At 48.6% G+C, this 498,232-nt stretch overlaps 16 protein-coding genes and 5 pseudogenes across 40 annotated transcripts; 12 read left to right on the top strand and 9 right to left on the bottom strand.

The window, feature by feature from the left end:
• Window positions 1–31,459: 31,459 nt before the first annotated feature.
• On the bottom strand, window positions 31,460–34,454 carry LOC129558091 (nucleotide triphosphate diphosphatase NUDT15 pseudogene; annotated as a pseudogene).
• Window positions 34,455–41,337: 6,883 nt separating this feature from the next.
• Window positions 41,338–47,553, top strand: PGLYRP2 (peptidoglycan recognition protein 2). The gene is made up of 6 exons (XM_055431160.2): window positions 41,338–41,476; window positions 42,131–42,254; window positions 43,387–44,472; window positions 44,979–45,189; window positions 45,806–46,103; window positions 47,085–47,553. The coding sequence occupies exons 2-6, from the start codon at window positions 42,164–42,166 to the stop codon at window positions 47,172–47,174; spliced, it is 1,776 nt and encodes a 591-aa protein (XP_055287135.1). The 5' UTR covers window positions 41,338–41,476; window positions 42,131–42,163; the 3' UTR covers window positions 47,175–47,553.
• A 2,919-nt stretch (window positions 47,554–50,472) lies between these two features.
• RASAL3 (RAS protein activator like 3) lies at window positions 50,473–62,169 on the top strand. Its single transcript, XM_088839131.1, has 17 exons — window positions 50,473–50,952; window positions 52,992–53,122; window positions 53,275–53,353; window positions 53,462–53,523; window positions 54,287–54,357; window positions 55,095–55,221; window positions 55,309–55,407; window positions 55,854–56,396; window positions 56,731–56,875; window positions 57,127–57,271; window positions 58,365–58,601; window positions 58,689–58,890; window positions 58,996–59,114; window positions 60,146–60,536; window positions 60,823–60,980; window positions 61,482–61,545; window positions 61,652–62,169. The coding sequence occupies exons 1-17, from the start codon at window positions 50,631–50,633 to the stop codon at window positions 61,793–61,795; spliced, it is 3,039 nt and encodes a 1,012-aa protein (XP_088695257.1). The 5' UTR covers window positions 50,473–50,630; the 3' UTR covers window positions 61,796–62,169.
• Window positions 62,170–63,829: 1,660 nt separating this feature from the next.
• Window positions 63,830–90,020, top strand: WIZ (WIZ zinc finger). Of its 12 annotated transcripts, XM_088839119.1 has the most exons (14): window positions 63,830–63,994; window positions 64,629–64,768; window positions 65,399–65,662; window positions 70,714–70,786; window positions 72,648–74,797; window positions 75,857–76,180; window positions 81,033–81,203; window positions 82,088–82,591; window positions 83,633–84,031; window positions 84,604–85,155; window positions 86,272–86,799; window positions 86,993–87,412; window positions 87,674–87,869; window positions 88,861–90,020. In XM_088839119.1, exons 2-14 carry the CDS (start codon window positions 64,750–64,752, stop codon window positions 89,018–89,020), a joined length of 5,760 nt encoding a protein of 1,919 aa, XP_088695245.1. In that variant the 5' UTR covers window positions 63,830–63,994; window positions 64,629–64,749; the 3' UTR covers window positions 89,021–90,020. The 12 variants fall into 12 exon arrangements, with proteins under 12 accessions (XP_088695245.1, XP_055287259.1, XP_088695250.1 ...); XM_055431284.2 differs by lacking the exon at window positions 64,629–64,768; XM_088839118.1 differs by lacking the exon at window positions 63,830–63,994 and having other exon boundaries at window positions 64,182–64,768.
• Window positions 90,021–92,694: 2,674 nt separating this feature from the next.
• On the top strand, window positions 92,695–126,296 carry AKAP8L (A-kinase anchoring protein 8 like). Of its 6 annotated transcripts, XM_055431291.2 has the most exons (15): window positions 92,695–92,825; window positions 98,235–98,309; window positions 102,816–102,848; window positions 103,133–103,190; window positions 103,293–103,373; window positions 105,198–105,651; window positions 105,743–105,839; window positions 105,923–105,993; window positions 106,351–106,414; window positions 107,241–107,349; window positions 108,801–108,942; window positions 109,035–109,140; window positions 109,377–109,507; window positions 125,738–125,833; window positions 125,920–126,296. In XM_055431291.2, the coding sequence occupies exons 1-15, from the start codon at window positions 92,813–92,815 to the stop codon at window positions 126,226–126,228; spliced, it is 1,839 nt and encodes a 612-aa protein (XP_055287266.1). In that variant the 5' UTR covers window positions 92,695–92,812; the 3' UTR covers window positions 126,229–126,296. The 6 variants fall into 6 exon arrangements, 5 of the variants coding, with proteins under 5 accessions (XP_055287266.1, XP_055287267.1, XP_055287268.1 ...); XM_055431292.2 differs by lacking the exon at window positions 103,293–103,373; XM_055431290.2 differs by having other exon boundaries at window positions 92,739–92,825; window positions 103,133–103,373.
• A 293-nt stretch (window positions 126,297–126,589) lies between these two features.
• On the top strand, window positions 126,590–144,206 carry AKAP8 (A-kinase anchoring protein 8). 2 transcript variants are annotated; one of them, XM_055431288.2, is made up of 14 exons: window positions 126,590–126,694; window positions 129,320–129,358; window positions 130,807–130,839; window positions 131,349–131,625; window positions 132,041–132,524; window positions 133,065–133,194; window positions 133,440–133,486; window positions 134,623–134,656; window positions 136,514–136,601; window positions 138,410–138,551; window positions 138,881–138,974; window positions 139,413–139,543; window positions 140,696–140,791; window positions 142,567–144,206. In XM_055431288.2, the coding sequence occupies exons 1-14, from the start codon at window positions 126,676–126,678 to the stop codon at window positions 143,002–143,004; spliced, it is 2,052 nt and encodes a 683-aa protein (XP_055287263.1). In that variant the 5' UTR covers window positions 126,590–126,675; the 3' UTR covers window positions 143,005–144,206. The 2 variants fall into 2 exon arrangements, with proteins under 2 accessions (XP_055287263.1, XP_055287264.1); XM_055431289.2 differs by having other exon boundaries at window positions 126,603–126,694; window positions 130,807–130,867.
• Window positions 144,207–158,793: 14,587 nt separating this feature from the next.
• On the bottom strand, window positions 158,794–160,820 carry LOC148777178 (uncharacterized; annotated as a pseudogene).
• BRD4 (bromodomain containing 4) lies at window positions 158,880–252,159 on the top strand. Of its 4 annotated transcripts, none has more exons than XM_088839117.1 (20): window positions 159,465–159,569; window positions 216,953–217,271; window positions 220,931–221,068; window positions 222,642–222,777; window positions 224,281–224,570; window positions 225,229–225,591; window positions 226,584–226,712; window positions 232,929–233,138; window positions 233,671–233,870; window positions 234,152–234,447; window positions 235,459–235,569; window positions 244,553–244,605; window positions 244,747–245,122; window positions 245,696–246,289; window positions 248,523–248,635; window positions 248,735–248,897; window positions 249,031–249,161; window positions 249,318–249,523; window positions 249,613–249,841; window positions 250,164–252,159. In XM_088839117.1, exons 2-20 carry the CDS (start codon window positions 216,987–216,989, stop codon window positions 250,230–250,232), a joined length of 4,092 nt encoding a protein of 1,363 aa, XP_088695243.1. In that variant the 5' UTR covers window positions 159,465–159,569; window positions 216,953–216,986; the 3' UTR covers window positions 250,233–252,159. The 4 variants fall into 4 exon arrangements, with proteins under 4 accessions (XP_055287207.1, XP_088695243.1, XP_088695242.1 ...); XM_088839116.1 differs by having other exon boundaries at window positions 234,113–234,447; XM_055431232.2 differs by lacking the exon at window positions 159,465–159,569 and adding an exon at window positions 158,880–159,120 and having other exon boundaries at window positions 248,523–248,897.
• Window positions 252,160–255,806: 3,647 nt separating this feature from the next.
• On the top strand, window positions 255,807–261,330 carry EPHX3 (epoxide hydrolase 3). The gene is made up of 7 exons (XM_055430608.2): window positions 255,807–257,092; window positions 257,300–257,385; window positions 257,802–257,959; window positions 258,051–258,179; window positions 259,400–259,503; window positions 259,582–259,718; window positions 259,820–261,330. The coding sequence occupies exons 1-7, from the start codon at window positions 256,850–256,852 to the stop codon at window positions 260,043–260,045; spliced, it is 1,083 nt and encodes a 360-aa protein (XP_055286583.1). The 5' UTR covers window positions 255,807–256,849; the 3' UTR covers window positions 260,046–261,330.
• A 13,254-nt stretch (window positions 261,331–274,584) lies between these two features.
• Window positions 274,585–313,935, top strand: NOTCH3 (notch receptor 3). The gene is made up of 33 exons (XM_055429614.2): window positions 274,585–274,746; window positions 277,328–277,406; window positions 280,731–280,873; window positions 280,953–281,291; window positions 281,380–281,502; window positions 281,580–281,813; window positions 282,707–282,862; window positions 282,953–283,138; window positions 283,743–283,856; window positions 284,091–284,204; window positions 285,008–285,241; window positions 285,362–285,472; window positions 285,955–286,147; window positions 286,224–286,375; window positions 286,598–286,711; window positions 287,667–287,822; window positions 290,091–290,316; window positions 290,670–290,871; window positions 291,133–291,286; window positions 291,658–291,842; window positions 292,402–292,534; window positions 292,619–292,876; window positions 292,960–293,078; window positions 293,526–294,112; window positions 295,755–296,087; window positions 299,553–299,707; window positions 299,791–300,013; window positions 301,475–301,559; window positions 303,553–303,715; window positions 305,689–305,993; window positions 306,258–306,405; window positions 310,876–310,973; window positions 311,853–313,935. Exons 1-33 carry the CDS (start codon window positions 274,626–274,628, stop codon window positions 312,906–312,908), a joined length of 6,999 nt encoding a protein of 2,332 aa, XP_055285589.2. The 5' UTR covers window positions 274,585–274,625; the 3' UTR covers window positions 312,909–313,935.
• A 2,512-nt stretch (window positions 313,936–316,447) lies between these two features.
• Window positions 316,448–317,489, top strand: LOC129559604 (MKI67 FHA domain-interacting nucleolar phosphoprotein-like; annotated as a pseudogene).
• A 9,014-nt stretch (window positions 317,490–326,503) lies between these two features.
• LOC129558092 (olfactory receptor 10T2-like) lies at window positions 326,504–340,073 on the top strand. The gene is made up of 2 exons (XM_055428920.1): window positions 326,504–326,578; window positions 339,120–340,073. The coding sequence occupies exons 1-2, from the start codon at window positions 326,504–326,506 to the stop codon at window positions 340,071–340,073; spliced, it is 1,029 nt and encodes a 342-aa protein (XP_055284895.1).
• Window positions 340,074–341,335: 1,262 nt separating this feature from the next.
• On the bottom strand, window positions 341,336–348,042 carry LOC148777177 (endogenous retrovirus group PABLB member 1 Env polyprotein-like; annotated as a pseudogene).
• Window positions 348,043–367,138: 19,096 nt separating this feature from the next.
• On the top strand, window positions 367,139–379,785 carry HACL2 (2-hydroxyacyl-CoA lyase 2). Of its 4 annotated transcripts, none has more exons than XM_055429904.2 (16): window positions 367,139–367,209; window positions 367,807–367,951; window positions 369,705–369,906; window positions 370,039–370,166; window positions 370,268–370,406; window positions 370,495–370,606; window positions 374,764–374,863; window positions 375,016–375,113; window positions 375,229–375,365; window positions 376,222–376,356; window positions 377,994–378,108; window positions 378,198–378,367; window positions 378,441–378,511; window positions 378,594–378,665; window positions 378,847–378,952; window positions 379,084–379,785. In XM_055429904.2, the coding sequence occupies exons 2-16, from the start codon at window positions 367,817–367,819 to the stop codon at window positions 379,260–379,262; spliced, it is 1,899 nt and encodes a 632-aa protein (XP_055285879.1). In that variant the 5' UTR covers window positions 367,139–367,209; window positions 367,807–367,816; the 3' UTR covers window positions 379,263–379,785. The 4 variants fall into 4 exon arrangements, with proteins under 4 accessions (XP_055285879.1, XP_055285875.1, XP_055285876.1 ...); XM_055429900.2 differs by having other exon boundaries at window positions 367,186–367,321; XM_055429901.2 differs by lacking the exon at window positions 367,139–367,209 and adding an exon at window positions 367,222–367,375.
• A 7-nt stretch (window positions 379,786–379,792) lies between these two features.
• SYDE1 (synapse defective Rho GTPase activating protein 1) lies at window positions 379,793–386,618 on the bottom strand. 2 transcript variants are annotated; one of them, XM_055429899.2, is made up of 9 exons: window positions 386,461–386,618; window positions 384,536–384,871; window positions 384,106–384,431; window positions 383,787–383,979; window positions 383,402–383,616; window positions 382,624–382,750; window positions 382,262–382,422; window positions 381,465–381,690; window positions 379,793–381,193 (listed from the first exon to the last, which is right to left on the bottom strand). In XM_055429899.2, the coding sequence occupies exons 1-9, from the start codon at window positions 386,546–386,548 to the stop codon at window positions 380,790–380,792; spliced, it is 2,076 nt and encodes a 691-aa protein (XP_055285874.2). In that variant the 5' UTR covers window positions 386,549–386,618; the 3' UTR covers window positions 379,793–380,789. The 2 variants fall into 2 exon arrangements, with proteins under 2 accessions (XP_055285874.2, XP_055285873.2); XM_055429898.2 differs by having other exon boundaries at window positions 383,787–384,431.
• A 14,516-nt stretch (window positions 386,619–401,134) lies between these two features.
• On the bottom strand, window positions 401,135–402,371 carry LOC129558093 (olfactory receptor 1I1-like; annotated as a pseudogene).
• A 7,228-nt stretch (window positions 402,372–409,599) lies between these two features.
• On the bottom strand, window positions 409,600–410,544 carry LOC129558779 (olfactory receptor 1I1-like). Its single transcript, XM_055430203.2, has one exon. It carries the CDS (start codon window positions 410,539–410,541, stop codon window positions 409,600–409,602), a length of 942 nt encoding a protein of 313 aa, XP_055286178.2. The 5' UTR covers window positions 410,542–410,544.
• Window positions 410,545–420,861: 10,317 nt separating this feature from the next.
• Window positions 420,862–421,821, bottom strand: LOC129558741 (olfactory receptor 1I1-like). Its single transcript, XM_055430128.2, has one exon. It carries the CDS (start codon window positions 421,804–421,806, stop codon window positions 420,862–420,864), a length of 945 nt encoding a protein of 314 aa, XP_055286103.2. The 5' UTR covers window positions 421,807–421,821.
• Window positions 421,822–452,541: 30,720 nt separating this feature from the next.
• Window positions 452,542–459,416, bottom strand: CASP14 (caspase 14). Its single transcript, XM_055430650.2, has 7 exons — window positions 459,279–459,416; window positions 456,484–456,553; window positions 454,576–454,725; window positions 454,248–454,473; window positions 453,986–454,102; window positions 453,660–453,763; window positions 452,542–452,724 (listed from the first exon to the last, which is right to left on the bottom strand). The coding sequence occupies exons 2-7, from the start codon at window positions 456,508–456,510 to the stop codon at window positions 452,620–452,622; spliced, it is 729 nt and encodes a 242-aa protein (XP_055286625.1). The 5' UTR covers window positions 456,511–456,553; window positions 459,279–459,416; the 3' UTR covers window positions 452,542–452,619.
• Window positions 459,417–484,448: 25,032 nt separating this feature from the next.
• On the bottom strand, window positions 484,449–495,589 carry TEKTL1 (tektin like 1). The gene is made up of 7 exons (XM_088838406.1): window positions 495,020–495,589; window positions 493,091–493,195; window positions 486,214–486,412; window positions 485,878–486,044; window positions 485,629–485,724; window positions 485,427–485,540; window positions 484,449–484,700 (listed from the first exon to the last, which is right to left on the bottom strand). The coding sequence occupies exons 1-7, from the start codon at window positions 495,587–495,589 to the stop codon at window positions 484,449–484,451; spliced, it is 1,503 nt and encodes a 500-aa protein (XP_088694532.1).
• LOC129561694 (protein SET) lies at window positions 487,941–489,697 on the top strand. The gene is given in 2 exon segments (XM_088838419.1): window positions 487,941–487,946; window positions 487,989–489,697. Coding segments are annotated over 2 exon segments (837 nt in total). The 3' UTR covers window positions 488,820–489,697.
• Window positions 495,590–498,232: the final 2,643 nt, after the last annotated feature.

The raw sequence follows: 498,232 nt of genomic DNA, 5'->3' as shown, positions 1-498,232 counted from the left end.
CCACACCGGAGAGCCTCTCACAGCAGAGAAAGTCAACAAGGCCCAGGTTGAGAAACCCTGTTTCAAGGTGTAAGGAGCATTTTTGTTTTTAGTATATAGTAAGTACTGCGTCAGAGCTGGCTGCTGTTACTAACCACCGGGAAGCTTTACCACCGGGAAGCTTTCAGCCTTCTCCCTCACCAGCAAATCCTGATTGCTGACTCCATGTCCTGGTTCAGAGAAAGCCAAGACTTCCCTTCCTGGTCCACATGCAAGTCCTCTGTCTCTCTTTGAGATTGGCGTCTTCCTAAGAGTGCCCCCCCAAGACTAGCCAGTGCTAAGCTGAGCAGCCATTGGCTCAGAATTAGTCCATACAACAGTGAAGTACCCACTGGGCTCTAAGCATTGTTTTAGAGCTGAGAATATGGCAGAGAATAAAAACAGACCAAATATCTGGCCTCATGGAACTGAGATTCAAGTGGGGAAAATAGATACAGATATTTCCACCAATAGAGGGATATAACACAGGGTTTTGTCATGAGGTAGAACGGGTTCTACTATATGAGGTTGGGTATCAGTTTTCCAGCTAAAATTTGAATAATGAGAATAAATGTCAAATCACATTGAACATCCTGAATATACACAAGTTTTATTTGTCAATTATACCTAAATCAAGCTAGGAAAAGAATACATTTTCAGTGAATGAATGAATGAATTTTTGCAAATCCGAACCTTACAGAAAATACTGACTGGTTTCCAAAGCATGATACAAGTATCCTTAGCTATTCAGTCTACTAGTCTTATTTTTATTTTATTTTTACTTTATTTTATTTTATTTTTACTTTATTTTATTTTATTTTTACTTTATTTTATTTTATTTTTACTTTATTTTATTTTATTTTTACTTTATTTTATTTTATTTTGGGCCGAGAAAGGTTTGTTGCAGGGCCAAGCAAGGAAAACAGGTGGCTCATGCTGAAAAAGAACCTGATCTCAAGCCTGGTAATTTTATATGTCACACAGAGGAACATTTTCTATTCATTTTCTATTTTATATATTTATATTAAATGAGAGATTTGTTTTCATATGTAGAAGATAAAGTACACACTTGGACTGAACATTAAATCCCCTGTCTCATGGGTGTAATAACAGCAATATGAATTTTACTTAAAATAAATAAGGCTTAAAAGGAAAAGCACTGCGAGAAAACTATTAAGTAATAAAAAGGTAAGACCTAATCAGGGCAAAAATAGTGACATGTGATTGTGAATGGCTGAAATTTCAGAATCCAAAACCATCTGTCTGGATTAAGATAAAGACAGAGGAGGAGGCTGAAAATCCCTGAATTTGAGTTTTGGAAAAATTAGGGCACTGGTCTTTCCCAAATTCCAGAAAGAGGCAGAGGGCTCAAAACTTGAAGGAGAGAATTCTAGAACAAATGTAAGATGCCCCAGTTGCCCCAGCGGGTGGTCAATGTGGGTGATTTCTTTCTCTGTCATTTTCATGAAGTTCTCAGTAGGTGGCGAGAGTGGGAGAGGGTAGTGTTTCGAGGTGAAGGAGAGGATATACAAATAATTGAAGCTTTGCTGCTAGGAGGAGGCAGAAGGGAGGCCAGAGGAGGCAACATGAAGGATGTGACATATGAGCCAGGACTTCAGGGAGAGGTTGGATTTCATCAGGTGCAGGAGACGGGGTAAGGCTCCAGCACAGAGACACCAGAGGAGGTGGCTGGGCAGGTGGGTTTCCCTGGCCTTGGGCTGTGAGACAGGGAGGCTGGAGGCGTCCAGTCTGAGTGCCTGAGGGTTGACCTGGTGAGCAATGGGGAGCCGTAGATGGTACTGGAACAGGGAAGAAGCCCCCCATTGGTTGTTTTGTTTAATGTTTATTTTTATTTATTTTGGCTGTGCTGGGTCTTCATTGTGGCACAGGTTTTTCTCTAGTTGCAGTCCGGGGTGGGGGGCTGCTCCTCTCTAACTGTCTTACACAGTCTTCTCACTGTGGTGTCTTCCCCATGTGGAACACGGGCTGTAGGCGCCCTGGCTTCAGTAGTCATGGCTCCTGGGCTCCAGAGCGTGGCCCAGTAGCTGTGTGGCACAGGCTTAGTTGCTCCATGGCATATGGGGTGTTCCCGGATCAGGAATCACACACTTGTCTACTGCACTGGCAGGCAGATTCTTTGCCAGGGAGCCACCAGGGAAGCCCTGGTTATTGTTGCTGTTGTTTTTAATCTTAATTTTTTTTTTTTGGCTGTGCTGTGTGGCTTGTGAGACTTTAGCTCCCTGACCAGGGATTGAGCCTCGGCCCTTGGCAGTGACAGTGTGGAGTCCTAACCACTGGACCAGCAGGAAATTCCCAGTTGGTTTGTTTTAAAGCAAATTGGAGTTTATTTTGTTATTTAATTTTACTTTTAATTGGAGGATAATCACTTTACAGTATTGTGTTGGTTTCTGCCATAAATCAACTTGAATCAGCCACAGGTATATGTATGTGCCCTCCCTCCCAATTCCCATCCCATCCCACCCCTCAAGGCTGTCACTGGTGGATGTCCTCATTGGTGCCTCACTGGATGTGGCTTTCTAGGGAACTGAGGAGGAGAGGAGAGGGTGTCAGCCCAGCTTTTCTGCCCTGAGAGATGGAGACAAGGAAGGAGGAGCAAGCTGAGAGGCCTGGGGATGCAGAATCACTGAGAGTAGGCTTTTTGGCTGTGCGACCTCAGGCAAGTCACATGATCCCTGTGGTACCCCATCCCTGGACAGATAAAATGCAAGCAATGATCAGGAGATGAGGCGGCATTTGCAGTGTCCTCAGCCCCATGCTTGGTACAGAGCATGGGCTGGACAAATGTCAGCACAAGTTTCAGGTTTGATTTGGGCTATCCTAGCAGTTCTCAACTGAGAACATTTGGCAATGTCTGAAAACACTTTGGTTGTCAGACTGCACAGTGGGAGGTGCTACAGGGATCAATTTAGTGGGTGGAGACCAGAGACGCTGTTCGGCATCCTATGATGTTCCCCACAGCAGAGAACGACCTGGCCCCAAATGTCAGCAGTGCCAAGGCTGAGACACCCTGACTTACCTTGAGTCTGAAAAAGACCTCTTGGTCACGCATACAGACACCCCGGAGGCAGCTAGAACTATCATGAGCAGTGTGTCTGTGACTCACCTGTACTGGGAAGACAGTAGATGCCAACGTAATGCGTCAGTGATATTATTCCAGCAGTTGGACTGAGAAGAGGATGGGAAGAAGAAGTGTTGATCACAGCTGCGTTTAGAAAGAGGACAAGCAGAGGCATGGAGCTGGAGGTAGAGATAGGTCACATTGGGAGGGTGGAGGAAGCCAGGTAAGAAGCAGCATCACCTGTGCCAGAGGTCAGGAAGCCCAGGCACTAACAAGAGTCAGGACTGTGTGGTTACCAAGTCACCAGAGTCCTCAGCCAGGCTCAACAGACTGAGGTCAGAGTAGGAGGGGAGGAAGTGCAGGCGGTGATCGGACTAGGGGGATGGTACCAGAAAGACCCCTGGAAGTGAGTAAAGGTGGAGCATGGCTTGGTACAGCGAAGGGCTTTTCCTGGGGGCTCCAGAAGCCCACAGCAGACTTTAAGGGGCAGAGATGAAAAGAAGAGAGCTTTCCTCATGGACTGATGATGCGGATGTAAGATGATGCAACCACTATGGAAAAAGTTTGGCCGTTCCTTTTTAGAGGAATAAAATTACCATATGAACCAAGTTCCACTCCTAAATATATGCCCATAAGAACTGAAAACAGGGACTCACACAGACGTATGAATATATACGTTTATAGCAGCATTATTTACAGTAGCCAGGAGGTGGCAACAATCCACGTGTCCATCAGTGGGCGAATAGGTAAACAATTATGGAGTATTTGTACAATGTAGCATCACTCAGCTAGGAAAGAGAGAGTGGGACAAATGGACAGAGTAGCATGGAACAGATACACTAACTTTTGTAAAATAGATAGCCAGTGGGAACTTGCTGTATGACTCAGGGAACACAAACAAGGACTCTGTGACAACCAAGATGGGTGGGATGGGGTGGGAAGAAGGAAGGAGGCTCCAGAGGGAGGGGACATATGTAGACCTATGTGGATGTATGGAAGAAACCAACACAATATTATGACCATCCTTCAGTTAAAAATAAACATTTTTTTTAAAAAAAGAATAAAGAAGCATTGATTCTTTGACAGTGTGATGAACCTTGAAACAATTATGCCAAATGAAAGGAGTCAGACAGGAAAGGTCATACACTGTATGATTCCACTTACATGAAATGTCCAAGAATAGGTAAATCCTTAGAGACAGAAAGCTGATTAGTGGTTACCGGGGGCTTGGTGGAGGGGCGATAAGGAGCCAATAACAAGCAGGGGATGGATATAAGATCTCCATTTGGGGTGATGAAAAATTTTGGAACTAGATGGAAGTGATGGTCACACAATATTTGTGAATACACTATGACCAGTGAATTGTACATTTTTAAATGATTAATTTTTATTGTCATTGTTCACTAGCTAAGTCATGTCCGACTCCTTGTGAACCCATAGGCTGCAGCATGCCAGGCTTTCCTGTCCTGCATTATCTCCTGGAGTTTGCTCAAATTCATGTTCATTGAGTTGGTGATGCTGTCCAACCATCTCATCCTCCTCCTCTCCCTTCCCCTCCTGCCCTCAATCTTTCCCAGCATCAGCGTCTTTTCCAGTGTGTCAGCTCTTCACATCAGGTGGCCAGAGCATTGGAGCCGCAACTTCAGCATCAGTCCTTCCAATGAATATTCAGGGTTGATTTCCTTTAGGATTGACTGGTTTGATCTCCTTGCAGTCCAAGAGACTCTCAAGAACCTTCTCCAGCAACACAATTTGAAAGCATCTATTCATTGACACTCAGCTTTCTTTATGGTCCAACTCTCACATCTGTACATGACTACTGGAAAAACCATTGCTTTGACTAGATAGACCCTTGTTGGCAAAGTGATAACTCTGCCTTTTAATATACTATCTAGCTTTGTCAGAGCATTTCTTCCAAGGAGCAAGTGTCTTTTAATTTCATGGCTGCAGTCACCGTTTGCGGTGGTTTTGGAGCCCAAGAAAATAAAATCTGTCACTGTTTCCACTGTTTCCCTATCTATTTGCCATAATGTGATGGGATTGGATGCCATGATCTTAGTTTTTTGAATGCTGAGATATAAGCCAGCTTTTTCATCCTCCTCTTTCACCCTCATTAAGAGACTCTTTAGTTCCTCTTCACTTTCTGCCATTAGAGTGGTGTCATCCACATATCTGAGGTTGTTGATATTTCTCCTGGCAATCTTGATTCCAGCTTGTGATTCATTGAGGCTGGCATTTCCCATGATGTACTCTGCATATAAGTTAAATAAGCAGGGTGACAATATACAGCTTTGTCATACTCCTTTCCCAATTTTGAACCAGGCCGCTGTTCCATGTCCAGTTGTAAGTTGCTTCTTGACCTGCATACAGGTTTCTCCTGACACAGGTAAGATGGTCTGATATTGCCATCTCTTTAAAAGTCAAAGGCTTTAGTGTAGTCAATGAAGCAGAAGTAGATGTTTTTCTGGAATTCCCTTGCTTTCTCTATGATCTAATAAATGTTAGCAATTTGATCTGTGTTTCCTCTGCCTTTTCTGAACCCAGCTTGTACCTCTGGAAGTTCTTGGTTTACGTACTGTTGAAGCTTAACTTGAAGGATTTTGAGCATAACCTTACTAGCATGCGAAATGAGTGTAATTGTGGGTGGTATGAACATTCTTTGGCATTGCCCTTCTTTGGGATTGGAATGAAAACTGACCTTTTCCAGTCCTGTGGCCACTGCTGAGTTTTCCAAATTTGCTGACATATTGAGTGCAGCACTTTAACAGCATCATTGTTTAGGATGTTAAACAGTTCAACTAGCTCATCATTTCCACTAGCTTTCTTTGTAGTAGTGCTTCTTATGGCCCACTTGACTTCACACTCCATGATGTGCAGCTCTAGGTGAGTCACCACACCATCCTGGTTATCCGGGTCATTAAGATCTTTTTTGTACAGTTCTTCTGGGTATTCTTGCCACCTCTTCTTAATCTTATCTGCTTCTGTTAGGTCCTTACCATTTCAGTCTTCTATCGTGCCCATCCTTGAATGATATGTTCCCTTGCTAACTCCAATTTTCTTGAAGAGATTTCTAGGGCTTCCAACTCTCTTATTTTCTTCTATTTATTTTCACTGTTCACTTAAGAAGGACTTCTTAATCTCTCCTTGCTGTTCTCTGGAACTCTCTGTTCAGTTGGCTATATCTTCCCTTTTTCCCTTGCCTTTCAGTTTTCTTCTTTTCTCAGCTGTTTGTAAGGCCTCCTCAGACAACCACTTTGCCTTCTTGTATTTATCTTTTGGGGGGATGGCTTTGGTCACTGTCTCCTGTACAGTGTTACAAACCTCTGTCCATAGTTCTTCAGGCACTCTGACTACCAGATCTAATCCCTTGAATTTATTCATCACTGCCACTGTATAATCATAAGGGATTTGATTGAGGTTAACTTTATATTGTGTGAATTTAACCTCTGTCTTAAAAGAGAGAGAGTTCTGAAATAGAGCGCTCAAATGGGGTAATTTGAAAAGGGTTTAATAAAAGCACTATTTTCAAATGGATAATACAGCACCCCAGAATGATTCCCGGTGACAGCCAGGAACCATTACCACCCCTGAGACTGGAGCCAAAAAGTAAGTGGTTACTACAACTTGGACCAGATCAGGCTATATGGAAAGGACCGCCTGGCAGGGGTCATGAACCTTTGGCCAGGAGTCACAGCCTGCCTGCACAAACTACACGGGAAAGGGGGTGAGGTACAAATACACTGATCTCGCTCTCCTTCCTCCTTCCATGCCTGCTGTGGCTCCCTATTGGTTGAACCCATCTGTAAGTCACAAGACAAAAGAGCTGATTGAGTGGTCCTTAGCAGTCAGCCTCCCAGGACACAAAATAGAGTCCTGGGAGATCTGAAGCCAAGATGAGAGCAGTTCAGGAGTTCTGGGTGAATAAGGGAGCAAACCGCCCTTTCCAACTCATCACTCACCACTTTCTTGCTCATAGTCCACACAACAGTCACTTGAGACCATTTTTCACCAAACTCACCAAGGCCATCTCCCACTTCAAAGCCTGTGCACATGCTGTTCCTTCTGCCTAGAATTCTGTTCCTTCTCACCTGCTCAGCTAACTTCTATTTATCCTTTAAGTCTCAGCTCTGAGGGCTTCCCCAGCTTCTGTCTTCAGTTCAAAAATCATTCTCAAGGCAGCCATAGTTCCTATGCATCTTCAGTCACAGAAAAATTATTCTTGAAATGGTCTGTTTAGTGACTGTCTCCCTCTGGACAGGACTGAACTCCATGCAAGGAGACATTCTTTTTCATTCCATGCCTCTTTCCCAGTCCCAGTTGGCAGAGAGAACATGTTCGACAAACAAGTTCGGGATTTCCCTAGCAGTACAGTGGTTAAGACTCTGCACTTCCAATGCAAGGGGAGCAGGTTTGATCAATGGTCAGGGAACTAAGATCCCATATCCTGTGCAGCACAGCCAAAACATAAAAATAAATAAAATAACAATAAGAATAATACAATAAATTATTAAAAGTAAAGAAATACTTTAAAAAGTCCCCAGAGAGTACCAGGTGTTGTTCTACAGTGAATAAAACAGAGCACATTCCTGATCTCTGGATATTATTTTTTTAAAAAAGCATGTGATTAGCAGCACGTAATTTTTTCTATAATTTTACTTATTTATTTATTTTGTCTAAGCTGGGTCTTCATTGCTGTGCAAGCTTTTCTCTAGTTGCAGGGAGCGGGGGCTACTCTCTAGAGCATGAGCTTATCATTGCAGTGGCTTCTCTCGTTACAGAGCACAGACTCTAGGGGCATGTAGGCTTCAGTAGTTGCAGTTCCCCGGGCTCTAGAGCACAGGCTCAATAGTTGTGGTGCAAGGGCTTAGCCACACCATGGCATGTGGGATCTTCTAGAACAGAGGTCAAACTCCTGTCTCCTGCCTTGGCAGGTGGGATTCTTCACTATTGAGCTACCAGGGAAGCCTGTAACACATAATTTAAGGGGGTATTTTATGTGATATATGTTTCCTATAGAGGAACAATCTAGTGAGATAAGGAAAAGAGAAAGGCCTCTCTGAAAGTGAAAGTGTTAGTTGCTTGGTTGTATCCGACTCTTTGCGATCCCATGGACTGTAGCCCACCAGGCTCCTCTGTCCATAGATTTTCCAGTCAAGAATACTGGAGTAGGTTGCCATTTTCTTCTCTGGGGGGTCTTTCAGACCTAGGGATCAAACCAAGATCCCTCGCATTGCAGGCAGATTCTTTACCATCTGAGCCACCAGGCTTCTCTGAGGAAGTGACATTTAAGCAGAGACCAGAAGGAAAAGGGGAATCGCAGGTGGTAAAGAACCTGCCCACCAATGCAGGAGATGCCAAAGACATGGGTTCAACCCCAGGGTCAGAAAGATTCCCTGGAGAAGGAAATGGCAACCCACTCCAGTATTCTTGCTGGGAAAATCCATGGGGAGAGGAGACTGGCAGGCTACAATTCACGGAGTTGCAAAGAGTCAGACACGACTGACATGCATGAACGTTCATTCAGAAGGGAAGAAGGCAGATATTTGGAGAAAGAGCTTACCAGGCAGAGGGCACAATCTGTGCAAAGGTCCTGAGGGTGGACTGTGTCTTAAGGAACATCCAAGAGACCCATGAGTCTAGAGCAAGTTGAGTGTGGAGGAGAGTTGGAGAAGAGGGTTGGGAGGTGACAGCGCAGATCGTGCACATCCTGATGGGCCACTGAAAAGATTTGCTGACAGATTGAGTGCAGTGTGAGAGAAAGAAAAGCCATGGGTAACTCCAGAGTTTTTGGTCTGGGCCCATTTAGACTGGAATTTTCAATGGAGAATGAGAAAGAAGGTTTTTACAGTTTCAGGTCTTGCATTTAGGTCTTTAAACAACATTGAGTTTATTTTTGTACATGGTATGAGGGAATGTTTTAACATCATTCTCTTACATGTAGCTGTCCAGTTTTCCCAGCACCACTTGGTGAAGAGATTGTCTTCTCCATTGTATATTCTTGCCTCCTTTGTTGTAGACTAATTGGCCATTGGTATGTCGGTTTATTTCTGGGCTTTTTATTCTGTTCCATTGATCTGTGTCTGTTCTACCATGCTGTTTTGATTACTGTAGCTTTGTGGTATACCCTGAAGTCTGGGAGGGTTATACCTCCAGCTTTGTTCTTTTTTCTTTTTTCTCAGGATTGATTTGGCAATTCTAGGTCTTTTGTGGTTCCATATAAATTTGAGGGTTATTTGTTCTAGTTCTGTGAAAAATGTCATGGGTATTTTTATAGGGGGTTTGGGCTTCCCTGATGACTCAGTGGTAAAGAATCTGCCTGCAGTGCTGGAGGCACAGGAGACATGGGTTCAATCCCTGGATTGGGAATATCCCCTGGAAGATGAAATGGTAACCCACTCCAGTATTCTTCCCTGAAAAATCCCACAAACAGAGGAACCTGGCAGGCTACATGGGGTCACAAAGAGTTGGACAGTGACTGAGCAGGCACACATGCCCTGAATCTATAGATTGCTTTCAGTAGTATGGACATTTTAACAATATTGATTCAACCCTCTTGGCAACTACTAGACTGTTCTCTGTGTCTGTGATTCTGTTTCTGTTTCACGCATGTGTTCATTTGTGTCATATTTTAGATTTCACATATAAGTGATATCCTGTGGTGTGTGTCTTCCTCTTTCTGACTTATTTCACTTAGTATGACAATGTCTAGTTGCATCCATGTTGCTACAAGTGGCATCATTTTATTCACGTGGTTTCCATGTCCTCACTATCGTGAAGCTTTCACACTATTGTGAATAGTGCTGCTGTGAACATAGGGATGTATGCACCTTTTTGTCCAGATACATGCCCAGGGGTATATGGGCCTGTGTGTCATACATTCATGCCCGGATGATTGCTGGATCATATGAGAATTCCATTTTTAGTTTTCTGAGGAACCTCCATGCTGTTTTCCACAGTGCCTACACCAACTAACTTTCCTGCCAACAGTGTAGGAGTATTCCCTTTTCTCCATACCCTCGCCAGCATTTGTTGTTTGTAGACTTTTTAATGATGGCCATTCTGACCTGTGTGACCTGCGTGAGGTGGTACCTCACTGTAGGTTTTATTCACCTTTCTCTGATACTTATAGGCCAAGATCTTTGCTGAAGATAAGATGCAAAAATCCTCAACAAAATATTAGCAAACTGAGTCCAACAATTCATAAAAAGGATCACACAGCATGATCAAGTTGGATTTATTCCAGGGTCACAAGAATGGTTCAACATATGGAAATCAGTCAGTGTGATATACCATATTTAAAAATGGAAAGATAAAAATTATACAATCATCTCAACAACTGAAGAAAAAGCATTTGACAGAATTCAACATCCATTCATGATGAAAACTCTCATTGAAGTGGGTATAGAGCAGACATACATCAACATAATAAGGTCTATTTATGATAAACTCACAGCCAACATAATGCTCAATGGTGAAAACTGAAAGCCTACATACTAAATTCAGGAATAAGACAAGGATGTCCACTTTTGCTTCTGTTTAACACAGTACTGGAACTCCTAGCCATGGCAATCAGAAACAAGAAAAAGAAATAAAGTGTATCCAAGTTGAAAGGGAAGAGGTAAAACTGTCACTATTTCCAGATGGCATGATACTCTATATAGAGAACCCTAAAGTCTTCACTCCAAAACTTTTAGAACTAATAAATTCATCAAGGTTGCAGGGTACACTATTAATAAACAGAAATCTGCTGTGCTTCTATGCACTAATAATGAAATATCAGAAATAGAAAGTAAGAAATAATCCAATTTAAAGTTGCATCAGCTTTTATACATAGATTGGATAAACAAGGCCCTACTGTATAGCACAGAGAACTGTATTCAATCTCCTATTACAAAACATAATAGAAAAGAACACTTTTTAAAAAGAATGTATATGTATGCATAGCTAAACCATTTCACTGTACAGTAGAAATTAACACAACATTGCAAATCAACTTACTTCAATTGTAAAATATTGATAAAAACAATAACAGAAAAAGACACTGGCCCATAATTTTCTGTTTTGTGTCTTTTTTTGTTGTCTTTGTCTGGCTTTTGGTATCAGGGTAATGGTGGTCTCTGAGAATGAGTTTGGGAGTGTACCCTCCTCTTTAATTTTTTGAAGTAGTTTGAGAAGGATAGTTATTAGTTCTTTATATGTTTGGTAGAATTCCCCTGTGGGATTGCCTAGTCTTAGACTGTTGTTTGCTGGGACTTTTTTTTTTTAATTTCAGGTTCAATTTCATTTCTGGTGATCAATCTGTTCAAATTGTCTGTTTCTTTTTGATTAAGTCTTGATAAGGTGTATGTTTCAGAAAGAGAGGGATGAATGAAAGGGAGAGAAATCCAGGGAAGACAAGCACTATAGCTATACAGCCCTAGGTGGAGATGCTTGCCGACAAAGGTCTGCCTAATCAAAGCTATGGTTTTTCCAGTAGTCATGTCTGGATGTGAAAGTTAGACCATAAAGAAGGATGAGTGGGTGCCAAAGAATTGATGCCTTCGAATTGTGGTTCTGAAGACTCTTAAGCATCTCTTATACCACAAGATCAAACCAGTCCATCCTAATAGAAATCAACCTTGAATATTCATTGGAAGGACTGATGCTGAAGTTGAAGCTCCAATACTTTGGCCACCCGATTTGAACACCCAACTCATTGGAAAAGACCCTGATGCTGGGAAAGATTGCATGCCAAAGGAGAAGGAGGTGGCAGAGGATGAGATGGTTAGATAACATCACTAACTCAATGGACATGAATTTGAGCAAACCCCAGGAGTCAGTGGAGGACAGAGGACTCTGGCTGCAGTTTGCAAGGCCACAAAGAGTTAGACACAGTTTAGCGACTGAACGACAACAGTTGCTTTGAGGTGGGTGGAGGGAGGACAAGACTTGGTCCTCAGAAACTAGAGAGGTGGACAGCATGTTTCCCTAAAACTAGGGGTGCTGCCAGGAAGTATGGGAAGCTCAGAGGATCAAGGACTTCACCTTCTGCGGCTGGAGGGTTAGCTTCACTCCTCTCCTGCCTGGACAGAATCCTAGTAATCCAGTCACTCTGGGGACAGCAAGATGAGCAGTAGGGAACAAGGTATCTTCTCTGGCCTTTGCCTACAGTGACCCAGCTCCCTCCCTTCCTCCACACACACCTGTCTCCATTTCCCCATAGTTCAGGGGGGAGATTAATCTCCACCTCCCCATACCAGGGCCTAGGGATAAAGGACTTATGAAATAGAGGGTAAATAATACTGCTGATACTTCATTTTGACGTCCCCTAAGCCAATCAGACTACCGCACAATTGCACTCATCTCACACGCTAGTAAAGTCATACTCAAAATTCTCCAAGCCAGGCTTCAGCAATACGTGAACCGTGAACTTCCAGATGTTCAAGATGGTTTTAGAAAAGGCAGAGGCACCAGAGATAAAATTGCCAACATCCGCCGCTGCTGCTGCTGCTAAGTCACTTCAGTCGTGTCTGACTCTGTGCGATCCCATAGACAGCAGCCCACCAGGCTCCTCCATCCCTGGGATTCTCCAGGCAAGAATACTGGAGTGGGTTGCCATTTCCTTCTCCAAAGCAGGCATGCATGCTAAGTTGCTTCAGTCATGTCTGACTCTGTGCGACCCCGTGGACAGCAGCCCACCAGGCTCCTCTGTCCACGGAATTCTCTAGGCAAGAATACTGGAGTGGGTTACCATTTCTTTCTCTGCAACATCCACTGGATCATGGAAAAAGCACGAGTTCCAGAAAAACATCTATTTCTGCTTTATTGACTATGCCAAAGCCTTTGACTGTGTGGATCTCAATAAACTGTGGAAAATTCTGAAAGAGATGGGAATACCAGACCACCTGACCTGCCTCTTGAGAAACCTGTATGCAGGTCAGGAAGCAACAGTTAGAACTGGACATGGAACAACAGACTGGTTCCAAATAGGAAAAGGAGGACGTCAAGGCTGTATATTGTCACCCTGCTTATTTAACTTATATGCAGAGTACATCATGAGGAACCCTGGGCTGGAAGAAGCACAAGTTGGAATCAAGATTGCCAGGAGAAATATCAATAACCTCAGATACGCAGAAACCTGAATGCAGGTCAGGAAGCAACAGTTAGAACTGGACATGGAACAACAGACTGGTTCCAAATAGGAAAAGGAGGACGTCAAGGCTGTATATTGTCACCCTGCTTATTTAACTTATGTGCAGAGTACATCATGAGGAACCCTGGGCTGGAAGAAGCACAAGTTGGAATCAAGATTGCCGGGAGAAATATCAATAACCTCAAATATGCAGATGCCACCACCCTTATGGCAGAAAGTGAAGAGGAACTAAAAAGCCTCTTGATGAAAGTGAAAGAGGAGAGTGAAAAAGTCGGTTTAAAGCTCAACATTCAGAAAATTAACATCATGGCATCCGGTCCCATCACTTCATGGGAAATAGATGGAGAAACAGTAGAAACAGTGTCAGACTTTATTTTTTTGGTCTCCAAAATCACTGTGGATGCTGATTGCAGCCATGAAATTAAAAGATGCTTACTCCTTGGAAGAAATGTTATGACCAATCTAAATAGTATATTAAAAAGCAAAGACACTACTTTGCCAACCAAGGTCCGTCTAGTCAAGGCTATGGTTTTTCCAGTGGTCATGTATGGATGTGAGAGTTGAACTGTGAAGAAAGCTGATCGCCGAAGAATTGATGCTTTTGAACTATGGTGTTGGAGAAGACTCTTGAGAGTCCCTTAGACTGCAAGGAGATCTGACCAGTCCTGGGTGTTCATTGGAAGGACTGATGCTAAAGCTGAAACTCCAATATTTTGGCCACCTCACGTGAAGAGTTGACTCCCTGGAAAAGACTCTGATGCTGGGAGGGATCGGGGCAGGAGGAGAAGGGGACGACAGAGATTGAGATGGCTGAATGGCATCACCGACTTGATGGACATGAGTTTGAGTGAACTCCGGGAGTTGGTGATGGACAGGGAGGCCTGGCGTGCTGTGATTCATGGGGTCGCAGAGAGTCGGACACAACTGAGCGACTGAACTGAACTGGACTGAACTACAGCCAATTAGGGAGAAGGCAATGGCACCCCACTCCAGTACTCTTGCCTGGAAAATCCCATGGGCGGAGGAGCCTGGTGGGCTGCAGTCCATGGGGTTGCTAAGAGTTGGACACGACTGAGTGACTTCACTTTCACTTTTCACTTTCATGCATTGGAGAAGGAAATGGCAACCCACTTCAGTGTCCTTGCCTGGAGAATCCCAGGGATGGCGGAGCCTGGTGGGCTGCCATCTATGGTGTCGCACAGAGTCGGACACGACTGAAGCGACTTAGCAGCAGCAGCAGCAGCAACCCAATTAGGCTCTATCCTTCTACACCTTAGCCAATTAAATGCTCTCCTGTCCTTCAGCTGAACAAATTCCAATCACCTGTTTCTTATCCAATCAGACCCCACCCCCTCCCCCCACTCCCTCCCTCACTCCCTCCCTCACTCCTGCTGCTACTGCTAAGTCACTTCAGTCGTGTCCAACTCTGTGTGACCCCATAGACGGAAGCCCACCAGGCTCCCCCGTCCCTGGGATTCTCCAGACAAGAACACTGGAGTGGGTTGCCATTTCCTTCTCCAATGTGTGAAAGTGGAAAGTGAAAAGTGAAAGTGAAGTCGCTCAGTCGTGTCCGACCCTTAGCGACCCCACGGACTGCAGCCTACCAGGCTCCTCCATCCATGGGATTTTCTAGGCAATAGCACTGCTGCTGCTGCTGCTGCTGCTGCTGCTAAGTCACTTCAGTCGTGTCCGACTCTGTGTGACCCCATAGAGGGAAGCCCACCAGGCTCCCCCTTCCCTGGGATGCTCCAGGCAAGAACACTGCAGTGGGTTGCCATTTCCTTCTCCAATGTGTGAAAGTGAAAGTGAAATCGCTCAGTCGTGTCCGACCCTTAGCGACCCCATGGACTGCAGCCTACCAGGTTCCTCCATCCATGGGATTTCCTAGGCAAGAGTACTGGAGTGGGGTGCCATTGCCTTCTGCCCTCAGCAAATCAGACTCTACCCTCCCTCCCTTCAGCCAATCAGACAGTCTCCTGCATCTCACACAACCAGACTCCACCTTTCCACCTCAGCCTATCAGAAACAACCATCTTGTCCCTCAACCAATAAGAATGCCTCTTTAGGAGAAGCCAGCAATAATCCTGGCTCTGACCATTACCGGCTCTGTGAACTGGTGTGCTCTTCTTAGCTGTGTGCCTCATTCTTCTCATCTGTAAAAGGAGGGCAATCATCTCCTTTCCTGTTAGGGTGGACCTGAGAATCCAACCCCAAAAGTGGACTGCCCTTTCTATGCTGTATAAATATGTGTTATTATTTCTCCTCCATCCCTCAAATCCCCAGAAGCTAGCTTGCCTCTGCTGGAATACCCATTTCTGGCAGACAAACTCCTATTCTTCCTTCAAAGCCAAGCTGCAGCAGCCCCTCCTCCACGAGCCTTTCTATGCTTCATCCCCAGGCTGTACTCAAGCTCCCCCTGTGGGCTCTCCCAGCTAGCTCATGACTAGGTCTTTTGGGACCCCAGAATCTCCCAGCATGAGGCTAAGCACAGACTATTGGTGTCATTTGAATAGCTGCTGACCAATGAGTCCACAAACAAATCAATTTTGATACTGATTATCTGGAGAGGGAAAACTCAGAATTGGACTCTGGGCAGGGCATTAGTAAATCCCTTAAAATCATGTACCAAATCATGAGTTCAGTTTACCAGGGGAGACTGGGAACCACAGCTTTCGCCAGCTTTCGGAAAAAAAGTGGGGGGAGGGGAGTAGTTAAGGGCTTTATTTGACAAGTTGGAGGTCCACAGAGGGCCAGTGACTTGCCCAAGGTGACACGTCTGGTGGTGAGAACAAAATCAGGATTTTAATTCCTGAGACCCTGTTGAGAGTTCTGGAACTTAAATGCCATGCATGAAAAAGGTCTTCACATTCGTCATCCAATTTAGGAGGAAAATGAATTCATATTTATGATAAACAACGTTGTGGTCACTCAGTTGACAGACATTTTTGAACACCTGAATACTATGTGCAAGGCACTGGTCTCAGCCTGGAGATACAGCACTGAGCACAGCAGGTTCCTGCCTTGCTGGAGTTTACATTCAAGTTGGGGAGGCAGCAGTAAATGAGCAAATGAGGGGCTTCCCTGGTGGTCCAGTGGTTAAGACTGTGCTTCCACTTCAGGGGACATGAGTCCCATTCCTGGTTAGGAGCTAAAGATCCCACATGCTGTGCAATGCAGTCAAAAAATAAATTTTTAAAAATTTTAAATAAAGAAATGAATACGATAATGTCTGGTAAGGATCTTAGTAGGTAGGATGTGCTCACAGGAAGGACAAGGAACCTAGTTCAGATAAGGTGGTCAGAGTGAGGCCTCTAAGGGGAACTGATGTTTGAATGATCCCAGAATGATAGAAAGACAGAAAGAAGAGCATTCTGAGCAAAGGGAACAAGTGCAAAGGCCCTGGGGCTGAATGAGGGGAGGATCCTCAAGGAGCAAGAGGTCCGTGGGATGGAGTGGGGAACCCACAGGGAGAGGAGACCAGAGCTGGGGGAAGAAGTCGATTGCGAAGATTCTAGAGTATGCAGGGCAGAAATGAAAGGCAAGGGTGATGGATGCCTCAAGGCAGAGGGACCAGCGGGTTCCAATGCCTAGAGGCAAGGAAGCACCTGGGCCAGGCCTGTTTGGGGCACCGGAAGTCATCCTGCCTTCCGCTGTGCTGATGTAAAGTGCAGAACAGGAAAGAGGAGTGAACAGTTAGGGGCAAAGGTAAGCTCCCCCGGGGAACCGATTGTTGTTCATGACCACAAGCCACCCCAGACTGATTCAGCAAGATTCTCTGTTATCAAAGTTCAGCTCCCCAAAGAACAAAGCAACACAGCAGCAAATCCCTCCTCCCCACACAAGAGAACCTGCCTTAAGGATCTCACCTCACTAGCTTCCAAAGGGGTTCAGGAAACCTCAAAAATGCTTGCAGGCTGGATCTAGCCACCAATTGCTATGTGACTTTTGGCAAGTTATTCACCCCTTTGAGCCTGAATCGATCACTTTTTTGTTTGATTCATCTTTAAATCAAAGGCCTGCTTTATTTTTTGACCATGCTGCGTGGTTTGTGGGATCTCAGTTCCCTGACCAGTGATCAAACTCAGGCCCTCAGCAGTGAAAGTGTAGAGTCCTAACCACTGGACTGCCAGGGAATTCCCTCAAAGGTTTATTTAACGCAAGCCCGGTCGTCTGCTTACATTCTCCACATTCATTCTCCACGGTAAGATATGGATTCAGATGATAGAGGGGCTTCCCAAGTGGCGCTAGTGGTAAAGAACCTGCCCACCAACTCAGGTGGACATGAGAGATGCTGGTTCGATCCCTGGACCGGGAAAGAGCCCCTCAAGGAGGGCACAGCAACCCACTCCGGTATTCTTCCCTGGAAAATTCCAGACAGGAGCCTGGCTGGCTACAGCCTGCAGGGTTGCACAGAGTCGAACACAACTAAAGCAACTGAGCATGCATGCAGATGAAAGAGGGAAATGGAGATTCACAGTATACCTTGCCCAAGTTGGGAGTTAAACCCAGATCTGTCGGATTCCGGGGATGGTGAGGTTATGGGAGTCCAATCCTAAGACCCTCCTTAGCAAGTGTCTGGCACGCAATGGTCACTAAGCAGATGGAAGCTATTCTATGGTCATTAAGCCCAGAGTGGCGTGGTACTTCTCCCAGCCTCAGTTTTTTTGGCTGCCAAATGGAGACTTAGAATTCTCTCCTCACTGGCTTTGGGAGGCATCAGATACCAAGTGTGTAAAAATAAATGGTGGAGTTTCATGATCTCTCAAAAGATTAAACATCCCAGTAATTCCGCTCCTAGATGGAAACCCGAAAGAACTGAAAACTGTACTCAAACAAGTGCAAGCACACACCCACATTCATAGCAGCACTATTCAAACTAGCCAAAAGTGGAAGCAACCCAGATGCCCATCAAATGATGACTGAAGAAACAAAATGTCAAATATCTACAGGAAATAAAATTATTCATCCATAAAATGGAAGAAAGCTCTAACATAAGCTACAATGTAGATGAACCTCAAAAGCATTATGTTGAGTGAAAGAAGCCAGACACAAAATGTCCCATAATGTTTGATTCCATTTTTATGAAATCCCCAGAATAGATAATTCTTAGAGACAGGAAGCAGACTGGTGGTTGCCAGAGGCTGGGGAGGGAGAGGGGAAGGAGGAAATAGGGAGTGATTACTTAATCAGTATGAGGTTTCCATCTAGGGTGATGAAAATGTTTTGGAACTAGATAGAGATAATAGTTGCCCAACATTGTGAACATACTAAATGCTACTGGATTGTTCACTTTGAAATGATTAACTTTATGGTACATGAACTTCACCTCATTAATAAATAAATTAGATATAAATCATAAGTAGGTTGATGTCATTTCATATCACTCATACCTTTGCTCCAAGCATATTATTCATATTTAGAGATGGAAAAATTAAGGCACAGAGAAAGAAGGGGCTCCACCCAGGGAGTAGGGAGGCCTGAATTGGACCTGGGGTCTCTCTGCCCTCAATCATGTTCCACTCCTCTGCCTGGAAGCCAAGCAGGTGACAGACTCACAGTGAACTCATCAGCCTTAGAGCTTAGGTGACTTAGCAAGAGGGCAAACAGGAGAATCCAGAATATTGGCTAGCTTGACCTAGTTCTTTTCCTCTGGCCCAGGAGGACTCAGCCAGGGAGGCCCAGAGCTAAGGGACTGTCCTTTGTTCAGGCAGAAAACCTTCGGTTATTGTCACCTTTCTGTTCTCAGTCCTGTGCTGAATGCCCCAAGAAGACTCAATGCTGGAGCCAGCACTCAAGGAGAATATGGAGCTTGAGACACTCTCAGCCTCTTGATGTCAGGACTGAACCAGAGGAAGGACTCTGGATCTGGGAAAGGCAAGAAGGGAAAGCCTGAGGAGAAGGGACTTCTTCCTGGATGTTGGGGATGGGTTTTAAAGTATGTATAGGAGTCTATCAGGCACTAGTGGTAAAGAACTCCCCTGCCAATGCAGGAGACACAAAAGACATGGGTTCAACCCTTGGGTTGATAAGATACTCTGGAGAAGGAAATGGCAACCCACTCCAGTTTCTTGCCTGGAGAATCCCATGGACAGAGGAACCTGGCAAGCTGTGGTCCATAGGGTCACAAAGAGTCAGATATGACAGAAGCAACTTAGCACACACGCATGCATAGGAGTCCATCAGGTCAAATGAAAAAGCTTGTGAGTATTTTACACACTCACATACTTTACTAGGGAGAATGCAAAGTGATATGAGCCCTGGAGGGGGTAAATTAGTAAATATCTGGCAAAATTATACATGTGTTTATCCACTTAGAGGAATATACCCCAATAAAAGCTTTTTCACAACAAAGGAAACTATAAGCAAGGTGAAAAGATAGCCTTCAGAATGGGAGAAAATAATTTCAAATGAAGAAACTGACAAAGAATTAATCTCAAAAATATACAAGCAACACCTGCAGCTCAATTCCAGAAAAATAAACGACCCAATCAAAAAATGGGCCAAAGAACTAAACAGACATTTCTCCAAAGAAGACATACAGATGGCTAACAAACACATGAAAAGATGCTCAACATCATTCATTATCAGAGAAATGCAAATCAAAACCACAATGAGGTACCATTTCATGACAGTCAGAATGGCTGCTATCCAAAAGTCTACAAGCAATAAATGCTGGAGAGGGTGTGGAGAAAAGGGAACCCTCTTACACTGTTGGTGGGAATGCAAATTAGTACAGCCACTATGGAGAACAGTGTGGAGATTCCTTAAAAAACTGGAAATAGAACTGCCATACGACCCAGCAATCCCACTGCTGGGCATACACACCAGTTCAGTTCAGTCCCTCGGTCGTGTCTGACTCTTTGCGACCCCATGAATCACAGCATGCCAGGCCTCCCTGTCCATCACCAACTCCCGGAGCTCACTCAAACTCATGTCCATCGAGTCGGTGATGCCATCCAGCCATCTCATTCTCTGTCATCCCCGTCTCCTCCCACCCTCAATCCCTCCCAGCATCAGACTCTTTTCCAGTGAGTCAACTTGTCGCATGAGGTGGCCAAAGTATTGGAGTTTCAGCTTTAGCATCAGTCCTTCCAATGAACACCCAAGATTGATCTCCTTTAGAATGGACTGGTTTGACCTCCTTGTAGTCCAAGGGACTCTCAAGAGTCTTCTCCAGCACCATAGTTCAAAAACATCAATTCTTCGGCAATCAGCTTTCTTCACAGTCCAACTCTCACAGGAAACCAGAATTGAAAGAGACACGTGTACCCCAATGTTCATCGCAGCACTGTTTATAATAGCCAGGACATGGAAGCAACCTAGATGTCCGTTGGCAGACGAATAGATAAGAAAGCTGTGGTACATATACACAATGAAATATTACTGAGCCACTAAAAAGAATACACTTGAATCAGTTCTAATGAGGTGGATGAAACTGGAGCCTATTATACAGTGAAGTAAGCCAGAAAAAAAAAACACCAATTTAGTATACTAATGTGTATATATGGAATTTAGAAAGATGGTAACGATAACCCTGTATACGAGACAGCAAAAAAGACACAGATGTATAGAACAGTCTTTTGGACTCTGTGGGAGAGGGTGAGGGTGGGATGATTTGGGAGAATGGCACTGAAACATGTATATCATATGTGAAACGAATCGCCAGTCCAGGTTCGATGCATGATACAGGATGCTCGGGTCTGGTGTACTGGGATGACCCAGAGGGATGGGATAGGGAGGGAGGTAAGAGGGGGGTTCAAGATGGGGAACACATGTACACCCGGGGCAGATTCATGTCAATGTATGGCAAAACCAATACAATAATGTAAAGTAATTAGCCTCCGACTAAAATAAATAAATTTTTTAAAAAATAAAACACAAAAGAAAGGATGAGTGAAAAAAGTTTTTCATAGCAGCACCATTTAAATTGCCAAAAGATTGGAAAGTTCCATATGGCCAACAGGAGGGAGCAGTTGAATAAACTGCGGCATGATCACATGATGGAGTACTACGCAGCTGTAAAAAAAGAAAGAGGAAGCGCTCTGTACTCAAGAAAGAGAGAGAAGAAAACATGAAAAATTGTAAATTGTTACTGAAAGGAAGGGAAAGAACATGATGGAGGGTTCTCCATCCAAGAATAGAAGCTAGATGTCTCTCTCTATATCTTATTCGGTAGATCTGATTTTGGAGCCATGCAAGTATTTTGAGGGCAAGAAGAGAAGGGGGCGACAGAGGATGAGGTGGTTGGATGGCATCACTGACTCAATGGACATGAGTTTGAGCAGACTCTGGGAGATAGTGAAGGACATGGGAGCGTGGCATGCTGCTGTCCATGGAGTTGCAAAGAGTTGGACGTGACTGAGCGATTGAACAACAACAAAATCATATTAGATTTAAAAATCAGTCCCCTCACTTCATACCCATTAAGATAGCTAATATTAAAAACAAAAAGAACAAGTTTTGGTGAAGATGTGGAGAAATCAGAACCCTGTGCATGGTTGCTAAAATAAAATAGTGCAGCCATTCTGGAGAACAGAAAGACGTTCCTCAAAAAAGTAAACATACAATTACCACATGATCCAGCAATTTTACTCCTGGATATACACCTGAAATAAGTCAAAGAAGGAACCTAAATAGATATTGTACATGCATGTTCATAGCAGAACTAAGCTGCATTTGTTATAGTACAAAATTCAGTTTTTGTTCAGTCGCTCAGTGGCGTTGGACTCTTTGTGACCCCATGGACTGCAGCATGCCAGGCTTCCCTGTCCTTCACTATCTCCTGGAGCTTGCTCAAGATCATGTCCATTGAATCGGAAAATACTTCAAGAGATGGAAGTACTAGACCACCTTACCTGCCTCCTGAGAAACCTGTATGCAGGTCAGGAAGCATACCTACCCTCCTCCTACCCTCAATCTTTCCCAGCATCAGGGTCATTTCCAATGAGTCAGTTTTTTGTGTGAGGTGGCCAAAGTACTGGAGTTTCAGCTTCAGCATCAGTCCTTCCAATGAATATTCAGGACTGATTTCCTTTAGGATTGACTGGTTTGATCTCCTTACAGTCCAAGCAACTCTCAAGAGGCTTCTCCAACAGCACAGTTTGAAAGCATCAACTCTTCGGCACTCATTCTTCTTTATGATCTAAATCTCACATCCATACACAACTACTGGAAAACCACAGCTAAGAATATATGGACCTTTGTTGGCAAGGGGATCTCTGCTTTTTTTTTTTTTCTTACTATCTAGTTTTGTCATAGCTTTTCTTCCAAGGATCAAGTGTTTTTTAATTTCATGGCTGTAGTGATTTTGGAGCCCAAGAATATAAAGTCTTTCACTGTTTCCTTTGTTTCCCCATCTATTTGCCATGAAGTGATGGGACTGGATACCATGATCTTAGTTTTCTGAATGTTGAGTTTTAAGCCAGCTTTTTCACTCTCCTCCTTCACTTTCATCAAGAGGCTCTTTATTTCTTCTTCACTTTCTGCCGTAACAGTGGTGTCATCTGCATATTGGTTATTGATATTTCTCCCAGCAATCTTGATTCCAGCTTGTGCATCATCCAGTCCAGCATTTCACATGATATACTCTGCATGTAAGTTAAATAAGCAGGGTGACAATATGCAGCCTTGATGTATTCCTTTCCCAATTTGGAATCAGTCCATTGTTCCATGTCCAGTTCTCACTGTTGCTTCCTGACCTGCATACAGATTTCTCAGGAGGCAGGTAAGGTGGTCTAGTACTTCCATCTCTTGAAGTATTTTCCACAGCTTATTGTGATCCACAGTACTCAGAGATAGCTTTAAATGGGGTGGTGGAATAGCGATGTGAATGTTTCAATAATAATAGCCGGCTAATAATTATCATTATTAACATAATTAACATAAACCCTGTTATTTGAGATGTTTTCTAATCACACATTGTTTATAGTTGCACAATCTTATCGTGTTGTTTTTCTTGTTTTTATGATTTAAAAAAATAAAAAATTTCTGTCGTCATAAAGAAATTTCCTAAAAATTGAAAGCTTCAGGTTAGAGACATAACAGTACAAAATGAAACTATTTCAAGTGACATTGCATGCATGCTCCACCCCTCAGTCATGGCCGACTCTTTGGGACCCTGTGGACTCTAGCCCCCCACGCTCCTCTGTCCATGGTATTTTCCAGGCAAGAATACTGGAGTGAGTAGCCATTTTCTCCTCCAAGGGATCTTTCTGACCCAGGGACGGAACCCTTGTCTCCTGTGTCTCCTGCATTGGCAGGCAGATTCTTTACCACGGAGCCACTAGGGAAGACCCTCAAGTGACAATATGGGACAGTAATTTGACAGCATAATCCCGATGGGATATACCCGAAGGACAAAAAGGAGAAAAAAAAAAAACAGAAAAAAAGACATCAGGGGATTTTCAATATTCATACTGTTTCAGGCACTGTTTCCTTATTCTGAGATAATATGTGTGCCTTGTGGAATAAAGGAAATGTCAGTGTCATTGAGAATCTGAATTTTCAGCATGGGGAAGACAGGTATAAGATTTATCAGATGAAGTAAGTCATATAACCCTAAATATGAATTGAAAGTATCGATATAAGTTCATGATGCATTTTACTTTTTAAAAAATAGTGAGGAATTTCCTATTTCTGTCCAATAAAAACACTAGAAACAACTAATAACCCATTAGCCATGAGTACCCTTGACTGTGGTTTGTAAACCACTTTCCAGTCAAAGGAACAAGGTCTCCTTGGAGAAATGGCTGATTCCATGCTTGAGGCAAGAAATGTACAAGATGTCCCTTATCTTGTTACATCATATAGCAAGGAAGCTACCTAAGAGTCTTGTCCAAAAGAGCTCAGGAGTCAATGTGAAGAGTCTTCCACTGGCCAGAGAAGGGATAATAATTTGATTAGTCAAAGCTGTGGTTTTTCCAGTAGTCATGTATGGATGTGAGAGTTGGACTATAAAGAAAGCCGAAGAATTGATACTTTTGAACTGTGGTGTTGGAGAAGACTCTTGACAGTCCCTTGGACTACAAGGAGATCCAACCAGTCCATTCTAAAAGAAATCAGTCCTGAATTTCATTGGAAGGATTGATGCTGAAGCTGAAACTCCAATACACTGGCCACCTGATGCAAAGAACTGACTCATTTGAAAAGACCCTGATGCTGGGAAAGATTGAAGGCGGGAGGAGAAGGGGACGACAGAGGATGAGATGGTTGGATGGCATCACCGACATGATGGACATGAGTTTGAGCAAGCTCCAGGAGTTGGTGATGGACAGGGAGGCCTGGCGTGCTGCAGTCCATGGGGTCGCAAAGAGTCGGACACGACTGAGCAGCAGAACTGGAACCGCAACTGAGTGATAAGGACTGCAATGTGTGTGTCTGTCAGTGGCACAGTTGTGTCCGACTCTTCGCAACTCCATGGACTGTAGCCCGCCAGGCTCCTCTGTTGAATTCTCCAGGCAAGAATACTGGAGTGGATTGTCATTCCCTCCTCCAGAGGATATTCCTGACTCAAGGATCAAATCCAGGTTTCCCGCATTTCAGGCAGATTCTTTACCACTGCACCATTTGGGAAACCAATGAGTTAATAGATCTAGGCAGTAATCATTGATAGCAGATAGCATTTCAGTGGAGAGACAGTGAGTGGAGGTTATGGAAGTATAAGATGCCTCAAGAGTCGATACATATCAATTGGGTGATAGATGTTCATGGGGGTTCATTATATTGGGTTGGCCAAAAGGTGTGTTCAGTCTTTTCCATAAGATGGATCTGCTAGCACTTTATTGTCTTTAACTTTATTTGGAACAATTTTTTATTGTATTGTGACAGCTGTCATATCAGCCTGCATTTAAAAAATAACATCAAAATTGGTGAATTTCATGTAGCCATTTTAATATTGAAGATGGGAAAGAAAAAAGCAACATTTTGGAATATTATACTTTATTATTTCAAGAAAGGCAAAAATGCAACTGAAACCAAAAAAAAAAAAACATGATTTGTGCAGTGTATGGAGAAAGTGGTGTGTGTTTGTGTGTGCTTAGTTGCGTCCGACTCTTTTCAGCCCCACGGACTGTAGCCCGCCAGGTTACTCTGCCCATGGGATTCTTCAGGCAAGAATACTGGAGCGGGTTGCCATGGCCTTCTCCAGGGGATCTACCCAACCCAGGGATTGAACTCAGGTCTCCAGCATTGCAGAAAAATTCTTTACATCTGAGCCACCAAGGAAGCCCAAGTATACTAGAGTGGGTAGCCCATCCCTTCTCCAGGGGATCTTCCCAACCCAGGGATCGAACCCAGGTTTCCAGGATTGCAGGTGGATTCTTTACCATCTGAGCCACCAGGGAAGCATGGAGAGGGTGCTGTGACTGACGAAGCATGTCAAAAGCAGTTTGTAAAGTTTTGTGCTGGAGATTTCTCTCTGGATGATGCTCCATGGTCAGGCAGACCAGTTGAAGCTGATAGCATTCAAACCGAGACATTCGTTGAGAACAGCCAATATTGCACCATGTGGGAGACAGCCGACATACTCAAAATACCCAAATCAAGCACTGAAAATCATTTGCACCAGCTTGGTTATGATAATCACTTTGATGTTTGGGCTCCACATAATTTAAGTGAAAAAAAACCTTCTTGATCCTACTTCCACGTGCGATTCTTTACTTAAACATAATGAACAGGGCTTTCCTGTTGCTTCAGTGGTTAAGAATCCACCTGCCAATGCTGGCGACACTGGTTCCATCCCTGGTTAGGGAAGATTCCACATGCTGTGAAGCAACTAAGCCCATGTGCCACAACTAATGAGCCCATGTGTAGCAACTACTGAAGCCTGGGAGCCCTTGAGCCAGGGCTCCACATTAAGAGAAATCGCCACAGTGAAAAGCCCAAGAACCACAGCTAGAGAGTAACCTCCACTCTCCAAAACTACAGAAAGCCCACATGCCACAACGAAGACCCGGAGCAGCCAAAAATGCATGGATAAATTAAAACTACCTTATTTTTCAAAAAGCATAATGAAAATGTTCCATTTTTTAAAACAAATTGTGACAGGCAATGAGAAGCAGATACCATACAATAATGTGGAACAGAAGGGATCATGGGGCAAGTGAAATGAACCATCAACCACACCAAAGACTAGGTTGAAGACTAGCCATCAACCACACCAAAGGCTAGTCTTCATCCAAAGAAGGTGATGTTGTGTATATGGTGAAATTGGAAGGGAATCCTCTATGATAAGCTCTTTCTGGAAAATCAAACGATTAATTACAGCAAGCACTGCGCCCAGTTAGAAAGCAGCACTTAACAAAAAGTGTCCAGAATTAGTCAACAGTAAACAAAAGAGTCCGAAATGCAGTACTTGGATGCAATCTTAAAAACAACAGAATGATTTCTATTCGTTTCCAAGGCAAACCATTCAATATTACAGTAATCCAGGCCTATGCCCCAACCAGTAATGCTAAAGAAGCCGAAGTTAATCGGTTCTATGAAGACCTACAAGACCTTTTAGAACTAACACCCAAAAAAGATGTCCTTTTCATTCTAGGGGACTGGAATGCAAAAGTAGGAAGTCAAGAAATACCTGGAATAACAGGCAAATTTGGCCTTGGAGCACGGAATGAAGCAGGGCAAAGGCTAATAGAGTTTTATCAAGAGAACGCACTGGTCATAGCAAACACCCTCTTCCAACAACACAAGAGAAGGCTCTACACATGGACATCACCAGATGGTCAACACCGAAATCAGATTGATTATATTCTTTGCAACCAAAGATGGAGAAGCTGTATACAGTTAGCGAAAACAAGACCAGGAGCTGACTGTGGCTCAGATCATGAACTCCTTATTGCCAAATTCAGACTGAAATTGAAGAAAGTAGGGAAAACCACTAGACCATTCAGATATGACCTAAATCAAATCCCTTATGATTATACAGTGGAAGTGAGAAATAGATTTAAGGGACTAGATCTGATAGATAGAGTGCCTGATGAACTATGGACGGAGGTTCGTGACATTGTACAGGAGACAGGGACCAAGACCATCCCCATGGAAAAGAAATGCAAAAGAGCGAAATGGCTGTCTGAGGAGGCCTTACAAATAGCTGTGAAAAGAAGAGAAGTGAAAAGCAAAGGAGAAAAGGAAAGATATAAGCATCTGAATGCAGAGTTCCAAAGAATAGCAAGGAGAGATAAGAAAGACTTCCTCAGTGATCAATGCAAAGAAATAGAGGAAAACAAAAGAATAGGAAAAACAAGAGACCTCTTCAAGAAAATTAGAGATTCCAAGGGAACATTTCATGCAAAGATCAGCTCGATAAAGGACAGAAATGGTATGGACCTAACAGAAGCAGAAGATATTAAGAAGAGGTGGCAGGAATACACAGAAGAACTGTACAAAAAAGATCTTCACAACCAAGATAGTCACGATAACGTGATCACTGACCTAGAGCCAGACATCTTGGAATGTGAAGTCAAGTGGGCCTTAGAAAGCATCACTACTAACAAAGCTAGTGGAGGTGATGGAATTCCAGTTGAGCTATTTCAAGTCTTGAAAGATGATGCTGTGAAAGTGCTGCACTCAATATGCCAGCAGATTTGGAAAACTCAGCAGTGGCCACAGGACTGGAAGAGGTCAGTTTTCATTCCAATCCCAAAGAAAGTCAATGCCAAAGAATGCTCAAACTACCGCACAATTGCACTCATCTCACACGCTAGTAAAGTCATGCTCAAAATTCTCCAAGCCAGGCTTCAGCAGTATGTAAACCGTGAACTCCCCGATGTTTAAGCAGGTTTTAGAAAAAGGCAGAGGCACCAGAGATCAAATTGCCAACATCCGCTGGATCATGGAGAAAGCAAGAGAGTTTCAGAAAAACATCTATTTCTGCTTCATTGACTATGCCAAAGCCTTTGACTGTGTGGATCACAATAAACTGTGGAACATTCTGAAAGAGATGGGAATCCCAGACCACCTGACCTGCCTCTTGAGAAACCTGTATGCAGGTCAGGAAGCAACAGTTAGAACTGGACATGGAACAACAGACTGGTTCCAAATAGGAAAAGGTGTACGTCAAGGTTGTATATTGTCACCTTGCTTATTTAACTTATATGCAGAGTACATCATGAGGAATGCTGGGCTGGAAGAAGCACAAGCTGGAATCAAGATTGCCGGGAGAAATATCAATAACTTCAGATATGCAGATGACACTATCCTTATGGCAGAAAGTGAAGAGGAACTCAAAAGCCTCTTGATGAAAGTGAAAGAGGAGAGTGAAAAGGTTGGCTTGAAGCTCAACATTCAGAAAACAAAGATCATGGCATCTGGTCCCATCACTTCATGGGAAATAGATGGAAAAACAGTGGAAACAGTGTCAGACTTTATTTTTTGGGGCTCCAAAATCACTGCAGATGCTGATTGCAGCCGTGAAATTAAAAGACGCTTATTCCTTGGAAGGAAAGTTATGACCAACCTTGATAGTATATTAAAAAGCATGATCCAGCAATAGCACTCCTGGGCATACACACCGAGGAAACCAGAATTGAAAGAGACACATGTATTCCAATGTTCATTGCAGCACTGTTTATAATAGCCAGGACATGGAAGCAACCTAGATGTCCACCTGCAGATGAATGGATAAGAAAGCTTTGGTACATATACACAATGGAGTATTTTTCAGCCATCAAAAAGAATGCATTTGAATCAGTTTTAATGAGGTGGATGAAATTGGAGCCAATTATACAGAGTGAAGTAAGCCAGAAAGAAAAACATCAATACAGTATACTAACGCATATATATGGAATTTAGAAAGATGGTAACCTGAACCCTGTATACGAGACTGCAAAAGAGACATAGACATATAGAACAGTCTTTGGGACTCTGTGGGAGAGGGTGAAGGTGGGATGATTGGGGAGAATGGCATTGTAGCATGTATATTATCATAAGTGACCAGGCCAGGATCGACGCATGATACAGGGTGCTTGGGGCTGGTGCACGGGGATGACATGGAGGGAGGATATGGGGAAGAGGGAGGTGGGAGGGGGGTTCAAGAAAGAGAACACATGTACACCCGGGGCGGATTCATGTCAATGTATGGCAAAACCAACCAATATATTAATGTAAGGTAATTTGCCTCCAATAAAATAAATGTTAAAAAAATAATAAAAATAAAAAGCAGAGATATTACTTTGCCAACAAAGGTCCGTCTAGTCAAAGCTATGGTTTTTCCCGTGGTCATGTATGGATGTGAGAGTTGGACTGTGAAGAAAGCTGATCGCCGAAGAATCGATGCTTTTGTTTTTTGTTTTTTTTTTTTTTTAAATTTTTTAAGAATTCTTTTATTTACAAATAACAAAAACCCATAACACAAAACTGTTATATGTTAATATAATTTTAATAAAAAATACAGATGTTTTTCTTTAAAAAAATAAAATAAGAAGCATGGCATTGTTTTACATTTTTGTCAGTTTCTCCCACATCTAGCTTACCAGGAGAGAGCTAGATTTTCGTATCTGCTTTGCAGTCACTCTACTAGAGTAACCTATAACATGCAGTTTCTGTATACTCAGCAAAGAATGAGAATGTGACAAAACCGACTCTGATCCCAAGGAAAGGGCCTTGAGGACTTCTCCGGGCCATACTGAGAACCGCTCGCTGCCCTAGTCTAATCACATTTCACATACAAGAACTTGAATCTCAAGAGAGATCAACTGAGATCCAAAACGATAAGGCCTGTTAACAATGGGATACAGATCCTGGATGGTTTAACTGGCTTTCCTAGGTTTACATTCCCAATCAGAAATACACCCTAATGACCTGTCCTGCCTGCGCTAGTTGTAGGAACTGTCAAAATATATTAACAACGACAAAACAGGAAAGGAAAACCAACAAATGTGATAAATTCTGTGTTAGCGCTTGGATTAGGATCTCTACTAGAACTGAAACACTAAGACAAATTCTACTGCACTCCTTCACACACACTGGTGATGACTCATCAATACCCGAGAAATACAGAAAACGGAATTACCATTTATAACATCAGCAACTATCACATTTTCTGAATCTGAAACAATTCATGACACAATCTGAAAATTTTTCACAAGTACTGAATGAAAAGGCGTTGGGTATATTAAGAGACTACAAATAAACTGGCCATCACGGGGGACTTTTCAGGTAAAATGGAGTTGTTTTGAAATGTAGATATTTTTCATTCTTTAACAGGACCTTACTTTGCCTTTTATGTATTGGGTTGGCCCAAAAGTTCTTTTGATTTTTAAGCAAAAATAAAAAACACATTTTCACTTTCACCAAGAACTGAACTGAACAACATATTCACCATTTTGTTCCACTACCTTCTGCCATTTTTCAGGCAACTTCATAATTCCATCTTCCCAAAACTTTTTATCTTTTTGAGCAAAGAACTGTTCCAGGTGCCTTTTGCAGTCTTCCAGGGAACTGAAATTTTTTCCATTGAGAGAATTTTGTAAAGACCGAAATAAATGGAAATCTGAAGGTGCAATGTCTGGGGAATATGGTGGAGGAATCAGAACTTCCCAGCCAAGCTGTACCAATTTTTGTCTGGTCATCATAGAAACATGTGGTCTTGCATTATCCTGATGAAAGATTATGCATTTTCTGTCGACTGATTCTGGATGCTTTTCATTGAGTGCTGCTTTCAATTGGTCTAACTGGGAGCAGTACTTCTTAGAACTGATTGATTGGTTTTCTGGAAGGAGCTCATAATAGAGGACTCCCATCCAATCCCACCATATACACAACATCACCCTCTTTGGATGAAGACCAGCCTTTGGCATGGATGGCGGCGGTTCATTTCGCTTGTCCCAAGATCTCTTCCGTTCCACATTATTGAACAGTATCCATTTCTCATTGCCTGTCACAATTTGTTTTAAAAACGGAACACTTTCATTACGTTTTAGTAGAGAATCACATGTGGAAATACGATCAAGAAGGTTTTTCTGGCTTAACTTAAGTGGAACCCAAACATCAAAGCGATTAACATAACCAAGCTGGTGCAAATGGTTTTCAACGCTCGATTTGGATATTTTGAGTATGTCGGCTATCTCTCGTGTGGTATAATGTTGATTGCTCTCAATTAATGTCTCGATTTGACTGCTATCCACTTCAACTGGTCTACCTGACCGTGGAGCATCATACAGAGAGAAATCTCCAGCACGAAACTTTGCAAACCACTTTTGACATGTTCGCTCAGTCACAGCACCTTCTCCATACTCTGCACAAATCTTTTTTTTTGTATCTGTTGCATTTTTACCTTTCTTGAAATAATCAAGCATAATATGCCGAAATTGTTGCTTTTTTTCTTCCATCTTCAATATTAAAATGGCTACTACCCCCAAATTCACCAATTTTGATAAGTTTCTTTTAAAAAATGCACATTGCTGTGATAGGTGTCATAGTACAATCTCACAAAATTGTTTTAAATGAAGTTAGAGACAACTAAGCACAACTATAGTCATTGTACAAAAAAAACCTAAGTGAACTTTTTGGCCAATCCATTAAAAAAAAGAACAACTCAGTGAATCTCCCTGTTCACCTCTAGGTGACTTCCTTTATATCCTACCAGATGATCCAAATCTTCTTTAAAAGGATCATAGCCTTGTTCTTTTAAACAACGTAGGGCCCAGAAAAGCTGATCCAGGGGAGGAAATTCTTCCCAAGGAACCCACTCCCAACTTTCATTCTTTTCAGGCTCTACATTCTTTGGTTCTGAATCATGAGTCAGGGCCACCTCTCCTTTCATTAAAATAGTGACATAATGGTAATTCTCTTCTTCAATGAAAGAATTCACAACCGAGGCAAAGCGAACGTTTTTCAGGTGAAGAGCTGCTTCTTCCCAGGTTTCCCTTTGAGCACATTCTTCCCAGCTTTCACCGAACTCCAAGTGGCCCCCGGGAAGCTGGAAACTGCCGGCTCCGAACGACCCTTTCCTCCTCCCCAGGAGGACGCAGCGAGGATGCCTGCCGCTGGTCACCACGACGCCCACTCCGACCAGAATCGATGCTTTTGAACTGTGGTGTTGGAGAAGACTCTTGAGAGTCCCTTATACTGCAAGGAGATCCAACCAGTCCATTCTAAAGGAGATCAATCCTGGGTGTTCATTGGAGGGACTGATGCTAAAGCTGAAGCTGCAATACTTTGGCCACCTCATGCGACGAGTTGACTCACTGGAAAAGACTCTGAAGCTGGGAAAGGTTGGGGGCGGGAGGAGAAGGGGACGACGGAGAATGAGATGGCTGGATGGCATCACCGACTCTGTGGACATGAGTTTGAGTGTACTCTGGGAGTTGGTGATGGACAGGGAGGCCTGGTGTGCTGTGATTCATGGGGTCGCGGAGAGTCGGACACGACTGAGCGACTGAACTGAACTGAACTGAAACACATAATGTCGCAAAGAGTCGGACACGACTGAGCGACTGAATTGAACTGAACTGAAACACATAATCTTCCATCAGCATAATGCAAGACCTTTTATTTCTTTGATGACAAGGCAAAAATTGCTACCGATTGACTGGGAAGGTCTGATTCAACTGCAATATTCACCTGACATTGCACCTTTGGATTTGCATTTATTTTAGTCTTTAAAATATTCTTAGTGAAAAAAATTTCATTTCCCTGGAAAACTGTAAAAGACACCTTGAACAGTTCCTCACTCAAAAACATAAAAAATTTGGGGAAGATGGAATTATGAAGTTGCCTGAAAAATGGCAGCAGGTCGTGGACAAAACAGTGAATACATTGTTCAATAAAGTTCTTGGTAGAAATGAAAAATGTGCCTTTTAACTTAATAACAAGTCCAATACAGTTCTACCTTTTAAAAATGTATTTATTTTTAATTGGAAGATAATTGCTTCACAATATTGTTTCTCTCCGCTGTCCCCTCCCTCTCGAACCTCCCTCCCACCTCCAGCCCCATCCCACCCCTCTAGGTTGTCACAGAGCACCGAGTTTGAGTCCCTGCATCATACAGCAAATTCCCACTGGCTGTCTGTTTTACATATGGTAATGTACATGTTTCAGTGCTACTCTCCCAGTTCGTCTCACCCTCTCCTTCCCCTGATATAATAGGCTTGAGGTTCATTCACCTCATTAGAACTGACTCAGATGTGTTCTTTTTTATAGCTGAGTAATATTCCATTGTATATATGTACTACAACTTCCTTATCCACTCTTCTGTAGATGGACATGTAGGCTACTTCCATGTCCTCGCTATCATAAATAGTGCTGTGAGGAACACTGGGGTACAGGTATCTTTTTCAATTTTGGTTTCCTCATGGTATATGCCCAATAGTGGGATTGTTGGGTCAGATGGTAGTTTTATTCTTAGTTTTTTAACGAATCTCCATACTGTTCTCCAGAGTGATTGTATCAATTTACATTTACACCAACAGTGCAAAAGTGTTCTCTTTTCTCCACACCCTCTCCAGCAATTATTGTTCATAGATTTTTATGATGGCCATCCTGACTGGTGTGAGGTGATACCTCATAGTAGTTTTCATTTGCATTTATCTAATGATGAGCAACATTGAACATCTTTTCCGGTGCTCATTAGCCATCCATATATCTTCTTTGGAGAAATGTCTGCTTAGGTCTTCTGCCCATTTTTTGACTAAGCGGTTTGTTTTCCTGATGTGGAGCTGTATGAGTTGCTTATATATTTTGAAGATTAACCCTTTGTCAGTTGTTTCGTTTGCAACTTCTATCACAATTTTATTTATTATTTATTTTTGGCTGTGCTGGGTCTTCACTGCTTCGCAGGCTTTTTCTGCAGTTGGGGCGAACGGGCTTCTCATTGCAGTGGCTTCTCTTGTTGCACAGCACAGGCTCTAGGGAGAGAGAGTCACAGCAGTTGCTGCACACAGGCTCCGTAGTTGCGGCTCCCGGGCTCTAGAGCACAGTCTCCGTAGTTACGGTGCATGGGCTTAGTTTCTCTGCAACATGTGGGATCTTCCCAGGCCAGGGATTGAACCCATGTCTCTTGTTTTGGCAGGAGGATTCTTTACCACTTTACCAGAGAAGCCCAATTCTCTATACTTTTGAATATACTTGAAATGTTCTGTTTAGGAAAAAATGTTAAAAATTCTTTTGCCCTGTATCTTTTCCTCAAAGCAGGGTGATTAGGAGCTCATTGGTGCTGGGGAAACATTTCTCAGGAAGTGCCAACATCTGACCCATTTACCTCACACCTCACCTGTTGGCCTCTAGCATACCGCCAAGGGCCGAGCTCACGATTTCGCTGCAATATCCTGAGTGCTCAGTTGCAAAACTCCCTCCTCTCTAATTCCAGGTGTTGAGAGATTAAATCTCACCTCTAGTACCGGAGAAAAAGGCAACTGAAGTCAATCTCTGCCCACTGGAGAGTGTAGAATAACACCAGCTGGAAGCTGTGAGGTCGCTCTTACACATCACAAGTTGTTTTCCCCTTTGGCAAAATAGATCTGATCAATTCTTGGAGCAGTCTGCCCTGGATGTAACAATTTGGCTGTGGTTTCAGACTGTCTAGAGGGCCAGCCCTAAGGCCCAACTAGCTGTTAGGGGTGCTGGGATGGGGGCCAGTGGGGAAGACTTGGCTTGATAAGGGCCCCAGATATGGAAATAATAAATGTCTGGACTCATCCAGGATGTGGGAGTCTGGCCATAATAGATTGTCCTGTGGGCTGGCCCTCTGCTGGGGAGGCCGGGGCAATCAGGTGGATGGGCAGAAATGACGCTATTTGTTGAATACTTTCCACACCCTGGCACAGTTATTGTTCAGTCGTTCAGTTATGTCGGATTCTTTGCAACCCCGTGGACTACAGCACGCGAGGCGTCCCCGTCCTTCACTGTTTCCAGGGGTTTGCTCAAACTCATGTCCACTGAGTCGATGATGCCATCAAACCATCTCATCCTCTGTCGCCCCCTTCTCCTCCTGCCCACAATCTTTTCCAGCATCAGGGTCTTTTCCAATGAGTTGGCTCTTTGGGTCAGGTGGCCAAAGTATTGGAGTTTTAGCTTCAACATCAGTCCTGCCAATGAATATTCAGGTTGATTTTCTTTAGGATTGATTGATCTTCTTGCAGTCCAGGGGACTCTCAAGAGTCTTTTCCAGCACCACAGTTTGAAGGCACGGTCCTTCAATCCATTTTGCATGGATCTCCTCATTTAACTCTCTGAGCCACCAGGGAAGCCCATTTAACTCTCCCAATAACCCTACGAGGTTGATACTATTCTTCTGTTTCAGAGATGGGCAAAATGAGGCTCGAGACTAAGTCTTTCTCTAGTTAGTAAGAAACAGAGTGAGAATAGGAATCTGGGTGAGCTGGCTCAGCAGGAGTCAGCAAATTTTATCTAAAGGCCACATGAAGCTGAATGAAATGAAATTACTCCCCAGAAAGGTTTCTTCACCCCATGTTCATTGATGCATTTTTTTTTCATAATAGCCAAAACAAGGAAACAACCTAAGTGCCCCTCAATGGATAAAGAAAACGCGATATGCTCATAATATACAAGGGCTTCTCTGATGGCTCACTGGGTAAAGAATCTGCCTGCAATGCAGAAGACACATGAGATTCGGGTTCGATCCCTTGGTTTGAGAAGATTCCCTAGAGAAGGAAATGGCAACCCGCTCCAGTATTCTTGCCTGGAGAATCCCATGGACAGAGAAGCCTGGCGAGCTACAGTCTAAAGAGTTGCAAAGAGTCAAACATAACTGAGAGATTAAGCATATATGCATATTATATATATATCAATTTGTATTTATATAAATTGTGATATATACAATTCAGGCATAAAATATAAGAAAGTGCTGCCATTTGCAACGACAGGAACGGAAGTTGATGGCATTATACTAAGTAAAATAAGTCAGACAGAGAAAGACATATACTGTATGATCTTGCTTATATGTGGAATCTACAAAAGGAAAAATGAACTCATAGAAGCAGAGGGTAGAATGGTGGTTGCCAAGGGCAGCAAGTGGGGGAAACGGGGTGATGTTGGTGAAAGGGTACAGACTTTTAGTTATAAGATAAATAACTTCTGAGGCCCTCATGTACAGCATGGCGACTACAGTCACCGATTTTGTATTCTTGAAACCTGCTAAAAGAGTAGATCTTAAACATTCTCACCATGTACACACAAAATGATAACCGTGAGAGGTGAGGTGTTGGACATGTTAACTAACCTTATTAAGGTAATCATTTTGCAATATATACCTACATCAAATCAGCACGTTGCATGCCTTAAACTTACACAATGTTTTCTGTCAATTATATCTCAATAAAGCTGGAGGTGGAGGATGCACACTGTAAGCATTTTCAACTTTGCACAACAAATGGTCTCCATCGCAGGGACACAACTCTGCTGTTAGAGCATGGAAATAATCACAGGCAATGTAGAAACAAGTGAGAGAGAATGTATTCCAAGAAATCTTCCTTTTACATAAACTAATTGTGCTACATCCATGGAATGGAATATTAGTCAGCCATATAAAGGAGTGATTCATAATAAAATGCATTGATTCAGGCTACAACATGAATGAAACTTGAAAACACTATGTTCAATGAAAAGAAAAAGCCAGGCACAAAAGTCACATATTGTATGATTACATTTATATGAAATACCCATAACAGGTAAATCCAGAGACCAAAAGACTGGCAATTGCCAGAGGCTGGTAAATGAAGGAAAGTAACTGTTTATTGGGTACAGGGTTTTATATTGGGGTGATGAAAATTTTGGAACTAGATCAGATACAGGTGATGGCTGTACAAAATTGTAAATGTAATAATGCCACAGAATTGTACGCTTTTAAGTGGTTCACTTTATGTTAGGTGAATTTCACCTCAAAAACAAAAAACAGCTGTTTACAAAAACAGATGATCAATACACAGACTGTGTTTTGGCCACTCTTGCTTTAAAACATCTCTTCACAAAACCCAGAGCTGAACTTAAAAATGTAGGCTTATACAAAACATAGAAACAATTTAAATGACCATCGACAGATGAATGCATAAAGATGTGATACATGTGTACAATGGGATACAACTCAGTCGTGAAGAGGAATTATATGATGTCATTTGCAATGATATGGGTACAACTAGAGGGGTTTCCCTGATGGCTCAGAGAGGAAAGAATCTGTCTACAATGCGAGAGACCTGGGTTTGATCCAGAGAGTCAGACAGGATGGGTACGACTAGAGATTATCAAACTACAGAGAAGTAAGTTAGAAAGAGGACAGATATCAATACCACATGATATCATTTATACGTGGAATCTAAAATATGGCACAAATGAACTTATCTACAAAACAGAAACAGACTCACAGACATAGAGGACAGACTTACGGATGCTGAAGGGGAAAGGGGTGGAGGAGTGAAGGACTCCCAGGATTGTTGTTGTTTAGTCACCAAGTCATGCCTGACTCCTGTGACCCCATGGACTGTAGCCTACCAGGCTCCTCTGCCCATGGGATTTCCCAGGCAAGAATACTGGAGTGCATTGCCATTTCCTTCTCCAGGGGATCTTTCTGACCCCCCAGAATTAGCAGATGTAAACTATTATACATAAGATGAATAAACAACAAGGTCTTACTATATATCACAGGGAACTATATTCAACATTCTATAATAAACCATGATGGAAAAGAATGTTCTAAAAAATAATATCTGTATATGTATAACTGAGTCACTTTGCTGTACAGCAGACACTGACCCAACATTGTAAATCAGCCATACTTCTGCAAAGAAAAAAAAATGTTTAACACGGGCGTATAAAATCTTACCTTGGACTTCCATGATGGCTCAGTGATAATCTCCCTGCCAATGCAGGAGACACAAGTTCAACCTCTCATCCAGGAAGATCCCACATGTTTCAGAACAAATAAGCCCATGCTCACACCTACTGAGCTTGTGCTCTGGAGCCCAGGAGCCGTAACTACTGAGTCCCTGTGCTCCAACTGCTGAAGCCCACGCTTGCCTCAGAACCTGTGCTCTGCCACAAGAGAAGCCACTGAAATGAGAAGCCTGGGCTCTGCCACTGGAGAGTAGCCCCTGCTTTCAACAACTAGAGAAAAGCCTGAGCAACCATAAAGAGCCTGCACAGCCAAAAACAGATCAAGAAAATTATTTTTAAAATAAATAAATAAAACCTTCTCTCAGAGACCAGTACACAAGTTTATCAGGGTCCTCACTCTTATTATCGTTACTGTTACCAAAGAAAGTGTAGTCAAAGTGTTAGTTGTTCAGTCATGTCCAACTCTTTGTGACCCTGTGGACTGTCGCAAAGTCCAGGCTTCTCAATCCATAGGATTCTCCAGGCAAGAACACGAGTGGATTGCCATGCCTCCCGAACCCAGGGATCGAACCGGGGTCTCCTGGATTGCAGGCACATTCTTTACTGTCTGAGCTACCAGGGAAGCCCACTGTTACCAAAGTGAAAGTTATTAACTCGGATCTTGGCCCCAAATCCAGCCCTGCCCTCAAGCTCCTTTTCCTCTGTCCTCTGGCCTTGATCCCAGGGTCACTTTTGATCCAGATTCCAGGGCTCTGCCGGTGTGAGCTGAGGCTGGACCCAGGGGCCAGGTACTCTCATAAAACCCCTGGTCTGTCCGCAGCCTTGAGGGGCCTTGACCTTCCCTGCCACTGGGCCTCACAGAGGTGGGAGGGACTCGGGGGCGGGGGATGACTCATCATGGGAATTCCAGCCTTCCTGTCGCCTCCCAGGCCCAGCCCAGCCCAGGTGCCTTGGTGTGTGGGTGCCTGCATGTGCCTGTGTTTTAGAGCCTGACCTCAAACTGACCCCACGTCCTCAAGAAGGCCTATCCTATACTCAACAGTCACTCCCTGCTACCCATCTGGTCTCTGACCTGTGGTGGGCATTCTTAGACAGCCTAATAAAATTCAACATCTTCTAGTCTGGGGGAGATGGAAACCCAGACCAAGAAATTCTGGGTTTTGTATAGGTAGGTCTGGATCAAAGGTAGGAATCCTGGGCTAAAGAACCAGAATGGAGAAATTGAGGAGTCAGGGGTAATCAGGGAGGTTTCCTGGAGGAAGGGTCCTACCTGAGAAAGTCACTAATCCCAGATGGACCCTTAGGGAAATGCTGGCTGGCCATGTCCCTGGCTCCAAAACAACCAAGCTCCTACCACAAACTTCAAGCTTTAAAAGGGTATCAAGGCTGCCCATCTGGCGCAAGAATTGCTGGGTGTGAAGTTGATCTGACACCAGGCTTGCCTCTGACCCTGATCTCGCCATAGGATGGTGAAAACACGCACTGGGCTTGGAGTGCTCCTCAGGTTCTCACTGTGTGACCTTGGGCAAGTTATTTAACCTCTTTGAGCTCACCCTCCTGCTGGGTCAAATGAGCATGAATGGGTGGTTAAACAATACTTCAAGGGACTTAGAGAACAAACTTATGGTTACCACAGGAGGAGGATAGTAGAAAGGGAGAGTTACGGAGTTTGGGATGGACAAGTACACATGGCTATATATAAAATGGATAACCAACAAGGACCTACTGTGTAGCACGGGGAACTCTGCTCAATGTTATGTGCCAGCCTGGATGGGAGGGGAGTTTGAGGGAAAATGAATACATGATATACATATGGCTGAGTCCCTCTGCTGTCCACCTGAAACTATCACAGCGTTGTTAATCAGCTATACTTTGATATAAAATAAAATAAAATGGATGACCAACAGAAAAAAATTTTTTAATAAAACTGCAAGTGTCCCCCAATAGCCACGAGAATCAGAGAGACAAACCCAGCGTTCACGAGGCCGTATCAAGGTCATTTCCAGACTGAGAGGACAGCAGGTAGGAATCTCATAGGACAGTCCACCTGGCAGCCCCTGGGGGCTACCCCCAGTGGATCCAGGGCCTGAATGAAGATAAAGGCACAAAGACAGTACCAGAATTCCTGGTTTTTCCTTTCACCTCTGTCTCCAATATGTCTGAGCACAGCACTGCCCCTGATCCTGTCTTTACTAAAATGTTGCTAATTTGTTCATCATGGATTTTTTTTTTTTTTGGCTTTGCTTTTAGTCTTTTAAAACATTGCATTATGAAGTAGGGCACTGAAAGCTGGTGCTCTGTGACAGCATAGAGGAATAGGATGAGGAAGGAGGTGGGAGGGGGATTCGGGATGGGGGACACATGTATACCTGTGGCTGATTCATACTGACGTATGGCAAAAACCATCACAATATTGTAAAGAAATTATCCTCCAATTAAAATAAATTAATAAATTTTTTAAAAATAAATAAATAAGTAAAAACACTCCATTAGCAGGACTTCCCTGGTGGTCCAGTGGTTAAGACTCCATCTTACAATGCAGGTGGCGTAGGTTCCATCCCAGGTCAGGCAACAAGGATCCCACATGCCTTGGGGCACAGCCAAAATAAAAAATTGCATTAGAATATTATGATCTTGATGGCTGAGATTTTTCAGCACCACCTTAAATTCTACACTCTCCACTCTAGTCCTGCACCCAACAGACACACAGCCCACATCCCCCACATGGTTCTACCAGGCAGAGCCCCTGACCCCAAATCCTCAGAAACTGGGGATTGGGGGAGGAGATTTCCTCAGAACCTCCTGGGGAGCCGCCTCTGGGCTAAGCATCCCACTCCCTTAGCACCTAACTATAAGCCCCCACTGTGTACCCAGATTTGTGCTAGGCCATGCTTCGAATTTTGGATTTTTGGCGAATTTGAGGTGCCTGCTTGGTTGTGTTTGACTTTGCAACCCCATGGACTGTAGCCCTCCATGTTCCTCTGTCGATAGGATTTTCCAGGCAAGAATACAGGAGTGGGTGACCATTTCTTTCTCCAGCAGATCTTCCCAACTCAGGGATCAACTTCCCAACCCAGAGACCAACCCACATCTCCTGCATATCCTGCATTGGCAGGTGGATTTTTAACCACTGAGCCACCAAGGAAGTCCATGCTGGGTGACCAGAAAGAGGACTCACAATAGCTAAGTAGGCCCCCGGGGAATCCCAGGCCTGGCTCAGCCCGAATATTCCCAGGCCCGCCCAGGGCCCGCCCTCTGCTGAATGCCCAGCCTGGTGGGTCTCCTGGAAACTCCCTGGGCTGGTTTCGAGATGGGAGGCCCACAGTGAAGCAATATCCATGGCAGCCCAGCCACGCTGAGCCCATCCCACCTGACACCAGATAAAGGGGAGACGGGCTCTCTTCAGCAGGACTTGGCCACGGACACCAGCGGAAAAGGGAGAGAAACCCTCACCACCAGCCCAGGTGAGCCCAGAAATCAGGTCCGGGGACAGAGTCAGGGTCCCGAACACCTCCCCCGAGCCCAATTCCTGCTCTCAGCTATCTCTGATGGCATGGGATCCAGAGCTGAAACCAGATGAGAGGTGACATCTCCGAGTCCCCCTACACTCAGAGCAGACTTCAGCAAAAACAGTCCTCAGCCCCTGCACCCACCCTCTGCCTGAGGCTAAAGTGCTGGCATCAAAGAAGGCAGGAGGCAGTGTCAACTTCAGGCAGGCCTCTCCTCTCTCGGCACAGCCTGTCCTACCAGTTGGGCAGGCACTTGAGAGTCCCCTCTGGTGGCCAGAAGCAGCCACAAAACTATTGCCGTAGGAAGGCTGGAATCCTGGATGGGCCTTAGTCTACCTCTCTTGGGGAATGGGCTGACTCTGATGGAGTCTGAACTATCTGGTTTCCAAGGCCCCTCCTGGAACTTACTGATCCTTGACCTCAGCCTGGGAGGAACGGGATAGGCCAGGGGAGCCCTGGAGACCCAGATGACCTTGAGGCAAGGCACTCTGTACCCATGCCTCTGTAGCCTCCCGCCCACAGCTCTACAAGTGGCAGCCGTGTCATTCACCGCTGGACTTTGACAGTAGCCAAAGGCACTATTTGTTTTCCCTGTCTGTCTCCTTCCAGCCCTGCTGAGATCTCCGCTGAGGTCAACCGGCTATGTCCTTTGGAAACTGGAAGCCCACAGTGGTGGTCCAGGGTATAGTCTGGATTCTGTATGGATTGCTGCTGCAGCCGGAGCCAGGGACAGGTGGGTCAGAAGGCAGAGGCCTGAAGCCAGGACTCTTAGTTCAATGTATTGCTGCCCCTCTGCGTCCGGTTCTTTACAGGGTAAGGTTGGACCCATGAGGTTCAAGTCTCTAGGAAACTCCAGTCTGGGAACACAGATGTTCTCAGTTCCATAGGATCTGGGCAAGGGTTGGGGGGAAGAAACTGGGGCCAAAAGAGCAAAAATTAGGAAGACTTCCTGGAGGATGGGACATAAATCTAGGACAGGAAGAAGAATTTTACTTGGTGGTGAAGCAGTAAAGGACATTTTAGGCAGAAAGTAAAGCAAAGTTATAGAGGAATTACTGTGTGAACTGTCTGGAGAAGAGTCTGAATTGCACCAGATGGTGGAGTGTAAGGATTAGGACTTCCTGTGTTCAAATCCTGCCTCTGCCACTTCCTGGCTGTGTGATCTTAGGTAGGTTATTTAACCTCTTCACGCTCATAGGGTCCTTGTGAAGATTAAACGTGTTCAGTTATATAAGTCACCTACAGTGGTGCCTGGCACATAGTAAATGTTTAATTAATGTCAGCTATTATTCAACAACTCACCCTAGCTCTGAGCCCCACACTTCTAAGTTCCAAAGTTCAGCAACTGACATTTCTCCCACAAGGCACAGGCTCACCCTCCCATGGGCACCCTTCAAGACACCGTTCCCTCTATACTTCTGCAAACTCCAGTCCACTGAGAAAACTTTCCATCATTCCCTCAAGATACCTGGGGACACTGCCCACTCATCCATCACAGCATCACCATCCTGGCATCAGCCACCTTCACTACTTACCCCCACCCTTTCTCCCCTTCTCTACTCTGGTCTGCCCTCCAAAAAATTATATTCTTCATACGGCACTCAAAAGAGCAATCTTAGAATTTCAACCAGGCGGTGTATCTCTCGTGCTCATGAAGCTGCCATGGCTCCCCAGTGCCCATTGATAGTCTAAGCTCCCTAACCTGTTTGTGTCTCAGTTTCCTCACCTACACAAGGGCAGTGTCCGACATCGTAAAGTTGTCCAACAAAGAGCTGGGGACATTGAGAAGATGTAGAAGTGGCAGGAGGAGGCTGAGGAACAGGGGGTACTGGGCTGTTGGGTTAATGCCATCCCTCCTCCCACAGCAACCCTGCCCCTGCTCATGGACTCTGTCATCCAGGCCCTGGCTGAGCTGGAGCAGAAGGTGCCAACCACTGAGGCTGGCCATAGTGCCGCTGCATGGCTGCTGTCAGCCCAGGGCTCTGTTACCCAAAGTCCCCTCCATCACTTCCTGCTGGAGGGGAAGAGTCTCAACACCACCAAGCTGGATTCTCCTTCGCTGAGCCCAGAGCTTCGAGGCCTGATGGGAGAAGTGGCAAGACACAGCGTGCAGGATGGGAAGGAATATGGGGTGGTACTAGTACCCGATGGCTCGACCGTGGCTGTGGAGCCTCTTCTGGCAGGGCTTCGGGCAGGGCTTCGGGGACACAGAATCATAAACCTCCCCTTAGAGAGCACAGCCACCCCTCCGGATGCTGGAGTCACCTTTCCAGACCTTGGAGCCACCTCCCCAGGGCTCAGCGATGCCTCTCCTGATGTTACCTCTACGAATGTCGGAGCTGTGTCTCCAAATGTTAGCATCAAAGATCTAGATGTCGGAGCCACCTCTCCAGAAGTTAGACCTGGCTCTCCAGATGTTCAAGCCTCCTCTCCAGATACCAAGGCCAAGTTACCAACCACTGTGGACAGCCTCCTCGTGGTCACCCTGGCCAGAGACCTGGGCCTGAACTTCCTCCAGGGCCCCCAGACCTGGAATCATTCTGGACTGGGAACTGAGGGATGCTGGGACCAGCTTTCTGTTCCCAGGACCTTCACGCTCCTGGGTCCTGAGGCATCACCCCTCACCACGGCCTTCCTCAATGGTGCCCTGGACGGAGCCCTCCTTGGAGACTACCTGAGCCAGACCCCTGAGCCCCGGCCACCCCTCAGTCACCTGCTGAGCCAGTACTATGGAGCTGGGGTAGCCGGAGACCCAGGATTTCGAAGCAACTTCCGACGGCACAATGGAGCTGCTCTGACTTCGGCCCCCACCCTGACCCAGCAAGTATGGGGGGCCCTCATCCTGCTACAGAGACTAGAGCCAGCACACCCTCGTCTACAGGGCATGAGCCAAGAAGAGCTGGCACAGGTGGCCACCCACGCTACCAAGGAGTTCACTGAGGCTTTCCTAGGTGGGTAGGACCCCCACTCACTGAGACAATCCTTCTCACAGATACCTTCTCAGTGCCAGACAGGTCAGTGGGATCTATGGTTAGGGGATTCCAGAGGGGGCCAACAGGATTAGGATGCTGTTAGATTTACTTCCCAGTGTGGGCCAGAGTGGTGTGATTGAAAAGTGAAAAAAGTAAAAAGTGTTAGTTGCATTGGACTCTTGGTGACTCCATGGACAGTGGCTAGGCTTCTCTGTCCATGGGATCCTCCATGCAAGAATACTGGAGTGGGTAGCCATTCCCTTCTCCAGGACATCTTCCCCACCCACGGGTTGAACTCGGGTCTCCTGCATTGCAGGCAGATTCTTTACCATCTGAGTCAATGAGGAAGACTGATGTGAGAATGAACCGTCCCCAAATCTGGGAGGAGACTGGAGGGATGATCCTTACGTGCCCTCTTAGTGTGGGAGAAGGCAGCAGGCAGAGAAACTCTTGCTGACTCCCACTCTGGACTCCCTTCCCCTCAGGGTGTCCAGCCATCCACCCGCGTTGCCGCTGGGGTGCCGCACCGTACCAGGGCCGCCCGACGCCGCTGAAGCTGCCGCTCGGGTTCTTGTATGTGCACCACACGTACTTGCCCGCGCCACCCTGCACCAGCTTTGAGCGCTGCGCCGCAGACATGCGCTCTATGCAGCGTTTCCACCAGCAGACACTAGGCTGGGCCGACATAGGATACAGGTGGGCGGGAACCTGAGGAGCGCTTGCAAGGCAAACCAAGGGGCGGTGCAGTGGAGAGACTGGATGGGCGGAGCCTGACTCAGGGGCGGGGTTTGACCCTGAGAGATGCTGGCAAGACGGAGGCGGAGTTTAGGGTGGGTGGAGCCAGGGTGGATAGGGGCGTGGCCTAGAGTGGGGTTGGACTCTTAATAGCTACCAGAAAGAGCTCAACAGTGGGACTCTTTTGAGTCTGCGGTGGGAACCAGGAAAGGAGTCCAGACTTGGGAGAAGAACAGGACCTGTGGTAGCGGCTAAGTCTGGGACGGAGCAATGATGGATATGATCTCAGCCAGAAAAGGGTCAGAACTGCGGAGGAGTTAGACTTAAAATAATGGGGAGGGAGCTGGGTAAAAAGAGACCAGGCTAATGTTGAGGACAGATCCAGAGAAACGGGACTATTTCTGGGGTGGCATTTGGAGGCAGAGTGGGACATGGCTGGACGAGGTGGAGTCTGCGTGGCCGGGGGAAACTTGGGGTGACGGTGGCCCTTGGCCGGGGTGCGGAAACTGGGGTAGAGGGCCAGATGCGGAGTGAGGCCTCACGCCGTCTGGTTCCTGCTTCCCTCTCTCCTCCGCAGTTTCGTGGTGGGCTCAGACGGCTACGTGTACGAGGGCCGCGGATGGCACTGGGTGGGTGCGCACACACTCGGCCACAACTCCCGCGGCTTCGGCGTGGCCTTGATAGGCAACTACACCGCGGTGCTGCCCTCAGAGGCCGCGCTGCGCGCGGTGCGAGACGAGCTCCCGCGCTGCGCTGTACGCGCGGGCCTCCTGCGGCCAGACTACGCTCTGCTAGGCCACCGCCAGCTCGTGCGCACTGAGTGCCCTGGCGATCGGCTCTTCAACCTGCTGAGCACCTGGCCGCGTTTCGACAAGGTGAGTCTCCCGACGCCCGCACTATCTCGGCCTGAGACCCCTCTATGCACACAAGCTCAGCGCGTGCCCTGATCCCTGCCTGCTTGCCTAACCCCAGCAGGCCCCTCTCACTCCTTCCTGTAACCCTGTGCCCACAACCTTAGCCAAGACCCTTCACTCCCTTGCAATCTATTCAGGCGATCTAGACCCAGACTTCAGTCATTCTGCTTGCAAGATAGCCTACTGCCCCTGCCCCTCTGCATTTCACAACCTTATCCCAGCCACCCAACCTTGCCCTCACCCTTGTTCCCAACCCAAAGGCTCTCTGTCCACACATTGATCAAGCCTGTGACCCTCTACAGAAAACCTCTTTGCATATGACAGCTTCTGTGCTGTGTGCTAAGTGACTTCAGTCACGTCACTCTTTGCAACCCTGTGGACTGTAGCTCGCCAGGCTCTTCTGTCCATGGGATTCTCCCGGCAAGAATAGTGGAGTGGATTGCCATGCCCTCCTCCAGGGGACCTTCCCAATCCAGGGATGGAATCCAAGTCTCTCATGTCTCCTGCATTGGTAGGTGGGTTCTTTACCACTAGCACCACCTGGGAAGCCCACAGAGCTTCTGCCCAGCCCTAACCCAGTTGCTGCAATCCTCTGCCCAGACCATCTCAGTCCCAAGGATGCTTGTTCGGCCCCAGGCTCCCTAACCCGTGATGACAACTTTTATGCTGGAGCAATCTAGATCCAGTCAGCATATTCTCAGCTTGATGATGGCACCACACCACCAATCATAATGACAAAAACACCTCTATAATCACCCCTGTACAATCAAGCTACACTTTCAAACTACCATTCCATTTCAGTAAACTGGCCTGCAGTTGGGGTTGTACCCACCTTCTCACTTTGGGCTCCTGTCCTCTTACCCATCCAGGGTGCCACCATGAAGAGGGCAAACCCAGCTCCATTATCACCCCCCGCCACCTAAACTCTCTTGTCTTTTTCAGAATGTGAAACCAAGAACTGTCAGGAGGGCCTCCAGCAGATCCAAAAGAAAACCACCTCCAACAATACTGCTATCCACTGACCTCCAATGAAGAGACCTTGGAGAGACTTCCCTGGTGGTCCAGTGGTTGAGAATCCACCTGCCAATGCAGGGGATATGGGTGTGATCTCTGGTCTGGGAAGATTCCACATGCTGTGGAGCAACTAAGCCTGTGGCCACAACTACTGAGCCCTGGCTCTAGAGCCTGAAGTCACAACTACTGAGGTACGGTGCTGCAACTATTGAGGCCTGCACACCTAGAGCCCCGTGTTCCACAAGAGAAGCCACCGCAATGAGAAGCCTGAGCACTGCAATGAAGAGCAGCCCCCACTTGCTGAAACTACAGAAAGCCCACCCACAACAATAAAGGCCTAGCACAGCCAGAAAATAAAATAATTTTTTAAAACATTAAAATAAAAGGACATCATGAATAGAAAGCCTGTGTATAAGCATCATCTGCATTTGCACGTTTTGTAATAGTTTGGGGTTGCCCAGAAGCAGACCCTGGGAAAAGAACCCCAGTGGAATTAGTTTACCTGGGTGGTGATCCCAGGACATATCACCTGGGGAATAAGGAAATGACACAGGGAAGGGAAGTCATGTTAGCATGGGGCGCACATGGAGCTCCATCCCACTGGGGACATCTGGGGGACCATGTAGGGCATATACCTCAGAGACATCCCACTTAAAGGGCAAGGGAGTTGGAGTACTGATCCTCCAACTCCCAAAGTCATTGGTTGAGGGCAGCCCCCTGGTTATTTATTTATTTTTCTGTTTAGTCACTCAGTTGTTTCCAACTCTTTGCAACCCCATGGACTGTAGCCCACTTGGCTCCTCTGTCCTTGGGATTTCCCAGGCAAGAATACTAGGGTGGGCTGCCATTTCCTTCTTCAGGGGATCTTCTCATGTCTCTTGCTTGGCAGGTAGATTCCTTACCACCAAGCCACCTGGGAAGCCCCGAGCTCCCAGGGATATGTTAACGTGCTGACACTTTGGGATTGCTAGTTGCACGGGCAATGTGGACTCCACCTATCAGAGAAAAGTCTGCCAGCAAAAATGCGGGGAGTGGGGCCAGTGCACAGTGAAGTGGTGAAGGCTCAGAGATACAGCAAAACACTGGGAGAAGCTACCTGTGTGTTCAGTGAGTGGCCAAGTGCAGTATGAATGAGGTGGGCACAGCTAAGGTGTGTGCACCTGCGTGAACATGTCCGGCCCCTGGAGAAGGGTTTCTGATCCTCACTGAAGACCCTCCTCCTCAGGACAGGTTATAGAATGTTCAAGGCCCAGTGAAAAATGAAAACGCAGGCCTCTTGTCCAAAAAGCAGGAACTTCAAGACAGCAACAGCAGAGCATTAAATCAAGCTCAGTGTAGAGCCCTGAGCATGGGGCCCTGGGTGACTGCACAGGCCACATGCTAATGAGGGCAGTTCTATCCATCCCATCACGTAACCGCTGGCCACCCTTGCCTTTGCACAAGCTGTTCCGTCTATCTGGTATGCCTTTCCCACGACCAGCTCTTTCTCATGCTTCAGCTCACAAATGCCAGCTCATCATGGAGGCCCTCCTGGGTTTTTCCAGCTTAAAGTGGGTCTCTTTTGCTCAGCCTCTACTCTAGTTTGTTTATTTTCTTTTAAGTCCTCCTCACAAGCTAGAAATGTCCTATATTCATGTTTAGGACTTGTCTCTCTTGCTGTACTGTGAGTTCCAGGAAGGCAGGAATCAAGTTCATCTTGTTCCTTGTTGCTTCTCCAGTACCAGCACATAGTAGGCATGAAAGGAACATTGTTTGAAGAAACAAGGTGTCCCATTATAAATCTTCTGAAACTGATGTTATCATCTTGTACAAATCAGGAAACCAAGGCTCAGAGAGAGGAAGTCACTTGCCTGAGGTCACACAGTGAGAGAAGGACCAGATGGCACTCAAACTTACTCTGGGACCAGTGGGCCAGTATTCTACTGATTCTCACGTTAACTCACTCACAGCATTTGGCCACTTTTTTTTTCTCAAGTGAACACTTATTGTGGTATAACAGAGATGCAAGAAAGGGCACCAAAATGTGTGGTTAATGAATTTTCACAGCAGAACACACCCATGTAACCAACACTCAGCTCAAGAAATAAAAGAGGTTATATTTATACTATATGAAGTTCAATTTAAAAAAAAAAAAATGATCCGCTCCCAAAAGGCTCCCTTGTGCTCCTCCATGTCCCCAGTCTCCAGTCCCTCCAAACGGAAACCCATCTCCTGACTTGTTACACATGTTTTGCCTGCTTTGGAACTTCATATAAATGGAAATACATAGTGTTTAAACTTCATTGTATTTTTTTGTTCAGCATTGTTTGTGATTCATCTGAGTTCGATTATTCTTATTGCTACGTAATATTCACTACATGAAGAGACCACAATTTATCCATTCTACTGTATATGCACTGTTGGTTGTTTTCAGTTTGGGTCTATCAGGTGGCGCAGTGGTAGAGAATCTGCCTGCCATTGCAGGAAACACAGGAGACATGGGTTCGATTCCTGGGTGGGGAAGATCCCCTGCAAGAGGGTATGGCAACCCACTCCAGTATTCTTGCCTGAAGAATTCCATGGACAGAGGAGCCTGGCAGGCTAAAGTCCATAGCATTGCAGAGTTGGACAAAACTGAAGCGACTTAGCATGCAAGCATGCAATCTTTATAAGGGCTTCTCTGGTGGCTCAGTGATAAAGACTCCACCTGCCAATACAGGCAACACAGGAGACCTGGATTTGATCCCGGGGTGGGGAAGATCCCCTGGGGTAGGAAATGGCAACTCGATCCAGTATTCTTGCCTGGGAAATCCCATGGACAGAGAAGTCTGGTGGGCTACAGTCCATGGAGTTGCAAAGAGTCGGACGAAGAGTAGAACACGACTGAGCGACTGAGCGCACACACACATTATGAATAGGGCTGGTGGGCACGTCTGTTGGGTGTTTGCCTAGCATACACACCCGATATGTGGAACTGCTGAGTCAGAGAAGAGGTGTATGGTCAATATTCATAGATCACACCAGGTTTCCAGCTTGGATGAGTCGGTCTACACTCTGACCAGCAGTGGGTGAGAGTTCCAGCATTTGATCTTCATGTGCCCATTTTGCAGAGAAGGCAACTGAGGCTCAAAGAGGGGCATGGGCTGCCTCCTGGTCACTGAGAGATTCTGGGTCCTGCTCTGTCACCTCCTCTCCTCTAGCATCCTGCCCCCTGTTGTGCCCTCCCAGCCTGGCTGTGGGGTGGGGTGGGACAGACAGGGTCACGTGGAGTTGCGTTCAGCCGGAGGAAGCCAGGCAGGGTGCAGACGGCTGCTGATTCTGAGGCTGGTCAGGAAATCAAGGTAAGAGAGGGAGTGCATGTGGCCTCCAAACAGGGTTCCCTGGGGGCAGAGCTGAGAGTGAGGAGGGGGCGGAAATGAAGACAGCACAATCCTGTCCGGTGGGCAGACACCGGACAGAATTACACCCTCTCATTCCCCCAGGAGAATCTCTGCCATGGACCAACCTTCACCAAGCCGGGCCTCCCAAACCCAGCCTGCAGCCCCATCCCCTCTAACCTCCTACCGCTGGCACTCAGGGGGTGGTGGGGAGAAGGGGGCTGGGGGGTTCCGCTGGGGCCGCCTTGCAGGATGGGGGAGGGCACAGAGCCACCAGGAGACCACGGCCAGCAGCCAGCCGGCCCCTCGCTCGCTGTTTCGTCGCGTCCTCTCTGCACCCCCCAAGGAGTCACGCACAAGCCGCCTGAAACTATCCAAGAGCCTCTGGGGGAAAAACAAGAGCCCACCGCTGGATTCAGAACTGGAGCCAGAAAACCCAGGTACGTGGCTCCCCCACCCAGGCTGGGAGGCCCGGATGCAGGGAGGTATTGTCTGACTCCGGAGCATCAGCCTTACAGACACAGGAAGTTGTGGGGAGTGCAAAAGCCCAACAGGAAGTGGCTGGGGGCCCAGCTGGCTGCCCTCTTCCCTCTTTCCCCTCACCCCAGGGGCCTGGGCATGGTGGGAGTGGCTAGGAACCTATGAGCTGGGGGTCCAGCCAGGGGAAGGGGCAGGGCATAGACTGATGGGGCAGCACTGTCCAGATGCCAAATGGCTCTTGGCCCCGGTAGGTCTCTCCTCATATTCAGTGGCCCAGGCGTCTTCTCTCCTGCCTGGACACCCATTTCTGCTCTCCTGCCCTCCAGCCTCAATGTCATAGTATCTCCCCTTCCTTGAGCTTCAGTTTCTCCACGGGTTAAAATGGAATCAAGACTCCTATCCTGAAGGGTATATCATTCATTCATTCCATCACTCAAACAGACGTCTATGAGCATTTACTGTGTTCTAGGCCTGCCCTGATTTAGACACTGAGGACACAGCAGGAACAAAACAGATGAAAGTGCCTGCCTGCCTCAGGGAGTTCATGGTGCAGTGAGTGTGACAGACTGTAAACAAGTAAATAAGGAGATGACATATGGAGCGAAGTGTCACACAGAGAGATCTAGAATTGTAAAGGATACCATGAGGGCAGGAGCTCAGGAATGCCTGGGACTCAGCACATTTTATGTGATCCATTAGCAAGCGGAGTTACTGCGTATTCCCCTGGTGGTAAAACAGTAAGACAGATGGGTCATCTGGGAGGATTGATTCTGTCCTCCTATTTCTGAAGGCTCATTTAATTCTCATCATTCATATCCCCATTTTGCAGAGGTATCCCTTTGGCCCCCTCCAGGGTATCTGATATTGCCCACTCCATAGCATCCATGAGAGCTCTCTGACAAGCCCACCTGTTCTTCCCCTACTCAAACACCTCCCATGGCTCCCTAATACCTTCAAGATGAATCCCTAACTCCTCTAACTGACACCCAAGGCTCTGCCAACCTCTTCCTGAACCTTCCCTTCCAGCCTTTAAGCCCTCCAAGCCCTCCTCACCCCTCTCTTTATTTCTCTGGACCAGGCCACATGCCAACTCCCAGCCTTTCCTCCAGCCGTGTGTGTGTGTGTGTGTGTGTGTGTGTGCGCGCGCGCGCGCGTGCAGGTGTGTGCCTGTGCCCTTGGTTGCTCGGTCATCTCTGAATCTCTGTTACCCCTTGGACTGTAATTCACCAGGCTCCTCTGTCCATGGAATTTTCCAGCAAGAATACTGGAGCGGGTTACCATTTCCTACTCCAGGGCATCTTCTCAACCCAGGGATTGAAACTATGTCTCCTGCATCCCCTGCATTGGCAGGCAGGTTCTTTCCCACTGAGCCAGCTGGGAAACCCTGCTCACTCTGTTCATGCTACCATCTGCTCAATCTCTGTCAAATCAAATCTGCTCTTCAAGATCCAGTGCAGGGTATTCCCTGGTGGTCCAGTGGTTAAGGGGCTTCCCTAAGTAGCTCAGTGGTAAAGAATCTGCCTGCACTGCAGGAGACCTGAGTTCAGTCCCTTGGTCAGGGAGCTCCCCTGGAGGAGGGCACAGTGACCCACTGCAGTATTCTTGCCTGGAGAAATCCATGGACAGAGGAGCCTGGCGGGCTACAGTCCACAGGCTCTTAGTGACTAAGCAGCAGTGGCAGCAGCCTTGGTAAAATGGGGGTTATAACAGCCCTTTGAATGGCTTCTGGAGGATTAAATGAGAGAAGGAATGCGGAGTAGTAAGTATAGTACAGGGCGCAGTCTGTGGGGCTGCATCCACTGCCCACTACAACCCATGGCTACTGGAAACAAGGCCCAGAGAGGTGTGGAGGCTTGTTCAGCACCTGACATGACTGCTGGGTGGGTTGGGAAGAGGAGGCACTTAGTAGGGAACCCTTGATGAGCCTTGGTGAGTGCAAAGGTTGTCCTGAGGGAGAAGAAAGGACTCCCAGGTCCCCAGTGCCGCCTCCTCTACCCAGAGCCTGAGCCGGAGCTGGAGCCCCTGGCCACACAGATCCCAGAGGCTCCCACCCCTGACGTGCCCGTTTGGAACATCGAAGCCTTCACACTACTCGATGGGAAGCTGGTGCTGCTTGGGAATGAAGAGGAGGTAAGAGGGGCTACACAGGCAAGGGAAGGGGAAGAAAGGAAGGGAGCGAGAACAGCGGTAAGGGAGCGTGAGGGGTATAACAGAAAGGTGTCTGCCTCTCCTTCTGTCTGTCTGCCTCCCCTTTCTGACCATCCACTCCTGCTGGGGGACAGGGTCCTCGCCAGCCCCGGATGGGGAGCACTAGCTCTGAGAGCAGCATCCAAGTGGCCTTGGGGAATCTCAAGGATCCAGGTAAGCTTGAGAGACAGGGAGAGCTGGGGCATTTGGGAACCTATTAAAGTGGAGTGGAATCCAAGATGACCCCACCCACCCCAATCTTCCACCCCTGACCACCCACAGATCGGATCCCTGGAAAGACAGAGCCAGAGGCTGCTGGCCCCCACCAGGTCCACAATGTTCGGGTAAGTGCTGGATGGAGGGGAGAGGAAAGATTTCAGACCCTCAGAGGTGAAAGGGAGGACTTTTCCTGGGTGATCTTTTTTCATTAATTTCCTGGTTTGTTTTTTTTTTTACTTTTTAAATTTTTTAACTTTTTTTTTTTTCTTGGCTATTCTGGGTCTTTGTTACTGCTCACGGGCTTTCTCTAGTTGCTGCGAGCAGGGGCTACTCTTCCTGGAGGTGCGTGGGCTTCTGATAGTGGTGGTTTCCCTTATTGTGGAGCATGAGTTCTAGGTACACAGGCTTTGGTAATCACTGCTTGGGCTCCATAGTTGCAGTTCATGGGCTCTAGAGCCTGGCCTCAGTGATACAATGCTCAGGCTTAGCTGCTCCGCAGCATGTGGAATCTTCCCATACCAGAGACGGAAGCCAAGTCCCCTGCAATGGCAGATGGATTCTTACCCACTGAACCACTAGGGAAATCCTCTTGGGCTATCTTGACCAGGTCACTGACCCTCTTTGGGCTATAGTGTCCCCATCTGTCCAATGAAGCCAGTGAGAGAAGCTCCTTCTCGGGGCTGTTTATGACAAGTCCATAGAGAATGTAGGAAAGCACTATGGCAGGTGCTTTAGAAATGGCAGCTGTTGCTTGCCTTTAATATTCCTGCAAATGTAGTCTGAGCCTGTGATTTCCCCCAAGATCAATAGATCTTCCAGGACATCCTGGGTAGAGCGAGGAAAGGACCTGAGGAGGGAACTGCCCAGCTGACGTCCCCCTCCCCACAGGGGCTGCTGAAACGGTTGAAAGAGAAGAAAAAGACCAAGTCAGAGCTAGGAGCCAGTGCTTCCCGAGATGGGTAAGGGTCTCTGAGAAGCTAGAGGGGCTGGGATTCAACACTTCCCTTCCCATTCCTCCTGCGTATAATTCTGATCTTCACCAAATATACCCTGTGGGCCTCTGTGTCCTGCCCCTTGTTGGGCAATGCTGGAGCCACTGAAAGACCCTTAGCATGGAGTCAGCCCTCCACTGAAGGGTGGGGGCAGAGTGTGACACAGTAATTCTAAAATAGCAGCTGAGTCAACACCTCGGTTTGGGAGTGACTGTCTCGGAAAGGGACGCTTGATCTGACACGTGAAGGATGTGTGTATGTGTGTGTGTGTGTGTGTGTGTGGTCATGTCTGACTCTTTGCAATGCCACGGACTGTAGCCCACCAGGCTCCTCTGTCAGTGGGATTTTCCTGGCAAGAATACTAGAGTGGTTTGCCATTCCCTCCCTCCGGGGAGATCTGAAGGCTGCTGCTAAGTCGCGTCAGTCTAGATGGAAGTTATTCAGGCCAAAAAGGACAGGAAAAGTGTTCCAGGCAGAAGGAACAGCAAGTGCAAAGGTCAAGAGGAAGAATGAAGTGACAAAAAGAAGGCCAGTGTGACCAGAGTACAGACAGTGAGGAATTCAGTGTCAAAAGGATGGATTCAAGTCCAACTTAGGTTCAAGTTCCCTCTGGCTTCCTTCCACCCTTTAGGCTGTAGGGGGCAGGTTGTGGGGCTCAAGGGAGTGAGTAGGAATGACAGTTTGCTCACGTGCGCCTTCGCCAGGCCCCCCAGTGCTCTGGGCTCCAGGGAATCGCTGGCCACGATTTCCGAACTGGACCTCGGAGCCGAGCGGGACGTGCGGGTCTGGCCACTGCACTCCAGCCTGCTGGAGGAGCCCCACTGCTTCCAGGTAAGTAAAGGCAACTCTCCACCTCGCCTGACCCTTTGGCTCAACCCTTGGCCTCAACTGCACTCTTCGATTCCCCCTCCTCAACAGGTAACATGGGCGAGCGGGAGTCGCTGCTTCTCCTGCCGCTCGGCTGCAGAGAGAGACCGCTGGATCGAGGACCTTCGCCGCCACTTCCAGCCTAGTCAGGTCGGTAGTGCGCAAGGTCGGACCTGGAGGCTCCGCCCACAGCCCGGGCCCCGCCCCTTCCACCCAACCAAAATCCCACTGGCGCCAAAACTTTGCCGCTTGGACACATCTGCCTTCCTACACTTTTGCAACCACTCCGAGATCCTCCGCCGATTCCATGAATTACCAGCCCCTTCCACAGCTCGGATTGTATTCGGTTCAAGCCCTATTTGCACCCCCAGGGAGTCGCCAAGTTTCCACCCCGCAGTTATTCCTCCATGCCCTGGACCCCGGATCTCTCCGGGAGGGCCCAGAAAAGCTAGAGGATCATCGTGGGACCCCCCCGTAGTCCCGCTGTCTTCCCCCGGAGGCCCAGCGAACCCCTGGGAGCACGCGCCCTGCGCTTCACCTCTGGTGCGCCATGTGGAGCATCGAAGCCACGCTCCTGTCTCTGCTTTGGTCCGCAGGACAACGTGGAGCGGGAAGAGACGTGGCTGAGCGTGTGGGTGCACGAAGTGAAGGGGCTGCCCAGGGCGGCGGCGGCGGCGCCAGGAGTGCGCGCGGAGCTGTGGCTGGACGGAGCGCTGCTGGCGCGCACGACTCCGCGGGCCGGTCCGGGCCAGCTCTTCTGGGCAGAACGCTTCCATTTTGAGGCGCTGCCGCCAGCGCGTCGCCTGTCCCTGCGACTACGCGGGCCGGGCCCCGGGGACGCGGTGCTGGGCCGGGTGACCTTGGCGCTGGAAGAGCTGGGCGTCCCCCGTGCGCCCGCCGCGGGTCTGGAGCGCTGGTTCCCGCTGCTCGGGGCCCCAGCCGGCGCGGCGCTGCGGGCACGAATCCGGGCGCGGCGCCTGCGAGTGCTGCCGTCGGAGCGCTACAAGGAGCTGGCGGAGTTCCTCACGTTCCACTACGCGCGCCTCTGCGGGGCTCTCGAACTCGCGCTGTCCGCTCAAGCCAAGGAAGAACTGGCCGCCGCCATGGTGCGAGTGCTGCGGGCCACTGGCCGAGCTCAGGTGCGGCGCCGCGACGGGACGAAACCTGGTGACTAGAGACTGACCGATCGCGTGCTCCAAGGGGGGAGTTCGCGGGGACCAGTACCAAAGTGGTACCTTCGAGGGGCGGGGCAGCTTGAGGGGTGGGGTCTGAACTGAGCTTCTGCACTGTGAGACCAAAATCTCTGCTTTGGTGCGGAGGTTCCCGTTTTGTTAAGAGCCCCAGCAGCGAGGGTTGGGCCTGGCAGCAGCTGCGAGGAGCAGGGTCTGTGCCCCAAGGATGAGGGACCCGCCATGAGCAGGGATTCTCACGACTCAGTCCGCGCCCAGCGCAATGTAACCCCACTATGCCTAGGCCCTGGTGACAGACCTGGGCACCGCAGAGCTGGCACGCAGTGGAGGCCGTGAGGCACTGCTGTTCCGGGAAAACACGTTGGCCACCAAGGCCATCGATGAGTACATGAAGCTGGTGGCACAGGATTACCTCCAAGAGACGCTGGGTGAGCAGAGTGGGGCAGGGGTCAGAGGCTTAGTTGAGCCTGCTAGGGCAAGCCAGGGGAAATCTGAGAACCCTTGGGTAAACTTGGATTCTGGTAGTGGGTGATGTCCTGGGGATGTTGGGATCCTAGAGTGAACTGGAGGTTCCCCAAGATTTTAGGTGCCTCCCAAGTAGGTTGGAGATGGAACTGGAGGCTGGGTGTTGTGGGTTGTGGTCATGGTCCAGGCCCTCTCTGGTTGTGCTGGACTGCAGGACAGGTCGTGCGGCGTCTCTGTGCCTCCACCGAGGACTGTGAGGTAGACCCCAGTAAATGCCCAGCCTCAGACCTGCCCCAGCACCAGAGCAGACTGCGAAACAGCTGCAAGGAGGTCTTTGAGAACATCATCCGCTCCTGCAAGTGAGTGTCCGGCCCCCACTGCCTCTCAGCCACAGTGCGAGCTCCGACTCCAAACGAAGGTTTCCAGATAAAATACAGGGTGCCCAGTTAAATGAGATACCATAATTGTGACAAACATTTTTATACTAAAAAAAAATTAATTTTTTAAAATCTGAAATTCAAGTTTAACTGTTTATCCTACAGTTTTATTTGCTAAATCTGGCAACTCATTCCCAATGTCATGCTACCTAACCCCAAATAACATGGGGCCCAATTCTTTGTCTTCTAGACTACAGGTGACCCTATACCCTAATTCCATGCCACCTGACCCCAGTTAACATAGGGTCTCAATCCTATTGGGGCTTCCCTGGTGGCTCAGATAGTAAAGAATCTGCCTGCAATGCAGAAGACCCAGGTTTGATCCCTGGTTTGGGAAGATCCCCTGGAGAAGGGAACAGCAACCCCACTCTAGTATTCTTGCAGGAGACTTCCATGGACAGAGGAGCCTGGCAGGCTTCAGTCCATGGGGTTGCAGAGTCAGACAGAACTCAGCAACTAACACTTTCACTTTCACTCAATCTTATGATCTCTGATTCCAGTAATGCCATACTCCCAATCCCTGATCCCTGACCTTAAGTAACCCTGTATCCCAAATCCCATGTAACTGGAATTCCTAGGCTTCCAATTCCTTGAGCTCTGACCCTAGGTTAACCTGTGTGCCTAATCCCATGTCACCTAGGACATCAATCTCATGATTTCTGAATCTAGATGACTCTGTGACCCAATCTTATACTACTTCATATTATGTACTCTGTCTGGCACCCCAGTTTGATGTCCAGTTATAGCTGGACATGAAGCTCATGGCTTCTGTCCTCCTGTGAACCTATACCTCCAAATCTAAGATTTCTGACTCCAGAAGTCACCACAACGAGTACACCACCAACAAGCCCTGACCCCAAGGAGACCTATAACCCCAAGCATCATTATCCCCAATGTCTTCTTATCCTGGAACTTAGCATGCAAGTGTTTATTGACCCCTGACCTTAAGATTTCAATCATCCATAAACCTTATGCTTATATCTTTCCCCTCTGACTATTGCCTCTTCTCTTCCAGCTGGTTCCCAGCAGAGCTGGGCACTGTGTTCTCAGGCTGGCGAGAAGCATGCAAAGCACGTGGCTCTGAGGCACTGGGGCCCCGACTCGTATGTGCCTCTCTCTTTCTGCGGCTCCTGTGTCCTGCCATTCTGTCACCTAGCCTCTTTGGCCTCGCACCAGAACACCCGGCACCTGGCCCAGCCCGCACCCTCACACTGATCGCCAAGGTCATCCAGAACCTTGCCAACCGTGCTCCGTAGGTGCTGGGAGGCTGAATAGCCACACTGGGATGGTGGGGGTGGCAGATGCTGGACCTGACCCACCCACTTGGGCTCTGATGCAGGTTTGGTGAGAAGGAAGCCTACATGAGCTTCATGAACACCTTTCTGGAGGATCATGGACCGGCCATGCAACATTTCCTGGACCAAGTGGCCATGGTGGATGCAGACACAGCACCCAGTGGTTATCAGGGCAGCAGTGACCTGGCCCTCCAGCTGGCAGTCTTGCATGCCCAGCTCTGTACCATCTTTGCTGAACTTGACCAGGTGTGGCCTGAGCACAGAGCCCAGAACATGAGGTAGAGAGGCAAGAGAGTAAGGGTCTCTGGTCCTGGAGAATTTGCTCAGCATCCTCCCTGCATGCTTTACCAGGCCACCCGGGACAACCTGGAACCGCTGCCCACTATCCTGCATGCCATCGAAGAGGGCCGACCTGTACCTGTGACTGTGCCAATGTGTCTCCCAGCACCCCGCACCCAGGGACATTCTAGGTAACTACTTGCCTCAAGTCTGACCTGATCCAGTTTTGATGGGTGGGAGTAGGGGAAGGGCCAAAGGCATGCACGGGGTCAGAGGTGAAGACAGGATCATGTCAGGGGTCAGAGACAGGGTCATATTCATCACCAGAGACATTGTAGGATGGAGCTCAGAGGCTGGAGACAGGGTCATCTCGGGGGTCAGGGAGAGGCTCACAGTGCCATCAGAGAGGGGCCATCAGGTCAGATTGGAATCTGAGGTGGGGATTAGGCATTGCAGAGGTCACATCTAGGGTCGGAGAGAGAAAGTGACATTGTCACTTTCAGCAGTGAGGGGCAGATCTCAGGTCAGGCCCAGGGGGAGATGGGGTCAAAGTTTATGGGCAGAGTCATTTTGGGGGTCAGAAGTCAGGGATCATGTTCTTTCAGAAGGCAGAGACAGGTTCAGTTGAAGATCAGAGGTTGGGGACAAGAGGGAGTCAGATTGGGAAGGAAGAGGATAGAGTTTTGAGCACAGGTCAAGTTCCAGGGGGCTCCCCAGATGGCGCTAGTGGTAAAGAACCTGCTTGCCAATTCAGGAGATGTAAGAGACGCAGATTCGACCCCTGAGTTGGGAAGATTCTCTGAAGAAGGGCATGAGAACCCACTCCAGTATTCTTGACTAGAGAATCCCATGGACATAGAAGCCTGGTGGGCTACAGTCCTTAGGATTGCAAAGAGTCAGGCAGGACTGAAGTGACTTAACATGCAGACAAGCTCCAGCAGATTGGAAGTAGAGATTACACAGAGGCTCAAGTCAAGGATAACACTGTGTCAGAGCTCCGGGACAAGGCTAGAGAGGAATCAAAGGTTAGATTGAGGTCATAGAAGGGACAGTATTATCGGAAGTCCAGGACAGGATCAGAAGTCAAAATGGGATCCCTTCAGTCACAGGGCTTGCAGAGAAGTAAAAGATCAGGGATGGAGTTATTTCTGGTGGAAGGTAGAGAGAGCTGGGGTCAGCTCAGAAACCGGTGGAAGGTCTGAGCTCCCCATCCCACCCCCAGCATCTCTGCAGGTGAGAAGCCTGGCTTTCTGGCCCCCCGCGACCTCCCCAAGCACACCCCTCTCATCTCCAAGAGTCAGTCCCTGCGCAGCGTTCACGGCGCAGGTAGTTGGGCTCGGCCGCGGCTGGAGGAGGAACAGCCCCCCCGGCTGCCTCGGCCGGTGCAGCGTACACAGAGTGTCCCGGCTGGCCGCCCCGCTCGCCGCCGCCCGTCTGCCGGACCGCGGCCGCGACCCAAAGGCTCCCTACACGCGGGACCCGCGCCCCGTGGCCGGCCCTGGACTGGAGCCTCAGCATCGCTGCCTCGGAAGCCGTCGGTGCCCTGGCAGCGCCAGATGGACCAGCCAAGAGACAAAGACCAGGCGCTGGGCACCCACCGACCCGTGGGCAAGGTGAGGTGTACAGCTCAGGTCTGCGCATAGAGTGGGGAGACAGGATTGGAAAAGACTGAAAGATAGGCAGGTCTCGGTTCAAACACCGTGCTTGCTGTGCACCGTGATTCAGGCTTAACCCAACCCTCTCTAAGCCTCAGTTTTCCTCTTCTGTACAATTAGAGCGTCATTACCCTATAGGCAGGGCGCTTAGGAGGCAGAGCAAACGGAACAGGGAGGTCAGTCAGGGTCCGTGGGGAGAAGGGGCAGGACAGTGGCTCAGGTTACAGTTGCTCCCTCCCCACAGCTGGCGGAGCTTCAGTGCGAGGTGGCTGCCCTGCGTCAGGATCTGAAGGCGCTGTCCGGCCTCGTGGAGTCACTCAGCACCCACATCCGGTCCTTGAGCGAGCAGCAGGAGCAGCTTCGGACCCAGCTTCAGCTCCTGGATTCCAGGCTCAGAGAAGGGTAAGCCCCGCCCTCTCTATTAGCTGCCCCGCCCCGCCAGGCGGCCTTGCTAAAGAGAGATAGGCTCAAGCCCCGCCTCCCAGTAAGTCCACCCAAATCACGCCTGGCACGGCCACGCCCCCTCTGTAAGACCCACCCCTACACATCTAAGACCCGCTTCTTGGTCACCTTCATCCACCCCAAGTCTCTGGGAGGTCCTCTCGTGCAGTCCCTCAGTCAGCTCCTTCCAAACAAGTTGGGACAGACCCGCTATCTCTTAGTCTGGGCCCGCCCCTATCCCGCTCACGACCTCACGCAGGACTGGTTGATTGGTCCTTTCATCGCAGCCCGTCCAGGTTCTAATTCAGCAGCCCCTTCTTCAAACGGATCTAGGCCCCACCCCGAGGCTGGATAAACCCCACCTCCATCTCAAGCTCCGCGCCGGAGTCCCTGACTCCAACCAGGAGCTCTAGAGGAGTCCCTCCGCCTCTGACTCTTTCCTTTCACCCGTAATCCCTACAGGACCGTGAAGTTGGATCCAGGGCGCGATCCTTCAACCAGTGAGGGCCACAGGCTGAAAAGTCTGGTGAGACCCATGCCCGAGCCCTGGGACAGATTTAGGCTGGGTGAGGGAACACGAGTTGGGATGCAACCCTCCCCCTGCTCTGAGTCCACTGCCGCTGCCTCCCCAGGAGTGCCGACTGGTTGAGCTAGAGAGTACTCAGGCCCAGCTGAAGGATACCATCCAGAACCTGCACCTTCTCCCCAGGACATCGGAGTCCCAGAGCCAGCCCCTGCCCCTCAAATCTCCCTGCATCAACGGAGACACCACTTGAGTTGCCCACTCGGCCCGACGTTCTTTGGGAGCAGAGAGAAAGCCATCTAAGGGGCCTGTCCACCCCCTGCCTCAAACCCACGTGGCCTACAGTAGGGAGTGGAGCTGTAGGTGCCAAACTGTCTGCACTATCAGGTTGCCCAGTAATATCTTGATTTCAGTAAAAATCGATGGTTTTTTTGCCCCTGAATTTTGCCAATCAGAAAGCAAACTCCATCCCCTCAATCCAGCTCTCTCAAACTCTCCCCTAACTGCAGGTCTCAGGGGAGGGTGGCGATGCAGGGAGATTAGTCCCTCACTGTCTCAGAGCCTTGATCTCCTTATTTGTAAACTGGATTTAAAGTTCCTTATACAGTAAAAGACCTATATTTTAAAGTGTTTGATAAAAGGTATTGGTCATTGTTAGGGGTAGCAGTTGATTCTCAGTAAAGCCCAGATCTCATCTCCATTAATTTCCAGATCTCAGATGAAAGCATCTTCCTAGCACTGCAATTCCAACATTGGCTCCTTGACTCAGTGAGGGCGTGGGTCTGGGAGACAGATGAAAGAAGAAGTGGGTAGATAGAAAGTTAAGCTCTGTGTGTGGTGGTTGAAAAAATGAATGGGCATTTGGATCATGAGTGGGTAAATGGGTGAGGGTTAGGGTGGCTAGGACAATAGGCAGATGAATAGGTTAGCATTTGCTGGATGTTTGCCCTGGTAGGTGAGTAGTTGAGTAGGTGGTTAGCTGGGATGGGTATGTCTGTCTAGAAAAGACCTGGTTCATAGTAGGAAATAAATATTTGAATTAAATGAGTAAGCAGTTATATGTATTGCACGTACATTTGTTGAGGTCTCCTGAGACTCTCAGGCTGGGCAGTGGGGAAACAATAATGAACTCCACAGACTGACTCTTGTACTCATGGAGCTTACACTCTAGTAGAGAAGATTAACATGCAATTGATGGATAGGTGCTTGGGTGACTATCTTCCCTGGTGGCTCAAATGGTAAAGCGTCGGCTTACAATTCGGGAGACCCGGGTTCGATTCCTGGTTGGGAAGAGCCTCTGGAGAAGGAAATGGCAACCCACTCCAGTACTCCTGCCTGGAAAATCCCACGGACAGAGGAGCGTGGTAGGCTACAGTCCATGGGGTCACAAAGAGTTGGACACGACTGAGTGATTTATTTCACTTTTGGGTGACTGGGTGAAAGGATTATGTGCAGAGATGGGTGGATGCTTGCTTGGTTGTATGGATAAGTAGGTATTTACATAGGTAGTGGATGGATGAGTAGGTTGATGGGAAGTGGACAGTCATTGGGTGAGTGTTTGGATGGATGGGTGGTTAGATGTATGTATGGATGGACAGGTGGTTGAACGGGTGGGCAGCTAGGTGGTTAATCGACTGGATGGGTAAATGAGTGGTGGGGTGTGTGGGTGAATGGGTGGAGAGATGAATGGGTAGTTTGGACATGTGGATGGGTGATGGGTGGGAGAAGTAGCATTGTGTACATAATGGGGTCGTCTTGGCAACTGTGATCTTGGGGGTTGGGTGGAAAGGGGGGCTTCGCACTGGGGACCTAGGCCAGCTCTAGGGGCATGAAAGTACTGAAGTCCAGTGTAGGTAATGGGGAAGGAGGGAACGAACTCGTGGTTGGCAGGTAGCAAGGGTCTGAAGGCTAGGGATTGGCCATGTGGAGTCCTCAAAGACCTATGAATGACCCATGGGGGAACTTCTCTGCCCCCTCCTCACTCTTCTGGTGCTATTAGCGGGCCTAGCATTGGAAGAACCAGTGGGGTGATGAAGAGCCATTGGGGACAGGAGGACAGGAGTGTTGTCATGGTAATAGAGCCTCTCCCCGGACTCTCAGGTCGCGCGGGCCCTTTAAGGGTCACCCTTCGGGCCACTCCCAAAATGGCGGCGCGCCTGCTGGCTGCCCCCCCACCGGGGTGGCGCGGGGGGGAGGGGGGGGGCGCCCCGGACCTCCCCATCATGGCGGCGCGGCGGGGCTGTCGCGCTGAGGTCACGGCGGCGCGCCGGGGGGGCGGGGCGGCGGGGGGAGCGATTTAAAGGGACAATGTCCCCCGAGCGGTGGAGGCGGCGGCGGCTGCGGAGGCCGCGGCACCGGCACCGGGAGCGGCAAGGGCGGTAGCGGCAGCGACGGCCGCACCAAAGAAGGGAGCGCCGAGCCCCGGCGCCCAGCCGGCGGCGCCGCCTCCCCGGTGAGGCCCGGCCCGGCCTGGGGAGCCCGCGGGCGGGGCGGAGCCGGCATGGGGAGGGGGAGGCCCCGGCCGGGCCGGGCCAGGCGGGACCCCCCGGGGCGGGGGGCGGGGCGGGGCCTGTAGGGGCGGGGCCTGGTCGGGGGCGGGGCCGCACAGGTTGGGGGGAGGAGCGGGGGTCTTGGGGCAGGTGTCCCCCGCCAACCTCGGCGCGTCCCGCGGGGTCTCCCGCCCCGAGGTGCACGGGCGGAGGGCGCATCGCGTGGATCCTGGCGCCCCGAGGGGTGTGCTGGCGCGGCGCGGCCACCACCCCTGCGACCCCCTGGGGCGTCCAGGAGGGAACCCCCTTCCCCGCGCTGCCAAAGTGCTCCGAAGTTGCGGTCCCGCCCGTTCCCCGCGGGCAGTGCCCACCCGGTGGGCACCCGCAGGTGCTTTCTCGGGGCCTGGGCAGGGACCCCCCGCCACAACGGCCAGTCCACGGATAGGCCCCCTGGGAGCCCCCAGGCCCTCGAGGGCAGCGCCTGCAGCCAGGCCTGGAGCCCCGGCCCCGCCCCGGTTGCCTGGGATCGGCCTCCCTACCATCTCCCTGGGGAGGGCGCCTCATTCCTGCCCTTCACTTTTCGCCGTTACCTTGAAGGTATTTATAGGTGGAGAAGACAGCCCGCACCCCCCATGGCCTCCCCAGGGACCTCATTTCTGGACCAGGAGCTCCATCCTTCCCTTTTGCCCGCAGACTAGAGAGATCTTGGGAGGGTGGGATGGAGGAACCCAGGCTGGGTATGCATGAGGGGTAACGTTGGGGTGAAGCAAGAGGGTTAAGCCTGGGGTCACTTGCGGCTGAGTGTGAGGGTGAAAGGGTTAATGCAGGAGAACCCTAAGGTTGTGTGTGGTCGGAGGGTTGGAATGTGGGAAAAGTGAGGGGTAACTGAGCCAGGCAACAGGAGTGAGAAAAGTGCAGGGGTCATGATGGGGGGACTTGAGACAGTGTATGGGATCAGAGTGTAGCAGTGCTGAGGCACGCGCCTAGGATATGCATGTGCATGGAAGTGAGTTCACAACCGGGAAAAGTGCAACCACGAATGAATGAAGGGAGGCATCTAGGAGAAGTAATAGGTTTAATGCTGCGAGAAAGCAAGGTGTCTGAGTGTGAATGCTGTGAAGTGGGGGAAACTGAGGCAGTGCAGAGAGAGGAGCTGTCGACAAAAGCCGAGGCGTTCTGAGATTAGAGACTGTTGAGATCAATGTGCAAGGATAGGGCCTGAGCACTATGGACTTGCTCATCTGTGCTTGGGGGGTAAACTGAGGCAGCAAGCCACAAGGGTGAGGACAGGGGCTTTGAGGAAGGAGACACAGGCGGAATCCCTTTCCAGCCCGCTCTGAGCACCTGTCTCTCTACCCCCTCCCCAGACCCACAATGCCTCACTGAGCCAGGCCAGCAGCTGAGTGGAGCCACGCAGACAGCATCTATGGATGGGCCCCTGGCAGGCGGCCTGGCCGCCCCAGATCGTCCTCGAGGCCCCGAGAGACTGCCTGGCCCAGCACCGAGAGAGGACATCGAAGGTGGGGCCGAGGTTGCTGAGGGGGAAGGTTGCATCTTCCGGTCTACCCATTACCTGCCTGTCACCAAGGAGGGCCCTCGAGACATTCTGGATGGCAGAGGTGGCATTTCTGGTAAGAGGGTGGGCCCTGTGGCCCTGAGGGAAGCATCCAGCCAGGTCCCCAAGGCTCAGGTCCCCAGTCACCCAGTCCATCAGGGGCTGAGTTGGGATCCTGAGTCTGGGATCTGGGTTTTTGCCTTCTGCTTAGTTTCCCATTTTACAGTTGTGAAAACAGAGGTCTCAGCAACTAATGACCTGACCAAGCCCTGCCCCGGTGGAGAGCAAGGAGCTGGGACTTGACTCAGGTCTGCCTGGCTTCCTTCTCTGAGCATACTAACAGGTTCCAGATGCTCAGCTTGGCACCCCTGAGCTCCCCTCCCTGAACCTACCTGTTCTCCAGGTATGCCCCCATTCCCGTCAGTCTATTCCAGTTCCTTCTTGCTGCATTGCACTGTCTTGGTGAGTCCCACTTCTGAGACAGGGGCCCAAATGGCTTATGCCCCCTAGTGGCTGGGGAGCGACTGGACAGTCTGGGATGACAGCCATCCCTTTATGCCTCAGTTTCCCAACAAAAGGGGATCTCGCACCATCCCCACCTAAAGAGTTGTCCTTCCGTCATTAAATACTTGGCAACTACCATGTGCCAGGCTGAGTTCTAGCTGCTGGGGATACAGCTATAAGCAAAAGTGACAAGAGTCCCTGCCCTCAGGTACCTGACTTTCTAGTCGGGGAGACAGACAACAAGCAACTATATAAATAACATACAGGCAGGTAGTGACAGGTGCTATGAGGGTATTAAACAGAGTGCCAGGATCATGCCTGGGGGGACCTGGGAAAACCTCCCTGAAGGGGTGGAATTTGAAACAGCAGGTGCAGAGGCTCTATGGTAAGGAGGAGCCTGGTGTAATCAAGGGCCAGGCAGGAGCCTGGTGTAGCTAAAGAGTGTTGGGTATGGTATAGGCTGATGTACTCCGTGTCTCCCTTCATCTCCTTGGCCTTCTCTAAAGGCCTTGGTTTCTAGGAATCTCCAAGCACCTCGTCGTGGGTCTCCTACATGCCAAGCCCTTTATGTGATCATCTCCTGTCATTCTCAAAAGAACCATGTGGGGTAGCCTCGGTTATTATTATCCAGTGATAGAGATGGGGAAACTCAGATCCTGAAGTGTCAAGTCAGTTCCCAAGGGCCCACAGCCATGCAGTAACCTGGCTTGACAACCCTCATCCTTCACCACCACTCTATGTCAGGGCATCCTTGACCTGCCCCAGCTCACCTTAGTAAGGCTCATGATGCTCAGTTACTTACAGAGCATGGAATGCTCACTTCCTCAGGGCTGGACACTGGTGCGCAGCCAGGGACCCAGCATACACTCCACCTCTGCTGGACCCTGCCATCTGGGGTCAGACAGACAGACCAGCCACCAGCTGTTAAGACGTAGTTGCAGAGGTTGCAATGGGGGATGGCCAGGCTCGGGGATATCCGAGTCCTGGATGAGGAACCATGAGTCAGGCGGGGGACATCCAGACAGGGGGCTCCACACATGCAGCGGTGTGGAGGTGACAATGGTACCCGAAGGTGTCATGCCAGAGGATGAGAGGGAAAGACCCCTGCTCAAAGAACCATACCCTCCCCCAAACTGTTAGGAACCCAGGCCCAAGGAGAGGCAAGACTGTGTCCTAAGTCATGCAGCTGACCAGGGCAGGTCCAGGACTTTGACTCTGTGGGAGTCCTGGGAAATGGACTTTGGGGCCTAGGGCCCTCTTTGGATCTGGCTCTGAGGAATTGGGCATTCTGCTCTACCTGGCAGAAGTCCTAGGTCTGAGGACTTCCCTGCTGGTCCAGTGGTTAAGACTCCACGCTTCCACTGCAGAGGGTATGGGTTCGATTCCTGGTCAGGGAACTAAGATTCCCACGTGCCACGTGGTATGGCCAAAAAAAAAAAAAAAAGAAGAATCGCAGGTCTGGAGAGAGGGATAAAGTAGGTAGGTGGGTAGGTGTGTACTCACTCCTCCTGGGGAGTCCACCAGGGTCCAGGGCACGTGTCTGGGGAGGAGGCTGGGTGTGGTTGCTGAGGAGGGATAGGTCTATTCCTAACGGTGCCGCTGAGCACCTGGGGCATGGGGTGAGGGCTTGACTTGGAGTAGGGTCACGGCCTGGGAAGTGGAGAAGGGTCTGGGCTTCAGACAGAGTGTCTGCCCCACTGCCCTCTTAGCCCGTTCCACCCCGCCTTCCCTAGGCACCTGCCCTAGGAGTCTTGTGATGCCTATAAATAGGAACAGCCTCTGAGGCTGCCATTCCATGCTGAAGCCTGGGCCCTCCTTCATCCCCACCTAGTCCTGGGAGCCCCTCAAGAGCATTCCTGGAGGGGCTCTCTCCAAACTCCTCCACCTAGACATGGATGAATCCACTGCCTCCTCTGTCCTCCATTATAGCTGTTGGCCTGGAGCCCCCATGGCCTCACCTGCAGCCCCTCACGCAATGCTTGGCTTCTCTGGTTGGCCTCCTGGGTGCACCTGCAGCTTGGGGGACTGGGATGGTCCATATGGATTTCTGAAGAGTCTGGTGCACGCCTGGCATTGGGACCAGGGAGCTAAGGGACGAACAATGCATCCTTTCTGCCCTCATGGGGTCCCAGGTTGTGCAGTGAGTGGGCCTGAGGTTCTCGGTCAAGCCTCCACCTTCCAACTTGGGGAGTGTCTGAGCCAACCCTGAACCGCAACCTAGGCAAGCCACCACACTTCCTCCCCCCACCGCTGACTCTCTGGATTGAGCATTTACTCTGTGATCTTCCTTGGTGCCCATAACTGGCCCTTCGAGACTGGGGCCGTAGCTGTTGCCCTTATATCGAGGAGGAAACAGGCTTGGAGTGAGAAAGGCATGCCCTTCAGTTTCCTGCTTGGCCTTGAACTGGATCTGTCTGACTCTGATGTCTAGACTCTTGGCCACTTTGCCAAGCTGCCTGGCTTGGGCTTCAAGATGCTCACGGACACCCTTCTTATTTTCAGTTGCTCACTTTTAGACCCTCTTGGGGACCCCAGATGGCAGGAGCCAATGAGGGCCCCTTGGCACGGCCATCACTGGGGGCTGCATCCAAGGTGCCTTGTCTGAACCATAGGGTCTTCTGGACCCCCTCCCAGCGGTGGAGGCCACTGGATGAGCCCCCAGTTCCCCCAAGAGTCTTGGATACGGGACCCTGCTTGGTCTGCTTCCTCCAAAGCACCTAAAAATAGGTGCTTCACTGGAGCCGCTCAAACAAAGAGGCCAATACGGCCCCCTGGCTCGCGGAATTCTTAGACAACGGCAATTGCAGAACCATCAAATCTGGGACACTCGGAATCTCAGGAGCTTGGGGTCCCAGAATCCCAGAATCAGGACATCTGGACCCTCAGACTTGCGTGAACTGGCTGGCCTCTCCCAAGAAGCTCACATCTGGGACTCTTGTGTTCTCAAGAGACACATTTCCTGGGGTCTCACTCCCTTAGCTGGTCCAGGCCTTCATTCCCCAAACCTCGAACCCTCTCCAGCACTCCCCTGACCCTTGCATCCGGGCTCAACCCTGACCTGGCCCTGCTCCCCATCCATCTACCACAGAGCTTCTCAAAGGAAGGAGATTCTGCCCCCAGGGGACACTGTGGCCACGTCTGAAGACAATTTTGGTTGTCACGACTGCAAGTTCAAGGCTGGGGGTGGGGGTGGCTCCTGGCATCTGGTGGGTGGAGGGCAGGGGTGCTACTGAAGATCCGGCAATGCACAGGATGCCCCCCGACCCCAGAGAATGATTCAGCCCCACAAGTGAGCAGCACCACGTTTGAGAAACTTCTAAATGATGCAGACTCCTGTATCCCATCACACTCTCACCTCCTGGCAGCCACGTGCCAGTCATGTGCCTTCTCTTGGGCTCCGCAGAAAGACCCTTATGGCGGTGAGCACAGCCTGCCGACCCCTACCCTCCACCCTCACCAGCTCTGAATTCTTTGGCCCCTGATAGTCAGCTCTTAATCTCCTGGGCAAATTGGAGAGTAGGGGATTGGGAAAAGTATCAGTACCAACCCCAGCGCTTAGCCCTCTTTCTGGACCATCCTCAAATTGAAGCTGATCCAGCAATTGCATCTGTTGGGCTCTGGATGGGGCACAAGATCTACCAGTGTGTTAACCTTGGCCCCAGCAATTGGCCTGTGCCCCGACTGGCATGCTTGCCTGCATCAGGCGGGCGCGGCAGGAAGAGGAGGCACAGGCCAGGATTCCTGTGGTCACTCCAGGCATTGGCTCCACAGGCGGATAATGGAGAGTTGGCTCTATCTGTGTGAGGGTTCCTAGGAGGGATGTGATTCCAAGTTGTAGGTCTGAAATGGGGTCTGGGAGGCAGGAGGCAGGGACGGGCCCTCTGCAGCTCAGGCTCAAGGGCTCCTCACTCTTCATCCGGCAGCTGTTGGTTGAGAACCTGTCATGTGCCAGGCACTGAGATGCTGCAGTGAGAGAGGCCCCTGGGGTGGGAATGTGTGGCTTATGTGCCAGCAGAGGACCCTGGCAATTTCAGAGAGTGCTAAGGAAAGAAAAGAAAAAAGGCAATGAGCGAGAAAATCATACGGGCTCAGTTGGGCAGGTGGCCAGGGAAGGATTTTCCAGGCAGAGGGAATAGCCAGTGCAAAGGCCCTGAGGCTGGAAAGAGTGAGGTGGGCTTGAAGCTTCATGAGCTGTCTGGGCAGAGTGAGAGAGGGGTGAGGAGAAGGCGGTGAAGCTGGAAAGACCCGCAAAGGTCTGACCTCACAGGGCCTTGCAGGGGGTAGTTGGGAATCTGGCTTTTATTGAAGGTATGATAAGCCAGGCAAGTTTTTACCAGGGTGTGACTTTAAAAAAAAAAGATCACCCTGGCTGCCAGGTGGGGGACAAAGAAAAGAGGACTGCAGGCAGCAAGCCCTGGTGATCCCCTAGGAAAGCCAAGAGGACTCCTCCAGAGAAACCCCTTCGGGGCTCAGGAGTAGAGGCCAGAGGCCTCTCAGGGGAGAGGGGTGGGAAGCCAGCTGGGCCCTTCCTAGGTGCCCGGTTGGGCTCCCGGAGTTGGGGTGCTGTGAAGGGCCCCGGCCAGGGGGACCCCAGCCCCTCAGGGTCTCCCCTCTCTGTTGCAGATGGGCAGCCCCATCCTGGCCTCAGCGAAGCCCTTCCCCGTGCCACCTCCGCCACCCATCGGATCAGCAGCTGGTGAGTTGCCACGCTGGCCCTGACCTCAGGGAGGGCAGGGGGGCGAGCAGGACATACCTAGGCCCAAGAGAAGTGAGACGGGGTCAGGAGGGAATCAGGACACCAGGCAGGAGGAGGTGGCTTCCCTCAGGCAAGCCCCTGGGCGCTTGCAGTGGGTGGTGGGAGGACTGGGGTAAACACAGACAGTCAACTCTCATTATCCCTGCCGGGAGCAGGGCCAGAAGGCCAGGAGCCTGGAGGTTGGACCCTTGGAGTCCTGTCTCTGCCAGGTGACCCTTAGAATAAGGTTCAGCCTCTCTGAGTCTCAGTTTCCTCATCTGTAAATGGAGTCCTCGTAGCGCATCTCACAACCTCACCTTGAAGACCAGAGGGATGTAGCATCCGAGCAGGAATCAATAGCAGTGCTGGTGGCAGCAACCTTTTATTAAATGGCTTGAAAGTGAAACTGTTAGTCACTCAGTCGTGTCCGACTCTTTGCGACCCCATGGACTGCAGCCCGCCAGGCTCCTCTGTCCTTGGGATTCTCCAGGCAAGAATACTGGAGTGGGTAGCCATTCCTTTCTCCAGGGGATCTTTCTGACCCAGGGATTGAACCTGGGTCTCCCGCATTGCAGGCAGATTCTTTACCACCTGAGCCACCAGGGAAGCCCCCTATTAAATGGATGGGCAGGCACTAATGTGTAACAGCATCCATATTGGGATTAATTATAGCTCTATTATTTAGCACTTTCTGTATACTATGCTCTCAGTGCGGGACTTTACCCCACTGAATCTTTGCCATAGCCCTGGGAGGAGTGGTCCTGTTAACATGGACGGAACCCCATGATTTCTGCTCAGCCTCGCAGTGGAACCCATCTCCACATCTGTTCCATGGGCGTGATTCATAGCCACTCATGGAGGCCAGATCTTGAAAATGAGAGAAATCGATCAGGAACAGTCATAATAAGAACCCACATAGGTTGTGGGCCTACTGGGAGCTAGGCTTCAGGCCAAGTGAAGCGTTTCCCAGCACTGAGATGTGTCACATTCGCCCTGCACTTCACGGGGTCAAGGTTCCCATTTGAAAGCTTGTGGTTGCCATCATTTAAATAAGCACCTGCAGCGTGTTAAGTTTTCATTGAATCCGAGTGTGAGAAAACTCCATCAGTCACTGAATACAGGCATGGAAGCTCTTGGTTCTCGGGACTTGTCCCCATTTTTAGGGCTGGAAAACTGAGGCTCAGTGAGGTTGCTGTGCCTCCCCTTACCCCTCAAAGGTCAGGGTCACTAGAGCCACAGGCTGTGCAGGGCCTGACTCTGCTCTCCTCCCAGGACGGGAGACGCAGGGAGGAAAGTGCATTCTCTTGAATGGTTCCTGCTGCTGAGCTTTACCAAATTTGCTGGAAAGAGGAGACTCAATGAACAAATCACTCCAATTTGGGGAGGACCAAGACAAAAAAAGCAGCCTGCGGTGTAACCAAAATGGGAAAGTCAGCTAGGACCCTCCCAGGGGACAGATGAGAGTTGACTGTGCCACCAGACTTGGAGACATTCCTTGTGATCCCCGCTGTGGTCTCTGCACACTCCGCCCCTGCCCCCACCCCCCACAGTGCAGCAGGGCTGGGTTCCATACACAGGCATGAGCCCTGGGAGCTGAATCTCGTATTTGATCCAAATGCTCTGGAAGGGTTCACACATACTCCCCCGACCTCCCAACTGACACCCACACACTCCCCACCTCTTAGAGGTGGCCCACGGGCTGAGTTCTCTGGAACCTGTCTCAGACTGCCTGGGAACCACCCCCACCCCCTCACTGTCCCTTGCCCAAGGAAAGGAAACCGAGGCCTGTGGCTCACCTGTCCCCATTGGCCCTTCCTTGCAGCTGCTGGGATGGAAGCAGCCTGGACTTCCAACCAGGCTCCCCCTCACCCCATCCCCTGGGCCCCCCGGATGGCCGGGGGCCCTGGGAGCACCCCCTGATTCAGGAGGCTGGGGAGGACCTCCCATCTGAGCAGAGGTTCGAGGATTCCGTCATCGTGAGAACGGTGAAGCCCCATGCTGAGCTGGAGAGCTCCAGAAGGTTCTTGTACCACCACCAGGGGGAATCGAAGGTATTTGAGAAGGTGCCCCGGGGCCGCCCCAGGTTCGACTGGCTGCACGATGCAGATGAGGCGGTCCCGCTCCAGGACGCGGGGCTGGACCTGGACTTGCCTCCCCAGCCACCACCCCTCACCTCCTTCAGGACAGTGCTTGTGCCCGTAGACGACACCACAAAGACGTTGGGTGGGCCGGTGGTGGGCACCAGAGAGCACCTCGCAGGCCTGGAGGGCCTGACCCAGCCGTCCGAGTGGAGCCTGCCCCGGTCCGCCTCAGAGGTGGCCACGCAGACCTGGACGGTGAACTCGGAGGCGTCTGTGGAGCGGCTGCAGCCGCTGCTGTCCTCCGTCCGGGCGAGGCCCTACTTGTGCGAGCTCCTGGAGGAGGTGGCTGAGGGGGCAGCGAGCCCCGACGAGGACGAAGACGAGGAGCCAGCCGTGTTCCCGTGCATCGAGTGCAGCATCTACTTCAAGCAGAAGGAGCACCTCCTGGAGCACATGAGCCAGCACCGCAGAGCCCCGGGCCAGGAGCCGCCGGCTGAGCTGGCCCCGCTGGCCTGTGGTGAATGTGGCTGGGCCTTCGCCGACCCCAGTGCCCTCGAGCAGCACCGCCAGCTGCACCAGGCCTCCCGGGAGAAGATCATCGAGGAGATCCAGAAGCTAAAGCAGGTTCCAGGTGATGCGGGCCGGGAGGCACGACTGCAGTGCCCCAGGTGCGTCTTTGGCACCAATTCCTCCAAGGCCTTCGTGCAGCATGCCAAGCTGCATGCACAGGAGCCACAGGACCCAGCAGCCCAGGAACCCTTCGGGGGCAGCAGTGGGGCGGGCAGCCCAGGCCCCGACGCCACCCCCCTCGCCTACCAGCCCTACGGAGACCCTTCGGGCCTCAGCGCCTGTGTTTTCTGTGGCTTCCCTGCGCCCAGCGAGAGCCTGCTCAGGGAGCATGTGAGGCTGGTGCACGCCCATCCCCACTGGGAGGAGGAGGATGGTGAGGCTTTTGAGGAGGAGGGCCCTGCCAGCCGGCCCGGCACCAGCCAGGATGCCTACACCCGATTCTCTGAGGCCGCCGACTACTTTGGCAAAGCTGAGCCACTCTTGGCCCCCACGTGGCGGGAGAATCCTGCTGGATACGACCCCAGCCTGGCCTTTGGCCCAGGCTGCCAGCAGCTGGGCATGAGGGATTTCCCACTGTCAAAGCCACTCCCACACTGCTCGAGCCAGAGGCCCCTGGGAAGGCCAGCCTTCCCCTCGCCACTAGCATCTGCCGCCTACTCCTTACAGACCAGCAGAAGCAGGAGTGCCGTCCAACCTCAGGGGCTCCCAGCCCACCTGGAGGACCAGAGGCACCCGTGGAGTGAAGAGGAAGACGAGGAGGAGGAGGAGGAGGAGGAATTACTGCTGGCCTCGGAGATGGACTTTCCCCCCGAAGACAGGGTCTTTGCGCCGCCAGCCAGCCCCGGCCTCATCCCCCAGCCAGCCCTGGAGTTGAAGCGGACGTTCCGAGAAGCCCTGCAGACGGCGGCGGCCTCGCGGGCACAGCAGCAGCAGCTCAGCGGGGCAGTGCCGGTAGTGCTGGTGGCAAGGCTCGGGCCGCGAGTTGTGGCTGCGGCGGCCAGGGCCCCCCCAAGGCTGCAGCCTGAGGAGCCGGGGCTGGGGGGCGCCCACCCCCTGGACTTCTTGCTCCTGGACACGCCACTGGGCAGCCCTCTGGGGCTGGACCCATTCCTGGATGGGGACCCAGGGGTGGCACTGAAGCCTGAGGAGCGGAAATGCCCCTACTGCCCTGACCGCTTCCACAATGGCATCGGCTTGGCCAACCACGTGCGGGGCCACCTGAACCGCGTGGGTGTCAGCTACAATGTGCGGCACTTCATCTCCGCTGAGGAGGTGAAGGCCATCGAGCGCAGGTTCTCCTTCCAAAAGAAGAAGAAAAAAGGTAGGGTGGCTCCACTCCAGCACCCACCTCCCTCCGAGGCCAAGGCCGGGGAGACGCACAGCTGGGCGGCTGAGTCCTGAACCAACAAACCCTCAGTCTAAAGCCTCCTGTAGTGCCCAGCAGGGTGAAGGCAGGGAGCTGGGGCCAAGGTCACCGCATCAGAGGAGATGTGGGGACATCCCAACTGTCTGGCCCTTCTAGTAGCTGGAGTGTGGCCTGAGGAGTCAGCCCCAGGCAGAAAATATCACTGAGTCCTTCATTCGACAAATCTTTATTGAGCGAGGTCACCACAATGAACAGAACAGGAGTCCCTGCCCTTCTGGAGTGCACAGTCCCAGAGGCATAGTGGGACCCTGGCTGACTTCAGAACCCTGGGGCTGCCTGTGAGGTATGCTGATTCCCAGGCACCAAGGTTCTGATTCCAGAGGTCTGTCTCCACATGAGTGCCCTGGGGAGTTCTGGTACTGGCAGACATGGAACCTACGTCGGGAGGGGCTGGTATGGTGTTTGAGAGTGTGTGTGCGCGCACTGCGGGGAACGGACCGAGGACTGACTGCCACAAAACTAGGCAGTTACAATGTTAAGGGACCTGGGCTGTGGTGGGGGCAACTCAGGGAGGGGTGTGGGGAAGCCCAGAAAAGATCGCCAACTCTGTCTGGGGAATCTGAGCAGATTCCCAGAGGAAGGCGTCCCACCCATTGATCCATTGCTTCATTCAGCCAAGGTTTCATTGATAACACTGGGGTGATACAGACATGAGCTCTAGAGGAAAGAAGGGTGTTAATCAAACACTCGTCCAAATGACTGAAAGTCCATCCTGGAGAAGTATTTCTGGGGGTGAGGTCCCTGATGCTCTGAGCTGTGTGAAGGGAGACAGTGGAAGACCAGGAAGAGAAAGTGAGCAGATGCAGGCAGGAGCATGTACAGCAAAGGGCAAGGGAGGCATCCAGGGTGAGGGCCAGCACTGCGCATGTGAGCCACTGGGGGAGTGGAGGATGTGGAGCAACACACCCCCTGACCCCCGCCCAGGCAGTCCATGTCCTCTCTCTCTCCCCACAGTGGCTAACTTCGACCCGGGCACCTTCAGCCTGATGCGCTGTGACTTCTGCGGGGCCGGCTTTGACACTCGGGCTGGCCTCTCCAGCCATGCCCGGGCCCACCTGCGTGACTTTGGCATCACCAACTGGGAGCTCACCGTCTCACCCATCAACATCCTGCAAGAGCTGCTGGCCACCTCGGCTACTGAGCAGCCCCCCAGCCCCCTGTGCCGTGAAGCTGGGGTGCCGCCTAGTGGCTTCCTGACCTCCCGCCGGCCCCGCTTACCTCTTACAGTGCCCTTCCCACCCACCTGGGCAGAGGACCCTGGGCCAGCCTACGGAGATGGTAAGGGGAAAAGGGGCAGGCAGGGCTAGTGCCCTGACCCTTCCCAGAGGCCTGGAGGGATGGAGGAGTGGGAGGCGGGCCGCCACTCTGCTTTCCTGCAAGTGTTTTCAAGTCACTTTACCAAGTAGGTTGACTACTGTCCTGCCACTTAGGGGTCATATCTATTTCACTCGGTGGCTGGGCCAGGGCTTTGTCTAGGTCCAGTTCCTGCCTGCCTTGCCTGACAGTGGTTTTAAGAGGCTTACTGATCTCTTTATTAGGAGCTAGATACTCTTCTAAGCCTTTTACAAATATGAACTCATTTATATCCTCATAATGACCCTTTAAAGGCAGGTGTTATTATCCCCATTTTACTGATTAGGAAACTGAGGCTCAGAGATCTTCATTAGTATGCCCAAGGTCATACAGCTGAAAGCATGTGGAGCTGGGGTTTGAAAGCCCAGAAAGCATAAGCTTCAGAATCGTTGATCTTAATGATGTCTCTTACCTGGAGCAGCACTGTCTGGTGGAACTTCCTGAGACAATGGAAATGTTCTCTAGAGACTCATACTGTCCTACAGGGTCACCACCACTGGCCACATATGGCTGTTGAGTCAAAGGCAGTTGGTACAAGTTTAGTGGTGATCAAAGTGGACAGTGTAGATCTAGAGTTTACATTCTAGATTTTCAGTGGTGCCTACAGTGTCCATCTGGGTTTCCCAGATGGCTCAGTGGTAAAGAATCCGCCTGCCAATGCAGGAGCCACAGGGACGCAGGTTCGATCCTTGGGTCAGGAAGATCCCCTGGAGGAGAAAATGACAACCATTCTAGTATTCTTGCTGGGATAATCCTGTGGACAGAGGAGCCTAGCGTGCTATTGTCCACGGGGTCACAAACAGTTGGACATGACTGAGCAGCACACGCATGCACTGTATCCAGCAGCATTGAAAACCCCTCCCTTAAGTGAGTGCTTGCTGTGTCCCAAAGTTTCATCTCCCTTACACCTCAAAACAATTCCATGGAGCTAAGAATTTCTGTGTTCCTGTCTTTTGGATAAGGAAACTGTGGGTCATCCGCTTTGCCACAGCCACAAAGCAGCACAGCTAGACTTCTGAACACTGCGTCAGGTGGTCTCATCAGAGGCTTGGGATGACCCAGAAGTAATATTTTGGTGAAGGAGCCTGGGGCCGGACTCCGTGGAGGAAGTGGAAATATGAAGGACTCAGCCTTACAAAGCCTGACTTTGTGGGAGTCTTTACTGAACCTCACAGGAGAAAAACTCAGCAGTGAGGAGAAAGTAGGCTCTGAGGAATGGAGAAGGTACCTGAACACGGGAATTGTCCAGGGGCTGCTTGGGGCCAAGGGTTCCTTCTGTTTCTCCTACCTGGAGTTTTCAGGGTGCTGGGCTTCCCAGGTGGTACTAGTGGTAAAGCACTCATCTGCCAATGCAGGAGATGTAAAAGATATGGGTTCAATCCCTGGATCAAGAAGATCCCGTGGAGAAGGGCAGGGCAACCCACCCCAGAATTCTTGCCTGGAGAATCCCACGGACAGAGGAGCCTGATGGGCTACAGTCCATAGGGTCTCAAAGAGTCAGACACGACTGTAGTGACTTAGCGTGCGCGCGCACACACACACACACCCGCGAAGGGAAGAGTGTGGCTGTTGAAGCCCCCTCCCCTCCTTGGAAAAGGAAAAGATTTGAGGCACAGAGAGAGGATAGTGGTTGGTTGAGGTCACACTTCAGGGAGAGGCGGAGTGGGGCCATGACCTCAGGCCTCTTGCCTCTGTGAAGACTATCCCCTAGGCAATCAGCTCACACACCTGGCTAGGTTTCCTGGTGTCTCAATGGTGGCTGGGAGGTGCAGTTTGCTCTGAAGATGGCTAGTCTCAGGTGGGAGTCGGGGAGGGGGTGAAGGGGGGGACAGGAAACAGTTTATAGGCTCAAACCTTGGCCCCTTCTTTCTCTGACTGTCCTGAATGTCAGGCTTACACCTTTTACTTGGCACCCGGTTCAGGCACCCAGGGGATGGCAACATGCAACCAGCAGCCAGGTTTTGTTTCTACCAGAAGACCAATGTCCCAGCCCCCAGTTAGTGCTGAGGAAGCTGACCATGTCACTGGGACAAAGGAGTCAGCCTGCTACCGCACTGGCCCTGTCCTTGGGGGGTTAGGGTTATGATCAGTCTTTCAGTGACCACGTTGGGGGTGACAGTGTTAAGGAGTGGTTGAGAAGATCCTAGAAGCCTTGAGGAACGATGTCCAACAGTGGGGCCAGGTCTGGGCACCAACCACGAGAAGCAGCCATCCTTAGAAGGATATCCCATGCCTCCCAAAGTGGGCGGTAGGAAGCAGACTTCAAGTTGGGGGCGGGGCAGTGGTCAGATGCTGGTCCCACCCAGCTGTCAAGTAACAGCTGGGGGCAATCCGTTTAGTTTAGGAGAGGGAGAAGCAGACTGCGCCTGAAACGTGGTGCAGGCCTTGTGTGGAGTTCAGTAGGATTGCCAGACAGCGCCGTTAGGGGACAGCTGGATGCCAGCATGATGTTGGGGGATCCTCCTGGTTGGGGATCAGGGTCTTCCAGGATTCCTGACCCGGAGGGGAGACTTCCAAGGAAGGGAATGAAACAGTGTCCCCGGGCAGGTCCTAGCTCCGCCCATCGGGCTCTAGGAGCCTGGATGCTGTTAAGGCGAATGCATGTGGCCGGAGGATTCCCATCGTAGTCTTACAGAAGTCCAGGGTACGGGGAGAATGTCTCGGGCAGTTGAGACCCGGCTAGAGCAGCAATTGTCAGCCGCTAGTAGTACTGCGTCGGAGAAGGCAATGGCAAGCCACTCCAGTACTATTGCCTGGAAAATCCCATGGATGGAGGAGCCTGGTGGGCTGCAGTCCGTGGGGTCGCTAAGGGTCAGACACGACAGAGCGACTTCACTTTCACTTTTCACTTTCACACATTGGAGAAGGAAATGGCAACCCACTCCAGTGTTCTTGCCTGGAGAATCCCAGGGACGGGGGAGCCTGGTGGGCTTCCGTCTATGGGGTTACACAGAGTCGGACACGACTGAAGTGACTTAGCAGCAGCAGCAGCAGTACTGCGTGCGTGAGTGCGCGAGCTCTCCTCTGGTCGGGCGGGGACAGGGGTTCGTTCGCGGTGCTCGGCGCTCGGCTGGCCGCCCTGGGCGCACCCCGAGGGGTGGGGTGGGGCGGAGCGGAGCAGGCTCCGCGGCGGGGGCACTCGGCGTTCGGCTGCTCTCGCCTGGGGCGGCCGCCCCGCGTGCGCCGGAGCCAAGATGGCCGCCTCCACCGCCCAGTGCCGAGTGACAAAAGCGGAGAGCAAGGCGGCGGCGGGGCCGCGCGCGGGGGGCGCCCGTGAGCGCGCGCCCGCGGGGGCGCCCCCGCCGGGCCCCCCGAGCCCGGGCCCCGCGGCTCTTCCCGCGCCGCCGCCGCCGCCCCCACCCCCGCCGCCGCCGCTGCCGCCGCGGGACGGGCCCAAGGCCGAGCCGGAGCCGGGGCCCGGGCCCGCGCCCGCGCCGGGTAAGAGCCCGCGCCGGGGTGGGTGCGGGGAGGGCAGAATTGGCGTCCCGCCCGCCCCCTGCTGCGGCCGCCGCCCCAGACACCCGCCGTCCAGTCTCCGGAGCTTCCCCTCCCCCCAGGCGCTCCAATCGCGGGCACCCTGGGCCTCCTGTCGCGGCTCGCAGGGTCCCGAGCTACAGAAACACTCTCCGCCGCCACTTTGCCGAACCCTCACCCCATCTGACAGATAGCCGCTAAGCTCCTTGGAGCCCCTGGTTTGTCTCTCACCGCAGCCTCTGTGCCTCCGGCGCGGAAACCGACTCCAAGTTACTTCAGCCTTGACACGGTCGCTGCCCCGACTGACAGATGCGCCCACTCCACCCGGAGACTTTGACAAAGTCCTCGGCGTCCCAGGCGCCCACCCCCGCCGAACCCCAACTTCCTTGCCTCTGTAGGACTCACACTGAGCCGGGGACCTAGCTGTCCGTCCCCCGCACCCCCCTCCCGCCGCTCATAACACGGAGCACCTCCAGGACCCCATCTGACACACCATTCCTTCATTCTGATCTCTCTCCGTGCTCTGAACGCTAAAACTCGGACTCAACAGGCCTCTCAGGCCCCTTTCTCCAAAAAATTAGACCATGAAAACTCACCTTTGATTCCCTGTCCTCGTTTACATTTTACCCAGAGAAGCTTTGCAGCCTGATGGATGCCTCAGAAACTTATGAGAAAGTTCAGTGATTCCTATTCTCACTGTCCCCAGTCAGGTCCCCAGCTGTTCCAGGCTCACAGTTCTTACCTTTACCCTTTCCTTGGGCTTAGCTTGAGATAAGACCACCCTAGGGCCCCCAGTTGTCTTGCCTGGTGGAGATTCCCCACAAGTCTTAGGGAGCCTCCCTTCCAGTCCTGTGCTGCCTGCCTCTGCACTGTCTCTGTGGCCTCTGACCCTGGCCTTTTCTTTCCGAATTCCCCTTCTGACTGCCACCTACCTGTCCCCCCACAACTGACAGATGCTCCGCTCCGCAGAGAGGAGCCCAGAGACATCTCTCTGCCCGGAGAGATATTTTCTCTGAGATTAGCACTGCGTCCGGTGACCTGTCTGTGCTGTGGTAGGTGGAAGCCGTTCCTAGTCTGTGCTGTCAGTTGGCGGCCTCGACATCCCTGCGTCGTATCGGAGCTCGGGGTTATGGATGGAGCCTCAGCTTTCATGGGGTGAGCTGCGTCCCAGAGTGAGAGCAGACACCAAGGATGAGGAAGAAGGCTCCCACTACCACCAGCCCTACGCCCCTGGCCCTCCGTCCTCACAGGGGTAGACAGCCCACACCTTACCTGGGCTGAGCCTGTCTTCCCAACCTCGCAGGCCTGGGTTCTGAGGAAAACGCAATGGTGGCCATGGACTTGGGCTCCCCCCCGCTTCCCAAGAAGAGCCTGCCTGTCCCTGGGCCCCTGGAGCAGGTGGCCAATCGGCTGAGCAGCAAAATGGCTGCAGAGGTTCCTCATGGCAGCAAGCAGGAGCTGCCGGACCTCAAGGGTGAGTGGCACAGGTGACAAGTGTGCTGGCCAGGCTGGTTATGCTCTCAGGGAGCTCTTGGGCTGGAGGGTTAATGTGGGGGGGGGGGGCCTAGGTTAGCCACAGCTTTCTCTCTGGCATCTCATGGTACCAAGCAGACCCCCAGCTGTCTTCTCTCTCGAGGTTTTGCTGCCGCGGGCATGCTTGGCCTCGAGCCCTGGTCAGGGGAGGGGCATCCAGAGAGGCAGTGGTCATCAGGAGCGCACCCCCAGACCAGTTCATTTGCTGACTTTGATCGTTGGTAGCTGTCTGATCTTCTGCATGAATCTGCTTTGTCCGCCCATTGCTTCTCAGGTCGTTACTCAGTAATGGCAGGCACTGTGCTGGCCCCTTGGAATGTGAGAGACGCAAAACAGACCCGGTCTTTGTCTTTGGGGGTCACTGCCATTGGGGGACAGCAAGGCAGAGAAGTAGAGACGAGGGCTCAGCAGAAAAGCGTGCAGACAGGGCCCCACGGAGACCACGGCTGAGGCCCCCAGCCTAGCATCTGGGGCACGAGTTAAGCTACTCTTTAAAAGAGTGTGTCTAGCAGGTCAGCGTCTGTATGAAAACCTGTTGCCAGGACACCCTGGTACATTAGAAATGTGAACAGCATGCCACTGACGACCACCAAGGGCTTTGCCTCCTTTGGGCACAACTCTTCCTCCCCCTCTCTCTGAGATTCAGTTTCCTATATTTGAAAACTGAACAGGCTAAATCCTGCCTCATTAGGATCATTTTAAGTGTGGGAGGGGTTGACGGAAGCCAGGAGCCTGCTTGAGCGGGACCCCAGGGGGAGGAACAGCGGGAGAGGAGAGCCTGTGCAGCCTCACAGACGGCTCTCCCGGCCTGATCTCACCCTCCAGCCCAGAGCCTGACCACCTGCGAGGTCTGCGGTGCCTGCTTTGAGACACGCAAGGGCCTGTCCAGCCACGCACGCTCCCACCTGCGGCAGCTGGGGGTGGCCGAGTCGGAGAGCAGCGGTGCCCCCATTGACCTTCTCTACGAGCTCGTGAAGCAGAAGGGGCTGCCTGACACACCCCTCGGGCTGCCCCCAAGCCTGACGAAGAAGTCCAATTCGCCGAAGGAGATAGTCGCTGGAGCCCCACGACCTGGCCTGCTCGCCCTGGCCAAGCCCCTCGACGTCCCTGCTGTCAACAAGGCCATCAAGTCGCCTCCCAGCTTCTCAGCTAAGGGCCTGGCCCACCCGCCCAACTCCCAACTCCTTAAGAAGGCATCGTTGACCCTGGCGGGCTCCCCTACCCATAAGAATCCTGAGGACAAGAGCCCCCAGCTGTCCCTGAGCCCCCGGCCAGCCTCTCCAAAGGCCCAGTGGCCCCAGTCTGAGGACGAGGGGCCCCTGAACCTCAGTGAGTGCGGGTCCTGGGAGCTGAGGGAAGGGTGGGGCCTCAAGCTGGGCCACGGGGCTCGGGGTGGATGCGGTGGGGACTGTAGCGCCTGCGTGTCCTGGGTCGGCTGGGTCAGAGCGTGTTAATTAAGGTGCTGTGTCTCCAGTTGAGCATGTTACCTGTCTCCCGTTTCACTTCGCCATCCTTCCCCCTGGAAGTCTGGCGGCGGCTACTAAGCCTGCCAGGATCATCCTTGCCCCTTAGGGCCACTTTTGACCTTCTCTGGGCCTGAGGGTTGGGGCAGTGAAGGTAGCCAGGGATCCCATGGGGCACCTGGGGTCCTGCAGGTAAACAGGTGGGCCTGTGCTTGGCCCCATCTTCACATCCTCTTGTTCCTGGCGTCCTTTGCAGAGGTATCTCCATGCCCAGGGCTGGAACTGTACCTCTTGGGCTGCCTGTGGGCATGGCAAAGAAGGGCTTGGGAAGCAACTCCCAGTTGTGAGCAGACTTAACAAAGGGCATCTCTTAGGAATTCAGACCTCCCCACACATATGTGGGCCTCAGGGTCTGAGAGTAAGCCTAGGGTCTAGCCCCCTGCCCAACAGGGCACCCCAGTTGCACCTCATGTTCCAGTGAAGCTGCTTCCACGGTCTTCTGTGCTTCCAGGAGCAAGGGTCTGAGCAGGTGTGCCCTTGGTTGTGTGATGCCTGGCAGCCAGTGTGCCCCTGCTTTGTCACCTCCAGCCCATCCTGCACAGCTTCCATGGCTGAGCTGCCTGGGAAGGGGGCCTGGAAGCCTCAGATTGTGCCATTAGAACTGGACCACTGCCTCTCTTCCCTGCTGTCTCCGTAGCCTTAAGCTCTGTACACTCACCTTGACGCCAAAGGCCTAGGCAAGGAACATGACTTTCTGCTTCCCCAAACCTCATAAATCCACGGCATCGAGTCTTGGACTCCCACCAGCCTGGGCCGCCGAGACTCACACCAGGCCTTCCTGCCTCAGTCCTGGAGGGCCGGCCGAGGTGGCGGCCGTGAACCGCCCCCCTGTGTTTTGTCTCCGCAGCTTTAGATAGTGACGGGGGCAGAGAGCTGGACTGCCAGCTGTGCGGTGCCTGGTTTGAGACCCGCAGGGGCCTGTCCAGTCACGCCCGCGCCCACCTGCGCCACCTGGGCGTCAGCGACCCGGATGCCAAGGGATCCCCCATAGACGTGCTCCACGGGCTCATCCGGAGGGCCGGCGTCCAGATCCGCCTCCCACTCGGGCGGGGCACCCTGGCCCTGCTGGGGCGGCCCCCTCCCGCTCCTGCGGCCCTCTCCTTGCTCCCCCCCCCACCGCCGGCCAAGAGGGCCAAGCTGAAGGCCAAGGGTACGGCCAGCCCCTGGGGGAAGCAGGACCTCCCGGCCGCCGCAGCCGCTGGCATTTTCTGGGCCTCTGATGTGGAGCCGTCTCCTCTCAACCTCTGTAGGTCCTCGCTTCAGCCGCCCCCGTCCTCCCTGCGGGCCCTGGAGCCCCTCCCAGGGTGGGGAGTCACAGCCCTGTCCCTCCTCCTTCCCTGCTGAGGCCGGGAGTGGACAGGGACCCTTAGCAGTGGCCCAGTTCTGCCCAGAGATCTTGCTGGCCTTTGGCTGCTAGGCCTTCTCTCTCGGCCTTTGACCTTCCCTCAGAATGAAGGCCAAGGGTGGGGTGCTGCCTCTTGGTATAGAAGGTGCCCATGGTTGCCCCTGGTCCGGATGGCAGGGCTACCACTTCCTGCCCCCATCCCGGTTGGGACCCTCAGAGCTGTGGCGTCTCGGTTCTGTCCTTTTTTCACCAGGACCCAGGGCCCATAGGCGCTCTCTAGAGCCTCCCTACGCTCCTGCCGGGTGTCTGCCCCCCACCCCCACCCCGCTCCTCAGTTCCCTCCCTTGCACTTACCCTCCATCACCACCCCAGCCCCTGGACATGCTGTTGTCCACGCCCAGCCGACCAGGAGACCCACAGGTGATGATCCTAACAGTGCCAGTGAAGCTAACCGCCCCTCTCTCCTGCTGCAGCCTCGGGCCCGGAGCCAGCACGCGACATCCGCTGTGAGTTCTGCGGAGAGTTCTTCGAGAACCGCAAGGGCCTGTCGAGCCATGCCCGCTCGCACCTGCGTCAGATGGGCGTAACCGAGTGGTACGTCAACGGTTCACCCATCGACACGCTGCGGGAGATCCTCAAGAGACGGACCCAGTCCCGGCCTGGCGGACCCCCCAACCCATCAGGGCCTAGCCCCAAAGCTCTGGCCAAGGTGGTGAGCAGCGGAGGTCCTGGCAGCTCACTGGAAGCCCGCAGCCCCGCGGACCTTCACCTCTCACCCCTGGCCAAGAAGTTGCCGCCGCCACCAGGCAGCCCCCTGGGCCACTCACCAACTGCCTCTCCTCCTCCCACGGCCCGGAAGATGTTCCCAGGCCTCTCTTCACCCTCCCTGCCCAAGAAGCTGAAGCCTGAACAAATGAGGGTGGAGATCAAGCGGGAGATGCTGCCGGGGGCCCTTCATGGGGAACTGCACCCATCTGAGGGTCCCTGGGTGGCACCTCGGGAAGACATGACCCCCTTGAACCTGTGTAAGTGTGACCCCGGGCAGGACAGGGAGAACAGGTAGAGGGGTCTTCCCCTCACTTCCCTTGGGGGTACCCGGAACACTCAGGGTTGAAATGGAAAAGGAAGTACACAGGTCCAGAGAATAAGGGGCTAGCCGAGAGTTCCTGCTATGCAGACCCCCAACTGAGTGAGCTCCTTGATGATTCTTCATTCCTGTGAGGGAGGCAGAATTGTGTCATTAGGCAGTGGTAAAGAGATTCTGTCTGCCATCTTTGATTGATTGGTAGTGGCTACCATCCAGATTCCTAGGGGAAAAAGCACGCTTGTAGGGATCAGTCAGTGATGTCTGCCATGGGCAGGAGTGTAAGTGCTGGAAATGGGTGTCTTTCTGATATTCCCAGTCACTAAGCACTTGATATTTGGAGTTCAGGTTAAAGTCTCAGCTGCTCCAGAGTCTAGCAGTACGTGACTTTGGACAGTTTCCTCTTTTGGAAGATGGAGATGCTTGTGCTCCCAACTCTACAGTTTTCCGAAGTGGTGTAAAGCACTTAGCTTTAATGCCGAAACAAAGCTCCATGTATGCAGTAGTTGTAACATCCCTATGACAGCAAGAGTGCTCCCCTCTCGAACTGTCACTGTGCTCACTCTGCTCCAGTTGGTTGAGCTACTGTGTGCCGAGCAGGTAAGGACGGCCCAGGCCTCTGCCTTAGTGCTCACATGCGTTCCACGACTGCTGTAAACCACGTGTTTTGAATTGCTCCTGCTTTAGACCCCAGGAACACAAGAGAGGTGGTTTCCATCTCCCATTTTACAGAGGAGGAAACTGAGACTCCCAGCTTCACACAGGGAGGCACAGCCAAGCTTGCAGCTGAGTCCAGGATCCAGGGAGCTCTTGCTCCTCAATCCATCACAGTGTCATAGGGAGTCATCGTGAAGCCAGCTAGAAGTTGAGGTGACAGAAGCAGCAGAAGGGCTGGATCATGTGCTCAAGGGCCTCTGGAGGCAGATGAGGGAGTGGGTCCATTCAGGTCTGGGACTGCATGGATGGGCAGCGGGGCACATAACACTGACCTTGAGCTTGGAGGCTTCCTGCCAACAGCCGCCGCCTCCCTCTCCCCTCCCACCCCGACCCACTGCAGCATCCCGGGCAGAGCCGGTGCGTGACATCCGCTGTGAGTTCTGCGGCGAGTTCTTCGAGAACCGCAAGGGCCTGTCAAGCCACGCACGCTCACACCTGCGGCAGATGGGCGTGACCGAGTGGTCCGTCAACGGCTCACCCATCGACACGCTGCGGGAGATCCTCAAGAAGAAATCCAAGCCATGCCTCATCAAGAAGGAGCCACCGGCCGGAGACCTGGCCCCTGCCTTGACCGAGGATGGGTCCCCCACAGTGGCCCCTGGGCCCATGCAGGCCCCCTTGCCCTTAGCACCGATGGCTGGCCGGCCAGGCAAACCTGGAGCTGGGCCAGCCCAGATTCCCCGTGAGCTCAGCCTGGCACCCATCACTGGCACCAAGCATTCAGCTACCGGCTACCTGGGCTCTGTGGCAGCCAAGCGGCCCCTGCAGGAGGACCGCCTCCTCCCAGCAGAGGTCAAGGCCAAGACCTACATCCAGACTGAACTGCCCTTCAAGGCAAAGACCCTCCATGAGAAGACCTCCCACTCCTGTAAGCAGTGGGCGGCAGGGTCCAGGGAGGGCAGCTGCCAGGGCCTGTTGGGCTGGGCAGTGCTGTGTCGCTCAGCCCCAGTGGGGGTCAAGGCGCCCGTGGGAGGCGGGACTGACTCCCGACCTGGGCAGTGCCTTCTGGGTACCCCTGCTCCCTCGGGGCTGGGGCTCAGCAGCACCCCCTCTGCCTGCAGCCACTGAGGCCTGCTGCGAGCTGTGTGGCCTTTACTTCGAAAACCGCAAGGCTTTGGCCAGTCACGCCCGGGCGCACCTGCGGCAGTTCGGCGTGACCGAGTGGTGTGTGAACGGCTCACCCATCGAGACGCTAAGCGAGTGGATCAAGCACCGGCCCCAGAAGGCGGGCGCCTACCGCAGCTACATCCAGAGCGGCCGCCCCTTCACCAAGAAGTTTCGCAGCGCCGGCCACGGCCGCGATGCCGACAAGCGGCCGCCCCTGGGGCTGGCCCCCGGGGGCCCGGCTGTGGTGGGCCGCAGTGCTGGGGGTGACCCAGGGCCCGAGGCTGGCCGGGCAGCCGACGGCGGCGAGCGGCCTCTGGCAGCCAGCCCGCCAGGCCCCGTGAAGGCTGAGGAACACCAGCGTCAGAACATCAACAGTGAGTGCTGGAGGGGGGTCACGAGCCGCCCCGGGTCCTCTGCCGTGCATTTCCCCTCAGCTACTCTCCCAGCCCCCCTCCTGTCGAGTCGTCCACTCTGCCTCTCAGCTGTCCCAGGGCCCAGGAGGTGTCCAGTCACCAGCCGTCCGGACCCAAAATTCCCACAGCATCTGCCCCTCACTCGCTAAAGGCAGGAACCTCCTCGGCGGCCTTGCCATCTGGCTCATCTCCTGTCCCTTTCCGCGCTTTTCCCCACCTCAGAATTTGAGCGCCGACAAGCCCGCCCTCCAGATGCCTCTGCGGCCCGGGGCAGTGAGGAGGCCAATGACCTGCACCAGAAGCTGGAGGAGGTGCGGCAACCTCCGCCCCGGGTCCGGCCAGTCCCCGCCCTGGTGCCCCGGCCCCCCCAGACATCACTCGTCAAGTTTGTGGGCAACATCTACACCCTCAAGTGCAGGTATGCAGCCCTCCCCTGCGGGAGGGAGGGAGACTGCCTGCCCAGGGCTGGGCCACCAAAGCCTCTGACCCAGGAGCCCAGGGTCGGGGACTCCTCACAGACATATAACCCGCAGCCTTAGGCCCAGACCTTGAGCTTTATAGCCTGTGAGACCTGGTTTCAGTTGCCGGCTCTGACACACAGTTTAGTGACCTTGAGCAAGAGTTTCCTGCTCCACACCTCAATATTCCCATCTATAAAATGGGATTGATAACAGACCCACCAAATAGATTTGTTGTCAGGATTAAAAGTTGTGTAGTTACAAAACACTCAAACTGTACCTGGCACATAGTAAGCAGTTGGCAAGTGTTCGCTGGATTAAGAGGGGAAAAGATAGGTCTTAGTTCATTGTTAGCAAAGTCCACGCATCCACCAGTGTCCAGGAAACACTGGGATGCGATGTTCCTGCCTCAGGCCACACAGACCAAGTCAGAAGTAGGATTCAAACCCAGGACTCAGAACCATGAGCTTGGGTTCTGGATATGAGGCTGAGAGGGTGAGAAGTGGGTGAACTGGGACTGTGAGTCAGGTGGTTGGGAATTAGTGCCCAACCCCCCTTTCCCTGGCTCCCATCCTTCTCTCCTGGGGCCTGGCAGGGTTGCGTTTGCTTCCCTGGGATCCCTTTCTGTCTCAGAGCACCTGCTTCAGTCACCTGACAGAGGTGTTTGGGAAGCTCAATGACCCATACCTGGCACCTGAGCTAGCAGACTGCCCTGAGCATAGAGAGGGTCTCTCCAGGGGACTCTGCCGCGACCCCATGGTGGATAGAGGTGGCTGTACGGAGGAAGACACCGAACCTCTGGGTCCCCCTCCCTCACATCCTGGGCTTGCTGTGTTCACAGTGAGGAGCAGCAGTTGTGCCTGACGCTCAGGGTGCAGCCAGGGCTATGGTTCTGCCTCTCCTTACTGCAATGGCCACTTCTTCCTCTCTCTGTTCCCCGTGCCCCCCCAGGTTCTGTGAGGTGGAATTCCAGGGGCCCCTCTCCATCCAGGAGGAGTGGGTGCGGCACTTACAGCGGCACATCCTAGAGATGAATTTCTCCAAAGCGGACCCCCCGCCGGAGGAGCCTCAGGCCCCACAGGCACAGACAGCGGCAGCAGAGGCGCCCTAACACAGAAGCATTCCAGACCCCCTCTCACGCCACCTTTCTCTCCTTTTTCTCTTCTCTCCTCCCTCTTTCTTTTCTGTTTCCAAAGGAGCAAGCCAAAACCTCAAGCCGGCACCTTTCACGGGCCGGGCACACTACAGCCGGGGCACCAGAAGCCAGCTAGCCACCCTTCCCCTAGCCCGAGGACTCTGGGGCCACACACAGGGCATCTTCCTCCAGCCCACACCCACTCGCCTTTTTGGTTCAGCAGTGGCAGTGGCCAGGTGTCTGGCGGCAGCCAGTGCGTTCGCAAGGGAGGAAGACCAGTGCTCTCCCACGTCCAGCAGCCAGGCAGGCTATTTTTGCCATCTGTGGCCACTTGCAAAGACCCCAAGGACCCCTGTCCTGGTTCCTTCTTGTCCCTGCCCCTGTGAATATCCTCTCACGCACGCACGCACGCACTCACAGACCTCGTGAGACCCGGGAATTGGCCCCAGCCCTCCAGTTCCCGAGTCGAACGACTACCACATCACGCCACGGTGCTTGCTCAGGAGAAGGCACGCTCCCTCTGAGGCCCTCTGCCGGGGCCTGGGAGCCCCCCACCTGAGCCCACAATGCCACGGAAATCCTTGTTGGCCACCTCCCCCTCATCCCTTGCAAGAGTGGCCTTCCCAGCCAGGAAGAGCTCAGAGCTGACAGCTGCCTCCTGCCGTGTCATGGCCCCCCCAGAGTCTCGGGGGCTCTGGGGCCTAGGAGGGGGTGGGGGTGGGACTCTCCTTCCCCACCCTCACCCCCTCCCTCTTTTCACTGTTGCTTTCTATGTATAGCTCCCTAGACCTTTCACTTTTTTAAAAACGCGTTTTGTGTAGAGAATTAAGGAACGTGGATCTTTTTATTTTGCAATCCTGGGCCAGCTAGAAACCGGGAGCCGATTGCCCTTTTAACTTTTTTCAGTGGCCACATTTTGGTTATCGATGTACCTAGAAGTATGTAAATTAGATTAAATTTCTCTTCTGGAAACACCCCGGGGCAGGCAGCCAGCGTTGTGTTTTTCTGTCGAGTGGACAGGCTGGCATTGTCTGTCTGGCAGCCAGGGCTGGGATCAAGCCACCTCCGCCAAAAGCCCGTGGAAGCCCTCTGGGTTTTCCTGTTGGCCGCCAAGCCCACCAGACCTGTCTGGGGATGAGCCCAAGTTCCCAGCTGTTGGCCCTCCATGGCATGGCTGGTGGTTGGGGGAGGGGGCAGCGGGTGGGACTCTGGCCAGGTGGTGTGGCAGCTCCTGTGAGCCAGGGAGAACAACCAGAGTTCTGGGCAGCTGGTCTGGGAACGGAGCCAGGATTGAGCTGTGATTGAGGCCTGAAGGGCTCTCCGAGGGCAGGAGCTGTCCATTGAGGGTGTGGGGAACTTCACTGTGGGGGGAGAGTGAAGCGCATAGCTGCTGGGACTCCCCTGCCTACAAGACATGTGACCTGTGTGGGGAGATACACACGCACCCTGAACCCAACTAACACAAGGGGGAAAAAGAGCTGCTGGCTCCTTTTCGTTGTTATTTATTTTCTCATTCTGCAAATGTTTATTGAACGTTTCTGAGATTTTAAGAGATTTTGTTGGCTGCTCCTTCTTGTTTATTGCATGTTATTTTTTAGCTCATTATTTTCACTTAAAACAGCCAGGGGCTGGAAAGTGGGAATGACCTCCTGGGGCAGAGGCCTCTCCTACCCCACCCCCTTATCCTGGGCCCCCAACCATGCCCATGACTGGGGGACTCACAAGCTGTGACAGTACGCACCCCCACTCCCCAAGGGTAGTCTTCGCCTGCACACTTGGCTTTTCTGCTCCTATGAGATCAGGATACACATCTTGCCTGCTGGAGGAGGGCCTCTACTACTCATGTCTAACCAATGCTGCGGTTGGGCATGTGTGAGACTTTGAAAGCTGGTAGAGCCTCTCTTGGAATGAGACCTGACCCAAAGGCACCACCTCTTTCAGCTTTTTATAAGTTCTTTTTTTAAAAAACTAATACATTAGTTTTAAAAAGTGATATAACCTGGATGTAAAGAAAAAGTTCAAACTATACAAGAACTTAGAAAGTAGGAGGTCCTGTGCTACCCACAGTGATGCCATGATAAGGGCCAGTCCTTGAAAGGGTTGAATGCTGTTCTTGCCACAGAGGGATCTTTCCCTAAAACTTGTGATCACACCCCTTCTCATAAGCAGTTCTATTAGTCTCAGAGGCAGAGCATTAGATATTAATGAAGTCAAAATATGAGGGTAAAATATGCTGTGGTAAATGTCATGAAGGAAGCTATGGGATCCAGGAGAGGTGTCCTGGGGCCATGCGTTAGTTTGGAGGGCAGGCAGGTATCCCTGAGGGTGACACTGAAATGAGCCCCACAGCTGGAGTGCACACTAAGAAGAATGTCAATGCATTGTGAACTTTGGCCCACGTGGCAGCAAGTTATGCATAGGCCCAGGTTTGGAGGAGTTGCTAAAACCTTTCATGGAGAATTCTAACCACACAAAAAGTGGAATAGTAAAATGAACTGTCACCTACTCATCAGTTGTAAACTCATGACCAGTCTCTTCAGCTACAGCCCTTTCATGTCCTTCTCCATCTGAATTACGGTCATCAGACCAATTAATCTCTTAATGTTTCAGCATATTTCTCTAAAGGATACGGACTTTAAAAAGTGCTATCGAAATGAGAGATTAATATCAAAAAGTCAGTAGTGGCATACTTTAAAACAAAAAAGTACAAGTCACCCAGCTTGATGAATTTTCACAAACACATTAAGCACAATTTTCAGTGTCTGCAGCTCCCTCAAGTCGTTTCTTAGCAGCTATGAGATGGCTCTGACAGTGGATACATCCAAAGAGGCTGCTGAGGACGCTGGAGCTTGGCTGGGCTTCTTACTGTAGGATCTCTGTAAAGTCCAGAACAAATTGAGAAGGGTTTAGAGCCAGTAGTTCCAGCTTTAACACTTAAGTGTCAAGGACCCTGAGCAAGTCAGGCATTTCAAGCTTCAGTTTTCTTATCTTTTTAAATGGAGTTAAAAAAAACAACCCAATTTCCTCACAGATACGACAGAACATTTGAAATAATACAAATGTATTTATTACATATAATGATATAAACATGCTGTATATCTTTATGTAACGGTGGATAACAAAATGTAACGTTTCTTTAGATCACCAGGCACCGGACTGAACTCTTCACATATGTTATTTCACATATTTGAAACTGTGCCCAGTATCTTGTTTGGCACTTAGCTGCAATTTTCATTCCAACATGACTTTACCTTGTTCGTTTTGGAGCTGAAGGCCAGGGAAGTTAGGAAAGAGCGTAAATTGGCACAACACCGCCCTTGGCAAAGCCGGGACTTCAGAAGTGCCCTGCCCTGTAGACCCAGCTCCCTCTGGCGGGTCTCCAGGGCACAGGCCTTTCCCGCCTGGCCGCGCTTGGGCCTCAGGTCTTTCCGTAGTGAAGAGCTCCGCCCCTTCGAACTCTGCGGGAGTCCACCTCCAGGCTGTCTCCTCTAAGCCAATCAGCATGGCCTCAAAATAACGGGAGGCGGGATTAGGGCGGGGCTCTCGAGAGATTGGCAGAGCCCTCAGCCGCAGGGCTAAGGAGGCTCAGAGATGGACAGCGAGGCTATCCAACAGGCGTGAAGCCAGGGTCCGGCGCGAGCCAATGCTGTCGAGAGGCGGGGCTTAGTTTTGTGTAGAAGGGGCTCGGGGGATTGTCTCCGCTAACGCGGCGGCGTCCGACGCGTGGAGCAGCTGGCAGAATCTTCGGGTGCAGTTTTCGCTGCTGCCATGAGCTACACAGGTGGGCCCGGCAGGGTTGGTGAGGAGGGAGGTCGGGCTCCGGGTGGAGAGGGATAGGGAAGTGCCGGAGCCGCGCCGGGCTCGTCAGTGCCTCCCTCGGGGCTTGGACACTGCCCTCTCTGCGGTCACAAAATGGCGCCGGGGTCCCGTCGCCTCAGTGTCGCGCCCCCCTCGGCTCGGCGTCTCAGTTCCCTGTGCTGGTAACCTTGGGTCCCGGCTCCCGACCTCCCGAAGTTTTGGCTTCTGTCGCCTGGGTCGGTCGGCCTTGGTTTCGGCACCTGAGTTCTCGCCTCCGTACCTGGCCCGGCCTCCTGGGCCCTCGTCGCCTCAGGTCGCCCTTTCTCGGCCTCGGCCCTTCAGGTCGATCTGCGGACTCGGCTGCCGTCGCCATTGCCCCCCGCGCAGGTTCCCTGCAAATACCGCGGTTGCCCGCCCCACCCCCTCGCCTTTACCTGCTCCAGGCTGGGAGAGCCGCCAGCCCCCGCCTTGGAGGGGGGGTGTGAGTGAATAAATATATGAAGCGTTTGGGCCGAGTGGGGAACCTCGCGTCCTTAGGGACTGAGCCTTGCGAAGAATGACTGGCTTCCGTGTTAACTCATTCCACAACTGTCAAATTGATCGTGGCGTCGGGGGTTGAATAGACACTGACATACTGACGGGAGTTCCCCAAGTGTTTTTATAGAGGAGAGCAGACCATAATCGGGAAACGAACGTAGTATGTGTTGTGGAGTAGTCAGTACCTTGAGGACCTTGTTCTATTACGTGGGGTGGATGGGGACCTCTGGAGAGCTTTGAGCATTTGAGCAGAGACCTGAATGGAATGTAGGAGCTAGGAATATCTGGCCAAGGGGGCCGTCGATATAAAGACCTAGTGACAGGAGCTGCCTGGCGTGTTAAACGATCAGCCCGAGGTGAACAGTGGGTCTTGCGCTACGGGGAGGGAGGGGATGATGAGATTAGAGAGGGAGCCATAGGATATGCCTGGGTGATTACAAATCATCACTGAATGAATTCAAAGGCTGGCCTGGGATTGCTTTCGGAATAACTGATGAGGCTTCTCAGCCAAGAGCTTCCCTTGTTAATGGGGCTTTTTACAGGCTTGAGCTTGTGTGGTTGCTGGGTAAGCTGCATTCCACTTGGAATGTTTAGGACTGAGAGTGGAATCTGAGCCTCTGGGTCTGCTCCATAGGCAGCTGTATGTTGGCCTTAGACGAGAAGGTAGTGTTAGCTCTCCCTCCTCCGGGTCAGGAGCTTGGCAAGAACTCCAGTTTTTTTAAGCAACCATCCCTTAGCCCAGTGATTCTCAACCAGGGGCAAGTTTGCCCTCCAGGGGACATTGGCATAGTTTGGAGCGTGGTATTCGGTTGTCATTTCTTGGGGTGGGAGTTGCTACTTGTGCATCTAGTGGATCGAGGCCAGGAATGCTGCTAAAACATGCTATAGTGCAAAGGGTGGCCCCACCATAAAGAATTATCTGGCCTCAAACATCAGTAGTGCCAAGTTTGAGCAACCCTGCCCTAGCCTTTGTGTACCTTTTCTGGTTCACCAGGGAAGTCAGTGGGCTGCTACTAATATATCTGGAATTGAAAACTGATCCTTTTCACCAAATCTTATCAAGAACTGGAAGACAGTTCTGTGGTTATTAGGGACTGAAGAAACCAGGGGGTGACTGGTTGGGTGCTGTGGGGTAGCTTAATAATGATCCATTTAATTTTATAGACAAGGAAACTGATGTGTAGAGGTCACAGATGGTTAAGTTTGAATTTCAGCTGCATATCTTGTAGGCTGTAATTCTGTGTTTGAGTTGGCAATGAGGTGGCCAAGCTAATGAAGTTATGATTAGTTTTCCCTTGATCTTGACCAGCTGAAAACCACAGTTGCTTTATAATATGTGACTTTCCCTTTTAAGAAGCAGACCACTAAAATCAGAGGCATGTAAGGACTCCCCTAGCAATCCAGTGGTTAAGATTCCACTGCAGGGGCACTGGTTCAGTTCCTGGTGGGGGAACTAAGACTCCACATGTCAGGAGGTGCTGTCATAAATGAATGAATGAATGAATGCCAGGCAATTTATGTCACATTTTAGACAACTCTTCGCCTTTAAGGAGAATTTCTGGAGGCCTTAAAGCAAATGTTACCATTATTAGTAAGGGTAGAAGGTGATTTAAAATGTATCTTTATGATAACTTATCTAATTTTTTAACCTAATTTTTTTTATGTGTACTTGAGAAAGAAGATTCTGTCTCTACCACTAAGGGGAGAAAGATAGGAGCAGTGGAAATACAGGACAAAAAAGTCCAGAATCAGATCTTTAAACAAAGGTCTGAAATGCTACCAGTCTTTTTATAGGAACATTCATCATCTCACATATTTTCTCTGTGTTAGGAATGCACAGGTGGTTTAGCTGGATGGCTCTGGCTTGGGATTTCTCATAAGGTTACATTTTGGATGTTAGTTGGAACCTTAGTCATCTCAAGGCTGAACTTGGGCTGAAGGTGACTCATACTAATGTGCCTGACAGGTTGATGCTGGCTATTGATTTCTATATTATCTGGAGCTCTCCACAGGCCTACTAGAGGGTCCTTACTGTATGCTAGCTTATAGTAAGAGTGAATAATCGGAGAGAGAATGAGGTGGAAGCCTCAGAAGTTGCACTGGGTCATTTCTGCAATATCTTTTCGATTAAACTGCCTCCCTCTATTTGGGAAGAGACAACATGATGTCAGAAGGCAAGAATCATTGGAGGCCATCTTGGAGGCTGATTTTCACTGAATAGTAGAGGCTGGTGGGAACCTAACCTCTTTCCTATTGTTTTCCAGTTTTTGTTACTTAATATTATTTCTTCAAAGAATCCCCTTCTAAAAAAAGGAAAAGAATAAAATTGTGTCTTTTCTACATTCCCTAATTAAAGAGGGTACACTGGAATGGATTTGTGTTGTGCAATGTCCTTTTAAGCTAGAATTCCAAAACACACCCAGCTCCAAGGGTTTCCAGATAAAGATCAGTGGATCCACACTTTACTTCCCAGAGGAGGGAACTGAACCTGGGCACTGGGGAATAAGAGAATAACACAGCTTTGTGTGTTTTTGAGCAAAAAAAGATACCAGAGAGGCTGGCCAAGAGGGAGGGGCTGTGATACAGTTATAAACTCATGATCTGACCTTTCACTTTATAGGACCAAAAATTTGCTTATTTTATTTTTTCATTCAGAACTTAAGCTGAAAAATTGAACCAAGACAAGATCGATACTCAGCCAGATAAGAATTGGTTCATAATTGGAGCATAACTGGCTAAAGAAGGTCCTGCCCTGGGGACAGTGTTGTGGCACAGAATATTAATGTAGAGAGGACAGAACTAGAACTGAGATTGCCTTTGAACTCTGAAGGTTTGATGGATTGATGAATTATCTTTCCTTTTTCTCAGGGAAGAATCAGGGCCCTCTCCCCTGAATATACATCGATCTTTTGCTCTATAGCTTTAATACTGTGTTCCAGTATGTATTCCTGTTAGCTTGTGGTAGGTTCTAGTTGCAGCTGCAGTACTTTCAGACCACATTACCTAAAGTCTGGAGTTGTTTTGCCAGTGTAACTATTGCTGAACAAACAGGTTTCCAAAAGCTAGTTGAGCAAACAGTAGAAAAGGCCAGTGTAAGGTGGTACTTACATTGGGAGCCTTCCCCACAGGTGAACCTTCTTTAGATTACTTTCAATGTTTCTTGTGTATAGTTATTATCAGGGTTACAATTTAGGCATCTCAGGAAGGTCCTGGGTCCCTGGAGGAAATCCATTCCAGTGTACCCTCTTTAATTAGGGAATGTAGAAAATGTTGGATGTATATACTTCTGTTACCAGCTCTCTTATTCTCCAGTGCTCAGTTTCAGTTCCTTCCTCTGGGAAGTAAAGTGTGGATCCACTGATCTTTATCTGAAACCCTTGGAGCTGGGTGTGTTTTGGAATTCTAGCTTAAAAGGACATTGCACAACACCTGCAGTGGGGTTTGGGGCAGCACCTTGTAATTAAATGAAGAAAGATAAAGAATGTCCTCATGGGTCAGTTTTTCCCAAAATGCATGTTGACACATTTGACAAAAACACTTGGTTTTCAGACCTTTTTGCACTTTGGAATTGTCAGGATAAGGGATCTTGGCCCTGTCCCTTTTGTTGGCTGTGGTGAGGATGAAGGGAAATAATGCAGATGAACCTCTTAGCACCCTGCAGGAAAAACACTTGTTCATTGTTGGCTGCTATTGCTGTCGTATTTGCTGCTGTGGTCTTAAGAAATGAACGAGAAGAAAAAAAGAAGAGAGCTAGAAAGAATGTCAAAAAATACTTGAATGCCTGCCCAGGGAAAGGCACTTGGTGTGTGCTTTTATTGTAAGCAAGCTACTGGAGGTGCTGGCTTTAATTTTTAAGTCATGAGTTGGCTCTTGATGGGAACAGGCAAATGTTGCCTCTTACGGTGTCTATCATAATTTCAGTGCTAAGGGCAAATCACCTAAAAAATATTTTACAAAAATATTTTAAAAGTGTAGATTAAAAGATAATCAGCATTTGAGACCAGTAGTTTCTGGTAGAATTTCAGATTTTCCTTACTTGTTACTAATTCATTAGAAGTTGAGAAATTATAAAAGATTTGAGAAGATAGGAAATTATACATATAATCTATAATACTTGTTCCATGTAAACATGCTGCTGCTGCTGCTAAGTCACTTCAGTCGTGTCCGACTCTGTGTGACCCCATAGACGGCAGCCCACCAGGCTCCCCTGTCCCTGGGATTCTCCAGGCAAGAACACTGGAGTGGAGTTGCCATTTCCTTCTCCAGTGTGTGAAAGTGAAGTCGCTCAGTCGTGTCCGACCCTTAGCGACCCCACGGACTACAGCCTACCAGGCTCCTCCATCCATGGGATTTTCTAGGCAAGAGTACTGGAGTGGCTTGCCATTGCCTTCTCAGATGTAAACATGCTAACCCCAAGTAATTACATTTAAGAGGTAATTGTAATACACTTTTTTTTAAATGGGAAAATGAAAAATATATATAAGCTTTAGATTTGGGGGAATGGAATAGGTATTATTTGCCTTAGCATTGTTCAAAATTAACCCCCATTGTTTTTTGAGTTGGAGCTCACCTTTCAGTGATTTGATATAAACGTTTTCTTCATTTACCTGAATAATTTATCAAAACAGGATACTGGTTTAAAGGTTTAAAAATGTTTATCCAATTCTTCTGACATAAGTTAAAAATAGCCTGCCTTTCCTTTGGTTGATATGTTCTGGAGGTGTTCAGAAACCAAAAGTTTTGGTGGCTTTCCAGTGAGGGGAGGGTCTGCCAGGCAGTCTCTACTGAAGGGTAGTCTTAGGTCATTTTCATGTGGCTTGTTTGGAGAAATTAACCACATTGTACATGTATTTAGGCTTTGTCCAGGGATCTGAAACCACTTTGCAGTCGACGTACTCAGACACAAGCGCCCAGCCCACCTGTGATTATGGTAAGTGTGGGCCCCTGGAAATTGGAGGGTGTGTGCTCTGCTTTCTAGTGGCAGAGCAATCCACTGGTTTATTAGTTGCCTTTAACATTGCTGTCACACTGTCTTTTCCAAATGCAAACTTGCGTGAAATGGTATGGTAGGCTCTTAGAATTACTATGGAGGCGGGGGGCGGGGGTGGCGGTTAGAATTGCCACTTTGGGGGCAATTATGGGAAAGATGTCTGTTATTGAGCAAGCTGGAGTTCTTGGCTGTATATGATTGGCTCTTTGACCCTTTGACAAACTGTTAGAAGTACTTGTGGCCTGTGACAAAGATGTAGGTTCAGAAAATCCCCTCGAGGGAGGGTCTGGGGAGGAGAGTGGCCAATCAAAGTCCAAAGGATTGGTGTGAACAGAAACCAAGCCGTTAACTTAACCCCAGGGTAGTGCATGAGATTCCAGTGTAGGAGAGGCTGCCTGTCTGAATCTAGATGGCTTTTAGAGACACAGTCAGGCCAGTAGGCTCCTCACACACAGGGTTGAGAGAAAGTTTCTCATTGATTTCTCAACTGTGGACAGACATATTGAATCTCTAAATTCAGAAGAATCCATAGATATTCTGTTGGTGTCTCTCAGCAGTCCAGAACTGGCAGTAAAGCTGTTTCTCTGTGATTCGTGACTGTGACCCTAGTTCTCTGTCATGAAGGAGCTTTCTTCAAAGGGTTTTGCCTTGGTTATTGAGATGGGTAATTGGTTTTACTGCCAAGGTCTAGGGAAAGACTGGGTCTACACAGTCACATTCTCTCAGAAGTCACTGATTAAATGGAAATAAGTAAAACTCCCTGAAGGATTGTCAGGGGAGAGGGAGACTTAAAAAAAATGTTCTGAAAATGAGTAAGGAGGTATCAGATAGTTCATAAGGAGGAGAAACTGTTTGCTTGGCTTCTCTGTCCTGCCCTCCCTGCTTAACCCTTTTCATTAGACATAATCCCCAAATTACACATCTTTTTTGAACCATTTTCTCTCAGGTTTATATATTCTAGTCCAAAACATTTTACAAGATTTGCCATTTGCAAATATTTTCTCCCAGGCTGGGGCTTATCTATTTGTTCTCTTGATAGTGTCTTTTGAAGAACACAAGTTCTTCATTTTGATGAAGTCCAGTTCATCAGTCTTTTATTTTTGTTTTAAAAATCTTGCAGCTGTGCTGTGCGGCATTTGGAATCTTAATTCCCTGACCAGGGATTGAACTTGAGTCTTAACCACTGGACTACTAGGGAAATCCCAGTCTTTTTTTTTTTTTTGTACCGACTCTTTGTTGCAGCGCAGGAGCTTCTCTAGTTGCAAGATGTTTCTCTTGTTGTAGAACACAGGCTCTAGATTGCAGCACATGGGCCCCTCTAGTTGTTACTCTTGAGCTTAGTTGCCTGACCCAAGGGTTTGAACCCAAGTCCCCTGCTTTGGAAGGTGGGTTCTCAACCACTGGATCACCAGGAAAGTCCCCCCAATTGTATCTGGGAAATTTATACTTAACCCAAGGTCACAAAGATTTTCTTTTAAGTGCTTCATAGTCTTAGGTTTTACATTTATTTTGTGATCCTTTTGAGTTAATATTTCTACTAAGTATACAATATAGGTCAAGATTCTTTGTTACCTTTGTTGAAAATTAATTGAATGTAAATGTGTGGGTCTGTATCTGGATTCTAATTCTGTTTCATTGATTTGCATGTCCTAAGCTTCCTTAGTACCTTACTGTCCTGATCACTATAGTCAGTCTTGAAATTTGTGAATATGAGTCCTCTAGGTTTTTCCAAAATTGATTTGGATATTCTTGTTCCTTAGCTTGTACTTTTAAATTTTAGAATCAGTTTGTCAATTTCTATGAAAATTCCTCCTGAGATTTGGAGTGGAATGGTCTTGAATCTATAGTTTGGGAGAATTGAAACCTTAACAGTATTAAGCCTTCTGATATGTGAACACAGTATGTCACTTCATTTGTTCATGTCTTTTTTTTTTTTTTAATTAGTGTTTTGTAGTTTTTGCATGCAAATCTTGCACATATTTTGTTCAGTTTACAGCTAAGCATTTCATGTCTTTAATGGAATGGGATATGATAGTTTTCAAACATTCAGTTTCCAATTGTTCATTGCTGTTATGTGGAAATTTGATTTTTGTTTTTTCTTTTTGTATGTTGACCTTGTAATAAACCTTGCTAAGCTCACTTATTCACAAGTTAACTTTTTTTTTCCACTAGTAACTTTTTTTTTGTAGGGTTTTTTTTTGTTTTGTTTTGTTTTTTTTGAGAAGTTTTACATCATGTTTTGAAGGAATAGTTTTACTTCTGGCTTAAATTGTAAGACTAATATAACAACATTTAAATAACATTTTGAAAAACAGTCAACCAAGGTCCCACCATTTTATACTTGTCAGCATAGTTATTTTAGGTAGTTGAATAACTTACAGGTGGCTAGAATTTGTTTTGTTGTGCTATTAGAGCGTTTCCTTGTGCAGCATAAGGCTTAGTATTTTCTTTTTGATGCCTATGTGATATCACTGAGTAGGTTGACCATAATGTGATTAATTATTACCTTAAAGTCAAACATTTACGTCGTTTTCTATTTTTCTCTTTAAATATTGTTTGCTACAACCAGGTCCTTTTCTTTACTTTTTTTTTTTCCTTCTTTTTTTTTTTTTGCTTTCCTTTTTAAAAATAAATTACATTCTTAAAATACTCTGTCAACTATGGTCTCATCTCCTCTGTGGAGATGAAGTGAATTCCAGTATTCTTTTTCAAGGGAGTCACCAAAGAACACAGTGTAGACAAAGATTTCCCTGAGGGGGTCTGGCTGGGGAGCCTCAGGGTTGCTGTGGGCATAGCAGGTAGCACTGCCACTGCCTGCCACTACCATAGGAACCACCGGCCTATGCTTGTGTTCAGAATTAATGCCCACTGCTGCTTCCTTCCTGTGCGCTTCTTTGCTGTTCTGGCAAGTCCTCAGTACTGGAAGCCTAGAGTGGGGCAGGGACACCGTATTTGGGACTCAGGCATAGCCCCGATGGGCTGCCTTTGTGTCCCAGTCCTGTCTCTTTATGAATAGCCAGTGTCCACCGTCCTGGTTGCAGACAGCCACGTGGCCAGACCCTTTTAGCTGCTGGCACTAAGTGTGCATTATTCCTTGTGTGGCTCTGCCAGCCACTCTTCTTGCCTGTTTGAATGCCTCATTCACCACTCACTCCTTGCGTGATCTCCACCTGCTGACCCTGCTGCTCTCTTAATTATTTAGGGTCTGCTTTACCACACAGTGCTCTGGGCCTGAGGAGTGCCTGGGACTGTTAGCCTCTGTTCTGTGTGCTCTGAGCATGATAATCGTTGAATAAACAAACGAATGAGAAGCCCCTGCTTTGGTTTCCCCAGGTGTAGAGGATTTTTGCTTTGTGAGCTCTAGCATGTCCATGGTTCATTAGTGTTCATCTCCAGGTCCTTGCTGGTTTCCAGTGTCTCCCTATTCGTTCGTGCAGTAGATCGAGGGGAAACCTGAGTATAGGATCTCAGCTTGCCCCCAGTCATGTTCACTCTGATTCATCTTCTCAGTGTATGTACTCTTGCCTTCCTGTGGCTGGATTCTGTTGTTCATCACGCTGCCGTCTCGCTGAGGTTTGGTCCTCTCTCTGTTCTGGGACAAGCATGACCTGTCTGTCTGCAAGGTAGACATTGTGGAATAGGAGATAACTGAGGTCCCACCAGAGACACTGGGAAAGTGGTGGCCTGTTCTCATGCACTTCCTTGGGATAGAATCGTGTGTGCTCAGCTCAGACATTGCCCTTTGCTTTGCACTTGGTCAGTTTCCAATGGCTTTATGTTTTCGAAGGAAAGAATTTTTCTTATGTGCTATAATAAAATCCAAAGTACATTTAGTTTATAATCCAAATTGTATTTTCATCAGCTCTTCTTGAGAGTGGTGTCTTGTCTTTCCCTCTGCTTATGTGTTCCAGCACAGCACACTCACACAATTCAAGGGCTTGATGGTTCTCCCTGTTAAGGCAGACATTTGAGGGACTAGGGTGGTCAGTTTCTCTGCTCCATATGGCTTTGTCTGGTGATCTAATTGCCAGGATTTTAGAGTGGATATGAGCTCTTTGCTTAGCTTCTTTTACAGCGTGGAATCAGTGTGAGGCACCGGAACTGCTTGCCTCTTCCTCTTATTGGTGCTTAGCCAAGGGCCAGAGTAATCTTCCAATTCTGACTTATTGCAGAAGCCATATAGGAGCCAAATTCCTTCCCTGAGAGTGTTAGGAGTGGGGGATTCCTTAAATAGCAGATGGTCAGAGCCACGAAAGATCGGGCACCAGGGCAACACATGGCATGGGTCAGTTATATAGTGCTCTCAAGCTCAAGGCTTCTCAGTTAGAGGAGGTTCAGCCTCCTATAACCGCTCAGGTTCTAGGAATCATTGTTTTTATGTCGGAATTAGACTCTCATCGTATTATAAGCAATTAAAGATACAAATGCCCTTTTACTTTTTTGTAGGATATGGAACTTGGAACTCTGGGACAAACAGAGGCAAGTATTATTCCCATGGTCACTCTTCTCTCCCTTGGGATTGGACTGGTTGAGTCTTTCTGCCTCTGTGCAGCTTAACCAAGGTTTTGGGATGGGGCTTGCCTTTGGGGGTTCGAGGTGCCCTGGGCCTGGCTGTTCCTTCCCAGAAGGCTGGGCCCATCCAGCCTTGGGTGGCTAAGATCCAGGCTTGTCTCTGTGACCAAAGGTGTCCTTGTCTCTGTGTTTGTCCGTCTCTCCTCGCCCCTCCATCTTGTCTGTCTGTCTTTCTGTCTCCATTGTTGCAGGCTACGAGAACTATGGTTATGGTTATGGCTGTGGCCAGGATAACACCACCAACTATGGGTATGGTATGGCCACTTCACACTCTTGGGAAATGCCTAACTCTGACACAAATGCAAACCCTAGTGCCATGGGTAGTGCCAGTGCTGATTCCGTTTTGTCCAGAATTAACCAGCGCTTAGATATGGTGCCGCATTTGGAGACAGACACGATACAAGGAAGCGTGTACGGCTCAGGTGGAGAAAGGTGAGTGGGCACCAGCCTAGGGGTGGAGGCTTTGCAGGGTCACCCACTGCCTCCGGCAGTCTCCCTCTTCTGAACTTCCTGTTATATCTGTCTGCTTTCTCCTTCTTTGCCGTACTGCTGGGGCTTCCCAGAGACTGTGTAGGGTCTGTTTCACATTCCTTCTCTGGCTTGTGTCCCGTCCTCCCTCCATCCTCACCCGTTGCGTGGTGGTGAGCCTCTTTTCCAGCTTGCAGAGGGCCGAGCAAGCCCACTCTGGGCTGGTTTCACTGTGACCTCTGAGTGGCTCTTCTCGGGGTCATTGTTGAATGACTCGTCCCTCTGGAGACAGCCATTTGAAGTCCTTGCAGTGCTTTGCACCCTGCACTGTGTCAGGGCAGGACTGTTTGGGTTGTGTATAAAGGCTGGGGAGAGCCCTTGGGCGGAGCACCACGAGCTGGGCTGTCCCACATCAGGCATGGGAAAGATGGGGGCACGTCCTGGCCACCCTTCGGTGCCTTATAAATGTGTAGCTGCTAAGCCTCAGAAGTGCCCCTGTGGGGAGCTGTTGATGTCCTCACTTTGGAGATGAGGAAAGTGAAGCGCCCGGAGGTTGCACCTCTTGCCCAGAGGCACACAGGAAGGAGCTGGGCCTGCCACTCAGATCTGCCTTCAGATTTGTCCTTGTCTGATCTGGTGCTGGCCCAGGAGTTCTGTGCCCAAGTGAGAGGTTTCAGTGAGAAGGGCACATGTATTTCTACCACGGGATGGAGTGAAGTGGCCTGATGGCTCCAGTTGACAGATGGGAGAGAGTAAGGAGGGGCCTGGCCAGACCCTGATAGGGCCAAGTGAGGCTCCAGGAGCACTAGGGGCTGAGGATGCCAAGGAGACTTCTGCTTGCATGGGCTCTCTAGCAAGCAGTGTTGGGGGAGGCCCAGCACACCCCCCTGCTTGTGCCTGATAGTCATCGTGTTGGCGCGGAGGCTGCCAGATGGCGGGTGGGGGTGGTGGGGCTGACACTCCTGCCGGTGCCAGCTGCCTGTGCGCCGTCTCGCAGCAACCTGAAGCTGGAAGGCAGGGTTCAGAGATGGGGTGGCAGTTGGGTCGCCCTGGCCTCTTTCATGCTGCTGGTGCTTCTTAACTACCCAGCTTTGCAAAGAGACGTGTGGGGCCTGGGCCTGTGGGCTGCAGCTGAGGTTAGAACACCTGTCTCTGACTCCACAGTCAGAACGTCTGGCTTGCCTTCCCACTTGCTGTGTAGGCTGTGATGCCCTGTCCTGGGCGCCAGGGATGACACGAGCTCATAAGAGTTCTGTTCTCGTTATTGGGCAAGCTTGCAGTGCCTTTCCTGGCAAACGTTCTGTATTCCTTTTTGTTTTCAGTGGTGAGGGGGTGTGGAGGTTTCCTGTGGATGTCACCAGCCCCAGTGGACAAAACACTGATGCACTGGATTGCCCATGTATTGCGGGATGCCAGGATGCTTGGCTCTGCCCCTCGAGGAGCAGCCTTGGGCATTGTGACTGCCACAGACACATGCACATTTCCTATGGACCCGCTCTTCTCCTGAGACCTACTCTACCCTAGTAGTCAGTCCTTCTTAGGGTCTGAAAGCTGGTGCGTGGTCATATGCAGGCCTGGGGACAAGTGCTGAGGGGACCTGCTAGCTTCTAGACGTCTGCCCTGAGAAGCCTTTTAAGTTGGCATTTCTGAACGTTGGTCCTCTGCGATGGGCTGGGGTAGTGCTGGAGTGGGTCTTCTGTCCCTGAAACGGGGAGGTTTGCTAGACGGCAGGAACAGAAGTGTGAGGGGACCCGAGGCCCCTTTGATGCTTGTCATCTGCCTCTGCAGGTATGATTCCTACGAGGCCTGTGACTCGAGGGCCGTCCTGAGCGAGCGTGACTTGTACCGGTCGGGCTATGACTACGGAGAGCTTGACCCTGATATGGAAATGGCCTATGAGGGCCAGTATGACGCCTACCGCGACCAGTTCCGCATGCGTGGCAGCGACACTTTTGGCCCACGGGCTCAGGGCTGGGCCCGGGACTCCCGGAGTGGCCGGCCGATGGCTTCAGGCTATGGGCGCATGTGGGAAGACCCCATGGGGGCCCGGGGCCAGTGCATGCCTGGTGCCTCCCGGCTGCCCTCCCTCTTCTCCCAGAACATCATCCCTGAGTACGGCATGTTCCAGGGCATGCGTGGCGGGGGCACCTTCCCAGGTGGCTCCCGCTTTGGCTTTGGGTTTGGCAATGGCATGAAGCAGATGAGGCGGACCTGGAAGACCTGGACCACGGCTGACTTCCGGGTGAGTGAAAGGCGGCCCTCCTGGTCTGTGACTGAGAAAGTGAAGGGCCTGAAGCCGTTTACCCTGACCCTGTTCCCTCTTTCTGACCCAGACCAAGAAAAAGAAGAGAAAGCAATGCGGCAGTCCTGACGAGCCAGACAGCAAAGCCACCCGGACGGACTGCTCCGATAACAGTGATTCAGACAACGGTGAGCCTGGGTGCTAGGCCCGTGACCCTTGCCCTCCGCCCCATGGGACTCCTGCACTGAGCTTGCTTCCTCTTACCTTTCAGACGAGGGCACAGAGGGGGAAGCTGCAGAGGGCACCGAGGGCGCTGAGGCTGTGGAGAAGGGCTCCAGAGCAGTAAGTGACCCTAGACCCGCACTCTGTCTGTCTGTGGGTGAGGCCTATGGACACTGGGCTGCTTGAGCCCCTGTGCCACAGAGCAGGCCTCTCACAAGAACCACAGGCCAGCCTGAGTTATCTCTGCATGCTGACATGATTAGCACAAGGAAGTGAAGGTCTGGTAGAGAGCACAGGCTGCTGGCAGGCCGCCTAACCAGAGGCTGGATTTCCTTTTTGGAAAGTGAGCCCTCTGTGCAAGGCCTTTGGGAGGGCGTGAGGCGCCTGGTTATCTGCCTGGCCTGGTACAGGGCCCTGTCGTTTACAGCTGTTACGAGCAGTTGCCCCTAACATTGACTATCTGAAATTGTGTCTTAGGAAGGAGAAGACGAAGAGGGAAGAGAGGAGGGGAAGGAGGATGGCAAAGAGGCTGCAGAGAAGGGTGAGTCTTCTGAGTGGCCTGGGTGCTGGGGTGGCTTTTCTGGATGCCTGTGGTGGGAGGGGGCCAGCCAGGGGCGGGGTTTTGGCAGAAATATGCCCAACTTGGATCGCCCCTGTATGGCTGACTATGTGCTGGTAGGGAGTAACCTCTCTTCCTCTACCTGGTTCCCACTCTGGCCCTGATCTCAGACAGTACACTGGTTTTGCCTTCAGGTGGGGGGAGCAAGCAAAAGTGTGGGGGAACCCCAGGCACAACCCCTGCCCTCAGGCCCTTAGTAACATGCAGTTCCGAGTCCTCAGTGGCTGGTGTCCAAGCTGGGACCCTAGGTGCAGTTTTTACGGCTCTGGTTTGCATGTCCTTTCCCTTAGCACCTCTACAGCCCCTGTTGGGAGTCCGTGTCTCCCTATTCGAGTGATGAGCGCCAGCAGGTACCTAACCTAAATCCAGCCTCAGCCTACTGTTGCCGCGGTACCCAGTGTGGGTGGGCAGGGCCATGTGAGCTTTGGGGCCTTTACCCTTGGGGGCTGCACTCAGGCCCCACCTGAGGCCTTCCTGCATTCTGCCACCTGGGTCCTCTGAACTTTTGCCAGTATCCCCACTGAGACAGCCTCTCTTTACCTTCCAGCTTCCCTGTGGCTCACTCTGCAGAGTGTGGATGTCCTGGAACGTGGTGGGGTCAACTCCCAACCCATCCCAGGGCACCCGGTCCTGCTCACAGCCAGAGGCCTTGCTCGGACAGCTGCTTTCAGAATGGACCCCCTGGAGTAGACAGTGGATATCCAGCCAGAGGCCATAGACTGGTAACCGTGTCCTTCTGTTCCCACAGGGGTCCTGAGCACCCAGGATGAGAATGGCCAGGCCAAGCGCAAGTTGCAGGCAGGCAAAAAGAGCCTGGACAAGCAGAAAAAGCGGCAGCGAGACCGCATGGTGGAAAGGTAACCAGCTTCCCTCCACCCCTTTGCCTCTGCCTCGCTCTGGGGCTGCCTCCAGGAGAGCAGGGCCATAGCTCTGCTGCCTCACCGCCCTCTGGCCTCCCTTGGGAGCCGCCACCTGCTCGGCCGTGCATGGACCCTGCTTTCCGCCAGGCCCAGCTCCCAAGGCCTGATTCGTCCCCTGCCCCTGTGCGGCCGCCTGGCGACCGCTAGCGACTTTGGCCTGAGATCTGACACTGCTCAGCACCGTTGCCCAGAAGCTCCGGCGCTAGGTCACTCGGCACATGAGCCCCGAGGTGCACTGGGGGCCTGATGCCCCTGCGGGAGGGGGCCAGCTCAGCAGAGACTCAAGGTCCAAGGCGCCTGTGCCACCCCAGCTAGCTGCCAAGAGGCCGTCACCGTGCTCAGGAGAGACGGCAGCACCTGTGGGCTGTGGCAGTCTCGGGCCTGCCCTCTGCCCGGCCCGCCGGCCCTGTCAGGCCGGGCCTGTCTGCGGCTGAGCCCTTCACGCCCCTTGGTCGGGTCTGTCTGCCCTCAGGGCTCCCGCACTGGCGCTTGCCTCCTCCTCCTCCGCCTCAGACTCTTGCTCTTGCTGGACCTTCCTCAGCCTCGCCGGCGCCCGGCCCCTGGGCTCTCCAGACAAAGCTGACCCCGTGGCCCAGATAAGGACGTCCGGCAGAGGTAGGGACCTGCCCCGAGGCCTCGGTGGCGGCTGGCCTCTTCCGCCCCTTGCCACGGCGGCCTGCTCCAGCCCAGGCCCCAGACCCCGGGCTTCTGCTGTGGACACGCGGCCCAGACAGAGCACCTCGCTCAGGTGACTCCAGGCTGCCCTCTGGCAGGCCAGGCGGGCGCCCTCCTTCCAGCTCAGACTGGTCTCTTCTCAGAAGAGGAAGATGAGGCAGCAGGTGCCCAGGCCTGCTTGTCTCCCATCCCTCCCGACACTACCCCCAAGCGTTCTGAGCAGAGGACGGGCTGGGTCTTTGAGCCCCTCAGCCCCCACAAGGAAGATGCAGCACCTTTCCAGGCCCTGCCTCAGGACTGCGTACTCCACTCTGCACTCAGGGCCACCTGGCTCACGCCAGGGCATCCTTCCTTCTGCTCCCCAGCTGGGCCAAGTGCACAAGCTCCTGCCCAGCCTCAGTAGAGAGGCCCTCCAGCAACCTGCCAGCGACTCCTTGCCTGTTGCAGCAGCTGCTGCCTCAGGCTTCAGCCTCCTGCCTGTGGGAAGGAAGAGCTCCTGCCCTGTCCCCTACGTTGCAGTAACTGCAGCCTGCAGATGTTCTGTCCCTTTGCACTCCCAACCCACTGGTCCTAGCCTGTCCCCCTGCTGGGACCATACCTCAGAGGCCCATGAGCAAGGCCTGTTTCAGGGCTCTCAGCTGGGTTGGGTGAGGCAGCAGCATTCTTCCCTGGAACCCTCTTGGTCTCAGCTCTGCGTTTCCCTCCTGTGGCAGGATCCAGTTTGTGTGTTCTCTCTGCAAATACCGAACCTTTTATGAGGATGAGATGGCCAGCCACCTTGACAGCAAGTTTCACAAGGAACACTTTAAGTACGTAGGCACCAAGCTCCCCAAGCAGACGGCTGACTTTCTGCAGGTGAGCCTTGGAGTGGTTGGTACAGCTGCTGTTACCCTGCAAACATAGAGTGGCCCACACAAAGCTTGATATCTCCTTGGTGTATCCGGCAGGAATATGTCGCCAACAAGACAAAGAAGACAGAGGAGCTCAGAAAAACCGTGGAGGACCTTGATGGTCTGATTCAGCAGATCTACAGAGACCAAGATCTGACACAAGGTGAGGAGGTTCCATCCCAGTCCTACCAGGCAGGACCTCAGCCTTCCCTCCTCTGGTTCTCAGCGTAGGGTCACAACACCCCTCTATTCCCCCAGGGAGGGTCAGTGAGAACAGCCTCAGGCCCACGTGGAAATGGCAGGGTGAGGTGAGGAGCTGGTCTGGCATTTTCCCCCAACTCCTGGGTCTTTCTTAGGTGTCTGGGACCAGTGGCGACTCCCTCCTTCTCCCCTCTACAGAGATTGCCATGGAACATTTTGTGAAGAAGGTAGAGGCAGCCCACTGTTCAGCCTGTGACCTCTTCATTCCCATGCAGTTTGGGATCATTCAGAAGCACCTCAAGACCATGGATCACAACCGGAACCGCAGGGTGAGTGGCCACCAGTGCCCACCCACCATCCTATGGGCTAACTGGCTTAGGCTTCTGGGGAGGTGCTGGGGTCATGACCCCTGCCTGCTCATGAGGAGCTGCCAGGGGCAGGAATATAGACACATCTCTAGCCCAGAGCAGTCAGCCACACTACAGAGGGTTGGGAATTGGGGACTCTGCCTGGCAGGTGGTGGCATCAGAGCCAGACCTTAAGAAGAAGTAGGCTGTGGGAAATGGGGACCTGTGTATGCATAAGGGCCAATGGCCAGATTAGGTTCAGACACCAAACAGAGGAGAAGTATATGGTACAGGTGTTGCTGGAGGAGGGATTGGACACAGGTTCACAAGGGCTGGGCTGAGGGGTCTGGTCTTGCTCCTATAGGCAGCAGAGTTTTTAAGTGTGGGACTAGTAGGATTAGAGTTGGTATTGGACTAGAGACTTTGGGCACCTGTTGTGGGAAGGAGGTGGGGGGGATCAGTGAAGGGCCTTGGGAGATGATGGAAGAGCAGTTTAAGAAACTGAACAGGAGTTTGGCATGAGGGAGTGATGGAAGTCTGGGTTATTACCGATTTCTGGCTTGTCTAACTGGTGGACAGTGGTGCTGCTAAGATGAGGAGGGTGGGGTAGTATATGATACAAGGAAAGGAGCGAGTTTGGCACGAAATTTAAAAAATTCTGTCTTGCATTCCAGTGTATTCCCAGGGCCTAACACAGAAGCCAGAGTGGGTGTTCTTTTGGTTGAATGGGTGACATCCTGAATTAGAGTTGACTGTTAGAGATCAAGTGAGCTGGGTGGGGTTTTGCAGTAGGGAGAGAGCTGGGAGGCCCAGGGCCAGGTCTGGGCTAGAAAGAGAGGCCTGGTTGCCATCACCCTGGACGATGCTGATAGACCTTATGAGCAAATGTAGCAGCCAAGGGGAGTGTAAGGAATCATTTCTCAACCTTTTCCCATGCCCATCAAATTTATCTCTGGTCTTTCTCAGTGCAGTGATTCTTAACAGTGGGATGGGCTTAGAGATCTGGTGGGATGGTTGAGGAGATTTGGGTTTGGCATATACCGTTGACAGATCTGAAAAGATACAGAAAATGTCCATTGGCTTTGGCAACAGAGAAGCTGTAGGGATCTTGCCAAGGTGAGATTCTTGGGTTGGTAGTTGATAAGGGTTAAAAGAGAACAGAGAGCAGACTGTAGAGAATGGATAGTGCATGGTACTAAAGCTTGGAAAATTTAGGTGAAATGAATGATAGCTAGCAAAATATAAACTGATTCCAAAGCAAGTTGCCAAAAAAAAAAAAAAAGCTGTAACAGCAGCCATAGAGGGGATTGGAAGGGTGATAAAAGATACTTTGAAGATACCAGAAGTAGTTGGTTATAGAAAGTTCAAATATAAATACTATATTCTATAAAATGCCAGATTTAGAAGTGAATAAAAAACTTCTAGTCATTATTAATTTTGGTAACAGTTTTGTTGATGCTCCATTCCCATACCATACAATTCATCCATGTAAGGTATACAAGTCAGTAGTTTTTAATATATTCACAGTTGTGTAGCTGTTAGCACAATTATAGAACATCTTCATCACCTCAAAAAGAAACCCATACCTTATAGCTGTCAATCTGTAACCACCATACTCCCCAAGCCTTCAGTTCAATTCAGTCGCTCAGTCATGTCCGACTCTCTGCGACCCCATGAATCACAGCACGCCAGGCCTCCCTGTCCATCACCAACTCCAGGAGTTCACTCAAACTCATGTCCATCGATTCCGTGATGCCATCCAGCCATCTCATTCTGTGTCGTCCCCTTCTCCTCCCGCCCCCAATCGCTCCCAGCATCAGAGTCTTTTCCAGTGAGTCATCTCGTCGCATGAGGTGGCCAAAGTATTGGAGTTTCAGCTTTAGCATCAGGCCTTCCAAGGAACACCCAGGATTGATCTCTTTTAGAATGGACTGGTTGGATCTCCTTGCAGTCCAAGGGACTCTCAAGAGTCTTCTCCAGCACCACAGTTCAAAAGCATCAATTCTTCGGCGCTCAGCTTTCTTCACAGTCCAACTCTCACATCCATACATGACCCACTGGAAAAACCATAGCCTTGACTAGACGGACCTTTGTTGGCAAAGTAATGTCTCTGCTTTTTAATATACTATCTAGGTTGGTCATAACTTTCCTTCCAAGGAGTAAGCATCTTTTAATTTCATGGTTGCAATCAGCATCCGCAGTGATTTTGGAGCCCAAAAAAATAAAGTGTGACACTGTTTCCACTGTTTCCCCTGTTTCCCCATCTATTTCCTATGAAGTGATGGGACCAGATGCCATGATCTTTGTTTTCTGAATGTTGAGCTTCAGGCCAACCTTTTCACTCTCCTCTTTCACTTTCATCAAGATGCTTTTGAGTTCGTCCTCACTTTCTGCCATAAGGGTGGTGTCATCTGCATATCTGAGGTTATTGATATTTCTCCTGGCAATCTTGATTCCAGCTTGTGCTTCTTCCAGCCATGCGTTCCTCATGGTGTACTCTGCATATAAGTTAAATAAGCAGGGTGACAATATACAGCCTTGACGTACTCCTTTTCCTATTTGGAACCAGTCTGTTGTTCCATGTCCGGTTCTAACTGTTGCTTCCTGACCTGCATACAGGTTTCTCAAGAGGCAGGTCAGGTGGTCTGGTATTCCCATCTCTTTCAGAATTTTCCACAGTTTATTTGCTGCTGCTGCTGCTAAGTCACTTCAGTCGTGTCCGACTCTGTGTGACCCCATAGACGGAAGCCCACCAGGCTCCCCCATCCCTGGGATTCTCCAGGCAAGAACACTGGAGTGGGTTGCCATTTCCTTCTCCAATGTGTGAAAGTGAAAAGTGAAAGTGAAGTCGCTCAGTCGTGTCCGACCCCTAGCGACCCCATAGACTGCAGCCCACCAGGCTCCTCCATCCATGGGATTTTCCAGGCAAGAGTACTGGAGTGGCTTGCCATTGCCTTCTCCGGTACAGTTTATTTAGGCAACCACTAATTTACTGTCTGTCTCCATGTATTTCTAGGCATTTCATAAAATGCAGTCACCATAGTATGTGGTCTTCTGTGATTGGCTTCTTCCGTTTAAGGTTCCTATTGTAGCATGTATCAGAACTTCATCCCTTTGTGTAGCCTAAAAGCATTCTCTTGTATGGATATATACCACATTTAGTTTATTCATGCTTTAGAATTTGGATTGTTCCACCTCTTGGCTATTATGGATTTTTCTGTTATGATGCACGTTTTTGTATGGACATGTGTTACGTTTTTTTTAGACAGGAGTGGAATGTCTGGGTCAAATAATAACAGTTTAACTTCTTGAGGAACTGCCAGCTTATCTTCCAGAATGGGTGTACCATTTTATATCCCCAACAACAATGTGTGAGTTCTGATTTATTCCTATCTCACCAGTATTTCACCAATACTTGTTATTATCTGACCTTTTGATTCCAGCCATTTAGTTATTCAGGTGTGCAATGAGTTGTATCTGTTGTATTTTTCATTTGCATTTCCCTGATAACTGACTGATGATGTCAAGCATCTTATCATGGACTTGGCCATTTGTCTGTCTTCTTGGAAGGGAAAAAATGTCTATTCAGATACTTTACTTTTTAATTGTGTGGTCTTTATGAGTTAAGTTTCTTTATATATTCTAGATACAAGTCTTTAATCAGACATATGATTTGCAATTATTTTCTCCCATCCCATGGGTTTTTTCACCTTGATGTGACTTTGTAGCACAAAACTTTAATTTTGATGAAGTTGAGTTTATCTAAATTGTTTTCTTTTGTTCCTTGTGCTTGGGGTATCATTTCTAAGAATCCATTGTCAAATAAAAGGTAACAAAGATTTATCTCTGTCTTCTTATAATAAGGGTTTTACAGTTTTAGCTCCTGTAATTTGGTTTTTAATGCATTTGAGTTAATTTTTGTATATGATGTAAGGTAAGGTTCAACTTCATTCTATTCCATGTGATTTTCCAGTTGTCCCAACATCATTTGTAGAAGAAGGTATCCTTTCTTTGTTGAATGGTCATGGCTGTCTCGCCAAGTCAGTTGACTATAGCTCCATGGATTTATTTCTGGACTCTTTATTCTGTTGTTCTCTGTGTTTATCCTTATGCCATTACCACACTGTAGCTTTGTAGTAAGGTTTAGAATCAGAAATGGACACCTGTAACTTCTGCTCCTTTTTTTTTTTTTCTTCAAGATTGTTTTGGCTATTCTGTGTTCTTTGAGATTCCACGAATTTTAGGACCAACATGTCAGTCTCTACCAAGAAGCCAGCTGGTATCCTAATGGGACTATATTCAATTTCTGTATCAGTTTGGAGAGTATTTCTGTCTCAGCAATATTAAGTCTTCCAATCCATGAAAATGGGATGTCTTTGCTTTATTCAGAATCTTTCATTTCTTTAAATAATATTTTACAGTTTTCAGTGTATAAGTTTTTTATTTGGGGGGATTATTAGTTTATTCCCAAGTATTTTGTTCTTTTGATACTAATATAAATGGAATTGTGTTCTTTAATTCCATTTCTGAGTTGTTCTTTGTACCTGTTTCAAAATAGAATTGGTTTTTGTTTGTTGATACTGTATCCTGTAACCTCACTGATGTTGTTCATTAATTTTAATGATGGATTTTTTAGCATTTTCTGTATATCAGTTGTCTGCAGATAGAGATAGTTATAGTTTAACTACTTCCTTGGCAATATGGATGCTGTTGTTGTTTTTTTCCCTTGTTTAATTACCCTGGCTAGAATATCCAACACAGTCTTGAAGAGAAGTACCTTCCTGTTCCTCATCCTGTCTCCTGGGGAGGAAGAATTGGTCTCTGACCATTGCACACCCTGCTTAGCTGTGGGTTTTCCATACGTGCTCGCTATCTGGTTGTTGAATTCCCTTCTATTCGTATCTTATTCAGTGTTTTTATTCTGGAAGGGTATTGGATTTCGTCAGATGCTTTTTCTGCGTTTATTGAAATGATGTGTGGTTTTTGTTTTTTATTTGTTGATACAGTATATTTCATTGACTTAAGGGTGTTAAGCCACCCTTGGCATGGTTGGGAAAAATCCTATTTGGTCATGGTGTATAATTCTTTTTATATGTTGTTGAATTGGCTTTGCTAATATTTTGTTGAGAATTTTTGTATCTGTACTCATGAGATATTGGTCTGTATGTTTTTTTGTGATATTTTTGGGTTTGGTATCAAGGTAATACTGGCCTCATTGGAGGGACTGATGTTGAAGCTGAAACTCCAATACTTTGGCCACCTGATGCAGAGAGCTGACTCATTTGAAAAGACCCTGATGCTGGGAAAGATTGAGGGCAGGAGGAGAAGGGGACGACAGAGGATGAGATGGTTGGATGGCAGCACCGACACAATGGGCATGGGTTGGGTGAACTCCGGGAGTTGCTGATGGACAGGGAGGCCTGGTGTGCTGCGGTTCATGGGGTCGCAAAGAGTCGGACACGACTGAGCGACTGAACTGAACAGAACCGAATACTGGCCTCAATAAATGAGAAGTTTTCCTTCCTGTTGTTTGGAAGTTTGTGAATAATTGGTATTAAATTGGTAGAATTTGCTCTGAAGCCGTTTGGACCTGGGCTGTTCTTTGTGAGTAGCTTTTTTTTTTTTCATTACTAATTAAATTTTCTCTACTTGTTACCGGTCTATTTAGATTTTCTTTTTTTTTTTTCCCTGCCTTATCTCTCTGCACTTGGGATCTTAGTTCCCTGTCCTGAAATTGAACCTGGGCCCCAGTAGTGAAGGTGCCGAGTCCTAACCATTAGACTATCAGGGAATTCCCTCTATTTCTTTTTGAGTCAGTTTTAGTAATGTCTTTCTGGAAATCTGTGCGTTTAATCTAATACTCAATTTACTAGCATGCATTTATTCCTAGTGTTCCAGTATAATCCTTTTTATTTCTATATTGTCAGTAGTCCCCTTCTTTCATTTCTGATTGCTTTGAGTCTTTTTTTGTTGATCAGTCTTGCTGAGGTTTAATTTTATTGACATTTAAAAAGAACAAACTTATGGTGGGTTTTTTTGCTGTTTTTTTTGTGTATTCTCTGCTTTGTCAATTTCTGTTCTAATCTTCTGCTTGCTTTAGGTTTTTCTCTATTTTAATGTAGCCATTTATAGCTGTACGTTTTCCTCTGAGTACTGCTTTCACTGCATCCTGTAAGTTTTGGTATTTCTCGTCCTCACTTTCACTCATCTCAAATTATTTTCTAATTTCCCTCTGCCTTCTTTTTCTTAGACCCATGGGTTATTCAGCAATGTGTCATTTAATTTTAACATATTTCTAAATTTCCAAAATTCCTCTCTGTTACTGATTTCTAATTTTCTTCAGTGTAGTCAGACAGTATCCATTCCATTATTTCAGTCCTTTTCATTTACTGAAGCTTGGTTTATGGCCTAGTAGTATACAGTCTGTGCTATGCTTTATACATTTGAGAAGAATGGATATTCTCTTACTGTTGCAAAGTGTTCCTTAGATATCTGCTATGCCTGTTTGGTTTTATAGAGTTCAAGCCTTTTATTTCCTTGTTGATCTTCTGCCAAGTCGTTGTTTGCATTATTGACAGTGGGATATTAAAATCAGCTATTGTTGAATTGTTGTCAGGTGCTTCTATACTTAAATATCTCCCGATGGAGAGATCCTTTTATCATTATAAAATGTCCCTTTTTATCTTAGTAACATTTTTTACAGTCTGTTCATCTGGTATTAGTATCAGTTCAGTTCAGTCGCTCAGTCGTGTCCACCTCTCTGCGACCCCATGAATCACAGCATGCCAGGCCTCCCTGTCTATCACCAACTCCCGGAGTTCACTCATACCCACCTCCATCGAGTCGGTGATGCCATCCAGCCATCTCATTCTCTGTCGTCCCCTTCTCCTGCCCCCAGTCCCTCCTAGCATCAGAGTCTTTTCCAGTGAGTCAGCTCTTTGCATGAGGTGGCCAAAGTATTGGAGCTTCAGCTTTAGCATCAGGCCTTCCAGTGAACACCCAGGATCAATCTCCTTTAGAATAGACTGGTTGGATCTCCTTGCAGTCCAAGGGACTCTCAAGAGTCTTCTCCAACACCACAGTTCAAAAGCATCGATTCTTTGGTGCTCAGCTTTCTTCACAGTCCAACTCTCACATCCATACATGACCACTGGAAAAACCATAACCTTGACTAGATGGACCTTTGTTGGCAAAGTAATGTCTCTGCTTTTTAATATGCTATCTAGGTTGGTCATAGTATATAGTCAGTTCATTTTCTTATGGTTGATGTTTGTTTATGTTTTCTCATCCTTTTCCTTTCTATTTATTTGTATCTCTGAATCTATTGGATCTGAAGTTTGTCTCCTGTGGATAGCATATAATTTGAACTTGTTTTTCTATCCAGTTTGATCACTTTGCCTTTTGACTGGATTGTTTAATCCATTTACATTTAATGTTATTATTTTTTCAAATATTTATTTATTTGGCTGCTTAGTTGCGGCACGTGGGATCTTAGTTACAGCATGTGCAAACTGGTTCCCTGACTAGGGATTGAACCCGGACCTCTTGGATTGGGAGTGTGGAGTCTTAGCCATTTTTTTTTTTTTTTTTCGTAAAAATTATTAGTGGTTTCTCTAGGCCTTACTTTATATATATTAACTTCAAAAATTTCCTTTAGATATAGTCATTTCAGTGAGATTAAGTTACTCCTGTGAACCTCTCTCTGCATAGGTTTTTGTTATACAAAGTGGTACATCTATATGTGTTACAAACCAAATAATGTAATACAATGTAATTATTATTTTATGTAATTTGTCTTTTAAGGATGCCAACAGAAGAAAGGAGAGCAGTTACATATTTCTAGCTTTTGTTACTCTTGCCTGGAAAATCCCATGGGCAGAGGAGCCTGGTGGGGTCGCTAAGGGTCGGACATGACTGAGCTGAGCGACTTCACTTTCAGTTTTCACTTTCACACATTGGAGAAGGAAATGGCAACCCACTCCAATGTTCTTGCCTGGAGAATCCCGGGGATGGGGGAGCCTGGTGGGCTGCCGTCTGTGGGGTCGCACAGAGTCAGACACGACTTAGCAGCAGCAGCAGCTTTTGTTAAACTAGACTTCTTATTGCTCATTTCTGGTTCTCTTTGAATTCTTCCTGTGGATTCAAGTTACCATCTATAGTCATTTCCTTATTAGCCCAATACAGTTTTACTCTCCCGACCTTCTCTGTGCTCTTACTGGCAAATACAGTACATTTCTCTATGTTACTACAGGTCAGGTAATAACTATTATTTATATAGATATAAGAGCTATATATATTTTTAATATTTAAATGTGTGTTGTTTTATACAACTTTTTAAATTAGTTGAGAGAACAGGAAAAGATATTGCATTTATAGTATTTCTTTATAATTATGTGATTATCTTTATTGTTCTTTCTTGTGGAATTTGCATTACTATCTGGGATCACTTCTTTTCAGCTTGAAGGACCTCCTCCAGCATTTCTTTAAAGGTCTGCCAGCAGCAAACTCAATTGTTGTTTGTTGTGGACTGTTATTGTTTCACTTACACTTTTGAAAGGTAGCGTTCCTGGGCACAGGATTTTTGATTTACAGTTTCTTTGAACATTTTAAGTATGTTATCCCACTGGCTTCTGGCCTCATTTCTGGTAAGACGTTAGCTTTTAACATTACTGGGGTTCCATTTTAAGTAATGATTCATTTTTCTTTTGCTGCTGTCAAGATTTTTCCATTGTCTTTGGCTCTCAGCATTTTTATTATAATGTGTCTTTTTGTGGCTCTTTTTGTGTTTATTTGGAGTTTGTTAGCTTCTTGGATGTGTGGGTTAAAGTATTTTATGAGATTTACATAGTTTATAGCCATTATTCAGATTTCCTTCCCCCTCCTTTTGTCTTTCTGGTAATCTCATTATGGGTGGGTCAAGGGTTACTCCTTGGAAGGAAAGTTATGACCAACCTTGATAATATATTAAAAAGCAGAGACATTACTTTGCCAACAAAGGTCCATCTAGTCAAGGCTATGGTTTTTCCCGTGGTCATGTATGGATGTGAGAGTTGGACTGTGAAGAAAACTGATCACCGAAGAATTGATGCTTTTGAACTGTGGTGTTGGAGAAGACTCTTGAGAGTCCCTTGTACCGCAAGGAGATCCAACCAGTCCATTCTAAGGGATATCGATCCTGGGTGTTCATTGGAAGGACTGATGCTGAAACTGAAACTGTAATACTTTGGCCACCTCATGCGACGAGTTGACTTACTGGAAAAGACTCTGATGCTAGGAAAGGTTGGGGGCGGGACGAGAAGGGGACGACCGAGAGTGAGATGGCTGGATGGCATCACCGACTCTGTGGACATGAGTTTGAGTGTACTCCGGGAGTTGGTGATGGACAGGGAGGCCTGGTGTGCTGTGATTCATGGGGTCGCAGAGAGTCGGACACGACTGAGCGACTGAACTGAACTGAACTGAAGGGTTGTTTAAGAGCTATATTCATTTTTCTTCATTCTTTCTTCTGTTCTCCAGATTGTGTGATCTCTGCCAACCTACAGAGTTTGCTTATTTTGCCAGTTCAGATCTACTGTTGAACCCCTCCAGTGAATTTTTCATTTCAGTTCATTGTATTTTTCAGCTCTAGGATTTATATATTTAACTTCTGTCCCTTTATTGATGTTCCTTATTTGATGAGACAGTGTCATCTTGTACTTCAAGCATGTTTCCTTTTAGTTCTTTAAATGGATTTATAATGGCTGCTTTGAAGTCTTTAAGTTTGACATCTGGCCATGGGCACAGGCAGTTTCTGTTGTTTGCTTGCCTTCTTTCCTGAATGTCAGTTTCTTTTGCATGTCTCATAATTTTTTGTTTGAAACTAGACAGTTTAGATAATATATTCTGGCAACTCTTTGTACTAGACCTCCCCTACTGTGGGTCTTGTTATTGTGTTTGTTTGAGTGAACAGTCAAAATATTTTAGTGAAATCTCTAATTCCCATAGCACAGAACCTGTTACTATACCTCAGAAGAGGAAGCCATTGACCAAATGCACAGCCACTTGGCCTATGGTGATGGTAGTTTTGGTGGTAGGGATGGTGGTAGTTTTGATAGAACCCCATTTGTCTTTTTCCCCCCGAACTGCACCAAGCTGTTCTTCTGCATAAGTTGTTCTCATAGCTCTGTTGTTTTCAACAATGCCTAAAGGTATTAAATTGTTCTAATCTAACTGAATTAACCTAATCCAATTAATTTGCTGTAATCCAATTAAATTGGATTTCCATTGTTTGAGATTTATCCTGAACCCTAGGGAGGTTCTTCCTACCTGTTTTACTGGTTCTTTTTGGAGACAGCAGTGGTTGGTTTAGTTTGTGTTGCTTATCAAATCCATGCTCAGTCATGTCCAATTCTTTGTGACCCTCTATGGACTATAGCCCCACCAGGCTTCTCTGTCCATGGAATTTTCCAGGCAAGAATACTGGAGTGGTTGCCATCTCCTTCTCCAGGGGATGTCCCCCACCCAGGGATGAGAACACTGTCTTCTGCATTGGCAGGTGGATTCTTTGCCACTATGCCACCTGGGAAATTTATCTGCCTTCCTTTTAATTGCTTTTCTCCACACCCTCCATTGTTTTGAAAGAGCCCTTAGTTTTGAACTCCCCACACTCTTAAAAAAGGAGTTCCTTTGGGAAGAGATTTGGGAGCTCATTGTTTTAAGGTCTGCCCTTCCCTCAGGCAAAACTCCTGAGTCCAGGCTTCAGAGCTGGGACTGGTGACTAGGCTCTGTCTTGATTGCTGCTTTAGAAGAGAAGGGTTTGGGACTACCCTGGTGTTGCAAAGACTCAGGCTCCCAGTGCAGGGGGCTCGGTTTCAAACTCTTGTGGGGAGTTAGATGCCACATGCCTCAAAAATCCTGCGTGCTGCAAATAAGACCCAGTGTAGCCAAATAAATATTTTTTTTAAAAAAAGGAGACAAGAGGTGTGGAGGCACTGTAGCCTCTGGTCAACTTGGTTTGGTTTGCCTCTCTAGGCATGGGGCCTCTGCCTTGTGAACAAGCCAGGGTTAGAGCAATGCATGGTGTTAAACTTCTATTCCATGAGTAGGGCTCGATAGGAGAGAGCCCCCACCTCTCAGCTGAATTTGCCCAGAACTTAGCCTCAGCAGCAGGCAGTTAGGGCAAGATGAGAAATGTTTACAACCCTGCCTCTGGGAATGTACACCCCTCAATGGTGATAGCGGAGTAGAGAGGGAGGCCTTTTTTTTTGTTATTGTTGTTGTTTTTAATTATTACTCGTTGGCTGCGCGGGTCTTCGTTGAGGTACAGGGCCTCTTCGTTGCTGGTCTCGGGCTTTCTGTAGTTGGGACGAGCAGAGCCTGTTCTCAGTTGCGGTGCGTGGGCTTCTCCTTGCACAGGCTTCTCTTGTCGTGAAGCACAGGCTCTAGGGCACATGCTCTTAGTTTCCCTGTGGCGTTTGGGATCTTAGTTCCCAGACCAGGGATCAAACCCATGTCCCCTGCATTGGCAGGTGAATTAACCACTGGACTACCAGGGAATTCCTTTAGGCAGTCTTTTTAACCTTAATTCCAAAAATCTGGTAAGGATAATAATGAGATGAAACTATAGATTATTCATTGAAGAATAAAAGTGCTAAGTAAAATTGTGTTGTCAAGGATGTGAAGCAAATGAAACTTTTATCCATTGATGTGGTGGCTGATGGTTTAGTCACTGAGTCATGTACAACTCTTCCCCAACCCCACGAACTGTAGCCCACTAGCCTTTTCTGTCCATGGGATTCTCTGGGCGAGCATATTGGAGTGGGTTGCCATTTCCTTCTCCAGGGGATCTTCCCAGCCCAAGGATTGAACCTGTATCGCAGGTATATTCTTAACCACTGAGCAACCAGGGATTCCCAAAATATTCCTAATTATCAATCTAGTGGTGATTCAAATATGTAACACACTCTAAGTAAAATTTGCTTCTGGAATACAAGGATGGTTCAATAAGAAATGAGCAACATTATCAGTATAGAGACCTGGAAATGAAAACTGTTTATATGCGAATAATGTGATTATATTCCTAGAAAAGCTGATGATTCCAGAAAAAAAAAGTTCTTAGAATTAATAAAATTTTGTAAGGGGTTGAAAAAAAAAGTATGAAAGTCACTCAGTCGTGTCCGACTCTGTGACCCCGTAGACTGTAGCCCACCAGGCTCCTCCATCCATGGGATTCTCCAGGCAAGAATACTGGAATGGGTTGCCATTTCCTTCTCCAGGGGAATCTTCCCAACCCAGGGATCGAACCCAGGTCTCCCCCATTGCAGGCAGACGCTTTAACCTCTGAGCCACCAGGGAAGCCTGGTTAGGGTTAAGACATACCAAAAGTAGGCTTTTCTGATAGCTCAGCTGGTAAAAAATCCACCTGCAATGCAGGAGACTTGGGTTTGACTCCGGGGGTTGGGAATCTCTGCTGGAGAAGGGATAGGCTACCCACTCCAGTATTCTTCGGCTTCCCTGTGGCTTAGCTGGTAAAGAATCTGCCTGCAATGCAGGAGACCTGGGTTCAATTCTGGGGTTGGGAAGATCTGCTGGAGAAGGGATAGGCTACCCACTTCAGTATTCTGGCCTGGAGAATTCCATGGACTGTACAGTCCGTGGGGTTACAAAGAGTCACAACTGAGAGACTTTCACTTTCAAAGTAGTAGTAGTTTTTGTCCATTCTAATAGTAATAACTAATCAGAAACATAAATGAGGAAACATCTGTTCCCAGTAACCACAAAATGTGTGAAATAACTAGGAATGTAAAGAAGAAAGGTATGGGATCTTAAATTCAAGGATATGAAACAAGCAAGACCTCAGTGAATGGAAGGAAGTACTAAGTTCTTAGATGGGAGGTTTAATAGCAAAACAAAAACCAGTTCCTCCCATATTACTATTGACAGAGTTAAGTCTAATAGCCAGGAAAATTATACAACAGTCAGTGAGTACAGGGACTTGCTGTAATAGATATATAACTCATGTAGAGTCATTGTAATTGAAAACAAGTGTTATTGGCATAGTGATTTAAAAAAAGAGTGGAGCTAGAATAGAGTCTAATGAAATATCCCTCTATGCTTTGTTTTTGGAATTCAGTATTAAAGTCAGTTGCAGATCCCTTATCAGAAACCTGGATGTTTTTTAAAATAATTTTTAGATTTCAGAACAGCTCCATGATAGTATCGCCAGCATCCCCAGCAGAATCTGGAAAAATGCCTTGCAGTTAAACCATCGATAATTCTTCAAGTGACTTGTTTAGGTAGGATAAATAAAGATGGTATAAAAATAAGTCAGCTCATAATTTGCACCAAATGAATTTTAGGAGAAAAACTTTTGCTTTTGGATTTCAGATTTGCAGATAAGGGACTGTAGATCTCCATGTCAATTTGATGGGAAAACAGTGGTTTATCGTACACATTTCTGGAAAGGAAAGTTGGACTCCTACCTCATACCATATATTAAATTCTCAAGATTTTAAATGTCGGGAAAAAAGAACAACATTTTGAAGATTGTTCACCTTGACATTAAAGGAAGCCTTCCTGAACAAGCTAGGAAACCAAGAGACCATGGAAGAGATGACTTCATAGAAATCCATACAGACAGCCCAGTGTGCATGTCAGATTTGCTGGTGGGCCAGGGAAATGCCACGGGAGGCAGCATACATTCTTTTCTCTAACCCTACAGGAAAAACATTCAACAGTGGTAACATCTAATGCTGATGGAGAGGCGGGGACAAGTACATTGTCTTAGTACAGGTGGAAGAAGCACAGCCTACAGTGTTTTTGCAGAGTACTCAGGCACTGTCACTTTAGGAAATGTGTTTAGTAGGATTAAAAGCACTAGCATGGAAGTATTTATGTTTATCCTTAATTTGGTTATCATAGCAGACATCTAAAAACGCTGTTAAGTTTGCTCAGTTGGGAGACTTTCTGGTGTGTCCATCCATGCACCTAGAGGGAGAAGGATAGTGTGTCAGCGAGTAAGATGTAGTAGTATCCTAATTGTGCATCTATTTTTTAAATTCATAAAATTTTTATTCCACATTATACTTGGATTATTCATAAAAATCTCATAAGACATTAAACAAAGCCATCATCTCAAGTTATTTCCATGTTAACTATTTTTTTTACAGCACATGCATGTTGGGCAAGAATATTTTAAATATTACAAAAGCAAAAACCATAAAATTTAAACGTGAGATTTTTGTTTTATTGCTGTGCTTGATATACATGAAGTAATAGATATCAAGCAGTTCACTTTTACTGCATCTTTGTATATTTGTTCTTGAGTTACCTGAATACAAAGAACATGAGTGTAGCAGAAGTAACGAAAGCAAACAGCTGGTGACTTTACAAATGATGGAATGTGACACGTTTATACCCTTATCCAGAGAAAATTGAGTTGCAGCTAAAGGAACACTTCAGTAGCTGTAGTCAACGGTGTGTGCATTGAGAGTGCGTTCCACAGATAACACATGATTTAACATATCATACCCACGGGATGTCCATTTCTGCTGCAGCCTTGTAAGTGCTCCAGAGTTTAAAGTACCCGCAGCTACACCAGTTATCCTTTTATTCCCCACCAGGGGAAAACAGTATGTAGGCAGTTTTCTTCTGTGCATCTTTAGCTTGTTTCATTTTGAGCATACATGAGGACTGTTTTCCCAAGTAAAAAAGAAAAAAAGATGAAGGCGGGGAAAGGGAATAGAAACGGACAAGGTGAAGTGGTTTTCTGAAACGTGATGTAAAGAGTCGGCTAGGGTTGAGTCGAGGTCCCCCGAAGGTCAGCTTCCCCACCCTCCAAAAATAGCTTTACTTTTCTTTTCTCTTGTGTTTATGGCTTTATACTTAATGATGGAAGTGAGAGTTGCCTTCACTCACGGAGAAAATCATGTAGCATTTTGGTATAAATCCTTCCAGCCACTGGCATGCTCCGCACTCTGTCCGATCACACATCTTACGCCAGGGGAGAGAGAAGCCCTGTTTTAAGACTGCATGGTGTTCTTCTGAATGTCTGGTTTATGTAACCACTTTTCCACTGAAGAACACTGAGGTGCTTTCCGGTATTTCACCTCTGCAACCAGTGTGCTTGCATGTTCCCAATTTTAAACTTAGGCTAGACTCCCGGGAAGAACTGCTGAGAAAAATTTTTACTTTTGATTATTGTTCAGTCGCTGAGTCATGTCCAACTCTTTGCGACCTCATGGACTGCAGCATGCTAGGCTTCCCTGTCATTTACTATCTCCTGGAGTTGCACAGACTCGTGTCCATTGAGTCATTGATGCCATCCAACCATCTCATCCTCTGTCGCCCTCAATCTTTCACAGCATCAGGATCTTTACCAATGAGTTCTATCAAAATGATTTTTCAGAAAATAAACACTTAAAAAAAAAAAAAGAAAATAAACACTGAGCCTCTCACCAAGAGTGTGTCTGTTTTCAGCCTTTACATTTGAGGGTATAATTCTTTATTTTGGGAATCTTATGGATTAAAAGCATGTATATCACTTAAGGGCTTTCCTGGTGGCTCAGATCGTAAAGAATCTGCCAGCAATGTGGGAGACCTGGTTTCAGTCCCTGGGTCGGGAAGATCCCCTGGAGAAGGGAATGGCAACCCACTCCAATATTCTTGTCTGGAGAATCCCATAGACAGAGGAGCCTGACGGGGCTACAGTCCATGGGGTCGCAAAGAGTCGGAGACGACTGAACAATTAGCACTCTCATATCACTTAAACATACTGTGACATTCTTTTCCTGCTTTTATATCCTCCCTGTTTCTCCTGCAGAGTTGTGTGTGTTTTAGGGCAGTGGCCCTCTTGTTAGGAGTTGCACATTTGGTTTTTAGTAGGTTTGTTCATTGCTTATAAATTTTTAGGTAAGCAAATCAGATCCCTGCAGTACAGCTGTAAAGACATATGACTTTAATCAGTTACAGTAAGTATGGCGTGGAAAGATGGACCATTGGAGCAAAGATCAAGTCGGGTCGTGGCTCCATGCTTGTAGAGTGAACCCACGCTTGTAGTCAAGGGTCCACTTACAGACCTAACGCAGGCTGGTTGTAGTCATTGGCATTGCTGGGTCCCGAGGTGGAGAGGTGTGCGGGTGTGTGCGGGCTCTACCCGACCCCGCGGTTTGAGGGTGGGAGGCTCCTTTGGAATGCCTGGGTCAGCCTCTGCAGCCCTGCCTGCCTTGCCCGCAGCTCATGATGGAGCAGTCCAAGAAGTCCTCGCTCATGGTGGCTCGCAGCATCCTAAACAACAAGCTAATCAGTAAGAAGCTGGAGCGCTATCTGAAGGTGAGGTGCACGCCCCTGGCACGCCGGCCCAGTCCCCAGCTGCGACCCCGCGGGTTCTCCCTTTCATGTCGCGCCCCTCTCCGCAGGGTGAGAACCCTTTCACTGACAGCCCAGAGGAGGAGAAGGAGGAGACCGAGGGAGGTGCCCTTGATGAGGGGGCGCTGGTCGAAGCGGCCGGGGTCGCGGAGGCTGCAGCGGGCGCGCCGGCGCAGCCCCCAGTGCCTCCAGAGCCAATACCCGGGGCCGCGTCCCCGCCCCCGCCCCCGCCCCCGGAGGAGGACGAGGAGGCCGTGCCCCTACTGGGCGGGGCGCTGGAGCGCCAGATCCGAGGCATCCCGGGCCTTGACGTGGAGGCTGACGACGACGAGGAGGAGGGAGGAGGAGGCGCTCCGTGACTCGGGGCGGGCGGGGCCCGCGTGGCCGAGGCTGGAAGCTGAGTCTAATAAAAGTTCTTCCCATCCCACCTCGTCGTCGTCTTTTGTCTGTGTGCTGCACGGTCCAGGGTGTCCAGGCCTCACCGTTGGGTTGTGTGTGTCTGCGAGTGGGACCTGGGGCTGTTGGGTTGCGCCTGCGCATTGGCGGCGAGAAGGGATACGCCTGCGAGCGGTGAGGCACAGCGGACAGGAGCAAAACTAGCAAGCTACGAACACCGACCCGGAACAACCGTAAGGCCAGCCGGGGTGATAAAGGAGGGCCCGCCGTGAACTACGGCCAATGGTATCGCGTAGCAGGGGTGACGTAGGCGCCCGGTCTACCAGTAGAGGACGGCGGGAAGTGCGTTGAGCGCATGCGTCCTGTGCTAGCCTAGAAAAAGGAGCTGCTTGGCGGGCGGAGCTGAAGACATGGATCAGGGCTACGGAGGTTGGTGTGGTCAACTCTGCGGGGTGGGGCGGGAAGGTGGTGTCCGGGCACAGTTCGGACGCCGTGCTGGGGGCCGCGGGCCGAAGACTACACCCGAGCGCGGTTACCGTAGTTCGGTCTTGTGGAGAGGCGGCCGGGGCGCGCGCGCGCAGCTCATTGGACCTCGGCCCTGTCGTTCCCGGGGCGCTGCGTGCGGATTGGCCGACGGGGCCTGAGGACGTTGGCCGAGTTCGGCAGGCCGACGCTGGGGCGGGCTTCGGGGGGCGCTTCAGGCAGTCGGGGCCGTTTCAGTTTTTCAGCCCCGGCTGGGTCGGCCGGGCCCTGCCGAACCCTACCCTTCGCAGGCCCGGTGTCCCTTTTGGAAGACGCCACAAAATGGCGGCGCCGGGGGGCGGAGCTATGGCGGGAGCTCATGGGGCGCGAGGTCTGCGGTCTGCGACCGAGACGGGACCGCTGCGTCTTCCCGGGCTGTCGTGCCTGCCTGTCTGGGAACCTGCGGGGTTGGCTGGGGCATCCGTGCGGCAGAGGAGGCCTGGGGCGCTGGTCCCGAAGGCCGTGTGGACGGCGCAGGTTCGGACCCATTGCCGCCAGCCGGGCGGTGCAGAGCGGCGGGGCCTAGTGCAGCCTCTACAGTGATCAGCCTCACTGGGCGCCTGTCGCGGACCTGGCTCATGCACATCTGGGACAAGACACTGAGGGTCAGATGCGGGGTAGCTTCTTGATCAAAGCCTGGAAACCCGATGTGCTCTGGGGTCGTGACAGACTGGTGGTTCTCCTAAAGGTTGTCTTCTGTGGTGGCCTGGAGACGCCAGAGGGGCTGTGTGAGGTGGAAAGTGCCCTTTACCCACTTGGATTTCGGGGCCTGCGGCAGGACGGACCTCGAGCGACCTGCTCTGTCTCTGGAATCTGAGCCTCCTAGGAGGCCTTTGCTGCGTGCTGGGAAGCCGCGTTTCCCTGCAGGGAACAGTTGAAATATGAAGGACTGGGCTTGACCCGGCGCGGATCTCTGTCTGGGCTTATGAGGTTCAGACACAGGCGATCAGATCTTGGCTGCCGCAGGGAAGGCGCGTGTTTTGAAAGGTGGCAGTATTAGCAGGAGGCCAGCAGCAGAAATTGCAGAGAAGCAGAAAGGTCTTGGTGTGCTTGGGTGGCTCCAAGGTCGTTGACTGGTTCAGCCTGGTTCTCCGATCTTTTCTGCAGTCTGACTGAATCTCACCATTTTTTGCCTGCCTCCCTAACCAGATCTTACCGCTAGTAGTAATCCTGCCTTACCTGTGCTCTTAGCTTAGAGGGGTTACACCCTGCTCCCATTCCTACCTACCAAAAACGTTTTCAGGTCGGTCTGGGTGCAGCTTTTCCACCGAGAGTTATTTCCTGAGACTTGTTGGTGTTTAAGAGTTGCTCGTTGCTCCGTCGGAGGTACCTCATCTGGCTCCAGGTCCTCCTCTTCCTGCTCCTCAACATATTCTTGGGCAAGTGGCTTATCCTCTGGAGCCCCTGTGTGCAGCATAGTGAACAGTACCTATTTCAAGGCTCTTGCGGTCATGTGAACGGCTTATGCTGCTTAGTTAGACCAGTGCCACAGAGTTGATCAAGTTGCTGTTAGAATCACTACTCTGCTTTTCTGCTGCACAGACATGGAAATCTGTGTGCCGGAAGATAACCTTCAGCAGGGTGACTTCAGTTCAAGTCCCATATCGTCTGAGCCTTAGCTCCCTAGCTCCCTCTGAATGGCATTCTGGGATCAGTAGCTGAGGGTCAGTCTCGTGTGGGCATACAGTAGGCATTCATCTAACGGTTTGGATTGTTTTGGTAGGAACATTCGTGCTTAGTCTAAGTCAGGTCCAGCTCTTGCAACCCCATGAGCCTCAGTCCACCAGACTTTTCTGTTCGTGGGATTTTCCAGGCAAGAGTACCGGAATGAGTTGCCATTTCCTACTCCAGTCCTGGTAGGAGAAAAGGGAAGTATCTGAGAGGGAGGAGGCTTTGCAGAGGTGAAGTCTTTTGGCAGGTGTGAATGGTTGCCTGTGCCCAGCTCAGTGCCAGACTGGACACACAGATGAAGAGGGACCAGATAGATGCTGTCATGGGAGTGTCCAGAGGGGCAGGGGGAGCCCCCACAGAGAGGAATGCCATCTGATGCCTTAGGACCAGGCTGAAGCCCTGGGACTTCAAGGCCCAGGGGAGCATTGGAGAGTTAGAGTCAAAAGAAGAGGCACAGCTCTTCTCTCCAGATAATCAAAGTTTGTTCCCAGTCTTGAGGTTCTTACAGCTGCTTGAGGGGGCTGGGGGTGGAGACTGTGTCCTAATGGTGAGTGAGCTGGTAGCTAGTCCTGTGTCTTCCTCAGTTGTGGGTTGAGGCTTAGGTCAAGGTCCCTCAGCAGGCAATGGACCACAATGGCCAGGAGGCACATCCCCTTCCTTTTTTCTGCTTTGGCCTCAGGCATGTGGAGTGTGATAATCCAAAAGCCAGCTGTGGGATGACTTTTAGGGCGACATTGTTGCGGTTGTGCTGCCTTCTTGTAAGGCTGACACTCATCTCCTTCAAGGAGATTCCTTTATGCTCCTCAGAAGCACTTGTTCTGTGGTGTGACAAATATGACTAACTCACAAATATGTTCACAGGTTACGGGGCTTGGAGTGCTGGACCTACCAACACCCAGGGTAAGTGGGACCTGCTTGTCAGGGAGGCATGGGCTGCCCCACCCCACCCCACCCCTGCCAGCACTAGCATGAACGGAACTGGAACCAGGAAGCCTTTTTTGTAAAGGGCCAGATAGTAAATGTTTTGACTTTGCAGGCTACATAGTCTCTATAGTGCAGAAGCCACCATAGACAGTTTATGAACAAGTAGGTAAGACTGTGTGCCAATAATGTTTACATAAAGACACTGAAATTTGCATACCATGTGATTTCCATTATGTTATCAGACAGTCAGTTTTTGTTGTTTTGTCTTAAGTAAATAGTTGAGGGTATAACCAAAGATTTTTATAAGCAATACTTTTCAGTAGTTTAAGACTTAGGGGATTGATCAGCTAGTACATGGAACTTCATATGCGCACCCACAGCCTATCTGCGACCCAGGCATTATTCCCTTTACTATTGTAGTTAGCGGACTGTGTTACAGTTTATAAGCCAGTGTTCATACAATGTATGGTCTGTAGTTTACATTAGTTTTTACTTTGTTACATAGCTTTGTGAGTTTTGACAGATATAAAAACGTGTCCTTTGTCAGAATTTGCACGTTATGAAGTATCATTTCAACTTTTCTTGTTTGTTTGTTCCCCAACCATTTAAAAACATAAAACCCATTCTTAGCTTGTGGGCCCTACAAAAACAGGGCTGTGGACTAGATTTGGCCCTGGGCCCGTTCATGGACCCTGCTCAGGAGTCCCTATCATGGTGCTAAGTGTGTTTGAAGAACTAGAATGTGCTGTCTGGTGGGCGAGGTTTTCTGCTTTTTGCCAGCATTTGTTCCAGGGGATTGATTGAAGGTCTCCTTTGTTTTCTGAGTCTGGAACTTGGCCCTTGCACTACTGGCAGCTGGATCGCTTTTGAGTCACTTTTCCACCCATCACCTAGTTTCTCAGCAGGAGGCCTTCTGTGTTACTCAGGCACACGCTGTCCCTTGCTCAGCTGAACTGGGGACATGATTTTCCACCAGTGCGCTCCGTGCTGTTGGCGGTGCCTGAGATCTGGTGCCTGGTGAAAACTGGTGCGTTAGAACGACTATGCCTGGGGACCTGGCCTGGACAGCCTCTTCGCTACTGGCCCACGCTGGACGCTTCCTGGAAAAAGACTGTAGTGTCCTTTCTGTTGCCCTAATGGACGGCTTCCTTAGGAGAGATGCCCTGGTTATGCTTAGCTGAGCATTTCTGTAGGAAATGAGTTTTACAGCTAGTGGACCCCACCTTTCCTGACCTCAGTGGGCAACAAAGGGTGCCTCCTTGCAGCACTGACCTTAGCCACCCCCAGCTCTGGCCCTGTGGAGAGTGGAGTGAGGTGACGACTGTCTTTCAGCATCTAGGCTGGGGTGGGGTGAGGAACTGTGTCTTAGATGCCTTCATTTTGTAAACCAAAACCTTGTATGTTTTTGTTTCTTCTAATCTAAGGTACATATGGAACTGGTGTGGCCAGCTGGCAAGGTACGCCCTTCTAAGGGTCTATGGGTGGGTAAGTAGGCCTCTGACCAGCTACCTAGAGGGGCTGGGGTGCAGGGACCCTCATCTCCCATCCTTGGTATGCTCATGGTTGTCCTGACGGCTCAGCAGACTGGGTCTGAGATATGGAGGAGGGCTGGGGGCAGGCCTCTGAGGGAGCTTGCTGGAGGTAGCGGGTAGGGAGGGTTGTGATGGTGGTCTGCTCTTTGGTGGGTCCGTCAGTCTTCCAACTGCCAGCTCCTGGGCTCTCTGGCTTTGGATGAGAAGCAAGTCTTATGATTCGGTATAGAAAACCCACTGCTCAGAGTTGAGGCCATGCCCTCCTGTCGCCTGTTGGCAGGTGACGTGTGCAGTGCTGGGGCAGTGGCAGCAGCCCTTAGTCCCAGGACCCTCTTCCTTCTCCACAGGCGGTGGGGGCTCCTTGCCTGACTTGTCCCCCAGGGACTGGTCTTGAAGCTGCTGAGATCTGACTTATCTCTTCCTCCCTCCATCAGGTTATGAAAATTACAATTACTATGGTGCCCAGAACACCAGCGTCACCACAGGAGCAACTTACAGCTACGGCCCAGCCTCATGGGAGGCCACCAAGGCCAGCGACAGCCTGGCGCCTGGGGGCCCTGCCATGCACATGGCTTCTTACGGCCCAGAACCATGCACTGACAGTTCTGACTCTCTCATCGCCAAGATCAACCAGCGTTTGGACATGATGTCCAAGGAAGGAGGAAGGGGCGGGAGCAGCGGCGGTGGGGAGGGCATGCAGGACCGGGAGAGGTGATTATAGACCTGAGCACTTCTTGGGGTCCCGCGTGCCCCACTTAGTATAGAGGGAGTGGGCACCTGCTCATCCTGGGAGGGCTCTTCCCCAGCTCCCTCCTCAGTGTAGGGCAGATAAGTTAAGCCTTTGTTGGGGCAGAGGCATTTGGTAGGACTTGCTGGTTTCCTGGGTGGTGGGTCTTAGGGCATGCCTGTTAGCTCAGGCACCCAGCATCTTCTCCCGGTTCCTGTGGCCAGGGTTTCACTCCCCTTGCTCAGTAGTGTTTCAAAGGGGTTTGGCCTGTCTTACTTTGTGAGCATCTCAGAGGGGTGGCGGTTTGGTTTTGCTGCTCTGAATGTAGGGGGTGTGCTTTGCAGGCGGCATTGAGGCCGTGCCTGGACAGTGTGGTGATGGGTTGTGCTTTCTTTGCAGCTCCTTTCGCTTCCAGTCGTTTGAGTCCTATGATTCCAGGCCTTGCCTGCCTGAGCACAATCCCTATCGCCCCAGCTACAGCTACGACTATGACTTTGACCTGGGGCCAGACCGCAATGGTGGCTTTGGTGGTCAGTACAGTGATTGCCGGGACCCAACCCGTGAGCGGGGCTCCCTCGATGGCTTCATGCGGGGCCGTGGCCAGGGCCGCTTCCAGGACCAGAGCAACCCCAGCACATTTATGCGCGGAGACCCCTTCATGCCACCTGCAGCCTCTTCTGAGCCTCTTTCTACTCCGTGGACAGAGATGAACTTTGTGGGTGGACGGGGCCTTGGAGGCCCCTCCCCCAGCAGACCCCCGCCTTCCCTCTTCTCCCAGTCCATGGCCCCTGACTTTGGCATGATGGGCATGCAGGGGGCAGGTGGTTATGACAACTCTGTGCCCTATGGCTGTGGCCGGTCACAGACCCGGATAAGAGACCAGGTAAGCCTTTGCCAAGTTCTAACCTTCCTTGTTTGCATTTCTTTTTATATGTTTGTCTTTAAAGTATCTTGTAGGTCTTACTAGACCTTATGTCACATTTTTAAAGTGCAGTTCAACGTCTAGTGAAAATGTACAGAATTTTGCAACCTTCACTACTATATAATTAAGAGTGTTTCCATCATCCCAGAAAGAAACCTGTTATTAGCAGTCATTTCGTCTTCTCTCCCCCAACCCATGGCAACAGCTAATCTAGCTTTTGTCTCTCTACATGTCCTTCTGGACATTTCATATGAATGCAGTCGTGTCATCTGTGGCCGTTTGTGTCTGGCTTCTTTGACTCAGTGTAGAGTTTTCATGTCTTGGCGGTGGGGAGGGGGGGGAGGGTGGGGGAGGCTCCCACCGTGGGATCTCCCTTTGCTTTCTGAAAGCACTTGTCCGCCCCTGTTCTCTGGCCTTACAACTCCTTTGTTCTTCACTGCCCTGGGGACAAATGGGGACCCTCAGAGTAAGCAATACAGGGGAGTGTGCTTCTGTTTGCAGCCTCGGCGGAGAGGGTTCAGTCGCTGCGGCCCAGAAAGCTTGGGCAGGAAACGGAAGCAGCTGCAGATTTATGACGAGCCTGACACCAAACAAGCTCGAGCTGACAGTGAAGGAGATTTTTCTGAAAACGGTATGCCCTGGGGCCAGTAGGCCAGGATGGCCATAAGATTGGGTCAGTTGCATGTTCGGTGTTCTGCCTGCCTGTCTGGACAGCGCACACAGGGGAACTCAATGACGCGTGTCACTCACACTCCCACAGTCCCCACTGTAGTCAGGATGGGCACAGTCACTCTGGACAGTGAGTTTGGGGAGTGAAAACAGGGAGTGGGCCCGCTGCCAAGGGGCTGACTTTCTTTATTCCTTTGTGTTTGGTAGATGATGGAGCTGGTGACTTCCGGTCAGGAGATGAAGAATTCAGGGGTGTAAGTTCGCCTTTATCGATCAACCTCCAGTGTCTCTAGTGTGGGATTTCTTTCTTTAGCGTCTTCCTCACAGAGAGGCAGGAACAGCTGCTGTGGTAGATTCAACTCCACCTCATGAGTTGATTTAATAATCAGACTTGCAACTCGGTTTCTGAGAGTTTTCCACTTGAAACAATCCTTGTTTTCCTGAAAACGTTCCCAGCCCTCTCCCCAGCCATTCCTAGGTCCTCACAGTGATGTGCCTGGCTGCCACATGGTAACTGCAGTGGCCACATAGGCTGAGGCTTTTAAATAGGCACTGAAGACTCATTTGCTACCAGCTCTATGCTGGTGCCGAGTTGCATCCCTGTCCTTCAGCTCTTAAAACCAGTCATGGGAGATGGGTGTCAGAGGCTGGCTCTTAGCCAGGACCAGGCACAAGCACCTGGGGTGCAAGCCTTTGCCGCCTCCTGCAAACTCTGATCCAAGTCTGGGGCAGGACCTGGAAATCTGGGTGTATGAAGCTTCATGAGGGGCTTCTGACGGTCAGATGAGGTTGTGAGAGGGGAGGAAGGCCCTGGGTACGGTGACTTTTCCGCTCTTCTGATTGTCTTGCTCGTCCCCGGTCTAGGTTGTTTAGGTCCTGAGCCTGTATACCTGCTGATAGATCAGCTTGATGTCTAGGGAATGGGTTCAGTTACACGAGTTTTTATCTCTGCCTGACTTGTTATAATCTTTGGTAGATGTAAACAAGTAGCTGGGAAATGTCGTAAAGCCCATGTTCAGTAGAGAGTGCTAGGACCAGCTCTTTCTACAAACCGGGGTTTCTTGACATTGTGATGGATGAACTTTTGGTATTCCCACATGCAGAACTGAGCATTTGCCAGAGGTAGTTCTCTAGCTTTAGAAAGAACTGAAAGCTGGTCTGTGTCTTTAATTTAAAAAAAGCAAGTTAGTTGTTAGCACAGAATCTCAGAAGGCAAGCAGGACTAGTGACAGGACACTCGGGCTCCATCCCATGGCCCTGGGACTGGTTCTGATACGTTGTGGCTGTGTTTCTGGTGGCAGAGTGACCACCAGGTGGTGTCAGGGAGCTTGGTTGGTTGTGGAGAGTTCTGGAAATTCCACCTCAAGTGTGACTTTGTGCCCTTTTTCAGGAGGACGAATTCTTTGACTCCGGAAGGCAGAGAGGTAGGCATCCCACAGCATCCCTCTGAGCTATCTTGTGTCCGCCCAGCTGCCCTGCACTCACTGCCCAACGCCCAGCCCAGCTGGGCTTCTGAGCAAGGTTGGAAGAGAGGCTGGAGGCTCAGGGCAGAAGAGGGGCCGTGACTGCCAGGTGGGCCTTGGCCTTGCCACTCGCTCTGAGGCTTTGCCTTGGTGTTTGCAGCAACACTTGCTGGAAATAGGTCTGCTTGCCTCACTCAGTGCAGGCCCTGGAGGCAGGGGGAGCTCATCTCTGGGTGTCTGCAGTAGCTCGAAGTGGTAGGGAAGAGAGAGTCTCAGAAATGGAAGAGAGATAAGAAAAGGCACCCTCCAGCCTGTCTTCTCTGTTCCCCCTTTGTCCTGTGCAGGTCCCTGTACTGTTTTCTCCTGGGCTTCATTCTGTCCAAAGCTCCCTTGCTTGCCAGGCCAGGGCCATGCTTTTGGCCTCTGTGGTGGGGACACTGGCACAGTGTGGGGCAGAGATCAGATGTCTGCCTGGGAGGGGAGAAGGGGGTGGGGGGGCTTGGATCCTCCAGAGGCAGTCACTGCTCAGCAGGTCCCAGCAGTTCCCGTGTGAGAGACTTAAGAGTCCCAAATAAGTGGCAAGAACAGAGCAACGTTAAGCCCTTTAGGAAGGGCATGGAGAGGCAGCCACTTATTTCCTGTTCCCGTGGGTATGTCCATAGCTGGTTTCCCACAGGCTGCTCTCATAAATTATGAAGGCCCTGACTTAGATGCTCCTTCTCTTCCGTGTTCAGGTTTAGCCCACTCTCTGAGGTCCTCCTGCCCTGTTTATTGAAGCAGTTACATCCATAGCATGGGGCCACACAGAGCAGTTTGCAGCTCGTGCAGCGGGGTAAATGCTAAAGCAAAGGTGACATGTTTATTGCGCGCAGGTCCTGCTGCCTACCCGGGATGACTTTGCTATTAAACAGCAGTAATAGTTTCAGGCAGTGACCTCTTGCCAAAAATCCCACACGCCCTTTTGAGAGGCTTCTGAGCAGCGCACGCCGGTCGCCATCTTCGTGGGACAGTCTCGTGACTGGCATCAGGGGTAGGGGTTACAGTTCAGATGCTTATCCAACCTTGTTTCAGCGTCCGGCCCTGGCCCTGAGCTGCGGTGAGGCAGCCTGGCCCAGGCTGCACCTCTGGGCTGCACGGCTCTCTCCGGAGCTCCCGCGCTGGCCCCATGGGATGGACGGAGGACCGTTTGGTCTCTTCCCATTTTTATTTCTGGGATTGCTTCCTGCATATTGCCGGGAAAGCCAGAGATTGATGGTTCTTGTGAGTGGGAGGTAGAGTCCGGGCCACCAGGGACTGTCAGACCTGCTGAGGCCCTAGTTCAGAGGAGCCAACAGGACAGTTGTCACGGCCCACCTGGAGGTGGGGCAGAGGGCGGTGGAGTGGCCAGCTTTGTTCTCTGAGGCCTTCCAGCTGCTGCCTCTTATCTGGGAAGGATTGATTCTCTGTCTCCTTGAGTAACATTGGGAGAAGACCCAATGATAGGGTGCTGGATTGGAAAAGCAAAATAGGGAAGGACAGAGCAGGTGGGCCGTGGTGTGAGTGGGGTGGGCGGGCCGTGTCCCTGGCCCATCCCAACCTTATCAGGCCCTGGGGGGGAGTGACGTGACTCCCCTGGGAACTGTTGAGGGTTCTCATCAAAGGCCCACTCTTGGGAGCCTTTGGCAGCCCCTTGCTGCCTCAGGGTGTTCTGGCCCTGCCGTGCGTGGAGGGCGCAGCAGGGCGTGGGGTATGGTGGCACAGCTGTGGCCTGTCAAAGCCCTGGTGGTCAGCACCTCTACAGGCACCTCAGAGGGTCTGGAAGGGACTTCTCTGTTGCAGGAGAGAAGGACGACGAGGACGATGAAGTAAAGAAGAGAAGGGAAAAGCAGAGAAGGCGAGATAGGATGCGAGACCGAGCAGCTGACAGGTGAGGAGTCAGAAGAGGTGGGCGCTGTCAGGGCTCTCCTGAACTCATCTGTCTCCACTCCGTAGTGTTGGGGGCGAGGGGCCTGATAAGGTTGGGACGAGCCGGGGACACGGCCTGCCCACCCCACTCACACTACCTGCTCTCTGTGTCCTTCCCTCTCTTGCTTTTCCAATCCAGCACCCTACCATCTGACTCCAGGTGTGTGTCAGGAAAGCCTTGTCAGGTCGATGGGAGACAAAACTTGGGAAGCATACTGAGTCTTATCCTTGCTGGTGTTGCTTGCCCTCCTGCAGGCCTGTGAGGAGTTCCCTTGTCTCTTGGCCGTCATCCCAGACAGGTGAAGTGTATTTAGCCGAGCTGCCAAGGCGCTGTGTGCGCCTTGTCCATATAAATCCAAACCACTTGTGGAGTTTGACATGTATAGATGCTAGCTTCAAGATTTAAAAGCAACAGTGCAAACCCCAGAGGGCATTAGTGTGAGCACACTGGGCGCCTGTCCTCATAAACCACTGGAGCAAATGGGTGAGACGGCCTTGACCAAGCTGGCTGCTTCCCTGTGCGCAGGTGCTCTTGAAGATTCGAGAGGAAATCCTTGCCCTTAAGGCTCAAGCGGGGATAATGGTTTTCCTGTGCATTAACACTCAGCAAAAGAGCAAACAGTAGAGGCTGGAAAGCAGGGTAGGAGGAGTTCAGGTATTACAGAATTCACTGAAATCTTATCTTTAAACAGATGAATGAAAAGGACGGTCATTCTAGATCTGTTTTCATGCTACAGGGGAACTGAGATGAATATTTTAAAGGAATCTTTAGACTGCCCTGGGCTTCCCTTGTGGCTCAGCTGGTAAAGAATCCGCCCACAGTGCGGGAGACCTGGATTCGATCCCTGGGTTGGGAAGATCCCCTGGAGAGGGAAAGACTACCCACTTCAGTATTCTGGCCTGGAGAATTCCATGGACAGTCCATGGGGTCGCAAATAGAGACGACTGAGCTACTTTCACTTAGACTGCCCTAGTGACTGAAGATCCTCAAAAAAAATTGGAGAAGTTGTCACAGGGGAGGTCAAGACGCAGCAGAGAAGCGGGAACCCTATATTTCTTTGGTGGCTTTCTGGCAGTTGTGCACACAGGGCCCAGAAGATTTTCCTCTTCACTCTTTCGGGGGTATCTGCAAAGACCAGGGCGTCTTGTGACACTTGTCCAGCAGAACTCTGATTTGGCGGAGGAGGATTCCTGAGTGCCACAGGGCCTCTGCTGTTAGACCCCGCGAGGAGCAGAGCTGAGGGAAGCAGCAGCCCGCTCTGGGGGTTTGGGGGTCTGTCTGTAGGGTGCTTTCCCCTTGTCATACGGCATGCATCTATCTGGTGAAATTTTGAAAGCACACAGCAAAGAAACCTCAGTTTTCATCCTTAGGTATGATGTGTCCTTCCGTTGAGTCCCATTGGAGAAATGAGATCATGTGAGTTTTGAATTTTGTGAGATCATTGGGAATTCTGTGGTACTAAATGGAGTCAGTTGTCTTTTATCTTCCAAGTGGCTGCAGACAGCAACATCTGAGAAGCTGTGGAGTTGGGTTCTAGGCCCCCAGAGCAGTGGGCTAGAGACTTAGGGAATCCACAGTTCTGAAAAGTCTCCACCTCTGTGGGCCAAAAAGAGTGGTATGGCAGTAAAGTGCTCCAGGAATCATTTTCCTGAAATGCTTGCAAGGTTGTACTCTGATTCTTATTATGGGGAAGCTCGGAGTAACTGTTACTCTGAGGCAGAGATAAGCTGGTTATCTGCATCACTGCTTTTTTTGTCTTCCTTCTCCAGGATTCAGTTTGCCTGTTCCGTGTGCAAGTTCCGTAGCTTTGAAGATGAAGAAATCCAGAAGCATTTGCAAAGCAAGTTTCACAGAGAGACACTGCGCTTTATAAGTACCAAGCTGCCTGAAAAGACGGTGGAATTCCTCCAGGTAAATCACACTTAGCCTCCATCATGGCGTGTCCCAGTGATCCTACAGGTTTTGGATCCCCAACAGAGAAGGGAAGCCTAAATTTGGTCAAGACTTCTTTTTCCAGAATAGCAATGTGCAGGTCCCTGAGGCAGAAGGACAGTGAGAGCTCCACTCATTGTAGTTCGCACTAATTCTGCTCATGGAGCTGCCCTGATGGCTGTCTTCCCATCCTGAGAGCAGCTGAGAGAAGGCTGTCACCACCCACCGTGGGCTTGGCAGCTGAAAAAATACCCACGTGCACCATCCCCCCTCCTCATTTCATTTGGTGCATCTTCCAACCTCTCTAGGAATACATTATAAATAGGAATAAGAAAATTGAGAAGCGGCGTCAGGAACTGATGGAGAAGGAAAGTACAAAACCAAAACCAGATCCTTTCAAAGGTGAGTTATGATCTGAGGTGGGGGGTGGGTTAGTCCGGATCACAAAGCCCAGGTCAGGGTGGCTTTAACTGTGACAGAGTGAGGACAACGGGAGTGGCGCTTAGCAAGGGAAGGGCCTCCGTTGTGGCCTAATGTAGGTGACAGCTCTGCAGGCAGCGCATCGGCGTGCTGTTTAAGCACTCTGATGTTTTTCCTCCTTATATGAGGAGAAAGGCCCGAAGGATGAGAAAAGTTGAAAATAAAGTTCCCAGGTGTGGAGGCCGTGTGTTCTGTCTCCATGCACCTGCTGGAGGGCAGGTGATGCGTGTCTCAGACTCGGTCCTAACTGAATCCTTAGGGTCACGGGGAGAAAATGTGAGCCCTAATGGGGAGTGAGTGGGAGGGAAGCATCACTTGGATGCCGACCCAAATCCCACAAGACTGCGGTGTTGTCAACAGGGATTGGCCAGGAGCACTTCTTCAAGAAAATAGAGGCTGCTCACTGCCTGGCCTGTGACATGCTGATCCCGGCGCAGCCCCAGCTCCTCCAGCGGCACCTGCACTCTGTTGACCACAATCACAACCGCCGGGTGAGTGCCCCCGTGGTGTGGGGTGGGACAAGCGGTCCTGGCTGCCAGTGCGAGGGGTTCAGCACTTTGTGTGTCTCATGTGGAAGCTAACATCTTTAGGGGCTTTTGCCATACTCCATCATTTCATGAAGTGATTGTAACATGCACCCCAGTTTCTATTAAAATGGGAGGAAAATGTGTTGCTTAAGATTGACTAAACACAGTAGCTGGAAATTTTCCTGGGTTGCGAATATTCCCTGTAAGTCACATGAGTAAATTCCCCAGTTGCTGAAAAACTGGGTTTCTTCCAAGCTGAGGCTGAGGGCCACTCACAGCACAGTGTTCTGGAGGACTCAGGGTCAGGGCTTGGTTTGATCCTTCCAGCTGATGGGGCCTGAGGCTAAATGCCAAAGTATTGGCAGTTTTTTGCTTTTTTTTTTTTTTAAATAAAGGGTCAAACTGTAAATATTACCTTTGCAAGCCATCAGGTCTCTGCATTGTTAATCCTCAAGTCTCAAGTCTGGCTGATGGGCAGAAACAGCCACAGGCCTTAAGTAAAGGAATGGGTGTGGCCGCATCTGGCCTGCAGGCTCTAGCTTGCCAAACCCTGGTTTAGCATCTCTGTGGTTAGTTTACCTGACTTCGAGATTGGAGCTACCTGCCTGCCCATCATCTCCTGGTATTACTAAAGACCAGACAAAAACCACCGTACAAACAAGGGATTATCATCTGAATGTGTTAAGCTCTAAAACAGTCAAATGTTTGCAGCATTCAGACTTTTCCTATAGAATTTACTTGTAAAGTCAGTATAACTCAGAAAACTAAAAAGAAAAAGCTTGCCCTTTTTCCCTACTGAGTCCACGTAGCTTCTGATCTGTAAATGTTTTTGTTTCTTCCTTGCTTGTACGCATGGTACTTGGACATCAGTGCTGTGCCTGTGCTTTTTAAGGCCTCAGACTTACCCCCACTGTTTCACAGACTCAGCTCTGATTCTTCTCCAGTGCTTGCTTGCTTTCATTATTGGAGCCCAGCACTTGGGAACAGGCCACACTGAAGAAAGGTGTTAGTTGCCTAGGACGAATCTCAGAACAACTCCGTGTACCCAGGCTGGTTTATGCTCTCGCTTCTCTCTGCACACCATTCTTAAAAACTCATGTTTGATTCCCTGTGTAGTTGGCTGCTGAACAGTTCAAGAAAACAAGTCTCCATGTGGCTAAGAGTGTTTTGAACAACAGACATATAGTGAAGATGCTGGAAAAATACCTCAAGGTTTGTGCTTCAGAGTCCAGTAGAGAGGAAAAGCTTTGGAAATGGAGGATGAACCAACTCTGGGTTTGGAATTCTATCCAAAGTGCAGTATTTAGTATTGCTGAGTCTTTTGAAGAATTGAGAGATGTTGGACTGTATCAGGCTTGGGGATTCCACAGTTGTGCATTCCCTGAGACTCACTGCTTGCCTGGGAACTCTGCGAAATGGCCCTGCTTGCTTAATCTGTGCAATGGTGCTGACTGTCACCATGAGAAAGCCAGGCTGTCTCTCCATAAAATAGCAACCCAAATGATGGTGAAATGCTCCCAGTAAAACAAAGACCGAAGAAAATGGCAAGTCTCCATGTAGATACTAAAACATGATTTTGCTGGCAGAGACAACCAACAATAAGATGGGGAACAGGGAGAGGGAACAGCTAACGGTGCCATAGCATCAGGAGCAGAGTAATCAAAACAAATCCCAAGGAGGATACCCTGGAGACAAGTCTGGTTGGAAGAGTTTCTGGTTCCTCCTTCGGAAGCCCATTTTGCTGAGTGCTCAGACCCATGACTTAAACATTTGGGGCTGGCAGTTAAGATTCAGCATAACCTGACTAGGACGTATTTGCCCTCCTCTCAGTTATTAATTGCCTCAGTATTTGAAGATTCATTTCATCCATAAAGGGACAGAATTTAAATAACCAGTGTAAGAACCATGACTGATCAGTGTTTTACCTTGTGGCTTGCTGCTGCTGCTAAGTCACTTCAGTCATGACCAACTCTGTACGACCCCATAGATGGCAGCCCACCAGGCTCCTCTGTCCCTGGGATTCTCCAGGCAAGAACACTGGAGTGGGTTGCCTTTTCCTTCTCCAACCTTGTGGCTTAGACAGACCTAAAGTTTCTGGAGTCAGCTGTTAACTCAAGCTTGTAAATACTTGGTTTTGTTTTGGCCCTACCTCATAGCATGTGGAATCAGTTCCCCAACCAGGAACTGAATCCAGGCCATGGCAGTGAAAGCTCAGAATCCTAAGTATGAGGCCACCAGGGAACTCCCTACACACCATTATTTTTTTGGTACATGGGATCTTAGTTTCCCCAACCAGGGATTGAACGCACGTCCCTTGTAGTGGAAGCTGGGATTCTTAACCACTGGACTGCCAGGAAAGTCCTAAACACTGTATTTTAAAACATTTTCTGATCTGCTTGTGATACTGTTTAGTAAGTCTCATTTTCTTCACTGTAAAATGGGGGTAACCTTCATGCCAGGGCTGTGTGCCTAAATGAAACTTTAGAAAGAGCCTTGGGACTTTTCCTGGTGGTCCAATGGTAAAGAATTTGCCTTCCAATGCAAGGGATGCTAGTTTGATCCCAGGTCAGAGAACTAAGATCCTACATGCCACGTGCCAAAAAACCAAAATACAAAAGAGAAGTAGTATTGTATTAGATTCAATAGACTTTAAAAATGGTCCACATTTAAAAAAAAAAAAGCCTGAGCTTCCTGTTAAAATGAGGTTTTGGGGTTTTTTTTTAATTGGGTTAAGAATATCTATGCCATTTTAAACCTTTCCTCATCATTATATGCTTGAATAACAAGTGCAAAATAGTACTCGTGAAGCTTTTCTGAGATATCTTTTCTGAGCACGTGTAGGATTGACTCACTTGATGTGATTTAAAATGTTTCTCTTGTTGACTCTGCCCATCATGAAAACATGAACTCCCAGCAGCCTGAGCCTCAGTCTCTGATTTGGACAGCTCTTTGGACCACACTAACCTGGGTTTCCTCTTCTTGGCCAGGGTGAAGACCCTTTCACCAGTGAAGCTGGTGATACAGAAATAGAAGGAGATGAGAATTTGGGAGGTGAGGATAAGGAAGAGACACCTGAGGAGGTAGCAGCCCAGGTCTTAGCTGAGGTGATTACGGCAGCAGTGAGGGCAGTAGATGGAGAAGAAGCACCTGCTGCAGAAAGTGGGGAAATGCTGGCCAAACGGGACGACCCTGCGGACACAGCTGAGGCCACTTGTGGTCCCCACCCCGAAGAAGAGACACCCTGCAGGATGGCACCTGAGAAGGGCTACACTGAAGCAGATGCTGGAGGTGAAGCTGCTGAGGCTGGAGTTGAAGTGGAAGCCATGGCAGCAGAGTCAGAAAGCACCTTGACAGTCACAGCTGCTGCAGAAGCCACAGTGGAACAGACTGATGCAGAGTCCAAAGATGCTATTCCCACACAATGATCCTCCTTTCCCTGTTTCAAGGGATATGTTGTATAATGCATTATTCCCTCCTTTGGTTTGTAAGTAGTATAGGGTATGTGATACTGGAATATTATTTTGGCGAAGAGACTCAGCCATTTCCTTCAGAAAAGTGTACCTCACAGGCTTGTCTCACAGAGTCGTGTGGCTTTCTGCCTTGGTGTGAAGGCTGCAAAAGTTGTACATTCCCCCAAGTGGCTGTGACATCTCTCTTTACACTGTAGTTGAAATAATAAAAGTTGGATAATTATACTTTGCTGATACTTTGCTTGTTAAATACAGCCACTGGCTGAATGCACCCCTTTTTATTATTTTTTTGGTCTAGGAGCAGTTCAATACTAGGATGTATCTTGCTTTATAAAGCTTTTATTGTTTTTTTAAAGTTTTAAGAATTTACTTTGACTTCGGTTTTTGATCTCTGCTTTTGTGGTACACTGTGGTGTGTGATCCTCCCCTCACAAGAGGTAGCAGAATCTTGTTAACGTGATTTGATTCTGTCACATCAGTGAATTCTCAAAGGCCTGAAGAATCTTACACGTGAACCATTGGAAGCACACCTACTTACCCTCAAGAATGAGGATATTTTGCCTAGGGCATTGTTTCCCAACCTTTAATCCTTGGTGAATCACCTTTGCAATGTTTTACCTCATTTGTGTCCCACCTCTGCATTACTTCAGGGTTCTTGTTTTTCTTTAAATTGAGTTACTTTTACTTAAATATATTTAAAAAGAAAATTTGATGTCTTGTGAATGGAAATATAAGTTGCCATAGACAGAGATCTGTGGAAAATGAAGAAACATTTTATTTTAGATAAATATTCCTTTGGAAGTTTCTGAATCTGTAAGAAAGAAAAGCTAGCATGTGTTGAAGGTTAGTAAGCAACAGTTACACTTTCATGTAATCAAAAGAATTGGAAGATAACCGCCCTTTTGAAATGGTACTCCTGGGTCTGTTGTCCTGTAAACCTTTGAACTGTCACACTTAGGAAAGCACTGGCCAGTGGGACGTTATTAGAAAAGAGGTGGTAGAGAAGAGACCGTCTGTTGTATACCAGGTGCTGGTTCATGACAAAACTTAGGTATATGCACTGCTCTCAAGCAGCCTTATTGGAGACGTGAGATGAGTATTTATGAAAAAGTCAAATGGTAGAACTAAGAACAAATAAACTGCTTAGTGAGCAAGAAGTGGTGCCTCTGAATCTTTCCTATTCATCATTCCTCAATACTGCGTTTGTTTTGTCGTTCAGTCACTAAGTTGTGTCCAACTTTCCAACCTTATGGACTGTAGCATGCCAGGCTCCCCTGTCCATCTCCCAGAGTTTGCTCAGATTCATGTCCATTGAATCGGCAATGTTATCTAACCATCTCATCCTCTTCCAGCCCCTACTTTTGCCTTCAATCTTTCCAGGATCAGGGTCTTTTCCAATGAGTCAGCTCTTTGCTTCAGGTGGCCAAAGTACTGGAGCTTCATTATCAGTCCTTCCAAGGAACATTCAGGGTTGATCTTTAGGATTGACTGGTTTGATCTTGCAGTCCAAGGGACTCCAAGAGTCTTCTCCAACACCACAGTTTGAAAGAATTCTTTCTGGTCAGCCTTGTTTATGGTCCAACTCACATCTGTACAGGACTACTGGAAAAACCATAGCTTTGACTATATGGACCTTTGTTGGCAGAGTGATGTCTGCTTTTTAATACACTAGGTTTGTCATAGATTTCCTTCTACAGAGCAAGTGCCTTTTAACTTCATGGCTGCATTCACTGTCCACAGTGATTTTGGAGCACGAGAAAATAAAACTTGTCACTGTTTACATTTTTTTCCCCATCTTATTTGCCTTGAACTGATGGGACCAGATGCCTTGATAATCACTTTTTGAACATTTAATTTTAAGTCAGCTTTTTTACTCTCTTTCACCCTTATCAAGAGACTAGTTCCTCTTCACTTTGTGCCATTAGAGTGGTATCGTCTGCATATCTGAGGTGGCTGATATTTCTCCTGGCAATCTTGATTCCAGCTTGAGCCTGGCATTTCCCATGGTGTACACTGCATATAAGTTAAATAAGCAGGGTGACAATACACAGCCTTGTACTCCTTTCCCAATTTTGAACCAGTCAGTTGTTCATGTCTGGTTCTAACTCGTTTCTTCACCTGCATACAGTTTTCTTAGGAGACAGATACGGTGATCTGGCATTCCCATTTCTAGGAATTTTCCACAGTTTGCTGTGATCCACAAAGGCTTTAGTGTTGTTCATGAAGCAGAAGTAGATGTTTTTCTGGAATTCCCTTGCTTTCTCTATGATCCAACAAATATTGGCAATTAGATCTCTCATTCCTAGGCCTTTTCTGAATCCAGCTTGTACATCTGGAAGCCTCGAACGTACTGCTGAGGCCTAGCTTGAAGGATTTTGAGCATAACCTTACTAGCATGTGACATAAGCACAACTGTACAGTAGTCTGAACATTCTTTGGCACTGCCCTTTAAGGTTTTCCAAATTTGCTGACTAATACTGCATAGATGTGGCTTAGTCACAGGTTATGCATGCCCGTTGAAGCTTGTTCTCTTGAGGCAAAAGTGTCTGAGAGAGAATAACAAAACTATGAAACCAGGTTTTTTTGGCCGTGCCATGTGACTTGGGGGATCTTAGTTCTGCAATCACCGGTGCTTTTAGCAGTGAAAGCATGGCGTCCTAACCACTGAACTGCCAGGGAATTCCCTTGTTTTTAATTAATACAAGGCCTGCCATTGAATCTGAATTTCTATTAAGTTCTTTTACCACCACCCTTACCACCTACCCCCAGTATGAAATGACATGGTTCATTTTATTAGTAAATTTAGGTTTAAATCAGGCTCTTATTCCCCAAGATGGGGAGTCATTACTTGGTTGCACAAAAGGATGTCCTAATATGCCTGAGATGACAGGAATAAGTTGCAGGCTCACTCATTGGAAACGAATATTTATCAGTTTTATCTTTTCTGTAGGGGAGAAACCTGAGAGGGAAGTTAAGTAACTTCTAAGGCCCCACATTAAAGGTGTGGGAATACTGTGACATCCCTGGTGGCTCAGTGGTAAGGAATCTGCCTACATGGGTCCCATCCCTGGACCAGGAAGATCCCAATGCCTCGGAGCAACTAAGCCTCTGTGACACATTGAGCCTGTGCTCTAGAGCCACAACTAACTGAAGCCTGCAGACCCTAGAGCCTGTGCTCCACAACAGGAGGAGCCACCACAGTGAGAAGCCCACACATCACACACAACTAGATAAAAGTCCGTGCAGCAACGAGGACCCAGCACAGCCAAAAATTTTAACAGTTACTTTAAAAAAAAAAAGAATTCACCTTCGAATGCATGGGACACAGCTTCGATCCCTAATGGGGGAACTAAGATTCCACATGCCATGGAGCAATTAAGCCTGAGGGCTTCCGAGCCCACAGGCCACAGCTAGAGAATCTGTGCCACAACAAAGATCCCACTACCCACAAATAAGACCCGACGCAGCCAAAAAAAAAAATGTAGGAATCTGAAATACTAAGATCAATACACAGGTCTGTTTGGGACTTTCCTGGCGGTTGAGTGGCTAAGACACCGAGCTCCCAGTGCAGGAAGCCCAGGTTCGATCCCTGGTCAGTCAGGGAACTAGATCCCACGTACCACAAACTAACAGTTTGCATGCTGCAACTAACAACAACAACAATAAGAAAACAGGTTTAGAGAATGTATTCTCTGCTGCTGCTGCTGCTGCTAAGTCACTTCAGTCGTGTCCAGCTCTGTGCGACCCCATAGATGGCTGGCAGGCAAAAAAATAATCTTAAGAATGTCAACCTATTAATAGTTTCAGCTTTAGGTAATACTGTGGGTCAGTGTGATCTAACTGGGTTTTTATGAAATTACTACAGTTGCTAAAGAGGAAAAAACAGTGTAATAACCAAAGTCCTCATTCAAGAGTACATAATCAGTATTTGCAAATCTTCTCTTAGATTTTGGACCATAAAGAAATCATGTCTACTGCTGAAAATGATCCTGGCTCACCAGAAAGGAGGCCAGGAGTGATTAGACAGGCACCACAAAGTTCGAGTAGAATTTTAGAACAAAGTAGAAGAGCCTTTTAGAACTGGGCCACTTCCTTCATCTTGTACAAGGACGCTGAGGCCTATGAGGTTTAGTTGGTTTTCTATAATCAGACTTAAGAGTCTATGTACTTCCTCTCAAAACACCATCTGGTTGAGTGTACACTTTACATGTATTTGAAAGAAACTGGAATTCAGTTTGGGGATAACATAATGTGGTGGGATAGGGAGCAATCTGTCCATTCTCACAGGGCTGGTATCAAAATTAAGTGAGACAAGGGGACCTGCCTGGTGGTCCAGTGGCTAAGACTGCACTCCCAGTGTAGAGGGCCAGGGTTCGTCCCCTAGTCAGGGAACTAGATCCCATATGCCTGAACTATTAATATGCGTTTACATGCTGCAGTGAAGATCCTGCCTGCCACAACTAAGACCCAGTGCAGACAAATAAATATTTTTTTAATTTGTATAATACATACTTGGCACTATTGAAAAAAAAGTGGCTTCTAAGTTTCCCTCCCCACAAGAGGTAAAGTTCATGTGACAAAATGGGCCGTTGACCATTTTAAAGCTGATAGTGCAGTGGCATTTAGCACACTCACAAAGTGGTGCTACCGTCACTTGTAACTGGTTCCAAGACATTTCTCTCACCTTTCAAGGAAACGCCTTATCCACCAGTAGTTTCTCCTCACCCCTCCTCCCTAGTCTCCTGACCACCACTCATCTTGCTCCCTGTCTCAGCGTTTATCAGCTCTGGTCGGCTTCTTAACTCAGCGTTAATGTTTTTGAGGTTCCTCCATGTTTCAGCCAGCATCAGTTCATTCCTTTATATTGCTGACTATCCCATTGCAAGGACACACCACATTTATTTATCCAGTTGCAGTATATACATACAATGGGATATTCAGTCATATAAGGGAATGGGGTATTCATTTATTCAGCTGGCTTCCCAGGTGGCCAGAATCCGCCTGACAATGCAGGACACACAAGTTCAATCCCTGGGTCAGGCAGATCCCTGGAGGAGGAAACGGCAACCCACTCTAGTATGCTTGCCTGGGAAATTCCATGGACAGAGAAGCCTGGGGTTGCAAAGAGCTGGACATGACTGAGAGACTGAGTATGCACACTGCAAGTCATGTGGGGTCTTAGTTGCCTAATGAGGGGTTAAACCCATGCCCCCTGCATTGGAAGCATGGAGTCTTAACCACTGGACTGCCAGGGAAATCCATTGAGTACCTTTTTTGAGGGAGGGGACTTTGCGGGGTCTTTGTTGGGGAAATCGGGGGCTTCTCGAGTTTGGCGCACAGGATCTAGAGCACACAGGCTCAGCAGTTGAGGCACATGGGTTTCTACTTGTGACGTGTGCGTGTGGGATCTTAGTTCACTTCCAGGGATGGAACCTGAGTCCCCTGCATTGGAAGGCTGATTCTTAACCACTGGACCACCAGGGAAGTCTCAGAGTATCTATTTTCAATTTTGCGAGGTATAGACCTAGCACAGAAATTACTGTATCATATGGTAGTTTTTATGTTTAAAAGCATAAGAATTTTGCTTTTAATAGCAGCTGTACCATTTTCCATTCCGATCAGCAATTTGCAAGGGTTCCACTTTCTCCACATCCTTCAGTTCAGTTCAGTTGACACATGATGTTGGGCACTCTTCCATGGGTTTTTGGTCCAGTCCAATTTATCTTTTTTTCACTGTCGCTTGTACTTTGGATGTAATAGGTAAGAAATCATTGGCAACTCCAAGGCTGTGAAGATTTACCCCTATGTTTTCTTCTAAGAGTTTTACGGTTTTAGCCCTTACATTTAAGTCTATGATCTATTTTGAGCTAATTTTTGTGTATGGTAGGAGGTAGTCCTGCTGCTGCTGCTGTCGCTTCAGTCGTGTCCGACTCTGGGTGACCCCATAGACAGCAGCCCACCAGGCTCCTCTGTCCCTGGGATTCTCCAGGCAAGAACACTGGAGTGGGTTGCCATTTCCTTCTTCAATGCATGAAAGTGAAAAGTGAAAGTGAAGTTGCTCAGTCGTGTCCGACTAGTAGCGACCCCATGGACTGCAGCCTACCAGGCTCTTCCATCCATGAGATTTTCCAGGCAAGAGTACTGGAGTGGGTCGCCATTGCCTTTTCCAGGAGGTAGTCCTACCATATACAAAAATTCTATTCCATGTTATATCCAGCTTTCTCAGCACCATTTGTTAAAGAGACCATCTTTCCCCATTGAATGATCTTGGACACAGTGGTCAAAAGTCAGTTGACCATGGCTTCATGGATTGATTTCTGTGTTCTGTGTTTGTTTGCTCTTTATATCTATCCTCATGCCAACACCATGAAGTAGATTTATAGTAAGACTTGGAATTAGGAAGTGTGAATCTTCCAATTTTCTTCCCCTTTTTCAAGACTGTTTTGGTTATTCTGCATGTGAAGTCGCTTCAGTCATATCCAAATCTTTGCGACCCTATGGATCATGGCCTGCCAGGCTCCTCTGTCCATGGGATTCTCCAGGAAAGAATAGTGGAGTCGATTGCCATGCCCTCTTCCAGGGGATCTTCTCGACCCACAGACTGAACCTACTTCTCTTACACATTCTGCACTGGCAGGCAGGTTCTTTATTCCTAGCACCACCTGGGAAGCCCTTTGGTTATTCTAGGTCCCTTAAATTTTCATATTAACTTTAGGCTTATCTTATTTTCTATGTATAAGTCAATGATACTCTGGCAGGAATTACACTGAATCTGCAGACCAATTTGGAGATTACTGTCATCTGTAAAAGATTAAGTTTTCCAATTCATGATTATGGATGTCTTTCCACTATTTAGTTCGTCTTTAACTTCTTTAAGCAGTATTCTGTAGTTTTCAATGTATAATTTCTGCACTTACTTTGTCAAATTTATTCCTAAGTATTCTTTTGGTGCAACTGTAAATGGAATTGTTTTCTTTTCCTTTTAGCTGCACTGCACAGCTTGTGGGATTTTAGTTCCCCAACGATGAATCAAACCCGAGCATGGATCAAACCTCAGCAGTGACAGCAGAGTCCTAACCAGTGGACCACCAGATAATTCACAATACCTTTTTTTTAATAAAGTTATTTATATCCTTAGTAATTTCTCCTTACTGTGAATTGCATTATGTGGACGACCATGTGTCTGCTGCTGCTAAGTTGCTTCAGTTGTGTCCAACTCTGCGACCACATAGACGTCAACCTACCAGGCTCCTCTGTCCCTGGGATTCTCCAGGCAAGAATACTGGAGTGAGTTGCCATTTCCTTCTCTAACCATGTGTCTAGGTTCCTGCAAATACTCCTAATTCCAGCCAATCCATTTAAGCTGGATTCTTTACAAATAAAGAACATAAAGTATACAGCAGTTTCTTTATGAGTAAGGTCAACACATTGACTGCTTAATGCCTGCAGGGCCAAGGCATTGTGGATGCCTGCATCAACTCTGTTCAGTAACCTGCCCACAGATACAAACTCAGGACAGATCCTCAACTTGTCCCATGGGAAATGCTTGGATATTTTAGCCTCTTAGATGTCTACAAAGATTTGGGAGCATTTCTCTAAATAGGAGTGAAAACAGCTCGCAAATGTATCATAAATTTCCCTTATTTGCTGCCTTGGAATTATCTTTGGAAAAATTCCTCTTTAGAGATAACCCCCAAGGGTCAATGACTGACTAACTTCAGGGTAACAGAATGTGTGAACTGTTTACTACAATAGTCCCCAGAAGGAAAACTCTAGCCTCCTTAGAGACATAAGTTCCTAACTCATTTCTGTTGGAAGAGAACTTAAAAATAATACTGTTTGTCTCAAAAGAACTAAGACCACAGCAATATCCCCCAGTGACTGAAATATACTTTGTCTAGTTTAACAATGCAAAACCAGAGCAACTAAGGGGACATTTTGGGAAAAGGAAGAATTTGCTTGCCACACTGTTCATTAACCCCACGAAGGCGGAAATATGTCTTCCCTAGGGGAAAGGGTATTTGGTCCCAGGATGTGTTTTTAGTTATCTATTGCCGCATAACAAACTACTCCAAAATTTACTGTCTTAAAAAATTAAAGCACACTTATCATTTTATAATTTCTGGAAGTCAGGTGTCACTTAGCTGGATCCTCTGGTTGGAATTATAGGGTTGTAATCAAAGTGTTGGCTTAGGCTGTGGTTTCTTCTAAAGGTTTGACTATGGATCTACTTTCAATGGTATTGATGTGTTTGCTGGCCGAACGAAGATCCTTGCAGCTGTTGGACTGATGGCTTTAGTCCAGTGCTGGCATTGACTGGATGCTACCCTCAGTCCCTTGACAAATGGGCCTCACCTACATGGCAGCTTGCTTCATCAAAAAAGTTGAAGCTGAGAAGGCAAAAGAGTCCAGCTGGAAAGTCAGTCTTTTGTAACCTAATCATGAAACAGATACTCTATTGCTTTTGCCATAATTTCTTTGTCATCAACAAGTAACTACGTCCAGACCACACTCAAGGAGGAGTTTCAGTTCAGTTCAGTCACTCAGTCGTATCCGACTCTTTGCGACCCCGTGAATCACAGCACACCAGGCCTCCCTGTCCACCACCAACTCCCGGAGTTCACTCAAACTCATGTCTATCGAGTTGGTGATGCCATCCAGACATCTCATTCTCTGTTGTTCCCATCTCCTCCCACCCCCAATCCCTCCCAGCATCAGACTCTTTTCTGGTGAGTCAACTCGTTGCATGAGGTGGCCAAAGTATTGGAGTTTCAGTGCATCAGTCCTTCCAATGAATACCCAGGACTGATCTCCTTTAGAATGGACTGGTTGAATCTCCTTGCAGTCCAAGGGACTCTCAAGAGTCTTCTCCAGCACCACAGTTCAAAAGCATCAATTCTTTGGCGATCAGCCGAAGGGTAATCTTTGGGGGCCATTTTTGAAAGCTGACTACCAGACAATACTAGTATAAATCTAGATATAGATGCTTTTTTTTTTTTGGCTGCACTGCTCAGCATGTGGGATGTTAATTTTCTGGCCAGGGATCGAACCTGTGCCCCCTGCATTGCAAGCACAGAGTTTTAACCATTGGAATGCTGGAGAAGTCACCAGATGCAAGAACCTGCTTCATCAGCACATTTGTCTTGAAGATGAAAGGAGCAAGAGAGATGTAAGCTTTCAGTTCTGATATGTACTTACTCCAGTTAGAGCATTCCAACATGGGCTTATCCATGAAGTCCTTGCTGAAATAAATGGTCAGGTATCCTTCACCAAAATAGGCTGGCTGCAATTATAGTGAAGATCTGTCAAGAAACCTTTTCTGCTCAGCAAATGCTGAAGAGAATTTTTGAGCAGTTGGGGCAATTTCACTTGACTCGTCTTTCATTTTGATGCCATGATTCCACAAGGGCTTGAATCCCTGTGACCACCAGTAGCTCATGACCAAAATTTTATTTCCTGGCCATACATTCAGAAGTTTGTCCATGTCAACTTTATCATTACCTTTATCTGTTCAGTTCTCTTCACTTAGGCAGTTTTCTTTGTTTATATAATTAATTTTCTTTCCTTAAAAAAATGAATATATAATACAAATATGCATAAAACATTGACTGAATAATTACAAAGTAAATGTATAATCAAGAAGCAAAATACTTTCCAGCCATGTAAGGTGAAAAAGACTCCTGTACAACACTGTGCTTGTAGTTAATGTACTATACATGTAACAATTTAAAAGGGTAGATGTACTGTTTTTTACCACACACACACACACACACGTGATTCAATAGAGCCATGTGAGGTTTTCGATCTAAAAAGTTTTAAAGGAAAAGAAATAGAATACTCCTATACCTCAGAAATTGGTTACCGACCCTATTCTCTTCATCCCCTCCTGATCACCCTGTCAAGTAACCAGTGCTAATTACCTGCTTGTTTTTTATAGTCCCCGCACTCCACTGGTTCTTGCCCAGAGCACATCCAAATCAAGGAAAGCAGCAGAAGCAGCAGTGCTCCTGTCTCCACAGGATTTTGTGATGCTGGATCTCAGGTTCAGAGCTCCTCAGGTAACAGGAAATTGTATAATTTCCCTAAAAATCTCCACATATTTTTATCTGTTTTAGAAATCAACATAGAAATGGAATCATCACATATGCTTTGCTTCTTTGGTTTTCCTGAGTTTCATCTGTGTATTGTGTGTGACTGTGATTTGTTCATTTTCATTATACTACATTCTACCAGGCAGACATTTGGGTTGTTTTCAGTGTGGGCTCTTAGGACTATGCTGAACTTTCTTAAGTATGTCACTTAAGAGTTTCCATGGATTGGAATTAGTGGGCCATGGAGTGTACAGAGCTTCAACTTCACCAAACAAGGCCAAATGTATTCTAAAATGATTGAACCAAGCAATGAGCAGTATATAAGAGCTCCTACTATCATTCCTTCTTTGACTTCCAGACTCCTTCTTCTTGAGTACTTTTATCCCATGTGTAATACTTGCATTTTCTTTCCACTTTGAAACTTAAAGAAAAAAAAAATCACTTCCTTTTCAAAACTGCAATTGTATGGTTCTTCACACTGGGTCTTCCATCACTCTCATTATTTTAAGTGTTATAGTGAATGATATTTGTGAATACTTTGAAACTAAACAAAAACAGCAAATAAACATGAACAAAGTAGCAGAAACCAAAATGACCCTTAGAGTCATCTTGTACCTATTTGTGGCTGACAGAATTATAGTGCTTTATTCTGAAACTTTTGTTCTTAGCTAGCTTTTAAGAAATTGGCAAGCATAATGGTTGACGAGTGTGTCATTATACGTTTGTCAAAACCCATAAGATGCACAACAGAAACAGTGAACTCTAATGCAAACTATGGACTTTAGTTAATAGTGTGTCACTAATGGCCCATCAACTCTAACCAGTGTACCATTCTGCAAGATGGGGAAAGTGAGAGGTGTAAGGGAACTCTGTACTTTACTCAATGTTAAATCTAAAACTGCTCTCCTAAAACTATTAATTAAAAAAAACCCAAAAAACTAAGCAGAATAGCTTCTGTATAATGGTAAAGAAATTTCCATTTCTCTACACTTGAGGTTCAAGAGCAGAGATCAGCAAATGTGTGGGACAAATCTGGACTGCTGTCTGTTTTTCCAAGGCCTTCCAGCAAAGAATGGTTTTCATATTTTTTCAACAGTTGGGAATAAAAAAAAGAACAATATTTGGTGACTTTTGAAATTTACATGAAATTCTAATTTTAGCATCCATAAAGTTTTATTGGAACACAGCCACACTCATTTGTTTACATATTATTTATGGCTGCTTTTGTACTACAATGCAGAGCTACAAAGATTGGTAATGTTACAGAGATTGCATGGGCCAGAAACCCTAAATATTGACTGCTGCTGCTGGCAAGCCACTCCAGTACTCTTGCCTGGAGAATCCCATGGATGGAGGAGCCCGGTAGGCTGCAGTCCGTGGGGTCGCTAAGGGTCGGACACGACTGAGCGACTTCACTTTCACGCCTTGGAGAAGGAAAGGGCAACCCACTCCAGTGTTCTTGCCTGAACACTGGAGTGGGTTGCCCTTTCCTTCTCCAAGGCGTGAAAGTGAAAAGTGAAAGTGAAGTCGCTCAGTCGTGTCCGACTCTTAGTGACCCCACGGACTGCAGCCTACCGGGCTCCTCCGTTCATGGGATTCTCCAGGCAAGAGTACTGGAGTGGGTTGCCACTGCCTTCTCCGACTACCTGGCTCTTTATAGAAAACATTTATTGGGAGTACCCTGGCAGTCCAGTGGTTGGGACTCTGTCCTTTCATTGGGGGTTAGGAGGGGCACAGGTTTGATCCCTGGTAGGGGTCCCATAAAGCACACTAGGCGAGCAAAAAAAAAAAACAACACAACAAAAAGTTAATTCCTGGGTTAGAGAACCCAGCCTTCATGGAGTCATGAGATCTGAGTTCTAACATGTAAACATGTGTAAACGTGTGATCTTGGGTGAGACATTGCTGTCCTACAAGATTTTTGGACAAAGCTTTTGGGACTGCCTTCACAGCTTGTAAATTCTCTTCAGGTTGGATCTGACTTCCAGTCACAGCCAAAAGCCCTGTAGTAAGGCCCAGTAAATCAAGTTAGATATTATGATTTTGTCTAAAATGAAGTGTAACAAAAGACTTTGTGACTTGCAAATGGCAGTTCCAAATGCTTCCCAAAACATGTTTACAGCAACAATAAATTAAGCAGATAATGCAACTAGGCTACTATGGGGAAGATGAGCTTTAAATGGATATACCCTGTTTTGTCTTTTTTATTTCCTTAAAAAAGGCTGTTACTCCATATTCATTTATCCCTGTGTACTTTTCCTATTCTTTTTCCATTTCTCATCACCTTCTGCAAATTGCCAGGTATGTGACATTAGGAGCCAGAGATATTCACAAATTTCAATATTCTGTAATACAGTACTAGAATAAACCTTACTAATGAACCTGTTACAATTACCTCCTTTGTTGCTGGTACTTAAGTTTGTTACTTCATGCTTTGTTAAAATAAAGGGCAAAAGTTATGTCTTTATTTTGCTCAGGACCTATCATTAATTTATAATTGACCTTAGTGAAGAGTGAGCAGACCCCATCAGTAGTCAGGTCAGTTGCTCAGTCGTGTCAGATTCTTTGCGACCCCATGGACTGACTGCAGCATGCCTGGCTTCCCTGTCCATCACCAGCTCCCAGAGCTTGCTCAAACTCATGTCCATTGAGTCAATGATGCCATTCAACCATATCTCATCCTCTGTCGTCCCCTTCTCCTGCCTTCAATCTTTCCCAGAATCAGAGTCTTTTCCAATGAGTCAGTTCTTTGCATCAGGTGGCCAAAGTATTGGAGACTCAGCTTCAGCCTCAGTCCTTTCAGTGAATATTCAGGACTGATTTCCTTTAGGATGGACTGGTTGGATCTTCTTGCAGTCCAAGGGACTCTCAAGAGTCTTCTCCAACACCATAGCTCAAAAGCAGCAATTCTTCGGTGCTCAGCTTTCTTTATAGTTCAACTCTCACATCCATACATGACTACTGGAAAAACCATAGCCTTGACTAGATGGACCTTTGTTGGCAAAGCAATGTCTCTGCTTTTTAATATGTGTCTAGGTTGGTCATGGCAAGCCACTCCAGTACTCTTGCCTATAAAATCCCATGGATGGAGGAGCCTGGTAGGCTGCAGTCCGTGGGGTCGCTAAGGGTCGGACATGACTGAGCGACTTCACTTTCACTTTTCACTTTCACACATTGGAGAAGGAAATGGCAACCCACTCTCGTGTTCTTGCCTGGAGAATCCCAGGGACGGGGGAGCCTGGTGGGCTTCCGTCTATGGGGTCACACAGAGTCGGACACGACTGAAGTGACTTAGCAGCAGCAGCAGCAGCAGGTTAGTCATAGCTTTTCTTCCAAGGAGCAAGCATCTTTTAATTTCATGGTTACAGTCACCATCTGCAGTGATTTTGGAGCCCAAGAAAATAAAGTCTGTCACTGTTTCCATTGATTCCCCATCTATTTGCCATGAAGTAATGGGACTGAATGCCATGATCTTAGTTTTTGAATGTTGAGTTAGATGCCAGCTTTTTCACTCTCCTCTTTCACTTTCATCAAGAGGCTCTTCAGTTCCTCTTCACTTTCTCCCATAAGGGTGGTGTCATCTGCATATCTGAGGTTATTGATATGTCTCCCGGCAATCTTGATTCCAGCTTGTGCTTTATCCAGCCCGCATTTCTCATGATGTACTCTGCACATAAGTTAAATAAGCAGGGTGACAATATACAGCCTTGATGTACTCCTTTCCCAATTTGGAACTAGTCTGTTGTTCCATGTCTGGTTCTAACTGTTGCTTCTTGACCTGCATACAGGTTTCTCAGGGGAGCAAACCCCATAAGAGAGACAAAACTAGTTGACTGCTATCCTAGTGTATCAATATGTTCTGAAAGGAGACATCAGGAAATTAAATAAGCAGGGTGACAATATACAGCCTTGATGTACTCCTTTCCCAATTTGGAACTAGTCTGTTGTTCCATGTCTGGTTCTAACTGTTGCTTCTTGACCTGCATACAGGTTTCTCAGGGGAGCAAACCCCATAAGAGAGACAAAACTAGTTGACTGCTATCCTAGTGTATCAATATGTTCTGAAAGGAGACATCAGGAATTTTTTTTAAATTACCTAGACTTTATAGACGGAGAAGGCAATGGCAAGCCACTCCAGTACTCTTGCCTAGAAAATCCCATGGATGGAGGAGCCTGGTAGGCTGCAGTCCGTGGGGTCGCTAAGGGTCGGACACGACTGAGCGACTTCACTTTCACTTTTCACTTTCACACATTGGAGAAGGAAATGGCAACCCACTCCAGTGTTCTTGCCTGGAGAATCCCAGGGACGGGGGAGCCTGGTGGGCTTCCGTCTATGGGGTCACACAGAGTCGGACACGACTGAAGTGACTTAGCAGCAGCAGCAGCAGCAGCAGCAGCAGCAGACTTTATAGAAGAACTGAGCTTGCTATTTTTAAAAGATGGGACTTAAAATGCTGCTGCTGCTAAGTCGCTTCAGTCGGGTCCGACTCTGTGCGACCCCATAGACGGCAGCCCACCAGGTTCCCCTGTCCCTGGGATTCTCCAGGCAAGAACACTGGAGTGGGTTGCCATTTCCTTCTCCAATGCATGCAAGTGTAAAGTGAAAGTGAAGTCGCTCAGTCGTTTCCGACTCTTAGCGACCCCATGGACTGCAGCCTGCTAAGAGTGATAATAAGGGCAAAAAGGGAAAAGAGGTTATGGCTCCCCGTTTGAAAATTTTTAACAGAATTACCACATTAAACTGTAAGCAACCTAAACCTAATCTCTTCGTTTCAGGGAGCTGGCTTGTGGTTTGGATTTCAAGGATGAGAAGGAGGTCAGCTGGGGGCCAACTGCAGGGAGAGCGCCCTAGGCATAGAGTCTGATACCTTCCAGTCCTTAGATCCCAGTGGCTGGCGAGCCAGCCAAGAAAGATGCCACCCCAGCCTTGCTAACAGCCTTCTCTCCCACCTGCCTTCTCTCACCCCAGCGCCCCCATCGCAGCTCTCTCCCTTAACGTTCAAGTCCCACCCTACTCCAGCCTCCTCCAACACCCTTCAGCCTCCCCTGCAGCGCGGCCTCCCTCAGGCAGGTGTCTCTCCCGGCCTCTGCCATCAGTCTGTGGAGCCTATCCTCACTGTCTTCCCTCTGTTTGAGGGCCTGTCATCAATCCCTTCTTAAATTTTTGGACGGCTCCCTCTGTTTTCAGATGTTCTCCCTCAGGCTCAACTTTCAGCCTTCCCTCCGTCTATCCCCTCCCTCAGTCCAAGGGATCTCCTCCCTCAGCCTGCAGGTCCTCTCGCTCGGTCTGAAGTGTTTCCTCTCCGTCTTCGGGATTCCAACTCTCGGTCTGTGAGGTCCCCTCTCAGTCTGAGGTGTATCCTCTTCGGTCTTCGGGGTCACCTCACGGTCAGCGGGGCGGTCCCCTCTCGGTCTGAAGTATCTCCCCTCTCGGTCTGCGAGGTCCTCTCGCCCGGTCTGAGATTTCTCCTTCCTCGGACTGCGGGACTCCTTCCCTCCGACGAAGCGGTCCCCTACCTCAGGTGTGCAAACTCTCGTCAGCCCTCACCCTTGGTCTGGGGTGGGGTGGGGGAGGGTTCGGTGGGGGGGCGTCTCGTCTCTCCGCGGGCCGCGAGCACCTGCTTTCCCCATTCACCGCCCCGCCACCAGCTCGCTAAAGCTCGCTCCCGCTGGTCACGGTTTGGGGCGCGCACGCCGGGCGGCGGCAGCGCGTGACCGCGCGCGCAGCGTGCGCGGTGACGTCAGTGCGCTGGCGGCGGCGGCGGCGGCGGCGGCGGCACGGCTGTTTGTTCTGCTCTCCCGCAGCCGAGGAGCCGAAGCGGGGGCTGCGGCGGCGGCGGCTGCCGGCAGTGCCCGCGGCCGAGCGGGGCCTGTGAGCGCGGCGGAGCGGCGGGCGGGCCCCGGCGCCGCGCAGGCAGCCGGAAGAGGAGGGGGCGGCGGCGTGCGGCTGGCGGGGGCGGCGTGCGGCCTAGCGTCTCAGGTGAGGACCGGTGCCCTTCGGGGCAGCAGACGGCGCGGGGCAGCCTGCTGGGGCCCGCGGCGCGGTCCGCGTAACCTGCATTGCGTAATGGGGCTGGTGCGCCAGGAGCTACGCCATCGGCGCGGCGCGGGGGCGGGGAGGCCGGGGCGACGCGGGCTCGGGCCTGCGGGCCTCCCGCGTCCTCGCGCCGCTCGCGCCGGGCCAGGGCCGCTTGCGCCGTTGGTGTCGGGGCGGCAGGGCGGCTCGCGGGCGCCCCGCCGTTGGCGCCACCGCCCCCCGGCTCCGGCTGGGCGGCCGGGCAGGGGCGCGGGCGGGGGGCGCGGGCGCAGCGGCGGGGCGGGTGGGCGGGGGGCGGGCCGAGGCGCCCGGCACTTCCTGTCGCCGCCATTTTGTCAAGTGAGGAGGAGGAGGAAGCGGCTGCCGCGGAGTCCGCGGTGCGCCCGGCCCGGGTAAGTCCGGGCCCGGCGTGGTGGTCACGAGCGCCGCTGCTCCCGGCCGCGGTCCCCGGGGCGGCCTCGGCCCCGGTGTTCACGTGGGGCGGCCCGACGCGCCCTCTTTCTGGAGCTTTGGTCCTCTAGCTCAGGCCGGGGCAGCGTGCCCCCGCCCTCATTTCCTCACCTTCCGGACTGGCCCCCGGGGCTCTGCGGAGAACCGAGCTGGTCTCCAGGTGGAGGGAGGAGGCTGCCGCCGTACACCTACCCGGAGAGAGGCCGCTGGGGGCGGGAGCCGTGCTCCGAGGGGCGGGCCTGGCCCCCTTTACCCACCCACTCCCGGCCCGGCAGCCCCTCACTGGGTGCTTTGTTTTGCTCGGTCGGTGCTCGCTGGCGTCCTTGCCACCGTCTCGTCTATTTGCAGTATTGTGCGTGGTGGTGGTTTGGGGTGGGGATGTGGGGGAGTTGTGATTCAGCGAAATGAAATGACCCTCCCCTCCAAAACGGAAATAGCACTTCTCCCGACAGAGATACCCCTAAGGCCCAGGCTTGGATGAAGATGGGAAATCCCACTCTGGTGTAGTGGACTGTACAGATACTTGTGTTCAGGCCTGTGGATGAGTCATGTGCTTTTACTGTGTGACTGACCTCTCTTACTCAAGATCACACATTGTATTTTGAAGTGTTATTTTTGTTTACTCATTTAACGTTTTGTGCAACCTGATCCTGTGTATGGTCTTGGCCCTTGGGTTACTTTTTATGTGTGTGCTGGATTCAAGAAATAATCTCTTGGAATCTGCGCCTCATGAGAATTAAAAGTGCCTTTGCTTACCTTCAAGAGGATTTTCCCTGCCCGTGTTTACAAAGACCATCAGAGTACCTCTAAGCCAGAGACTTTTCGGTGCTGTGATAATGTTTGGGAGATTTCTATGAATGGGGCTGTCAGGTTCCTTAAATTGTTGGTTCTTGGGTTTTAGTTCTTGGAGGTTGTAAAGAAAGGAATTCTCAATAGGATTTATGAGTATGTTACCAGTTTCAAGAAGTTTTTGGATGGCACAGTCTGTTTTATGACCTTGCCAGTAATATGATAAAACATTACTTTCTGTTGAATTTGGATGGGGTTTATCTTTCCACCAAGGTTTTAGGTAACTAACTTGTTCTCCCCCGAGTCTTCAGCCTGGGAAAGATAAACTTCTCCGATGATTTCCCTCAACCAAATCGAGAAAAGTCTGATCTGAAACAAATGCATTACTCCCTGTTACCTGCCATACCCACTTAACCTTAGTAGGAAACTATTTAAGGGCTCAAGCTGTGGAGTGAGTCTCTTAAGATGGTTTTAGTTTGTCTTATCTAAGGACGTGAACCCACATGTGTGCATCTTGCTAGAATTCAGCCCCTACCAAATTGCTGAAGATAAGAAATTTTGCCAACAGATGAAAGAACGCGAAAGTGACTGCATTTTAAGGATGGGTTGGCTGTTTTGAGGTGTCTTTAAGTCTACCCTCCCTTGTTGAGAGGGTGATGAGAAAAAATATTACCTAAGAAGTGCAAGAGAATCATGGGCCACCTTGTAAAATTTCCACTAAATTATTGAATTGTTTAACGGAATTTAGACTTTGTTTCCAAAAGTTTCCCTTTTGAGCTAGTTGTGATCTTTGAACTAAATTGCACTTTTGCTTTTGGAGGTGGAGGGGATGTAATATTTTCGTGTTACACAATTCAGGTTATTGAATGACTTGAGATTATGAATTTTAGGTGATTGGAGTCTTTTTATTTAAATTTTCAGTAAAAACCATTTGGTATCAATGATTTGAAGACCCTGGGCTGTTGAATCTGCTCTAAGAGTCCACTGTCGTTGTCTGTATCAATGGTTTGGATGTAAAACTTTTCGAATTCTGATTTTGGATAAAGTTGTAAGGTAGACATGTTTGTCTTTATGTTCCAGGCACATCTGTAAAACGGGGTAAAAAGGGCTTGTCATTGAAAACGGCTGCTGATGTTTAATCTTTGTGATTTTTATTTTTTTATTATTTTTTTTCTTTGTGATTTTTAGTATTTAGAAAAGACTGAACATTTGCAAGGTGAGAATTGCGATTCTTTGCTGATGCTGACATTTAATTCATAAGACATGAGTTTGTTAAAAATAAAATGTCGTTAAATTATACTTTAAAAACAAAACAAAACTGGAATGTGAGTTCCATGAGGGCAGGGTTTTGCTTGCTAGTCTTTGCCTATTTTTATTCTTCAGTGTATCCTCAGCACTTTTGAAGAGCAGCTATAATATTCTTTGAGTTAATAAACTGGAGAGATAATTGAAGAATTTGGCATCCCCATAATAACAAATGCAAATAATTTCTCTTAAATCATATTAACAATGGGCATAATTAGTAGTGACTTTCAGGGGATGTGAATTTTAACTAAGGTAACGTTAAGGTCTCTAATTGTGGTAAACTTATTAATAGTCGAAGCAGCATGGTATGCAGTTGCCTCTGTGCACTGTCTACTGTACATTTCCCACTTTGCAGTTTGAAATGTGGTGAGTGGGTTTGGGTTGTGGTTCAGTCCTGACCTGGGAAAAGTATTTTAAGAGGGAGATGAAGTGGGTAATGCTAACTATGGGTAGCATTTCTTAATGTGAATCTCGTTTTGTCAGTAAAAATAATTTTGTTTAAAAAAAGCATCACGCCCTGATTTCACGTGATTGACCAGTCTGTTTCATCAATGATTTTTTGAGCTTCTACTATGTATAAAGGAAGACAAAAAGATATTTGCACGATGATTTCTTTATGGCACATATAATTTTAATGTATTTACCCCCAAACATTTGTTGAATATAAATTATATATATTTTGAGCATTATACTATTGTAAAATCTTACTGTTTTTAGTCGTTTTGTAATAGCTTTATTGAGATATAATTCACAAGTGATAGTTCACCAATTTACAGCGTACAATTCAGTGGTTTTTTTAGTATATTCAGAATGGTGCAGCCGCCACCACAACCAATTTTAGAACATTTTCATTCCTCCAAAAAGAGATCCCTATTCATTAGCAGGCTTTCTCCATCCCTTAAATCTGTGGCAACTACTGATGTACTCTTTGTGTCTATAAATTTGCCTATTCTGGATATTTCAGGAATCGTACAATATATATAACCTTTTGTGTCTGGTCTGTCCCTTGGTGTAATGTTTTCAAAGTTTTACATGGTGTAGCAGGAATCAGTACTTCATTTCTTTTATGAGTGAATATTATTTCCTTATATGCATATGTCACATTTTACTTCTCTGTTCTTCAGTTGATGGGTATTTGGATTTCCACTTTTTTGGACTATGGTGAATGGTGCTGCTCCAAACATTCACGTACAAATTTTTGTGTGGACATTTTGTATTAATTTCTGTTGGGTGGATAGCTAGGAGTGGAATTGCTAGGTCATGGTACTTAACCATGCGCAATGACTTTTTATTGCAGACTTTTTATTTTTCTAGTATTCTCATGGAGGGGTTAAAAAAGAAAACAGCTTAATGGAATGTGGTGTAGCCATCTAAAAGAATGGGGAATGGAAGTACAAGGATGTCTGTGTTGACCTGTGGTACAGTTTGCGTGGTTTGATCCCCATTTCGTTTCTTAATTGTAATTGTTGGAGAACAGCTCGAAGTGCTGATGAGGCACAGAGAACAGTCTGGAAGATGCACCCAGACTTGTACCATTGCTGTAAAGTGTTTAAAAAAAAACAGATACAACTGATTAAACTTGATTAAACTGCATCCACATCTCCCAGTGTAAATCATGGGATGTATTCCATTCTAAAGAAATACATGGAGGGTGAGTTCGGTCTCAAAGTTCTGTCCTGTAATAGCACTGGTTGGTCCACATCATCTGCAAAAGAGATTGTAAGGGGGTTTTGTGCTTAACTTTTCAAAAAATATTACACTGTGAACATTTCCAAAATGCTCTAAGTGGGTGTCTAAATTTCTTTTATGTGAACATACCATAATTCTGCTGTTTCTTGTCATGATTTTCAAGTTTTCCCCTTTTTTCATATCTAGAAATGAAATTACCAGACCAGAGGGGGTGTGTTTTTGGAAACTTGGTACAATTTAGTTTTCTGGAAAAGTTCTATGATTTTCCTTTTATCCAATCAAACTTGACAGTGTCTTGTTTATAAGGATGAGGCTTTTAACAGTCCCCCAACCCCCAACAAATAGCAATTAGGTAAAACCCAAGTGTGGTCTTTGTGTTCTGTGAAGCCTTCTGAGAAGCAGAAGTGTCTCCGAGGTCTTGCTTTTTGATGTTTCTTCTCTCCTGCCCAGAGTTGGACTTTGCTTCCTGAAATCAGGTCTCAGAATTCCTGACTCCGTGATAGAAGTCCAGTGTAATCTGAATGCTCTGGGGAAGGCTTGAACAGCCTCTTGGCATCCAGTCCTGTCTCATTTTTGCTGACCTGCTCCAAGGACTGTGTGGCACTGTTAGACCCCAGTTTGAATCCTGGCCCTGTTGCCTGCTGTGTGACCTTCAGCCTGTCACTTGACCTTCCCCAAACTTCACTTGTCCATCTTTCAGTTAAGGGTAAAGTGAGGTGGTGCTCTCTCAAGGTTATTTGCTGTCATTACCCAGGGTGAAGAATAGAAGTGGGGAGAGGAAGCCAGGTATTAGAAAGTAGAGCAGCTGAGGGTTCGGAAGATGTGCCAGCAGACATTCCTGGACACTGTGTCATCAGATGATACCAAGATCAGTGAGGTGCCTTTCAGATCCCCCTCTGTGCTGTGTCTTCCTTTGATTGAACTCTTGAGTAGAGCTTCAATGGGAGAGGTGATTTAAAGTGTGGATTGGGTTTTTTAAGTGAGGATTTGTCTTTAGCTGATAATGAGATTAAAAGAGGGGTTAATGGGATTAATGGAAATCCAGCAAGCTCTGGGGGTGCCCACCCTGGGATATTGTTGGCTCCATAGTTTTGGAGAAATGATCCAGCTGGGGAAGTTGGTCCAGTGTATTCTCAGTCCTAAGATGAAACTTAACCATTTCATTAAAACCTGGTTATGTGAACAGTGGCAACAGTTGTCCGCAGTTGCTGGTGGAGGAGGTTTTTCCAAAGCAGAGGCACAGCATCTTTCTATACCTTCCCTGCCGTTTCTGGCCCTAAAGTAAAGTATGTTGACATTTGGACTTGGTGAAAGGATTCTGGTCTCCAGGAAGGTTTGTATCACAAGTCAGGGTCTCCTTGGAAAGGAGGCAGGCAGTTGTATGGTGGGCCTGGAAAGTGGAGTTCCTGGCTGGGAGGCTAAGTCCCTGCTGATGGACTTTGGGCCTGTTGACCAGAAGAAAACCAGTCAATGCCAGTCACCTTTACTAGGGGCTGTCAGCATTCAGTTTCTTGTGGAATGCGTTTTGTGTGCGTGTGTGTAACCCAATTGAAGAGTCTGTTTTTTTCAGAGATTGATCAGATATGAGCATTTAACTGAAAATTAAGAGCACCTAAATGAATATGCATTTCTTCTTTTTGATCTGTGACATACTTACAAATAAAGGCTTTTTAAAGGTCATCCTAAAAAAAATAAAGGTCATCCTAGGTATAGGTTATTCTGTGATCTGTTCCTTGACAAGTGTTGGCCTGTTCTCAACGTAGGAGGTTTCAGGACTTTGGGCTATAGCTAGCAGAGTTGGGCTTGGGTGGAGCTGTGTATTGAAAAGGGATAACTGTGGAGTTCTTGTCGGGGGATCAGTCCCAGCTCCACCTCCTTCTGACCTTGACCTCAGCCTCAGGCAAGTTCCATAATCTCCCTACATCTCAGGTTCCTTATTGGTAAAATGGGATCTGTATATTTACATTGACTGGGTAGACAAAAGATGGGGGTGTCTGGCATCTGGGTTGTATTAAGGTGGGGAAGGGAAGGGGGTCTCTGACTTGTACTGTGTTTGTTTGGGGTGGGAGGAGTGCTGCTTTTGCTCTGCCAAAGGGTTTCAGGAACAGCTGAGAAGGCTTCACTGTGCCTGTGGTCACTTCTCTTGTCTTGGTGTGCACTTAGGGCTGAAACTATTTGTTCTAGTTGCTGTCGTGCCACGAGACACTGGCACATTGTGGAAGCACTGCCAGGAAGAGGTGTTGGGCTTGGTATTATGCAATTTCTAGAAACAGGAATTAGTAGTGTCTGTGGCTAACATCCTCAGTTGTCCTACCCCAGGCAGTACACATACATGCCCACAGGCGAATTGGCCTTTGAGATTATTTTGTGTAAAAGAGAGAGAGTAAGATAAATTGGGGGATTTTCACTTAAAACATTTTCCACTATGTTTGAGGAAACATGCATTTCAGGTGAGCAAATTCTGAAGGTTGAAACGAGAGGACTGCATGGAGTGTGAACCTGCTAGTGCAAGTTGTGCGAGCGTGCACCTGTGCCTCCGCGCACAAGAGAGAGAGGGAAGGAGCTGGGCTGGACACTTTGGATCTGCTGTGTGCCTTCCTTGGGCAAGTTGCATATCCTTCCAGGCCTTAGTTTCTCTCATGTTCAGTTCGGCTCAGTCCTGGCCAACTCTTTGTGACCGCAAGGACTGCAGCACGCCAGGCCTCCCTGTCCATCACCAACTCCTGGAGCTTACTCAAATTCATGTCCATTGAGTCGGTGATGCCATCCAACCATCTCATCCTCTCTTTTTCCCTTCTCCCACCCTCAATCTTTCCCAGAATCAGGGCCTTTTCAGAAGAGTCAGTTCTTCGCACCAGGTGGCCAAAGTATTGGATCTTCAGCTTCAGCATCAGTCCTTCCAATGAATATTCAGGACTGATTTCCTTTAGGATGGACTGGTTGGATCTCCTTACTGTCCAAGGGACACTCGAGTCTTCTCCAGCACCACAGTTCAAAAGCATCAGTTCTTCGGCGCTCAGCTTTCGTTATCGTCCAACTCTCACATCCATACATGACTACTGGAAAAACCATAGCTCATATGTAAATATGATACCTCATATGTAAAATGAGGTAATAGATTTGGGCTCCAGTGAACTTTGACCACAATCTAGGTTTTAAGAGAAAGTAATTCTTGTTTTGGGTCTTGTTTTTCAAACTCTGGATTGTGAAATGAATTTAGTAGGTTGCAATCATTGTTTCAGGGGGGAGAAAAAGGAAATGTCAAAGGGTGTTACGCATTCAAGGGTATTTCATAAAACCTTTGCTGTGATTCTCTGTATTGTGTACACGGCGAAATCTTGTTTCCTATTGTGAATCTTTTCAGACTAGTGTGAAATAGCCTTGTTTTAGATACCACTCATTGTTAACTGTGGGTACCCTGAATTTTTTCTCTTTCTTTTTTTGGTGGTCATTTTACAATCTATTTCTTTATCATTTGCCCAAAGTGATTGTCCTGGATCTGCTTTGTAGTAGCATGTGAACTGCGTTGATCTTTATTTAGTTTCTTTTCTGCTTGTGCTGTGCTTGCTAGAAGCTCTTCGGAGGGTAGAGTGGGATGGGGAAGTTGAGGAGGAAGCATGTGGGGAAGGCTGTCAGCAGATTGCAACAAGCAAAACAGTAAGTATGTAACAAGTATTTTGTGTGTGTGTTGGGGAGCAAGTTATTTTTACTCTTGAGATACGGTCCTCCCAACTTTTTAATCAAGCACGATTTTAGTTCTAAAGGAAATGGCTATATTGGTTACTTACTTATGGTATCAAACATGAAAAACATGAGAAAAAAGGGGATTTGTTAATAAAGTGGAATTTGCTGGTTGATGTAGTAAGTCTAGAGTGGACCTCAGGCACAGCTGAAATCAGGAACTCAAATAGGGACATCACAGCTGTTTTTTATCTCTGATATCCTGACTTCAAGGTCAAGAGTGATTCTTCCCCATAGTGCTCTGATGACAGAAGACACTGGCTTGGATCATTGCCCATCCCTGACCATGTTCAGAGTGGGAATGCCAAGCCACCTCACTTGAACATAACACATTCATTCATTTCTGCCCTTCACTTGCTCACCTCCGGTGGTAACCCCAGCAGCATCTTGCTCCTCATTGTGAGTCGTGCTAGATGGGATAATTTTTTTGAACAGTCTGTATTTTATATTTGAAGTAGAGTGTACCCTCTATCTTGAAGCAATAAATTTTGGATGGCTGAAAGGAAGTTAATTTTCCATACTTGGTCATAAAAGCCAGAATTAGCTGCAGTCAGCTTATAACGAGTTACTTAAGAAAAAGTATAAAGTGAAGATAGTTAAGGATGTGAGTATTCCAAATTCTTGGTCCAGAATTAAATGAAAGACATGATTTATACCAGGTTCAGGTACAGAGGAATTTGCTGTGGGGACTCAGGGAGGAGTCAAGCCAAGTCTCAGTAGTCTCTTGGGTGGGCCAGAAGACTCCAGCCGCTGGTGATAGAGCCTAATTTGATCAGTAAACAGCCCTCAGAAAGCACAGGGGTGAGATAGGCTTATAACATGGAAGGAAGTGCAGGGGAAGACTGGGTTAAGAGACCAGGTAGGTAAACATCAGCATATGCATTCATGAATGAAATTGTAATGGAGAATGTTTCAGACTGGATTCATCTTTGTCCACACAAAAACTGCATTTGTAATTTTGCCATTTGTTAAGTTGTTTCTATACTTAAATTCTCGTAAAGTCTGCTGCTTGGCATTCCTCTAGTATTACAGAAAGCTTACTCAGATTTCCATAATCAAAAACAAGTGTTAAACACTGCTAGAGTAATCATTTTCCTACAGTTCTTTCTGTTGGATTTATTCAGTTCTTTAAGGGACTCAAAATAATTGAGGATCCAGTGGCCAAGGATAGATCAGCTCTGCTTCTCATTAGAGTATCAGTTCTTAACTTAAGGGGAGGTTGGAGATCCCTTTGAAAAGGTGACAAAGCTGTGGATCCTTTCTCTAGAAAAACGCGTATGTGTGAACATTGAATAGTTAGGGGTAGAGGCATTTCTTAGAACCCTAGAGCCCATCCAAGAAGCATGTACTATAATTAGTTTTCTGGAGTTTACTTTGAGAATGAGAAAGTATTATGTTATTAAATGACCCTTGATGATTTTGAAGACTTTTGTTTTTGCATGTATCCTACTTTTCCAAACATTTGCAATTTTTATGACCCTAGGAAACAATGTGGAGCACCCATTTCGGTTCATCCTTGTGGAACATTCTCCAGAGACTTTCACAGAGCTGTCAACCTGTGTCAGCTGTGGTGTACATCTGCCCAGGGGCCTTTTACACCCCTCTTTTTCAACTTGTTCTCTTTCTTGGGTATGAGGAATGTTTCAAAATGCCAGACTGGGCCTATTGCAGTGGCTGCAGATGAAGGAAGGTTTTTGTTCTGGGGCTCTTTGCTGAAGCAACTTCCGCTGTTCATAAAACTGTTTTCCAGGATTTGGTGTTGGCTTGGAGCCTTTGCTGCAGAAGGTAATCCAGTAGCCTGCTGCTGCTGCTAAGTCACTTCAGTCGTGTTCGACTCTGTGCGACCCCATAGACGGAAGCCCACCAGGCTCCCCCGTCCCTGGGATTCTCCAGGCAAGAACACTGGAGTGGGTTGCCATTTCCTTCTCCAATGTGTGAAAGTGAAGTCGCTCAGTCGTGTCCGACCCTTAGCGACCCCATAGACTACAGCCAACCAGGCTCCTCCATCCATGGGATTTTCTAGGCAAGAGTACTGGAGTGGCTTGCCATTGCCTTCTCCAAGTAGCCTGCTAGCTGCCTGATCATTTGGTTGTGCTGGATATGGGTAGACTTAGAAAGACTCGTTGGAGAAGGCAATGGCAAGCCACTCCAGTACTCTTGCCTAGAAAATCCCGTGAATGGAGGAGCCTGGTAGGCTGCAGTCCGTGGGGTCACTAAGGGTCGGACACGACTGAGCGACTTCACTTTCACTTTTCACTTTCACACATTGGAGAAGGAAATGGCAGCCCACTCCAGTGTTCTTGCCTGGAGAATCCCAGGGACGGGAGAGCCTGGTGGGCTTCCGTCTATGGGGGTCACACAGAGTCGGACACGACTGAAGTGACTTAGCAGCAGCAGCAGCAGAAAGACTCGTGGCTATGGTCCCTTATGTGGCTTAGCGCCTGCTCTTAGCTGTGGGACCTCTTTTCCGTGCTTGCATTTGAACCTGCAGACTGAGGGAGACAGAACTTGTGGAATGAGAAAATACCATTCTTCAGCATGGTATGTTTGTGCTTAGAGATTGAAACATGCTGCACAGGTGGTGTGCCTGATACCATTATTCTGTTTTCCAAATCCTTTGGTAGAAGGAAGGGGAAATTCAGTGTCATTAACTTGAATAATTCATGCTTTGTAATTGGGGCAGAGTTGTCAGAGATGGAAAATAACTTGTATTACTTTTAGGAATAGTGCGTCTTGTTTTAAAAATTCAGTGGAGTAAATTTTAAGATCTTAGTGACTTTATTCAGTGATTTGTGAATGGGGCAGCATCCTATCTAGCTGATAGGGAGGTGCTCCCACGGAGCTGTACAGAGGAAAGATTTAGTGACAGTGTGGTGGGGGAAACTAGGTTGTCGAAAAACAGATTGCTTGAGGCAAGGTCACTTTGTTTTTAGGGATGGCAGGGGTCTGTCAGGCAGATTACCTCACTAGTGCTGACCAGGTGATTCCTGATTGACTGGTTTTAAGATTCCATTTCTGGGAGAGCCGAAACTAATTAAGCTGTGGTTTGTTGACATGGGGCTCATTTTGGGTCTGTTGTCCTATTTGTAACAATATCAAAACCTCTATGCTCTCCCCTGATCTCTAAAGTTTGAATTAAATTTATATGTGCTAATGGATATTTCCCCCGTTCATTTTCTGTTGGTCTTTGGCTATAATGAATCCCTTTGCTCTGCCCAGTTGAGTTACAGTCTTATGTATTGGACAGACATGGCTTTGTTGCTTAAACAGTTTGCTCTTATTATTCTGTAATTAAAAGAAATAAACATAACTTATATGAAGGAGTTTTGTAAGAGCTGGTACCATCCATGTGTCTAGTCAAGGCTATGGTTTTTCCGGTGGTCATGTGTGGATGTGAGAGTTGGACTGTGAAGAAAGCTGAGCACTGAAGAATTGATGCTTTTGAACTGTGGTGTTGGAGAAGACTCTTGAGAGTCCCTTGGACTGCAAGGAGATCCAACCAGTCCATTCTAAAGGAGATCAGTCCTGGTTGTTCATTGGAAGGACTGATGCTAAAGCTGAAACTCCAATACTTTGGCCACCTCATGCGACGAGTTGACTCACTGGAAAAGAGTCTGATGCTGGGAGGGATTGGGGGTGGGAGGAGACGGGGACGACAGAGAATGAGATGGCTGGATGGCATCACCGACTCAATGGACATGAGTTTGAGTGAACTCCGGGAGTTGGTGATGGACAGGGAGGCCTGGCGTGCTGTGATTCATGGGGTCGCAAAGAGTCAGACACGACTGAGCGACTGAACTGAACTGAACCATCCATGTGTAGGTGTTTTCATTCATAATCTTCATTTAAAGTTATTTAGCTCTTAAGTGCTTTCAGTTATATACAAAAAACCGGCTAAGTAGTGAAGTTTGCATATATGTGTCTTCATTTTCCTTTTGATCCCAGGAAACTATTGAGCTCCAAGATTAGGTGTCTGGAAATAACACTACCTTCATCTTCATCTGTTTCAAGATAATAGCTCACATATATTTGTAATTCCAGGAGTGCAGTTTTGAATTCGTAACGTTGGAGCCGATAGATAGCCTGCCTCTTAGCCTGCCTGTCCTCAGTGTCATTTCTCAGGACACCCTTGGGCCTCTTTGCTCTGGGAGCCCATCTGAGTTTACACTTCAGTAAACACTGAGTTTACACTTCCCTTATACTTGTGAGAGCTGAGTACCTTCTCTGGCGTATGGCTCTTTAAACACCCCCGCCCCCCAATTGTTCACCTTGAGGCAGTTGCTTGTCTTTGATCATTGACTCTTTGTGAAAAGGACTTTTATTAAGTAGTTGCCTATGAACAGATTTCCCTTCAAAGGGTAGAAATACCTTTTCTGAATAGGTCTTTTTTAGTTTCTTGTTATTTAGTTACCAAGTCTTGGCCAACTCTTGTGACCCAATAGACTGTAGCCCGCCAGGCTCCTCTGTCCATGGGGTTTTCTGGGCAAAAATACTGGAGTGGGTTGCCTTTTTTTTTGTTTCTTCAGTTCAGTCGTGTTTGACTCTTTGCGACCCCATGGACTGCAGCATGCCAGGCTTCCTTGTCCATCACCAACTCCCAGATCTTACTCAAACTCATGTCCATTGAGTCAGTGATGCCATCCAACTATCTCATCCTCTGTCAGCCCCTTCTCCTCCTGCCTTCAATCTTTCCCAGCATCAGGGTCTTTTCTAGCGAGTCCATTCTTCGCATTAGGTGGCCAAAGTATTGGAGTTTCAACTTCATCATCAGTCCTTCCAATAAATATTCAGGGCTAGTTTCCTTTAGGATATACTGATTGGATCTTCTTGCAGTCCACGCAGCTCTTGAGTCTTTTCCAACACCACAGTTCAAAAGCATCAGTTCTTTGGCGCTCAGCTTTCTTTATAGCCAACTCTTACATCCATTCATGACTACTGGAAAAACCATAGCATATCTTTGACTGCTGCTGCTGCTAAGTCACTTCAGTCGTGTCCGACTCTGTGTGACCTCATAGACGGAAGCCCACCAGGCTCCCCCGTCCCTGGGATTCTCCAGGCAAGAACACTGAAGTGGGTTTCCATTTCCTTCTCCAGTGTGTGAAAAGTGAAAGTGAAGTCGCTCAGTCATGTCCGACCCTTAGCGACCCCATGGACTGCAGCCTACCAGGCTCCTCCATCCATGGGATTTTCTAGGCAAGAGTACTGGAGTGGCTTGCCATTGCCTTGACTAGACGGACCTTTGTTGGCAAAGTAATGTCTGTGCTTTTTAAAATGCTGTCTGGTTGATCATAGCTTTCCTTCCAAGGAGCAGGCGTCTTTTAATTTCATGGCTGCAGTCTGTTTCTTACTGCTGGCCTATTCTGAAGTGGTAGATTTGAACAGAAGACACTCTGCTTGCTGTCTGAGTCAGCCTTCATGTATGGAACTGCAGTGTGAATCACTTCCCTTTCTCCACTATATTTCCCTGCACAGATGGAGCTTGTGCATCCGTTTATGATCACTCCATTTTAGTGAATATTTGAGTGATTACTGTGTGCCATGTGTACTGTTTGTTGAGCTTCTAAGACCTTCTGTATTCCTAAAGTCCTCTGAAGATAGGTACTGGTATCATTTCTGTCTTCCGGATAAGAAATTTGACGTACAGAGAGCTCAGTCACTTGGACAGGGTTGCTGGTGTCAAGGCCTGGCTCTGGAGCCCAAATGTTCATGACTAGGGAGGAAGGAATGTAATGCATGCAGATGGTTGAAATGGTACTTAATAGCATAAGGTAGATCTTGGAAGTACTCTCTGAGAGGTACAGGCCAGGCAGTCCTGGAAGGAAGAGTCCATCCATCTGTGAACGTTGGAAAAGAACTGATGTTTAGGCTGGTCTGTCAGTGAAGATAGCTGAGGCTTGGATGGAGACCTGGATAGTGCTGCAAGCAAACACCTGTCCTTTGGAGGCTGTCCCCTTGGCAGAGAATTATCAGAGAAGGGTCATTGCTTTCACTGGACAGATCTTTTCATCCAGGATTCTGTGCCACTCTCCTGAAGAGTCTTCTGAGGAAATTCAAACAAGTGGAATTAAGCTGCACCCTGAAAAGGTTACCACCAGTGCTTTGATTTGGTTTCACCTCCATTTTCCCCTTGATGCTCCAGTGGAAGTATATGAGTACAGAAGAGGAATTTTTGGGGAGCAGTAAGCTGGAGTGTTATCTTTAGCCCAGGCACTCCACCCAGGCTTGCTAAATTGGTGTGCGCTGGATGGCCTCTCATGATTACTGTGAGCTGCACAGTCTCTAAGCTCTGCTTTTTGTAGGGTGACATTGAATTCCAGCTCTTGGGTGCTTATTTCCCACTTGATGCTGCTGCTGCTGCTAAGTTGTGTCAGTTGTGTCCAACTCTGCAACCCCATAGACGGCAGCCCACCAGGCTCCCCCGTCCCTGGGATTCTCCAAGCAAGAACACTGGAATGGGTTGCCATTTCCTTCTTCAATGCATGAAAGTGAAAAGTGAAAGTGAAGTTGCTCAGTTGTGTCCGACTCTTAGCGACCCTATGGACTGCAGCCTAGCAGGCTCCTTCATCCACGGGATTTCCCATGCAAGAGTACTGGAGTGGGGTGCCATTTCCTTCTCCGTATTTCCCACTTAGGGACTCTTATTTACAAGGAATTTGCTGCCGGAAGCAACCTTGCTGACTTGGATGAGTCCTTTTGTGTGTGCAGTGAGGACTCAGTGATGAGTAAAGTGTCTCCCATGTTTGTATGCCATGTACATTTAAAATGTGACTGGGGCTTGGGGGAGTGAGACAGGTGTTTCAGAGATCTTACCATCTTCAGTTCTAAGTAACCACTTCAGCAACCCAGTGTTCAGTTCAGTTCAGTAGCTCAGTCGTGTCCGACTCTCCGCGACCCCAAGAACGGTGGTAATTCATTTAACAAGTGTGCTTTGAAGAAGTAGATGTTTCATTTTACTTTTAAAACTTTTCTTTCAAGTTGTAAAATGATAAATGATCTCATTAAATAAAGGTTTGCCTCTGAGTATCTGTGAAAAAAATATCCAGTCAAGAGAAAATGGTAGATGTTAAACAAATTCCCTGCAAAACTAGTAAGCTAGTTGGAAAGTACTGGGTTGGCCAAAAGATTTGTTAGCTGTAGTAGTGGTTAGCTATCTTTAATGTCATCCAAAACAACTTTGTTAGATTGTATGGTAACAGCGGTCATATTAACATGCATTAAAAAAAGGTGAATTTTTGTGTAGTCATCTTAATATTGAAGACGAAAGAAAAAGCAACATTTTCAGCATATTATGCTTTATTGTTTCAAGAAAGGCAAAATTGCAACTGAAAAGCAAAAAGATTTGTGCAGTGTATGGAGAAGGCTCTGTGACTCATTGAGTGTGCCAAAAGTGTTTTTCGAAGCTTTGCGATGGAAATTTCTCACTGCACGGTGCACCATCGTTGGGTAGACCCGTTGAAGTTGCTAGCAGTCAAATTGAAACGTTTGTGGAGAATAATAATCAACGTTACACCATGTGGGAAATAGCTGATATACTCAAAATATCCAAATCAAGCGTTGAAAATCTTTTGTGCCATCTTGGTTATGTTGATCACTTTGATGTTTGGGTTTCACATAATTGAAGCAGCAAAAAATCTTCCTGATGGTATTTCCACCTATGATTTCTCTACTGAAATGTAACAAAAATGTTTTTTAAAACAAATTGTGATAGATGATGAAAAGTGGATACTGTACAATAATGTGAAATGAAGGATTGTGGAGCAGACGAAATGAACCACCACCAACCACACCAAAGGCCAGTCTTCATCCAAAGAAGGTGATGTATCTATGGTGGGATTGGAAGAAAGTCCTTTTATTACAGTCTTCTGGAAAATCAAACAATTATTTCTAACCAGTACTTGTCCCAGTTAGATTAGCTGAAGGCAGCACTTGATGAAAAGCATCTGGAATTAGTCAACAGAAAATGCATAATCTTCCTTCAGGATAACGCAAGACCACATGTTTCTTTGGTGATTAGGCAAAAATTGTACAGCTTGTCTGGGAAGTTCTGATTTGTCTGCTGTGTTCACCACACATTGGATCTTTGGATGTCCATTTATTTTGGTCTTTATTCTCTTAATGGAAAAAAATTAAATTCCCTGATAGACCATAAAAGGCACCTGAAACAGTTCTTTGCTCAGAAAAGGTAAGTTTTGGGAAGATGGAATTACTAAGTTGCCTGAAAAGTGGCAAAAGATAGTAGAACAAAATGGCGAATACATTGTTCAATAAAGTTCTTGGTGAAAATGGGTAATGTCTTTTAGTTTTACTTTAAAAACCGAAGGAACTTTTTTTTCCAACTCAGTACATTATCAAAATATAATAGATTTATTGCTGCATAATTCTGTTGCTCTAAAACTCTAAAATTGCATACAGGATAAAATTGAAATTCCCATCCTGTGGTACTGTGAGCTCCTGGCTTTTGTCACAAGACCATTGCCCAATAGTCTTTGCTGCTTCTGCACTCCCTCCATATTTTAGGGTCCAGTTTGGAGCATTCTTATTTTACAGTGATCTGCCCAGTTTCTAGGGTTTCCCTCGTGGCTCAGCTGGTAAAGAATCCACCTACAATATGGGAGACCTGGGTTCCATCCCTGGGTTGTGAGGATCTCCTGGAGAATGGAAAGGCTACCCACTCAAAGCAGTGCTCTCCAGTGGAACTTTCTGCAGTCATAGAAACATTTGTTTTCTGGGTTATTTAGTGTGTTAACACTACACTCATGTGGCACACAAGGCCTTGAAAGTGGCTGGAAGACTAACACTGTGCTCGGTTTGACAGATTTTAGAGAAGCTGGACTCATTTTAGTCCCATGGTATTTTCAGGTATCTCTGTTAACATTGGCCTGTGGGCAGGTGGATATGCAGTTCTAGAATTCATGGGAGGGTTTGCCAGACTTGGAGGCTTTGGGCTGTTGTCAGGAAGGTGAGAGAAGCCTCCCTGGGGCTGTGGGGGGAGAAATGAGGGACCTGGGGCCAGCATTTAGATAAGAAGATAGTGGGGACTGAATCCTGATTTATTGGTAGGCAGGTTTCTCCTCTATTCCTTTCCCCCACCTCTAGGAGGTTGGAAGAGGAATCCCAGAAGGGGCCTGGACTTGAGCCAAGCCTGTGCAGGATGAGAACTCAGAGAATTAGCCCTCATCAGGGTGAGGTCTTTGCCTTCGGAAACTATTCATCCTGGAGTTATCTAGAAAAGATCATGTTTTCTAGTCTCTGCCTGTCTTTATAGCGTAGAAAATCCCCCACCCCTCTTTGGAATTTGCTTTATCTGTCATCTTCCCTTCCACTCTCATTTTTGTGACCTTTAGGGGCAGGGCTGGGTCATTTGGCCCCATTACCTGTGTGTGGAGAATGTGAACTAAGGTTCAAGCAGAGACTAAAGACTGAGCTGTGACTCTAGAAGGTGCTGGTGGTGGGTCCACCTGGAGTGAATCAGCTGAGCAAGGTGGGCAGAAATCTGCCCACTGAGCTGTTGCTAGTGGGTTGCCTTTGGTTTTACACATTTCGTGGTTTACAGCTCGTGAAACGTGAATATTTTCAGAGTTAATAATGTTTATCGAGCACTTTCTGTTGCATGTCATTTGGCTCTTACACAAGCCTTGTAAGGGCCATATTTCCATTTTAGAGTTGAGGAAGCTGCAGTGTCGCCATCTACCTATTTTTTCTGGTCAAAAATGTATAAGGCAATTTTGCCTTCTTAACATTGTATGTTTACGATAGTGTTAACTGTGTACACTGTTGTGCAGTAGATCCTGAGAACTTTTTCATCTTGCAAAACTGAAACTAGCCACTGAAAACTCCCCTTTCCTCTCTGCCTAGCCACTGGCGGCTACATTCTACTTTCTGTTTTTAAGAGTTTGATTGTTTCAGATACTTCATACAGTGGAGTTATGTAGTATTTGTCTTTTTATGACTGATTTGTTTCACTGAGCATAATGTCATACATGTTCATCCATGTTGTCATAAATGCCAGGATTTCCTTTTTAAAAGGCTGATTACTAGTCCAGTGTATATACACATACCACGCTTTCTTTATCCATCCAGCTGTTTGTTGATGGACTTTTAAATTGCTTTCACCTCTTGGCTGTTTTAAATATTTATTTATTTATCTGTTGGGTCTTTGTTGCATCATGTTGCATCTTCATTGCGGCTGGTGGGCTCCATAATTGAGGCATGCGGTCTCTGGCTGGTTGCAGTGCATGGGTTTAGTTCCCCAGCCAGGGATCCAGCCTGTATGCCCTGCATTGCAAGGTGTATTCTTAATTACTAGACCACCAGGGAAGTCCTGGCCATTTTGAAAATAAGTTAGAACTTGAAACAAGCTTGCAGAGGACTGTAAACTTCTCATGTTCTAATTTTGCTCTGAAACTGATTTGTGGTGGGGGATTTTTATCAGGCAGCTATGAAAGATAGTCAAAAGGTATAGGAGATGGTTCAAGCAGTGGCACTGTGGTATTTTGTCAGCTGTCTTTCAGGGCATACTAAAAGAAGTGACTGGTTAAAATTGAAATGGATCCCACCCCATCTTGGTTTCTCAGGGTCTGTCAGTTACCCCACAGCCCTGGCTTCTCAACCCACAAAGTACCAGACAGCCTTTTCCACGTCAATTGGTTTGACTTATGTGTTTTTTTATCAGTTGTGGTGTAGTTGATACACATTATTATGTTTCAGGTGTACAGCATAATTCACACTTTCAAAAGGTTATATTCCATTTATTAGTTATAATAAAATATTGGCTATATTCTCCATGACTTGTGTCTTGATTTCAGCCAGTCTAACCCTAAAAAGACTCACAGAATTATTGTAATTGAACATTTCTCCATGCATTGCCTCAAAATGTGACCAGAGCAGCTTACTTTTTAAATCCTGTAAGTGGGAGGGCCCTTACCAACTCATACCAACTCAATGAACAGACATATCAGAGATGAGAGGTGCCCATAGCACCAGTCTCGGTAGACCACGTCTCTGCATTCAGTGTTCTGTGTCTTAAGCCTGGACAACTTTAGTAATTTTTAAATTTATTTTTGGCTGTGTTAGGTCTTAGTTGAAGCACACAGAATCTTCTTTGCAGCATGCAGGATCTTCCTTGCGGCTCATAGGCTTCTCTCTTGTTGTGGCATGTGGCTCAGTCATTGTGACTCGGGGGGCTCAGTTACCCCATGGCCTTTGGGATCTTACAGGGGTGGAACCCATTTCCCCTGTATTGGAAGATGGACCATTGGACCACCAGGGAAGTCCCAAGCCTGGGTAACTTTAATTGCTTCATCCTTCATCCTTGTGCCTTCTGCGTACTAAGCATCTCCTTCAAAGGGGAGTGCAATAAGCTAGACAATTTGCTCCCCCAAAAGGAAGCAGCTTAGGACCCCCCCCCCCCATTTTCAGAAAATCTGGTTATATCCTTATAAATACTACTATCCATTCATCAGTTCATGAACATTTCAGTTTCTACCTTTTGGCTCTTGGGAATAATGCTGCTGTGAACATTCATTTGCACGTTTTTGTGTTTTTGTTTCTCTTGGCTGTATACCTACGGTAGTATTTCTGCATCATATGTACTTTTGAGGAGCTGCTGGACTGTTCTCAGAAGTTGCTGCCCCATTTTACATTCCCATCAACAATGTATGAGGACTGCAAAACCCCATATCCTTGCTGGCACTTATGAATAATTTTTCGATTATAGCTTTTTAAACCTAGTAGAAGTTAAGTAGTTTTCAGTTTTTGTCTTTTTTTTAACTTCCTTCTGATCTTTAAGTTGAGCAGCGATTGCAGGATACTTTGTTTTCTCAATGTTCCTGAAGGCTGCTTCCACCCAGATGAGTCTTGTCATGTGACACGGGAGTTAAAAGGTGACTGAATGCACCTGAAGCACCTGGATCCGTGATGTTTTAAAGAGGTTGAATTTTAAGTGTTTAATGGACTCTCTGTAAACTTTTAGTCTAGTACTGTCTTGACTTTTTTTTTTTTAAGATAATACAATTTTGGGATCTTGGGGTGAGGGTTCCAGTCCACACTCTCCCTCCCAGTTTTTAGTCATAGGCACACATGCGCACCTGAGTATAAAGATGTGTTTCAGCATCCATGTTGTCGTGCGTGTTGCCAAACAGCTTCTAGTCGAGGCCAGAGGATGCAGGCTGTGCATCAAGTTTTGAACCCAGCTGTAACTTTGAAGTCGCTTTTTTTAACTGTTATACTGTCAGTGTCATTTTCTTGTCCTGGGAAGGGAGTGAGCTAGTCACTAAGTGTTTATGCTTAGCTGAAGTTCTCTGTACCTCCGATGTGTTCTATGCTGACCATTAGAGCATGCTGAAAATGGAATGTACTACCTAAGGAGGTGAGCAGATGAGCTGTGACTGATGGTATTGAAGCTGAAAATGAACTCAATGGCTTTTGGCAGTGATCTCTCAGATTGCTTAACATCTCGCCTCTGTTCCCCTATCAGTAAAGTGGGATGACAGAAGCACTCCACCTGCCTGGAGACGGTGCAGATTTGTCTGGGACCAAGTAGCCCTACTGTTAGGAGAATCAGGGACAGCAGAGTATTGCTTCTGCCTGCTCTGGGGTGGTCTGATTGCACAGAAGATACTGTAGTTATACTGATTAAAGCTGCAGTGGTTTTCACTTTAAATTTGAATGATTCTAATTTGTTTCCCAACTCGAGGGGACCTGGGACTACCTCATTCATTTTTGGTTCACGTGCGTTCCTTTCCCTGCACATTTTCTTGCCCCATCCTGAATTTTGAGGAGACCTTCTGATACTTTTGTCTCAGTTGCTTGTATTGCTGAACAGTATGTTGTTCAGTCTTGTTTTTCAGCTTTGTTATCAATGCTGCATACCATTTGCAAACTTCTGCCACTTCTTCATTTAAAGTTCATCCATGTTGTGGTAGCTGTCTGTGGTTAACTTACTTATCTTCACCTGTGTGTGAATGTATCACAGTTTATCCCTGTTGGTGGACATTTGGGTCGGTAGGTTTGCTTTTGTTGCACAGGGAAGGTCGGGTGGGAGCGGCGCTGCTACTCACCATTCTTGCTGTAGCACTCTTCTACATGCTTGCAGGCATCCACAGGGTGTGCAGGTGTCTCAACTAAGCGCCCTGGGAGTGGGGTTACTAGGCCATCGGGGATACCTGAATGCCAGATTACTTAAAAAAAGAAGCAGTTGCATCTGTTTACCTTCCCACATCGGAAAATGTTGAACCGTGTTTTTACCAACGTTTTGACATTAACAGACTTTCTATATTTGCAGGTTAACTCAGCTGTGAGTATCTTCTCATGTTTGTTTATTGTACTTATTTGAAATACCTGTTTCTGACTTTTGCTCATTTTCCTTTAGCTTGTTTATCTTTTAAAATTGATTTGCAGCAGTTCTTTATATTTGAGTACCAGATCTTTGTGGATAGTATATTTTACAAATATTTCCTCCTAGTTTGGTATCTCTACCATCACCACCACGTACACATACTTTTTAGTATCTTTTTTTAAAAAATATTTATTATTTGAGTCTATCAGTTTTTAGTTGCGGCACATAGAATCTTTTATTGCAGCGCTCAGACTGTCCAGTGTACTTGTGGCATACAGGCTTAGTTGTTCCGGGCAGGTGGGATCTTAGTTCCTTGTCCGAGGATTAAACCCACGTACCCTGCATTGCAAGGTGGATTCTTAGCCCCTGGGCCACCATCTTCTAAAATCGATCAGGTTTTGCCTTTCATCCATTAGGAAATGATTTTGGGGTATAGGGTGAAGAATCATGCAGCCTCTGAATTCCTTGCTGGCTCGGTGGCCTCATGTAAATGACTGATTTCTTCTACATCAGAGTCCTTGGCTACAGAATGAGATTCCAATCCCTACTGTGTGCAGGGTTCTTGTGAGGTCAGACAGCAAGCCTCAGTAAGCACTCAGTAATTGCTCCTTGTTCTGAGTCCAGCTGCATTTCCTAAGCATTTGGACACTCAGGGAAAGTTGGCACTTAACTGGGAAAGTTGTTGCTAGTACATTGCCTGCCAACTGCTACAGCCATCACAGCCAGGCTGGATTTGACTGCTCAGCAAATCCCCAGGCAGGGCACTAGTGGCTTGCAGAATGTTCAGCAGCATGCAGACTTGCCTCATGCAGGCAGGTGCTCGGTCTTAGAACTTATTAGTGTAGATCTGATGCATTGTAGAAGTGACTGCTTCCTAACTCTCCCATACAGTTACAAAGTTGAGTTTGGACATTCTAACTAGGAGCTGTGGTCCTTGAAAGGAGCTTAAGTGACTACATGTGCAGACATCCAGTGTGCAAGTCCTGTGAGCAAACAAACAGAAGGCTGGGGATCTGGTGACGGTTGGCATTTGTGTCACAGTATGCTTTCTCTGACTCGTGGAGAGAATGGGCTGGGATTGTGTGGTGAGGTACAGTTAGAGATCCCTGTGATCAAAGAGGCTTTGCTTTTTCCACTGGAGGAGAGTAATGGCAGTGAAGGATGGATGGACGTCTTTTCACGTGTTCTGGGAGATCAGCTGTCAGAGGAAACTGAAGGCATGGATTTCAAGCATTGCTCATGGAGTCTGTGGGGTTATTGGCCTCTCTTGAGCCGTTTCTGGTTTCACTCTCCAGCGTTCCTGCTGCCATTTTGATCAGGGGCTTGTTGTAACGCCTTTCACGGAGGAGACCACTGAGCTGAGCAGGTAATATTAAGCCATCAAACGTTTGTTGAGCCTTCTCAATCCTATAATGTCCACACTTGAAAAACTGGAGAAGTCCCAATATAAAAGAGCTGAGGAGTGGTAAACTTTGCCTTTTGGAGTGGCTGTCATGTCCCATGTAAAGGTGATAGGTATGGTCTATACACATGTCCCATCAACACCAGAACACAATATGAGGGGAATATTGATTGTAAGTGACCCTGTGAGTTTACCGATGTGAAAATAGGTATTCATGCTTTAGGGTGACCTTTCCCCTACTTATGACTTTGTTACATTTTATTATAATAACAGCTAAATGTTTTAATCAAGAGCTCTAAAAATATAGGGCAGAATTGCCCTGTTTGTTTAACTAAGTTGCTTGTTCCCCCTGAACTGGAGGGTGTTCTTTTATCAGGGCTAGTAGGCAGTTGCTTGGTTCTCTGGCACTTGTTGTCTGGGAGCCCTACTCCCAGCCCTGCAGCAGCAAATATCTTTACTAGTTTTGAGATTTAACCAAAACTGTAAAATTGGACTAAGGTCCTCAAGGGAACATTTACTATGAAAAATTGCTCTGCAGAATAGCATTGTTCTATAAGGGCAAGTTAATTTTCGCAAAATATTAATACACTTTTTGTACATTAAACACTCTTGAGGAGAAGGAAATGGCAACCCACTCCAGTAATCTTGCCTGGAAAACACCACGAACAGAGGAGCCTGGCAGGATACACTCCGTGGGATCACAAGAGTCAGGCATGACTTAGTGACTAAACCATCCACCACTACAAAGTGAATATATGCCTAAGGATAATGTGTGAAAAGTACATTTCCCATATACTAGCTAGTTTTTTGGTGGGAGGGTGGGAGTCAAGGAAGACTTGGGGTTATTTTTTCATCAACTTCCATTTTATACTTACTTATAATGGCCATTATTTTTACTAATACTGTAAAATTATGAAGATGAATAACATACCAAAAGTTTCACGTAAAAAAAAAAATACTCTTGAATAGCTGGGTATCAACTTTCTGAGCTAGGAGTAGCCCCATGTTCCCACTGATGTGAGTGCAGGAAATGTTGTGGTTGTGCAGCCCACAAGGATTTTTTATTACTCCTTTAAGATTGTTAGTCTTGCTGTTTTGCTGCCTTAAATGTGAACCACAAGTCATAGAACCTATTCTTTATCTTAAACTTTCCTTTCAGAAAAGTACTTCATAACACTTAGTTGTTAAGCAGTGCTCCAGTAGCTGCTCTCATCTTGGAGGTGTTTCCAGTCTGCACAAGGTGGGTGGGTCATTCCCAGAAAGTAGAGCAGTTTGGGTCCTTCTCAACCCCACCCCCGCCTCCAAAAGCTGTAATTGAACAGCATTGGGCACATAAGGCAGGCACTATTTGTAAGCCTGCTGAACTTGAGGGTAGTCCTAAGGATGGGCCCTGTCAGCTACTCTGTTTCCCAGATGAGGAGTCACAAGTCTAATGACAGTGTCTGTTGCTGGAAGTTTCAGAGATTAGCTCTGGAGGTTGACAGAGCTCAGGCCAGCCTGCTTTTGTTCTTCATCTGCAGGTCTGTCTCCATGTTCCCTGCACAGCGTCAAGTCTGAAGTAGGTGGGGGCACAGACATGGTTTGTTTATTCATTTTCCTAAGTGTATATGCTATAAAATTCATTCTGACAAATACACCACTGCAGTTAAGATAGAGTATTTCCAGCATTCCCCCAAACTCCTTTTGTACTTCTTTGCAGTCAGCCCTTCCTCCTGTCCCCACCTGTACACATGAGGGTTTCAAGCAAGATCCCTAACCAATTCTCTGTGCAGCCAGAGATGAGCGCCACCCCTTTATGAACTCTCCAGAGCGGCAGTTATGTCATGTTTTTGCCTATGAGCCTGATGGGTAAGATGCAGAAGGAGGTGACCACTGGCTGTAAGAAGAGATAGCCCAGAATATTGGGCCTTGTTCTGAGTGGTGGCTGCCTGTCTACTGTTGTCCCTGCCTTGCCTGGGGACGGAGGAGGAAGCTTGAACATCGTGCCACAGAGTGCACTTGTGCTGAAAGCTATGGAAGTGTGTGCCTCTTGTGTGCCTCTCTACATTTGTCCATATTGGGAGTTCAGCCTGAGGCGAAGGCATCTCTTGCCTGCAATCACAGAATAAACTGCTTCTTAGCTGATATTGGCCATAGCTTGGATGCTCCAGGTCCTATCCTATCCCTTCTGTCCCTTCATCCCATCCCCTACCCCTCTCCCCCACGCCCAGGGACTCTTGAGTTGCTTACTGTGCCTATGGAGCACAAAGAATTGTGTGAAAATTGCAAAATTCTCTAAGGAGAGGATTTTTTTTTAATGGCAAGGGGTGCTCTACCCATTCCATGCATGATGGTCCCCTTCTAGTAAAATGCTGAGTCCTTCTGCTGTGAGATGGTCACAAGTGTGAGCGGAGCCAGTCCAAAGCCCAAGGCATTCAGGTGGGCAGTTGGAGGTAGCTAAGCATGTTTGCTCCCCAAGGAGTGTCTGTGTCCGCAGGTGTTTACAGTGCCCAGCTCTGTGCCAGCAGAAGAGGGCTGTTGCGACAGTGCCGCATAACATATAGAAGTGACAGCGTGAAGTGTCAGTGGTAACCCGAGTGCTGGAATCCCAGGAGGTAGCCTGGACTGCCTCGGGAGCTCTCAGTGTGGGACCGATTTTCTTTCTCGAGGCCTAGGGTGGAGTTGGATTGACTTTGTATTCTACTCAGGATAAACGATTTGGCTTTCTTTTTATTATGCCAATTTTCTGATTGTAGGAAATAGCTTGTTATAGTTTGGTCTAGTTCACAAGTGTTAGGGAGGTTGTAGACAAGTGTAGTTTCATCCCTTTTTTAGGGATGGAGTGAGGAGAGGAATGATGTGACTGCAAGCTTTTTATTAAGTATGCAAGGAAAGCATTTTGTGATTCTTTTCTCAGCTACCATTGGAGTTAACCAAGTCTTGTATAGACTTAGGCAAAATTTGGGCAAAAAGAAACCAAATATTCCAGCAGTACTTACAGTAAATATTTCCGTTTGTGGAATTTTATCCATGTTTATGTGTTTTGCAGAGCCCACCAAAAAAACCAGTTTAAGAATCAAGTCCCAGTTGGGTTGTGAGTCTTTGCGCCTGCCGTGTGCCCCATTGCCTCTGTAGAATAGGCACACAGGAACCTTTATCACGGTTAGCTGCTGCATACCTGGTGTCTGGCCGCCTGTTGTGCTGTGGCTCGTAGTGGTTCTCCCATCTGGGGACATTGCTGGTTGTAACAACTCCCCATTGTTAATACCTTCACTTGAAGATGAGATTGCAAAAATGCCCGAGATTGGGAACAAGGACCTGCAGACATCACCTCTTCCTTCCTGCTGTGAGGGTGTTTGCTTTATGGGCTGGGCCCATCTATGCTGCTGGTTCCATTTTCAATTTCCAAGTGAACCAGCTGCTTTCTGCCTCTTGCTACCTCAGACAAGAGAAAATAAAGACTCTCCTAGATGAAGCCTACCTCTGTTTTCCCTTTATCAGCAAGTGGAGCATCTCCCACTAGACCTGAGCCCCTTATAAAGATAAATCTAAAAGCTGATGGCTGAAGCCTTGAAATCAGACTGTTGCTCCTTAGCAGGAAAGCTATGACAAACCTAGACTCTGCAGGTTGAAAAGCAGAAAAGTTAACATTACATTGTCCACAAAGGTCCATATAGTCAAGGCTGCGGTCTTCCCAGTGGTCATGTATGGTTGTGAGAGCTATACTGTAAAGAAGGCAGAGTGCCAAAGAACTGATGCCTTCGAACTGTGGTGCTGGAGGAGATTTCTGAAGGTCCCTTGGACAGCAAGGAGATCAAACCAGTTAAGGGAAATTAATCCTGAATACTCAGGGTTTGAAGGAATAGTGCTGAAACTGAAGTTCCAGTATTTTGGTCATCTGATGTGAACAGCTGACTTGACTGGAGAAGTCCCTGATGCTGGAAAAGATTGCAGAAGAAGAGGGCATCAGAGGATGAGATGTCTGAATGTCATCACCGATGCAATGGACATGAAGTTGGGCAAAATCTGGGAGATTGTGAGGGACAGGGAGCCCTGGTGTGCTGCCATCCATGGGGTCGCAAAGAGTCAGACATGACTGGGTGACTGAGCAACAACAATAAAAGCTGATGAAATGACAACAAGCCCCTGAAGGAGGGTTAAAAGTGAAAGTGTTAGTTTCTCAGTCATGTCTGATTCTTTGCAACCCCATGGACTGTAGCCAGGAACCTGTCAGGCTCCTCATTTCATGTAATTTCCCAGGCAAGAATCCTGGAGTGGGTTGCCATGACTCCTCCAAGGGGATCTTCCTGACCCGGGGATTGAACCCAGGTCTCCCACATTGCAGGCAAATTCTTCACCATCTGAGCCACCAGGGAAGCCCGAAGGAGGCTTATTAACTATGCAAATAGAAAGTTCCTTGTACTTGTCCAATAGAACAAAGGAGGGTATGGGAGTATTTCAGGCTTTGATGAGTAGAAGACTTGAGAAGCAGCTGAAGTCATCCAGAGGTTTACAAACTTTGTGAAGATCGGTCTGGGGCCGCTAAATGTTTCTCTGTCTTGTTTGTGCACTGCTTGTTTGTGACGATAAGGGGGTAACATATTCTACCCAACATTTTCTTAGAGACCAAAAAGAGAAAAAGCTCTCATTAAATTTAGAACTGTGACGGAACAGCCTGGAAAGTCCTCCCAGTTTGTGTGGCCTGGTCAGCAGGAGGGCAGCAGGATACCCTGACCTTTCTGACATTTGAAAGTGACATAATGCAATGATGCTGGACCTGGTTGCCATGCTGTGCCCCCCTCCCTTTTTTTTTTTTTTAAAAGAAGCAACCATTCCTCTTTTTTTAAATTAATTTTTGGTTGCCCTGGTGCTTCATGCTGCGTGAGGGCTTTCTCTAGTTGCAGCAAGTGGGAGCTACTCTTCATTGAGGTGCATGGGTTTCTCATTGCAGTGGTTTCTCTTGTTGCAAAGCACAGGCTCTAGGTGCACAGGCTCAGCAGTCGTGTGATGTTCTGGCATGTAGAGTCTTCCTGGATCAGGGATCGAACCTGTATCCCCTGTGTTGGCAGTCGGTCTCCTGTTCACTGTAGCACCAGGGAAATTCCATGCTGTCTTTTCTGAGGATTATGACACTTGTAACTGAGGGCTACTAGTGTTTCACAACTTGTTATTACCTATTTGTGTGTGAGAGGGGAAGGAACTTTTTTTATCTTTAATCTTTTGCTGGAAACTGTGCTGACTTCTTATTCTTTTTAGTTTTCAGAAGAAAACAAGTAGATAAGACAGAATCCCAGCAGAAGGCGGCCCCTGGCTAAGGTGCCTGCCTAGGGTCACACAGGCAGGATCTGAACCAAGGTCTTCCTGGCTTTGAAGTATTGATAAGTCTTTCACCTGGGGGAATGGCCACCATCAGAGACCAGTCCCCCAGGAAAGGGAGGCAAAGGGAGTTATGTGCTTAGATAACCAAATTAGAGGTGCCTTTTCCCACACATCTCATTTGTTAAGTGGATTTTCAGAAGATTGAGAGTAAGTTGGTTTGTCTCCCTTTTGTTGTTTAGTCGCTTAGGCTTCCCTGTTCTTCACCATCTCCCAGAGCTTGCTCAAACTCATGTCCATTGAGTCGGTGATACCGTCCAACCATCTCGTCTTCTGTCGTCCCTTTCTCCTCCTGCCTTCAATCTTGCCCAGAATCGGGGTCTTTTCTAATGAGTCGGCTCTTCGTATCAGTTGGCCAAAGTATTGGCGCTTTCAGCATCAGTCCTTGCACTGAATATTCAGGATTGAGTTCCTTCAGGATTGACTGGTTTGATCTCCTTGCAGTCCAAGGGACTCTCAAGAGTCTTCTCTGACACCATAGTTCAAAAGCATTAGGTGTCTGGATTACCCAAACTCAAATTTAAAAAGCTCTGTCCTTGGGTGAAGTGCTGCTTCAGAAGCTCAGTGTGTTTAGGAGGTCAGTACACTGCACATTGGGCTTCCCAGGTGGTGCTAGTGGTAAAAAAACTGCCTGCCAGTCCGGGAGACAAAAGAGATTTGGGTTTGATCCCTGAGTCAGGAAGATCCCTTGGAGGAGTCATGGCAACCTACTCCAGTATTCTTGTCTGGGGAATCCCATGGACAGAGGAGCCTGGCGGGCTGCAGTCTATAGGGTTGAAGAGAGTTGGACACGACTGAAGTGACTTAGCACGCACACACTCACACTGCATATTGTGGCACCACCTTGATGATTGGTGATTATCATTGTTGATGATTCACCCCCCACACTGATCCTCTAGCTTCCCTGTTCACTTTAGCTGACATGTCATACTCTGCATTACTACTGTCTGAAGACACACTGACTTGTTTGCAGACATCCTGCCCTCTCTCTCTGGGGTTGGGAGGCCTCTGTCCCAGACTTTGGGCTTTGCATAACTGGCAACTGTGGTTGGTTTCTGGCTTTCTTTGAACTTTTATTGAGACCTTTCAACCTGTCAGACACTGACTTGATGCTGTCTGTAGCAATATGAACTTGGAGAAGAACAAACATGATCACATATCTGTGTGTGCTGTGGTTATAGTTTCCAGTTTTTCATTGCTGATATATAGGAAAGTGGTTGACTTTTGTACATTAACCCTGTATCCTACAACTTTGCTCTAATTGCTTCTTAGTTCCAGGTGGTTTTTTTGATTGATTCTTGGGGATTCTCTGTAGATGGAATCATGCCATTTTCAAATAAAGAGTCTTGTTTCTTCCCAGTCTGCTATTTTTATTTCCTTTTTTTAATGCATTTGTTAGGAGTTATAGTACAGTGTTAAAGGAATGGTGAGAAAGGACATCCTTGAACTTCCTGGTGGTTCAGTGACTAAGACTCTCCCCTTCCAATGCAGGGAGCCCAGGTTCTATCCCTGGTCAGAGAACTAGATTCCACATGTCACAACTAAGAGTTCTCATGCTTCAACTAAAGATCATACATACCACAGCAAAGATTGAAGGTCCTGAGTGCCACAACTAAGACCCAGTGCAGTCAATAAATAAGTAATAATAAATATTGAAAGAAAAGAAAGGATATCCTTCCCTTGGTCCAAGATCTTAAGGAGAAAGTGTCTGGTTTTTCAGTAGTAAGTAGATCCTGTGATTGAGATAAGACAAAATATGGCCACAGGAACTCTTGGGAAAGCCACCTGCAGGACATTTGGGGTGGGCAGGGGTTGGGGACTCAGCAAAGGCTTCTTGAAGGAGAGTGGTGTGCCAGGATGGGGAGCTGTGGAGGGCAGGGTGGTTTTAGACAGGGAAGGCCTAGTATAGTGAAAAGACGTCAGATGTGTCAGAATGGTACATATGTGAGCAGCAGCAAGCATCTTTTTGAGAAAGATGGGGACTAGTAGGAGGGTTCTGGCTAGAATCCTTGGGCTCCTGTCAATGGGCCCAGTGCCCTGAGATGCCGGGGACATACCCGCAAACTGTAGGAGGAGTTTAGTTGTGGTGCAGCTTCCTTCAACATGCTGGTTCTCTAGAGTGGGCAGACTCTACCACAGTTCGGCTTCAACTGTGTGGCTTGTTCCCTGGGCCACTGTCCCTATTCGTGGCACCTCCATTCGGGACCTGATTTTGAAATTCTAAACAAGATGAAGTAGTAGTATGGTATTGAGTGTTGAGGCAATTGGGGAAACGATCATAACTGAAGAATAATTTTATCTTCTCTTTTTAAAAATACATGGGTTAGTTTTTCGTTCTCTGGGGTGTGGGACAGCATGCCAGCCATAACTGTATCCATGACTGCTTTGCCACTTCACCACACAGGGCCCCAACTCCAGGCCTTGCTTCACACTGACTCTGCATCCTGGGAATGAATCTTGGATGTCAGCCAGATATTAGAGCCCTAGGCTCCAAGGAAATCAACTAGTTCATTTTGGATTAGTCCTGGCATCCAGCCATCTTTTACAGCATTCTTCCCTGGGAACCCAGCAGAGACATCCCAAGGGCTGACTTGATGAACCTTTGGAACAGGAGCCTGCCCTAGGTTGCTGTGGTATATTGAGAAAACTTCTCTGGAAAAAAACAGTGGGAAAGAGGGAAATTCCACACCCAGAAATTAGCCCTGGAATTATAGCCAAGGTTCAGTTGTATTCAGTGCTGGCAGTGGAATTGTATTCCTTTTCCTGTCCCCGTGGCTTCTGGATTGGAGAGGAAACGAGGACCCAGGAAATCTCTGCACACGGTGGCTTTCCTCCTAGTTGGCGGAGATCGCAGACTGTCTGCCAGTTGTGTTTGTAGAGGCCAGCATGTCTTTCTTTTCCTCTCTGAACTTGCACCTTCAGACCTTTATTTTATCAGTTACAGCTGAAGAAATGCAGGGGGAAGGAGAACCTTAGGTTTTGGTGTTTCATTTGTTGTTTACTCAGCATATAGTTTGAGAAAGTTGTTGCGAAGTACATTTGTGAGGACTCCAGACCACTATTGTGCCCTGGCATTGGCACCCCAGCTGTTGGTTTGTACAGTGGGTCAGTCTTGGCCCGAATATTAAGAATCCCCTTGGGAGCATGTGAGAATCCTAATACTTGGCCCTTACCCAAGACTCTTGTCACTGGACTCTCTGAGGAGGGGCCTAGGCATCTTTATTTTCTTTCCTTTTTTAAAATGCTTTCCAGATGCTGCCAAATTTACAGGTCTGTAAACTATTGTTTACGCAGATTTCACCCCAAGTCGAGTGCTAAGTATTGAGAATCTGGAAGCTGCACAGTCTTGTGAAGCGAGACATACACTGGGCAAGTCACAGATTCTCTGGGCATGCTTGGCTCAAAGGCCCTGATTTAAATCTGGTACTGGATTTTTCCTTTGCTGTCTTCATTGTATAGCACCTTCTTAGTGTGAGGACAGAGGGAATGGTGGTCTGGTTTATTATTAAAGCCCAGTTAATTAACTATTTGGGCTGTATTTGGGCCTTGTTAAAATTTGGAATGCAGGCCCTTGACTGACGTTAAGTGTTGAAGCCATTTCTGCTAGTCAGTTGGAGATGGAACACATTCTGAACTGAATTACCAGAATCTTTGTCCTGAGGTAAAAAGAGATGTGCTGTCATCATCGTTTATACTGCCACTACTCACAGTAGCAAAAAGGTAGAAACAATCCAAATGTCCACTTGATGAATGGTTAAACAAAGTGTGGCATATCCATATGATGGAACATTATTCAACTTCAAAAGGAAGGAAATTCTGACATATGATTACAACATGGACAAACCTTAAAGACCCTGCTAAGTTAAAGAAGCAAGACACAAAAGGACAGATACTGTGTGATTTCACTTCTATGAGATACCTACAACAGTCTATTTGTAGAGACAGAAAACAGAACACTGGTTGCCAGGAGTTGGGGGAGGGAGGGGAGTGGGAGTTCTTGTTTAATGGGGACAGAGTTCCTGTGTAGAAAGATGAAAAAGTTCTGGAAATGGGTGGTAGTGATGGTGGAATAAGTGTGAATGTGCCTCATGCTATGGAACTTTATACTTTAAAATTGTAAACCCTATGTATATTTTACCACAATTTAAAAAAAATTAATGAGTGTACCTTACCTCTTCCAGGTGACTAGCTGTATAGTGATCATATTCTCTGCAGACTGACGGCTTGATTGCCTAAGGCTGTTGCTCTCTGCCATGGTGGAAGTTAAATCGTTAGCTCTTTTTTCTTTTTGTAAAATGGCGTAATTGTCTCCTTGTCTGCTATCGCATTGCCAGCTGTTGCTTCCTCCCGTGCCTTCAACTGCTCCTCTCCGCTTTCAATCGGCTGCTTCTAATCTGGTGTCCTGGGAGCGGAGATAAGCTTGTCTTCTCAGTGGCGTTGGGCTTTGTGGTAGCCTTACCCGATGCCACCCTTCTGGGCCTTCAAGTGGCCATAACCACCCCCCTCTTCCAAATGGCCACTGTGGTTGTTGGGTTTCACGGTTTTCCCAGCTTCAGTTTTACACTGGTATCTGAGGTTCAGCTAATCTTGTTTGGAGTTAAAAGTGACTTTATTTTTCATGGGTTTTTTTCCATCTGAATGTCACTGACTCGAGTGGTGCTTCTCTTGGCCCCCTTGAGCTGCTGGCATCGATGGTAGATGGCTGTTGTCAGGACCCCCGGGTGTGCGCTGGCATGGTGGTCTTGCATGAACCAGCCCTTGCAGGGGCACTGAAATCCAGAAGGAGGTGCTTGCCCTCCTCCCTGCCCAGTGAGGAGGACAGATGTGCTCACCTTCCTTTCCTGGGATCCTCTGGGGCCTGAGACTGTGAAGCCCAAGGCCTGGGCTGCTTCAGGCTGGGGTCTTTGTGCTTTTCTCATGTGCTCACAGTGCTGTTGGCAGGTTTCTCCACAGCCCATTGCTCGGTCCAAATAATGACAAGGACGAGACCCTTGGGTGTAGATTAAATCCCCCGAGTCAGCAGTCGTGGATAGGGGTTGTGAAGGCACCTCCCCAGGTGAAGGCACACTTTTGCCTTTGGCACATGGGAACTGTGAAACTTCTGAGGATTCAGAGATAGAAGATTAGGATAGGGAATGTGTAACAGTGGCTTGTTATTACTAGGGTACGCTCTTTGACCTGCTTTCCTAATTGAAGGTGGAATATATTTGTGAAATGAAAAATCAGGCTTTGATCAACAGATAAGTTGTCATTCGGCAAGGCTTATAACTGTGACATTTATTTAGGGAATCATTTTGTTTTTAGTTACTGAGTCCTGTTGCACTGCATAGTCTGTAGGCTGCCAGGCTCCTCTATCCATGGGATTTCCCAGGAAAGAACACTGGAGTGGGTTGCCATTTCCTTCTGCTGGGGATTTTCCTGACCCAGGGATTGAACCTGCATCTCCTGCATTGCAGGCGGTTTCTTTACCGCTGAGCCACTAGGGAAACCCATCATTTTGTTATTGCCACCCAAGTAACTGGTGTACCAGAAGGAACTTCATTCTTCTGGCTGTAACAAGGTAAACCTAGGATTTGCTCTCTTTGTATCCTGCCTGAGGGACGGAATCAAGGATGACTTGCCTCTCAGACATGACTCTTTGCAGGAAAATATGCTTGTATAATAAATGCGAATGGGCTTCCCAGGTGGCGCTAGTAGTAAAGATCCTGCCTGCCAATGCAGGAGACACAAGAGATGCAGGTGGAATCCCTGGATTGGGAAGATCCCCTGGAGGAGGGCATGGCGATCCACTGCAGTGTTTTTGCCTGGAGAATCCCATGGACAGAGGAGCCTGGCAGGCTGCAGTACATAGGATCACAAAGAGTTGGACGCAACTGAAGCGATTCAGTGTGTGTGCATGCAATAAATGTGTAGGCAAAAAGTGAATTTGTAGCATGGAACTGGCTTAATGAGTCATTTTGTCTTATATGTAAATTCTGTAAGGTAAATGAGTTCTGTCCTTTTTCATTATCTTTAACGGTGAGCCTGTCACTGAATGAAAGCTGTGGTTTTAAGTAAGCCACAAGCTGCTGAGTTCAAAACAGATACAGACCTGGGGAACCATCTTTAGAGTAATTTGCACATGAATGAGATATTTTAATGGAGAAAATTTGTCAGCTAGATTCCTTTAATACATAATACAGATGAAATGGGGAGAGCTCAGAAACCACAGTCTTGCTTTTTGTGAAAGTCCCGAGGAGTAGTTACTTTTAAAAGTTCCAATGCCATATGCCCCCTATCATTTCTTTTTTCTATATACATCACATAATTTTAGTTGTTACTTTAGTTCTTGGTTCCCTGTCTCCATTCCCCCACCTCTGGGCCAGAATGTAAGCCCATGAGGGTAAGTATCTTCATGCTGAATCCCAAGAGCCTGTAGAATTAAGAGATACACGGTAAGGTGTTCGTTGAAAACTATAGCAAATCCGAAGTTTTCACCTAAACTAGAAACACCTCAAATGACAGGGTTATACCCAGTCATCCCTAGACCTCTGCTGCTTGGCCAGGCTGGACCAGTTGGTTTTCAGCTTGTTAATCTTCAACATCATCTCCTTACATACTCTGACAACACAAATACATGTTATATTAGCATATATCTGTGCAGTGAAGGAAGCAAAAGTAAGAAGCAGGACAGGCCAGACAGATACTGGTTAGCGAGAAGAGCAGTCGTTGGATCACAGGAGCAAATTAACAAGAAGGAGGAGCAAGCTCAGCCCTTTTTAGAACCCCTTCATTTGGGGTTCTGCGGGGTGTATAGTACCATCATGCCTGTCTCTTTCCATCTAGGTCTGCTGGGAACCATTACCTCTGTAATGCGATAGGCTTACTCTTTTTAAAGAACACTTTTTAAAATGTTTCAGATCATGCCTTGGGTTGAAGTCAAATCTATAATAGCTTATATCTCTGTCCTTACTCACTAGAGGTAGTGAGCCTAACTCACTAGGGAACTTGAATCCACTGGGAGTTAAAGCTTATGCTTTCATAAATACAGGTCCGTATAAAAATGGAATAAATCAGGAATAAGAAGACTGGGCTTGGAGTGGGAATGTGTGTGTGTGAGCTCTGTTGCCTCTGGTGTGTGCCCCCTGGCTGGGGGCAGGGTGTGGAGGGTCCTGGTCAGGAGGATAGTCGGGCCAGGTTGGAGGGTCTTCCATAGGCCTGGTATTCTTTGTTTGTGTTGAGTGACATTTCCCTTTCTTCCCCAGACCTGGAGCACATCTGTTTGAGTCGTGTTCTCGGTGTACTTGTGCCCATTTATTTCTAAAGGGATTTGAGTTTGAACTAAGTTTGGTAAGGGTTTTTCTCCTTAAGCACCTATGGTACATTTCTACACCTGAAAGTATAATACATTTTGATGCCATTCCTATGGCAACCAGTGAACTCCAAGGGAAGATATTCTATTTTTGTGCTGTAACATGGTAACAGGATTAGTGAAGGCACATAGAAAATACCATTATAAGTTTGTTGCAGTTTGAAGAGAATTTAAATGGTCCAGCACCAAATTTTCAACATTGACTTTATTTGAGTCCACTTCTAATAATCAGTCTGCATGGCAGTCAAGTTAGTCTGGTTTTAAATGTCATTTGGGTGGGTGGTGGGGGTATTGATGGAAGCTTATTTTTAATCCAAAATGGGTTTTCGGTAAAATGTCCATTCTCTGGGTTTCAAAACTTTGTTTAGAGGCCTCTATCATTGGGGATTCTTGTGTTCAAGCATGTAACTCTCTACCGCAGCCTGAGCCTGGAGATCAGGTGATTTTAACTTATCCTGCCTCTCCAAGAGACAAAATAAAAATGTGAATTCCTTCCTCAGGAAGCCTTCCTTGACCTGAACCCCTTGCTGAGGTGGTGGTGGCACATGGAGAGATGCCCTGTGCCTTCCTCTCTATGTGGATATGGTCTTGGCTATGGGTGGTGCCCCAGTGGGAGAGAGCAGTGGCCTCCACAAACCACACCTTTCCCAGCTTCCGTTCTCTTGATTCCATCAGCTTGAGCTGTCCTGTTAGTAGTTTGGGGTTGGGGAAATGATGCCTGCCTATTTTCTGATTTTAAGTTGGTACCAAGCCTAGCTTTCTGCTGGAGTCATTTGGAGGCATCTTGGTGAAGCATCTCTACGCTCACTGGCTCTGGGTGCTAATGTCTAAGCTGAGAAATGGGGGCAGGGGTGGGGCTGAGTTGGGGACATGTAGTTGAACAGCCAGAGATGGAAGTTGTGAAGCTATTCTGAGGTGGTTCTGCACTTTGGTTTCCCCCACTCGTTACAGAGACTGTAGCTCCTCATGTTCAGGCCTGGCCTGCTTCAGCAGCCTGGGCAGGGTGGAGAACCAGGTGATTGTTTTCAGCCGACTCTGGAGGGCTGAGGACTCACTGCCTGTTCTCTGACCTCTCTCTCCCCATAGCAGATGGTACTGCTGCACGCTCTCCTTTGCCAGTGAAAGAGCTCATTCATGCCATTCGTTGAGGGTAGGCTCAGAGCTCTGCCTTCCTCCATCTGCCTGGGTCGGTGCCCTCCACCCTATTCTGAAGCCACCTTCACGGGCTAACTTCCTCACATCCGCCTGGTGCAGCACACGATCCTGCGTAGCACCACACGATCCTGCGTAGCACCACCTCCTGAGGCCATAACAAGGGAAATGCAGAATGGATCCTCACTCCTTTACATTAGTGGGAGGAACCACCCGAGTTTGTGGAGGACTCAGGGCAGGGTCAGTAGTCCTGGCTGAATTCTGCCTGTGTCTCACAAAACAGCCTCTGGGAAGGAGCTGAGTTTATAACTAAAACTTGTGTTCTAGTCCCCTCCCTCTAGTTATGAGGAACATGGGGGCCCTGCAGGATCATAGCCCAGGCTCTGGAATCTTCTTTGAAATTTATTTTCTTTTGGGTTTTTTGCCTTGATCTAAAATTCTCCTTCAGTGTCTTGATGCTTTAAAAACCTTTATGTATCTCACATTTAACGTTTTCTGACGTATTTTCCAGTTCCTCCCCTTTCACATCCATTATTCAACTCTTGGAGGACAAAATTCTATGGTTTGAGTCCCCCTACTCTCATCCCAGGTTGCCAACCGCCTCATTGGAAACCCAGGAGCAGCTGTGATGCCTGAGACAGTGACCCACACCTCCTGCCTCTGACCTGTCTCTGTGGTGTCACAATTCAGGAGGCTGCTGATTCCAGTGGTTCTGTCTGCCTCCCTGGCGGGGATTTCACATTGGGGCGCTCTCTTCTCTGGGCACAGTGTCCCTGGCTGCTCAGCGCTGGTGTGCTTTGCTCCTCTACCCAGACACACATTTGTCTTATGATGGTTCATCAGTGAATTCTGGTCTACTTTGGGCCTTAGCAGCTGGGATTTGTCCCCTTAAATTATCTTTGGGTCTGACCCCATCCTCTGCACGTACCTGCCCCACCCTGCCTTGGTCTTGCTTTGTTCCTGCAGTAGCCTCCATGATGAATTTGCTCTCCAACCCCTCAGTAGTGTTCCCAAATTGTGGGATGCCTAACCCCTAAGTGGACTGACTGCAGTGAGTACCAGGGCTGGCACTCGTCATGAGAGAAGGGCACAGTTACACTTTCCCACAATGCTTCTGTTCACTTTGAGGAAAAAGTGTCAACTGTTGCTAATCTCCCATGGTGCACGTCTAATGCCAGTCAGAATCCTGGGCCAGTAGTCATGCCAGCATTGTTTTCACTGTCCTTGTTTTTACATGGACTTTCTCTTCATAGCAGCTGGCGCTTGTTTTTAAGTTAATGACTTTTCTTTTTGAAATTTTTCATAGCTTCAAAAAGTAGATTCACCAATTACTATTTTGCCATGTTTGTTTTTTCAGTGCACAGGTTTCCTCCCACCCCAGTCCTTGAAAGTAGGTTGCAGATGTGATATTTTACCTCATGTGCTTCAGCAACTATCTCTTTCAGAATAAGGGTGTTTTTGTGAAAGCAGGGACTCCCAGCAGATATTTGTGTACCCATGTTCATAGAAGTATTGGTCATAATGGCCAAAAGATGGAAGCAACCCAAGTTTCCGTGGAGGGATGAATGAACAAATAGTCTATCCACAGGATGGAATATTATTCAGCCATAAAAGGAAGGAAATTCTGATATATGCTACACATGTGTGAACCTTGAGGACATTGAGTTCAATTCAGTTGAGTCACTCAGTCGTGTCCGACTCTTTGCGACCCCATGAATCACAGCACGCCAGGCCTCCCTGCCCATCACCAACTCCCGGAGTTCACTCAGACTCATGTCCATCGAGTCGGTGATGCCATCCAGCCATCCCATTCTCTGTCGTCCCCTTCTCCTCCCGCCCCCAATCCTTCCCAGCATCAGAGTCTTTTCCAGTGAGTTAACTCGTCACATGAGGTGGCCAGAGTGTTGGAGCTTCAGCATCAGTCCTTCCAATGAACACCCAGGATTGATCTCCTTTAGAATGGACTAGTTGGATCTCCTTGCAGTCCAAGGGACTCTCAAGAGTCTTCTCCAGCACCACAGTTCAAATGCATCAATTCTTCGGCGATCAGCTTTCTTCACAGTACAACTCTCACATCCATACATGACCACTGGAAAAACCACAGCCTTGACTAGACGGACCTTTGTTGGCAAAGTAATGTCTCTGCTTTTTAATATACTATCTAGGCTGGTCATAACTTTCCTTCCAAGGAGTAAGCGTCTTTTAATTTCAAGAGAAAGAATCCAGTGACAGAAGGACAAATCCTTTGTGACTCCACTTAAATTAGGTAGTGAGAGTAGTTGGTTCCATAGAGACGGAAGGTAGAATGGTGATTGCAAGGAGCTGGAGGGTGGAGGAAATGGAGAATTAGTGTCTAATGGGTGTGGAGTTTCAGTTTTGCAAGATGGAAAAAGTTCTCGAGCTGGACAGTGGCGATGGTTGGCCAACCGCGTGATTGTGCTTAGTGCCACTCAGTTGTATGCTTGCGTGCATGCACAGACACTCCAGTCATAGCCGACTGTTTGAGACCCCACGGACTGCAGCCCGCCAGGCTCCTCTGTCCCTGGGATTCTCCAGGCAGGAATACTGGGGTGGTCTGCCATGCCCTTCTCCAGGGGATCTTTCCAGCCCAGGGATTGAACCAGTGTCTCCTGTGTCTCCCGTGTTGCAGGTGGATTCCTTACCCACTGAGCCACCTCGCAAATGGTTAAAATTGTAAATTTCATGTTTTGCGTATTTTGCCACAATAAAAGGATAAATAATATAAAAGGCTGCTGAAGTTTTTATTATTTTTTTTAAATAAGGGCACTGTCCTATTAAACAACAGTAAACATTATGGAAAATCAACAATAATTGCATTCCATGTTAAGAATTCCCATGTTGTCTCCAAAAATGTCTGTCTCCCATTCAAATAGGTTGACGCATCACATGTAATATGTTAGCATTTTCTTTTAAATAAAAAAAAGCAAGTTGATGTAAAGTGCAGGTGGATCTATGGGTGATGAAGGTGATGGGTTTGAAATGACTAGGGTCAAACCAACCCTGAATGTATAGCTATCTGGATCTCTGGCCTCGGAGCTGAGTTTCTAACGTGAATGCCTTCCTAGCTTCTACAGGAGGAACCTTCTACATCTTTACAGTCAAGGTCAGTACTAACTTCATCGGGCTTCTGGCCTCATAAAAATGTGGTACTGCAACTGAGGAACTGAATTTTAAATATTTTATGAATTCTAATTAAAAATTTAAAACTGGTGCCACCATTTAGTTTTGGAGAACTTTTAAAGTATGTTTGGAACATCTTGGGCACGTGCATCTATTTTTTTCTTTCTTTGGCCATGCAGCATGGTATGCATGATCTTAGTTCCCCGACCAGGGATTGAACCTCTGCCCTGTGCATTGGAAGGTTGGACCTCCAGGGAAGTGCGTGAATCTACTTTAAACATCAAACTTTATAAAATGTACACACAGATCAAATATTTTGAATGAAAATTTAGCTCCTGAATTGAGATGTGCTGAAGGTGTGGAGATCCAACAAGTCCATTCTAAAGGAGATCAATCCTGGGTGTTCATTGGAAGGACTGATGCTAACGTTGAAACTCCAATACTTTGGCCACCTCATGCAAAGAGTTGACTCACTGGAAAAGACTCTGATGCTGGGAGGGATTGGGGGCAGGAGGAGAAGGGGACGACAGAGAATGAAATGGCTGGATGGCATCACCGACTCGATGGATGTGAGTTTGAGTGAACTCTGGGAGTTGGTGATGGACAGGGAGGCCTGGCGTGCTGTGATTCATGGGGTTGCAAAGAGTTGGACACGACTGAGCGACTGAACTGAAGGTGTGGCGTACACACCAATTTAAGACATTTAGTGTGAAAAAATGTAAAATGTCTCAGTTTCTTATATGGTAACACATTGAAATGGAATTTTGAGTATATTGGGTTACACGAAATATACTGTTAACTTCACCTTTTTACATTGTAATCTGGCTACGAGAAAAGTGTGAAGGTGCTTGAATGGCCACATTTGTTTCTGTCAGATGCATGGAGACAGGATGCAGGAGTGAAGAACCTCTTCCTCTACGGCAGTCTGCACTGCCATCTTCTACCAGGTCCTTCTCTGACTTCTGAAGACTCCTGAAAACTTTTGGGCCCTGCTGTTTTTCTGGTGAATTCTCAGATGCATTCTCTTTCTCATTTCTGTCCTTCTGTCCTAATAAGGCCTGGGAGCACCTAATCCCTGGGCACCCCTCTTGAAGCCTTTGCTTCTCCACTGAGTATTAGACTGGTGGAGGGAAGGGGCCCAGCCACATCTCTGTGTAAGGCATGTGGGGTATGGGAATTACATGGCAGCCCATCTGTGTTCCTGGTTAAACGGGAGGAGAACACTTCTTTGCTCCTCTTCTGTCTAGCTCATTGCCCCAGGTCCCAAGCTGCACAGAGCTGTGGGGATTGTTGGTGGGAGGGCACTGAGACCCCAAAGAAGATAGTGGGGTCACTGGCCCTGTTCAGCTTTGCTCTCTCCTGGGTGAGACATACCTGGCATGGAGTCTAGAAGAACTCAGAATTCCAGAGAGTTCTGTGGAGAGCTGGGGAAGGGCCACAGGCCTCAATCTGCCCAGCATGTGGGTCTCCAGCTTTCTGCATGCACTGGGAAAGCCAGTTACTAAATGGAGTGAACGCAGGTGGCATTCCCAGTCAGAGACGTGTGTGCACACATTTTTATATTCAGTCATTCTGTGCACTCGACCTTGGTTTGAAGCTTCATGTGGGGTGTATGTTAGTTCCATATCCTTAAGTATTTTTCCTGATATTAATAGAAAAGTGGCAGAGAGTTCCAGGAAATGCCATGGGTTCGTTGGGAGTGTGGTAGTCTTTGCACTGGGGCAGGGGTTTTGGCCTCTGATGGGCTGAGAGCTCCTCACCAGGGAGCAGCCCTTCCTTTCCTAAATGGACACTGGGGACAAGCTGACCTGACCATGTCTGCCAGGGAGTAAACTTGGGCTGTGCAACAGGATCTGAGTCTGTGAGATTCTGCTGCAGCTGAGGTTCCCCAGGGCAGAGCACTGCCTGTGGCAAGGCTCCCCTGCCCAGAGCACAGTGGCTGAAGAGATCATATGTGCTTGGTGAGGTTTGACCTTTTCTCTCCAGCACCTGTATCCACTTTCCTGTCTGTCAGAGTTGGGGCACTTCTGTGAATCAGTTACTTTGGTGGAAGTTAGGTGGAATTTACCACAAACAAAAACATCAGATTTTACGAAGAAACAGATCCCTGTCACTTTTTTTTTTTTGCTTCCCTTGCTGTTCTCATCATGTTGAGTTTTGTCTCTGATTGGCTTCTTTGCACTCCGAAAGTTACTGAGATCTAGAGGAGGTTGGTTGTTTAAATCCACACGTCTTTCTCAAGCTGACATGGTGAGACTGAGGGCAAAAGTCAACACTGAATGCTTCCTAAGGGTAGAGACCTCCTTGCAGTGCGTGGAGGTGGCTTGCCTTTGCCTGAGAGAAGCACCTGTCTGGAAGTCAGTGCATTTTGGAGGCCAGGGCTCCTCAGCTTATTTCCCTGGGGCAGCTTGCCTTTCAGAGCACCAGCCTTTGCTGTACCCTTGGCAGTGGATGTCTAGTTCAGACACTGTCAGCTCTCGCTATTATTTGAGTTCTGTATCTTGTGAAAGGTGAGGGGAACAGGTCATCCTAGCTGGATCCTTCTCTTGAGAATGCCTGATAATGACAGATAATTCCTTTTTCTGAGATTTTTCTTTTTAAAGTTCAGCTTCACAGTGAAGGTCAGAGGGTAGTATCATTAAAGAAGAGGTCACCCATAAGCATCGGCTCTTCATCAAGGTAACTAGGCTCTCCTGCTTCGCTAAAGCTTGAGTCAGTGTGTGCCCTTGTCCTTGATAGATGCATCTGTTCCCACTTCCTTGCTGGTCGTGGCTGAAGATGTTGGGGTCGTGGTGTCTTGGGAAGCTCTTGTGTTAGCTCTCTTTCTCAGCCCCATTTGTCCCCAGTAAGTGTAGTTTTAAAAAATATTTATTTAGCAGCACTCAGGATCTCTAGTGGCAGCATGTGAACTCTTTAGTTGTGGCATGTGGGATCTAGCTCCCTGACTAGGGATCAAACCTGGGCCCCCTGCGTTGGGAGCGCCGAGTCTTACTGGACCACCAGGGAAGTCCCAATTAAGTGTAGTTTTGAGTCTCCCTCTCAGCTTCCATTCTGCTGCTTTGGAGGGAAGCTCAGAGCCGTGATGCGCTTTTGTGGGATGTCTCCCACCTTGTTAGCTTGGCCTTCTCATGGAGGCTGCTTCTCATTTCAGGGAATGACATTGTGGGAAAGTTGGTTGGGATGTTGCTGTTTCCACTTAAAGCAGAACTGTGTGCCTGTGAGCTGGCGTGTTCTGGAACATTTCAGCCAGACAGTAGATTGCCTCTCCCCCGTGTGGTGCTTCCTGTTGCCTGTTGCAGGTTGTTCATCATCTGCACTTCATTTACCTTCCTCCTGGCCTCCCAAATTCCCAAACAGCTCGACTTTGACCACTAGCTTGAAGGTTAACAGTAACACGTTTTCCTGGTGTTTGGTGTGCTAGAAACACCACAGTTGTCTTTCTTGTACTAGTTTTAGTTTTGTTCATGAGGATCATGAGCTTGGTTTTTATCTTTTTGTTGGAAATGGGAGGGTTATAGAGAATCAGTGTGACAATTCCAGAGAACCAGTGTAGCATCACCCTCAGAAGCTTTATGAGCTACACACAGGTCGCCCGCGACACTGCTGTCAGCCTCGTCTGGCTAATCCTAGTTTCCCAAACTTCAGACATTTTCTTCCTTTCAGTACTGTCTCTGTTGCGGAATGAACACCATCTCGCATTCTTGCTGCCTTTCAGACTATTCAATGCTGCATTGTTCCCTGTGCTTCCTTCCTACTGGGAAACTCATCTAGGCAGAGGAAGTGCCTGGCCTCTCTGCCTGCCTTGGCTTTGCAATCTGCATGTCTATGGCCCTATTGGAGTCCACCTCTCAAAGCAAGCAGGAATTTTCTGCATGAAATGACAGTCTGTTCTGTTGGCATTACGTGTTGTAGTGGGGGTTAATCTTCAGTTCAGTTGCTCAGTCGTATCCGACTGTTTGCGACCCCATGAATCACAGCACGCCAGGCCTCCCTGTCCATCACCAACTCCCGGAGTTCACTCAAACTCACGTTCATCGAGTTGGAGATGCCATCCAGCCATCTCATTCTCTGTCGTCCCCATCTCCTCCCACCCCCAATCCCTCCTAGCATCAGAGTCTTTTCCAGTGAGTCAACTCGTCGCATGAGGTGGCCAAAGTATTGCAGTTTCAGCTTTAGCATCAGTCCTTCCAGTGAACACCCAGGACTGATCTCCTTTAGAATGGACTGGTTGGATCTCCTTGCAGTCCAAGGGACTCTCAAGAGTCTTCTCCAACACGACAGCTCAAAAGCATCAATTCTTTGGCGATCAGCTTTCTTCACAGTCCAACTCTCACATCCATACATGACCACTGGAAAAACCATAGCCTTGACTAGACGGACCTTTGTTGGCAAAGTAATGTCTCTGCCTTTTAATATGCTCTCTAGGTTGGTCATAACTTTCCTTCCAAGGAGTAAGTGTCTTTTAATTTCATGGCTGCAATCAGTATCTGCAGTGATTTTGGAGCCCAAAAAAATAAAGTCTGACACTGTTTCCACTGTTTCCCCATCTATTTCCCATAAAGTGATGGGACCGGATGTCATGATCTTAGTTTTCTGAATGTTGAGCTTTAAGCCAACTTTTTCACTCTCCTCTTTCACTTTCATCAAGAGGCTTTTGAGTTCCTCTTCACTTTCTGCCATAAGGTGGTGGCATCTGCATATCTGAGGTTATTGATATTTCTCCCGGCAATCTTGATTCCAGCTTGTGCTTCTTCCAGCCCAGCGTTCCTCATGATGTACTCTGCATGTAAGTTAAATAAGCAGGGTGACAGTATACAGCTTTGACATACTCCTTTTCCTATTTGGAACCAGTCTGTTGTTTCATGTCCAGTTCTAACTGTTGCTTCCTGACCTGCATACAGGTTTCTCAAGAGGCCGGTCAGGTGGTCTGGTATTCCCATCTCTTTCAGAATGTTCCACAGTTTATTGTGATCCGCACAGTCAAAGGCTTTGGCATAGTCAATAAAGCAGAAATATATGTTTTTCTGGAACTCTCTTGCTTTTTCCATCATCCATCAGATGTTGGCAATTTGATCTCTGGTTCCTCTGCCTTTTCTAAAACCAGCTTGAACATCTGAAAGTTCACAGTTCATGTACTGTTGAAACCTGGCTTGGATAAGTTTGAGCATTACTTTGCTAGCGTGTAAGATGACTGCAATTGTGCGGTAGTATGAGCATTCTTTGGCATTGCCTTTCTTTGGGATTGGAAAGAAGACTGACCTTTTCCAGTCCTGTGGCCACTGCTGAGTTTTCCAAATTTGCTGGCATATTGAGTGCAGCACTTGAACAGCATCATCTTTCAGGATTTGAAATAGCTCAACTGGAATTCATCACCTCCACTAGCTTTGTTCGTAGTGATGCTTTCTAAGGCCCACCTGACTTCACATTCCAAGATGTCTGGCTCTAGGTGAGTGATCACACCATCATGATTATCTGGGTCGTGAAGATCTTTTTTATACAGTTCTTCTATGTATTCTTGCCACCTCTTCTTAATGTCTTCTGTTTCTGTTAGGTCCATACCATTTCTGTCCTTTATTGAGCCCATCTTTGCATGAAATGTTCCCTTCAGTTCAGTTCAGCTCAGTTGCTCAGTCTTATCTGACTCTTTGCGACCCCATGAATCACAGCACGCCAGGCCTCCCTGTCCATCACCAACTCCCGGAGTTCACTCAAACTCATGTCCATCGAGTCGGTGATGTCATCCAGCCATCTCATTCTCTGTCGTCCCCTTCTCCTCCCACCCCAATCCCTCCCAGCATCAGACTCTTTTCCAGTGAGTCAATCTCTTAATTTTCTTGAAGAGATCTCTAGTCTTCCCGTTCTGTTGTTTTCCTCTGTTTCTTTGCGTTGATCGCTGAGGAAGGCTCTCTTATCTCTCTGTGCTGTTCTTTGGAACTCCATTCAGATGCTTATATCTTTCCTTTTCTCATTTGCTTTTCGCTTCTCTTCTTTTCACAGCTATTTGTAAGGCCTCCTCAGACAGCCATTTTGCTTTTTTGCATTTCTTTTCCATGGGGATGGTTAATCTTAGTGTTACATATATCAGAACAGCTCTTTTTGGAAAACAAAATCACTAAAAATAAAAGTTTAAAAGTAAAGGCAGATAGAATAGTAGGAGTAATAACTTTAAAAGAGGCAACCAGGTATCACTCTTATCTTACCTATGAAGGGCACAACCTTAGAACTAGGTCCGTGGGAATGGAGAGTTTGAATTAATGGCTGATTGTGTTTCTGTCAGTCTTCCAGCCTCTAATTTGCAGCCTTGGGCAGGTCAAGGCTGCTTTGAGAAGCAGTGCCTGGAGACCAACTCACCAGGTAAAGAGGCAGACAGATCAAAAAACCACCTCAGTAGAAGTCAGTGGGGACTTGTGGCGGGGGGGGGGCGTATTGTGAGTTGGTTGGTTGGTTTTTAAATGTAAGTGGGTATAGTCACGGAGAAGGCAATGGCAAGCCACTCCAGTACTCTTGCCTAGAAAATCCCGTGGATGGAGCAGCAGTGACACGACTGAAGTGACTTAGCAGCAGTAGCAGCAGCAGGTATAGTCATCCACAGAGCTGCCACCATGTCTCACTTTCATTTTGTGGTTTCATGTGCATACCCAGTTGTCTGTCTTTACCTAATGTCATCTGTAATTGTGTATTCTGCTTTTCTAACATAGTGCTTTTGTCACTTACAGTTCCTTCCTTTTGACACAGTTTAGAAATCTGCGATACGGGTTGCAGACTAAGGCCTGTCGACTAGTCTGAATTTTACAGATATACAGCCACAGTCCCTCGTCCTAGGAGGACGAGGCTTCTCTCATGATACAGCAACAGCAGAATGAAGTGTTACAAAGACTGTTTATCCTGCGTGGCTGACTGCGTTTACTCTTTGGGAAAAATTACCTCCCCCTGCTGATGGATGTTTTAGTCTTGTCCACATCAAAGTTGTGTTTTCTTTTTAACTGCATGTCCATCTCAGGAACACTTTAAATTCACAAATCTGTCTAGATTTAACCATCAACCGCATGATGTAAGCCATATGTAACAATAGAACCTTTTATTGTACCTCCAGCTGCTGGCAGCTTTCATAGGGAAAAGATGGTACACGTTTTTCATTGCCCCTAATGTAATGTGCCTGCTGATTGGTTTCTAAAGCAGAGCGAGTGGATTTCTGATTTGCAGGGTTGTGGCTTGCCCAGCCTTCTGGGTCCTGGTCTTCCGGCTGCAGGGTCCTCATGGGCCTGGTTCTCTCCAGCGGGGGACAGAGAGCATGAGTGAGTCTGTGCACGCTTAGCAGCACTGCTGACTCATTTCCACCTGGAGCTGCCGGGCAAGGCAGCTGCCAGCTTGATTCTTAGGTGATGGGGCCCTGCTTAGCAAGTCCGGGGGTCAGGGCACGTACAAACTGCAGGGAGGAGGATTAAGGCTTCTGAGAGCTTCCTCAGTATACAGCCACTGGCCAGCCTCCAGACACCTCAGTCTGGCTGATGACATGATTGCTGTTCTCACCAGCCGTCTGAGCCAGTCAGATGGAAGAGTAATCCTGTTTGTGCTTCCCCACCGACACAGATCGCACAGTGAAACGGGCCTTCACTCTGAACGGGAAGAACCTTCTCCTCTGGGACAGGAGGAACATGCTTTCTGATATTGGTATTCCATAACCATTGTAAACTAACATTTCAACAAAGATGTTCCTAGGATAGGATCCAATTTGCTGCACGTTAACTAGTATTGCTGATGCTGCTAAGTCAATTCAGTCGTATCCGACTCTGTGTGACCCCATAGACGGAAGCCCACCAGGCTCCCCTGTCCCTGGGATTCTCCAGGCAAGAACACTGGAGTGGGTTGCCATTTCCTTCTCCAATGTGTGAAAGTGAAGTCGCTCAGTTGTGTCCGACCCTTAGCAACCCCACGGACTTCAGCTTACCAAGCTCCTCCATCCATGGGATTTTCTAGGCAATAGTACTGGAGTGGCTTGCCATTGCCTTCTCCGAACTCGTATTGAGAAATTGCCAAGTTTTTTTTTTTTTTTTTAACCAGAATCAAGGTCCCCTATCGCCTTCTGTGTCTCCTTTTTATAGGAGAACCTTGTAGTAGTAAGGAGGGGATCTCCTTTGTCTGAAGGGTGTGTGCTACTGTCAGCTTATACTTTCAAGAGACACTGGGGTCATCTGGCATTGGCCAGCTTTTTTCTTGGCATGAAACCAGTTAAAGCCACAGCCCCTCTGGCCCTTTACTGCTTGGGAAACATAAATAATTTGGTCTCCGCTTCCATGGCATCAGCAGGGGAGTGTGCTGCTGATATCACCTATAATGTTAGCCAAGTTACAGATGGCCAGGTGCTGCGAGAGTTATCTTGACTTTGGTTTGTTTGCAGGGGTGAAATTCTTTGGAAGCTAACCTCATTTACTTGAGGGTCATGTGACATTCAGCTGCTTCTGCAGAGAGGGCAAATCTGTTGATTAAAATACATGCCAAGGGCTTCCCTGGTGGCTCAGTGCTAAAGAATTCGCTTTCCAGTGCAAGAGACACAGGTTCCATCACTGATCTGGGAAGATGCCACATGCTGCAGAGCAACTAAGCCCCTGTGGCACCACAATAGAGCCAGTGCTCTAGAGCCTGGGAGCTGCAACAGGAAGCCGCTGTGGTGAGAAGCCCGCACAGCACAGCCAGAGAGGAGCCCCTGCTTGCCTCAGCTAGAGAAAGCCCATTCAGCAACAAAGGGCCAGCACAGCTCAAATAAATTTTTTAAGAAATACATGCCAGGACATGGAAGTCGGGTGCCCTCAGCCAAACCACACTCTCTGAGCCCAGCACTTGACTGGGCCTTTGCCCCTGGGCTTCGTGAACAGAAGCAGCTGTGAAACAAGAGCACTCAAGAGACACACAGCCCTGGGTGACGACCTGCTGACCAGACCACCACCCATTATGCTGCTTTGTTGCCAGGAGGATGAAGATGGTAATGCCACCACCTCCCTTGTCTGCTTGCCTTGAGGATTAAATAAGTGTTCAGTACAAGTCATCAGCCCAGGAAGCAACAGTTATCTACTGACAAACTTTTCTAGGTCCTAGCACAGATGTTGAGTATTGTCACTGTATCTCACGGGAGAGTTCGTGAGGCTTCCCAATTAACCTGCACTGCTCCTGCCTTCTCTGGCATCTTACTGCCTATGTGCTATGTCACTTTAGTTCAGAAGCAAGTGAATGGATGGGAAGGAGTCAAGGTGGGGTCACTGGGCTTGGCCCTCTGGGAAGCCAGGAGTTAAGGTGGAACTGGAAGTACAAAGTGTAACTCTCAGCCTTTCTCCAGAGACAGAGGCTGGGACTGAATCTCCAGGAATCAAATCTTTCTCTTGTCCTCTCTTGGTTACTTTCAGAAGCCTAAATCCAAGCCTCTCCCATGTCTGTCTCACCTCCTAATCTCCAGGAAAGAAAATATTTCTGTTGAAATTTGAAAAACAGTACAGTTGTATTGTCTGCTAAACAGTGTCCTTAGATGAATTGGAATGATAGCAAGCAATATCCTTCACAGCAGGGATGATTAATCACGAAACTGTGAACATAGGAAAATTGGCATTTTGGACTTCCCTGGTGGTTTACTGGTTAAGAATACAGCTGCCACTGTGTAGGGGACAAGGGTTCAGTCACTGGTCCAGGAAGATTGCACTGCTGCCAGGCAGCTAAACCTGTGTGCCCTAGAGCCTGTGCTCCACAATGAGAGAAGCCAATGCAGTGCAAAGCCTACACAGCAGAACTCGAGAGTAACCCCCTCTCGCCACTAGAGAAAGCCTGCGAGCAGCAATGAAGACCCAGTGCAGACAAAAATAAATAGAATTGACATTTTAACTTTTATTAGTCAACCCAGAGGTTCCCATACTTTAGTTCACAGCAGTAGTGGCATATTACTTTTTTAATCATGATATTAGGCCACAGGGAATACCTAACAAGTTTGTTTATTGGATAGTTAGGTACAAACAAAGTACTAATATCCCAACAACAGTTTACAACTATTTGAAAAAAACACATGAATTGAAAGGAAAAAATTTTATATTACTGCGTTACTACAGGCAGTTGCTTATGGAATATGTGTGCCTGTTGGCTACAGCACAACTCCTTAAACCTTAGAAGTGGGACCTTAAGACATCTGTCACCCACGTTTTCTATCTATTTTGAATTTTACATGGTACAGTCGTCCCTTGGTATCTGTTGAGGATTCCTTTTTAGGACACATGGACACACAAACACATCCACTGCCAGGCACCCAAATCCAGAGGTGCTTGAGTCTCTCATATTGCAGCAAAATGGATAGACCTAGAGATTATCATGCTGAGTGAAGTCAGAAATGAAATATCATATGATCATTGCACGTATCATTTCACTTTTATGTGCAATCCAGAAAAATTGATACACGTGAACTTAGTTATAAAACAAAAATAGTCATAGATGGGTTCCCAGGGAGGGGAGGGACAGATTGGAAGGTTGGGAATGGCACATGCACTGGTCTGTATAAGGGGGAACTTCTAAGGTCCCACGCGCAGCACCCAGCTCTACTCAGCACTCTGTAACGACCTACACAGGAAGAGTCTGAAGCAGAGTCGGGGCTTCCCTGGTGGGCCCGTAGCTTGACCTCTGCACTGCCATTGCAGGGAGCTCAGGTTAGTTCCCAAATCAGGGGACTAGATCCCACATGCCTCGGCTGGGAGTTTGCATGTTGCAACTAAAGATCCCACATGCTGCTGTGAAGAGCGCAGGTCTGTGTCCTGCAACTAAGACTCATCACAGCCAATAAATCAGTATTAGGAAAGAGTTGGTATATGTGTAAATGGAACTGATTCACTTTGTTGTACAACAGAAACTAATGCAACATTGTAAATCAGCTAGACTCCAATAAAGAAACAAATTTTGATGGCATAGTGTTTGCATATAACCAACTGTGTGTCCTCTGTCCTCTCCAATACTTTAAATCATCTCTAGGTTATTTATAGCTAATGCAATGTAAACATTATGAAAATAATTGTAGACAGTGTAGATTCTGTGTTGCCAGTGCATACCAATTCAAATTTTGCTTTTTAGAACTTTCTAGAAGATATCCACCCCCCAGTATTGTTGATCTTCTGTTTGTGGAATCTGCAGATAAGAAGGACCAGCTGTATGTGCTTTTTATGACAGCAACTGCTGAATGCAGGCTTTGGAAGATGGGACATTGTTGAATATAGTAGGGTGTAACATTATCAATTACCTTGCGCTGATAGTTCCCACTGTGACACTCTGTGGTGCCTCAGCAGTCAGTCTTCGAACCAGGACACTGACCATCCACGTTCTCTTCATCTTTTTCTTCTTATTCCTCTAAACTGGGAACATGCTGTAAGATACCTGTTGGGAGTAGATCCAGAATTGGACACCCTGTGGGGTCTTTCAGCCTTCCTTGAGTTGAAAACAATAGGTGAAATCCTCTTCCTATCCCTTGACCTTCCCCGTCTCAGCTCAGTACCTGGTGTCTCCTGCCTCTCAGCCACAAGTCAGTGTGAAAACAGGGAACAGCATTTTTGAATCTTTCAGATGTAAAACTTTGGTTGAATTAGTTGAAGGTGATTTATACTTTGTCATGAGAATTTAATTAATAAATTCCTCCATATCTGCAGATTTATAAGTTTTTATACTTTGTCATGAGAATTTAATTAATAAATTCCTCCATATCTGCAGATTTATAAGTTTGACTTTTCAGCCTCCTCTAAAGAGAGCTCTGGTGCTGAGAGCTGTTCATTTCCTGTAGGACTCAGGAGCAGAAAGAGAGCCACCCTGTGTTCACACTCGTGATTTACCATGTCCCCGTGCAGCCCATCTTCTGCATCTGTAAACAGCATGCTTCTGTGTGCAGGTATAGTTGAGGATGAAACTGTATTCCAGGCAGGAATGAGATTCTTTATAGTCTTTACCTCCCGGTGTCCCTAGAATCAGACCTCAGTGCCTTTTCCACCCCCCTTGCTCCTTTCACTGTCATCGCTGCCCCACAGTCAGGGACTTACAGAGGACACGAGGCCAGCGTGGTCACATGCTCCTGTCTGTCGTCCTCTCAGCTCTGCACATGCACTGGTGTCTCTCCTGCCTCCAGGCCTGTGCCTGTGTTACTGCATCAGTGGTACCTTCCCCAGTCAATCACAAGGCTTGTCTCTCTCCACCTTCCCCACCACAGGAGTGCCCATCCTCTCTGTCAGTGGTCACAGCAACCCTGCCATTCTTTTTCACGGTACTTGCCCAAGTGTTGCTTAATCACTCGGAGGACATCATGTGGACTACAGCCCCCAAGCATGGCTTGTAGCTCAGATGGGATGCATTGGCTGAGCAATTGAGACTATAGGAGTCACAGTTTCCATGTGAGGATGCAAGATGGTTTCCTTTTCCAGTTTTGAAATTGAGCTAGAAGCCCCAGAGTGACCATTGTGTGTGGTCAGTGTAGGGTGACTTTGGTAATTGAGTCATTCAGTCAGTCACACCTGCTGTGTGCTAGGAGGACAAGCGTGAAGTAAGATGGCCCTAGGGCTCCCAGCATGTGTGGGGGAGGCTGACCATCAAAACCAGATCAGGGAAGCACCAGATACAGCAAATGAAAGTCGTGACGGTGGCAAGAGAAGGGGCCCATTGTGGCCACCGTGTTGTTCGGAGTGTTGCTACCAGGCGCTGGGACAGTGCGGGCTAGGGGCGGCTACCGGGGGACCAATTTGCTGGAGGTGGCAACCCAATTGGATCTGTACCTTAGATCCTGGCTCTCACACAGCGCTGCTCACTTTCTTGGCCCATAACAGATTAGAGATTCTTGTTGGTTTCCCTGGTGGTCTTGCCGCAGTATGAACGAATGGCTTCTGAAAGTTTCCTAAGGAGTTTACTTGCCCAGTGCTTAACAGGCTCGAAAGGATGTTTTGGCTTTTGTCATAGACATACTGGTTTAAAATAGAGATGAAACAAAGTTAAAGGATCAGATTTTCTGTAGAAAAAGTACTCATTTTTTTGAGCAGAAAATTTAACTTACTTGGCCCAAGGGCCCATGTGGGCCTGGCTTAAAGGTGAAAGCAAATGGTTGTGTCCAGAGCCCATCATCCTTTGGCTTTGCTGAGAGTCCACGTGAAAAGAGAAAAGGCATAGCCCAGCCCCGAAGCTTTAGAAGTCATTTACTTTGACTCCCTCTTGCCTTGGGGACACTGCTTAAAGATTTCCAGAATGTCATTACTTAATGGAAAATTTATGGGGCTGTTTCCTCCTGGTGGGATATGCTTGGCTCCACCCTCTGGCGGCCTGCATTCTTGTAGCTGATAGAGTTCCATTGCCCTAGAGCCAGACTGTCTGCTTCAGGGTGGGATGGCTCCTTGTCCCTTGCCTGCTGTAACTCACCTGGCACAGGCTTGGCTGTGTAATTCGCGAGCTTCTTTCTGGGAGAGATCTAAGAGGAGAAACCAGACTGTGCATCAACCTTTATCCTCATAACTTAATTCCTCCCTTGATGATGGGGCCACAATTAACATTAGTCCCCTTGTGCTCCTCTGGACATGTGGTCCTGCTGTGTAGAACCCCTCCCCCAGCCAGCCCCACGTGTTCTTTTTTTTTTTTTTTAATTTATTCTCCCGGTGCTCTTAACCCACTGACATAGTTCCTTCTCTGAGTGCTGCCCCTCTGTCAGCGCTGAGGTCCCGCACTCAGCACATCCTATCTCTCTGTATCTTGCTGTGGCCACCAGACTAAAGGTTCCTGGCCAGCTGGTGTGTTGCCTGTGTCGTTTGTCTTTTTGTCTCCCCCGTATTGGCCCAAATCCAGTTTCTATTTCTGCCCAATAAATTATTACCTCCATTCACTTACCTGTGGAGGGCTTCAAGGGAACGCTGCATAGTCTCTGCCATCTTGGGGATGCCTTTCCATCTTCCTTCCCTCTTCCAGCAGTTTTCTGCAAATTTTCCTAGCCTGCTGGCTTCCCCGGGCTTCCCTAGTAGCTCAACTGGTAAAGAATCTGCCTGCAATGCAGGAGAACCCCAATTCAATTCCTGGATTGGGAAGATCTGCTGGAGAATGGATGGGCTACCCACTCCAGTGTTCTTGAGCTTCCCTGGTGGCTCAGCTGGTAGACCTGCAATCCACCTGCAATGCCAGAGACCTGAGTTTGAACCCTGGGTTGGGAAGATCCCCTGGAGAAGGGAATATCTACACACTTCAGTATTTTGACCTGGATGGAGAACTCCATGGAATGTATAGTCCATTAGGTTGCAGAGTCGGACACGACTGAGCGACTTTCACTGGCTTCCCCACCTGGAACCTGCAGTAGGTCTCTCCTGGCTCCCCTCTGAAGAGGATCCAGGGCAAGACCAGTTTGCCCTCACAACTCCCACTTTATTTTTGTCATGTCCTATCTTGATACTTGAATCCTTTACTGTGTTGTTGTTTTTTAATCAGTTTACTGTTTTGTTTATAGTACCTTTCTTTATTTTGAAAGGAAACTAAATCAGGAGTGACGCGTGGATATTCAGTAACATTAGAAACCGTGAGAGCAAAACAGTGTTGCTAAATTTCATCCAGAAAATAGTATTATTGTCTGCTGACACCTCTAAGTACAACCTTTAACACTGGTACAAACAGGGGCTTTCCTTATCAATACTGGGGTGAGAATAAAAATAAAGAGGGGAATAAGTAATTAAGTGGCAGCTACCTAAAGGCAGTCTGCACTTCTGCTACCTTCAGGGACACAGTTCTGTGAACTTGCCTGCGTGAACTTTGCCATGTCATATTACTCTGGGTGGCTGTAAGACCCAGCTTCTGTGAGATTGAGGTCCCAGTCTTTTATCAGCTAAACCTCAGAACTAGAGAAATTTCTTCTCTCTTCCTTCTCACTTCAGGAGTGAAGGCCTGTTTTTTGTGTGCACGGTTCCACACACGGCCAGATGCAGCTTCCAGGCCTCCCTCTGTCACCCCTTAGGCCACCCTCCACAACCTGCTCACCTGAGGTCAGCAGTGACATGCTCTCAGCCAGATTCCTCCCTTCCTCCCAAGTCACACTCAGTGTTGAGTGATTCAGCCTAAGCCCTTGTTCTCTCCTCCCCTCTGTTCTCTGAGCACACTTTCTGATGACTCCACACCTTATCCCACCCAGCCTTTGGATGCTTCCCCTCCCGGAATCTGTATGTGGTCTCCTTCCTTCACTGGGGTGTGTTTACTCAGCTTAGGGCTCCAGGGACCACCCCATCCTTTCCAGGCTCCCAGCCCGGTGTGCTTTATGTGCCTCCCTCCCATTAGGAGCACCTCCATCCCCACTGTCCCACCGCAGTTCATTGCATGGACGTTTTCAGGACCACATGGCCCCTAGTTCTGGCCATGCTCGTACCAGAAGTACCCTTGGTGGAGAAAGGAAAGTGCCTTGTATCCTCAGAGCCTGAAGCAGGCCTACCCTATCACGTCTGCCTTTGAAAACTGTTGTATATTGTATTTCAGTAGTTGTGTCTCCTGAGAGCTTGTTGTATATTGCAGTGTTCACTGGCCCACCATCAGATTACGTTGCTTCGGGAAATGCCCCTTCGTGGTCCTCAGCTCCTAGCACACTGCTCTCATGGCTTGGAGGATGCTTTCCGCAGGCTGCTGGCCCATCAGTCTCCATCACACTTTTATGCTGGACACCTATCTTGTTTTAACTCTGGGTGCCCCTTCTCCATCTCCAGCACCACCAGGAATCAGCTTTGCACTTGCAAAACCCTTTTCCTGTAAGCATTGTTAGAACTGGGTTGGTGTTCTCCTTGTAGAAAACTTAAAGGTTGCTGTAGGAGCTGTCCCTTTTTCTTGGGTCTTGGGAGTTACCTGGAGGGCATAAACTTTAAAGTCTTACTAGCATATTGGGAGCAGTTGGACATCATGACCACCTCCAGACACCTAACTGGCACTGTTGTAACACACCCTTCCTCTAGCATTGACAGTTTTGACCTTTCCTGTGAGTTAAATGATTAATGACTTGTTCAGAGTGATGGGTTTTTTGTTTGTTGGTTTGTTTTGAGTGACTGGTTCTACCCATCTCATAGTAGGCAAATGGCACTCTTTAAGTTTTACATCTATATGGTGAAAGTGGGTAGAGGACAGTCCTTCCTTTTAAAGCAAACAAGTTCGGATCCCTAGGATCCACAGTCTCTTGTGCGATGGCCATGCGCTTCCCATGTGGGTTCCTGCCCCCTCATCAGCCTTTTCTTTATAGCAGCGCTCTCTTCTTGGGTTCTCTAGCCACTTGATAGCTAGGCCTGCAGTCAGCCAGAGCACCTGGAAGGAAAGCAGTCTTTTTGGCCCTGTCGGCTTTGTCAGGCCTCAGACCAAGAGGTTCAGCTCTCCACCCCCTCCCCCCATGACGGACTTCACTACTGAGTTGCTTTTATGTAGGGAGTTCTCACCTTGTGCATTTAACATTCGGTAATTTGCTAGTCCTTCCTTGGAAGGACTGATGCTGAAGCTAAAACTGCAATACTTTGGCCACCTGATCTGAAAAGCTGACTCATAGGAAAATACCTTCATGCTGGGAAAGAGTGAAGGCAAAATGATAAGGGGGCAGCAGAGGATGAGATGGTTAGATAGCATCACTGACTCAGTGAACTTGAATTTGAGCAAATTCAGGAGATACTGGAGGACAGGGAAGCCTGGCTTGCCGTAGTCCGTGGGATCACAAAGAGACATGACTTAGCGACAGAACAACAACAGTAACATTTTGCCAGAACTACATTTATGGAAACCATTGTGAAAACTTTGTTTTAAATTACACTTGGACTGAACCAAAATGCCTAGTATGTGCTGAGCGTCTTCCAGAAAGAAAGCTGAGACAGAGCCAGCCAGCTTGCCCCATTTTTTTCTTGTCCCCTCTTCTTACCAGAGTCCTGTGGTCCCTCTTTCCCTAAGCCCTTGCTTGACTTCCTCAGCTACAGAGGTTTTCTTACCCTCACTGAACTCCTGGATTTATTACTGGAGTTGCTCATTACATGCAAGCAGCTCCTGCATCACTTTCTGATTGTTCCTTCTTGCCAGTAGTAAAGTGTCAGAAAAGTAGTGCACAAAGAGTGCAAATGATCAGGACGCTTTTAAGCAGATGTTTCATTAAAAGAGTGAAAAAAAAGTAAGGGGTGGGTTAGTGTGTTTTCTGAGGGGCAGTTTGACATTAAAAACATGAACCCACTGCCCTGTGGTTGTCCTGTTAGAAGAACGGGACAGGTGTACAAAGTCACCATTGCAAGAATGTCCACAGTATGGCTTGAAGCAGGGGTTGTTAAGGGCAGTGCATGTACAGAGTACTGATTGGGGGGAGGTCACATGTGCTGCACCCCTCCCCAAGCCCCCAAAGAATCGCAGGAAGTGCCCCTCTATCCCTTTATAAACAAACTTTGAAAAGCTGGTTAATAAAATAGTAGGTCAAGTATGGATTAATTTTTATGTTATCAGCAGTTACCGTGTGGTATTTCTTTAATCTGCAAACCTACATTATTTAAGTTACCAAGAAAATACTTTTCGTAAGTGTGAGCACTCAGCAGTGGACTGTGTGGGCTAAATAGGAACAGGCAGTGTGGCCTTCCTGCTTGGCCCCCACTCACCAAGTGGAATTACTGACGTGGCTAGATGTTTCATGAGCCACAAATACAAACAAGAATTTTAATGAAGAGATAATTTGAGGCTTGCAAATCATCCTTTCTCACACACAATGTCCACTAAAAACTCAAGAGGTGAAAACTTGGTTTGTGGTTTATTGTATCTACCTTCCCGTGAACTCCTTAGCTCCCACAGCCCCTTTCAGCCCCTGGCTGGCTGGACTCCATGGCCTGGCCCTCAGAGTTGGTTCCTGGCCTCTCTTCCCTACTAGATGTGAGTCTTTGAGGGCAGCAGACAGTGAGGCCCTTTTAGTCAGTGCCTGGAGTGTCTCTCCAGCCGACCCGATCGGTCTTCATCAGAGGGGCTCAGCCTTTGGAGGCCACAATCCTGGGGGCTGTGTCATTGTGAATGGCTCCCCTCTACTGCCTCGTCTCTGACAGTGGCTTTTCCTTTGTAGATTGCCCGGTGAAGAATGTGATGGGATCAGTAGCATGTCTGCGGAGAGCGGCCCTGGGACGAGATTGAGAAATCTGCCAGTAATGGGGGATGGACTAGAAACTACCCAGATGTCTACAACGCAGGCCCAGGCCCAACCCCAGCAAGCCAACACAGCCAGCACCAACCCCCCTCCCCCGGAGACTTCCAACCCCAACAAGCCCAAGAGGCAGACCAACCAACTGCAATATCTGCTCAAAGTGGTGCTCAAGACACTATGGAAACACCAGTTTGCGTGGCCTTTCCAGCAGCCTGTGGATGCCGTCAAGCTGAACCTCCCTGTGAGTAACCTGGGTAGGGTCCAGGGCTGCCTTCCTCCAGTCCTCCTCCCGTGTTGCTCCTGGGAGGGTGGATTGATGGGAGGGTGGAGTCAAACTCCAGTATCCTTGAGTGAGTGGTTTCAGCAGTCCTGATGAATGGAAGTGGGGAAAGAGGAGAGGTGCTGACTGGATTAAATAGTAACTGATTTCTTTGATATTACAATTCTGGGACATATTGTGTGATGAGGTTGAAACAGAAGTGGAGGGGTGCTTGCAGCTTGCCCTTGCTTCGGGGGGACCTATAGTGGGGTCACTTGGTGGTCCAGGCCCTCCCTCTTCAGACTTGGTCGCCAGACCCACCCAGCAGGTTCAGCAGACGTGGTTGGTCAAATTCTGAGAAGAATTGGCTTGCTGCAGTACCTGTTCTGGTACTGGCATCCTCGTTGTCACTCAGAGCGCGGGGCAGGGAAAGGTAGCGGAATGGAGCCAGGTACACAGAGGTGGCCTGGAGTGGAGGGGGGTGTGTTGTGGCCTTGCTACACCTGCTGTTGTTCTTTTGTGCCCCTATTCCTCTCCCTTTTGCTTTGTGAGCTTTCTGTTTGCCCACATTCCTAGCAAATGGCTCTGGAAACTCAACTTCTGCCTTTAACTGAACCTTGGGGAGGAAACCAGATACACGTTAATTTTTTCTTTCTTCAAAGCATCAAGGACTAATTGTCTTTAAATTGTCTTCTGCTGTTTGCCAAATCCCACACACACCTGGGCAAGGGAGTTGGAATTAGCTGATTGTTGCAGCTGAGCCAGATGTGAATCTGTAAGTCAGAGCTGCGCTAGTACAGGACCCCAGCCTCTGCTGGGCACCTGGTCTGAAGGAGGAGAGATTACCCATTATATGCACTCAGGAGGAGAGTCAGGTGGGGACGCTGCAGGCCTGGGTCATGAACTGGCAGAGGAAAGCGGGTGGGAACCAAAGAAGGTCCTCATGGAATCTGGGCTCCAAAGGTCTCTCTCCTCATTGACACACAACCAGGAGTAGAGGCAATGAGCCCATCACTGGAAGGAGGCTCTTAGGAGAGCTTGCGGTGCTAGCTTCTAGCTAGACTAAGGGCTGGGTTGTGCAGGATCCACAGGTGAGGTGACCTTCCTAGAACACATGCAAGGAATGGGGAGAGAAGGTGCTGCGGTTGGAATCCAAAAGGGCCCACAGCTTTTATAGCACTGGAGGTAGCAGGAGGCTAGGAGGATCACCAGCAGAGACCAGCCCCTCAGGTATCCACATCAGAAACTACAGGAAGGTCAGAGAGCAGAGGATTCCACCCTGACCCTCCTGTTGGCCTTTAGGAGGGCATTGGTGACCTTAGGAAGATGTGGCGCAGAAGTAGAAACCAGATTTGCAGCGGTGTGGATAAGAAGGTGAGGATGTGAAGCCACCATTTCAAGAAATTTTGAAGGGAAAGTGTGGCAGGGCCAGGTGGAGGAGGGAGGGGTTGGTTTGTTCAGGCAGATGCAGAGGGAGCAGAGGCCCCGGAGAACTAAGGGTGAAGACTGAAGAGGAACGGGCTCGGGGGACCGGAGATCCTGAGAAGGCAGCATGCCAGCTAGTGGGACAGACAAGGGTGTGCGTGGGCTGCCAGAGTAAGGGGTTTGGGAGTTTGAGGTCATTCTCTGAAGTGGAGGCCAGGCTCCCCTGGGGTCCCATTGTGACTTGGTGTAATCCTCAGCAGCTCCAATGGAGGAAGAAGAGGCTGGGGGGTGGTGGCACTGATCCGGTGTCTTCACAGAGGTGGCCAAGCTCAGGGCTAACCCAGAGAGCTGGGGCAGGGCTCTTTGCGAACAGGGTCATACTGAAGCCCAGTTTCCAAGGACAGCCCCCTCCCTAGGAAATGGAAATAGGGCCATCTCAGAGAAGAGTTTATTCTTTTTCTATTTTCTGATCCCTTCCAGATCTTTACCTGTGTCTCAGCCTCTGATCCCTGCTGGCCTTATCGGAATGCCTGCTTCTGTCATTCCATGCACATGTGCAGATGGGTCGTCTTGCTCCTTAAGCCCCTGCCTCCTTTTCAGTCCCCCCCGCCCTCACCCTCACCTATCACTGTCTCACCTCCTCCTCCCTGCTCTGTCCTCAGCTGCTGTCTTGTTGGGCCTCATACCACTTGCAACACCCCACGGCTAGTTCAAGCACCTAACACCAGTCTGAGGTGGTGACCCCACGATCTTTGGCCATGGAATAAAATCTGAATTACCCCCAAGGCAGATAAATTTGGACTTGGTTCTCTTAGGAAAGGTGGTCAGAGCAAATATCATGTAGAAAGTCTGGTTCAGTCTCCTCTTGAGGCCTACTTGCTAGGGACACCTAGGCCTGTGTCTGCAGCCCCGTTTGGGGCAGGGGTGTGAGCTGTGCCAGCTCTCAGGTGTGTGCCAGAGACTTCTGTTCCTTTCTCGTGGGTGTCAGAGCAACTCAGAACCTCACACCCTTGGCTCACTTTTTCAGCACTGCCTGCCTCTGTTCCTGGGCAGGACCTTGGTGTTTGCCAAAGCACGGACTTGCCCCGCTGCCATCAAGCTGCCCCGGGATATGATGTGGTTCTGGTACTTCACCTGGGCCTCGGGGAGGGTGGCCCTCAGTGGCGGTGGCTAGCTGTGTGCAGGTGCAGCTCTCACCTACCCCTCTGTGGGCCTTCCTCCTGGAAACCTAGGCACTGTCTGATCTGTCCCCAAATTCTTCAGTGGTTGGTTTTTAAAATAAGCATTTGCTTTTAAGATAGGTTTAGATTTGGGGAAAGGCATGATGGTAGAAGAGAGTTTGATTGGAAGGCCTTTGGCCACATCTGCACCTGCTGTCTGGCGTCTTCTGTTCAGCACTTGCAGAATAAGATCCAGAGGTTTGAGGAGTGGGTCTGCTGGGATTTTGATTGTTTTTTTTAAACTAAGAATCGTGAGGACTCTCATTTTGATTCCTCATCTGGCACTTAACCTGGTCAGTTGTTGAACTGTATCCAGATATTCCTGGATCCTTAGTGATAGACTGTATGTGGGTAAAGGAGTGGAAGTGAGATGAGCTGAAGATAGAGGCTTTTGCTCCGTGCTGCTTCAGTGTGACAGGAAGCAAGGGGTCCAATTGTTGAGGCTCGAATGTATTTTATGCATGTGGATAATTTTACATTGTGGGGAGAAAGTAGAAACTCCCGTGGGTTATTTTACCAGATAAGAACCACTTTTTTAAAGGCTGAGCGACTTTCCCTGTTGCTGCTGCTAAGTCACTTCAGTCGTGTCCGACTCTGTGTGACCCCCTAGACAGAAGCCCACCAGGCTCCCCCATCCCTGGGATTCTCCAGGCAAGAACACTGGAGTGGGTTGCCATTTCCTTCTCCAGTGTGTGAAAGTGAAAAGTGAAAGTGAAGTCGCTCAGTCATGTCCGACCCTTAGCGACCCCACGGACCGCAGCCCACCAGGCTGCTCCATCCATGGGATTTTCTAGGCAAGAGTTGCCACTCAGCTTTTAGCAACTCTTGTGTGAACCACTTTATCTTGGAGTCCACCCATGAGGTGGCTCACTGAAGCAGTGGAAGAGCTTAGGTCTGCATGTCCGTGGCGTGAGGTGGGGTGAGATCCGCACCCCACCCATGAGTGCTGCCTGGTTGCAGAGGTGACATTGGCCTTTCGCTCTCTCTGCTCTCCAGGATTACTATAAGATCATTAAAACACCTATGGATATGGGAACAATAAAGAAGCGCTTGGAAAACAACTATTACTGGAATGCTCAGGAATGTATCCAGGACTTCAACACTATGTTTACAAATTGTTACATCTACAACAAGGTGAGATGTGGGGGCCGGTGGAGAAGCAGAGGGTAGAGGAGGTGGTGGGCATGCCTGGAACCCATGGGCAGGGGTGTTGGGTGCAGGTAGGATTGCAGTCTGACCAGAGGAGACCACTGGCAGCAGAGGTAAACGGGACCGTCGGTTTTGTGTGTGAACTGGGTATGTGTCTTTTGAGGCCAATAACCTTTTGGTTATGTTTCTAAGCCGTCCTCTTTAGCTGGAAGCATGTGCTTCTGATGCCCTTGGGACTTTGATTCTTGAGCATGTCTAGTAGAAAAGATGTGATAAGGACAGTAGTGAATGATTTAAATTTGTTGCTGCTGCTGCTAAGTCACTTCAGTTGTGTCCGTCCGACTCTGCCCCACCAGGCTCCCCCGTCCCTGGGATTCTCCAGGCAAGAACACTGGAGTGGGGTGCCATTTCCTTCTCCAATGTGTAAAAGTGAAAGTGAAGTCGCTCAGTCATGTCTGACTCGTAGCGACCCCATGGACTGTAGTCTACCAGGCTCCTCCGTCCATGGGACTTTCCAGGCAAGAGTACTGGAGTAGCTTGCCATTGCCTTCTCCGTTTAAGTTTGTTAAGATGACTCAAATGGTCAGGAAGGAACCTACTAAAATGTAAAGAAAATGAAAGCTGCTCAGTCGTGTCCGACTCTTTGTGACCCCATGGACTATACAGTCCATGAAATTGTCCAGGCCAATATTACTGGCGTGGGTAGCCGTTCAGTTTTCCAGGGGAATCTTCCCAACCCAGGGATTAAAAAAAACAGGTCTCGTGCATTGCAGGCAGATTCTTTACCAGCTGAGCCACCAGGGAAGCCCAGTTGTAAAGAAAGATGTGCTCAAACAGAAACCTAAATGTGAGAGAGGGTACAGTGTGGCGTCTGCTGCATCTGCAACTGTGATGACCATCAGTAATAGCCTGTGGCTGTAGAATCAAATATTCCCTTGTAGGGTCTTACATGCAGGCCGAAAGATCACGTCTTAACCCAGTAGCCAAGCCGTTCATCTTGGCTATGCCGTGAAGCCAGATCATTTGTTTCAAGTCTCAGCTCTCATCGCTAAGTTTAAGGGAAATGTGTACAGGTAGGGCTCTCCATTTAGAGCTTTTGGGTTGAGGGATGTTACAGCTAAGGTGACAGAGAGGGACCCATAGGACAGTGAGGAATGGGCATTTCCCCAAGCCTCAGTGAGCTGCTTTGGCAATACCCTGGGGAACGTTATTGGAGCCCTGCTCATGTATCCTGTGTAATCCAAGTAATTCTGGTGAAATTGCATCATGTCAAGGGAGGGACCCCTGTCTGTGGTTGGCAGTGCTTGATAGATACTGAAGGCATTAGGATGGATTCTCAGGCCAGAAGTTAAAAGGCTGGAGAGGCAGCAGACTTGGAGGCCTATGAAGCCTCCGCAGTGCCAGGTAGTATAGCTGTGTTGTGGCCCTTTGGAAGTTCAGGTCGGAGGACTCTGAATACGATGCTCCACACTTTGGGATCTAGGATGGGGAGCTCTTGTTCTGTCTAGAAAGGTGGGGAGGGCTTTCCAACCCTCACTGTGTGTGTCTCCTCTTTTAGCCCGGAGATGACATAGTCTTAATGGCAGAAGCTCTGGAGAAACTCTTCTTGCAAAAAATCAACGAACTGCCCACTGAAGAAACTGAGATCGTGATAGTCCAGGCAAAAGGAAGAGGACGTGGGAGGAAAGAAGCAGGTAGGGTGCCTTTAGTGGCCCTGGCACTCCTGGCTTCACATCGAAGTAGCAAGAAAATCAGCTTCATCTCTCCCTAGTTGGCCAACCTTCTCCAAGTTCGTTGGGAGACTAGAGTGGTGGGAAGATGGCTGTGTTGTATGTGACCTGTGTTGTTGCTGTTTTGGATATGGTGGAGCCAGGATCAGGGGATCCAGCCCAGAGGGTCATACGGCCCTCCAGCAGAGTAGAAAGCATTGGGCCTTGCCCTTCTTGATGGACTTCAGTTAAAAAGAAAGTGTAACTTTTTTTTTTTTTTTTAGTATTTCGAAATTATTTGAGTTCTTCATCCCACCAATGCCATAGACCGTCTTTTTCATTTTAGATAAAATTGATCTGATCACGGGCAGTCCTAGTCTTAACTAATCCTAGAGCCTTAAGGTTTGTCACTTGAGTTCTCTTAATCTACTTGTGTCAGAGTCATACCTGCTACTGGATAGTCTTCTGAAGTCAAACTCTCTCTGTCTTAGCTCCCACCCTACCCCTGCCCCTTGGCCTGACACCATTCTGAAGGCCAGTTGGTAGGGAGTAGCCTACTCGTGAAATGTTTCTGTCCAGGAAGTTTTCACAGCTGCCTTCTGCATCTTGCCATCTGCAGCACCCAAGTTGCAGAAGGATGATGCTTGTAAGGTGGCCTGTGCTGTGAGTTGTTTGCTTCTCTAAGGAGCAAGCTTTCACCTGACTTCCTCCTGTCTTGCGTGGAAGGGGTATTTTCATGGGAGTGAAGGGGGTTGGCTATCTCCCCTGCAGTGCTGAGGGGTAGCCAAGGAGAGCTGGTCTTGAGTCTCACCCCTTAGCTGTGGAACCTGTCCACGGGTGTCCGGTATGCTCACAACCAAGAAGCCCAAGCCTCCCTGTTGGGAAGGGTTTGGGCTTCACCTGGGTAGCTGTGGGACCGTGTATGTTTTGGCTCACCCACACTGCTTCAGGGAGGCAATGTGAGCCAGTCCTGAAGGGCAGCAGCTGTCCAGCCTGCCCCTGTGATTCAGAGGGATGGGGATTGCCAGTTTCCAGAAACCTTGGCTCAGGCTGCCAATCCCGGCCTCCTGCCAGAAATGCTTACTCAGAAGGCAGCGTTTCTGGGAATGAGGACAGCGCTGCCTGAAAGTGCCAAGGAATATTTTTTTGCTATCACTGTCCTGGTGCTAAGTCTCAGCGTGAGGTTCCTGTTCCTTTGGCTCAAGCCTTCATGCTCATGAAGGGGTCTTTGTGCCTGAGTATGGACTTGGAGCCAGGACACCCCAGGAAGTGTGGAATGTGGTGTGCCGCTGCTCTTGGAGCCTCCTGGGATAGGTGGACAGATTTGTCTGAGGGCCAGGGTGTTCGGGCTGTTCTGTCTCTTAGATCATTCTGGTGACTCTGTGTGCCATGCCCATGCAACTGTGTGCCACGTGTGGCAGTGTCCCCACAAGGTCAGCCAGCATGCAGGCCTGGCATCTAACCACCTGTCCCTTTTATGATTGATAGGGACAGCAAAACCTGGCGTCTCTACGGTACCAAACACAACGCAAGCGTCAACTCCTCCGCAGACCCAGACCCCTCAGCAGAATCCTCCACCTGTGCAGGCCACACCTCACCCCTTCCCTGCCGTCACCCCAGACCTCATCGTCCAGACGCCTGTCATGACAGTGGTACCTGCCCAGCCGCTGCAGGCGCCCCCACCAGTGCCCCCCCAGCCACTGCCCCCACCTGTGCCAGCCCCCCAGCCCGTGCAGAGCCACCCGCCCATCATTGCAGCCACCCCACAGCCTGTGAAGGTGAGCGTCCTGTGCCCGTGTAGCCCAGCCTGGCCACTTTGTAGCTCCCACCACGTCAGTTAGAAGAACCCTCTTCCCACACCCCCAGTTGCAGTGAGGCTTACAGGAGATAGTCACCCATCCTTGCCAATGCTTTTGGCTCCCAGGGCACTTGTGGGTATTTTGAGAGGGCATCAAGCTGTGTTTAAATCAGCACAGCCTGAAAGCTGCTGACCCAGAGATCCCATAATTGAGTAACACCTCCCAGGTGGTTGCTGCCCCCTTCCCGGTTCTAATTTAGACTGTGTGTTTGCAGATGCTGTCTAAACAGTCTCTGAAATGTGCCTTCCGTGGGTGGTCAGTGACAGGGGTGGGCTCTGGGAGAGGTCCCTGGCCTGTAGGAAATTGCTTTCAGAAGTCTCTGTGGCCTCTGGTGAGCAGATCCCACACGGTTAGATGTGCTTTCTCCTGCTACTGGCAGGGTCCTGTCCCAGCTTCAGAACAGAGTGGTGGGACGGGTCTCCCTGTTTTTAGTCCTTCACCTGTGGAATTACCTTTGGGCCCTGTTCCCTGTGAGAATTGACACCCTAGAAAGGACTTAGCTTCAGAAGTGATCCTGAGGGCCCACTGTGCCAGCCGCTGCCTCTGACCATGCCTGTCGCGCCTGTGCTCTTGGCAGACAAAGAAGGGAGTTAAGAGGAAAGCGGATACCACCACCCCTACCACCATCGACCCCATTCATGAGCCGCCCTCACTGCCCCCGGAGCCCAAGACTGCCAAGCTGGGCCCCCGGCGGGAGAGCAGCCGGCCTGTTAAACCCCCGAAGAAGGACGTGCCTGACTCTCAGCAGCACCCAGCACCAGATAAGAGCAGCAAGGTCTCAGAGCAGCTCAAGTGCTGTAGTGGCATCCTTAAGGAGATGTTTGCCAAGAAGCACGCAGCCTACGCCTGGCCCTTCTACAAGCCTGTGGACGTGGAGGCGCTGGGCCTGCATGACTACTGTGACATCATCAAGCACCCCATGGACATGAGCACAATCAAGGTGAGTGGATGTGTCCCTGCAGCTGGGGAAGTGACCCCTTAGGACAGGAAAGGCCAGCACCTCTGAGGCCTGTCCAGGAGGAGGGCTCAGTCTCAGGAGCTAAGTCTCCTCACCAACCCAAAGCAGCCCCGCGCCCCCTGCTGGGGATTGTGGAGGGGTGCAGCCTCGGAGATCATAGGATCACGTTGGTCACGGACAGCAGTGCTGCTCCTTCCCTCACCTAAGGACTAGCCCTCTGTGGTCTTGAGGCCCAGTGCCCATGGACACCTTCATGTGGTAGGTGCTCCAGGAGGGTGTGGAGAGTGGTGACCTTCATGGGCTCTTAAGAGGCATGTGGGTGCTGGCGTTTTAAATATATATATATATATGTGTGTGTGTGTGTTTTTCCTTAGGCTGTGCTGGGTCTTAGTTGCAGCACGTGGGATCTTTAGTTGCAACATGTAGGAGCCAGTTCCTTGACCAGGGATTGAACCAGGGCCCCCTACATTTCCCAATGAATCTGAGCCACTAGACCACCAGGGAAGTCCCAAGTGCTAGTATTTTCTTGGCATTTTTGGTTTTGTTTATTTTAAGCCTTTGGCATTTTTTCCTTGTGGGAGTGGAGTAAACCTATCCAGACTTGGGCAGAGCAGAGGACATTGCTATGTTCCTTTTGATTGGTGCCCTGTCTGACGTCAACAAGACAAGTACAGGCCAGGTCAGAACTAGGCCCAGCTCTCTCTTTACAGTTGGAGCTTAAGCTTTGTCTCGGTGGATCCTGTGCGCTCTTGCCAGGCAGAGTGGGTTAGACGCTAGCAGGGCATTTCCTGGCCTTGAGAGTTGCTGTTAGAGTGTCTCTGTGTCCATCTGGTGCTGAGGACTGAGGTAATAACTTCTCCCCACTGAGGTCTGGGTTAAACTCCGAGCCATTGAGAAGTTGACTTGCTCCTGCAGGCAGCCCTTCTTGGAGCAGGGGCAGCCATGACTAACCAGGACCCATCCTGTCTTTTTAGTCTAAACTGGAGGCCCGTGAGTACCGTGATGCTCAGGAATTTGGTGCCGATGTCCGATTGATGTTCTCTAACTGCTACAAGTACAACCCTCCTGACCATGAGGTGGTGGCCATGGCGCGCAAGCTGCAGGTGAGGCTCTGGGGAAGCTCAGGTGTGGCGTCCTGCAGCAGAGCAGGCTGGGGTCCTGGGTGGGCCGGGCCCCTGTGGGCCTCAGCAGGTCTTGCTTGTCGCTTGCTTCGGTACAATGCCACGGTGCTTTGGGAGAGTGGACTGAAGTCAGAGGAGCACATGTATTCTACATTGGGGTTATTTCCTTTGGATTAAGGTTGGGTGGTTGGTTTTGGTCTTGGGCATTTTGGGTTTTGGGGTGTTCCACTGAAAGCCCCCCCCCACCCCCTGCATTCGATTCCCCTTGGCCGGAAGAGTGCGCATCCTGTGCATGGCCCAACTCTTCTCCAAAACAGACCTGTCTCAAGTCGGCGAGGGACACTCTTGCCAGGTAGACACTTTGTCCCAGTTGTCAGCTGAAGTAGCTGCTCACTTGCGGGCATTTCTTCACTAGAGCCTTGAAAGCCATGCTGTTTGCCTTCCCGCTGCAGGGCGGCTGCTTCTAGGTATGCTGTGTGGCCATGGAGCCCTACTGGGGTGGGATTCGTGGCCCCTTGAGGCTGATGCTAGGTGGTGTGTGCTGTGAAGAGCACACACAGGTGGGAGTGAGGGGCAGAACACAACATAAATGTGTGAAGAGCTCCACTTTCCTTTATTATTTTTAGAAACAAGGAACAACATATGCCCAAATTTCTGCAGAGACATGTCTTTTGAGTAGAAAGATCAGGAGTTAAAATTATGGAGAATAAAGTCAACATTTAGTACTGGTACCTGTTTTCATTAATAATTTTTTGAAATCACACGTAATGAAAATTCCCAACCTCTTCTCCCCAAGACCCCAGTTGCGCTTCTGCTTCCAGGGTCAGAGCAGGCTGGACCACCCGTTGTCACACGGTCCAAGTCACACATCCTGTGACAGGCTCTCTCCTGGCGTCTGGGTGGGGCTTCCTCACCCCAGGCTTTCTCTGTCAGCTGTGGAATGCTTCCAGAAGCGAGGACATGCACAAGGCCTTTGGTGACCTTGGGTTGGTGTCTGTTGGAGACCTCTCAGGCTCTGCTGCCCACCTGTCTCCCAGCTCTCCTTGCTTCACATATTGTCCCACACTCACCAGCATATTGTCTCCTATGTCATCGTCTTGGAGCCAAGATTTTCTTTGACTTGGGCCCATCTGGATCAGCCTTTGGTGTCCTGAAACTCTAGGTATTTTAAAAGAAAAGGAAACCTTACTGGTATGAACCTGGTTATTGTTAATTAAACACGCATTCAGACTTGAAGGTTCTTATTTCTGCTGACTGTTTATTATTTCATTTTATTTGAGGTTTTTTGTTTTTGGAAGGGGCACTTACCGAAGTCCCCGCTTCGGTTGAGTCCAGGGATACCCTCAGGATGAGCGGCGTCGGCGAGAAAAGGAAGAAAAGAAAGCGAGTCGAGTCTTGGTTGAGTGCTGAATCAAGACTATTTTATTTTTTTACATCAGTGTTTATATACCCTAAACTGGTACAGTTCTCAAGGGGGGCAGTGAACAAAGTCAGCTTAACATTATGTCAGTTTGCCCTTTACAAAACCAGAATGCTTTCTGCATACTTCTCTGTTTACAAGAGTCTTTTTTTATAGTAGATATTAATACATTATCTTCTGGCCTTGAGGCCTATTAACATCTCATGACCTTTTCTTACAAGCTAGGTGAATGCAAAGCTGTTTTTTGTAAGCTATTCTTATTTTTCCACTTGCCTTGTGCTAAACAGAAAACAGAAAAGTTATAATCTCATAGGGTAAAAGTTCAACAGGTTGCAGCATATTAGAAATTTAACACAATGGTCAGTTCTTTTTAGTTACTACACACAGACTCTGCGGCTCCGGTGAGGCAGCCTCTGCCTCGCATTCCTGGTTAAAAGCCTTGGTTGTCTTATGGTTTCTACACTAGGGCTAAACTCTTATATTCTAAATTCCAACTATAGTAACAATAATTTCTACATCAAGAGCAGAAACACAGCTAGCAAACGTGGATTCAGTAACAACTTCTAGAATAATATTTTTTACACTTTCTAATAGGGCTTCTTCACCCTTCGAAGGGCTGTGCGTCTATTAGGGCTTTTTGTGTGATCAGGTTCTTTATGCTATTTATGATTAAGGTGTTGTGAGCAGTCAAGTGCGTTAGTGCCAAGGGCATAAACAAGTTGATTTTATTTGGAAAGAGATCGGGGAAGGCCTTCTGCCTGTGTCACAGAAATTAAGGAGCAGTCAGAAAGATAAGCATCAGAAAGATATCATCTTTAAGGTGAGCACCGGGGCAGCTTTTTGAAATCCCTGAAGTCCTGATCTGCCTTGCTTGTCATGGGTGGGATCTCGCGTGCTGGCTCCCGGCAGGCACTCTCTTCAGTTTGGTGCCGTGTTGTCTACTTTCTTCACAGAGTTGCCTTTTGCATTATTTACTTTTGCATTTCCCATCCTAGCTTCATACCTGTGCTGCAGTTCTCAGGCATCACCACCAGGTGGCAGTGGTGCCCTCAGAGACACACAGACACACACACACAGCATTTTTGTTGTTCTGGGAGTGCCATGAGCATGCCTTGGGATTTACTCATATCACGAACACCAAGGTGTTTGCCACACGGCAGCTCTTTTCTAGACATTGGTTCCAGATACAAGGCTGGAATGGGACAAGGTCCTTGCCCTTGAGGAGGGTCCACTTAGGTGGGGGGCAGAGGGCAGTGCCCAGTGGGCCATTCAGCCACAGGGCTGCCTCTGCCCCCAGCTTGCTTTGCCCCTCGCAGGGTGGGTCTCCATACTACTGAAAGTAAAACGCCCGGAAGCGGGTAGGGCTTCAGCAGAGTTGACATGTGGGCATCTCTGGAACGTAGTTCCTGTATTTTGTAGCATTTAGAGCTTTGTTTTTCTTTCAAAGTTTTCCAGGATCAGCATGGTTTAGGTGGCTAGATTGCCTACTGGTCAGGAGGAGCAAAAAAATTCTGGCCCTTGTTGTTTGTGTCAGTAAGAAGAGTAGAGACCTGCTGTGCCCAGGGGCTGGGGTTTACCCAGAAAGTTTTATGGGAAAGGATCTAGTTTATATTTCTTCGTCCAGCCTCCAAATACTGGATCTTTAGAAAGCCGACATCCCACCTTCTGGCAGGTGTGGTCATAAAGATAGCTAGGAACCCTTGGGCTCAGGGTGTCCTTGGGAACCTGCAGGTGACTTGAGCTGAGGGTTGCTAGCCTAGCTACTCGGCCTAGAGCTGCTGCTGCTGCTGTCCATTGCTCTTCTGCTGTGAAGGGAGGGATAATTTAGGAAGTTTTGTGCCTACGTGGATTACTAGAGTTTTATTTTGGCAGAAAGTGCAAATTCATGGTGGTACACAATTGTTTCACAGCAAGGGAAAAACATTAAACTGAGGAAGGCACATACATATGCCGGGCCCCAATGCACAGTGCATGTATGGTTGTGTGTGTTCGTGTGTGTATCTGAGCGTCCACTCATGGCTGCACCTGGGGCCAAGTGGGCCTCCACGGCCTGAATTCTACTTCCCACTTCCATGCCCCCAACCCCCCGAGCCTGGTATGCGCAGGTATGGCTGAGCCTGAAAACAATATCCAGGCAGGGCAGAGACGGGTTGACTGGACAGCACCTCCACTTTGGTCTCCAACTGTGCTCAGCTGAAGGCTAGTTTGCCTGAGAGTCTTCGGACACCACCGCCTCCCAGCACCTGAGCATCTCTGTCACAAAAGAGGGTGGGGAGCTTCCTCCATGAGTCTGATACAGCCCGGAGTAGATGGCCCTGGTCAACACTATAGTGAGAGGAGATGCTTGCTCTCTGAAATCAGGGTTCTCTCTGATGTTGAGAACTGCATTGTGGCCCAGATTCTTGGAGTGGGGTGGAGGTCATGTCATGCTAGGCAGAGTAGATGGGTTCACCTCAAGACACTACCATACTCGCACAGAAGGCCTGAGCCCTGCTCCCCTGGCGTGTGCTGCTGCTGACTGTTCCTTCCTGTCACTCCCCCTCCTGAGACACTTGCCCTGGGTGCGGCTCGTTGGGTTTTACCATCTCTTGCCTGACCCCACCCCACTATCTGTACCCTCCTGTGTGTCTGCAGCTGTTGTTACCCTCTTCTCATTCTTAGGTCTCAGGTTCCCCCACAGGCTCTTTGCCAACTCTTGCTGTTTCTGCCTTAGCACTTAGGACACATTATAACAATCTGTGTTTGCCCCTTGAGGACAGGGAACACATCATTCTTGTTTACCACAGAGCAGGTGCAGGTCTGTCTCGGTCACTTGGGTAAGTTTTCTGCAGCAGCCCTTAGCGCACTGGCACACAGGCTCAAGTGTGTTCCTCTTGGTGTCCCCCTCTAGGGCTGGAACAGACAAGGGGATGATGGATCGTTAAGCTGGGCACAGCCCAGGAGGCTGGCAGCCCTTTTGGCCTTCTGTCTCATGCTCCTTGCTGTTTGGTTTTGGGGCTTTGGTAGGTCAAGGGCCAGAAGCAGCCAGGGAGTGGAAGGAGGCTTCATTTCCACAGCAGCCATAGCCTGTGGGTCAAGAACAGGGGTGCTCTTGTGGTAAGGTAGAGCTGTCTGGCAGCTGGCATGGTGGGCTGGTTTGCAAACTAGTGACACAAGGTAGCTTCTGCTTGGTAAAGGATCACCTCCCAGCAGCACCAAGTGCTTGCAACTGTCCTCTCTTGGGGGTCAGCTGCCCCTCTGCCTTCTTAAACACACTTTGCCAAGTGTGGGGCCAGCTCTTCTAGATGCTTGTGGTGGCCAGTCGTGGGCCTGAGCCTGCCCACATTCAGGGCCCTGTGGGCAGAGATGGGCTTGCCCACAGGGTCTTGTGCCTGGCAATCTGAACAGTGATGGTGTCTGGTCATCTCTCCTGTTTTCTTCTTCGTTGCCCTTGGATCTGCTCCAGGATCTATTTCTGAATAAATACAGAAAGCTATTGCCCTTCTTAACCTCAAACCCACTCAGCAGAGTTCCGGTAGGTACCTTGTTTGAGAAGAGAAACTGCCTTGGAGGAGGTCAAACTGAGTGATCTGGAGGGGAGGGAACAGTACCACAATCTGCTGCCCAGATCATGCTTTCCCAACTCTCTGGGCATGGGGAAACCTGAAGATGTGTTTCCAGGGACATCACGAGAATCTCTTAGGTTGCGCCCTGTCAAATACACCCCAGTTTGAAATAGCAGCCTTGGAGTTTGACCCTGTGGCCCTTCTGGGCCCTGCTGTTCTCTCAAGCATCAGCTCGCACTTGAGAAATTTCCCCCCCTTCTGTTGTGTGAGTTGCTGTATTAAACTGACTTTCTCTGGGCCTCAAAATCCTCCTGGGAAACCAACTCTGTTCCTTCCACCACTATCAGTTCTGAGTCATCATTGGATTTCTGGTGACCAAGCCCCTTGGGTAGCGAGGGAGTGGCCAGCTGGCTGGAGAGGCAACACACAGCTGAACCCCTGGAGCCCAGGAAGGATTGCTGCCCCCCGGGTTCTGTGACCCACACAGTTCCATCCGATTTCTGAATGTCAAAGTTGGAAGGTCTTGGGGTCTGCTGGGGTGGGATCTGGTGCTCAACCCACCCAGGGTCTCTGCTCAGGTAGCTTGCACCTCACAAAGCCAGCTCTCTCCCATAGCGGTCCGCAGTGCTCCATACCTCTTCTGTACTTTCTCGTGTTTCTCTTGTGTCCTGGAGACGCCACCGCCAGTGAGGACTCAGCCACCTCAGGCTGAACTGCAGGTCATGTCTGCTGCCTGTGGGGGTGTGACCCGTGAGAGAGCCTCCTGTTCTGTTCAGTGTTGTGTCCTGGTGCCCAGCCCAGCGTCCAGCAGGCTCCCCTGGGGGGCCTGACTGAGCACCAAGCTGTCGGGAGCCTCAGAGCACTCTCTGTGAGTGTCCAGGTCTGCAGCTGTCAGGGGTCCCCAGCCTGATGTCCTTATTGGCCCAGCCATCTCCTGTGAGGTGGGTCCTTACTTAGGCCACGTCTCTCGGGAAGTGGGCATCAGGCCATGTCGGGAGTGCCTTTCACCTCCAAGTGAGATTTGAGAGAGGATTTTTGGAAGAGTTACTGGGAGCCCTTGCGCATGCCTCAGCTTAGTGGCAGGAAGGGGGTCACTGCTGACCCAGCCCTCTCTGCTTCCTGTCGAGTCAGCCCTCCCAGCCTAATGGCATGTGTGGGGCCACAATCCAGGCGCCCTCCCGGGCATCCAGCAGCCCTCATGGGCACGGCTTCCCCTCCCTCCCCCGCCTCCAGGATGTGTTCGAGATGCGCTTTGCCAAGATGCCAGATGAGCCCGAGGAGCCTGCTGTGGCCGTGTCCTCCCCAGCGGTGCCGCCACCCACCAAGGTTGTTGCCCCGCCCTCCTCCAGTGACAGCAGCAGCGACAGCTCCTCAGACAGTGACAGCTCCACTGACGACTCCGAGGAGGAGCGAGCCCAGCGGCTGGCTGAGCTCCAGGAGCAGGTGAGGACAGAGGCAGCCCCATTCTCCGTCCAGCCCCCACCTCTGGCCTTTCCAGTCCATGGCCTGGGTAGCCCTGCTGGAAGGAGGTGTCCACATGATACCCTTGGCTTTGCATGCCAGCAGGTCCCCTTGTGCCTGGTCAAGTGCATATTGTTCATACTTACATGTACACTGTGAGTATGGACGTGGGCTGACATGGCTGTTCTCTGGGCAGAAGTCAGGCTTCTGGAACTTTCTGGTGTCTGGAAGGAGATGGTTGCGCCAGTTTGTCCGTCTCCTCGGGCCTCCTGGATGCTCTTTTCGCCACAGTTTGGCCTTCAGAGCCCACACATGTCTATACATTTGCCCAGCCGCTTTCGGGACCCTCTTCCTGGGACCAAGGATGGTCATGGGGCTTGAGTGTCAGCCCCTCTGACAAGGAGGACATTGGACTGCCCTGGGGGTTCAAGGGTCCGGGTGGGCCTGGGCCCTGTGGCTATCTGGTGAGACGGCAGGTCGTGACAAGAGTGTGTCTTGCTTGTCTGCACCACAGCTCAAAGCCGTGCATGAGCAGCTTGCAGCGCTTTCACAGCCCCAGCAGAACAAACCAAAGAAAAAGGAGAAAGACAAAAAGGAAAAGAAAAAAGAAAAGCACAAAAAGAAAGAGGACATGGAGGAGAATAAGAAAAGCAAAGCCAAGGAACTTCCTCCCAAAAAGACCAAGAAAAATAACAGCAGTAACAGCAGCACGAGGTCTGTGGCCACCCCTGCCTGACAGATACCCCCTCTCTGGGATGGGCCTTGGAGGGAGGGTGGTAGGGCGAGGTGGGCAGCGAGACGCCCCAAGCTCACCATTTTTGGTCTCAGCTACAGCTCCGCACTCACAGAAAGGCGTTGCTAGTGTCCCCTGTGCCCTGTGAAGACCACCGGGGTGGGTGGTGTAGAAGCCTCCCCAAGCCCTAAACAAAGGGATGGGTGCCCCCCCTTTCCTGCAGGGACCCATTCCTAATGGTATCTGCATCACCCCTTCGTAGCAAGAAGGAGCCAGCACCCTTGAAGAACAAGCCCCCTCCCGCCTATGAGTCGGAGGAAGAGGACAAGTGCAAGCCCATGTCATATGAGGAAAAGCGGCAGCTGAGCCTGGACATCAACAAACTGCCTGGCGAGAAGCTGGGCCGCGTGGTGCACATCATTCAGTCACGGGAGCCCTCCCTCAAGAACTCCAACCCCGACGAGATTGAGATCGACTTCGAGACCCTGAAGCCATCTACCCTGCGTGAACTGGAGCGCTACGTCACCTCCTGTTTGCGGAAGAAGAGGAAACCTCAAGGTGCCCTTTGGCCCTCTGGGGTGGGGCTGGGGTGTTTTCAGTCCCGGGTGAGGGAGAGGGCTGGCAGGTGGGGCCAGGCGCTGCCCTTGCACCCCTATTAGCGAGGCCCCATTGGCACCTTTAGTTAACTTGGCTTTCCAACCCCGGCCCTCTCCCTCTGCAGGCTGTTTAAATTTCCGATTATGAAGTCTTGTGTCCTCGACATGGAAGCCTCTGGAGGGTTGTGACATCAAACCCGACCCTAGGCTGTGGGGCGCCTTTCTTGACCTCTCTGGCAGATGGCCCTTGGGGTCCTAAGCCTTGCTCTGACCAGCAGCAGCCTTCATCCTCAGTTGCCGCCTCTGAGTCTTCCCCAGAAGGCACCCCCCTCCCCCACCTCTTTGAGGTCTTTGGGGTGGGGGGCATGGCTAGGAGGAAAGCATTAGATTGGCACTGAGCCTGCCTGCTGTCTTCTCTAGATCCTTGTGACCCGCTCTGCAAGTCTTCCAAATGGCTCTTTGGTGTTATCAGTGCCTTGTCTTGGCTCATAGTTTTGTCTCGGGACCAGTAGGATTTAGAATCTGAGTCAGGGTTTTGCACACAGCCTTCATTCCAGCCCAGACTGACTTGGGGTCTTTGGCACCCCCTCCCCTCCGTTCAGGGTGTCGCACAGTGACTGCATACTGAGGTGCTGGGAGGTCCCCTGGGGCCTTTTCCTTGTCTTACTTTGTCTCTGGTTGTCCTGCTGAGGGAGCATCCTCCCAGCAGTTCCTTGTTTGGGAGTTCCCTCCTGCCCTGGTCTCCTAATCCTCAGTGAACCCTGTGAGAGAGTATTTTGAGAGATTGAAGGGGCCTTGAAAGTTGAGTTTAAGCCAGGATTTAGCTGGCGTGTGTGGTAGGCTAGCTGCACCCTTGGGAAGTGTGGGTCGGGCCAGGGTCTGGAAGCACAGCAGCTGGTCTTTGGGAGCAGGCTTTTGGCTCATGGGGCTCTTGGCCCTGCCTGACTCTGTTGTCCCCGTTGCTTTATTGCAGCTGAGAAAGTTGATGTGATTGCTGGCTCCTCCAAGATGAAGGGCTTCTCGTCCTCAGAGTCGGAGAGCACCAGCGAGTCCAGCTCCTCTGACAGTGAAGACTCTGAAACAGGTTAGGTATCTTTGATGTTTCACTGCACTCCTGCCTGTATTCCACCCTGTGTCCAGGCTACCAGAGAGCAGAGACGGCAGTCATAAGAACCTGCCGGGCCCTCCCATCTGTCCATCTTCCTGGTCACCCTGTTGACCTCTACCTGGGGTGGTGGGTATCCCAGCATCTACCTCCACCCCACTCCTGACCTGGGCTGGGGGCGGAGGCAAGTGGCCAGTGGTATTGACACTGCAGAGCCCTGGGAAAGGAGGAATGGGGGCAGATGATGGAATTGATCTTCGCGTGACCCTGCCCAGCCTCAGAGTACCCTGGCAGCACCGTTGCATGCAATTCGGCCCTTTCAGGTGATGTGCTTCGACAGGTGTGGAACAGCCTGCTTTTGGCCCTGCTGTTCCCGGGGCTTAGAGCGTTGCCAGCCTCCCCGGAGTTTGCTCACTGCTGCATTGGCTGCTCCTAACTGCACGCACTTGGACATGCGTGTCCTGTACCTCTAATAGTTTCTTCTCTCCATGCTCCATGGGCATGCACGTGTGCCCCCTGGTGCAGCTGAGCAGCAGCCTTGACGTGGGAGGCAGGGGCAGGTGGAGATGCCGAGAGCTGTGCCAGTGGTGGGGCAGGGGACCTTTCCTCCAGACATAAGCATTTCTGGTTATTCTCAGGGGAGCTGATGCTCAGACTGGCCCCGAGGATAGAGGCTGGAAAGAAGCCTGGTGACTAGGCTGCTCTGTGAGGTGGAGCTGACTTCCTGTGTCTGGGTGAATAGGGTTGTTGGTGGGCAGGCAGGTGTCTCCATCGGCTGAGTTGACAGTCTGCAGACCACCCACGAGCCTGCCTTGGGCCCGTCCCTCCAGGCACGCTGCAGTGTGCACATCCACAGTGGGCAGCAAGGCTCCTGGCGTATTCTTCCGTGTACCTAATCCTGTCTCTGGTACTTTACTGTAACTAGAAGTAAACGATAAGTTCCACTTAGTTCACATAGATAGATAATGTGATCCAGTGGTGCTGAGGAGGTTTGAGGATTGTTTGCAGCAGTTGAAAGGAGTGGTGCTGCTCTGGGGTGTGTGGGGCGTGGGGGCCCCTGGACCTTGTCACTGTCCCTTTCCCCTTGTAAGTACACCAGGTTTCCCAGGTGAGGGGGAGGGGAGCCTTCTCTAGGACATCAGTGCTCTGGACTGCCTCCTTTCAGTGGGCCCAAGTGACGTGAAATCCACTGAGGATGTTCTGTATTTATTGAGCTCCTGTTGCATGTAGAGACTGCTGTGGGTAGTTTGCTGGTCACCTCTATCCTTGACCCTTTTTTCTCTCTTCCTAACCAGCTCCCTCTTCCAGTGCATTTTTAAAATCTGGCCAGTAGGGGGCGCCACACCCCATGCTTACTGAGGCAGAGTGGGGCCTCAGGCCAGGGCCCAGTGCCCTCAGCAGGGTGAATGGCTGTATTCTTGGGCCTAATTAGCATTCCAGGTGGCTGCTAACTTCTCACTCTAAATTCCAGCCAAACCTCAGGTTTGCCTTTGCTTCTGGGGTTTTGTACCTCCTGTGTTTTCTAGCAGGCTTCTCCTACTAGGGGTTTTGCAGCCTTTTCCCCTAAGGATCTGAGCAACCAGAGAAAAAGATTGAAATTGGCAGAGGACCTGATTGCTAAAACCGTGCAACCAGGTCCCGCCCAGCGTGGCACCTTAGGACGTCATAACCATCACACCCTAGTGTCCCAGTCCTGAGTCTGGGACCGTGGCCTTTGTCCCTGACTCCTGAGCGCCCTGCACTCCGCCTGCTGCCGCCTCCTGTGAAGTAACCATGATGGCATTTCCAGCAGCTCTTTGCTGCTGCCGAGATTTGTTTTTTTCCTTCACATTTTTCCCTCCTTTAAAGAAAGTGGAAAGATTGTGCAACAAGTAATCTGAGAGTCCTGGGAACAGCTGTCCTGGCGGGAAAGAGGGCAAGATTTACAGTCTCAGAGCCGCCAGCCTGCAGGCTCCCAGGCTCCAGCAGTCCAGCCCTGGCGGCTCCCTTGCTGCCTCAGCTCCTCCTCCTCCCCAGGCGCCCTCCCCACCTTGAGTTTTGCGAGGCTGTCCTTTGTCTTCGTGGCTCTGGCTTTTCCTCTGCTGTCTGTGCGCTCTGGAGAGCTCCGGGGGCCGACTGAGAGCTGCTGCTCTTGGGAGGGGAGGTACCCATCCTGTAGGTTTGTGCCCTGCACCTCAGATGCTGCAGGTCCCAAGTGGGAGCCCACGTCCTGCTTCCAAGGGATGGACTGTCTGCCACCAACCTCCTGCACAGGAATTGTGCTTCCTTGCTGGGTGGTTCCTCGTGTGGGGTCCACGGAGCTGGGTAGATTGCTGTGACTCGGTACAGGTGGTTCTGCCTTGGTAGGGAGGTGGGGTGGGGGCTTGTGGGGGGCACTGGGGGTATTTCTCTTGGTCTTTGGGGGCTTAACTGTTTTGCCCTTCTTGTTCTTGTGTTTCCATTTGGATTAGAGCCGAAATTCCTGAAGGGCCTATATTTGTCAGTTCTGCCAACATAGCGCCAGGACATGAATCACCAAAAGAAACGGACCAGAGGCACTAAATTGGGGCTAGGGCAGTGGTACGTGGTCTCATCTCTGACCACTGTCCACAGACAAGGATGCAGCCAGCTGCTCAGGACAGGGGGCTGGCTGTTGGGACAAGGCTACTGTTGAGGGATGCAGTGCGTCCACAGACTGGGGTCGAGGGGTCTTTCTGCCCCAAGCACTGTGTGCTCCTCCTCCTGTGGGCAGCATGCAGCGCTGTTGGCTAGACCCACCACATCTTTTGAACCCAGCTGTTACCTGAGTCATAGTCTTCCATTGAGTTTTGACTGTGGTTAAATTCTGAATCTGCTTGAGGGTTTAGTATTGGGACAAAGACAGTGGTACAAGGGCCACCCTCCCACTGCCCGTGAGTCAACGTAAACTTTCACCCCATCCCATTGCTGATGTCTTGCTCTTCCCCAGTGCTACCCACAGGTTTTATGGGCACACAGGGCTGGACACCACCTCCTGTCCCTCTCAGGAGCATCCCTAACCTGGGCTGGGATAGTTCAGAGCATTCTTCTGGACTTGGTTTTGGTCTTCTAGTTGCAGAGGGAGCACACATCAGCTATTTCAGTCTCCTGGTTTCCTTTTCCCAGGATCGGAGCATGTGGGTGTTTCTTAATAGCTCCAGGGGGAAAAGGAATGCTTTATGTTTTGGAAAAATTTGAGCTGGAAAGTGCAGACAGAGGCCGTGGGGCATTCTTCCTAGACAACCAGCCTCAACTTCCGCGACCCCGGGTCTTGGAATGACTCGGTTCCTGTCCCATCTTGAGGCCTGCTGCTGCCCACTCCAAGGGTGTGATGCCTGCTCTTGGGGAAAGGCTAAGTGCCTGGCAGGGGTGGGGGTAGGAAGAGATCTGGAGGATGGGGCTATAGCCAATCTGCCTGCAGTGCCAGGTGACCCCTCACACCCACACACATGCAGGGAGGGATTCGAGGGCTTCACGGGCGAGGGCGAGCCTTGTGGAATGTGCCTTGAATGAGAGAGCAGCCGGTGGGCGGGTTTTTCCCACACACACACACTTGGGGACCATGGGAGTGCAGTGTTGGTTGCATCCGTGATTCTAACAGAAGCATCTGCTCTGCTCTGTGGGTGGGAAAGAGCCCCAGCCCCTCTCCCCAGTCAAAGGAAGCTGCATTTGATGCCTGGGAAAAAGGAAAGGACAACTTTCTTTCTCAACTTGTTTTTATTTTTAATTTGTTCTCTTCCTTAGTAGTGTATGTCACTGGCTCCTCTTTTTTATAATTTTGCTTGTTTCTTGGAGTTCAGAGGAATGCAGAGGCTGTTAGCTAGAGGTCCTGCACTCCAGAGCTCCTTTCTTCGGGCATTCCCTCCTTCCAGCTGAGCCCCAAGGCAGGGTCAGCATTACCTTGCTGAGACAGGGTGCAGAAAAGCAGACCCTGGAGGGTATGGACAGAATCCACGGGTGCCCACTGGGCGTGGCAGACCACGCTGGACTGCAGAAGCGACGCAGGGAGAGGACAGGCGGGGCAACCTCTCAGCCGCAGAGCCCACCTAAGGGGACCCCAGCACGCAGTGGGCACACATGGAGCTCGTTACTGGAAGCCGTTCTGTCTAGAGGCGTGAGCAGGCTCAGGCGGTTCTGGAGACATCCGTGCGTGCCTGATCTGAGGCCCTTCTCAGGGGAAGGTGGGTCTATCCCCACCAGCAGCTGGCCAAGCAGGGGGTGGAACTCCCAGTTGCGGCGCTGTCTTCTCGTGCCCTGACAGCAGGCGGGGCACCGGAGGCTGGCTTGGTCTGCAGTTCTTCTGTTCTTATGACTTGAACGGTACATTCCACACCATTTCTCTCACACTGGTTTCTCTCTCCCTCTACGTAGGTCCTGCCTAATCATTGGACACGGACTCTTAATAAAACGGTCTTCAGTTCCAGATTCCTTCCCAGCAAGCTATAGCTTAAGTCCATTTTCTTCCGTGAAAGGGACAGGACTCCATCAAGTTATGGAATTCCTCAGAGCCCTGGGCCTGTCCCCCGGGGTGGATTAGTCATGTCCAGCAGCTCACACCTAGTCCCGCCTCCGGGAAGGCTGCCTGCCTGGCTGCCCGCCCACCCGGGCCTCCTGTGTAAAGACTGCCTGGCTGTTCTGCCCAGCCTCCCTGGTCATCTGGGGTCCTCTGAGTGGGTGGCATCTCCCAGAGGGTGATGACAATCCCCCTGCACACACATTCATGCGGTGCTGCTCCGTGTGCAAGGCCCCGTCACAGATGCGTTTTCCGTCTCCGCCCCTCCCTCTTGTGGGGGGACTCTGGATCCTAACTGCTTCCCTCCTGGACCTTCCAATGATGTTAGCCCAGGGAAGATCTCACTCACCTCAGCCTCAGGAAGAACATTGTGACATCTAGAGCTTCCCCAAGTGAGGAGCGAGGCTTTAGAGGCGAGGCCAGCTGGTCCCATGGCTCCTCAGGGCTGTCCCTCAGTCTGCCTTCTCTGGTGACCCGCGCAGCTCTATTGGCCAGAGGCTCCCACCAGCCACAGCTGGCTGACAGCCCCCCGGAGTCCTCTCTCTGTTTTCATTGTTCCCACTGTTGTCTGTTGGGCATCTTCCCAACTTCTTTGGCCTGTTCTAAAGTCTCACAGGGAAAGTACCTCCTAGGCGGCCTCCTAGCCCCTCCCTTCCCAGGTACATAGGCGCAGACCGCAGGAGCTGCCAGGCAGGCCGGGAGTGAGGGTTGTTTGGGGAGACATGGCTGTACCGCCGGCTGCCCTGACTCCTCCCGCCTGCAGCCCTCGCCCCGCTGGGGGTAGGGATCTGGGCTGGTAGCTCAAGAGGGCTGGGCCTGTCAGTGGTGCGGGCATTGGAGCCTTCGGGCCCTCTCCGTGCACATGCAGGTACTCCCCTCAGTTCAGCCCCCAAGAGCGATGGGAGCTGCCGGGTGGGCCACATCATCCAAGCCCTCTGAGAGGCACTGGATAGGCTTTTTTTTTTCTTTTGGCTCTAAAAATAAACATCATCCCTTTTTTGGTCATGAATCCAGCATCTCAGAAAACCTCCTGGCGTGAAAAGTCCCCTGAGGAATAGCGTTTGTTTTAAGTGTAGTTGGTGTGTACTTTGAGGCCTGACCGTCCCCTGGCATTTTGGGATCAGCTTCCTCCTGCACCTGGGAGCGGGCTTGAGGAGGTGCAGTTGGCCAGCGCCTGCGTGGAAGCCCTGTCCCCCTCCACAGCTCCTTGGGACCTTGGGCCCAAGCAGCTGTAACTGCCCCAGACTGGCCTTGGCCTTGGGTTCTGCGCTCAGCCTCCCGGAGCCCCTCGGGCCCTGCAGTGATACTTGGGAATTCCTCAGCTGCTCCCGGATCCTCCAGCCAGTCGGCTTCCAGTTGAGCTAATTTGCCAAACAGACTATTTTGAGCTGCCCTTTGGCCTGTTCCTGATGTGTTTCCAGTACTGCTTGGCCTGGCTTGGGTCCGGGGGCTTCATGCCCAGAGATTCCCACAGGACAGTTGGGAAGCTGCTGGCATTGTCTTTCTGGGAAGATTCTGCCGTCTTGGAGCAAATGGCAGGCTAGATTCCCATGGCGTCAGCCTGTGTGCCACCCCACCCCTTCCCACTCGTGGGCACAGAGGCTGTAGTCCCAGGCCAGCTCTTCCTGTGTGATCCTTGCACCTTCTCTGTTCAGGGGTCCTGTCCTTGCCCATGGTGCTTCCGTCTGGCAGAGAACTTGATCGTTCGATTTGGGCTGGCACCGGTGCCCCAGGAAGAGCAGAGCGAGCAGAAGCCCGCCCACCTTTCGGCAGCCTCCAGTGTGCGGGCGGTGGGTGGTGCCAGCCGGGCCTGAGAAGTTGCTCTAGGGAAGGGTGGGAGGCCGGGTGTCTGCTGGTGCGGAGGCTTCCAGTCGGTTCAGTTGAGGGGCTCTGCACCTCTGCCCTTGCCTTCCGTCCTGTCTCCTTCCCTTGCGTTGGTGGGGGATTGGGGAGGAATCAGTGTTTTAATCAGATTTTACAAAAACGTTTTAATTCTTTGTACAATTACCATCCTATGTAAAGCTGAAATTTGTGTTGAGTTCAAGATGTTCATGGAATAAAGATCACACAGTACTTGAGGCCATCTTCATGTAACCCTTTCTAGAGAGTTTTGTGTGGGGGGTGTCTTGGGGCTGGTGTGTGGTGAAGTTGTGCACTTCCTGTCTTGTCTTCCTTCCACGAGGCGAGGGGTGCACGTGAGCCAGCTGTGACAGCCCCAAATGGGCTCCGGCACCCCTTGGTCCCCACCGCCGGCCCCTTGAGTCCTCTGGTCCTGGCGGTCTGCTGGGTGCCTCCCTCCTTCTCTGCTGCTCTAGGCCAGCCCCGCCCGGCACTTCTGTGCAGCCTGGGATGATACTCCTGGTGACCTTTCTAAGGCAGCTGACACCCACTCCCTGGACCCTTAAGGGCCCCATTGCACTCTGTCCCCTTTAGTTCCCTGGGTGGGCCCCTCTCTCTCATGGCTGCAGGGAGATGGTGAGGGCCCAAAACCACTTTTCCCTCTTTTGTGTTGGAAAAAAGTGTTTTCCCCACCAAGGCCATGAGATGACAGGCCACCCCAACCCCATCCAACCTTCTCCCTACGACACAGTATCCTATCCTGGTCATACTTAATGCACTGACCACCTTCCTACCCCAGGCCCTCCAAAGGCAGGCCAGGGTGTGAGCAGCTGCCCCCAGCTGCTGGAATCCACCCTGGGAGAGGAGCCCGGCCTGGGAGAATGCCCCGTCCTCTTCCTCCTGTGTGCCATGCTCCAGCTTTGTGCGTGTAGGGTCCCTGAGGCTCCCAGACACCCGACTTGTGGCCCAATCCTGCAAATTACCCAAACTGCTCCCTTTCATACATGTGACTCAAAGAGTGTCCTTTCTACCAGGTCTCATATGTGACCCATAGAGTCCTGAGCCCTGTATCCCGGCATCTCTAGTATCTGGGTTTGGGGCTGGGCCTGCAGTCCCGCACCCCAGGTGTCCCTAGTCACTGCCACTCGTGTAAAAACATGTGTCTGTAGCCGCAGAGTTCTCTGTCACTGTCTTACCTATTGGATGGAATGGGGAGTTCTGGCAGGGCACAAGGTCTCCCTCACCCCTTTCAGTGGCATGCTGCACCAAGGCCATGCGCCTCTCCAAAGCTTCCTTAGCACTGCCCTCCGTGAAGCAGCCACCAGCAGAGCTGGCCCCACTCTGGGCAAACAGCGTGTCCTCCAGCACCAGCGGCCACAGCCAGCACCCTGGTGAGGGGCGCAGGCGAGGCCAGGCAAAGCGACGAGGTGCCTCTCAGTGGCAGGAACCCCAGAGGCACCACGGGCGGGTCCCAGCTCCCACCTGGTAATCGGAGGCTTCACCTCCCAGCCCTCAAGCCCTGGCCAGGCATCCCCTCCCTGTTTCCCGCTCCAGTGTGTGCGCCCAGCAGTGTTTGGTGAGGGGAATCCCGTGGGCCAAAGTTCCTTAGCATGAAGCTCTATAGAGTGGGTGCAGAGGGTCTCGGGCTGGCTCTTGCACACTCCTCACAGAGACGGGCACACCCCAGATGTGTCCACACAGTGGTGGCAACAAGCCACGGGCTCCTTCCTGCGAAGCCAGGACACGTACTGTTTTCTCCCTGCAGCACATGAACCGTGTCCCAACACAAGGAGTTCTCTGAGGCTGGTCTCCTGAGAGGAAAAGGAGTCTGGCCAGTGGCCGCCGCCTCTGCTGGCCACAGCATTGAGTGCCACCCTCATTGGTTCCTGGGTTGTCCATAGAGGCTAGCTGGCTGGCTGGCTTGCTTCTCTCCCTCCACAAAGTGCTCAAGCTTGTCAGCACTCTCCTCACCTGTCCCACGACTCTGTGGCCAGGGCCTTGGCCCATGCTGGCACCAGTGGTTCCTGTCACCCCAACCCATGCATTTCTGCTTCCCTTGGGACAATGGGAAGGTGCAAGTGTCAGAGGGCAGTGCAGCTGGAGGCTGCCGAGTTGTTACTTCTAGGCTGTGTGGCTGGGGCAAGTCCCTCAACTTCTCTGAGCCTTACTTTGCTAGTTTCTTAAATGGACAAGATCATCTCAAGCACCGTGGTGGTCCCAGGGTGAAGCAGGTTGAGGTGAAGATGCTCAGATCCCTGTGGAGGCCTCTGACTAACCAAGAAGGGGAGACAGTTGGGCCAGGAGGTCCTTCATAGCTCAGTCCCCCATGCGTTCGGGTGTGCTCTTGTCATGAAGCTGGTGGTTGGTGGTCTGGAGTTCGGTGGGGAAGCTAGGCATGGTCCCCGCTAGGAAAAAAGTCGCAGGTAAATGGGTAGGTGACACCCACACACCGTTCCCTCCCCTGTAACCCCCCAGACAGAACCTGGCCACCCTTCGTCTCACCGTCACTTGGCCCTTCTCCTGAACTCACCCTCAGTTTCCTCTGATCCGTGTGGAAGGCCTGCTCCCAGTCTCCTCCTCTAGAGCCTCACCGCCTTCTCTTTACCTCCACAGAGATGGCTCCGAAGTCCAAAAAGAAGGGGCACCCTGGGAGGGAGCAGAAGAAGGTAGGTGGTTTCAGGGGTGTCTTTGAGCAGGTGGGCAGTGGCCGCCTGACTGTGTGGGCCCTGGCGGGGAGGGGTCCCGTGTCTCACCCAGACACGCGTGGCCTGCCTCATGCCAGCCTGTCCTGTCCTGTTCGTCCGCAGCACCACCACCACCACCATCAGCAGATGCAGCAGGCCCCGGCTCCCGTGCCCCCGCCGCCACCGCCGCCGCCCCAGCAGCCCCCGCCGCCCCCACCGCCCCAGCAGCCGCCTGCGCAGCAGCCCCCGGCCCCGCCCCCACCCCCCTCCCTGCCGCAGCAGGCGGCCTCCGCGCTGAAGTCCTCGCCACCGCCCTTCATCGCCACCCAGGTGCCTGTGCTGGAGCCCCAGCTTCCAGGCAGCGTCTTCGACCCCATCGGCCACTTCACCCAGCCCATCCTGCACCTGCCGCAGCCTGAGCTGCCCCCTCACCTGCCCCAGCCTCCTGAGCACAGCACTCCGCCTCATCTCAACCAGCACTCGGTGGTCTCTCCTCCAGGTGAGCAGCGATCGCGCCAACTTGGCTCTTAATACGGTGACGGGCCCCTCTGAGTGGCCAGAACCCCTCTTAGCCTCCACTGTCTGGTCGCTCGGGAGATTAGCCGCTCCTTGGGCCCATTCTGGAAATGATGCCAGAAGTGTAGACAGGACAGGGCAGGCCTTGTGTAGAGAGACAGTGCTTTGGTGGAGAAGATAGAGATTCAGGTCTGCTGGGCCAGGCCTCGCAGGGTGAGGTGGGAAAGGATGGGACTCGTCTGTGGCTCCCAGTCAGGGGTGGGAGGGCACGACCTCTCATCCTGCAAGGGATGTGGGGGTGAGGAAGGATCTGGAGGGCGAGCGGAATGGTTGGAGGGGAGGGAGGAAAGTTGGGGGCACAGGGCAGGATGATGCTGAGGGTGGGGGCTTGTTCCTGTAGCCCTCCCTGGACGCCATCCTGACTTTCGAGTTCTGGGGAGGGTGGCGAGAGGTTGCCAGTTGGAGGGAGACAAGTCAGAGGGCAGGATGGAGAAGGAAGGCTGGGCCGGGGACCACACAGTGTGTGAGCCTCACCACCTGGTTCCCGTCCTTGCAGCTTTGCACAACGCGCTGCCTCAGCAGCCATCACGGCCCAGTAACCGAGCTGCCGCCCTGCCCCCCAAGGCTTCCCGTCCCCCCGCTGTGTCGCCCGCCCTGGCCCAGCCACCCCTCCTCCCACAGCCCCCCATGGCTCAGCCCCCCCAAGTGCTGCTGCAGGAGGACGAAGAGCCGCCTGCCCCACCCCTCACCTCCATGCAGATGCAGCTCTACCTGCAGCAGCTGCAGAAGGTGCAGCCCCCCACGCCACTACTCCCTTCCGTGAAGGTGCAGTCCCAGCCCCCACCCCCTCTGCCACCCCCTCCCCACCCCTCCGTGCAGCAACAGCTGCAGCAGCAGCAGCCACCACCCCCACCACCACCCCAGCCCCAGCCCCCACCCCAGCAGCAGCACCAGCCCCCGCCACGGCCTGTGCACATGCAGCCCATGCAGTTCCCTGCCCACATCCAGCAGCCCCCGCCGCCCCCCAGCCAGCAGCCACCCCACCCACCCACAGGCCAGCAGCCACCCCCGCCGCAGCCTGCCAAGCCTCAGCAAGTCATCCAGCACCACCCTTCACCCCGGCACCACAAGTCAGACCCCTACTCCACTGGTAAGTGTCCCCACACTGACCCCGGGCTTTGGGGAGGCTGGCTGTCCAGGCTGAGAATCTCGTCCTTGAGGAGCCAGGTTGGTCAGTTGGGCATGGCAGGCTGACATGAGCTCAGAGCTGAGCCTTGGAGGCTCTGGGTTGGTTGGAGAGAGACAGCTAGAAAGGGGCAGTGACACTTCCTGCAGTGTTTTAATTAGGTGTGCCTCTTGCTTGCAGACCGAGGGGACAGATTAAGGCCTCAGTCGGTCAGTTTTTTGGAACTCACAGTCAAAATAGCGTTACAGTGCATGGCAATTCCTGCTGGGAAGGGGAGCCGAGAGCCCAATGAGGCACCTCCTCTGCATCTGGGGGTGGGGTCAGGCTTCCTGGAGAAGGTGACCAGGATGAGCAGGAGCTGGTTTAACAAACAGTGGGGTGTAAGGTCCAGGCTGAGCCAGGAACAGATCTGGGCAGCAGGGGCTCTCTGGATACCTGCCTGAAAAGGTGCTCTGCTTTTGGTGTCAGGAGGCCCCCCTGGTGGAGCTGGAACCATGTCAGGGAGAATTGGGCTGAAGCTCAAAGGTAGCGCACAACTTTTCTGGGAAACTATTCGTGTCTTCTGCTCCCAGTCTCTAGCCTGATCTCAGCTGCCCATTTTCAGTCAGCAGCATTGGGCAGGCCACGCCCTCCTGCCTTTCCTGAGTACTTGTTTTGTGGGTGTCTCTGACCAAAACACTCCGGCAGTATTCTTATTGATGCCTCATGGTGTGGTGACATGTGAGGGTCAGAGCTGAGGGTCCTTGGCTTGCCACATAGACTGTGCAGCCTGGCTTGAGAGGTGCTGTGGGTGCTGCCGACGAATTGAATAAAGCTGTTGGCTTTAGGCTGTGACTATTCCTAAACCCGGTAAAAGCTGCCAGGTACCAAGTGGCTCGCTGTGCACATTGAGTTGAGAGCAGCTGGCCTTCCTTTCTAGGGAAGACCAGTAGTGGTCCCAGCTTGCAGCTTGCTGACGGCTGGGGGTTTCCTCGAGCCTGAGACCAGGGGTGGGATGGTAATGAGATACCTTTGGAAGAGTCACCATCTGGGGCAGGGCAAGTTTCCTCTCGCTGTCTATGCTTACAGTCCCTGGGCCCTTTTCTGCCAGAGTTCTGTGGCCTGGACTGGGTCACAGGAAGTGATGTGTGTTGGAGTCCAGCTGGGGTCTCTGGGTCAAAGGCCAAGTTTTTGGAGGCCAAGGAGGCTTGGCAAGCGTCCCTGGGGAAGGCCAACTTGCAGGCACTGCCCCAGGCTGCTGGGCTCCCCTTTAGGTGCTGCTGCATGAGCCAGGAGGCTGGAGATGCCTCCATGTCACAGGCCTGGGAGCCATCATCTAGGCCTCAGAAGGGGCTCCCGAGGGAGTGACCCGCACAGGGGGCTTGTTGCAGTTGTGTGTTTGTGGATTTCTGGCAGGCCTGGGACAAGGCTGCTTGGGTCCCCCCAGCATTGGCTTGGATGAAGGTGTTTGCGCCAGCCCAGTTTCTGCAAGAACTACATGTCCATTGCCTGTTCTGTCGTTCTGCTGTGGTGTAGGCCAGTCCCAGGCTTCTCCCCACTGTGTGGGCCTTGCAGGTTGAGTTGTATTAGGGAGGTTCCTGGGGGTCCGGCCTTAGACCCGAAGCAGCTGTCCAGGCAGACTGGTCTGGTCACATGGAGACAGCTGGGCACCGAGGCTGCCTGCTCTGAGGAGTTACTGATATCCCTCGTGATTGACCCAGGTCATACCATGGGACCACCTGAAGAACTTTTAAAAAGGACTTAAGTCCAGACCCCACCTAGGCCCAAATGTATTTGCACTTCTTAAAGTTGCTTAATGAAGGCTGTTTTTCCTGACACACAGTGGTGTCAAACAACCAGGATTGAGTTCATGGCTCCGTAGAGCCCTGTTGTACAGCAAGTGCAATGAACACAGTGAACTCAGCTGGTGAAGAATCTGCCTACAGGAGACCCTGGTTTGATTCCTGGGTTGGGAAGTTCCCCTGGAGAAGGAATTTAGCCATTCCTGTATTCTTGATTGGAGAATTCTCATGGACAGAGGATGGGCTATTGTCCATGGGGTTGCAGAGTCAGACACAGCTGAGCCACTAAGCACAGCACAGTGAGCAGAGGGTCCAAGATGCCAGGGCCTAAGCTGTTGTGGGGCTTCCCTGGCTGGGCCCAGGGCCTGTGACCTCCACACCAGACTGGCTGATAAGCTCCTTGTTCCTTCTCTTAGGTCACCTCCGTGAAGCCCCCTCCCCGCTTATGATACATTCCCCCCAGATGCCCCAGTTCCAGAGCCTGACCCACCAGTCCCCACCCCAGCAAAATGTCCAGCCTAAGAAGCAGGTAAAGGGGCAGGGCTGGGCATCAGCCCCCAGGGGTGTGGGTGGGTGGGGCCAGAGGTGGCTGTCTGCCTCACCGGCTGCCATGCCTGTGCTGTCCCAGGAGCTCCGAGCGGCCTCCGTGGTCCAGCCCCAGCCCCTGGTGGTGGTGAAGGAGGAGAAGATCCACTCACCCATCATCCGCAGTGAGCCCTTCAGCCCCTCACTGCGGCCGGAGCCCCCCAAGCACCCGGAGAGCATCAAGGGCCCCGTCCACTTGCCCCAGCGTGAGTGCCCTCTCCAACCCCGGCAGAGGTTGAGGGCCTCCGGCCTGCACTGGGTGTGAGCTTTCTGTGGGCCGGTCAGCTGTGCCCTGCTGAGGTGGGTAGGGCCCAGGCCCATGGGCTGTTTGTGTTCCAGGGCCTGAGATGAAGCCTGTTGATGTCGGGAGGCCTGTCATTCGGCCCCCTGAGCAGAACGCACCCCCACCAGGGGCCACAGACAAAGACAAACAGAAACAGGAGCCGAAGACGCCAGTTGCACCCAAAAAGGTAGGAACAGTTGGACCCATGAATGCCCCTCACTCCCACCCCACCCAGGGTACCCAGGGAGGTGCCTTGGTGGGTTCATCCTCAGACTCTGGGCCTCTCAAGGAGTCCAGGGACAGCAGAGTGCCTCACCAGCCCCATGGTCTCTCTGTCTCACAGGACCTAAAAATCAAGAACATGGGCTCCTGGGCTAGCCTGGTGCAGAAGCATCCCACCACCCCATCCTCCACAGCCAAGTCCTCAAGCGACAGCTTTGAGCAGTTCCGCCGGGCAGCCCGGGAGAAGGAGGAGCGCGAGAAGGCCTTGAAGGCCCAGGCTGAGCACGCAGAGAAGGAGAAGGAGCGGCTGCGGCAGGAGCGCATGAGGTGGATGCAGAATCTGGGTGGGGCATGGGGCTCCCTGGGCTCAAACCGGTCCCCATGCGGATGCTGACACAGAGCCCTGCCCTGCTCAGGAGCCGGGAGGATGAGGATGCGCTAGAGCAGGCCCGGCGAGCCCATGAGGAGGCACGGCGGCGTCAGGAGCAGCAGCAGCAGCAGCGCCAGGAACAACAGCAGCAGCAGCAACAGGCAGCTGCCGTAGCTGCCGCCCCCCAGGCCCGGAGCTCCCAGCCCCAGTCCATGCTGGACCAGCAGAGAGAGCTGGCCCGGAAGCAGGAGCAGGAGCGAAGGCGCCGGGAAGCGGTGAGCCGGCGGAGGAGGGGCGCTCTGCTGGGCACCGCTGGGAAGAGATCCACCCTTGGGGGAGTTGAGAAAGGGAACCCTGAGGTCCAGGAGGTGGTGGGGTGCAAGCAGAGAGCCGCTGGGCAGGAACTCGGGGCCGAGCTCTCCTTGTTTGTGCCGTGCTGGCTTCTGGGCCTCCAGGGTGCTCAGGCCTGACTCGGGAAGTGCTGCAGCGTGGGCTTGTGGGGAGAGCCATTGCTGGAGGGCAGGGCGGGGATTCTGGGAGCCACAGCAAGGGCAGGGCACCAAATTTCACTTCCTCCCACCCTCCTCTCTCCTCCAGATGGCAGCTACCATTGACATGAATTTCCAGAGTGATCTGTTGTCAATATTTGAAGAAAATCTTTTCTGAGAGCACCTGGGTGACTTCTGACTTTGATTTCCTGGCAGAACGTTGACTCTCCATAGTGTTAGGGGCGGCAGTGGAGGCAGTAGCAGTGGCAAGGGAGTGTCTCCAGGCCTGGCTCTCCTGCATGCTATGCCTGGGGCAGGCCTGACGGGCAGCTGAGGAGCGCAGCGCCTGTCTGCCTTACAGCCAGCCGGACGTCCTGCCACCCCTACAGGACATCGGCACAGGGCACGCCTCGCCCTGAGCAAGTGCCGGCTAGACCCAAGCCCCGAGTCCCCGCGTGTGGGGCAGAGGCCCTTCTCTCTGCCAAATGTCTACACAGTATACACAGGACATCGTTGCTGCCGCCACCGTGACTGGTTTACTGTCCCCAAGAGCGTGACGTTCGTGACGTCCTGCCCGCCGGGAGTCCTTTACCACACCCCAGCTGCCGCTGCCCACACCCAGGAGACCAGGGCAGGCTTGCGAGAGCTGGAGGTGGCAAGGGCGCTGGCCCACCCCCTTGCTGGCACTGACTTTGCCTTGAACAGACCCCACCCCTCCCTTCCCCTCCCCCCACAAGCCTTTAATTGAGAGCCGCTCTCTGTAAGTGTTCGCTTGTGCAAAAGGGAATAGTGCCGTGGAGGTGTGTGTGTGTCCATGGCAATCTGGAGCGAGGTGACTGTCACACGTGTGTGTGTGGGCCGGCCTCGCCTGGCGAGTGAGGCCACCAACCAAAGTCAGTTCCTTCCCACCTGTGTTTCTGGTTTTGTTTTGTTTTGTTTTTTTCTATATATATATTTTTTTTGTTGGATTCTATTTTATTTTTAATTTTCTCTTCTCCTCCAGACACAATGGCACTGCTTATCTCTGAAATGGTGTGATCGTCTCCTCCTTGAGCGGCGGCTGCCACCGCGCTGTGGGTAGTGTGTGACCGTGGCTGTACTGTGTAGTGAAACATAGTTGGCATATCTTTGTTTGAAGTTTGTTGGTGACTCCACCAAACTGGTGTAAAAAAAACTCAAAAAAAAAAAAAAACCCACACACACAAAAAACACACACACAAAAAAACTGCCTATATTTTACTCAGTTTCAAACTTTACTAGTCTATTTTTAATTATAAAACCAGAAAACTGCGTTTTCTTATCCTTTTTTCCTCCCCCCATTTGTTGGCTTCTTCTTTTTATTTTTAATGTAAAATCTGTGGTGTTTTGTTTGTTTTTTTTTTTTGAGTTTTTTTTTTTTTAACCAGGAGAGGAAGGGCCAGGGGGTGAGGCGGGCACAAGGGGCCATAGGCCAGAGACTGAGGCAGAGACCCCCTGCCCGGCGCTTGGCCCTACCAACCGGCTGACCCTTCCCGACTTTTTTTTTTAATTTTATAATTGGAGCCCTTGGTGAGGTTACGCGTGCCATGAGAACCCACTCTACACCATGACGCTGGCGCCTCAGTGTTGGCCAAACTCTGGAGTCATTGACTGGTTTGACTTTCATACGGTGAATATGCATTTGGTCTGTACTGATCATGGAATAAACACATCTCTCTTTTTTAATGCTGGCGTCTCCCTGACATTTCTTTGTGAACCACCTGTTGTTGCCTAGGCTAGGTCTGCCCCCCGCCCCACACACACACACACACACACACACGCACTGCCTCGGTACAAGAACCACCGCCTGGGACCACCTGGCCTGTCCCTGGGCAGGAGCTGCCCCCTCTAGACTGAAGCTGTAACTGGGAGCCCAGGTACCCCTTCTCCCTGTGGACTCGAAGTTGGTGACATGCTCCAGCAGAACCTGGCCAAACTCCAGACAGTATTCTTTCCCTTTGCCCTTCCTCCATCCTGATCTCCCACTCACCCAAAGGACTTGAGCCACGTCTCCCACCTTGCCTGCCTCTGCCGAACTCCTTTCATTTAAGCTCAGGGTTAACAAGATACTTAGATAATGTACATCCCCCAAGATAGGATCCTCACCCCACTCCACCCCCACGCCTGCCGGGTGGACACCCTGCTGGGCCTGCCTGTGCACCCATCTGTACACACATGCCCCAGCCACAGGGCCAGGGCAGCACTCAAGAGCGGCCCCCAGGATGGAAGATGAAAGTTTATCACATACACGTATGCAAAGACACAGTGATTGAAACATCTCCAGCACTGTTTATGAACCCACGTTCTCCTTTTTTTCAAGGAGAAAGGCCCTGTGTTTTGGGTTTGGAATCTGCCAAACGTCCCAACTGATGGTATATGTAGTTCTGGCATTCAGCCAGAGACCTGCCCCACTCTTGCTCCACACTCCTCCCCACCCTCTTCCCCTCCCACAGCACTTCCTTATAAACAAACCACTGTGCTGGTTCAAGTGTGACTTATATTTTGGTTCCATGGGGTTTCTTCCTTCTCATCCCACTCTCTCATTTTTTGTTCCATGTTTTGTTCAGAAACTTCCCCAGGCCAAGTCTGTTTAGCTGGAGAAACGGTTTTGTCTGCACTTTCCTTCTGAAGATTTAACTCTGCCATGGCCCTCTCCACACCTCCCTGAAGGGTGTTTCTCTGACTGGGTTGTAATTAGAACTTGGATCTACTATTTAATTTCTCTGCCCACTTCCCAACCCCTCCCACAGTACTAGAAATCTTAGTTCTATACAAGAGTAAGAGGTGTGTACGAGCCCATACTGTACTGTATGCACGGATCGCTTGGCCAATAATTATGTCAGTGAATCTGAGACTTGTATTAAACACTTTAGACATTTGTAGAAGGGAATTCGTAGACTTTTCACTTATATACTAAAAGTTTTTTTTTTTTTTTTGTGCAGTTCTCATTGCAAAAATAAACATTTGTACTGAATATAAAAGTACCCTCCTGTGACTACTGCTGTCTTTTTGTTTAAGGGTAGAGCTTGGGGATGGGTGTGGGTAGGGGGAATGTAGGAGTCAGTGTTCTGCAGCAGCAGCAGAAGGGAGATCCACAAACACCCCCCAGCCATGGCTGGTATGTGCAGCAGCCATGTTAGAGGCCTCAGGAGGAGGGATTCCTGGATCAAGTGGTTGGAAAATTGATTTGATGGAAAATGTAAGTGAAACCAAAGCCATGATACAGGCTAATTGTGCAAGAAAAGGTAGGTGATAAATGCAAGGTGAACAAATGTTTGTATACTACACGTAGTGTAATCATAGATCTCTGTTGGGCTCTGAGATGCATTGTTTACTGAAGCAGAACCACATAAAGCATGATTTCCCTTTAAATAGGCACCTATGTGGTAATATCACCAAGAAAAACAAGGAATGGACCTATCTGAACGCTGATTGACCTTTAGTATAAAAGGAAAAAACTAGGTGTATAAAATGTTTTCCGTGAGAAACCAAGAAACTACACTGGTTTGACAGTGGTCAGTACACGTCCCCACAGCTTCAACGTGCCTGTTCACTCGCCTACACCATCCCCAGCCCTTCTTTACTGGCTGTTGTTTTAAAGTTTGCCCTTCCATCCCCAAATTTGGATTTTTATTACAGATCTAAAGCTCTTTCAATTTTATTTATTTATTTTTTTTAAAATTTTGATTGCTTTATTAAAATGTTCCTCATAGAATTCTTTACAAAAACATTATGTCCTAAAAAAGGCATTCAACAAATATCAAGACCTTCTATGTATAGGACATTGATGGAAAAAGCAAAGGAATCTGTGTTCCTGATCCTTAAAGTGAAGTCACTTAGTCGTGTCCAACTCTTTGTGACCCCATGGACTGTAGCCTACCAGGCTCTTCCATCCATGGGATTTTCCAGGCAAGAATACCGGAGTGGGTTGCCATTTCCTTCTCCTTCTTTCAATTTTATACTGATTAAATCACTACTGCAGTATTTGATTAAAAAAACGGACCTATGAACTTAATATGGTCCCAGGACAAGTATAATATTATAGATCAGTTTTGACAATACAAAGGCAAGGTTAACTGGTAGATGTAAGGGAAGATTTGATGATTATGTTCAGTAGCTAAGTTGTGTCCGACTTTTGTGACCCTGGGGACTGTAGCCCACCAGGCTCCTCTATCCATGGGATTTCCCAGGCAGGAACACGAATCAGTTGCCATTTCCTTCTCTAGGGGATCTTCCCGACCCAGGGGTCAAACCTGCATCTCCTGCGTTGGCAGGCAGATTTTACCACTAAGTCACCACCAAAGCCCTTGTAAGGGAAGATGAGAGGTGACAAAATGGGGTAAAGTTAGAGGAAACTAGTAGGAAAACTAAACATGGATATGGCTCCTGCAGTGGTGGTGACAATGATAGTCAGTGCCCCAAACTGGTAATCAAAAGACAAAAACCACATAAAGACATTTAGAGATAGCTATTAATAAATCTCGAAAATCATTCCAAAGGCTGCCTCTTGTTGGAGGAAGAGGTGAAGCCCAGTTCAGTTCAGTTGCTCAGTCGTGTCCGACTCTTTGTGACCCCATGAATCACAGCACGCCAGGCCTCCCTGTCTATCACCAACTCCCAGAGCTCACTCAAACTCATGTCCATCGAGTCGGTGATGCCATCCAGCCATCTCATCCTCTGTCGTCCCCGTCTCCTCCCACCCCCAATCCCTCCCAGCATCAGAGTCTTTTCCGGTGAGTCAACTCGTTGCATGAGGTGGCCAAAGTATTGGAGTTTCAGCTTTAGCATCCAATGAACACCCAGGATTGATCTCCTTCAGAATGGACTGGTTGGACCTCCTTGCAGTCCAAGGGACTCTCAAGAGTCTTCTCCAGCACCACCGTTCAAAAGCATCAATTCTTCAGCGCTCAGCTTTCTTCTCAGTCCAACTCTCACATCCATACATGACCACGGGATAAACCATAGCCTTGACTAGACGGACCTTTGTTGGCAAAGTAATGTCTCTGCTTTTTAATATGCTGTCTAGGTTGGTCATAACTTTCCTTCCAAGGAGTAAGTGTCTTTTAATTTCCTGGCTGCAATCAGCATCCACAGTGATTTTGGAGCCCAAAAAAATAAAGTCTGACACTGTTTCCACTGTTTCCCCATCTATTTCCCTAAGGCATAGTGTATCGGGCCTAGACGGGGTGCTGGAGGACAGGGGTCCACACGCAGATAGATGGCGACAGGAGGCCCTGAAGTGATGGGACCAGATGCCATGATCTTTGTTTTCTGAATGTTGAGCTTCAAGCCAACCTTTTCACTCTCCTCTTTCACTTTCATCAAGAGGCTTTTGAGTTCCTCTTCACTTTCTGCCATAAGGGTGGTGTCAAGACTGCTGTTTTTCTCAAGTCCTTGATTGCTGTTGAGTCAGCGGTTAGGCTTCAGGCAAATGACTTAATACTCGAATTTCAGGCTCTTGGTTTATAATACAGGAAGGTGATAGTATCTACACTTAATAGGATTATTATCAGGGTTAAATAATGAGTAACTTTGAAATGTTTAGGATCTTGGGAGGAAGATTGCAAAACTGGAGGAGGAAGAAGCTACCCTGCCCGGCTTCTCGTCCAACCCTGCTCTGTTTCCTCTTTTGACCAGCCCCAGTGATCCGACCAGTCCGGTTCTCCAGCGCCCGGGCCGGGCCTGCCCTCTGCACGTCAATAACCACCTCTATCCAATCACAGGCGTGCAGGGGCGGGCCAACGGATCCGCTGGACCAACTGGAGCCGGCGCGGGGTCTGGGCCGCTGGACCACCGTTGGAACCAGAGCTTAGTGTAGGTGCTGCCTGGTCTCTCGGAGTCAGACCGAGGGGAGGGTCGCGCGCTCCAGGGAGGGGAGCTCCTGGGAGATGAGGGTAGCGGCAGGCGCTTCCGAGGCCTCCTTGGGCCGCGGCGATAGCCCGCGTTTCCCTCCTAACCTTGGCCATGGCACTGCCTATCCCCCTTCTTCCGCTTCCGGGCCTGCCTGACCCGCCATATTAGGTTCCGGCCCCGCCCCCCCGCCTCATTGGCCCGTAACCAGGCCGACTCCTCCCAGCTCATTGGTCCATCCTTCTCACCGAAACCATCCAGACCCTGCCTCGGGCCTTCTCCGCCCAACCTAGGCCCCGCCTTCTCTGGGCTCCATCCTCATTCCCAGCCTCCTAAGCCGCGCCCCTAGCCCATATAACGCTATATAAGGCCTAGTTGGGGCCCACCTCTCCAGCTAGTAGGCCGCACTTACCCTGCACTGCCCCGCCCCTTTGCCCCAGACCCCGCCCACTTCACCCACAGCGCCTCCTGTCTTCTGTTCATGCAGGACCCCAGTCTCCCTCTAGACTTTAGACCCCGATCACCCAGCCAACTCCGTCGTCCTACTAGACCGCCGCCCCTTAAGACTCGTCTAAGCCTTTCTAGATCCCTCCCACAGCCCGAACCTTTAGCATCCCTTCTCCCCAAGGCTCCACCCCAACCACTTGAGTCTGGTCCTCGCAGCCTCCTCCCCCGCACCTCGAGCCTTGCTCCCTGCCACTGTCGCGCCCAGGTGTTTATCTAGCACTTAGTTGAGTTGTCAGCCATGGCTGTTTCGGTCTGAGCCTCCCGCCTCTTCTCTCGGTGCGTTCGGCAAACCCCAACGACACGGAGGGGATCCAGACCAAAGGCGGCGGGCTCTCCAGCCCAGATCCCGCCTCGCTGCTGCAGCCCGCGCCCCTCGCCCATACCCCAGACGGCAACGCGGTAGTCCCGGGACGCGGAGACATGCCCGAGCTGGTGGTGACGGCGCTACTGGCGCCCTCGCGCCTCACTCTGAAGCTGCTTCGTGCCTTTATGTGGAGCCTCGTGTTCTCGGCGGCGCTGGTGGCTGCAGCTGTCTATGGTTGCATCGCGCTCACGCACGTGATGTGCCGGCCGCGACGCGGCTTTTGCGGGCGCCCCCGGCACACCCCACCGGTCTGCTTGAGCGACCCCACGCTGGGAGAGCACTGCTTCCTGATTCTCAGGGTGAGCATGATGAGGCGGGGGGCGGGAGGGGGCACCGTCACCAGGCTTTCGAGGGTCAAGGATCCTGGAAGGCCGTCCCGTGTTGGATCGGTGCGGAGTGGCAAATGGTTGAATCCAAGTCTGAGTACGCATGTGACCTGGGAGAAGGGAGGTGTTCAGGCTCGGGGAAGAGGGGTTTCCCAGGTCTCAGACTGTGCCCTCCCCCAGAGCTCGGGCCTGCGCCTGCACTATGTCTCCGCTGGACGCGGCAAAGGGCCCCTCATGCTGTTTCTGCATGGCTTCCCTGAGAACTGGTATGTCGGAGGCCCAGGGTCCTGGGACACACAGGACCAGATGCGGGAGGAGGGGTGGGGTGGGGCGGGAGATGTGGAGCTTGGACCACTAGAGCACTGAGGAGGCGGAGACAAGGGCTGGGTAGACTGGGAGCCCCTAAGGCAAAGTGTATCGGGCCTAGACGGGGTGCTGCTGGAGGACAGGGGTCCACACACAGATAGATGGCGACAGGAGGCCCTGAAGGGATGGGATGAAGAAATACCATGTTGAGGCTGCCCAGAATCCGGGGCGCAGCTGACCTGCTGTGGTTCCCCATCCTCCTTCTGCGAAGTCCTGGGCAGGAAAGTGGGGGTCACCCCAGGGTCCCTGCTGGGCATCATGCAGAGGTGCTGCCCTGGTACCCTGACTCAACCTCCCTCCCTGGCCCGCCTAACAGGTTCTCCTGGCGCTACCAGCTCCGGGAGTTTCAGAGCCGCTTCCATGTGGTGGCTGTGGACCTGCGGGGATACGGCTCCTCCGATGCGCCAAAGGATGTGGATTGTTACACCATCGACCTGCTGATGGCAGATATCCAGGATGTCATTCTGGGCCTGGGTAGGGAGGTGCCCCGTCCCAGCCCTGGCCCCCCTCACCCCTGCCTCACCTCTACCTGACATCTCACAGTTTCCTCTGACCTCCCTGCCAGGTTATTCCAAGTGTATCCTTGTGGCCCATGACTGGGGTGCACTCCTAGCCTGGAATTTCTCCATCTACTACCCATCCCTGGTGGAGCGAATGGTAGTGGTCAGTGCTGCCCCCATGTCAGTGTACCAAGGTGTGTTGGGGAGTCCTGGATGCTGGAGTGTGCTTGTGTGAAGGGGTGTGTATGTCTGTGTCAACACTTCTCTGTCCATCCGTCCTAGTTGCCACTCCAGGGGCTGGGGGCACAGCGGTAAACCTGGGTTCCTTCCCCCATGGTGCTTTCAATCTATAATCCATGACGGTACACCTAACAGTAATCCACATTTTTGTGAGCACTTACAGGTTACAATTGCTTTCTTCCCCCCGCCCCTGCCAAGAGCTACTATTTCTTTATTTTGGGCTGTGATGGGTCTTCGTTTCTGCATGTGGCCTTTCTCTAGCTGCAATGAGCAAGGACTCCTTTTTGTTGTGGTACACAGGCTTCCCACTGTGGTGGCTTCTGTTGTAGAGCATGGGCTCTAGGGGTCTGGGCTTCAGTAGTTGTGACATGTGGGCTCAATAGTTGTGGCTCCCAGGCTCTGCAGCACAGGCTCAATAGTTGTAGTACACGGGCTTTGTTACTCCACAGCATGTGAGATCTTCCCAGACCAGGAATTGAACCCATGTCCCCCTGCATTGTAGGGTGTGTTCTTAACCACTGGACCACCAGGAAAGGCCCAACAATTGCTTTGACAAGGAGCCTGCATAGAGTAACCTACACAAGTCTTCTGGGCTTATGAAAATGTTATTATCCCATGGTCCAGTTGGGGAAACAGAAGCAACTACAATAACATTTGAGGTGTCATTTCTCTGGCCACCCAGTGTCCATCACCTCACCTAATTTTAAATCCCAGAATTTTGGTCAGAGCTGTATTATCTCCCTTTCTTTTTTTGTTGTTTCTTATCTGTCTTGTCTCCAGCTTCCTGAGGGCAAGAGAGTTTTGTCTGTTCCATTCACTGCTATATCTCCAGAGTCTAGAACAGGGCCAGTAGGTGGTCAAGAAATGTTTGCTGGATGAGGCATGAGAAGTGCATTCAGACATGGCAGGGGGAGCACGCCAGTGGCTCTGGGAGCTCCCGGGGACTGTGGAGGAAAGTGCCCCCATTCTGTGGGTACAACGGCCACTTAGGAGAGAGACAAGCTGGTGCCCTGGCCGAGAGGACCATTGAGTGTCCCCACAGGCTCAGGCAGGCAGCTGTGGTATTTCTGAGTCTTGGCATATCTGTGTGCATGATCTGGGTGTGTGTCAAGTGCAGAGGTGTGGGGCCCACAGAAACCCAGGCCTCACACCTGCCTCCCTCTCCCCACCCTAGACTACTCTTTGCACCACATCGGCCAGTTCTTCCGTTCCAACTACATATTCCTATTCCAGCTTCCCTGGCTGCCCGAGAAGCTGCTATCCATGTCTGACTTCCAGGTGCAGTAGGGTGAAGGCCCAGGGCTGGGTGGAGGGTCATGGGTTGGGACTGAAGCTGGCGTCCTGTTGTATGCCCAGATCCTGAAGACCACCCTCACCCACCGCAAGAGGGGCATCCCACAGTTGACCCCCAGCGAACTTGAAGCCTTCCTTTATGACTTCTCACAGCCTGGTGGCCTCACCGGGCCCCTCAACTACTATCGAAACATCTTCAGGTGAGGACCCAGGGCTTGACAAGCTCAGGAGAGTTGTGGGCATGGGGGTAGGGATGGGGCAGCCATCCTTCTGCCTGTCTGTCTGTCTGTCTTGATCACAGGACCTTCCCCCTGGAGCCCCAGGAGCTGGCCACACCCACTCTGCTGCTATGGGGGGAGAAGGACCCCTATTTTGAGCAAGGGCTGGTAGAGGCCATCGGCAGCCGTTTTGTGCCAGGCCGGCTCGAAGCCCACATCCTGCCAGGCATGGGGCACTGGATCCCCCAGACCAACCCTGTGGAAATGCACCAGTATATGTGGGCCTTCTTGCAAGACCTTCTGGACTGATGGCCCTAGCTCACTGGCTTGCATGCACCCAGTTCTCACACTGGCTTGCATGCTCCCAGGTTGTATATATACGGATGGACTCTTGATGCACACGGATGGAACTCCTAGACTGCACACAAGTGCTTCCGTGGATACCCTCAGGCACACCACCCTCATATGCTCACATATAGGCAGGCATGTATGCACGTGTGAGCAAGCACTTTGACCACTGGGAACCAGGTATGCCTCTCTGTGGAGCTAGATACTGAGTGTCCTACTTCTCTCCATGAGGCCCCACCCATCTTGCCAAAGTCAAAGCCTAGAGCTGCATTGACCATGATCTTTCTGTCCCTGGCTTCCACCGCCAGTCTAGAGTCCTCAGCTAAATGCTGCTCTGTCCAATACAGTACTTGTAGCCACGTCTGGCTACTTCCATTTAAATGCAAGTTAATTAAAATTAAATACGATGAAAAATTCAGTTTCTCACTCACACAGGCAGGTGAAGGTCCAGACTCCTCTCCAGCCAGGCCCTGGGTAAACTCCCATGATCTCCCTCCCGGTCATGACTCCTGGCCTTGTGAGGTCAAATTCTCCCGCCCCAGCTTGGGAAAGATCCCTGGAATCTCTGTCTCAGATCTATGGGAAAACAGCTCTTGGCTCTGTTAGGATAAGTGAGATTGTGGACTCAGCACAGGAAGGGACCAGCTCCCTGAATAGCCATCTTGGGTGTCAGGTCTGCCTCCCCAGTTCCTGGACTCTTCTGCTCCGAATTAACCAGTTTCTGATGATTCTTCCTGGGGACTCCTGGCTCCAGCCTCCGAGTGAAGATCATACACGTCGAATGTGAACCATCCAGCCCCAGGCTGGTCACAGCATTAACTTTTATCTCCCTAGCCTTGTCCTGGCCTCTGGGAACACTGTCATGACTTGAAGCAGTGTGATGAATCAGTCTGAGGGTCTCAGAAATATTAATACCTTACTCTTATCTCTGGGGGCTTCTCTGGTGGCTCAGATGGTAAAGATTCTGCCTGCAATGCAGGAGACCCGGATTTGATCCCTGGTTGGGGAAGATCCCCTGGACAAGGGCATAGCAACCCGTTCTAGTGTTTTTGCCTGGAGAATCTGCTGGACAGAGAGCCTGATGGGTTACAGTCTATGGGGTCACAAAGACTTGGACATGACTGAGCGACTAACACTTTTTACTTTTTCACTTTCATCTCCGAGATGGGCCTGCCTAGCCAAAGCTTGCCTGCTGGTTACCCTGCTCTGTCCTCCTTTGTCCCCTGCATAAAAATCCTTTCATTCATCATATGTGTCAGGAGCTGTTCTAGGCCCTGAGGATAGAGTGTATTCAAGGACACAGGCCCCCTTCTGGAGTTAAGAGGCAGAAAGAGCAACGCGGGTGTGTGACCGGTCCCAGGAAAGGTTTTCCTTTAAGGGAGTGGGAAGCAGTAACAGGAAGGTCAGAGGCTGGGATAAGCCTGGGCTACTGGAGTAGCAAGCAGTGTGGAGATTAGTGCCTGCTAGGGTAGAGTGATGGAGAAGGAAATGGCAAGCCACTCCAGTACTCTTGCCTAGAAAATCCCATGAATGGAGGTGCCTGGTAGGCTGCAGTCCGTGGGGTCGCTAAGGGTCGGACACGACTGAGCGACTTCACTTTCACTTTTCACTTTCACACATTGGAGAAGGACATGGCAACCCACTCCAGTGTTCTTGCCTGGAGAATCCCAGGGACAGGGGAGCCTGGTGGGCTTCCGTCTATGGGGTCACACAGTCGGACACGACTGAAGTGACTTAGCAGCAGCAGCAGCAGCAGGGTAGAGCGAGGGGGCAGGCGCAAGGAAGAAGAGGCCACAGCCAGACCAGACCGCCAGGGGCTTCAAAGAGTTCTGATCTGATTCTCAAGGGGAGCCAGGGAGGGTTTTCAGCAGGGGAGGGACATGGTTTGCATTTTGAGAAGCTCCCTGTGGCGGCTGAACTTCTCACGCAAGAGTGAGAGCAAGGAGTTAGGTCCAGAGCTGCGCACAGCCTCAGAACCAGATGGTCTGTTAGCCCCGATCTGAGCCAGGGCCCCCAGACCCCACCCATCCCGCCTCCCCACCTCTACTCTTCCTCGCCGCAGTCGAGGGGCCAGGAAAGATGGACGAGAGGAAGAGGGAGCCCGGGACCTCAGCTTGAAGCTAAGGTTTAGGACGAGGAAGCCTGTGTGCAGGATGAAGACAGTGTGTCGCGGGGGCGGGGGGCGGGCAGGGCTGGCGGTGGGTCTGATGACCGTTGCTAGGGTGACGGGGAAAGGGCTGATGGTTAACCGGAACGGGTAGAGGTTGTCTGGGTGACCGGAGGGGCCCAGGAGAAGGCTGACGAGAGGCCTGGAACAGTTGCCGGGGCGACTGGGGTCCGCTGACGGTTGTCAGGGTAACGAGAAGGCGCCGTCTTACGCCTCCGCTGCTGCTGGCGGGCGAAAGGCGGTGTGGTGGGGAGAGGGGAGAGGCGATCGCGTTGACTGGGCAGAATCCTGGCAAGTGAGCCAATAGCAACGAGAGGCTCGGCCAAAACCCGCCTCTCTCAGCCTAAGCCAATCCGGGAGCGTCTTTCTTAGGGCTGAGGCGTAGCCGACACCCGGAGGTTTTGGACTCTGACTGAGGCCCCTCCCAGACACCGCGTCACCCTCTTCCTGTTCTGGGCTCCCGTCTCCAGATCACCTTCCATCGTTTATTCACTTATAATTCATTCATTCATTCGTTCACCCACTCATGTACTTGGCCTTGCTGCCAACCGTAATCCGTGGCCCCGCACCAGTGGACGGACAGGGGAGATAAAGCCGGGTAGACTCTGCCAGCCCTATGTGGTCAGGCCCGAGTGGAATGAGAGACTAGGGGCGAGGGGATGGGACGGGCACCTACCTGGAGGAGGCGGCCTTAGAGCCGAATCCTGCTAGAATGTGCTCCAGTCCACAGAAACCTCCCTTGCACAGGTCATTTAACATTTCTGTGGGACTGGGAGGAAGGTTTGGGATGGGAAGACGTGGGAATGCAAAATGCTTCCAACACGAGGCCAGGAGCCACATCTTCAGTATGACCGGGGCCGCAGGGAAGGGTCACAGACAGATTTGCATGTCTGGAATATTACTTGGGGGCTGGTAAGGGGGCAGGACCAGAGGGGGAAGACTGGAGGTGGGGAGGCCTGGAAGGAGGATGGGTGTGGTCCAGGCAACAGAAGATGAAATCCAAGCACTTGAAGGAGGAGTAGAATCCCAGGGAAGACCAGAAGCACGTTTGGGGCATATTCAACCTGAGGAAGTGGGACCCCTGAGGCAGGAACGTGGAAGCATCTAATAGGTTAAAGATAAAAATAATCCAGCAAGCATCCGTGTTTGGTGAGGGAAAAGGGCATTGAAGCTGGGAATGAGAATGAAGCCTCCCCAGAACAGAGTGGAGAACAAACAAGACTTGGGAGCCCCCAGCATCTAAGAGACAGGCAGAGGAGGAGGGGTTAGGGTTAGGCAGCAGAGGAAGTAGGTAAGGATGATGCCCCAGAAATGGTGGGGGAGGAGATCAAGGAAGACAGGCATACACAGCCCATGGTATCAAAAGCTGCTGAGAGATTTGGAGGATTGAGCCATGGAGATTGTGAGGGAGGGAACCTGAGAGTTCAGGCTGAGGACAGTGGACTTGGATGCTCAGAATGCAGTTAAGTGGAGATGGGAGGGAAGAGTGGGGACCCCAGTCGGGAGCCTGGAGGGAACAACTAACATTCAAATGGGGCAATTTGAGACAGGTTTGCTATAGGGACCATATACAGTGGGCAGGATTTGAGGAAACCAACAGGGGTTAGTGCAGCAAACTCCAGTGAGCACCCCTGAAGAGCCATGACCACTTCTGGATCCCCCTGCCTGGGAAGGGGGAAGGAAGGTTGTTAGCAGAGCTCAGAGAGAGGTTAGTGTGGTGTTATTGTTCAGTTGCTATGTCGTGTCTGACTGTTTGCGACCCCATGGACTGCAGCACATCTGGCTCTCTGTCCTTCACTGTCTCCTGGTGTTTGCTCAGATTCATGTCCATCGAGTTGGTGATGCTATCTAACCATCTCATCCACTGTTGCCCTCTTGTTTCCCAGGGGACAGGGTCTTTCCCAGAATCAGGGTCTTTTCCAGTGAGTTGGCTTTTCACATCAGGTGGCCAAAGTATTGGAGATTCAGCTTCAGCATCAGTCCTTCCAATGAATATTCAGGATTGATTTCCTTTAGGACTGACTGGTTGGATCTCCTTGCAGTCCAAGGGACTCTCAAGAGTCTTCTCCAACACCACAGTTCAAAAGCATCAATTCTTCAGCACTCAGCCGTCCTTATGGACCAACTCTCACATCTATACATGACTACTGGAAAAACCATAGCTTTGACTATACAGACTTTTGTTGGCCAAATGATGTCTCTGCTCTTTAATACCCTGTGGATTGTACAGACAAGACCTTTGGTCAAGCGATATGGTCAGCTGAAGTGGTGACCCTACCAGGAAAGATACAGGCGAGTTAATATCCTGTTTTCTCCTCCTCCCTCCCCCTGTCCACTGCCCCACCGCTTCATCTTCTGCCAGTGCCTCCTATTGGCCAAACCCACTTGGAAGCAAGAGGACAAGGATGTCCATTGATACAGTCTGTAGAGGTCAGCCTCTTGGGGTGTAGAGCAGAGTGGAGAAGGGCAAGAACAGAGCAAACAGTGGAGAGAGATGCAGGGGAGAGAGACAAGAGCTCGGGGAAGGGGTGTGTGTGTGAAATGAGCGTTTGCTGCAGGTTTCTCTTTATCACAGAATCCCTGGTGGCTCAGATGGTAAAGAATCCGGCTTCAATGATGAGACTCAGGAGATGCAGGTTTGATCCCTGGGTCAGGAAGATCCCCTGGAGTAGGACACGGCAACCCACTCTAGTATCCTTGCCTGGAGAATCCCATGGACAAAGGAGCCTGGTGGCTACAGTCCATAGGGTCTCAAGGATTCAGGTACGATTGAGCAACTAACACTAACACTTCATTTTGTCACAGAAGAGACCTCAGCGTATGGCCAAGGAAAGAGGTAATGAAAAGCGAAGGTGGGGGGAATGCTCCCCTTCTCTAAAGCAAGAGGAAAAGTGTGTGGGTGGGGGACAAGTGCCATATCTGCAGGAGAGAAAGAAAGCAAGTTTCAGGAGAGGGGGCGGCAAGGAAGTAGTAAAGGGTGACCGAGTGTCTTGGGCTTCCCAGGTGATGCTAGTGGTAAAGAACCTGCTTGTTAATATAGGAGACGTAAGAGACACGGGTTTGATCCCTGGGTGGGGAAGATTCACTGGGTGGGGAGGAGGGCACGGCAACCCACTCCAGTATTCTTTGCCTGGAGAATCCCATGGACTGGTGGGCTACAATCCCTAGGGTTGCACAAAGTCTTACGTGACTGAAGCAACTTAAAAAACACATGCACACACACAGAGTGTCTTAGTTCAGAGGTGAGCTGGAAGAGATGGGGTCCCGGGTGAGGCCCTAGGCAAGGAAGGATGGAGTGGTCTGACCACACAGCCCATGAGGCCAAGACATTCATTGGGATGTCCTGCCCAGGGGAGGGTCTTAAGGCAGGGAAACCACTGCTTGTCCATCCCCCACCAAGGGTGGGGGTATGGCTTACCTCCTTCCCCTGTCCAGAGCTGTTGAGCCAGTAGGTGCTTGATGGAAGTGAGTTGCTTTCCTTTCACTCCCTTTTCTTCCACTTTAAGCCCTCACCCCCCACTCCTCCTTCAGGAGGCCCCATCAGCCCCCATCCCTCCCTCTGACTGAGACCTGGTCTAACTGAGGCCAGACATGTCCACGTCCAGATAGGGACTGGCTTCGAGCAGGTTCAAATCCTAGCTCCTGGGTCCTGCTGTTCCCCTGACACGTGCTGGGTATATTCATTCAGCTGACCATTATTTCACCTACTGTGTGCCAGGCTCTATACTAGACATTGGGGATTCAGCAGTGAGCAAGACAGAGGCCCACAGAGCTCAGAATGCTGTGGGAGCCAGGTAGGATCACATGGAAGGGTCAGAGTGGAACTGAGAGTGGCCATGGGAGCCAGCAGAGCCCATGGGAAACTGCAGGGAAGGATCCCTGGGAGAAGAAGTGGCAGTGTTGGGACTTCCTGGTGATCCAGTGCTTAAAGAAGCCATGCTCCCAATGCAGGGGGCCCGGGTTCAATCCCTGCTCAGGGAACTAGATCCGTCATGATGCAACTGAAGATCCCACACGCAGAAATGAAGATGCCACCTGACGCAACTAAAACCCAGCACAGCCAAAAAAAAAAAAAAAGAAATGGTGGTGTTATCGTTTCCAACCTTGATCAGGTCAGCTTCCGTCGGCCTAACCCCTCCAGTGGTGTCCACTGTGCTTTTCATTTAAACCCAGATCTTTGGCCCCTTGGAACTCGGCCCCCATCAGTTTCCCTGAGCGCCTATCCCTTGCTCACTCTGCACCCAACACCCTGGCTTCCTTGCTGTTTCTCTCTTATCCACCCACCCCTTTCTCTGGGCCTTTGCACTTTCTTTTCCTTCCACCTGGAACATGCTACCAGACTGTTTGCCTCTCTGGCTTGTTCTTCACCTTTCAGATCACAGTTCTTTTAGATCAAACCGGTCCATCCTAAAGGAAATCAACCCTGAATATTCATTGGAAGGACTAATGCTGAAGCTGACGCTCCAATGCTTAGGCCACTTGACGCAAAGAGCCAACTCATTGGAAAAGACCCTGATGCTGGGAAAGATTGAGGGAAGGAGGAGAAGGGGATGACAGAGGACGAGACGGTTGGACAGTATCACCGACTCAATGAGTTTGAGCAAATTCCAGGAAATGGTGAAAGACAGGAAAGCCTGGCGTGCTACAGTCCGTGGGGTCATAGAGTCGGACACGACTGAGCAACTGAACATAACATAAATATATTTATTTATTCATTTATTTTTTTGGCCTCACTGCAACACGTGGGATCTTAGTTCCCTGACCAGGGATGGAATCTGCACCCCCTGCAGTGGAAGCACAGTGTCTTTACCACTGGACCTCCAGGGAAGTCCCTAAATATATTTATTTTTATTTATTTATTTATTTAGTCTTAGTTGCAGTGCATAGGATATTCGATCTTCATTGTGGCATGCAAACTCTTTAGCTGTGACATGTGGGATCTATTAATAGTTTCCTCATCAGGGATCGCATCCAGGCCCCCTGCATTGGGAGCTTGGGGTGTTAGCCACTGGACCACAAGAAAAGTCCCATGTCTTAGTTTTAATGTTCCCTTGTCAGCGACACCTATCTCGATCCCCTACACTGAAATCTCTTCATCTCTCATGTCCCATTCTAGGATTCTTATTTGTTTGCCTCCTTCTTTCTTATCTGTCTCCCCTATCAGGGCAGGAACCTGCTCAGTCTTCATCACCTCTACCTGTTATAGGGTCAGGCACGAAGTAGTTGCTCAGTGTGTGTTTGTCAAATGACCGAATGACGGTGAGGAGAGCTGGAGGGCCAGAGTGAGCTGCCAGGTGAAAGGAGTCTCCCAAGTTTGAGGAAGGTGTTCCAGGCAGTAGGTACAGTCATTGTGAAAACTGGAAAGGCTGAGGGCTTCCCTGGTGGCTCCGTGGTAAAAATCCACCTGCTAATGCCACAGAGATGGGTTCAATCCCTGGTCCCATAAGATGTCATGTGCCACTGGGCAGGTAAGCCTGTGCACCACAGCTGTATAGCCTGTGCTCTAGAGCCCGAAGCCACGACTCCTAAGCCCGAGTGCCCTAGAGCTCATGCTCCGCAACAAGAGAAGCCACTGCAATGAGAAGTCGGCACGTTGCCACTAGAGAAAAGCCCGCACCGCAGCAAAGACCCCAGCACACAGCCAGAAAAAAATCTGGGATGGCTGGGAAACGGGGAAGGAAAACTGGTGAGGGAGATGTCACTCTGGGCAACGGGAAGCCATGAAGGGTTTGAGCATGAGAGGGCTCCAGGGAGGCAGTGGTCAGGATCGCTGGTTGGGTCTGCAGCCCCTGGGGTCCATCCCTTTCCACTGTTGCCCAGGCCCCATGACCCAGCGGCCCTCACTCCTGCTGGTTCTTGTTGGGCTCCCATAGCCTGGTTGTAAGGGCCCAGCCCCAGTTTTCATGTGCAGAGGACAGGACTGTGGTCCCAAGAGGATAAGCGAAGGGCACATTCTCAGGTTCCCGGTCAGCGGGCCTGGGCTCAGCAGCTGTGTCTTGGCCTGGCCCCAGGTCCTGCATCCCTGGGGACTGAGCTCATTGAGGAGAAATGCAGTCCCTGGCCAAGGCAACCAGCAGGGGCAAGGGAGATGGCTCAAACCCACCCCTACCCCCACCATGTTGGGAACTGGGTGTCTGCCTGCTGCAAAACCATGGGAATAATTGCTCTGACTGTCCTGACCCCCAAGGATATGGACACCATGGGCTATTCCTGCCACTGTGACTGGAGGGCAGCAGAAAACTGGAGCGGGGACCCTCACTTTCTGCCTTGCCGAGTGGGTGTTCTCAGAATTTGGGGGCTTCAGAAAGGGACTGACAGGGCTTCCCTGGTGGCTCAGTGGTTAAGAATCCTCCTTGCAATGCAGGGGATGCTGGTTCAATCCCTGGTCCAGAAAGATCCCATGTGCCGTGGGGGGCAGCTAAGCTTGTGTACCACGACGACTGAGCCTGAGCTCTAGAGTATCCATGAGCCGCAATTACTGAGCCTGTGTGCTGAAGCTACTGAAGCCTGCATGCTGTAAAGCCCATGCTCCACAGTGAGAGACGCCACCACAATGGGCAGCCTGGGCACCGCAACTAGAGAAAGCCTGCGCGCAGCAGCGAAGACCCAGCGCGGCCAACAAGAAAGTAAATAAATAATCGGAGGGGAAAAAAGAGTCAGATGCACAGTGGGGGCTCTGTAAATGTATCTTCTTTTTGTCCTCACTCCCCTCGTGCTATACTCAGCCTGTGTTTTCATCATCACTGCTTCCTCTCTGCCTCTGTCTGCCACAGACCAGGGGCCATTGGATCAACAGAACAGCAGACTTTGGACTTCTGCCTAGCAAAATGTGTGTCCAGGTTCTTGGTTGCTCCTTGTGATGGGGAGTTCAGCACCCATTAGGGCATCTATTCCAGCAGAAAATCCTTTCTCAGAGGGGTCGGGGAGACACTAGCCCCACTCCTGAAGTTTCTACCTTTGTCCCCTGGGCCACTTGACCGTTTTCAGGCCCCCAGATCCCTAGAAGTGACTGAAGAGAGTCGTCTGGGCCCAGTGGTGGCTCCTTTGCACTGAGCATGCCAACTCCTTCAGCCAGTTCCCTCCCACGTTGCCCCCTCAGTGCCCACCTCACGGTGTGTGATGTCTGGCCACTGCAGAGACCCCATTATAGAAGAGGGGAGAAAGAGCAGGATACAGACGCCCCAGCCCCTCATGGACAAGGCCGAGTGGTAGGGTGAGAGGGTGCGAGGAAAGCCAGGGGTGAGGAGCAGAGAGGACTTCCTGGAGCTGAAGTCTTAAAGGACAGGAATTTACCGTGTACAGGAATGGAGGTGGATGGGCACGCTAGAAGGAGGGGCCAGCCCGCGCAAAGCCACGGCATGTGCAGGAAATAGTACAGCATTCCCTATAGCTAGAAGGAAATGCATTTTAAAAATTTTATTTATTTATGTACTTTGGTTGCAATGTGCAGCTTGTAGGATCTCAGTTCCCTAACCAGGGACTGAACCCAGGGCCGCAGAAGTGAAAGCCTGGAATCCTAAGCCCTCAGCCACCAGGGAACGCCCAGGAAATGCATTTATTTATCTTTATTTTTGGCTGTGCTGGGTCTTCATCACTGTGCACTGGCTTCCTCTGGTTGTGGCGAGCGGGGACTACTCTTCATCGTGATGCACAGACTTCTTGTGGTGGCTTCTCATGTTGCGGAGCACAGGCTCTAGAGCCAGCTGGCTTTGATAGTTGCAGTACATGGGCTCAGTTGCCCTGTGGCATGTAGAATCTTCCGGGGCCAGAGATCAAACTGGTGTCCCCTGAATTGCAAGGCAGATTCTTAACCACTGGACCACCAGGGAAGCCCCAGGAAATTAATTTTTAAAAAGAACACATCTGCTGTGAGTTTCTGCTTGTGGAGGAAGCAAAAGGGACCTTCTAACTAGCCGGCTGTCCCAGGCAGAAAGAAGAGCCTGAGCAAAGGCTGTGAGAATGGAGAGCCTGCTGGGTGGCTCAGTGTGATGACGAAGGGATCAGGAGGGGCTGGGGAGTGCCTGAAGGCTCTGAAAGCAGGGGTGAAGGGCTGGGGTTTCCTCCTAGGCTGATGGGTATGAGAAGGACTTAAGCTGCGCCTTCCCCCATCCCCATGGGCCTGTTGACTCAGCACACTCACAGTGAGTCAGCTGTGCCCCTTCTGATTATGCAACTTTTGTCTTTTTCTTTCCCCAGTCCCCACCCCTCCCTCTCATTCCATGTGGCCTGGAGTCACTGGGTTCAAATCTCAGCTCTTCTTCTAGAAAGCCTCCAGCAAATCATCATAAGATGGGCAGAGACCCACCCCCATGAGGGTTGACCTCATAAGATGGGTGAATAGCTCTCCTCCCAGAAGGAATTTGAGAGGCTGGGACACCCTCAGTTCCTGTCCCCTGGTGCTTGACTCTCTGCCACCCTCAGCAGGGCTGGGGATCATCTCCTGTGTTGGGCCCTGGTCAGTTGTTCAACTTTCACCCTAGGCTTTTCATTCTTCTTTCTCTCTAACGGTACTTCTCTGTCTCCACCACCTCTTCCTCTTCCTCTTCCTGTATTTTAGTATCATCCAAGGGGACTTCCACAGTGGTACAGTGGCTAGGAATCCACCTACCAAGGCAGGGTACACACATTCGATCCCTGGTCTGGGAAAATTCCACATGCCATGGAGCAACTAAACCCATGTGCTGCAACTACTGAAGCCCACGCACCTAGAGCCCATGCTCTGCAACAAGAGACACCATCTCAAGGAGAAGCCCGCACACCACAACGAAGAGTAGCCCCCGCTCACTGCAGCTAGAGAGAGCCCTCACGCAGCAATGAAAACTCAGCGCAGCCAAAAATAAATAATTATAAAAATCATCCTAGGTAAACAGAGGCATGGATCAGTAAAACGTGGTGCAGCCATTCAATGGGATGTTGTGCCTGCATGCTAAGTCGCTTCAGTCGTGTCCAACTCTTTGCAACCCTTTGGACCATAGCCCACCAGGCTTCTCTGTCCACGGGACTCTCCAGGCAAGAATACTGGAGTGGGTTGCCATTCCCTTCTCCAGGGGATCTTCCTGACCCAGGGATGGAACCCGCATCTCTTATATCTCCAATGGGATGTTCAGTTCAGTTCAGTCGCTCAGTCGTGTCTGTTACTCAGACATAAAAAGGAATGAACTGACACATGCTACAAAATGAATGAACCTCTAAAACATTAAACCCAGTGAAAAAAGTCAGACATAAAAGACCACACATTGTATGATTCCATAGATGTGAAACGTCCAGAACAAGGTAAATCCACGGAGACGGAAACACGTTAGTGGCTGCCAGAGACAGATGAGGAGTGGCTGCTGATGGGGACAACGTTTTCTTGAAGGTTGATGAAAATGTGATGAGACTAGGTAGAGGTGCTGGTTGCACTAAATGCCACTGAACTGTACATTTTAAAATGGTAAGTAATTTTATGTAAGGAAATTCTATCTCAAGTTTTTAAAAAATCATCAGAGGCAATCACCAACGGATGCCCCAAAACAGTGGTGATAGTTTGACAGGCATCAGGATAGTCACACAGTCTCAATGTATCTCCCCACATGATATTGATATTTACTCATTACAAGAGGGGATGGGAAGAGAATGGTACATTTACAGTAGAGAAACTGGACCAGCTTCATTCAAGTGATCAAAATCTAACAAGACCAGTGTTGGGGACCCATATCAGGTGCCTCCTGATACAACCTATGGAAGAGTATCAGCATCACTTCTTTGGCAGTTCTTGCCAAAGATACAGAGCCTGAACCTGGTCATGAGGAAACTGCAGCCCAGTTCACTAAGGGATGTTCTGTGAAACAAATGACCTTGCCTATCCAAAAATCCTTGCCTATCCAAAAATATCAACACCATGACAGACAAAGAAAGGCTAAGGAACTGATACAGATTAAAGGACATGAAGAAACATAATTAAATGCAATACATGGTCAGAGATTAGATCCTGGATCAGCAAAGAAACATGCTGTAGAGGATATAACTAGGGAAACCGAAAACTGTCCGTATGGTGAAAACTGTCTTCTGTTTGTATAAGAGAACGCCCTCGATCTTAGGAAACATACAGTGATCTGGGGGGCAAAGGAACATCATATCCACATCTTGCTTTCAAATACGTGTGTGTGCTAAGTCGCTTCAGTTGTGTCCGACTCTTTGTGACCCCAAGGACTGTAGTCCACCAGGCTCCTCTGTCCATGGGATTCTCCAGGCATAACGACTGGAGTGGGTTGCTATGCCCTTGTCCAGGGGATCTTCCTGACCCAGGAATTGAAACTGCATCTCTTATGTCTCTGGCACTTAGCACGTGGGTTCTTTACCACCCATCTGGGAAGCTCTGCTCTCAAATACATATATTATATAATATATTACATATTATAAATAATTTCTTCAAAACTATGGTTTTTCTAGTAGTCACGTACAGATGTGAGAGTTGGACCATAAAGAAGGCTGAGAGCTGAAGAACTGATGCTTTCAAATTGTGGTGCTAGAGAAGATTCTTGAGAGTCCTTTGGACAGCAAGGAGATCAAACCAGTCAATCCTAAAGGAAATCAACCCTGAATATTCATTGGAAGGATGGATGCTGGTATGCTGAAGCTCCAATACTTTTGTCACCTGATGCGAAGAGCCAACTCTTTTTCAATACTTTGGAAAAGACCCTGATCTGGGAAAGACTGAAGTTTGCAAAAGGAGAAGGGAGTGACAGCGGATGAGATAGTTGGATGGCATCACTGACTCAATGGACGTGAGTTTGAGCAAACTCCAGGAGATAGTGAAGGACAGGGGAGTCTGTCGTGCTGCAGTCCAGGGGGTCGCAAAGAGTCGGACATGACTTAGTGACTGAACAACAACAAGAATTATAAAGTAAATTTGGCAAAGTGTGGGCCAAGTTGGTGAAGCTGGATAAAGGGCTTATGGAAATTGCATTTTAAATTATTTCTAAATGAAGTTTTAAAATTGCTCAAAGATCTCTGGGGTGCCCAGGGGACTGTCTCCCACCCTGGTGCCCCCAGTGCTCAGCTGCCTCATGGGTGAACCTCAGACTCCTGGGTTTCAGCACCTCACCCCCAACCCATTCCTCCTCACTACAGCCTCATCACCGTGCTAAACACCTACAGGTCAGCCTGGCCTCTTTCTCCTCCTCCTCAGGGCCACTGCGACCCCCGACCTGCCCACTCTCCCCTCCCCTACTTGACTCGGCCCCCTCCTCTGTTTGCAGACCCTGTCCCTCTCCTGAAATGTCTTTCTTCCAGTTCTGGGCTGAGCCCCCACTGAACCCTTCTCAGGGAAGCTTTCTCCGGGAGAGGGCAGGGAAGGTGTACTCCCAGCCGCTCAAACAACGCCAGACATAGAACTTGAGCTTTATACCTACTTGTTGAATCAATGAATGAATGAATAAGTGACCCCCTTCCCCCAAGCAAAGCCCTCACCAGCTTCTCTGCTGTGTCCCTCCCTCTGGCCCAACCCTAAGTCCACAGTGCTGGAGTCTGATTTTTTTTCCCAGATTGGGGGCTTCTCTAGGCTGGTCTTGGGGCCTTTCCGGAGTCCCCGTTTTTGCCACAGGGACAGAGCTTACTGCAGGGTGGTTGTTTTTCAGCATGACTGATTTTGGAAAAGGCAGTTGGATGAAACTGAGCAAGATTGGCTGAGCAGCAAAGCTGTGTAGGCGATGGGGTGGGGTGGACCTTTGGATATTGAGGAGGAAGGGGTTACTTTCAGGGAGCGCCGAGAGTAAGACGGGGTGTGGGTGTTTGGTAGCACACTTGAGACTCCTAGCCTGTGTCTGTGATCCGAAGCTGCAAAAAATCGCCCAAGGCTCTAGGTCTGAGCCGGCCTGAGTTTAGAGTTGTGAATAGTTCAGATTTTCAGTCCCCCAGGAAGGTCTGTTCACGCCTCTGCATTTGTGCATCCTGCCTGTGTATTCAGGAGCCTTGCAGGACGTGCCTGGTTTCAGTTTCGGGGTGTCGGGGAGTGGGGTGGGGGAGTATCTGTTTGTGCCCGGCTCCGAGTGTGTCTCGGGCTCTGGATGTGTTTTGGGGAGAAGGGAGATGTTCAGGAATTGGGTGTGTCTGCCACCGTGGGTTGGGCCCGCTGGCCTGAGTTTCCGAGAGGGTCTTCGGGTTGTGTGGGTGGAGGGTGGGCAGGGACCCCAGGAGGCCGGGCCGGGGGCGGGGGAGCTCTGGGCCGGCCCTGGGGCGGGGCGAGCCGCCCAGGGTTGGGGGCGGGGCGGCCCGGCCGTCTCACTTCAGCGAAGTTGGCTGCGCGGAGGCTGGCCCCGGACGCGCCCGGAGCCCAGGGAAGGAGGGAGAAGGGAGGAGAGAGGTGGGAGGAGGGAGGGTCGCGGCCGGCCGCCATGGGGCCGGGGCCCCGGGGCCGCCGCCCCCGCCGCCGTCGCCCGATGTCGCCGCCGCCACCCCTGCCGTCCGTGCGGACGCTGCCCTTATTGCTGCTGCTAGCGGGGCCGGGGGCTGCAGGTGAGGGGCCGGGACCCTAAGGGCGGGATGGGGCGAGTGGGTGGGGGAAGGGGAAGAATGGAGTGCAAAGCCTCCCCGAGTCTGGGACTTGCGGGGGGGGGGGCGGTCCCTGGGAATCAGGGACCGGAGCGCAGGGGCAGGGAGCGCAGGAGCCGGGGGCAGGGACTCCGAATTGAGAGTGAGGACGAGGCAGAACCCCAGAGACCGGAGGAACTGGGCCCCGGGAGAGATGTGGGCTGGGAATGAAGGGACCCTGGAGCCCGGGACTGGGAGCTGGAGGTGAGCGGATCAAGATTAGCGGGGAAGTCGGGGGGTAACCAAGAATCTGGGGCTCTCTCACCAACCACGCCTGTCTAGAGCCCTGGGAAGGTCACGATTGGAACCCAAGTTTCCCCAGGTCGGGGACCCCTCGCATAAAAGCTCCCCTTCTCCATGCACACACCCGGGGTAGGTCTGGCAGGGCTGGGGGCCTGAGGGGGCGCGAAGTTCTCGGAGCTCTAAACTCGGAGAAAACTTCCCAGGCCGGAGCGCGGCAAGACCCGGAACCGGAGCCAGAGCTGGAGCCGTAGAGGCGCCAGCGCCCCTTCCCCCGCCCGCGGCCCCGCTCCCTCCCCCGGCTGCTTGGACCGGACGGCGTCCCGGGACCCTGTCCCCGCCTGGGGAAGGGAGGGGAGGGCAGGGGGCGCAGGCTCACGTGCTCCTCTCCCGCTCCAGCGCCCCCTCCCAGCAGCCCGACCCCCTCCCCAGCGGGCCCGGGGAGCCCCCCGCCCCTCCCCCTCCCCACTCTTCCCTTCCCCCGCCTGGGACAATGGCCGCGCCGTCTAGACACCCCCTCCCCCCCAGCAGCCTCGCGCTTTCTTTGCCAGACAAAGCAGGGACGGCAGCGGGGCCGGACCGGGGCTGCTGGGGCGCACCCCCAGCCAAGGGAGGCCTGGCCGGCAGGGGAGGGACGCGAGCCCAGTGGCCCTGGCCTGGGTCTCTGGACGCTGCTGTGGGGCTCAGCCCAGGCAGGGGTGGGGAGGAAACAGGCCTCCCCAGCCCAGCCCAGCCCCGGGCAGGCAGATGGGGCAGGAGTGGGCAGGAGCAGCTGTCTCCAGAGGCCAGCCGGCAGGCACACATGGCCTGTTACACACTCACAGGACACACAATCTTGGGTCACACATGTGGAGATGCAGATGTGTATGTGCGTGCACACAGACACACATAGAGTACACCCGCACACGTGCACACCCAGCTCACACAAGACATGGACATTCACAGCTCACACGTGCTCATACAATCACACATCACACATACCCTGCACCGCCAACCCAAGGCCTCACACTCACTGCACATACTCAGATGAATATAGACAGATGCACGGACATGCCTACACCCAGCTGACACATGCAGGTATACGGGCACATCCAACCCATACCCAGACACACCCATGCACATACAAGTCACACACAGACACACAGCTATGTACCCAGATACACAGTTCACAAACATGGACACACAACAAGTTTCAGCCTACAAACATCTCTACATCCATGCGGGCCATGCAGACACACACATGACCCACAGGGCCCACCGCTCAGCGAGGCCCGTGGCTCGTGTCATGTGGCCCCCAGCGTGAGTTCACAAACACCCTTGGGCTCCTGTCTGGGTAATAGTGTCCTTGCTGCTTGTGCCTTGAAGGGGACAGAAGCCATGTTTAATGCATTCTCATGTCCAGTTTATCTCCTTCTCTCTTCTTCCTTTTTTTTAAACTCTGTCTCTGTCCTTGATCTCCTGTCTGTGTCTGTCTGCTTCTAGTTTCCTTCTTTTATGTCTGTCTGTTTTTCTCATCTTCTTCCTCTCCCTTTCTCTCTCTCCTACTTGCACACACAGGCACACATGCACAAGCAGCCCCACACCTGCTGGCTCACACAAGGCCCCACTAACTCACACCCCGTCACACCCCTGACCCATCCGACAGGACAGTTAGACTGTGCCACACCGCAGAGAGACACAGTCCTTAGGGGTGAGGATGCTGTGCAGGTCAGCTGTGCCAGCTGCCCCTCCCTCAACACAGACCCCATCCCTGTAACGCCCAGTTGCTGGCTGCGCACAGCGTTCGTTCATGCCCTGGCATCTCTCCCCAGAACTAGCACGCAGACCTGCCCAGTTGGAGTAGATGCCCAGCATCAACAGAAGGAAGACCCGGGGCCCCAGGACTCCCCACCCCTGCCCCTTCCACAACCCTGGGATCTGGGCACACAGTCCCAGACCTCCCTTCAACCCTTGCAGCACCCCCACTTCCTGCCCCCCATTCTGGCAGCTTCTGAGCCCCCACATCTGGCACAAGTCGGCCCCTCCTCCTGCCTGCCCCTGCCTTGTGGTTCCCAGGGCCCGAGTTGGCAGTGACAGCTGCAGCCCCAACAGCTGGGGCCGGGGCGGGGGGCCGTGGGAACTGTGAATGGGGGGGCTCCCTGCACTCGCAGAGACGCCCCCATCCTGGTGCAGCTGTTGCCCAAGGGAGGAAAGGACAGAATCTCAATCCAGGCTGGGGTTCCTGGGCGCCTGCCTGACACCCCCACCTTCCTTCACCCCCACCCAGCCCCCCCTTGCCTGGACGGAAGCCCGTGTGTGAACGGAGGTCGCTGCACCCAGCTGCCCTCCCGGGAGGCTGCCTGCCTGTGAGTGCCTGGCTCTGAGCCATCAGTGGGCCCTGTGTGGGGAGGCGGTCTGTCTTCTCCCGCTGCCTCTGTTCACCATAGATGCTTCCACCACTTCCTTCAAGTGTGTGGCTTGGGCAACCTCTTGTTTCCCCATTGAATGGAGCAGAGCTAAGAGTAGAGGCTCTGGAGTCTTCCTGGCTGGGGTTCAAATCCCACATCATGTTGCTGATCGTCTGACTTTTTAAGCCTCAGTGTCCTAGTCTGGAAAACGGGCCCACTAATGCCAACTACACAGAATCCCCTGATGGACAGATAGTTATTCAATCAACAGATTTTCAGGGACTAGTAACCGTGGTTTGGCAGTAGTGGGTATAGCATCTGCACCTTCCCACATCTCAAGATTTAGTGGTGGGGCCACAGGAGCCCTGCTCTGCCACTTACTTTCTGCGTGACCTTGGGTGAGTCACTTCCCTTCCCTGAACCTCATTGATCTGTAAAATATGGTCTTTCTGCCTGACTTGTGACCAAAGCCCCCCCAAATGCAGTTGTTAGATAGTACAAGGAAAGGTAGAGGGTTGGGAAAGCAGGGCAGGGCCTGGGAAATTGCTGAGCAGAGGCAGACAGGGATCAATTTGAATTCTGGGCTCTGGGATGACCTTGAGCAAGTGCTTTGAACTCTCTGAGCCTCATTTTTGCATCCGGAAAATGGGGCAATAACAGTTCCCTCCTCTATGGAGTTGATTGTAAAGATTAAGAGTGAAATCAGCATAGTGTCGGGCATACAGTAAGTGCTCAATAAATGGTATTTTTATTATTATTAATGGTAGAGATGTGGAAAATAGGTGCCATAAGGAGAAACCTCTGAGGTTATGGGAAAATGCTTGGTTCCTTTTATAATATCATCATTAATAATAGCAGGTCACCCAGTAGCCATTGGTCGATTCATTAAATGCATCCATTTACTCAGCAACTTGTGTGTCCGGCCCAAGCTGGGTGGGCCTGGGGTGACTTCAGAGACACTTTGAAGTTATACAGGCACTTTGACTCACCTGGATGGGGGGGGGTCTCAGCCTGGTAGAGCGGGTTCCTCGGGTTGGGATGGTGGGAATAGGGGGGAAAGTGTGACTTCACCTGGCGCTACTCACCTGAGAGGCGGAGTCGAGGTACCGGGCGCCTGCGCTCTGGGACCCCGCGCCTGGAAAGCTGCCGACAGGTGACTGCGCCCCCGGCTGCCCCGCCCCGCCCCCGACAGGTGAATCACCGGCCCTCGCGGCCGCCCGGAGCCCGGATCGCCGGAGCGGAGCGCCGGGCTTAGCCTCCAGAGCTGGGCCGTGGGAACCTCACCCCACGCCCCCACCCCCATCTCCCGTCTTCTTCAAAGTCCTTTCGAGGACGCCGCAGTCTGTCACCCCTCCATGGATCCTCCAACTCTCCAAGTCTCTCAAACCCTAGTCTCTATCTCTTAGTCATCACCTCTTCCCCCAGCCAGTCCCCCAACCAAATCCATGCTCCCCGCCACCCCCACTCTCCCGCCCCCATCGGTCTCGGGTGAAGCCCAGGCGATTGGGCGGGGCGCGGGCAGCGGAGAACCAGCCCGACCGGTCGGCAGGGGCGCGGGGCATAGAGCGTGGGAACCCGCCGGGGGCGCCGGGAGGGGGCCGCGCGGCCGCGCCCTGCCTGCCATGTGCGCGCGCGTGGTCGGGGAGGCAGAGCTCGGCGCCCGGCGCAGCACGCCCCCTCCCGGCGCGCAGTCTTGGCGGCGGTCCTTGCCCTGCGGATCTTTGGGGAGGGGGTTTGGGAACTGGGTTCTCCCTCTGCACCCGCCGGTGCCCCGACTTGTTCCTCTGGGGGCTGGGGTGGGGGGAATCTTGTGGGTGACGCTAAGGGCTGAGTCAACTACTTAAGTTTAGCCCCAAGCGACCGGGACAGGCCAGAGGGAGGAACACAGGCGAGGGACGGGTAGCGTCGGGGGCCGGTCCAAGTCCCTCCCTCTGACCCCACTCTGGAGGTTTCTAGTCTTAAGACCAGCGCCCGTCTGTACTTTCCCTCTCAAGGTGGCTTTGGTGGGTTTGGAGGGGGCTGGAGGCAGAAGGACCTTCCCCCAACAGGGGGCGCCAGCATTGGTGGCCACCTCCTCCCCGCAACGGAAGGAAGAGGTCTCTGTGCCCCCAGGAAGGGAACTGAGGCTTTGCGGAGGTCCCCCTGTCTGGCATGTGAGAGTTAGTCCGTATTGGTGAATGAGGCTGTGGGTTGGTGTCCGAGTATTTGCCAGCCCAGTGCATCGTGTTAGTGTGTCCCTCTCCTCTGGTACATTTGGGGGTTCTGTCCGTCTGTGTGCGCTTGGATGGTTGTCGTCTGGAACCTCAGACCGTTTGCATTTGCCATTTCCTCTACTCTTCCCACACAGGCCCATGGCCCCCTCCCTCACTTTCTTCTCCCACACAGTCTTCTTTTTTCCATCATTTTGTAAAAGCATATTTGCCTTTTCCCCACCCCCATCCCTCTGTCCTTATCCTGTGTTTTAGGTTCTTGTGGCTGTGGAACAAATTACCACAAACTTGGCGGTTTAAAACAACAGAAATTTATTCTCGCAGTTTTGGAGGCCAGAAGTCTTCACCTTTCTCTTGTGAGGACAGTTGTCACTCAGTTTAGGGCCAACTTGGATAATCAGGATAGTCTCATCTAGACATCCATCATTTAATTACATCATTAATTATTTTTTCCAAATAAGGTCACAGTCACAGGTTCTTGGTCATGGACATAATTTTTCTGGGGCCACCAGTCTACCCAACTGCATCCTTCACGGTCCCCATGGCCTAAACTACTCTCCCCCTCCCCTCACGGCCCCTGGCATGTTACTTATTCATTCACTATTTGTGTATCTTCTCTTTGCCAGACCTGGCTATGAACATCAAGAGGGTAGGGGCCACTTTAATTGTGTTTGCTGCTGTATTCCTGGGCTTCTCAGGTGGCACTAGTGGTAAAGAACCCACTTGCCAATACATGAGACTTAAGAGATGTGCAGGTTCAGTTTCTGGGTTGGGAAGATCCCCTGGAGGAGGGCATGGCGACCCGCTCCAGTATTCTTGCCTGGAGAATCCCGTAGATGGAGGAGCCAGCCAGTCCATGGGGTTGCAAAGAGTTGGACATGATTGAAGTGACTTAGCATGCATGCTGTATTCCCATTGCTAAGAACATAGTTGGTATGCTCAGGGAAACTGTTGCGTGGATGACCGCGTGTATGTGTTTGTTTACCTGTGTATTTCTGGTCTGTCTGGTGTGTATCTCTTGTGTTCTGGGCTGTTCTGCCCTGACTTTCCCCACCGAGTCGTCTGTCTGCAGGTGCCCACCAGGCTGGGTGGGTGAACGGTGTCAGCTGGAAGACCCCTGCCATTCTGGCCCCTGTGCTGGTCGTGGTGTCTGCCAGAGCTCGGTGGTGGCGGGGACCGCCCGGTTCACCTGCCGCTGTCCCCGGGGCTTCCGAGGTAAAGGAGGGTCTGGAAGGGAGCTGAAGGCAGGCAAGGGTGTGGTTGGCCTGGGCTCACCGTTTCTGGTTCCTGGCAGGCCCTGATTGCTCCCTGCCAGACCCCTGCCTCAGCAGCCCCTGCGCCCATGGTGCCCGCTGCTCGGTGGGCTCCGATGGCCGCTACCTGTGCTCCTGCCCACCCGGCTACCAGGGCCGCAGCTGTCGGAGTGATGTAGATGAGTGCCGGATGGGCGGGCCCTGCCGCCATGGTGGCACCTGCCTCAACACGCCTGGCTCCTTCCGCTGCCAGTGCCCAGGTGGCTACAATGGGCCACTGTGTGAGAGCCCCGCGGCGCCCTGTGCTCCCTCCCCATGCCGTAACGGGGGCACCTGTCGACAGAGCGGTGACCTCACCTATGACTGTGCCTGCCTTCCTGGTGAGGGAGCTGTACCTAGGGGGAGGCAGCAGAGGTGGGGGGGACAGCTGGCCCGCCTGGCAGTGACCATCCTTGTGTTCCACGCTAGGGTTCGAGGGCCAGAACTGTGAAGTGAATGTGGACGACTGTCCAGGGCACAGGTGTCTAAATGGGGGGACGTGTGTGGATGGTGTCAACACCTACAACTGCCAGTGCCCTCCTGAGTGGACAGGTGAGCAGTGGGACCTGAGGGAAGCCCTTGGATGGGCATGCGCCAGGTAACTGGACTGATGCGTCTGTGTGCCACAGGCCAGTTCTGTACAGAGGATGTGGACGAGTGTCAGCTGCAGCCCAACGCTTGCCACAACGGGGGCACCTGCTTCAACACACTGGGTGGCCACAGTTGTGTGTGTGTCAATGGCTGGACGGGTGAGAGCTGCAGTCAGAATATTGATGACTGTGCCACGGCTGTGTGCTTCCACGGGGCCACTTGCCACGACCGTGTGGCCTCATTTTACTGTGCCTGCCCCATGGGCAAAACTGGTGAGTGACTCTTTTTTTCCCTGAAGGCAGCAGGGAGCCATCAATGGCTCTTGAGTGGGGCCAAGGATGGAGTCTGACTTGAGTCAGACTTACGCTATGCTAGAAGCATAATTAAACATATTGTTCTTAATTAATTAAGCATAGTTTAATGCTTATGCTAAAAGTGGGTTTGGGATGAAGGATAAGCCTGGGAGAGGCCTGGGAGGGCAGACAATCCAGGGAAGAAGTCACAGGAATGGAGAGCTAAACTGTTACTCAGAAGGAGAGGGGACTTTTGGGAGTGGCAAAGATCAGAGAAGATGTTTGGAAGGGGGACTTGGAGCAGAGGGCAGCGTATGTCAGGCAGAGGGTCCTGCAGAGGCAAAGACTTAATGCTAGGACCCTCTTAGAATCATAAAAAGAGTCAATAGATTTTAAAAACAATATGTGGATGTTTCCAACTTATTTTCAAATGATTCAGAAAAAATAAAGTTATAGTAGTTGAATCTAGGTGTTGGGTATATGGATAAACTTTTCTGTATGTTTAAATTTTAAATAAATGATTGGGGGAGAATAGCTACTAAATATGTATGTACATGCTAAGTTGCTTATGAACTGCAGCCCTGCCAGGCTCCTCTGTCCATGGGATTCTGCAGGAGAGAATACTGGAGTGGGTTGCCATGCCCTCCTCCAGGGGATCTTCCTAACCCAGGGATTGAACCTGCATCTCTTATGTCTCCTGCATTGGCAGGCAGATTCTTTACCACTAGCGCCACTTGGGAAGCCCACTAAATACACTGCTGGTTAATAAAAACAAACAAAAAACCCCAAAACACTACAATGTTCAGGGATTTGGGACCTTTGGGCAGAGCTGGGGGATGGTCTTCCCTTGACCTCTACTTACTCTTTCCCAGGACTTTTGTGTCATCTGGACGATGCTTGTGTCAGCAACCCCTGTCATGAGGATGCTATCTGTGACACTAACCCCGTGAATGGCCGGGCCATCTGCACCTGTCCACCGGGTTTCACTGGCGGAGCTTGCGACCAGGACGTGGACGAGTGTTCTATTGGTGAGGGGGCGCAGTCTGAGGGTAGGGAAGGAGGGGAGAGGCTGCTCCTTGGCCACCCACACCCACACTGCCTGTGACGCCGCCTTGCAGGTGCCAACCCTTGTGAGCACCTTGGTCGGTGTGTGAACACACAGGGCTCATTCCTGTGCCAGTGTGGCCGTGGCTACACTGGCCCGCGCTGTGAGACCGATGTCAATGAATGCCTCTCCGGACCCTGCCGCAATCAGGCCACGTGTCTGGACCGCATAGGCCAGTTTACCTGCATCTGCATGGCAGGTGTGTGTGGTGGGTGTGGCTGGGGCGGGGCCTGAGGCTGGGAAGCGGGCAAGAAAAGGCTTCAGGCAGAAGGACCCAGAGCAGATAGAACTGGAAGGGTGAGAGACTAAAGCCTGGGATGAGGTGGAGGCGGAGCCAGAGCAGAGTCTGGGTGCATGGTCCGGTGGAGTCAGTAGAACCTCAGATGGGCTGGGAGTGGAGTCTGGGCCTCAGGGCGGCACTGTGGGATGGGAATGACATGAGGGCAGGACCAGGGTCTAGAGTGGAGGTGAAAGTGGAGACTTCGGACAGAGATGCCCTGATGCTGGGGTGGGATTGAGATTGGGCATAAGCTATGGTGTGCCCTAGGCTGGGAGCTGGGGAAGAGGCATAGTTTGAAGAAGGAAGGCGGTGGTCTGAAGACAAGCCCACATGGAGTCTCTTAAGCCTTGAATCAGTTGGGGCCACGCTGAATGAAGAGCCAACCTGAGTCTGAAAACTGAATATAGGAATGGGTTGGGCAAGGCCAAGGCTCAAGGGAAGCGGGGTATGTCCCCCCTTGCTCTCCCTTCAGACCAGAAACTAAACCCTCATTGCCGTAATCCCCCTCCCTCTATCCCTCCAGGTTTCACAGGCACCTATTGTGAGGTGGACATGGATGAGTGTCAGAGCAGCCCGTGTGTTAACGGTGGGGTCTGCAAGGACAGAGTCAATGGCTTCAGCTGCACGTGCCCCTCGGGTGAGGACTCTGGGCCAGGGAGCCTGAGAAAGACCTTCTGGGGCAAAGACTCCAGGACGGGAGCTTATAACATCGTGTTAGTGGCTTCCTAAGTAGCAGATACCACCTTATGAAAAACACTGAAGTTAATTTAAAAGTACATGGGCTTTCCACCCAAACCAGGCAGCACTGGTGAGGGGTGACTGCTCTGACCCTCCTTGGGTCTCTCTGTTTATCTCACACTCCCCGCTCCAGGCTTCAGTGGGGCCATGTGTCAGCTGGATGTGGATGAGTGCGCCAGCACACCCTGCCGGAATGGAGCCAAATGCGTGGACCAGCCAGATGGCTACGAGTGTCGCTGCGCAGAGGGTGAGGGCGGGCCAATGACAAGACGGCAGGAATCTGGAGGCGGGGCTAGTGGGGGGAAAAGGGCCAATAATACGCTTTGGGGAAAGTTGGGGGCAGAGCTGCCGCAGGGCAGGCCCGGAGCAGGACCAATGAAAGAGCCAGGAGGAGGAGTCAATCATGGACATAAGCAGAGGTAAGGCTAGGGGGTGGGCCCAAAGGATCTGGCAGGATAGATGTGCACTGGATTGGAGGGACCCGGGGGCGACCCCCTCCACCCCCAGGAACCTCCCCTACTGTCCTGCTCTGTCACTTCAGCTGTGTCCACTCTTTGCGAGCCAGTGGACTGTAGCTCACCAGGCTCCTCTGTCCATGGGATTCTACAGGCAAGAATACTGGAATGGGTTGCCATGCTCTCCTCCAGGGGACCTTCCCCACCCAGGGATCGAACTCATCTCTCCTGCATTGCAGGCGGATTCTTTACTCACTGAACCACCTGGGAAGCCCAGGAACCTCCCATGTGTCCGCATCTCCAGTGGAGGGAGAGGCAAATCAGGGCTGATGGTGTAAGGATTGGTAGCAGGGTCTCGCTAGGGGTGTGATTTAACTGATAGGGTCCTGGCCAGGGACAAGTCTCGGAGCCTGCCGCTGGATGGCCTCTGGAGGCCAGCCAGGGGCGGAGCCTGAACTGAGCTCGCCTCCTATTGGCTCAATGGGCCGGGCCTGAGGGAGAGCTGAGTTAGGATTGGGCAGAGGCCATGGCTGTGGGCAGGACGTTGGCCAGTGGGCCGAGCCTGACCCTCTGTCTCCCCCCCGCCCCCCCGCAGGCTTCGAGGGTACAGTGTGTGAGCGCAACGTGGATGACTGCTCGCCAGACCCTTGCCACCACGGGCGCTGTGTGGACGGCATCGCCAGTTTCTCGTGCGCCTGTGCCCCGGGCTACACCGGCATGCGCTGTGAAAGCCAGGTGGATGAATGCCGAAGCCAGCCCTGCCGACACGGGGGCAAATGCCTGGACCTGGTGGACAAATACCTCTGCCGCTGCCCTCCTGGCACCACAGGTGGGGCCAGGGGCTGGGCTGGGACAGGAATAGTACATCTGATGGGACCCAGATGGTTTAGGAATGGTGTTTCTGGCAGGTCACGGTGGTGGCAATCCCAGTCATGTTCCCCTTCCCCAGGTGTGAACTGCGAGGTCAACACTGATGATTGTGCTAGCAACCCCTGCACCTTTGGAGTCTGCCGGGACGGCATCAACCGCTATGACTGTGTCTGCCAGCCTGGATTCACAGGTGGGCAAGTGGTTGCCATGGAAACGGGGTCTTTACAGACTGAGGGTGAAATCATCTATCTTTCCTGGAGAGGTTTTGCCCCTCTCTTTGCACGTGCTTGTCCTTAGGGATTGTCCATGCTTTGCCCTGAGATTTTTGCTTTCTCTCATTGGCATGTGTCCCCATGTTGGCTCAAGATTATCCTGGTATGTCCATGAAGGTGTTCAGACTCAGAGATTGAGGTGTTTCTGAGTGGGGCCAAGGCAATCCTTGGTGGAAGTGAAAGTGACTTCATATAAGTTTGGGGGCAAGGGTGATCTGGAGCGAGGTATCTCTGGGTTGTGGAGGTGGCTATCCTAATTTGCACAAGAGCTGATGTGTTACGAAGCAAATGAGCTGGTCCTTGCTCAAGGGTGTGACTGTGCTAAATGGGTCAAGGTTGCCTTTCCCTGGTTGGCTCCGCTATCCTTGTCCTGGGACGAGGTTGCCTGCCTGTTCCCCAGGGCCCCTCTGCAACGTGGAGATCAACGAGTGTGCATCGAACCCCTGCGGCGAGGGAGCCTCCTGCGTGGATGGTGAAAATGGCTTCCGATGCCTCTGCCCACCTGACTCCCTGCCCCCACTCTGCCTTCCCCCAAGCCATCCTTGTGCCCAGGAACCCTGCAGCCATGGCGTCTGCCACGATGCACCTGGAGGGTGAGGCCTTTCCCTAGATCCCTGACCCTCACAGCTTCCCTACCCTCCTGCCAGCCCTGACTGCCTCCCTCACCAGGTTCCGCTGTGTGTGTGAACCTGGCTGGAGTGGCCCTCAGTGCAGTCAGAGCCTCACTCGAGACGCCTGTGAATCCCATCCCTGCCGGGCAGGCGGCACCTGCACCAGTGATGGAATGGGCTTCCGCTGCACCTGTCCCCCTGGTATCCAGGGTGCGTGTCTCCACCTTCCCTCCCCAGGGCCTCTTCCTTCCTTCTTCCTTCTTATTTCCTTTCTGCTTCATTCTCTCTTCCTTCTCTGCATTTGCCCCGTTTTTATTTTCCTTTTCCACTCTTACACAGGAGCTTGGGATGTGGGTATCAAGGTGGGGACCTTGTGGGGAGATGGGAACAAGGAATCTTTCAAGACTATCTCACTCTGTCTGCCCACTACAGGCCATCAGTGTGAGCTGCTGTCCCCCTGCACCCCGAATCCCTGTGAGCATGGGGGCTACTGTGAGTCTGCTCCTGGCCAGCTGGCTGTCTGCTCCTGCACTCCTGGTTGGCAAGGTACACCAGTTGCTTCTTCTCTCCCTCACCTCCTTTGCAGCTTGCTCCATACTGGGTGATGCTGGGGACCCAGAGAAGGAGTTTCCCCCCTACCACTGGCTCTGCCTTTAAAAAATTTTTTTTTTAGTAAATTGTTTATTTATTATTTGTCTGTACTGGGTCTTAGTTGCAGCATGTGGGATCTAGTTTCCTGACCAGGGATTGAACCCAGGCCTCCTGCATTGGAAGCACAGAGTCTTAGCCAATGCACCAGCAGGGAAGTCCTCTGGTTCTGCCTTTTAAGGGGGCTTCCTTCTGGGAAGGAACAGAGCTAGACACAGACACTTGCAGCCTGTGCAGTCAGTTCAGGAGAAGAGGAAGGGAAATGGGCTGTGTTGTTAACTGTTTAGTTGCTAAGTCACGTCCAACTCTTTTGACCCCATAAGAGGGCAGCACGCCAGGCTTCCCTGCCCTTCACCATCTCCCAGAGTTTGCTCAAATTCACGTTGATTGAGTCAGTGATGCCATACAACCTCCCATCTCACCCTCTGTTGTCCCCTTCTCCTCCTGCCCTCAATCTTTTCCAGCATCAGGGTCTTTCCCAGTGAGTTGGCTCTTAGCATCAGGTAGCCAAAGTACTGGAGGTTCGGCTTCAGCTTCAGTCCTTCCAATGAATATTCAGAGTTGATTTCCTTTAGGAGTGACTGATTTTGGTTTGATAAGGGCTTGAGAATCTAGAATTCAGGCTGAGAGTTTGGGGAGAGCCTGGAGGAGCAGACCTCCATCACAGAATCACATTCTCCACCCGCTGAAATAAGGAGAGGAGTGTTCTGGAACAGTATGTGCAAAACGCCCAGAGGCAAACTGTTCTTGCCTTCATCCATCTCAGTCTTAGGATTCCTCCTGAGCACCAGGTACTCCCGGCCCCTACCCTGCATCTGCTAATCCTGGATGTTATTTTGCTCCCCACCTCCAGGCCCACGATGTCAGCAGGACGTGGATGAGTGTGCCAGCCCCTCACCCTGTGGTCCCCATGGTACCTGCACCAACCTGGCAGGGAGTTTCAGCTGTACCTGCCACGAGGGCTACAGTGGCCCTTCCTGTGATCAGGACATCAATGACTGTGACCCCAGTGAGTTCATGGGGGCTCTTGGCGGGGAGGGTTCTGACCTAGGGAACATGTTCATCAGGTTGCTACAGTGTGCCTAGCACTGTGCTTTCACTTCATCTCCACAGTGGTCTTAGTTTCCCCATTTGTTCATGAAAACCGAGGCCCCACAGAGGTTAAGTGACCTGCCCAAGGTAATGCAGTGAGTAGAGAGATGAGCTAGGATAGGAGCACAGGTCTGTTTGACTCTGAAGGCTGTAACCTGCCTCTGGCAGCAAGTAAGTTAAAACTGTATGTAAACTACGAGATAATAGGCCCCTTAGTGAGTCACCAGGATCACTGTTCAATAGACAAATAATGCAAGTCACATATGAATTAAATTTTTTTAGTTGATTTTTAAAAAATAATCTTTTTTGTTTATTTTTGAATTAATTTTTTAAAAATTTATTTCGTTGCACTGGATCTTAGTTGCAGCATGGGGTATCTTGTTCCCTTCAGTTCAGTTCAGTTGCTCAGTTGTGTGTGAATCTTTGCAACCCCATGAATCACAGCACTCGAGGCCTCCCTGTCTATCACCAACTCCCAGAGTTCACCCAAACTCATGTCCATTGAGTTGATGATGCCATCCAGCCATCTCATTCTCTTTCATCCCCGTCTCCTCCCGCCCCCAATCCCTCCCAGCATCAGGGTCTTTTCCAATGAGTCAACTCTTTGCATGAGGTGGCCAAAGTATTGGAGTTTCAGCTTCAGCATCAGTCCTTCCAATGAACACCCAGGACTGATCTCCTTTAGGATGGACCGGTTGGACCTCCTTGCAGTCCAAGGGACTCTCTCAAGAGTCTTCTCCAACACCACAGTTCAAAAGCATCAATTCTTCAGCGCTCAGCTTTCTTCACAGTCCAACTCTCACATCCATATGTGACCACTGAAAAAATCATAGCCTTGACTAGGCAGACCTTTGTTGGCAAAGTAATGTCTCTGCTTTTTAATATGCTATCTAGGTTGGTCATAACTTTCCTTCCAAGGAGTAAGCGTCTCTTAATTTCATGGCTGCAATCACCATCTGCGGTGATTTTGGAGCCAAAGAAAATAAAGTCTGACACTGTTTCCACTGTTTCCCCATCTATTTCCCATGAAGTGATGGGACCAGATGCCATGATCTTAGTTTTCTGAATGTTGAGCTTTAAGCTAACTTTTTCACTCTTCTCTTTCACTTTCATCAAGAGGCTTCTTAGTTCCTCTTCACTTTCTGCCATAAGGGTGGTGTCATCTGCATATCTGAGGTTATTGATATTTCTCCCAGCAATCTTGATTCCAGCTTATGCTTCTTCCAGCCCAGCATTTCTCATGACATACTCTGCATATAAGTTAAATAAGCAGGGTGACAATATACCAGGGATCAAACCTAGGCCCCTTGCACTGGGAGCAGGTAGTCTTAACCTCTGGACCACCAGGGAAGTCCTTGAATTAATTATTTTCTAATAGCCGCATTAAAAAGCAAACAAAATGACAACAGGTGATATTAAATTTAATAATATATTTTATTTAACCTAATACATAAAAACATTATCATTTCAACATGTAATCAATATAAAATGATTGAAATATTTTACACTATTTTTTTTCTTTTTTCATACGGAATCTTCACGATCTGCTCTCTGGTGTCTGTTTTATGCTGACAGTACATCTCAAATTGGACCAACCACATGTCAAGTGCTCAAGAGCTACATGTGGTCAGTGGCCGCCATACTGGCTAGCCCAGGCCTGGAGGAGACCTTCTGTGCTGAGCTCAGGAATTAAGCAGATACAACTAGTACTTGGGGTTTCCCAGGTGGTGCTAGTGGTAAAGAACCCACCTGCCAATACAGGAGACATAAGAGATGAGGGTTCGATCCCTGGGTGGGGGTGATCCTCTGAAGGAGAGCATGACAACCCACTCCAGTATTCTTGCCCAGAGAATCCCATGGACAGAGGAGCCTGGTGGGCTATAGTTCATAAGAGTCAAACAGATTCGGATATGTCTGAAGTGACACAGCCTGCATGCAAGCAACTAGCACTTGGCAGCTCAAAGGGACCTTTTGGGAACTTCTCAAACCTTTCCTCCCTTCCACATAGACGAGGTTTCCACCAGATTAGGGAGGGAATAAGGCCACAGAGGGGACAGGGTTTGGTTTCCCTGGCTAAATGTGCCCCTCCCAATGAAGCCTGGTTTACTCCGATTTCCCTCTACGCAAGGCATGGCCAGGTCAGGGGGTGAGGTGTCTGACCATACCTCCTCCCTTCTGACCGTAGACCCCTGCCTGAATGGTGGCTCATGTCAGGACGGGGTGGGATCCTTTTCCTGCTCCTGCCTCCCTGGCTTTGCTGGCCCCCGCTGCGCCCATGACGTGGACGAGTGTCTGAGCAGCCCCTGCGGCTCAGGCACCTGCACAGACCACGTGGCCTCCTTCACCTGCACCTGCCCGCCGGGTTATGGCGGCTTCCGCTGCGAGCAGGACCTCCCCGACTGCAGTCCCAGGTGGGTGGGGCCTCTCCTAGGGGTCAGGGACCCTGGCATCAGATGGGGCGTGGGACCCGAGGAGCCGGGGACAGCTGGACACCCACTACAGGACTCTGATGCCTGATGGGAACACGTCCGGGAAGGGGCAGGGCATCTGTTGGGAGGTCTCCTTAGGTACCCTGGTCCCTGCGGGAGCATGGCCAGAACAGGGTGGGGCTTCCACATAGCCCCGAAGCACCTGGTATACTGGGGTTAAGGGACATGACAGGGCGGGGCCTTTGGAGGACCTCAGCTTCTCCTTGGCTTAGGGGTCTGGAGTGGGGCGGGACCTCTGAAGGGCGGGGCCTGACGCGCCCCTCCTTTCCCGCCAGCTCCTGCTTCAATGGAGGGACCTGCGTGGATGGTGTGAACTCATTCACTTGTCTGTGCCGCCCGGGCTACACTGGCACACACTGCCAACATGAGGCGGACCCTTGCCTCTCGCGGCCCTGCATGCACGGGGGCGTCTGCACTGCCTCCCACCCAGGCTTCCACTGCGCCTGCCCAGACGGCTTCACCGGCGCTCAGTGCCAGGTGGGCGGGGTCACTGGAGCCTTGGGGGAGGAGTCTAGAGGGATGTTCTGGGGGAGGGGCCTTCTGGGTACACTGGTTGGTTGAGAAGGCAGCCTGGATCCTGGGGAGGAGTTGGCAGAGGGATTGCGGTGAGGGGCCTGGCAGGGATCCTGGGGGAGAAATCTGGAGAGGCGTTCTGGAGCCTGCTCAGGACCCTGGAGGAGAAGCTGAGCAGGGTTTCTAGGGGTCCCTGAGTGTGAACACCCTGGCCTTCCTCGACAGACGCTGGTGGACTGGTGCAGCCGCTCGCCCTGTCAGAATGGGGGTCGCTGTGCCCGGACGGGGGCCTCTTTCTATTGCCTTTGCCCCCCAGGGTGGAGCGGCCGTCTATGTGATATCCGGAGCCTGCCCTGCAGAGAGGCCGCAGCCCAAATCGGTGAGGGGGAGCGCGTGATTGGCTGTGTGTGCATATACTGCTTCCTAGTGTGAGCTGAATGAGAGTGCGCCAGAGCTTATGGGCGTGGTGGGGTGTGTGAGTGTGTGTGGACATGTCTGACAGCTGGCCAGGACAAGGTGGTGTGTGCGTCCAGCACTGTGAAAAAACTGGGATGTCTGCAGTGCTGTGTGTGACCTAGCTGATGTGAGCTTTGAAAGTGCGTGTGTGTGTGGCAGTGTCAGGGGATGTGTGGTAACCCAGTGGAATGTGTGTGACGCCTTGGTGACTGAGGCTAGTGGGGATGCTGGGTGTGCGGTGTGTGACGGGGGCAGGGAGGCGGGAGTCTGCTGATGCTGCTGTCCTCTGCTCAGGGGTGCCCACGGAGCAGCTGTGTCAGGCGGGTGGGCAGTGTGTGGACAAGGACAGCTCCCATTACTGTGTGTGCCCAGAGGGCCACACTGGCAGCCACTGTGAGCAGGAGATGGACCCCTGCGTGGCTCAGCCCTGCCAGCATGGGGGTACCTGCCAAGGCTACATGGGCGGTTATGTGTGCGAGGTAAGGAGCGCCCAGGGGAGGACATGGAGGGCTGGTCACCCTGAGTGTGTCTGGCTACACATTTCTGTGTGTCTAGAGCCTGGTGCGGTATCCCTCCCTAGGCGTGTCTGGGTTTTTGCTTTTGTGACTCTGGGTGTATCTTTGTGGGTGTCACTCTGGGTAGATCTCAGGGTGTCTCTGTCTGGCTGTACCTCTGTCTTTCGTTATTTCTTGGACATATGTGTCTCTGTGCATGGTGTCTCTATGGGTATGAATGGCACACATGTGCCAGTGTCTGAGTGTGCATCTCTGGCTGTGTGTGTCTTGGGTGTATCTGGGTATTTCTCCTGTGTGACTGCCTGTACATTTGTATGCATGTGTGTTTCTTTGCACTGAGTGTATCTGAAGCCCTCTGTGTCTGGGTGTTTCCACACACTGGGTGTGTGTTTTTGCTCACTGAGTATGTCTCTGTGCGTGGGATGAATGTGTGTGTCCCTTTGCCCTGAGATTCTCTGTATCTTCATGGGGAGCATCTGTGTCCTTCTGGGCTGAGGAGGTCCTTGTCTCGCCCCCACTGCAGTGTCCATCTGGCTACACTGGTGACAACTGTGAGGATGATGTAGACGAGTGTGCCTCCCAGCCCTGCCAGCATGGGGGCATCTGCATTGACCTCGTGGCCCACTATCTCTGCTCCTGCCCCCCAGGGACGCTGGGTAGGCCAGGATCAGGGTTGGGGGACAGGCGGGGAGGCTGGGTTTCTGAGCCCTCCTGATGTCCCCCATCCCCCACCCCCCTAGGTGTGCTCTGCGAGATTGATGAGGATGACTGTAGCCCAGGCCCAGCCCTGGACCTGGGGCCCCGGTGCCTGCACAATGGTACCTGTGTGGACCTGGTGGGTGGTTTCCGATGCACCTGCCCCCCAGGATACACTGGCCTGCGCTGTGAGGGGGACGTCAATGAGTGTCGCCCAGGTGCCTGCCATGCCGCACATACCCGGGACTGCCTGCAGGACCCAGGTGGGGGCTTCCGCTGCCTGTGTCACCCGGGCTTCACAGGTGAGCATGGGAAGAGGGGGCTGGCCTGGGATCCTGCCTGTGTTCCCTACAAGCAGCTGATCCAGGTCCTTCTGCTTGCCCAGGTCCCCGCTGTCAGACTGTCTTGTCTCCCTGTGAGTCTCAGCCTTGCCAGCATGGAGGCCAGTGCCGACCCAGCCCAGGCCCTGGGGGTGTGCTGTCCTTCTCTTGCCACTGCATCCCGGTAGGTGGTAGGTGGGGGTGGCCGGTGGTAACAGGGTCTCTGGAAGCGGGTTGGGGGTGGGGGTTTGGGGGGCGTGGCCTCATGGGAGGGTGAGGCTTTAGGGGACAAGAAGTGGAAGAGGATTTCTGAGAAATGTTGAAATTACCTGGAGGTTGTGTGTCTCTTCGCAATCTGGATTTGCGGCCTCTTGGGAAAGCTTGGGCTTACCTGTAAGGTGGGGCTGGCAGTGGGAGCCGGGAGAGGTTGGGCCAGACCTCGGGAGATCAGGGGCACAAGCTTTCCCAAGTTCTGATCCTCCATATTTCCTTCCCTCTCCCCCCTTCAACCCTCAATCCGCTTCTCCACCTTTCCATTTCTCTTACCTTCCCTACTTTCTCCTCCCCTTCTCTCTCTCCCTCTATCTCCTGCCCCTGCGCTTTTTTCCCTCTCCCCCCACCCAACCCACAGCCGTTCTGGGGCCCGCGTTGCGAGCGGGTGGCACGCTCCTGTCGGGAGCTGCAGTGCTCAGTGGGTGTCCCGTGCCAGCAGACGGTCCGTGGACCGCGCTGCGTCTGTCCCCCGGGGTTGTCGGGTCCCGCCTGCCGGGGTTCCCGGGGGTCGCTCCCCGGGGCCGCCAATGCCAGCTGCGTGACCTCGCCCTGCCTCCACGGGGGCTCCTGCCGCCCGGAGCCGCTCGCGCCCTTCTTCCGCTGCGCTTGCGCGCCAGGCTGGGCCGGGCCGCGCTGCGAGGTGCCCGCCATGATGCCCGAAGTATCCGTGGCGATGCCCGAGGTCCCGGAGGAGCCGGCGTGCCCGAGAGCCGCCTGTGAGGCCAAGAGCGGCGACAAGAACTGCGACCGCGAGTGCAACAGCCCCGGCTGCGGCTGGGACGGCGGCGACTGCTCGCTGAGCGTGAGCGACCCCTGGCGGCAGTGCGCGGCGCTGCAGTGCTGGCTCCTGTTCAACAACAGCCGCTGCGACCCCGCCTGCAGTTCGCCCGCCTGCCTCTACGACAACTTCGACTGCCGCGCCGGCGGCCGCGAGCGCACCTGCAAGTGAGTCCGTCCTCAGTCTGGGTCTTGTCTGTCCATGTGCCACATCTAACCACCCGTGGGCCCTGCTTCTCTGTCTGTCCATCCTTTTGCCTTGATCTGTCAGTCCGTCCTCAGTCTGTCTGTGGGGCTGTTCCTTCGTTTGCGCCATCTGTTTCTTGATGTACCTTTTCTGCCCATCCGCGTGCAGTTTGTCCGTCTGTGCCCCTCACTTAGCCATCCACGTGCCATTTCTGTCTGTCTGCCTGTCTTCCCATTCTTGTGCCCTGTCTGTACATCTTTGTTCCTTGCCTATCAATGTGGCAGTCTGTCCATCCATTAGCCCTTTCTGTTTTTCTGTCTGCCTCTGCACTCCATCTGTCCTCTTTAAACCCTGTTTGTTGGTCTTTCTGTCCATCCATGAATTTGTTTTGTCCCTCTATGCGCCCAGCTGTCTGTCTGCACCCCTGCTTGTCCATCCTTGTACCTCACCTGTCCCTCTCTCTGTCTCTATGCCAGACTGTCCCTGTATGTGCCCCATCTGTCCATCTGCACACCTTTGTGCCCCACCTGTTCATTCATGTGCCCCTTCTGTCCTTATGTCCATCCATGCATGTTTTTGCCCCTCTATATGCTCATTCATCTGTCCATGGCCCTGCTTGTCTTTCCCTGCCCCTCTTCTGACCTTCTCGGTCTGTTCATGAGGCCTGCTATCTGTCTCAGACATTCTATCTATCCATCCGTATTCTCTGCCCTGTCTGACCCTCTGTGTGTCCCTCTGTCTCCCCCCATCTCACTCTGCTCCAGCCATCCTGGCCTTTTTTCCGGTCTTTAGATTCCCCAGGCTTGGTCCCATCTCAGGGCCTTTGCACTGGCTGTTCGTTCTGCTGGGATGCTGCCCTTCAGGAAGTCACATGGCTCTTCCCTCATCTCCTTCAAGTCTTTGCTCAAGCACAAGTCTCTCCGTGAACTCCTTCCTGGCCACCCACAGCACCTCTCTGTTTAATTTTTTCCCTTAGCATTTAATTCGTGTGTGTGTATGTTTACATTTAGCCTTTATTGGTGTGTAATCGAAATCCTGTATGTTCTGCTCATTCATCATTTTTAATACATGTCTTTGCCCATTGTAAGGACAGCTTCAAGTGGGTAAGGTTTTGTGTTGGGGCCATAGCCTTAGTGGACTTCCCTGGTAGCTCAGTCGGTAAAGAATCTGCCTGCAATGCAGGAGACCTGGGTTTGATCCCTGGGTGGGAAAGATCCCCTGGAAAAGGGAAAGGCTACTTACTTCCATATTCCTGCCTGGAGAATTCCATGAACAGAGGAATCTGGCAGACCACCATCCATGGGGTCTCAAAGAGTCAGATACGACTGAGTGACTAACGTTTTCACCTCTCTCATATCCTTATCGCCTATAGCTGTGCCCAGCACCTAGGGCACAGTTGTCAATAGTTATTGACTTATTAATAATTGCAAAGCAACTGGCTGGTTTTGCAGAAAGCCTGATACGTTCCACAGGCATGTGGATACATTCCAGTTCTCTGCTCCCTGAGGAGTCTTGGGTGCTTTGTGGTGTATTCGTGCAGCTGGGGGCAAAGTGGGGGGATGTGGGGTGGGGGGTGGGAGTTGGGGGAGAGGCTCCCTTGACTCCGCCCTCCTCCTCTCCCAGCCCAGTGTATGAGAAGTACTGCGCGGACCACTTCGCTGACGGCCGCTGCGACCAGGGCTGCAACACGGAGGAGTGCGGCTGGGATGGCCTGGACTGTGCGGGTGAGGTGCCAGCCCTGCTGGCCCGCGGCGTCCTGGTGCTCACAGTGCTGCTGCCGCCGGAGGAGCTGCTGCGCTCCAGCGCCGACTTCCTGCAGCGGCTCAGCGGCATCCTGCGCACCTCGCTGCGCTTCCGTCTGGACGAGAACGGTCAGGCCATGGTCTTCCCTTACCACCGGCCCGGGCCTGGCGCTGAATCCCGGAACCGGCGGGAGCTGGCCCCTGAGGTGATTGGGTGAGTGACTCCACCCCCCAGGGGAGCCGTGGCAGGCGCACGCAGATGCTAGGGAAGGGGCACCATTCATAAGGCTTTGTGCGTTTGCTGTGCTTAGTCTCTCATTCGTGTCTGGCTCTTTGCGATCCCATGGACTGTAGCCTGCCAGGCTCCTCTGTCCATGGGGATTTTCCAGGCAAGAATACTGGAGTGGGTTGCCGTGCCCTCCTCCAGGGGATCTTCCCAACCCAGGGCTGGAACCCAGGTCTTCCACATTGCAGGCAGATTCTTTACCAGCTGAGCTACCAGGGAAGCCCCTTGTATGTTTTACTTCCCTTAACATCTGGGAACCACTATTCTAGCTATTTTTAAGTTCCCTTCAAACTCTAAAACCATGTGGCTGAACTTGGCTTTACTCCGGAAATATCTGATAAAGCACCTAATAGGTTTCAGGCACTGGGTTAGGTCTTTAGTCCAGTTATGTTTTCATTGATTTCACTGCTTAGGAAATGCCCAACATGTGGGAGTGCCTTCTTGGTAGTACAAATAGAGTCATATAATACACACATCTCAGCCTCAGTACCATTGACATTTGGGGCCAGATCATTCTTTACTGTGAGGGGTTGTTCTGTCTTGTGCACTGTAGGATGTTTGGCATCTTCCCTGGCCCTTCCTCACTCGATGCAGGCAACAGATCTCCCCCCTCCCAGATGTGACAACCAGAAATGCTTCCAGACATGGGCAATGGTCCTTTGGGGAGCAGAAGAAGAGCCTCCCCTCCTGATCCCTGTCTGCACCTCAACGCCTCACTGAACCCCCTGATCCTATGCTCTATGAGCTCCAATACCACTTCTGACTCTAACTTGTCCCCTTTTTTGTTTTAATTTTTTATTTTATAAAGTTTATAGTGAAGTAAAAGTCACTCAGTCATGTCTGACTCTTTGCGATCCCATGAACTATACAGTCCATGGAATTCTCCAGGCCAGAATACTGGAGTGGGTAGCCTTCCCCTTCTACAGGGAATATTCCCATTGCAGGGGTTGAACCCAGGTCTCCTGGATTGCAGGTGGGTTCTTTACCAGCTGAGCCACAAGGGAAGCATATAGGAGAGTTGGAAAATAAAGAACAAAGTTACATGTAGTTCCATTATATATTATGGGCTTTCCAGGTGGTGCTAGTGGTAAAGAAGCCTATTGCCAACACAGGAGATGTAAGAGATGTGAGTTCGATCCCTGGGTCAGGAAGATCCCCTATAGAAGGGCATGTCAACCCACTCTGGTATTCTTGCCTAGAGAATCCCATGGATAGAGGAGCCTGGTGAGCTACAGTTCATTGGGGTCGCAAAGAGTCGGATACTAATGAAGCCACTTAGCACGAATGTGTATATTGTGATCACTTTAAAATAGATAAATTATGATTTTTAGTTGGAGTTTCAGTATCAAACTGTCAAAAGTTAATATAAATGGAAAATATAAAACTCTCCTGCTGGTGACCTGGTGGAGGAGCCAGAGGGAGATGTGGCTTCTGAACAGGGTAGGACCCTGACACAGAGAGGAGGGCTGGGAGTTAGAGATGAGGAGCAGGACCTCTGACTGGGATGAAGGAGATGGGTGGATGGGTGATGTGCCAGTCCTTGGTGGGGTGACTGAGGTGCTAGAAGTGTTCTCATCAAGATGGAGACACAGGGCTTCCCTGCCAGCTTAGTGGTAAAGAATCTACCTGCCAATGCAAAGAGACATCGGTTCGATCCCTGTTTGAGGAAGCTCCCACCAGCGTTGGAGGGACTAAGCTCGTGCACCACAGCTGCTGAGCTTGTGCTCTAGAGCCCAGGAACCACAGCTACTGAGCCTATGTTCCCTAGAGCCAGTGCTCTGCAACAAGAGAAGTCAGCGCAGGGAGAATCCCGCACACTGCAACTAGAGCATAGCCCCTGCTCTCCACAACTACATAAAAGTTCATGGAGCAATGAAGACTCAGCACAGCCAAAAATAAATAAACAAGTAAAATTACTTTAAAAAATCTCTTTTAAAAAGGATTAAGACACCAGGTGAAAATTAGGGGTCACTTTGTGACTTGTAGAGTCTGGAGGGAACTGGGGGCCTTGGGGGAACACTCAGGAGGCGGCTAGGGTCTGGAGGGTGAGACCAATGAGCTTGGCAATCACTGTAGTCATGGAGGGACTTGAAGAAGTAGGGAGAGGTGTGGGGAACAGAAGGATGACATGGGGACACTGAGTTCTAAAGATTGGTTGAAAGAAAGTAGCTCAGAAGAGAGAAGCAGAAGGAGCAGAGACAGAAGGAGACCCAGGACTTGGGGTACTGGGTATCCTGAAGAAGGAGAAAGTTTGGAGGGTTGGGTTCCTGGAAGCAGAGCCTGAGATGGAGATTCAGATATATGCAATGTATTGAAAGGGTGCTCTGGGTAGATTGGGGATGAGGGAGGCAGGATGGGACAGGGGCAGGAACTGAGGCAGGAGGGAGCCTCAGCCAGAATCAGGCTGCAGCCTGATCTCTTGGAGAGCTCTGGAGGGTAAAATTGGTCCCGCCTTGAGACAGAAGGGCCAGCTTTTGTACACATCAGTCGATCCCTGGCCTAGGGCTTCCCTAAGTGGTGTCACCTCCCAAGTGAAGGGCTCCCCACTTTGCTGAAGCCAGTTCTCTGGGGAAAGGGACAGCTGTCAACTGTTAGAAGCCAGTGCTCACAGCAGGCAGGAGATGGATGCACCAGCCTGAGAAAGGAGATGTTGATGGGAAAACAGTGGCCATTGGATTCATGACTTAGAGGACACTGGTGGCCACAGCAAGACTGGCTTGGGAATTGACAAAGAACTTTAAACATATGCAAAAACAGATCAGGGTTATGCACATCTAGGTACCTAAGACCAAGTATTGACAATGAACATATATGACCATTTATATATATATAGATGTATCTGGCTTCGCTGGGTCTTAGTTATGGCACCCGGGATCTTTGATCTTCTCTGCGGGGTCTTTAGTTGTGGCATGTGGGATCTAGTGCCGTGACCAGGAACTGAACCCATGCCCCCGCACTTGGCGCTGGGAGCCTCAGCCATTGGATTATGAGGGAAGTCCCCCATGTGGCCATTCCTGTTTCATGTATAGTCCCTTCGATTTGTCCTAGTTCCCATGCTATGTCAGAATAATTCCTAGATAGCGCGTCATTTCATATGTAGACACTTCAGCATGCTTTTCTAAAAAAAATAAGCTCTCTTCTTAAAAACACTGTAATACCATGATCACAGCTAAAAATATAAACATCCTTAATATCACCAAATATATCGTAAGTGGATTAAAAAAAAAGATAGTTTGAGGGGATGTGGCGGGATTGGATGCCGGATGGGAGTCAGAGGTGACCTGGTGAGTAGAGATGCTTTTCTGAGCCCGGTGTGGGGCGGTGGGCAGGGCCTGGGGCGGGGCTTGTAGCGGCGCCTGCTGAGCCTCCTGTCCCTCCCCTGTGTCTCCGCAGCTCCGTAGTGATGCTGGAGATTGACAACCGTCTGTGCCTGCAGTCACCGGAGAACGACCACTGTTTCCCTGACGCTCAGAGCGCAGCGGACTATTTGGGAGCGTTGTCGGCGGTGGAGCGCCTCGACTTCCCTTACCCACTGCGGGCGGCGCGGGGTGAGGCCCAGCCCGGGGTAGGGGATAGGGGGATGAGGGTGGGCCTGGGCCCCTGGTAAAGACCCCCTGCTTCCCGCCCGCAGGGGAGCCAGTGGAGCTGCCGGAACCAAGCGTGCCGCTGTTACCGCTGCTGGCGGCCAGCGGCATCTTCCTGTTGGTCCTCCTGGTCCTCGGCGTCATGGTGGCCCGCCGCAAGCGTGAGCACAGCACCCTCTGGTTCCCCGAGGGCTTCGCGCTGCACAAGGATGTGGCCGCGGGACACAAGGGCCGGCGGGAACCCGTGGGCCAAGACGCGCTGGGCATGAAGTGAGGACCCTACCCGATCCCTCACCCCGTCCCTGACTATGGCGGGGTCTGAGGAGCCCTTCCTTGAGCCCACCTTCACCCGACTCTGACCTCTGACCCCTACCTGACCCTAACTTCAGACTCCAGCTTGGACATCAGTGTTTGTCTCCTTGACCAACGACTCCATAATCCCTAAGGGATCACCCCTGATTGTGACCCTTGATCCCCTTTCCTATGGTCCAGTTTCCTGACTCAAATCCTAATGTGACAACCCCCTCCCCCAACCCCAGCCGCTCAGACTTCACCCTGATACTCAGAATGTGTTCCTACATGACTGTGGACCTCATGACCCCTGTCTGCACCCCAACCCCTCACTGGACCCCCGATACTATCCTCTATGAGCCCCAGTACCACCTCTGGCTCTAACCTACCCTGACTTTTTTTTTTTTGGTTTTAAGTTTTAATTTTTTAATTTATGCAAGTATGATAGCACGTTTACAGGAGACATGGAAAATACGAAAGAAAGTTACATGTAGTTCCACTATATATTACAATTATTTTGTAAGTAGATAAATTAATATTTTTCATTGGAGTTTCAATATCAAACTCTCAAAAAATTAACAGAATGAATAGACAGAAAAGCAGAGGGATATGGTAGACCTGAAAAGCAGTATGAGCCAATTAAACATAATTAAGATTATACAATTTTCACACAACAGCAGGGTTCAAAATCTTCAATTCCCATAGACTATAATCCAGGAGATACTGGCCCATACCCAGGATCATAAAACAAGGTGCAAAAATGTCATGGTCTAAAGGTATTGAAATCATATAGAGTCTGTTCTCTTGTCACTGGAATCATGTTAGAAATCAATATCAAAAGAAATTTGAAAATAACCCATATATTTGCAAGCGCACTGTGACATTTAGCAAGAGAGATCTTTGACTTAGCCATTGAAAGCCTCAAGAATAACCTACCCTGACTCTTGACCTGACCTCTCACCCCCTGTCCACCCCAACACAATGCTCATTCCCTATGATACTCAGTCCTGGCCTTGGCCACAACCTCCACCTCCCTGACCGGCCCCTCAAGACTCCAGCCCCACCCTGTCCTAATCCCTGAATTTACCTCTCCTGTGCCCTCTGCTCCCTCTCTACAGCCTCTTTATTCCTGGCTACATCTCTCACCTGCTATGAGGATAACTCTGTCTTCCATGATCTACGATGTCATCTGCTGTAACCCATGCTGTATGCCTGTGACCCTCACCTGTCCCACAGACATCTGCTCTGACCTCTGATCCCACTCCTGTCCCTTCCCCAGTTCCACCTGACTGTCACCCATCACAACCCTTGGCAGTATCCCCTGCAACCCTGACCGCATCCTGCATCCCTTCCTTGGACCCTATCTCTTGACCTTGCGTGCCCTGGCCCTGCTGACCCCATTGTCTCTTCTCCCCTCCCCACTTCCCACTGTCCCCACAGGAACATGGCCAAGGGTGAGAGTCTGATGGGGGAGGTGGCCACCGACTGGATGGATACAGAGTGTCCGGAGGCCAAGCGACTGAAGGTTGTGTTCCCTCCTGTGACCCCTGCCCTCAGGGTCCTGGGTGGGGGCCCAGTGGTCAGTGGGAGAGCCAGGGGAATCCCTGCTGTCCCTGGTTCCGGGGAACAGTCACGGCAGCCCCCCCTTCCTGCTCCTGGCGTCTTTCCAGAGGGGATCCCCTATTCCAGAGAGTGACTCTGCATTCTCTCTGATGTGGCCATCTTAGCCCAGTGTGCCCAGCCTGAGAATACCCCCAGCTAGTCTTTTCCTGTCCAGGGGACACACCGATGGGCCGTCTTTGTCAGCGAGTGTTGCCATAATGAAATACTGCAGACTGAGTGGTTTAAACAACAGACACTTATTTTTCTCACACCTATGGAGGCTGGGGCTTCCCAGGTGGTGCTGATGGTATAAAGAACCTGCCTGCTAGTGCAGGAAAGGCAGGAGATGTGAGTCCAATCCCTGGGTCAGGAAGATCCCCTGAAGGAGAGCATGGCAACCCACTCCAGTATTCTCTCCTGGAGAATCCCATGGACATAGGAGCCTGGTGGGCTGCAGTCCATAGGGTCACACAGAGTCGGCCATGACTGAAGCGACTTAGCAGGCACAGATACACACTGGAGGCTGTAAGTCCAGGATCAGTGTGCTGGTAAGACTGGCTCTTGGTAAGGGCTTCTTCTTATCTTGTAGAATGTGTCTTCTCACTGTGTCCTCACATGACCTTTTCTCTTTGTGCGCAGAGAATAAGGGAGAACTCTGGTGTCTCTTCCTCTTGCACTGGTCCTATTGGATTAGGGCTCCACCCTTATGATCTTATTTAACCTTAATTACTTCCTTAAAGGCTCTGTCTCTAAATATAGTCATGTTGGGGGATTAGGCCTTCATCATATGATTTTTGTTGTTGTTCAGTTGCTAAGTTGTGTTTGACTCTTTGTGACCCCATGGACTGTAGCACGCTAGGCTTCCCTGTCCTTCACCATTTCCCTGAGTTTGCTCAGACTCATGTCCATTGAATTGGTGATGCCATCCTATCATCTCATCCTCTGTCATCCTCTTCTCCTGCTGCCTATGTTTTAATGTTTGTTAAAATGGATACTTCTCTTGCAAATGACAGCTAAAGAAATCTGCTTGCCCCGGGCTTTTTTTTCTTTCTTTCTCATCCAAAAGTGGGTGTTAAGTATATGGTGAAGAATGTTTATGTGGGTATTGTAAAATTATTGCATCATCTTTTTTTTTTTTAAAGTTAATTAATTTATCCTTGGCCACGATGGATCTTTGTTGCTTTGAGTGGGCTTTCTCTAGTTGTGGGCGACTAGGGCTACTCTCTAGTTATGGTGGGCAGGCTTCTCATTGTGGTGGCTTCTCTTGTTGCAGAACATGGGCTTTAGGGCGAGGGCTCAGTAGTTGTGGCGCCCAGGCTTAGTTACTCCAAGGCATAATGAATCTTCCCGGACCAGGGATCAAACCCATGTCCCTGCTTTGGCAGGTGGAGTCTTAACTACTGGACCACCAGGGAAGTCCCTGATGGCATCATCTTGATTTTACCAATGAGAAGCTCAGAATTCTAGGGTTACAAGCCTTCTAAGTGACAGCGTCAGACACTAAATCCACATTGAAGGGTGTCCCATCCTCCAGAACCTTTGCTGGTTAGCTGTCTGTCTCCTGGCTCTCCCCTTTTATGAAATTCAACTCCCTACCTGGGTCTAAGTTCAGATCTGATTGGATCAGGCTCTGTTTAGTCCGTGTGTGCTCAGTCGCTCAGTCGTGTCCGACTCTTTTCAACCCCCATGGACTGTAGCCCACTAGGTCCCTCTATCCATAGGATTTTCCAGGCAAGAACTGGAGTGGGTTGCCATTTCCCACCGAAACACCTGGGAAGCCCCTATCAAGCAGGATGTTAATGGCTTCTCGGCACCCGCCGTGTGTGCATCTCTGTGATAGAAATCTGTGAGAATGCCCAGATAGTCCCTCTGTGTCTCCCAGTTCCTTGTGAGAACCTGGCTCCTTGTGCCTCCAGGTGGAGGAGCCTGGTGTGGGGACTGAGGACGCTGTGGATTGCCGCCAGTGGACTCAACACCACCTGGTTGCCGCCGACATCCGCGTGGCACCAGCCATGGCCTTGACACCGCCACAGGGCGATGCAGATGCGGACGGCATGGATGTCAACGTGCGCGGTCCAGGTCAGTGATGGCGCCCCTGCCTCCAGAATGCCTTTGATCCTTCCTGCTCATAAGAGGCTCCATCTGAGTCTGTGCTCTGGGAACAGCTGGGTGTGTCTGGCTGCCTGGCTGTGGGTTAATCAGCCCTGTTAATCAGGACTCTTGGTTGCTTGTGATAATAGCCCAACTCAAGCTAACTTTAGTAAAACAAGGGATTTACTGGCTCTTGTAAACAGAAGCTTCAGGCACATTCGGATCCTGAACTTGTCAGCTTTTGGCTCCAGTCCAGGCAGTCTTTCTTCTGCAGGCATTACACAACCTTTTTCTCATCTGTAACAGCAAAAGTCCCAGGATGAGTTTTTTTTTTTTTTTTTTAAATGTAGCTGTTATGTTTCAATGTAATGCACACATTCTTGTTGATGCCCAAACTATTGTATCTTTGGGCAGTGAAAGCTATTTATTTATTTAAAAAATTTTTTGGCTGCACTGGGTCTTTGTTGCAGTGTGTGGGCTCTTTGTTGCTGTTCACGGGTCTTCTCCAGTTGCGGTGCAGGGGCTTCTCCTTGCCGCGGCTTCTCCTGTTGCGGAGCATGCCTCAAGGGTATCCGGGCTCAGTAGTTGTGGCACACTGGGCTTAGTGGCTCCGCAGCAGCATGTGGGATCTTCCCAGATTAGGGATCCAACCCGGGTCCCGTGCATTGGCCGGCAGATTCTTAGTCACTGGGCCACCAGGGAAGTCCTCCCAGGATGAGTTCTGATTGGATGGTCTAAGGTCACGTGCCCCGTGTGTGACCCAATCAGTGTGGCCTGGGGCTGGAACATTGCAGATTGACAGGCCTGGGCTATATGCCTGTCTCTGAAGTGGCGGGGGTGTGGAGGGGTGTTGCCTTTACCTAGGGCTTGAGAATGGAGAATGGGGTGCTAGTGGCTTCCTAAGGGAAACAAGAGCGTGGTGTCCGAATCCTCTTGGGTCTGTCTTTGCCACATTTTATAATATCCCTCCTGCAGCTCTGATTTGCTTTGGCTCCAAATGACTCGCACCTGTCACTCTCTTTTGACTCCCATTATGCCCCCGGGTACTTGGTATTTTATGTCCCTCGGTGTAGCTCCTAAACGCTGGATGCAGGTATATGAAAGGCTCAGCTCCTTTGTCTGAAGCTGGATTACAACTCTGGGTACAAGTCAGCTTTCAGAGTCCCCCTTTGGGATCAGGCTGAAATGTTGTTGTTCAGATTCTAAGTCATGCCTGACTCTTCCCGACCCGGTGGACTGCAGCACATGAGGCTTCCCTGTTCTTCACTGTCTCCTGGAGTTTGCTCACATTCATGGCCATTGAGTCGGTGATGCCATCCAACCATCTCATTCTCTGTTGCCCCCTTCTCCTCCTGCCCTCAATCTTTCCCAACGTGAGGGTCTTTTCCAGTGAATCAGCTCTTTGCATCAGGTGGCCAAAGTGTTGGAGCTTCAGCTTCAGCAACAGTCCTTCCATTGAATACTCAGGGTTGATTTCCTTTAGGGTTAACAGGTTTGATCTCCTTGCTCCAGCACCATGATTCGAATGCATCAATTCTTGGGTGCTCAACCTTCTTTATGGTCCAACTCTCCCATCTGTATGTAACTCCTGGAAAAACTGTAGCTTTGACTAGATGGACCTTTGTTGACAGAGTGAAATAACTCAGGCTGAAATAACTCTCCAGGAATGTGGTCATCGTCCACTTGCTTGACTTCCTTCCTCCCTCGTTCTGTGTACCCTACTGCTTAGGAGGCCTCCTGCCACAAACCAATGCCTGTGAAGCCTCATCCTGGGTTGGCTTCAGAGTACCTGACACAAGTGTGTGTGCGCGTGTGCGCGATGGGAAGATTGGCCCCTTGATCTTGTACTTTCACACATCCCACTTCCTCCTAATGCAGTGCACTTCCTCCTAATACAGTGCCATATTCCCTGGGAAGATCCTGTGTCCCTCTCCTTTCTGACACACTCCTGATCCCTGCAGATGGCTTCACCCCTCTGATGCTGGCCTCCTTCTGCGGGGGAGCCCTGGAGCCAATCCCAACCGAGGAGGACGAGGCAGAAGACACATCAGCCAGCATCATCTCAGACCTGATCTGCCAGGGCGCACAGCTTGGGGCTCGGACTGACCGCACTGGCGAGACGGCCCTGCACCTGGCTGCCCGCTATGCCCGGGCTGACGCGGCCAAGCGGCTGTTGGATGCTGGGGCAGACACCAATGCCCAGGACCACTCTGGCCGCACCCCCCTGCACACAGCTGTCACTGCTGATGCCCAGGGCGTCTTCCAGGTGAGATCGGCTTGCCTCTTGGGACTTCACAGCTGGGACACACATCAGACAGGCTTGGGTTTGAGCCCTGGTTCTGCCTGTCAGAGCTCATCTTTCTCATTTGTGAAATGGGGATATATGAGTGTAGAGTTACTGTCAAGTGGCTGCTCCCTGAACTCATTGGTTCCATGGGAGGCATTGGTCTGGGTCCTCAGAGGGCTTGGGGGTGTTTCTTCTTCCCTTGTTCTTGCCATGACTCCTCTGCTGCATTCCCGTCTCCCTTAGATTCTTATCCGGAACCGCTCTACAGACCTGGATGCTCGCATGGCAGACGGCTCCACGGCACTGATCCTGGCAGCCCGCCTCGCAGTGGAGGGCATGGTGGAAGAGCTCATCGCCAGCCATGCTGATGTCAATGCTGTGGATGAGCTCGGTAGGCTGTGGCGGGTAGCGATGGGTGGGGGCTGAGACAGTGTCACCTGGGCCCTGACATGGTGTGAACTCACACCCACACTGAGACCCAGTCAGTGAAACCCATGCACTCATAACAGGGTTTCAACATGGACTTACGCTCTCATACATTTATTATTATTATTTTTAAATGGCACCCATTAGCCTATATTGTGCTGCAGTGATTTAGAAAAAGGTGCCTTTCCCCATGGGGCTTCCCAGGTTTCTCAGTGGTAAAGAATTTGCCTGACAATGCAGGAGACACAGGAGACATGGGTTCAATCCCTGGGTCGAGAAGATCCCCTGGAGTAGGAAATGGCAACCCACTACAGTATTCTTGCCTGGAAAATTCCAGGGAGAGAGGAGCTTGGTGGGCTACAGTCCATGGTTTCACAAAGAGTCTGACACAACTGAAGGACTGAGCAGGCAAGCATGCCATTCTCCAAGACTCTTTCCATCTGCTTTGTTAGAAGAGCGTACACTGGTGCCACCTGCTGGACTACTGGTGTAAAATTTGCAAATCAGCCAATCTGTAGGTGGGGATCACTTCTTGCTTGGGGCTGGCTTGCTTGACCAACAGCACCTGACTGTGTCTGGAGAACTTCACATAGCCACAGACACACTCGGACTCTCAGAAACATCTTTGAAGCCAGGTGTTCTTAATCTCAGCAACACTGACATTTGGGGGTGGGATCTTCCTATGCAGTGGGGGCTGCCCTGTGCAGTGTAGCATTCTTGGTCTGGACCCACTGGATGCCAGTAGCACCCCACCTCCCAGATATGACAACCAAAAATATCTCCAGACATTGCCAAATTCCCCTTAGAGGAAAGTCACCCCTGCTTGAGAAATATGGCTCTAGAAGGGCACTGGCCAATAGAACTGTCTGTGATGATGAAGTACTCCTGGTCTGTGCTGTCTAACATGGTAGCTACTGGCAACACATGGTGATTACTGAGTGCTGAAATGTGGCTGGGGTGAACAAAGAACTGAGTCTTTTATTTCATTGAATATTATAACCTTTGTTTTGCCTTTTTTTAAAAAATAGCTGAATTGACATATAATTCACACATCATGCAGTTCATTCAAGTGTAAAATCCAGTGATTTTTTTTGTCTAACCACCTGTGTGTGTGCTAAGTTGGCCTCAGTCATGTCCAACTTTTTTTGACCCCGTGCACTGTAGCCTGCCAGGCTCCTCCGTCCTTGGGATTCTCCAGGCGAGAATACTGAAGTGGGTTACCATGCTCTCCTCCAGGGGATCTTCCCAACCCAGGGATTGAACCCACATCTCTTACATCTCCTGCATTGGCAGCTGGGTTCTTTACCACTAGCGCTGCCTGGGAAGCCCCCTAGTATAACCACAAGCTTGTGCAAATATCATCTCAATAAATGTTACTTTATTTTTTGTTACAATAAATTTTAGAATGTTTTCATCACCTGAAATAGAAGCCTTTGCCTCTTAGCCATCACCCCTCCACACCCCCTCATTTTCCGTGGCCCTTCAATTCAGTTCAGTCGCTCAGTTGTGTCAGATTCTTTGTGATCCCATGAATCACAGCACGCCAGGCCTCCCTGTCCATCACCAACTCCCGGAGTTCACTCAAACTCATGTCCATCGAGCTGGTGATGCCATCCAGCCATCTCATTCTCTGTCGTCCCCGTCTCCTCCCACCCCCAATCCCTCTTAGACAATTGCTAATGTACTTTCTCTCTATAAGGATTTGTGTATTCTACTCTATATAAATGGAATCACACAATATGTGGTCTTTCTTGGTTGGCTCCTTTCACGTAGCATGATGTTTTCTAGGTTCATGAGCCTGCAAATAGCAGGTATATACATGGTGGCATGTACCAGTATTACTTTTTGTTTTGTGGCCTTACTGTAAGGTTTGCGGGGTCTCAATTCTCTAACAGGGATTGATCCCCAGCCACAGCAGTGAAAGCCCATAATCCTAACCACTAGGTCAGCAGGGAACTCCCTCTTTTCTTTTTAAAATTATTTATTTTTGGCTGTTCTGGGTCTTCATTGCTGGCTTTCTGTAGTTGTGGCAAGTGGGGGCTACTCTCTAGTTGCAGTGCATGGGCTTCTCATTGCTGTGGCTTCTCTTGTTGGAGAGCATGGGCACTAGGGTTCACAGCCCTCAGTAGTTGCAGCTCCTGGGCTCCAGAGCACAGGCTCAGTAGCTGTGGTGCACAGGCTTAGTTTCTCCACCATGTGTAGGATCCTCCCAGACCAGAAACTGAGCCCGTGTCCCCTGTGTTGCAGGGTTCTTAACCACTGGGTTCTTGACCACTAGAACACACAGAGAAACCCCCTTTTTTGTTTTTAATGACTAAATAATACTCTATTATATGGATGCACCACATTTTGTTTATGCATTCATCCAGTGATGGACATTTGGGTTGTTTTTGCTTTTGGGCTGTTATGAATAATGCTGCTATGGAATTCACGTATCAGTTTTTTGTGTGGACGTGGTTTTATTTCTCTGGGATGTATCCCTAGGGGCAGAATTGCTAGGTCACATGATAACTCTTTTTAACTTTTTGAGGAACTGCCAGACTGTTTTCCACAGTGGCTGCCCTATTTTTCATTCCTACCAACAGTGTATAAAAAAGGTTCCAATAGTGCCACATCCTGACTGACAACTTGTTTTTCTCTGTCTTTTTGTACTGTCTCCCTAGTGGATGTGAGTTAGTATCTCAGTGTGGTTTGATTTACATTTCCCTGATGGCTAATGATATTGAGCATTTTCCCACATTTATTAGCCATTTGTATATATTTGGAGGAATGTCTGTTCAGATTCTTTGCCCATTTTTAAATTGGGTTATTTGTCTTTTTATGACTGAATTATAAGTTCTTCATATATTCTAGGTAGGTCTTTTATCAAACATACAGTAGGTTTATTATATTTGTAGGTTTTCTTTTGGTGGAGACTGTACCCCATGGAATATGGGATCTTAGTTTCCCAGCCAGGAATCAAACTGCCCACTCCGTGCAGTGGAAGCTTGGAGTCTTAACTGTTGGGCCATCAGGGAAGTTCTTGTAGGTTTTCTTTTTACTTTCTAGATGATGTCCTTGTGTGTGTTAGTCACTCAGTCATGTCTCACTCTTTCCACCTCATGGACTGTAGTCCACCAGGCTCCTCTGTCCAGAATTGCCTGGAATTCTCCAGGCAAGAATACTGGAGTGGGTTACCATTCCCTTCTGCATGGCATCTTCCCAACCCAGGGACTGAACCTGAGTCTTCTGTGTCTCCTGCATGGCAGGCAGATTCTTTACCCATTGAGCCATCGGACAAACCCTTAGTTCCCCTACCAGGAATCAAACCTCCACCCCCTACAGTGGAGTCTTAACCATTGGACTGCCAGGGAATTTCCCTATAGGTTTTCTTTTTTACTTTCTAGATGATGTCCTTACAAGCACAAGTTTTTTCATCTTGATTATGTCCAGTTTATCTATTTTTGTTGTTATTGGTGCTTGTGTTTTGGGTGTCATATCCAAGAATCCTTTGCCTAATTCAAAGTCTCATGAAAGTGTACTCCTGTGTTTCTTTCTAAATGTTTTATGGTTTGAGCTCTTACATTTAGACATTGGATTCACTTTGAATTACTTTTTGTATGGGGTGTGAGGTAGGGGTCCAACTTTGTTCTTTTGCATGTGCAGATCCAGTTGTACCAGTATCATTAAAAAAAAATAATTTTATTTATTTTGGCTGTGCTGGGTCTTTGTTACTGTGTGTGGGTTTTCTCTAGTTGTAGTGACTGGGGGCTGCTCTCTAGTTGAAGTGTGTGGGTGTCTCACTGTGGTGGCTTCTCTTGTTGCAGAGCATGGGCTCTGGGCTCAGAGGCATCAGTAGTTGTGGCTCCTGGGCTCTAGACCACAGGCCCAATAGTTGGGGCACACAGGTTTAGTTACTCCAAGGCATGTGGGAGTAACATGATCCCTCCCAGATCAGGGATCAAATCTGTGTCCCCTGCATTGGCAAGCAGATTCTCCACCGCGGAGCCACCAGGGAAGCCCTCTAGCACGATCTGTTGAGAAAGTTACCCTTTCCTCAATAAAATACATTGACACCAGTTTAATTAATTAATTAATTTTTTGCCATGCTGTGAAGCCTGTGGGATCTCAGTTCCCTGACCAGGGATTGGACCTGGGCCATAGCAATGAAAGCTTGGAATCCTAACCACTAAGAACCACATGTGACTGTGGCTGTTGCATTGGACAGCACAGCTCTAAGTACAACTTAGTAAGGCCCACATAATATGCCCCAAACATGGAAAGTTATACCTACAGCTGTGTACACATGGACCCAAACACAGGTACTCAGATACTCTGGTAAGCCTACGCTCCCCTCATCCCAGCCCACATTCTAGACACTTCCTGTTTCCCCCTGTGGGGGAGGGGCAGCTAATGAGCCAGGTCCTGGCCTTGACCTCTCTACACTTCCCCACAGGAAAATCGGCCTTACACTGGGCTGCAGCTGTCAACAACGTGGAGGCCACCTTGGCTCTGCTCAAAAACGGAGCCAACAAGGACATGCAGGATAGCAAGGTGAGCCCTAGCCTTTGGTTCACCTTCAGCCCTGGAACAGCCTCCACAGGTAGCAGAGAGGAGATTGGGGGAGGCTAGTGGGGACATTCACCCTGCCTGTAGCCAGCATTCGTGTGGGATCAGGGCCCAAGAGGTTCCAATAGTGGATCAGAGGAGGAAGTGTATGGCAGTTGCTGGTGACCTTGGACAAGTTACTTAACTCTTCTGAACTTCTGTTCACATTTTTGAAATGGAGAAGCAACAGTACCCACCTCATCGCCTCTTCCAAGGATTCAGTGAGCTAATGCTTTTGTAAAGTGCTTAGCGGATCCTCAGCAAAAGATAGCTATTATGACTGTTGTTTGAAAACCCTTGCAAGGTGGTATTACCCTCATTTTATAAATGAAAAATGAGGTTCAAAAGAATGCAGGGGTAGATTCCATCTTTATCTAAAATTTCCATGTTATATTTGTTATGGATTTTTTTTTTGCATTAATCTTTACTTTAAAAACTACATTAAATACCATTTATTTTGATAGCAGAATTTTTCGCCACCCCCTTAAATTCTGTGCCTAAGGTGAGTGCCTCACTCTCCTCACCCTAGTCCAGGCTTTAGGGCCTGAAGTTTCTTAACAGGTGCTGGATGAATAGGGCTTTAAGGAAAGAACTTGCCCAGTTTTTCCTCCAGGCAGAACTGAGATTCCAGTCAAGTTCTGTCTGACTGCAGAGTATGAACTCCTAGCTCTGTTTCCCCCAGAGACTAGAGGCCTCTGTGACGTTCAGTTCAGTTCAGTTCAGTCCAGTCGCTCAGTCGTGTCCGACTCTCCGCGACCCCATGAATAGGCCGGACTTAATCTGACTCGTGACCCTGACATCTTGTGGGTTCCCGGGCCCCCACAGGAAGAGACTCCACTGTTCCTGGCCGCCCGGGAGGGCAGCTTCGAGGCGGCCAAGCTGCTGCTGGACCACTTTGCCAACCGGGAGATCACAGACCACCTGGACAGGCTGCCCCGGGACGTGGCCCAGGAGAGGCTGCACCAGGACATCGTGCGCTTGCTGGACCAGCCCAGCGGGCCCCGTAGCCCCGCGGGCCCCCACGGCCTGGGGCCCTTGCTCTGCCCGCCCGGGGCCTTCCTCCCCGGCCTCAAGGTGGCGCAGTCCGGGGCCAAGAAGAGCCGGAGGCCCCCCGGCAAGGCGGGGCCGGGGCCGCAGGGCACCCGGGGGCGGGGCAAGAAGCTAACGCTGGCCTGCCCGGGGCCCTTGGCCGACAGCTCGGTCACGCTCTCGCCCGTGGACTCGCTGGATTCCCCACGGCCCTTTGGCGGGCCCCCCGCGTCCCCTGGCAGCTTCCCCCTCGAGGGGCCCTACGCGGCCGCCGCGGCCACGGCCGTGTCTCTGGCGCAGCTGGGTGGCGCGGGCCGGGCGGGTCTAGGACGCCAGCCCCCCGGGGGCTGCGTGCTCAGCCTGGGCCTGTTGAACCCCGTGGCCGTACCCCTCGACTGGGCCCGGCTGCCCCCACCCGCCCCTCCAGGTCCCTCCTTCCTGCTGCCGCTGGCCCCGGGACCCCAGCTGCTGAACCCCGGGAATCCCGTGTCCCCCCAGGAGCGGCCCCCGCCCTACCTGGCCGCCCCGGGACACGGCGAGGAGTTCCCCGCGGTGGCTGGGGCGCATGGCAGCCCCCCCAAGGCCCGCTTCCTGCGGGTCCCCAGCGAGCACCCTTACTTGACCCCATCCCCCGAGTCCCCCGAGCACTGGGCCAGCCCCTCCCCGCCCTCCCTCTCGGACTGGTCTGACTCCACGCCCAGCCCGGCCACTGCCACTGGGGCCTCGGCCACAGCTGCCGGGTCCCTGTCGGCCCGGCCGCTCCCCATGTCGGTCCCTGGCGCTCTTGCTCAGGCCCAGACCCAGCTAGGGCCTCAGCCTGAAGTCACCCCCAAGAGGCAAGTGTTGGCCTGAGGGCTCCCCAGTTCCTGGATTTGGGGAGGCTGAAGGGGCATCCCATCATGGTTCCTCCCCCCTCCTTTTAGTCCATTTCATTCTGTTTCTTGTTTTCCCTGCACACCACTCTCCTTGCAGTGTGACCAAGATAGGTCACCAGCCTAGGGCTTCGGTCTTCCTTTATTTATGGGGTGCAGGCTGACCCTCACCCGTGGGTCCTGTGGTGAGTCTAGGACATCCTCCTGCCCCTCCCCTCATCCTGTGGCCAACACCCCCCTACCCCCATCCTCTCTTCCCCCCTTTTCTTGCCTTCTCTGGCCCCCCCCTCACTCCTCCTGCTCTGACACAAGTGGATTATTATTATTTTTTTTTACATTTTGTATAGAAACAAATTCATTTAAACAAACATTATTATTATTATTTTTTACAAAATATATATATGGAGATGCTCTCTGCCCCCCCGTGAACCCCCCCCAGTGCCCCCGTGGGGCTGAGTCTGTGGGCCCATTCGGCCAAGCTGGATTCTGTGTACCAAGTACACAGGCATGACCGGGCTCCTGTGTACCAAGTACACAACCCTGGTGTGTACCAAGTAGGCACCCTTGGGCGCACCCTCTGGGGCTAGGGGTCAGGTGAGACTTGGGAGCCTCCTCCCTGCTCCACCTCCCTCATTTCACTGCATTCCAGATGGAACTTATTCTAGAGCTTTGCCCTCTGACCCAGAGAGCCTGCCCGCAGTCCTCCCACCCCCATTCTAGGGTGTGGGCCTTCTGGGGTGGCTGGTGGGAATATGAGGACCAGGGGAGATTTGTGCGTTCTACTTTGTCTTCCTGTAAACAATGGGCCTGTAGGAAGAGAAGGAGCTGCCTGCCTGGCACCTCTTCTTCCTGGCACTCCCCTGGCCCAGCCCCAGGGCAAAACAGAAGTATTTGTAGGCTATTTTTGTAATGTAGCTTCTGGTTGCAATCCCGGTGTAGCTAAGTCCGCAGGCCTTGCATTGTACAGCCCCCTGTCCCCTCACCACCTAATAAAGGAATAGTCAACACTCAGTGTCATTGTTGTGTGTCTAGGTAAGGAGCGGTGGTGGCAGTGTGGGGTTTCAGTCTCTTCAGCATTAACTTTGGGACCCTTTCTTGCAGTGCTTGCACCTAGACAAACGTCTCCTGGAGCAACAAAATACAAAGAAACTATAAGGGACTGAAAATACCTGCAGGCATGCGTTCAGTTCAGTTCAGTCGCTCAGTTGTGTCCGACTCTCTGCGACCCCATGAATCACAGCACGCCAGGCCTCCCTGTCCATCACCAACTCCCGGAGTTCACTCAAACTCAGGTCTACAGAGTTGGTGATGCCATCCAGCCATCTCATTCTCAGTCATCCCCTTCTCCTCCCGCCCCCAACCTTTCCCAGCATGAGTCTTTTCCAGTGAGTCTACTCGTCATACCCGGGGCAAATTATGGACAATAAGATACGAAAACACCAGAAAACCCCAACTGCCACTTCTGAAGAGCTGGGAGCAAGAACAGGGTACTATGCATGCCTCCTGCACACAATACCACCTGAGGGCTGGGTACCACGTAAGCCACCCCTCCAGCTCAACCCCTGGACCCCCTGCCCCCACTTACCCATAGAAGGAACCAGTTCACCCCTCTGTGCTGTTGGGAAATGAGCAAGTAGAGGGAACCTGTTGTTCTCATTCCCCACTGCTGCAACAGGGGTCCCAACAAAACCTTGCCTGAATTTCTTATCTGGCCTCTGATCAATTCTTGATGAAGGTGTCCAAGAACCCTGGTTGATAAGTTGAGCTCTCATCTTGGAACCAAACCATCTGGCTCACCTGCTGCCCCACTTTTGCTTCCTCTTTTGATGGATGACTCCATTGACTGGACTGGGGTGGCCACCTGACTAAAGTTGAGCCAATCAGATTCTTGCTTGAGAATGTTTTTAAAATGAGGATGCCAAGAAACCTATCATTCGGTGGAGCCACTAAGGCCAAGACAGATGGAGAAATATTGATGGGCAATTTGGGGTGCTGGGTACTGATGAGAAAACAGCAGAAGACTGGAGCTATGCCGTCTTCTTTGGGAGGATCAGATTCTATGGGAGAATCAGAGATGAGCACTCAAATGGTTCCAGGATGTTGGAGGGAGTACTTCATTTCCAAATGGAAATTCCAGTTAATTGAACATATATTTCATTGACATCAATGTTCGTTGTTCAGTCGCTAAGTCGTGTCTGACTGTTTGTGACCCCATGGACTGCAGCATGCCAGGCTTCCCTGTCCTTCACTATCTCCTGGAGTTTGCTCAAACTCATGTCTATCGAATTGGTGAGACCATCCAACCATCTCATCCTCTGTCGCCCCTTTCTCCTCCAGCCCTCCATCTTTGCCAGCATCAGGGTCTTTTTCAATGAGTCAGCTCTTCAAATCAGGTGGTCAAAGGATTGGAGTTTCAACTTCAGCATCAGTCCTTCCAGTGAATATTCAGAGTTGATTTCCTTTGACAAGTTGATTAACTTGTTTGATCTCCTTGCTTTCTGAGGGATTCTCAAAAGTCTTCTCCAGCTCCACAATTTGAAAGCATCAGTTCTTTGGCACTCAGCCTTCTTTATGGTCCAACTCTCACATCCATACATGACTCCTGCAAAAACTAGCTTTGCCATCAGTGGGTATTTATTAATTACCTTCTAAGTGCCTAAGGCTGGTTTTGCATGGATCTCAACTATACTTCATGCTTCCTTGGGGTTTGGAGAGACTGCTGCATCATTTAATAAGTACTCCAGCTTGAACAGGTTTTTATGTCTTGCAGATAATTGTGCACAAGACAAGGCTGTGTTTATACTGGGCTCCTCCAGGAAAGAGGAAGTTTAATGTTCATTGGTTCTGCCTGTCAGCTGGTTCACTCTTGGTTGAAGGTAACACAAAAGTCTACCCAGCTAGCTAAAACAAACAAAAACCAATCCATATAACTGAAAAGGACCAGCTTCAGGGGAGGTTTAATCTAGTGGCTCAAATGAGGTCACCATTTGACCTCATTTGGACTGAGGTACTCATCTCTACAGATTTTTCCCTGGGTGTCAGTTTCATCCCCAGGCTCCACGTGGTACTCAACCTGGCTTCTCTTCCCACCTCCACAGTTCTGATCTTCCCTCTCTATGTTAACAAAATAGGTGTAAGGATCATAGACCATCTTGTACATTCCAGAGAGTTGAGAAGCTTCTAGTCTTGGTGTTGATTTTGTATTGACATCAATTGGGTCACATATTTATCCTCTAGCCTAGTATTCCTCAATGTTGGTAATATTGGCATTTAGGGCCAAATCACTCTTTGCTGTGGAAGGTTGTCCTGTGCATTGTAGGATGTTTAACAGCATTCCTGACCTCCACCCACTAGATGCCAGCAGCGTCCACTCCTCCAGTGTGATAACCAAAAATGTTTCCAGATGTTGCCAATTGCCAAGCAATGAAAAATTGCTTTTGAGCACCACTGCACTAGCTAATCACTATGGCAATGGGATATAGAATGTGTTGATTTCTCATCTGCGTACAAGTTGGTGGAATGGCAGCCTTCGATGACCCAGCTAAGCCACTCCTGTCCCTAAACCCACAGGAGGATGCCAAATTTAAAAAGGAGGTGGCTCAGGTTTGCTTACCACCACCACTTTATGAAACCCAGATCTGAATATATTTCTTCCAGATTGGCACTGTTAACAAAATTCAGACTGTCCAGGAGTAAAAAAGACTGGTTTGTGGAGTTTGAGTCTGAAGTGAGGTGAAGTCACTCAGTCGTGTCCGACTCTTTGCAACCCCATGGACTGTAGCCCACCAGGCTCCTCGGTCCATGGGATTTTCCAGGCGTGAATACTGGAGTGGGTTGCCATTTCCTTCTCCAGCGGATCTTCCCTACTCAGGGATCGAACCCGGGTCTCCTGCATTGTAGGCAGACGCTTTACTGTCTGAGCTACCAGGGATGATGGCTTTGTGGAGTGTGAGTCTGAAGATGTTGCCAAAATAGCTGCTGAAACAATGAGCAGCTACTTTTTGGTGAAAGACTCTTGAAGTGTCATTTTATACCACCTGAAAAGGTACATGAAGAACTTTTTAGAGAGTGGCGTATGCTATTTAAAAGGCCATCATATCCAACAGTGGAATGGTACGATCAGAATCGGTCGCTTCTTTAAAAGCTATGGATGGAGGAGTGATTTAAAAAGGAGGAAAAATTACTCAGGAAGAGACTGGCTAAAAAGAGAGTTGATTATAGTTTCCCTTCACTGGTTAAGGTCTTACGTAAAAATGAGGAAAATGCTTCAAGCACTGGTTCTCGAAATTCCAGAAAAGAGCAGGTTTTATGTGAGAAGAAGAAAGCTGCTTCAGTTACTCTTAACACTCCTGAGGAGGCTGTGGATAGCCGGGGACCCACACCAGTTTGTACACCAACATTTTGGGAGAAACAAAAATCTGAAGTGGCTAAAATGAATGATGATGATAAAGATAATGAAATAGTTTTCAAACAGCCCATATCTGGTGAAAAAGAAGAAACACAAGAGACTCAACCACCTACAAGTTCAAGGAATAAAAGATGAAGAAAAAATAGTCAGTGATTTTGAATGTATTGTGTATAGTTCTTCTGAAAAGATGATTTTACTATGAAGACTGATTCTTTATATTTAACTAGATATATTAGAATGCAACCAGTAACAAGATAGTTGGAGAAGAAACTGTCAATTCAAGTCAGTGAGGAAAGCAGTCAGTGACTTTGGCTTTCATGCAACTTGCTGAAATGCAGGGGTGTGTACCAGTTTACAACAGTCAGGCTTTTGCTGCCTCTTGTCCTGTCTCTAGTTTTCTTTGCAGTTTTCACAGCTGCTTTTAGTTACTCTGTCTGAATAGAAGGTCACCATTAACTGCTGGTTTAAGTACTAAACTGTAGCCTCTGTTGTTACCATCAAATAAAGAAAATCTTGCTTGACATCATCTAAATAGTTCTCTGTTAGACCAAGCACATTTAACCCATAAGATGGCTGAAACTAGAACTTAAATTCTATGGGGAGTGAGAAGGAGGTTTCAGTACTAATAGAGACTCATTTATGTATATATGATCATTATTACCAATGTAAATTAGTTTGCAATGGGCTAGCATGGATAACTAGATGGAATTCCAGCTGAGCTATTTCAAATCCTGAAAGATGATGCTGTGAAAGTGCTGCACTCAATATGCCAGCAAATTTGGAAAACTCAGCAGTGGCCACAGGACTGGAAAAGGTCAGTTTTCATTCCAATCCCAAAGAAAGTCAATGCCAAAGAATGTTCAGACTATCATACAACTGCACTCACCTCACACGCTAGCAAAGTAATGCTCAAAATTCTCTAAGCCAGGCTTCAACAGTATGTAAACCATGAACTTCCAAGATGTTAAAGCTAGATTTAAAAAGGGCAGAGGAACTAGAGATCAAATTGCCAACATCTTCTGGATCATTGAAAAACCAAGAGAGTTCCAGAAAAACATCTACTTCTGCTTTATTGACTACGCCAAAGCCTTTGACTGTGTGGATCACAATAAACTATGGAAAATTCTGAAAGAGATGGGAACACCAGACCACCTGACCTGCCTCCTGAGAAATCTGTATGCAGGTCAGGAAGCAACAGTTAGAACTGGACGTGGAACAACAGACTGGTTCCAAATAGGGAAAGGAGTACGTCAAGGCTGTATATTGTCACCCTGCTTATTTAACTTATATGCAGAGTACATCATGTGAAATGCTGGGCTGGAAGAAGCACAAGCTGGAGTCAAGATTGCTGGGAGAAATATCAATAACCTCAAATATGTAGGTGACACCACCCTTATGGCAGAAAGTGAAGAAGATCTAAAAAGCCTCTTGATGAAAGTGAGAGGAGAGTGAAAAACTTGGCTTAAAATTCAACATTCAAAAACTAAGATCATGGCATCCGGTCCCATCTCATCATGGCAAATAGATGGGAAAACAATGGAAACAGTGAGAGACTTTATTTTCTTGGGCTCCAAAATCACTGCAGATGGTGATTGCAGCCATGAAATTAAAAGACACTTGCTCCTTGGAAGAAAAGCTATGACCAACCTGCTGCTGCTGCTAAGTCACTTCAGTTGTGTCCGACTCTATGCAACCCCATAGACGGCAGCCCACCAGGCCCCCCCGTCCCTGGGATTCTCCAGGCAAGAGCACTGGGGTGGGTTGCCATTTCCTTCTCCCAACCTAGATAGCATATTATAAAGCAGAGGCATTAGTTTGCCAGCAAAGGTCTGTCTAGTCAAAGCTATGGTTTTTCCAGTAGTCATGCATGGATGTGAGAGTTTGACTATAAAGAAAGCTGAACACCGAAGAATTGATGCTTTTGAACTGTGGTGTTGGAGAAGATTCTTGAGAGTCCTCCGGACTGCAGAGATCAAACCAGTCCATCCTAAAGGAAATCAGTCCTGAATATTCATTGAAAGGACTGATGCTGAAGCTGAAACTCCAATACTTTGGCCTCCTGATGCAAAGAACTGACTCTTTTGAAAAGACCCTGATGCTGGGAAAGATTGAAGGTGGGAGGAGAAGGGGATGACAGAGGATGAGATAGTTGGATGGCATCATTGACTCGATGGACATGAGTTTGAGTAAGGTCTGGGAGTTGGTAAAGGACAGGAAAGCCTGTTATGCTGCTGTCCATTGGACACTACTGAGGGACTGAACTGAACGTGGATTAATTAATAACTACCATCTTTTATCAGTATCATCAATCTGGAATTTGGTTTCAAGAGTCTTGCAGTGACTACCAAATAAACTTTTTCTGTGTTTTTTGTATGCCAGGGCAACTTGCTATTTTGAAATAAAATTGTTGGGTTTTGCCTTTCAACAGCCTTTAAGTTTCTGATGCCTTTGATATGTGCATCAGCTGATTCAGCTTTACCACCAAAAAGAAAAAAAGAATGTGCTGATTTCTTAAAGCAATCAGTCTCTGCTGTGGAACTGGGGGGTGGGGTAAATTTAAGGGTTATCAGTTTTGTGAAAGCAGGAATTCTGTGGAAACAACTACTAAACAGTCACTCCACCTCCTTTGATTCATGTTTCAGTTGTCCAGTCGCTAAGTTCTCCGTCTGACTCCTTGAGAACCCCATGGACTGCAGCATGTCAGGCTTCCCTGTCCTTCACTGTCTCCTGGAGTTTGCTCAAACTCATGTCCATCGAGTCAGTGATGCCATCCAACCGTCTCATTCTCTGTCGCCCCCTTCTCCTCCTGCCCTCAATCTTTCCAGCATCCGGGTCTTTTCCAGTGAGTTTGCTCTTCGCATCAGGTGGCCAAGTATTGGAACTTCAGCTTAAACATCAGTCCTTCCAATGAATATTCAGGGTTGATTTCCTTTAGAACTGACTGGTTTGATCTCCTTGCTATCCAAGGGACTCTCAAGAGTCTTCTCCAGCACCACAGTTCAAAAGTATCAGTTCTTTGGCATTCAGCCTTCTTTATGGTCCAACTCTCACATCCATACATGACTACTGGAAAAACCATAGCTTTGACTACAGGGACCTTTATTGGCAAAGTGATGTATCTGCTCTTTAATACACTGTCTAGGTTGGTCATAGCTTTTCTTCCATGTTTCAGTCGTTTCTATTTTTCATTTCTGAGTAGTATTCCACTGTAAGGATATATCACAGTTTGTTTAACCATTTACTTATTGAAGGACATCTGCATTGTGACCAGTTTCTGGCAGTTTTAAATATGGCTGTCATAAACATTTCATGGAGAGGGTTTTGTGTGGATGTATGTTTTCATTTCCTAGGAAAAATACATAGAAGTGGAATTATTAGCTCATATGGTAAAGATGTTTAACTTTATAAGAAACTTCCACTTTGTTTTCAAGAGAGGCTATATGCAATTTTGCATTTACAACAATGTCTGAAACTTCCAGTTCCACATCCTCACTGGCACTTGGTATTGTCAAGTTTTGTTATTGTTGTTGTCTTATTTTTATCTTTTGCCATTTTATTAGATGCACAGATGTATCTAATTGAGGTTTTTATATTCAGTTCCCTAATGGCTAATGATTTGACCGTATTTTCATGTATTTATTTGCCATCTGTGTATCCTCTTTGGTGAAATGTTTGTCCTGTGTGTTTTGTCCATTTTTTAAAAAATTAATTTATTTTATTTTTGGCTGCACTGGGTCTTTCTTTGGCTGCATGTGGGCTTTCTCTAGTTGTAGTGAGCAGGGGCTACACTCTAGTTGTGGTGTGAGGCTTCTCATAGTGGTTGTCCCTCTTGTGTGGAGCACAGGCTCTAGGGAATGCAGGCTTAGCTGGTTCTAGGGCATGCAAGCTTATTTGCCTCATGGCATGTGGGATTTTCCTGGATCAGAGATCAAGTCAGTGTTCTCTGCATTACAAGGCGGATTCTTAACCACTGGACCACTAGGGAAGTCCCTGTTTTGTCCATTTTTAAGCTGGAGTCAAGATTGCTGGGAGAAATATCAATAACCCCAGTCCATCCTAAAGGAGATCAGTCCTGGGTGTTCATTGGAGGGACTGATGTTGAAGCTGAAACTCCAGTACTTTGGCCACCTGATGCCAAGAGCTGACTCATTTGAAAAGACCCTGATGCTGGGAAGGATTGAAGGCAGGAGAAGAAGGGGACGACAGAGGATGAGTTGGTTGGGTGGCATCACCTACTTGATGGACATGGGTTTGGGTGGACTCCAGGAGTTGGTGATGGACAGGGAGGCAGGGTGTGCTGCGGTTCATGGGGTCGCAAAGAGTGGGACACGACTGAATGACTGAACTGAACTGAAGAGTTGTTTTGTTTTCTTACTGTTGATTTTTGGAAGTTCTCTATATGTTCTAGATAACAATCTTTTGGCAGATATTTGCAAATATCTTTATTTCAAATATCTTAACTTTTCACTCTTCTAACTGTATCTTTCACAATGCAGCAAATTTCTAGTTTTAATAAATCCCAGTCAAAATGCTTTTTCTTTTATGGATTATGCTTTTTTTCCTTTGTGTTTTGTTAGGAATTCCTTGCCTTATTGTATGAGACTCTACCTCAATACAATATTGAATAGATGTGGCGAAAGGAGACATCATGGTCTTGTTGTACATTTTAGAGGGAAAACATTAAATCTTTCACCATTAAGTAAAGTGTTAGCTGTAGGTTTTGGGTAGAAGCATATCAAGTTGTGGAAGTCTCTTATTACTAGTGTGCTAACAGTGATGGATTTTGTCAAGTGCGTTTTCTGTGTCAATATATAATTTTTCCTCTTTAGTTTGATAATATGGTAGATTACATTGATTGATTTTTTTAAATTGATATATAATTCAAATACTATAAAATTCACAAATTTAAAGTGTACCATTCAGGGGATTGTAGTATATTCACAAGATTATGCCATCAGTACCACTATCTGTTTTTAATTTTCTCATTGCTTTTTTAGGGGCTTCGCTGGTGGCTCAAATAGTAAAAAATCTGCCTGAAATGCTGGTGATCTGGGTTTGATCCCTGGGTCAGGAAGATCCCCTGGAGGAGGGCATGGCAACCCACTCTAGTATTCTTGCCTGGAGGATTCCATGGACAGAGGAGCCTGGTGAGCTACAGTCCATGGAGTCACAAAGAGTCAGACACGACTGAGGGACTGACACTTTCACTTTCGTTGCTTTATGGAGGAGGGAATTTTTGAAGGCATTGTTCTGACATTGCTTGATTTTTAATTGTTGGATTTATGAGTTTGGAGTTCAGAGGGCATGGTTAATCTGGGATATAGATTTGGGGAACATTGATATAAGAGTGGTATTTAACACCATAAAGTAAAGTAAAGTCGCTCAGTCGTGTCCGACTCTTTGCGACCCCGTGGACAGTAGCCTACCAGGCTTCTCCATCCATGGGATTCTCCAGGCAAGAATACTGGAGTGGGTTACCATTTCCTTCTCCAGGGGATCTTCCCAACCCAGGGATCGAATCCAAGTCTCCCATATTAGAGGCAGACGCTCTAACCTCTGAGCCACCATTGCACTAATCACCTAGGGAAAGAGAGGACAGTCAAGACTAGGGTCCTGGACTCCAGTTCTAGTATTAAAATTGAGAGGAGAAGAAAGAGATTGAGGAGTGGCCAGAGACGAAGGGGAAAAACCAGGTGTAGCCGATGTTGTCAGCCTTCTGTCTGCATCTCTTTGAAGTGACCACTTCAGTCTCAATTCCAACAGCCAGTTACTTGCCTGTGGGATTTCTCTGACCACAGAGGCTTACTTTATTCACGTGTGCAGCACTGGGGGATTAGTGCCCCCAGGGTCAGCCCTGAACAATGGCTGACTGAAGAGGGTGTATACATACCTCAGCTCCCTCTCCTCTCTGAGGTGAGTGCTTTCTACTGCCCTCAGTGGTTTCCAGTGGGAATGAACCCCAGTTGACACAGATACAACTTGATAACACGCACGTTATGAGCTTCCTTTTCTTTCCTTTCTTGTTTCTCCACTCTCCTACTTGTGTGTTCTGAGAGGACCTCCAAAATAAGCTTGAAGTGAAGTGAAAGTCACTCAGTCGTGTGACCCCATGGACTATGTAGTCCATGGAATTCTCCAGGCCAGAATACTGGAGTGTGTAGCCTTTCCCTTCTCCAGGGGATCTTCCCAACCCAGGGATCAAACTCAGGTCTCCTCTATTGCAGGGGGATTCTTTACCAGCTGAGCCACAAGGAGAGGACCTCCAAAATAAGCTTCAGTTCAGTTCAGTTCAGTCGCTCAGTCGTGACAGACCCTTTGCTACCCCATGAATCACAGCACGCCAGGCCTCCCTGTCCATCACCAACTCCCGGAGCTCACTCAAACTTATGTCCATTGAGTCGGTGATGCCATCCAGCCATCTCATTCTCTGTCGTCCCCTTCCTCTCCTGCCCCCAATCCTTCCCAGCATCAGAGTCTTTTCTAGTGAGTCAACTCTTTGCATGAGGTGGCCAAAGTATTGGAGTTTCAGCTTTAGCATCAGTCCTTCCAATGAACACCCAGGATTGATCTCCTTTAGAATGGACTGGTTGGATCTCCTTGCAGTCCAAGGGACTCTCAAGAGTCTTCTCCAGCACCACAGTTCAAAAGCATCAATTCTTCGGTGATCAGCTTTCTTCACAGTCCAACTCTCACATCCATACATGACCATGGGAAAAACCATAGCCTTGACTAGACGGACCTTGGTTGGCAAAGTAATGTCTCTGCTTTTTAATATGCTATCTAGGTTGGTGATAACTTTCCTTCCAAGGAGTAAGCGTCTTTTAATTTCCTGGCTGCAATCAGCATCTTCAGTGATTTTGGTGCCCCAAAAAATAAAGTCTGACACTGTTTCCACTGTTTTTCCATCTATTTCCCATGAAGTGATGGGACCAGATGCCATAATCTTTGTTTTCTGAATGTTGAGCTTCAAGCCAACCTTTTCACTCTCCTCTTTCACTTTCATCAAGAGGCTTTTTAATTCCTCTTCACTTTCTGCCATAAGGGTAGTGTCATCTGCATATCTGAGGTTATTGATATTTCTCCCAGCAATCTTGATTCCAGTTTGTTCTTCTTCCAGCAGCGTTACCTACACTCAGATCGTTGTCTCAGCGTCTGCTTCTGGGGAAACTTCAACTATGACAGGGGTTGTAGGTATACAATGGGTGGGTATGAAAAATCATGACTCTGTACTCATGTACAGTTGAGAAATATAACTCCTGAAGTTAAATTGCTCAGCTCGGACTCACATGTTCATTGCAGCAGTGTTCATAATAGGCAAGACATGGAAACAGCCTAAGTGTCTGGCTTTGGATGAAAATAGACAAAGAAGAAATATATATAATGTTATATATATGTATATATTATATATAATATGGTATATATGCATATTGAAATATTATTCAGTTATGAGAAAGAAGGAAACCTTGCCATTTGTAATAACAGAAATGGACCTTGAGGTCATTTACGCTAAGTGAAATAAATCAGACACCAAAAGACAAATACTGCATGATCTCACTTATGTGGGGAATCTAAGAAAGCTGAACTCAGTTTATGAGTTACCAGGAATTTATGGAGGGGGAAATAATGTGAGAGATATTGTCCAAAGGTTTTCCAGGTGGCTCAGCAGTATAGGGACTTCCCTGGTGGCTCAGAGGTAGTGTCTGCCTACAATGCGGGATCCCTGTGTTGGGAAGATCTCCTGGAGAAGGAAATGGCAGCCCACTCCAGTATTCTTGCCTGGAAAATCCCATGAACGGAGAAGCCTGGTAGACTACAGTCCATGGGGTCACAAAGAGTTGGACACAACTGAGCGACTTCACTACTTCACAGCAGTAAAGAATCCTCCTGCCAATGTAGCAGATGTGGGTTTGATTACTGGGTTGGGAAAATCCCCTGGAGAAGGAAATAGAAACCCACTGCAGTATTCTTGCCTGGGAAATCCCATGGACAGAGGGATCCTGGATGGCTACAGTCCATGGGGTCTCGAAAGTGTTCGACACGACTTAGTGACTGAAACAACAAAGCAACATTTGTACAGCAACATCACTGATTGTTGATGTTGACTCTCGCCATCTTGTGTTTGACCACTTCCAGTTTACCTTGATTCATGGACCTAATATCTCAGGTTCCTATGCAATATAGTTCTTTACAGCTTTGGACTTTATTTTCAGTGCCAGACACATCCATAACTGGGCATTGTTTCCAGTTTGGCTCAGCCTCTTCATTCCTTCTGGAGCTATCTCTCTGCGTTTCTCCTTTACTTTGCTATAGCTTTTCCAGTAGTCATGTACAGATGTGAGAGCTGGACAATAAAAAATTCTGAGAGCTGAAGAATTGATACCTTCAAACTGTGGTACTGGAGAAGACTCTTGAGAGTCTTCTATTTGATCAAGGAAATCAAACCAGTCAATCTTAAAGGAAATCAACCCTGAATATTCATTGGAAGGACTGATGCTGAAGCTGAAGCTCCAGTATTTTGGCCACCTGATGCGAAGAACTGACTCATTGGAAAGGACCCTGATGCTGGGAAAGATTGAAGACAGGAGGAGAAGGGGACGCTGAGGATGAGATGGTTGGATGGCATCACTGACTCGATGGACATGCGTTTGAGCAAACTCGGAAGTTGGTGATGGATAGAGAAGCCTGGTGTGCTGTAGTCCATGGGGTTGCAAAGAGTCAGACACAATTGAACTGAATAACATCAAAATGATGCACTTCTTCCTTCCCCCTTTGAGAGCAGGGTATAGAGGGCACACCTTCCTTGAGGCAGCAGCCTTCTCCAGCACCTGCTGGGCCCTGAGAGTCATTGGGGGAATGGATGGAGTGACGTGTGCATTTGGGACCACCATCCAAAAAAAGAAATTGTCATTAGTCCTTTCCCACTTGTTTTTGCCATCAGATCCTGTGGGCTGGGGAAGCAGACCCTGGGGTCTCCAGTTTCCTGGAGGGAAAAACCCTGCGGGGTGTTTCCAGCCTGAGCCCTGGGGGCCTCGTTAGTGTCTGGGGACCCCCTGGGACAGCAGCTCCAGGGACCCCCTGTATAACAGGACCCTGGCCCGCAGCCCCTCCTCTCTCAGGCAGTAAGCAGAGAGTGATGTTGGCAGGCACCGCAGGAGCCTCTCTCGGCCATGGTGAGTGTGGATTCAGGGCCCCTGCCTGGCTGGAGAAGCCTCACCAGATCCCTCATGGGCATGCACGGGCATGTGAGCAGACAGCAGAAGGAGGGTGGGGCTCACGCGTGCACTAGGGGTGCAAAATGCACACACATGTGCCCTGCAAGTGGCAGGCATGCACATGCACACGCACGAATCCAGAAGCTTCATGGGCACAGATGCACACATATACACAGAGGGTGAGTTAGTGGTGAGGGCTCAGTGGTGACGGGGCAGCAGTTCCAGCATCGAGGAGGCTTCCTGGTAGAAAAGGAGAGAGTCCAGATCTCAGTCCTATGTGTTCCCCAACTCTCACCCTCACCGTGCGGCTGGCACGGGCATGCCCCTGAGCTCAGGACTTTGTCATCATTGTTTAGTCACTAAGTCGTGTCTGGCTCTTTTTGACCCCATAGACTGTAGCCTACCAGGCTCCTCTGTCCCTGGGATTCTCCAGGCAAGAACACTGGAGTGGTTTGCCATTTCCTTCTCCACAGGATCTTCCCGACCCATGGATCAAACCCTCATCTCCTTCATTGGAAGGTGGGTTCTTTACCATTTGAGCCTCCTGGGGAGTCCTAAGCTCAGAACTTTCTAGGTCCCAACTCTACCATGAAACAAGCAACTCGCCTGGAGATCTATCCATGGGTGCAACTGTCATGGTTTCCAGTTATGCAAATAAGACAATGTGTAGCCCTGTAGCCTGACCTCCTTTTGGCCAGGCACTCTCACCTGTCTTAATTGAAAAACAGACTTTGGACATGTTGAGGCAAATTCAAAGTCACAGCTTCTCAGATGCTGCAGGGTTAAATTGCAGCTACGTTCAGGGCTTCCGTCTTTTTTTTTTTTTTTTAATGTTTATTTAATTTTGGCTCTGCTGGGTCTTCGATGCGTTATGCAGGCTCTCTCTCTCACTGGGGCAGGTGGGGTGCTACTCTTTATTGTGGTGCTTGGACTTCTCACTGTTGTGGAGCGCAGGCTCTAATTGCATGGGCTTTAGTAGTTGCAACACTCAGACTCAGTAGTTGCGGCTCCTGGGCTTAGTCGCTCCACAGCATATGGGATCTTCCAGGAACAGGGATTGAACCCGTGTTCCCTGCACTGGCAGTCAGATTCTTATCCATTATGCCACCAGGGAAATCCCAGGTCTTCCAGAAAGAAGTAAGAGTAGACCAGGGTGGCTTGTTTCAGCTTGGCAAAGATCCCAAATCCACCCTTGAAAGAAACTAGGAAACCAGTCAAGAAAATGCATGGGGTAGAGGCAACATCCCATGCAAAGGCCCTGGGGCTGCACTGTGCTTAGAACAGTAGCCGCAAGGAGAGACAGGGAGGTAGAGGGAGCGACCGAGAGGGAGGAAGGAGGTGACTGAGCGTGACTTGTGAGTCACAGTGAGGACGCTGTCTTTTCTACCAAGTGCTGTGGGAGCCATGGGGGATTCTGAGCAGAGGAGGGAGATGACCTGACTGAGGGGTTCCCAGGCGCCCCTGGCTGCTGTGGGAGACCAGAATGTGGGGGACAGGGGTGACAGCCAGGAGATCCAGGACAGGATGGTGAGCTGGTCCCAGTGACTGACGATGAGTGTGGGCCATGGAGTGATGAGAGGTGGCCGATCCTGGACAGATGCGCAGGTGCAGCCCGCAGAATTTCCTGGCAGGCTAGATGAGGGTGTGGGAGAAAGAGGAGGGTGGAGGAGCCGGCAGAGCTCTGTCAGGAGGGCAGGGAGGGACCAGTCCAGCCAGGAGCAGAGGGGACTCGATTATCTCAGGGAATGCTAGGGCAGACACGGGCTGAGCAGGGCAGGGTCACGTGGACAGCAGGCAGGCACCTCTCCATCCTCACCGTGGAGGTGGCAGCTGCCCCGTCCAGAGGGAAGCAAGAACAAAGACTGGGGGCCTTGCCAAGCTGGGACAAGCCTCTCTGGCCCGTCCCCAGCCCTCAAGGTGAGATCCGAAAACAAAGAGGGGAAATACGTTCCAGAGCAACTGGGCATTGAACGCCAACAGGTTCTTTTCTTTCATCTTCTTTTTAATAGTTTTTACAATGTTGAGTTGGTTCCTTGTGTGCAGCAATGTGAACCGGCCATAGGTATACACATATCCCCTCTTTTTTGGATTTCCTTCCCCTTTAGGTCACCACAGCACACTGAGTAGGGTTCTCTGTGCTGTACGGTAGGCTCTCATTTGTTACCTATTTTATACATGCATGCCAGGTCACTTCAGTCGTGTCTGACTCTTTGTGACCCTATGGACTGTAGCCTGTCAGGCTCCTCTGTCCATGGGATTCTCCAGGCAAGAATATTGGAGTGGGTTGCCATGTCCTCCTCCAGGGGATCTTCCCAACCCAGGGATCAAACCTGTGTCTCTTAACGTCTCCTGCATTGGCAGGAGGGTTCTTTACCACTAGTGCCAACTGGAAAGCCTATTTTATACATAGTAGTGTTTTTATGTCAGTCCCAATCTCCCAACTCAACCCATCCCTCCTTCCCCACCTAATGTCCATATACTTGTTCTCCTCATCTGTGTCTCCATTTCTGCTTTGCAGATAGGTTCATCTATACCATTTTTATAGATTCCACATATATGTTAATATACAATGTTTTTCTTTATGATATTTCACTCTATGTGACAGTCTGTAGGTCCATCCACGTGTCTGCAGATGGCATAATGTCTCTCCCTTTTTCATGACCAAGTAATATTCCATTGTATATATGTGCCACATCTTCCCTATCCATTCCTCTGTGGATGGACATCCAGGCTGCCTCCATGTCTCGGCTAATCTAAACAGTGCAGCAATAAACACTGAGGTGCCTGTATCTTTTGGAATTATGATTTTTTCTGGGTATATGCCCAGAAGTGGGATTTGCTGGGTCATAAGGGCTTCCCTGGTGGCTCAGACAATAAAGGATCTGCCTGCAGTGCGGGAGACCTGGGTTTGATCCCCGGGTTAGGAAGATCCCCTGGAGGGGTCATGGCAACCCACTCCTGTATTTTTTCGTGGAGAATCCCCATGGACAGAGGAGCCTGGTGGGCTCCAGTCCACAGGGTCATAAAGAGTCGGATACGACTGAGCAACCATGAGAGACTAAGCACAGCACAGCACATGGGCTTCCAAGGCAGCTCAGACAGTAAAGAATCTGCCTGCAATGTAGGAGGCCCGGGTTAGATTCCTGGGTTGGAAAGATCCCATGGAGAAGGGAGTAGATATCCACTCCAGTACTCTTGCCTGGAGAAATCCGTGGACAGTGAAGCCTGGTTGCTACAGTCTGTGGGGTCACAAAGAGCTGGACATGACTGAGAGACTAACACTTTCATTTTCACTTTCACGGTAGTTCTATCAACAAGTCCTTTTCTGACTGTCTATGTAAACTTGCAACCTGCTCAGACCTCTCAATTACCCACTAAGTTCTCTGCTTTCTCTTTTTCTGTAGCACTAACTTCCAATATAGAATCTCACTTATTTAGTTATCAAGCTTGTTGCTTATTTCCTGATTCGCTTCCCTAGTGCCTTTTGCTCCTCCCAAGCTGCAATCTCTGTCTAGTTCCTTGCTATGGCCTCCAGGCCGAGAGCAGTGCCTGGCAGAGAACTGATGCTCCATGAATGTGTATAGCACGGAAGGTGAGCTTGCAAAGCTCACAGCAGCCCTTAAAGCACAGCCTTCGGAGACAGACTCCTGGCTTCAAATCTTGGTACCACCACTGTGAGAATGTGATGCCCTCTACGCTCTGCTGCCCCAGCAGTGCAAAGCCAAGAATAGTAATCCCAGCTCTCCTTGCCAGGAGCCTGAGTCCAAAGGATCCTTAACATTGTTCAGAGAATCTTATTATCATCTGTGATCTCAGAGGATCAGTTTTCACTTTGACAGATGATGCTCAGGGGGAGAAAGCTGGCTACCCAGGCTCACACTGCTCCTAGTTAGTGAAGGTGCCAGCATTCAAATACAGTCTTATCTGATTCCAGAGCTCAATCTTGTTGTCTCAGCACATCACTGTCTTGAGCACAAGATTTCTGCTTTATGTTTTGGTCAGGTAGTGACCTCCCCATCACTGGAGGCATGCAAGTAGAGGCTGGCTAATTTAGCTAGAGGAGACTTCTACAATGAGTGTGTATTGAAGGATGTTTCCTTCCCAATCGCCCTCTTTATGAGGCCCAAGAAAAGCTGACGTTCCTGGAGAAAGCTTGTGTTAATACCATGAAGGACCCCTTCCTATAGGACAATTACAGCTGGGTGTCTATCAACCTGGTCTTAACTTCTCCCTCTAAAAAGCATCACCCGACTCTGGAACATTTCTCTAGTGCCCTTAGATGCCCACACATACTTCCTATGATCTTCCAAAAACGTCCGCCTCACGGCTTGCCCAGGATAAAGAATCCGCCTGCCAATGCAGGAGACATAAGAGACTCAGGTTTGATGCAACAGACAAGGGTTTGATCCCTGGGTCAGGAAGATCCCTTGGAAGAGGAAATGGCAACCCACTCCACTATTCTTGCCTGGAACATTCTGTGGACAGAGGAGCCTGGTGGGCTATAGTCCACAGGTCACAAAAAGTAGGGCATGATTGAGGGACTGAGTATACATGGTTTGCTAGGGAGCCAAGTCACCTGCTTATCTGCAGTTTTTACTAGATATTTTCTCCTCAGAGCGTGTATTGAACATGTTCATCACAAATGGTGTTAGCATATTTTGCGTTCCAGAGGGAACCTCTTTATTTCTACCCTTGTGTGTTAGTGGCGCAATCGTGTCCAACTCTTTGTGACCCCATAGACTGTATCTCGCCAGGCTCCTCTGTCCATGGAATTCTTCAGGCAAGAATACTGGAGTGGGTTGCCATTCCCTTCTCCAGGGGATCTTCCCGACCTAGGGATAGAACTTAGGGGCTTCCTGCATTGCAGCAGATTCCTTACCATCTAAACTTTGTGTTTCAAAGGGAACCTCTTTATCTCTACCCTTAGCTCCTTTTTTTCTGAACCAGATTGATTAAACTTCTTTAAGAACAATAAAAATGCTTAGAGGAAAAAGAATCCCTCTAAACAATTTTATTTCTTCTATTTACAAAAATCCCCACTTGATGCAGAAAAATTGGAATGTACAAAAAAGCATGGAAAACACATGCATTTGTAGTAAGTCAATTGGGATCCAACTGTTTTGTTTCCCATTTCTCAGCAAACACACACATGAAGATTCTTCTCTTGTCATCAATTATTCTCAGAGACGTGACTTTAATGGTAGTCCATCTTCTCGCCTATTAAAGTTTTAGCTTTCTCCCTCCTTAATGATTTGTAAGGGCATTTTATTGAACACTTAGGTTGTTCTTTCTCTTTAAAAAAAAAACAACTTTAAATAATGCTACTATGAACATCCTTGTACCTGGAAGTCAGAGAATTTCTTTTTTTTTTTAAAAAAATATTCATTTATTTGGCTGTGCTGGGTCTTAGTTGCAGCACATGGGATCTTTGATCTCTGTTGTGGAATGTGGAATCCTTAGTTGAGGCATACGGGATCTAGTTGTCTGACCAGGAGTAGAACCTGGGCCCCCTGCACTGGAAGCGAGGAGTTTTACCCACTGGACCACCAGGGAAGTACCAGATAATTTTTTCTTTTATTAAAATTATATGTTTGTTTGTTTATTTTTGGGCTCTGCTGGGTCTTCATTGCTGTGCACAGGCTTTTCTCTAGTTGTGGCAAGTGGGGGCTACTCTCTAGGTGCAGGGTGCAGACTCTAGGACTCCTGGGCTCCAGTAGTTGTGGTACATGGGCTTAGTTGCTCTGTGACATGTGGGATCTTCCTGGACCAGGGACAGAACCCAAGTCCACTGTACTGGCAGGCGATTCTTAACCACTGGATCACCAGGGAAATTCCCCAGATAATTTATTTTCGAGAAAATATTTAGAAGGAGAATTATAGAACCCAAATAAGATTTCAGATAGATAAACAAATTGTATTCTCCTGCAACCAACAATGCAGAGAGGTAGAGGGCATAGTTTTACTCATACTCATTAGCACCCGCCTCTCATTTTCTTCTTCAGTCTTTGCCAATTTGATACTTTTAAAAAATACTATTTAGGTCTTCTGCCCATTTTTTTGAATGGATTGTTTGTTTTACTTATACAAACAGTGGGCTGTTTGTATATTTTGGAAATACAGCTCTTGTCAGTTTCATTGTTTGCAAATATTTTCTCCCATTTTATAGGTTGTCTGTTTATGATTTCCTTTGCTTTGCAAAAGAGGAACTGAAGATTTTTTAGAGCCACAACCTTTTCTAGTTTGTGATTTGCCTATATATTTGTTTCAATTTAACAATGTTTTGTGATATTCAGAAATTACACTTTCTTAGTGGTCATAATCGAATTACTTTTTTCCTCTGTGAAGTCTTCCAGGTAATTCAATTTCTATAAGTCTCACTATATAAGGGCCCTTATATACTTTCTGACTTAGTTTAATTTGCAGTAAAGGAGCTTTTTTCAGACACATGCTCTGGGTATCTCTGTCCAGTGCATCTTTTCTTAGATCTAGATTCCCCCTGATCCCCCATCCCTGCACAGCACAGCATGTGGGATCTTATTCCCCAGATCAAGGGATTGAACCAGAGCCCCTGAATTGGCAGAGGCTAGACTGCCAGGTGTTCATTGGAAGGACTGATGCTAAAGCTGAAACTCCAATACTTTGGCCACCTCATGCGAAGAGTTGACTCACCGGAAAAGACTCTGATGCTGGGAGGGATTTGGGGGCGGGAGGAGACGGGGACGACAGAGAATGAGATGGCTGGATGGACATGAGTTTGAGTGAACTCCGGGAGTTGGTGATGGACAGGGAGGCCTGGCATGCTGTGATTCATGGGGTCGCAAAGAGTCATGACTGAGCGACTGAACTGAACGGAACTGAACTGAGACTGCCAGGGAATTTCATTTTGCTTCAGTTTTTGAAGATTTCAAGTCAGGCTTTGTTTTTTTGTTTTTTCATAGTGTGAATTCCTCAGAGGACCTCATTGGAATTTTCCTAAGTTGAATATTCTTTTAGTTTTATTTGGCCTGGATCAGGAGTTGGCAAACTATAGTGTGTATGTGTCCTTGAGTGCTCAGTCATGTCCGACTCTTTGCAACCCTGTGGACTGTAGGCCACCAGTCTCCCCCATCCCTGGGATTCTCCAGGCAAGAACACTGGAGTGGGTTGCCATTTCCTACTCCAGGGGATCTTCCTGACCCAGGGATCAAACTCCTATCTGCTGTGTCTCCTGCAGGTGGATTCTTTACCACTGAACCACCTTGGACACCCAGCAAACTATAGTCAGAGGGCCAAATCTGGCCCCCTACCTGCTTTTGTAAATAAAGTTTTATTGAAACATTCAGGGACACTCGTGTATACGTTGTCCATGGCTGCTTTCACACTAGATAGGCAGAGTTGAGCAGTCATGACAGAGATTGTACAACCCAAATGGCCTAAAATATTCACTCTCTGGTCCTTTACAGAAAACACTTGCACCCCTGTGCTTGATCAACATGACTGCCTGCTTCCTGGTTTTCCTTTCTTCATGAAAAATGGGCAACAATTTCTCACTGTCTTTTGCACCTGTTAAGTTCTTCGATGGTCCTGACTAGTCTTTTCTTTATGAACAGAATGTCTTTGGACGCGATCAAGCACATTTTTGTTGCTTTCCTCTACTTAGAACTAAAATTTAAAATGCATTTTTCATAAATTAAAATTTCAACAAACTTCTAAAACATTTAAAGAATCATTCTCAATTTCTCTTGACCAGTTGCTGCAGATGAGTAATTTCAGTGGCGCAGGTATTTCTTCTCTTCTAAGAGTCACTGAAATGGCATCCCACTCCAGTATTCTTGCCTGGAGAATTCCGTGGACAGAGGAGCCTGGCGGTTGAAAGTCCATGTTGCAGAGTCAGAACTTTCACTTCACTTCACTTCGAGGGTCACTGGCTTGCAGATTACCCCAAATGCCACTAGATGGCGCATAAATCAGCCCTCAACTCTCCAGTACCCCCAGTCATGCGAGTCTCTTGAGTTGGTGTTTTGAAATGTGCTTCCCTCCAAACGAATTAACTCTTGATAAGCAGGGAAAGATTACATTAGGATCATTTTCCAAATGAGTGCAAAATACTCAGAAACATTCCAATATAGATTATATGCATTTTCTGGGCTTTCAAGTTAATTGATTATAAAATAATAAAACTATCACCAATCCAGTATTTAAATTTTTTTGTATTTATTTATGGCAGTGAGGAGTTTTCATTGCTGCACTTGGGCTTTCTCTAGTTGCAGCGAGCAGGGGCTACTCTCCAGCTGCAGTGCGTGGGCTTCCCTTGGTGGTGGCTTCCCTTGTTTCAAAGCACAGGCTCTATGGCACGCAGGCTTCAGTAGCTGTAGTGCAGAGGCTTAGTTGCCTCATGGCATGTGGAATCCTTCCAGACTAGGGAGAAGGAAATGGCAACCCACTCTGGTACTCTTGCCTGGAGAATCCCGTAGACGGAGGAGCCTGGTGGGCTGCAGTCCATGGGGTCACGAAGAGTCGAAAACGACTGAGCAACTTCACTTTCACTTTTCACTTTCATGCATTGGAGAAGGAAATGGCAACCCACCCCAGAGTTCTTGCCTGGAGAATCCCAGGGACAGGGGAGCCTGGTGGGCTGCCATCTAAGGGGCCCCACAGAGTCGTACACGACTGAAGCAACTTAGCTGCAGCAGCAGCAGTGCACAGGCTTAGTTGCCTCATGGTATGTGGAATCCTTCCAGACTAGGGATCGAACCTGTGTTCCCTGCATTGGCAGGCAAATTCTTAACCACTGGACCAGTAGGAAAATCCCAGGATTTTTACTAATGCTTCATTATTTGAGTTAAAATGGTTAAAAATTTTACAGGAATTCCCTGGTGATTTAGCGGTTAGGACTCTGTGCTTCCACTACAGGGGACATAGGTTTGATCCCTGGTCCAGAACTAAGATCCTGAATGCTGTGAAGCACGCAAAAAAAAAAAAAAGTCAATAATTTCAGAATTATTTTCCATTTAATTAACACAGAAGTATTTATCAGCACAACGCCTGGATCCGAAATACTGTTAGGTGGCCCATGAAATTGTGTAAATTTCTAAGATCAGAAGAAATAAATAAGCTCTTAGGGTGAGAATCATACTCATCTTTACATCAATACAGTCTTAAAAATGTAAAAATTTCGAATTTTTATAAAATTTAAATAAAAGGTTGGTTTTATTTTATTTGATAAATGAAATTTTATTTAAATAAACATTAGAAATAAAATTTACAGAAAAATAATAAACAATTTTTTTCTTTGGCAATGTATCATGGCTTGCAAAATCTTATTTCTTCAACTACGGATCAAACCTGGGTCTCCTGGGAATTCCTCCCCCTTTTTGAAAATAATTTTCAGGAATTCCCTGGTAGTCCAATGGTTAGAACTTGGTGCATTTACTGCTGAGGGCCCCGGATTCAATCCCTGGTTGAAGAACTAGGATCCCACAAGCCTCAAGGCTTGGCCACCCCCCCCCCCAAACAAACAAAAAACCCCCAAAAGCAATTTTTATGGAGGAAGGCAAAAGTGCCTAGGGACCATGGAAGACATTATATAGCCTTGAGCATCAGATTTTCTAAAAGTATTACTTTGTTTATTTCAGATATCAACGTTACAGGCTTTGCCTTCCTTGGGTATCCTTTTCACACAGATAGTAGAGGATTCTGTAAATTCCTAGCCCACATCCCCTTGGTCACAATTTCCTGTCTTACCTGTCAGACTGAATTCCCTGTACACGTGGCATGTGTGGAAGTCCTGGGAGATTAATGCCTCCTGGTAGAAACTCTTGAGCAAGATGATTGGGGATTGGTGGATAAACAGCCCAGTTCCCTCACTACCCCTCAAGGACCTCCAGGTGGGATTAAATTGTAGTAATGCTCCTGAAGAAAGTCACTGGCCAGTGGGCTCTACAAGGATTGAGTCACAGACCACTGCAGTCACTGACCTTCAACACTCCCTGAAAAGAGTTCAGGGTGGGGATCAGAAATGAAATTCTTAGTGTTCTGGGAAAACTGGCAGAGCAGCCCTTCAGATAATTAGATTTCCAGGAGAGATTTTTATGAGCCCAAGTTCTTGCATCACCGATTCAATGGACATGAATTTGAACAAACTCTGGGAGATAGTGAAGGACAGGGGAACTTGGTGTGCTGCAGTCCTTCGGGTCGCAGAGTCGGATACAACTTAGTGACTGAACAACAACAGAGTTTCTTGCATCTTCCCAAAGTTAGAAAAGCACTAAAATCAATAAGATATCTGCTCCTTGTGACTAGCAGCAACCTTCTACTGAGGCGCATGCTTGATTGCACTTCCCCCTTCTCCAAAATCTGACTTCCCTGAACGCCCCCCCAACCCCCATCCCCTGCCCTGCTTCCAAGCAGTTGCTCAGAGCTCTTTGAGAGGCTGTCTCTCAAGCTTTGAATTGTCAGTCACTCAGTCATGTCTGATTCTTTGCAACTCCATGGACTATAGCCTGCTAGGCTCTTTCGTTCTGGAATTCTCCAGGCAAGAATACTGGAGTGGGTAACCATTCCCTTTTGCAGGGGATCTTACCCACTCAGGGATCGAAACTGGGTCTCCCTCATTGAGGGTGATTCTTTACTGTCTGAGCTACCAGGGCAGCCCTCTCCCAAGTTTTAGTGCTCAGTAAGTCCCCAATTTAAACTGAAACTAACAGCTCTCATGTTGTGTGTTTTTATTTCAGTCAACATCTTGATAATACATCTTTTATGGTCTGTCTCCCTTCACCACTCCACCACCCATGTCTTTGTAGATGATGTTCCAGGTAAATTACTTGCTTTCGAATCCTTGCCTCAGGATCTCTTTCTAGGGGAATTCAGACTAACGCCCTGAAGTTCTTACCCCCTCTCCCTGCCCCAAATATTGTAATTTACTCCTTATAAGGTTCTTGTAATTTTCTTAAAAAAATTTTTTTAATCAAAAACATTTTTTGGTTTATTTTATTAAAAAAAAATTCCCCCCCGTAGTTTTTGGCCATGTGTGGCATGCGAGATCTAATAGGGATCAAATCCGTGCTTCAGTGGAAGCATGATGTCTTCACCACTGGACAGACAGGGATGTCCCTCTTTTCTTTTTTTTTTTTTTAATTGAAATATATTTGACTGTGTAATTTTAAGGTGTATCCTATATTGATTTATTGTAAATATAATTACCATAATTACCTAGGAAGCCACAATTCCTAGGTGGCGCTAGTGGTAAAGAACCCACCTGCAAATGTAAGAGATGTAAGATATGTGGGTTTGACCTTGAGGTTGGGAAGATCCCCTGGAGGAGGAAATGGTAAACCTCTCCAGTATTCTTGCCTGAAGAATCCCATGGACTGAGTAGCCTGCAGGGCTGCAGACCACAGGGTTGCAAAGGGTCGGACATTACTGAAGTGACTTGGCCCAGATGCACCATTGTAGCTATAACAGCATCTCTTATCGTGTCACATAATTATCATTTCTTTTTTATGGTGGGAATAAGTAAGATCTGAGCTTTCCTGCCAATGCAGGAGACCTGGGTTCAATCCCTGGGTTGGGAAGTTTCCCTGGAGAAGGAAATGACAACCCACTGCAGTATTCTTGCCTGGGAAATCCCATGGACAAAGGAACCTGGAGGGCTATAGTTCAAAGGGTCACAAAAGAGTCAGACACGACTTTGCAACTAAACAACAATTAAGATCTAGTCTCTTAGCAACTTTGATGTTTATAATATAAAATGGTCGATATTCACTGTGCCATGCATTAGATCTCTAGGACTTATTTCCTGATAGTTGCAAGTTTGTATACTTAAACACCATTTCTCTAATTCCCCACCCACCTCCCAGCCCCTGGTAATAACCATTTTACTATTTATCCCTAACTCCCATATATATATATATTTTAAAGTTTGACTTCTATATTCTACAAATAAGTGAGGTCATACAGTGTTTATCTTTCTCTGTCTGATATCACACTTAGCATTATGTCCTCAAAGTCCATTCATATTGTCAAATGGCAATATTTCCTTCTTTTTCACCTCTGAATCATATTCCAATGTGTATATACACCAATCTTCCTTTTTATTCATCTGTTAATGGGCACCCAAGTTATTTCCATATCTATGATTTTCTTGTCTATTGTAGAGCTGCTAGCCGTGTGATATTAGGAAAACCATGACCTCATTTCTTGTTTATTTATTTTTACTACTTTTTATTTGACTGCACTGGATCTTAGTTGCAGCATGCGGGATCTTTGTTGCTGTGTGGGGGCTCTGTAGTTGTGTCGCTGGGACTCCAGAGCTGTGGGGATCAGAAGTTGCCTTGCACCACTCATGGGCTTAGCTGCTGCCCAGCATGTGGGATCTTATTTTCCCAACCAGCGATGACAACTTTGTCCTCTACATTGCAAGGCAGATTCTTAACTACTGGACTACCAGGGAAGTCCCACAATGGCCTCATTTCTGTCCCTCTTTCCTTTTTTTTTGTAAAACAGGGATGATTATCCTTTCTCACTGGCACATGATGTTAAGTGGAGCCTTACTGAATTGTCCTATTTCATTTCCTCTGCCTTCTCCTCTCAGGTTCCTGAGAAGCAGCAGGAAAATGCCACCTGGCTGGTGACAGAGTTTTTGCTGGTGGGTTTCTCCAACCTCCCAGACCTGAGGACCACCCTCTTTGCACTGTTCTTCCTCACATACCTGGTTACTCTCAGCGGCAATGTCACGATCATCACCGTCATCCACGCGGACCGGACCCTGCACACTCCCATGTACCGCTTCCTGGCGGCGCTGTCCCTCTCCGAGACCTGCTACACGCTGGTCACCATCCCCAACATGCTGGCTCGTCTGTGGCTGGAGAACCAGGCCGTCTCCATCTCTGGCTGTCGAGCCCAGATGTTCTTCTTCCTGGGCCTGGGAAGCAGTCACTGCTTCCTCCTCACCCTGATGGGTTACGACCGCTACGTGGCCATCTGCCAGCCTCTGCGCTACTCGGTGATCATGCGACCCACGGTTTGCCTCTGTCTGGGAGCCCTGGTTTTCTGCTCCGGCTTCTCGGTGGCCTCGATCGAGACTAGCCTGATCTTCTCCTCGCGCTTCTGCCACAGCAACCGGGTGGAGCACTTCTTCTGCGACATCGCCCCCGTCCTGAAGCTCAGTTGCGCGGAAAGTGCCAGCAAAGCGCTGGCCATCTTCTTCCTGAGTATCCTAGTGGTGCTAATCTCCTTCCTCCTCATCCTCCTCTCCTACGCCTTCATCGTGGCCGCCCTCCTGAGGATCCCCTCGGCCGCTGGCCGGATCAAAGCCTTCTCTACCTGCGCTGCCCACCTCACCGTGGTCATCGTGCATTTTGGCTGCGCCTCCATCATCTACTTGAGGCCCGAGTCCGGAGGAAACCCAGACCAGGACCGCCTGGTGGCTGTGTTTTACACAGTGGTGACGCCGCTGCTGAACCCGGTGGTATACACTTTGCGCAATAAGGAGGTGAGGGTGGCTCTGAGGAGGATCCTGGCCCGAAGCCACGCAATTTTAAAATAGACACTCCCTGGGACTTTTCTGGTGATCCAGTGGCTAAGCCGCAGCACTCCCAATTCAGAGGGCCTGGGTTCCATCCCTGGTCAGGGAACTAGATCCCACCTGTCAGCAACTAAGAGTTCATTTAGAGCTGTGGTGCTGGAGAAGACTCTTGAGAGTCCCTTGGACAGCAAGAAGATCAAACCAGTCAATCCTAAAGGAAATCAACCCTGAATATTCGTTGGAAGAACTGATACCGAAGCTTCAGTACTTTGACCACTTGATGCAAATAGATGACTTATTGGAAAAGACCCTGATACTAGGAAAGATTGAAGGCAGGAGGAGAAGGGGACAACAGAGGGTGAGATGGTTGGATAGCACCACCAACTCAAGGTACATGAGTTTCAGCAAGCTCCAGGAGATGGTGGAGGACAAAAAAGCTTGGTGTGCTGCAGTCCATGGCATCGCTGATTGACTGAACAATAGCAACAACGATAAGCAAAAAAAAAAAAAAATCCTTCATGCTGCAACTAAAGACGTGGCACCACCAAAAAAATAAATAAATAAGAAAAAAACCCCACAAAACACTCTCTCTCTGTTTCCCCTCTAGCTTTTTCATGAACACGTGCCCTGCCAGATACTCAGTTTCTCCACCACTCAGCTCCCCAAACTGGAAAACAGGTTACTCCCATAACCTTAAATGAATTCACAAACAGTGCCTGGGACCCAGCAGAAACTCCATAAAAGCTGCCTATTCCCTTCATCTTCAATTACAATTTAAAAAGTTGTGATATGAGAGGCAGGCAGTTTTAGTAAGAGGAGTGTTTCTTTGTCTTGTACACTTCTTGGTGCTGAAAGATCTGCAGACGTTTTCTCAGCCAGGCAGAACTGGAAGGACTAGTGCCACTCTACTCAGTGCCATGCAACAAGCACACGTGTCTTCTCAGATGCAGAGCATCCTCTCTGAGGTCATGGCTTAATGAGTCATCTGTTCACAGCATCCTGTTCGAACTGTCCTCTGAACTCCAGTCTGGTTTCTTGTGGTTGGTGACTCATAGACTTGAAAAAAAAGACAAAAACTTCCAGTCTACATGCAAAATAAATGTTAAAGACACAGTGAGCCCAAAACCTCAGTGGAAACACACAGAAGTCACTGAATTTAGCAATTCAAATATTTAGTTAAGCAGGAATTGTGAAGCCTCCTGCATTGCTGTGAGTAAGGTCTTTGTCCCTGGTCCTTGGCTCTGTTCTCTGGGAGGTTCCTTGCAGCCCTCTGTTCCCCATCACTACTTCTGAAGCTTTCTCATTCCGTTTCCTACAGGGATGGTTTTAAGGGCCTCATGGCATAACCCTGGGGCATTGTTTTCTTTTTTGGCCTCACCTCGAGGCTTGCAGGGTCTTAGTTCCTGGGGCCCATAGTGAAAACCCCAAGTCCTAGGACTACCAGGAAACTCCCCAGGGCATTGATTTATGTGTACCAGAGAGTCATGATCTTTGAAGGCCAAGTTCATAATTTCTCTCAAAAATGTAGTAGGTGTCTGGTCTTTTTATCTCCAGGCAGCTCCACGTGCAAGTAATGACAAAGATTTCCCCTGACACAGCTCTTTTGTTTTCCTTTTCATGTTTTAGACTGTGGCAAAAACACTTACAACATAAAACTGACCATCTTAACTACCCTTATTTATTTAAAAATTGTTTATTTATCTGCCTGTATTAACTCTTAGTCCTGGCATGTGAGATTTTTTAAAAAAAATATTTATTTATTTGACTGTTCCAGGTCTTAGTCACAGCATGTGGGATCTAGTTTCCTGACCAGGGATTGAACCCAGGCCCCTCTGCATTGGGAGCTCAGAGTCTTAGCCCCTGGACCACCAGGGAAGTCCCTACATGTGAGATCTTTAGTTGCAGTATGCACGATCTTTTTTAGTTGCAGCAGGTGGGAACTTCCCAGATGGTGTGGCTGGTAAAGAATCTACCTGCCAATGCAGGAGACACTGGTTTGATCTCTGGGTAGGGAAGATCCCCTGGAGTAGGAAATGGCAACCTACTCTTGTATTCCTGCCTGAAAAATTCCATGGACAGAGGAGACTGGCAGGCTACAATCCATGGCGTCAAAAAGAGTTGAACACGACTGAGCATGCCTGCACACACATATGCGGGTCAGTTCCCTGACCGGGGATTGAACCTGGGCCCCCTCTGCATTGGGAGCGCAGAGTCTTAGCCACAGGACCACCAGGGAAGTCCCCATCTTAACTACTTTTAAATATATGGTACGTGCTAAGTTGCTTCAGTTGTGTTCAGCTCTTTGCAACCTTATGGGCTGTAGTCTGCCAGGCTTCTCTGTCCAAAGGATTCTCCAGGGAAGAATACTGGAGTGGGCTGCCGTGCCCTCCTTCAGAGGATCTTCCCAGCCCAGGGATCAAACCCATATCTCTTACATCTCCTGCATTGGCAGGTGGGTTCTTCACCACTAGTGCCACCTGGGTGGCTCAGTGGTATTAAATGCGTTTAGAATGTCTTGCCACCATCCCCACCATCTATCTCCAGAGATCCTCATGTCATAAAACTGAAACTCTGTCTCCATGAAACACTAACACCTCATTCCTCCTTGGCCCCCTGCCCCAAGCTCTTGGCAACCAATATTCTACTATCTTTTCTTTTTGAATCTGACTACTTTAACTTGCTCATAGAACTGGAAAGATGCAGTAGTATTTGCCTTTCTGTGACAGTTACCTCACTGAGCATCATGTCCTCGAGGTTCACCCATCTGCTGTAATTCTTAAATCCGAGTGCCTCCCTCATTTATTTCCTGGCTTCTGGGCTTAGCTGTGAGGCATGAGGTGGATGGGGTACCCCAGAGTAAGTGGCTTGAGTTCATTCCCTGTGAACAGAAACTCAGAAATATCAATAGCAGGACCACTGAGAGAGGAGGCTGGGCCCTGCCCAGATAAAAGACCAAACGTTTCCTCCTTTTTAAAAAATTTCTTTCTTTGTTTGGCCACACCGGGCCTTAGCTGTGGCACGTGGGACCTTCCTCTGTCTTCACTGTGGCATGTGGGATCTAGTCCCCTGACTAGGAATCAAACCTGGGCACCCTGTGTTGGGAGCATGGATCTTAGCTACTGGACCACCAGAGGTGTCCAAGGACCACATATTTCTCACTCTTGAAGTCAAGGAGAACTTCTTGACTAGAAAACTCCTTGGTGGTCAAAAGTCTACCCATAGGCCTCTTTCCTGGAATCCATCTCAGCTGAGAAATGCTTGTGTGCACGTGTGAGGGCCTGAGACACAACAAATACAGACTCAGAACCAGTCAACTCAGCGAAAGAAATGCCCCACAAAAGTGATTCAAGCCCCGACTCTCTTTCCGAGTCCGCCCATGTGTCTACTCACACCTACTGTATTCTTTTTCTTCCTGATAAACACTTCACTTATTTCACTGCTTTCTGTCTTTGTGGGAAGATGGAAAGTCTTTGTCTTTTGTGCAATGTCAAAGGGCCAGGGCCTGTGTCACTGACCACTGGTCTAGTGGCTGAGATTCGGCACTCTCACTGTTGCAGCCCAAACTTCGTCTGTGGCTGGGAACTGAAACCCTGCTTCCAGCTGCTGCTGGCTTGAGGTCACCTGAGATCAGTTAGACCTTGGCATTCTCTCAAGGATGTGGAGAAGTGGTCAGTTTCTTGCTATAACTGCCTCCTCACTGCTTCCCTGTGAGCCCCCAAGTCACCAGAATCAGCCAATTTAGACTGTAGTCTACGTGGAGAGAGAATACCTTCATGTTATTAGAGCCCCTTCTACCTCTGCATGCCTCAGAACGTGCATGCATGGTCAGTTGCTCAGTTGTGTCTGACTCTTTGCAACCCCATGGACTGTAGCCCAGGTTCCTCTGTCAATGGGATTCTCCAGGCAAGAATACTGGAGAAGCTTGCCATTTCCTCCTCCAGGGAATCATTCCAACCCAGGGATCAAACCCTCATCTCCTGCATTGCCGGTGGATTCTTTAACATCTTCAGTTCAGTTCAGTCACTTAGTCGTGTCTGACTCTTTGCAACCCCATGGACTGCAGCACGCCAGACTCCCTGTCCATCACCAACTCCCAGAGTTTACTCAAACTCATGCCCATTGAGTTGGTGATGCCATCAAACAACCTCATCCTCTGTCGTCCCCTTCTCTCCCCTCCTTCAATCTTTCCCAGCATCAGGGTCTTTTCAACTGAGTCAGTTCTTCGCATCAGTTGGCCAAAGTTTTGGAGTTTCAGCTTCAGCATCAGTCTTTCCAATGAACACCCAGGACTGATCTCCTTTAGGATGGACTTTACTGTCTTAGCCACTGGGAAAGTCCACCTCTCTCTTTAATGATAGTGGGAAGAAGCAACAACTATAACAAATAGCCTGGCTTTTCCTAACCACCTCCCAGAGGGCTACAGGCTCAACAAACACAGTCCGCTATTCATGACTCACAGTTGTGCTTGCACCTAGTGAGAATGACTGCCAGCCCAGGTGCCGCTGTCTTTGGTTCAAGGAGATGGGAGCAAGGATTGGGGCCTTGCATCACAGTTTAGAAGGAGCCTGATGACTTGGGTTCCTTTTTATTCTTTTTTTTTTTTTTAAATAAGTTTATTTGTTTGCTTTTGGCTGTTCTGAGTCTTCTTTGCTGTGTGCAGGCTTCTCTCGAGTTGCAGTGAGCAGGCCTTCTCATTGCAGTGGCTTCTCTTGCTGCAGATCACAGGCCCTAGAGTGTCTGGGGCTTTAGGAGTTGCAGTGAGTGTAGAGTACAGGCACAGTAGTTGGACACACGGGCTTAGCTGCCCCTTGGCATGTGAGATCTTCTGGGACCAGGGCTAATCTGTGTCTTCTGCATTGGCAGGTGGATCTTTAACCACCGCATGCCACGTGGTGAGGCAAAAAAAAAGAAAAAATTCCTTTCTGGTTTTGCAACTTAGTTAGGGTAAAATTCAACATATGCACAGGGGGATCTGGGTGGGCCCCTAACACTGCACCCTGTGATAGGCTTGAAGGAGCCATATGGTTGAAGCACAGTGCCCATTTTTGAGGTGTTCCCAGTCTGGAGTCCCAGGCAGCGCTGCTTGAGTTCACATTCTGCCTCTATCCCTTACATGCTGTGCAACCTTGGGTAAGTTCCTTTGTTGTAGCCATGGGTTCTGCGAAACAAACTCACTCAGAAGGACAGTGCAGACAGTGGAGTGCAGTTTATTACACCAGCGGGCCCAAGGCAGAGTCTCCTCTTAGCCAAGGACCCTGAACAGTTTTTGTGAAAATCTTATATACCCTAAATGTAGGTGCTCAAACCCACCTCCCCAAATTCCCTGAAACTAGTCTGAACAAATGAAAAGAAAGATACAAAGTTAACCTGTGATAAATATGCCTTAAGCCTAGGTAGTTAACAGTGGACAACTATCAATAGGCCTGAGGTCATACCCCAATAAGCATAATAGAATTTATGATTCTATTCAGTTACACAGATAATTAGGGTATTCTTTTAGGTGAGGAGAGTCTATTTATGAGCCCTGGGGTTCTTCCATCTGGGAGTCTGGTTTTCCGGTTGGTACGTCATTTCCATAGATACTGGGCATATAACTCAAAGTCCACAGTCTGGCCCAAGATGAAGTCTTGCTTTCATGACAGAGCCCGTTCTGTCTGTTTCCTCCTTCATTCCCCGCCTTGGTGCTCTTATCTCATAGTATGAGCATCACTCATAGGGATATATTGCATCCTAGTTCTCTGACCACCAATTTGGGAGAACTACATCAACTTTTGGTTTGAAAAGTTCATAATACATTGTAAAATGTGTAAGGCCGGACCCCCGGTGGCCATCTTGGCTTCTCCTTCTCCTCTTCCTTTCCCACCCGCAGGAAAAAGCCCTGCCGGACTCTGACTATTGTGCTCTATTCTCTCATCCCTTCCCCCACTGCTGGAGTGTCCTTGATGTAGCAGCTCCTGGTAGAAATCAACCCTCTCCTAACCTCCCCCTCCTGTCCAGAAACAGCATTCTGCCCAGAAACAGCAAGAACTATTCCGCTGCGTCAGCACAACCTTGAGTAGATCGGGCAACCAACCCAGTCTTGCCCCCTGGCTAATTGACCTATGAGGGACCACCACTCCAAATCTTGCCTAAAGCTATATAAGTTGCTTCTTGCTTTTGTTCGGCGCGGACTTCCTCGACCTCAATTACTTGGGTCCCGGAACCCCGCCCAAGAGCGCTTCCCATTAAAAGCCTGCTATACCATCTTCCTGGTGTCTGAGTCGTTTTTTTCCCTAACATCATGGGGTCATTTCGACCTTACAAAATGCAGGGTCCACAAAGCAGAACTATCAAGGCAACTATAACAATGGTAAACATAGTTAGTTTTCCACCAATCACTCTTCACCCAAGATAGGACTGAAGTCCAGAAAGGAATCTTTTCATTTGACATTGCTTTTACCTGGTTCTTCATGTCATCTAAAGCAGCTGATACATTGCCAGATAAATCAGGAATATATACATAACATTCAACCTTAATTATAGCACAGGTCCTTCCTTGAGCAGCTGTGAGCATGTCCAAAACCATTCTATTTTGAATTACCACTTTTCTCATTTAGATTTGTTATTCATTTAAGGCTTGGATGGCTTTAGCACTATCTAGAAGGGCCTGTTTTGTGAAATTAGTCGAGGCTTCTACTTTAATCATAATATCTGTTGTCCCTATGGAAGGTACGAATAAGGCAGCAATATACTCATACCTTGTACCGCCAGGAGATCCAACCAGTCCATTCTAAGGGAGATCAGTCCTGGGTGTTCATTGGAAGGACTGATGCTAAAGCTGAAGCTGCAATACTTTGGCCACCTCATGCGACGAGTTGACTCACTGGAAAAGACTCTGATGCTAGGAAAGGTTGGGGGCGGGAGGAGAAGGGGACGACAGAGAATGAGATAGCTGGATGGCATCACCGACTCTGTGGACATGAATTTGAGTGAACTCCGGGAGTTGGTGATGGACAGGGAGGCCTGGCGTGCTGTGATTCATGGGGTCGTGGAGAGTCGGACACGACTGAGCGACTGAACTGAACTGACTGAACTGAACTGATACTCATACCATTGAAACACAGATCTTGTCTGCCTAGCACGTAAATAAGGTAGATTTACTGGGGCTTGTTGTAGGTTAGGCTTTATGCTGCCATGGGCAAAAGCGAATCCCAGTGTGCAGCGGCCTACCCAGCCGATTGGTGACCAAGGCCAAAGGTTAAGCCCACAGAGCCACTGGGTTCCATTGGGTGCCACCCAGTGGATTCCAGGGTTATATTTCCAATCAGAGCCTGGCCAATGGATGGACTGGTTGGGGTGGTATATGACCTCGAGTGTTTGTTTACATTGTTCGGGGGATAGATACCCCATGTATTTTAGTTCTTTTGGGTCTAATGGACGGTCACCAAACCCTACCCTTTGTTTTTTTTGTTCCCAGCATATAGTGGCTGGGGTAATTAATTGACCCTTTTCGGGCGTTATCCAGAAATAGTCATCCCAGAGTTGGTAGAATTGTTCAACATACCTAGAGTCCTGGTCCTCCCTTGCTGGTCAGGGAGCTTTTTTCTTTTTTGTTCTTTAAATATAAAGGATAGGCTTTTGTTACTTCTATGAAACTGGTGTTTACATCAAATGTAACTCCATGACCCGAGTCTATTGACTGTAGGTCTGGCTTACACCAAGAGAGCAGGGAGAGATTATGATTGACAAGAGAAAGGAAAGTCTCTTTTTGTAGTCCCAGAAAAGAGCAGAGTGGTTTAAAATCTCCTTGGCGGAGTGGTGGCACCCACCAAGGAAGTCCATCCACCACAGACAGAGGCATAGCCCCACATACGCTGCAGTTGGAGGTGTTGTGGAAGTCCGTGTAGGAATGTGCCCACGAGATGAAAACATTGTCCTGAGTTGAAACGGAAGTTAAATTCAAAATCACGTTGATGAGGCCAAGCAGTAGGAGTTGATTATGCGGCTTCATCCTGAAGGGGCTTGTCCGGGATCTCCTTTACCTTCTTCTTCTTAAGGATGATCTTAGTCTCTTGAGGGTCAGTGGGGTCCCTCTGCACAGCCCACTCAGTGTTTTCTGGGTCTGCGTGGTATGTTCTCTTCATCCCCATGTGGTGGATCCAGGGAGGGACACCTGCAACTTTAACTGCCGTAGGGGTGGTTAGAACAACAGTATATGGACCCTTCCAATGTGGGGCCAAGGAGTCGTGTTTCCAGTCCTTGACCCACACCTGATCCCCAGGCACATATTCGTGAATCTGTTCCCCAAGGGGGAACGTCACCCTTTCTTGTACAAACTTAGTTACCTGATTTATTACCTTACCCAGTTGTTCCATCTGCTTTGAAATCTCATCTCTCCTTACCTGAGGCAAATTTGTTGACACATGTTTTATTATGGGAGGGGCCTCCCATACACAATTTTGTACAGAGAATAGCCACAGGACCATGGGGTCACCCTGAGTCTGAGCAGAGCCATCGGAAACAAGTCCACCCAGGAACAGTCAGTCTCTATGATCCACTTGGAGAGTGTCTCTTTAAGTGTCTGGTTGGTTCCTTCCACCATCCCAGAACTCTGGGGCCTATATGCTGTATGTAATTTCCACTAAAAGTTTTGCTTACTTGTACTAAATCAGCTTTATAGCCGGGCCATTGTCCAATACGATGCTGGTAGGAAATCCAAATCTAGGAACTATCTCCCTAAGCAGGCACTGGGCTACTTCTGATGCTCTTTCAGTCTGGGTAGGAAAAGCTTCTACCCATCCTGATAAGGTACATACCATGACCAACAGGTAACGGTAGGGTCTGTGAGGTTTCATTTCAGTGAAGTCCACTTCCAGGTGTTCAAAGGACAGCGTGCCTTTTAGCTGAATTCCCAGAGGTTTTTGTCTGTGCCGACAGGCAGCATTGATCTGTGAACAGGCAGTGCAGTTCTGAGATTCTGTCCTACATAGGGAAGAGAGGTGGGGAACCAAGATATATTTTTTGAATTAGCTCTTCCAGTTTATCATGGCCTAGGTGGGTCGCTTGGTGTGTTTGGCTCACCAGAGTGGGTGCCACGTCCTCCGGTACCAATAATTTGCCACTTGGCAATTTCCACCATTCCTTTTCGGTCTTGATGGCTCCTTCCGCTTTGGCTAGTTGGTTTTGGGCTTCAGTGTATTTTGGAGAGTCCAGCGTTAGCTCAGGCAGCTCTGCCAATACAAGAGCTTTAATAGGGGCTTCACTTGTCACCCCCAAGCCCTCGGCTGCTTGTTTAGTGGTCTTATCTGTCAGTCTGTTTCCCCAAGCACAAGGGGTATACTCTTATTGATGTTCTTGGCAGTGTATGACTGCAACCTTTTCTGGTTCCCAGACAGCATCTAATAGGGTCAGAATTTCTTATTTTTAATATCTTTTTCACTAGCTGTCTAAAGGCCTCTCTCCTTATACAGATCCCTGTGTACATGTAGTGTGGGAAAAGCATACTTGGAGTCTGTGTAAATGTTTGTCTTCTTACCTTTTGACAGCTGGAGGGCCCGGATTAGAGCATATAGTTCGGCCCTTTGAGCAGACCAGTTTGATGGCAAAGAGCTGGCCTCAGCGATGGTTTCTTCCATGACTACTGCATATCCCGACAGTCATTTCCTTGTTTCACCAGGCTGGTGCCATTGGTGTACAGGACCAAATCTGGGTCCGGGATTGGCTGGTCTCTCAAGTCAGGTCTGCTGGCATATTTTCTTGCAATCATGTGAAGGCCCACTTTCTCCCACAGGAAGGAGAGTGGCTGGATTCAGGGCCTGAGGCTCAACAGTAACATGGGGGTTCTCACATAACAGTCCCTGGTATTGAGTAATCCGGGATGTTGACAGCCATTTATGGGGGTCCCCTCGGAGGAGTGTGTTGACCTCATGCGGGACTTTTGTGATCAAATCTTGGCCCAAAGTCAGCTTGGTTGCCTCCCGGACCAGTAAGGCAACTGCAGCAACTGCCCCTGCCCGTAAGCATTCCAGCCACCCAGTGGCAACGTTGTCCAGCCGTTTCGGGAGATAAGTCAAGGGTCTGTCCCATGTGCCCATGGTCTGGGACAACACTCCCATAGCCACCCTGTCCTTTTCAGTCAGGTAAAGAGTAAACAGTTTATATAGGTCTGACAGGCCCAAGATGGGGGCAGATGTAGTTGTACTGGGTTTGAGTTCTATTACCAGTGGGACTTGTTTTGCAAGCCTGTCGGGGAGAGGAGGGGGTTGTCTTCTGCCCAGACCTCCGGGAATTGTTGAATTAACTCTCTCTGTCTACTGTTTAGCCTGTCCGATTTCCCTTCCAGGAGACCGGGAAGCCTCCATTCATCTTGAGGGGTTACCGAGAGGAACAGTAAATAGAGGGTTGAGCCCACTCGAACAGTGGGTCTTTCGTGGGGGGAAAGGTCACTTGTGCCCCCAATTTAGACAGCAAGTCTCTTTCCAACAAAGGTACTGGGCATTCAGGGATGTATAAAAATTCATGAGTCATTTGGTGTCACCCCATCTGACATTTTCGGGGTAGGCTTGAGACACAAAGGCTACATTTATCACCATCTGAGACCCAGTAGCTTCTGGATCTATTGGAGTATAAGTCTATAGGCCCCGCACAGTCTTTCGCAGAACTCAGAGGGTGATTCACTTTCCCTTTGAATCACTTCAGAGGGTTTTGCCATACTCATAGGTTTTTCAGGCCCCCCTTTTGAGGCCTTGAAAAATAGCCACCCAATATCTCTCCAGGTGGCCCTACCCTTCCTCTTGTGTTACAGTCCCAACTGGACCTCTCATCGGGGGTGGCTAGTTCTGCCCGCCGCTGCGGGTTTGCAGTACCCTCTGGTGCCATTTCTCTTAACCATTTTCTGGCCTCAGTTAGGATCCTGTGTCTTTCCTCAGTGCTGAAAAGGGAGACTAGTAGTTGGATTATGTCATCCCATGTAGGGTTATGGGTTCGAAAAATAGTCTCCATTAGCCTAATCATGGCTTGTGGCTCCCCCGAGTACAGTGGAGTGTGTCTCTGCCAGTTTAATACATCCGTCGAGGAAAATGGCTGGTAATAATAGGCTTCAGGGGGCTGATGGTAGTGCCCCATGCGTCCTGAACTGGAGGCTGTTGTAGCTCTCTGAGGGGCATCTGTAGTGGGGTTCTTTCCCCCTGTTCCTTGGCGGAGTGCAGCCTCTGTCTAGTTGCTGTGTTTTCTTCCCCCTTCCCATCAGTACTCACTGGAGAGGTAGATACAATCTAGGAGGTCCGGCTGAGGTGGAATGCTGGGCGTGCTGGGTCACCATCGCTGGGACCGGAGCCTGCCAAAAGGGCGGCTCTGCTGTCTCCAGGAGAGTTGACAGAGGAGCAGCGGGTGCCGCAAGAACTTCACCTGGCCCTGGATCGGGCATTAAGGTGGGCTCTGGTCCTGGTGGAGCACTGGGTGGTGGGTATGTCATCATCCAGTATGGAGGAGGGGGCAGGTCATCCCCATCCAAATCCTGTAGAATTTCTTTTTTTTTTTTATCATCAGTCAGTTTTTGTACCATTAATATTTTTTCTTTCCCTTCTGGATACAGAACCTTGTCCAAGTAGGAGGGTCTTGAGCTAACCCTAGTCATGAGTCAATATATGAATTTTGATCTGGGTGTCCTGGCTCTCCTGTGACTACTGTATAGACTGCTTCCACTATTTTTAAGTTCCTGATGTCCTCTGGTGGCGATCCTACTCCAATAGGGGGCCATTCGACCTCACAGAGTATGTGGAGGTAGTTAGGTGTCATCTTCACCCCATCAGTTCAGTTCAGTCGCTCAGTCGTGTCCGACTCTTTGCGATCCCATGAATCACAGCACACCAGGCCTCCCTGTCCATCACCAACTCCCGGAGTTCACACAAACTCATATCCATCGAGTCAGTGATGCCATCCAGCCATCTCATTCTCTGTCGTCCCCTTCTCCTCCTGCCCCCAAACCTTCCCAGCATCAGAGTCTTTTCCAGCGAGTCAACTCGTCGCATGAGGTGGAAGTATTGGAGTTTCAGCTTCAGCATCAGTCCTTCCAATGAACACCGAGGATTGATCTCCTTTAGAATGGACTGGTTGGATCTCCTTGCAGTCCAAGGGACTCTCAAGAGTCTTCTCCAGCACCACAGTTCAAAAGCATCAATTCTTCGGCAATCAGCTTTCTTCACAGTCCAACTCTCACATCCATACATGACCACGGGAAAAACCATAGCCTTGACTAGACGGACCTTTGTTGGCAAAGTGATGTCTCTGCTTTTTAATATACTATCTAGGTTGGTCATAACTTTCCTTCCAAGGAGTAAGCGTCTTTTAATTTCATGGTTGCAATCAGCATCCGCAGTGATTTTGGAGCCCAAAAAAATAAAGTCTGACACCGTTTCTACTGTTTCCCCATCTATTTCCCATGAAGTGATGGAACCAGATGCCATGATCTTTGTTTTCTGAATGTTGAGCTTCAAGCCAACATTTTCACTCTCCTCTTTCACTTTCATCAAGAGGCTTTAAGTTCCTCTTCACATTTTTAATCATGCACTACAGTACAGTTGCCTTAGATTCACTTCCCCCTATCTTGCTTACCTTCTCGGACCTTCTTCTACTTTTCCTTTTCGTTCTGAAGTTCTCGGTACCCTATGTAATTCTGATATTTCCACTCAGTGAAACACTTAAATTTGCCATTCCGCCTCCTTCCTAATTGGGGTGAGAAGAGCCTTATCTGCCATATCCCAGAGGAAGAATGGGGATCAGCGTGTCTTCACGGGCTGGTCAGCACGGCCGAACCAGAACACCACGTAGTCCAAAGACTGTTTCTCCTTTAACTTTTAAAGTCTGTTCTGGCTTGGTGGGCTTGATCAGATGAAAACACAGATGGGTTAAATATCCCATGTCCCAGGCCATTTTGGGACAAGCCAATTCAAGCCTGAGAAAAGCCAATTCATACTCATTTATGTATCCCCCTCCTTCTAACCTGACAATTCCGAGGGGGTCAAAAATTACACAGCAGATGGGACACCTCCTTGGCAAGGGCAGAATATGAGCACACAAAGACCAAGTTTCTTTTCCTAACAATCCCCTGGCAATTGCTTGGTAATAATTTTCCCCAAGACGGTGTGGACACCACCTCCTAAATGACATTCACAAATTTCCTTCCTAAGCCCTAACATGCTTGTCAACCTGTATACCAAGCAGTCGTTGCCGCCTGCCTATTCCAGGCTCCTGTGGCCCCCGCCCCTTCTAGTCCCTCCCAGGGGGGTGATCAGGCCCCTCCTCCACCCTGCCGGGTGGGCTCCTCCTCACCTGAGCGCTCAGTCCCCCTGCTGCCGTCCACTACCTGCTAACGTGAAAGGTCTGGGTGTTGAGAAGCAGAATCCTTCCAGAAGGGCGAGGCAACTTCCCCCCTCCAGAAGATTCAAGCCTCAAGCCCTCAGAGTTGTCCCAAATGGGACTTGTCTCCTCAAAGTGAGGAGTTTCCCAGACAATGCACCAAATGTTGTAGCCATGCTTTCTGGAAAACAAACTCGCACAATGCAGATAGTGGACTGCAGTTTATTACACCTGCGGGCCCAAGGCAGAGTCTCCTCTTAGCCAAGGACCCCACCAGTTTTTGGGAAAACCTTATATACCTTAAGTGTACATGCTCAAAGCCACCTCCCCAAATTTTCTGAAACTAGTCTGAACAGAAGAAAAGAAAGATACAACCAAAGTTAACGTGTGATGCGAATGCCTTAAGCCTAGGTAGTTAGCAGTGGACAATTATCAACAGGCCTCTGGTCATACTGCAATAAGCATAATAGAATTTATGATTCTATTCGGTTACGCAGATAATTAGTGTTAGGTAGTTAGAATATGGAAAAAGAGTCTAGAATGGCGGTGGCTAAAAGACAAAGAAGGGAAAAGCCAGTGAAAATAGAACAAAGGAAGGTCCAAATACCGCAGTGAGGACCTCAGGTAGAACAAACAGCACTCCTGGCTAGCCCAATTTACATAGGGCAGGCCCAGGGGGAGGAAAAAACAAATAAAAAGAGGAGCCAAAGGGCCGGTGGTCTCTCTCTCCCGCAACATGCGCGCTCATTCTCTCTCTCTCTTGTCTTCGAGTCTTTGGGTCGGCATGCCCTTACGCCTCGAGGATGTATTTTCCTGTTATTTTCTAAACAAAACTCAGTTGTAGCACAGAGCTGTAATACTGATCTGCCCAAGAGCTATAACACAGTCTGTTCGAGACCTAAGAGCTATAACATGGTCTGTCTGAGAGCTGTGACATGCCGAGGGCTTTAATTTCCATCACTTCAAATTTTTGTTGAGACAAGACAGAACTGAGGAGATCACACTCGCCTGACATCTGTGGTGCTGTGACTTGGGTTTAACCTGGCTGAAACAACCTTGGAGTGGCCCCCGCAAAGAGGAGCCCAAGCACAGCAGGAGCCCAACTTGGCAAAACTCCCAGGGTGGAATCGGAATGCAAAGAAAACCCAGCGCAGTGTAAGTGACAAAGGCTCATCATGCTGGAAACCGGGACAGCGAAAAAGGAACTCAGCAGAAAGCTCATGTGATTCAGTCTCAGATTCCAGAAGACTTCCAGTTAAGGTAGGAGGTTCTTGCTCCTATGGCTGGAGGGACATATGCCTAACAAAATCTTAATTCCTTTACAATCTGTCATTTCTTGTTTCCTCGAACCCCCCCGCAAACAGGCGGGTGGCAGTGGGCGCAATTGAGGGACTCTGGAGAGGCTACTCTTCGGTATGTCCCAAAGGCACTATCTGCTGGGCCCCAGTAGCTGTTACCCAAGCCGGTGGGGGTTCTTCTGTCCTTACTCTTCTCTGTGCCAAGATCAGGCCAATGAAAACTGTGAGCACTGGTCAGGAATTTAGCAGATTTTCCAGCAGGCTATGAAGGGGATTCCTTGGCACGTTTTCCCCACTGTTTATTGAGCCTGGCCAAAACCCAGGATGCCTGGCTTCAGGACCTAATGAAGCTCAGGCTCTGATGTCTCATTGCAAAAATTCAGTGAGAGACATAGCGATAGGTAAGAGGCGGATTTGTTAGGATTCAGAGAGAAGCTCACTCTGCAGGGTGTGGGCCATTGCAGAGGGCTCCGGGCATGGAATGGGGCCTGGGTAGGTTTTGCGAGCGGGGTGAATTCACATGCTAATGAGTGGGAGGATCATCCCAACCACCTACTCCTCTGTCTTTTGACAGCGACTTGGAGCTGTCCTGCCACCTCTGGGTGTGTCTGTTGGCTTACATACTGGTTTACTTGAATTTGACTCGTCATCTTGGACCCAATTGATTTTAATCAGTTTATGTTATGCCCTATGCTATGTCATTCTTTCAAAGGTTGTCCTCTGCCCCCTTCCCTCCTGTTTCATGCTCCTTTCCTGAGCCCCATCCAGGCCCATGATGTTGCCTCTACAATCTTCTGGAGGGACTACCAGAAAACAGCTGGCCTTGGGAGGGAAATACTGTATAATATCTGACTCCTCTAGATATTCAGCCCTTCATCTTCCATGTTTCCTGCAACATGTGCAACACCAGCATCTCTCAGTGAACCTGCTAGGGTGGGCGACAGGCATACAATGCCTGCTAGAAGTCCATCAGTTGGCATCCCTTCAAAGGCAATTGGGCTTCCGGGGATAATGTTTGCCACTTTGGGAGTTAGCCCTGCAGGCTGTTTGGGCCCAAACCCTTACTACCCTTCTAAAGTTACAAACATACCCCCGGATCAAATCTCCACTCCACTTTTATGGAACATCTGGTCTGTTGCCTCTTAACAAATTTGTTCTTAAGCCAATTACTAACTCCTACAATCAGGACCCTGCTCCCTTGCTCCACCCAGTCTATTATTAAAACACCTTAATGCCCCAGATGCTGCTACTGCTGCCAAGTCGCTTCAGTCGTGTCTGATTCTGTGTGACCCCATAGACAGCAGCCCACCAGGCTCTCTCCTCCCTCGGTTTCTCCAGGCAAGAACACTGGAGTGGATTGCCATTTCCTTCTCCGATGCGTGAAAGTGAAGCCGCTCAGTCATGTCCGACTCTTAGCGACCCCATGGACTGCAGCCTACCAGGCTCCTCCATCCATGGGATTTTCAAGGCAAGAGTACTAGAGTGGGGTGCCATTGCCTTTTCCACGTAATAGGGCCAGATAACCCACTCTTTTGTCATTCAGTTCAGTTCAGTTCAGTCGCTCAGTCGTGTCCTACTCTTTGCGACCCCATGAATCACAGCACGCCACTTATGTTATTACCTAAAGTGGGTCTATGACAACAATGCTTACCAGGGGAGACACCCTAACCTGCTTTAATGGAGGCCTAGGGGAAGAAATCAATGACTTAAATCCCTTAGAGCAGTAAGAGGATAAGGCTTATGACTGTTTCACTGTTTCCCAGTCTCAGGGCATAGGCTTGGATTGCTTTACATCATGATATCTATTCCCATCTGTGGTGAACAAACTGGCGATGAGTTAAAATTACAACCCCTTAATCCTACCTGGCACTGGTCATGCTGGAGACCTTGGGGACCCCCAACTCCAGTCTGGGGGTTCCAGGAGCTCAACCTGCCTTGACTTGCCTAGGGATCTTGTTCTCGAAATGTTGTCACGCCTCAACCTGCTTGGGGATCCGCCAGTCCGGGGGTCCCAGGAGGTCGTCATGCCTTGATCTGCCCAGGGACCCAATTCTTGGGAGGCCGACCTGCCTTGACCTGCCCAGGGATTCAATCTTCAGGAGGCTGTCACGCCTCAGCCTGCCTGGGGATCTGCACCCTGACCCAGGGACGCCTGGCTCTCAGGTTGCAAAAGTACTGGCTAAGATAAGCTTCAAAAAGACTTCCCTGAGGTAGTCTACCCATGGAAATAGAAGGAAACCTATTACTTGTGGGACTGTGCCCACTCTCAGCAATAACTCAGGAACCCAATGAAACCCCATTGCCTTTCTGGAAATACTAAAAGGCCCTCCAAAAGTTTACCAGTCTGGACTTAGACTCTTATGAGGGACAGGTGATTTTAAAGGACACATTCTTGTTCCAATGTGCATCAGATATCAGAATAAAGCTACAACAGCTACAGCAGCAGGACCCTGCTTCCTCTTTAGATGAGGTGGTCAAGACAGCCACCAATGCCTTTTATAACAGAACAGGAGAAGGAGGCCAAGGCCCAGGAGAGGGAGAGAAGGAAAGAGACAAAGCATACTCAGATGCTGGCCACCCTCCAGGGAAGCCCTATAGCGAACCCTGAGTCCTTCAAGGACAAGGCACGAAGCAAATACCTAATCTATAGACAGGCGGGGCATTGGGCCAAAGAGTGTCCAAACCTTGACAAGTCTCCTAAAATGGCTTGCTACAAATGCCATCAACTGGGAGACTGGGCAGCACTCTGTACTTCGGACCCAAGAACCTCAAGGTCAAGTGCCAAGCCTTCCCTCAGGATGGTTCAATAGGACTGAAGTGGCCGGCTCCAGCCAGCCCGCCTGTCACAGCTAACCACCATGGGGCTGGAGCCAAGGCTGCAACTGGATGTGGCAGGTAGGCCTGAGAATTTCTTGGTTGACACGGGGCTACTTACTCTGTCCTGACTTCTTACTCCGGAGCCTTCTCCTCCCAAACCCGTACCATTTTGGGTGCCACAGGAAAAACAACTACTAAAAGATTCACCAGAGCACTTCTTTGTTGCTGGGATGGACAAATATTCTCCCACCAGTTTCTGGTGGTCCCTGAGTGCCCTACTCCCTTACTGGGAAGAGATATACTCATTAAACTGGGGACCACCCTTGTGATGGGAAGCTTTTCAGTCCCTAGAGCCCTACAGCTTCTGGTTACTACTGAAGAACCCATTACACCCTCTCCAATAGAGGGACCAAAAACTATGGGAGGACAAAATTAACCCCCAGGTGTGGGACTAGGGGACTCCTAGACCCCACTGAGATCCCACTCGGTTTCCCAACTGGAAACAATATCCCCTCAGAAGAGAGGCTTGGGAGGGACTACAGCCTTTAATAAATAAATTCCTTGCTTGTGGTCCCCACCAATTTGCCCTCTAACACCCCGATCCTCTCAGTAAAGAAGAAGGACGGAACCTGGTGAATGGTTCAAGATCTCTGGATCATAAGTGAAGCTGTAGTCCTCCTCTCTACCACAGTACCCAATTCCTATGTAATCTTGGGAGAAATCCCACCCAGTGCCAAGTGGTTTACAGTCTTGTATCTCAAAGATGCATTTTTTTGCATACCACTGGTTAAAGAATCCCAGTATCTTTTTGCCTTCGAGTGGGAGGCCCTAGGAGAAAAACACCAACCGAAGACTTGGACAGTATTACCTCAGGGGTTCAGAGATAGCCCCCACTTGTTTGGATAGTCCCTTAGCCAGGATCTCCTAGATCTGGACCTGGGACCTAATGGGAAAATATTACAATACGTAGATGACCTACTAATCTGCTCTCCAGATGAGGAAAATGCCCAACAACATGCAATTCAGATTCTAAACTTTTTGGCTGAGAGGGGATATAAATTTTCCCCGTGCTAAGGCACAGATAATCAAGACAAAGGTCACTTACCTGGGAGTTCAGATTACACATGGGTCCAGAAGGCTGTCCTCTGATTGGTTACAGGGAATCCTCCAATTGCCCTCCCCCACGACTCGAAAACAATTGTGAGCTTTCCTGGGGCTAACTGGGTATTGTAGAATCTATATACCCAACTATGGTCTAAATGCCCAGCTTAAAGGGATGAGATAATTTGATCCCACTAATGTGGGGAACTCTTCAAAAGAAGGCAGAGGCTACATTAAACTGTCCTTAACTCTGGCACCTGCCTTGAGGTTGCCAGACCCAGAAAAAGCATTCCAACTTTATGTCCATGAAAGAGAGGGAATAGCCTTGGGAGTGTTAATTCAAAGGTTGGGATCTGAGCCCAAGCCTGTAGCTTACTTATCCAAGAGGCTTGACCCAACCGCCCGAGGCTGCCCCCCCACCTTTGAAATCTTGCAACTATTGCAAACCTGCTAGAAGATGCTTTAAAACTCTCTCTTGGGGCTGAATTAACTATTTTTTACCAGCCACCAAGTGGAACAGCTCCTAAATGGGAGAGGCCATTTATGGATGTCTGATCAAAGGATCCTCAGATACCAAGTCATGCTGATGGAAAATCCAGACCTGACTATATCCCCTTGTGAGGTTCTTAACCCAGCCACCCTCCTGCCTACCCCCGAGGACTCTCCCTTTTCACTCTTGCCTACAACCCTTGGACCACTGGACAAAACCCCGAGAGGGATTGTCGGAAGATCCTCTGACCAATCCTGAGGAAATCTGGTATGCTGATGGAAGCAGCTTTGTCTTGGATGGGAAAAGAAGAGCCAGATATGCAGTAGTCTCCAATTTTGAGACCATAGAGGCTAAACCTCTGCCACCAGGTACTTCAGCCCAATTAGCTGAGCTCATAGCCCTGACTCGAGCTTTAGAGCTGGGAAAAGGAAAAAGAGGAGCCATTTACACTGACTCCAAGCGTGCCTTTCTGGTGCTACATGCACATGCAGCCATTTGGAAAGAAAGAGGCCACTTGACCACCCGAGGTTCCCCAATCAAATATGGTGATCAAATTCTTAGACTCTTGGAGGGAGTCCATCTGCCCACTGAGGTTTCAGTCTCTCACTGTAAAGGACACCAAAAAGGGAGCACAGAAGTGGCACGAGGGAACCAAGCAGCCGATCAGGCAGCTAAGAGAGCAGCATTACAGAACACTGACCTAATAGGGGTTGCCACCTTAGTTCCACAGACTAATTTGCCAGAAACTCATTCATATACTGAAGGTGAGACTCTTAAAGCGAAGAGAAAGGGCTTTCAAGAAGATCATATGGGGTGGTTCCAAAAGGAGGGATTCCTTTTTCCTGCCTGGAAACCTCCAATGGAAGTTGGTTAACTCCTTACATGCCACCACTCATTTAGGGCTACAGGCCCTCCAAAGATTACTAGAAAGGTCCTTCAGAAGAATAGGCCTCCAAACGACTATAAGGTAAGTAGTCTCCTCTTGTCCCACTTGCCAGTTAAACAACCCCCAAGGAGCTCGAAGACCTCAGCTGGCCCAGCCAGCCCAACGACATGGGGCTTACCCAGGAGAGGACTGGCAGATGGACTTCACCCAGATGCCAGTTTCTCAAGGGTATAAATACCTATTAGTCATGATAGACACATTCACAGGATGGATTGAAGGCTTTCCCACCCAGACTGAGAAGGCTGAGGAGGTGGTAAAAAAACTGCTCCGTGAAATCATTCCGCGATTTAGTCTGCCCAGGCCATTACAAAGTGACAGCGGGACATCATTTACTTCTAAGGTCACCCAAGGGGTCTCTAAAGTATTGGGCATTAACTCATTATCTCACTGTGCCTGAAGGCCTCAGTCTTCAGGAAAAGTAGAAAGAGCCAACTAATTCTTAAAATCAGCGATAAAAAAGATAACCCAGGAGACCTCCCTGGGATGGAAGGAGGCCTTACCAATAGCTCTCCTCCACACCTGTATTGGCCCTAAGGAACAGGTTGGTCTTAGTCCTTATGAGATGCTATATGGGAGAGATTTTGTTTATGTCAATGACCTCTTCCTAGATCCAGAGGCCCAGACCTTCCAGTCTTATACCATGGCCATTGGGCAATTCCAACAGGATATACACTTGTGGGGTGTGAACCAGGACCCAAAAGATTCTAAGGAGTCCCCACTATATGCTCCAGGGACTCAAGTCCTAATTAAAGTCTGGAAGGATTGGTCCCCAAAGGCTCAACTCCAGCCCACATGGAAGGACCCCTACCCTGTAATATTTTCTATCCCCACAGCAGTCAAGGTACCAGGACATGACTCCTGGATTCACTACTCACGAGTCAAGCCATGGAGGAAAACAGAAGAGGACATTCTGTATACCTGTGAGCCCCTGGGAGATATCAAATACTTATTCAGAACTACAAATGAGTGTCATTCTAATGAACACACTCATAATCTAGTTTCTGGGGATAAGATTTCTCAGGACAGTTCTAAAGAGCCAACACAGCTTAGCAGGGGTTGTACTCCAAAACAGACAGGAGATAGATCTTCTGATCCCTGAATAAGGAAGGACTTGAGCCATCCTGGCGATGGAAATTTGGAGTTGTCTGATGGCATCACCGACTCTGTGGACATGAGTTTGAGTGAACTCCGGGAGTTGGTGATGGACAGGGAGGCCTGGCGTGCTGTGATTCATGGGGTCGCAAAGTCAGACACGACTGAGAGACTGAACTGAACTGAACTGAACTGAATGCCCCTACTAGTCCTTGTTATGCCATATTGATGCTGCCTCTGATTGTTCCATGTATTATCAATTGTCTACCCTGTTTTGTTTCTGCCCAGGTCAACAAGCTACAACATGCAATGCCAGGTCAACAAGGATATAAAACTATAGCCGACCAGGAAAACATCACTCACCCTTAGATGGACACCGCTATGAGGACTCTGAAGCCTAAGACTAGTAAGAGGGGGAGGCCCAATACCCCTCACCATCCCACTTCAGCTGGAAGTAGCCAGATAGACCTCGATGCCGCTATTCCCAAAGAATTCCCAACGTCCCATCTCTTGAGGGGGGAAATGTTAGGCAGTTAGAATAGGGAAAAGGAGTCCAGAATGGCGTCTGAAGACCGGAGTGAGGACCTCAGGTGGAACAAACAACACTCCTGGCTAGCCCAATTTACATAGGCAGGCCCAGGGGGAGGAAAAAACATATAAAAAGAGGAGCCAAAGGGCCGGAGGTCTCTCTCTCCCCACCGCACGAGCCCGTTCTCTCTCTCTTTGGGTCAGCGTGCCCTCAAGTCTCGAGGATGTATTTTCCTGTTATTTTCTAAATAAAACTGAGCTGTAACACTGATCTGTCCAAGAGTTATAACACGGTCTGTCTGAGAGCTGTGACACGCTGAGGGCTTTAACGTCCAAATTTTTGAGACCACACAGAACAGAGGAGATTACGCTCCCCTGACAATTAGGGTATTCTTTTTGGTGATGGGGAGTCTAGGTACGAGCCCTGGGGCTCTTCCATCTGGGGGTCTGGTTTTCCAGTTGGTATGTCGTTTTCATAGATACTGGGCATATAGCTCAAAGTCCACGGTCCAGCCCAAGATGGAGTCCTTCTTTCAAGATGGAGTCTGTTCTGTCTGTTTCCTCTTTCACCTTAACCTTTCTGTGCTTCTGTTGCAGCGTCTATAAAATGGAGATATTGCTAACACATTTCCCTTCCAGGGTTGTTGTGGGGAATAAATGAGTTAATATGTCAAAAGGGCAGGAAACAACCTGACAAAGTCAAATATTAATAATAGTAAAAGAATCACATTTAAAAAATAAAATACATGGAATCATACAGTTAAAAAAGGACATGGAACAGTCCCTTTCATGTAGTAAGTGATTGACATGAGGTAATCACTATTTCATTATTGGCCCTGGTGTTATAGCCACGCATTCCGGGAAACAAACTCACTCAGAAGGACAATGCAGATAGTGAAGTGCAGTTTATTACACCAGCGGGCCCAAGGCAGAGTCTCCTCTTAGCCAAGGACCCCTACTAACATTTGTGAAAATCTTTTATACCCCAAGTGTACGTGTCTGAACCCAACACTCCAAATTCCTTGAGACTTACATAAACCAAGGAAAATACAACCCCAGGAACCCCATCATTCACGTGCTATGTGCTCCTGTGCTCAAACAGTCAAACAGTTAGCCAATAATCAATAAGCCCGAGGTTACACTCCGATAGAGACAGAAAAATTTATGGCCTGTCTGGAGGAAGGGTTGATTAGTGCACATTTTCTCTTAGGCTGAAACACCCCCGCCCCGTGTAAACGTCAATCCAACATTTGCTCACACTTGCACAAGTTCCTGGGACTTGAGCAACCAAAAGCGCCTTGCGGAAAGAAAAAAAAACAAAAACAGCCCCTCCCCGGAGGCTCACGTTTCGCAAGGAAAGTCCCTGAGCTGCATACCCGTGTGATATGCTAATTATGTAGATTTTGGGCTTTAAAACCTGTCTGTAACTGTTGCTAGGGGTCCTCGGCTTGCTTTTGATGCGGAGGGCCCGTTTGCGCAAACGTTCAATAAAATCCTCTTGCTGATTGCATCTGTCGGCGTGGTGCTTGGGTCCCAGGGTCGCCCACCCAGACGTTGGTTTGGGCAAAGGCTGGCCCAACAAGGCGATGAGTAACCTAGATACGATCTTCAAGGTTCCCCTGTCTGCAGGTGGTCTTATCCTTCTGTTGTTGTTTTCATAGGCACTAAACATAGACTGAACTGAACTGAACTGAACTGAACTGAAACATAGAGTTCAGAGTCCATTGGAGAGGTGGCTGAGCATGATCAGCATGAACAGGCCTAAGATGGAGTCCAGGCCCTGTGAATTTCTTCTTCACTGGAAGTTTAATTGGGCCTAGAAGGCCCTTCTAGGAAGTTTACATTTTATCCTGTTAATTCCCTGGTAGCTCAGCTGGTAAAGGATCCACCTGCAATGCAAGAGACCCCGGTTCAATCCCTGGGTTGGGAAGATCCACTGGAGAAGGGAACGGCTACCCACTCCAGTATTCTGGCCAGGAGAATTCCGTGGACTGTATAGTCCATGGTGTCGAAAAGAGTCAGACATGACTGAGCGACTTTCGCTTTCATCCTCAAGAAGAGTCAAGCTGAGCTGGTAGGTGAGAGACAGTGGGGAGGGACTGGTTTGGAGACTTGGAATAACACTGAACAGCTCTCATAGAGTGGAAGGTAAGAGCCTGTTTGGAGTAGGTTCCAGAGGGAATAGAAGGGACTTCCTGCTAGTCCAGTGCTAAAGAATCCACCTGCCAATGCAGAGGACACAGTTCAATCCCTGGGTCCAGGAAGATTCCACATGCCGTGGGGCAACTAAGCCTGTGTGCCACTACTGAGCCTGTGCTCTGCAAAAAGAGAAGCCACTGCAATGAGTCCATGCACTGCAACTAGAGAGAAGTCCCTGCTTCCTGTGAGAGGGTAACAGGCAGGAGGGCCAGGGGTCTCCAAACGGAGGAAATAGGCTGCAAGCGTCAGATATTTTTCATCTCTCTCTTAAGCAGCAGGAGGAAACAAATGTGTCATATTTTTTCCCCTTGTCTATACAAATTTAAAAAGAGGTTTCTCTTAAAATTCTGTGTTGCCATAATGACACCTGGTTCCACCTGAACTTAGATTTTCTCAAACCTTGAGCTAACCAATACATTTTTCTTATGGAAATGTTTGTCTTAAGCTATGCTAATATACTATGCATTTATCCTAGACTCTATCTTCAAGTTCTGCCTAAAGGCTTAGATTTAGGCTCAGAACGAACTTGACAAACAATATGTTATACACTGTTCTCCTAATCTATGTTAATGAAACATTGTATGGTAATCTGCCTTTCTTCAAGATTCAGGTCAATCATTTTATGGCCTGGGATGACTCACCTGGTGCCATTCTCTGAGTTTTGATACATTTCCTTTCTTTAATTAGTAGGCTGCTAGTAGCTGTATCGGAGAAGGTAATGGCAAGCCACTCCAGTACTCTTGCCTAGAAAATCCCATGGATGGAGCAGCCTGGTAGGCTGCAGTCCGTGGGTTCGCCAAGGGTCGGACACGACTGAGCGACTTCACTTTCACTTTTCACTTTCACACACTGGAGAAGGAAATGGCAACCCACTCCAGTGTTCTTGCCTGGAGAATCCCAGGGACGGGGGAGCCTGGTGAGCTTCCGTCTATGGGGTCGCACAGAGTCGGACACGACTGGAATGACTTAGCAGCAGCAGCAGCAGCAGTAGCTGTATAACATCCAGCTAAAGACTAGCAGGGGGGCACTCTTTCTGCCCCCTTCTGATGCCTATGTCAGAAGCTTTCTCTATCTTTTTCATACTTTAATAAAACTTTATTACACAAAAGCTCTGAGTGATCAAGCCTCATCTCTGGCCCCGGATTGAATTCTCCTCCGGAGGCCAAGAATCCCAGTGTCTTTCATTCTTCAGCAACAACCTTTCACCTACAGCTAGAGAAAAACCCCTGTGCAGCAAGGAAGGCCCAGTGCAGCCAAAGATAAAGAAATAAATAAAAATTTAAAAAGAATATCAGTTCAGTTCAGTTTAGTTGCTCAGTCGTGTCCGACTCTCCCCGACCCCATGAATCACAGCACGCCAGGCCTCCCTGTCCATCACCAACTCCCGGAGTTCACTCAAACTCATGTCCACAGAGTCGGTGATGCCATCCAGCCATCTCATTCTCTGTCGTCCCCTTCTCCTCCCGCCCCCAACCTTTCCCAGCATCAGAGTCTTTTCCAGTGAGTCAACTCGCCGCATGAGGTGGCCAAAGTATTGCAATTTCAGCTTTTAGCATCAGTCCTTCCAATGAACACCCAGGATTGATCTCCTTTAGAATGGACTGGTTGGATCTCCTTGCAGTCCAAGGAACTCTCAAGAGTCTTCTCCAACACTACAGTTCAAAAGCATCAGTTCTTTGGCATACCTATCAATAATTACTAAAAATTAAAGCTTCTCTGTTCATGGGATTCTCCAGGCAAGAATACTTGGAGTGGGTTGCCATTTCCTTCTCCAGGGGATTATTCAATGTATGTTCTTATAAAACAAAGGGAATAGAAGAACTCACGGAGACAGCAAGCATAGGTGGATTTTGCTAAAAAGAGAAGCAAATGGACAGTAACACGTGGAGAATGTGGGGCCGATGGAAGTTTTATTTTAATGGTTGGAATTGAAGAGTTAATTTCCATACCCTCCTGCTCCTTCTACCTCTGTAACTCAGCTTGGTCCTTGCAAAGTCTGGATCATGTAGGTCTCAGAAAGTGAGGACTCACAATACTAGGATCTGCAGCTTATCTCACCCTTGTCCTGCTCTTTGCAATCGCCCAACCCCAGCAAACCTGTTTAATCATGCCTGTTTAAAAACTCCGTAACCCCTTTGTTCCTATGGGGTCACACATAGTCGGACACGACTGAAGTGACTTAGCAGCAGCAACAGCAGCAACTCCTTTGTTCAGGGCTCAGAGTTTGGAGTGTTAATTCATCTGGGCTCCCTGGTGTAATAAACCTGAGTTCTCCAACTCTCCGAGTGTGGTGCTTGGTTTCTCGAGTACTGGTTTCTGCAACAGAATGATTCTACGGAATATGAACGACGGGGTAGAATTCTCAGAGGGCTTCCCTGGTGGCTCAGAGGTTAAAGTGTCTGCCTCCAATGCGGGAGACCCGGGTTCGATCCCTGGGTCGGGAAGATCCCCTGGAGAAGGAAACGGTAACCCGCTCCAGTATTCTTGCCTGGAGAATCCCATGGACGGAGAAGCCTGGTAGGCTACAGTCCACGGGTCGCAAAGAGTCGGACACGACTGAGCGACTGAACGGAACGAAATCCCAGAAGTTGACTCGGGATGGGAACCAGTGTAAAAACGGTAGGGTTTGTCTTGGAGAGAAGCAGAGCGTTGGAGACCATAATTACTCCCCCTTTACTGATGGGGAGATCGTTTTCCAGAAGGCTGCAATGTGGTCAATCGCGGGCTGGAACGGGGACCACTCCAAGAGTGTTCCCTCTCCTTCACTGGAAGCAGAAAAATTCCAAGCTTGCAGGAAGTGGGCAGGGCCTACGAGGGTAAGGGAAACAGTGGAGGCGGGCCTAGGGGAGAGAGGGCGGGCCTCTGCCTTTGCAAAATTGCGGTGGGGTGGGAGGCCGAGTCTGGAGCCCGAGAGAGGGGCAGGGTTTATTTGGGGTTGGATCACGGATGGTGACACTGGGCGAGGGGGTCTGTGATCGTCCGTGCTGGGCCAACGTGAAGGGGCGTACAGAATGCCTGCTGTGGAAAGCAGTTTGGGCTCGGAATGCCGGGAATCTGCAGGCCACCAATTTGGGGCCAAGATACCGGAGGAGGGCGGATCCGCCTGACGCCAGGCTACTGAAAGTTGTAGAGGGGCGTGGCTTCTTGTTTAAAAAAAAAAAAAGGGTGTGCCTGTGTGAGGCTTGCAGCGCAAGCCAGTGAGAAGCGAGGGAGGGCGGAGCGTGTGCAAGAGGCGGCCAGTAGAGACAGCGCTCTTAGAGGAGGAGCCTGTGTCCCGGAGCGTGGCTAGGGCTCCGCGCATGCGCGGAGGGGTGCCCTGGATCCAAGCGGCCTAAAGGGGCAAGGACACAGGTACTTGGCCCAGCCCTTTCAAGTCGTGCGCCTGGTCACGTGACACGTAGGGCGCCGAATTCCTTTGGAGTCAGCGCCATTTCCTATGGATGAAGGTTAAAGTGCCACGCGGGTAGGAGGAGCATTCTTATACGATCTGACCTTGACTCACGACCTGGAGTCGGAGGTCAGATTGGAGTCCAGGCGCTCTCTGGAGGGGAGGGGTCCGGCTTCAGGAGAGGGTCATGCACGCTGACTCGGGGGTGTAGTCGTGGGGTGGGCTCACCACTAGACGAAGATTCGGGTCCTTGATATCAAAGAGAGGTAGGTCTTCCCGCCGACCCACTGAGAAGCAGATAAGTGGGAAATAATTGGAGACGTCGCCGCATTGACCTGTGGTGGCCTAATTTAGGTGGTCGTGGTAATATAAGGGGCGGGGGGGGTTGGGCTAGCGTTGCAAGGGGCGTGACGTGGTCAGGAGCTTGGACGTGTAAGGGGCGTGATCGTTTAGGTGCGCGACAAGGGGCGTGGCCGGGATCTGGGCTGGGAGAGGTGGTGTGCCTTCTGGATAATTTAATTGTCGCGTCCAAATCCTAGCACTGTCCTTTCTTTCCTTAGGTGTCAGCTCATGGAGGCCGCGGCTGCTGCAGCCCCAGCTTGGGGCTTCTTCCCCTCTTTCCTGCTTCTGGCCTTCGGAACTCTAGTGGCCGCCTTGCTGGGCGCCGCTCACCGCCTGGGGCTCTTCTATCAGTTGATGCACAAGGTTCGGGGGCATACAAGGGTGGCGGGCCGGGGGCAGTCAAAGGAGTGGACTTCCGTTAGCACCGTTTCCAGCTAACCCATTTCACAGGCGGGGAGAGTGAAGTTCCGATTAATGCAGAGCGACTGACTGGTCGGGAAATTCTAGGATCTGGTCGCTATTGCGGAACTGCTTCCGGGATCCTGGACTTTGTCTCTAGGAAGAGGCCACAGGGGAAACTAGAGCTGCGCGGCACTCCACACCCCACCTACCCCCTTCCTTAAAGGTCCCCAGTCCTTTTCACAGAGCGATGCTCCCTAACACGGTGGAGTCAGAGTGCTGAGGGCAGGCCCCAGAGGTGTGGCTGGCCGTGACAGTTTTGTGATGGTAGCTGTCTGCTCTGCTCAACGGTTTAGAGCAATTTTCCCATGTACCCAACAGTTTGTCTTCATTTTCCACAAGCGGAAACCGAGGCTCAGAGAGGCTGTGTGATGGCTTGCCTCAGGTGACATGTTTGGGGAAGAAGTGACCCCACAGACCTGGCTCTGAACTGCTTGGCTCCTCGCAGAGATTCGCCCATTCCGAGACCCTCTCCCTGTCTTTCTTTTAAAGTCTTTACTGAATTTGTTCCAGTGTTGCTTCTGTTTTATGTTTTGGTTTTTTGGCTACCAGGCAAGTGGGATCTTAGCTCCCTGCCCAGGGATTGAACCCACACCCTCTGCACTGGAAGGCAAAGTCTTAACCCCTAGACCACCAGGGAAGTTTCTCTCCTAACCTGGAGCAGCGCCACTAGCCTTGAGGACTTGTAAAGATTTAAGACAAAGGCCGGGCTTCCCAGGTGGTGCAGTGGTAAGGAACCTGCTTGCCAATGCAGGAGATGTGGATTTGATCCCTGGGTTGAGAAGATCCCCTGGAGAAGGAAATGGCCATCCACTCCGGTATTCTTGCCTGGTAGGTCTCGTGGACAGAGGAGCCTGGCAGGCTGCAGTCCATGGGGCTGCAAAAGAGTTGGACATGACTGAGTGACTGAACAACCACAACAACAGTGACAAAGGCCTCTGGTGCATGGGGCTGTGTGGAGGCTGGGGCTGGGAAGCCCCAGCATTGTCTTTGCCACAGGCTGCTCCCGTGCTAGGCACCTGGTGGTTGGCAGCCTGTGCGCGGGGCCTGCTCCAGTGGGTGGGAGGGGCCTGGGAGACAAGTCAGCAGTCTCCTGGTGTGGAGCCCTGATACCGGAGGGCAGGCCGTTCAGGAGTCCCAGCCAGTGGCTTCTGGCCAAGCTCCCTTGGGTTCTGTGGATCCACCTTCCCTAATCTCTCTTCCTGCTTGCGCCACAGGTGCCTTGAGAGCACTGATTCTATGGGACTTTGAATCTTGCTCAGGAGTCTTGGTCTCAGAGTTGTAAAAGGATATATTGTCGGAAGGCTCTGATAAGATGCCTGGTGTGGCTCCGTGGTAAAGGATCTGCTTGCCAATAAGGGAGACACGGGTTCAATCCCTGGGTTGGGAAGATCCCCTGGAGAAGGAAGGTAACCCATTCCAGTGTTTACTGCCTGGGAAATCCCATGGAGGAGCCTGGTGGGCTACAATCCATGCTGGTCGCAGAAGTGTCAGACACGATCTAGCGATTCAACAACACAAAGCAACACCGAGCTTCCCCTGCCTTCCCACCTCGCCCCTCCCCTCCTTCCTGGGGGAGGGGGTAGTTCCTCTTCCCACCCGCCCTGGTGCCTGCACCTTGGTCCTTGACACTCTCTCCTCCCCTCTCTCGGCCTAGGTGGACACGGCGAGCGTCCGGCATGGTGGGGAGAACGTGGCAGCCGTGCTGAAGGCCCACGGTGTGCGCTTCCTTTTCACGCTGGTCGGGGGACACATCTCGCCACTGCTGGTGGCCTGTGAGAAGGTGGGCATCCGTGTGGTGGACACCCGCCACGAAGTCACAGCTGTCTTTGCCGCCGATGCTGTAGCCCGCCTGACTGGTGAGGGCAGAACGGGGAGGGCTGGGGGCTGGTGAGACTGGGATGTCTTTGAGGGGGCAGGGTTTTTATTTGGGGTGGGGGAGGAATGTGGCTGGGAGGGTGGACCCAGCTGTGACAGGGTTTGTGTTCCAGGGACGGTGGGTGTGGCCGCAGTGACGGCAGGCCCTGGCCTCACCAACACTGTGACTGCGGTGAAGAATGCCCAGATAGCCCAGTCCCCAGTCCTGCTCCTGGGCGGGGCTGCCAGCACCCTGCTGCAGGTGCCCTGTCCTGGTGGGGATGGGGGGCAGGTGGCAGGGACCCCAGGGAGCCCAGAAGTGCTCATGTGTTGACTTCCTAGACTTTTTTCTGTCTCTGCTAGAATCGGGGTGCACTCCAGGCAATTGATCAGATGTCCCTGTTCCGGCCGCTCTGCAAGTTTTGTGCTTCTGTGTGGAGAGTGCGGGATATCATCCCCACCTTGAGGGCCGCAGTGGCTGCCGCACAGTCGGGCACCCCGGGTAGGTACTGGAGCGGGGGCTGGGCAGTGGTCCCGCCCTGGCACCTGGGAGGCACAGCAGACTGAGCATTCTCCTTGTCTCCATGTAGGCCCGGTGTTTGTGGAACTGCCTCTGGACGTGCTGTACCCCTACTTCATGGTTCAGAAGGAGATGGTGCCAGCCAAGCCGCCCAAGGGCCTCATGAGTCGAGCGGTCCACTGGTAAGTAGCCCGGCTCCTACCACTCCCTCCCATATTCCCTGGCTTTTCCCACAGATCCCTGCCAGTACCCATCCTTTCTTTGACTCATTCACTGATTTGCACATTAGTTTGAGAGGAGCCAGCCACGGGGAGAGTGTCCTAGGGAGAGGAGACAGCATATGCAAAGGTCCTGAGGCAGGAATGAAGTTTGTGGATTGGGAAAGCAAAGTGGCCAGTGTAGTGGCCGCAGATGAGCCAAGGGGAGAAGGGTAGAGGCTGAGCTGAGAGCAGTCAGCAGGAGCACCTGGGCAGACCTGGGGCTTTGTTTTTTTAAATAAATGGCTGTGATTTTTTAAATAAAAGGTCTTGAACATGTTACAATGTTGCTTCTGCTTTGTGTTTTTTTGGTCTCAAGGCATGTGGGATCTTAGCTCCCAAACCAGGGATCGAACCTGTACCCCTGCATTGAAAGGCACCGGACTGCCAGGAAAGTCCCTGGGGCTTTGTTTTTAATTTGAGAGCCATTGAGAAGCATTTCAGGACCTTAAGCACTGGCATGGGGTACCCTGGTTTGGTTTTTTAATTATTATTATTATTTATTTGGCTGTGCTGGGTCTTCATTGCTATGCAGGCTTTTCTTTAGTTGTGATGAGTCGGGGCTACTCTCTCTAATTGCAGTTTGTGGGCTTTTCATTGCAACGGCTTCTCTTGTTTAGGAGCACAGGCTCTAGGATGTGTTGGCTTCAGTAGTTGCAGCTCCCAGGCTGTAGAGTACAGGCTCAGTAGTTGTGGCACCTGAGCTTAGTTGTCCTAAAGCATGTGGGGTCTTCCCAGGCCAGGGATTGAGGCCTTGTCTCCTGCATTGGCAGGTGGATCCTTTACCACTGAGCCATCACGGAAGCCCTGGTTTGGGTTTTTATTAACGATCCCTCTGGCTCTTGCCAGAGAGTGGACTTTGGGGTCAGGTGGAAGCTGGGAAGCCAGGGAGGAGGTGTGGCAGTCCCTGGGATGAAAGATGATGGTGGCCTGGAATCTCGGCGGTAGCTGTGGAATGCAGAGATGTGGATGGATCTCATATGAGTGTCTGGACCTGCAGCAGGACAGGATAAGGGGACAGTGGGTCCCTATAGGCCCATGACATGGGCACAGTTCACTCTGGGGCCTCCTATGGGACTTTCAAGTGGTGAGTAGCCTGGGTGTTGGAGAGAGCAGGGTAGCAGGCCTGGCGTGGGATATAAGCTTGAAGGTTTTCTTGGAAGAGCTGCAAGTTTCATGGAGGAACGTCTTTCCATTGAGAGGCTGAAAAAGGTTATAAGTAGGGGCATAGACTGAGCAGAGGTATGTGAGAAGGATCATTTCTGGTCACCACTGAGGTGGACCTGGCTGAAACAGGACACAGAAAGGAGAACCAATTCTCCTCCTCTTGCCCCTCTGTCCCTTCCATTTGCCTGTCCTTGCCCCTCTGCCTTCTACTCCCCCTCCAAATATTTAGTGAGTGCCACTAAGTGCTAGGTGCCAGGATGGGCATGAATAGGACAGACAGGTCCCTGCCCCCTGGGCATGTGAGGAGCACCTGGAAGGCCAGCTCATGGTGTAGCAGGTTAACTCGCATGTCTTTTATAATAACCCTTAGAGTTAAGACTCAGGTATTATTCAGCCCATTTCACAGATTAGGTAACTGAGACCCAAGGCAGCTGAATGACTTGCATGCAGTTGTCCAGTTTGTTAATGGTGCACTAGGGTTCAGCCTGAAGGAACCTTCAGTGCTTAATCCACACAGCTATGTTCTCTCTGTCACGTAGCTGGAGTGAATTGAAAGTCCAGAGAGATGGGTTCAAATCCCAGAACTACCACTAGCTAGTTGTGACCAAATGATTAAACCTCTCTCTTTCTTTTTCCTTCCAGTTTTATTGAGATCTAATTGACATAAACAGCACAGTGTAGGTTTAAGGTATACAGCATAATGATGTGAGTTGTGTATATTGTGATTAAAGCTTGCTTGATGTCAGCTTCCTCATCTGTAAGGTGGACAAACATTGCTTTTTCTCTCTAGACTAAAATTTTGTGAGAAATAAAGTGAGATGATTTTGATAGTGCAAAGCATATGCTGAAGTAGAAAAGAATTAATCATTATTACCTTAAATAAGAATAGGGCTGAGTCCATAAAAAAGAAGGAAATAATGCCATTTGCAGCAACATGGATGGATCTAGAGACTGTTATGCTGAGTGAAGTAAGTGAGCTAGAGATGGAGAAATATCATATGACATCCCTTATATGGGGAAGCGAAAAAGAAATGATACAAAGGAACTTATTTATGAAATAGAAAGGGACTCACAGACTTAGAGAACAAACTTGTGGCTGCCAGTGGGGAAGGAAGGGGGGAAGGGATAGTTAGGGAGTTTGGGATAGACATGTACATACCGGGCTTCTCAGGTAGAGCTAGTGGTAAAGAACCTGCCTGCCAGTGCAGGAGACGTCAGAGACTCGGGTTAGATCCCAAGGTCGGGAAGATCCCCTGGAGAAGGGCATGCAACCCACTCCAGTATTCTTGTTTGGAGAATAACATGGACAGAGGAGCCTGACAGACTACAGTCCATAGCGTCGCAAAGAGTTGGACACGACTGAAGTGACTTCGCATGCACGCACGCACGCACATACACACGGCTACATTTAAAATGGATGACCAGCAAGGACCTACTGTATAGTACAGGGAACTCTGCTCAATGTTATGTGGCAGCCTGGATGGAAGAGGAGTTGGGAGAGAATGGATACATATATATATATATGGCTGGGTCCCTTTACTGTCCGCCTGAAACTATCACAACATCGTTAGTCGGCTATACCCAATGTAAAATTAAAAGTTAAAAAAAAGATAGAGCTGAGTCCAAAGTCATATCAAGCGTAAGGCAAGGTGTCTCCCACCCTTCCTGCAGCACGATTAGGGAACTGCCCCACTAAGGCTGACTTATGCCTTGCCTTCTTTCCACATATAGTTTCCCATGGTTCCTCTTCTCATTTTCTGCCATCTTTACTCCTCCTCAAAAGAGAAACAGAATCTTCACGCTCTGATTAATTCTATCCAGCTGAGGCCCACATGTGTGTTTTTGTCTGTGCGGGCAGGAAGCAGCTGGATTAATCTTTGTCTCTAGGGCCCTGCACTGAGCCTTGTGGAGAGTCAGGGCCCTGTGACCCAGTGAGTAAGGAGGTGTCAGAAGCCAGAGAAAGACAAGAGTACAGATGTTGTTAAATAACTCCCATTAATAGAGTGTTTGGGCCTCCCTGGTGGCTCAGTGGTAAAGAATCCTCCTGCCAATACAGGAGATCCCTTGGAGAAGGAAATTCCAACCCACTCCAGTATTCTTGCCTGGGAAATCCCATGGACAGAGGAGCCTGGCAGGCTACCGTCCATGGGGTTGCAAAGGAATTGGACACACAAGACTTAGTGCCTAGACAACAGTACAGTGTTTTGCAATGTGCTTTATATCCTGCTTTATATCTGCAACGTGCTTTATATTCGGAGAAGGCAATGGCACCCCACTCCAGTACTCTTGCCTGGAAAATCCCGTGGACGGAGGAGCCTGGTAGCCTGCAGTCCATGGAGTCCCTAAGGGTCGGACACGACTGAGCGACTTCACTTTCACTTTTCCCATTCACGCATTGGAGAAGGAAATGGCAACCCACTCCAGTGTTCTTGCCTGGAGAATCCCAGGGATGGGGGAGCCTGGTGGGCTGCCGTCTATGGGGTCACACAGAGTCAGACATGACTGAAGCAACTTAGCAGCAGCAGTTATATCCTGAGTGGATATATCACTGGACCTTGGGAGAGACGGTCCCTTTTACATTTACAGAGGAGTAAGGTCAGCAAAGTTAAGTCACTCAGCCAGGGTCACAGGAAGCGGCAGAGCCAGAAACCAGCCCACATCTGTCTGACCCGGCGGCTCTGGCCCCTGATTCTGGTGCTCCAGCCTGGGGCCCTTGCTTCTCAAGGTCTGTGTCAGCTGGAAGCTTCCAAGGGGAAACAGGCCACTGGACCAAGTGTCTGTGTGTCCCCGGGTCATGGCTCATCCACCTCTGTTCCTGCCCTGCCTTTCCAGTCCCTTTCTGGGCCCTTCTCCTTCAGCTTCTGAAACCCTGGTAGTTACTCCTGGTAATGGCCTCTTCCTCTTCTCTTTTGCAGGTACTTAGAGAATTCCCTGGCCAACCTCTTTGCAGGAGCTTGGGAGCCTCAGCCTGAGGGGCCTCTGCCCCTGGACATTCCCCAGGCCTCTCCCCAGCAGGTGACTTACCTCTGTTCCCTGGCCAGGGAGCCCCCACCCCCAACCACTGCCACATGCTGAGTGGCTTCTCTCTGAGTCAGCACTGGGGCTGTCATCTTGGGGGCCTCCTGGTGACCCAGGTCGGCTCTTTGAGCCCCTGCCTCTTGCTCCAGGTTCAGCGATGTGTGGAGATCCTGAGTCGGGCCAAAAGGCCCCTCATGCTAATTGGGAGCCAGGCTCTGCTGCCTCCGACATCCGCGGACAAGCTTCGGTGAGAAGCCTCCGGCCTGCCCTTATTGTTACGGTCACATGCCTGGTCCCCTGGTGCCCTGGGAGGAGGGGTGGGCCCTGGGCCACATTCACTTCTGTTCTGCCTGGATCCCCAGGGTTGCCGTGGAGACCCTGGGCGTCCCTTGCTTCCTGGCGGGGATGGCACGGGGACTGCTGGGCCGCAACCACCCCCTCCACTTCCGGCAGAACCGCAGGGCCGCCCTGAAGAAGGCAGACGTGGTCGTCCTGGCAGGTGGGCCTGGTCCTCCGACCTCTCACCCCTGATTTCTCTCCAGGTGGCAGTCGTGTCCGGGACCCAGCCTTACACAGAAGGGCACGCACAGAGAGCGGGCGCCTGTGGGGCTGTGCATGCAGCACTCGCATATGTATGCATCATACAGCATTGACACAGCCCGGACCCCGACTGCACACATCTTCTTACATAAAGTGCTCTGAATCCTGCGAGGCACAGAATAGTTTTATCAGTTAGCTACTGTTGTATAATAACCACCCTAAGTGCAGTGGCTTACAATGTGCTTATTATTTCTCAAGACCCACCTATGAGTTAGTTGACAGTTTTTTTTTTCTCATTTTGGCAGGGCTCGTCCCTGAGTCTGCAGTCAAGGAGGCGGGAAGGCAGTGGTTGGGCTGGCTTGTGTACTTGGGGGTTGACTGGCTGCAGGACTGGGCTAGCATGGCCTCGGTTGGGGTAACTGGGTTCTCTCTCTCCCCCTACCTCCTCCTCCATGTTTCTCATCATCCAGCCAGGTAGCCTGGTCTTGTTCACTTGGTGGGTGATGAGAAACGTGCAGGGCTGGGGGAACAAGGTTATATCAGAGAGAAGGATGGAAGCCGCAAGGCTGCCGGCGGTCTGGCTTCAGGAACACACGCCATGACTTCTCTCGCATTCTTACGGGCCAGGGCACCATAGGTCCTGGGGCCAGTCTAGGTTCCAGGAGTGGGGACCTGCAGAGTCTTCTTGTAGGAGGCACTGGCACAGGGAGAGGTGAAGGGTGCATCCACCCTACCACAGTGCATTGAGTAAGGTAGCGGGCACCCCCCCAGGAAGCTGGCCCTCGGTCTGCTGAGACCCCGTCCCCTTACCCCAGGAACAGTGTGTGACTTCCGCCTGTCCTATGGCCGTGTCCTCAGCCGCAGCAGCAAAATCATTGTTGTCAACCGTGACCGGAAGGAGATGCTGATCAACTCAGACATTTTCTGGAAACCCCACGAGGCTGTGCAGGGTGAGCCCCTCCTTCTGTATGTGTCTCTTTTCTTCTGGCCTCTGCTGACAGCTGGCTTGAGCTGGGTGCTGCTGACCAAGGCCTGGATCCTGCCCCAGGGGGCACCCAGTTGGCCGGAGATGCGTATTTGTCCCTTAGACTGGTAGGTGCTTCTGGATGAACTAAGGGTAGGGGTTTTTTTTTTAGAAATTTTTATTGTGCATAAAATGGTCATTCCCCTTCGTAGGTCAGTTGTTACCACCTCTAAAATTGTTTACTGTAAACCGGAGCTTCCCAGACGGCGCTAAAGAATCCTCTTGCCAGTGCAGGAGATGCAAGAGATGCAGGTTTGGGAAGATCCCTTGGAGGAAGAAATGGCACCCACTCCAGTATTCTTGCCTGGGAAATCCCATGGACAGAGGAGCCTCTCAGGCTACAGTCCATGAGGTCACAAGGACTCAGACCCGAATGAGCGCACACGTGCACGTGCACACACAGCATGTGTACCAGGGGGAAGGCCTGGGAATGTGCATGTGATCACGTGTCCTGACTGTACTCTCCCATGTTGTCTGCTGCCCTTAGGACCTGCCCTGGGGTCTCTCAGTTTTTCTGTCGTGGCTCTTCCACCCCTGTTCAGTCCTCTTCCACAGCCTTTTCATGTCCTGCTTTGCCCATCGTTCCAAGGACGTTGACTCTACCCTGCAGTGTAGGTGAGAGGGAACTTGTGTCAAGCTAAGAAATGGCACCGTGTGCATTCACGTTTGGGAAGATCCACTGGAGCAGCTGATGGGGAGCAAGTTGGAGAGGAACAGGTAGAGGCACGGGGGCTGTTAAGGCCACGACGGAAGCCATGAGGCCTGGAGTTGGGGTGGACAGGGAGGAGAAACTCGGCTTCTCTGAGCCTCTGTGTGAGCATTTCTGAGATGGAGCTGATGGAAGGTACATCGTCATTGGCTAATTTGTTCGCTCTCCAATACTCTGTGTGCCTGGGTTGTCGAGATGTGCTTGGACGATAGAGGTGTTTTCAGTGACATGTTTCAGAGGCAGAACTGACAGGTCTGTGTGACCCAGGGTGTGAAGGGAGAGGCAGGAGACGGAGGCTGATGTGAGTTTCTAACTCACTGTGTAATTTTTTTATTTTTGGCTGCACTGGGTCTTCATTGGTGCATGGACTTTTCTCTAGTTGTGGCCAGTGGGGGCTACTCTTTAGTTTCAGTGTGCAGGCTTCTCACTGCGGTGACTTCTCTTGATGCGAAGAACAGGCTCTAGGGTTCGGCTCCTGGGCTCAAGAGCACAGGCTCAATAGTTGTGGTGCATGAGCTTGGTTGCTCATTGGCATGTGAGATCTTCCCGGACCAGGGACCAAACCTGTGTCTCCTGCATTGGTAGATGGATTCTTTACTGCTGAGGCCCCAGGGAAGCCCTGCTAACTCACTTTGGCCTTGCTCTCCCTCTCACCCCTGTCACCCTAACCCTGGTTCTGGCAGGTTCTGGGGTGTTTCACCCATTTTGCCTTAAGGCCATCTCCCCCCCCTCCTCCCCCGCTGCCTGCTTCCTTGCCTCAGATGCCTGTTGGCTTCCTGCTGCCTTTGGGCCTCTGGTGCTCAAAGGGTAGGAGGTGGCCTTCTCCCCACAGCTGTGCCCTCTTCCTTCCCCAGGAGATGTAGGCTCCTTCGTGGTGAAGCTGGTGGAGGGCCTCCGGGGTCAGGTGTGGGCCTCAGACTGGGCAGAGGAGCTTCGGCAAGCCGACCAACAGAAGGAGCAGACCTATCGGTGCGGGCTCGGTAGAGTGGACTTGGTGGGTCATGGGTTCCTGGCAGGCCAGGCTGCTGGCTCTGCTGACTTGCCTTGCTCCATCACAGGGAGAAGGCACTGATGCCCGTAGCCCAGCATCTTAACCCGGTGCGGGTCCTGCAGCTGGTAGAGGACACTCTGCCTGACAACTCCATCCTGGTGGTCGATGGCGGGGACTTTGTGGGCACAGCTGCCTACCTGTTGCAGCCCCGTGGGCCCTTGTGTTGGCTTGATCCTGGTAAGGGCAGACCCACACCTAGGGCAGCTTGCACTCCTCTGGGCCTCTTCACACCTGCTCTTGGTTCTCCTAGGGGCCTTCGGGACTCTGGGGGTTGGTGCCGGATTTGCACTTGGGGCCAAACTGTGTCGGCCGGATGCTGAGGTGAGTCAGAGCGTGCTGGGTGCGGGAGGCTTGCTGTTTCTGGGCTGTAAGCCAGCCCAACCATCCTTGGTACCCACCTCAGGTCTGGTGCATGTTTGGGGATGGAGCGTTTGGCTATAGCCTCATCGAATTTGACACCTTCGTCAGACACAAGGTGACCGGGCGGGCTGACCCAAGGGAAGCTCGGAGCCTGGGGTTCTGGGAGATATCCTCAGGGGTGGGCTGGGGAGGGAGCTCCTTATCTGGCAGAGGTCCTGTCCCTACCTTTCACCTGCTGCTGGCCAAGCCTTGGGACTGAAGGCCTTGGCCTGGCCTCCTCCTCTCCCTTCCTGCAGATCCCAGTGATAGCCTTAATAGGAAATGATGCTGGCTGGACCCAGATTTCCAGGGAGCAGGTGCCCTCTCTGGGCAGCAATGTGGCCTGTGGCCTGGCTTACACTGGTGAGAGGGGCCTGGATGGGCGGGGACGGGGAACGCCATTTCAGGGTCAGCTGAATGTGTATTCCTCTCCTGGGCTACCTGCATGGGGGGCTGGGTTTCTGCCACCATTCTGACTTGCCCTTCCGTTTTAGATTATCACAAGGCAGCCCTGGGACTGGGGGCCCAGGGCTTGCTGCTCTCACATGAGAATGAGGATCAGGTGGTCAAGGTGCTGCGTGACGCCCAGCAGCAGTGCCAAGATGGCCACCCGGTTGTGGTCAACATCCTCATCGGGAGGACGGACTTCCGGGATGGCTCCATTGCCATGTAGGGCCTCATGGGTCAGTGCTCTTGGCTCTCTTCCCACCCCTGTGTCTAGCTGGCTTGGAGTTTCATCCTTGCCTACCCTGGGCCTAAGCCATGAGGCCCAGTGACCCTGCGATCTTCCCTGAGGACAGGGAGGGGCTGGATGGAGTCAGAGCTAAGAGAGGCTCAGACAGCCCTGGGGAGTCCTTGGGCCTATTTCTTGGTGAGCTCAACTGTGTCCTTTCTCCCCTCACTTGTTCAGTCGCTATGTCGTGTCCATCTCTTCGTGTCCATCTCTGCAGCACGCCAGGCTCCTCCATCCCTCCACTATCTCCCAGAGTTTGCTCAAATTCATGTCCATTGAGTCGGTGATGCTATCTAACCATCTCATCCTCTGCTGCCTCCTTCTCCTTTTGCTCTCGGTCTTTTCCAGCATCAGGGTCTTTTCCAATGAATTGGCTCTTTTGCATCAAATGGCCAAAGTATTGCAGCTTCCTGTCTCACACACTGAATAAACCACATCTGGTCCATGGGGGCCCAAGTACTCATCCCAGAACCTGTGCATATTGATTTATTGTCCACAAAGATGGAAGTGAGGGAAAGAGCGGGGAGACAGGAGGGGACCCTACTCTCCCACTGGAACTCTGGGGCTCACTGAGGCACCATTACTGGGGACTTCAGGGTGCCTGGGCACTGCAAATTCTTCTCCCTACCCCCTCTGTGGTCCCTGAAAGAGTCCCATATACCCACTCTAGACACGTCCATACACATTACTCCTCACAGACAGACACACACGCAGGGAGGCAATAAATATGTTCCGTACCAAAGTGCCCCTGGCCTGACACTTCAGGTGGGGCCCCTCCAAAAGGGAGGTCTTATAAGTGCTCAATTTCTTCAGGAACGGGGAAGAATTGGGGAGGGGAAGGGCCAGACTCTTGCTATCTACTTTTGTTGGTTTGAGGCAATTATGGGGTTTTCCCTGGAAAAGAGGGTGGTGAAACCAGTTGTTTTTCTATAAGCCCCAGGCTGCTCCTATCTATCCAGAGCCCAGGAGAGGGGCTTCCCCCACACCCTGCCTCAAACAGCACTTCTTCATAGTCCTTGGGCCCAGTGAGGGAGAAGCAGAGTGCAGTGCTCAAAGCTAATACTGATCTGGTTGGCAGCAGCAAGGACTGACTGGGAGGGTGTCTCATCATCTCAGGGTGATGCTCACAGTAACTGGTGTTTCCCTGGCTAAGGGGAAGCAAAAGATGCCGGCCCTGCAAGCAGAACTGCCTTTTGGCAGCCAGGAGAGAAGTCATTGGTACTCAAGAAAAGACGGCCACAATAGCTGGTCCCTAAAGTCCCCCATCCCCCGGCCATCGCAACCAGTGCCCTAATAGTACTGGAAATGGGGAATGGTTCTCAGCAACGGATTGGGTGGTCGCTAGGCAACTCCCCAGTAACCAGGAGTTAGGCCTGAGCTACAGGTCTGGTCCTCCCTAGGTCGTTAGGGCACTGCCTTAGCAACCAGGAGCCTGGCCTTAGTAATTGGGGTCCAGCCCCGTCCGGCTCAGAGACACACGTTGATCTGCTTAGAGAGCTCTCTTTCCAGGTCCAGGATGAGGGCATCAAAGTCTTTGAGGTTCAGGTGCGGGTTGAAAGGCGCCTCGAAGTCGTCTTCGAAATCGGTGGCGCCAGTCGGCTCGCCAGCCTCGTCGTCCTCATCTTCACTGTCGCTGCCCGTCACGTGGTCGTAGTCTGGCCCGGAGAGGAAGTCCCGCCCGCAGGGCAGGAAGTCCCGCCCACAAACGCTCCAGTCACCCGCGTAGCGGTTACTCGGGGGGCTTTCGGGACCGCCCCGGCTGCGGGGCCGGGTCACCACTTCGGGGCTCGCTAGCGGCAAGTGCAGCGACGGCTGTCGTTTGGGCCGCAGGTACGGGACTAGCTCCGGAGGCTCTGGGGGCCTGCGGGGATCTGCAATGGGAGAGGGAGGGCTAGGATGATGTCACGCCCAGCGGCGGCACCGAGGCCTCTGATTGGCTGCTTAGGTAATCACGCCCCTGATTGGCCTGTCAAAAGGCAAGGCCTTCGACCGGATCGGGATTTCACTGGCTGACCTAGTGCTGGTTGCTCAGGCAACGAGGCACTGGTTTTTATTCTGACGAGGGGGCGTGTCTCGCCTGAAGCTGCTATCGTCTGGGATAGCAGGCTCTCTTCGGCGGCGCGGGGGAGGGGGCCAGCTCACCTGGCCAGGCTTGCAGCAGATAGTGCAGCACCTCGATATGGCGCTTGAAGTCCACCGCGTTCGAGAGACCCGGGCCAGAGCTGCGGATGCGGGGCCTGGCCGGTGCCTGGCGCGCCGGCAGCAGCACGGGACCGAAGCAAACGGCCAGGTTCTGCGGAGTCATGCGGTTGTGGGCGTGGAAGGAGGAGACAAGGCGCAGGTGGTCCAGGAGAAGTGTCAATGTAGCCTGAGAGAAGAGGGTTGGGAGAGTACGAGGTGGGCAAAGTCGGTCCCCTGTCGCACTCGAGGGTGACTAAGGCGGTTCAGAATGGGGAATCTGAGATTCAGAGTCTCTAGGAGACGATCCTGCTAGAACTTAGCTATTAGTATTATCCTCCCATTTTGCTGGAGGGAAGACTGAGGCCAAAGGTAACAACTTTGAAATGGCAGAACTTGGGCTTGAACCTTCTCCTCTGTGTGTTAGGCAGGGCTGGTAGTAATCCCATTTTACAGATGAGGATATTGAGGCACAGAGGCAGGATCCCATAGCCAGGAACCTCCCTTATGGTAGGTTGACAGACCTCTGTTCAGAGTCTGTTAATTTCGATACACCCTGCCTCTGAAACCTGAGGCAACTCACTCCACTGCCCTGGGCCTTGGCTTCCATTATCTATAAAGTGGGGATACTAACAGCACTAGGGGTGTGATGGTGCCACACACTCATGGCCATCACCAGCCCAGGCACGGGGGAAACATTCTGCTGATGTCAGTTCACTCCCTGTCCTGCCCACTCTCCCCACCCCCCAGGCCCAACTCACCCTCTCCACATCTGGCAGGCAGCTGAGGAGCTCACGGGTGCCCTCAGTGCTGGACGGAGCCCTGCTTGGGGGCCCTTGGGCCATGGCCTCCAGCACCACCTGATAGAGGGGCTGAGTGATGAGTGGGGTAGGCAGTTCCCGAAGATAATCCTTGAGAATGCCTGTGGATATAGGCCCACACTGGTTAGGGAACCCCTGGGTTCTGAGGCTGGAACTTCAACGGGGGCTGGGAGGGCGGAAAGAGGAGGAGGATAGGTGCAGGAAGGTAAAAACAAGGCCAACAGAAGGGGTGAAGTCCCAGAGGGACCAGAGGGATAGCCTTGAGTTGAGGGTTGACTGGGAGAGCAAAGGGGCAAGCTGACCGGTGATGACATTGATATCAGGGTACAGGTCCTCAGAGAGGCAGACAGCTGCACTGTCTCGCTCAAAGGCATCGCGAAGCTCTTTCTTCACGGCTGCCGAGCCGCACAGACGGTATAGCCCAACTACCTGGGGGTAGGAGCAGAGAGGTGTCTTTTTTGTCAGAGTACAGTCTGATGTGGGCCCTGTGGGGTGAGGGCCAGAGGCCTGGATCCAGGTGGCAATGGGCTGAGAGGTTGGGGGCTGGCTGAAACTTCACTGGCTGCCTTTCTGTTCTTCTGACACCTGTCATGGGGGACCCCATCTGGCTGCTTGGACAACCCAGCCCTGTTAACCCTTCAAATTACTTGTCCTGGCACCCACCTCCTTTGACTCAGGAAACCTTGACTCCTTTTCAGCTTACTTGTCACCTTCTCTGGAAAGCCTTCCCTGACTACCCCAACCAGCAGGTCAGGTCCTGCTTTAAGCTGTCCCAGCTTCTTCACTCTTACCCTGGCCAGTTTCATATATGTGATTTATTAGTCATGTCTTTCTCCCCACCCAACTCTGAGCTCCAAAAGGGCTGGGATCCTATGTTATCGAATGAACAGAGGACCCATGAATTCTGGGCTAGATGCTAGGATCTGGGGGTGTGTAGGGCACTCCTGCCCTTGTCTAGGCTGGGATTGGAGCTAAGAGTTCCCTAGGTGGGGTAGGGGGAAGCCTGGCCTCCATACCCTGGGTGTTCTGGGGAGTGGTTCTGAGGTCTGGGGGCTAGCTAGGGTGGGGTGAGGGACTTACCCGCAGCCCTCGGCGCTCAATCTGCCCAACACACTTCTGAATAATGAGAGGCACCTGGCCAGGGGACTGCTCACGCTCCACCAGCAGGGGCAAGGGCAGCCCAAAGACGCGGGGCTCAGCAGTGCCGGGTAATTCTTGTTGCTCCGACAGGGTCAGCTTGGCATACAGCAGCCCTTGGGGCTCGAGGCGCACGGCCAGCTGCTGGGCCTGGCACCCTAAAGACACAAGGGGGACTTCCTGAATGGTCTGCCCCCATCACTTCCTGTGCCCTGTCCCCTAGGCCAAGCTACTTCCACGCCCACCCCAGCGGGCACTCTAGAGGAAGGAGGGAGCAGGGAGCTGAGTCCTGTGCCCTCCCCGCCCCCTCCGAGACCATGCACCCTACCTCGGAAAACCGTGGGCAGCAGTACAGTGCCCTGGGCGCAGGGCCGGTGCCGCCGGACACCGGGGTCCCAGGCCAGCACCAGGGCCCGCAGCAGCCGGGCTGCCTCGAGTTCCAGGTGAAAGGTGTGGTCCAGCCGCAGGAAGTCTGGCCCCCCACGCAGCGGCCCGGTTCGGGCCCGGGCCACCCCATCCACCTGCAGCAGGCAGCAGAGGTCTCGCGGAGTGGCCCCAGGCGCCGGCCGCAGCCCCCCCAGCCCGTACAGGTGCAGGCTGAGGCGGCCCCAGAGCGCAGCCGGGGGCGGCCGGGCGGAGGGGCCCACCTCATAGGGGCGGAAGGCAGTGGGCGACGGAGGCCCTGCGGGGCGCTCGGGAGAGTCGCCGTCACTGAGGTAACCCGCCCTCGGGCCGCGTGCGCCCTCAGCTACTGCTGTCCGCCCTGGGGTCCCCACGCTGCTGTCCAGGTGGTAACGACTGATGACCGAGCCCTCGGGGGCGGCCCGCTCGCGCTCTCGGCTTGTACGGGTGCTCCGCAGACTCAGTCGGCGCCGCAGCTCAGGCAGCTTCTTCATCTTCATAGAGAGGCGCCGGGCCGGGCCGGGGGACTTGGTGCGGGAGGCTTTGGTCGGGGGGCTGGCAGGGGCTGCGCCTGTGGGGACAGCAGACCTCAGGGTCCAGAATTCTAGGCTTGGGATGGGGGTGATTATGCTTGTAGTCACCTTGCGGGCCCCAGGCTGGGAGGCTTGTGCTCACCTGGAGAGGCTGGGCTGTCTGCCTCAGCTGAGCCTGGCTGTGGGCCTGGGAGCTCCGGTGCTGGGAGTCTGGGGTCCTCCTCTGGGATGGGGTTGTACCAGATCTCACCAGCAGGCTCCCCACTGCCAGGCGCCCCCGGCCCCAGAGTGGCTTCCTCTGGTGGCTTGGCCCCGCCCAGCACCCAGCGGCGGCTGCTGGGCTCCAGGCTCTGCAGGTAGGCACCGTGAGCCGGGCTCCGAGATGCCTCAGGGCTGGGGGGCCCCTCCACTCCAGCCTGGGGTCCTTCTGGGGCCTGGGGCTCTGGAGGACTGGGCTCTGGACGCTGGGCTGGTCGGCCTGGCAGAGAGCAAGGGGAGTGAGATGCCGCCTCACACTGCCCCCAGAGCAGCCCCAGCCCAGGGCTCTTCCCCTATGGGACATGGGGTGCACTCAGCCTGGACACACTCCACATTCATTTGGAATGGGTGGCTGCAGGCTGGCAGTCTCATCCGCTACCAGCTCCCCACCCACAACTCCCTACCCTAGTGTCCCAAACAGGACTCTGTCCGTCTGCCCTCCAGCCTCAGAGGTCCAGAGGGGTTTCTTCTGGTCTGGGTCCTGCATTCCCCACTCTACATCCCCATGCCTCTCTTTAATGCTGGCGTGGAGCCCTGCCCTTGTGCCTTCTTAGTGGGTGGCTTCGGGGAAACCACTTGCCACCTGAGCCTCACTGCCCTCCTGTGATATGGAGGGTGGTGGTGGTGGATTTGATGCCCTCCTTCAGGGAGACTTCAAGGGATCTCAGCATGAGCACACTTCCTAGGCACTCATATCTCGGGCACATACACAGCCCATGGTGGATGCTGGCTAGCGCGCTTAGAAGACCAGGGCAGGCATGACAGCGAGTGTGTGGCTGCCAGGTTCTCCTTTACCCGCAGCATGTTACTCCCCACCTTGCTGCCTTTCTTTCCAAACTTTGCCCCCATCCTGTAGCTGACCCTGTGTTTTAGCCCAGACAGACCCCAAGAGTTTTTGCTTTCGGACCCCTCCTCCCCCGCCCCGCCGCTGCTCCATCCTCCTTTCTCGGACATCCCGGGCTGTTTCCTGTGTGTGTTTGTGCGTGGGCACCCCTGTCCCTTCTCTCTGCCCTGGGAACCCTGGGAATCTCTGGGAAGACGGCTGGGGGGAGGTCAGATCCATGAAGTCCTCTGCCTTCCCTCCTTTAACCCCTTCCTTTCCTGGACTTCCTGTCCCACGCAGCTCCCATTTCTTTAAGGTCTTCCATGCCGACTCCCTCCTCTGGTCATCTCATACTTCCACTCCCCGAGTCTCTCTGGGCTCTCATTTAGTAGCCTAGTCCACAGAGCTGTTAAGTCGCTTCACTGGTACTGTGTAAATTACCCAAACTGCTCTGTGCCTCAGTTTCCCCATCTGTATAAGGGGGCAGTTTCCCGCGGCTGCCTAAGATGGGTGCAGCTGCGGTTGCGGGCTAATCGGTAAGGGGATTGGGAGGTGGCCCCCACGATTGACGCACCGCCTCTCTCCCTCCTCTGCAGGGTGTACACCCCCATGTCCCATCCCTGGTCTCTGGGGCACAGGGTGTCGCCAGCCTGGCCTGACTAAGCCCTAGTTTCTCAGCCTCCCAGCTCCTCCTCCACTCCACTCTCCAGGCCCCATTTCCTGTCAGGGGTGAGGCCCCCTCCCGGGCCTCCCGAGGAGCCCGCAGCGCTGGCATCCCTGGTCAAGCGCACATAACGGTCCGCGCCCCCTCTCCCCCCAGCCCGTTACTTCCACGACCCCTGCCTGCCCCGGCCCCCAGCCCCGACCCGCAGGGGGCTCCGCGGGGCTCCCCCTGTCCCCTCAGCGGTCCCTCCTTGGGGCCCCGGGACCCTCTTCCAAGCCGGGCGGGTTCGAGGCCCCTTCTCCCCCACCTCCCTGTCTCTCACCGCGCTCCTTCACGTCCGACTTTTTCCGGGGAAGTTTCTCCCGGCCCCGAAGGCGGGAGAAGGTCTTCCTGAGCAGCGGCTCGGCCATGCTGGGGCCCGGGCCGGGCTGAGTGCGCGCCCCGGGCTCCGGCCGCGCCACCCCCCCGCCCCGCCCGGTCTCCCCGCCCGCCCCCCGCCCCGCGCCAGCAGGAAGCGCATTCCGGGAATGCTTGGCCCAAACTTTTTTTTTTTTGCCCTTCCAGCAGCCTGAGCGAGCGATGCTGGGAGTTGTAGTCAATCGCCAGGGCCGGGCGGGGGACCTGTCACCGGCTCTTGTCTTTCCTCTCTCCCACCATTAGTGATCGCGTACAGCAGGTTCTCTTGAGTTTACTTCCAAAACGTGTCCTGCACAAATCCACAGATCTCTTCTCTTTCCTCCCACCCACTGTTCCAGCCTGGTGCAAGCCCTGGCATCGCTTATTTTGATGAGATCCCCCTCTTCCCTTAGTTTCCCACTCTCTTGCCTTCCTCCTCTGTCCAGTTCTCCACTCCTCCCTCCCCCCAAGTCCAGTTACTACTGCTTGTTAACAAACCACCCCAAAGTTTAGTGGCTGTAAATCAGCCGTGCTATGATGCTCATCTGGAGGCGTGTTCACTTACAGGTCTTGCAATTGATGCCAGGTGTGTACTGGGACTGTCGCAGGAGCTGTGGACTAGGGCACCTGCACAAGCCTCTTGCCAACAAAGGTCTGTACAGTCAAACCTGTGGTTTTTCTAGTAGTCATGTATTTTGTGAGAGTTGGACCGTAAAGAAGGCTGAGTGCAGAAGAAATGAGGCTTTCAGATTGTGCTAGAGAAGACTCTTGAGGGGCCTTTGGACAGCAAGGAGACCAAACCAGTCAATCCTAAAAGAAATCAAGCCTGAACATTCATTGGAAGGACTGATGCTGAAGCTGAAATACTTTGGCCACATGATGTAAGAGCTGACTCGTTGGAAAAGACCTGATGCTGAGATAGACTGAAGCAAAAGGAGAAGAGGCTGGCAGAGGATGAGATGGTTAGATAACATCACTGAGTCTATGGACATGAATTTGAGCAAGCTCCTGGAGATAGTGAAGGACAGGGGAGCCTGGTGTGCTGCAGTTCATGGGTCACAAAGAGTCGGACACAACTTAGTGACTGAACAACCAGCCTCTTGGTGTGAACTGGGTTCCTCCTAGTAGGACAGTAGTCAGGGTAGTTGGGTTTCTTACAGAGCCACCCAGGGCTTCAAAAATAAACAAAGCAGAAACTACATTACCTTTCCTGATCCAGTTTTTAGTGTCACACTGTTTTACTTCTGGCACCAGATTCAAGAGGAAGGGACACAGACTCCACCTCTCTCAGTGGGTGGTGTGTCATAGTGACCTTGTAACATTCTTTGTGCAAGAAATGTGAGATGGGAGATGTTTTTGTGGCTGTTTTGGAAAATTTAACCATTTTACTCCTATATTCCATTCTCCATGCAGTGCCCAGAGTGGTCTTAAAAACCCAAAATCAGATCATGGCATGCCCCTGCTGAACAGTCTTCCCATAACTGCTCACTCCACCTAAAATAAAATCCAGATTCCCACAAATAAAACCCAGTCCCAGCAAGACTTCTGACTTTATATCCTTGGTTGTCTTCATCGCCCATCATGACCTCCTGTCTGGCTCTTCTTCACATCAAACTGTTCCTGCCCCAAGCCCTTTGCACATGCAGTTCCCTCTGGCTAGGAAGCCCTGGTTCTTCTGAAGCTGCCTCTTTCTCGTCCCTTAGGTCCAATGGCATTTCCTTAGGAGGCCCTCACCTCCCTGACCACCTACCATTGTCTAGACGTTATTACATCACTGTGATTCATTTCTTTTTTAAATTAAAAAAGTTTTTTTTTTTTTTACTGCACCACATGGCATGTGGGATCTTAGTTTCCCAACCAGGAATCAAACCCATGCCCCCTGCATTGTAAACACAGAGTCTTAACCACTGCACCACCAAGGAAGTCCCTTTGTTTCTTGTTATACTTGCCGTGGCTTAAACTCTATAGTTCTAGTGACTTTTTCTAGTTTATCTGTCTCCTTGTGCAGACTGGGGCTGCACAAGATAATACTTGTCTGTCTTATTTACTGCTGAATGTGCAGGTAGGAGATCAGGTGGCAGGTGGTAGAGGCTTGGACAGAGAATGTTGTGTGTGTTTGGTGATAATGTATTTTGGTACAGATCTCTGTGTTTATCCTACTTGGAGTTCATTGAGATTCTTGGATGTGTATATTCATGTCTTTCATCAATGTTGGGAAGTTTGGGGACATTATTTCTTCAACTATTCTTTCTGCCCCTGTTGCCTCTCTCCTGTGATTCCTGTTAGGCATATATTGATATACTTGATGGTGTCTCACAGGTTTCTTAGGCTCTGTTAGTTTCTTGGTTCTATGTATTTGAGAGGGGTGGGGTCCACACCATCAGATTTGAGGGAACTGCTGACAGTGGAGAGGGGGTTGGGGGTCAAGGCAATACCTTTTCACAAGCTGAAGGGAGGGACTGCAGGACTATGGTCCTTTGGGGTACTGTAACTCAGAAGAGCTGGAGGCTGATGTAGGGGTGAGAGCAGCCCTTGGTTCCACTGTGTGTGTGTAATAGGTTGCTTCAGTCATGTCTGACTCTGTGTGACCCTATGGAGTTTAGCCCACCCAGCTTCTCTGTCCATGGGATCCTCCAGGCAAGAATACTGGAGTGGGTTTCCAGGCCCTCCTTCAGGGGATCTTCCTGACCCAGGGATCAAACCTGTGTCTCTTACCACCAATGTCACATCGAATGATCAAAGGACACTCACAGGTCACATCAATATTTGTTATTATTTTTCTTGGTAAACCCTTTTGACAGAGCTTCTGTATGTTTCCTGTTGCATTTATTTGGTTACATGTAACTCATTTAATACCCACTCCAGTGTTCTTGCCTGGAGAATCCCAGGGATGGGGGAGCCTGGTGGGCTGCTGTCTATGGGGCTGCACAGAGTTGGACTCGACTGAAGCGACTTAGCAGCAGCAGTAACTCATTTAATTCACAGTTGGCTATGATTCTCAGTGCTTAGAAATTGTTGATAAAACAAAAGATCTACAAACTTTATATTATGAAATGATTATGAGTGCTAAGCTTCACACTGTGTGAATTTTGTACAATAATTCATCTGAATTTTGCTAGTTGCTCTTCAGGTTTTGGTGTGTGTGCACATTTGTGTATTTTGTTTCCTCCAGATAGTCACATCATTGGCTGATGTACTATGCTTATGATGCTTGATGGAGAAATCAGCCCTCAGCAGATACAGGGATTTGTTGAAATGCAGGCAGAGGGCGCAGGTTAGGTTTGAGTGGAGCTCTACACCTCTGCAGCAAACAATGGAAGTTGATGAATATGTATTCTACCTTCCTCACCCTTCAGGTGGATTGACTAAAGTGTGTGTTCTGCACTGACTCTCAGAGGTCCTCGTGGGATTGAGTCCCAGCAACCCACAGTGGAAACTTGCAGATCAATGCACTCTTAATGATTCCCTTCCCCTCCCTGTCTCACTTCTCCACCTCCCTCTCACCATTTTCTCTGTGTGTGTGTGTCAAGTCACTTCAGCTGTGTCCAACTCTTTGTGAGCCTGTGGACTGTAGCCCACCAGGCTCCTCAGTCTATGGGATTCTCAGCCAAGAATACTGGAGTGGGTTGCCATTTCCTCCTCCAGGGGATCTTCCTGACTCAGGGATCGAACCTGTATCTCTCGTGTCTCCTGCATTGGCAGGTGGGTTCTTTACCACTAGCACTGCCTGGGAAACCCTTGAGCATTTTCTAGGTCACTTAAAAAAATTATTTATGGTGGTGCTAGGTTTTCATTGCTGTGCGCAGGCTTTCTCTAGTTGCAACGAGCCGGGGTTACTCTCTAGTTGTGCTGCGTGGGCTTCTCACTGCATTGCTTCTCTTGTTGTGGAGCACAGACTCTAGGGCATGTGGGCTTCAGTAGTTGTGGCTGGTGGACTTGCCCTGCTTCTTGTGAAGTCTCCCTGGACCAGGGATTGAACCTGTGTCCCCTGCACTGGCAGGCAGATTCTTAACCACCATCAGGGAAGTCCTCCTAGATCTCTTAACCATCAGAGAAGTCCTTAACCATCAGGGAAGTCCTCCTAGATCTCTTTCCAAATAAACTACTTGTCCTTGAATCCTTATCACAGGGTCAGCTTCTGGGAGATGCCAAATGAAGACATTTCTCTCTAGGCCTCAATTTCCTTATCCATTCCAAGGGAAGAATAACTCCCCCTGTTGTGGGAGTAGGAGGTGTTGGGGATGAGGCATGCATCTGTGAGTTAAGTCCCCTGTCTGCTACGTCTCTGGGGGTCCTCACTTCCTGGGAAATGAAAGGTGGAGCTGATTACAGGGAGTTTCTGTCACCTTCTGTTGTCATTGCAGTTGTTCCCGCACTGGAGGCTCACTGGCATCTTGCATCTTCCAGGATGACAAGGTAAGTTCTACAGCCTGCACAGTTCTCTCTGACTGGGAGTCAATCCTCAGAGGTAGCAAGGAAGAAGTGGTTGCCCAGAGATGTCCGCTGGGGCAGCATTGAGGAAGTAGAAGGGACAGAAGGTGGTTGAGTTCCCATGAGGCCGCTTCTTGAGGCAGGATGTGATATTGCCTGGAGGGCAATCAGAGAGGGCAGCATATGTTGGCCAGAGCCTCCCGATGACCCATGAAAAATCCCTGCTGGACAGCTGTAGAGCTGAAGCTGAGGTACAGAGGGGCCCCCTGTTGCCTGTGAGGTTGTTTTTGTTTAGTTACTAAGCTGTGTCTGACTCTTTGCAACCCCATAGACTGTAGCCTGCCAGGCTCCTCTGTCCATGGCGTTTTCCAGGCAAGAATATTATAGGAATGGGTTGATTGCTTTTCGGCCTTTTGGCTAACATCAAGTGTAGGAATGGGTTGCTGTTTCCTTCTCAGAGAATCTTCCTGACTCAAGGACTGAATCCGTGTCTCCTGCATTGGCAGGTGAAATCTTTACCAAGGAAGCCCTGCCCGTGTGGTTGTTGTTCAGTCACTCAGTCGTGTCTGACTCTTTGTGACCCCTCCATGGACTGCAGCACACCAGGCTTCCCAGTCCTTCACCATCTCCTGGAGCTTGCTCAAACTCATGTCCATTAAGTCGGTGATGCCATTCAACCATCTTGTCCTCTGTCGTCCCCTTCTCCTCCTGCCTTCAATCTTTCCCGGCATAAAGGTCTTTTCTAATGAGTCAGCTCTTTGTATCAGGTGGCCGAAGTATTGGAGCTTAAGCTTCAGCATCAGTCCTTCCAATGAATATTGGATTAATTGGATTGAATATTCAGGGTTGATTTCCTTTAGGATTGACTGGTTTGATCTCCTTGCAATCCAAAAGACTCTCAAGAGTCTTCTCCAATACCACAGTTCAAAGCATCAATCCTTCAGCACTCAGCCTACCTTGCTTGCTTTTATTATTAGCTGCAGGTCTGCTGGGCTCTCCTGATGACCAGGTTTCTGCACAGGCCCCAGGACATATTTGACAACTGGCCACCTGCAGTCAAACCAAGAGCTGCCCTAGTGCCCAACTTTTAAGGCCTGGGGATGCTGGTGTGGCCCCCAGGGCTTCATAGGTGCTAGTTGTCCCAGAGGTAGAGGAGGCAACCCAAACAGAGGACTACATTGGTCTATCCCCTATGAAAACCCGGGCACGACCGCTCAAAGGGAGCTACCCTGGGTGGCAGTACACCATGTGTGTTGCTTACCCGTGATTGCTAGGAGAATCAAGCACTGTCTACATGATACCACAGGGAGTGGACAGCTAGAAGCTAGAGCCTGGTCTCTTTTGGACCCTGCCCCGTGGGCCTTTTACCTTTGCTGATGCTATTTTTATTTAATGTTTAAAAATTAATTTTTATTGGAGTATAGTTGCTTTGCAATGTTGTGTTAATTTCTACTGAATAGCAAAGTGAATCATATATATATATATTATATATAAATATAAGGTAATGGCAACCCACCCCAGTGTTCTTGCCTGGAAAATCCCAGGGACGGGGGAGCCTGGTGGGCTTCTGTCTGTGGGGTCGCACAGAGTCAGACACAACTGAAGCGACTTAGCAGCAACAGCAGCAGCATATATATATATACACATACATACATATATATACACATATATATACATATACATACATATATATACACACACATACCCTCTTCTTTTTTGGATTTCCTTCCCATTTAGGTCACCACAGAGCTGAGTGGGGTTCCTTGGGCTATATAGTAGGTTCTTGTTAGTTATATGTTTTATATATAGTATTGACAGTGTGTATATGTCAATCCCAATCTCCCAGTTCATCCCACCTGGTGATTTTAATTTCTATCCTTTCTCTGCAATAAGCCATGAATATAGCAACTTTGCTGAGTTCTGTGAGCCCTTCCAGTGAATCACTAAACCTGAGGGTGGTCTTGGGGGAACCTCCTACTACTCAGATTCACAGAGAGGGCAATGATTCCCCAGATCCCTGATAAATGTACATTTGGAAGTAGAAACTTCCTTTCCAGGACCTTGGGCTCAAGTCTTACTGAGTCCTTTCTTATGTCTTGTTGGAGTGGCTTTCTAGCCACTCCCAGCAGCAGATTTGGTGAGGACTTTTGACCCCTGAGAACCTCACATTTGGCAGGACTTGAGCTGTTCCAAGTCATCCACCTGGGAGGTGGGTGGGAAAGTCACCCACCTGGGAGGTCATCCAGCATCATGATGCAAGAGGGATCAGGTTTTAGGGTCACACAGGTTGGATTGGAATTCCTCCCCACCCCATCTGATTCAGCATGTGCCCTTGGGACAGTCAGTTCCCCTGCATGATCCTCAGTGTCTGAATCTCTCAAACTGATCTGAATACCCAGTAAAATCCCATATGGAGAGAAAGAAATGTTATTGTACTCTCATACTGGCCAGGGAATCTTTTCCTGGTGCTGGGAAAGACTGAAGGCAAAAGGAGAAGGGGACAGCAGAGGATGAGATGGTCAGATGGCGTGACTGACTCAATGGACAGGAATCTGAGCAAACTCTGGGAGGTAGTGGAGGACAGAGGCGCCCCCTGCTATATCCGTTGGGTCACAAAGAGTTGGACATGACTTAGCGAACGAACAACAACTGGCCAGTGTCATTCATCCGTCAATCCTCTCATCCATCCATCCATCAGTTAATTCATTCCTTAATTTACTCAACAAGTAAATTTTGAGCAGCTGCTGAGCCCCATGATTGAAAATAAAAGTCTGCAGTTCATGGACCAAATTTCATGCTACTGTTGATAATCTTGTTTGGTAATTAAGACTTTCAAACCTAGTGTTTGTGAGGGAAGACTTAGTGATGTGACCATAGGATTAATAGGTCCAGTGATTTGTAATTTTAGGAAGCTCACACTAGATTTTAGACAGGATTTTCTGGGTTGCAAATTAATTAGGGATTAGATAGTTGATACAGAAGGTGGAAACTTCTTCCTGATTTCCTCTTTTTGAGATGTCAGTTCAGTTGCTCAGTTGTGTCCAACTCTTTGTGACCCCGTGGACTGCAGCACTCCAGGCTTCCCTGTCTATCACCAACTCCTGGAGCTTACTCAACTCATGTCCACTGAGTTGGTGATGCCATCCAACCATCTAATCCTCTATCATCCCCTTCTCCTCCCGTTTTGAGATGTAGTTGAGATATTTGTAGTTACTATATTTGGGAACACCTGTTGCAGGTAGAGCTTCCCAGGTGGCCCTGGTGGTTAAGAACCTGGCAGCACAGTTGCAAGGTAGCCAGCCATATTAAGATAGGCAACTATGTTAGAGGGGCAGGGTTGAGGAGGAGTGCCAGCCACTGAAACCCAAACAGCAGATGCATTTCTGCAATATTTTTTTGCTTTCTTTAAAACAAGCAAACAAAATCTCTACTCCATGCTACAGTTTATCACTGTAATTTGGGGGAGCAGAATACACAGAAGGATAATAGTAGTTGAAATTCTCTGCATTAATTTGATGAGTTCAATACATTTTTCAATGCAATGGGGAAATAGTACTATTTTTAATAAAACTTTTTATTTATTTTGTATTGAAGTATAGCTGATTAACAATGTTGTGATACAGGTGGACAGCAAAATGACTCAGCCATACATATACTTGTATCCATTCTCCCCCCAATTCCCCTCTCATCCAGGCTGCCATATAATGCTGAGCAGAGTTCCATGTGCTATATAGTAGGTTCTTATTGGTTATCCATTTAAAATATAGTAGCGTGTACTTAAATATAGCAGTGTGTCCATCCCAAACTCCCTAACTATTCCTTACCCCCATCCATCCCCCCTGGCAAACGTAAGTTCGTTCTCTGAGTCTCTTTCTGTTTTGTAAGTTCATTTGTATCATTTCTTTTTAGAGTCCACATGTAAGGGATGTCATACAATATTTCTCCTTCTTTGTCTGACTTATTCACTCAACCTCTAGGTCCATCCATGTTGCTGCAAGTGCCATTATTGCATTCTTTATTTCAAATTTATTTTTAAATTGGAGGAAAATTGCTTTACAATGTTGTGTTGGTTTCTGCCATATGATTTCACCCTTTTTAATGGCTGAGTCATATTACATGGTTCTTGGGCTTCTCTGGTGGCTCAGATGGTAAAGAACCTGCCTGCAATGTGAGAGACATGTCAATCCCTGGGTCAGAGGATCATCTCTGGAGACGGGCATGGCAAACCACTCCAGCATTCTTGCCTGGAGAATTCCATGGACAGAAGAGCCTGGAAGGCTACTGTCCATGGAGTTGCAGAGTCAGACAAGACTGAGCAACTTTCACTTTCATACTTTCATATATGTTCAGTTCAGTTCAGTTGAGTTGCTCAGTGCTGTCTGACTCTTTGCGACCCCATGAACCGCAGCACGCCAGGCCTCCCTGTCCACCACCAACTCCCGGAGCTTGCTTAAACTCAGGTCCATTGAGTCAGTGATGCCATCTCACCATCTCATCCTCTCTCATCCTCTTCTCCTCCTGCCTTCAATCTTTCCCAACATCAGGGTCTTTTCAAATGAGTCAGCACTTTTCATCAGGTGGCCAAAGTATTGGAGTTTTAGCTTCAACATCAGTCCTTCCAGTGAACACCCGGGACTGATTTTCTTTAGGATGGACTGGTTAGATCTCCTTGCAGCCCAAGGGTTCATATCTGTACTACACCTTTAAAAGGTACTATGTTTTGTTACATGTAGAATGATGGAAATTCGAGTCTCAGTGTCTATAAATGAAGTTTCCTGGGTGCTCGGCCCAGCCCTTTTCTTGCCCTTTGCCTTCCTCGTTGTAGCATCAGAGCTGATTCATGGTGAGAGAGGCCTTACAGTCCATAAAGCTGATATTCACTTACCCTTTGCCCTTTACAGAAAGAGCTTGCCCATCACTAACACATGGTAGGACTCGTAACAGGTCTGTTCTGAAGCACCCGCCCTTCTGTATTCCTGCTTAGCCCCCTGCGTTCAGTCCCCCGGTGAGGTCTGACCACAGCGCCCTGCACACTTCCTCTGTCTTCACTGTGGGCTAAGGACACGCCGGTCTCCATGATTTCTCTGAACAACCCAGGCTCTGTCCCACCACGGGAAGGCTGCACATGCTGTTCCCTTCCGGAGGAGCCAGGATCTGTTTCCCCAAAGCAGGTTTAATCCATTTTGTGACATTCCACCGGAGAAGGCAATGGCAAGCCACTCCAGTACTCTTGCCTAGAAAATCCCAAGGACGGAGGAGCCTGGTGGGCTGCAGTCCATGGGGTCGCTACGAGTCAGACATGACTGAGCGACTTCACTTTCACTTTTCACTTTCACACATTGGAGAAGGAAATGGCAACCCACTCCAGTGTTCTTGCCTGGAGAATCCCAGGGACGGGGGAGCCTGGTGGGCTGCCGTCTATGGGGTCGCACAGAGTCGGACACGACTGGAGCGACTTAGCAGCAGCAGCAGTGACATTCCACTATTGCCACCTGCTGGCCACTTCCTCAAACTGTAGTTGTAGTGCTTTTAAAGCCTTTGGCTAGAACCTCTCCACGACCCTGTCTAGGGCAGGGAAAAATGGAAAATGCCTGTGGAAAAAATGCCCCAGATTTGGATCTCTCATGTCCCTGAAGACACATTTAGGGCCCAGATCTCCACAGCTGTTCTCTACCCCCATCTATTCCAGTGATCCTCAAATTTTAAGGCTCGTATAACTCCCCTAAATGAGGACTTAAATGGTCTGATATGGTGTCTGAGTCTTCATTTCTGTCAAGCTTCTCATAATAATGATGACTCTGATTCATGGGCCACTGAGTATCAGGCTTTCCTTTTTCTATAGAAAAGAGGTCAGTTAAATGGGAAGGAAATCTAAAAAAAAGGGGATAAATGTGTATGTACAGCTGGTTCACTTTGCTGTACAGCAGAAACTAATGAAACATTGTAAAGCAACTCTACTCTGGTAAAAATTAAAAAAAGAAATTAAAAAAATTAAAAAAAAGAAAAGAAATCAGAAAATCCCCCTGTAAAGGACCAGATAGTAAATATTTTAGATTTTGCACAGGATACATTGTAGCTTGAAAAGAGTTGTGTGTGTGTGTGTGTGTGTGTGTGCTCAGTCATGTCAGACTCTTTGCGACCCCATGAATTGTAGCCCACCAGCGTCCTCTGCAAGGATATCCAACCAGTCCATCCTAAAGGAGATCAGTCCTGGGTGTTCATTGGAGGGACTGATGTTGAAGCTGAAACTCCAGTACTTTGGCCACCTGATGTGAAGAGCTGACTCATTTGAAAAGACCCTGATGCTGGGAAAGATTGAAGGCAGGAGGAGAAGGGGACGACAGAGGATGAGATGGTGAGATGGCATCACCGATTCAATAGACATGGGTTTGGGTGGACTCCGGGAGTTGGTGGTGGACAGGGAGGCCTGGCGTGGTACGGTTCATGGGGTCCCAAGGAGTCTGATACGACTGAGCAACTGAACAGAACTGAGCCTCCTCTGCCCATGGAATTTTCCAGGCAAGAGTACTGAACTGGGTTGCCACTTCCTTTTCCAGGGGATCTTCCTGACCCAGGGATTGAATCTGTGTCTCTTGCATCTCCTACGTTAGCTGGCGAATTCTTTACCACTGTGACACCTGGGAAGCCCCCAGACAGTCATAGATGATGAATTAACTAATGAGTGTTGCTGTTGTTGTTCAGTCATTAAGTTGCTGGTTGTTGCTGTTCAGTCGCTAAGTCACAAAAGTCCAACTCTTTGTGACCCCATGGACTGCAGCATACCAGGTTTCCCTGTCCTTCACCATCTCCCAGAGTTTGCTCAAACTCATGTCCATTGAGTCAGTGATGCCATCCAAATATCTGATCCTCTGTCGCCCCCTTCTCCTTCTGCCCTCAATCTTTCCCAGCATCAGGGTCTCTTCCAATGAGTTGGCTCTTTGCATCAGGTGGCCAAAGTATTGGAGCTTCAACTTCAGCATCAGTCCTTCCAATGAATATTCAGGGTTGATTTCCTTTAAATTTCACTGGTTTGATCTTGCAGTCCAAGAGGCACTCAACAGTCTTCTCTAGCACCATAGTTCAAAAGCATCAATTCTTCGGCCCTCAGCCTTCTTTATGGTCCAATTCTGTTCCCATAAAACTTTATTTATGAGCTCTAAAATTAGAATTTTACATAATTTTAATGTGTCATGAAGTAGTCTTCTTTTAAAAAATCTCTAACCATTTAAAAATGTAAAAACCATTCTTAGCTTGCAGGGCACACAAAAACAGGTTGTTGGCTGAATTTGGCCCACCGACTGCAGTTGGTAAATCCGTGCTTTGAGTACCAAATTCTAGACAATATTGTGTGTTGTTGAGACAGGGGACTGTAGAATGGGTCCTCTGTTTGAACCTTCACTATTGCACTTTTCAAGTTGCACTTTTCAAGTTGCACTTTTCAAGTCTAGTTTCCTCATCTGTAAAATAAGGAGTTATATTTCCTACCTTGTAGGAAAGGTAGGGGTCCCCAACCTCTGGGATCTAATGCCTGATGATCTGATGTGGAGCTGATGTAATAATAATAGAAGTAAAGTGTACAGTGAATGTAAAGGACTTGAATCATCCTGAAACCATCCCGCCAACACCCTGGTCCACAGAAAAACTGTCTTCCCTGAAACTAGTCCCTGGTGCCAAAAATGTTGGGAACTGCTCTTGTAGGCTTTTTGTTTAAAATTTAATGAGATAGTATATTTAAAGGGATGATCCCCGTGCTGGGCACATAATAAATCTCAGCTATTGGTATCCTCATTGTCATCGCACTGAGACCAAGAAATTCATGCAATCTGAATCCTTCAGGTTTTCTCCAATTGTAGCACAGACTCCCTTAAACAGAACACAGGGTAGGTCCTTAACCAGAACACAGGGTAGTCAGCACTTGAGAGGATATATCTGGGCATGGTCTTTGCATGATGCCAGCCCTTCCTAAACTAACTGTACTAGTTTGCTAGGGCTTCATAGCAAAGTATCACATACTGTGCGGCTTAAACAACTGAAGTGTACCTTCTAGCAGTTCTGAAGGCCAGAAGTCCAACATCAAAGTTGTCAGCAGGGTTTATTTCTTCTGGAGATGGTGATGGCAAGTCTGTTCCATGCCTCTCTCTTGGCTTCCGGTGGTTTCCTGAAATCTCTGGCATTCCTTGGCTGGTAGAAGCATCATCTCCATCTTCACATGGCCTTCTCCCTGGAGAAATTGGTCTGTGTCCAATTTCTCCCTTTTAATAGGGGTGCCAGTCACAGTGGATTAGGACCCTAAGACCTCATTAGAACTAGTTACCTTGGAAAAGACCCTATTTTCAGGAAAGGTCACCTTCTGAGGTGCTGGGGGTTAGACTGAGACATTAGACTGTGACATATCTTTTTGGAGGACACAACTCACCCCCTAACTCGACCTCTCTGTGCATCCCAGCTCACTGCATCCACTTGTTGCTGACAGCACCTATAGAATCATATAGGGTTTGGAGTCAGGTGATGGAATCACAGGAAACACACGGACTCTGGAGCTCATCCAGGGCCAGTGTCCTCCCACTGTGGTCTGTGCACTGCCTGCTTCAGGACCACTGGACAGCCTGTTAAGAAGCCAGATTCCAGGATCCAGTATCAGGTTGCTGAATCACAATCCCTATGATCCAAAGGGTAGCATCTCCTATGTCCCAATCTGGGGGACACGAGAGGCCTGTTTGAGACTGTGATCCTCATGCACGGTCAAGCTGCTAGGTTCCCTGTGAGACTGAGAGTGGTGGTCGCTGAGTTGGACAGCAAGTCTGCTCATTCCAACAGGTGTTGTCAAAGTCCTCCCCCAAGTCACTTATGAAGCACAGAGATATGATGCACGTGGCGAATACACACTGTTTTATCAGCATTAACCTGAGAGGAGCTGGTCTTTCATCCCCCTGGGACTATCCACGTAGCCGTCCTATAAACCTCAGAGAATTTCAGGCTACTTCAGGGTCTTCTATGCTACTCTGGTCTTCATGGAAGAAGATAAAACCTGGCAAAAATAGGATGGTGAAGAATCTGCCTGCATTGTAAGAGACCCGGGTTCGATCCCTGGGTCGGGGAGATCCCCTGGAGAAGGGGATGGCAACCCATTCCAGTATTCTTGCCTGGAGAATCCCATGGACTGAGGAGCCTGACAGGCTACAGTCTGTGGGGTCACAAAGAGTCAGACATGACTGAGCGGCTGATACTTTCACTTCACTTTCTTTCACTTTCGCTTCCCATAGCACTATATTTCTCTCTTATGATTCATTTACCAAGTTGATGTGTGGTGATTTATTGACATATCTCTATTCCCACCAGATTCTGAATGTTTTGAGAGCAGCAATGGATATATTCCTGTGTCCCGTGCACTGAAAAGTGGCCACAGAACATTGGTAGGTGCTGAACAGCTATTCTGCCCTAGGACTGAGGGGCTACTTTATGGACCACTAGGTCCCCTCTGGGACAGAGACTTGTCATTTCTGAATGAACACCTAGTGAGCTAATCGCAACAGATGCTCTCACATTCCTCCCCCAAGTTATTAGGAAACATGGCGATATGTCTGACTAATGTACATTTTCTTTATCAATATTAAAATTGAATGTAGCTAATCTTTCCTTCAATAAGGATTATCCATGTAGCAATCCTATAAGCTCAATACCTCAGAGAGTTTAAGGCTACTTCAAAGCTTCCTCTATGCTGACCTTGAGGGTAAGATAAATCATGGAGAAAAACCCTTATCTTTCCCATTCTGTATCACTCACTTCATCATCTCTTATGACACAATCACCATGTTGCTCTGTGATGGTTTACTGACACGTCTCCATCCCCCACCAGATTCTGAATGCCTTGAGAGCAGAGATGGGATGTATTCCTGTATCTCAGGCACTGAACAGTGGTCCTGGAATATAGTGAAAGTGAAAGTGGCTCAGTCGTGTCAGATTCTTTGCGACCCCATGGACTGTAGGCCACAAGGCTCCTCTGTCCATGGGATTCTCCAGGCAAGAATACTAGAGTGGGTAGCCACTCCCTTCTCCAGGGAATCATTCGGACTCAGAGATCAAACCTGGGTCTCCTGCATTGCAGGCAGACCTTCTGAACCACCAGGGAAGCCCAAGGAACATGGTAGATACTAAGAAACTATTCTGCCCTAAGACTGAGATGGGACTACTTTGCTGACCAGTTTCCTCAGAGCTGTCTTCATGTCCTTATTCCTTAAGTGAGTGAAGTCACTCAGTCGTATCTGACTCTTTGCGACCCTGTGGACTATAACCCACCAGGCTCTTCTGTCCATGGGATTCTCCAGGCAAGAATACTGGAGTGGGTTGCCATTTCCTTCTCCAGGGGATCTTCCCGACCCAGGGATCGAACCCAGGTCTCCTGCATTGCAGGCAGATGCTTTAACCTCTAAGCCCTTGTTCCTTAGGGTGTAGATAAAGGGGTTCAGCATGGGGATGACCACCCCACACATCAAGCAGCTGCCTTGTCCTTCTGCGAGGAGGCTGGAGATGCTGACTGCAGGTACACAGCAAAGATGGTGCCATAGAATAGTGTCACCACAGTAAGGTGTGAGCCACAGTGGAGAAGGCTTTCCATTTGCCCTAAGCAGAAGCGATCTTGAAGAACGCCCAGAAAATGCAGATTTAAGAGAGGAGGATGCATGTGAGAGGGCTGATGCCCATGACAATGCCGAAAGCAAAGATCAGCTCGTTGGTGTGTGTGTCTGAGCAGGAGAGCTTCAGCAGGGGCATGAGGTCACAGAAGAAGTGGGGGATTTCAGAGCCAGCGCAGAAGGTCAGCTGAGCCATGAGGCAGGTGTGGACAATGGACTGGAGGTTGGTGATCAGCCACGACCCCACCACCAGCAGCCCACATAAACGGGGACTCATGATGGCCAAGTAGCGCAGAGGGTAGACAATGGCCACGAACCGGTCAATGGCCATCACAGCCAGGAGGAAGCTGTCCATGGTCCCAAACAGGTGGAAGGCATACATCTGGGCAAGGCAGCCTGCAAAGGGGATGGCTTTGCTCTGTGTCCAGAGGTTCACCAGCATCTTGGGGACGGTGGTGGAAGAGAAGAAGATGTCCACCAGGGACAGGTTACAGAGGAAGAAGTACATGGGCGTGTGGAGGTGTGAGTCTGTGATGATGGCCAGGATGATGAGCAGGTTTCCAAAGAGGGTGACCAGGTACATGGGCAGGAACAGCCCAAAGAGGAAGATCTGATGCTCTGGCCTTTCTGAGAGTCCCAGGAGGAGGAATTCTGAGACTGCTGTTTGGTTTTCTAGCTCTGTGGACAGCCCATGTCTGCTAGGAGAGAAACAAAGGCAATAAAGCTGGGAGTCAGAGGTGGAATTCTAGTCTCAGCTCCCTACAGACCTGTACATTCTGTGAAAACTCATGGAATTCTTATAGCTCCCTTCCATGGAATTTTGTTTTCCCAATCAAAGCCATCCATGTTTGAGACAGTCTCAAAGATCTAAATAAGTTGTTTTGAGACAACCTGTCTGAAGGTATATTGTTTTTGAGGCAGTTTTCTCCAGGGTATATTGTTCATAAACACCATTGTTTTTCTTCAGTGAAGCAAAGTTTCACAGAAAACAAAATTGGGAGAAATCAAATCCACATATGATTATCTTCTGTTCTTCTCTCTCTTCTTTCCCCCTCATCTTTCTTTCCTTTCCTCCCTCCCTTTCTTTCTTCCATCAATAAGACATAATCTTAGCATCAGTTTTGGGTTCATGACTTTTGGTATAAGATGAATACTCTTCTGCTCTTCCAATGAAACTCAAGTTTGTTAGGGGCATTTTGTGATCTATTAATACTACTGTGTGATCACTAAATCCTAAAGGAAATCAGCCCTGAGTATTCATTAGAAGGACTGACGCTGAAGTTGAGCTCCAATACTTTGGCCATCTGAGGCGAAGAGCCGACTCATTGGAAGAGACCCTGATGCTGGGAAAGATTGAAGATAGGAGGAGAAGCGTATGACAGAGGGTGAGATGGGCAGATGGCATCACTGACTTGATGGACACGAGTTTGAGCAAGCTCCGGGAAATGGTGAAGGACAGGGAAGTCTGGTGTGCTGCAGTCCTTGGGGTCACAAAGAGTTGGACACGACTGAGCGACTGAACAACAATGTGATCACTAGGTAGACTCCCTCTTTCTTTTCTTTTTTTGCGATGAGGATCAGTGTTGAAAACTCTTGCCAAAGAGTGGGAACATAAATGTGCATGAACATACTTTTCACATTTTAATTTGAATCCAGCAGATAAATTTATTCACTGGGCTTCCTGATGAGGACCAAGAAATGATCCTTGCTAACCAATCTAGGTGCAGAATCCTTTCAGATCTCAGTATATTTTACAATGTTATATGGAAATTGCTCTCAATTACCTTGCTCACAACTAATTTGACAGCAATATATTTTAGTGATTCCTTTTTATTATTAAGACTTTACAAAGCATTCAACTTGATTTTCATAAGCCACGTTTCCCATTTCCTCCCTCCCTCCCTGCCTTCTTCCCTTCCTTCCTTCCTTCCTCTTTTCTCTTGTAGTTTGTGGAATCACATCATATTATTTACACAATACATTTGCAGCAGCCACTATAATCAGCATAATCATGTTTAGGATTATTTAAAATGAGTCAACTCATCTGAGCAGAAATGTTTCAGCAAGCTAGTGATTAGCCTCCAGGCCTCAAGCATTCAGCATACGGTGGCAACAGTTTATTTTCAGCAGCAAAAGAGACTTTGAATGAACCCAGAAAGTCGGTAAAGTGGGAGTTTTAAAGGGAGCTTTCACAGTTACAAAAGACTATCTGGAGCCTTAAAACTAATGGTATTTTGGAAGTACATTTGCTCTCAGCAGTTGCTTTGCAGGACAAGAAATTTTATATTTTTTTATATTCTAGAGCAACTGTCACTGCCCATTAAAAACAGTTTTGCATTAAAATATACACTGTTGTATCTAATCAATCAGCTGTTCCAAAAGTCTATTCAAAATAAAAACTCCCAGCCTGGACTATTCAAAGGTAAGCCGTTTCCATGACAATGAGAAAAGTGTGATTCGATGTCTAACTGACAGAAAGCAGAATGTGCTACATGCTTATTCCTGATTTTAATATGATGACAAGAAAAGTGAGTTTGTAAAATAAAATTCTGACATGAACTGATAGGAAAATATGGATGACAGGAATGAACAGGAGAGAGCAAGGTTTAAAGAAATGCAGACATATAGACATGCTTGATACTATTCCCATTCACTCGTTTCATTTTTTTTTTGTAATTAATTTAATTTTTATTGGAGGCAAATTATTTTACAATATTATATTGGTTGGTTTTGCCATACATTACATGAATTCGCCCCGGGTTTACATAAGTTCCTCCTCCTGAACCCCCCTCCCACCTCCCTCCTCCCTTTATCCTCCCTCTGGGTCATCCCCGCATGCCAGCCCCGAGCATCCTGTAACATGCATCGACCCTGAACTAGTGATTCGTTTCACATATGACACATTCACTCGTTTAAAGTTGAGAATGAGTTTGATCCTAGTTTTGCTTCCCCATCTATTTAGAAAGTCCCCGTTATTATTAGCAGGTCTGTATCGAAAGTCCAGAGAAAACAGATCTTTACTGCATTCATACAAGACCACCAAAGGCTGGTTGCATTTGCCTCTCCAAGTCTCCATTTCCCGGTGGGTAGTGTTTATCCTTCCTTTAAGCTAATGATTTATTGAGAATGTGTTAGGGTCTAGGCACTAAGCTTGTTTCTTATGATACATAGACAATATAGAAAAAAATCAGCATGACATGATTCACCAGGTCCTTGTAAAATGTTAATATCTTTTTGAGAGACATCTCTGGAGGTTAAGAATCTATCTTTCAGTGCAGGGGAAATGGGTTACATGGCTGGTCAGAGAACTAAGACCCTACTCTCCAGAGTGTCCCATCCCAGCCCAGACTGAGCCCCCAGTCCCCTAGGTGGCAGTGATGTACAGTCCAGGCTGAGAACCACTGCCCTAGAGCAACCAAAGACTTCCTGTCAACAAGCAGAGTTGCAAAGATGTGGCCAGGAAGGGACTCAACAGTAGTACATGCAACCGAGAGAAACCTGCATACTAAGTTGCTTCAGTGGTGTCCGACTCTTTGCAACTCCATGGACCATAGCCCTCCAGGCTCCTCTGTCCATGGGATTCTCCTGGCAAGAATACTGGAGTGGGTTGCTATGCCCTCTTCCAGGGGATCTTCCCGACCCAGGGATCAAACTTGTGACTCTTAGTCTCCTGCATTGGCCGGCGGGTTCTTTACCACTAGTGCCACCTGGGGAGCCCTAGACAGACCTGAGCATCACCCCACAGAAACTCAAACCCTTGTAAAGTAACTGTGTCTCTGTTGGAGATCTGTCCAGTTTAACAAGGAGGACCCTGTGCTGTTAACCTTCCTAAAGCCCTCTTTCACCACCTCTTCACCTCCATTGGTCCTGTTCCTAACAGCAGGTATTAGCATTAGCATATTTTCTTTGTTCTTGAAACACCTTGGGGTCACGTATCACCTTCCTTATACAGACTGACCTATATACTAGGTTTACCCATTGTGGTGGTGGTGTTTAGTTACTAAGTTGTATCTGACTCTGTTGCCACCCCATGGACTGTAGCCCACCAGGCTCCTCTGTCCATGGGATTTCCCAGGCAAGAATTACAGGAGTGGGTTGCCATTTCCTTCTCTGGTGCATCTTCCTGACCCAGGGATCAAACCCACATCTCCTGCATTGTCAGGCAAATTCTTTACCACTGAGCCACCAGGGAAGCCCTATGATTACCCACACACTTCAGTAACCCTTAAAACATTTCCAAAGACCAATTGTCTTGGAAAGCAGAGAGATATGAATCTAAAATACTCGTAATTAAAGAGTTTAACCTAGTACTTGTTGACAGCACAGAGTTTAGCTTTGAAATACTACTGCTCATAGTGTGTGAGTGGCCATTCTCTGAAGCAGTGGAGTATGAGAGAGTGAAAAGAAGTCTTAGCTCAAGTGAGAGACCAAACACTTCCAGGCTTGGTGGCCCTCGCCAGCTCCATCTCTCTTCCTCTCTTTGAGTTGTTGCGAAACCCACACGTAAAGAAACGGTAGTACCTGAGAAGGATCAACGCTTTACAGATATTGTCATTAAATGCCTCCGTTGTGTTTCTGTCAGCAATGTGTTCCCAGGCTTTGAAAACTGGGGACCTATCTAGGTAAGAAATGAGTTAACAAAAGGAAACTCCTCTCATTGCTAGAAAAAGACAATATTTTTCAGCTGCGCTAGGTCTTCGTTGCAGCATGGGAGTTTCTCTAGCTGTGATGAGTGGTCTCCAGAAACGTGGACGCCAGAGCGTGTAGGCTCAGTAGTTGTGGCCCTATGACTGTTCCCATGCAGGGTGATCTGTAGGTTCATACCCCTCCCCAGGGTGCTCAGATGCCTGAGTCCATGTCTTTTCACTCATCTGACCTTGATGGAAAGTCCATGAAGACAGGGAGTTTATATTGTTAAGTTCACCAATGAAAGCTCTTAGAATTTAGTAAATAATCAGTTAACATATGTCAGATAAATAAAGGTATCAAACACATCTTGACTGTAAGTCAGGTGCTGTGCTTGGCACAGGGGCTTCAGTCCTTATTAGAATGTCTTCTTGTCAATCATGGGATGATCAATCTTCATTAACCTGGTGTAGTCCCTACCAAGGGCTTCCCTGGTAGCTCAGCTGATAAAGAATCTGCCTGCAGTGCAGGAGACCCCGGTTCGATTCCTGAGTTGGGAAGATCCCCTGGAGAAAGGGTAGGCTACCCACTCCATTATTCTTGGGCTTCACTGGTGGCTCAGATGGCAAAGAATCCACCTGCAGTGTGGGAGACCTGGGTTCGATCCCTAGATTGGGAAGATTGCCTGGAAGAGGGCATGGCAACCCACTCCAGTATTCTTCCCTGGAGAATCCCCAAGGACAGAAGAGCCTGGTGCAGTTCAGTCCAGGGGGTTGCAAAGAGTCAGATATGACTGAGCCACTAAGCACAACACACACAGTCTGTACAAAGCACATCTTGAGTAGGATTAGGGAATCTCTCTTCTACTCTTTTTTTTTTTCCCCCACATCATGCAGCAAGCAGCATCTTGGTTCTCTGACCAAGATGGACCCATGCCCCGTGCACTGGGAGATGGGAGTCTCAATCTCTGGCCACCGGGGAAGTCCTCCCTTCTACTCTTGAATCAAAATGTTGTCCAGGGACTGCCACGGTGGTCCACTGGTTAAGATTTCGCCTTGTAATGAAGAGGGTGAGGGTTCAATCCTTGTTCAGGGAGCTACCATCCCACATGCCTTTGCCCCCAAAACCAAAACATGAAACAAGCAATATTGTAGCAAATTCAGTCAAGACTTGAAAAATCGTCCACATCAAAAAAATTGATGGACTTGAATCTTTGTTGTTGGGGTGAACAGGTCACGACTCCCACTTCTGTTCCACTAGGTAGCCTCTCTATTTCCTGGAATCTCTCTAGTTTTACCTTTCCCCCAACTGGCTTTTTGATTTCTTAAAAATGTTAACTTTTAAAATGTGTTAATACTAACTCTTGGTTAAGAAAGTAGCCATGCAAGGACAAAATGAAATGTCCTTTAATTCAGGTCCCCATTTATCCAGTTCTTAACATGTCCCCTTAATGGATAACCCCTCTAAATGACTTCTTTGTAACTTCCCAGGATCTCTATCTCTACACACACACACACACACACTTCCTACACTTCCTTCTGGGAGTATGAGGGAGAATCTGTCCATGCCTCTCTCTTAGCTTCTGGTTGTTTGCTGGCAACTTCTGGCATTCCTTGGCTTGTGGAAGCATCACCTTGATCTCCACCTTCATCTTCACGTGGCTTTCTCCCTTGGAGGAATGTCTGTGTCCATATTCTACCTTTTTTAAGATAGTAAGTCATGAGGTCATTAGGACCCCCTCCCCCAATGACCTCATTTTAACTTGATGACCTTAGTAAAGACTCAGTGGCAAATTTTATTTTCTTGGGCTCCATAATAACTGTGGATGGTGACTGCAGCCACAAAATTAAAAGACGGTTTCTCCTTGGAAGAAAAGTTGTGACAAACCTGGACAGCATATTAAAAAGCAGAGACATCACTTTGCCAACAGTGTATAGTCAAAGCTATGGCTTTCCCAGGAGTGATGTATGGATGTGACAGTTGGACTGTAAAGAAGGCTGAGTGCTAAAGAACTGAGGCTGTCAAATTGTGGTGCAGGAGAAGACTCTTGAGAGCCCCTTGGACAGCAGGGAGATCAAACCAGTCAATCCGAAAGGAAATCAAGCCATTGGAAGGGCTGATGCTGAAGCTGAAACTCCAATACTTTGGCCACCTGATGTGAAGACCCAATTCACTGGAACAGACCCTGATGCTGGGAAAGACTGAAGGCAGGAGGAGAAGCGGGCAACAGAGGATGAGGTGGTTGGATGGATGGCATCACCAGCACAATGGACATGGGTTTGAACAAATTCTGGAAGACAGAGGACAGGCAAGCCTGGTGTGCTGCAGTCCCTGGGCTCACAAAGACTCAGACATGATGTAGTGACTGAACACAGCCAATGAGGAAGAGGCACTGGGTATGAAGTACCCACATGATTTTGACATATGTGTTTTGTTGCACACAATTCACCACCTAATTCTAACTCTCTGTGTAACCCAGACTGCCCACCTGCTTGTTGTTGATAGCACCTGTAGCACCAGGGTCCAGTCAACCTGCTGAATCGCAATCCAAATGCCATCATCTGCTGTGTCCCAGTCTGGGGGACATGGGAGGCCTGTGGATGACGGTGGTCCTCCTGCAAAGTCAAACCACCAGACTCTATGTAAGACTGAGAATTGTGGCTGCTGCTGCTGCTGCTGCTAAGTCGCTCCAGTCGTGTCCGACTCTGTGCGACCCCATAGACGGCAGCCCACCAGGCTCCCCCGTCCCTGGGATTCTCCAGGCAAGAACACTGGAGTGGGTTGCCATTTCCTTCTCCAAGAGAATTGTGGCTGCTGAATCCAATAGCGAGTCAGCCCATCTCAGCAGATGCTCTCAAAGTCCATCCGCAAGTCATTAGAAAGCGTGGTGATGTAATACACTTGGCTAACACACATTGTCTTTGTCAGTATTAAGACTGAGCACAGCTAATCTTTCCTTCAAAAAGAAACCCTATAAGCTCAATAGCTCAGAGAGTCTAAGGCTACGTCAAAGGCTCCTTTGCTCTGATCTTAAGGGGAAATATACACCTTTCCCTTCCTGTGGGGCTTCATTGCGGAGAAGGCAACGACACCCCACGCCAGTACTCTTGCCTGGAAAATCCTGTGGGTGGAGGAGCCTGGTGGGCTGCAGTCCATGGGGCCGCTAAGAGTTGGACACGACTGAAGTGACTGAGCAGCAGCAGCACTTCGTTCATCTCTGTTGACACAATCACCATGTTGCTCTGTGATGATTTATTGACATGTCTCTATCAGCCACCAGACTGAAAGTTTTGAGGGCAAAAACAGAGTGTATCCTTGTGTCCTAGGCAGAGAACAGTGGTCCTGGAACATGGTAGGCGCTGAACAACTTTTCTGTCCTAGGACTGGGAAGTAACTGCTTTGCTGAATAGTTTCCTCAGAGCTGCCTTCATATTCTTGTTCCTTAGGCTGTAGATAAAGGGGTTCAATAAGGGGATGACGACTCCACACATCAAGGCAGCCACCTTGTCTTTCTGCGAGGAGGCTGGAGATGCTGACTGCAGGTACACAGCAAAGATGGTGCCATAGAATAGTGTCACCACAGTAAGGTGTGAGCCGCAAGTGGAGAAGGCTTTCCATTTGCCCTGAGCAGAAGGGATCTTGAAGACCGCCCAGAAAATGCAGATATAAGAGAGGAGGATGCATGTGAGAGGGCTGATGCCCATGATGATACCGAAAGCAAAGATCACCAGCTTGTTGGTGTGTGTGTCTGAGCAGGAGAGCTTCAGCAGGGGGATGAGGTCACAGAAGAAGTGGGGGATTTCAGAGCCAGCGCAGAAGGTCAGCTGAGCCATGAGGCAGGTGTGGACAGTGGACTGGAGGTTGGTGATCAGCCACGACCCCACCACCAGCAGCCCACATAAACGGGGACTCATGATGGCCAAGTAGTGCAGAGGGTGGACAATGGCCACGAACCGGTCAATGGCCATCACAGCCAGGAGGAAGCTGTCCATGGTCCCAAACAGGTGGAAGGCATACATCTGGGCAAGGCAGCCTGCAAAGGGGATGGCTTTGCTCTGTGTCCAGAGGTTCACCAGCATCTTGGGGACGGTGGTGGAAGAGAAGAAGATGTCCACCAGGGACAGGTTACAAAGGAAGAAGTACATGGGCGTGTGGAGGTGTGAGTCTGTGATGATGGCCAGGATGATGAGCAGGTTTCCAAAGAGGGTGACCAGGTACATGGGCAGGAACAGCCCAAAGAGGAAGATCTGATGCTCTGGCCTTTCTGAGAGTCCCAGGAGGAGGAATTCTGAGACTGCTGTTTGGTTTTCTGGTTCCATGGACAGCTTTTGTCTACCGCGAAGGAGAAAAGGAGGAAGATGAGAGACATAAAACTTGGAGTCAGAGATGGAGTTCTGTCTCAGCTCCCTGCAAACCTGTGTGCAGGTTTTTCACAAAAGTGAAAACCCATGGGATTCTTACAGCTCCCTTCCATGGATTTCTGTCTCCCCAAGGAAAACCATCCATGTCTGAGAATGGATAGTCTCAAATGTCTGACTTAGTTGTTTTGGGACAACTTAGGTATTTTTCATAAACACCCTCATTTCTCTTTATAGAGCCAAGATTCATAGAAAATCAAATTGAGAGAAATCAAATCCAAACCTGATCATCTTTCTCTTCTTTTCCCTTCATCTTTCTCTCTTTCCTCCTTTCCTCCTCCATCAATAAGACATAATTTTAACATCTCTTTTGGGTTCATGACTAGGGATATAAGGATGAATAGCACTTTTCTGAAGCATCCAATGAACCCTAAGTTCATTAGGGGCACTTTATGATCTGCTCCCAGGTGATGACTAGGTAGACCCCTTCTCATTTGTTGTGATGAGGACCAGTGTTGGAAACTCCAGCAAAAGAGGGGAAACAGAAAGTGGACACACATACCTTTCACATTTTAACTAGAGTCCACTATGTAAATTTATTCATTGGACTTTTTGATGAAGACCAAGGTCTTTTCCAGTATGAGGAAATTGGTGATGGATCTGTATCAGCTGCCTTGCCTTAGTCATATACATAGGCTGAAATCTGTGTTCTGTTTTTTTTTCATGAATGTGGAACAAAGAATTAAGGATCCTTGCAAAACAATCTGGGTGCAGAATCCTTTCAGATTTTTACACTTCTACATCCAAATTGTCTTCCATTACCTTGCTCACATCTATTTTGATAGCAGTTTTAAAAATGATTCCTTTTTGTTATTAAATCTTTACAAAGCACACAATTTGGGTTTCATGAAACCATATTTCCCATTCCTTCCCTCCCTTCCCCTTCCTTCCCTCTGTCCCTCAATTCCGTCCTTCCTTCCTCCTTTCTCTTATAGTTTGTTAATTTTTATAGTATTATTTAAACAATACATTTGTAGCACCAACTGCAATCAGCATGATCAGGTTTGGCCTTATTTAAAATGACTCAAGTGAGCAGAAATGTTTCAGCAAGCTAGTGAGTAGGCCCCTGGCCTCAGGCGTTCAGTGCACTGGGACAGTAGTCATGTATTTTCAGGGGAAACAGTGACTTTGAATGAACCCAGAATGCTGGTAAAGTGGAAGTTTTATAGGGAGTTTTCACACTAACAAAAGAATATCTGGAGCTTTAAAGCTAATGGCATTTTGGGGACTTCTCTAGTAGTCTAGTGGCTAAGACTTCATGCTCCCAGTACAGGGGGCCCCAATTAGATAACTGACCAGGAAACTAGATCCCACATGCTGCAACTTAGGAGTCTGCAGGCTGCAACTTAAGAGTTGAGTTCACATGCCCGTGTGCTGCAACTAAGACCCGGCACAGCCAAATAAGCAAAATATATATTTGAAAAGAAAAAGCTAATGGCATTTTGGAAGTACATGTGGTCTCAGCGGTACCTTCGCAGGACAAGAAATTCTGGATTTTCATATGATCTAGACAAACCACCACTGGTCCTTGAAACAATTTTGCACCCTCAGTAAAATATATACTGTTTTATCATGTAAAACAGATGTTCAGACAGTTTATTCAAAATAAAAACTCCCAGACACAGCCTGGACTATTCAAAGATAAGCCGTTTCCATGACACCAAGAAAGGTGTGATCAAGTGTCAGTTAACAAAAAGCAGAATGTCCTACATACGTATTCCTGGAGTTAATATGATGACAGAAAAGCAGGTTTGTAAAATAACATTCTGACATGAACTGATATGAAAATATGGACCGAATGAATGAACAGGAGCGAGCAAGTTTTAAAGAAATGCCAACACGGAGTCATGCCTGATGCTATTCTCATTCACACATTTTAAGCTGACAATGAGTTTGATCCTAGTTTTGTTTCCCCATCTATTTAGAAAGTTCCCATTATTTATTGGGAATTAGCAGGTTCATGGACATGAACTTGGGCAAACTTCAGGAGACGGTGAGGGACAGAGAGGCCTGGTGTGCTGCAGTCCATGGGGTGGCAAAGAGTTGGACACAACTGGGCGATTGAAAAACAACGACAATCAGGTTCATACAGAAAGTTCAGAGAAAGCAGATTCATCCAAGACCACCAAAGCTTGGGTACATTTGCTCTTTAAGTCTCCATTTTCCAGGGAATGTGTTTACCCTTCCTTTAAATTAATGAAGACTTACAGAGAATGTATTAGGTGCTAGGGACTATACGTGTCTCTTATGATACATAGACAACATAGAAAAAAACACCAATGTGTATGATTCACCAGGTCCTTGTAAAATGTTAATATTGTCTCTTTCCAGCAACGAGAGGATTTTCCTTTGCTGCCCTCATTTCTTTCTTAAAAAAATTTAATTTATTTATTTTAATTGGAGGCTAATTACTTTACAATATCGTAGTGGGTTTTGCCATACATTCACATGAATCAACCATGGGTGTACATGTGTTTCCCATCCTGAACCCCCCTCTCACCTCCCTCCCCATCCCATCCCTCAGGGTCATTCATCCCAGTGCACCAGCCCTCAGAACCCTGTCTCATGCATTGAACCTGGACTGGCGATCTATTTCACATATGATAATATACATATTTCAATGCTATTCTTTCAAATCATCCCACCCTCGCCTTCTCCACAGAGTCCAAAAGTCTGTTCTTTACATCTGTGTCTATTTTGCTGTCTCGCATATAGGGTCATCGTTACCATCTTTCTAAATTCCATATATACACGTTAGTATACTGTATTGGTGTTATTCTTTCTGACTTACTTCACTCTGTATAATAGGCTCCAGTTTCATCCACCTCATTAGAACTGATTCAAATGCATTCTTTTTAATGGCTGAGTAATACTCCATTGTGTAAATGTACCACAGCTTTCTTATCCACTCATCTGCAGATGGACATCTAGGTTGCTTCCATGTCCTGGCTATTATAAACAGTGCTGCAATGAACATTGGGGTACATGTGTCTCTTTCAATTCTGGTTTCCTCCGTGTGTATGCTCAGCAGTGGGGTGCTGCCCTCATTTCTGACCTGGTTAAGTCCTTTGGTCTTAAAACCAATTTCTGACAAGCACATATGAGGCATTTAATGACAACAAAAGTGTTGAGACTTCTAAGGAGCAACACTTTATTTTTAAAAAAAATTTCTTTTATTTTTTGGCTGAGCTGCATGGCATGTGGACTCTTAGGTTCCTGACAAGGGATCGAACCAGCATCCCCTGCATTGGGGATGCAGGGTCTTAACCACTGGACCACCAGGGAAGTCCCCAGAGTTTCTTCATGTGTAGATTTTACAATGACTCTGAGAGGTAAATGGTGTTGACCACAACTGATAATAGAAAGACTGGGGCTTTTACTCCTCTGGCAGAGTAGTGGTTAAGAATCCACGCGTCCATGCTTTCACTGCAGAGGTTATGGGTTCAGTTCCTGGTCTGAACCCACATGCCAGGTGATGCAGCAAAAAAAAAAAAAAAAAAGACAGAGGATGAGAGAGATGTTCTGGGCACTCAGCCTGCAGGTGCTTGGGCTCTTAGTTGAACTGAGATTTATTTTCACTCTCTCAAACTCCATTGCTTCTGAGTATGGCCACTCACACCCTATGAGCAGTGGTGTTTCATAGTTAAACTCTGCCAACATGTTCTAAGTCATCCTCTTCAATTACAAGTGTTTTAGATTCTTATCTACCGACCTTCCAAGAACATTGGTTTATGGAAAGATTTAAGGTTTGCTGAAGTAAATGGGACTACACAGTATATGGTTCGATTGGGATAAGAAAAGTGATAGGTGACCCTATGGTGTTTTAAGAACAAGGAAGAGATGCTAATCCCTGCTATGAGGAGCAGGACCATGGAAGGTGAACAGGTGGTGAAAGGGAGCATTAGAAAAGTGAGCAGCACTCTTCCTGGGTAACCTTGGGAGATCTCCAGCAGAGATTTAATTAACTTTCAAGGGTTTTTAGAGTTGGGTTTGAGGTTTTTATGGGGTGATGCTCAGGTTTCTCTGAGCTGCCTGTACTCCTATGAGTCCCTTCCTGGCTACACGTTTCCAACTGTCTTTGGTTGTTGACAGGAAGTCCTTGCTTGCACTAGGGCAGGGGTTCTCAGTCTTGAGCGTACATCAGTGCCACCTAGGGAGCTGGTTAAAACCCAGGTATCTGTGCCCATGCCTTGGAGTGTCTGGGATGGGGCTTGAGAAGCAGTAGTTCTAGGAAGTTCTCAGGGGACACAGCTGCTACTGGTCCAGGACTACACTTGAAGAACCTCAGCTTGGAGAAAGCTGTTTTACGGTGGCCTCCATCCACAGACCCTAAATGCTTTTTCTCCACATGACTAGCTATAGTGAGTTTGTCCTCTGTACTTTTTGCCCTCTCAGGGAACATAGAATTGCCCTCAGCCTCTCTTCTTTTTCTCATTCTCCCTCTCCCCTCACAGCCGCTCTCCTTTCAGGAGGAGATGCAGTTCCTCTTCCCCAGCCCCTCCAGTTCACTCCTGTTCTCCATCCTTGGCTGGCTTACCAGGAGGGTGTCACCAAGAGAATGGTCTTGGTGGACTCCGTCTCCACAGGATTCTGAGGTCAATGCTAAGACACCAGGAAAGACGTGAGGAGACCCCTCAGCTGTGACTTCCGAGGGGAGTCTGATGTCTGTGGTGCAGAGGAGGGAATCATGCATTCCCACCCCAGCTGGGGTATGTGAACAGGGTCACAGCAGGGTATTGAGAGTTTGAGGGCTCTTGGGCATTTTAATCCCATGGGTCCTTGTTAAGAAGGAAGACGCTAATTGTCTTGTCTTATTTGTATTCTTGCCACTTGTGGCCTGTTGTCTGGGGTATGGGCACTTTGGGATAATGGAGTGGGTGACAAAGAGGAGGATACACTCCACTAAGGATACATTCTCACTAGGAAACGCCCTAGTGTCCCTTCCCAGCCCAAACTGAACCTCATGGCAGTTCCCATCAGGGTGGTCTGGAGGTTCAAGCGCCTCCCCAGGGTGCTCAGGTGCCTGAATCTATGTCCTCTCACGCATTCCATCATGAAGGAAACTCCAGGAGGATAGGGAACTTATACAGTTAGGTTCACCAGTGAAAGCTCCTGGAAAGTAATCAATAAATTTATGCTGCACAAATCAGTATCAGTTCAGTTGCTCAGTCATGTCCAACTCTTTGTGACCCCAAGGACTGCAGCAAACCAGGCTTCCCTGTCCATCACTACCTCCCAGAACTTGCTCAAACTTACATTTATCAAGTCGGTGATGCCATCCAACCATCTCATCCTCTGTCGTCCCCTTCTCCTGCCTTCAATCTTTCCCAGCATCAGGGTCTTTTCCAGTGAGTCAGTTCTTTGCCTCAGGTGGCCAAAGTATTGGAGCTTCAGCCTCAGCATCAGTCCTTCCAATGAATATATAGGAGTGATATCCTTTAGGATTGACTGGTTTGATCTTGCAGTCCAAGGCACTTTCAAGAGTCTTCTCCAACACCATATTTCAAAAGCATCAATTCTTCGGCACTCAGCTTTCTTTTCAGTCCAACTCTCACATCCATACATGACTACTGGAAAAACCATAGCTTTGACTAGATGGACCTTTGTTGGCATGTCTCTGCTTTTTAATATGCTGTCTAGGTTTGTCATACCTTTTCTTCCAAGGAGCAAGCATCTTTTAATTTCATGGCTGCAGTCACCATCTACAGTGATTTTGGAGCCCAAGAAAATAAAAAGTCTCTCACTGTTTCCATTGTTTCCCTGTCTATTTACTGTGAAGTGATGGGACCAGATGCCATGATCTTCATTTCTTGAGTATTGAATTTTAAGCCAGCTTTTTCACGCTCCTCTTTCACTTTCATCAAGAGGTTCTTTAGTTGCTCTTTGCTTTCTGCCATAAGGGTGGTGTCATCTGCCTATCTGAGGTTAGTGATATTTCTCCCAGCAATCTTGATTCCAGCTTGTGTTTCATCCAGTCCAGAATTTTGCATGATGTACTCTGTGTATAAATTAAATAAGCAAGGTGACAATATACAGCCTTGACGTACTCCTTTCCTAATTTTGAACCAGTCCACTGTTCACGTCCAGTTCTGTTTCTTCTTGACCTGCAGGCAGGCTTCTCAGGAGACAGGTAAGGTGGTCTGGAATTCCCACCTCTTTAAGAAAATTTCCACAGTTTGTTGTGATCTACACAGTCAAAGGCTTTACTGTAGTCAATGAAGCAGAAATAGATGTTTTCCTGGAATTCTCTTGCTTTTTCTATAATCCAGCAGATGTTGGCGATTTGATCTCTGGTTCCTCTGCCTTTTCTAAATCCAGCTTGAACATCTGGAAGTTCCTGGGTCATGTACTGTTGAAGCCTAGGTTGGAGAATTTTGAGCATTATTTTGCTAGAGTGTGAGATGAGTGCAATGGTGCGGTAGTTTGAACATTCTTTGGCATTGCCTTTCTTTGGGATTGGAATAAAAACTGATCTTTTCCAGTCCTGTGGCCACTGCTGAGTTTTCCAAATTTGCTGGCCTATTGAGTGCAGCACTTTCACAGCATCATTTTTTAGGATTCGAAACAGTTCAGTTGGAATTCCATCACCTCCACCAGCTTTGTTCATCGTGATGCTTCCTAAGGCCCACTTGACTTCACATTCCAGGATGTCTGGCTCTAGGTGAGACATCACACCATCGTGGTTATCAGGGTTATGAAGATCTTTTTTGTATAGTTCTTCTGTGTATTCTTGCCGCCTCTTCTTATTATCTTCTGCTTCTGTTAGGTCCATACTATTTCAGTCCTTTAGTGTGTCCATCTTTGCATGAAATGTTCCCTTGGTATCTCTAATTTTCTTGAAGAGATCTCTAGTCTTTCCCATTCTATTGTTTTCCTTTATTTCTTTGCATTGATCACTTAGGAAGGCTTTCTTATCTCTCCTTACTATTCTTTGGAACTCTGCATTCAGATGGGTATACATTTCCTTTTCTTTCCAGAGGGGACCAAGCTTATTTTTGAATGGGTATTAAGGGATTTCTCTTCAACTCTTGAATCAAAACTGTTGGTGGACTTTATTCTTTGGTGTTTGGTTTTCTATGTCACGCCTCCCATTTCTGTTTCCCTGGGGGACCTTTTTATCTTCTGGTCCTTCTATTTTTGCCTTCTCCCCAACTTGCTTTTTAATATCTTAAAATGTTGACTTTTAAAATATGTAACTACTAACTCTTGGTTAAGAAATTATTCATGCACCACATTTTCTTTATCCATTCCTCTGTTAATGGACATTTAAGTTGATTCCATGTCTTGGCTATTGTAAGTACTACTGTAATGAACACTGGGGTGCATATATATTTTAGAATTATGGTTTTTCTTTGGACATATGTCTGTGTGTAAGACTGTGGAATCATATGGTAAATTAGCCATAAAAAAGAATGAAATAATGCCATTTGCTGTAATATGGATGGAACTAGAGATTATCATACTAAGTGAAGTAATCAGAGAAAGAAAAATATATGATATCACTTATATGTGAAACCCAAAAAATGATATAGGTAAAGCTGAAACTCCAATACTTTGGCCACCTCATGAGACGAGTTGACTCACTGGAAAAGACTCTGATGCTGGGAAAGGTTGGGGGCGGGAGGAGAAGGGGACGACGGAGAATGAGATGGCTGGATGGCATCACCGACTCTGTGGACATGAGTTTGAGTGTACTCCGGGAGTTGGTGATGGACAGGGAGGCCTGGCGTGCTGTGATTCATGGGGTCGCGGAGAGTCGGACACGACTGAGCGACTGAACTGAACTGAACTGAAAGTGAAACTATTATAAGTAAAACTATGGTGATACTAGTGGTAAAGAACCCACCTGCCAATGCAGGAAATGTAAGAGATGTGGATTCGATCCCTGGGTCAGGAAGATCCCCTGGAGAAGGGCATGGCAACCTACTCCGGTATTCTTGCCAGGGGAATTCCATGGACAAAGGTGCCTGGAGGGCTACAGTCCATGGGGTCCCAAAGAGTTGGACACGACTGGAGTAACTGAGCACTCACTGGAGTAACTGAGCATTACAAGTGAGGCTAAGTGAAACTATTTGCAAAACAGAAACAAACTCACAAAGTTCAAAAACAAACTTATGATTACCAAATGGAAATGTGGGGCAGGAGGAATAAATTAGGAGCTTGGCATTAATACATGCACACTACCATGTATAAAACAGATAATCATTAAGGACCTTCTGTATAGCACAGGAACTTTCTACGCAATATTGTGTAATAATCTATATGGTAAAAGAATCTGAAAAAGAATGGATATGTGTATACTACTGAGTCACTTTGCTGTACACCTGAAACTCACATGACAACTCTACTCAATAAAATAAAAAAAAATTCATGCAATGGAATAATGAAATGTTGTTCCCCAATCCAGGTCCTTATTCATCCAGTTCTTAGCAAGGCCCCTCAGTGAATAATCTCTCTTAGTGGCTTTTGTGTAACCTTCCAGAGTTTCTACACAGACATAAACACACACACACAGACAGAGTTCCTTCTGGGAACTGTGAAGAAGAATCTGTTCATGCCTCTCGCTAAGATTTTGGTTTGCTGGCAATCTCTGGCATTCCTTGGCTTTTAGAAGCATCACCTTTTTCTTTTCCTTCATCTTCACATGGATTTTTCCATGGGTGCATGTCTGTGTCCAAATTCTACCTTTTATTTAAGGATGCCAGTCACAGTGGATTAGGACGCTAATGACCTCATTATAACTTGATTACCTTGCAAAGACCCTATTTTCAGAAATGGTCACTTTCTGAGGTACTAGGGGTTAGATTGCAACATATCTTTTTGGAGGACACAATTCAACCCCTAATCCAACCTCTTCATGCAGCCTAGCCCACCGCATCCACTTGTTGCCGATAGCGCCTATAGAATCATATTGGGTTTGGAGCCATGCGATGGAATCACAGGAAACACATGGACTCTGTGGTTAGTTCAGGGTGTGTCCTCCCACTGTGTTGTGTGTGCTGCCTGCTTCAGGACCACCTGGAGAGCCTGTTAAGAAGGCAGATTCCAGGGCCCAGTGTCAGCCTGCTGAATCACGATCTCCATGATCCAGTGCCAGCATCTCCTCTGTCCCAATCTGGGGCACATGGGAGGTCTGTTGATGACATTGATCCCCATGCAAAGTCAGGACCACTAGGCCCCCTGTGAGATTGAGGTTGATGACTGTTGAGTCAGATAGCAAGTGAGCTCATCTCATGTTCTCAGAGTCCTTCCTCCAGTCACTTAGGAAGCATGGTGATGTAATTGGTCAATATGTAACACATTTTTTTTTTTTAAGACACAGACCATGTATTTATTTTCTACTTTTGTTGGAGTATAGTTGCTTTAAATATTGTGTTAGTTTCTGCTGTACAGCAGAGCGAATCAGTTACACATATACACATATCCCGTCTCCTTTATACTTTCTTCCCATGTATGTTACCCCAGAGAACTGAGCAGAGTTCCCTGTGCTATACAGTAGGTTCTCATTAGTTATCCACTGTATACATGGTATCAATAGTGTATATATGTCAGTCCCGATCTCCCTGTCCATCCTACTTCTCATGCCCCTTGGTGTGCATAAGCTTGTTGTTTATGTCTGTGTCTCTATTTCTGCTTTGCAAATACATTCATCTGTACCATTTTTTTCTATATTCCACATATTAGCGATACTATATGATACTCGTTTTTCTCTTTCTGACCTGCTTTACTCTGCATGACAGTCTCTAGGTGCATTGACACCTCTGCAAATGGTACTATTTTGCTCCTTTTTATGGCTGAGTAATATTTCATCTTTACCCATTCCTCTGTTGATGGACATTTAGGTTGCTTCCACATTATCTTTATTGAAGACAAAGAGCTTCATTAAAATTGAGTGTAGCTAATCTTTCATTCAATAAGGATTATCCATGTACCATCTCTATAAGACACCCCAGAAGGACCAGTGTAAGGCTACTTCAAAATCTCCTCCTCGGACCTTCAGGAGGAAGATAAACCATGGGGAAGATACACACTTTTCTTTCCTGCAGTGCTTCATTCATCCCTTATGACAGACACATTTACTGTGTCGACCTGTGATGATTTGCTGACAGATCTGTACTCCATACCAGACTCTGAATGCCTTGAGAGCAGCAGTGGATGTGTTTCAGTGTCCCATGCACTGAACTGTGGGCCTGGAACATGGCAGGTGCCGAACAGCTATTCTTACCTAGGACTGATGGGTGCTACTTTGCCACCGAGCTTCTTCAGGGCTGCCTTCATGTCCTTGTTTCTTAGGCTGTAGATAAAGGGGTTCAGCATGGGAATGATCACAGCATACATCAGGGCAGCCGCCTTGTCCTTCTGGGAGGAAGTGGGAGATTCTGGCTGCAGGTAAACAGCAAAAATGGTGCCATAGAATAGGGTCACCACGGTGAGGTGTGAGCCACAAGTGGAGAAGGCTTTCCATTTGCCCAGAGCAGAAGGGATCCTAAAGATCGTCTGAAAAATGCAAGTATAAGAGAAGACTTTGCACACGAGGGGGCTGATGCCCATGACAATGCCGAAAGCAAAGATCACCAGCTCATTGGTGTGTGTGTCTGAGCAGGAGAGCTTCAGCAGGGGCATGAGGTCACAGAAGAAGTGGGGGATTTCAGAGCCAGCGCAGAAGGTCAGCTGAGCCATGAGGCAGGTGTGGACAGTGGACTGGAGGTTGGTGATCAGCCATGACCCCACCACCAGCAGCCCACACACACAGGGACTCATGATGGCCAAGTAGCGCAGAGGGTGGACAATGGCCACGAACCGGTCAATGGCCATCACGGCCAGGAGGAAGCTGTCCATGGTCCCAAACAGGTGGAAAGCATACATCTGGGCAAGGCAGCCTGCAAAGGGGATGGCTTTGCTCTGTGTCCAGAGGTTCACCAGCATCTTGGGGACGGTGGTGGAAGAGAAGAAGATGTCCACCAGGGACAGGTTACAGAGGAAGAAGTACATGGGCGTGTGGAGGTGTGAGTCTGTGATGATGGCCAGGATGATGAGCAGGTTTCCAAAGAGGGTGACCAGGTACATGGGCAGGAACAGCCCAAAGAGGAAGATCTGATGCTCTGGCCTTTCTGAGAGTCCCAGGAGGAGGAATTCTGAGACGGTTGTTTGGTTTTCTGGTTCCATGGATGGCCTGTGTGTGCTGTGAAGGAGAAAAGGGCAGAGGGAAGCAACATAAAGCTGGGAATCAAACAATACTACAAAGCTACAGTCATCAAAACAATGTGGCACTGGCACAAAAACAGAAATATAGATCAATGAAACAAATAGAAAACCCAGAAATAAACCCACGCACCTATGGTCAGTCTATGACAAAGGAGGCAAAGCTACACAAAGTTGGAAAGACAGTCTCTTCAACATGTGATGCTGGGAAAACTGGACAGCTACATGGGAAAAAATGAAATTAGATTATTCTTTAACACCATACACAAAAATAAGCTCAAAGTGGATTTAAGACCTAAATGTGAAACCAGGCATTATAAAACTCCTAGAGGAAATCATAAGCAGGACATTCTCTGATATAAATCAAAGCAATATCTCTTTTGATCCATCTCCCATAATAATGGAAATAAAAGCAAAATAAACAAATGGGACCTACTTAAACTCAAAGGCTTATGCACAGCAAAGGAAACATTATGCAAAAAGAAAGGACAATCCACAGATTGGGAGAGAATATTTGCAAATGATATGACTGCCAAGGGATTATTCGCCAAATTACAACCAGTTCATGATGCTTAACAGCATCAAAACAAACAACCCATTCAAAATATGGGAAGAAAACCTAAACAGACATTTCTCCAAAGAAGACATACAGATGGCCAAGAGGCACATGAAAAGATGTTCAACATCGCTGATTATTAGAGAAATGCAACTAAAAACTACAATGAGGTATCACCTAACACCAGCCAGAATGGGTAGCATCAGAAAATTCCACAAGTAGTAAGGGCCAGAGAGCGTGTGGAGAGAAAGGAACCCTCCTCCACTGTTGGTGGGAATGTGAATGGGCACAGCCACTGTGGAGGACACTATGTGTACCTGTGTACCAAGTCGCTTCTGTGGTGTCTGACTCTTTGCGACCATAAGGACTGTAATTTGCCAGGCTCCTCTGTCCATGGGATTCTCCAGGCAAGAATACTGGAGTGGGTTGCCATGCCCTTCTCCAGGGGATCTTCCTGATCAATGGGTTGAACCCTTGACTCTTACGTCTGTTGAATTGGCAGGTGGGTTCTTTACCACTAGTGCCACCTGGGAAGCCTGGAGAACAGGATGGAGGTTCCTTAAAAAACTAAAAGTAGAGCTACCATATGACACTGAAACCCCACTGCTGGGCGTATATCTGGAGAAAAACATGGTTCAAAAGGATACATGCACCCTAACGTTCATTGCAGCGCTGTTTACAACAGCCAAGACAGGGAAGCAACCTAGATGCGCGTCAACAAAGGAATGAGTAAAGAAGATGTGGTACATGTATAAGTACGATGGAATATTAGAAAGTGAAGTGAAAGTGAAGTCGCTCAGTCGTGTTTGACTCTTTGCGACCCCATAGACTGTAGCCTACCAAGCTCCTCTGTCCATGGGATTTTCCAGACAATAGTACTGGAGTGTACTGCCATTTCCTTCTCCAGGGTATCTTCCCAACCCAGGGCTCGAACCTGGGTCTCCTGCATTGTAGACAGACGCTTTACTGTCTGAGCCACCAGGGAACAACGGAATGTTACTCAGCCGTGAAAAAGAATGAAGTAATGCCGTGTGTAGCAACGTGGACTGTCACGCTGAGTGAAGTAAGTCGGACGGAGAAGGAGAGCTGTTGGATGAATTCCTTATATGTGGAATATAAAAAGAAACGATATGAATGAACTTACTTAGAAAATAGAGATTGACAGACTTAGAGACTGAACTTATGGTTGCCTGCGGTGGTGGGCAGGCAGGGGAAGGATGGAGGGAAGGGAAAAGAACTTGGGATGGACATGTACACACTGCTAAGTTTAAAATGGATAAAGAACAAGGAGCTAATGTATAGCACGTAGAACTCTGTTCAGTGGATGTGGCAGCCTGGATGGGAGGGAGTTTAGAGGAGAATGGATACATGTATATGTATGGCTGAGTCCCTTCCCTGTTCACCTGAAACTATTATAACATTGTTTGTTAATTGGCTATACCCCAATACAAAACAAAAGGTAAAAAAAAAAAACCCACAAACCTGGGAGTCAGAAATGTAGCTCCATCTCAGCTCCCTGCAGATCTGTACATTCTGGGAAAGTCCACGGCCTCCTTATAGCTCTCCTTTGTTGATCTTTGTTTCCTTAAAGAAAAGCATCCATGTGTGAGACCATCTCAAAGGTCTAACTGAGTTGTTGTGACACAGCTGGATATTGTTCATAAACCACTATGTCTCTTCAGTGAAGGAAAGTTTCATAGAAAACAAAATCGAGAGAGATGAAACCCATACCTGATCATCTTTGCTCTCTTCTTTCCCCCTTAACTTTCTCTCTTTCATCACTTGCTTGCTTTCACCCTCCACCAACAAGATGCAATTTTAGCATCAATTTTGGTTCAATAACTAGTGAGATACGGAGGGACAACACTCTTCCTCTGCTTCCGGTGAACCTCAAGTTCATTAGGGGCACCCTATGATATGCTACTGGGTGACCACTCGATAGACTCCCTCTCACTTATTGTGCAGAGAAGGCAATGGCACCCCACTCCAGTACTCTCGCCTGGAAAATCCCAGGGATGGGGGAGTCTGGTGGGCTGCCGTCTATGGGGTCGCACAGAGTCGGACATGACTGAAGCGACTTAGCAGCAGCAGCAGCAGCAGCATTTGTTGTGATGGGGATCAGTGCTGAAAGCTCCTCTAACACTGTGGGATCATAAACATGCCCAAACATACTTTCCACACTGTAACTTAAGTATGTAAATTTATTCACCAGGCTTTTCGATGGAGACCGAGGTCTTTTCTCTGAGTATGAATAAATTGATGGTGGATCTTTATCAAGCACCTTGCTTTAGCAATACACGTAGGCTCAAATCTATCCTCTTTTTTTTTTTTTCACGAATGTGGAACAAAGAAGGAGCTTTGCAAAACAGTTCAGGTGCAGAATCCTTTCCGAAGTTTTACAATTTTACATCTAAATCATCTTTCAAATACCTTGGTCACACCAAATTTGACAGCAGTTTTTAATGATTCCTTTTTCTTATTAAGTCTTTACAAAGCATTCAATCTGGATTTTGTGAAGGCACAATTTCCTATCTCTTCCCTTCTCCTTCCTTCCCTTCCTCCCTCCTTCCTTCCTTCCTCCTTTCTCATATAGTTTGTTAAATGACACCATATTAGTTAAAGAGTGTAATTGCAGCAGCAACTCCAATCAGCACAGTCAGGTTGGGGATTACTTAAATTGATTCAACTCAATGGCTCAGGTGATAAAGAATCTGCCTGTAATGTGGCAGACCCGGGTTCAATCCTTGGGTCAGAAAGATCCCCTGGAGGAAGGCATGGCAACCCACTCCAGTATTCTTGCCTGGAGAATTCCATGGCCTGAGGAGTTGGTGGGCTAGTCCATGGGTTGTCGTTGAGCTGGACATGACTAGTGACTAACACTTAAACTTCACTTCGGTTCAGCTGAGGAGGAAGGCTAGTGAGTAGCCTTCTGGTCTCAAGCATTTGGGACAGCAGTCAGTGTATTTTTAGGGAAAATGGAAACTTTGGATGAAGCCACACAGATAGTTAAGTGGAATTTTTAAAGGGAGCTTTCATGGTAACAAAAGACTCTCTGGAGCTTTATTTATTTTTTTTCTTAGGTAAATATTTTTCTTTATTGTGGTAAAATATATAAAACATAATGTCTGCTATTTTAACAATTTTAACTTATACAATTCAATGACATCAATTACACTCACAATGTATAAAGCTAACGGCATTTTGGAAGTATATTTGCTCTCAGCAGTCACTTTGCAGGACAAGAAATTTTCTTATGTTCTAGACAAACTGTCACTTTCCATTGAAATAGTTTTGCACCCTGAGTAAAATACACACTGTTGTATTATGTCAAACAGCTATTCAAAAAGTGTATTCAAAATAAAAACTCCCAGACCCAGCCCAGACTATTCAGAGATAAACAGTTTCCATAACAACAAGAAAGCTGTGAACAAATGTCCAGTTGGCAGAAAGCACATGCTTATTTCTGTAGTTAATGTAATGACAAGAAAAGTGAGCTTGTAAAATAACACTGGGCTTCCCAGGTGGTGAAGTGGTAAAGAAGTCTCCAGAAGAGACTTAGTCACTTTTCAAGGAGTTTTAGGTTTGGCTTTGAGGTTTTGGTAGGGTGATGCTCAGGTTTCTCTGGACTGCCTGTACTACTGTGAGCCTCTTCCTGACCACACATTTACAACTGTCTTTGTTTGTTGACATGAAATCTTTGGTTTCTCTAGGGCAGTGGTTCTCAGTCTTGGGTGTACATCAGTGTCACCTAGCGGGCTGGTTAAAATCCACGTAGCTGTGCCCTTGGAGTGTCTGGGATGCTGCTTGAGAATCAACAGTTCTAGGAAGTTCTCAGGTTTCCCTGGTGGCTCAGATGGTAAAGACTCCGCCTGCAGTGCAGGAGATGCAGATTCAATCCTTAGGTTGGGAAGACCCCCTGGAGAAGGGGATGGCTACCCACTCCAGTATTCTTGCTTTGAGAATTCCACGGACAGAGGAGCCCAGCGGGCTACTGTCAATGGAGTCGAAAAGAGTCGGACATGACTGAGCAACTAACATACACATGAAGTTCTCAGGGGACACAGCTGCTGCTGGCCCAGGGCTGCACTTGGAGAACCTCAGTTTTGGAGAAAGGTGTCTTACGGTGTCCTGCATCTAGAGACCCTAAACGCTTTTTCCCACAAGACTGGTTACACAGAGGGTTTGTCCTCTGTACCTTTCTCCCAGTCAGAGACTATAGAATTGGTCTCGGCTCCTCCTCTTTTTCTTATTTTCTCTCTTTCTCCATCCAGGAAGGGGTGAAAGAAGTTCCTCTTCCCAATCCCATCCATCTCACTCCCCTTCTCCATCCTTTACTGACTTACCAGGATGGTACCACCAAGACTATGATCTTGGCAGATTCCTTCTCCACGGACCCCCAGCAGATCCTGAGGTCATTGCTAAGCCACCAGGAAGGGCGTGAGGAGATCACTCAGCGCTGATGGCTGGGGCAAGTCTGATATCTATGGTCAGGGAGCATGGGACTCATGTGTTCCCACCCCAGCTGGGGTATGTGAACAGGGAACCAGGGACACAGCAGGGTATTTACAGTTTCGGGGCTCTTGGGCATTTCAGTCCCAGGACTCCTTGTTAAGGAAGATGGTAATTATTTTGTTTGTTTCCTTGACCCCTGTGACCTGTTCTCTGGGATTGTGTACTCTGGGATGATGGAGTGGGTAACCCGGTGGAGATGTCACTAGGGATTCACTCTCACTAGGAAACCCCACCTAGTGTATCTTCCCTGCTCAGACTGAGCCTCAAGGCAGTTCCTAGGCAGGGAACTATTGGCTGTTTTCCATAATGTTACTATGAATGTTGAGGTGCAGGTACATTTTGTTTTTTGGGTCATTCATCTTTATCCAATTTCTTTTTCTTTAAAACATTTTAATTGTAATTATCCTTCAATTAAAAATAAATGAAAACTGATTTTTATTGGAGTATAGTTGATTTACAATGTTTCAGTTTCAGGTGTACAGTAAGGTGAATCAGTTACACACACATATATATATATCTCCACTCTTTTTAGATTATTTAGATTCTTTTCTCATATACACCATTACAGAGTATTGAATAGGGTTCTCTGTGCCATACAGTAGGTCCTTATTGGTTATCTATTTCATTTATAGTGGTGTTCCAATCCCAAGCCCAGTCTCCCAACTTCTCTCTCCCTCTATCCCCTGGTAACCATAAGTTTGTTTTCTGCATCTGTGACTTTATTTCTACTTTCTATTTAAGTTTATTTGTACCCTTTCTTTTATATTCCACATATGAGTGATGTCATATGATATTTGTCTTTCTGTGTCTGATTTACTTCCCTTCATAATGGCTGTACAAGTTTACATTCCCACCAAGAATGTAGGAGGATTCCTTTCCGGAACCACCCTCTCGAGCATGTATTATTTGTAGACTTTTTGATGGTGGCCATTCTGACCTGTGTGAAGTGATACGTCACAGTAGTTTTGATTTGACCTCACCATAGTTTATGTAACCAATTTGCTATTGATGGATGTTTCCAGTCTTTGCTAAAAATGGTTACTTTGTACACATATCATTTCACAGCTGTGAGTGTGCCTGAGCATGAACTCCAAAAGTGGGGTTGATGGGCCAAAGGTTGCCTTCTGATAAATATTTCCAAGTTTTTCTCCACAGGAATTGTGTAGTTTACAGTCCCCTTAGAGACACAGATTGTTCCCCATCAGTGTGTGTTGTCATCTCTTGGGTATTGTTCCTGTCACTCTGATATGTAAAAAAGCTGGTATGTTAGTATGATTAAAAATAATTAACAGACTTGATTATTTTATTGCGGTCTCAGATTTACAGAATAACTGAGCAGCGAGTCCATATAGTCACCTCTGCTTCCAGTTTCCCTTATCAGTAATGTTTTGCATTGATGGGTGCATTTGTTACAGTTAATGAACCAATACGGATACATTCCTCAGTACGAATTTTTTAATTTAAAATTTCCTTTTATTTCCATTTGTTTTTTATTGGAATATAATTGCTTTACAATATTGTGTTATTAATAGTTTCTACTGCACAGCAACATGAATCAGCTGTAAGTATAAATATATCCCCTCCCTCTGGAGCCTCCCTCCCACTCCCCCACCCTTCCCTTCCCGGTCAGCACAGAGAGCTGTCTGTCTCACACATGGTAGTGTGCATATGTCCCTGCTCCTCTCCCAGTTGGTCCCGTCCTCCCATGCTGTGTCCACATGCTGGCTCTCTACTTCTGCATCTCTACTTCTGCTCTGCAAATAGGTTCATTTGTCCCATTTTTCTAGATTCCATATATATGTGTTAATGCATCATATTTGGTTTTCTCCTTCTGACTTATTTCACTCTGTAGGACAGACTCTAGATCCATCCACATCACTACTAATGATGCAGGCTCACTCCTTTTTTATGACTGAGTGATATTCCATTGTGTATATGTACCACATCTTCTTTATCCATTCTCAGTATGAATTTTAATTTGCATTTCTATATGAGTGAGAAGGAAAATCTTTTTAATATATGAATAGAATCTGTATTTTCTTTTCTGTGAACTCTCTCTTCAGATCCTTTGCCTATGCCTATTTTCCTCTTCATTTGTAGAATTTTTTTCTTTTCTTTTTTTAAGTCCACATCATGTGGAAAGCAGTATCCTAATTCCCTGACCAGGGACTGATCCTCTGCCCCTGCATTGGGAGCATGGAGTCTTAACCATTAGACTGCCAGGAAAGTCTGATGTTGGATTTTTCTTATCAATTTCTAGGAGCTCTTTATACATGAGGGGAATTAACCATTTGTCTATGCTGTAATTGGCAAATCTCTGATCTCTTAAAACCTTCTTCCCAGGGTTTCCTTCTTTTTGTCTTCCTTCTTTCTGTATTTTCATTCATTTTGTCAGTTGTTTCTCCTTCTGGTTAAGGAAAAAAAAATTGACAAGGTCAATGAAGTTGGGGGAAGGAAGCTGTCCATACATGCCTGCTCTCAGGCTGAATCATTGGGAAAACAATTAAACCTGTACACTACTAAGAGAAGCTGTCCTTTGTGTTACTGTGTGTGAAGTCTCCCTTTTCTCAGCTTTGACTTGCACTAAAAAATTATTCTTTAGTGAAGTCTATTTAGGTATGAAAGGCAGAAAGGACACAGAGGCATACAAAGGAGACAGATGCTTAGATAATTGTGTTACAAAGTGATGAAACGTTGTTTTTATTTTTGGCCTCTCTACGGGATCTTAGTTTTTTGACCAGGGATGTAACTGACACTCTTTGCATTGGAAAGAGTTTAACCACTGGACTACCAGGGAAGTCCCTATGAAAGTTTTAATAGAGGTGGCATGATGAAGTGGAACAAGCTTTAGAATGGAGGCAGGATTCACTACTTACTATGTGACCCAGAGCAAGTCACTTTCCCCCTTCCTCTTCGAAAACCTGAGAAGATTCAAACGTTTACCCTAGAGAGTAAGGTGGGTTCCGGATGGGTATGCCTGTTTTGTGGCCCTGTTTCCTGATGTCTGGTAAGAGACACTTATCCTGAGAAGAGATATGAGATCCAGGTGTGGTTAATCCCTACATCTCAACTGGAGGCAGGAAGTGTACATGCACCAGATCTGGCCAATCAGAATGCCTTATCTCATAGTGATGCTATCACCTGACCACCACTTGACCAATCATATCCCTCCCTGGACTTTGTTGTTGGAACAGGGTGGCTAGGCTAAGGTAGTAGTGTGGTCTGGAGTTGCTGGGATTAAGAAAAGATTCTGATGATGTGGGGAAATTCAACATGTTCCTACTTTTAGAACAAGTGCCTTGATACTTGCAAATGTGTGGAGGAGAGACCAAACCCTTCAAGGACCCAGCAACACTGCTAAATGATAACAGTGAAACCTGGGATCACATACTCATGTCACGTCCTGAGCTTTGATGAGGATGTAGCTTGGGACGTGTGTGTTCTTTGTGGCTAACTGATCACCACAGTAGGTTGAGGAGATGCCCAACCACCCAAACCAGGACCAGTTCCTGCTTGTCGGGGGATGATACTCATCATTCTGGCAGAGAGTCAGGAATAAGGATCAGCTTGAGAATTGCTTCCCAGATGGAAAGATGGAGATGGCCTGTTGACAGAAGAGCATTTCCACAGGGTCTTATGGCTTAATTTTCATTGTCAACAGCAGGCATGATGCCTGGAGAGGAGGATGGAGGTGAACACGGTGAGGGGAGAAGGAAAAAGGGATCAAGTAGGAGGAGAGGCCTTGAGTCCTGGTACCACCACTTACTCACATGTGATTTGGGGAAGTTCATCTTCTTTGATACGAGGAGGTGCCATCGATTGAGTGGTCATGGTGTGCCAGGCATGCTTCATACTTCACCATTGTTCTTCAAAGTAGCTATTTTTAACCCCCAGTTTGCAAACAGAGAAATGTGAGCTTGGTGAGATAAAGTGATTTGTCCAAGGGTGTGTAGCTGGGAGTTGGAGGAGTCAGGTATGAAATCCAGAGTCAGTCTGATTCTGAAGTCTTTGTTCTTTCCATTGAATCTTATTGTTTAACCTCAGTTTCCTCATCTGTAAAATGAGACTCATAATAATGCCTACCTTATAGGACTGTTGCAATGATCAAGTGAGATAAGGAAATTATAAGGGAAAAACTGCTGTAAGAAATGTGTATCGTGGTCATTATATATAGTTTGCAGTGTATATTATATTGTGGTGTTATATAATGCTTGTCCTTATATTTAGGAGTGGAATGATCAGGTTTAAACTTGTTTACTCAATTGTAAACCGACAGTTTTATTTATTTTATTTTACAGTATGATTTTGCTTTTGTAGAAAATTATACACATATATGTATAGAGTGGACTTGCAATGTAGGAGACCTGGGTTTGACCCCTGAGTTGGGAAGATCCCTTGGAGGAGGGTAAGGCAACCCACTCCAGTATTCTGGCCTGGAGAATCCCCATGGGCAGAAAAGCCAGGCAGGCTACAGATCACGGGATCTCAGAGTCGGACACGGTAATTTATTTTTTCCCTAAAATTTAAAAATCAGTGAACTTGTACTTATTGAATATCAGTTAATATATGCATAAGAGCTCTTTATGGAGGAAAGCATAATTTTGCTCATGTAGGATATGATGTGCGAGGTGGAGAACTATGGGTTTTGCAAAAGAAAATGTGGGGTTTAGCTGTTCAGCAAACTAACAGATTCTATTTTAGGAGTAGGATGGGGTTTGAATTTATACCAGGAGCACCGAAAAGAGAGAAATAATGCTGTAAACTTTTGATATCTATTATTGTTATTACTGGGTGCCAACACCTGAACCACCTAAGTTGTCCTCGCAAGAACCCCTAGGGAGCAATTTATATAACTGGAGATACGGAAAAAATGTAATATAGAAGGATATTCACTGACCTGCTTTTGAAATGGTAAAAAACTGAAAATCGTTTAAATCCCCATTGAAAGACTGGCTGCATATATTATGAAACATCAATAAAAGGCTATTATTTGTCATAAAAGGTGCTTCAAAATAATTTTTTAATATCATGGTCATAGTTTTAGAAAACAAAAATTATTTCATTGCCAACAATGTATTAATAACAATCCAAGACAAAAATTATACCTGTATATGTAAGCATATGGGCTTCCCAGGTGGTGCTAATGGTAAAGAACCTGCCTGCCAATGCAGGAGACATAAAAGATGCAGGTTCAGTCCCTGGGTTGGGAAGATCCCCTGGAGGAGGGCAAGGCAACTCCCTCCAGTATTCCTGCCTAGAGAATCCCATGGATAGAAGAGCCTGGCAGGCTACAGTCCATAGGGTCACAAAGAGTTGGACATGACTGAAATGACTTGGCATGCACGCATGTACTAGTACATGTTCATGTGCACAGTTATTTTTATGTTTTAATTCTTTAAATATTTATTTACTTATTGGTTACGCTAGGTCTTAGTTGTGGCATGAGGGATGTTTAGTTGTGGAATGCAAGCTCTTAGTTGCAGCATGTGGGATCTAGTTCCCTGACCAGGGATCAAACCCAGGCCTCCTGTGTTGGGAGCGTGGAGTCTTGGTCACTGGACCACCTGGGAAGTCCCTGCATGGTTAATTTTAAATATGAGTAGTACTGATGTTAGAAACTCTGTACCTATCTCATAATAGGTACATTAAATATACCACAATTCACCCACATAATGGAATATTATGCATCATTACAAGCCATACTTTCACAAATTAAAAAAAAAATATGAGTAGTAACATCATAGCATTTTATATTCCATACTTTATTATTATTGTGCCATTAGTATTTTCTACTTTGTTTCTGTTTGTTTTTCCTTATTATCATTCCTTTGCCCTATTCTAGGGCTTCCCTGATAGTTCAGTTGGTAAAGAATCCGCCTGCAATGCAGGATACCCAGGTTTGATTCTTGGGTCGGGAAGATCTGCTGGAGAAGGGAAAGGCTACCCACTCCAGTATTCTGGCCTGGAGGATTCCATGGAATTTCCATAGTCCATGGGGTCTCAAAGAGTTGGACACGACTGAGGGACTTTTAACTTTCACTTCTCTTGCCCCATTCTACTAGCTTCCCTGGTGGCTCAGACGGTAAAGAATCTGCCTGCAATGCAGGAGACCCGGGTTTGATCCCTGGGTCAGGAAGATCCCTTGGAGAAGGGAATGACAACCTACTCCAGTGCTCTTGCCTAGGGAATCCCATGGACAGAGAAGCCTGGTGGGTTACAGTCCATGGGGTAACCAAGAGTCGGACATGACTGAACAACTAACACTTGCCCCATTCTACACCTACCCCTTTCAGGTAATTATTATTAACAACGTGGTGTGCCATGATGTTTACTTCTCACCTGAGACTGCACTATATATTCATATATATATACACTAATGTATAAGTATACTAATATATATATATATAAGTTACTTTTAAAAAACACCTGGGAACTTCCCTGGTGGTTCAGGGGCTGACTCTGCTCCCAATGGAGGGCGCCCTGGGTTCAGTCCTTGGTCAGGGAACTAAATTCCACGTGTCACAACTAAAGATCCTGTATGCTGTAACTAAGACCTGGTACAGCCAAAAAACAAACAAACAAACAAACTTGGCTGTGCATACATCATAGTATTCTTCCAGGTGATTAGATAAGTATCTCACTCATTATTTTAATAGGTGCATAACATCTCACTATATGAATGTAATCTGATTATTCACTCAATCCACCCTTGAGGACACACAGGTTATTTCTACTTTATCTTTCATTGTCACTATAAACAATCTTTGGTAAACATATTTCTATAAGGTGGAGTCCCAGATTTGAAATTTCAAATAGGTATGTCATATTAACTTCTCAAAAATGCAATAGTAAGTCATGTTCCCACTAATAATATGTAGGAGTGCCCTTTTCAACACATCTTTGTAAGCACTGGGTCTTATTTACAAAGAAATCACCCATCTGATGAGTGCAAGCACACATCATTATCACTTTCATTTCCATTTTCCTGACTGCTAATGAAGTTGAACCTGTTTTCATTAATTTATTTTATTTAAGATTTTCTCTTTTGCGATTGCCCAGTTCAAATATTATTTGCGATTTGGACACATTGGGGATATGTTTTATTTGAAGAACCTCTTTCTATGTTATAAATATTGATCTTTTAATTGTTACAAGTGTTACTTGGCTCCAGAACTGTACAAAATATTATTAATCCTGACCCATCTACACACTTTAATTAATCTGGGATGCCTGGTGGTTCTGCCATTAGGACTCAGCACTTTTACTGCTGTGGCCTGGGTTCAGTCCCTGGTCAGAGAATTAAGATCCCTCAATCCCTGTGGTACAGGCCAAAAAAAGAAAAGCTTTCTAAATTAATTAATAAAAAAATGGAAGTATAGTTAATTTACAATGTTGTGTTGGTTTCAGGTGTACAGCAAAGTGATTCAGCCATCTGTATCTATCTATCTTTGAAGGATCAGGTTAGTCATATTAAGGGTTCATAGTAAGTCCTATCGGAGAAGGCAATGGCAAGCCACTCCAGTACTATTGCCTAGAAAATCCCATGGACGGAGGAGCCTGGTAGGCTGCAATCCATGGGGTCGCTAAGGGTCGGACACGACTGAGTGACTTCACTTTCACTTTTCACTCTCACACATTGGAGAAAGAAATGGCAACCCACTCCAGTGTTCTTTCCTGGAGAATCCCAGGGATGGGGGAGCCTGGTGGGCTTCCATCATGGGGTCACACAGAGTCGGACACGACTGAAGTGACTTAGCAGCAGCAGCAGCAGTAAGTCCTATATACTAAAGGGATGTTACAGTTCTGGATTTACTCAGCATCTGCTCAACAGTCATACCAAGAAATTCACACATTTCCAAGTCCCAGGTGAGTCTTGGAGATGCTGGGATTTATTTTTAATTTTTGATCTTGGTGGAACTTTCTGGACTGGATTGGTTCACACCTCTTCAGCTTCTTCTCCAAGCCAGCACAAGAATAACTCACATTTGAACGCTCTAAGAGGTTCAAGTTCACTTCATGATTTGCCAAAGACCTTGTCATCCAATTATCATTCATTTCTGAACGCGGGTTTGCACCCACAGTCATTTGGTGGCATCAGTGAGAAATCCCACTGTTGACATTGTGTCCTTGTGACACCGACGTGACCATTTCAGTCAGCTTAGGTGTCCACAAGTAGGAAGACCTGGGCTCAGTCTAATTCAGTTTCTCGGAGGATTCCAGCCCTTTGGCTTTGTCATCTAATATTAAAATCACTGCAACATGTGTAGTCACTATGGAAAATTGTATGAATGTTTCTTAAAGAAACCAGAAATATATGATCCGGCAATCCCACTTTGGGCATATATTTGGAAAAGATGAAAACGCCAATTTGAAAAGATACAATCACCCCAACGTTCATAGCAACGTTATGTATAGCAGCCAAGAAATGGGAGACCTGTGTCCACTGACAGAGGGATCGATCAAGAAGACGCGGTGCACATATCTGTGACCGGATATTACTCAGCCACGGAAGAGAGAGAGACAGTGTCATCAGCAGCAACGTGACTGGACCTAGAGATTATCATACTACATCAGAGAAAGACAGCTGTCACACGACACCACTTAAAAGTGGGGTCTAGAATAAGACACAAATGAGCTTATAAAAAAACAGAAACAGACCCACAGAGACAGAAAGCAAACTATGATTCAGTTCAGTTGCTCAGTCGTGTCCAACTCTCCGCGACCCCACGAATCACAGCACGCCAGGCCTCCCTGTCCATCACCAACTCCCAGAGTTCACTCAAACTCATGTCCACAGAGTCGGTGATGCCATCCAGCCATCTCATTCTCCGTCGTCCCCGTCTCCTCCCGCCCCCAACCTTTCCCAGCATCAGAGTCTTTTCCAGTGAGTCAACTCGTCGCATGAGGTGGCCAAAGTATTGCAGTTTCAGCTTTAGCATCAGTCCTTCCAATGAACACCCAGGATTGATCTCCCCTAGAATGGACTGGTTGGATCTCCTTGCGTTACAAGGGACTCTCAAGAGTCTTCTCCAACACCACACCAAAGGGGAAAGCAGGGGAGGGGTAAACTGAGTTTGCGATTAATAGATACAAACTGCTGCTGCTGCTGCTGCTAAGTTGCTTCAGTCGTGTCCAACTCTGTGCGACCCCATAGACTGCAGCCCACCAGGCTCCTCCATCCATGGGATTTTCCAGGCAAGATACAAACTACTGTATGTAAAATAGATAAACAACCAGGTTATACTGTGTAGTACATGAAACTGTTCAATATCTTACAAACCAAAAAGAAAATATATATGCATATATTAAACTGAATCACTTTGCTGTACAGCAGAAACTAAGACACATTGTAAGTCAACTACTTCAATAAAAAAGTTTAAAAAAATCAGTGCATCATGATTTTAAAGAGAGTAACAATATCTCAGTTTATTCGGCAAGAGGCCTCATTCTGGGACCAGACAGAGTAGTTAAACTCTTTGGAATGTCTTCTGTCTATATTATGTGAGTCCACACCAGCTAACTGACTATGGGTCCATGACGCATGACAATGGATTAAGATTCTAGTCTCTTGGGAACGTTGGTCAAAGCTGAACAAAATGGGCTACTGTAATGGAATTTTGTTTTTTTGTTATTTATTTATTTATGTTTAATTGAAGGATAATTGCTTTTCAGTATTACATTGATTTATACCATTTTATAACCAGAATTTTATTTGGGAATGATTGGAGAAAATGAATCACTGTGTTAGCTTCCCTGGTGGCTCAGATGGTAAAGCGTCTGCCTGCAATGCGGGAGACCCCGGTTTGATCCCTAGGTCATGATCCCCTGGAGGAGGAAACGCAGCCCACTGCAGTACCCTTGCCTGAAAAATCCCACGGACAGAGAAGCCTGGTGCAGGCTACAGTCCATGGGGTCACAAAGAGTCGGACACGACTGAGCAACTTCACTTTCACTCACTATGTTACTCACTTTTTAAGTAGTAGCAGTTTGATTTCATGGCTACCTTATATGTTTACTTATTTATTCATTTTTATGGATGAGAATACCTTTGTGCAAAGTTGCTTCAGTCACGTTTGACTCTTTGTGACCATATGTACTATAGCCTGCCAGGCTTCTCTGACCATGGGACTCTCCAGGCAAGAATACTGGAGTGGGTTGCCATTTCCCCCTTCAGGGGATCTTCCCAACCCAGGGATCGAACCCATATCTCTTACGTCTCCTGCATTGTCAGGTAGGTTCTTTACCACTAGTGCCACCTGGGAATCCCCAGATGACTATAAATATTTGTCAGGAGTTTTAGAGGCTCAGCCCCCCTCTCTTGATTAGAATTTATTAGCTCAAGGAAGGAGAAATAAAGCACAATAAGCTCTGTGATGACCTGATAAGCAGCAAGCTTGTGAACTGCCCACGGTGGGCCATCTCCCAGATTTGGAAAGTCAAACTCTTTCCAACAGCTAGAAGAAGGTGCCACTACACTCTGACACTGACGTGGGGCACCTCCCTCTCCATCACTTTTGCCCCTCATTCACCGTGGCACAGAGGTTTACCGTGAGTCTGTCTCTGTCCTGGGTTCTGAAGTCTGATTGGTATTGATGCCCTTTGAAGGGAACCAGACGTGGGAAGAACTCAGGGCACAGATGAAATGGGCTTGTGTCACTTACCAGCTCGTAACACTCATCTCTCATAGCTTCCATCTCTTCTTTGAAGACAGATGGGGAGAACATGTTATCTTTCCTGCAGGGTCCTCATGACAAGGAATTTTAAAAATGTATTTTGTGTATTACTTCCTTATTTTATTAAAAAATTTTTTTTACAGTAGGTCCTTGGTTATCTATTTTAAATATAACAGTGTGTACATGTCAACCCCAAAGTCCCAATCTATCCCTCCTCCGCTTCCCCCTTGGTAACCATAAGTTAATTCTCTTAAGTCTGTGAATCTGTTTCTCATTTGTAAATAGGTCCATTTGTATTATTTTAAAAAACTTTTTACTCAGTTTTAAAAATGTTTTTTACTTATTAAAATTTTTTTATTTTGTGTTGGGGTCTAGCGACAGAGGATGAGATGGTTGGATGGCATCACCAACTCCATGGACATGCGTTGAGCAGACTCTGGGAGATGGTGAAGGACAGGGAAGCCTGGCATGCTGCAGCCCACAAGATCACAGTCAGACATGACTTAGCGACTAAACAACAACAACTAGCTGATTAGTGTTGTGATAGTTTCAGGTGACCAGTGAAGGGACTCTGCCATACATGTATACGTATCCATTCTCCCTCAAACTCCCCTCCCATCCAGGCTGCCACATAACTTTGAGCAGAGTTCCAGGCGCTATATAGTAGGTCCTAGCTGGTTATCCATTTTAAATACAGCAGAGTGTACGTGTCTATCCCAAACTCTCTAACTATCCTTTCCCCCAACCCCCACTCCCCACCGACACTAAGTTCATTTTATGAGTCTGTGAGTCTCTGTTTTGTAAGTTTATTTGTATCACTTGTTTTTGGATTTGACATATAAGGGATGTGGTATGGAATTTCTCCTTCACTATCTGACTTATTTCATTTAGTACAATAATCTTCAAGTCCATCCATGTTACTGCTGTGCTGTGCTTAGTTGTTCAGTCCTGTTTGACTCTTTACAACCCCATGGACTTTAGCCCACCAGGGTCCTCTGTCCATGGGGATTCTCCAGGCAAGGATACTGGAGTGGGTTGCCATGACCTCTTCCAGGGGATCTTCCCAATCCCCCGCATTGCAGGTGAATTCTTTACTGAGTGAGCTACCAGGTAAGCCTGTGAATACTGGAGTGGGTAGCCTATCCCTTCTCCAGGGGATCTTCCTGACCCAGGAATCAAACCAGGGTCTCCTGCATTGCAGGCAGATTCTTTACTAGCTGAGCCACCAGGGAAGCCATATTGCTGCAAGTGGTATTAAAGGTCCATGTAGTGAAAGCTACAGTTTTTCCATTAGTCATGTATGGATGTGAGAGTTGGACCATAAAGAAGGCTGAGCATTGAAGAACTGATGCTTTCAAACTGTGGTGCTGGAGAAGACTCTTGAGAATCCTTTGGACAGCAAGGAGATCAACCCAGTCAAAACTAAAGGAAATCAACCCTGGATATTCATTGGAAGGACTGATGCTGAAGCTGAAGCTCCAACACTTTGGCCACCTGATGCGAAGAGCTGACTCATTGGAAAAGACGCTGATGATGGGAAAGATTGAAGTGCAAAAGGAGAAGAGGGGATGGTGGAGAATGAGGTGGTTAGATGGCATCACCTACTCAATGGACATGAATTTGAGCAAATTCTAGGGGATAGTGAAGGACAAAGGAGCCTGGTATGCTGCAGTCCATGGGGTGGCAAAGAGTTGGACATGACTTAGCGACTGAACAGCAACAACATGTGTGTGTCTGTATATTGTGTGGGCATACATGTATGTGTGTGTATAAGCTCCTCAGGGCTGCCATAACAGAATACCGCAGACTAGGTGGCTTACACAACAGAAATTAATTTACTTGAAGTTCTGGAGGCTAGAAGTTTGAGATCAAGGTGTCAACAAGGTTGATTTCTTTCTTTATTTTTTAATTTATTTTATTGGAGGCAAATTACCTTACATTAATATATTGGTTGGTTTTGCCATACATTGACATGAATCCGCCCCGGGTGTACATGTGTTCCCTTTCTTGAATCCCCCTCCCACCTCCCTCTTCCCCATATCCTCCCTCCAGGTCATCCCCGTGCACCAGCCCCAAGTATCCTGTATCATGCGTTGAACCTGGACTGGTCACTTATGATAATATACATGCTACAATGCCGTTCTCCCCAATCATTCCACCTTCACCCTCTCCCACAGAGTCCCAAAGACTGTTCTATATGCCTATGTCTCTTTTGCAGCCTCGTATACAGGGTTAAGGTTACCATCTTTCTAAAGTCTCCCTCCTTGGCTTGTGGATGATTGTCTACTCTCTGTAGCTGGTCCTAACCTCTTCTTATAAGGACAGTGGTTATATTGGATTAGGATCCACTTCAATGACTTGATTTTACCTTAATAACGTCTTTAAATACCTTGTCTCCAAATAAAGTCACAGTCAGAGGTAGGTACTGGGGATTAGGACTGTGAAATGGAATATCTCCTGCCACATCAATGAACAAGGATATGACAGCCATCAGTGAATTCAGGCCTTCAAATATGAATTTCTGAGGCCGGAGGGCCCCTGAGACAGAGAACAATGCCTGCGATTCAGCAGCTGTCAGCTGAACGAGGAACGAGGTGAATGAGGAATTAAAGATGTGAAAAATCAAGAAGCAGGTTGCTGGCCCTGGATAGCTGAGATGTATATGAAAGAAATGGTTTCAGTGAGCCCAGATGCTTGCATCTTACCATACACAGAAGAGTGCTGAATTCTTTAAGATATCTCATTTTTCCTAAATTAACAATACTCTTTTGATATTCAGATTAGCTTCCCCTTGCTGCAAACATCGATGTAACCTGCACATTCACATACACACATGTATACAAATGTGTGAAAAGTCAAAGTGTTAGCTGCTCAGTCGAGTCTGACCCTGTGCAACCCCATAGACAGTAGTAGCTCCTCTGTCCTTGGAATTCTCCCGGCAAGAATACTGGCATGGGTTGCCATTTCCTCCTCCAGGGAATCTTCCTGACCCAGGGATTGAACCCAGGTCTGCCCCATTGCAGGCAGATCTTTACCATCTGAGCCACCAGGGCAGTTGCATGTGAATATGTACTTATGTGTACATGTATGTGTGTATATATATCAGGTGAGCATGTTTATGTTGCAAATGAATGTACATTTATATGTGTGGACGTGTACTTATGTATGTATTTACTTAAGCTTGTATGTGTACTTAGGGGTGTGTGTGTGTGTATTGTGTAGACATATGTATTTGGGTATAATTTTATTTATTTTTGGCTGTGCTGGGTCTTTGGTGCTGCTCGAGCTTTTCTCTAGTTGAGGCTAGCGGGGATACTCTTCATTCAGGTGCGTGGGCCTCTCATTGTGGTGGCTTTGATTCTGGACATGCGCAACAGTAAGCGGCAGCTTGCAGCAAGCAACAGTGAGGGGTAGCTGAAAGCAGGGTCTTAGTTTCCTGGAGCAGGAATCCTAACCACTGGACCACAAGGGTGAACAGTTAGGGCTAGAGTCCCTAGTCCTTGCCTGCCTCAGTTCAGTTCAGTTCAGTCGCTCAGTCGTGTCCGACTCTCCGCGACCCCATGAACCACAGCACGCCAGGCCTCCCTGTCCATCACCAACTCCCGGAGTTCACTCAAACTTATGTCCATCGAGTCGGTGATGCCATCCAGCCACCTCATTCTCTGTCGTCCCCGCCTCCTCCTACCCCCAATCGCTCCCAGCATCAGAGTCTTTTCCAGTGAGTCAACTCGTCGCATGACGTGGCCAAAGTATTGGAGTTTCAGCTTTAGCATCAGTCCTTCCAATGAACACCCAGGACTGATCTCCTCTAGAATGGACTGGTTGGATCTCCTTGCAGTCCAAGGGACTCTTAAGAGTCTTCTCCAGCACCACAGTTCAAAAGCATCGATTTTCTTCGGCGATCAGCTTTCTTCACAGTCCAACTCTCACATCCATACATGACCATGGGAAAAACCATAGCCTTGACTAGACGGACCTTGGTTGGCAAAGTAATGTCTCTGCTCTTTAATATGCTATCTAGGTTGGTCATAACTTTCCTTCCAAGGAGCAAGCGTCTTTTAATTTCATGGCTGCAATCAGCATCCGCAGTGATTTTGGAGCCCCCCAAAAATAAAGTCTGACACGGTTTCCACTTTTTCCTCATCTATTTCCCAAGAAATGATGGGACCAGATGCCATGATCTTCGTTTTCTGAATGTTGAGCTTCAAGCCAACCTTTTCACTCTCCTCTTTCACTTTCATCAAGAGGCCTTTGAGTTCCTCTTCACTTTCTGCCATAAGGGTGGTGTCATCTGCATATCTGAGGTTATTGATATTTCTCCCGGCAATCTTGATTCCAGCTTGTGCTTCTTCCAGCCCAGCGTTCCTCATGATGTACTCTGCATCCTTGCCTGCCTAGTCAAGAGCAAATTCAGGCAAGGAGGCAGAAGGTAAAGAGTAATGTGGAAAGTTTAAGGGAAGGAAAAGTACATGCGGAAAGGCACACGGGCCAGCCCGGAGAGAGACTTGCGCCTTTGGGAAGTGTGAGTCCTTGGTAAGTGGGCTGTTTCCCGGGTCTTTGTCCTCCCTCAGGCCAGTCATCTTGCCCTGTCCCCTCTCTGGTTAATTTGCCTCAGGTCCCTCCCCTGGGTGCATGCATACCCTCCAGCCAAGATGGGTCTCAAAGTGAAGGCTTTTGGGAGAGTAAGATGCATTATGGTCTGGAATTATCCCCTGACTTTTGACACCCAAGGGGCCTTTCTGCACAGGTGTCGTGTCTCCCTTGTCCTACAAAGGGGGGATTGGAGATCCCTTAATCCTTTACTCAAACAGCGTTTTCCCTCTTTATTTTCTTGCCATAATTATTACCTTGACTATTGCCGTGATTATTACCTTAAGGTCTTTACAAGAGGCAAAGACTGGTTATTTACCCTGTTTCTGTTATTACTTCCATTTTGGAGGGCAAACAGGAGGCTGATTGTAGATGCCTTGACTGGAGCCCACCTGTCTCTTGTCTCAGGGAATGCAAACACGATGCTGGTTTTAAGTATCCAGTCTGAAGCTCATTTGTTGCAGCCTCGTGAATTGCAAACAGGAGGCCAGTAGTAAATCACACTTGGAGCTCGTCTGTTTCCTACCCCAGCTTCTCTTGTTGTGCAGCGTGGGCTCTAGGGGCAGGGCTTCAGTAGTTGTGGCATGTAGGCTCAGCAGGCTCCAGGGCTCTGGGGCACACGGACTTAGTTGCTCCTTGGTGTGTGGGATTTTCCCAGGTCAGGGATTGAACCACGTCTCCTGTATTGACAGGTGGATTCTTCACCACTGAGCCACCAGGGAAGCCCTGTTGGATTATTTCTTTCCTGAAGTGGAGTTACAGGATCAAGGAAAAGAACATTTTTACAGCTCTTGATGAAGCCAGTCATTTCCAAAGGTTATAATATAAATTTATACACCACCAGTTCATAAAACTTTGTGCTAGTTTTTAGGGTGTTACAGGTCCCTATGTGGTGCTGTGGTAAAGAGCCCGTATACCAATTCAGGAGAGAGATGTGGGTTCAATCCCTGGGTCAGGGAGATTCCCCTGGAGAAGGCTATGGCAACCCACTCCAGTGTTCTTGCCTGGAAAATCCCATGGACAGAGGGGCCTGGAGGGCTACAGTCCATATGGTTGCAGTCTCAGAAGCGATGGAAGCAACTTAGCATGCATGCTTAGGTCCCTATGGAGCTGGTGGAATTTGCATTGCTTTTTTCTGCAGAACATTTCCTTGTTTGCTTGCATTGGACTTATGAGCCCCTTTGGGGGATTGTTGTGGGTGAGCTCTGTATAAATAGCTTTGGGGGTTGAAGGTTGCAGGAAGGGAGATCTTGAAATTTAGAAGTGGGTGCTTACCTTGGGGGATGGGGTAGATTTTGGTACTAGAAGTTTCTGAGGTTAAGCCAAAACCTGCTTTCTTAACATTTCTTCCTGGAGGTCCTTGCTTTCATCCCAAAACCACAAATAATGTTCTCACTGCTTTAAGAGCTTAGTGTTTTCAAGGTCCCTTCGTGCTAATGTGTGAATCAGTGGTGGTTTAGTTGCTAAATCGTGTCCGCCTCTTGCGTTCCCATGGACTGTGTAGCCTGCCAGGCTCTTCTGTCTGTGTGAATCTGTGTTACACGCTTCTTTAGACTGCCAGATAATATTCTGTTGTATGTTGTATAGACTCATTAGAAGAATGAAGCATAGTTGATTTACAATGTTGTGTTAGTTTCGGGTATACAGCAAGGTGGTTCAGTTATACATTGTCAACCATGAATTGGCACTTGCCATCTGCCTCTACAAGGTTTAAACCATGCGCTGCTGTCACTGCTGATTTTCAACACTCTCCAAAAGGAGTTCAGGGTGGAGAGCAGAAATGAGGCACTCTGTGCTCAGGGGGAAAAAAACTGGCAGAACAGGTCTTCAGATAGTTATTTTCAGGAGGTGATTTTATGAGCCCAATTCTTGCATCTCCTCATACCTAGAAAGGCACTGAAATCCCTCATGGTGGTGATTGCTCCTTGTGTCTGGCAGAAAGCTTTAGGAGACTAACAGAAACCTTCTGGAAAAATATGTGCTTGATTGCACGTATTCCCCTTCATCGAAATCATATATATACTGACCTTCCCTGCCTCTCCCGCCTCTTTGGAGCAGTTTCTCGGAGCTATCTGAGGTGCTGTCTCCCAGGCTGCAGTCCTCATTTTGCCCCAAGTAAAACTTAACTCACAACTTTCATGTTGTGCATTTTTTAAAAGTAGACAACATGTATGTTTATATGTCTGTTCTTTTTTCAGGTGCTTTTCTGTTATAGGTTATTACAAGATATTGGGCATAGTTCCCTGTGCTGTACAGTAGGTCTTAGTTTATTTTATATATAGTAGTGTGTGTATGTTCATCCCAATCTCCTAATTTATCCCTTCCTCCCTTTTTTATTTAGTAACCATAAGTTTGCTTCCTATATCTGTGAGTTTATTCCCAACAGTTTATTTTTATTTATTTTTATTTTTAAATAAAAAAAGAATTTAAAGAAACACTTGAGTAAAATAATCGTATAGGAGTTTGTAGGTATGTGATGAAGATATGTGCATGGACCATTAGATCTTTGCATGGTTCTCACTGTTCCTTCAGATAGATCTCTGCTCAACTATCACCTTTGTTGCTGTTCAGTCGCTAAATCACATCTGACTCTTCCCTCCAATTCTTTAGTCTCTTAAGGTGCTCTCCCACTCCACTGCACTCAGCACTACCAAAAATCGTATTGTATTGTTTATCATCTCCCCACCAGAATGTGAATTCCATGAGGTCAGGGGCTTGGTCAACCACACTATTTCCAGAACTTAGAACAGTATTTGGCATTGGGTAGGAATTTGATAAATTATTTTAATGTAATGAAGGAGTGAACACATGGAAAATAAAAATGCTCATACCTTTGTCTTAGGAATTCTTTGAGAAACGTTTATACACATGAACAAAGAGGCAAAGACCAGGATACCGGCCTTGATGTCAAAGGCAAACTGGTTGTACACTGAGGTGACTTTTGATATTTCATACATAAACATTTTTTTTTCTGTTACCACTTTTTAATGTGGTAAAATAGGCAATTTTATAAATTTTACAATTTTATACATTAAAATTTATGAAGCTTATAAAATTTTGTGCAACTTTATAAATATACAATAAGATATACAATTTTAGTCATTTTTGAGACTATAGCTCAGTAACCTTAAGTACATTCACATGGTTGTGCAATCATTACAACTATCTATGCAAAACTTTTTCATCTTACTGTACTAAAACTCTGTACCCATTAAACAATAGCTCTCTAGCCCTCACCCCAAACCCCGGTACCCACCATTCTTTCTTTGTCTCTATCAGACATGAACATTTAAATTTTTAATTGTAGTATGGACTAAAAAATTGAGATATAATTGACATCCAATGTTATGTAAGCTTAAGGCGTACCATGTGTTGCTTTGAAACATTTATATATTGCAATACAATTTCCACCACAGCATTAGCTAACACTTCTATCATGTCACGTAATTATCATTTCTTTTTTGTGGTGAGAACCCTTAAGATTCAGTCTCTTAGCAACTTGGAAATTTATACCTACAGCATTGTTGACTATCATCCCTATCCTGTGCATTAGACCTCCTTAACTTATTCATCATCCAGTTTGCAAGTTTGTACCTTTAAAACATCTCCCCAATCCCCCTATCTCCCAGGCTCTGATCACCACCTTTCTACTCTGTTTCTACAAGTTCAGCTTTTAAAGGTTTCATGTACAAGTGATTTCATACAGGATTAGTGTTTGTCTGGCTTATCTCACTTAGCATAATGCCTTCAGGTTCTGTCTGTGTTGCTGCAAGCGGCAGGATTTCCTCCTTTCTCATAGTTGAATCATATTTTTATGCTTATCTCCTAATTATGGCAGGTAATACTGACTTCCCACTTATCATAGTCGGTAACTACTCCCTTTAAAACATAACTTTATTATATATAATTCACGCACTGTCAATTTACTCTTTGAAACTACAGGGTTCAATGGTCTTTGGTGTGTCTAAAGAGTTGCACAACCACGTACCAAGGGAGTTGGAATCACCAAAGGAGTTTTAAAAATCTTTATTAAGGTAGTTTTATTCCCTGCAAAGCAAACAAATTTTTTTTTTTTTAAAAAACAACTTTGTTGTTGTTGTTGAATTGCTAAGTCATGTCCGACTCTTTTGTGACACCACAGACATAGCCCGCCAGGCTCCTCTGTCCAAGGGATTTCCCAGGCAAGAATACTGGAGTTGGTTGCCATTTCCTCCTCCAGGGGATCTTCCTGACCCCAGGATTGAACTCACATCTCCTGCATTGACAGGCAGATACTTTAACACTGAATAACCAGGGAAGCCCCAAACAACTTTATTGAGATGTAATTCACATGCCATCCAATGCTCCCATTTAAATTGCTCAATTCATTGTCTTTTGGTATATTACATTATTAGCTTTTAAAAATTGTGGTAAAATATATGTGACACAAAGCTTGCTATTTTAACCATTTTAAGGTGTGCAGTTCATAATGGGCAGCCAACTTCATTATCTATTTCCAAATTTTTTTGTCACCCCAAACAGAAACTCTGTAATTGTTATACAGCAGCTCCCCAATCTCCTCGCCTCCAGCTTCTGGTGATCTCTAATCTACTTTGTGTCTCTATGAGTTTGCCTATTTGGAGTAGGCAAACCTATAAATGGACTCATATAACACTTGTCTGTTTATTTTTTTAAACTTTTATTTATTTATTTGGTTGCATTGGGTCTTAGTTGTGGAATACAGGCTCTTTAGCTGCAGCATTTAACTCTTAGTTGTGACATGTGGAATCTGGTTCCCTGACCAGGGATTGAAACTGGATCCCCTGCATTGGGAGCACCAAGTTTTAATCACTGGACCACCAGGGAAGTCCCAATACTTGTCCTTTTGTGTCTGGCTTATTTAATTGAATGTAACACTTTCAAACTTTATCCGTGTTGTAGATGCACTCAAGGTATTTTAACAGAGAGAATTTATTGTGGGCATTAACCAAACAGGTAGTGGGGGACTGGAAAGAAAAGAAGGCATTTCTAGGGTCAAACCAGAGATATAGTTCACGTAGGGATCAGGTGACCTGCCCAGGCCTGGGAAGCAAAGGGAGGAGTTGAGGTTACCAGATCCTAGAAGGCTCAGAGGTTAATGCGTCTGCCTCCAATGCGGGAGACCTGGGTTCTATCCCTGGGTCGGGAAGATCCCCTGGAGAAGGAAATGGTAACCCACTCCAGTATTCTTGCCTGGAGAATCCCATGGATGGAGAAGCCTGGTAGGCTACAGTCCACGGGGTCGCAAAGAGTCGGACACGACTGAGCGACTGAACAGAACAGAATAGAACAGAACAGAAGCACAGAGGATGGAGAAGAGTGTACCATGTGAATCTGGTACTCATACCTCTGTGGAGGGGTTGCTGACCAATTGGGGCTAGTGTATTTAGGGGGAGGCATGATGCTAGTTTTACATATGGGTCAAAGTGATTGGAAACTGAAAAGATCTGATACAGCTGGACAACAACAGGAATATTCAAATCACATGTCCTTCCTCCTCCTTCCTGTCTCTCTCTTGTGTCTTAGATGGTCAGAATGTAATAGGAAGCCAACTGGGCGTAAGGAGCTCACCTTGGGTGAGCTGAGGGCATGGGTGTAGACTGTGGGCAAGGAGGTTAAATTAATTGGCCAGCATGAGGATGACCTCATTTCCTACAGTGTAAGCAGTATCAGACTTTATTTTTTTGGGCTCCAAAATCACTGCGGATGCTGATTGCAGCCATGAAATTAAAAGTCGCTTACTCCTTGGAAAGAAAGTTATGACCAACCTAGATAGCATGTTAAAAAGCAGAGACAGTACGTTGCCAACAAAGGTCCGTCTAGTCAAGGCTATGGTTTTTCCAGTGGTCATGCTTGGATGTGAGAGTTGGACTGTGAAGAAAGCTGATCACCAAAGAATCGATGCTTTTGAACTGTGGTGTTGGAGAAGACTCTTGAGAGTCCCTTGGACTGCAAGGAGATCCAACCAGTCCATTCTAAAGGAGATCAGTCTTGGGTGTTCATTGGAAGGACTGATGCTGAAGCTGAAACTCCAATACTTTGGCCACCTCATGCGACGAGTTGACTCATTGGAAAAGACCCTGATGCTGGGAGGGATTGGGAGCAGGAGGAGAAGGGGATGACAGAGGATGAGATGGCTGGATGGCATCACCGACTCGATGGACATGAGTTTGAGTGAAGTCCGGGAGTTGGTGATGGACAGGGAGGCCTGGTGTGCTGTGATTCATGGGGTTGCAAATAGTCCGACACGACTGAGCGACTGAACTGAACTGAACTGAACGACAACTTCATAAACAGATGAAATGTTTTATTCCCCAAATAACCCAACCAGTTAGAATGAAAGCAGACCAGTTTGTATCCCAAGTTCTGAAAGCTAGACATTCCATTACTTTTCTTGTGTCTTGTGCTGAACTGGAGGCCTTTAAATTGGCTTAGGTGATCAGTTCCTTGTGCTTCCCTTGCTAGTGTATGTTGTTGTTTAGTAGCTAAATTGTGTTTGATTCTTTGTCACCCCACGGACGGCAGCATGCCAGACTTCCCGTCCTCCACTATCTCCTGCAATTTGCCAGGAGATAAAGTTCGTGTCTATCGAGTCAGTGATGCTATCTAACCATCTCATCCTCTGCTGCTGTATACACTTTTTAAAAATAAAAAATATTATTAAATAATTTTCCAGTTTATCAAGATATAATTGACATATAACATGGTGTAAGTTTAAGGTATACAATGTGATGATATATTGCATGTATTGCAAAATGATTAAGTGGATAAACTTTAAAAGAAATTTATTTATTTGACTGCATCAGGTCTTAGTTGTGGCATGTGGGATCTGGTTCCCTGATCAGGGATTGAATCTAGGCCCCTGCATTAAAAGATGGATTCTTTATTTTATTGTTCTCATAGATTTGAAAAAATATGTGTTTATTTTTAATTGAAGGATAATTGCTTTACAATATTGGTTTCATTTCTGCCATATATCAATATGAATTAGCTGTAGGCATACATATGTCCCCCCATCCTGAACCTCCCTCCCACCCTCCACCCTTTCCCACTGCTCTAGGCTGTTACAGAGCCCCAGTCTGAGCTCCCTGGGTCATATAGCTTATTTCCACTGGCTATCTATTTTGCATATGGTAGTGTATATGCTTCCATGCTACTTGCTCCATTCATCTTACCCTCTTGGGAAGGAGGATTCTTAACCACTGAACTGTCAGGGAAGTCCCCAGAAAGTGTGATTGATTAGTCATGCCTGCCATGGGCACCAACATAGAGAGAGGAGGCACCACACTTGCTCAGTATCTGTGATCCTATAACTAGTTGATCTCCAAGATAGCTACAGTTCTGTGTCTGGATACTTCCTTGGGAACATTCTGGAGCTGGAACTGTCATGTAAAATATAGCCACATGGCATGGAAGTGTGGCCTATAACTTTACCATTCCCAGCACATCTGCTTATATGAAAGGAATGAGACTCATTCTCTGTGCATGATAGACATACTGGGAGGCAGCTGGCCATCAGAGAAAAGAAATCAAACACACAATGCCTATCTCATCAACCTCACTGTTTAAGTACAGAGCAAAGATTCCAACATATTCTTTTATTTTATTATTTAAAAAGACAAATCTACCACAATTGCAGCACTATTTACAGAAGTCAGAATATGGAAGCAACCTAGATGTCCATCAACAGATGAATGCACAAAGAAGTTGTGGTACATATACGGAATATTACTCAACCATAAAAGGAATGAATATGAGTCAGTTGCAGTGAAGTGGATGAACCTAGAGCCTGTTATAAGTGAAATAAGCCAGAAAGAGAAAAACAAATATCACCCATTAATGCATATTATATGGAATCTAGGAAAATAGTGGAGAAGGAAATGGCAACCCACTCCAGTGTTCTTGCCTGGAGAATCCCAGGGACGGGGGAGCCTGGTGGGCTGCCGTCTATGGGGTCGCACAGAGTCGGACACGACTGAAGTGACTTAGCAGCAGCAGCAGCAGGAAAATAGTACTGATGAACCTATTTGCGGGGTAGGAATGGAGACCCAACAGGTTCTTAAAGTTTGACAACTATTTACTGAACATCCATTATGTTGATCAAAGACTTGTTACCCACCCTGGAGAAATTGTAATTTGTGTCTCATCCTGGGTGAGAGAGCAGAGTCAACTGGAAAGAATATTAGGAATGGCTTTCTGGAATAATAGGGGTGGGAGATAGTGGAAAGTGGGTGAACAAGGGCGAGAGGGCACTCACGCTTGGAGAAATGGTAAGAGCAAAGGCTTAGATGGAGGGATGAGTACGACAACATTAGTCTTGTTGGAGCCTGGTTGGGGAGGTGGGAGATGAGTTTAGATGATTGCTGATAGGAGTGGGGTTGTACAGGTGTGAGAAATCAGGGTGTGGAGTTGAGCCTTGATCTCTGTGTAATGAGGCATCGTTGTGTCTTCTTGAGTGTTCTGGGGAGATCAAGAATTGTAGATGATATGGAGGTCAGAGGAGGGGTGAGATGGGAGGGCCTAGAGGCAAGGAAGGAAACTGGTGCAAAGATACAGACATGAGAGGATGGAACCAGAGAGTGACAAGGAAAGGAAGAGAATGTTTCAGAGTCAAGCTGGGCTGGGTATGGTGGCTGGTGACATATGAACATGAAGGAAGAGGGGTGTCATAGATGACTGCAGAGGTTTGAGGTTGATGGTTCCAGGGAACACTAGGAGGATGGACCAGGAAGAAATGATTCCTCTTTAGCCATGAGTTTTCAATGAATGCAGATATGACCGCAGATTATCATGGTGGGAAAGGTCAGGGCTGTAGATAGGTAGAAAGGTGTGATCCAGCTTCCAGCCCAGTGTCAGAATCCCATGGAGGTAAACTTGCCCAGGTGGTGCTAGTGGTAAAGAACCTGTCTGCCAATGCAGGAGATGTAAGAGACTTGGGTTAGATCCCAAGGTTGGGAAGATCCCCTGGAGGAGGGCATGGCAACCCTCTTCAGTATTCTTGCCTGGAGAGTGCCATGGACAGAGGATTCTGGTAGATTACAGTCCATGGGGTCAAAAAGAGTCAGATCAGACTGAGCGACTAGACACACACTCACTAATGGAAGACATAGCAGGTAGTGGAAGTGGGGCTAGCCTGGAAGCCAGACCTTGACCCTGCTACTGGCTTACTGTGTGGTATTTGAGAAGAGATTTAGCCTCTCTAGTCCTCTGTAACCTTGTCTGAAAAGTAACAGGGTAACATTTGGGTTTTTTCCATAGCTCCAACATGCTATGATTTAGAGTGGTTGGAAGCTGACTAGCGGGAAGTTGCTGTATGACACAAGGAACTCAACCTGGTGCTCTGTGACAACCCGGACCAGTGGGATGCGGGTGGGGTGGGAGAGAGGTTCTAGAGGGAGGGGATATATTATATTTATGGCTGATTCACATTGTTGTACGGCAGAAATAAGACAACACAGTAAAGCAATTATCCTCCAATTAAAAACAAAAAAAAATTTTTAAAGAGAGTCAAAACTCTGAGAATGGGTAAATGGATGGATTGTCTCAGACAGATGTCAGAGTTCAGAGCAGTGGATGGGGTGGCATTAGTTAGGAGGAAGGGCTTCAGAAAAGGAGGAAGCAGCTCCACTAACCAGAGAGAACCCATGAGGTGGATGGCGTCAAGGGACCTGCTTGCTAGCCAAAGAAGAGGGGTCTTGGAGAGAGAACAACTCTTGCTTTACTGAATTTCCAGAGGTTGAGAGGAAACCTCTGGGAGATGGGAATGGATGCGATTGCCAGGAGGAGGAGGTTATAACTCCATGTGAAATTCCAGAGCCAGTGAAGTTTTGATTGGGATGGGAGGTGGTGAATGGGCATGGTTTATCGGTGGAAAATCTTGAGTTTTATCTGGTTACATTTGTATGGGTATGATTCATGGCAGACAAAAGAGGGCTTTACCGGAGCGTAGGAATAGGGAGGGGGATAAGTGAATGCCTTTTTAGGTGTATTAATAGAGGTAGAGAGTCCAGCCTGAGGGAGGTGATGTTAATGTTATCACCATGCCTTGTGCTCAGTTTTAGCTGGCTTGCCCTAAGAAGGATGGGGATAGATTGAAGGAGGACCTTCACGAAGGGTGTGATGAAACAAGAGCTGGGCACCATTTAGCTCTGGGAAGAGAGGATTTTGAAGAAGTGGTGAGAGCTGCCTTTAAATCTCTATGAGGGCAGAGAGGGCACCTGAAAGATAGCCCCACCCCACCCTTTCTTTTTTTTTTAATTTTTAAAAATTTATTTATTTTAACTGGAAGCTAATTACTTTACATTATTGTATTGGTTTTGCCATACATTGACATGAATCTGCCCTGGGTTTACATGTGCTCCCCTTCTTGAACCCCCCTCCCACCTCCCTCCCCATCCTATCCCTCTGCTTCATCCACCCTTTCTACTTCTACTGCAGATAGAGTCGTTTCCGAAGAGTGCTTTGGATTTCAGGGTTCACTTTCCTTGCTTCCCCTTCTTGAACCATCTCTGCTTCTGCCATCCGCCGGGTCACCTGCAGCAACAGGAATGGTCAGCTTGGGGCTGGGCTTTTGGGGGAGTCAGGTAATGAGCTTATTGGGAGAAAGTTAGGGCAGGTGGGTCTCCATGTCCTACAGTGGGAGACCTTTATTGTCTCATCCTACACTATAATCAGGCTTTCCTGTTGGCTCAGAAGGTAAAGAATCTGCTTTCAGTGCAGGAGAGCTGGGTTCCATCCCTGTGTCAGGAAGATCCCCTGGAGAAAGAAATGGCCACCCACTCCAGTATTCTTGCCTGGGGAATTCCACAGACAGAGGAGCCTGGGGGGCTACAGTCCATGAGGAGTTGGGTACAACTGTGCAACTAACACTTTCACACCATAATCTCTGTGGAATCACTGGTTGCACATTCTTGCTATATGTTTTTTCTAATCTGCCAAAATAACACATACCCATCAGAATGTCCAAATATGAGTTAAACCTAAGGGGCTTATTTACAGAAATTTATCCATATTTCATCTAAATTATCTCACATACTGTAAGCTTTGGAATTCCCTGCTTTAGGGAAAGTCACTTCTGGGAGATGGGTGTTCAAATTTCTGTGTTGGGACCCAGGTTGGCCTTGGAGCAGGAGGCAAGGGAGGGGGAACATGCAGAAGGGTTTGGAAGAGGCTCAGCCTGCTGTGCTTCCAGGGGGTGCAGTTGGTAAAGAACATGCCTGCCAATGCTGGAGGCACAAAGGATGTGGGCTTGATCCCTGGGTCGGGAAGATCCGCTGGAAGAGAAAACGGCAACCCACTCCAGTATTCTTGCCTGAGAAATCCCGTGGACAGAGGAGCCTGGCAGGCTACAGTCTATGGGGTCACAGAGAGTCGGACATGACCGAGTGACTGGCACGCACATACAGCCCATTCTGCATGCTCCCTGATCAGGCTGGGTGGGGGTCCCAAGGTACCTTCTCCCCACTCACCTCTGTCAGAAGCTCCAGGATGGGTCCTCTCTTATTGACGAATACATCAACCAGAGTCTGGATGAAGTAGGAGCCCTCCTGGTCGTGTCTGTAGGCAATGTACCCTGGGAATTCCAGAGAAGTGGGCTCAGGGGAGCTCAGTGAGGGTGGGTGACATGTGTGTGTGTGTGTGCGCGTGCGCGCACACATGCGTGAACATGCACCTGCACGCACATATGATGCAAAATGCCTTGGACAGTGGTGGGTCCTGAAGGGGAGTCTTAAGGGTCAGGAGTGGCAGGTGAGGTGGAGAAGCAGGCCACACTGGGTCAGCTGGAAGCTCATACCCTCTATGGTGGAGAAGACATGGAGGGTGTCTGTGTACGTTGGGATGGTTTCAGGAGTGTCTTCTGTGATCATCACAAGATCCCCTCCAGTGACTGGTTCACCAGGGTCCCTTTGTTCTGAAACATCAAGAAGGAAAAGGCAAAATCAGAGAGAAAGAAGAGGGAAAAAAAGGAGGTCATAAGACAGATGGGAAACCCGAGGCTTAGCAGGGGTTTTGGATCTGGGAGGGAGGGGCTCTGTGTCCTTGGCTCTTGGCCCCACCTCCTCGACAAGCCTGCACGATGTACACCTTAGGTTTGGCTCTCAGGGCCCGGCAGTTCTTGTTGTTCAGAGCCTGGAAGAGGTCCTCCAGCTCGACCATCCTCTCATCCTTTCCTTTGAGGCGCCCTTCTAATCCGTGTGCCATGAGAACCACGAAAGCACAGCTAACAAAGTCTTCTCGGGCGTCGATGGCCTGTTGGAATTTTTCCAACTCTTCCTGGAATTGCTGGAGTAAGAGGAATGGCCGGACTCAGGGGTGACCCTGGAATCCACCTTCTCCTTCAGACCCCACCCCTCCCCTGCTGGGCTGGAGCTGGCAGCATAATACCTGGGCGGTAGGGTCTCTCTTCATGGTGCTCTCAAACCCCAGCTGCTGGAACATGCGTTCCAGGGCATCCAGATCTGCCTCAGAACCTTCCCGGGCTTTGGTGACACACAGTGTCAGGGCCAGGCGGGCACCCGACATGTCATATGTCTCCTGGGCCAACAGACAACAGAAATTATCAATGGGGTATGGAAGGGGAGGAGAAAGCAGATGTGGTCCAAAGTTGCCTGGGGGTAGGGTTGCTGAGTAAAATACAGGATGCCAAGGTATACTCAAAGTTCAGATGAAAAAAAAAAACAACCCAAGTTTTAAAGAATAAAGGGCTTCCCTTGTGGTTCAGATGGTGAACCCACCTGCAATGTGAGAGACCCAGGTTTGATCTCAGGGTTGGGAAGATCCTCTGGAGAAGGGAATGGCGACCCACTCCAGTATTCTTGCCTGGAGAATCGCATGGGCAGAGGAGCATGATAGGCTACAGTCCATGGGGTCTCAAAGAGTTGGACATGACTGAGTGACTAACACTTTGAAGCATAAGTATGTCCTCAATATTGTATGAAGTATATTTACATTGAAAGGTTATTTGTTGTTGACATGAAATTAAAATTTGACTGGAAATCCTTTATTTTTATTTGCTAAGTCTGGCAATTCAACCTGGAGTTCATTGTGAACTTGAGTAAGTAACTGCTCCTATTTGAATCTCAGTTTCTAAATATAGGGGCTTCCCTGGTGGTTCAGATGGTAAAGAATCCGCCTGCAGTGTGGGAGACTTGGGTTCAATCCCTGGGTCGGGAAGATCCCTTGGAGAAGGGAATGGCAACCCACTCCAATATTCTTGCCTGGAGAATTCCACGGACAGAGGAACCTGGTAAGCTACAGTCCATGGGGTCGAAAAGAGTCGGGCATGACTGAGTGATTGACACACTTCCAAATAGAGACAATGAATATGTGTGAGGGGGGGATTTTGAGGGTCTCTTCCAGTTGTCACATTTGATAGCTTTGTCTCTCTCTCCATCATTCCCAAGAGTATTCTGAGCATTACCTTCTCACTTGCAGAGGTCTCAGACTTTCTGAGGCTAATTCTGAGATTCTATCTTGTCCTATCAGAGGAAGAATATTGGGGCCAAAATTTCTTGTTTTAGAAGAAAAGCAGGGTGGGACTTCCCTGGTGGTTCAGTGGTTAAGAATCTGCCTTCCAATGCAGGAGACACGGGTTCGATTCCTGGTCGGGGAACTAAGATTCCACATGCCACGGGGCAATAAACCTGTGTGCCACAGCTAAAGAGAAGCCCTCCAGCTGCAGTGAGGATCTTTGTGCCCCCATTAAGACCCAGTTCATAATAACTATGTAAATAGTTATTAAAAAAAGGGAAACAGAATATGAGTGCCATAATTATAGTTTTATCATTGAGACAAAGGTAGCCAGGGTGTCCCCTTCTTTTCCCAGTTGCCACGACTTCAGTTCCATTGCTGAGTCTTTTTCTCCAACTGAATGGTCACAGAGCACCTGAGTTCTGAATCCACATCATGATTTTTCACCCTCTCTAGTGTCTCAAACTGGAGAAGGCAATGGCACCCCACTCCAGTGCTCTTGCCTAGAAAATCCCATGGACGGAGGAGCCTGGTGGGCTGCAGTCCATGGGGTCGCTAAGAGTCGGACATGACTGAGAGACTTCACTTTCACTTTTCACTTTCATGCATTGGAGAAGGAAATGGCAACCCACTCCAGTGCTCTTGCCTGGAGAATCCCAGGGACAGGGGAGCCTAGTGGGCTGCCGTCTGTGGGGTTGCACAGAGTCGGACATGACTGAAGCGACTTAGCAGCAGCAGCAACAGTGTCTCAAACATTAAGTTCCTCTCTTCCCCTCTCCCCAGATGCTCCCACCCCTCTCCCTCGGCTTGCACCCAGCCCACCTCCTCCAAAGGCTGAGGACTGCTCATCTCTTTTGATTCTGAGTCCGAATCTCACCACCCTTGGCTGATCCTAAGGGAAAAGGGACAAGAGAAGATAGGTTAAAGGTCTCCAAAGGAAGACAGAGGGGCTCAGGGGACAGACTAGGTTGTCTATTTGGGTTTTTCAGACTGAACAGGATCCCATTGGTGGGGACTTGGTTCATGTTCAGACTTGGGGCAAGAGATGACAGTCCATGAAGTGTGTCCTGTCTAGTGCGATACTCTGGTGATTCATGTTCATTGCCTCCCAGGTGGCTCAATGGTAAAGAACTTGCCTGCCATTGCAGCAGATGTAAGAGACACAGGTTTGATCCCTGAGTAGGGAAGATCCCCTGGAGAAGGAAATGACAACCTACTCCAGTATTCTTGCCTGGGAAATCCCATGGACAGAGGAGCCTGGTGGGCTACAGTCCATGGGCTTGCAGAGTTGGAATAACTGAGCAACTGAACAATAACGACAATGTTCATTGCAGCATTATTTACAAATGCCAAGATATGGAAACAACCTACATGCTCATGGTAGATGAGTGGATGAAGAAGATACGTATATAAATGATAGAATATTATTCAGCCATGAATGAAATCTTGTCATTTGCGACAACCTGGATGGACTTAGAGGGCATTACGCTAAGAGAATAAAATCAGAGGAAGACAAATGCTATATGATTTCACTTATATGTGGAATCAAAAAGGAAAAAAACCAAAGCAAATGAAGAAACATAAGAAAACATAAACAGAGTTATGGATACAGAAAAGAAACAGGTGTGTTTCCAGAGGGGAGGAGGATGGGGGTGATGAGAGGAATAGGTAAAGAAGATTAAGAGGTGCAAACTCCTAGTTACCAAGTAAATGAGTCATGGGTATGAAATGTACAGTGTGGGGAATATAGTCTGTAACTATTGATATCGTTGTATGGTGACACATTATAATTAGACATTGTGGTGGTCAGTTTGAGATGTACAGAAATATCAAATCACTGTGCTGTGTAACAGGAACTGGTCAGTTATACTCAGAAACAAATAACTTAATAAAAAAGAGATTAGATTTGTGGTTATCAGAGGTGGAGGGGGGAGGGGAATTGGATGAGGGAAGTCAAAATGTACAACTTCTAGTTATAGCATAAATACGTATTAAGGATGTAGTGTACAAGATGGTAATATAATCAACCTTGCTGCATGCTATACGTGAAAGTTAAGACAGTAAATCCTGAGTTCTCATCACAAGAAAAATATTTTCCTATTTCTTTAATTTTGTATCCATATGAGATGATGGATGTTCACTAAACTTATCATGATAATCATTTCATGGTTTATGTAAATTACATCATTATTCTATACACCCTAAACTTATTCAGTGTTGTATGTCAATTGTATCTCAATAAAACTGGAAGAAAAATAAAATGAGAATGTCATCAAAGTGGGGAATGCAATTTTGAAACTGTCCCAGAAGGTCTCAAATCTGAATAGATCAGTTCACCTTCCTCCCTCTGCCTTGAGCCTGAACATCTGTCCAAGCTCTTCATTCTCATCTCTGATTCTGGAAAAGAATGACTTTTTCCATAGTCTTGGCATTTTCCCATTTCTTTACTGTTTGTTACGTTTTCCCCTCAATCTTGAGTGCATTTTACTAGTTAAGACCCTGCTCTGCCAGTCTTGGGGGCATCGGGTCTGCTATGACTTCCCCCCACCATTTATCCATCCAGTCACACATCTGTCCATCCCATCCATCCAACCAGCCATTCATCCATCTGTTCATTCATTTATCCATCCCTCCACGGATCCATCCATGCATTCATTCATCAGTCCATCCAACACCTGCCCATTCATTTGTTCATCCGCTCATCTATCCAACCGTCTACTTCTCCATCCGATCACCCATATGTCTATCTATCCGGCAAATATTTTCTGGGTGTCTATTATGTGCTGGGCACTGGGAATACACTGTATAAGACACACATGATCCCTGCCTTAAGGTAGCTCTAGTTTATGACAGAAATGAGCGTTAAATCTCTACCCATCTGTTAGAAACACACACACACACACTGGAGCCAGTGCTGTGAGGAAAGAGGAATTAAACACTTTGAGAGAGAAAGTGGAAGGAAGCTTAACCTAGAATTAAGTCCCCTTCCCAGCTGTGTGACCTTGAGCATCTCACTCTCCTCTCTGAGACGGTTTCCCTGTCTGAAAAGGAGCTAGAAACAATCGATGCTTTATAGCAATGGCACTGCAAAGTGCGTTTTAGGATCCCTGTTGACCAACTGGAAATTGCCTCTCCCTCCTCTGGGCTCCCACAGCTCTGCCAGTCTATACTTGCATTACAGCTTTCGATTCTTATTCTAGTGACTGAACGAGCAGCTCCGTTTTTAGAACTGATAGCCTGACTTCTCTGTCTCTGTCTCCATCAGGGTCACCAGTGTGGGAATGGGCACAGAGCTGGTGTCAGGAAGAATTTTTTGAGTAAACAAATAAATGAACAAATGAAAGAAAGAATGATGGATGGGTAACTGGATGAACTTTTCTTCACTTCTGCCCAAACTGGACTGAGCATCCGTTCGTGCAGGGAGAGGGAGAAGAGAGAGGAGGAAGTAGGGGACCAAGGGGGAGAGGGGAGAGAGACAGAGATGTAGACTAACACACACTCACATACATACACACAGAGAGACAGAGACAGACAAACACACACGCACAGAAAGAGACAGAGAGGGACACAGACAGACAGACAGACACACACACACAGAGACATTTCATATCACTTACTGACTCCGGAAGTAACTCCTCAAATTCAGGCTCTCTCACCACCCTCCTAGCTGCCAACAAGTCAGGGCACTGAGGAGGGGTCAGGCTCCACGTGCTGACCTTGGAGAAAGGGCTGCCAGCCTGGGATCCTCTCAGGTGTCTCCTGAGAGGCCTGGCTATGAACTGGGCAGCTCAGCTGTCTGGGCCTTTTATTGCTGGCAAGCTTTCTGTTGCTTCAGAAACCTTATGACAGGAGGGACACACCCTTGACACAACCTCGGTGAGGAAACAGAACCAAACGCCCTTGGAACGAGTGATGGCAAAGCTTTGCTGACACCCCCTGGCTAAGGAGGCTGAGGCAGAGCATCCAAATTAGCCAGGGCTTTGATGCCATCCCAACCACAAAGCACCTTCCAGATTCCAGCTCATCATTCTCATCCTCACACCTCCTCTATCCCTTCCACATTTGACTGTGCAGATAATGCCGACTTCACATGTTTATTAACTCCTCCAGTCCTCAGCAGCCCTAGGAAATCAGCACTGCTGTGCCCATGAAGCAACTGAGACTCAGAGGTGAAATGACTGCCTGACCACTAATTGGCACAGTTGGTATTCAAATCCAAGAGGGTCCAGCCCCAGAAGGTTTGGTCCAGCCCCCTCGATGGATACTTCACAGTTGATTCAGTCTCTCTCTTCTCTTCCTCATGACCTCCTTCCTCTATTCTTTTTTAGATTTAATTTTATTTTACTTTTAAATTAAATTCAATTTACTTTTAATTAAAAAATTAATTTTAAATATGATTTTAAAGGTTACTTTCCATTTATAGTTATTATAAAATATTGGTTATATTCCCCATGTTGTATGGTATATTCTTTTATTTAGTTATTTAAAAATAAATAGCAATTTTAATTAATTAAAACGTTTTCAATAAAATATTTAAATTTAAGTGTTTTATTTAAAAATATAAATAAATCCTCTCGAATTTGAATACGAATTGTGCCAGTGAGTTGTTGGGCAGTCATTTCACCTCTGAGACTCAGTTGCTTCATGGGAGGAACAGTGCTGATCTCTTAGGGCTGCCGAGGACTGCAGGAGATAATAAACATGTGAAGTTGGCATTCTCTGCACAGTCACATGTGGAAGGGATGGAAGAGGTGTAATGATGGGAATGATGGGCTTGGTAGCTGGATGAGCTGGAATCTGGGGGTCGCTTTGTGGTTGGGATGGCATCAAAGCCCTGGCTAATTTGGATGCTCTGCCTCAGCCTCCTTAGCCAGGGGGTGTCAGTTAAGCTTTGCCATCATTGTTCCATGGGTGTTTGGATCTGTTATGTCCTTCCTCTTCTATTCTTTTTCAGTTTTAATTTTATTTTGCTTTTCAATTCAATTTACTTTCATTTTATTTAAAAATTAAATTAAAAATACAATTTAAAGGTTACTCTCCATTTATAGATATTGCAAAATATTGGCTATATTCCCCATGTTGTACAATCCATTCTTTTAATTAATTAACTTTTATTTTTGGCTGTACTGGGTCTTTATTCTTCCATGGGCTTTTTCTCTAGTTGCAGTGAATGGGGGCTACTCTCTAGTTGTGGGTCCGCGGGCTTCTTGTAGCCTTGTCTTCAGTAGCTCTCATTCCTGGGCTCTAGAACATAAGTAGTTGCTGCACATAGGCTTAGTTGCTGCGTGGCATGTGGGATCTTCGTGGACCAGGGAAAGAAACTGTGTCTCTTGCTTTGGCAGGCAGATTCTTAATCACTGGACCGCCAGGGAAGCCCTATAATATATTCTTATAGTCTATCTTACACCCAATAGTTTGTACTTTCCTTCCCCATCACAATATTGCCCACCTCCTCTCCCAACTAGGAGCTTCCCTGATAGCTCAGCTGGTGAAGAATTTGCCTGCAATGCAGGAGACCCCGGTTCAATTCCTGGGTCAGGAAAATTGGCTGGAGCAGGTATCGGCTAACCATTCCAGTATTTTTGGGCTTCCCTTGTGACTCAGCTGGTAAAGAATCCACCTGCAATTCGGAAGACCTGGGTTCCATCCCTGGGTTGGGAAGATCCCCTGCAGAAGGGAAAGGCTACCCACTCCAGTATTCTGGCCTAGAGAATTCCATGGACTGTATAGTCCATGGGGTTGCAAAGAGTTAGACACGACTGAGTGACTTTCACTTTCTCCCCACTAGTTATCATTAGTTTTTTCTCTTAATCTGTGAGTCTGCATCTTTTTTATCTGTGGTATTTTTAAGATTCCACATATAAGGGATGTCATATGTATGTGTTTTTCTCTGTCTGACATTTCATTTGGCATAAAGCCCTATTTTATGTTAACAGCTGTAAGAAAATGTAATTCACATAGTGTATATATCCATATAATTCACCCATTTAAAGTGTACAATTAAATGGTTTTTTTACTATATTTACAGAGTTGTGTGACTATCACCACAGTAAAATTTGGGACATTTCGATCATCTCAAAGCGAAATTTGTGCCCTTTAGCTATTGTCCTGAATTTCCCCCTTCCCCAGCCTCCTACATTACAGGCCTAGGAAGCCATTTCTCTACTTTTTGTCTCTATCAACAAAGTTTAAAGGGCTATTAAAATACAAATATTAAAAAGCCAAAGCTTTAGAACTTGGATTACAAACCTAGACAGCGTATTAAAAAACAGAGACATCACTTTGCTGACCAAGGGGCTTATAAAACTATAGTTTTTCCCATAGTCATGTATGGATGTGAGAGTTGGACCATAAAGAAGGCTGAGCACGAAAGAATTGATGCTTTCCAACTGTGGTGTTGGATAAGACTCTTGAGAGTCCCTGGACTACAAGGAGATCAAACCAGACAATCCTAAAGGAAATCAACCCTGAATATTCACTGGAAGGACAGATACTAAGTTGAGCCCCAATACTTTGATCACGCGATGTGAAGAGCCGATTCAGTGGAAAAGACCCTGATGCTGGGAAAGACTGAAGGCAGGAGAAGAGGACAACAGAGGACAAGATGGTTAGATGGTACCACTGACTCAATGAACACGAGTTTGAGCAAGTCTTTGTTCATCCATCCATTAATAGGTGTTTGGGTTGTTTCCACTTTTTGACTATTGTGAATTATGCTGCTATAAACATTTGCATGCAAGTTTTTGTGTAGATGTATGTTTTCATTTCTCTTGAGCTTGTATCTAGGGTTGGGATATTCAAACAATACTGAAATTGTTCAGCAAAGCTGGAACATTCTCTCAAAATGCTGTAGTTACCATGGAAAACAGTATGATGGCTCTCCCAAAAATTAATAATAATAATTCTATCACTTGATCCAGCAATTCTACTTCCAGGTGTATACACAAAAGAATTGAAAACACGAACTTGAACAGATATTTGCACATCAGTGTTCATAGTAGTATTATTTACAATAGCCCAAAGGTGGAAACAACCCAAATGGCCAGTGATGGATGAATGGATAAAAAAGTGGTGTGTCCATACAATGGAATATTATTCAGCCTTAAAAAGGAGGGAGATTCTGACACATGCTATGACACAGATGAACTTAAAGGACATTGTGCTAAAAAGGATAGGTATTGTCCTTTGGTTTCATTTATATGAGGTGCCTAGAATATTGCCATTCATAGAGAAAAAATGTGCATGGTGAGTACCAGGCACTGGAGGAGGTGGAATGTGGAGTTAGTGTTTAATGGATGCAGAGTTTCAGTTTGGGAAGCTGACAAATTTCTGTAGATGGATGGTAGCGATGGTTGCACAACAATGTGAATGTACTGAATACTGCTAAGCTGGACACCTAAACATGGTTAAAACAGTAGATTTTACATTTTGTGTATTTGACCGTAGTAACAAAATTTAAAAAACTGGAACATTCCCATTACTCCAGTTCTTCCTTTTGTTTTGAGATAATTCAGGTGCAAGACCAGACAATTTTTTTTGCCAAATCTTCATTTCTACGTGACTTACCCATTAGAAGCTGTTGTATATGTTCACTCATTCTACCAAATTGCTCTGTTACTGCTTTGTTCATTTAATTATATGTCTGAGTCATCTTTCTGTGTCAGTGTACATGGAACACTCATTTCTGGTTTTCTTTTTAAAAACTTTAAATTGAAGAATAAGCTACATGTAGAAAAAGGGATAGGTCATGTGTGTAACTCAATGAATTTTCACACTGAACACAACCGTGCAATCAGGACATGATCAAGGAAAAGAACGACCCCATCTCTCTGTCCCTGGAATTCTCCTGTTTCTTTTCTTGTCATCACTCTGCCCTTGCCTTCCCCAAACATTCTCTTAATATAAACATTATAGATGAAATTTACATGTCTTTAGAACTTTATATGAATGGACTCACACAATATACTCTCCTTTGCCTGGCTTCAGTCACTAAACCTACTGTTTGCAAGATTCAGCTTCTTAAACATTGAAGAATATCTGATTTATTATATTGTGTCAGTTTCAGGTGTACAGCAAAACAATTCAGTTATTCATACATATATATTCGCACATTCTTTTCTATTGTAGGTTATTAAAGATGTTGAATAGTTACCCATGCTACATAATTAATCCCTATTATCTATTTTATCTATAGTAGTGGGTATCTGTTAATTCCATGCTCTTAATTTATCCCTCCCCCTTTTTCCCTTAGGTAACCTTACGTTTGTTCTGTGAGTCTGTCTTGTAAATAAATCCATTGGTATTCCTTTTTAGATTCCACATGTAAGTGACATCATAAATATTTGTCTTTCTCTGCCTGATTTAATTCTCTCAGTATTACGGTCTGTAATACTGGTAACATGTAATAGCATCCATGTTGCTGTAAATGGCAATATTTCATTCTTTTTTATGAAAATGATTTTTTTGCATGTATCTTAGATCTTAAATCTTGCAGCTTTATTTCTCAATCCTTTTTTCACTATTACCCTCCAGAAACTGTGCTAGACGATTTTCCTAACTGCCCCTCCATGAAATTTAATATCATAAATATGCTCACCCTATCTATCTATCCATCTAAATTTATATATATATTGTATGTACATCTGTTTATTTTTTCTTCTTCCCCAAATCAATTTTTGCCTTTGTGGAGGTAAAATATTTCTTCCTCTGAGAACATGTACCTTTTAGTGTTTCATTGTGTGAATATACCATGACGACTCATATATCTAGTCTGTTATTGATGGACATTTTTGGCCAGTCCAATACATGCACTTTTCTGTTGGGTATAAGCTTATAAGTGGGAGTGCTGGATGATAGGTAATGCTTATGCTTAGTGTTAGTAGCTATTACCAAACCATTTCCAAAGAGGTGTACCACTTTTATCCTCCCACCTGCAGTGCGTGAGCACTCCAAATCCATGACAACATGTTATCAAACTCAGGTCCAGCTCCTTGCACTCAAAAGTCAATACTCAATGTTTGTTTTTCTCTTTCTGACTTACTTCACTCTGTGGAATCTGAAAAGATTGGTATAGGTGATCTTATTTACAAAGCAGAAATAGAAACACAAATGTAGCGAACAAACCTGTGGATACCAAGGTGGAAAGGGGCAGAAGGGATGAGTTGGGAGATTAGTAGGATTGACATGTATACACTATTGCTGCTGCTGCTAAGTCACTTCAGTCGTGTCCGACTCTGTGCGACCCCATAGATGGAAGCCCACCAGGCTCCCCTGTCCCTGGGATTCTTCAGGCAAGAACACTGGAGTGGGTTGCCATTTCCTTCTCCACTATTGCTACTATGTATTAAGTAGATGACTAATGAGAACCTACTGTATCACACAAGGAATCTACTAGATGCTCTGTGGTGATCCAAATGGGAAGAAAAACCAAAAAAGAGAAGATATATGTATATGTATAGTTGATCCATTTTGCTGTACAGTTGAAAGTAGCACAACATTGTAAAGCAACTATACTTCAATATAAATTAACAAAAAAGAAACGAATGAAATTGTATTTGGAGATGATACAACTTTGTAAAGGAAATCAAACCTGAATATTAATTAGAAGGACTGATGCTAAAGCTCCAATACTTTGGACACCTGATGTGAAGAGGTGGAAAAGACTCTGATGCTGGAAAAGGGCAGAAGGAGAGGGGGCGACAGAGGATAAGATGGTTAGATGGCATCACCGACGCAGCGGACATGAGTTTGAGCAAACTGAGAGATAGTGAAGACAGGGAAACCTGGTGTGCTGCAGTCCATGGGGTCACAAAGAGTCAGACACAAATTAGTGACTGAACAACATGACTCTGTATATACTGTGTATGTAGATAATCTATGTTTTAGTGAAACTATAAGAGTTTCTTATAGAGCTTAACACGGTTGTTTGATATATGGTTGATATAAAAATTAATTGCATTTTCAAGTACTAGAAACTAATAGAAAATAAAAATATTTAAAAGAGAAAGAAAAAATAGCCAATACTCGAGGACAAGTGTTGTTAGGAAAGGAAAGTTTGCTTTATTTTGGAGGATGTCAATCAGGGGAGAAGGTAGACTCATGTCCAAGAACCAACTCAGAATTACTGCTATGGGGCTAGAACTTCTAAAGGGGAGTTGCAGGGGTGTATTGGCAGAGGGAAGAGGCTTTCCTGATGGCTCAGATGGTAAAGCGTCTGCCTGCAATGAGGGAGACCCAGGTTCGATCCCTGGGTAGGGAAGATCCCTTGGAGAAGGAAATGGCAACCCACTCTAGTACTCTTGCCTGAAAAATTCCATGGACAGAGGAGCCTTGTAGGCTACAGTCCATGGGGTTGCAAAGAGTCGGACACGACTGAGCAACTTCACTTCTTCTTCTTATTGGCAGAGGGAGGGGGCAGAGCAGTAAGTCAGCTCTGAAAGTCATCTTGAAATCAGGAGTGTGGTGGTCTGACCAGTATCATCTTGATTGTTTTAAGTACAGTTAACCTTCGGAGAAGGCAATGGCAAGCCACTCCAGTACTCTTGCCTGGAAAATCCCATGGATGGAGGAGCCTGGTAGGCTGCAGTCCGTGGGATCGCTAAGGGCTGGACACGACTGAGCGACTTCACTTTCACTTTTCACTTTCACACATTGGAGAAGGAAATGGCAACCCACTCCAGTGTTCTTGCCTGGAGAATCCCAGGGAAGGGGGAGCCTGGTGGGCTTCCGTCTATGGGGTCACACAGAGTCGGACACGACTGAAGTGACTTAGCAGCAGTAGCAGCAACCTTCAGTTGCAGGGTTTGTTCCTGTTTCTCTGAGGCCAGTTCTTGGAATTGTGTAAATGGGGCAGCTTATGTCATGGCTACAATTTGGTCATCATGGAGTCATCTTCCTTCACCTGCTGGGGCCTTCAGGGTCTGCAAAACAGCTCACAGAACATGGCTGAGAATATTAGCTACAGGGGGCTTCCCTTGTGGTCCAGTGATTATGACTCTGAGGTTCTACTGCAGGGCCACATGTTCAATCCCTGGTCATGGAACTAAGAACAAAGATCCCACATGCCTTTTAGCACAGTCAAAGAGGTAAATAAAATAGACAAAATAAGTTAAAAAAGAGAATATTATCTATGGCCCTTGAGGAGTAAATAAAGGTCCTTGACTTTGTTTAAGGACTCAACTATTATTATTTTGTCCTATGTAATGGCTTAGAGTTTAAAGTACAACTAAGTTTAAGGCTAAGGGGGTGGTGCTTAAAAACACTTGGTATTTTCCATTTTTATTTTCACTTTAGCCATTTCAGTGCCTGTGCGACACCACTGGTTTTATAAGCTGCGCAGTATTCTATAGAATGGGTGTACGATAATTGTTTCATCATTCTCCTGCTGATGAAACACACATCGTGTGTTTCAGTTTCTCACCGTGACAAGTAACGCTGCCAGAAGCAGCCTTGCACAGACTTCTTTAGGCACAAGATTGAGCCTTTTCCAAAAAGTCTCCCACAGCGTGTCTCCAGTATGGAAAAGGGCATTTCCCGAGGGAAACTTTCTTCAGAAAAGCAGGTGGGTCTAGATAGACTAGTCCCTGGGGTGGGGACCATATTTGAACGTTTCACTCAAAGTCAAAGGAGGTCAACAGAGGAAGAACTGGGTGGATGAAGGCTCTGGCATGTCTCCTGAAAGGGAGCGCAGCAGAGATGGTTCCTCATGAATTTCTTCTCAGTCCATCAACGACAAAACATCAGAAAGTCCTGGCTTCTCCGATGAGCACATATTTATACAATGTCAGTGTGTGAGGGAAAAATGTGTCACTACAGGCTACAGGCTGGAGTAACTGTTAATTAATCTAGTTGCTATTGTTCAGTTGCTCAGTAGTGTCCAACTCTTTGTGACCCCATGGACTGCAGCATGCCAGGCTTCCCAGTCATTCACCATCTCCTGGAGTTTGCTCAAACTCATATCCATTGAGTCAGTGATACCATCCAACCATCTCATCCTCTGTTGCCCCCTTCTCCATCCACCCTCAATGTTTCCCAACATCAGGGTCTTCTCCAATGAATCAGCTCTTCACATCAGATGGCCAAAGTTATTGGAGCTTCAGCTTTAGCATCAGTCCTTCCAATGAATATTCAGGGTTGATTTCCTTTAAGATTGACTGGTTTGATCTCCTTGTTGTCCAAGGAGCTGTCAAGAGTCTTCTCCAGCACCACAATTTGAAAGCATCGATTCTTCGGTGCTCAGCCTTCTTTATGGTCCAACTCTCACATCCATACATGACTACTGGAAAAACTATAGTTTGACTATACAGACCTTTGTTGGTAAAGTGATGTCTCTGCTTTTTAATATGCTGTCTAGGTTTGATATAGCTTTTCTTCCAAGGAGTAAGTGTCTTTTAATTTCATGGCTGCAGTCATTGTCTGCAGTACTGATTAATTACATTAATCAGAGTTATCTGACAATTACCAAGAGAAAGACAACCTGGTGTAAAGACTCTTTGGAGGGATGGATGCATAAGATTATATAGAGTTGCAGGTTGGCTTCCTAGAGAAGCTAGCATTTCACAGGAGACCTGAGGAATGAGAAGGTGCTTTCCAGGTGGGCATTTGGGGGAGGCAGTTATTGCAGGGAGATCTCAGCATGGGCAATAGCAGAGGTGAAGGAGAGAGCTCAGCGGCTTCAGGGTACCATGTCTACCGTGTGGGACTAGAGGATAAAGTGTAAGTGGGTGGCGCTAGTGGCAAAATCCTGCCTGTCAATGCAGGAGATGTAAGATAGTCAGGTTTGATTCTTGGATCAGGGAGATCCCCTGGAGGAGGGTATGACAACCCACTCCATATTCATGTCTGTAGAATCCCATGGACAGAGGAGCCTGCTGGGCTACAGTCCATAGGGTTGTAAAGAATTGGACGTGACTGAAGTGACTTAACATGCACACGCATGCTAGTGGTGAGTTCGGGTGGTGAGAGGTGAGTCTGGGTGAGTGATCAGATATTAAGAACTGAGTCTAGGAAGGGATGAGATCATAAGGGGACTTGAAGCTTCTATAAGGAGTCTGGATTTGATTGGGTCACAGGGAGAACAATCATTCTGGTTTGTTCGACTGATTTTTTTTAAACTTTTTACTTAAAATTGGAGTATAGCTGATTAACAGTGTTGTGTCAGTTTCAGGTGAACAGCAGAGGGACTCAGCCAACCTATATATGAGTATCCATTCTCCCCCAAACTCCCCTCCCATCCAGGCTGCCACATAGCATTGAGCAGAGTTCCCTGTACAGTAGCTCCTTGTTGGTTATCCATTTAAAATATAGCAGAGTGTACAGTACATTCCCAAACTCCCTAACTTTCCTTCCCTCCCACCCTTCTCGCTGGAAACCTTAAAGTCATTCTCTAAGTCTGTGAGTATGTTTCTGTTTTGTAAATAAAGTTCATTTGTATCATTTCTTTTCAGATTCCATGTAAGGAATATTATCAGGTATTTCTCTTTCTTATCTGACTTAATTCAGTATGACGGTCTCTAGGTCCATCCACGTCTCAACCGGTGGCCCAGTTTTGTTCCTTTTTATGGCTGAGTAATATTCTGTTGTATATATGTACCACATCCTCTTTATCCATTCCTCTGTCGATGGACATTTAGGTTGCTGCCATGTCCTGGCGACTCTAAACAGTGCTGCAGTGAACATTGAAGTGCATTTTAGACTGTATTTTTCTCTGGATATGTGCCCAGGAGTGGATTTGCCAGATCATATGCTATCTGTAGTCTTAATTTTTTAAGGAATCTCCATACTGTTCTCCATCGTGGCTGTACCAGTTTACATTCCCACCAACAGTGTAGGCTCTTCACACCCTCTCTAGCATTTATTGTTCATGGATTTTTTAATGATAGCCATTTTGACTGGTGTGAGGTGGTACCTCCTTGTAGTTTTGATTTGCATCTCTCTAATAATTTGCGATGTTGAACACCTTTCCATGTGCCTCTTGGCCCATTTGAATGAAGACTGATGGATTTCCTGGGGTGCAGGGATTTAAGTGCTAAAAACCTGGAAAAGTCCTGGGCAAAGCAAAATGAATTTGTCCCCTATTCAATAGGCAATGGGAAGCCACTGAGGGATTCTAAGCTGGGGGATGATTTAATAACTCTTGGTTGTTAAAAGATCAGTTGGATGTCAGGGGAAGTGAAGCTTCTGCAGGAAGCTGTCTCTGAACCCTCCCTGAACCAGATCAGATCCAAATTTCCAGGGCTCCCTGCACTTCTACTGGGCAGTGACACTGCTCTGATTATGCCGACTCAACATCTATCTTCCCCAAAGGACTGCTGGCTGGTGAGAAGGTGAGCCACACTTGTTTACTCAGTGCCCAGCCAGCCTCATGGAAAGCCTTCGGTAAAGGTCTGCGAACTGGGAGCCTGGTCTTGTCAGCATTGATATTAGTGCTCCCTAACCCTATAGGTATAAACTGGGAATAATACCACCTCACTCATCAAGACCATAGTATGAAAACTCTAACACAGGACTTGGGGGTGGAATGGGGGCTTAAGAAATCTTAGTGCAGTACGAACTGGAATCATAAGGCAGAGAAGGATGAGTCAGCATGGATTGGGGCAACTGTTAGTTAACTAATCAATTAATACAGCTGATGAATTATATTTATTATTGCATACATGCTCAGTTGTGTCTGACTCTTTGTGACCCTATGGACGTAGTTCGCCAGACTCCTCTGTCTGTGGGATTTTTCAGGCGAGAGTACTGCAGTGGGTTGCCATTTCCTTCTTCAGGAGATCTTCCCGATCTGGGATTGAACTCACATCTCCTGTGTCTCCTGCAGTGACACGGATTCTTTACCACTGAGCCATCAAGGAAGCCCCCTCTTTTTTTTTTTATTGGAGTATAATTGCTTCACAATGTCGTATTATTTTCTGCTGTATGACAAAGTGAATCAGCTATAAGTACACATATACCACCTCCCTCTGAGCCTCCCTCCTCCCCACTCCATCCCAACTCTCACGGTCATCACAGAACACTGAGACGAGCTCCCTGTGCTACACAGCAGCTTCCCACTAGCTATCCATTTTACACATGGTAATGTATATATGTACTCTCTCAATTCATGCGAGCCTCCCCAATCCCCTTGTGTCCACATGTCTTTTCTCTATGTCTGCATCTCAATTTCTGCCCTGAAAAAAAGTATTTATTAAAGAAAATAGGGTCCCAGATGATTCAAACGTATTGTAAGGTTGAACACCATTGGTTTTGTGGGAAGGGACAGATAATAACTGAACAAACAAATGAACAAGGTAATTCGATGGGGACATGCGTTAAAAATGGAAATAGGCCAGATGAGGTGACAGGAAATGACTGAGGTGGTGAGAGTATGGGTGGGTCATGGAGGAGATGGCACTTAGTAAGTCCTGGGCAGTGTGGATGCTTAATTCCCATAGTTCTCCCTCCTTTCCTAACATTAGTGGTTCTTGAACTTGCTATACTTTGGAGTCACTGAGGGACTTTTAAAAAGAACTCGAACCAGGGCTCTGCAATGATCTAGAGGGGTGGGGTGGGGAGGGAGATGGGAGGGAGGTTCAAGGGGGAGTGGACATATGTATACCTATGGCTGATTCATGCTGATGTTCGGCAGAAGACAACACAGTTCTGTAAAGCAATTGTCCTTCAGTTAAAAAATAAATTCAAAAATAAAAAAGAAATAAATAAAAAAAGGAAAAAAATTAAAGCAAAAAAAAAAAAATTAAAGCATGGCTCCCAACCCCAGAGTCCTGGTTCAGTTGTGGCCCATCTGATTTAATGGGGCTTAAGAGACGGGGACGACAGAGAATGAGATGGCTGGATGGCATCACTGACTCGATGGACATGAGTTTGAGTGAACTCTGGGAGTTGGTGATGGACAGGGAGGCCTGGTGTGCTGTGATTCATGGGGTCGCAAAGAGTCAGACACGACTGAGCAACTGAACTGAACTGAACTGAAGCCATAAATAGGGCTTCCCTGGTGGCTCAGATGGTAAAGAATCTGCCTGCACTGCAGGAGTCCCGGGTTTGATCCCTGGGTTGGGAAGATCCTCTGGAGAAGGGAATGGCTACCCACTTCAGTATTCTTGCCTGGAGAATTCCTTGGACAGAGGAGCCTGGCAGGTTATAGTCCATGGGGTCACAAAGAGTTGGACATAATTGAGCAAAGAGCACCTTCATCATCAAACCATAAACACCAAAATTTCCCATTGTAATCATTCTAAAGAATACAACTCAGGAATATTGACTGAATTCACAATGTTGTGTCAAAATCTCTCCTATCTATTTCAGAAAATTTTCATCATCCCAAATGAAAACCCTATACTGGTTAGGTAGGATATTCTCCCCTTCTCCCAGAAGAAGGGAGAAGTCCTAGTTGCAACTAGAACACTGGATTAATTCTGCCTCTAAACATTTGCCTATTCTTGGGACTTCCTGGTTGGCACAGGGGTTAAGAATCCACTTTGCAATAGAAGGGACATAGGTTCAATCCCTGGTCAGGGAGCTAAGATCTCACGTGCCAAGGAGCTGCTAAGCCTGTGAGCTGCAACTCCTGAAGCCTGAGAGCTCTAGAGGCCGAATGCCACAATGAAAGATCCCACGAGATGCAGCGAAGATCCTGTGTGCGGCAACTGAGACCTGATGCAGTCAAGGAAGTAATTTATAAATATTAAAAAACAAAGTTAGTTAAGAAAACTCCCTATTCTTACTCAGAAATAGCCAAAGGGTGGAAGCGACACAAATGTCTATCAATAGATGAATGCATGAGCAAGATGTGGCATATCCATACGACAGGTATTATTCAGACACAAAGAATAAAGTTCTGACATACACAGCAGACTTAGCGACTGGACAGCTCCAACAATATAGATGGATCTTAAAAGCATCAAGTTCAAGTAAAAGGGGTCAGACACAAAATGTCACAAACAGTATGGTGCTGCAGGAATTTTAAAAGTCCCAGGTGACTCTGACATGTATCAAAGCTTAAAAACCACCGCCTTATTCCATGTGGTTGTTCAGTAGCTAAGTCCTGTCTGACTCTTTGTGACCCCATGGCCTGCACCGTGCCAGGCTTCCCTGTACTTCACTGTCTTCCGGAGTTTGCTCAAACTCATATCCATTGAGTTGTGATGCCATCCAACCATCTAATCCTCTGCCACCCTCTTTTCCTCCTGCCTTCAATCTCTCCCAGCATCATATCAATGAGCCAATGACTTGGCTCTTCGTATCATGTGGCCAAAATATTGGAATTTCAGATTTAGCATCAGTCCTTTCAATGATATTTAGAGTTGATTTCCATTAGGATTGACTGATTTGATCCCTTTAAGTCCAAAGGACTCTCAGAGTCTTCTCTAACACTACAATTCGAAAACATTAATTCTTCGGTGCTCAGCCTTCTTTATGGTCCAACTCTCACATCCATAAATGACTACTGGTAAAACCACAGTCAATACAAGATTGATATTTAGATGTGGGTTGACATTATTCACAGTGACAGCAATGCCTTCTCAGGCCTGAAATGGACTTATTTCTCAGGCAGATGTTGTGTGAGGACACCCAGTTCCCAGGCTTCCCAGTCTCTCAGACTGTTTTGCAAAAAAGTGAGGGGAGATGGTTCATTGAACCTTCATATGCTCCTTCGACACTATGATTCTGTGAGTCCACAGGCATGGTGGCTATGCTCTGCCTTTAGACATGGCGGGAGAATGGCCATGTACCCAGAGAGCTCATACTCACCCCTTGGGCACATCTATGAATTTGCCTTTGCAGCAACAGAGCCCCTTGTCTGCCCATGCCTCTCTTCTCATCTGTGACATCAGTCCATGGTTCCCTTTGGACTTCAGGTCCTGATCTCTGGGGCCCCCTCTGCCTGTGTTGAGAGATGCAGCCGTAAGAAGTCTTCATGATGAAAGGAGGTGGTGTTGCTCAAAGACTTGGCCATTCTCATCATCTCAGTCTCCCTTGGGGGTAAACAACCCATGGGTGCCTGACAAGACTAGACGAGACAGTATCTTGTCAAACAGGATTCTGTCGATACAGTTGTGAAATACACCCATGTGCCTCAGGCACTGGTATCAAAGTTTTGCAAGTTTTGCAATACAGTGGGGAGCAGAGTTTTGCAGCTGTCTGTTCTCAGGCACATTTGAACAATGGGAGCTCAAATGCTGACAACTGTGACATAGCTCGGAGAAAACTGAGGTTCAGAAAACTCAGTGGGAGCAGGAGAGGGTGGGATGATTTGAGAAAATAGCATTGAAACATATCCATTACCATATGTAAAACAGATAACCAGTGTAAGTTTCATGTGTGATGCAGGGCACCAGAGCCGGTGCTCTGTGACAACCTGCAGGGATGGGGTGGATGGAGGGGTGGACACCTGTATTCCTATGGTCGATTCATATTGGTGTATGGCAAAAACCATTGTAATATTGTAACGTAATTATCCTCCAATACTTTGGCCACCTCATGAGAAGAGTTGACTCACTGGAAAAGACTCTGATGCTGGGAGGGACTGGGGGCAGGAGGAGAAGGGGACGACAGAGAATGAGATGGCTGGATGGCATCACCGACTTGATGGACATGAATTTGAGTGAACTCCGGGAGTTGGTGATGGACAGGGAGGCCTGGTGTGCTGTGATTCATGGGGTCGCAAAGAGTCGGACACGACTGAGTGACTGAACTGAACTGAATTATCCTCCAATTAAAATAAATTAAAGAGAAAAAATATAACCTCCAAAATTCCTCTGCATAATAAATAATGATAAATTAATAATCCAAGAAAAAAAAAGAAAAGTAAGTTTTCTCAACAGTGGTGCAGTTGAACTCAGGATAGCTGTTTCGGAGTCCTGAGTCCTCTTATTTTTTCACTAGAAAACCAGCAAATTTTATTAAAATTATTAACTAGCAAAAATAACACAATTAACTTATCTATTTGGTATTGTAGGCAAATCTTATGCGTAAACTGTTGTAAACACACAAAATGTATTATGTTCCTATATAAACAATCTGGACTTCCCACATGGCTCAGCGGTGAAGAATTCAGCTCCCAGTGCAGGAGACGTGGGTTCAATCCCTGGATGGGAAGATCACTGGAGAAGGAAATGGCAACTCACTCCAGGATTCTTGCCTGGGAAATCCTATGGACAGAGGAACCTGGCGGGCTATAGTCTGTCCATGAGCTCACAAAAGAGTCAGACACGATTGAGCGACTAAACAACCAACAACGACGACATAAACAAGGTATCAGGATGAGTCGTCTTATTTTCCTTCCTTCGTGGTCCAAGCATCAGAACAATGAAAAGAAACCAAAGAGGAATGATCCAGCTTAAGGAGCTCAGCAGAATAAATGGGTTAACCCAAGCTTCTCAGATTTTTTCAGTTCCCTGGTGGCTCAGATGGTAAAGAATCTGCCTGCAATGTGGGAGACCCAGGTTCAATCCTTAGGTCACGAAGATCCCCTGGAGAAGGAACTGGCAACCCACTCCAGTATTCTTGCCTGGAGAATCTCATAGACAAAGGAGCCTGGAAGTCTACAGTCCATTTGGTTGCAAAGAGTCAGACGTGACTGAATGACTAACACACACACAAGCTTCTCAGGGTGACCTAAAGCAGGTCTGACAACCAATGAATTTCTCTCTCTGAACTTGATTGAGTGCATCGATTAAGCACGGCCACATTCTCTGACCTGGCCCACTCCTTGGACATCTACATATCTCAGTTTTTCCCATTCCTACTAGTCTGCTGTAGATGTGGGTGTATGTGCATGTGAGTGTGAGCATGTGTGTGTAAAGGGTGGGTGGAAGAGATGCATATTCGTAGGAAATCAAGGCTGCTCACACAGTTTGCCCCCCCTTCCCCCCCTCACTGTGTCTACACGTCCGTTCTGTATATATCTATAGCTCTATTCCTGCCCTGCAAATAGGCTCCTCAGTACCATTTTTCTAGATTTCTAATACATGATATGGTGTCCATTGTTTGGGCTCCCTGTTTGCTCAGACGGTAAAGAATCCGCCTGCCAATGCATTAGACCTGGGTTCGATCCCTTGGTCCATTATTTGGAAAGCACTCTATTTTACTTCATCAATACTTCTTGAATTCATCTGTTTCTCTCCAGCATCACTTCCTAGTTGAGATGACCAACATCCATGACCTGGATGGCCGCTAAAGACTCACTGATCTCCACTAGCTAGTTGTGTGACTTGGAAAAGGCCCGTCACACCCCAGTACACCTGCCTCTTCATTCTGCACCAGGATATTAGCTCTGGTCAGTTGGTTTGTTTTGGAAGCCGAGTGGTGTGTGTACTCACACGTCTCTTTCATGATAAGGGTGGAGGAGAAAAGAAGGGAAAGAGGTGGCCATAAACCGATACTATCAATGACCTCAGCTGCCTCTTCTGGGAAGGGACCGGGTTCACACCACTGTGAGAAGCAATGACTTAATAGCAATAAACGAGGGCTATTGTGCTATTAATGAGGCATGAGATGAAGATAAAAAGAATAATTGTCATGTGTTAGTGCCATGAACGAGCAGAAATGGCAATTGTGGTTACTCTTGCAATGAAGAGTCATAAACAGGTTTTTGTGTTCAGAAACGGGTGAGGAAAGAGACAGGAAGTAATGAGAGAGAATTCCAGCAGGTGTGTGAAAGGGCTCCTGGGTGGGAAATTGGAACTGTGAGGACGTTTTAAACAGGGTGTTGAATGGTGTTACACAAAGAATGTTTTTTTCCATCCTGGGGACCATTTTTAGGTAGGACTTCCTCCCACTCTGCCTCCTTCCATTCCTTCCTTCCTTTTCTCTTCTTTTCTCCTTCCCTGCCTCTATTCTTCCTTTCTTTTCTCTTTCTGCTACATTTATTCACTGCCTACTGTATTCGAGGCATAGTAAATATAATGGATAAAAATTAGATATAATCCAAGCTGTCATGGACCTTACATTTATTGGGTGGAGACTGTCATTAGCAAAACAATCACAGTAATGAATACATAATCAGGAGCTGAAATAAGTATGCTGGAGGAGAGAAGCATGGGTATCTGAGACCAACTGATAACTAGGAAGACTTCCCTGAGGAAGAGACATGCTGAAGCAGAGATCTTCCAGGCAGAGGTGTGGGATGGGGGTGATCATGAGAAAGGGTGGCTTAGGTACAGAATCAATGGAGACAAGAGGCCCTGGGACTGGAAGGGTGATGGGAGAGTAGTCCAAGATGTGAATGAAGAGAGGCGAAAGTCAGTGCTGCAGATTTCAGTCCCAAAGTGACTCTTTCCTCCAAGTGGAACGGGATAGGATCTGCCCATCTCAGCCTCCAGCTGCTGCAGGTCAGAGTGTCAGAACTCAGAAAGCTGAGTATCTCCAAGACCACCCAAGTCAAACCAAGTGAAGACTTTGCTCAATTTACAATGTTGTGTTAGTTTCAAGTGTGCAGCAAAGTAATTCAGCTTTGCTGTATATATTCCTTTTCACATTCTATTCCCTTATGTGTGTGCGAAGTCACTTCAGTCGTGTCAGACTCTTTGAGACCCTATGGACTGTAGCCTGCCAGGCTCCTCTGTCCATGGAATTCTCCCGGCAAGAATACTGGAGTGGGTTGCCATTTCCACTATTCCCTTATAGGTTATGACAAAATATTGAGTATACTTCCCTGTGCTACATTGAGGTCCTTGTTGGTTATCTATTTTAAATACATAGAATAGTGTGTATATGTCAATACCAATCTCCCAATTTATACTTGCCCTTACTGGCCGGAGAAGGCGATGGCATCCCACTCCAGTACTCTTGCCTGGAGAATCCCAGGGACGGGGGAGCCTGGTGGGCTGCCATCTATGGGGTCGCACAGAGTCGGACACGACTGAAGTGACTTAGCAGCAGCAGCATATCCAGTGGTCACCTTAAGTTTGTCTTCTACACATGTAACCCTACTTCTGTTTTATAAATAAGTTCATTTGCACCCTTTTTAAAGAATCCCATAAGCAATATCATATGATATTTGTCTTATTCTGTCTGGCTTACTTCACTTAGTGTGATCATCTCTAGTTCCATCCACGTTGCCGCAAATGACATTATTTAACTCTGGTTTTATGACTGAGTAATATTCCACTGTATGAAAATGCCACGTCTTTGTCCATTCATCTGTTGATGGGCATTTAGATCGCTTCCATGTCTTGGCTATTATAAATAACGCTGTGATGAACATTGGGGTGCATGTATATTTTTGACTTATGGCTTCCTCTGGATATATGTCCTGTAGCGGTATTGCTGGGTCATATGGTAGGTTTATTCCAGTTTTTAAAGGAATCTCCATACTGTTCTCCATAGTGGCTGCACTAGTTTACATTCCCACCAATACTGTGGGAGGATTTCTTTTTCTCCACACCTTCTTTGACATTTATTATTTGTAGACTTTTCGATCATGGCTATTCTGACTGGTGTGAGGTGACACCCCAGTATAGTTTTGATCTAATTTCTAATAATTAGAGATTTTGAGCATCTTTTCATGTATCTTTTGTAGGCCAGGCACTGTGTAGTGTTCTGGAGGGATTCAAGGCACCTGTTGACAATAGTTGAACCCTCAAATGTATTGGTGATTTGCAGAATTGTTCATCAATGCTAATGAGATTCTTGATGTAAGAAATCAACTTTATAACAGAGATCAGTCTGAGGAGACAAGGAAGAATGTGCAGAAGAAAGGAGGGGGCCTCTCAAATGAATTATAAGAGAGGAAGTGTCTGGACCACATCACGGCAGGAATCCGATCTGCAACACTGGGTCCCTGGCCGCCTACTCAGTCTCGTCTGCCACCATCCTAAAACTGTTTTTTTCAGCTTTCCAAGTGTACCATATGCATTCTCTCTTGCCTCAGAACCCTTCTCCAGGCTGTTCCCCTTTCCTGAAACATTTGTCCCTACTCTCCTTTCTCTTACCTAGGTTACTACAAAATATTGAGTATATTTCCCTGTGCTATGCAGTAGGCTCTTACCTAACTGATTTATGTTCATATGTCACGTGACGGAGCTTCCCTGGTGGCTCAGATGATAAAGAAGTCAGCCTCTTTAAGGCAACCTTTTATGACCTGCTTTGTCTCCACTGAGTAAGATTTCTCCATCCATCCATTTACACCTTGCTCTCATTCTTTATAAAACTTCTAATTACATAGGTCAAAATCTGTCCTGTCTGTTTATGGAGTGCTCACTGTGTGCCAGATACTCTCTTAAGCACTTAATTTAAATATAAAAAAATTTTTTTGGTTGGTATTATGTCTTTACTTTTATTGGAGTATAATTGTTTTATGATGTGTTAATTTCTGCTGTGTAATAAAATGAATCAGCTATATGTATATATATCCCCTCTGTTTGAACCTCCTCTCACTCTCTTAAGCATGTTATTTTATTTAGGTTTATTTACTTTTAACTGGAGGATAACTACATTTATATTGTGTTGGTGTCTGCTATATATCAATATCAATTAGCCACTGTTGTTCAGCTGCTTAGTCGTGTCCAACTCTGTGTGACCCCATGAATTGTGGCACGCCTGACTTCCCTGTCCTTCACTATCTCTCTGAGTTTGCTCAAACTCATGTCCGTCGAGTTGGTGATGACATCCAACCATCTCATCCTCTGCCTGCCCTTCTCCTCTTGCCTTCAATCTTTCCCAGCATCAGGGTCTTTTCCAATGAGTCAGCTCTTTGCATCAGGTGGCCAAAGCAATGAAGCAGCCATAGGTATACATATGTCCCTTCCCTCGTGAATCTCCCTCTTACCCCCTTAAACATTTTAAGTGGATTATCCCATTTAATTCTCATAGCCCTGTGAGGTAAAAACTGTTATTATGAACATTTAAAAAATGGAAGTATAGTTGACATACATATATTAGTTTCAGGTGTACAACATAATGGTTCAACATTTATATCCATTGCAAAATGATCACTACAGTAAGTCTAGTTACCATCTGATTATGGCCATTTTACATTTTGGGGAAGCTGAGGTACAGAGAGATTAAATAAGTTGGTCAAGGTTTCTCAATGAGTGCTTGGCAGCACCAGAGTTTGAACTAATTTCTGACTCCAGTATCCATGTTCTTCACTACTTCCTGCCGCATGTATAAATACATAAAAATAAATATATAATAAACACCGGTGGTTCAGTGGTAAAGAACCTGCCTGCCAATGCAGGAGACGTGGGTTCAATCCCTGGGTAGGGAAGATGCCCTGGGCTGCTTTTATGTATTTATATGTTTCTTCTGCCTTTAAAACAAATGAAAAAGAAAACATTTTTGTGGGTCCCTCCTTTAGTGTCTGCTGTGGCCAGTGCAGAAGCTGGCCCTGGGAGGTTGGCAGCAGGGGTGGAATGCATTTAAAAAACTGGTGTGCATCAGACTTACTAGAAATGCAAATTCCTAGGCCTCGCCTCCTGAGTTCCAGATTCTCTAGGTCTGGAGTGTGGCCCAGGAATCTGCATCTTTGGTAGGCACTGTAGGTATTCTTATGCAAATAACACCTGGACAGTTCTTGGGAGGCAGTGCAGAATCTCCTTGTGGGGACATCCCCACACGTTTAAAAGTCCAGATTCAACCCCTCACTTGTTAGGTGGCATTTTAAGTCTTTTTTGTGCGTGCTCAGTCACTAAGTCATGTCTAACTCTTTTGTGATCCCATGGACTGTAGCCCACCAGGCTCCTCTGTCCAGGGTATTTTCCAGGTAAGAATACTGGAGCGTGTTGCTATTTCCTCCTCCAGGGGATCTTCCTAACCCAGGGATTGAACCTGCATCTCCTGTGTGTCCTACATTGGCAGGTGGGTTCTTTTACCATTGAGTCACCATTGCTTTATTTCTTCAGCTCTGACATGGGGTTGATGACACTTACTTTTAGTGTAATTGAGAGGCTTCCTGGGTGCCTAATACTAGACTTAGGAGCACGAGCTGAAATGTGAGCTCTAAGGCAACCTAGAGAATTGTGCAAAAAATGCTTTCGGGGAACATTGGGTGAGCTGAGGCGACAAACTGGGGCTGTGTTGGTTAGGATGAGGGTCACAGGTTGCAACCCAGAGGATAAGGCATCGTATACAAGGGGAATATTCGCATCCCCATGTGATGTGTCTGGGGGAAGATGGATGGACAGAGATGCAGACAAAGGGGACAGTCCCCAGGCTCAGGAAGAACGCTTCAGAGGCTCAGAAGTCAGAAGAGTGGTGACGGCTCTATGCCCCAGGAGAGCCAATGGAGTCAATGGACTCCATTTCTCTTTGACTTTGACCATTAGGGAAGGAGAGGAGATAGAGACATTTATTCCTCCAGTATCTGCATGGCAAACGGCTTCCCAGGCTTTGTGGTAAAGAATCCACCTGCCAATGCAAGAGATGTGGGTTTCATCCCTATGTCGGGAAGATCCTCTGGAGAAGGAAATGGCAACTCACTCCAGTATCCTTGCCTGGGAAATCCCATGGATAGAAGAGTCTGGTGGGCTACAGTCCATGCGGTCGCAAGAGAGTCAAACATGTCTTAGCTAAACAACAACACTTAATTATATATTGTTCAATAAAAATATATTATACATTAATGTGAGTTATTAATATTGAACTCAAGGCCAACAGCACCATAACTTATGCCTTAAGGGAGCTTGTGTAACACATGCATTTTCTCTCTAAGGCACGTGCCAGCTTTCTTGCACTTAGGATCACCATACAGCATTCTGGCATGACAAGGGCAATTTGAAACAGGGAAACTGGCAACAAAAAGCATGCGTGCATGCGCGCGCGCGCACACACACACACACACACACACACACAAATGTGCCACAAATTAGACTCAAAAGGGATGCTTGTTTAAGGATGAGACCTAAAACAGAAAGGCAGAGTGTTGCCTTGTTGGACCTTCTGGGAATGTGTGGTCCAGACACAAATTTGTCCAGACACAAATTTTTTTTTTTCCTGCAAATAACCCAGAAAGCACCACAGTATACTAGGCATTAGGAGTAAATTTTAGTGAGTTGGGTTAATTCACAAATACAAAATCTTTGAATAATGGAGATCAACGGTCATTTCTTTGTTAAAATTCCTTCAAATCGTGTGTGCTGCTTCCTGTCGGCATCTGAATGGATATATGGAGGAGGTGCCTGAGGAACAATCCTGGGGAAACTGGAGCCCCAGGGAACCCCAGGGAGCCCCTGGATGTGAAGTCCCTCTTGAGATAAGGGAGCTGACTGTGATGCCCAAGGACTCTTGAGTAGTTACTGCTGGTTTGAACCCCCTGCATCTACTCCTCAGCTGAGCACACAACCCCCCCTCCTTTTTTTCTTGCATATTTCCCTGTCAAGTGAGCATAATTTGCTCCACCTCCACTTGGTTGTCAGGGTGAGCCCATGGATGTCTGTAGCCTGGAGCAAGAGAGAAAGAGCAAGGACTCAGATCCAGGTTTAAATCCTGCTTTGTCCTTTGCTGGCTCTATGACCCTGGGCAAATAATTTCACCTTCCTGAACTTCATTTCCTTCTCTGTAAAATGTAGGTTGGGCTCAGTTGTGTCCAAGGGGCTATGCCAAAAAAATTGTATTTGTGATGGTCATTCTTAGCCTATGCATGTCAGTTTCATGAGAGAGGGATCATGTGTATCTTGGTCCTTGCTGTACAGTCTCTGTCATGAAGCAGTTGCTTGGTAAGTATTTGTGGCTTGAATGAACACCACTTATTCTGTGTCTACCACACCCTGAAATCTTACTATGAGAGCAGATGATTATCACAGCTTAGTGTGAGTAGTTCTGTGATGGGAGGGTGTCCAAAAGAACACAGAAGAGAAACTGAGCTATGCCTGAACGAGTGGGTGCAATCAGGTGGACTTCCTGTAGGAGGCCACACTAGAGCTGCAGTATACCTATGGCTGATTCATGTTGAGGTTTGATAGAAAACAGCAACATTCTGTAAAACAATTATGCTTCAATAAAAAATTAATAAAAAAAGATGACACAAGCTGCACTCCATCAACTTGTAAGTTCCCTGAGAGCAGAGACCATGTAAGCCTTACTCACTGCTGCACTCTCAGTGCCTGGCTCAGAACCTGGCACTTCCCAACCCCCCCAGCCCCCTTCTCCCACCACACACACAATATTCTTTTTTTTAAAATTTATTTATTTTAATTGGATGCTAATTACTTTACATTATTGTATTGGTTTTGCCATATATTGACATGAATCCGCCCCAGGTGTAATGTGTCCCCCATCTTGAACCCCCCTCCCACCTCCCTCCCCATCCCATTGCTCTGGTTCATCCCAGTGCACCAGTCAATTGGAGGATAATTGCTTCACAATGTTGTGTTGTTATCTGCTGTACAACAACGTGAATCAGCTGTAAGTATACAATATATCCCCTCCCTCCTGAGCATCCTTTCCACCCCCATCCCACTTCTCTGGACTGTCACAGAGCACTGAGCTCCCTTTGTTACACAGCAGCTTCCCACTAGCTATCTGTTTTGCACGTTAGTGTGTATATTTCAATGCTGCTCTCTCAGTTCATCCCACCCTCTCCTTCCCCTACTGTGTACCCAAGTCTAGAACCTGGCACTTTATAAGGGCTTGATAAGTGAATGAAGGAGGCTGTGAAGTTTGAAGAAGCAATATCCACCCCCACCCCCTGCCCTGGTAAATGGAGATAAGGGCAATGGGAAGCAGGGAAGGTTCAATTGCACCTCCCTATGGGCTTCCCTTATGGCTCAGCTGGTAAAGAATCCGCCTGCAATGCAGGAGACCTGGGCTTGGGAAGATCCCCTGGGGAAGGGAACAGCTTCCCACTCCAGTATTCTGGCCTGGAGAATTCCATGGACTGTATAGTTCATGGGGTCACAAAGAGCTGGACACGACTGAGTGACTCACTTTATGGAGTTGCTTGGGGTCTGGGAAAATAAACAGCCTCCACTAGAGAGAGCTCCAGGGAAGGAAGTTATATCCCTGTGTGTGTTTTGTCAATAAAGGCAGAATCCCAGTTCTGCTTAGACAGCAAAACCATAGAGTCAGGTATTAAAATTCCAGTTCTTCTAGTGACTAGCTGTGTGACCTCTGGCATCTGCTTAACCTCATTGTGCTTCACTTTCCTCAAGTGTAAAATGGGAATAATAATTCATCTGCAGTTAAGGATGTTTTATATACAGTCACCATTCTCCTACCCCCTTACAACAAGCCTCCGAAGTCAATGCTACAATTCTACATTTTGCAGGCTGGAGACACAGGCCAGAGACAAGTAGTGACTTGACTAAGGCCACATAATCCGAAACTGGGGAGCCGGGATTTGAACCCCCAAAATACAGTGGCCAAATCCATCCTATCATTAAAAACTTCCAGGATGCATAGCCTATAACGTGTTGTAGGATAAGTGCTCAGCTGGCTCAGATGGTAAAGACTCTGTGTGCAAAGCAGGAGACCCATGTTCCATCCCTGGGCCAGGAAGACCCCCAACCCACTCCAGTACTCTTGCCTGGGAGATCCCGTGGACAGAGGAACCTGGCTGGCTACAGTCCATGGGGTCGCGAGAGTCGGACTCGACTTAGTGACTAAACCACCACCACCAGCCTGCTGCTGCTAAGTCACTTCAGTCGTGTCCGACTCTTTGCGACCCCATAGACGGCAGCCCACCAGGCTCCGTCCCTGGGATTCTCCAGGCAAGAACACTGCCTAATAAGTGGTAATGATGCATACTCGTTTTTAATTATGATTCTGCTAGAGGGCGCTCTGAGGGCGAAGGGGGACAGGAGAGAGGGAGGGCCACTGGGCTGTGGGCTGTTGGGGCAGGGGTGCGCCTGTCACTTGGCGGCAGCGGTGATGCGCTTCACGCGCGGCGGCGTGCGTGGGTCCCAGTCATTAACCAGGCGCTGCGCTTGCTCGTAGCAGACGTGCGGGTGCCGCTGGCGGAGGCGCAGGCGCACCACGCTGTAGTCCACATCGTGCCCGATCTTCTTGCAGTTGAAGCTCCAGGTGAGGTTCTTGCGCATGGCAAGCAGCTCATCCAGGTTCTTTTCCACGTGCGAGATGTGGCGCTGCAGCTTGTCAGTGCCCTGGACACGAGGAGGGGCGGTGTTGGGAGACAGGGGAGCCAGAGCATGGCGCTATTTGGGATGGGCGGGCACACCTAGGCCAGGTATGCGTATATAAGGACGACCGCTGAAGAGGGGACGGGCCTCAGGTTGGGGGGGCGCGCATCTGAGTCACGTGTGCGTGTGGAAGGACCTCGCCTGGGTAGGAGCACACTTAGGAGGGGAGAGCCTAGAATGTGGTTGGGGGTTACACACCTGGGCCAGAATATACTTGGAAAAGAATCTGTGACAGCGTGTATGAAGAAGTGGATGCTCATGAAGGTGAGGGGAAGGGCAGACCTTGGATAGAAGTAGGGCAGACTGGGGGAACTTATTTGAGATAGGTGAGTATTGAGCTTCCCAGGTGGCTCAGTGGTAAAGAATCCGCCTGCCAATGCAAGAGATGCAGGACACCGGGTTCCATCCCTGGGTCGGGAAGATCCCCTGGAGGACGAAATGGCAACCCACTCCAGTATTCTTGTCTGGAAAATCGCGTGGACAGAGAAGCCTGGTGGGCTTCACCCAGGGGTAGCAAAGAGTTGGACTATTCTGAGCACGCCGCACACGTGGATATTGAAGGCATCCTGCTGGGGGTGGAGGGAGCTGAAGGACTCACAGACCTGGGTCAGGTGTCTCACCTGGGCTGTGTGCTTGAGAAAGGAGTCTTATCAGGGCAGGGCCTGGCGGGAGGGACTGAGAGGGGCTTACCTGGGCGAGGCGCGTGGCCTCCGGAAGTTGGGTGCCCACATGTCTTTGATACATGCGAACCAGAGGTCTGTCCAGTTTCTCTCGAGTCTCCAGGTGACTTTTGGACAGAGGACCCTGGCGGAGTGCGGTGTGTAGAGCCGTGAGGTTTGACCTCCCGGACACCCCTGGCCTCATCCCCGCAGACCCTTTTCCCCAAACCTACTTTGATGAGGCCGCGGGTTATGTACATCTCCTGCTTGAATTTCGTGCACCGGTGTATCGTTCCCCTCATGAGTCCTAAGGTCATGTTCAGTCTATCCTGGGTGGGTGGGAGCACAGTGGGGAATCACACCGGCTCCCTGTCCCCTCTCCGCCTACGTCCCTCCGCCGCACCGCCTCCCCCCCAGTCTCTCTCCTCCATACTAGAGCATTCTAGACTCCAGCCGCCTACAGTGGCGCCAGCGGAGCGCACCTTCAGCTCCAAGGTCTCGCGCATTTTCTGCGCTAGCGAGGCGCACACGCGGTCGCTTATCTGCTGCTGTTGCTCTCGGATGTCCTGCTCGTTCTTTGCCATATCTAGCAAAGTGTCCTTGGACTCCATTAACAGTCGCTTGGCTTCGTACAGCGCCGCGGCGCACTCTGCAGGAGTGGGGAGAGGGTGTGTATGCGTGTGTTAGGCGCTCAGTCGTGTCCGACTGTTTGCGACCCCATGGAGTGTAGCCCGCCAGGCTTCTCTGGCCGTGAAGTGGGGGAGCAGTTGGGCACCAAGGGCACCCACTGTACTGGACTCATTTCTGCGCGGTTTTACCTGGGGTATAGGTGCCCACAGGGTCTGGAGGCGGGGTTTTCAGGCCCTGAGTGCGTGGAGTGGGGACTCGGGAGATGTTCACCCAAGAGTGGCGGCCCGCCTGCTCCAGAACCTTGTCCAGTGGCTGGTTCATTAGCTCCACAGCTTGGAGCCTCTCCTTACAGCAGAAGACCAGTGCGTCACGACAGGAGGCCAGGGTCTGGGATCCAGGAAGGAGAGGCAGAGAAGGTCAGTTGTAAGCTGGGAGATAGGGGGAAGTGACTCAGGTGGTTTAGTGGTAAAGAATCCACTTGCCAATGCAGGAGATGCTTGTTTGAGCCCTGAGTTGGAAAGATCCCCTGGAGAAGGAAATGACAACCCACTCTTGCCTGGAAAATCCATGGACAGAGGAGCCTGGTGGGTTTAGTCCATGGAGTTGAAAAGGAGTTGAACATGACTTAATGATTGAACAACAACGAACAAAAGTTCTCTAGCCAGGGGTCTAACCTGCATCATCTGCTTAACCACTGGACCACCAGGTAAGTCCCCATCTTTTTTTTTTTTTTTTTAATAAAACTGTATTGGAACATGGCCATGCTCATTCATGTACATATTGTTTCTGGCTATTTATGTACTCCACTGGCCAAATTAATTATGATCTTTCTTAAGTTACAATAGGGTTACATCCCAGTAAACACATTGTAAGTTGAAAATATTATGTTGAAATGCATTTAGTACACTTATTGGATATCATAGCTTAGCCTAACTTACCTTAAATGTGCTCAGAACACTTACATTAGTCTGTAGTTGGACAAAATCATCTAACACGAGGCCTATTTCCTAATAAAGTGTTTAATAGTTCTTCTAATTTATCGAATACTGTACTGAAAGTGAAAAACAGAATGGTTGTATGGGCACAGAATAGCTAGAAGGGCATCAGTTATTTACCCAGTGGCTGACTGGGAGCTGTGACTCGCTGCTGCTGCCCAGCTCAGGTGAGAGTATTGTACTGCATATTGCTAGCTCAGGAAAAGATAAAAATTCAAGATTAGAATTACAGTTTTTACTGAGTGTGTATCACTTTGCACCATTGTAAGCTGAACCATAATTTGAGGACCATCTATAATTGTGACAGAGACTGTATTGCACACAAAGCTTAAAAAAAATTAACTACCTGACTCTTTAAGAACAAGAGTTCTTTGTTCTTTGAAGTTTGAAACATCATATACACAGAATCATACAGCGTGTACTTTTTATGTCCAGTTTCTTTTGCTGAATATTATTTCTTTGGGACTCATCCATTTGGGTAAAAATGGATATAAAGTCTTTCATTCATTAATTCAAATGTTCATTAAGCCCTTACTGTATTCCAGGCATTGTGCTAGGTTGCAGGGATGCCATGGGGGAAAATGACCCAGTTTCTGACCAAAAGTATACAGATAAGATTGGCTAGTGAGTGAATCAGAGAAATGGGGATTATTTGGAAGGGTGGGATCAAAAGATTAATTTGGCTGTGCTGGGCGTTAGTGGAAGCATGCTGGATCTAGTTTCCTGACCAGGGATCAAACCCATGCCCCTTGCAGTAGAAGCATAGTCTTAACCAGTGGACCACCAGGGAAGTACATATTTTCTATGACAAATCTAGACAGCATATTAAAAAGCAGAGAGGCTGTACTTAGATGATTTAAGTGACTCCAAGTGCCAGAACTCAGCTGAGCTCTAACTACCTGGGAAGGAGTTAGCCAGACATGGCGGTGGGAGTGGAGAGACCGAAGAATGTTACAGGCTGAGCGAAGAAACTGAAGAAAGCCAGGCCGACTCCTGCCTCCAGGCCAGACGAGGCATCTGCTTCTTCAAACTTGCCGAAGGAAGAAAAAGAACAGCAAGAAGCAATTGAACATATTGATGAAGTACAAAATGAAATAGACAGACTTAATGAATAAGCCAGTGAGGAGATTTTGAAAGTAGAACAGAAATATAACAAACTCCGCCAACCATTTTTTCAGAAGAGGTCAGAATTGATCGCCAAAATCCCAAATTTTTGGGTAACAACATTTGTTAACCATCCACAAGTGTCTGCACTGCTTGGGGAGGAGGATGAAGAGGCGCTGCATTATTTGACAAGAGTTGAAGTGACAGAATTTGAAGACATTAAATCAGGTTACAGAATAGATTTTTATTTTGATGAAAACCCTTACTTCGAAAATAAAATTCTCTCCAAAGAATTTCATCTGAATGAGAGTGGTGATCCATCTTCAAAGTCCACTGAAATCAAATGGAAGTCTGGAAAGGATTTGACAAAACGATCAAGTCAAACACAGAATAAAGCCAGCAGGAAGAGACAGCATGAGGAACCAGAAAGCTTCTTCACCTGGTTTACTCATCATTCTGATGCAGGTGCAGATGAGTTAGGAGAGGTCATCAAAGATGATATTTGGCCAAATCCGTCACAGTACTACTTGGTTCCTGACATGGATGATGAGGAAGGGGAAGGAGAAGAGGACGATGAGGATGATGAGGAGGAAGAAGGATTGGAAGATATTGATGAAGAAGGGGATGAGGATGAAGGTGATGAAGATGATGATGAGGGGGAGGAAGGAGAGGAAGATGAAGGAGAAGATGACTAATGGAACACTGATGGATTCCAACCTTTTTTAATTTTCTCCAGTCCCTGGGAGCAAGTTGCAGTCTTTTTTTTTTTTTTTTCCTCCTCTTGTGCTCAGTCGCCCTGTTTTTGAGGTCTCTTTTCTCCTTTATACCATGGTTCACAATTTATTTGTGGGGGGAAATACCTTCAGCAGAATTCAGTGGGAAAAGAATCTCTACCCCTTTCTGTTCCAAATTCATTTTTATCCCTTCCTGTCTCAACAAAAACTATGGAATCAACACCACCATGCTCTGTGGGAAAAAAAGAAAAACCTTCTGCTCCCTTAGCTCTGCTGGAAGCTGGAGGGTGCTAGGCCCCTGTGTAGTAGTGCATAGAATTCTAGCTTTTTTCCTCCTTTCTCTGTATATTGGGCTCAGAGATTACACTGTGTCTCTATGTGAATATGGACAGTTAGCATTTACCAACATGTATCTGTCTACTTTCTCTTGTTTAAAAAAAGAAAAAAAAACTTAAAAAAATGGGGTTATAGAAGGTCAGCAAAGGGTGGGTTTGAGATGTTTGGGTGGGTTAAGTGGGCATTTTGACAACATGGCTTCTCCTTTGGCATGTTTAATTGTGATGTTTAACGGACATCCTTGCAGTTTAAGATGACACTTTTAAAATAAAATTCTCTCCTAATGATGACTTGAGCCCTGCCACTCGATGGGAGAATCAGCAGAACCTGTAGGATCTTATTTGCAATTGACATTCTCTATTGTAATTTTGTTCCTGTTTATTTTTAAATTTTTCTTTTTGTTTCACTGGAAAGGAAAGATGATGCTCAGTTTTAAACGTTAAAAGTGTACAAGTTGCTTTGTTACAATAAAACTAAATGTGTACAAAAAAAAAAAATAAAAAGCAGAGACATCACTTTGCCAACAAAGTGGTAGTCAAAGCTATAGTTTTTCCAGTAGTCCTATAAGGATGTGAGAGTTGGACCTTAAACAAGGCTGAACGCCAAAGAATTGATGCTTTCAAATTGTGGTGCTGGAGAGGGCTCTTGAGAGTCCCTTGGACTGAAAGGAGATCAAACCAGTCAGTCCTAAAGGAGATCAACTCTGAATATTCATTGGAAGGACTGATGCTGAAGCTGAAGCTCCAATACTTCGGCCACCTGAGGCAAAGGGCAACTCATTAGAAAAGACCCTGATGGTGGGAAAGATTGAGGACAGGAGGAGAGGGGGGCGGCAGAGGATGAGATGGTTGTACGGCATCACTGACTCAATGGACATGAATGTGAGCAATTTCTGGGAGACAGTAGAGGACAGAGGAGCGTGATGTGCTACAGTTCACGGGGCCTCAAAGAGGCATGACTTATCGACTGAATGACAACAGCAAAAAATAGATGAAAATTAGCCACCTAAACCATTTTAAGTGTACAGTTCAAGTGTACAGTTCAGTAGCAGTCAGTATATTCACAATGTGTAACTGTCACCACTGTCCATTTCCAGAACTTTTCATCATCCTAAGTAGATCTGTGTCTATTAAAGGATAATCCCCCATTTGTTAACTGTTGAGAGTGATCTGATGAAGAAAGAAATATTGATGATGTAGGAGAAGGGAGAGGAGGTGGGTATAGTAGGTAGATGGAATTATAGGTTGGTAGAGGAAAAATGAGAGAAATTCTCTTCTGTGGTTTCCATGCATTGGGGTCATTCTTTGAAAATGAAGAAAGAGCAGGGAGTTGAACAGATATGAAGGAAGAGAAGGTATGAAATAACTTGCACAGTGGGGCAGCAAGTCTTCCAGAGACACATGTGAGATTTCTGGGAACCCTCTTACTGTCAATTTGAGATTTGAGCTCATGATTTTAAGTTGAAAGGGCTTCCCTGGTGGCTCAGTTGTGAAGAACCCAACTGCAATCCAAGAGATGTGGTTCAATCCCTGGGTCAGGAAGATCCCCTGGAGAAGGAAATGACAACCCACTCCAGTATTCTTGCCTGGGAAGTCCTATGGAAAGAGGAGCCTGTCAGGCTACAGTCCATGGGGTTGTCATAAAAAGAGTCGGACCCGGCTTAGTGACTATACGACAACATAACTCTCTCTTGGGTTTCCATCTGTCTGTCTTTTCCCACCTCCCTATTTCATTTTCTCTCTTGCAAGCCCTTCCATTCCAGGGCCACCTTCAGGGTCTTCTCCCTTGTCTGTTTCAGACTTATTTGAAGGATTTTTCAGGATCACCAGATTTAAAGGACTACGACAGCAGCCTGGAGGTACAATATTGTTGTTGTTCAGTACCCCAGTCATGTCTGACTCTTTGCAACCCCATAGACTGTAGCACACCAGGCTTCCTTGTCCCTCACCATCTCCCGAAGTTTGCCCAAGTTCATGTCCATTGGAGCCTGGCAGGCTACAGTCCATGGGGTCACTGAGTCGGATATGATGAGTAACTAAGTACACACAACACATGTCCATTGCATCGGAGGTGTAATAGGTTGAGTGCAATTAAGGTTCAGCACCACGGACAGTGGCGCACCAGCTCCTAACTCCACCCACTTTTCCCCGACGCCACCCTCCCAACCCTGGCTGGCCCCTCAATTGAATGACCCTTTAATGTGAATTCCTCGAGGGCAAGGCCTGTTCACAACTTGTCCCAACTGCCAAACACAGTGCCTGGGACACCAGGGTGTTGGATTAAATGGATAAGTCACAAGTGCAAACAGGCTCCTTGAAACCTACTTTCATGTCTCCATTAGTGATGTTATAAAGAAATCCTTGTTGCAAGAGTGAAGGAGGCAGTGAGAGACCATCTCTGAATGGAGCTGATAAAGATGAGCACACAGTACGGAGTAAAGAGCTCAAGACACCTTAGTTAAAACATGAGGAGGTTCTCACACTTATGGGTACATATACAAAGGAAGTCAGGACCTTGAAGGGAAATAACTCTCATGCACATTTTAGCATTATTCATCAGCTGAGACATAGAAACAATTTAATGTCTGTTGAGAGATGAATGGATAAAGGAAATGTGATATATATATATATATATATATATATATATATATATATAATATAGTAAATTATCAGTAGTAGCAATAGTGAAAGTCGCTCAGTCATGTCTGACTCTTTATAACCCCATACAGTCCATGGAATTCTCTAGGTCAGAATACTGGAGTGGGTAGCCTTTCCCTTCTCCAGAGGATCTTCCCGACCTAGGAATTTAACTCGGGTCTCCTGCATTGCAGGCAGATTCTTTACCAACTGAACTATCAGGGAAGCCAATTAGTAGTAGTGATATTTTTATATTAATACAATTACTATACTAATAATTGTACTATATAGCGGGACTTGACTGCTGGTCCATGGTTAAGAATCCATCTGTCAATGTAGAGGACATGGGTTCCATTCCCGATCTGGGAAGGTCCCACATGAAATGGGGCAACTGAGCCCTTGTGCTGCAACTCCTGAACCTTTGAGCCACAACTGCTGAAGCCTGTGAACCTAGAGCCTGTGCTCTGCAACAAGAGAAGCCACAGCAATGAGAAGCCCATGCACCGCAACTAGAGAGTATCCCCACTCACTGCAACTTGAGAAAGCCCCTGTGCAGCAACAAGACCCAGCACAGTCAAAAATAAATATTTTTTTTAAAGAAATAAAATACATACAAAATTTAAAATAGTAAATTGTACCTCTCTAAAGCTGGAGGAAAAAAGATACACCTGAACTGAAACCACAGCTTCACCACTGGCTAGCTCCATACCTTGGGTGAGGTCACATCTTTCTGAGTCTTGAATCCCAATCTCTAATGAGGATCATAGTTTCTGTTTCACAGGAGGGTTTTAAGGACTTAACAACAGGACAGGGCTTGACACAGAGGGGCGTGCTTAGTCACTCAGTCATGTTTGACTCTTTGCAACCACATGGACTATAGCCCACCAGGCTTCTATGTCTGTGGGATTCTCCAGACAAGAATACTGGAGTGGGTTGCCATTCCTTTCTCCAGGGGATCTTCCGAAACCCAGGGATGGAACCTGTTTCTCCTGCATCACAGGTGGATTCTTTACCATCTGAGCCACCAGGGCACAGATGCGAGGGGTGTTAATTGTTATTTTGAGGCCCAATTTCATCTCTCAGAGCTTCAGTCTTTCCGTTTCCTAAAGTGGAAATACAGTGAATGTCAGGTCAGGGTGAGACGGGTGTGTGACTTGAAGGATTTACTGTTGCTCCAATCCCCAAGGTTAAAGCTGTTTGCCCATTAGGCAGCCAAGGGTCCCCTCCAATCCCCTTAACCTGGCCCCAGGTGTCCCAGACCTTGAGCAGGGCCTCTGATTTTTCCATATCTGTCTCCATCTTCCTCTTCATGCTCTTTAACTCCTCTTTTTCCCAGGTAAGCATACTGTCAGCTTTGTCAGAGATCTGGAAAACAAGGAAAGAATTTTTCACACCTGTGGGAGAGGGCTGGAGGGGAAAGCTCTTTTTCTAGAATAGTACAGAGTTTGCCAAACTCATAAACTCTGGGTTTGGGGAATGGAGTTGGGGGCACTCTCATGCTTTGGGGGTCTCACTCTCTGAGAAGCATTTAACCTTTTAGGGAGCTCTCACCAGGGCTTCTCTGTGGCTCAGATGGTAAAGAATCCACCTACAATGCAGGAAACCCAAGTTAGAACCCTGGGTAGGGAAGATCTCCTGGAGAAGGGAATGGCAACCCACTCCAGTATTCTTGCCTGGAGAATTCCATGGACAGAGGAGCCTGGTGAACTACAGTCCACAGAGTCCTAAAGAGTTGGACATGATTGGGTGACTAAATCTTTCACTTGGGGGAGGTCTTATCCTCCAGAGAGCAGGGTCAGGGGCTTCTTCCTTTTACAGATAGGAGCCCAGTGAGCTGGGATGGAATTGACTTAACTTGGGGGGAGGTTATCATTGCTTTTTGGGGCTGAGGGGTCCCCCTTCCTTGCTGATGGTCTTATCCTCTCTCCCAGGCTACAAGTGGAGGAGTCTCATCATCGCGATGCTGGGGTTTGTCCTTTTGAGGGCTTATTTTCTGGATTTGGGGGCTGGGACTCGGAAACCCATCCGATGGGTGGTGGTGGTGGGGGTCTCATCTCTCCCCAGGGAGGCTGGAATATTGTCCCCTTTGGGGATGGCTGTCGAGGATTTCACTTTAGGGGGAGGATTTTACCAGGGCTGGGACTGGGAGGTCTCACTCTTTCCCCCTGGCTAGGGGTTTAGCTCTCAGGTGCAGGACTAAGGAGTCTGAGGGTCTCAGTCTTTAGGCAGAACTTGCCCCTCTCCTAATTCTAACCCTAACCCCTATGAGGCCTGGGATGGGATTCTCATTCCCTGAGGCCGGGGGCTGTTTTTGGCTCATGCATGTTCAGTTATGTCAGACTCCTTGTGATACTATGAACTGCAGCCCACCAGGCTCCTCTGTCCATGGGATTTTCCAGGCAAGAATACTGAAGTGGGTTGCCATTTCCTCCCCCAGGGGATCTTCCTGACTGAGGGATGGAACCCGTGTCTCTCCTGCACTGGCAGGTGGATTCTTTACCACTGAGCCACCTGGGAAGCCTGGGGGAGGGGGGAGTTGGTTAGGGTTTAAAAAAATATTATGAGGAGAATTTTATCTCTACTGCTCAGCTGGGGGCTTCTTGTGTGTTTTCAGTGGGGTTGGGGGGGTTGGGACACTGAGGATCTCATGCACGGGGGAGAGTTACACCCTTTTTTCTAGGCTGGGAGTGGTAGATTTTACTCTTTGGTAAATCTAGCTTCTTGTCTGACTCAAGGGTTTCTCCCTATCAGGGAGACTGAGAGATATCCCCCTCTGGGGCAAGGTTTCCCTGGTGGCTCAGATGGTAAAGAATCTGCCTGGCATGCAGGAGACCTCGGTTCAATCCTTGGGTGGGGAAGACCTCCTGGAGGAGGGCATGGCTACCCATTCCAGTATTCTTGCCTGGAGAGTCCCATGGACAGACGAGCCTGGTGGGCTACAGTCCATGGACTGGAGAAAGAGGCGGACAGGACAGAACGACTAACATTTCTGGGGCGAGGAGTTTGAGGATCGCATCCTTTTGGGATGATCTCTGTCTCTGAGGCTGGGAACCAAGGCACCTCATCTTGGGGTGGAGTTGGGCCTGCGATGGGGGAGTGTTTCCTCTCTAGGGTGGATTTTGCCCAGTCTGCGCATCTGGGAGCGGAGGCCTGAGTTTCTGCGGCTGGACTGGGGCGGGGTGGTCCCACCGTCTCAGATTTGGGCCTGTAGCTCCGCAGCTTGACGCTCTGCTGGTTAATCAGCAGTGCTTTGCGCACTTCGCTGAGTCTGCGGTCCGTCGCCTCGCGCTGGCGCTGCAGCAGCCGCAGCTGCCCGTTGATCTGGTGCTGGGCGCGGCCGAGGCGGGCGGCGGTGAGGCGCGCCCCGCGAGCGTGAGCTTGCACCACCTCGGCGGTCTGCAGGGCCCGCGCGTCACGGTGCATGGGCAGCGGCAGGCGGGCGTGCCAGGCAGGCGGCTTCATCTTGCTCTTCCACAGCGTAACGCCCTCGCCGGGCGGTGGCTTCTCCATGGTGCTGCCCCCTTTGAGCATCTCCACGCGGAAGCGCCAGGGCAGAATGTAGGCGGCCCGGCAGAGGTGGTGCGCCACGTGTGGGTCCCGCACACTGTCGTTGGGTTGCCACATGGTCACCGCCTCTTGCCCGCAGCGGTCGGTCAGCTGGTGTGCCTTCTCTGTCAAGGCCCTGGTCGCCTCGCGCCATGCTGGATGCCCAACGCGCGTGTCCTGGCTGTGCTCCACTAGGGGTATCAACACGGGCATGATCCCTGTTTGGTGTCCTGGCCTGGCCTGAGGTCCTTGCCTGGAGGGGCATGGACCCCCCTCAACGATATGCAACTCCTTCCTGGCCTGAGAAGTTTGTGAAACAGCACTCTTGACTATGACGACCGTGGCAACGGCATAGGAGGAGTTCCAAAAGTGGGGGAGGGGAGGGGCCCCAGGGACGGGCTGGATGGAGTCTTTGGTTTGGAGCTAGGTAGAGGCAGCTTGGAATCCCGGCTCCTTGAGAAAGGTTGTACCTTATGGAGCCCACCTCTCCCTGTTGCTCCTTACCCTCTTACCTTCTTACCCAGGAACAGGGATGAGGCTTCTTCCAGCTGTGTTGTTCAGTAGCCAAGTTGTGTCCGACTCTGTGACCCCACGAACTGCAGCACGCCAGGCTGCTCTATTACTGACTGTCTCTCTGAGTTTGCTCAAACTCATGTCCATGGAGTCAACGATGCCATCCAAACATCTCCAGCTCTGAGGACGGTGCTGAGGTTTCTCCCATTCAGACCTTTGGATCTCTTTGTTCCTTCTGGGTGGCATGCTCCTTTCCACCTTCTTCCCATGGTCAGCTTCTTTTCAGTCTTCAGAACCCAGCTTTATCTATCAATTGATCTGTCTAGGTTGTGCCAGGTGTCTGTTGCTGCACACGAGCTTTTCTCTAGTTGTAGAGAGCAGGGGATTCCTCTTCGGGAGGGCGCATGGTTCTCATTGCGGTGGATTCTCTTGTTGCGGAGCACAGGCTCTAGGGCACGTGGGCTTCAGTAGTTGCTACACTTGGGCTCAATAGTTGTAGCTCACAGGCCCTAGAGCGGGGGCTCAGGAGTTGTGGATCAGGAGCTTAGCTGCTTCGAGGCATGTGAAATCTTCCCGACCAGGGATCGAACCTGTGTCCTCCTGCATTGGCAGGTGGATTCTTATCCACTGTACCACTAGGGAAGTCTAGAACGCAGCTTAAATATCACTGTCTTAAAGGAGGCTTTCCTCAGTGCAGTATCTAAGACCTACTCTCTCCTATCACTCAGGATTTTTCGTGCAAGCCACAGAAAAGGAAAAGATGGTTTCACAGTCAGAATCACAGCAAGAGACATACAGAGCAAAGACACACAGCGGCTCTGAAGGACGCCATGGCTACTGTTGCAGAAGTCTCAGCTGTCGGCTGACTGTCCCCTGGAATAGCACTGCTACTACAGCCAGCAACCGAGTCAGTTCTCTGCAGCACCTGCTTTTTTGCCCCTTTAGTTCCTAGGGTCCAAGGTGGCTGTGTCTGATTGCCTAAGCCCGTGTCACTGCCTAAGCCATGGCCATGCCCGGACTGCAAAGGAAGCTGGGAAAAGTGACTCATGGCTGAATTTCCTGTTTCTATGGAGGAAGGAGGATTCTGTTTCCCACCAGGACCATATGATGTGGAATTCCTCCAACATTGGAAGCCTGTTGGAGTCAGAGGAAGAAGAAGAGACAACTGCCCTCACCCCTCCCCCATAATTCTCCATCACATCACCTTTTTTTTTTCCCTTCAAGCTGTGGCATCTTTACCTGGGCAACTGATAGGCATCTCAAACTCAACAGGTCCAAAACCACATTGTTTTTAATTTTAATTTTTAAAGTTTTTAATTGGAGGGTAATTGCTTTACAATGTTGGGTTGGTTTCTGCAACAATACAACAATGCAAATTAGCCGTAAGTATACATATGTCCCCTCTCTCTTGAACCTCCCTCCCACTCCTACCTTATCCCACCCACCCACCTCTGTAGATTGTCACAGAGCACCAGGCTGAGCTCCCTGTTGTTATACAGCAACTTCCCACTGGCTGTTTATTTGCATCTGGTAATGGATATGTTGCAATGCTGCTCTCTCAATTTGTCCCACCCTTTCTTCCCTCCCTCACACAAGTCTGTTTCCTATGTCTGCATCTCTATTTCTATTCCTGCCCTGCAAATAGGTTCATCAGTTCTAATTTGCTAGACTCCCTATAAATGTGTTTATATACAATATATTTTTTTCTCTTTCTGACTTACTTCACTCTGGGGTGGCTCTAGGTTCACCACCTCACTAGAACTGACTCAAATCCATTCCTTTTTATGGCTGGGTAATATTCCACTGTGTATATGGACCACATCTTTATCCACTCATCTGTTGATGCACATCTAGGTTGCTTCCGTGTCCTGGCTATTCTAAAGAGTCCTGCTGAGATAGGGGCGAGATCAAAGCCCCCAGTTAAAGTCACAGCCTTTTGCTTTCCCTCCTGTTATCTTGTTTTAACAGCTGTAACTCATCAATCACCACTTTTGCTTCTGTGATCTTGCTTGCTTGTTGCATCCATGGGAACTTGGGCTACTTGGGGAGGGGAGGGACCTGAGCTGTTTGAGTGGGAACTTTACGGTGTATAGAAGATACCCAGAACAAAGCTGGGGCACTCAGCCTTTGGAGATGACTCTGCTGGGCCAGCACAGGTACTGAATAAAACCCTGCTGTTCTGCATCTTTGAGTGCCACTTATCTTCTTCCACTGCCATGGTTTCTATAACACTGCAATGAACACTGAGGTATGTGTGTCTTTCTGAATTATCAAAACCACATTTTGGATGAACATTTCTGATCTTTTTCCTCTGCTAGTGTTCCTTGACTTGATACTTGCCCA

Source organism: Moschus berezovskii, chromosome 8 (assembly GCF_049115385.1).
Source record: "Moschus berezovskii isolate FMDL1 chromosome 8, NW_MosBer_1.0, whole genome shotgun sequence".
Lineage (NCBI taxonomy): Eukaryota > Metazoa > Chordata > Mammalia > Artiodactyla > Moschidae > Moschus > Moschus berezovskii.
The sequence above is the reverse complement of the archived record's forward strand: the minus strand, read 5'-3'. Positions and strand labels throughout refer to the sequence as shown.

What these genes read in the sequence shown, in the direction of transcription:
- AKAP8 (XM_055431288.2), top strand. An exon ending in AGGAGATTTTTCTGAAAACG is followed by an intron (nt 133,195 to 133,439) that starts GTATGCCCTGGG and finishes TGTGTTTGGTAG; the next exon opens with ATGATGGAGCTGGTGACTTC. An exon ending in AAAACCAGATCCTTTCAAAG is followed by an intron (nt 138,975 to 139,412) that starts GTGAGTTATGAT and finishes TGTTGTCAACAG; the next exon opens with GGATTGGCCAGGAGCACTTC.
- LOC129558741 (XM_055430128.2), bottom strand. Translation starts at nt 421,806, where the DNA reads ATGGAACCAGAAAACCAAACAACCGTCTCAGAATTCCTCCTCCTGGGA.
- LOC129558092 (XM_055428920.1), top strand. Translation starts at nt 326,504, where the DNA reads ATGGTGAGTGTGGATTCAGGGCCCCTGCCTGGCTGGAGAAGCCTCACC. An exon ending in TCATGGGCATGCACGGGCAT is followed by an intron (nt 326,579 to 339,119) that starts GTGAGCAGACAG and finishes TTCTCCTCTCAG; the next exon opens with GTTCCTGAGAAGCAGCAGGA.
- RASAL3 (XM_088839131.1), top strand. Translation starts at nt 50,631, where the DNA reads ATGGACCAACCTTCACCAAGCCGGGCCTCCCAAACCCAGCCTGCAGCC. An exon ending in GGGCCACTGGCCGAGCTCAG is followed by an intron (nt 56,397 to 56,730) that starts GTGCGGCGCCGC and finishes CACTATGCCTAG; the next exon opens with GCCCTGGTGACAGACCTGGG. An exon ending in TCTTTGCTGAACTTGACCAG is followed by an intron (nt 58,891 to 58,995) that starts GTGTGGCCTGAG and finishes ATGCTTTACCAG; the next exon opens with GCCACCCGGGACAACCTGGA.
- AKAP8L (XM_055431290.2), top strand. An exon ending in TAACAGTGATTCAGACAACG is followed by an intron (nt 105,840 to 105,922) that starts GTGAGCCTGGGT and finishes CTTACCTTTCAG; the next exon opens with ACGAGGGCACAGAGGGGGAA. An exon ending in AGACGGCTGACTTTCTGCAG is followed by an intron (nt 108,943 to 109,034) that starts GTGAGCCTTGGA and finishes TGTATCCGGCAG; the next exon opens with GAATATGTCGCCAACAAGAC.
- PGLYRP2 (XM_055431160.2), top strand. Translation starts at nt 42,164, where the DNA reads ATGTCCTTTGGAAACTGGAAGCCCACAGTGGTGGTCCAGGGTATAGTC. An exon ending in GCAGCCGGAGCCAGGGACAG is followed by an intron (nt 42,255 to 43,386) that starts GTGGGTCAGAAG and finishes CTCCTCCCACAG; the next exon opens with CAACCCTGCCCCTGCTCATG. An exon ending in TGGGCCGACATAGGATACAG is followed by an intron (nt 45,190 to 45,805) that starts GTGGGCGGGAAC and finishes TCTCCTCCGCAG; the next exon opens with TTTCGTGGTGGGCTCAGACG.
- CASP14 (XM_055430650.2), bottom strand. Translation starts at nt 456,510, where the DNA reads ATGAGCAGTCCTCAGCCTTTGGAGGAG. An exon ending in AGAGAGACCCTACCGCCCAG is followed by an intron (nt 454,474 to 454,575) that starts GTATTATGCTGC and finishes CTCTTACTCCAG; the next exon opens with CAATTCCAGGAAGAGTTGGA. An exon ending in CGTGCAGGCTTGTCGAGGAG is followed by an intron (nt 454,103 to 454,247) that starts GTGGGGCCAAGA and finishes TTGATGTTTCAG; the next exon opens with AACAAAGGGACCCTGGTGAA.
- TEKTL1 (XM_088838406.1), bottom strand. Translation starts at nt 495,589, where the DNA reads ATGCCCGTGTTGATACCCCTAGTGGAGCACAGCCAGGACACGCGCGTT. An exon ending in TGTGGGCACCTATACCCCAG is followed by an intron (nt 486,045 to 486,213) that starts GTAAAACCGCGC and finishes CCACTCCTGCAG; the next exon opens with AGTGCGCCGCGGCGCTGTAC. An exon ending in GCGAGACCTTGGAGCTGAAG is followed by an intron (nt 485,725 to 485,877) that starts GTGCGCTCCGCT and finishes CCACCCACCCAG; the next exon opens with GATAGACTGAACATGACCTT.
- WIZ (XM_088839119.1), top strand. An exon ending in CCAAAAGAAGAAGAAAAAAG is followed by an intron (nt 74,798 to 75,856) that starts GTAGGGTGGCTC and finishes CTCTCCCCACAG; the next exon opens with TGGCTAACTTCGACCCGGGC. An exon ending in TGAGAAGACCTCCCACTCCT is followed by an intron (nt 86,800 to 86,992) that starts GTAAGCAGTGGG and finishes CTCTGCCTGCAG; the next exon opens with CCACTGAGGCCTGCTGCGAG.
- NOTCH3 (XM_055429614.2), top strand. Translation starts at nt 274,626, where the DNA reads ATGGGGCCGGGGCCCCGGGGCCGCCGCCCCCGCCGCCGTCGCCCGATG. An exon ending in CGTGGACGAGTGTTCTATTG is followed by an intron (nt 282,863 to 282,952) that starts GTGAGGGGGCGC and finishes GCCGCCTTGCAG; the next exon opens with GTGCCAACCCTTGTGAGCAC. An exon ending in CATCAATGACTGTGACCCCA is followed by an intron (nt 287,823 to 290,090) that starts GTGAGTTCATGG and finishes TTCTGACCGTAG; the next exon opens with ACCCCTGCCTGAATGGTGGC.
- LOC129558779 (XM_055430203.2), bottom strand. Translation starts at nt 410,541, where the DNA reads ATGGAACCAGAAAACCAAACAGCAGTCTCAGAATTCCTCCTCCTGGGA.
- SYDE1 (XM_055429898.2), bottom strand. Translation starts at nt 386,548, where the DNA reads ATGGCCGAGCCGCTGCTCAGGAAGACCTTCTCCCGCCTTCGGGGCCGG. An exon ending in GCTGCCCACGGTTTTCCGAG is followed by an intron (nt 383,617 to 383,786) that starts GTAGGGTGCATG and finishes TTGTGTCTTTAG; the next exon opens with GGTGCCAGGCCCAGCAGCTG. An exon ending in TGATATCAATGTCATCACCG is followed by an intron (nt 382,423 to 382,623) that starts GTCAGCTTGCCC and finishes CTATATCCACAG; the next exon opens with GCATTCTCAAGGATTATCTT.
- BRD4 (XM_055431232.2), top strand. Translation starts at nt 216,987, where the DNA reads ATGTCTGCGGAGAGCGGCCCTGGGACGAGATTGAGAAATCTGCCAGTA. An exon ending in ATTGTTACATCTACAACAAG is followed by an intron (nt 221,069 to 222,641) that starts GTGAGATGTGGG and finishes CTCCTCTTTTAG; the next exon opens with CCCGGAGATGACATAGTCTT. An exon ending in GAAGAAGAGGAAACCTCAAG is followed by an intron (nt 234,448 to 235,458) that starts GTGCCCTTTGGC and finishes GCTTTATTGCAG; the next exon opens with CTGAGAAAGTTGATGTGATT.
- EPHX3 (XM_055430608.2), top strand. Translation starts at nt 256,850, where the DNA reads ATGCCCGAGCTGGTGGTGACGGCGCTACTGGCGCCCTCGCGCCTCACT. An exon ending in ACTGCTTCCTGATTCTCAGG is followed by an intron (nt 257,093 to 257,299) that starts GTGAGCATGATG and finishes GCCCTCCCCCAG; the next exon opens with AGCTCGGGCCTGCGCCTGCA. An exon ending in CCCCATGTCAGTGTACCAAG is followed by an intron (nt 258,180 to 259,399) that starts GTGTGTTGGGGA and finishes TCCCCACCCTAG; the next exon opens with ACTACTCTTTGCACCACATC.
- HACL2 (XM_055429900.2), top strand. Translation starts at nt 367,299, where the DNA reads ATGAAGGTTAAAGTGCCACGCGG. An exon ending in ACATCCGCGGACAAGCTTCG is followed by an intron (nt 375,114 to 375,228) that starts GTGAGAAGCCTC and finishes CTGGATCCCCAG; the next exon opens with GGTTGCCGTGGAGACCCTGG. An exon ending in ACCCCACGAGGCTGTGCAGG is followed by an intron (nt 376,357 to 377,993) that starts GTGAGCCCCTCC and finishes TTCCTTCCCCAG; the next exon opens with GAGATGTAGGCTCCTTCGTG.